This window comes from Marmota monax, unplaced genomic scaffold, assembly GCF_021218885.2.
Source record: "Marmota monax isolate L192 unplaced genomic scaffold, Marmota_monax_Labrador192_F-V1.1 WCK01_AAM20220418_F8-fsc00012, whole genome shotgun sequence".
Taxonomy (NCBI): Eukaryota; Metazoa; Chordata; class Mammalia; order Rodentia; family Sciuridae; genus Marmota; species Marmota monax.
This window is the reverse complement of record NW_026695227.1, coordinates 30,904,360-31,434,247: the sequence shown is the minus strand read 5'-3', so window position 1 is coordinate 31,434,247 and position 529,888 is coordinate 30,904,360. Positions and strand designations below refer to the sequence as shown.

The following is a 529,888-nucleotide window of genomic DNA, read 5'->3' as shown; positions in this document are numbered from 1 at the left end:
GGTAAGCAGAAGCTTAAAATGCAGGACAGCCACAGAATTCTGACTGTGGTGGCAAAAGCAGTAGTCTAGATGATTAGTGATCTGCATCTTAGTGATACCCAAAGGTGTCTTAGTTGTGTGAAGAACAGGGAAAGAATTTTGGGGGGGAGACAGGGGGCAGGGATACCAGGGAATGAACCCAGGGGCATTAGGCCACTGAGGCCCATCCCCAGCCCTACTTTGTATTTTATTTAGAGATAGAGTCTCACTGAGTTGCTTAGTGCCTCACCATTGCTAAGGCTGGCTTTGAATTAGCAAGCCTCCTGTCTCAGCCTCCCAAGCCGCTGGGATTACAGGTGTTCACCACCTTGCCTGGCTATGGAAAGAATCTTGTCAGGGATTCTCACACTTGGAGGCAGCAGAAACAATGTTGTGCATTCATGTTAACAGTCACTCGTATCCCTAAATGGAATTCCAAGGAAATTTAAGTTACATAAAACCCTTCCTGGGCTGGGGTTGTGGCTCAGTGGCACCGCATATAAATAAATGAATAAAATAAAATAAAGGTTCATCAACATCTAAAAAATATTTTAAAAAACCCTTCCTGAGGCTTGGGTTGTGGCTCAGTGGTTGACCACTTGCCTAGCACATGTGAGGCCCTGGGTTCAATTCTCAGCACCACATATAAATAAATAAAATAAAGGTCTACTGACAACTAAAAAATAAAAATTAAAAAAAAAAAAACCCTTCCTACAATATACAAAATCTTTGTGTAAACTGAAAGCCATTTCACAAAACAAAGGTTTTTGTGAACCAACACAAAAATTGTGTTGTGATGATGAACGAACATCTCATGATTAATGGGAAGATTTTTGTTTTTAAGTCCATCTGAAACCACAGGATTTCAGAGTACAGGACAATAGGCTCTCTACAACTTAGGAAGCCTTGGGAAATTATTAGGAAGATGGTTTTCCCAATAAATATGTTGTAATTTCCCAGGCCTCGGGAAGCTGAGGCAGGAGGACGTGAGTTCAAAGCCATCCTTAGCAGCTCAGCAAGGCCCTAAGATCAGGAAGACTCTGTCTCTAAATAAAATACAAAAAAGGACTGGGGGGGCTGGGGATGTGGCTCAAGCGGTAGCGCGCTCGCCTGGCATGCGTGCGGCCCAGGTTCGATCCTCAGCACGACATACAAACAAAGATGTTGTGTCCGCCAAAAACTAAAAAATAAATATTAAAAATTCTCTCTCTCTCCCTCCCTCCCTCTCTCACTCTATCTTTAAAAAAAAAAAAAGGACCAGGGATGTGGCTTAGTGGTTAAGTGCACCTAGGTTCAATCCTAGGTGCAAAAAAAAAAAAAAGAGTTGTGGTGTTACTGGGGGTGCTGAGTCGTGCCACTGGGTCCAATCCTCAGCACCACATAAAAAATAAAGATATTGTGACCATCTACAACTAAAAAATTTTTTAAATTAAAAAAAAAAAGAAAGGCAGACTGGCAGTGTAGTTCAGTGGTAGAATATGCTTCATATTCCTGCTGGGTTCAATCTTCAGCATCAAAACAAACAAACAAATCTTTTTTTTCATTGTGATATTAAGTGAAATGCTGGCAGACAGTAGAAAATAGAATGAAATAGATAATTAGATAAGCTATTTAAATTCTAACATTCAGTTAAGTTGTAAGACCCAATCTCTATTATGACTTTAACTGAATATGCTGAAAAAGGGACTACAGTTAGGTCATAGATGAGAAGAGTTGATTAATTTTTCTATTTCAACCTTAATCCAACATGCAATGAGTAACAAGTGGTAAGAATAAACAAATAAAGCTTCCTTTGGAGGAATACAACTTGTAGGAAATAATACAAAGGCAAATACAAAATTATCCAGAAAACAATAGTGGAAAATAGATGAAGCATAGGCAGGAAGGTTCTGTACTGTCTTTACAATTTTTAGGTAAATTTAAAACCACTCTAAAATAAAAAGTTTATTTAAAATTAAAGAAGTACCAGGGGAAAATAAAAAATATTTCCAAAATACAGTTAAGCATAGAGAGTAAAAAGACAGGGCTACCTATTATACTGCTTTAGGACACAGTAACATATCCTATGTCTTTTTTTTTTTTTTTTAAGTTTGACCATTTTTTTTAGAGAGAGAGAGAGAGAGAGAATTTCAATATTTATTTTTCAGTTTTTGGCGGACACAACATCTTTGTTTGTATGTGGTGCTGAGGATCGAACCCAGGCCGCACGCATGCCAGGCAAGCACGCTACAGCTTGAGCCAAATCCCCAGCCCCCTATGTCATTTTTTACAAGAAAAATATGGAGCTCAAGTTCCTATGAATTCTTTCATGCCCTATAAGATTGTATACTTTTATTGCATAGATAGAATCCATAACCATGTAACTATAATATATATATATATATATATATATATATATATATATATACATACATATGTGTGTGTGTGTGTATCCTTCTACAGCTATGTGTAGTTCTAAATGATTTATTTTGTCTGTTGATTGGTATTCCATTGTAAGAATATATTTTAATTTATCCCTATGGGACAATAAGGATTTTTAAAAGCCTTTTGTTGTTGCTTTTATCTTGTTTTTTTGGTATTTTAGAGTTGCAAGAATATTCTTGTATACATCATCCTGAGTAGATTTGTGAAAATTTCTTGTGTATACCTAGACCTTTCAGTTTGACCAACTTCACCTGTACTACATATTACCTACCACAAGCTTTTTTTCATGGTTGTGGGGGCAGGGTACCAGAGATTGAACTCAGGGGCACTCAACCACTGAGCCACATCCCCAGCCTTATTTTGTATTTTATTTAGAGACAGAATCTCACTGAGCTGCTTAGCATCTCACTTTTGCTGAGGTTGGTTGAATTCACGATCCTCCTGCCAGGCATATGTTGCCGCATCTGACTACCACAAGGCCTTTTTTTTTTTTAATATTTATTTTTTGGTTTTAGGTGGACACAATATCTTTATTTTACATTTATGTGGTTCTGAGGATCAAACCCAGTGCCTCGTGCATGCTAGGTGAGCACTCTATCACTGAGCCACAACCCCAGCCCAGCTTTTTTTAAAAATATATATATTTAATATTTAGTTTTTTAGTTATAGGTGGACATAATATCTTTATGTGGTGCTGAGGATTGAACCCAGTGCCTCACAAATGTGAGGCGAACGCTGTCCCTCTGAGCCACAATCCCAGCCCTTAAATATACTTTTTAGTTGTAGATGGACATAATTCCTTTATTTTATTTGTTTATTTTTATGTGGTGCTGGGGATCAAACCTAGTACCTCACGCATGCTAGGCAAGTGCTCTACCACTAATCCACAAACCCGGCCCCTACCACAAGGCTTTTTTTTTTTTTTAAGAGAGATAGAGAAAATCTTTTAATATTTATTTTTCAGTGGACACGACATCTTTATTTTATGTGGTGCTGAGGATCGAACACAGCGCCCCGCACATGCCAGGTGAGTGCGTTACTGCTTGAGCCACATCCCCAATCCTGCCACAAGGCTTTTTAAAGCTGTAACTGTTAATACTCCCACCAGAAATGTACAACAATTCACAATTCTATAATTGGTATTATCACCCTGTTAAAATGTTGTCAGTATAATGGCTATGAAGTGATATTTTGTGATATAATTTTTGAGTCAGGTGTAGTCGTGTACACCTATAATCCCAGACAGGAGGACTGCAAATTCAAGGCCAACCTGAACAACATAGTGAGAACTTGTCTCAAATAAGAGGGCTAGAGATACAGCTTAATGATAGAGCACTTGCCTAGCATGTGGAAGTCTCCAGGTTTAATCCCCACTCTGAAGAAGAAGGGAAAAAAAAGGTACAATTTACATTTTTCTTATCACTAAAGAGACTGAGTTTATTAGCTCTGGGGTCCCATATCTGTGAATTGTCCTTTACAATTCTGCCCTTATTTCCATTGGTTATCTTTTTCTTATTGTTCTGTAGAAAAAATATATATATGAATCTTCAATATGTATAACATGTTGCAATTATCTTTAGTGTGTGGCTTTTTATGGTTTCTATACTTCAGTTATAGTTTCTTGTACAGAATTTTTAGTTTCTAATGTAGTTTTTTTTTACTAATCTTTTCCTTCACAATTTTCACTTTTACAGCTTGTTTAAGATACACACTAACTTTTGAGAATATACTGGGCTAGGCAAATAGATCAAGATACAACAGAGAGCATCAGAAACTGACTAGTGCACAAATGGAACTTGATTTTTGCAGAATGATATTTAAAATCATCAAAGAAGAAATTCAGTACTCAAAAATTAGTATTGGGGCAATATATTAACAAATTGAATTTAAAAAATTGTACAAACATATAGATTAAATAAATAAATCTGAAAAACAAAATTTTAAGACTGTTAGTGTGAATCAGAACCACCTGAAGGATATTTTTAAATTTTTATTTATTTATTTATGTGCTGGAGATTGAACCTAGGTGCACTTTGCCACCTGACCTACATCCCCCAGCCCTTTTTGCTTTGCCCTTTCCCCAGGATTTCCAATTTAATAGGCCTCAGGATAGTGGTTAAGAATTGGCATGTCTGGGGCTGGGGATGTGGCTCAAGCTGTAGTGCGCTCGCCTGGCATTGCGTGTGGCCCTGGTTTGATCCTCAGCACCACATACAAATAAAGATGTTGTGTCCGCACCACATACAAACAAAGATGTTGTGTCCGCGAAAACTAAAAAAAAAAAAAAAAAAAAAAAAAAAAATTGGCAAGTCTGACAAGCTCCTAGGTGATATTCACAGTTATCTCAGAGATCACACTTTTGGGAATCACTGGAGGGTGGGGTGTGGCGGTTCCAGAGAGGTTGAGACCAGAGGATCACAAGTTCCAGGCCAGCCTCAACAATTAGGTGAGACCCTAAGCAATTTAGCCCTGTCTCAAAAAATAAAAAGGACTGGGGATGTAATGTAGTTTCGTGTTAAAGTGTGCCTGGGTTCAATCCCCAGTACCAAAACAAAACAAAAAACAAAGAAACAAAAATCTACTAATTTATACCAATAGACTGGAAAATTTCTGCTATTCTCCCAAGTGGATAACAAAAGATCTTAGCAATTGTCTTAGCAATTATTACCATAAGAAATTTAGTAACAGTCTGTTAAGTTCCATAAAAAGCAAAACCATCAAAATTATAATTGGAACACTTTGTAGATTAATTAGGAGGAAAACTGACATCTTTCAATGAAAATTTCCCATCTGAGAAATGTTATCTTCATATACTCATTATTTCTATGTTCTTCAATAAAGTTTTAAATTTTTTCTATAAATACCTTACATAGTATTTGCTAATTATTCCTAAGTACATTAGAGAGATCACTTCTTTTTTTTTTTATTGGTTGTTCAAAACATTACAAAGCTCATGATATATCATCTTTCATACATTTGACTCAATTGGGTTATGAACTCCCATTTTTATCCCAAATACAAATTGCAGAATCACATCGGTTACACACTCACATTTTTACATAATGGCATATTAGTGACTGTTGTATTCTGCTACCTTTCCTTTCCCCTACTATCCCCCCTCCCCTCCTGTAGGGGGATTTACTTCTGAGCTACATCTCCAAGCCTTTTTATTTTTGCTTCTGAGACAGGGTCTTGCTAAATGCCTAGATTGACCTCAAGTTTGTGATCCTCCTGTCTCAGCCTCACAGTCACTGGGATTACAGGGGTGCATATCTGCAAGAATAATTTTTTTTAAATTATGTTTTTGAATTGGATATTAACTGGTAGTATAACAGTGGTCCACTTTATGCTTTTGAATACAGCCCTTGCTGCTCTGCTCCTGCAACTTATTTTTTTATATATATATTTTTTTATTTTGGGGAGAACCACGGACTGAACTCAGGGGCACCTGACCACTGAGCCACATCCCCAGCCCTATTTTGTATTATATTTAGAGACAGGGTCTCATTGAGTTGTTTAGTGCCTCGCCCTTGGTGAGGCTTGGCTTTGAACTCTCAATGCTCCTTTCTCAGCTCCTGAGCTGCTGGGATTACAGGCATGTGCCACATCACCCAGCTGCAATTTATTTTCTATTTTTTTTTTTAAAGAAAGAGTGAGAGAATTTAGATAATTTTTTAATATTTTCTTTTTTTTTTTTTTTTTTAGTTTTCGGTGGACACAACATCTTTGTTTGTATGTGGTGCTGAGGATCGAACCTGGGCCCTACGCATGCCAGGCAAGCGCGCTACTGCTTGAGCCACATTCTCAGCCCGCAATTTATTTTCTAAATGGACTGTTTCTTTCTCTTCCTCTCTCTCTGTTCCTCCCTAATCTCTCCCTCTCCCCAGTCTCAGGGGAAACAGGATTATCTTTCTTCCCCAGCCTAGACAGTTTTTCTGACCTTGAGCACTCATCTACCATAGGAATGAAGTAATACAGACTTTGAAAATGCTATCAGAAGATCTCAGAAAAGACTCTCCCCCAAATTAACAAGTGAATTACAACTCCACAGAGGACACATGGAATGTAGCCTACAAATCACCTCTTTAAAAGCCCCCTGTTTCTGTTGATGGGCAGAATCACAGCCTCCAGGACAGGAGTCCCCTGTGTTTCTCCTTTGCTAGCAAAGCAATAAACCTTCCTTTTCCTTTTTCTCAAAACTGTGTCCTATTTATTGGGTTGGTATCCGGGAAGGACCAAGGTTTTGGCAACAGTAGAAAAACTGATTTTCCCATTCTTTTAAAAAAATCTAACAATTTTATTTTCCCATTCTTTTTGTCACTACATTATTGAATTAGTTTTGAAATCCTGCATTATGTATCTAAATAATTACAAATTGGAAAACTATTTTGCACATTGCTCTCATATGCATCAACCTTGCTGATTGCTTACTCATTTTAATAATAGCTTTCTGTGGTTTTCACTGGATTTTCTACATGGGTAATCATTGTCTGCAAATAATGACAAATTAATCTCTTCTTTCCAATTTGTTTTACTTTATTTCTATTTTTTGACTTAGTACATTGGATAAGACCAGATCAATGAATGGATAGGACGAGATCAATGAATGAAGGAGGCATCCATTTCTACTTCCTGACTTCAATGGAAATGTGTCTAAGGTTTCACAATTAGGTATTATAGATGTTCTAAGTTTGTTAGAGATACCTTTCATGCTGAAGACACTTTTTTTTTTTGTACCAGGGATTAAACTTGGGGGCATTCGACCACTGAGCCACATCCGCAGCCCTATTTTGTATTTTATTTAGAGACAGGGTCTCACTGAGTTGCTTAGCACCTTGCCATTGCTGAGGCTGGCTTTGAACTCGAAATCTTCCTGCCTCAGCCTTCCAAACCATTGGGATTACAGGCATGCACCACTGCGCCGGCTGAAGACCCTTCTTATTCACAGCTTGAGAATTTTTATTGAATACCAAAGTTTGTTATATGGCATATTTGTACCAATAATTTCATTATTTTCTTAGTTCTATTAATCTGTCTTCCTAATGTTGGGTCATTCTTAAATTCTTTTTTTTTTTTTTTTTCAGTACTGTGGGTCAAATCTAGAGCCTCAAACATACTACCAGGCAAGAACTCCTATCACTGGGCAACATGCCCAGCTCTTTTAAAATTTAATTAAATTTTTTTGTACTGGGGATTGAACCCAGGGACATTCAACCACTATGGTATAATCCCACCCTTTAATTTTTTTTTTTTTTTTAATTTTGCTAAGGGTCTCACTGGCCTCAAATTTGTGATCCTCCTGCCTCAAGCTCCAGAGTAGCTGGGATTACAGTTTTGTGCCACCAAGCCCAGCTCAGCCTTACATTCTTCAGATAAATCCTGATTACTGAGGACTTTAAAAATTTTTATTTGCTAATGTTTTATTCAGGATTTAAAAGAAACCTGTCTTCATAAATGACATCAGACTATCATTTTCTTGTTTGTCCTCTTCCTGTTTTGGCATGGAAATTATATTACCTCTTAAGAAGACCAGAGTAGGTTTTCCCACTCCTCTGTTCTCTGAAATATTTTAAAGAAATTTTAGGAAAATTTACCTGCAAAACCAATTTCTTTTCTTTTTCTTTTTTTTTTTTTAAGAGAGAGAGAGAGAGAGAGAGAGAGAGAGAATTTTTTTTTTAAATATTTATTTTTTAGTTCTCTGTGGACACAACATCTTTGTTTGTATGTGGTGCTGAGGATCGAACCCGGGCCAAACCCATGCCAGGACCGCTTGAGCCACATCCCCAGCTCCAAAACCAATTTCTGATATGTTAAAGTCCCATTTGAATGTGTATGTGTCAATTTCTCCTATGTTAGTTGGTTTTGAATTTTTTTTAATATTTATTTATGTATCTTTAGTTTTAGATGGATACATTAGTTTGTTTTTATGTGGTGCGGAGGATCAAACCCAGTGCCTCATGCATGCTAGGCGAGTGCTCTACCACTGAGCCACCACCCCAGCCCAGTTTGGAATTTTATATTAAGGTTATCAGGTGCTTAAAAAATTCATGATGAGTCTTTTTTTGGTGGATTATTCTGTCAAATTACTCTCCCAGGGTGGGGGTATATCTCAGTTGGTAGAGTGCTTGCCTTGCATGCATAAGGCCCTGGGTTCAATATCCAGCACACACACAAAAATATATTCTATCCCTTTTGGGTAGAATATTTCTTGTTCTATCAAGTGGCATTGTTGTTTATTATAATTTTTTTACCCTGAATCCTTTCATCTTTTTTTTAAAATATTTTTTAGTTTTAGGTGTACACAACATCTTTATTTCAAACCCAGTGAGTGCCTCACGCATGGTAGGCGAGCGCGCTACCACTTGAGCCACATCCCCAGCCCTGAATCCTTTCATCTTGATATTATTAGTAACACCTTTTTTTTTTTTTTTTTTTTTTTGGTACTGGCAATTGAGAACCCAGGGGCACAAACCTTTATTGTATTTTAGAGATAGGGCCTCATTGACTTGTTTAGGGCCTCACCAAATTGCAGAGACTGGCTTTGAACTAAGGATTTTCCTACCTCAGCTTCTTGAGCAGCTGGGATTACAAGAGTGAGCCACCATATTCAGTTTTTTTTTTTTTTAACCTTTATTTTATTTATTTTTATGTAGTGGTGAGGATCGAACCCAGGGCATCGCATGTGCTAGGCAAGCGCTCTACCGCTAAGCCACAACCCCAGCCCTAGTTCTTTTCTTTCTTTTTTTGTACTGGGGATTGAACCCAGAGACATTTTACTACTGAGCTACATACCCAATCCTTTTACTTTTTGTTTCGAGACAAGGTCTTGCTAAATTGCTTAAGGCCTTGCTAAACCGCTGAGGCTGGCCTAAATTTGGGATCCCCTGCCTCAGCCTCCAGAATAGCTGGGATTACAGGTATGTGCCTTCGGCCCAGTTCACACACCTGTCATTTATAAATCAGTATTTCCTGGAATATATTTTTTACTCTTTTATCTTGAACTTTGCTCAGTGTGTGTGTATGTATGTGTATATTTAACAAATTAATTAAAACAACTTACATTCATTTAATGGATTGATATATTAGGACTTGTTTCTTCTTATTTTATGTTTTGACAGGAGTAAACATCAAGGATGAACAAACAACATGAATCAGCAAAAGGACTTGTTTTGGACTTGTTTTGGACTTTGCAGTGACTAAGTGACTTTTTAGTTGTAAACATGTTTTTGGTTATAGGATGACTAGATAGTATGCCCATGTTAGATAAGTTGATGATGTAACTAGGTAGTGTGCTTATGTTAGATAAGTTAGACACAAACAAGTTTGTTGTAAACATATAGAGTATATAAGCGCGAGGGAAACTCCATGTATTTGCTCACAATCAACTCTCATCGCCTGAGAGTAAGATCGTGCAGTGTGAGCCAGCCACCTCGTGTATTGCTTTGTGTGGTGTGCGAATAAACCAGCATTTCAAAAGGCAATCGAGTTCGTGCTTGGTGTTCGCGTACGTCGCGGTCCGGGGTCCAGTGCAGATATCCGGAAGGGAACTCCTGGTAACCAGACAAGGCTGAGAAGCTGCTCGTGACAGTTGGCGTAGTCGGCAGGATACGGAAGAAGAGCTCCGGAGCAGGTAAATATAACCCACATGGCAATGCACAATTTCTTCTACTGAAAACCTAGAATGACCGTGATCGTCCGGCGTCTAGGCTGAAGGTGGAATGAAAGGGGAGTGCCCCCACCAAAATCCTTAGGAGGACGGTGGTCCCTGTGCATGGGGTGGCTTAAGGAAAGGATAGAAAATTGGGCACTATATAGCTGGCATCAGGGAATAAGTCAGATACCTTATAAGATAGAAACAAACGGGTTTATTGCTTGGAAAATTCATATAGCTAAACTGAGGATCCTCTTAAAAATAGCAACATGGGCTTCAAGGAAGTAATAAAAAGATTTAGGCAGAAATGTAAAATAGGAGAACTAAAGCTCGAGCAAAAGGAATTAAAATCTCAATCGCCATGGCGAGGTATTGAAAGAATTGTTCAGGCAAAGATGCCTGAGTTCCAGAAAGGAACCACAGTTGAGGTAACATTAAGTAATCCTCAGACTGTCAAGCCCATAATGGAACGGGCTGACAAGAAAGAAATCCCGGGAATATTATGTAAAATTATAGATGATATAGATGATGACAGGCTAAGAGGCAAAAGGTTAGTAAAAGAAGCCCTTAAAAATGGAAGTAATAACCCATTTTTGAAAGATATATTGAACCAACTGGAAGCTCCTGATAAGGCCAGCATGCCAGTTTCAGTAATTAAAACATCCACACCCGGACGGGGACGCCCAGATGGGTTGGAACAAGTTATTGAAACTAGGGACTTAACTAGACCTGAAATGGTTCAGTTAAGGCAAGATTTTTCACAGAAAGGTCAGACCGACGGAGACTTTTTGTTTACAATTCATAGTAAGGGAGGCGAGTCTATAAGACTCGCAGGCAAGGAGATGCAGGTGGTTAATATCCAGATAGACAATCCGAGTGTTGCGGACACTTTAGCAAAGATTATACAAGAGGAACCTGACAGGGTACGCACACTTTGGGATTGGATTGCAATAGCCTGGGCAGAGGCCATCCCACATATAGATTGGGGTGTCTTTGAAGGCCAGGTACAGTGGAAGAATCCCAGTGAAGGGATTAAGATAGTAAAGAAGTTAGCTATTTTTAGCAAAATTTATAATCAGTTTCAAGGATCCCCTTTAAGTGCTCACTTAACAGCCGCGCTTAGGAGAATGACTTTACATGTATAGAAGCAGCAGAAAAGGATGTTGCATCACTGCCTTTTCAGGTTTGGGTGTCCAACAAACAGAATGATTATAATTTATTCGATTATGAATATGAAGAATATGACTATTCTTCATATGATGATGGAGAAGAAGAAGGTTCTGGTGAATTTACAACTACAACCCCACGAACAACTACGTTGGGGATAAATTTGTTGCCATATAATGATTCTAAGAAAATGTTGGATGAGTGGAAAGGATTGCCTAGACATTTACAAGGAGCTAGGCCATTGCCTAGATGGCCGCAAGTTTTAGTTGAACCCTACGGGACATGGTGTCCAAAAGAGTTACAGCAGTATCTAGATTCCATGAGCACTAAACAAAGGAATATGTCTATATATATTGAAGATGTGCAAAGCAGAACTCATTTGAATTATACCCATTATGTATCTTGTGTAGCGGATTTTCCTAATTTACCTATATATGGAAAGTTCGAGATTCTACAGAATCCTGATAGATCCTTAGAAATACGGAACCAATCTTATCTTACTATAGATAATTGGTGGAAAGTCAATACCTTAGGTACCGCCACTTGGCGATCACCTGTTGTGTTGACCGACCCTTTACCACAGCCATTTACCCATAACTTGGTTAAACCCGTGGCCACGCCTCCTAAAATAAAGGATAAAATCGGGTATGTTTGTATCCGTAGCATTTTTGGAGATATGCTTAACCGAACACAGGGACAAGCATTTATTGGTAGAGTTTGCTTCCCTGTTGATTCAACCTTCCTTAAGTGGTGCCAATATAGATATTATTATAAAATTGGTAATTATTCATCTGTAACTTATAAGATTCACACACAGGCCTGTAGGCTGGGTCCAGTTTACAGGACGACTGGGGTATTACATCCTGAATTTGGAATGTTTAATCACTCTGGATGGCTATTATTTGAAAACAAAACAAGGAGGTATGTCTTTAAAAATGCCAACAATGAATGGGACCTCTCAGAGATTGTGGATGGCCCGAAATTGGGACAGAGAGTGCATAGTCCAGGGTTACATGATTATAAATTCACCGTGGACGAATACATTGTTAACCAGACAGTGTGGAAAAACTACACACAATATTATAATATATTTAATTGGACATGGTGTTATAATTTTAGCAGACAAAATTGTGTACAGAATCCTCTTCATGCTGTATATTTGAATGCCTCTCATATGCATCTTGAGGTGAATAATACGTGGCATAGGTTTGATAATCAGTCCTGGCAACCTGTATTGGTTGTCACACCTAAGGATATTTTGGAAAAACACTTTTATAATGTTACATTTCTGCAGGTAGATTATACTTATAATGGATCCAAAGGAGAATCTTCAAAGTGGCCTTATTATAAATGCGAAGACTGTACCTTTAAGTTTTATGATAATTTCTTTGGGACTTTGATTCCCGTGTTTAATTTGAGTGATGACAAAATCAGAGTGAATGTCCATAATATGTCAATCCCGATGGGAGTTGATTCTAATTATGTGGACACTAAAAATGTTAGTTTAGCTATGGAAAGATCTATTTGCAGATGGTTTCCACATTCATGGCAATATGTGATTGGTATTCATAGGTCTATTATGCATAATGATTCCACGTACTATGATATTCCTCTTGATGTAAATATAACTGGAAATGTTTCCAAACATTATGAAGGTGGTAATGTTGTATTAGGCAATGAGGAAAAACAAACGAGGGATTATACTTTACATCCAACAGTATATTCTCTTGCATTTGTACCACCAGATTTGGATGAAGTTACTTTAGTGAATTACAAAACAGAAACTTACCTGGTAAATGCTGATGACTACTGGTCATTGAAGACTGGGTGCCCTAGAGCACAGCTCTGGGATACTATAATTAGATACCATGTGGATGTAGCAGATAGAAGAACTCTGAAATGGTGGTTGACACAAGGAATGGATTTCTCTACTTGGCCTAGTAAAATATATCCAGGAAAATTACCTTATTACTGGTATATGTTATTACCAGGAAGTGAAAATGAATGGAATCTTTATGATATTGTAACACATGATGTTTTACATAATAATACTGATGTGTTTGATGCACATGCAGGTAATCATATTATATATAGTACAAAGATGGATATGCAGAAATGCTACATGGAACCGACCTCTTTGAATCCTTGCTTAATTGATAGAGGAGGATTTAATGAAACCAAGGGATGGGTTACTGCCCATTTCCCAAGAGCGGTCCTCTTCCCACGCAAGGAAAAGGACGGTAATTTTATGAAGACTTTAGAGGCTCCAGGATTTTTACCTTTACTACATCAGCCAGTTAGATTTTTGATACAACCACAAGTACAGCCAATTGTGTTACGATTGTCTGTTAGTGATTTGTTGAAAGGTGAAACTGTATGTCCTTCTTTTGAGTCTACTGTGTTGCCAGATTTGTTTTATTCAGTTCAAAGAAATGCAGCAGGACGGAGACCTTTGCAGTTCGCAGCGATTGGCGCTTTCCTGGCCGGAGCAGCTTTGGGGGCAGCAATCGCTGGAGCAATGACGGAGGAACTTCGAGTGGAAATTTCAGCTCTGCGTGGACTTCAGAATAAACAGAACTTTGTTATCTCACAATTATCTAAAAATCTGCACTCCGCGTCCTTGCTTATGGAAAGACTTTCTGCAGAACAGGAACTTTTGAAACATCATGTTGATTCATTAAGTAAGGTGATCGAGACTATGGATGCATCGTGGAATGTACGCATGAAACAATTGGAGGCAACTCAGGAGTGTGAACATCTGCAGGCAATGATCACCGCGGGATTAGAAGAAATAAGACTGTTATTTAGAACTGGCATAGGCATGGAAACTGCATCAGCTATAACCATATTAGATCCTACAAAGGACTCTTGGTGTGAAACTGGTGTTTGCATGATTAATTTATGGCAAATGTCGACATCTAAGGTTGTAATAGGATATCCAACTAAGGCTATACCAAAGAAAATTGGTAAAGATTGGATAATACCATTTGATAAGTTTTATTGGTTGAAATGGAACAATATGTCATATTATGTGCCTAGTGAAGCCACTTATGCGATAGGTAAAACAACTGTTATAGCCTATGATCTTTTCTCAGATGAACCTAGGACTTCTGATATAACTATATCTATGCCTCAGGCTACTTTGTTAGATCTTGGGAATTTTAATATGTTGTCTTGTTATCCTGAACCGTACATGGTTCAACGATGGCAAAACATTTCTTATAGTGATTCTTTGAGTCTGAATGCTGGTTGCCATATACATACTAATGTCATGATGATGGAACATATGAATTTGACCGTTCAGAAACATCTGTTTAGGAGTTTGAATTTTACTAACACGAGAAATGTACGAGTCCTGACTCAGGTGGTTTATTTGTCTAATCATACTTTTGGGTTACATACTTTTGTGCCCCAGCCACCTCTGTCGGAAGAATATAAACATATGATGAAGGCGACGGAGGCAGCTAAGTCCATTTATGCTTCATTGGGAAAGGAAATTGAGACAGTACATAATCAAACTACTGAACTTCTCCAAAGATTCTCAGGAGAAACTCATAAAGTTAAAATGTTGGTTGATTCCGGATACTTGATTCCGCGTGACTTTCAGTATACTTATGATTGTAGTTTTGTAGGTTTCTTTAGAAAATTGGTTCATGCAGATGTTAGTTGCATTATGAGATGGAACCCTTTCCATTGGCTTAAGGAAGGATTGCTATATGTATGTTGTTTTGTATTATTTGTATTATGTATTAAGGTTTGTTTAAAGATCAATAAGACTGCAGGAAAGAAAACTTACATTAAAATGGATAAACTTCAACATTACAGGGACCATGAAACGAAAGGCACTAAGAACATCAAATCCAAGAAGGAGAAGGACGGAAAGATCGAGGAATTATTCTGAACAGTTGCACTATGCAAATTGTCATCTTTGCATCGAATTTCATGTAAATACATGGTTTTTATATAGTGCATATACACTGTTTGGGCAGGAACGTTTTTCTCTTTTATGTAGACTAGTAACCTTACGCAGTGGACCATGGTGTCCACTGGATAGGACCTTGGAAGGCCAAGTGCCCTCTTTGTGTGTGTTTTTGAATCATGTTTGGAATTGTATTTCTGATAATAATTTGCATTGTGATGTTTATTGTAGATATAATATACATTTGTGTGTTAAGACTTTATTTGGATTGTTCACTGAAGTGATGAAGTCTGATCATGATTTATTAACCTTACATTCTAATGCAGGTGCTTTTTATGTTAATGGACTTATTTCACTTAACTATAATAGATCATTATTATTTGGTGATGCTGTATTGTGTAGAATCAATTCGCAATGCAGACAAAGGAATACATATGTTCCTAGATCTTTATTTGACATATGTTTAAGAAACATTTGTAAGCCTTACTTTATTAAATTATGGACTTATGTGGATTGTCATCAACACTTACCTAAGATTGGTTAATATTGTAGAATTTCTTGAGGAACTATGTCTGTGGACCAGATAATCATCAAACGGATATTAGGACGCAAGCTGAGGAACGACCTATTATTCAGGAAGGACCGGATGACTCCAATTCCGATGTTCTCTGAAAAAGATGTTAATTATCCATTTATGATAGTTCACAATTTGGTGATAGATTTGGATCTAGTAAAGGATTTGGATTTGGACATTTATTTACGATTGAAACAACTTTTCGTTCCAAGAGTGAAAGCTCCCTTCTGCTGTGAGTTTCGTGCTATGCTTCAGCCTTTTCTGCACTCCTGTGTGGTCGGTGGCTGCATGGATGCCGTGGATTGCATCTTCCAATCTGAAGATTGGTTTGCAGGGCCGCGACAGCCCATACGTTTCCCCGAGGACGGGCAACTTCCGAATGGACGACCTAAGACAGGGGACCGTACATGTCGCTTTGATACATCGGCACCATCAGTACCATCGGCGCCTCCGTATCAAGGGGGTGGAATGACAGGAGTAAACATCAAGGATGAACAAACAACATGAATCAGCAAAAGGACTTGTTTTGGACTTGTTTTGGACTTTGCAGTGACTAAGTGACTTTTTAGTTGTAAACATGTTTTTGGTTATAGGATGACTAGATAGTATGCCCATGTTAGATAAGTTGATGATGTAACTAGGTAGTGTGCTTATGTTAGATAAGTTAGACACAAACAAGTTTGTTGTAAACATATAGAGTATATAAGCGCGAGGGAAACTCCATGTATTTGCTCACAATCAACTCTCATCGCCTGAGAGTAAGATCGTGCAGTGTGAGCCAGCCATCTCGTGTATTGCTTTGTGTGGTGTGCGAATAAACCAGCATTTCAAAAGGCAATCGAGTTCGTGCTTGGTGTTCGCGTACGTCGCGGTCCGGGGTCCAGTGCAGATATCCGGAAGGGAACTCCTGGTAACCAGACAAGGCTGAGAAGCTGCTCGTGACATGTTTTTTGTTTATCAATAATTTGCTTTTTTTTTCTTTTTCTTCTTATTACTGAATTAATGAAGTATTAGATAGTACTTATGTATTTCATTCTTCTATTTTGGAAGGTACACATTGTATTGCTATTGTTTTCTTTGTTCTTATTTCCCTTTTTTTTCTTTTTTTGTACTGGGGATAGAAGCCAGCATCTCACACATTACCTTTATTTTATTTATTTATTTTTAATATTTTTTAGTTGTATTTGGACACAGTACCCTTATTTTATTCATTTATCTTTATGTGGTGCCCAGGATCGAACCCAGGGTCTCAAAGTGCGAGGCAAGCGCTGTACCGCAGAGCCACAACTCAAGCCCCTTATTTATTTTTATGTGTTGCTGAGGATCAAACCCAGGACCTCCCTCACACATGAGGCCAGCGTTCTACCGCTGAGCCACAACCCCTAGGGTCTCACACATGCTAGGCAATTGCTCTACTACTGAAAGACATCCCTGTATTCTTTTGCAGTTATTTAAAAGCTATAATAATGAAAATTTCTCCTGAACATAAGTATTTAAATATGCCTTAACTACTTGATTAATTTCCAACCTTATTTTTTTAATTGTTTACAGTTTGGTTATTTATTTATTTTCAATATTGGGAATTGAACCCAGCACATCACACATACTAGGCAACTGCTCTACCACTAAACCATATTCCCAACCAAGGATTAAATCCATAATCACTGAGCCACATCCCCAGCCCTTTTTATTTTTAGACAGATTCTCACTAGGTTGCTTACAGCTTCACTAAATTGTTGAGGCTGGCTTTTTTTTTTTTTTTATTGTGGGTTGTTCAAAACATTACAAATTTCTTGACATATCATATTCCACACTTTGATTCAAGTGGGTTATGAACTCCCACCTTCACCCCATACACAGATTGCAGATTCACATCAGTTACACATCCATTGATTTACAAATTGCCATACTAGTGTCTGTTGTGCTCCGCTGCCTTTCCCATCATCCACCCTCCCCCCCCTGAGGCTGGCTTTGAATTTGCAGTCCTCTTGCCTTAGCCTCCTGAGCCATTGGGATTATAGGGATGGGTTCTCCCTACATTGCTCAGACCGTCCTTGAATTTTCCATCCTCTAGCCTCAGCTTCCTGAGTTGTTGGGATTATAGGCCTGAGGCACTGCACGCGCCCAGCTACAGTTTTAATATTAGCTTTATTTATTTATTTATTTATTTATTTTTTTTAAAGAGAGAGGGAGAGAGAGAGAGAGAGAATTTTAATATTTATTTTTTAGTTCTCGGCGGACACAACATCTTTGTTTGTATGTGGTGCTGAGGATCGAACCCGGGCCGCCCGCATGCCAGGCGAGCGCGCTACGCTTGAGCCACATCCCCAGCCCATATTAGCTTTATTTAGCTTTATTTAGCTAGGTGTGGTGGTATATGCTAATAATCCCAGCAACTCAGGAGGCTGAAGCAGGAGCACCGGAAGTTTGAGGCCACATTCAGCAAATTATCAAGCAACTTAGTGAGACCCTGTCTCAAAAGAAAAAATTAAAGGGCTGGGCATGTAGCTTAGTGGTAAGAAGACTCTGGGTTCAATCCCCAGTGCCATATGAACAAAAATATCTTTATTGAAATACAAAAACATTTAAAAATATACATCAAGTTAAATTTTGCTTATATTTTGTCAATCCATGTTTAATATTATTTATGTCTTCTCTGTTTTTTTTTTTTTTCCTGGCTGATATATATCCTCAATAAAGCTTTTAGGGAAAATATGTAGAAAATAAATACTTCATCTTTGGTATCTGGAAATGTATTTTTATTTCTAATTAATTGTATTTTCCCTCACTTGTAAAGATAGCTATGGATATATAAAATTCTACATAGTCATTTTCAGAATTATTCCATTGTTTCCTGGCAAGTATCATTGTTGATTAAAAAAAATAAGTCTGCTACAGTCTGGTATTCCTATTTTTATCTAATCTGTTTTCTTTCTGGTAGCTTTTAAGATTTTCTTTTTATCCCTAATGTTTTCAAGTTTTACTACAAAATGTCTATGTGTCTATTTATTTGTTTATCTTTATATATCTATTCAAAGTATACTAAGATTAATTTTCCTCTAATGCTCGGTGAAAACTGTTTTTTTCTTCTCAAAAAATTGTTTCTCTGCCAGTCCTTCCCTTCTATTACTCTGGAACTCTCTTAGATATGTTTAAACCTCTCAATTAATATAAAGTTCTTTCAGAATTTTTATTTTATCCATGAGTTATGTTACTGAGTATAGTATTCTTGAAAAGCATTCTTTTAAAATCTCTTCCAGGATCCAACCTACATAGATTCAGGAACAGGTTTAGAATGAAAATATAAAAATTACTGGAGAAAACAGACCTTCAAGCAACTCCTCTGTCTCTTTGCCCTTTGCCTGAGACCTTGACTCACCTGGATTCAAAATGGACCCCAATTGCTCCTGTGTCACTTGTGGCTCCTGCACATACAAAGAGTGCAGATGCACCTCCTGCAAAAAACAACTGCTGTCTTACTGCTCCACTGGTTGTGCCAAGTGTGCAAGGGTAGTGTCTGCAAAGAGGCACCAGACAAGTACAGGTTCTGTGCGTAATGTGTGGAGAGCACTGCTACCCTGTGCACACAGAGTGATGTGTGCAAATCTGCATTTCTTTCCCTAGTTCCCTGACCCATTTGAAACATTCCTTTTTCTCTGAAGTATGTAATGATAATAAAAGCTGTTGATTTTTAAAAAATACATTGGAGAGGCTATGTCTGCTGATGAAGAAGTTGCTGCCACATTTCTGGCAGAGTTGAAGGAGCTGATTAAATAAGGCTTTTGATGAAATAAGGCTCTTCTGTAAGAAAATGCTCAAAAGAACCTACATTGATAGTGCAAAGGAAACACCAGGGCATGGATCATGGAAAGAAAAATTAACTCTGGTACTATGTGACACTGCTACAGACCTTATGATAAAGCCTGGCTAGTGCATAAGGTGAAGAACTCATACATTGTCAAAAACAAAACCAAATATTACCTGCCCATGTTTTCAAAACATAATCAGTAAGTCTTGTTTTTGGGGTAGTTCTAAGAATGATTTATACCAGAAGTAACAAAATGCTTGGAAGAGGACAGGTTTGAATTTAAAGTCCTATTAATAATAGATAATACACCTCACCATCTGAACCTATTTGCTATGAAAATGAAAATGTCAAGGTTTTCTTTTTTTACCTCCATTACAACCTCATTGTTTGTATTCCCTCTTTATCATGGGTTGTATTTTCTTCAGTTTCAGTTACCCATGGTCAACTTCTGTCTGAAAATATTAAGTGGAAAATTCTAGAAACAAACAATTCATAAGTTTCAAATTGTATGCCTTTCTGAAGAGCATGATGAAATTTCAGGCTGTCCTACTTCATCCCATCCTGTATGTAAATCATACTCCTTTTGTTCATTGTATCTTTGATGTATATGCTACCTGTTCATTAGCCACTTAGTGACCATCTTGGCTATCAACAAATTGTTATAGTATCACAGTGCTTGTATATAGAGTTTGGTACTGTGCATGGTTTTAGGCATCCATTGAGGGGAAGGTACTTAGAATGTATCCCCCAAGGACAAGGGGGACTAATGTATTCAGTTTGTCAAGGCCCTACATACCTGCCTGATATTTGATAACATTTGACTAGCAATCAATGCAGCCCCTAATCTGGACATAATGCAGAGTTGGATGGAAATCTTTCACTATTGCTGATGTAATAACATTCATCAAAGCTGCAATGAATGAATTAAAACTTGTCAATGCCTGCTGGAAGAACATATGGAGTGAAGTCACGAATGATTTTCAAGGCTTTCCAGGGATTCATGGAGAAGTCAGGAAAATCATTCATGCAGCACGACAAGTAGATGGAAAAGGGTTTGTCAACATGCTTGATGAAGAAGTGGAAGAACACATGGAAGGCTATGGAAGACAATGAGGAACTGGAAGAATTTGTTGAGTCATCTAAAGAAGAAGATGAAGAAAAAGAAACTAACACAGAATCAGCAATGCAGTCATTACCAAAATTTACTGAAGTGTTTTGAATTGTACAGACATTACGTGACAAAATTATGGAATATAATCCTCAGATGGAAAGCAGCATGAAAATCACCCATGTGATCACTGAATACTTAATACAAATCTCTGCAACAACAGTTTGATAAATTAAAAACAAAGAGACAGGGGCTGGGGTTGTGGCTCTGTGATAGAGCACTTGCCTAGCACGTGTGAAGCACTGGGTTTGAGCCTCAGCACCACATGAAAAAATAAATAAATAAAATATTGTGTCCATCTACAACTAAAAATATTGAGAGAGAGAGAGAGAAAAAAACAAATAGACAACAGCTGGGCATGGTAGGGCATACCTGTAATCCTAGCAACTCAGGAGACTGAGGCAGGATGAAGCTCAACAGTATATCACCTGTGGGTTTCAACCCCAGTACCAAAAAAAATAACTTTTTTTTTGAGGGGGGGTGGGGGAGGGTTCCCAGGATGGAACCCAGAGGTGAGTAACCACTGAGCCACATCCCCAGCCCTTTTTATTTTGAGACAGGGTCTCGCTAAGTTGCTGAGGCTGGCCTCAAATTTGTGATCCTCCTGCCCCAGCCTCTTGAGTTGCTGGTATTACAGGCATGCACTACCACACCCAGCAAGATAATTACAATATTTTTTCAAAAAGGTTTGTAAAAACAAATTAAAATTAAATTAACTATTGAGAATCCTCAACCTTCAGTATCATCTGCTTTTGATATCCAACTTCTGACATTGTCAGGGATCCAAGATCCAGGATCACCCAAAGCAGATGGTCCTCCTGACATATCATGAAAAAGTCAATAACAGCCCAGGGGCTGGGGATATAGCTCAGTTGATACAGTGTTTGCCTCACATGCACAAGGCCCTGAGTTCCATCCCCAGTACCACAAAAAAAAAAAAAAAAAAAAAGCCCAATACTACATCATAATGACTACAATCATTTACCTTGCTTAATCTTATCACATAGGCACTATATCATCACATATGATCACAAGAGGTAAGTACAGTATAGTAAGATATTTTGAGAAACTATATGCACATAACTTATAGTGTATTGCTATAATTGTTCTATTTTATTACTAGTTATTGTAATTTTTTTTTTCAGCACTGGGGATTGAACCCAGGGTTTTGTACATGCTAGCAAGTGCTCTAACACCAAGCTACCTCCCCAGTCCTTTGTACTTTTTGAGATAAAGTCTAAGTTGTCCAGGTTGGTCTTGAACTTTCAATCCTCCTGCCTTGGCCTCCTTAGTACTACTGCATCTGGAGATTACTATTAATTTCTAACAGCTTAATTTATAAATTAAATGTTATCCTAGGTATGTATATATAGAAAAAACCAACCCCACAGTTTTTGTAGGGTTGGAATGTATCCCCCCATGGATAAAGGGATACAACTGTATTCAACAAATGCTTTCATAACAAATTTATTTAGGAAAAAAATGTTAAAACTTTCATAATATACCAAAATAAATTCTGAATGCATCTAAAAGCTAAAATTAAAAAGTAAAATCATTATAGTACTAGAAGAAAATAGAGAAAAATACTTAATAACTTCATGATAGGAAAGACTTCCTGAGCAAATCATACTAGAAAAGGATGACCTCAAAAAAATTTTTAGGGCTGGGGATGTGGCTCAAGCGGTAGCGCACTCGCCTGGCATGCGTGCGGCCCGGGTTCAATCCTCAGCACCACATACAAAGATGTTGTATCCGCCGAAAAAAACTAAAAAATAAATATTAAAATTCTCTCTCTTTAAAAAAAAAATTTTTTTAAACTACAAGTCATATACAAATTAGGGGCTGGGTATCTAGCTCAGTCATTATATTGCAGGAGTCTTTAGGCCATAGGAGGCCTCAAAAATCAAATGGAAAAAATAATACTAAAATGCAAGAAAGAAATTTATTCAGCATATCCATACTAGAAAGACAAGAGGATTAGCATCTTTAGACCTATCTTCAGGAATACTGACATGAGCTTCAGATTTAAGTAGGGTACTGAACAAAATGTGGGCAAGAAGCATGCATATTTAAACTGTGTTCTGGTTGATCATTATCAGCCAGATCATTATCAGTTACTATTGCCTGGGGTAGTTTCAACTCTTGTCATAGGATATTTATTGATGAGATATCTTCCTGGAATCTAAAGTAACTGCAAGAGAGAATGACTCAGAGAAAAAGACAAGTCAGAAAGGCAGTTAGGCCTTCAGGTTTAATGCAGTGACTAGAGAATTCTAGATGCCTCACCAGGAGTCTTGAATAGGATGGCAGCTAGCAATTGACAATCTGTTGATTATGATGTCCTTGAAAATACCTTACTTACTCCTCCTTCAAGAAAGAGGATTACAAGATTTAGACCAACATTCCTTAAATGATTAACATGTCTACATGCAGAGTTGAACAAGAATCTGACCCAAAGTTTAAGTAGAAAGGAGACAGATGCAAATACAAAGTGGAGGCAGAGTCAATGTGGTGGCACTTGCCTATAAACCCTACAATTGGGGAGGCTTAGACAAGAGGATTGCAAATTTGAGGCCAGCCTGGGCAATGTAGCAAGACTCTATCTCAAAATTAAAAAATAAATAAATAAATAAATAAATAAATAAATAAATAAATAAATAGGACTGGAGATGTGGTTCAGTGGTAAAGCACCCCTGGGTTCAATTCTCAGTACCACCAAAAAAATTAAAAAAAAAAAAAAAAAAAAAAAAGAAAGAAAAAGAAAGGCAGAGATTCTGCTTTATTTGCCCATCAAACATCTCTGTAGGCCCAAGTGAAGAGTCCACGCTTTTAACAAAGCAGTTTCTAAGTTCCTATTACAGTAGACCACTTACCTAGAATGTACAAGGGCCTGAGTTGACCCCCAGCTTCATAAAACAATAAAAACGAATGGAAAAGAAACCATTACTGATTAATAAACACTTGAAAAAATCTAAATATTTATTAGAAATCAAGTAAATAAAATCTTAGCAATAACAGGTAAATAATCCCTAAATTTTTATGTATCGATGCTCAGAGTTGTATGTACATTAATCTCTGGGGATCATAAGATATGGTGTATACTATAATCCTAGTAGCTTGGGAGGCTGAGGCAGGAGGATTGCAAGTTCAAAGCCTGCCTCAGTCTCCTCAGCAACTTAGTGAGGCCCTGTCTCAAAATAATAATAATAATAATAATAATAATAATAATAATAATAATAGCGGCTGGGTTTGGGGCTCAGTGGTAGAGCACTTGCCTAGCATGTGTGAGGCACTGGGTTTGATCCTCAGCACCACATAAAAAAAAATAGAAGTTATAAAAAAATTAAAAAATAAAAATAAAAAAGAGCTGGGGGTCGGGGATGTGGTTCTGGTTAAGTGCTCTCAGGTCTAATCCCAATACAAAAAAAAAAGAAGCCAATATGCACCTAGTAAGTCTGGGCATGGGAATGAAAAATTGGGGAGATAGAAATAGATGGAAAGACAGGACCTAGGGTAAGAAGACTGATTAAATATTTTAAGTAGACCACTAGCATCTCTCTCCTTGTTTTTCAATCTATTTTCAATCCTATGAGCTTCCATTCATACTCTGTTGAATGTAGTTGGTAATAGTTAGCACTAACTACCTCACTGTGAATGAAGTTCAAATGGACCTTTTAGACATTTTATCAATGTGGCATTTATCTTGAACACTCCTTTTAAAGTTTTTTCTCCTTTTTCTTCTGCTTCTCTTTTCAGAATATTTAATGCCAGTGTATTTTGCAAACTTCTTTCTCTGACTACTCTTCATGTTCTATTTTTCTGTGTTTTACTTTGAAAAGTTTTTGATTATGGCCAGTTGTGGTAGAGCATGACTGCAATCCTAGTATCCTGGGAAGCAGAGGCAGGAGAGCAGGGGGATCACAAGTTTGAGTTCAGTTACTACAACTTAGTGAAACCCTGTCTCAAAATATAAAATAAAAGGAATAGGGATATGACTCAGTAGTTAAGACCCTCTGGGTTCAATACCTAGTACCAAAAAAAAAAAAAAAAAAAGAAAGAAAAGAAATTTTTAATTGTGCCAAAATATATAACATAAAATTTATCGTCCTTAACAGTTTTAGGCACTAATCACTTTTTTTAAGATTAGGGTCTCACTGAGTTGCTTGCAGCCTTGCTAAGTTGCTGAGGCTGGCTTTGAACTTGAGATCCTCCTGCTTCAGTCTCCTGAGCCATCTAGTCATTTAAAAAGAAATAATTTGCAGTGTTGGGTATTGAACCCAGAGCTAGCATATGTTAATAAGCATGTACTTTACTACTGAGCTACAGCCTAGCCCTACCTTAACCACTTTAAGTGTATAATTAGTGTTAAATAAATTCATATTTTTCTTTAAAATCATCACCACCTTCTCTCTCCAGAACTTTTGTCATGTTGCAAACTAAATTCTATACCCATTAAAAAAATAACTCTATTCCTCCCACCAGGCCCCTGGCAAACACCTTTCTATTTTTTTGTCTCTATGACTAGTGGAATCATAGTATTTTGTCCTTTTGTGACTTATTTCACTTAGCATAATGCCCTCAAAGGTCAATTGTGTTGCAGCATATGTCAGAATTTCTTTTCTTTTTTAAATTTTCTTAAGTATTTCTTTCTTAGAGCAGTTTTAGGTTCACAAAACCAAGATGAAAGTAGAGATTTCCCAAGTACCCCCCTCACTCTATACATACATATCCTTTCTCATTCAACCAGAGTGGAACATTTATTACAACTGATGCATCTGTATTGACATACCATTATTACCTGAAGTTTATAGTTTACATTAGGGTTCATTCTTGGTGCTGTATATTCTATGGGTTTGGACAAATGTATAATGACACATATATACATACACTATAGTATTATATATTCACATTATACTTACCCAGTGCCTCACACATACTAGGCGAGCACGCTGAGCTACAACCCCAGCCCCTGTTTTTTTATTCTTTCCCTTAATAAACATTTCCTTACTTTTTAAAAAGTGGTTCTGGGGATTGAACCCAGAGTCTGGCACATCTTATGCAAGCACTCTACCACTGAGTTTTATCCTCCATGCCCTTTTCCATGAGCTTGATAGCTCATTTATTATGAATAGAGTTCTATTATCTGGACATAGCAAGATAATTCACCTATTCATTGGCTGAAGAAATGTCATTTACTTCCAAGTTTTGGTAATTATGAATAAAGCTGCTACAAATATCTCTGTGCAGGTTTTTGTATGGATATAAGCTTTCAATCCCTTCAGGTAGAAACCAAGGAGCATGATGGTGGGAGTACATTTAGTTTTGTAGGAAACTGCCAAACCACTTTCCAAAATGGTTGTAACCATTTTGTATTGCCACCAGCAATGAATGAATTTGTTATTTCACAACACTTGGTATTGTCAAGTGTTCTATGTTTGGGCTAATATGGACAGATGTATTTCACTTGAATTTGTATTTCTCTGATGACATTTGATGTTGAGCATAATTGTTTGGTGAGCTCGAGTAGGGTATTACCTGTTTTCATACAGAAAATTACAGCTTGTTGGAGTTGCATTCCCCACCCTACCCCCACCCCAGGTCAGTTAAACTCTGATAAAACCCCAAAAAGTTAGGCTGTAGTTAACAGTTTTTCTGAGGACAGTCCTTGGTAAAAACAGGATGCTCTGGAATATTTTGAAATGGCTTCTTTTGCCTTCCTTGGAAGGGAATTTCCTCCCTGATATTATGAGAATTAGATCAGGAAGCAAAACAAGTGGGTTACCCTGGAGTTCTTTTACATTTGTCCACACTGAGCCTCTAGCAATTATCAGTAGCAGTTTAGGACCTTGCCCCCAGCACTGCTACTGCTCATGGGTTTCTGCTGCAGTGGATTGTGAATCTGTTTTGGAATTTGTATCTCTTTTCAATTTTGGAAGCAATATTTTTCCCTGTGACTTCAATTCTCTTAGGGTCCTAAGAATTACTAATTCTTCAGTTGGTTCAGTTTTTCATTTGTTTGTTAGGATGATCTGATAGGCAACTTCCAAAGTTCCTACATGCCAGTTCTATAAACTTCCAAGTCATGCCAGATTGGATACCAGAAGTCCCCTTTCTTTTCACAAATTGTGTTTATTTGAAAACATTTCCAAATGTCAAGAACTACACCTGTGTACTCATCCTCAGCCCTTTTTTGAGACAGGATCTCACTAAGTGACTTAGGACCTCACTAATTTACTGAGGCTGGCCTTGAACCTGTGATCCTCCTGTTTCAGCCTCCCAAGTCGCTGGAATTTCAGGTGTATGCCACCATGCTTCAGTGTGTCCATTTTACCACCTGCATTTAACAAAACAGTTTTCACCATTTCTCCTTCAAAACTTTCACATTACATATAGTAGGCCCTAGGCATGCATTTCTGTCACTCATCTCCCTTCCTAAGAAGGGTTAAAAGGTATCCATCATCTTCAAGTTGGTATTATTCCCATCAATTAGTACATTTACTGCAGATGTGTCTATAAATGACCTATAGTAATTTTGAAATTCAAAGTGTCAGTTTCTGCATTTCAATCTAACTTGTTCTTTCAATCTTTTCTCCCAAAACTAGCTATGTATTTTAGGTGACAGTTACACTGTTAGACAGTATCATTATTTATTTTTATGTGGTACTGAAGATCAAATCCAGTGCCTCACGCATGTTAGGCAAGCGTTCTGCCACTGAGTTACAGCCCCAGGCCATAAACATTACCACTGTTCTGGACAGAATCTCATCATTCAAGTACATATTCATCTTCTGCTTAGACTTCTATGGCTCTGCATTCCCTACAGAATCAAGTGAAAACTAATTTTCTTAGCATGCAACTTTTCTTGCACCATGCTGTATTAAAACCTATGCTGGGGCTGGGGTTGTGGCTCCAGTGGTAGAGCGCTCACCTCGCATGTTAAGACACCCTGGCTTCGATCCTCAGAACCACATATAAACAGGTAGATAAATAAAGGTATTGTGTGTCAACTACAACTAAAAAAAAATATTTTAAAAAACAATTAAAAAAAAACACACCTATGCTCCACTCAAATTACTATGCTTAATTTTCCATTTGTCATCTCTCTTTGTCTTTACTCACTTGGGCTAGCATGTCCCTTCCTTTTCTACCTAACCATACTGATCAACATTCAACTTGGGGCCAGGCACATCAGTACACACCTGCAATCATATGCCCAGGAGGCTGAGGCAGGAGGATTGTAAATTTGCAATGAGCCTAGCAACCTAGCAAGGTCATCTCAAAAGTAAGGGTTGGAGATCTAGCTCAATAGAATGCCCCTGGGTTCAATCCCTAGTAACATAAAACATAAAACAAAGAGGGAAAAAGTTTGATAGACATGCAAGTTCTATAATCTTCCAAGTCATATTTATTGGTGTTACATGACTTCTAGCTCATACTTGGTTTGCTTACATAGACATAAAATCAGTCTATTTTAGAGATCCAGAAAAATGGCAAGTCAAAACATTCCCTCTATAGTATGTGGCTAACCTTACTGGTGAGGTCTGGCAACATTATAAATCTTAAATGAAATTGTTAAATCTTTGCATATGGTTGGTGAAGACAGTCCAAGTGGGAAATAGGATTATTACTGAGACAAAGGATGCAAAAATTGGCTCAGTGGTAGAATTCTTGCCTAGCATATGTCAGACCCTGTGTTTACCCCTAGTTCCACAAAAACCAAGATGCTATAGAGAAAGGGGAACAGATTTTTAAAAAAATTTTAGCACTGTCCCTAACAGTCACTTCTTAAATTACCTGAAAATAAAAACTGTTTTCTAATTAAATTCTATCACTAGAGATGGAACTATTGCACTTGAAGGTTTTGAACATTATTGTCGTGTCTGTCTCAATCTTGCCAGAGTCACGATCACAAAATAATCCTGCAGAAAAAAGCATAATCATTTCAAAACTACTCATAATTTTTTCCTCCTAAGGGTTCTTTGCAATGTAATACAATCAAGGTAAATGGCACCAACATCCATCTAGTTCCACACATGACAAATTTGTCAGTTTTGACACCTTCCTTTTCCTGTTTTGAAATGGGATGTCACTAGGTCACTGAGGATAGCCTCAAACTCTGCAGGTACATGCCACACAACTAGTTTATCTTCCCCCATCTAATCCATAGGCATCCTTGTTGACTGCATGCTTTTTGCAATTCAACTCTCCCACTCTGCTACATCTGTTATCAGGCCTAACCTACCTGGTCTCCCACATGTTCTCAATAATATACATTTCAAATTCCAGGAGCCTGGTTTTTGCCTCCTTCTCTAGCTTCATCATAGAAAACGTGTTATCCATCAAGTATCATTTGGTTTCAGCCTCCCCCAATCTAATTAACTCCTTCAGGGATCTGTTCTCAGTATCTCAAAGGACTCTATACCTGTACCATCCCCAACTTCAATCCAGTTTAAACTCCAATTTTCAAATTATTTCTTATTAATCTGTTCTTATTTTGAAAATACAATATGGGCAGGGATCCAATTTTTGCTACCCAGTATACTACTTGGAAAATCAGCATGTGATACTGATTAAATGAATACTCCATCATGATTAGCTTCAGTACTAAGTCATATCCTTGATTTTGATAAATCAAACTGATATTTACTTATCTATGCAAATTTGAAATGCAAATCAAAATTGATTTAAAGGCATCATTCAAAATACAAATGCATGTTGGGATGGGGATATAGTTCAGTCAGTGGTAGAGTGCTTGCCTGGCATGCCCAAGGCCCTGGATTCATCTACAGCACGCAAGAATTAAATAGTATGTGTAAAGACAAAAACAATCACTGGAGGCAGTGGCAGGAGGATCACAAGTTTGAGGCCAGCCTCAGCAACTTAACATTCAGTTAAAAAAAATAAATAAAAAAAGAAAGGGGAAGGATATATTGCCCCTGGGTTCCATCCCAGTACTGCATCCCCCACACACACCCCAAAAAAGGGAGAAAAACAAAGATAACCAATGTAATATTGGGAGGGGCTGGAATCTTACTTACTACGTAGCTCATTAAATTTGATACAGTAGGTATACAACAGAAATCAGAGAAGTACAGAAAATTAGAAGACTTGTGAAGGCGGGCACGGTGTATCCAAGCAGCTTGGGATGCTGAGAAAGGAGGATTGCATTCAAAGCCAGCTTCATCAGTTGATTGCCCAAGTTCAATCCCTGGTACCTGCCCCCCCCCCCCCCCCACAAAAAAACCCTAACAGCTACTAAAACTGAATTCAAAAAAACATAAAAGTTTGTGGGGGCTGGAGTCTTGGCTCAGTGGTAGAGTGCTCATCTAGCATGCATGAGGCACCAGGTTCGATCCTCATACCACATAAAAATAGTGTCCACTTAAAAAAACTAAAAAATAAATATTAAAAAATAAAAATAAAAGTGTGTAGCCTTCTCTAGCAAGATCAGGCAACATTAGGAAGTCCTTATTGGGGATTAGTCTAGAACTTGATTGCGAGCGTGCTACTGCTTGAGCCACATCCCCAGCCTCTCCCCACCATTTTTAAAAAAGCATTTTATTTTTAGTATACATGGACACAATCTTTATTTTTTTAAATATTTACTTTTTAGGTTCAGATGGACACAACGCCTTTACTTACCTTATTTTTATGTGGTGCTGAGGATCAAACCCAGGGCCTCACCCGTGCTAGGTGAGCACTCTTCCACTGAGCCACAACCCCAGCCCCACAATCTTTTATTTTTATGTGGTGCTGAAAAACGAACTCAGTGCCTCACACACGTGCAAGGCAAGCGCTCTGCCACTGAGAAACAACCCCCCCCCCCTTTTCCCTTTTTGAGGTAGATCTAACTTGCTGAGCTGGCATAGAATTTGTGATCCGAATGCCTTGGCCTCGCAAGGTTCTGGGGTTACAGGTGTGCCCAACTGCACCCAGCAAATACTATTCTATGTGATTGTTTTAAAAATTATATTATCTTTACATTACAGGCACATGCCTGAAGTCCCAATGACTCAGGAGGCTGAGGCAGGAGGATTGCAAGTTCAAGGCCAACCCAAGAAACTTAGCAAGACCCTGATTCTAAAATAAATAAATGAGAATGGGACGCAGCTCAGTGGTAAAGTGCCCCTGGGTTCATTTCCCACAACACCTCCCAAACAAAATAGTAAATATTTGTTTTATTAGCAATACAGTATATTCAATAAAAGTCAAACTATCACCTTAATTTACAGATGACATCTCTTCAAATGCCTGAGATCTACTTAGCTTTTTTTGTTTTTGCCTAAGGGGAAAAAAAGAAGCTAAAAAGCTAAATTTTCTTTATATTCCCCACATACTCAAGAAAACCCCAGAGGTGGGCTGGGGATATAGCTCAGTTGGTAGAGTGCTTGCCTCACATGCACAAGGCCCTGGGTTCAATTCCCAGCACCACAAAAAAACAAAACAAAAAACACCCAGAATCCTAAACAGACTTTACAGTTCTCCACCCTTGTTTTGAAGATAAAATTCCACACTCCCTGCTCCAGAAACAAATAAACAATCAAAAACATGAAATTACAACCAGAGAACTAGAGAGTGGGCAAAACATAAAATGATTAAAAAGTAAACTCAAGTAGTCATGACATACGCCACCTGGAGAAAACGAAACCAGTCCTGCTTTTTAGTAATTTTATTATTTTTTCTAATATTGTTACTTTAATTTCCCATAGCACCTTGGCAACGTTGAAAATACAAATACAAGGATGTACGTATTTTAACATTTTATGCAAGAGCATGTGTCACCATTTTTTGGAGGGACAATTCTGACAACAGTAACAAACCTAAGCAATGGACAAACTAGAAAGCCAGATAAATGGTTCTGATCCCCCAACCCCCAACATTTAAGATATGCCATTCAAGGGACATCTGAAACAGTTTTTATTTTTTTTTAAAGGGAAAAAAAAATAGGGTGATATGGATAATTCTTTACATATACTAATCAGTATGCTGTGCTACAAAACTGAAAATAAAAATATTTAATACACAACCTGTAGATATCTGAGCTGCACTTTTAGGAGATGTCTACCATAGACTAATAAAAACTTCTTATTTTTAAAAATAAAATCATTTAATAATCAGGTGATTTTCAAAAGAATTTATTCAAGTTTAAAACAAAATTTCTTTTAATTTAAAATGTCTTCATTCAGCTAATGAAATGAAATGTCCACGTCTTCTTCAAAGATCAGACTAGCTACAAAAACATGCAGAAAAAATTCTAAATTTGAACTAGTAGCCATCATATTTAAAGAAATATATATATATAAAAGAGGAAAAAATCCATCATATATTATATCTAAGAATAAATCCCTCAAAAGGAGTTCACTGTCCCTCTTTTTGAGTTTCACCTTTTCCATAAAAAAAGACCAACTTAGTTCTTTTAAAATATAGTTAATATATATTGCCAATACAAATAAGAATGTTAACCCCAGTGTTTTTCAACTGTGTTAAGGTAAATCAGTAGACATTTAAGCCAAAAGACTAATTAATTATTAAGGCCATAACTAATAAAAACTAGAGAAAATGTTCAGTAACTTTTAAATACTACTTCCTGTTCCAGCAATATTCTTGTTCTCATTTACATTAGTGAAGAGACTATATTCCATCATTAAACCTTTTATAAAGCAAGTGTGGTTATTTAAAAAGGAAAGGAATGTGAAACAATATTCAAACTAAGTTAAGAAACTTTAGGAACCAAAAATAAATTAGTTTTTGTTTGTTGTTGTTGTTTTTTGTTAGTTTTAATTCGAAGAGCTGGGGATCAAACCCAGGGCCTTGCTAAGAGCTCTACCACCTAGATGCATTCCCCAATCTCTGCAGGAAACAAAAATAAATTAGAATTCTTTTTGTCATTTGATCACCTGCAAATTAATCACAAGAGACAAGAACTACTTCTTATCAATCAAAGATGAATGTTCCTTCAAAATGAGGGTGAAAAATATTTAGATTGGATCATTATTTTAAATGCTAGTGTCTATATCTGGCAAAACTAGGATGATCAACATTGGAGACAGTTCCTAGATATTATGAAAGTCCTAATTATCAGGTAGAAAACGGAGGCAGGTTTTGCAATGTCTCTATGTACCTTCTACATGAAGTACAAAGTGATCAACTTGTATGACTTTTGTTCTTTATGCAGTTAAGAACTGTGGCTGATCACTGTATCATACATTCAATATAATTCTATCTACTTACAGCCTCCAGCAGTTCAAGGAAAGTTAGGCCAAAAGGATGAAGAGAAGGAAAAAAACTGAGATTTCAATCATTCTATCTTCAGAAGAAATAAATAGTTGAAGTATAATAAACACCCACCTTCATCAGTTAAGAGTAATGCTGGGAAAAAAGCCAACAGTTTCACACAACTCACTGGCATCACTTAATATAAACATTAAGCCTGTTGCAATAAAATAAATGCTAAACACATTCTGTGAATATATATATTACATATATATATATACATATGCAAACACACACACTCTCCCCCCTATACATCCCATCAAATGGCAATGATTAGATGTAATAAGGCAAATTAAATTAAAAAACAATATATTTAAAGAAATTAAAAAATGGTCATGTCGCCTTAAAAAAAAAAGTCACGTCTTTAACATTTTTTACTTTCGATTACATTTGGAAAAAAAGCAAGAATATGATTGCTTCTTTTAAAAATAACTCCTTTCTTGTGTTTCAATTATAACCTTTAGGGGGTAGGGAATATACCTCAGTGATAAGAGTGCTTGCCTAGTTTGTGCAAGGCTTGGGTTCAATCCCGAGTACCAGAAAACAAATAACCCTTTAGATTTTTTGGAGTTGGTGAACTAAAAAGTCACATAAGCATACGAGTAAAAGAAGCCTACAACTGTGACAGATATTAAAAAAAAAAAAAAAGTAGTAGGAGTAATGCTTAAGTGCAATAATTAAGCTTATAATCCTTACCAAGTGATTTTTACAAAATATTTATTCTTTTAATTCCAATGCACTCACAGGGGGTTAACACTTTGTTTCATTTCCACCAACTGCAGCATTATGTAAGTAAAGCAAAATAAGCACTTTTATCATAGATGTACGCCAATGATTAATAAAACTTTCTTTTTTTAAAGGACCTAAACTTCCCCCAAATTTCAGCGAATTTTATTGTATGTCTCTTTTAGAAGTTGATTTTAAAAATAGTGTGTAGAAAAGTTTCAAACTGTGTAAATATATTATACCATGTTATCAATCCACCAAATCAAAAGCAACTGCCAAGCTAAATAATAAATTACAAAGAAATAATAATTCTGGCTTGTACAGAAATGTGCAGTGTTTTCAAAGCTCTTAACAGTTATCCACTAATACAAATCTCCAAAGCTTAACTTAGAATTGAAAGCAGTTTCACAGTAACATTTTTAACCTCCATTTACATTCACTTTACTATATTAAAGATGTTTATTCTATGCCACAATGGTGCTTTCCAGTGTTCACAATTTACAGTTTCAATTTGTACATATGTAACTCATTAACATAAGGGAAAGTTCTTCCTGTTACAAACTATCCCTAAGAAGAAAACTAAAACCCCACCCTACATAGAACTCTGAACATGGTATGACTTAAAAAACAGATTAATGCAACATGGTTTTTAATATTTTAGCCATTTTCTAAATACCAGCATGTAAACTTGCCTATTTAATATATGACAGCTACAATTTTATTCACTGAGAAATTCTGCATCAATTTTATTTAACCATCTTTATCACCTTATCATAAAAATCTCTTGACTTGCTGTTTCTGTTTCAGTGAATTCCAAACTGTATATATATATATATATATATATATATAGGTTGGTTTTTTTTTTTTAATTTTAAGACGAAGGAAGCAAGGTGATATACACTGCAAACAGAAAAAAGTCCCCCCCCCCCCAATTAAGCCTTTATAAAAATTTTCTCTTCTATACTATTTAACACTTTTAAAAAGTCAGTTAAATTGTTTCATCTTTAACAATAAACAAAATATTACTGGAGAGTCAGTCTGCCCCACCTTTCTGGGACCTAAAATTCTGAGTATGTGAACAGAATAAAATATTTCAGTGTTAAATCCCCAAATTTATAACTGTTATACGATTTGACAGGATTAATTAAAATATACAGAAACATACAATTCAAATTCAATAGGTGGTTGGTTATTTTACTTTTGGGGGTAGGTAGTCAAAAAACAAAGAGTAACAAATGAAATAGCAAAAAAGTTTTGTTTCCCATCTTAAAGGTGAAGGGAGGGGTGACAACAGATCACAGGGCAGTTTAAACCTTTAAAATCCATTGACCTATCATTTCAGGTCCAAGATGAATTTCTGAATTTTGTTGAATAGCCCCCCATTCTTTCCTTGAGTATCAAACTGATTGGTAGTCACATCTCCAAGTATAATTAGAGCTTAACAGTCTGTTGAATGAAATATTAATAAAGTTGAAAAGACAGACTAAATTCAAACTAGAATAAAAATCTACTCAAGTATTACATTCAGTTTTCAAATCATTTACTAATATGACAACAGATTTGGCTTAAATCACTCTTGCACACACTCACAACCACAGACACCCCAATTACTGATCTGCTCTGCAACACAAGGCCATATAATCAGAGATGACATTCTCCAAGCCAAACATTAAATAGATTTAAAAAAGTAATTTCTAATTTTTACAGAAATGCTTCTTCAAAAAAATATTTTCTTACTCCCTCATCTCCTATACTGAAGGATGTATACTGCTTTTTTTGGTTGTTGTTTTGTTTTAATTTCTCAAGCTAAATCTGAACACTCAAAATTGATTCCAGGCAGAAAATCTTTGTAAATTAAAATCAAAAACAAAAATAGAAAAATTATATTTTATATATGTGTATATATATATTTATATATATATATATATATGTATTTATACTGATTGGAAGCCTCCAGCATTTTAAAATCACTTTAGAGATGAATTTTGGGATTCTACTCCTCACAATTTCAAAATCCATAATGATTTAAGGATATATTTTGTTTCCTTCCTGGCTACCCATTCCCCTCCAAAACAGTTCAATATAGCCACGGCTCAAGTTTAATGGGAAGAGAGAAAGTTTTTGAATAGTTTTGTTTTTTTGATTTTACTTTGGTGATCTGGGTGGCACATATTGCTCTTTGCCATTACGTCGAGTCACTCCCTGAGGTATAGCCCTATGGCTAAACTGGCGTCTCTGTTCCCTGATTTTTCCAGATGCTCCCCTGGGAATGGTATTGCCTCGGAAGCCAGAATAATCCTTACTAGCCCTTGCTTCTGGCTTCTCATGTGATTTCTCAATGGACTTCTCAGGAGCTCCAGTCTCTTCATTTTTGGTGGGAGACACAACATTGGAGCGAAGTTCCCGTAGTGGCTGCACAAGAACTGGAACTGGCTCTTTAGGGGGCTTCTGGCACACTTCGGCATAACTTAACTTTCGAGGTTCCTTTTGAAGGGATAAGGGGAAAAAAAAAACTTACAATACACATTCTTTAATAAAGTACAAAAAAGGATATTTTAACCACAGAAAAACATAAGTTATTTTCTAGGTAAGGGCAACAGATAGTCTTATATACACTAATGCTGTTAAAGTGATTAGTATAAACTTAAAAAAAAAAAAAAGTGTTGAAAAAAAGAAGTCAGGGCTGGGGATATATCTCAGTTGGTAGAGTGCTTGCCTCACATGCACAAGGCCTTGGGTTCAATTCCCAGCACCACAAAAAGAAAAAAAAAAAGAAGTCTTAGAAATTGATCCATGATATAATTATTTTACTTAAGAAATATATATGCAATGAAATAAAATGGATCCAACCCCTCCTCTTGGTATAAAGAACCCTGAGAAGGAACATTCAAGAATCTTGGCAGAAATCATACTTTTCTAACATTATTACTATCATCATCAAGATAATATTCTAATCTATAAAATATAAAGAGCTGTGCTAAAATGCTACTAGTTGTATCAGTGAAAATATTACAGGTAAATTTTGTGTCCCCCACCCCATATTTTCCCAATCATAAAATTATGAAATTGAGGGGGCTTGGGCTGTGGCTCAGCAGTAGCCCATTTGCCTGGCATGTATGAGGCACTGGGTTCAATTCTCAGCACTGCATATAAATAAATAAAGATGTATCAACAACTGAAGAAATAATACAAAAAATTATGAAATTGATTCTGGTACTGAAATACAAGTAGGAATAGTCCCTAATGGCTTTCAAAGACTTATTAGTGCCACATAAACAACAAGATGAATTTTAACAGGGTCAAATCTCTTTATGATAGCCCCAAACTGGCAAATTCACCAAAACCTGGATGAGATGCTTTTCTGCTATGAGCAGAAGGAAAAGAACGAACAAACCCAAAGAAACTGAATAGTAAATTCTTCACTCTTCAACATGACTAAAACTTTCCATTTCTTCATAGTGACATTTAACTCCTTTAATTTCTTTCAGATGTAGCCAGTCTTACTTCGAGCTACTTCCAAATGACTCTTGCTCTAATAAAGTACCATGTGAAAAAAAGTTGTTTTTAAAATTATATAATCTATTAAATTTTTTTCTAACATAAACTAAACTCTTCCAAGTTACCTGTATGGTCACAGCTCCGGATGCATTTGTGTTACTATTACTTGGTGAAGCAGTATTTGCCTGTGGTGTCTTTGCAGTGCTTGGGGAAGAAACTGGTATAGTCATCTGATTGAGAACATCCTTCTGAACAGTGGATTCCTCTATTGGATCCTTTTCTTTCTGAGTTGTGCTAAGGAAAAAAGAGTTTGGATTTAGAGAACAAGAATTACTGAACTACCAATGAGAAGAAAAAGTCATGCTAAAGATTTTTTATACTAAAACTTGTACCTTAATGCAGGAAGCTCAGCTGTACATGGAGGATTTGTACTCATATTGAGTTGCAGGGCAGAAGTACAGTCTGTTTGCTCATCTTCTACAGGTACTGGGCAACTAACTCTCAAGTCTTCATTATCCTTAAATAAACAGATATTCAAAATTACATTTAGACATTTTTCTAAATAAGATGTACAAATGGACAATAAGCACATGAAAAAGATGATCAACATCATTAGCAATTAGGGAAATGAAAATCAAAACCTGAGAAACCCCTATATACCTACTAGTATGGCTATAATAAAAAAGACAGAAATCAACAAATATTGGAGATGATTATGGAGGTACTGGATCTCTCATACATTGAAAGTAGCAATGTAAAAAAGATGAAGCAGCTTTAGAAACCAATGGCAATTCCTCAAAAAATTAAATAATTATATGACCCAGCAATTCCACTTCTATATACATACCTAAGAGAAATAAAATCAGGTCTTATCTCATATAGACAGGGGGAAAAAAAGGTCTACACAATTTTTTAAAATATATATTATATATTTTGGTTGTAGTTGGACACAATAACTTTATTTTACTTATTTTTATGTGGTGCTGAGGATAGAATCCAGTGTCTCACACATGCTAGGCAAGAGCTGTACCACTTAGCCACAACGCCAGCCAATACAAAAAATTTTATATTCACCGTAGCATCATTTATAATAACCCCAAAGTGAAAATGAACCAAATGTCCATCAACTGATGAAGGGGGGGAAATGTGGTATATTAAAAAACAGAATATTGTTTGGCAATAATAAGAATGAAGTGCTTGACACGGAAGCACATACCTTTCATCTCAAGACTCAGGAGGTTGAGTCAGGAGGATTTTAAGTTTGAGACCAGCTCAACTCTGAGACCCGGTCTCAAAATTAAGAAAGGGCTAGTGATTTAGCAGAGTGAAAAGGCATCCCTAAGTTCAATCCCCATTACCAAACAAACAAAAACAAAAAGGAATGATGTACTTATATCGCTTCAAAGTGAAGATTTTCTGCTAAGTAAAATAAACCAGGTCACAAAAAGACAAATAATGTATGATTTCATTTATTTGAGGTACCTAGAGGAGTCAATAGAAACACAAAGTGGAAATATAGTTGCCAGGGGTTAAGGGTTGAAGGAAACAGGAAGAAGCTCAACGGATATACAGTTTTAGTTTTATTTGATGAATTCTACAGACTGGCAATGCAACAATGTGCATGTACTTAACCACTACATATACACTGGAAATGGGTAAGATAGTAATTTTATATTGCAGGTATTTTACCACAAAATAAATATGTGTGTGTATATTTTATATATATATATCTCTCTCTGATAAATAATGGGGATGGAACCCAGAACACTTTACCACTGAACTATATCCCCAGATCTTTTAAACTGTATTTTGAGACAGGGTCTTGCTAAGTTGCTGAGATGGGCCTGGAAATTGCCATCCTCCTGCCTGCTTCCTGAATTATTGGCGTTACAGGTGTGTAACACCATGCCTGACTACCAATTAAAACAAACAAACAAAAAACAAAACAAAACAAAACAAAAAAAACCCAACAGGAACAAAAACAAGGCCCAGAATTTAAAACTGATGAATGAAATAAAAGATATAATAGATTTAGAGGGGAATATTTAGGAACACTTTGTAGAAAACATAGTTGAGAACAAAAATAAAAATCATAATAACAACCAAAACAAGATACAAAGTTCAACCTATAAGATCTAATAACATATTAAGAGTTCAAAAAAGGACAAAGAATGATTTATGAAAGAAATAATTAAATGAATTCCCCAGCATGATATGACAAGAGTTTCCAGATAGTCTACCAATGAATGAAAAAGAGCCATACACCAAAGACCCATTATCATGAAGTACCAGAGAAAAATAAAATACGCTCTAATTACCTTCAAAGAAAGATAAAATTTACAGAAATCAGAGCCCCTAGACTTAAATAAAGGTATTATGTCCATCTACAACTAAAAATGTTTAAAGAAAAAAAAAAAAAAACCATGGAAGCTGGATGATTTTCTCAGCAAGATGATTATATCTGAATTTAAGAACCTGCTTTTACCTAGACACTGAAGAATAAAAAGAAATCATTAAAGTGAAAGAATTTACATGAATTTTTAAGACAAAACTCTGAGAATATGCCAAACACTTTTGATTCTCAACTTTAAAACAAAAACACACCCTAAGACCCAGCAACTTCATTTCTCTTTCTCTCTCTCTCTATATATATATACATCCTAGACGTTCTTGTTCATATAAAGATTTGAATATTTTTAAGAGCATTATTTATATTGGCAAACAGAAAGCTACAATTTCCATCAACAGCAGAATGAAGACATAATTTCATTTAGATATTTACAAATGGGCACAATGCACATTATATTGTTTAGGGCAAACTAAGAGCTGCAACCTTTTGGTAGGCCCCTCTTTTAAGTTATAAAGGGCTGCAGAAATATATATAATACATACATAAAACCAAGAAGTAGTACACAAAGCCTAAAATATTTACAATTTACCCCTTTTCAGAAAAAGTTTGCCAATCCAGAATGGTAAACTAGAAAAGAAAATTATTATCACAAAGTTATATCTAAACAGAAGAGGGGGGAAGGAGAACCGCAAACAGGAAGAGGATACACATGTTGCTTCTAAGATACTGAGGGCATTTACAGTCCACAATTGTAGGTTGGGAGTACATGGGTAAGTACACTTCATTATTATTCTTTTAAAATGTATGTGTCTGTCTGTCTCACCAAATCTGAGAAGTTATCAGTTATAAAACAAATCATTATTTTATAAGGTGCCCAGAAAAACACTGCCACTTAAACCATGATACATTTTACATTTTAATTATTAGCCTGATTTATTTAATTACTTTTTTGGTAATAGGGATTGAACCCAGGGCACTTTACCACTGAGCCATATCTCCAGTCCTGTTTTACATTTTGTTTAGAGACAGGGTCTTGCTGAGATACCCCAGGCCTCTCTTAAGTTGCTGAGGCTGGCTTTCTTTGAACCTGCAATCCTCCTGCCTCAGCCTCCTGAGCTGCTGAGAAATGGGCATGTACCACCATGCCTGGCTGACAGTCTAATTTTTAAAGATGGTAAAATGTGAAAAAAATGTATATCTTAGAATTAATAAAATAACTACCATATTTCAAAATATTTTAAAATGAGGGCTGACAGTAGAAAAAGGAAAATATTTTTTTGGGGGGGGTGTGTGTGTGGGGGGAGTGGTACCATGGATTGAACGACTGAGCCACATCCTAACCTTTATTTTCTATTTTATTAGAGACAAGGTCTCACTGAGTTGTTTAGTGCCTCGCTAAATTGCTGAGGCTGGCTTTGAACTCTCTATCCTCCTGCCTTGGCCTCCCAAGCTGCTGGGATCACAGGTGTGCACCACCGTGCCCAGCTGGAAAACGATTTCTTACAGAGAACACTATCAAAAGATGAACTATAGACCAAGTATCAAAGCAGAAAAACATTTACAGAATCTAAGACTTAGAAATTTATACCTCATGACCACTTGTTCAGGAAGTTCTAGAAGATGTGACCAGTCATAATATAGGAAAATAAAAAGAGGAAGAAGGGGATCCAATAAAGGAGACTAAGGAAAATTTAACAAAATGGTGAAGGAATACAGAGATATGAAAAATTGTGTCCTATATGTGTAATAAGAATTGTAATGCTTTCCACTGCTGTCCTGTAGTTAAATAAAACAATTAAAAAAATAATAATGGTGAAGGAAGTCCAAGAAACAGTCATATAGCAGGCCACTGAGAATGTATAAGAAAAAGAAATAATTACAGTGTACTCTGTCATTTATGTTTTTTAAAAAAATATTTATTTGGGGTTGGGGCTGTGGCTCAGCAATTGTGCACTTGCCTGGGAAGTGTGAGGCACTGGTTTTGATTCTCAGCACTACATATAAATAAATAAAAATAAAGGTCTATCAACAACTAAAAAAAAAATATTTAAAAAGAAATATTTATTATTTTTTACTGGTAGTTGGACACAATACCTATTTATTTACTTTTATGTGGTGCTGAAGATCAAACCCAGGGCCTTGCACATGCTAGGTGAGTCTACCACTGAATTGCAACTCAAGCCCTAATCTATCATTTATTAAAAAAAAAAAGCGGGGCTGGGGTTGTGGCTCAAGTGGCAGAGCGCTTGCCTAGCAAGCATGAGGCACTGGGTTCAGTCCTCAGCACGACATAAAAAGAAAAGATATTGTGTCCACCTTAAAACAAAAACCCTAAAATATATTTTTAAAAAATGTAATACTGAGACATGGCTTACAAATAACAGCATGTTTTAGTCTACTGGTGATGCTTTTTACTTAGAGATACTGAAATAATGGGCACCTTATAACTGATGATATCTCATAAATGATGAAGCCCAATATACTGGGAAGATGGGAAAAATTTTTATGTTTATTTAAGAGAGCTATATATATTTCCTTAGCTCTAGAATGTAAATCTAACAATGTCTAAAATCTTACTTTTTAAAGAAATATGAAGAGGTCTACACTCAAAAATATTGTAGGATGTAGTAGTATAACTTGCTGATATCTACTCTCCACTATTTCAAAGGCTAAGTTTATCAAGTTAATTATAGGGTAGTAAGTGGAAATACAGCTTTTGACTTATTAAGCTGATTGACTTTAAAGACATGTAAGAGTCAAAGAACATTTTATTGACCTTGTATAATACAACTTTATTATAAGTCCTTTAAAATAAGGTATGCTGAAAACTCCACAAGTTAAAACTATGATAGAAATACTAAGTATAAATAAAATTTAAAATAATAGCCCTGAAAACAATGCCCATAAACACAGTTCCAGAAAGTGAGAGAATCACATTGATTCTTCAGTGATTACCTTTTCTTTGTAGACACCTTTAACAACATCAGACATTCTATTCTCCAAAACAAGTTCACCTGGCATTCTTGATGAACTTCCAGGTAATGGAGGAAAATTTGAAGCTAGTAAGTCAAACTTTGGTGTAGGAGCCTTTGTTTCAGCTGTTGAAGGATGGGGTCTCTAAAAGACACAAATCATCAAACAGGTCATATGCCTATTGAATTCTCTAATACTTGTGCTGTACCACTGAGCCACAATCCCAGCCTGCCTATTTATCTTTAGATAGCTCTCTCTTCTGTTCCTTTTGCAAACTGCCACACTCCTTAAAATTCTGAACCAATATCTACTGTTCTTCAGTTTCTGTTTGCAATTCCCCATTCTATTAAATAAAAATAAAAACAAAAACCCTAATCCTACCATGCCATCAGTTTTACTCTATCCTAATGGAGAACAGCCAGGAACGATGGTGCATGCTGGTAATCCCAGAAACTTCTAAGGCTAAGACAGGAAGATAGCATAGACTCTTCCTCTTTCTATCTCATCCCCTCTTCCCTTGACCCTGAACTCAACATTCCACTAAAACTGCACAAGATGTCAATGCCTTTCACCACAAAAATCTGGAAGTCAGACTATTTTTACTGACTTCATTATATAGCATGTGGCATGATTGCCCTTCTTTCTTTTGGGAGTGTACTTTCTTCTTTTTTGCAATGCTGATGATCAAATGAAGGCCTTCAAACATGTTTAGCAAGTGTTCTACCACTGAGCTAAAACCCTCGCTCTGGGAGTTTGTTATTTTTATTTTATTTTATTTAGCTGTAGTGGTCTTCTCTTTGTTTCTTCTCAGATCTGAAAACCATGTGCGCTTTTCTCATTTCTGATTTGTTAAATTTTGGTTTCTATTCTTTTTACTTCCACATTTTCCATGGGTTATCCATCATTCATGGGTTCAGATACACCGATATGTGAACAGCTATATCACTCCTTTTTTTCTTTGACTTAGGATTGGCACTTAACCACTTAGCCATACCCACAGCCCTTTTGGAGACAGCCTAGCGATAAGTTGTTTATGGGCTCGCTAAGTTGGTGAGGCTGGCTCTGGCAGCCTGGCAAGCAGAAAAGACTTAAAACAATCCTTTTCCCTTTTGGTGGCCATGGCAGCACAACTGAATTGTACATTTTAAATAGTTTCAGCCCAGGCTCTTTTTACATTCAGATTTCACTTGGGATAATTCAAACAACATACTAAAAACTCTTGCTTTTAGTCCAAAAGTCACTACCACATTCCCCAAAGTTTCATATTTGGACTTCTTTTATTACTGTTCACAGGGTAACTTGTGAGAATTTTATCTCTTATTATTTCAATTACTATGTGAAAGTTTACAAATATTAAAATTTTAGGACCTCTAGCTAAGACCTCCCCTCTTATACTACAAGGTGTGTTTATCATCTTTTCCTTCACCCCAACAATTAGTCCTTAATCCAGACATTTTCAACATGTTAAAGAGATCTAATCTCTCTCTTCCTCAAATGTTGAAGGCCACTTAAAAGACTATTCTTGGTGTTTTAATGCAATAATTTTCTTCTTTGAATATTATTCCTTTTCACTGTAAAACATACATGTAAAATAAGCATTGTATTACACATTTATGATACATCTATAAATCTGGGGTGGGGGATCCTTGAGGCCTCCATGCTTTTTTTAATTCTTATTTTTGGCAGTGTTGGCATGCCAAAAAGACACTACCACTGAGCCACATCCCCAACCCAATCTCCATGCACCGTTATTCCTCAACTCTTTTTGCCTCTAGATTAGAGACAATGCAAAATTCACTAAGAACAAATAATGGAAATAAAAATAAGTAACTGAAACTGGACAAAATTCAAACATGATATATAAAAGAATCAGCAACAGACAGATAATTACCCAATTAAAAAATTAAATAAAATAAAGGCATTGTATCTAACTACAACTAAAAAATAAATATTAAAAAAAAAAAAAAGAATGAAGGAGGGCTAGGGATGTGGCTCAGTGGATGTGTCTTCAGTGGTAGCTCAGTTGATATAGTGTTGCCTAGCATTCACAAAGCCCTGGGGCATTTAAAAAAAAATACTATCCCCTCTCTGATAAAAAACAATTAATCAAACATATACTGCATTAGGCTATAGATAAAAGAAACTTTGTTGTTCATGGAAGCAAAAAAAGAAAAAAAAAAAAAAAAAAAGACAGCTCCTACAGAAGGTTATCTGGCAGCAATTATTGAATTGTGATCCAGAAAAGCCACTCCAAGGGATTCTCCTTCAGATATAATCATACCTATGAGAAATGATGATATTATAAATAATGCAATGATAATTCCATATTATCAAAAGACTGGAGCTACTTAAATATCCATAAATAATGCAATAAATCTTTCATATTTTTAAAAAATATATTAGGTATTCAAATAATTTTTTTGAAAAGAGAATATCAAAAAATTGTAACCGGGCTGGGGATGTGGCTCAAGTGGTAGCGCATTCGCCTGGCATGCACAGGGCGCTGGGTTCCATCCTCAGCACCACATAAAAATAAAGATGTTGTGTCCACTGAAAACTGAAAAATAAATACTTAAAAAAAAATTTGTAATTCTCTTGCCACAGCCTCCCTAGCTGCTGGGATTACAGGTGTGTGCCATTATATCCGGCCCTTTTTATTTTTTTGAGACGAGCTGTAAGTTGCTGAGGCTGGTCTTGAACTTGCAACCCTGGCCGGTGCAGTGGCACATACCTGTAATCCTAGCAGCTCGGGAGGCTGAAGCAAAAAGATCACAAGTTCAAAGCAAGCTTTAGCAATTCAGCAAGCCCTGTCTCAAATTAAAATATAAAAAGGGCAGGGGATATGGTTCAGTGGTTAAGTGCCCCTGGTTCCATTCCCAATACCCACCCCCCGGCCTCGCCCCGCCAAACCAAAACCCAAAAACAGGCCTGGGGTTGTGGTTCAGGGTAGAGTGCTTGTCTCGAATACATGAGGCACTGGGTTTGATCCCCAGCATCACATTAAAAAAAAAAAAAAAAAAACTAAATAAACAAAATAAAGGTATCGTGTCCATCTACAACTAAAAAATATTTAAAACAAAAGCCAACAGAAAAAACCCAAACACCTCCCCAAATTTGCAACCCTGTCTTAGCCTCTCATGGGGTTGGTTCACCCAGCTTCTATTTTCCTTTACTAAATACTAAAACCAATGAAAAGGCAGACCACAAGTCAATGCCATAGTAAATCACAATAGAGAAAACAAAACAAACAAACAAAAAGAAAGATGTAATTAAAGGTTAAAAACACTCACTGGGATTCTGTCATCTTCTCGTCGTCTTCGACCTCTGAAAATAGTTCTCCTTTTAAAAACAAAAGACTTGTAAGATTCTTCAAATACACACAATATAACAAAAATGGAGAAATTTCTAGTTTAACTTATATTCTAAATCTAAATCCACCAAAATTAAAAGATATAGTCTTCTGAAAGCAATCTGAGCTTATATAACCAAAAGCTCCACCACCAGTTAGCTGGTTCATTTTTACTATTTTTTTTTGCTCTCTCCATACCAGAAGCATATCAGAGTTTAATTTAGGCAAGGTAGGCACTATAAAACCCATTCCTACAGGTTATACTTAGAATAACTAAAACCCTAAGGCACAAAGATGGATAGCCTATTTTTCTAAGCTGCCTTCTCCTTGGCCAACTATAAAGAACTTCAAAATATAAATTTCTGATCATAGTGGCTGGGCATGGTGGCATACGCTTGTAATACCAGTGGCTTAGGAGGCTGAGTCAGGAAAATTTCAAGTTCAAAGCCAGCCTGAGCAATGGTGAAGAGCCAAGCAACTCAGTGAGATCCTGTCTCTAAATAAAATACAAAATAGGACTGGGGATGTGGTTCAGTGGTTGAGTGCCCCCCACCCAGTTCAATTCCCAGTACCCCACCCCCAAATTCTGATCATAGCTATTCTATATGGATACTCTATATTTCTTAATTATTTAAAAAAAACTACTGGGAAGTTGAGGTTGTGGCTCAGTGGTAGAGTGCATCTGAGCACATGTGAGGCACTAGGCTTGATCTTCAGCACCACATAAAAAATAAGCAAATCAAGGTATCATGTCCACCTACATCTAAATACATTAACAACAAAAACAAAACCAGTAAACACCCACTGAGGTTAGCCATTACAGTGGCTGATGCTTGCCAAGCATGAAGCCCTGTGTTAGATTCCCAGTACTATAACAACAGAAACAACAACAACAAAAATCTAAAAAATTATTAACCGATGATAAACTGTTTATTTCCATAACCACATGCAAATAATTGTTAAACCAACAACATCAATCATTAGTCATGGTCTTTGAATACACAGAATGAGTGTATTGTGATCAAAGAATTTTCATACACCCATATTTTCTTACCTGCCCCTACCATAGTCCCCATTCTGTTCCATCTGTAAAACAGGAGTCTCCTTGGGAAGGTGAGTTTGCTCCTGATGCCCTATTACTGTAGGGTTATGCCGTTCGGGTGGAAAGTTCCTTGAACTATATCTGTTCAATGGTCCATCCCCCAATGACACAGAGCCCTCTGTTGAATGTTCTGAACCACTGGATGACCTAAAATGAGGCTTCACACTATAAGAAATAAGATCATATACATCAAAAGATGTATCAAGACAGAAAAAACCTTTCTTTGTACTCTGGTTGTCATATAGTGAAAATGTTACCTGTTTTATTTCTTACATACAATATTTTCAAAAGGCAAAAGGATTTCTGTTAAAGAAATTTGTTCAAGGAGAGATTTGGGAGAAAATCCAAAGTTCTTTGGAAAAAAGAAGAAGAAGAAAAAAAAAACTATTGTCTTGATATACCTATATCAGCCAGGTTAAAAATTTAACATCTGTGCCATGAACTCTCAATAAGGGGAAAACCACCAATGAAAGTAAAAATTGGTGGTGGTTGTGGGGGGGAACAAAAAAATTCGCACTCATTTTATGTGTAAGGCATAGACACACATTACACAGATATACTATAATCTGTAATATTAAATTTTCATAGGAGAAAATTAGTAAAGAAGCTTGAAAAGTCTCTTTATGGGAATGACAATGAATAGGATGAGAAACAGTAGACATACTAAAATCTCAGCCTTCACCAAATGCAATCAGTTGCTCAAAGATCCAAATGTGGAACAGAAAACTACAGAGAAATAAAGCCAGCAGTCTGGCATGTGTCATGAATTAAGGTATACAATATGTTAAAAAGCACTGCCTCCCCCAACCCTGCTTCTGCAAAAATAGCTTTTATCTTGGATGAAAACTAGAAGCATCCAACTTCCTAAAAAATCTGTAAATAGATTAAGCTAAGGTAGCATAACAGAGAAAAGATGCAGTTTAATCAACAAGGCAAACACCTAACGTACGCCTAAGCAACTGAGGATCTTGGCTCTACAACAGAATAACAAGGAAGCGTGAGATTTGTATTAGCCCATGACTTACAATCTTTTATAAATGTTTTCATAAATACAAACTGATAATATTAATAACATTTTGCCAATTTCCTAAGCTCTTGGAACAGGGACTGAAAATCATTTATAAGCCCCAAAATTAAACATTAATTTAAATGGCACATAGAGCTATTTTATTCTCCAGAGACCATGACAAATTAGGCTATTACTATTAAACTTTAAGATAAAAATCAAGCTACAATGACACTTCAGAGAATTTATTTTGATGAGCATCTTGCTAAGTTGTAGAGCTTAACCTTGAACTTGAAATAAAACCAACAGTCTGGCATGTGTCATGACAACCTCCTGAAGTTGCTAGGATTATAGTTGTGCTTCAACATATCCAGTGAAAATAGACTGGGTAGGGAGGTAGGGGTGTAATTGGGGCTTAAACCTGGGTATTTAACCACGGAGCCAGACCCTTAGCCCTTTTAATTTTTTTATTTTGAGACAAGGTCTTGCTAAGTTGTTGAGGCTGGCCTTCAACTTGTGATCCTCCTGCCTCAGGTTCCTGAGCTGCTGGAATGACAGGTGTGCGCCACTGCACCTGGCAAAAATAGGTTCTTCAATAGCAATAAAAATTACAGTATGTCACCTATCAGTTTTTTCCAAAATATTTATTATCTAGCATATCTGAAAATGACCTCAAGAGTTTGATAGATTATTTACATATCTGTTCAGAAACTATCATTCACCAATTTTCACCTTGTATACCAATAAGCCTAATGGACAAATTATTTTATTATTATAGTTTAAACAGCCCTCAGATCTCATAATCTTACCCTTCATTGAGAGGGACTTACGATCTCAATCCAGGCAACAGAAAAAAGAATGAAGAAAGAAGTGATAAAGCCAGAAGAAAAGGGGAAGTGACAGAAAGATAGAAAAATGCCTGGATTTTTGAAAGTTAGTCCTATTCTCTCTAAGTAGGACTAGTGATCATCATTGGGCTATTCTCAAAGTTATATCCAAAATTGTAAAATGGCTCTAATAGTTACTTCCTCTTTGATTGCTAACATTAATTTAAAGGAAAATGGTATAAAAGCCTGACAGCTGTCACGTCATATAATAAACAAAAGAAGTATTATACTGTTGGTCAAAAAGTTAGTTTCATTTGTAATGTTTGCAGAAATATGGAAAAAAGTACTCACGTATTATTTTTATAATTAAAAACAAACCAAAACCACTGTTGCTCAAATACATGGAAAAAAACTATACTGTGGTTTTGAAAAACATGCAAAATAATAATAAACTTGCCTATATGCTCAAAACCATAGGTGAATCTCTTTTTTTTAATAAAGGTGACTACCTTTCCTGGCTTTCTTATTGTAAATGTCATCCCTTTCACCAACAAGGCACAGTAGACAAAATGGGGACAATAAAGGAAGAACAATGAACCCACCACATTTTTAAAAAAATTAACAAAGGACCTAAAAACAGCATATTACAGGGACACAGCCACATCAATGGTTACAGCAGCACAATTCACAATTCACATCTAGGTTGGCAGAGCCAACCTAGATGTCCCTCAGTGGATGAATAGATTAAAAAAAAAAAAAAAGTGGCATTTATACACAATGGAATATTACTCAGCAATAAAAAAGAATAAGATCATGGCATTTGCAGGGAAATGGATGGCATTAGAGAAGATTATGCTGAAGTGAAGTTAGCCAATCCCCCGAAAAACAAATGCCAAATGTCTTCTCTGATTTAAGGGAGGTGACTCAAAATGGGGTTGGGAGGGACAGCAAGGGAGGAAGATTACCTGTAGATAGGAAATAGGGGTGGGAGGGAAAGGGAGGGAGAAGGGGAATAGCATGGATGGTGAAAGGAGACCCTCATCATTATACAAAATACATGTATGAAGATGTGAATTTGGTATCAACATACCTTATATACAGATATGATAAATTGTAGTATAAAGGTGTATTAAGAATTGTAATGCATAAATAAATAAATAAATAAATAAATATTAAAAGAATTAACTAACTACATTGGCAGTGCCAGAGATCAAATCCAGGGCCTCACACATGCCAGGCCAAGTTCTTTTTTTTTTTTTTTTTTTTTGAGAGAGAGAGAGAGAGAGAATGAATTTAGTTTTCGGCGGACACAACATCTTTATTTGTATGTGGTGCCGAGGATCGAACCAAGGCCGCACGCAGAGCCACATCCCTAGCCCTGGGGCTCCCTGGGGCTAAGTTCTTTATCACCAACCTCAATACCCAGTCCCGTATTTATTTTTAAGGAACCAGGGATTGAATGCCCAAGACGCTTCAACACTGAGCCACATCCCTAAACTTTTTAATTCTTTATTTTGAGACAAGGTTGCTTAGGGCATCACGGAGGCTGGCCTTGAATGTACAATCCTCCTTTTGCAACCTCCTGAGCTGTTGGGATTACAGGTGTAAGACAGGACACCCACCTTTATTTATTTGTAACATGAGCATCTGAAAAGATCAGCACCAGCCCGATCAGTTAAAAATAGCTTTTAGTCTAATAACAAATATCTGTTCTACTTAAAGTGTTTAAAGCAGAAATGACACCTTCAAAGAACTATATGGGGAAATCAACACATACTTTTTTTTTTTTTTAAACAGATCTACTACCTCTAATCATGACCAATTTGTTATCTTCTCAAGAGAGAATTTAGAAATTGTATTGATTTCTTTTTCTTCTTTTTGCAGTACTAAGGATGGAACCCAGGGGCACTCTATCAATGAGCCACATCCCCTGCCCTTTTTTGTTTATTTTGAGACCGGTTCTTGCTTAGTTGCTTACGACCTCACTAAGAGGCTAAGGCTTGCCCTTGAACTTGTGATCCTTCTGCCTCAGCTTCAGGAGTATTAGGATTACAGGTATGTGCTACCACACCCAGCAATTGTGATTTATTCTATTGGAAATATTTTTCAAAAAATAGTTTTAGTTGTAGATGGACACAATAGCTTTATTTATTTGTATGTGGTACTAAGAATCAAACCCTGTGCCCTCAAACATGATAGGCAAGTGCTCCACCACTTAGTCTCAACCCCAGCCTCCAATGGAAATATTACTTTTTGGTACCAGAAATTGAACTTAGGGGCGCTTAACCACTGGACCACATGCCCAGCTATTTTTAATATTTTATTTAGAAACAGGGTATCACTGAGTTGCTTAGGGCCTCACTAAGTTGCTGAGGCTGACTTTGAACACACAATCCTCCTGCCTCAGAACTATATGGGGAATCAACACGTACTTCTTCTTTTTTAAACAGATCTACTACCTCTAATCATGACCAATTTGTTATCTCCTGAGCTGCTGTGATTACAGGCGTGCCCCATGGCGCCTGGCTTGAAACTTTTAAGAAAAAACTTTTTGTCAGTTTATGGCAGAGGAGAAAGATGTTTGGAAAGTCTTAGTCCTGGAGAGCCACATAAGACTGGCAAGATATTTATCTTCTTCAGCCTTATTTTCTTCATCTATAAGTGAGTTAAAATTACATCATAACAAAGATCTGTGTGTTCTTGGAAATCAATCTTTTCCAAACAACAGGATGGTGACTACAGGGCAGTATGTATACTTCTATTCCTATATCATAACAACACTGAATTTTGTAGGTAATTGCTATAATTACTAAACAAAGTGTGATCTACAAACAATGTACTGCTTGTAAATTACCCTACATTATTCTTTTTCCTGAGCTAGAATCTTGCTATGTTGTCTATGCTGGCCTTGAACTCCTGGGGTCAAGTGATACTCCTGCCTCAGCCTCTTGGGTAGTTAGGACCATAGTTGTGCATGACTCTACCTGCAAGTATCCTTCATTATTAATATACAAAAAGATGCCATTTGAAACTTGAATAAAAACGTGTTTATGTAATACACATTTTCTAGCATTTAAAAATTACCTTTAGGACTGGGATGTAGCTTAGTGGGAGACCATTTGCCTAGCATATACAAGGCCATGGATAGAATGGTGGTCCCCATCTGTAATCCCAGTGGCTCAGCATTGGTCTGCCTCAATAACTTAGTGAGACACTCTTTTAAAATAAAAATTTAAAGGGCTGGGGATATTGCTCAGTGGTAGGAGTCCTCTGGGTTTAAACCCTGGTACCAAAATCCTCATAATCATCATCAAAAACACTGAATGCAGAAACAAAATAATACACTACTTTCATATCACCAAAAAAGCTTTCACAGAATATTTTTTTTAAAAAAAATTATGTTACTTTAAAGCAGCACGAAAACTGTCATTTCTATTTTGTGTTAAGCAGGAAACCCATTCAAATGCTTTAACAGCATCAAAGGGCATCCAAAAATTGTGACCATTAAAGGGGAGCCAGAATGAATGCTTCCAGAATGCACTGAGACAGACATATTTTATACTATAACACTACTTTCTCTAATAAAGCACACTTCAGAAAAATCACACAAAAAAGGACTGAATTATTAGACGACATTTTGGAAATATACTATGTGGTCACCTTGCCAAAGAAGAATCAAGTGGGGGAATCGGATCCGGCAAGAGACTGAAAAATCAATGAAAAGAAATCATTAGTGGGCTGGGGTTGTGGCTCAGTGGTTAAGTACTACTGAGTTCAATCCCCAGTAGCCCCAACTACAAACACACACCAAAAGGGCAAAACTAGTAATTAATTCTAAACCATCTTTTATTCTCTGCTCATTATTCACTATCAAAAGCCATAGTAACATACAAAATATTATCACTTGACATCTATATAAAGAAAAATACTTAATATACTTACCAATCTTCTGTAAAATAGTAAACAGGAGCCCTAATAATTTATTATCTACAAAACAGCTGTACCTATCGTCAGTGCTATAAAAATTAAGATAAAAATGTAAGGCTTGCTGGGTGTGGAGGCACATGCCTATAATCCCAGTGATTTAGGAGGCTGAGGTAGGAGTTTCACAAATTCAAAGGCAGCCTCAGCAACAACAAGGCACTAAGCAATTTAGTGAGAACCCACCTCTAAACAAAATACAAAATAGGATTGTGGTGCTGGGCCTGTAGCTCAGTAGCAGAGCACTTGCCTAGCATGTGTGAGGCCCTGGGTTCAATGCTTAGCACTGCATATAAACAAATGAATAAAATAAAGGTCTGTTAATATCTTAAGGAAAAGAGAAAAATAAAGGCATGCTGTCCATCTACAACAACAACAAAAATATAGGGCTGTGGCTCAGTGGTTGAGTGTCCCTGAGTTCAATCCCCAGTATACTTTGCACCCTCTCCTCACCAAAAAAAAAGTGAGGCTTTAGGAACATAGTCTGAGATTTAAAAGCTATTTGTGTGTGTGTGTGTGTGTGTGTGTTTGGGGGATACTGAACCCAGGGGTGCTCTACCCCTGAGACCTACGTCCCCAGTCCTTTTTATTTTTGAGATAGGGTCTCCTAGGTAGCTGAGGCTGGCGTCCAACTCGAGATCCCCTACCCGCATCTCTAATCTCCAGTCTCTCAAGTAGCTGGGATTACAAATATGTGCCACAAGTCCTAGTGCAAAGTTAATTCTTCAGAATCTGAAATAATACGTATCACAACATTCCACATTTCCAACCCCAAAGATTTTCCAAAATGTTACCCATTTATTATACTGAGTGGCATTTAGGCACAATTCTAGATTGAATCATTCATATGTATTAATAAATATACAAACATTTTTATTGTGTCTGCCAATGAGTATTGCTATTAACAGCAGTAATTTATTAAGAACAATTAGGAATTGTTTAAAATAAATTTCAGCTATGATTGTTATCTTACCGATTTTTTTGGAATGGTCGACCAACATTCATAGCAGCAGCATTTGTTTTATAAGATCCTGGTGAATTAAAGCCATTCACAAAACTACCATTGGGAAAGGGAGCCTAGAAGAAAATTTTAATGTTTAAACAATATCAATGGTAAAGACAAAAAATGGGATTAGGGTCACAGAAATCTATTGAGCTTAGCCTCCTTTTAAGCCAAATATTTTATTTATTTACTTTTGCAATATTCACATCATATACCACTTGACTTATGAATAATTGTTAGTTCATTACTTAATAAGGAATATTATTCTCTGACAAAGTTTCATAACACTAAAACTATTTAAAACCTTGTAAGGACTTATAAGCTACAAAGTAATAAATAGCAACACAAATTAACTACTCCAGCCTATTTCTTCAATTTTCAGGATGGATTAAAAATCCTGTAATTTTTGTTTTATTATCCTATAAGTATCTCACTTACCAGTGGCGTTTCAAAGTAAGGTGCAGGACTTGGAGACCAAGACTGAGGCACAATACTATAGACTGAGTATTGTTGATGAGGATTATATACAGGCTGCATAAAGACTGGTGAGGCATACTGTGCTTGAGTTTGAATTGGTTGACTATACATACTAGAATCCATTAATCGATAACCATTCTTAGCAAAAAAAGTATTGATGGCTTTTATCCTTGCCTAGAAGCAAAAGGAGCACATTATAATAAAACTCAAGTGTATATTTTAACAAATATATTAAATTTACATTTAACACATATTATTTGACTACACTATTTCTGTTTACTGTAGAGTCAGTAGAACAAAAGAAAACTGACAGCTTTATTAACAAGAAATATGTACACAGGAAAAAAATAGAATAAACAAGGTTAAATAGAAAAGTCTGAATGGTGAAACTAATTACAACACAAAGAGTGCTAATATCTCTAATAATACATAAATTGTAAAAATAGGCATGAAAAAGCTCAAAAACTCTACTAGGGTTAGAAATGAGCAGTAACAAAAATGAAAGGCAAACATATGAAACAGATGCTAAACCTAGCTCATAAGATGAAATTAAATAACACATATGGTTAGGTACAGTGGTGTACACCTGTAATCCGAGCAACTACAGAGGTTAACGCAGGAGGATTCCAAGTTTAAGGTCAGTCTAGTCAACTGTCTAGAACATTTCAAGACTTTATAAAGGCTGAGGATATATCTCAGTGGTGGAGCACTTGACTATCATGCAAGAGAAACCATGTTCAATCCTACCATGACAATACACAAATAATTAACATCTAGGAAAAAAATGCTCAAAATCACTAATGATCAGAGAAATGAAAATTAAAATCACAATATAACCCCATATACCTGTTAAAATGGCTGTTCTCAATAAGACCAGTATTGAAGTGGATGTAGAGAAAGAACTCTTGAACACTATTGGTGGAAACCTAAATTAGTAGAGCCATTATGGAAAACAGTTTGAAAAAGGCCCTTACAAGTTAAAAATAAGCCTGGGGGTGTAGCTTTGTGATAAAGAACTTGCCTAGCATGTGTGAGACCCTGGGTTTGATCCCCAGCATAAAAACCAAACAAAAACTCAAAATAAAAACAACAAAGGAAACCCCCATACATTAAAAAAAAATAAAATTATTTTTATAAAATCATAAATTAAATTTAATGGTCTCACCACAAAAAATAAGTACACAAGGCAGATGTTATTAGACTGATTTATTCATTTCATAATGCATATGCTTATTATGATATAAAATTGTACCTGAAAAATGGATACAATGTCAATTATACCTTTAAAAAACTGGAAGAAAAAATGCACATAGCTATTTAAGAACAGTAATCATAAACAGAATGGGAAATGAAGATAAATTCTCCTTGGGCTAGGGCTCAGTGGTAGAGTACTCGCCTAGCATGTGCAAGGCACTGGGTTCAATCCTCAGCAAATTACTTATAAAAATAAATAAATAAAATAAAGGTATCATGTCCAACTACAACTAAAAAAAAAAAAATCAAATAAATAAGTCAATAAAAATAAAGGCATTGTGCCCATCTATAACCAAAAAACTTTAAATATTAAAAAAAAGAAGAAAAGAAAAAAAAAAAGAGAAAATAATCCTCCTCTAAAACACAACACAAATACAGGAACAATTCAACAGTCCATCAATCATGGTGTATGCACATGATATTCATCAACTATGAAACTTAGGTACTTCTCTAAATACTATTTTGGAGTGATTTCCAAAAATATACTATTAAGGGAGAAAAAGAAAAGGTAAGGAGGAGAAAAGTTTATGTAGTAAGGCTATTGTAAGATGGGCATATGACACTTGGATATACAAATATTAGTATTTAACATACTGTGTTTATGTGCTCAGATTTTTTTTAAATAAAATCTATTTTTTTTAAAGACAGAGAGAGAGAGAGAGAGGGAGGGAGGGAGAGGGAGGGAGAGAGAGAGAGGGAGGGAGAGGGAGAGAAAGAGTTTTTTAATATTTATTTTTTAGATTTCGGCGGACACAACATCTGTTTGTATGTGGAGCTGAGGATCGAACCCGAGACGCACGCATGCCAGGCGAGCGCGCTACCGCTTGAGCCACATCCCCAGCCCCTGTGCTCAGATTTTTAAAAAATATTTATGTATGTGTTTTTTTAGTTTTAGGTAGACACATTATTTTGTTTTTATGTGGTGCTGAGGATCGAACCCAGGGTCTCATGGCATGCTAGGTGAGCGCTCTACCACTGAGCCACAACCTCACCCAGCCCACATGTGCTTAGATTTAAAACAAAAATTAATCTGTATAAGTTACAAGAAAAAGGAAACTAAAGGTTATATCTAATTTGTTATGTAACAAAGAATTGCTAAGTGAATTTAGCCCATAATAAAATAAACAGCTGATTGTATGTATGTTCCTTAGAAATCATAGGCACAAAATATGGCAAGATAATTAACACTCTTCAATTGTTTTCAGCATTATATTGCTATTGATACTGTTATTCTGATGTTTTTGTGTGCAATTATGGAATAGATTTAATCAGTGATTATATTAGTGTCACAGACATCCAAGATTTCACACTAAAGAAATGAGACACTGATGAGACTGAAGAAATATAAACTACATTGCCTGAAATTAAATGGAAAGCTTCAGCACAAACTCAATGTACTTTTTCTCAAAAAGGGCTAGAGAGCACATGTACCTTAGATTTACCCAATACAAAAGTTGAAACCAGCAAGCCACTAAGCTTCTTGTGCCTAGCCAGTGGTACACAAAATATCATTTCCTCATAAAGGAATCCAGGGAACTGGAAAACATGCTGATTCCAGGTCTTTGCAGTGGTATTACAGAAAAGCCTGGAACACCTTGTCATATTACTAAGCAGGGACACTACTGAAAAGTACCAGAGCTGAAACAAAAGAACTTGGGAGATAACTCAGAGAGGCCAAACTCAATGTGAAAAATAATTACACATTTTTAAATACTCAGAATAAAAAAAAGAAAGGTCACTTTTTTTCCTTTCTTTTGGAGTACAGGATATAGAACCCAGGTCCTTTGTGTATGCTAGGCAAGTGTTCTACCACTGAACTACATTTCCATCCCCAACATATCATTAAAAACAAAAACTGGTAATAAAGGCTAGCAACAACCATTTAGCATGCATTTCACACATGAGCCGTACCTCAGGACAATGGAGATGAGGGTAAGCCTCTAATAAACAGAAAAGAAGGCAATACGTAAAAGGCACAATCTAAGTCAATGACACCAGCAGCTAGTTTTAGTTCCCTCTCTGTGATATTCTGATAGCAAACTCAAATCTGATCAAGATTCTTGATCAAGGTACCAATTTGCATGAAATACAGGAGGATAACAATCACATTAAACTACACTCAAGAAATCATTTAGCAAGGCATTCAAAATGGGTGGAGAATGTCCGATGAAGGGGTTGCTGAGGAAGAGGAATGTTCCAGCAGTCTATTAAAATTTATAAATGCAGATTATAAATAGAAAGAGGGCTGGGGATATAGTTCAGGTAGAGTGTTTGCCTCATGCACAAGGCCCTGGGTTCAATCCTCAGCATGGGGAGGCCAGGGGAGGGGGAGAGAGGGAGAAGAAGAAAGAGGGGGTAAGGGAGGGAGAAGGGGAGAGGAAGAGAAGGGGGGAGAGGGGTAGAGAGATGGGGTAGGAGAGGGAGTGTAACTAGCAAAATATAAGGATATGAACATATACCAGCAGAGCATTTGCCTGGCATGCATGAAGCCCCGGGTTCAGTCCCTACTGCTAGAAAATAAAGGGAAAAAAGTATACCCTAGAGAAATTCTATAAGACATTCTTTATTTTTAAAGAATAGTTTAAAAAATTTTTTTTGTTTTATTTTTATGTGTGTTGAGGGTCAAACCCAATGCCTCACCCGTACTAGGCAAGCGCTCTCCCACTGAGCTACAAGCCCAGCCTCCAACATTCTTATAAAAGAAAAAAAAAAAAGGATGGTAGAGCATTTGCTTACATGTACAAGGTTCTGGGTTCAATCCCCAGTGTGCGAAAAAGACAAGGGAAATCAAGAAAATACAAACACTGAGGATTACCTGATAATAGTCAAAAAATCAGTGATGATGATACTGTGGCTATTTTGGGGGTTATACTTTATTGTTTTATTGATATAGCCTAAGCATCTAAAATATGGCTGTTTTTTTTAAAAAAAGAATCCCTATCCTTTAGAACTACTAACGTTAAATTTTTTTTAAGGTTCTAATTTGAGCCATTTTATTAGCATACAAGAAGGTGTATTATTCACATTTAAGCTTCAGTTCTTCAGAAGTGAAGCATTGGTAGCATTGTGCATGAAGCACTTTGAGATCTCAGAGTAGGAAATTAAGTACAGAGTGGAGGTCTTTTTTCTTTAGTTTTAGGTGGGCACAGTATCTTTATTTTATTTTTATGTGGTGCTGAGGATCGAACCCAGGGCCTCACGCATGCCAGATGAGTGCGCTACCACCTGAGCCACATCCCCAGCCCATTAATTTCTTTATAGATGAAATTAAGTGTGGAATTTATTTCCAAATAATTTTGTTATGTGCACTTTACCACAACAGAAAAAAAAATGGGTCATAGGTACATAGTGGTTTATTGTACTATGTTGTCCACATTTATGTTTGAAATTCCTGCATTAAGTTTACTTAAAAAGCCAAGCATGATGATGCATGTGTGTACAGCTACTTGGAAGGCTAAAGCAGAAGGATCACAAATTTGAGCCTAGCCTTAGCAACTTAGTGAGACCCTATCTCAAACATTTTTTAAACAAGGAGGCAGGACTTGGGATTTAGTTTAGTGTTCCTAGGTTCAATCTCCAGTACCTAAATAATTAGGTAAACCAACAAAAATTGCTCTAACACATGGCAAATTTTAAATTCAGACTATGTAGTGATAAACTGCTTTTGGGCGCTCTTAATAAAAAAAGTATGTGGCTAATAAAACCTGTGATATTCATTATTAGGCTGCTGAAATAAAGTTTGGCAATTTCTGCAACAGAATTAATAGATGTTAGAGGGTGGACTGGGGTTGTAGCTCAGTGATAATGTGCTTGCCTCTCGTGGAAGACATTGGGTTCGATTCTCAGCACCACATTAAAAATAAGATATTGTGTCCATCTACAACTTTAAAAATATATATATTAAATATATATTATATATTAATTTAATAAAATTTAATTTTATTAAATTAAATTAAAAATATATATACCCCCAATATATATATAAAAAATAAAAAGATGTGAGAGGGTTAGATTAGGAACAAAAAGCCACACCAAGGTGTTGGAACTTGCCAAAAGAAATGAGAATATCATTAATTTATTGGTTAAGTTGAGGACAGTTGGCAGTTTCACCTTATATTTATTCATTATTGTGAATAGTAGTACAGTATTCATTCTGGTCTGTTGTGTGTGTGTGTGTGTGTTTAGGGTGTTTTTTTTTTTTTTTGGCGTGTGTGTGTGTGTTGCTAGGGATTGAACCAAGGGCATCATTGAAAACAGCAAAGATTTTAATCCAGCTATTATAAATGTATTTATAAATAACATACAAATTGGAGGCTGGGGATATAGCACAGTTGGTAGAGTGCCAAGGCCCTGGATTCAATCCCCAGCAGTGGGGTGAGGTGGGGGGAACCATAAAAAAATTATGTTAATTGGCTGAAGTTAGAATGCAATCTAAACACATGAAAATTTTTTAAAATAGAAATTCTAGAATATAGCCTCTACATGTTCAGACTGAGGGTCTAGCTCAGTTGTAGAGAACAAGCGTAGCATGTACCAAGGCCTTATGATTCAATTTCCAGTAACACAAATGGTTTGACTTATTTAAGCTGAGAGCACCATATAGGATTTCTGGCTCTGGCATTTTTCTTTCCAGGTATTAGGCCATTTGGTTTGGATGGATGGCATAAATGTTAATGTGCAGGCAGGGGATGTGGCTCAGTGGTACAGCGCTTGCTTCATGTTCAAGGATTTGGCCTCAATCTATACCATGGGAAAAAAAAAAATCAAATCAAATCAAAAAGAGGTGATGGAAACTAAAGTGAATTTCTTGGCAAGAACACTGCTATGTGAAGCTAAAAAAAAAAAAAAAAACATGAAAAAAAATCAAAATGGTAGAGAGGAAAAACAAAACACTACAGTGAAAAAATTTTTATTACTATACCTGAAATTTCAGCAAAAGAAAAAAGAAACGGGAAGTGAAGGAATAATCAAACTACAGGTTATTTGCAGATTTCATCATTTCTCATGTTCATAATCCAAAAGACCCACCAACCATTAGATACAATAAAGGTGCTCACCAAGGTTGCCGTAGACTATAACATTAAACAAAATAAAAAGAAAACCCTAAGATACCAAAAATAACCCCCCCATCTCCACCCACCGGTGGGACAAGGACAAACAAAAACATAATTTTAAAAAATTATTTTTTGGTGTTGATAGACCTTTATTTTATTATTTATATGAAGTGTTAAGAATCGAACAGTGCCTCACATATGCAAGTGCACTATGACTGAGCCATAACCCCAACCCCAAAAGCATAATTTTTAAGAAGGGCTGGAGCTGTAGCTCAGTGGTAAAGTGTTTGCCTGGATGAATGATGCCCTTGGTTCAATCCTTAGCAACACACACACATACACACACAAACACAGCAGACCAGAATGAATACTGTACTACTATTCACAATAATGAATAAATACAAGGTGAAACTGCCAACTGTCCTCAACTTAACCAATAAATTAATGATATTCTCATTAATTCAAATAACTTTTGAAAATTGGCACTGGACAAATGTTTCAAAATTCATATGGAAAATTAATGGTTTCAGAATAGCCAACATAACCCTGAAAAATAAGAAAAAGGAAAAAGAACTTATATATGGAAATAAGGATATTGCACAACTATGGCAATTAAAAAATATTAGTATTGGTTCAGGAAAGTAGAGATGCAGAAAACAGGAAAAAGAACCTGAAACAGATCTCAGAGATTTAGCACTAACCACATTGTAAAAGAATAAATCAGTCAACACTTTCATGTTGAGACAATAGTATTTTCATTTATGTTAAGAAATGAAATTAGATTTCCATTTCATACTACTAAGATTTAGATCTTGGTAAATACTAAGTCCTAAGACCTAAATCTGAAATACAAAACCTTGAAGCTATTAAAAGACTCAGAACATTTTCATAGTCTCAAAGTAAAGAAGGTGATAATAATAGGAGAGCATCAGAGGCAATGAAAATAATTACAACTACCAAATAGCTTATTCGTAACATGAAAACTAATAACATGACCTACTATACAATAAGGATGATATTAAATATGTCAAATTCTTAGAACGCGGGCTGGGGTTATGGCTCAGAGGTAAAGCGCTTGCCTAGCATGCGTGAGGCACTAGGTTTGATCCTCAGCACCACATAAAATAAAAAAATAAAGATATTGTGTCCACCTGTAACTAAAAAAAATAAATACTTAAAATAAATTCTTAGAACATGCCTGACATATACTTCTTAATAATATAACATACTAATTATATGAAAGCAGGTAGGTTATTCTCACTTTTTGCACTAGTAAAATGAATACGGGTAGCACAGGTAGCAATGCAGAGAACAGTAAAGTGTAGCAGTTACGAAGCTACTCCAATTGTTCAAACAATAGCAATAGTGATGGAAAGAAGTTTGAGGGTAGATTTCATAGGACCCAAGAATAGATAAGACACGATCAAGTGTCATCAATGACAATTCCTAGGTTCCCAAATTGTTGAATGTTAATGTGGGAATGCAGTCAATTGAGATGAGGGTGAAAGTACTAAGAATGTTTTTTATTCCTGTTGTTAAAGTTCTATCAACTAAGAATCAAATAATACAAGCCAAAAATATCTTTTAAATTACTATTGGTTTTGTAAAATATTATTTCCATGTTTTTTAAAATTCTTAAAGGACAACAACAACAACAAAAACTGTTTCACACCATTCCTCTACTGTATTTACAAATGTTTCTTACCATGATTGGCTTGCCCTGAAACGTTTTAACTTCTTCTCTTAAGTATTTAAAAGCCTGTTAATGAAGCAGAAAGGAACTTTCATAAATATTTAGACATTTCATTAAAGCTATTTTTATTCTATCAACATTTTGGGATTAGCAATTGTTTCCAAATAAAACAACAGTCTGAAGGTGACAGAATGAAAAAACAAAGAAAAAAAATCTAAGCCTTTCTCAGCTACAGTTCCAAGTATGGATTGCCAGGCATGGTGGTGCTTGCCTGTAATCCCAGCAGCTTGGGAGGCTGAGGCAGGAGGATCTTGAGTACAAAGTCAGCCTTGGCAACTTAGTGAGGCCCTAAGCAACTCAGAGAAACCCTATCTCTAAAGTTCAAAAAAAAGCTGGGGATGTGGCTCAACTTGAGGTTCAATTCCCATTACCAAAAAAAAAGAAAGAAAGAAAGAAAAGAAGATCTAGTATAGATTACCACAGACAAAACACATCAGATTCAAAACAGAAATATCACTAGATAGCAATTTAAAAACTATTCAGATAATCTTCTAAGACAATTAAAAATCTTGTTAACTTTACAATGCAAACACAGCTATATTTTTGTTTCAAAGGAATATTATTTCTCTTAGCTTTAAGAGGGAAATGTTAACAACTAAGAGTAAAACATTAAAGTCAAATTTCAACATTTTAGAAATTACAGGTCTACCTACTATCTACTAGAAATACCAACAATTGAGAACAGAGCTCCCAATCTCCACAGTAACTTTGATAAACGTAATATACTATTTATTTTTTTAATCCAGGGCCTTGTGCATGTGAGGCAATCACTCTACCAACTACTTTTTTTTTTTTTTAATTTGACAGGAAACAAACAGTTCTTAAATGGAAACTAAGGAAGCTTTATGAAGATGACCAAAAAGGATACCAGTTAAGCAAGAGTAAAAAGGTGACCAAGGCACTCATAAGTTTTTAAAAACACCCGTGTAAAGCCACTGAGGTGGTGCATGCCTGTAATTCTAGTGGCTCAGGAGGCTGGAGAACAGGAATTCAGAGTCGGCCTCAGCAAAAAAGCAAGGGGCTAAGCAACTAAAACCCCATCTTTAAATAAAATACAAAATAGGGCTGGGGATATAGCTCAGTGGTTGAGTGACCCTGAGTTCAATCCCTGGCACACTCATAAATAAATACAAATAAAAGCACCAGTGTATGCACATATTTTTTCTTTTAAAAAAAAATATTTTTCAATTGTAGCTGGACACAACACCTTTATCTATCTATCTATTTATTTATTTTATCGAACCCAGGGCCTCGCATGTGCTAGGAAGGTGCTCTACTGCTGAGCCACAACCCCAGCTCCTTCTTTTCTTTTTTTTTTTTTAAACATATTTTTAGGGGCTGGGGTTGTGGCTCAGCAGTACAGTGCTCATCTATTATGTGTGAGGTACTGGGTTTGATCCTCAGTATCACATAAAAATAAATAAATAAAATAAAGGCACTGTGTCCATCTACAACTAAAAAAATATTTTTAAAAAAAGTTTTAGTTGTAGATGGACACAATGACTTTATGTATTTTGATGTGGTGTTGAAGATCAAACCCAGGGCGTCACACATACTAGGCAAACACTCTGTCACTGAGTGTACATTTTCTTAGTTAACATATACTGTGACTTCTTTTACAACCAGGACTACAACAAGAAAAGTTTTCTCCTTACCTGTTGTGCATCTGTGTCTGACTGAAAAGTGATATACCAGTTGCTATTATGTGCAAACTCACAGCTTATCACTTTGGGGCAGTTTTCACTTTTAAACAAAGCTTTCACTTCCTAAAAAAGAAAAATCACAGTCAACTTTTCTTTTTGATTTTCTGGTAAGGTTGAGCACTTCTTCACATCTTTTGGTCCTCAATCCCAAGTACAAATAGAAAACAAAAGATATTTACACTAAAACTCAAGAGTGGTCAGTTAACATTTAAAGATACTTAATATAAAGAAACAACTGAAAGTAAAAAAGTATGCATACTTTTAAAGTATACATACATACATACATACATAAAGTTAAAGGAAAAGAAAGAATATGCATTAAAATACCATCAAAAGTCACTGACTTAAGCCCCAAACCAACCCATGTTCAAGTTATTTTTACCAACTCCATTTTTACCAATGAAGTCCACTGAACCTACTTATTACAAGTATGAAGAGAAATGTAATAACCACCAAAAATTTCCAAGTAAGAGAATATGATCAGGTTAAACTGCACCCACAAAATATCAAAGCATCATAATAGGCATCAATTTTTTTATATTTATTTTTTAGTTGTAGTTAGACATAATACCTTTATTTATTTTTATGTGGTGCTGACGACCCAGGGCCCTGCATGTGCGAGGTGAGCGCTCTACCACTGAGCCACAAACCCAGCCTCTAGGCAATTTTTTAAGATAAAAGCTGACGGGAATATTGATGACAACAGTGAAGCCTAACCAATGTACTTCAAATTTTTAAGACACTGAATTTATTTATTTATTTATTTTTAATATTTATTTTTTAGTTTTCAGCGGACACGACATCTTTCTTTGTATGTGGTGCTGAGGATCGAACTTGGGCCGCACGCATGCCAGGAGAGCGCGCTACCACTTGAGCCACATCCCCAGCCCAAAGACACTGAATTTAAAAAAGAATGTTCTCATTGTGATAAATGACATTGCAGGGCTGGGGATGTGGCTCAAGCGGTAGCGCGCTCACCTGGCATGCGTGCGGCCCGGGTTCGATCCTCAGCACCACATACAAAGAAAGATGTTGTGTCCGCCGAGAACTAAAATAAATAAATAAATAAATATTTAAAAAAAAAAAAAAAAAAAATAAATAAATGACATTGCATCAAATGTCTGAAATTTTAAAAAGTGGAAAACCATCAAGTTCTATAACTTTTGTGAAAGTGGTAAATTATCATCAACTTCAGTTTAGAAAATCACCATGTAATCCCAAAATTATATCACTGAAGATCTGTATGAAACTATTAGGTTGCCACTTACTACTGATCTTTACTTTTAAAATACCATCAATACTATATATATTTCTTATTCCCTTAAAATGTCTAATGAATTCATTTTAAAAGATTTTAATAAAATGCCCATTTTCCACTTTCATCATTCCACAGTAAATTATGTTCACAGATTTACTTTTGCAAGCATTAAGAGGGGAAGTCTGGACTTAGAGTAAGCAAAAATTTATTTTGCCAGGAACGTTAAAGGGTCACTACCTCGACTACTCATTTTAATAAAAATTTCAGTGATCATTGCCTACATTTATTTTATCTGGCTATTTTAATCATCTATACTTCCTTTACTTTTTTGGTAATATTGTTCACTATCACCTTGTTTTATTATGTACGTAAACTCTTTATGTATTCAGAATAAAAATTAAAATAAATACAAAATTAACAAAGAGTATTTTATGTACCAGGTCATTACTCTAAGTTTCAAAGATCTTGTGACAGTTTCTTTTCTAATTTCTCTCTGCTTCTTTCTCTGTTTAGGAAATCTTCATTCTAGATACTGAATACTGAATGACTTTGGGTAAAAAGATTAGCTACTAAGGCATCATTATTTACTATGTGGCAAGGGACTAAAAATTCTAAACATAGCTAATAAATTACAATAAACAAGTTAATGATCAATTCTCAACTTTTTAGATTTAGTCTTAAAATAAACACAGTGGTTAAGAAACACAGGCTTCTGAATCAGATGATCAAGTTTAAATGTAGACTCTCTCATGTAACTGCCCATTTATCCTTGGACAAGTTACTCAACCACTTAAAGATCAGTTTTTTTTTGGGGGGGGGGCCTGGGGTTGAGGCTCAGCAGTAGAGTGCTTGCCTAGCACGGGGAGGTGCTGGGTTCGATCCTCAGCACCACATAAAAATAAACAAACAAAAAAAATAATAAAAGTATTGTGTCCAACTACCCCCCCCCAAATCAGTTCTTTATCTTAAAACAAGTTATAAAACCCCTGGCTTCTCATTTTCCCCTGCACTGGGGATTGAACCCAAGGGTATTTTACCACTGAGTTACATCCCAGTCCTTTCTATTTATTATTATCTTTTTTGAGTAGTGGGGATGGAACATTTTTATTTTTTGAGTCTTGCTATAAATTGTCTAGCATGGCCATGAACTCGTGATCCTCCTGCCTCAGCCTCTGGAGTTGCTGGGATTATACAGCATACACCACTACGTCTAGCTCAAACATTATATTCTTATACCTGTATCATACCACCTTTATGACTACAGCTTTGCTTTATATTTTGCTAACCAACAGAGTTGATCTCACATCATTAGTACTTATTCAAGATTCTTTTTATCCATTCTTCCAGATGAATCCATAAGTTCTCAAAATAGCCCATTTATAATTTATTAATTTATTTTTTGGTACCAGGGATTAAACTAGGGACACTTAGACACTGAGCCATATCCCCAGTCCATTTTGTTGTTTTTAAAGACAAGGGTCTCATCTTACTACATTGCTTAGGACTCACTAAGTTGCTGAGGCTGGCTTTGATCTTGCAGTTGTCCTGCCTCAGTATCCAGAGTTGCTGGGATCACAGATGAGTACCAGTGCACCCAAATCCCCATTTATATTTTAACTGTAATTGAGCCACACCAAAAAACTCAGAATTTGATTCACTGCTTAGCCTACCCTTCCAGAACATAGAATTATATGTTTTTCTCCCTCTGTTTTTCTAATGTCAGAATTATCAAAACAAATTAATATTTATCCTATAGACAGTAACTAACACAGGGCACTGTCTTATGTTTTGCTTATGTACCTCCTCCAATTTAAACAGTTAAAGAACATTTAACTTACAAATGATTAATGAATGATTTACCTCTACTGGTGTTGTTTCAGGAATCTCTCTGAGAATGACAATACAACGTTTATGACTTGGTCTCACCTTCTCACCCTTCTCATCAACTTGTACCATAGGAGAAGCTGAAATTTTAAAAAGTGATCTCATTTGTGACAGGTGGTGATGTTAATAACACCATTAAAAAACCATGCATTTTAATTTCCATAGAATACATTAGCAGAGGCTAGGTTAATATAGCAAACATAAGTTACAAATTTTTTTTTTAAAAAAAACAGAGGTTTATATGCAAAAAACATTAAATATTCAGAGTATGTACTTTGGGGGTTGGGGATGTGGGTCTGGCATGTGTAAGGCCCCAAGAAAAAACAAACAAAAGAAACAGAGTACATACTTCAACTTAGCACTGTGTTGACGCTAAAAAGAAACCTTTGGAGAGCATGAAGCACCTATAATTATGATTTTAATTAATTAATTAGTTAAGGGCCTCATCTAAATATATTTACTTTTATATTCTACTATAAAGATCTAAAACCCATTTAGATGTTGGTTTTGAGGAATCCCATTGTCAAAAGTTTTATTTCTACCTCTTTCAGAAGATGTCACACATTTCTCTGAACAGGTATACAAAATTAAAAACAAAAACAAAACTGCAACCCAGTTAAGAGTTCAAATGCTTGAGTTTTAAACTAAACAGGAATAGGTCTATTTGCCAATCTTCTATGTAGATAAGACTGAGTCTTTTTCAGAAATGATGTCTAGACAAACCAATTAGAAATTTCATAAATGGTGGTAGCCTACTACGAATGGAAATCCTCTATTTCTATAAGACTCTTACTACATTTTTTATACTAAATTTTTGCATATTTTGAACACATTTCACATAAAAGTAAAGATCTGCCTTTATTCAGTCAAGTAGTTTGTTAACAAAATCTACCTGTTACAGCAAATATTAATATAAGACATAAACACCACTAAAAATTCTTAGAGCCTCAACCAAGAAATATAAATTCTTTACCAAATTTCAGAAGTATTTGTCAAACTGTAGGTCACAACTCATGTGTAAGTCACAAAATCACTTTAGGACAAAAGAAATGAGTTTGTTGCAAATATACAGTATTAACTTGTAAAACTGACATTTCAATTGTGTGTAGTAGATATGTGTCGAGTTTATCTGACTATAATGTAAACATTCACCTTACGTAGGTTCAAAAGTTTCAAACAGATCGCTTTACAAGGTGTTAGGAATAAGCTTTCTAGTAGCCCATGAAATGAGATTTGATTGTTTACACTTGCTAAATACAACTGACATAGAAGCTGTATACATACACATATATACCATCCCGGCCAGTAAAATATTTTATTAGAAAAAAATAGAAATAAACAGTAAGATGAGTTAAAACAATTCCCTGTATCATAAAAAAAAATCCAAAAAAAATATTTAACTTCTTAAGTTTTAAAAATAAGCTAAAAGGTTATTATTTACATACATCTCAATACTTCAAGAATTAGATCAGGATCTGTGGTCAATTTTTTTATCTCTTCCATGTTGGCAATTGTCCAAATTGGGACGAACTGATCACTATCCATCTGAGATATCAAATAAAGATCCTTTGACAAGTTTTCTCTGAAACGAATAAACAAAAGCAATATAACAAGCAATTTTTAAAAAGCATCTATGGAAAAAAATGTACCTTATTCACTTTTGTCACTATGTCTAGGGAAACAAAATTATGCTATTAGAATTAACATAGTAAACGTTGAAAAATCCATTTAAAAGTTCATGTTCAAAGATACCAACATAATATACATTGGTAATCTTTCATAAAGTTTCTGGATCCCTAAATATACTTGGCCCCATAGTTCTGGACAAGTGATTTTATTGAATTATATAAAAAATGCTTAATATTAAAAGGCATATTACAAAGTATTAGATAGAGCATAGTTCCATTTTATACACAATTTACCATCAATATTAGAATATGCATATGAGAATTTTTCTAGGTACAGAGTCAGTACTGGGGATTGAATGAACCTACAGCCTTCGGCATGCTAGGCAGGCACTCCTTTTTAATTATATTTCAAGACAGGGTATCACCAAAGTAGCCAGGATAGCCTTCACCTTGAAACCCTCCTGCCTCAGCCTCCTGAGTAGCTGGATTACAGATGTGCCCCCATTGAGCCTACCTGGAGGTTTCTAAATGTATAATCTGCATTTATTAGCATGTTTAACCTTTGTAACTTAAAATATATATTTAAATGAAGAAAATAGTTTTCTAAGATACATTTTTAAAAAAGATACAAATACTTCTATCTTACACATACAATCTTTTTTAACAAATTGAAATAAATTAAATTCCTGTCTTTTTATTCATATCAAATATTCTTTGAAGCAGACTAGCAAAATTTGCTAGAAGTTTGTGCTTAAAAGCTCCCTTCTCAGATGCCTGACCTAACTGCCATATTTAAAACCACATAGAGGGGCTGGGGATGTGGCTCAAGCGGTAGCGCGCTCGCCTGGCATGCATGCGGCCCGGATTCGATCCTCAGCACCCCATACAAAGATGTTGTGTACGCTGAAAACTAAAAAATAAATATTAAAAAATTCTCTCTCTCTTAAAAAAAAAAAAAACAAACACATAGGCACTTTGGAATTTCTTTCCTTTGCTTAAACCGTACTTTTAAACTTTTTCCCACAGCAATGTTCAAACATATTACTATAAACTACTTAATTATATTGCTTATTGTTTCCTGTCCCCACACCAGAATATGGGTTCCATGAATGATATTCCTTTGTTCAGTGTTTAAAAACCTTGTGTCCAGCTGGCTATAGTGGCCCATGCTTGTAATCCTAGCAAATCATGAGGCTGAAGCAAGAGGATTACAAGTTCAAGACCAGCCTCAGCAATTTAGTAAGACCCTCAGCAAATTAGGGAGGCCCTACTATATCAAAGCAAAAAATAAAAGGATGTAGCTGGGCTGGGGCTCAGTGGTAGTGCACTTGCCTGGCATGTGTGAGGCACTGGGTTTGATTCTCAGTACCACATATAAATGAAACATATTAATAACATCCTAATCAACAAGAATAATGAATATACTTGAAAATTAGATAACCATAAACAATTTTTGCACAACTAAAAGGCTGCAGCCTAAACCTACCCTGTCTTTTGGCAGATCTATTATAATATAAATCATGTGTCAAAATTTGCTATTAAACTTTAATAATAATACCTTTGGGGCTGGGGATATAGCTCAGTTGGCAGAGTGCTTGCATCGCATGCACAAGGCCCTGGGTTTAATCCCTAGCACCACCAAAAACAAAATCACACCAAATAACCAACCAACCAAACAAACAAAAAACTACTATACCTTTTCAGAAGTAAATAAAAATAATTGATATAGCATCTCAGACTTACCTATTCATGAATAATATTTGACATATATTAATGGCAAGTTGTTTTTTGTTTTTTTTTTTGGAGGGGTAGGGGGTGGGGCCGGAGGAGTGCTGGGGATTAAACCTAGGGGTGCTTAATCACTAAGCCACATCCCCAGGCTGGCCCCAGTTGGCCTTCTGCCTCAGCCTTGAGTTGCTGGAATTACAGGTGTGTGCCACAATGCCTGGCTTTAATGGCAATCTTGCTGAGCTACAAATGATAACCACCTGGCTGGTCTGAACAGCATCACAGTCTTAGACATGATGTACTATATCATGTGCAAGAGCTCCTACTACCAACACTAAAAAAGCTTGGATTAATTACAAGAATTATGTTTTGAAAGATAATAGGAGAGGTGTGGAAGCTTCAAAGACAAAAACAACTAATATTAGAAAGACCTTATGGAGTGCATTTGCATAGAGGAACTATACTGAGCAAAAAAGAAGCCAGCAGAGCTTTAGGCAGTTATGTATAGTTATGAAGTGTATATAATTGACACATGATTAACACTATGAATTAAAAATTACATTAGTTCCCAAAACAGAGTTTCCTGAGTTCTAAGGAATATGAGAGATTGTGAGCCAGGCTGAAAAGGAAAAGTAAAATCTGTGTGGTCCCAATGGAAACAGAACCTGCATGAAACAAGTCTCCCCAGCAAAGCATTTGCCAGATGTAGGTTGTATGGGTTAAGAAGATAAAGAGGTAACTTCAAATCTCTGAAACATTAGTGATGTTCCTAATGAAGAGAAACTGGAGGAACTATGTCTAATTAAAATGGCTGCTCAGATTTGATCCAGTTCAATTCCTGACTAGATTAAAGCAATCAATATTTCATTCTATCTGCCTAATAGAAGCTTAATTCTTGTCTAGATTGGAAAATTGTTACTTACAGCTTACATACTTCTTATATATGTAATGCCCAGCATACAATCAACATTTGTAAGACATGCAAAAAGGCAAAAAACTATGGTGGAGGATAAAAAGAAAAACTCAGACAACAGATGCAGACCCACAAGTGGTCTATAGAAAAAATATATATATACATATATATTTTTTGAGATAGGGTCTTGATATTTGTGCAGGTTGGTCTCAAACTCTTGATCTTCCTGCCTCAGCCTCCCTAGTAGCTAGGATTACAGCCATGAAATTGTACCCAGCAACAATAGGTAAAATAAAGTAACTATTACAAGTATGTTCTAGAAAATGAATTATATCATAGGCAGAACTATTAGAGAAAAAAGTCAGGAGACTCTTGCTTTCATCCTGCAAGCTATACAAGAATGTAAAGAGGATAATAAGAGGTCTGGGGCTGTGGCTCAGAGGTAGAGCGCTCGACACCACATAAAGTTGTTGTGTCCACCTACAACTAAAAAATAAAAATAAACAAATATTTTGTTTTTAAAAAAGAGGATAATAAGATAAAGGAGTTATTTAGGATAAAGAATTAATTAAACATGGCTCAAGAGTTCATTATGTATAAAGAAGTTATGATGGGAATCTCAGTAGTAGAGCACTTGCCTGGCATGTGTGAGGCACTGAGTTCAATTCTCAGCACCATACATACATACCTAAAAACATACATGCATACATATACGTACATACATAAAAACGGGCACTTTACCTGAGCCACAACCCCCAGCCTCATTTATTTTTCATTTTGAGACAGCCTTGCTAAGCTGCCCAAGTTGGCAACTTGTGATCCTCCTGCCTCAGCTTCCTGAGTCACTGGGATTACAGGTGTGTGCCAAGGCATCTAGATACATAAGACATTGCCTAAATGGACTCTGTATTTAACAGAAGACACTGATAGTATATAATCCCTCTGGCTATCTCCTTGCTAAAAATAACTATGTTCAAAAGTTACAAGAGTCAATTCCTAAAATCAAAGAAGTATTTTCCCCTACCTCTCCATTAATTTGTCGATTCTTTTTTAAGTTGTAGATGGATACAATATCTTTTAAATTTATTTTTCATGCGGTGCCTCACACTTGCTAGGCAAGTGCTCTACCACTGAGCTATACCCCAGCCCTAATTTGATTTTTAATTTTTGTTTGATAACTACTTTTGAGAACCCTGAGACTGAATATGTTCATAGAAAAAGTATCTAATAGAAACTTCATTATCTTTCTACTGATAACAGATTCTTTGCATATCTAACTGGAGATTACATCTTTAAATTTAGATTAAAAATATACCACAAATGATACCAAAATACAGTACTACAAATAAATGAGAACCAACATTCTTCTACTCTATTTCATAGGTATTATACTAACCAAATAACTCAAAAAAAGGAAAAATATCAATAAAATTGATTCTGTACCGTGAAAAACAGAATTCTAATTGTTTCTTTAGACATTCTTTTAGGTCTTCTGTAGAAATTGTTGAACTGCTTTCTCCTGATAATAGAAAACAAGAGGGGGAAAAGTTAATACCAAATTATTGTAGGTGATGAAATTTATGTATTGTACTCAAAGTCAAAAAGTATGCACAAATTAAATTTTACCTCAAAAGTGTATTTTTAAATAATATTTATAACAGATTAAGGTCCAATTTCTTCGAATCTTTTTACAGATAAATTTCATATTAGTTTTAAAATTATTTTGCCAAACAAATAAAAAAAAGAACCATTAATACCAAAAGCGCTTGACTACTACGTTTTAAAACACTGCATTAAACATTAAAAAAAACTAACAACTATTTATTTCTTTAAGGGGAACTCAAAGTTGAACAAAAGTAACAGTAATCTAAATTGGAAAACAAATTGGCTAAACCAACTGGGACATATTTATATAATTGTATTTCTCTTACTGGTAGTAAATCTGATTTTAGCCTCACTCTTCAAACTCTAAAAAACTTTTCTTCTTCATTCTATGATTTTAGAGTACTATACCTTCCTACTTATATTTACAGCATTCAAACATTCACAGGATCAGATCAACTCTCTTAATGGCCTTCTGTGCTTTCTACTGTTTAAACACAGTATCTGAGCCCTTTTCTCAGGAAGCAACCATGGAAAAACTGCCACTCTAAATTAGAATCTTACACCATCTTCCAGACTAAAAGCATATAATATGTCCTTTTCTTAAAAAAAAAAAAAAAAAAAAAAGCATTAATGATAATAGAAACTAACTTTTCTCTAAATAGAGACAATAGGATGAATAGGAAGCTGAATTATCTTTGTCTATGATTTTACCACTAAATTGTCTTGTTACTAAAGAATCAAAGTTACATATTTAGTTAACTTCATTAATAATGACTATAAGAAGCATTTTGCCAGGTGCTGTAATCGTAGCAATTTTAGGAGGCTGAGGCCCTAAGCAACTTAGCAAGACCCTATCTCAAAATAAAAATAAAATGGGGTGGGGATGTGGCTCAGTTGACTAAGTGCCCCTAGATTTCATCCCCAGCACACCTCCTGCCAACATTCTATTTCTATGTATATATAATTCACCCGTATGCCAGTTTAATAAGCTATCAATTTGGTTAGCCTTCCGATGACCATTATAGCAAACTCTAAAACACCAAGGGGTTGTCACATCACTTAAACTAACTCCATGTCATGTTCAAAATGGATAGTGGTTAACTTTATTAGAACTACAGGCTAGAAGAACTCCCAATCTTAAGTTATCATGTGAGAATACCTCATTTCAGAAATTATCTTTTAAACCAATGGATTTAAAAAATGTAGTCTGAATGCCTATAATAAGGTAATGAGGACAAAAACTTATAGACCTTGCCTGAAGAGCTACATGAATGTGGAAAACAAATACCTTCTCCATATTACAATTATTGTTCAATAAGACCCTTTAAGCTGGCATGTTGGCACATGCCTTTAACTCTAGCTACTCCTGAGGCTAAGGCAGGTGAACAATGAATTTGAGGCCTCCTGGGCAACACAGTAAGACCCCATGTCAAAAACTAACACAAAATCTTACATCTTAGAAAAATAAAGGTAGCAAATCCAGCTTTTTGATTCATTTTTAGTTTCTTTTGAAAATTTCATCCACCATAAATTCAAGTGAAAACTACTCCATTTCAATTAAAAGAATGTACAAATATATATATATATATATAGCCTACAGGTTAAACTGCAGTGGAACTTGTGTGTTTAGTATGATTTTTTTTCTTAAAATTAATCTCAGCTGGGCATGGTGGCACACGCCTATATTTCCAGCGACTGAGAAAGCTGAGGCAGGAGGACTGCAAGGTTGAGACCAGCCTCAGCAACTTAGGCCCTAAGCAACTTAGCAGGACTCTGTCTCAAATAAACAAACAAACAAACAAATAAATAAATGGATGGGAAAGTGGCTCAGGGGTTGAGTACCCAGGGCTCTGTCTCAAATAAACAAACAAACAAACAAATAAATAAATAAATGAATGAATAGTGGGCTGGGGATATGGCTCAGAGGTTGAGTACCCTTGGGTTAAACTCCCAGTACCCACCCACCAAAAAAAAAAAAAAAAAAAATTCAGCAATTGAATATCTATCTATCTGACAAAAATGACATGAAAATTGACAGAACTTGTAATGACTCTAACTAAGTCCGAAAAACTTAAACTTATGAAAGGTTGCAATTTAGGTCTCTTAACTTCCTTCAGTAGGACCCTCATAAAGTAAATATTATTTTTAAATTATGTATTTCATGTTTGGGTATTTTTAACATTCACCTAACATGTAAGAAAGTTTTTCAAAGAAAAGAACTGAATAATACCATATGTTTATCATAACAATAACTATGAAAGGCTAGAATATTAAATTATCTTTTTTTTAATATTCTTTTTTTTAGTTTTCGGTGGACACAACATCTTTGTTTTTTGTATGTGGTGCTGAGGATCGAACCCGGGCCGCACGCATGCCAGGCGACGCACTACCGCTTGAGCCACATTCCCAGCCCTTAAATTATCATTTAAAAAAACAATAAAACAACAAAGTTTACCAGAAACATCATATATTTGGTAACTCAGCTCTTCAGGTCCTAATATCATTCCATCAGTTGATTCTTCAATGCCTGTAGTGTTTCTTGTGGTTTCACAAGATGGAGAATACATTACTTCATATTCCTTACACATATCTTCTGAAAGCTCAGCATTTCCTGTATTCAAGAAAAAATAGTGAAAGTAAATAGGAATTCTTTAAATCCTACCTTCAAGAATTTTGGTCAGTACGTCTTCTACAACACAATTTCAATGAATTCTACCAGTCAGAAAAAGTTTCCCGTGGTTTTAAGTTAACAGTATTTCCTCAAGGGAGTAAGGTTTCACCATTATAGATATGGTAAAATGATTAACAATAACTAAACTCATATAGCACTAGCTATGTATCTGACTACTCAAATGAATTCTATCCACTTAATTTTCAGAAAATCTTATGCTATAGGCAATTATTATTTGATTTACAGATAAAAGAATATGTAAGCACAGAAGTCTTTTGTCCAAATTTTAACAATGAGTAAAAAGCAGAGCCGATGATGGCAATTCAAAATTAACTTATAAACCAATTATAAATGATAAGTATATTATAAATGGGTTAGATACTGGACCCAGTCACAGATACTACTTCAAATAGTGACGATATATACAAACAACACATAAAATATTTACAAATCTATCTTGTAAACAATCAAAGGATGTATTCCAAGTTCTACAGACTGGTTTGGCATTACCATTTAACTTAAATGTAATTTTTCCAATGAAACATTTAGGACTTACCTTCAGGATGAGACCCTGATGTGGCTGCTGTTTCATGCCAAGAGCTTTCAGTTCCATGAGCTACAGTAGTGGCATCAGGAGTTCCAGGAGGAATTTCTTGCCATACTTTGGCATTAGGATTTAAACCAGTTCCTTTAGATGTTACCTGCTAAATAATCAAAAGATCTATTTATGAATTTTAGAAATGGGAGTGAAATTGTAAATTTATACAAAAGGTTTTTGCATTACTTAAATGTGAAAAAAAACCCAAACAGTATTAAATAATTTAATATTAAATAAATATTATAGTTTCTGATCAACTTTGAAAATTAATATTGAACTCTATTTATTTTTGTGATACTAGGGATGAAACCTAGGGGTGCTTTTCCATTGAGCTAAATCCACAGCCCTATTTTTTTATTTATTTAGCCATGCCTCATGCATGCCAGGCAAGTGCTTTACCACTGAGCCACATCCCTGGTCCTTTTTTATTTTCAGTCATGTTCTCACTAAATTGCCCAGGTGGGCCTCGAACTCACTGGGATAATAGGCCTCTGCCACCAGATCCAGCCCAGAAAATGTAATAAAAAATATGTATCTTTGTAGAATACTACTAAAATACCCTCTTACACGATATACTTGACAGTTACATAAAAATTTATTCAAAGTACTACTATATCTTCAAGATATTAGTGTTTATCTAAAGCAAACTTTTTGAGTTATCTACAGCAATTTTCCAGAATATAATTTTTATTGTCATCTAAGTTGTGACAGAGGCCTCTGAGTCTGAATGATTATCACTGAAAATGTTATCAAGTCAAGAACTGTGGTCTGCTCTCTTCCATCTATCCTTAAAGTGTATATTCTCAGTGCCCACAACGTAATTATTTAAAGCATTACCATTTAAAGAAATCTTTTTTTTTTTTTAGAAAGAGAATTTTTTTTAAAATATTTATTTTTTTTTAGTTTTTGGCAGACACAACATCTTTGTTCGTATGTGGTGCTGAGGATCGAACCCGGGCCACACGCATACCAGGCGAACGCGCTACCGCTTGAGCCACATCCCCAGCCCTAAAGAAATCTTTTGCGTGCATTATTTAATCACAAACACAGAAGAGACTGAGCATGGGGGAAGAAGAAGAAGGGAGAAGTCTATGAAAAGATGGAGATGCTGAGAAATGAAGAGGGGGTGGGATGCACAAATAACACTTCTCACTTTATTCAACCAAATGACAGGGCTTGATCCTTCTCAAGTATATAAGGACACAGAAAATTTCATTCCCTTTCTAGAATTTACTTTTGTCTTTTCTGCCAAGGTCCCACCCCTGGATCGTAGGCACCAGAAGATGGATCCACATGGCAGAAAATTAATGAGCCCAAGGTTATGATCTACAGGTAATAGGGATTCAGCTTTCATGAAAACTGGCAAATGCTGAACTATTTATTAGGTTGTCATGAATTCCCTATTGGTCCTGGCTCACAGGGCTTAAAAAAATAAAAACCCGCTTTTTTAAAAAATATTTTTTTTTAGTTGTAGTTGGACACAATACCTCTATTTTATTTATTTATGTTTATGTGGTGCTGAGGATCAAACTCAGGGCCTCATGTGTGCGAGGCAAGAACTCTACTGCTGAGCCACAACCCCAGCCCCAAAACCAGCTTTTTAAGGTATCACCAACACTCAAATATGCTCAACAAAGATAAAATTTAGTGGATGGAACTGCAGAACCCCAAGGCAAAATTGCTGATTTAAGACACAGCTTCTGGGCTGGTTTGTGGCTCAGTGGTAGAATGCTTAGCCTGACACATGTGAGGCACTGGGTTGGATCTTCAGTACCACATAAAAATAAGTATCCATTTATATAACTTTTAAAAAAAGCTTCCGGGAGGCCTAATTACATTTTCTGTATTTATTTCTGCAATTATGTCCCATGAAATTCCTCTGCACTCTAATAATAAACCCATTTGTACTCACGTTTCTTTTTGAGTTTCCATATGGTACAACTAACATGACTTATATGTAGGGAACCAATGAAACAATAGTTTAATTACACTCTACTGCTTGCCTAATGTTTTCTAACCACCATATTTCAAACACTCTACCTCAGAGCTACATGCTTACTTAACCCTTCATGTTTTTTAAAAATTGGGTTCTTTTGGTTCATCAACCAAAAAATGTTTTTAAACTTAACACAGGAAAAAAAGAGACAGACACAAATACCCTTTTCCATGCACAGGTCCACTCAATATCTTAGGAGCCAGGGCTGAAGCTTTGAAATTGCAATGGTAGTAGTGAGTAGTTTATCACTGACATAGTTCAGAATTTCCTGTAGTAGGACAACAACAAGCATATACCTTTCAGTCAAGTTTTATTACTGTATTAAATTTCTCTACAGCTGGGCTGAGGATATAGCTCAGTTGGTAAATGCTTCCCCTGAATGCACACAGGCCTGGGTTCAATCCCTAGCACCACACACACAACACACACAGGCACACACAAAAATCTCTACAGCCAATAGCTGCCTCTCCAGCTTCCTGCCTGCACCAAGGCAGTACTCCTGCACTCTGCTTTTGATAGGCACTGATTGATTGGTGATTATGATTTGGAAATTTAGGTACAACATAACTTCAAATTCTCCCTCTTTCCTCAATTCTGATAATACTAGATAGGTCTACACCCAAGAAAACAGCAGGTATAATAGCACACTTTTCAGAAAGAGGTATCAAACTTCTCAATCTTTTTTTTTTTTTGGTTGTACTAGGGATTGAACCTGGGGCACTCTACCACTGACATGCATCCCTAGTACTTTTTATTTTAAGGCTGGGTCTTATTAAGTTGCCCAAGCTGGCTTTGGGGATGACAGACGTGTGTCACCATGTACAGCTACAATAGTCATTTAATGAATAAGACCTGGATGTGAAAAATATGCAGTGGAAGGGTCATTTACTTACAAGAAGCACCCCTGATTCACAGGATTGCTATGCAAAGTTGTATAGGGCTTTAAGTAAAGCAAAAGAGTTATTTCAGTTACTATTTAAACATATAATGATTGAGGCCCTAGAATCACATATGAATTCCAAACAGCTCTTACATGAACTTGGAATAATGTAACCCTGAGAAAAATCTCTCACCTAAGCCTAAATTACAAATTGAGGTAAGAATTCTTTATTTTAAACATTAAAGTACATTAACACTTGAAAAGCAGTTAACATTCGTATAAATATTTTATAAACTTTTTAATAAAGCATGTGGTTTTGAATGGAAAGCAATTCTGCTCTTACCCTCAAAAGTATACATGAAAACTAATATGTTTCATCAAAATAACTACGAGATGAAGTTCAAGTTAAACTTATGTCACAGAGGCTGGGGTTGTGGCTCAGTAGTAGAGCGGTTGCCTAACACATACAAGGTTCTGGGTTCGATCCTCAGTATCACATTAAAAATAAATAAATAACATTATTGTGTCCAGCTACAATTAAAAAATATTTAAAAAAACCCTATGTCACAGAAAATTAGCTTTAAAAATAAGACACATTGCAAAAGACGATTACTATAGAATAATATAAAACTGCAACAAGAAAATAAAAAAATATGACAAAGAAAGCAAAAATCACAAAGGAAAAACAACTTTATTTTTAACTATGGAACACCAAGTTATTATGAGTAGCATCCCAATTTTCAGAGAGGTAAAAATGAACAAAAATATGCATTTTAGAATCCATTGAAACTATATACTTTGAAAAAGGCTTTCAAGTAACGGAGGGGAAAAATGTAAGCACCATAACAACAGCAGCAAATGTAATAAGCAATTCTGTAAGCTAGGCAAGTGTACTAAATGGACTTTTTTTTTGGGGGGGAGGGGGGTACTAGGGGCACTCTATGACGTCCCCTGACTTTTTTGAGTCAGGATTCTACTACATTGTCCAGGAACTTGTGATCCTCCTGCCTTAGCCTGAGTTAGCTGGACTACAAGTATGCACAACCATGCTTGACCCATCTCACCAAACTCTTGCAACAACACATTATAAGCACTCCTATTTCCTCTTACAGATTAACCCATTTTGAGAGACACACAGGGAAAAAAAAAAAAAGACAGACATGGACGTGGTCCTGAATTTGATCCCTAACAAGTGGGTGGGTGGGTTCGCTCTTAAGCATAGGACAGAAAGACTGTTTGAAGTCAGGATCAAACCCAGGAAGCCTGACTCCAGAAAATCTTTATATTATCTTCTATTCTTGCTATGTGCAGGACTGAAAGACAACATACTCCCTTTTCAAGTATACCATTAATTCCAATTCTTTCTAGTTTGCACTATTGATAACAAGCAATGGCTTTCAGTCTAGTTGCCATTCTTCATCTTTTTTACTGTTTGCTTAATCATTTTTATTATACATTTTTAGTTGTAGTTGAAAACAATACCTTTATTGTATTATTATTTTCATGTGGTGCTGAGGATTGAACACAGCACCTCACATGTGCTAGGAGAGCACTCTACCGCTCAGCCACAACCCTAGCCCTCTTTTTTTAATTGTTTTTAGCTGTAAATGAACACAACACCTATCTATCTATCTATCCTAAGGATTGAACCCAGTGCCTCACACATGCCACAACCCTACCCCTTGCTTAATCTTTTTAGTGATATTCTGCCATTTTTTTATTGGCTGCTCAAAATATTACAATGATCTTGACATATTTCATACATTTGATTCAAGTGGGTTATGAATTCTTATTTTTACCACGTGTACAGATTGCATACATACTTCCATACTAGTATCTGTTGTATTCTGCTGCCTTTCCTATCCCCTTCCTATCCCCCCTCCCCTCCCCTCCCATCTTCTCTCTATACCCCATCTACTGTAATTCATTTCTCTCTTTTTTTCCCCTTTCCCCTCACATCCTCTTACACATAATTTTGTATAACAATGAGGGTCTCCTTCCATTTCCATGCAATCCCCATTCTCTCTCCCATTCCCTCCCACCTCTTGTCCCTGCTTAATGGTAATCTTCTTCTCATGCTCTTCCTCTCTGCTGTTCTAGCATAATCTGCTCTAATGCCATCCATTTCCCTGCAAATGCCATGATTTTGTTATTTTTTAGTGCCGAGTAATATTCCATTGTGTACAAATGCCACATTTTTTTTTATCCATTCATCTATTGACGGGCATCTAGGTTGGTTCCAGGTATTCTGCCATTTTTTAAGTGTGGAATACTTAAACAACAACAAAAAACAGGGCTGGGATTGTGGCTCAGCGATAGAGCACTTGCCTAGCATGTGCAAGGCCCTGGGTTTGATCCTCAGCACCACATAAAAATAAATAAACAAAAGTATTGTGTCCAACTACAACTAAAAAGTAAATGTTAAAAACAAATAAAAAACACTGTTGAGACCCACAGTTTAGTGAATGACGCCTGGCATTTTGCTAGAGGGAATGGTTGAAAGGTGACCCAGCTCCGGGGATTAGGGCAGATCCTGCTGCCTCGGGCTCCTGCTACTTTGTAGTTCCCTTCCGTTGGGGGGGGGGGGATTCCCGGGAAGTGTGTGTAGAGTGCAGGTGAGAGTTCCGGAATAAAGAGTTGCTGTTTGAACCTACAAGGTTTTGTGGAGGATTGATTATTTTGTGCCCAGCCAGACTGCGGCAAAACACCACAAAACTGGGACCAGGCTGGAAGCAATTCGAAAGGCTGAGGCAGAAGAATTCCAAGTTCAAAGCTAGCCTCAGCAACATAGCAAGGTGCCCTAAGCAATTTAGCAAGACTCGGTCTCAAAATTTAAAAAAAAAAAAAAAAAGGGGGCTGGGGATGTAGTTTAGTAGTAGAGTACCCCTGGGTTCAAACCACAGTCGTCGTCCCCTACCCCCCCACCCCCCCCCACCCCCGTGCAAAACAAAACAAAACCACAACTCACTTGCCCCAGGAAGTTTCAAAGCTCCATTCTTATACTTTTTATTTAACATCTTTGGTTTGTTTCTTACCTATTTTTTTTTTTTTGGGGGGGGGGGGTGAGGTCTTTTCTCAAGCTTATCTTACTGATTTGTGGTTTTTTTTCTTTCAAAACTAAATTTTTTATTGGTATTCTGAGGATTACAACAGACACTTCACTTTGTATGATTCTTAATGCACATTAATGAAAATCTAATAAAGCCTTATACTGTGATTCTTTTCCACTTATTCCAGCGACTTTCCAGCTTCATATCTGAAGGCAAATTTTCTTTAAAAAGGTATTAAATACTAGTTGAAACTGTGCTAAGCCATACTTATGTCACCCCCTCCCAATTCACAACTTTGCCATATATTCTTACTCAAAATTTTAATCTTTCACAGCACATTAAATTATTAGGTCAGTTGCGGTGGCACACACCTGTAATCCCAGTGACTGGTGATGCTGAGGAGTACAAGTTCAAAGCCATCATCAGCAAATCAGTGAGGTCCTAAACAACCTTTTTTTTTTGGGGGGGGGGGGAGTTGCTAGGGATTGAACCCAGAGGTACTTTTACCCCTGGGGTTCCTAAGCAACTTAATAAGATCCTGTCTCATAAAAAAAATTAAAAAGGGCTGGGTATGAGCACTAGTGGCAAGCTCCAATTCAGCAGTAGGTAAACTACCCCTGCATTTAATCCCTAGTACAAACAAAAACTTTCAATTTAGCTTTTTTGAATTCACACAGGTAGTATGAATTTCAGCTCTATATTGTGGCTTTAAAGAGGATTTGTGGGAACAGCCCGGAAAACATAAAATAAAACTAAATGTTCTATTTAATGTGTTCAATTCCCAGTACTAAAACAAAAACAAACAAACAAAAAAAGAGCTAAGGCATTAGAGAAGGGCTGGCCTAAATAATATGACTCAGATTATGGGGAGAAACAGCAAATATTTCAACAGTTGAACCCAGAGTCTGGCCCAGTGGTTAATTCCAGCTATTGGAGGTTGAGTAAGAAGGATCACTTGAGCCCAGGACCATAAAACCAGCCTGGGCAACACTGAGAGCTCTGGCTCAAGAGCAAATAAAATGGGCCCAGAATGGTGGCACATGCCTGTTATCATGGGAGGATGAAGCAGGAGGACTGCAAGTTCAAAGCCAGCCTCAGCAACTTAACGAGAAGGTCCGGTCTAAAAATAAAAAAGGGCTGGGGATGTGGCTCAGTAGTTAAATGCCCCAGGGTTCAATATGTAATACCAAAAATGTTAATCATAAATAAAAATAAATTAAAAAGCTGAACTCAAAAACAGAAAGGACCTCTCCCATACCAATGTAGAGTCAAAGTTAAAATGGGTAAGTTCCAGCCAGGCATGGTAGTACACACCTGTAATCCCAGAGACTTGGGAGGCTAAGGAAGGAGGATTACAAATTCAAGGCTATCCTCAGAAACTTAAGTAAGGCTCTAAAAAACTCAATGACTCCCTGAACCAACATTAAAAATAAAACGGTGTGGGGATGTAAAGTGCCTTTAGGTTCAATCCCCAGAACCCAACCAAAACAACAAGTTCCCCTTTCTCTGGGAAAGCTTTCTTCCCCATCATCCTCATTCTACTTTGTGTACCCTGTCTAAACTACAGACCATTAAAAACTACAGTTCTGGGTCACCAAGGATCAACAGACAAGAAGTGCTACCTTATTATCTCTATGGGTAAGTACTTTCTGATTGATTTTTTTAAGACTTCAGTTGTTTTCTTTTTTTTTTTTTAAAGTGGCCTGAGTTTACTTTTTTTTTTTTTTTGGGGGGGGGGTACTATGGATTGAACCCAGGGGTACTTAACTACTGAGCCACATCCACAGCCCTTTTTTTTAATTTTCAATTTTCAGACAGAGTCTTGCTAAATTGTTTAGGGCATCACAGTTGCTGAGGCTGATCTTAAACTTGCAATCTTCCTGCATTAGCCTCTGATCTGCTTGATCAGCTGGGATTACAGGTGTGTGCCACCACATCCAGCTTAAACTAAACTTTTTTTTTTTAAACTATGGAGTGCTTCTTGGCTTTTGGTTTCAAGGCTGCAAGAAACTTTTACAATATAATCAAAACCATTAACTAAGCTTGGCACAGTGGTGCACGCCTGTAATCCTAGCAGACTCAGGAGACTGAGGCAGAAGATCGTGAGTTCAAAGCTAGCGTCAGTAAAAGTGAGGTGTTAAGCAACTCAGTGATACCCTGTCTCTAAATAAAAATAAAAAAGAGCTGGGGATGTGGCTCAATGATCAAGTGCCCCTGAGTTGTATCCCTCCCCAAAACAAACAAAAAAATGCCCCCATTAACTAAATGTGAAAAATTTCAGAGAAGCAGAAGCATCTCTAGAAGCACCATAAACAATTACATCATCATCTTGGTTTAGAGATGTTAATTCACAATTCCCTCATATCAATTACAAAGGAAGGAAACAGACTAACTTTTATATAGTCCCACTAGGACAGACATGTCCCACATTATTATTATTATTATTATTATTTTAATTTTTGTTTTTGGGTACCAGGTATCCAATTCAGGGGTATTCGGCCACTGAGCCACATCCCTAACACTATTTTGTATTTTATTAGAGACAAGGTCTCACTGAGTGCTTAGTGCCTCGCTAAATTGCTGAGGCCAGCTTTAAACTCGTGATCCTCCTGTCTCAGCTTCCAGAGCCTCTGGAATTACAGGAGTGCACCACCTTACCTTGCTAACCCAGCTCCCCTTTTATATTTTATTTTGAGACAGGGTTTAGCTAAGCTGCTTAGGTCCTTACTACGATGTTGTGGCTCAACACCTGCGATCCTCCTGCTTCTGCCTCCTGAGCAGCTGGGATTACAAGTGTGTGCCACCACACCCAGCCAAGATATTATTTTTAACTTTTTGGGTATGTGTGTGGAGTGGGGGGCGGGGCACTGAGGAATAAACCCAGGGATGCTTTAACCACTGAGCCACATTTCCAGCCCTTTTTGTTTTTTTAAGTATTTTTATTTTTAGTTGTTGATGGACCTTTATTTTATTTACTTATATGCAGTGCTGAGAATTGAACCCAGTACCTCACATGTACTAGGCAAGCACCCTACCACTCAGCCACAACCCCAGCCCCTAGCCCTTTTTAATATTTGGGTCAAGGTCTCACAAAGTTGCTTAGGGCCTTGCTAAGTTGCTGAGGCTGGCTTTGAACTTGCAATCCTCCTGCCTCAGCCTCCCAAGTTGCTGGGTGCTAAGTAGCACTTTTAGAAAGCAAGTCCTCTTTGTAAGTGTTACTATACAGGCAAGTAAATAGTGCTTGCTGTACCAAAGGGTGTTTTGTTTTGTACCTGGGATTGAACTCAGGGACATTCCACCACTGAACCACATCCCCAGTCCTATTTTTGACAGGGTCTCACTGAGTCACTTAGCGCCTCACTTTTGCTGAGGCTGGCTTTGAACTTGTTATCCTCCTGCCTCAGCCTCCCCAGCTACTGGGATTATAGGCGCATGCTGTTGTGCCTGGCCCAAAGGTATTTTTAATCAAAGAGGTATCAGAATCTTCTCTGGCTAAATTAAACAGGCAATTTACTAAAAGTTAGCATCATTACCACTATGTCACTGGAAAGGCAAAGATAAACATGCAAAGATAAAGAAAATCACTCTCTCTGCCACCACTAAACACTAAATACCATGATTTAAATCTGTTAAAACCTTTACTACTGACAGTGTCAAATTATCAGGAATTCAATCTGGCAACTATTACCTCTACTTTAAGCTGACCATCCCCTACTGCACCCCTGACCACAAGTGGAAGTTATAAATAGAATCCTCACTTCCTTAGACAAAAAAAGAGAGAGAGAAAGATGAGAGATGAGAGAGAGAATTTTAATATTTATTTATTTTTTTAGTTCTTGGCGGACACAACATCTTTGTTTGTATGTGCTGCTGAGGATCGAACCCGGGCAGCACACATGCCAGGCGAGCTTGCTACCGCTTGAGCCACATCCCCAGCCCCTCCTTAGACACTTTCAAAGAGAAGTCATCTATAGCTATGTCCAACTTTGGTTCAGAGGTCACATGCCCGCATCCATCTAGGTAGAAAAGAACCCAAGAATTTGAGTTTGACTTTTTGCTGGAGAGGCTAACTAATATTTTGGGCATTTCAGCAAATGTAGAAAACTAATAAAACATTTGGAGGCCCCAAGTATGGCAAATATTTATTATAAGAGGTTAAGACTAACCAAGCATGGATGCAGTCTTGAAATCCTTGGGACCTGGGAGGCTACAGCAGAAGAACTCTAAGTTCAAGGTCAGCCTCAGGAACTTATGGAGACTCTCAGAAACTTAAGATTCTGTCTTAAAAGGATTGTGGATGCAGCTCAGTGGTAAAGTGACCAATGCAATCTCTAGTACCAAAAATAAAAAAACAAAAACATTGACAAACTAAGGCTAATATTTAACATACAAAATATGTCATTTGTAATTATCCAAATATCCAAAAAGTAGCTAAAAAAAAAAATCCCATGTCTTTTGCTGATGGGACAGACTAACATTACAATATTTAATAATAAATCAAAATAACGAATAGAAACATGCCTTTCCAGGATCATGCTACTCATAAATCTGAAGTGTGAAACATGTTTCTTGCTAAGGGCATTGATGGGGGAGGTATGGGGAAAGCAAAAGAGGAAGTACTGGGGACTGAAATGGAGCATATTATGTTTTATGCTTTTAAAAATGTCAAAATGAACCCCACTATGTATAACTATAATGCACTTTAAAAAATAAATAAAATGTAAGATCTATGGCATTTTGTAAGATATACTCTAAAAGCCACTACTGTATATAAGAAGACATATGTAAAGTTGTATTCAGCAAGCACTGACTCCATGAGTAAAAAACTGAAAACAACCAAAATGCCCATTTAAGAATGAATAGTTGGGTTGGGATCGTGGCTCAGTGGTAGAGTGCTCGCCAAACATGCATGTGGCACTGGGTTCCATCTTCAGCACCACATAAAAATAAAGATTGTGTCCACCTAAAACTAAACAAATTAAAAAATAAATAAATAAAAAAGAATGAATAGTTAACTCATCAATGTTTACAGCAACTTAATTTACAATAGCTAAACTATGGAACCAACCCAAGTGCCCTTCAACAGATGAATGGATAAAGAAACTGTGGTATATATACACAATGGAATATTACTCAATCTTAGAGAAGAATGAAATTATGGCATTTGCCCATAAATGAATGGAACTGGAGGATATTGTGCTAAGTGAAATAAGACAACCCCAAAGAACCAAAGGCCAAATGTTTTCTCTGATATGTGGATACTAATTCATAATGGGGGGTGGAGTACGCCATAAGGGCAAATAGAAGTACTTTGGATTAGACAAAGTGGAGTGAAGGAAGGGGAGAGGATATGAGGGTAGGAAGGAAAATAGAATGAATCAGACATTATCACCCTATGTGCATATATGATTACACAACCAGTGTAACTCTACATCATGTACAACCAGAACAAAGAGAAGTTACACTCCATTTATATATATGTCAAAATGCATACTGTTGGCTGGGGATATAGCTCAGTTGGTAGAGTGCTTGCCTCACATGCACAAGGCCCTGGGTTCAATCCCCAGCAACACACACACACACACACACACACACACCAAAAAAAAAAACCTACTAAAAAATGCATTCTGTCATGTATACTAATTAAGACAAAAAATGAATAGTTAAAAATGTGGTTTAACATGAGAGACTCTAAGAGTTTGTTTTCTAAGAGGGCCTTTATCTTGGCTTTGCTTTCCATTATTTCAATTACCCTTGGACAACAGCATTCCAAAAACATGAAATGGAAAAGTGCAGAAATAAACAATGTCTTGAAATTATGAAGTTGAGTTTCATGATGAAATCCTGCACCTTCTGCCTGGTATGTGAATCATCCCTTTGTCCAGCATACCTACTCCAGATATGCTATCCTTTAGTCACTTAATTATTGACTGTTATCAGATTAATGTTATCAGATCAACTGTACAAGTTCATGTTCATTGTGTTCAAAAGCAACCCTTATTTAATATTGGCTCCAAATCACAAGACTGGTAATGCTGGCAATTCATACATGTCAAAGTTAAAAGGTGAAGGTTCTTTTTAAGGGGGGAAAAAACCCACAATCATATGCTTAGGTTGTTAAGATGTACAGTGTAAGATGATATTTTGAGAGAGATCATATTCACAATTTTTTTCTTTTTTTTTGGTCTGTGCATGTTGTACTGGGAATTTAACCTAGGGTTTCACACATGCTATGCAAGTGCTGTAACACTATACTACATCTCCTTCCCTTTTTATTTTTTGAGACAAGGTCTCACTGAGTTGCTGAGGCTGACCTTGACCTGGCAATCCTCTGGCCTCAGCTTCACTAGGACCTGGGATTACAGGTATGCACTAAGTAACTTTATTTTAATTTTATAATCATTCTATTTTATTATTGTTGTTAATCTATTAACGTGTTCCAATTATAAATTAAACTTTATCTTAGGTATATGTGCATAGGAAAAAATATATTAAAAATAGTATTTGGTACTGTCTGTAGTTTCAGGCTATTCACTAGGGGTTTTGGAATGGTCTTTTATGGATAAAAGAGGACTATTGAAATATGAAAAGTATGGTAAGTCATATTGTTCAAAGAAAAAAAAATCAAGTTGCAAAACAATGAGCACTCTTCTGTTGTTGGCTGCTTTTTTTTTTTTTTTTGGTACTGGGGGTTCAGCCCTGGAGTGCTTTCCCACTGAGCTACATTCCTAGCCTATTTTTTTATATTTAATTTTATTTTTTAATATTTATTAGCTTTAGGTGGACACAATATCTTTATTTTGTTTTTATGTGGTGCTGAGGATCGAACCCATGCCTCACGAGTGCGCTACTACTTGATCCATATCTCCAGCCCCCTTTTTTATTTTTTTTTAATTTGAGAGAAGGTCTTGCTAAGTTGCTTAGATCCTCACTAAGTTACTGAAGCTGATCTTGAACTGGAAATCCTCCTGCCTCCGACCCCTAGAATTGTTGAGATACAATAAGCATTTATTTATTTATTTTGCAGGGTGGCGTTTGGTAGCAGGGATTAAACCTAGGGCGCTTAACCACTGAACCACATCCCCAGTCCTTTTTTTATTATTATTAATTTTTTAAAAATAAATGACAGCAGGGCTGGGGATGTGGCTCAAGCGGTAGTGCGCTTGCCTGGCATGTGTGCGGCCCGGGTTCGATCCTCAGCACCACATAAAACAAAGATGTTGTGTCCGCTGAAAACTAAAAATAAATAAATAAATATTTTTTTAAAAAAATAAATGGCAGCAGAATGCATTACAATTCTTATTACATATATACAGCACAATTTTTCACATCTCTGGTTGTATATAAAGTATGTTGATATCAATTCACATCTTCATACATGTACTTTGGATAATGATATCCATTACATTCCACCATCCTTGCTAACCCTGGCTCCCTCCCTTTCCTTCCCAACCCTCTGCCCTATCTAGAGTTCTCCTATTCTCCCATGCTCCCCCTCCCTACCCCACTATGAATCAGCCTCCTTATATCAGAGAAAACATTCGGCATTTGTTTTTTGGGGGGATTGGCTAACTTCACTTAGCATTATCTTCTCCAATGCATCCATTTACCTGCAAATCCCCAGTTCTTTTTTTTTTTTTTTTTTGAGAGAGAATTTTTTAATATTTATTTTTTAGTTTTCGGTGGACATAACATCTTTGTTTGTATGTGGTGCTGAGGATAGAACCCAGGCTGCACGCATGCCAGGCAAGCGCGCTACCACTTGAGCCACATCCCCAGCTCCCCAGTTCTTTTTTAAATTTTGAGACAGGTTCTCTCTTAAGTTGCTTACAGCCTTGCTAAATTGCTGAGGCGGCTTTGAACTTGTGATCCTCCTGCCTTAGCCTCCTGAGATGCTGAGATTACAGGCATACGTCACTTCACCCAGCTACAATAAGCATTTATTTTTAAATTTAATTTTCTGTAAATAATGCACCAGCATAGAATGAAGACCAAAAAAAATCACTAGTTACCTACTAATATTTTTTATTTTTGTTTGTGCTTTTCTGCTTTTCCCCCACACTTAACATTTTACGCTTTTAAAATTAAAATTGTATGCATTTTTAATAATTTGTATTTATGGTATAAACATGTTTTGAAACATGTATATGGTGAGGAATGGCTAAATCAAGCTTATACACACACACTTCTCTACACTCTCTATTTTTATCTGTGTGATGAGATTACTTTAAAAAAAATAATTACACACGTATAACAACACATAGCCAGGTATGATGATGAATGCCTATAATCCCAGCTGCTCTGAAGGCTGAGGCTAGAGAACTTTGATTTCCAGGCCAGCCTCTGCAATTTAGCAGAGGGGTGGGGGTATGGCTCAGCAACAGAACACCCAGCTTCATTCCCCAGAGCCTCCTCCGCCAAGAAAGAAAAGTTTAACACAAAAAAACCTCAAATTAAAAGATATCCAACTGGAAAAACTATTCTTCATTAGTGACATGACTATTGTTTTTAAAGATGAAAGTTTATAGAAAGTTTACCAATTGGTAAGGAAAGCACAAACAAATAAAAGGACAATTCACAAAAGGAGTACGCAAAAAGCTAATATACATGGAAAACTGTTCAATCTCACTATGCACTGAGGAAATGTAAAAATCAATTTTCTCATTTTAACCTTACAAATTAGAATGCCTTAATGCTAACAAAGATGCAGTAAATTGGGCATTCATAAAAACTGTTTAAACAATTCTGGAAAGCAATTCATCAACAATGATACTAACAACTTCAACATGTTCATACCTAAACCTTCTATGTGAATTTCAGTCAAAATGTTTATATACAAGAGTGTTTCTTGTAGAATCATTCTAAACTGGAAACTGAAAATATTCAACAAATACCAAGCAAGTGCTCTACCACTGAGTAATAAAGACTTCTATCAAAATTCTTTATAGGCCAGGCATGTTGGCACACACCTGTAATTTCAGCAGTTCAAGGGTGAGACAGGTGGATCACATAAAGACCCTCCACAACTTAACAAGACCCTGTCTCAAAATAAAAAAAGACTGGGAATGTAGCTCAGTGGTGAAAGTATCCCTGTTTTAAATCCCTAGTAAAAATGAAACAAAACAAAAATACCTAGGAGAATCAGAAGCCCTTGAAGTACAAAGCGGTAGAAAAACACATAACCATTAAAGGATGTAAAAACTGCTCTGGGCTGGGGCTCAGCAGTAGCACACTTGCCTGACATGTGTGAGGCACTGGGTTCTATTCTCAGCACCACATATAAATAAATAAAGGTCCGTCAACAACTTAAAAAAATATATTTAAAAAAACCCCTGCTTTAAGTATACACTGAAACTATCTGTCAGCATACACATGGTATGCAAGCATACAAACTCAGACACTCAACAAAAAATATCCACACTATCCCTAAAGGGAGACAGATCAACTACCATTCCTTCCCCCAACCTCCCTTCTAAGTGATATATGTCACTCCCAAATAAGAAGAGCAGTCTAAATTACTGGACCATTTAATGCAAAATCCTATCTGGAGAGCAAAGGAAAAAAGGGAAACAGTAAATTCTTATCAAAATGATTATCTCCTTGTTCCAAGATCAGTTTTAAGGTAATAAGTAGAACAAAGTGATAGGGAAGAGTCACTATAAATATGGTAAACCCATCTCTTTGGCTATACATAACCTTTTACTTACCTATTTACTATCAGAAATCCCATGCCACTTAACCCCATAAATGCTGTAAAACAGAAATAAAATATATAAATTGGTTAAACTGACTTGCCCCAAGGCAGATCAGTCTATCCAGGTTCAGTTTTTTGGTTTTGTTTGTTTTGTTTTTAAATACTTTTTTAGTCATTGATGGACCTTTATGTATTTATTTGTATGTGGTGCTGAGAATTGAACCCAGGGCCTCACATGTACCAGGGAAGTGCTCTGCCACTGAGCCACAACCCAAGCCCCGCCAAGTTCAGTTTTTATCTCTAAGATTAACAGGGCCATGACATTTAAGGTACTTATTAAGACCCCCACATACACCAATGAAAAACAAAATTTGTCATTTCATCTAGTATAACTTCAGTCCTAAATGTGAACAACCAGAAAATGGAGATGAAAATTTACCTCTCATATTTTACTTTATGAAAGTAAAAATTTAAAAAGTAGGAATTCTTCACTCAGAGAATAACACTTCAGAAACAATTCATCTTCATTAATAATCTGTTAAATACTATCACCATCCATATTTTACAGATAAGGAAAAGGTTACCTCACCTCACCTCACCTTAAGGTAAAGTATCACACCCACAGTGACACAACTAATAAGACTGAGCCAGGATCTGATCCTAGGTATTCTGGAGCGTCCATGCTCTTAATCATTATACTCATTACCTGAGAGGACCCTTTAAGCCAGTTATACTACATAGGAATATTATAAATCTCCTCTCCTTGCCAAATGGTCTCTGGCCTCAGTTGTGCCTAGAGTGACTAATGATCCAGAAGAAACAGACACAGAAAACAGCCACCAGATAAGAACTAGAATTCCCAGGGCAGAAGTCACTTGGGATCTGCAATAATTTCTACTCTAGGGCAAAGGTACTGTTAAATTTCATTTGAAGAAAAAAATAACATTCATGGTAGCCTACGTAACAGAATTTACCCAATCACAAAATATTTATCCTAATCTCAAATTGTTTTGTCTGTTAACTCCATGATGGCAGTGACCTTATCTATGGTTTATTGCTCTCTGGCACTTTCAACAGTGACCAGAACATAGGAGACCCACAAGAAATTTTGTTGAATGAATAAATACAAGTACATACTAGTCAGTGTTTCTCAAACTTTAATGTGCTTAAGATTCACCAAAGGAATGATACAGAGAAGATTAGCATGGCCCCTGCACAAGGATGACACAAATTCGAGAAGCATTCCAAAAATAAATAAATAAATAAACCAAAAAAAACGAAAAAAGAAAAAACCAGATTCACCAAAGGGAGACAGAGCAGAGGTGTACGCCTGAAATACTAGTGGCTTCGGAGGCTAAGGCAGGAGGTTCAAAAGTTCAAAGCCAGCCTCAGCAACTCAGTTAAGACCTTGTCTCAAAATAAAAACCAAAAAGGGCTGAGAATTTAGCTCAGTGGGAGAGGGGCCCTAGGTTAAATCCCCAGTGTTTCTCTCTCTCCCTCCTTCTCTCTCTGAAACAAACACACACACACACACACACACACACACACTGAATCAAGGCTCACTCATCATTCACTGTCAAAGAACACCTGAGTTTATTTGCTAATAAAGCTATTGCCACTGAACCTTAGAGGAAAATATGCAAATTATATCCCCAAATCTTCAGATGGAATCTGTCAACTGTTCAAAAAACAGGGTATGGTAGCACACCCCAATAATACCAGCTACTTCAGGAGACTGAAGCAGGATGATCACAATTTCAAGGTCAGCTTGGGCAATTTAGTAAGACCCTGTCTCAAAATAAAAAATATAAAGGGCTGGAGTCAAGCGCAGTGGGACACACTCAGTAATCCCAGTATTTGGGAGGTTGAAGCATGAAGATCACAAGTTCTGGGCCGGGCTCAGTAATTCAGCAGAAGATCCTAAATAACTTATCAAGATACTGTCTCAAAATAAAAATAAAAGGACTGGGGATGTAGCTCAGTGGTAAAGCACTTGGCTACCTGTATGAAGTCTTGGGTTCAGGTCCCAGTACCACCAAACAAACAAAAAACACTAAAAACAAAAATGTAAGCCCCTCTATATTAGTAGCACTTTTGGTGGGTCTTGAATTGCTAGGAAAACATTATAAAGTTACACATTTCTCTCAAAAAAGTTCTACAGAAAACTCATGAATCCTCTTAATAAAGAATAATAAAGTTCTTAGTAAAGAACTTTAGCTGCTAGTATTCTAGCTACTTGGGAGGCTGAGAGGAGAATCAAAAGTTCTAGGCTAGCCTCAATGATTTAGCAATACCCTGTCTCAAAATGAATGAATACACCTATTTAAGATAGAGGATAAAATAGATAGGACCAGGGATGTAGCTCAGTGGAAACGAACCCTGGGTTCAATCCCCAGTACAATTAAATATTGGGGGGGGGGTTGTGGATATAATCCTGTTACACCCCCCCCACCAAATCTAGCATTAGCAATTAAATAGATTAGGATAGTCTTCAAATTCTGAGCCTTTACTTCAATTGGTAAGCTGAGAGACCAATCACTGATAAAGCTGATAAATTCTGTTACAAATGAACTTAACTAACCTCCAACCTCAAATGATCAAATAATCATTTTCAGGAAATGTGTTCTTTTTTTTTTTTTTTTAAATCTGAAACATTTTTTTAAAATATTTATTTTTTTTCAGTTTTAGGTGGACACAACATCTTTGTTTGTATGTGGTGCTGAGGATCGAACCCTGGTAGCACGCATGCCAGGCGAGCTTGCTACCACTTGAGCCACATCCCCAGCCCAGGAAATGTGTTCTTTAAATTCCTGTAGTGACTATTAAGCCAGCAAACCCTTAGTTACTTTAAATGTGAACAACCAGAAACCGGAGATGAAAATTTACCTTTCATATGTATATACTGAACCAGCAATCACAAAGAGAATGCTTATGATTCTAAAAGCTTTAATGTAACTATCAATCCTCTTAACAACCCCCCCCCAGACATATATTAATATTATCCTAATGTAACAGTACATTATCTTCAATTTACAGGTAGGAAACAGGAAAAACTTGCCCACAGGCATACATCTACAAAGTGATCCAGTCTAAGCAGGGTAAAGTTAGCCTGGCTCCAGATTCACTTTTTGTTTCAAGATGGGTCTCACTATGTCATCCAGGCTGGTTTCAAATTCCTTGGCTCAGGTGATCTTCCTGCTTTAGCTTCCCTAGTAGTTAAAACTACAGGTATGGGCCGCCTTGCCCAGTGTACATATTTTTAACCATTCTTTTATACAACCTTGCATATGAATGTCTTATATTACTCAGTAACTGCCTTCCTATTTTTTCCCTCCATCCAACTCAAAAGCCTAGAATAAACTCTAACCCCAGCAACCCAAGAGGCTGAGGTAGGATTATAAGTTCAAAGACAGCCTTAGCAACTCAATGAGACCTTATTTCTAAATAAAATACAAAAAAAGGACTGAGGATGTGGCTCAGTAGTTAAGTTCCCTGGGTTCAATCCCCAGTACAAAAAAAAAAAAAAAAAAAGAAAAGAAAAAAAATCCAGTGGCTTCTGGAAGGCAACTGCTTAGGTATCAGTAATTTATATACCAATACAGTGCCAAGGATTAAATGATAATATATATTAAGCCCTTACCCAGATTATTATAAAACTTAATATATAAATACTGTAAGCACCACAAACACAACTGTCAGAATACAGATAAAAACAAATTACAGGGCTCTGGTTGTGGCTCAGTGGTAGAACACTTGCCTAGCATGTGTGAGGCACGGGGTTCGATTCTCAGCACAGCATATAAATAAAAAGTCCACTGACAACTTAAAAATTACATACACTTATTTATATATAAAGAACAAATGACAGGATTATACCTGCCTCAGGTCACAGAATTAACATTTAACCCAGGATCCCCAAAGTCTTACAGAAAACAATGCATCATACAAAATATTCACAATGTTTTCAAGAAAACTAAAAACCTGCCTCCAGTATTAAACTTTAAAGAAAACAAAACAAAGCACAGATTGCAGTTATGATACATCAAAACACTAAGAACTCTATCAAAGCCAAAGGGTCACTTTCCATTTTCACTGAAGGATATTCAAAGGTTTCAAAAAAAAAAAAAAAAAAAACCCAAACAACAACTTTTTTTTTTTTTTTAATAATTTGACAATGATACCTGGATTAATAATTTTGGGGAGGATACTGGGGATTGAACTCAGGGGCACTCAACCACTGAGCTACAATCCCCAGCCCTATTTTGTATTTTATTTAGAAACAGGGTTTCACAGAGTTGCTTAGCACCTTGCTTTTGCTGAGGCTGGCTTTGAACTCGCAATCCTTGTGAGTCAGTCTCTTGAACCACTAAAAAATTCTTAACTTTCTCTATTTTGTACTCCTGTGCAACAAAGACTCAGACTCCATTTCTAATTACAGGGTCAAAATCTTGTTTTAAGCTCCAAGGTAGAAAACCAAAATTACAGATTTGAAATGTTCCTGTTTAATATCAAGGATTACTTCCATTAGCTAAGAAATATGAGTCTGGCAGTCAGCACAAATTCAAATTAACCAAAATATAAAATAGTTGAGTATCAATATTTCTTTTCCTCAGTACTGGGGATTGAAGCTAGGGTACCATACTACTGAGCTACATCCCTAATCTTTTTTGAGATTAGGGTCTCACTAAATTGCTGAGGCAGATCTCAAACTTGTGATTCTCCTGTGTCAGCCTCCGGAGTGGAGTGGATAACATTACAGGTGTACCCCATCACACCCAGTTGAAGATCAAGGTTACTAACTATTAGGTTGTTTTTTTTTTTAAAAAAAACAAACAAACAAACAAAAAACATACTACCAGCTCCAGTATATAGTCCAGAATTGAACTGTTCAAAACTCACTTATAACTTTCCTTGGCAAAAATTTCACAATTTGTTCATTTTTTTTTGGTCAGTCAGTGATATCCAATAACTCTACTAATAAAGAAGCTGATGGGAAACAACTGAGTACTTTATTTGGGGCAAAAGGCACAACACTACTAATAATTAACAAAATTAATAAAAATTATCCAGGCAAATATCTTACAACTTATTTCAGAATCTAAAACTAGTAATGTTATTGCCTAAAAAAGCAAGAAAACTTTTTTAACACTGGGTCTCACTATGCTGCCCAGGCTGGTCTCCAACTCTGGAGCTCAAATGATTCTCAAACCTCAGCATCCCTAGTACTGGGGTTATAGGTGCATGGAATCCGCACAGCTAAAATTTATTTTTTTATTACATTAAATCCTAGGAAACACAGAAATGAGGAATTACTGTTTAATGAGCAGACAGCTTCATTATCCCAAGATGAAACAAGTTCTGGAGTTGTATGGTTGTAATGGTTGCACAACAATGTGCACATCTTTAAAAATAACAATGAATTGTAAACTTAATAGTTAAAAATGATAAACTTTATATGTATTTTACCATAGTTAAAAATTATCTTGGCCAGGCGTGATGGAACACATCTGAAAATTCCTGCAAGTTGGGACGCTGAGGCAAGAGAATTTCAAGTTAGAGGCCAGCCTCAACAACTTAATGAGGGAATATGGTCTGAAAAATGATCAACATGTTAACAAAATTACAACCTGTCTCCAGGTGCTCAAAAGTTTTAAACAACCTGACAGCACATGGAAGAAGGGCACATATCACTGTTTAAAATACAAAATATCCTGTAAAGGAATTTAAGTCAGGTCACATTTGACAACTTTGTACATTATCCATACTTTTCCCCCCTCTTCCCAGACAGAAACTGTCTCAGAACATAGGTGTCTTCAAAAAACAAAACAAAACACACAAACTACCTTAAATCAAAATAGTCCCTCGATGAAACAGAAGGTTAAACCAGGTCTGCTGGCATTAAACCCAGTGACCAGGGAGAGTGAGGCAGGAGGATCACAAATTCCAGGCCGGTCTCAGGAACTTAGTGAGACCCTATCTCAAAATAAAAAATAAAAAGGGCTGGGGATATAGCTCAGTGACAAAGTACCCTTGGGTTCAATCCCCAGTACAAAAAAAAAAAAAAAAAAAAAAGGAAAGAAAAAGAAAAGAAAAGGAAAAAAAGTCCAAGTTTAAAAAAAATTGCATGTATTACTTTAAATTCCTTATCTGCCTTTAGATGTCTATTACAAAATAACTATGATTTATGAGATCTAATTCCAGCTTCAACTTTAATTAGCTATATAATCTTGACAAGTTCTCTGTGCCTTAGTTTCTTTTATCTTTAAGATGGGGTTAAGAATACCTCAAAGAGATGTGAAGCTTGAGCGGATATATATATATATATATAAATGCAAAACATCTAATGTGCCAGAAACGTAGGAGGCATGGGGATGAAACATTTTCAGACCAGGCCTGGAGCTTTAGCTCAGTGGCAGAGCACTTGCCTAGCATGTGTGAGGCACTGGGTTTGATCCTTAGTATCATATAAAAATAAAATCAAGGCATTCTGTCCTCTATAGCTATCCCACCGATTCCAGTTATAAACTATTTAAGCTGGGCGTCTCTTTGGGGAAAAAAAAAATACATGCAAGTAATATTTCAATCACAACCACAGAGGAGTCATGGATCCCAGATTAACTCTGCCAAAGATAATATCCACAAGCAACTTCATTTAATAAAGTGGTTCTTAACCTTTCGTGCCAGACTTCTTTAGTCTGATTGATCTATGGATCTCTTCTCTGAATTTTGTGTATGTGTACATACTAGGGATTGAACCCAGGGGCACTTAACCACATCCCCAGCCCTTTTTATTTTTTATTTCGTGATAGGGCATCTCTAAATTGCTTAGCACCTTGCTAAATTGCAAAGCTGGCTTTGAACTTATGATCTTCCTGTCTCAGACTCCCCAGCCCTTGGGGAGGTGCACCACCACAAACAGGTCTCAGACTCTTTTAAAACACCACCTGAAGTATACAGGATTACAAAGCAAACCAGTAATATTGAAATACAGTTATCAAAATATTTTAAAATGTCTAATATGGTAGTGAATGTCCTTTAAGTAAATTTCTAAACATATAAAAAGGAGTAATGAGCATAAACAATATTTCAAGATATCTATAAAACTTCTAATATGAAAAACCTGGTTTTTCTCTTGGTGACAAAGTCACAAACTCTGCTGTCTTCTTTGAATTAAAAAAAATTTTTGATTCTTTTCCATCTAGATTCCTGTCAAAAGCTAAGGAAAATAAACAGGCAAGTTTTTTTCCTCAAACTCAACCTCAACTAAGGTACTTCTCCAGTTTTATCCAGGAACCTAAATGAAGAATCCTGGTGAGCCAAAGACTTGTATTCTGAAAGCCAGACTTCAGACTTTAGTCCCACCTTATTTACACCTGAATTACTTTAGACATCTAACTTCTGAGCTTTGTTTCCCCTCATTGAGAATAATTCTGGTATCATGAGGTTTTAAGAATCAAATATTAGGAAAATGCCAAATGACCAAAGCGTTATTTTTGACAGATTTTAACACTATATGTTCAGTATCAAATATTTAATCACACTGTTAATCTTCAATAAAACTCATGATATGGGGCTGGGGATGTGGCTCAAGCGGTAGCGCACTCGCCTGGCATGCGTGCTGCTCAGGTTCGGTCCTCAGCACCACATACAAACAAAGATGTTGTGTCTGCCGAGAACTAAAAAAGAAATAAATATTTTTTAAAATTCTCTCTTTAAAAAAAAAAAAACTCATGATATGAAGAACTGATTAATAGGAATATTAACTTTACATAATAGTTTAGTAAGATAAGGTAGAGCTGTCTAAACTGGGAAGTGAGGACTGATTTGACATTAGAATCCCCTGAATCTAAATCCCAGGGTTTTTTTGGTTTTTGTTACTGAAGACTGAACCCAGGGGCACCTACCACTGGCCTTTTTGTTTTCTATTTTGAGACAGGGTCTCACTAAATTGCTTAGGACCTCACCAAGTAGCTGAGGCTGGCTTTGAACTTGTGATCCTTCTGCCTCAACTTCCCACACTGCTTGGATTACAGGCTTTTACCCTAAATTCCAGTTCTACTGTTTGCCTCAGTTTCTTTCTTTGTAAAATGCTGCAATATCACTTTAGAGGTACTTACTCAATAAATGTACCTATTACTGAAATTCACAATTAATAACGCCAAAGGAATCAATCTAAAAAAAAGTTTACTTTGGAATTCACGTTGATATAAAGCAACTGCACAATCTTCTGCCTGACAAAACATACGCAAACTTAAAACTATGTAGTATTTGCTTGGCATAACATTCCTAAAACAAACTAGCACTGGCTTAAAATCAAATCGGATTTCTTATTCTGAAGAAAACTATGGATTTTAAAAGGATGAACAGGCAGAATGAGTTCAGCAATTTTAAACTTTTTAATGATGTGCTTGGAATATTCCAATGAATGTTTATTATTAATATTGATATACTCTAAAGTAGATTTAAACTTAATTGAAAGATCTCTGCGCTGGTGATGTAGCTCAGTGGTTGAGCACTTAACTTTGCCTAGCACGCGAGAAGCCCTGGATTCAATTCCCAGCACCACAGAACAATAAAAATCATTTGACTTATTAGAAATACAGTATTAGGTTAAAAGAAAAATACTTTTTTAAACATTTACTTTCTGTAGGAATACTACGGAGTAAAATTCTCCCAGCCCACCACCCCACAAAACACTTTCCACCGGCTGCTCCTAGATCTCAGTCCATTATATCCATTATACAACCTGTAATTTCCTTCCCTCATTGAAAAGCTTCTTTTTACCGGCTTGATTAACAAAACCCAAGTTGCGAAGTTGCAGCTTTGCTGGTTTGATGTTTTCACAATGTAAGAACAATATGATCTGGAATCTACTCAAAGTATTAGCCAGGCAGTCAGCTGACGCTCACTGCACACAACAGAAGGACAGAAACGACAGAAATTAAAGTTCGCGTTTGTATAAGGCAGGTACCGCTACTTTGAAACCTAAAATAAGTCAAGAGCACACGTTCCAGTTAAAGTAATAAAAGTATTTCTATTGCTCAAATGACAATACAAAAAAAAAAAAAAAAAAGGCTTTTCCCAGACTACGTTTCTTTCACTCTTGGAATTTTCCTTGTAAAGAGGTTTTATCGGTTCATAGAACCAACCCGCATCACGCAGTCGCCGCCTGAGTAACTTTTACAAAAGGTCAAAGCGGTGCCTTTCAAGACTTCCAGACCTACAGGCTTCCCCTCCGTTCACAGTAACTCGTTTTCGCCCATAGAACGTTCCAGAGATTTAGGGACATGGACCGAACAAAATTTGGTGGAAACTGCAAAAAAGCTTTTTTTTCCCCAAACACTTAACACTCCCCGCCCCCCGATAAAACTCCAAAACAAACCAAGAAAACACATTTCACCTTCTCCCTCCGGGGTCCCACATGTTGCTCGCCTTCCTCCCAGAGGCCCCGCGAGGCCTCGCCTCACTCCCGAGAACGCGCCCACCTGATTACCCTTTTCTCCGACAGACTCCGCCCCCCCCACCCCCGCCCGTTCGCCTCCTTTAGATCCATATGGGACACTTTTAGCTTCCTCTGATCCTCAAGCCAAACCAGACAAGCCCCCGATACCCCACCTCCCGTCCTCCCGCGGTATGGGCCTCACCCTCACAGCTTCCCAAAGTGTTGGGAGCGCGCAGAGCGGAGCTGCAGGCCTGCACGGCCCAGGTGCTGTGTCAGCCTATCTGCCGGTTCCGCGGCGTGTACGGCCTGGAAAGTCACATGGCGGTGGGACCGGCCGGCGCCTCTACACTCCAGTTCTCCTCAGAGAAGAAGATTACCAAGTCCACTCACCTCCACGAAGAGCAACATGTCTTCCTCCGCTCGGCCCAAACGTTCCCGCCGCCGCGACTCCAACTGGCACGCAGGCCCGAGCCCCACTCGCTAGGATAAGGACACTCGCCTTGCCCCTCCACCCGGCAGTGGACCCGACTCCTCCCCCGCCGTCAGCCGCAGCGGCCCGACCCGCCCAGTCCCGCCTCCCTTGAAACAACAACTCTTTCCGGTTCTAGAGAAAAATTGCTTCCGGGAGAAGAGGAAGCCCTTGGCGCGCTCAACTTAGGCACTACACCTATTCCGCCAGCAGTGTGGAATGTACTATTGTCTGGGATCGGGGGAGACCATCAGAAGGAGGCGTCATTCTGTGCCAAGAGATTGAGTAAAAATGTTATTGATGCATTTTATCCCTTGCCAGATAGGTACCACAGCCCTAATAATTCCACAGTTTTCATATTTCAAAATCTAGATCTGATTAGAAGCCGATCTTATGTGAAGTGTAGTGGAATAATCGCCCAGCCCTGTTGAAAACGTAGTGGCTCGCAGAAAAAGGCAGAGGGGGGAAAAAAAGCTGTAGAGTAGTAAAGATGTTAGTACTGCTATTGTACAGTAAATTCTTACTGTGTGCTTGGCAATATACCAAGCATTTTGCGTGAATTAATTTTAAAACAATCCTATGCAATAAATAGTTTTATTTTAATACACCACTTTACAGTTGAAGGAGCTCTCGGTGGAGGGCGGGTTTCCCTTAGGCACACCTTTAAAGAACTTGCTCCAGGCTCGCTCAAAGGAGGTCTCCTGATTAACATAATGCATATAATTACACCTAGTCTAGATAGCAACTCCATCGGTTTTTCTGCCATACTTAAATGAAACAAAATAAAAATTAGGTTTTAAAAATTACCTTTATAATTTTTTGCTAGATTTATCCTTCCCTTACCAGTCCCATGCATACCCTAGTTCAGACACTTGTCTTTTGAAATAATCATGCCTTGATCTTTTCCAATGAATTTTTTTCCATTCCAATTTTTTATTCTTCTCCTTTTGGTACTGGGGATTGAACTCAGGGGCACTTTATAACTGAGCTACATCCCCAGCCCTTTTTATTTTTTATTTCGAGACAGGATTTTGCTAAGTTGCTTAGGGCCTCCCTAAATTACTAAGTCTGAGTCTGACTTGGAACTTGCAATCTTCCTGCCTCAACCTCCCAAGTCACTGGGACTATAGGCATGCTCCACTGCGCCCCAGACTCTCCTTCCTTATTTTTAAAAAATCTTCTAAAGTGAAGGTTTCATAATCTCCAAACTGCTGTTACTTGCTTTCAACACCTTGCCAATCTGATCCTTTGGAATCTCCCTTGTTTAACCTCAAAGGAAACCTCTCACTTTCTCACATACCAAATTGATTCCATCATCAGATTGTTAGTAACACAGACCCTCCCTAGTCTGATTCCCCAGTAAACTCTCATTGCTTCATCTCATTGGTTAGACCAATCTCTTCAATTGCCCCCCAAGATACAAACTCATTAGTACTCACCTCCAAAGCCATGACTCAAGGTATCTTCCCTATCTGCAGTGCCTTCATTTGTCAACCAACCATCTCTCTCCATAAAGTTTTCCCAAAGACTCTGTTCTCCACAGATCTCTTCTTCATGTCCCTTTTTGCACTTGATTGTTATATTTTATCTCAAATTGTTTATTTTTTTGTTTTTTAGTTTCTTCACAGGAACCTTATATATTCTTCTCAGTTTAGGATAATGATAGCTGCATAATAGTGTCTCAACAAATGCTTGTCGAATGGTTAGAAGAATTTTGAAAGTTTGCTTTAAAAAGACTTCATTTCCAATTGCTGATGAATTCCATGCTGCATGAAACATACAAGCAAGAGAGCAGGAGAGAGAGTAATAATGCTAAGTTAGTTTAGTTAACATTTTGGCTGCTTTATGAATGCCTACTGGAATAAGCAATGAGAGAAAAGTTAAGTAAGGCTCTCACACATGAATATTATGATGAACAAAGTACTTAAAGAGGTGAATTCATAATGTCAAGAAATGCTGGATAATGCTGGGAGCAGTGATGCATGTCTGTAATCCCCGTAACTCAGGAAGCTGAGGCAGAATGATCACAAGTTCAAGACCAGCCTCATTAACTCAATGAGACCCTGTCTGAAAATTAAAAATTAAAAGAACTGGGGGGAAAAATTAAAAGAACTGGGGTTATAGCTCAATGGTAAAACACCCCTGGGCTCAATCCCCAATATCATCCCCCCAAAATTAAATAAATAAATAAATGCTGGATAATGATAGGTATTTTAATCAGACCTCATATTTATAAAAATAGCTCCTTAATTGTAGTCCTTTCAGAAAACATTATGGAAAAAAAAAAGAAAACATGAATTTGATTAAATGAATGAAGTTGGTCTGACAATCAAAGTATTCTGGGGTTTAAAAAAGTTTCTACAAAGGCTGGGGAGGTAGCTTAGTTGGTAGAGTGATTGCCTGACTTGCGTAAGGCTCTGGGTTCAATCCCCAGCACCACTAAAAAAAAAAAAAAAAAAAAAAGGTTCCACAAAGAAAGATACTGAAAATAATAATGCATCTCTACATTTTACTCAGTTTCTCTGGGAGAACTGATGAAAAATATGCCAAATATGAGAAAAACAAAAGTAGAGCATCTGGTTTTGGGAAGCTCACCAAGGAGTGGATAAATAATAGTTATATTTTAATGAGATAAATACTATAATAAAAAATTTACAAGTGATTTGAGAACATAGAGGAGGGAATCACTCAGAAAATGACATCTTAAGGAGAAGGGAAAATATGTAATTTGCTCCCTAATATACTGATTATCTTTAAAACATCAAAATTGTGTTTTTACAAATTATGAAACATAAATTTTATAAGTTTACAAGATATCATCATAGGACTAATTTTACAATATATTTACCAAAAGGTCTTAAATAAGAAGTTCTGATAGAGAAATTGTTATACGTCCATAATTTGTATAAAATTTAAAACCTGTAAAATGATACTATATAGTTTATGAACACATGCAAAACTATGTAGACTAGATACAGATACATTAAATTCATGATTGTTATTGCATTTGGAATGGAAGAGGGGAAGGAAGGAATCTGGGGAGGACAACAAAGGGGATGTCAGTTCTCTAATACTTTCCTTTATTTAAAAATATCTGAAGCAAAACTAAAGAGAAAACTAACAAAATATCAGAATTGACTAAGACAAAATATTTGTTCACTCTAGGTGATAAGTACATAGCGATTTGTTATATTATTTTCTGTACTTTTATACATTTTAAATTAAAAAATAAAGCTACACAGTGAACAAAACACCCTATCCTTTAATTGCTCCAGCCTCCTAAATCCTTTCACTTCCTCTGTAATCAAAGGAGCTGCCCAAAGCACTCCTCTTCTCAGGTGGAAAGCAGCCTTTAGCATTCCTTTTGATTTTTTGAGCCAACTATGGAACTTGAATCAGTCAATTTCCTTAAAAAAGAAGAAGAAAAAGAGGAGGAGGAGGAGGAAGAGTGTGATATGCATCTAAATAATATCTTCCAATTACTACATGTCTAGGAAAAGTTAAGGGACAGCTGTGAAAATTGTAAAGTACTATCCTATAACAGGTTTAAAAATATTTAAGCGAAACTAAGAGAAAAGAAGAACCAAGAATTACATTTGATATACTGGATTGCATCTTGAATTCTAACACCTAGATTTCAAGTTCATTTAAGCAGGGCTACGTCTTCTATATCTTTTAGTGTTCCTGTTGTCTATTCTTTCCTCCCCTCCCTCCCCCCTTCACCCGTCTACCAACACAGCATATAGAATGCCTAGTTCTCTGCATATAGTAAGCACTTTTTAAATGTATGAGTCAATATTAATGTCACAGTAGATCTATTATGACATCACTGGGTCTGGAATACCATGGTTAGGAATCAGTTGGTAGTAAGCTAAGTCACAATCTCTAGGAGCAGGCTTCTGGCTTCCTAGTGGAAACACTTTTATTAGCATTTGCCTATATTCTGTGGAAAAGAATAAAAGAAAAACACCCAAAATTTCAAACATTTACCAAAATGAGAAATGAGGTAGATAGTGATTCTGAATCAGAAAAAGAGAATGATGCCTCGACCACGAGAAGAAAGCCTGGAAGTACCCTTGATGTTCCAGTGGTCTCTTACCTTGAAATCCCATTCTCAGTACAGACAGTCATCTCTAGGATTGAAAAAGCACAGCTCATACGAGCCAAAGAGGTAGGTAGTGAATCAGAAGATTTATAGATTACAAGTTTTTTTTTTAACTTTTCATCACCAGGTACATTTTTTTTAGAACTCATTTTTTGTTGATGATATTTAACTGTATTTGAGAAAATATTGACTTCAAATGATGATTTCACCTGACTAATGGATAACAAGATCCAAATTGATGTTAATCTCTTCAGATTAGGAATTAATGAATCCATTTAAGAAGTAAATCAAGGCTTGCTTAGCATGCTCAAGGTCCTGGGTTCAATCTCCAGCACTAGAAACAAAAAAAAAAGAGAGATAGAGGAAAAAGATATAAATATTGGTACTTTCTCACTCTTCAGGCAGAATTTCCCTGTTCCAACTAGCAACAATAACAATGTCTATTTTCTTTTGCAATTCTGGGGATTGAACCCAGGGACTTCTACATGCTAGGCAAGTGCTCTACCACTAAGCTGCATCCCTAGCACATTTTATATTATATTAAATTAATGAATTTACCCATGACCTCCAAAAGTTTTTCATGCCTCTTTATAAGACTTCTACATGCCTTCCCTGCCACGGACCCTAATCCCCAGATAACTACCAATCAGTTTCCTTTCTTTTTCTTTTCTTTTTTTATGGAACTGGGGATAGAACCCAAGGGCACTCTACAACTGAGTGACATCCCCAGTGCTTTTTATTTTTAATTTTGAGACAGGGTTTCACTAAATTGCTAAAGCTGGCCTAGAATTTGAGATCCTCTAACTTCAGCTTCCTTGATGCTGGGATTATCCTGCTGAATATAACTTCTTTGGGGTGGAGGGTACTGGGGATTGAACTCAAGGGCACTCAACCATTGAGCCACATCCCCAGCCCTATGTTATTTAGAGACAGGGATTCACTGAGTTGCTTAGCACCTCACCATTGCTAAGGCTAGCTTTGAACGCATGATCCTCCTGTCTCAGCCTCGGAGCTGCTGGGGATTACAGGTGTGCGCCACCATGCCCATCTCTGAGCTGCCTTTGAACTAGAGATCCTCCTGTTTTAGCCTCTGTAGTCACTGGGATTACAGGCATGTGCCTTCATCCCTAGCTGAATACAACTTCTTTATCAGATGGGTGATTTGCAAGTATTTTCTCCCATTCTGTGACTTGTCCTTTTCTTCTTCTAATAGTGTTTTTCAAATAATATAGGTTTCAAGTCCAATTTATTGTTTCCTTTAGTGGTTCCTGCTTTTGGTGTGGTAAGTAAGCAAATTTTGCCTAACCCAAGGGCACATTTCTCCTATGTATTTTTCTAGATCTTTTAGACTTCTGGATTTTACACTTGGGTCTATGATCCACTTTGTCTTAATCTTTGTATATGATGTCATATATAGATTAGGGTTCTTTTTTTTATATTTATTTTTTAGTTTTCGGTGGACACAACATCTTTATTTTATGTGGTGCCGAGGATCAAACCCAGCACCCCACGCATGCCAGGTGAACGAGTTACCGCATGAGCCACATCCCCAGCCCCCAGGGTTCTTTTTTTTTTTTTAAATAATTATTGCAGCTCCATTTGTTAAAAAGACTATCCTCTCACCATTAAATTGAATTGGCTCTTCAGTTGAAAATCAGTTGACCATATCTTTGAGTTTATAGTTTCTCTAGTCTGTTATATTAATCTATTTGTATTTCTTTATGCCAATGCCACAGTATCTTGATTACTGAAGTCTTTATAATTATTTTTGAAACCAGGTAGTTTTAGTTCTACCATTTTGAAATTCAATTATTCCAATCTCTCCCCACACCCCTTTTCTTTTTCTTGGGCTTCTTTCTCTGGAGTGACACACTAAAACACATAAAACTTAAAAACTGTCTTTATCTACACAGCTTTCCTCTCTTTGCATTTCCAAATGAATTTTAAAATCAGCCTGTGAAATGCTATCAAATACACATTTTTAAAAGCCTGCTGAGCCAGATGTGGTGGTACACACTTGTAATCCTAGTGACTCTGGAGGCTGAGACAGAAGATTCAAGGTCAGTCTCAGCAATTGATGGAGACCCCTGTCTCAAAATAAAGCATAAAAAAAGGCTGGGGTCATGGCTCAGTGGTTAAGTGCCCCTGGGTTCAATCTCTGGTACCAAAACAAAACAAAAATGTCTACTAATATCTTTGATTGGGATTGTATTGACTTTATTAATCAATTTGGAAAGAATTAATTTTTTTTTTTTTTTTTGGTGCTGGGGATTGAACCCAGGGCCTTGTGCATGTGAGGCAAGCACTCTACCAACTAAGCTATATCCCCAGCCCCAAGAATTAAAATCTCAACAGTATTTTGTCTTTTGACCCCTGGACATAGCATATTTCTCCATTTATTTAGGGCTATACACTGAAAAAAACTACAAAGCATTTCTGAGAAAAATTAGCCTACTTTCCAACATATAGGACTTTATACTTCTTTTGTCAGATTCATCACCAAGCATATGTTAAAGTTTAGATCTGGAAAAACCCCGAAGTCTTGGTCCCCAATGCAGCAATATCCAGAGGAGGGGCTTTTAGGAAATGACTCAGTCATGAGGGCTGTAACCTCATCTTTGGGTTAATCAACTGATGGATTAATAATTTGGAAGGACTCTGGCGGGTGGTGAAAACTGTAGAGGTTAGAACTGAGTTGAAGGGAGTGGTTCCTCAGGAGCATGCCTTTGGGGACTTTATCCTGTTCCTAGACCTTTTCTTACTCCCTCTGCTTCCTGGCTATCATGAGGTAAGAGCTTTCCTCCACTATATCCTTCCACCTTGATGTTCTGCCTCAAACCAGGCCCAAAGCAATGGAGCCGCCAACGGTCAACTGGAACCTTTGAAACTGTGTGCCAAAACAAATCTTTCTTCCTTTAAATTTTGTTTATTCAGAATAAACAAAAATAAATAAGAAAGGGGTGGGGATATAGTTCAGTGATAAAGTGCCTCTGGGCTCAATCCCCAGCACCAAATAAATAAATAAATAAATAAATAAGTTTCTCTCAGGTATTTTGTCACAGAGATGAAAAGCTGACTAAACACAGCATATCATATTTTTTAAAAAAATATTTTTTAGTTGTTGATAGACCTTTATTTTATTTATTTATATGCAGTGCTGAGAATAGAACCCAGTACCTTACACATGCCAGGCAAGTATGCTACTGCTTGAGTCCCAGTCCCAGCATATCTTATTTATTTATTTACTTTAATTTTTTTATTCTAATTTGTTATATATGACAGGGGAATGTATTACAATTCATATTACACACACAGAGCACATTTTCATATCTCTGGTTGTATACAAAGTGTCTTCATACAATTCATGTCATCATACATGTACTTTGGATAATGATGTCCATCTCATTCCACCATCATTTCTAACCCCATGCCCCCTCCCTTCTAGAGTTTTGTCTATTCCTCCCATGGTACCCCTCCCTACCCCACTATGACTCAGCCTCCTCATTTCAGAGAGAATATTCATCATTTGTTTTTTGGGGGATTGGCTAACTTTACTTAGCATTATCTTCTCCAACTCCATCCAAGTACCTGCAAACCAGCATAACATTTTTAAAAAACATTTTTAGTCATAAATGGACATAATGCCTTTATTTTGTTTATTTTTATGTGGTGCCTATGATCAAACCCAGTGCCTCACATGTGCTAGGCAAGTTCTCTGCCACTTAGCCACAGCCCTAGCTAGCCCTCATATTTTTTTTTGTATAACTGGTATTGCTTTTTAATTTCAATCTTCAATCATTCACAACTAATATATAGAAATACAATTGATTTTCACATGTCCATCTTGTACACTAAACTCAGTTCTTAGACGTTGTAGATTTTTTTGGTACATTCTTTGGGGTTTCCTACATATGCATTCCTGTCATATACTAATAGGGGCAGTTTTATTTCCACTGTTCATATACATGTGTATTCTAACTTCTTTTCTGACTTGTTAAGGGGGTATAGGACCATCAATATAAAGTTGCCTAGAGGTGATAAGAACAGCACCATTGCTTTGTCTTTAATATTAGGGTAAAACATTTAGTCTTCTAACATTGAGTAATGATAGTAGCTACACTTTTTTTTTAAGGTGCTCTTTATCAGGTTATGGAAATTTTCTGCTTTTCCTAGTATGTCAAGATATTTTAAATTAGGAATAGACACTGAGTATTATTAAAAGCTTTTACTGCACCTATAGGGATAATTGTTTGTTTTTCCTCTTTAGGTCTGTTAATACACTGAATTATATTAATTTATGAATGTGAAGCAAACTTTGCATTTCGGGGATAAATTCCACTTACCTATGATGTATTATTCTTTTTATATCTTGTATTTGGTTTACTAAAATTTTATTAACTTTTGCATCTATATTTATGAGGTATATTTTCTGTAGTTTTCTTGTAATGACTTTAGTTATGACATCAGTATATCACTAGCTTTAGAGAGTCAGAAGAATCCCCTTCTGTTCAATTTTCTGTAAGAGTTTGTTGAGAATTTGTGCTGCTTCTTTTTATAAGTTTGGTAGAAACTACCAGTGTTTGGGTAGGAAGAGGGAGAAATAACCAAGGGGACCATATGTGCTCAGAGTCTAATTTATAGGAAGGCTTTAGACCACAAATTCAATTGAAAATACACATAGGGCTATTTAGATTATCCATTTCTTTCCTTTTTTGGCATTAGGAATTGAACCCAGGGGCATTTAACCACTGAGCAATATCCCCAGCCTTTTTTAGTTTTTTAAATTTTGAGACAGTCTCACTAAATTGCTCAGGGCCTCACTAAATTGCTGAGGCTGGCTTTGAACTTGTGATCCTCCTGCCACAGCTTCCCAAATCACTGGGATTACAGGCATGGAACACTGAACCCAACTTTTTGTTTTTGTTAGTGGGGATTGAACCCAGGGGAACTCTACCACTGACAAACATTCCCAGCCCTTTATATTTTTTATTTTGAGACAGGATATTACTAAATAGATAGCTGAAGCTGGCCTCAAAACTTGTAACCCTTCTGTCAGCTTCCTGAGTAATGGGATTAAAGGCATGTGCTACCATACTTGGCTTAAAGTTGTTGACAATAATACATTATTATAATACATTATTTTACTTTTATTGTCTGTATAATTTATGGTGACATCACTTCTAATTTCTTTTTTTTTCTGAGCTAATTAATTTTAATCACAGATAATTCATTTTACTCATAGTTAGTGAGCTATCCCCTCTCTGGGAGGGAAAGATATGTATTGGGAATATTTAGCAGCGGAATATATTTATATAATACTAGCTTTTCCTTAAGATGCTCTTTTATTTTTCTTAAAATATATTTTTATAACTTTATTTTATTTATTTACTTTTTATGTGGTGCTGAGGATCGAACCTAGTGCCTCACCCATGCTAGGCAGGTGCTCTACCACTGAGCTCTACCACAGCCCCAGCTCCTTAAGATGTTCTTTTCTGTGAAACTATTTTTTATTTGTTCTAATTAATTATACATGATAGTAGAATGTACTTTGATACATCATACATACATGGAGTATAATTTCTCACTCTTCTGTTTTTATATGATTTAGAATCCCACCAGTCATATGGTCATATATGTATATAGGGTAATAATGTCCAATTAATACTATCCTTCCTATCCCTATACCCCTCCCCTCCCTTCACTCTTCTTTACCTAATCTAAAGTAAATCTTTTTCCCTAGCCCCCTTTATTGTGAATTAACATCTGCATATCAGAGAAAACATATGGCCTTTGGTTTTTGGTGATTGGCTTATTTCACATGATATTCTCTAGCTCCATCCATTTACTGGCAAATGCCACAATTTCATTATCTTTTAAGGCTGAGTAATATTCTATTACACACACACACACACACATACACACATATGCCGTATTTTCTTTATCCATTCTTCTGTTGAAGGGCACCTAGGTTGGCTCCATAGTTTAGCTATTGTGAGTTGAGGTGTTATAAACATTAATGTGGCTGTGTCATTGTAATATGCTGATTTTAAGTCCCTTGGGTATGAAACAAGGAGTGGATAGCTGGGTCAAATGGTGGTTCCATTCCAAGTTTTCTGAGGAATCTCCATACTGCTTTCCATAATGGTTGCATTTCCACCAGCAATGTTGAATGTACCTTTTCCTCCATATCCTCGCTAACACTGTTGCTTATATTCTTGATAATTGCTATTCTGACTGAGGTAAGATGAAATCTCAAAAGTAGTTTTGATTTACATTTCTCTAATTGCTAAAGATGTTGAACAATTTTTCATAATATTTATTGATCAATTTTATTTCTTCTGTGAAGTGTCTGTTCAGTTCCTTAGAACATTTATTGATTGTGTTATTTGTTTTTTTAGTGTTCAGTTTTTTTAGTTCTTTATATATCCTGGAGATTAATGCTCTATCTGAGGTGTATGTGGTAAGATTTTTCTCCCATTCTGTAGGCTATCTCTTCACGTTATTAAGTATTTTCTTTGCTGAGAAGAAGCTTTTTAGTTTGAATCCACCCCATTTATTGATTCCTGATTTTACTTCTTGCACTTTAGGAGTCTTGTTAAGGAATTCACATCCTAGGCCAACATGGTGAACATTGTCCTTGAAACTCTAGCCAGAGCAATGAGACAGAGAAAGAAATTAAAGGAATATGAATAGGAAAAGAAGAACGCAAACTATCACTATTTGCCTATGACATGATTCTATATTCAGAAGAGCCAAAGAATTCCACCAGAAAACTTCCAAAACTCATAAATGAAATCAGCAAAGTAGCAGGTTATAAAATCAACACCCATAAATCAAACATCTTTCTATCAGTGACAAATCTATTGAAAGAGAAATAGGAAAACTACCTCATTCACAAAAGCTTCAAAAAAATAAAATACTTGGGAATCAATCTAACAAAAGAAATAAAAGTCCTCTACAATGAAAATTACCAAACACTAAAGAAAGAAATTGAAGAAGACCTTAGAGGATGGAAAGACCTCCCATGCTCCTGGATAAGCAGAATTCATATTGTCAAAATGGCCATATTACCAAAAGCATTATGCAGATTTAATGCAATTCCAGTTAAAATCTCAATGACATTCTTCATAGAATTAGAAAAAGCAATCATGAAATTCATTTGGAAAAATACAAAACTCAGATTAGTCAAAGCAATCCTTAGCAAGAAGAGTGAAGCAGAAGGCATCACAATACCAGACCTTAAACTACACTACAGAGACATAGTAACAAAAAACAGCATATATTAGCACCAAAATAGATGGATAGACAAATGGCACACAATAGAAGACACAGAGACAAACCCACATAAATACAGTTATCCCATACTAGACAAAGATGCCAAAAAACATTCAATTGAGAAAAGACAGCCTCTTCAACAAACGGTGCTAGGAAAAATGGAAAGCAACATGTAACGAAATGAAATTAAATCCCTATCACCCTGCAGAAAACTCAGCTCAAAGTTTGGATCAAAAACTTAGGCACAAGAATAAAGACCCTGCGGGCTGGGGATGTGGCTCAAGCGGTAGCGTGTTCGCCTCACGTGCGTGCGGCCCAGGTTCGATCCTCAGCACCACATACAAACAGAGATGTTGTGTCCGCCGAAAACTAAAAAATAAATATTAAAAGAAAATTCTTTAAAAAAAAAAAAAGAATAAAGACCCTGCGCCTAATAGAAAAAAAAGTAGGCCCAAATCTTCACCATGTTGGCCTAAGATCTGATTTCCTTAAAAAGACTCTAGGTTCCTTCCTTCCTTCCTCCCTTCCTTCCTTTTTTCCCCCAGGGTCTTCTTGCCTTGGCAGCCAGAATCCTCTAGAAGAAACCACTTCCCTGTGTGGATAGGCACTGGCTCCTGGCAGGGGTTGTCTGAACCTCAATAACAGGGACTGTGGTACTGGTCCTGTTCAGGTTCCCACACAAGTCGGATGTTAAATACCTTATGTATTTTTCACTCAAGGCATAAAGAAAGCAGGAGAAAGAAATCCCCTTGCTTTTCAACTTTAATTAGCAAGTACCAAGAATATTTGACTGAGCATTTTAGGAGAATATTAGGCAGTCTCATAGAAAAATATTCACAAGGGAACTTCTACTATGTGTAAAGCCATTTCCCCTTCACTGAGAAAGGGGGTAGGGGGAAGCCAGAGAGACACGTGGATGAATAAAATAGAGCTCCAGCTCTCTGGCATGACATGGCCAGGAGAAAGAGGGCATTGTACCATCACATGGGAGCACCCAGAGGGAGCCATGATTCTGACTGGAGTAAGTTATTCATCCTATTAATGGAACACCTACAGTGTGGCTCCTATCTGGAGGCTTACAATGGGAAAATGTGACAGAGATGTCCAACTGTCATCTTGCACTCCTTTCCCCCTTCCTTCCTTAGTAATTCAGCCCCAAGTTTCAGTTAAGCACAAGGCTTCCAGGCCTCTAATTTCTGATATTGGTAATTTGTCCTCTCTTTCTGTATAGAAGTTTATAAACTTATTAATCTCAAAAAATTAATTTCTAGATTCACTGATATTCTAATTGCTTTTCTCTTTTCTTTTTTTCCCCTGTGTGTGTGTGTGTTTATGTGTGTGTGGTGTGTACTAGCAATTGAACCCAAGGCACTCCACCACTGAGCTACATTTTAACCCTTTTAAAATTTGTTTTTCTGCTAAATTGCTGAAACTCTCCTCGTACTTGGGATCCTCCTCCCTCAATCTCCTGGGTTGCTGAGATTATAGGTGTGCACCACTACGCCCAGCTTTTCTGTTTTATATTTTTATGGATTTCATGCTGATCTTTATTATTTCACTTACATACTTTTTATTTTGCATTTAATTTGTTCAAGGGTAGAAGCTGAGGTCATTGCTTTGAGATATTTTTTCTTTTCAGTGTTTTATTCCACAAATCCCCCCCTCCAAATGAAAATGCTTAATTTCCATTTTCATTCAATTCAAAATATGTTCTAATTTCCTGGTGTGTGGGGTTTTTCTTTTCTTTCTTTTTTTATTTTTAAATTTTATTTTAAGACAATGTCTTGCTAAATTGCTGAGGCTGTTGTCAAATTTGGAATCCTCCCACCTCACCCTCCCCATCACTGAAATTACAAGAGGGACTTCTGTGCCCAGCCTAATTTCCCTTCTTTGGCCAATAGTTTATTTAAAAGAATGTTATTTAGTCTCCAAGTGTTTGGAAATTTTGTGTGTGTGTGTGTATGTATATCGACCCATGGCCTCATACATACTAGGCAAGTGTTCTACCATTAAGCTATACATCTCCAGCCATTTTTTTAGGTTGCTTTGAGATATATATATATATATATATATATATATATATATATATATATATATATTAGCTGTAGCTGGACACAATACCTTTATTTATTTATTTTTATGTGGTGCTAAGGATAAAACCCAGGGCCTCACATGTGCTAGGCCAGTGCTCTACTGCTGAGCCACAATCCCAGCCCTCCCTTATACCATTTTCATCCTATTAGTTGTTTTCTTGTTTTCAATACCCTTATTATGACTATTATTATTGTTATTTTTATTTATTTGTTGTGGTGCTAAAGATTGAACCCAGGGCCTTATACATGCTTAGCAAGAACTCTACTACTGAGTGACACACAAGTCTCCCTCCTTGATTAAATTTATATTTGAATTATATAAATTGAAGCTTCCCAAGGGAGAATTCTTTTTTAATTAATAAATTGTCTATTTATTTTGTAGTACTGGGGGTTGAACGTAGGGCCTCCACATGCCAGGCAAGAACTCTAGCTCTGAACTCTCTCCAGCCCCTTTTTTTTGGGAGTTGGGTACTGAGGATTGAATTCAGACACACTCAACCACTGAGCCACATCCCCACTCCTGTTTTGTATTTTTTTTAGAGACAGGGTCTCACTGAGTTGCTTCGTGCCTTGCTTTGAACTCTCGATTCTCTTGCCTCAGACTCCAGAGCTGCTGGAATTATAGGGGCACGCCACTGTGCCTGGTATCTCCAGCCCTTTTTATTTTTAAAATTTTTTTAGTTGTAGATGGACACAATACCTTTATTTTATTTATTTTTATGTGGTACTGAGGATCAAAGCCAGTGCCTCAAACATGCTAGGCAAGTGGTCTACCACTGAGCCACAAACCCAGCCCCTTTTTAATTTATTTTTTAATATTTTATTTTTTTAGTTTAGTTGGACACAACACTTTTATTTCACTTATTTATTTTTATGTGGTGCTGAGGATTGAACCCAGGGTCTCAAACGTGCTAGGTGAGTGCTCTACTACTGAGCCACAACCCTAGCCCCTTATTTTGTTTTTGATATAGGGTCTTTTGCTAAGTTACTCAGGCTGACCTGGACTTTGTGATCTTCCTACCTCAGCCTCCTGAGTACTGAGATTGTAGGTATGTGCCAAAGTGTCAGGCTTCCTTATGGCTTTTTTTCTTCTCTAGAAAACTACCCCTCTTAAGAAATCTGTTTCTGTGACCTTTTATATGATACATGTCTCTTTAAATTCCATATCTGGAAAAAGCATCTGTCCCTTTGCAACTCAGGTTTGGTTCTATAGCAGCTGCTCTTGCAAGACTTGGCAACTTTGAAATCTCTTCTGTGAAGTTTGTAACATAATCTGGCCATTTACTTTTTTTTTTTTTTAAGTATTTTTAGACTTAGAATGAATTTTGTTTTTCTTTAGTTACTCCAATTCACTCTCAGGATTCTTCACTAGCATCCTTCCTCTATCTTTTTTTTTTTCCTCCTCTTTTTCACTTATAGTTATCTTGCATTTTCACCATTCTCTGTCTTTAAATGATGTTTAATATGTGAATTTGCTTAAAAGTTTTTTTTTCTTCTTGTATGGAATTTTCATATATGTGATATTATTCCATATCTTTGGAATTGTGTTCTAGTTAAGAAATATTTCCTGGGGCTGGTGATGTGGCAGAGTGCTCATCTAGCATGTGTGAGCCACTGGGTTTGATCCTCAGCACCACATAAAAATAAATAAAATAAAGGTATTGTGTCCATCTACAACTAAAAAATTTTAAAAATTTCTCTACCATAAGGCCATGAAATATCTTTCCATATTGTGTTTGCCTTTCACATTTAGATCCACAATCCACTTGGATTGAATTTTGCTTGTTTTTTAAGATAGTAGAGTTAGAGCTTGATTTTTTTCTTTTGACAAAAAAATCCCAAGTAGAGGGCGTTACAGGTGTGCCACCATGTCTGGCAGAATTTGAATTCTGACCAGACACAAGCATGGGGGGAATAAGTGATAAGCCTGGGATTTAAGTGAAGTAAGATGTCAAAAGAAAGAACTCTGCATACAGTTGGGACCTCTGACAGACAATAGTCTCAGTAAATACTAAGACTAATACTGACAAAGATAAAGATAAAGGGAATTTACTGAGTTGAGTATGGGGTACACTATAGTCCCAATCTACTTTGGAGGTTGAGGTAGAAGGATGGCTTTAGCCCAGGAGTTCCAGAATGCTGGTCAACATAGCCAGATCCTTTCTTTAAATCAAAAAAGAAAGAAAAGGAACTTACTGTTTTTTGTCTTAGATCTGGAAGATGGAGAAGAAAAAAAAAAAAATCTTCTCTTAGAATGCCTACCAACAGACTGGCAGTCACAAAAGTTTGAAACTAGAATTCATACTTCCTCTCTATCCTCCCCCAAATCAACCTAGGATTGATCAATTGTATTTGTTTGTTTATTACTGAGGATTTAACCCAGGAGTGCTTTACAATGGAGCTACTTCCCCAGTCCTTTTATTTATTTTTTATTAGTTGTAGATGTACATAATACCTTTATTTTTTAAAATTTATTTTGTAGTTGTAGATGGACAGATGCCTTTATTTTATTTGTTTTTTATTTTTATGTGGTGCTGAGGATCGAACCCAGTGCCTTAAGCATGCTAGGCAAGGGCTCTGCCACTAAGTTACAGTTCCAGCCCTATTTTGTTTATTTTTATGTGGTGCTAAGGATCAAACCCAGTGCCTCACACATTCGAGGCAAGTGCTCTACCACTGAGCCACAACCCCAGTCCCTTTATTTTTTATTTTGAGACAAGGTCTTGCTAAGTTGCTGAGGCTGGCCTCAAACTTTTGATCCTCCTGGCTCAGTGGCCCAAGTCTCAACCTGGAATTTTAAAGAGATCACAGCTTACTATTGCCCAAGGCATCTTGCCAGAAACAAAATTCCGTTTGGAGATTTTTTTTTTCATTTTTATTTATTTATTTTTAGTTGTAGTTGGACACAATATCTTTATTTTAAATATTTATTTTTATGTGAAGCTGAGGATCGAACCCAGGGCCTCGCAAATGCTAGGCCAGTGCGCCACCGCTGAGCCACAACCCCAGCCCCTGGAGGAGAATATTTTAAACAGAAGACTACATGTATTTTCAGTAATAAAGTTTTAAGGAAAAAGAAAATTAGGTTAAAATGATCAAGATTTAGCAGAAACAAGGATCTATGAAATTACACCCACAATTACTACATGTTTTAAAAGATCAGATAAAGAATTTAGGCTCAGCTGGGTGTAATGGCATGCACCTGTATGTAATTCCAGCTACTTTAGAGGTTCAGACAGAAGGATTGCAGGTTCAAGTCCAGTTTGGGCAATTTAGAGGGATCCTGTTTTAAAATACATTAGCTTGAAGCCCTGGGTTTAATCTCCAGTACTGAAAGGGAAAAAAAAAAGAATTTAAGCTCATTTACCATGTTTATATAAAAATGATCAAAATATGACAAGGAAGGCGGGGGTTGGGATTGTAGCTCAGTATTAGAGCACTTGCCTAGCACAAGTTTGGGTTTGATCCTCAGCATCACATAAAAATAAATAAATAAAATGTCCATCTACAACTAAGAAAATCATTAAAAATATTACTAGGGCATAAAACATCTATGAAATTGAGCAGGAAGATTTGAGCAAAGTGCAGTGGTACATAGGTCTAATTCCCGTGACTTGGGAGGCTGAGGCAAGAGGATTGAAAGTTTGAGGCCAGCTTCAAAATAAAATAAAAAGTTTAGGGATTCAGCTCAGTGGCAGAACATTCCTGGATATACAGGTGAGCTCACAATGTGTCCAGGCAAGTTCTGCAAGCAGTTCAGTGATGGCTATTGTAGAAGCTGTAGATTGGTTTTATCTTTGACTTCACCAGCACTGGGATGAAGATAGGAATTCTGGCAATAATGGCTAAAGAAAAAATTATGTAACATTACAGAAGGCACTAAAAGAAAACAATTTTCTTAACAATTTACATTGTCTTTAAGAGAATTATTAAATATAATGAAAAGGAAAGGTGAAAGTAAACAAACAGATCTGTTAACCTTCTTTTTTGTTTACATATTAAAACAATCCTCAACAGTTGTTTACCCAATTTAAATTAAACCATATAAATCACGTGAAAAAAAAATATTTGGATCCATTTTATCATGAGCGCTCATCATATATGATATATGGACATACGTACATTCAAACATATAACACAAAACACAAGTGTGCACACATAATATAATACATACAACACATAACATTATAGTAAAGGCCTTATAACTTTTTACAGGTGAAATCTCCATTGCAATGTTTAAAAACTCTATAGTCAAAAAATAGAACTGATCAGCAAAACATTAACCTAGGTCTGTATGAGCTCAAAAAACAAAATAGAACTTCATGATATGGCAAAGGGCAATAATAAAATAGATATTGAAAAAAGCATCCTGGTTCTGTTGCAGATGTAAGAATAGCCAAACTGGAGTTTTGGATATCAGTTGTTATGGATTTGAGCCAAATCATCTTCTTTTTGGTCTGTAGAAATCGCTTTAGTTAATCTTTCTGGAATCCAAATCGGCTGCTGTTCTCCCTGTGGAAACACATAAACAGACCCCCGACTCCAGACAATCACTGGGTCAGGACCTTGGTTAATCTCTCTGGAATCCAAATCGGCTGCTGTTCTCCCTGTGGAAACACACAAACAGACCCCCGACTCCAGACAATTACTGGGTCAGGACCTTTCCATTGTCCTGTTAGAATATCCTTCCAAAGTACCTTGGGCTTATGTACATTTTTTGGACACATATGCCTTTCCACAGCACTAAGTCCTGATGAATCCAAATTTAAAAAGTTTAGAGTAAAAAGGGTTATTTTAAGTTTATCTTTGGGGAATATATACCCCTTCCCAATTCCTTCTTTTTGCTTTAATAAGTACATTTTAATAGTTTGATGAGCTCTTTCAACTATGCCTTGTCCCTGTGGATTGTATGGGATTCCTGTTATATGAGTAATGCCAAATGTTGAGCAAAATTGTTTAAAAGAGGTAGAAGTATAACCAGGGGCATTATCTGTTTTTAACTGTTTTGGAACACCCACAGTGGCAAAATTTTGTAAGCAATGAGCTATAACATCTTTAGTTTTTTCTCCGGCATGAAGGGAGCCCATCAAAAATCCAGAAGAAGTATCAACTGTAACATGCAAATATTTTAATTTTCCAAATTCTGGCAAGTGTGTGACGTCCATCTGCCAAATATGGTTAGGTATCAGTCCTCTAGGATTGACTCCAAGATTAACATGTGGTAAAAAGGTCACACAATTTTGACATTGTTTTATTATTTGTCTAGCTTGTTCCTTAGTTATTTTAAAACGCTTTTGTAAAGTATTAGCATTGACATGGAACTTTTTATGAAAATTTATAGCTTCTTCTAGTGTAGAGAAAATATGTATGTCATGTGTAGTTTTATCTGCTAAATCATTGCCCAAACTAAGGGCTCCAGGCAATCCTGTATGTGCCCTGATATGTCCTATAAAGAATGGATCTTTTCTGTCCCAGATTAGACTTTGTATAGTGGAAAGCAAAGAGAAAACAGTAGAAGAAGGGGAAATCCTACCAGCATCTTCAAGAGATACTATAGCATTAACTACATACTGACTATCAGAAAATAAATTAAATACAGAATCTTTAAACATCACAAAAGCTTGTAAAACTGCATTAAGCTCTACCTTTTGAGCTGATTGTTTGGGTACTAAAAATGTAAAAGTTTGATCAGGGGTAACTACTGCTGCTGTACCATTATTTGACCCATCAGTGAATATATTTGGAGCATTCATGATAGGTGTTTTTCTTGTCATTTTTGGAAAAATTACAGGATGCAATGACCAAAAAGACAATAAAGGATTAGATGGTAAGTGGTTATCAAATGAAACATTAGATTTACACATGATTATTGCCCAAGTATTTAACTCATTAGCTAACTCATCAATTTGATTCATAGTATATGGAGTAATAATTTTATTGGGAGAAATTCCAAACACTCCCTTTGCTGCTTTTATTCCTTTGAGTATTAATTGTCCTACAGCCTCAGGATACCTAGTAAGAATAGTGTTAGGAGAATAAGATAAATGTATCCATAATAATGGACCTTCTTGCCAAAATACTCCTGTAGGAATATTTTTTGTTGGTAGTACAATAAATAATAAAGGCAAACTTATATCAATTCTATCCAAATGCATATTTTCCATATATGTTTCAATGATTTTTAATGCCTTTCTTGCTTCAGGCGTTAACATTCGGGGTGAATTTGGATCTGATGGACCTTTTAGGAGATCAAATAAAGGTCCCAACTCTCCTGTTGGTATACCTAAATAAGGCCTTATCCAATTTATGTCTCCTAATAACTTTTGAAAGTCATTAAGTGATTTGAGTTGATCTACTCGTATTTGAATTTTTGGTGGACGGACCATGGTTGAGGATAATAGAACTCCTAAATAATTAATTGGAAAATTTAATTGTACTTTATCTATTGCTATCTCTAGATTATAATTTTTTAATAAGTTTGTAAGTGTGGCATAACATTCTAGCAATGTGTTTTTATCTTTGTGTGCTAATAATACATCATCCATATAGTGAAATATTTGTAGTTCAGGATTTTGATTTCTAAGTGGCTGGATTACTTTGTTAACATAAATTTGACACATAGTTGGGCTGTTAGCCATCCCTTGAGGGAGTACTTTCCATTCATATCTCTGATCAGGACCTTCATGATTCAGTGCAGGGATAGTAAATGCAAAACGTGGACTATCCTCAGGATGAATTGGAATTGAAAAAAAACAATCTTTAATATCTATAACTAAAACATACCAGGTTTTTGGCAAAGCAGACAACTGAGGAATCCCTGATTGAGCAGGTCCCATAATAACCATCTCATTATTAATGGCTCTTAAATCTTGCAATAATCTCCATTTACCAGATTTCTTTTTGATGACAAAAATGGGAGTATTATGGGGAGATACAGAAGGTTGTATATGTCCTTCTGCTAATTGTTGTTTGACCAGGTCATGGGCTGCTTGTATCTTTTCTTTAGTCAGGGGCCACTGAGGAACCCATACTGGTCTTTCTGATTTCCAAGTAATTTTTATTGTCTCAGTGGCCCTTTCTGAAAATCCAACCCATGTCTGTCTGTTCCTTGATCTATTTGTATTGGTGCTGCTATACCTTGTTCTTGTTTTTCTAATCTTTTTCCTTTCCTAAAACCTTGTCTAGTCATAATAGTGGGTGCATTTTGGTTGATGTTATTTGTTAATGTCAAACCTAATTGATCTAGGACATCTCGTCCCCATAAATTTACGGGAAGATGATCCAATACATATGGCTGTATAGTTCCTTCACATCCTTCAGGATCCTTCCAATCTAATACCATTGCACTTCTATGGGGATTAGTCGCCACTCCTAGGCCTCGAAGCGTTTCAGTGGCTTGTTGTAATGGCCAATGTTTTGGCCATTCTTGACGAGAGATGATGCTAAGGTCTGCACCTGTATCCAGTAGCCCATTAAATTCATGTCCTTGAATATTTAGTTTTAGCATGGGGCGAGAATCTAAATTTAAAGAAAGCATAGCCCAATCTACACCTGTGGAGCCTAATCCCTTGGAACCTCTTTCTACAGTACGACTGGAAAATTTATCATGTAGGCTGGGTATTATTAGTAACTGTGCTATTCTATCTCCTGGTGAAATTACTGATATACCCTTTGGAGAACTGGCTATAATTTTTATTTCACCTTCATAATCGGGATCAATTACCCCAGGACTTATCATAAGTCCTTTTAGAGTAGAAGAGCTGCGTCCCAATAATAAGCCTACTGTTCCTTTGGGAAGAGGTCCTTTCACCCCTGTGGGAATGATTTGAACTCCCATCTCTGGAGTTAGTACTGCTCTGGCGGAGGCGCAGATGTCCAACCCTGCGCTCCCTCTGGTTTGTCTGATGAGGGATCTGATGGACAATGTGTCCTGGGCACTACCCTGATGGGGTTGCTGGGTTCCTCCAGTGCTCCGTATATTTGTGGTTTTGGGCCCCGGAGCATTGGGCCCCCCTGTCCGTTTTTTGGCAATGGAGCCCGATGCCTTTCTCCACGATATCGTGGATAAACACCTGGTCCTTGTTCGTTTTTTGATAATGGAGTACCCTCTATGGTGGTTTGAGAACGGCATTCATTAGCCCAATGTCTCCCTCTACGGCACCGTGGGCAAATACCTGGTATTCTACTCCTTTGATACCTAGTTTTGTTAAACCCTCCTCCAATGGGGCAATTCCTTTTAAAATGTCCTGTTTGTTCACAATTGTAGCATGTTCTTGGCCTGGCATCTAAAGCCTGTTTTACTGCAGCTGCCACAATTTGCCCTTGTTCATTAATGTCTCTGGCATCTAAAGCCTGTTTTACTGCAGCTGCCACGACTTGCTCTTGTTCATTAATGTCTCTACATAATTTAATATATGTGTTTAAATCTTCATGTTTCCATGGTCTAATGATATCTCTGCACCAACGATTTGCTTGCTCATAAGCCAGGTGTTTTAGTAATGGCATTGCTTGTTCTGTATTCCCAAAAACTCTGGTAGCTGTTTGAATAAGCCTATCTACAAATTCAGCATAAGGTTCATTAGCTCCTTGTATTACCTTAGATAATTGACCTTGTAAACCTCCATGTCCTTGTAAAGTCTTCCATGCCTTAATTGCATCTGCAGCAATTTGTGCGTATACGCCAGGATCATATGCAATTTGTTGCTGCTGATCCTCATAAGGTCCCTTTCCTAACAACATATCTAGATTTCTCTGAGGATAACCAGCTGCTGCATTTCGCCTAGCCGTCTCCTTGCAAAATTCCTCATTGGCAACCTTCCATAACAGGTATTGTCCTCCATTTAGCACAGCTTTACACATATTAGCCCAATCTGCTGGCGTCATGTTCAAGTTGTTAATGGATTCGACCAAGCTTACAGTGAAGGGTGCTTGAGGACCATAGGTTGTTACAGCCTCTTTTAGCTGCTTCACTGTTTTGAAATTTAAAACTTGGTAAAATCGCTGCCCTCCTGCCTCAAATACAGGGCATGTTAATATTTGAGACCTTGTCTCAGGATCCCAACTATCAACTGCGGGGGTTGGGGGCCTCCCAGCATATGGAGGTGGCGCTGTTGGTTGGACACTTACGCCCTCTGGTGATAGAAAGGTGTTAGTAGCAGTCTCCTGTAGAGGTGGTGCTGTTGGTTGGACACTTACACCCTCTGGTGATAGAAAGGTGTTAGTAGCAGTCTCCTGTTGTAACTTTCCCCCTGATGGCTTTTTCTGTTTTACACTTTCTTTCTCTGTCTGACTAGCTTGAGAGGCCTTCTCTTTTACTTGAATCTTTTCCTCTGTCTGACTAACTTGAGAGACCTTCTCTTTTACTTGAATCATTATGTCTTCTTCTTCCTCTACCATTGTCTGAACTGAAGGCTTTGGACTAAGCAAACAAGATATGAACGTCCACAATGGCAATGTGCCAACTGGCAGAGTCCCTGGGCTTTTCTTTTCTATTCTTTTTAAATCTTCACCATGATGGTTCCATTGTGATATATTTAACAACTCCTCCTTAAAAAGCCATGGGCTACATTTTTGTATTGTATCAACGTATGCCCTGATTGTTCTTGATTTTACTGAGATGCCTCCTTCCTCTAACAATTTACTTAACACTCTTTCAGTTTGTTTTTTACTAATTTCTGATCCCATATTTCTACTATAATACAACCCAACAAGATGACGCCAAACAAAACCGAGACAGAATGAAATAAAAAGGGAACAACAAAAAGTCATTATAGCCTTTCTATCCTCCTGACATGGGCATCCGTCCTTTCTCCCTATCTGTTCCTCAGATGTAAATAGTTTTTCCTCAGATGTGAGCGGTTTTTCTTCCGTCTCACTCATCTCCAGGGACAGGCAACTTAAAACAAAAGTGAAACAAAATAACAAAAGAAGAATCTTAAAATGGCTACCCATCCTCTCGCCCTGCCCTCAGGGGCGAGCAGTTCACTTACCCTCAGTCGCTCCCCGTGCGAGCCACCAAATGCCGCAGTCTGGCTGGGCACAATCAGGAGCCACTTGTCAAAAGAAACTAACTTTATTTTTAGAACCACACACGACAAACAAAATAGTCTCTCAGGAAAAACCCTCAGAGCCTCAACTGCCACCACCGGCTTTCCCCCAGCCTCTCTCTCCCCCACAAGCTTCTCTCCACCTCCCACAATCCTCCTGCTCTTGAGGCCGATTGGCTGGGTCACGTGGGCGGAGCCAAAAAAGTCCCCCAATGAGCAGCTCCGTGGTCTGAAAGGGCAGGGAAACAGTCCAATGAGCATCACCGCAGAGGAGCCAATCAGCTAGATGTTGCTGGGGCCGAGGAGCCAATCAGCTAGATGTTGCTGGGGCCGCTGTGAGCCAATCATCAGCCAGCAGCTGGAAGTTTGCTGGCAGCTGGAAGTTTGCTGGGGCCCCTTTGGCTGTGGCTCTCAACAGCTCAGTGGCAGAACATTCCTGGATTTAACCCCTAGTACTGGGGGAAAAAACAGAGAAAGAAAAAAAAAAATAAGCAGGAAGATTTACAAAAGTACCAAATAGACATAAAAGGAATGGGGGAATGTATCTCATTCAGTAGTATAGCACTTGCCTAACTTGTGTGAGGTCCTGGGTTTAATCCCCAGTACTGAAAGAAAAATTAAATCTATACTCAAATATACAGTAGTAAAATTATAGAAAACCAGGTATAAATGTTGTATTTTTTTTTGGGGGGGGCGTGTCATTAGGGATTGAACCCAGGACACTCTACCACTAAGCTATATCCTATGACAGCCTATGAGAGGAAGGACCTCATAGTGGATTAACTTTTGTTAATCTTTGATTCATCACTTTCATTCCCTGATTTCCCTCTCAGCTCTTCTATGACCTATGTGAACAACCTCTGATTTAAATTTTTTAATGTCTCACATACCAAATATTCCTTTTGATGTTCTGGATTCATCTTGATTGATATAGTCAATATCCATGTAAAAATAGTAGAAATTAAATACAAAGATTATTAGAATGAATTGGAAAAAAAAAAGTTTTCCAGTAACCTAAACAGAAAAGTTAGAGATACTTTTAAAAAATAAAAAAGTAAAATGATGGCAAAAAAGTTTACCAAGATAAATACTAACCAAACAAAGATTGATTTAGTTGTGTTAGTATGAGACAAAATAGCTGTTATGGTTTGGGTTTGGAAAATCCCCCAAATGCACATGCATTGAAGGCCTGGTTCCTAATGCAGCAATGTTCAGAGAGGAACTTTTAGGAAATGTTTGAACCATAACGGCTCTAACCTCATCATTGGATTAATCCATTGATGGCTTCAAAATTTGAATGGGGTGGCTCAGGATGCTAAGGCAGGAAGATGGTGTGTTGAATTGAATAAAAATTAATAGTGACATAGAAATCAAATTTTGGGGAACTTGTTGAGTGCAGGGATAGCTTAAGTAAGAAATATCAGCTTTGGGAGTTGAAGGTGGAATAAGTTATTTCTTCCCTGAGCAACTTAGCAAGGCCCTAAGCAACTCATTGAGACACTGTATGACTCAGTGGTTAAAAGCTCCTGGGTTTAATCCCAGGTACCAAAAAAAATTTTTTTTTTGAATGGAGAGTTGGGGTTTGACTCAGTGGTAGAGCGTTTGCCTAGCACATGTGGGGCACTGGGTTTAATCCTCAGCACCACATAAAAATAAAAAAGTAAAGGTATTGTGTCCATCTAGAACAAAAAAAAAATAAATTTTGAATGGACTATTGGGATGTGTAGAAAGTAGGAGCTAACTGAAGGGATTTGTTCCTTAAGAGAGAGAGTCTGTCTGTCTGTCTCTCTCTCTTTCTCTCTCTATTTCTCTCTATCTCTGATCTCTGGCTATCAGGAGATGATGCTCCATTGTTCACTTCTGTTATGATGTTCTGCCTCACCTCAGGCTCAAAGAAATGGACTGAAATCTGAAATCTTGAGTCAAAATAAATCTTTCCTCCATTAAATTGTTTTTCTCAGTTGTTTTGCCACAGCAATAAAAACTGAGTAACACAACAGACTTTAAGGTTAAGTGTATTATTAGAGGCAAAAAGGATCATCATGTGTTAACAAAAAAATATTGTTACATATTAATTCTGAACTTGTATGTACTACTAAGCTCCTAATAAAGCTTGAAAATACATGAAGAAAAAAAATATCAGAAGTACAAGGAGAAATTGAAAGAAACATAATTAAAAGATAAGTCAACAAAACTGCACTAAAGGTGTAAAAAGTTTGTTTAAACAACATGAAAACAAGTTTCATCTAATGAATTTTTGTTTGTTTGTTTGTTTGTTCTGGGGATTGAACCCAGAGTTGTTCACTACTGAGCCACATCCCCATCCCTTTTTATTGTTTATTTTGAGATAGGGTCTTGCTAAGTTGACTAGGGCCTTGATAATTTTCTGAGGCTGCCCTCAAACTTGCAACCCTCCTGCTTCAGCCTCCCAAATTGCTGAGATTACAGGTATGCCCCTAGCCTCATCTAATGTATATTTATAAGAAACTGGAAAATATATATTCTCCAAATGTACAGATAGAACACTTTCCAAAACTGATGACACTGTAAGTTATAAAAGAAGACTTAAAATAATTGATATCATGTAACCCCAGGGGATTGGGAAGTTGAGGCAGGAGGATTTTGAGTTCAAAGCCAGCCTCAGCAAAAATGAGGCACTAAGCAACTCAGTGAGATCCTGTTTCTAAATAAAATAAAAAATAGGGGTGGGGATGTGGCTCAGTGGTTGAGTGGCCCTGAGTTCAATCCCTGGGACTTACGCCCCCCCCCCAAAAAAAAATTGATATCACATATCCCACAAATAAGTAAGAAAAAGTTGGCTTTAAAAGAAAAACCCAGGGCTGGGGTTATGGCTCAGCGGTAGAGTGCTTGCCTAGCACGTGCAAGGCCCTGGGTTCAATCCTCAGCACCGCGTAAAAATAAATAAAATAAAGGTTAAAAAAAAAAGAAAAAGAAAAATCCAAATATAAGGGGGAAACTGAAAAATAACTCATAGGTCAAAGAAGAAGTCATAGTAGTAGAAATTAGAAAATACTTAGAACAAATGCACTATGTACAAAAGCATGTGGGATATAACTAAAGCAGTACTTACATTTATAACCTATGTTAGAAAAGAAAGTTTAAAATGACTAAGTTAAGCAGACAACTTAGAAGTTAAGGTAAAACAAGAAATTAATCCCAGAGAAAATAGAATAAAGAAAATTTTAAAAATTCAGAGCATCTTTGATGAATAAAAAATACAATGAAGTTTCTAAATAGGAAATCCAAAAGGTGATTCTTTGAGAAGTCTAGAAAAAAAATTCAACAATCTCTGGTGCCAGCCCCAGTGGCACATGCTGGTAGTCCCAGCAGAGGCAGGAGGATCAAAATTCAAGGCCAGCCTGGGAAACTTAGTGAGACCCTGTATCAAAATTAAAAATAAAAAGGGTTGGGGATATAGTTCAATGGTAGAGTACTTGACTAGCACGCAGGAAGTCCTGGATTCAAGCTTTATCACCATCCACATAAAAAGATGGGGCTGGGAGGCTGGGAACGTATCTCAGGGGTAAATCACTCTGGTTTCAATTGTTAGTACCAAACAACAACAAAACACAAAGACTGTTAGAAATGAAAGGAGTGACATAACAAAAGATACATTAGAGACATAAAAGTTATAAGAAAATGCAGAATATTAAGTACAACTTGCTAGAGAGTAAATTAGAAAACTTAGGTGAAATAGGAAATTTCCTATTTGTGAATTAAATTGTATGGAAAAAGAGGCTTATTTTGGCTTTCTCTCTCTCTCTCTCTCTCTCTCTCTATATATATATATATATATATATATATATATATATATATATATATACTAAACAAACTTTTCTCTCTCTCTCTCTCTCTCTCTCTCTCTCTCTATATATATATATATATATATATATATATATATCCTAAACAAACTTTTCTAGAACATTTTAGTAAAATGAGAAAATATTTCTAACACACTTTATAAAGCCAGCATAACCCTGATATAAAAACCAGTTAAAGACAATATGAAAAGTAAAGTTAAATCAGGTGTGGTGGTGCATGTCTGTAATTCCAGCTACTTGTGAAGCTGAGACAGGAGGAGTGCCAGTTCAATTCCAGCCTGGGCAATTTAGCAACTGTCTCAAAATAAAAAATAAAATGAATTGGAGATGTATCTCAGTGGTACAGCACTTGCTTAGCATGTGGTAGGCCCTGATTTTAATCCCCAAAACTTAAAAATGAAAAAAAAATTAAGTGAAATTATAATGTTACTCATGACATATATGCAAAAAAAAAAATCCAAATAAAATATTAGCAAACAATGTATGGTAGGCAGAATACCCTCACCCACCCAAATGATTTCAAAGCCTAATAGTTGGGGATATGCAAATGTCACTTTACATGGGAAAAAAATCTTTGATGATATGATTAAATTAAGGATCAGATGCTGGGCTGGGGATGTGGCTCAAGTGGTAGCTCGCTCGCCTGGCATGTGTGCGGCCTGGGTTTGATCCTCAACGCCACATACAACCAAAGATGTTGTGTCTGCCGAAAACTAAAAAATAAATATGAAAAAATTATCTCTCTCTTGCCGCAGTCTGGCTGGGCACAAATCACGAGCCACTGAAGCAGGAACAAACTTTATTTTTAAACTGCAGGAAAACACTTCACACAGCTCCCGGGGAATCCTCCCGAACGCCAGGAGGCTTGTCCAGGAACCCCCAGCCGGAAATATCTCTCCCGGAAATCCCTCCTCCTGCACTTCCCCAACCAATGGGAACTCTCGGGGAATCCCCGGAAATCCCCATGAGAACTCCAAAATAGTGCGAGAACTCAAAAGTTGCGGCAGAGGCGGATAGTAATGCCTCACCTGTCAATCAATACTGTTGGCAAAATGCCAGGGGCCATACAGACTCGGCAGTGGCTCTCAGCACTCTCTTTAAAAAAAAAAAAAAAAAAAAGGATCAGATGCTGCCTGAAAATCCCAGCATCTTGGGAGACTGAGTCAAGAGGATCATGAGTTGGAGGCCAACCTGCAAAATTTAGCAATACTCTGTCTTAAAATAAAATAAAAAGGGCTGGGGATGTAGCTTAGTGATAGAGCACCCTAAATTCAATCCCCAGTATTGAAAAAGAAAAAGAAAGAGACATCCCAACAAGATAACTTCAAAAATAGCCAAGACAATGCTAAAGAACAAGTTAAAATAGATAGTGAGAATTACTATAAGGCTATTCCAGTTGAAACATTATTGTATTGGCACAAGGATGGATATATTAGCTTATAAAACAGGGAGCAACATGATAAATGAAAGAGCTAGCATTGACTATCAGGGGAAAAAGAAGTTAATACTTAACAATAGTGGTGGGATAATTGGTTAAGATTAATAAAAAAAATTATTTCCCTCTCTGATACTTAAATGTAAAGAAAACTATCTTTAATATTCTAGGGTGGAAAAAGATAGGAAACTTACTCTACTTTAAAAAGGAGAACATTATTGGTCAAAACAATACATAGAGAGGAGGAAACAAGGTACAAAAGGGAAAAGATATCTACCACCATATAGAAAGTAAAAATATTATACAGATTTTTGATTGTTTGTTTGTTTGTGTGATATTGGGGATTAAAACAAAGGACCTCTTGCCTACTAGGGAAGAAATCTATAGCTGAGCCACATACCCAGCCCTCAGGGTGATATAATTTGGATATGGTTCAAGTGTTTCCCCCAAAGTTTTATATGGTGGAAGCTTGGCCATCAGTGTAGGAATGTTGAAAGGTTAAAGAATTTTCAGGTGGGGTGCTGAGCATTGAACCCAGGGGCGCTTTACCACTGAGCTACATCCCCAGTCCTTTTAACTTTTTTCTTCAGATACAAGGTCTCACTAAGGTGTTTAGGCCCTGGCTAAGTTGCCGAGGCTGGCCTTGAACTTGCAATCCTTCTGCTTCAGCCTCTTGAGTTGCCAGAATTACAGGCTTGTGATACCATGCCGCATGATAGAATGATAGAATTTTTAGGAAGTAGAGCCTAGTGGAAAATAATTAGGTCTTTGGGGCACACCCTTAAAAGGGAGTCATATATTTTTCTAGAGACCCCAGTTAGTACTTCCTGATTGTTAAGTCTTAGTCTGGCCTCTATATTCTTCTGACTTCCTGGCCTTTTTTTTTTTTTTTTTTTTTTTGGTACTGGGGATTTAATGCAGGGTCACCATTACCCCCTGAGACACATTCCTAGCCCCCACCCCCACTTTATTTTTTTTCTTTTTGGTACTGGGGATTGAACGCAGGGGGCTTAACCACTGAGTCAAAGACCCAGCACTATTTGTTTATTTTTAGTTTTGAGACAGGGTCTCACTAAATTGCTTAGGACCTCGCTAAGTTGCTGAGGCTGGTGTCAAACTTGCAATCCTCATGCCTCAGCCTCCCGAGTCGCTGGGATTACAAATGTATGCCACTGTCCTGGATGGCTTCCTGTGAGCCCTTTTGCACAGCTCCCACCATGAAGCTATCTACCATGTTGTGATGTGGCCACAAAGCCCTCACTCACTGTCACCATGCTCTTGAATCTCCAAAGCTTTGAGCTAAATAAACCTATTTTCTTTTTAAAACATCCAGTCTTGGGGCTGGGGATGTGGCTCAAGCGGTAGCGTGCTCGCCTGGCATGCATGCGGCCCGGGTTCGATCTTAGCACCACATACAAACAAAGATGTTGTGTCTGCCGATAACCAAAAAATAAATATTAAAAAAATTCTCTCTCTCTCTCTCTTAAAAAAAAAAAATCCAGTCTTAGATATTTGGTTATAGCAACAGAGAATATACCAAAACACAGGATATATAAAGCATTCCTGTGAATCAAAGAAAAAAATAACCCAACAGAAAAATAAAAGGAGAAGACTGTCAGAATAGTGCACAGATTGCATGCCCCAACCTCAAAATATGAGGAACTGCCTCAAATCCCCATCTGGGATAATAATTCCCTGCTTCACGAGTCTCAATTTGAGCACTCTAGCTTTGGTGTTGGGAGGGAGTCAGATCAGAAGCTGATGCTTCCACGTCAGGAACAAGTTCTGGTTCTAATTTATCATCTAACACCTAGCCAGACTCACCTAGCAACTCAGCTGATTGAAGAACAAATTAGGATATCTTAAAGAATAGCCTTACTGTTGGCAAGGAGGTGGGGGAAAAGATACACTCATATATTGTTGGTGGGATTGTAAATTGGCACCACCACTATGAAAAGCAGTATGAAGATGACTCAGAAAACTTGGAATGGATCCAACATTTGATGCAGCTATCCCACTCTTTGATTCATACCCAAAGGACTTAAAGTCAGCATACTACAGTGATGTAGCCACATTAATGTTTATAGCAGTTCAATTCACAATAGCTAAACTATGGAACCAACTTAGATGCCCTTCAAAATAGATGAATGGATAAAGAAAATGTGGTACATGTACACAATGGACTGCTACTTAGCCTTAAAGAAGAATGAAATGATGGCATTTGCAGGTAAATGGATGGAACTAGAGAAATAAGCCAATCTCCCCAAACCAAAAGCTGAATGTTTTCTTTGATAAGTGGATGCTGATCCATAGTGGGTGGGGAGATAGGGAAGACTGAAGGAACTTTGGTTTGTGTAGAAGGGAGTGAAGGAAGGGGTAGGGTTGTGGAGATGGGAAGGACAGTAGAACGAGACAGACATTATTACCCTATATATGTGTATGATTACACTACTGGAGTGACTCTGCACCATGGACAGCCAGAGGAATGAGATGTTGTGCTCCATTTGGGTACAATATGTCAAAATGCATTCTACTGTAAAATAAATAAATAAGATTGAGTCCCCCCCCCCCAACACACACACAAGAGTAGGCCTTACACAGCATCTGCCTAATGGAGTAGATGACCCAGGAAGAGATATATCAGAAAAAAGATCCAGGAGTGTGTGATCTGTACCACAAACTTTGTTTATGAGAATCCAATTTGATTTCTGTCATACATGCACATCTATCACCTGGACTGTACAGATGACTGCTTGATGAGATTCTTCAGGTGCTCCTTCTGCATGGAGCCAGTTGATGCAGCACTGCTTTCTTCCTAAGACTAACTGAAACAATCTCTCATGTTTAACTTCAAGTGAACCATCACTTTTGGTGGTTTTGAACTTTTATCACTGAGCCCCAAAGAGCCAGGGATTACAAATTAAGATCATGAACAAAAGTTTCCTAAAAATTACTGGATGGCTGAAGATGTTGAGGAAAGTATGTGATATTTTAGAAACAAGGGAGAAAAGTAGGATGGTATTTTTATGTAAAGTCTTACCTGGGTGTTTAAAATATAATTGTATTTAGATATTTTTTAATTTTTTTTTTAGTTTTAAGTGGACACAATATCTTTATTTTATTTCTATGTGGTGTTGAGGATTGAACCCAGCACCCAGTGCATGCCAGGCGAGCGCGCTACAGCTTGAGCCACATCCCCAGCCCTAGTTCTTTTTTTTAATATTATTGTATTTTTCATATCTTTATTTTGCTTATTTGTATGTGGTGCTGAGGATTGAACCCAATATCTCACATGTGCTAGGCAAAGAACTCTGCCACTGAGCCACAACCCCAGCCCTAGATCTTGTTATTGCGCCGGTACACAGAAATTGTGTAGTGGTTATTTTTCCTAAATGAAATAACTTTCTTCTCTCCACCCAAATTCTTTTCTGAAGTTACTGGCACTTGGGTCAAGGTTTTATTAAAAGCTACATTTTATAACATTGACACAAAAACATTAAACTTGTTTGCACAGTTCTTTTTTTTCCATTGGAAATGGAATTCATTGCCTTAGGTCTTTTTAAATAGTGTACTATTATCATTAGGGCTGGCTCCATGCTTGAAAACCAGTTTATTTATATCCTGCTACAGTTAGAAAACAGAATTCAAAGTGATCTCCTAGCTTTTAAGCAAGCTGAGATGCACTATCATTTATCTATAAAAAGAAATGAATTAATGTGTCAATAAATCAATTATAGGAAAGTGGGTTTAATATAAAAAATCTTATTTTCACAAAATAAGTAACATTTCTTAATATTTCATGAGTTATCATAGAAATTAAAATCAAATCTACAATTAGATACCATAACACATCCAACAGCTTGGCAAAAAAACTTTTTTTTTGTACACGGGATTGAACTCAGGGGCCCTTGTTCACTGAACCACACCCCCCAGCCCTTTTTTATATTTTATTTAGAGACAGGGTCTCACCGAGTTGCTTAGTGACTCACTTTTTGCTAAGGCTGGCTTTGAATTTTTGATACTCCTGCCTCAGCTTCCTGAGGCGCTGGGATTATAGTAGTGCATCATTGCGTCCGGCTCAAAAAACCTTTTTAAATCTAATAATATCATGTGTTGGAAGAAATGTGAAACAACAGGGATACTTACACTTTGACATGCAAGTATGAACTGATATGACTACTTTTTCTAATGTTAATCATATACACTAATAACACTATTGAGAAGAAATTTAATGTTAACTGTATATAACATTAAATTTCCTATAAACTATAATATAAATAGTAAAAAGAGATATGTGGAGTAAATTTTAATAATTTTTTAAAATTTTGTTTTCGTTGTACATGGACACAATACCTTTATTTTAATATGCTGAGGTTCAAACCCAGTGCCCTCCATATGCGAGGTGAGCACTCTACCACTGAGCAACAACCCCAGCCCCCAATTTCAAAAAAATTTTTTTTAGTTATACATGGGCACAATACCTTTATTTTGTTTATTTTTATGTGGTGCTGAGGCTCGAACCCAGGGTCTCACACGTGAGAGGCGAATGTTCTACTGCTGAGCCGCAACCCCAGCCCTGCCCAGCCCCAAATTTTAATAAGGGTATTGAAGTCAGAGAAAAAACCCTTACCCACATTCTGGCCTGGTTGGAAGAATGGAGTAAGTTTTTATAAGTGACCGTTAATGAAAAAGGGAAGAGAAACGTAAAATTTAAACAATTAATTAGACTGAAGATGAAAAGATTAGGATGTTACTCAACATTTAATCAATACAAAAATTATTGATGGGGCTGAGGCTGTGGCTCAGATGTAGTGCACTTGCCTGGCATGTGTGAGGCACTGGGTTTCTCAGCACTGCATATAAATAAATAAATAAATAAATAAATAGATAAATAAATGTTTATCGATAACTAAAAAATTATTGAGATATACAAGTGATTTCATTCTAGACATTTGAAACCCATTGCGTATTTTGTACTTAGAGTATATCTCACATTGAATAATAGTTTTTCATCAGAAATATCTGACCTGTATTTATTTTTATTTTTATTTATTTATTTATTTTTAGAGCGGGGGGGGGGAGAATTTTAATATTTATTTGTTAGTTTTCGGCAGACACAACATCTTTGTTTGTATGTGGTGCTGAGGATCGAACCCGGGCCACACACATGCCAGGCGAGCGCTCTACCTCCCCAGCCCTGACCTGTATTTATATATTTTATAAAATTTACAGTTGAAAAAGATTCAGATGCCCAAATTCTCCAAATATACTTAAAAGTTTTCTGATAAAATAATCAAATATGGCCAGATGCAGTGGCACATACCTGTAATCCCAGCAGCTCAGGAGGCTGCAAGTTCCAGGGCATTCTCAGCAACTTAACAAGACCCTGTCTCAAAATAAAAAAATAAAAGGCACTGGGAATTGTGGTTCAGTGGGTTCATTCCCAGGTACTAAAAAAAATATATATATATATATTGCTTGTAAGGAATTAAAGTTAGGATATAATAGGGCTTCAAATCCAATGCTCTTTCCATTATATCATAACATTGCTAGGATGATGAAGAAATAAAAATTTTTTGAAAAGGGAAAATCTGAGACCAACAGTAAAGATAAAACTAGCAAGACTTTAATTGGACAGCTTTATTATTTACTGTTACTGGCATGCTAGGAAAAAAAGTGATCAAAGCTTATCTTAAAAACTAAGAATTTATTAATGTATTACTCATTTTTATTCTTACAGGAAATTAATATGCAGCTGACTGACATACTGAACAATGTGCAACGGATAATAACCCGCTATACTCCTGATGATCTTACCTCACTAACTGAAAGGAGGAAGTCTCTCATAGAATATAAGAGAAAAAGAAGAACCAAAGTTTTGGAGAAAGTGGCTTCTTATTCGAAGGGTATTGAAGTTAGAGAAAAAACCCTTACCCACATTCTGGCCTGGATGGAAGAATGGAGTAAGTTTCTATAAGTGACAGTTAATGAAAAAGAGAAAAGAAATGTAAAATTTGAGCAATTAATTAGACTGAAGAAGAAAAGATTAGGATGTTACTCAGAGAATGGTAGTCCTCTGTTCCAGTAAGAACAACACAAGAAAAATATAGGCTTATTCACTTATTACTAACTATTCCAAATTCTTTAGGTTTTTTTTTTAAAGGCAGTACTGGGGGTTAAACCCCAGGGCCTTGGGATCACGCAAGGCAAGCGCTCCACCACCGAGCACTTTTTAGTTAATTTTGAGGCAGGATCTCATTAAATTATCCAAGCTAGTCTGTGAATTCGCAAGAGGCTAAGAGCTGGGATTAAAGGTATGTCCCACTAAAACCAGCTTTCTTACTTTTATTAAAAAAGACCAGCATCCTCCTGCCCAGTGTCCTCATGTTTAATTATTCCCTCACCTTGAACATTTTCCACCAAATAGCCATGACTCATTCCCTGCTTAACTATCATTTTCAAATGAGGTATTCTCTGACCATCCCCATTTCCTACCAACTGGCATTCTACATTACCCTTTTTCTTTTTTAATTTTTGTTTATAAGATTAGTATCTGCCATTCTATATAACTGATTTTCATTTTTATTTTTCATCTGTTCCTTTCCCTAGAATGTAAGTAGTTTGAAGTCTTGAATAATACATGACAGAGCAGACATTGATGGAATTAAAGAATGAATAAGCTAAGAATACAAAAAAAAAAAAGAGGCTTTCATTTGGCTGTTAAGAACTAATGCATTCATGTTTTAGATACTTACTTCCCTGAATCAGGAAAATAAGCTAAGACAGACACTTTTCTTTTTCCATAGGTACTGGGGATTGAACCCAGGGATGCTCTACCTCTGAGCTACATCCCCAGACCTTTTTAAAATTTTTATTTTGAGTCAAGTTCTTGCTAAATTGCCCAGCTGTGCACTTGTGATCAGGAGGCTACTCAGCCTCATGAATAACTGGTATTCCAGATGTGCACCACCACACCCAGCTCCAAATGGACACTTAATAACCTGATTCAGATTTTTATATCCAATATTTCCTATTTATCCTCTGTTCCAAGTTTTGTTTTTTATAATTTCTTCAGAGAAAAGGCTAAGAATAACAAGTTCAAAATAACTATATCTCAAAGTACTACTATAGAGTAGCCACCTAATATTACAAGAGCATGTAATTATAATTATTTATCTTTTTTTCACAAAAAAACCTTTTTTACTCTCTTCAAGGTGGCATTTTGTCTGAGATAACTGCAATGGATATTGACGAACATCACCACTGGATAGCACAAATGCAGATGTTACCAGAAATGCTAAAAGCAATTGAGAACAATGTCAAGACACTGTATAGAATCAGTATAATTTTTCTTGAAGAAAGGAGGAAACAAAAGAATAGAACACGTAAGGGTACTTTAGTGACTTTGGAAATAGAATTTGACTTTTTTTGAAAACACAGCTTTATTGAGGTGTAATTTCATACTGTAAAATTCATAATTGCATAATTATTTTCAGTAAATATACATAGTTGTGCAGTGATTACCATGATCCAATTTTAGAACATTTCTATTATCCCAAAAAGATCCTTTGTGTTCATTTGTAGTCTAATCTCATTTCCAACCACAGCACCAGACAACCACTAATCTACTTTCCCTCTCAATAAATTTGCTTTTCCTGGATATTTCATATGAACAGAATTATATAGTATGTGGTATTTTATGCTTTCAATTAGCATAATGCTGAAAAGCCATGTTTCAGGGCTTATTGATAGTCTCTTCTATTGCTGATTGTATATGGTTTTTTGGATATAGCACATTTTCTTTCTTTCTTTTTTTGGTACTGGGGATTGAACCCAGGGGTGCTTAACCACTGAGCCACATCCCCAGCTCTTTTTTATATTTTATTTAGGGATAGGGTCTCACTGAGTTGCTAAGGGCCTCGCTAAATTGCTAAGGCTGGCCTTGAACTTGGGATCCTCCTGCCTTAGCCTTACTGGGATTATAGGCATTTGCCAATGTGCCCTAGCACATTTTGTTGCCCCATTCACCAGTTGATAGACATTTGGTTTGTTAATGGCTTTTTTGAATAACGCTGCCCAAAACACGCAAACAAGTTTTTGTGTAGGCATTTATTTTGTGTATATACCCTAAGACTAAAATGGCTGAGTCATGAGGTAAATTCAATTGTTTTCCAAACATTCCCACCAGCAATGTATGAGAGTTTCTCTATATCCCCAACACTTGCTATTGTCTATCTTTTTAAAAAATTATTTTTAGTTGCAGATAGACACAATACCTTTATTTATTCATTTATTTATTTTTATGTGGTGCTGAGGATCAAACCCAGTGCCTCACATGTGCTAGGCAAATGCTTTACTACTGAGCTACAACCCCAGCCCTTGTCTGTCTTTTTTTATTATAGCATTCTAGAAGTAGATATGAAGTGGTATCTCATAGTTTGTATTTCCTTTAACAACTAATTATGTTGAACATCTTTTTATATGCTTATTAGCCATTCTTATACCTTTTTTTTTGGTGACATGCCTATTTAAACGCCTGCCCTTTTTCACAGTTTATTTTTAACTGATAAATATTAAATGGTTAAAGAGTACCATGTGATGTTTCCACACACATAAACAATGTGTAATGTTCAAATCATAGACTTGCCCACATTCATTATTGAATTTTATAATTTCTTTCCCTCCCTCCCTTCCTCTCTCTCTCTCTTTGGTTGTATAATTTCAATTATATATATATATATATATATATATATATATATATATATACACACACACACACATATACACACATACACACACACATAATTTTTTAACAAACCAATTACATTATATATATATATATATATATTTTTTTTTTTTTTCCTTTTTTTTTTTTTTTAAATCTGTCAACAGCCTTTATTTTATTTATTTATGTGCAGTGCTGGGAATTGAACCCAGTGCCTCATGCATGCTAGGCAAGCACTCTGCCACTAAGCCACAACCCCAGCCCTCCCTTTTAAATATTGAGACTTGTTTTCTAGTCTAACACATTGTCTCTCCTGGAGAATGTTCCATGTGTACTTGAAAAGAAAATATACTCTGTTGTGGGGCAGGGTTTTCCAAAGTTGGTTTATATTATTGTTCAAATCTTCTCTGACTGATTTTCTAATTGTTCTATCCATTATCATTTTTTTATTTTTTTAGGTGTAGATGGACACAGTACCTTTATTTTATTTTTTAATTTTTATGTGGGGCTGAGGATCAAACCCAGTGCCTTATACATGCTAGTGAGCACTCCACTGCTGAGCCACAACCCCAGCCCCTATTCTATCCATTATTAAGAATCGGATATTGGGCTGGGGATGTGGCTCAAGCGGTAGCGCGCTCGCCTGGCATGTGTGCTGCCAGGGTTCGATCCTCAGTACCACATACAAATAAAGATGTTGTGTCCGCCGTAAAACTAAAAAATAAATATTAAAAAAGAATAAGAATGGGATATTGAACTCTCCTACTCAATAGTCGCCTGTTTTTCCTGTTAATTTTGTCAGTTTTTGTTTCATGTATTTGGGGGCTCAGTTGTTATGTTCATATATGTTTATAATTTGGGCAGCTTCCTGAGGAATTGGCCCTTTATTGTTATAAAATGTGTTCCTTGTCTTTACAATCATTTTTCTTTTGTCTTAAAGTCTTTTTTATTTCATATAAAAATAGTCTCTTCAGCTTCTAGGTGATTACTATGCCCAAAGCACATTTAACTATCTTCTTGTTGTTTTAAATCCTGTTTCTTTCTTCCTTTTTTAAAAAATATTTTAGTTGTAGATGGACACAACAGCTTTATTTTATTTTTTGATATTGTGCTGAGGATCCAGCCCTGTGCCTCCCCTGCGCAAGGCAAGCACTCTACCACACAGCCACAACCCTAGCCCCACATTTAACTTTCTATCATTTAACTTTCAACCTTTTTGTGTCCTTAGACCCAAAGTGTGTCATTTGTAGTTAGATTTTGTGGGACTTTTTTCTTTTAATACATCTGATAATCTCTGATTTTTGGAATATCTAAAACATTCATATTTAATGTAATTGTTGATGTGGTTGAATTTGTGCCATTTTGCTGTTTTTCTGACTATTCTTTTTTTATTTTTATTTTTTGCAGTACTGGGGATTGAATCCAGGGATGTTTTACTACTGAGCTACATCCCCAGACCTTTTTAGTTTTTATTTTGAGAGAGGACCTTCTTAAATTGCCCAGGCTGGGCTGGGGATGTGGCTCAAGCGGTAGCGTGCTCACCTGGCATGCGTGTGGCCCAGGTTCGATCCTCAGCACCACATACAAAAGATGTTGTATCTGCCGATAACTAAAAAATAAATATTAAAAAATTCTCTCTCTCTCTAAAAAAAAAAAATTGCCCAGGCTGGCTTTGAGTTTTGATCTTCCTACCTCATTCTCCTAGGACGCTGGGATTATAGATATATACCACCATGCCAAACATTGTTCCTCTATTCATTTATCACCTTCTGTGTTCAACAGATAATTTTTACACAACAATTTATTTCCACTCTTTTACTCTTCCTTTGGAGTAATTTCCTTAGTGTTTGCTCTAGGTATTGCCGTATACAGTAATCCCACTTCTCTGTAGCTTTGCTGTTTCAGTTACTTTTGTAACTCATCCCTTTATCTCTGCTATATATCCACCCATAAGTCACTTGGTCGCCTAGTTGGTAATCATACTGAAGTCACAGTATCATAGTGCTTAGGTTAAAGTAACCCTCATTTTACTTAATACTGAGCCTATTTAGGTCATGTTTGCTTAATCATCATCATCATCATCATCATCATCATCCTCCTCCTCCTCCTCAAAGTACAATGGAATTGATGTTGGTAATTTGGATATGCCAAAGAGAAGCTATAAAGTATTTTTCCTTTAAGTGAAAAGGTCAAGGTTCTTGAATTAGTCAGGAAAGAATAATAATTACATGCTGAGGTTGCTAAGATCTATATAATAATGAATCTTCTATCTATGAATCATGATAAAAGAAAAAAAATTCACGCTAGTTTTGCTCTCATACATCAAACTGCAAAAGTTACAGTGAATGATATGCTTAGTCATCACCTTCCTTTATCTTATCACATAAACATTATATCATCTCACATTATAGCAAGAAGCAATTCCCAATTTTCTTTGTAATTTGCAATTCAACATGATGTTGAACATCTTTCCATATGTTTATTATATTGTCTGTATATCTTGTTTCTATTATTATTATTATGTGTGTACGTATATCTATGTGTTACTAGGGATTGAACCCAGAGATGCTCTATCACTGAATTATAGTCCCAGCCCTTTTTATTTTGAGATAGAGTCTGGCTAAGTTACTGTGACTGGCCTCAAACTTGTAATCCTCCTTCCTCAGCCTTCTGAGTTGCTGGGGTGCAGGGTTCCAGACATGTACCATCACACCTGGCTCTTATTTTCATTATTTGAAGAATAGTTTTACTAGCTGTAGAATTCTTGGCTAAGTCTTTTTCTTTCATCATTTTGAACATGTCACTCTACTGCCTTTTGGCCTCCACTATGTCTGATAAAAAGTGAGTTGCTAAATTTACTGTGGTTCTTTTGTAGTTCATATGTCTCCCTTGATGGGAATAAGTAATTTTTTCTCTTTCTGGTTTAAATATTTTCTCTTTGACTTTCAACAGTTTGAGTATGAGGTATGTAGATATGTTACCCTATTTAGGAGTTCACTGAGCTTCTTGAATTAGGAGATTAAATATTTTTCGTCAACTGTGAGATGATTTTGTCTTTTTAATTTTTAAAATTCTTTTCTGTGACTTTCCTCTCCTCTTCTTCTGGAACTTCTGTTACTTGTACATTGGTATGCTTGATGGTTATCCCTATAGTCTGAATATTTGTGTCCCTCCAAAATTCTTACACTGGAATTTAACCCCCAAGACGATAGTAGTAGAAGGTTGGGGCCTTTGGTAGTGACTGAGTCAGAGGGTTGTGAATGGGATAAGTAACCTACAAAAGAGGCTCAGGAGAGATCCTTTACCTCTTTCACCATGTGAAGTTGTTGTGAAAATGCAGTTGTCTATAAGGAAGTAGGCTGTTAACAGACACCGACTCTTACTTGAGCATGGACTTCCGGGCCTCCAGAACTTTGAGAAATACATTTCTGTTGTTATAAGCTACCCAGTTTGTAATTTTTTTAAAAGAGAGAGAGAGAGAGAGAGAGAGAGAGAGAGAGAGAGAGAGAGAATGTTTTTTTTTTTTTTATATTTATTTTTTAGTTTTCGGTGGACACAACATCTTTGTTTGTATGTGGTACTGAGGATAGAACCCGGGCCGCACGCATGCCAGGCGAGCGCGCGCTCTACCGCTTGAGCCACATCCCCAGCCCCCCAGTTTGTAATTTTTAATAGCAACCTGAATAGATAGTGTCCCACAAGTCCCTGTGGCTTTGGTCACTTCATTCTTTTTCTTCTCTGCCTTTCATATTGGATTATCTCAATTAGTCAAGCATTATATTTGCTGAATATGAATATGAATATGCTTTTGAGGTGTTTTGGTGATTTTTAATTTTAGTTATGTACTTTTTTTTGGGGTGGGGGATTGAACCCCAGGGGCATTTTATCACTGAGCTATATCCCCAGCCCTTTTTATTTTTGAGACTTTGCAAGAGGGTCTTGCTAAGTTGCTAAGGTTGAACTTGTGGTCCTCCCATCTCAGCCTCATGAGTCACTGGAATTACAGGTATGTACCACCATGCCCAGCTAATTGTGTAGATTTTATTTTTTAAACAATACCTTTATTTTATTTACTTATATGTGGTGCTAAGAATCGAACCCAGTGCCTCACACATGCCAGGCAAGTGTGCTACTGCTGAGCCCCAGCCCCAGCCCCAATAGTGTACTTTTTAACTCCAAATTTTTCACTTGGTTTTCAAATTTTCATTTATTTATTTTTGCGGTACTGGGGATTGAACCTGGGGTGCTTTACTACTGAGCTACAAAAGAGGCCTTTTTATTTTTTATTTTGTGATAGAGTCTCAATAGCCTCAAAATTGAAATCCTCCTGCCTCAGCCTCCTGAGTTGCTGGGATTATAGATGTGTGCCACTGAGAAATCCATATCTTTATTGATATGCTTTATTTGATGAGAATTATTACCATATTTTCCTTTTATTTTAAATATGGTTTCCTAAACTCTTTGCATAAATTTATAATTGCTTTTTCTTTTCTTTTTTTTATTTTTTAGTTTTTTTCGGCGGGCACAACATCTTTATTTGCATGTGGTGCTGAGGATCAAACACCCGGGCCACACACATGCCAGGCGAGCGCGCTACCGCTTGAGCCACATCCCCAGCCCAGCCATATCCCCAGCCCTATAATTGCTTTTTCTGAAGTCTTTTTTTTTTTTTTTTTTTTGTGGTAAGTCCAGCATCTGGGCCCTCTCAGAGACAATTTTAATTGACCCTTTTTTTCCCCTTTGTACATGTCACAGTTTTCTTTTTCTTTGCATTTTCTTTTCCTTTTTTTTTTTTAATGTTGACAACTAGGTGTTTTAGATATTACATTGTAGCAATTCTAGGTTCTAATTCTCCTACCATTCCAGGGTTTGTTATTGCTGCTTTGTTTTATGTTTTAGTGACTTTTGCTTGGACTACTTCTATGGAGTCTCTCTCTCTCTCACAATGTGAAGTCACTAACATCTCTAGTTAGTTCTTTTTATTTATTTATCTATTTATTTTTAAATATGTATTTTTATAACTTTGTTTTATTTATTTTTTTAATGTGGTGTTGAGGATTGAACCTAGCTGCCACTGAGCTACAGCCCCAGTCCCTCAGTTCTTCTTTGTTGCTCCTTTCTTTTGTCTTTTTAAGCCCAAATTCCTATGGTTATCCTTGGGTCAGTATAGCTTATTGGTTAATAAATTATCTGCTAATCACTGACCCAATAAGCCCTCTTCTCTGCAAATAAATTTGTGTATAGTTTAAGGATTGCTTGACAATCACCCGCCATTGTTCCCACCTGATCCTTAGCTTCAAATCAAGTCATCCCCTTAGACAGTAGAGCTGTTGGTCCTCACAGTAGGCCTGACTCTGGTAGAACTTGAGGCCATGGATCTGGGGTTGGGGTGGTTGGGGATGGAAGCAGCTCCAGGTTACCAAACCACCACTTTTTTTTTTTCTTGAATAAATGCATCTCAATTTGTTGTATATCTTTGGTCAATTTATAAAGTCCAAAAATGATTGTTTTTACACCTTTGTCCAGTTTTATCATGGCTTTTAGGGGAAAATTTTTGTTGAGTTTATCACTGAGTCATTCTGGAAATTCCTTCAATGTTTGTCAGTTGATTTATGGCCCTTTGAAAGAATTAAAGTTAGGGGCCTGGGGATGTGACTCAGTGGTAGAGCACTTGCCTATCATGTGGGAAGCACTGGGTTCAATCCCCAGCACCACATAAAAATAAATAAATAAAGACATTGTGTTCATCTACAACTAAAAAAAAAAAAAAGAAACAAATTTAGCTTTGATTCAGAAAAGGTAAAATAAAGACAGAACCCAAGAAAGAAAATGGAGTCCCTCTCCTCTCTGAGAATACCCATACTCTTCCTTGAGAGTGTCCCCTTTTCTCCTTTCCCATCCCTTTTACTCTGAGTGACATGTATGAAATCTTCCTGACTTGAGTGCAAAAATTAGTATGAATGGGGAGTTTGCCTCACTTTCCCAGAAGACTCCAGCCCTGTAATAACAGAACTTGCTACTAGTTCTGCCTGGTGAGGTGGCACACTCCTGAATACTGACAACTTGGGAGGCTGAATGCAGGAAGATTACAAATTCAATCACAAGGGATCACTCTTACTTCTGGACTAGGGGTGTATATCAGTAATAGAGCACCCCTGGCTTCAATCTCCTAGGACCACCAAAAAAATAAAAAATAAAAGAGAGAAAGAAAAAAGAACTAAGCATAACCAAAGCCAGAAAAAAGTTTCAGTTTATATTTTATCTAATTCCAAAGTTGTAACTGAAAGTAAGTTGAGGTCACAACAGAATTAATATTTCACACCCTGGAAGTAGAATTTCTAGGTGATTGTGGAAAAAAAAATCTTTCTGAAACAATATTGCTGTATTTTGGAGCTAACGCTTTCTGAGGAATATTTATCCTGTCATTGTCCATTAATTTAGGCTAAATTATTTTTTTAATTACCACTGAGCCACAACCCTGAACCAATTTAGGCTAAATTCTTTAAGCTTAAACATTAATAGAGCACAATTAAAGGAGAAATGCAATTTCATTGTTTTGTGTTGTATTTATTCTTCCAGAATCTAGAAGTACTCTGTGGAAATCTTGGAAAGATAGAGTTGTAAAACGACCTGCGACAGCCCATGCCTTAAAACCAGATCAGATGATTAGCGATCAATTTGCAACAAATACGAAGGTTTCAGAAATTCAAGATATGCTACAGGAACTCATAGGCACAACAATGTTCAATAAATTGGAAAACAGTGCTATTAAATATATATCATCAACAATAGTCAACCTTTCTAAAGCCTTGTGTATACTAAGTGACAATTTAAAGGCTGCCATTGACTTCCCAGTTGGCAGTATGTACGAAAATGAAACAAGAGAAGCAGAAAAAGAGCGCTCTCAGAAAATAATATACAGTCTCAGTGAACAAAATGAAATGCTTCAGCAGAGACTTAAAGATATAGAAGAAAAATTTGAACAACTTATTAAATCCAAAGCTATTATTGGACAACAACTGTACACATCATTGTCCACATCTTCAACCTTAAAAGTATTATCTGAACAGTCATCCACGACCAAAGCTGATGACATAGAGGACACTGTGGACAGTATTTTAAGCAAAGAATTTGAAAATATTTTAGATGAATCCCAAAGAAAAGGAACCAAAGGCACTGGGAAAAAGTGGGAGGCAGCTCTTTCATATACAGCCCAAGCTGAAGCAACCCCAGAGCTAAGTGAACAGCCTGATGAAGATACTACTGGAGATGATATATCACTGAAAAAAGGTGATGACCATCAAAAAGATGAAACTGACTATCATGAATCACAGAAAAGAAGGTACTCACATGAGGCCTCTGAATTAAATCTGATTGATGGTAAAGGTGAACAGAAAGTCTCAGAGGACAAACCTCGTCAACGATTTGAGCTAGAAGCACTGGAAAAAAAGAAAAAAGAAAGAAAACCCTTTTCTCAAGGCAAATCAAAGCCATCTGTTGAAACAAAAAGCAAACATTTCTCTTCTACTGAAACAAATAGCCAAGGTGACAGAAGTGGAACAAGGAGTACAGGGGAACAATTCAGAAAGGTCAGACCTGAACAAGAACTTGAAAAAGGCCCAATTTCCTCAGAGATAAAATCATACTCCTCTAGTGAGTCAGTGGGCAAAGAGATCAAAAGCAAAATGAGTAGATCAACAGAGGCAATCCAGTTTAAGAGTGATTTCACCTCTGAGCCCCAGAAAGTTGAAAAAAAGGGAAAGAAACACCAAATCCTTCCAGGACAGACCACAAGCAAAGAAGGAATAATAGAAGAGAAAGAACTGCTATCCTTTATCAAACAAACCCAGGTTCAACTACTTGTTAAATCACACTCAAAGGTCAAGATGGCTAAAGAGGATTTAGGAAGTCCAGATGGCAAAAGTGAACAGGATAACCTAGAATTATTTCAAAAAGCCATACTGGCTTTCCTAAAAGAGAAAATTGATAACATAGGAAAGTCTTTTCGTACAGAGAGTGTGCTAAAGGAGGAGAAATTATTAAAAAAAGAAGAAGTTGAAAAGTTAGGAGTTATAAAGGCAAAAACAGAGGAATATTTCCAAAAAGTGGCTGAAACTGTGACTAAAATCTTGAGGAAATACAAAAATATAAAAACTGAAGGACAAGTTGAAGAGAAATCTTTGAAACAAAAAAAGATTGTCTCATTTATGCCAGATTTTCAGAAGTCAAAACCTGAGATTAGCTCAATTCTTGAAAATGAGAGCACAGACCCAATAATTAACAATTTAATACGAATTATATTGACTGAATTAGAAAGAGATGTTCCAACAATCTTGGAAGGAGAAGACTACAAGGAGAAAGATAAAAAGAAGCAGAAGGAATATTTGCCAGAAGATCAAGAAAAAATATCCAGCATGCGTGAGCTGCAGAAGCCGAAACAGGAAGAAGAGGTAGGGAAAGAACGAAAAAAACAGAGGACTCAAAAGAGGATTGAGCAAGATGGGAAAGAAAATCAAAGGAAAAGGGACAAAGAAGTGCAGCAGCAATCCAAACAGCAGCAGTCGGAAGTATGGAAGAAAACGACGAAAGAGCGAATGGTGCCCTTGGAGAAGAAGAGTGAAGAGATGATGGGGCAGATTCAAGATCTGGTAATTACAGGGGAGAAAGACAAGAAACAGAGCAGAGGGACAGAAGACTTCAAAAGGCAGAGGCAGTTCAAAGAAAAGGATAAGACTGAGAAGAAAAAATCTGTAGAACCAACAGAAATGGCCATCCAAAGACCAGTGACATATTCCAGAAGGAGGAGAACATTGAAACATGAATCTCAGCTATATGAAGAACAAAAGATCCAAAAGAATCTTGAGACAGTAGAGAGTCTTCCTGCAGGACAGAGTCCCATACCAGTCACTCCTCCCACCTCAACACGTTCCTCCCTAAACAGCACCCTTCCTGCTTCTGAAGAGTCTCTCACAGAGTACATCACTCTCAGTCCTGAGCAAGCCCAAGCCCAAGGGATCACTCTCACCTCTGAGCAGGCACAGGCACTGGGCATCACTCTGACTCAAGAGCAGGCCCAGATCCAGGGGATCATTCTCACCCCTAAACAGGCCCAAGCACAAGGGACCACTCTCACCCCTCAGCAGGCCCACACACAGGGGATCACCCTCATCCCTGAGCAGGCACAGGCCACGGGGATCACCCTCACCCCTCAGCAGGCCAGGGCTGAGGGTATCACCCTCACCCCTGAGCAGGCCCAGGCACTGGGGATCACTCTCACCCCTCAGCAGGCCCAGGCACTGGGGATCACTCTCACCCCTCAGCAGGCCCAGGCCCAGGGGATCACTCTCACCCCTCAGCAGGCCCAGGCCCAGGGGATCACTCTCACCCCTCAGCAGGCCCAGGCACTGGGGATCACTCTCATCCCTGAGCAGGCCAAGGCCAAGGTGATCACACTCACCCCTGAGCAGGTCCAGGCACTGGAGATCACCCTCACCCCTGATCAGGCCCAGGCCCAGGCCCAGGGGATCACTCTCACCCCTGAGCAGGCCCAGGAAGTGGGGATCCCTCACACTCTGGAGCAGGCCCAGACACTGGGGATCACTCTAGCCCCTGAGAAGGCCCAGGCCCAGGGGATCACTCTCACCCCTCAGCAGGCCCAGGAACCAGGGATCACTCTCACCCCTGAGCAGGCCCAGGCACGGGGGATCACCCTCACCACTGAGCAGGAACAGGCACTGGGGATCACTATCACTCCTGAGCATGCCCAGGCCAAAGGGATCACTCTCACCCCTCAGCAGGTCCAGGCACAGGGAATCACTCTCACCCCTCAGCAGGCCCAGGCATTGGGGATCACTATTGCCCCTGAGCAGGCCCAGGCCCAGGGGATCACTCTCGCCCCTGAGCTGACCCAGGCCAAGGGGATCACTCTCACCCCTGAGCAGGCCCAGGCACTGGGGATCACTCTCACCACTGAGCAGGCCCAGGCCAAGGGGATCATCCTCACCCCAGAGCAGGCCCAGACACTGGGGATTACTCTAGCCCCTGAACAGACCCAGGCCAAGGGGATCACTCTTGACCCTGAGCAGGCCCAGGCCAAGGGGATCACACTCACCTCTAAGCAGGCCCAGGCACTGGAGATCACTCTCAACCCTGAGCAGGCACAGGCCCAAGCCCAGGGGATCACTCTCACCCCTCAGCAGGCCCAGGAAATGGGTATCACTCACACCCTTGAGCAGGCCCAGGAAATGGGGATCACTACAGCCCCTGAGCAGGCCCAGGAACTGGGGATCACTCTAAGCCCTCAGCAGGCCCAGGCACTGGGAACCACTCTCACCGCTGAGCAGGCCCAGGCACTAGGGATCACTCTCACCCCTGAGCAGGCCCAGGCACGGGGGATCACCCTCACCCCTGAGCAGGCCCAAGCACTGGGGATCACTATCACACCTGAGCATGCTCAGGCCAAGGGGATCACTCTCACCCCTCAGCAGGTCCAGGCATTGGGGATCACTATTGCCCCTGAGCAGGCCCAGGCCCAGGGGATCACTCTCACCCCTCAGCAGGCCCAGACACTGGGGATCACTCTCTCTCCTGAGCTGACCCAGGCCAAGGGGATCACTCTCACCCCTGAGCAGGCCCAGGCACTGGGGATCACTCTCACCACTGAGCAGGCCCAGGCCAAGGGGATCAACCTCACCCCTGAGCAGGCCCAGGCACTGGGGTTCACTCTCACTCCTGAGCATGCCCAGGCCAAGGGGATCACCCTCACCCCTGAGCTGACCCAGGCACTGGGGTTCACTCTCACCCCTGAGCAGGCCCAGGCCAAGGGGATAACTCTCACCCCTCAGCAGGTCCAGGCACAGGGAATCACTCTCACCCCTCAGCAGGCCCAGGCATTGGGGATCACTATTGCCCCTGAGCAGGCCCAGGCCCAGGGGATCACTCTCACCCCTCAGCAGGCCCAGACACTGGGGATCACTCTCACCACTGAGCAGGCCCAGGCCAAGGGGATCACTCTCACCCCTGAGCAGGCCCAGAAACTGGGGATTACTCTAGCCCCTGAACAGACCCAGGCCAAGGGGATCACTCTCACCCCTGAGCAGGCACAGGTACTGGGGATCACTCTCACCTCTCAGCAGGCCCAGGTTCAGGGGATCAATCTCACCCCTCAGCAGGCCCAAGACTTGGGGTTCACTCTCACCCTGCAGCAAGCCCTGGCACAGGGGATCACTCTCAGCCCTCAGCAGGCCCAAGACTTGGGGTTCACTCTTACCTCTGAGGAGGCTCAGGCACAGGGGATCACTCTCACCCCTCAGCAGGCCCAAGACTTGGGGTTCACTCCCACCCCTCAGCAACCGCTGGCACAGGGGATCACTCTCACCCCTCAGCAGGCCCAGGCACAGAGGGTCCCTTTCACTCCACAGCAGGCACAGGACCTGGGGATTAGTTTTAACTTTCAGCAGGCCCATGCTCAAACTGTCACTCTTTCCCCTCAATCAGCTCAGGTATTTGGTGCCACTCTCACTCCTGAGCAGGTTCAGGCATTGCTGCCCCCTCTCCCTTCTGGTCAGGCAGTAGGCATCACCCACACCCCCAAGCTAGCACAGGCATTAGAAGTCCCTCTTACTGAAGAACAGGCCAGAAAATTGAGGGTTTCTATCACTCCAGAAAAGTTTCAAGGGGCATCAAACATTATTAGCCTGGAGCAGTTCCATGCATTGAGGGTCACTCCCTCCCTCCAGCCGGCCCAGGCACTTGGCACTCCTCTCACCCTGGAAAAGCTCTCCACATTGGCTCCTTCCACTCTTAGACCATTTCATGAATTGAAGACTTTTTTCCCCACTAAACAATCCATTCCATCAAGACTATCTCCAAGCCCTGGCAGTCCTAGGAAAGGCCAAGGAATGCATATTCCTTCTGGCCCAGGAAAGCTCTTGGCACCACAAATCTTTCCTACCTCTAAACAGATTCTGGTAGGTAAAGGTCAATTCATTCCTGCACAGTCTGCAGCACCAGAGATCTCTCCCAATCTTGGGAAACTCCCAATATCTTGGGTCCCTCCCATTCCAGGACAGCCCCTTGAACAGGAGGCCCTTAGTTCTAGGCAGTTCTTCATATCTAGGGGCCTTCTGACTCCCCGGCCACCTCTGATATTGCAGACCCCTGTCACTCCCAGGCAACCTCTTATATCAAGACTCCCATCCACCTTTGGACAGATCCCCAAACTCCGGGATCCTCTGTCTCCTGGAAAGCCCTTGGTTCCTGAAGCCTCTTCCATCCCCAGGGAGCTTCAGGAATCTGGACCCAGCTTTTTGGAGCAGCCCCAGGCACTCTGGCCTTCTGCCACCCCTGAGCCCTCTCCCTATCTGCAGACCTCTTCTCTCTTTGGGCAGCAACTGGCACCATGGATTATTCCCGGGCAAGTTTCACCACTATGGGTCCCTTCCACTCCCAGACATCCTTCCACATTCTGGCCTCCAACAGCCCCTGAAAAGCCCCAGGGAGTTTTGTCCTCTTCTGTTGCTCAGAAAAGATCAGCAATTATTTCTTCTTTGAAATCTAAACCAGCTTTGGTTCATCCAAGTGCTCCAGATTCTAAGGTATCTCAAGCTCCTTTCACCACTAAGAAGGCCCAAATATCAGAGGTCTCTGACACTTCTGAAGAAACCAAGATGCTCCAAGATACTTCTGCCATGGGACCATTTGAAACATTTCAGTCCCATCTCACCAATTATAGGATACCAATATTGCAAACCCCTCACATTGATGGGCAGGCCTTTCCACCTCTCATGAAACCTCAAATGTCACTACCTTCTCTAATAACTCAACTACCCAAAATATCACAGATCTTACCTGCTCAGTGGGACCAGAAATCTCGATTCCCTCCTATAGACAAGCCCTGGATTCTGCCTTCAGTTTTAGGCATCAAGAAACCAAAGGTGACAGTGCCCCCTTCCTCTCCCCAAGAGCTTGAAGAAAAGAGATATTTTGTTGATGTAGAGGCTCAGAGGAAGAATCTGATACTATTAAATCAGGCCACAAAAACTTCTGGACTCCCTTCGCAGCAACATACAATGGCTAGGAATCTCATAATTGAGACACTTCATAGGAACAATATTCGGCTGGGATACCTGTTCCGCAAGTACATTGCCTATAGCCTGATCCAGCATGCCAGGTAGATGTAATTATCATATCCAGTTTTCTGGTACAGTTCTGATTTCAAACACTCCCCCTCATTGCCTAGAAGTATATTCATATTTATCAGATCATATGCTTTAAAGCATTCTTATAGAAGTTCTGTGGGATGGAAACTTGTTTAAGATAGCAAAAACAGGGGCTGGGGTTGTGGCTCAGTGTGGCTCAGTGCATGTGTGAGGCACTGGGTTCAATCCTCAGCACCACATAAAAAATGAAATAAAGTAAAGGTATTGTATCCTTCTACAACTTAAAAATTTTAAGATAGCAAAAACAGATTATTTTTAAATGTGTATTTTTTAGTTGTCAATAGACCTTTATATTTTTTTATATGCAATGCTGAGGATTGAACCCAGTGCCTCTCATATGCTAGGCAAATCCTCACAACTGAGCCACAACCCCAGAACCAGTAGATATATTTTTTAGGAAATAAGAAATTTATATATATATATATATATATATATATATATACACACACACACACACACACACCCCTGTAATCCCAGATGCTCAGGAAGCTGAGGCAGTGAGGCAGGAGGATCACAAGTTCCAGGCCAGCCTCAACAACTTACCAAGACTATCTAAAAATAAAAAGGGTAGGGAAAGGAGGAGGAGGAGGAGGAGGAGGAAGAGGGGGAGGAGGAAGGGAAGAAGAAGAGGAGGAGGAAGAGGAGGAAGAGAAGTAGAAGAGGAGGAGGAGAGGGGAAGGAGAAAGGAAAATATATATATAACTTGATCCATTTCATCTATTTATATCTCTAGTAGAGATTCTAAGATATATTTTGTGGATATTATAGATGATCTCCAAAATATCAACTTGAAAAGCTTAGAGATGCTTGACAGTTATTCTGAATCTCTGTCATCTTCAGTTCACCAGAGATGTATGATTTTAAAATGGGAAATGACAGGTTATATACAAGATGTTATAGCAATTTTGCTGCTGGTCTTGATTTTTTAAAATTTCAAATATCAGAAATGGGTCAAAGTAAATAACAATTGTCTTGCTATTCTAAAATTTGTGTTTGAGGTTACTAACCTATTATTTAGGAAGAAATTTTTAATCTCAAATTATAGGATGCCAAATTTAGGGGCTGGGGTTGTGGCTCAGTGTTAGAGTATTCCCCTAGCACACGTGAGGTTCAAACCTCAGTACTACATAGAAGTGAAATAAAGATATTGTGTCCACCTATAACTAAAAATACCCATAATATCAGAAAAGGCTATCATTAATTTTATGAACAGCTTACATAATTTATCCAATACATCTTTATTATGTGCCAAGCATTGCTCTAGGTGCTAGGGATACCCCAGGAAAGAAAACAAAGTCCCCTGTTCTCTTAAAATTTATATTTTAGGAGGTCAAATTCATTTGGAAACTGAAGGATTGGAACAAAGTACAAAAGGAAAACTTCTTCAACCTATAATCAGAACTTCTAATTTCAAAGCTTAAGTTAGTTTTGTTGAAAAATGTTTCACTGTATACTTGTGTTTAATTTTCTCTTTCCACATTGAGGAACCCCAGGCTTTTAAATATGATTTTACATCTAAACACTTTCATCCACTGGCTTTGAACTTGCAATCCTCCTGCCTCAGCCTCCCAAGCCACTGGGATTATAGGTGTGCACCACTGTACCTAGCCCAAGTTTAACTTTTAAAGAAAAATTTATAATCCTTAGTATAGGGTAACTGTAACCACAGGTCTGCATAGGTTAGTGGCAGTGACAGAAATCAAAGTATAACTTTAAATCTCTTGTATGTTTAGGAAACTGTGTTGATGATCAAAAATAGACTTATTATCTGATGTATAAATGCATCTCATTTTTGTAATAATACAATCTTTTACATAGTACTTAGACAAAACTTGGACAAATATATTAGTTCCATACTTAGAAGTTTCTTGTATTTCTTTTCTAGTTGCTGACCTTTTCTTAAATTTACATTCTGAAACAATCCTTATGAAATTTCTGAATTTTTCCAATTACTCCTAATAAGATGAAATATATTATGCTATTTATAATACTTTAATTGAAACACAGCTGAAACATTTTGTATTCTTTGCATATAAAATTACACCTGCTAGAATTTTAGTAACCTTGTTTTCACTAAAGACCCAGAAACAAAGTAATCCTAAAGAGTACTTGAATTTATATTTAGCAGTTGATGTTTTAGTAGTAATTTTAACTTTGCAATTTAATCGGAGGTCTCCTCTAACAAAAACACATTTATATCCCATCTGATTCAAATGTATGATATGTCAAGATCATTGTACTGTCATGTGTAACTAATTAAAACAAAAAAAAGAAGTCTCCTCTAACAAAAACACATTTATATCCCATCTGATTCAAATGTATGATATGTCAAGATCATTGTACTGTCATGTGTAACTAATTAAAACAAAAAAAAGAAGGAAATCATCCCTCATTTATGAAAGCAAACCCCCCCCACATTCATGAAGATTAATCCCATTTATTTAATATATGTATTTTTTAGTTGTAGATGGACACAATATCTTTATTTTTATTTATTTATTTTTTATGTGGTGCTGAGGATTGAACCCAGGGTCTCATGTATGCGAGGCAAGTGCTCTACCACTGAGCTGCAATCCCAGCCCTAATCCCATTTATATTAATCTAATTTATTCATTTTTTTTTAACTATTAGCTTTAGGTTACCCATGAAAACCAGAATATCAGACTCGTGTAGTTAACAGTATAAGTCATCTTTTCCCTGCTCAAGAAAAAGACTAGAAGCAATGGACATTATACTTCAAACATTTTATAGGAATTGGCACTTTACTGAATTCCTGACCACTTAGAAAAACATCTTTAATCTTATCTGGTTAGCCAATTTAAATTGAACTTTTTCTTAAAGGCTTAAGTCATGTGACCTAAAAGACACTTGGATCCATTTCTTTCTTTTTTAAAATTTAACTTATGAGCACTCATTTATCTATATGCTAATTTTGGGACCAAAACATATGCTATACAGTTGCACATAAATATACATTAAAAACTGACAAAAAACAAAAATTTTTGAGCTTTCCCTTGAATAATTGGCCTCTGAAAAGACAGAAGAAAAAACAGATAGAGCTAAAAATAAAAACTCTACATTAGACAAAACAAGACTAAGCAGAACAAAATGGCGGGGGCGGGGGGGGCTGGGTTGTGGCTCAGTGGTAGAGCGCTCGCCTAGCATGCATGAGGAACTGGGTTCAATCCTCAGAACCACATAAATATAAAATAAAGACATTGTGCCAACCTAAAACTAAAAAATAAATTTTAAAAAATGTGACTTTACCACAAAAAGTATGAGCTTAAAAAAAAAAAAAGAGCACAAGTTCATGGCCATAATTACTCTAGTAAAGAAGCATGCAGAACATCTCCATCAGACCAGAGATCACTTTTGGATCAGAATAGAGTCAGTCCAGGTATTTAAAGGACATGGGAGCTCATGAATTCCTAAAGAAAAAGGTTCTCAAGGTAAAGAAAATTTGTACATATGGGATCTTTCAATTTTCCTTCCCTATGCCCAACTTTTGAGGAGAGAAGAGGAAACCCCTCCAGTAGCAGGGTGTCCCCTGATATTTCCAGGTTTATCCTATCGGCTTCCTGAAGCTGAATCTCAGTGATTTGGGGTAATACCTGCTGTGTTATTCCAAAATAGAATGCAGACCGCTTAAGGATCCTCAAAAGGTTGAGGACCTAGCACAGCTAGCCTTTCCAGATCTCTTCTATCTCTCTCTCCTGTTCTTTTTGTTGTTGTTGTTGTTGTTTTTACCAATATTTGAGAATCTGTCATTTCATTAGAAGGTTTTATGTTAGATGCTATAGACAAACGTGTTATATTTTATGTTTCCCTCTGGAGACAATTTTCCTATTCCCCCAGTTGGTAATCAGGCCAGGTTCGGATACAGAAAACAAATTTTAAAAAACACATTTAAGGGGCTGGGGTTGTGGCTCATCAGTAGAGCACTTGCCTAGCATGTGAGAGGCCCTGGGTTCAATCCTCAGCACCACATAAAAATAAATAAAATAAAGGTATTGTGTCTAACTCCAACTAAAAAATAATTTAAAAAAGAAACACATTTTAAAAAAATGATTTCTATTGCCACTGCCTGTAGACAATAAGGTACCCACTTTTATATCCAAACTTACACCCTGGTCAGCTGCCTTTAATTATCTCAAGCTTTCCTCAGTTCCACACATTCATTTTAATATATTTAAATTTTTATATTTTCTTCAGAGTTATAAAATATTGAAGTCATGATTTTGTTAATTTTAACAACCATAAGGACCAAACTGAACATAGTTAATATAATGTGTAAATGGGGTGTCTACTTTTTTATAATTTAAAAACACTACGTATAAAGATGTGAAAATGATGGGCTGGAAGATTTGGCTCAGTTGGTAGAGTGCTTGCCTCATAAGCACAAGGCCCTGGGTTCAATCCTCAGCACCACACACATACACACACACACACACAAAAAAAAAAAACTATAATAAAATATTAAACATCATTTTAAAAAAGATGTGAAAATGAGAATAAACTTTAATTGATAGAGTTTTCTATAGAATATATTCATTATATCTAATTCAGAAATATATTTTACAAACAAGTTCTCATAGTGTCCTTAAAACATGTTGTATCTCACTGGCATCTTAAGATATACTCTACCAACCATTTCCACAAGCAATGCGGAAGAGGGTGACTCTCAAGGACTGGTGGGAGAATGAGATTAACTTTACATCTCTCTATTCATCCAATGACATCTGCTTGAAGGAGGGATAGCCTCTTCCCTTCTCTTTATTTCTTTCTGTCTTCCAAATCTCTCCTGTTCTTTAGCATTAGGGAGGAACTTACTGAAAGAGCAGAATCTCAGAGCACAATAAAAGAGAAAAAAGTCTTTTATGTCCCATAGTAGCTTGGATTTAAAAGTTACACTTTCCTTCTCTGGTCTTAAACTGATTTGGGCACTTGCTCATGTGGCTTACATTTTAGATGTGTATCAGATAGGCAGTTAAAGAGTAGAGAAAGCTGCTGTTTTGAACATGGAAGGCAACAACTCATACATAGGGCATTTTTGATCATGTTTATCTGTCTCCTTTTTGTAAAACCAGTCTCTTATGGTGTGGTGTTATAGTTTATGTTTCCCTCTGGAGGCTATTCCTCTATTTTCCTACTTGGTAATCAGGCTAGGTTTGGATGCAGAAAATTATCAGGCATTTCCTTTTTCTCAACTATGATTAGGTTGTTCCCTGGTATTATTTTTGAGGCCAAGGCTCCCTTCTGAACAACAACCAAAAAAGAACAAAAGGGAACAGAACATGGACACCTGTGCCATGGAGACTGTCTCTTTGGCTAGGGAACATCTCCCAGATTCTGGAGCCTCTGTCTTTGGCTAAGTGATGTCTCCCAGATTCTGGAGCCTATAGTGGTCAGCAGTTTCCATCCCTCCTTCCATGATCTCTGGACTTAACTGCTGCCTTACCAGCACGGTAATAACTTCTCTCCTCCTTCATAAGTGGCCATGAAAAAGGTGCAAGCCTTTAGACTAACTACCCTTTCTGTGTGACTTGTTAACCTGGAAGCCCATGAAATTCTTAGATGCCTTTCTTATAATGAATCTTAGTCTGTCTATGCTGAGCCTATCATTAGTTAATAAATTTTGGTGGGGGTACTGGAGGGGGCAATTGGGCCTCACTCAGAATGAAGGATACTAACTTCTTGATAACTATTTAGTTTAAGGGAGGATATTTGCCATCGAGCTGTGCCTTTAAAAACTTTCTTACATGTTCCCTTTGTCCTTTTGGGTCTTCATACTCATAGAAACATGATTTCATATTATGCTCCTCAATTAAAGTGGGAAGAAAGCCCATTAGTGTTCTGGGTGATATCCCCAATAGAGAAAGTAAATAATTTGGCTCTGTGAACTAGGAGAGATAAAGGATAGTTTACTCTAATAAAATGAAACAGAACTTCTGTTCTTTTTCCTACCAGATAAAGGGAATACAGAAGAAAAAAAACAATCTCTTGAGGGTCTAGGGAAGGCAGTCTAATTATGAAGTTATATTACAGTAATCTTGCCTAATGGATCCCTGTTTAAGAGGCAGACACCAGGTAGAAGTATTTTTGAAGAGGGAGAGACTGCTTAGCTCATGCTCTGGGGACTAATGAATGGGTCACCTCTTTCCCAAAGACCTCAGATCAGACTAAGACTTAATCTCAGATCCAAGATTCATCAAATGAGGGTGCCCTCCACCATGGGGCCAAGTCAATCAGTAACAGAAAGAACAGACAGTGGTTGATATTTGGCACCCTTTAGGGCTGTTGGGGTCAGACTCTGGACCTGAGATCTTCATGCGGCACTGGGGAGTGGCCCTGGTCAGCTGCCTTTAATTGTCTGAAGCCTTCCTCAGTCCCACACACCAACTTTCACCCAGAAGCAAGTCAGGACTGACATTCCCAATTGGGTGAAGGAGGAGATCTGTACAGTTGGCAATAGCTGGGGCAAGGTCTATCAATCATGTCGGACACTGAATCAATGGTTCAGGTGGCCACTTGTCCATCCATGAGATAGATCCATGTCAGCCATCATTACTGTTTATTTTACTTAAAAAAAAATCTTTTAAAGGAAAAGATCTCTTTCTTTTTCCTTTAGACCCAAGAGAGTTTGAGAGTTAGCCATTGAAAAGCTGCTTAAGACAACATCTTTGAATAATTAGCGTTTTTTGGGGTACCGGGGATTAGACTCAGGGGCACTCAACCACTGAGCCATATCCCCAGCACCCACGCCTCTTTTTTTGTATTTTATTTAGAGACAGGGTCTCACTGAGTTGCTTAGCACCTCCTATTTCTAGGGCTGGCTTTGAACTCACGATCCTCCTGGCTCAGCCTCCCGAGGTGACAGGATTACAGGCGTGTGCCACCTCCTGTGGCTTAATTAGCCCCACCTTTTTTTACAGGCAGTTTGAGGGAAGGGGGAAACCAGATAGTCAGATCTCTATCTATTTTTCCCATTTACAGAACAAACCTCCATTCTCTAATTTATATTGGGACCAAGTCGTTACAGGACAAAAAAATTGATTTAAGTCCTCTGTCTTAAACTAATTTCAATTACTTAATATGCACCCAAGGGGTGAGTTCTCAGGGATATACCCTAAATTACCCATAACCTTCAATGTGGTTTTCTGGAAAGAAAACAGGACTTGAGGTAGTCTTTGAGTTCCCAACCAGGATCAAACTTTTAAAAAAGTCTGTCCCATACTTTATCTTTGGGGTATACTTTGTGTCTATCAGGACCAGACCTTCAAGTCTGTCCCAAATTGTCTGCAAATTATCAGCAGTATGAATGTCCTTGTTCCTGTTATGCAGTTTTCAGGGTACTTTATAACCCCTACCTACACCTCAAGAAAAAAAAGAAAAAAATCCAAAAAAGAACATCCCTAAAATCCAAATAATCTAGGTGCACTTAAGAATTCAGAATATCTGGGCTGGGGATGTGGCTCAAGCGGTAGCGCGCTCGCCTGGCATGCGTGCGGCCCGGGTTCGATCCTCAGCACCACATACAAAGAAAGATATTGTGTCTGCCGAAAACTAAAAAATAAATATTAAAAAATTAAAAAAAAGAATTTAGAATATCTTATTATTTAAATAGCAAGGACACAAAAACCTTGTAGAGAGCTTAGAGGTACTTTGAGATAAGACAAAGTCAGGTAAGTTTTAATTAAAAATTTGTTCATGTAACAGGGGCCTGCTTTATGTTTGGAACATAACCCTCACTGTTCTGAAAATTGCAGCTCATTTTAAAACTGACATTTTTCTTTTTTCTTCCTCCCTAATTAAGGGGGAAGTGAGATTAACTATTTCCCTCCCCCAACTGAGTTATCTGACCACGGTAGGAATGAAGGAATTTAAACTTTAGAGCTGGTGCCTGCAGGCCTAAGAAACTGTTATCTCTCAAGGCTACAGGTAAATCATGACTCCTGACAGGGCACAGACTTTGCATGACCTCTTTACAAGTCCCTTGTTTACCTGATAGAATTACAGCCCCTAGATAGAATAATTTAGCTGGTGCATGTAAGTGAGACCTGTACAAAGATATTTTAAAAAAGGGAGTGAGGTCAAGAGGTCTCCCTCAGAATTTGAGTTTTAGCTGAAACTTAAGACTGAGAGATTTATAGCAGAATCTTAGAGTCAGATTGGCCACTAAGTGTATTGGGTCTGACTGTGGTGATTAATGGAGGTAGCTTCTTTTTCACATCAAGGTTAAGTCCTTCCAACAATGTGTCTCAGGTAAATCAAAATGAAGGGGTACTCAAGACACTGGGAGACCAATCCCTCTTATGCATTTTCCAGATAAGCAATTTGTGTTCCCTCTGACCCACCAGGAACAAGGTATGTTGGCCTCAGGGACTCTCCTATCATAGATGCTTTTTTTGTTGTTCTTTTTATTTAATTTTTTTAAACTTTTTTTTTTAAGAGAGAGAGAGAATTTTAATATTTATTTTTTAGTTTTCGGTGGACACAACATCTTTGTTTGTATGTGGTGCTGAGGATCGAACCCAGGCCGCACGCATGCCAGGCAAGCACGCTACCACTTGAGCCACATCCCCAGCCCTTGTTGTTCTTTTTAGATACACGTGACAGTAGAGTATATTTTGACATATCACACATACATGGAGTATAACTTCCCATTCTTGGTCATGTATTCATATATGAACATAGGAAAGTTACGTCCAATTCATTCTACTGTCTTTCTTAGGTGCTTTTATAAATAAGCATTCATCTTCTTAAGGGAGAAAAGGGCTTTAGTCCAAGGAAAGGAGGAAGAAAAAAAGTAAGAACATACTTGTTTAAGTCCCACAGAGGCTGAGAAATCTATATTCCCACTATGCAGCATGAGGGAGAGAAAGGGCTTTAAAAATGACCACTGATCTCCTTCACAGTTTTAGAGTTCGGACTCTCACCAGATCCCTAGGATGGCCTCAGCCGTCATCTTAGTGCCACCTGAATTTACATGGCCTTTTTTTCCAGTCACCCAAGAAAGGGGATGGCAAATGAGGTAGATGGAGATTATGTTCTTTGATCTTTGAAAGTGGAGGGGAGGGTGTTATAGCTACAGTAACTAACAGAATAAGTCATAGTCAAGACAGAAAATATTTGTTAATACAAAATCAGTGCCTCACATTGAGTGCCAAGAGATGTCACAGGAGAAGAGATGTTTTTGGAGAAGTGTCCAAGGAGTTCCCAGAAGAGAGGGGGACGACTCAGGACCAGAGAGTGTCTTGGCATACGTGACAGAAAAAAATTTCATCATGAGTCAGGCAAAGGCATAGAGAGAGGTTTATTTAGGAAGATAGATACACATTCAAGGGTGAATGTGGGCTATCTCAAGAGAAAGCATGAGCTGGGGTTGTAGCTCAGTGGTAGAGCACTTGCCTAGCATGTGTGAGGCACTGGGTTTGATTCTTAGCACTGCATATAAATAAACAAATTTTAAAAATAAAGGTCCATTAACTACTAAAAATTTTTGTTTCAAATTTTTAGCTGTTGATAGACTTTTATTTATTTATACGTGGTGCTGAGAGTCAAACCCAGTGCCTCATACATGCCAGGCAAGTGCGCTACTGCTGAGCCCCAGCCCTAGCTCCTAAATTTTTTTTTTAAATATTAGAAAAATAACTGAGAAGCAGCTCTGATGTGGGCTGAAGGTTTAATATTTATGGAAGGGATATATCAGGGGCCAGACTGAAGGGGGATCCAGAGTGGAACTACACAATTTCATGCCAGTTTTCTCTGCACTTGCAAATTTTCCTCATTTTGCAAGGGCATGTTGCTCAAGATTTACAACTATGTTTTCTAACATCTCAATGTCTTGTGGGTGTTTCCTTTAAGATTCAATATTTCTCTCTCTTTATCCTAAATCCCTATCTCAATTTCATTTGCAAATAATAATTTTAAACATCTAAATCTCTTGCCTATGGATTGGTTGGTACCTTATTGGTTAGTACTTTAAAATAGTGGTGACATCCAACTGGAGGTATAGCTCAGTCGTAGGACACTTGTACAGCATATATGAGTCACTGGATTTCACCCCCAGCACCACGAAAACAACAACATAATAAACCATAAAAATAAATTTATATTGGTGATACAGCTACAAGGCCATCTTTTTTTATTTCACTTGCCCTGAGTAAGAACTAAGAGTATATTTCCATGGCTTTATGTTGTTTTGTTTTCCAGGAAAATTTTATCTTAAAGAGTATTTAAAAGTGCATGCCTGTAATCCCAGCAGCTCATGAGGCTAGGGCAGGAGGATAGCAAGTTCAAAGCCAGTTTGAGCAACTTAGTGAGACCATGTCTCTAAATAAAATATAAAAAAGGATTGGGGATGTGACTCAGTGGTAGAGCACCCCTGGGTTTAATCCCTAGTACTGCCAAAAATAATGATAATGATGATGATGATGATGATGATAGATGTTGAGTTTTGTCAAATCTGTCAAATAACTTTTTGTGAAGTGTGATTTTTTTTTATTATTTTTATTTTGGGGGGTACCAGGCATTGAACTCAGGGGCACTTGGCCACAGAGTCACATCCCAACACTTTTTTGTATTTTATTTAGAGACAGGGTCCCACTGAGTTGCTTAGTGCCTCACTTTTGCTGCGGTTGGCTTTGAACTTATGATTCTCCTGCCTCAGCCTCCCAAGCCACTGGGATTACAGTTGTGAGCCACCATGCTCATCATGAAGTGTGATTTTAATACTTTATTTTCACAGGATTTATTTCTTAGATCTATTAACATACTCAATTACATTAAGCCATCATTACATTCTTAGCATAAATCTATTTGTTCCTGGTGTATCATTCTTTAAAAGTACCGTAGACTCTATAATATTTTATTAAGGATTTTTTCCATTGATACTAGGAGTAAGTTTGGCAGGTAGCTTACTTCTTATGGTCTAGTCATATCTTTGTCGTGTTTTGGCTTGATTTTTAGATTTGCATCATTAAAAATGTGAAAGATTATCTTTTGTGCTCTGGAACAGTTTAAATAATGGTAAATTTAGCTGTTCTTTTGAGGTTTGCAGATTTCACTTTTAATATTATATAGGCTTGGTAATGTTTTGGGAGAATACTTTGACACTATATGACAACTGGTTTGTTCAAGATTTACCGAAGATTTTGAAGAACTAAGTGACATGAACTTATCTGAGTAAAATCACGAAAAACTGAAATATATGGATCAATGTAGGGAGCCACATTGAATGACCACGCCTTCCAGTCCTGATGCCTCGGGCCCTGGCCAACCATTGCTTTTGTTGTGGCCTTGTCTGAGGCCTGCTGGAATAGCAACGAGGTCTTCTTTGTGGGGTGTGCCCTTAGGGTTGAGTTAACTCACCAGTTCCCTGGTACTACTGCCCATTCTGCCGTTTTTTGGATAGAACTTTCTAAGAACAAGAGTCCCCCCCAATAAAAACCCATTTCCGAACGTGTTCCCTCTTTCTCATCAGCCTCTTGGATTTTCTCTTGCTCTCCCTTTTGGGGAGTCTGAGGCTAAGAGCTGGGGAAGCTGCCCTGAAGCTTATATAAAGGTAAATTGTGTCTATGTTTTGTTTTGTGTCTCTGCAAATTCACACGAGCGATCTTAATTCAGCTCTTTTGCTGAGTTACCCGCACTGGTTGGGGGTGGCAGATCAATATTTCATAATAATATTTAGCTTTATACAATTATAATGTTAATCCCATTTAGGGTCATTTTTTTTTCCAGAAAACTCTTCTTTAATATTTAATGCTACCGGGGCTGGGATTGTGGTTCAGTGGTAGAGCTCTCGTCTAGCATGTGCAAGGCCCTGGGTTCAATCCTCAGCATCACATAAAAATAAATAATAAATAAATAAACAAAATAAAGGTATTGTGTCCAGCTACTTCTAAAAAATAAATATTAAAAAAATATTTAATGCTACCATAATAAAATCATCAATAGAAGGCCAGGCATGGTGGTGTCTGCCTATACTCCCAGCTATTTGGCAGGCTGAGGTAGAAGGAGTGTAAGTTCAACTCCAGTCTGGACAACTTAGACTCTGTCTCAAAAACAAACAAATGACAAACAAATGGCAACAAAAGTCACCAACAGATGTAAAAGGAATAAAATATTGACCGATTATAGGTTCTCTAACAAGGATGGCTGGGTGAAGATAATTCTAATACTATGTGTAAGAGAAGTATTATAGTAATATAAGCTATTTTTGAATAAAACAAGTTTTGTAGAATCATTTGTGAAGGAAGATTTTTGTATTTAAATGCTAAAATATAGTTCTAGGATTGTGTTACCATATGATCAGTGAAATATACAAAAGAAGGGATGATGGTGAGGATGTAAAACTAGGCCAGATGATACTGAGACATCTCATTTCTTTAGATATTGAGGAAAATCCTCAAAGATACTAAATGTGATTTATTACTAGATAGGCTCATTTGATTCATCAACATTTTAAATGTTTAGTGCAGTGTAGATACACATAATGTTGTACTATACCTTAGCATTATATACTATAATATATACCTAGTATATCCTACAGTACTATAACGACTAAAATGAATCTCATTTTGACATAATTATATATGCCTCTTTTTTTATACCTTTTTTAAAATTTATTTTTATGTGGTGCTGAGGATCGAACCCAGGGCCACGCGACCTAGGCAAGCGCGCTACCACTGAGCCACAACCCCAGCCCTTGACATAATTACATATGTATGGAATAAAATTTGCTCCACTTTAGTCCCCATTTCCTTCTGCTCCTCCCTCTCCCAGTCTCATTCCTCTAGTCATTTTCCTTCTATTTACTTACAGTTCTTTAAAATTAGCACTTCAAAGATATACCAAAAAGTGAAGTTTACTGTGGTCTATTCATATATGTACATAGCATAATTTGGTCAATTTCATCCCACCATTCCTGAACCCTTTTCCTGTCTCTTCTTCATCTACATTAAAAAAAAAAATTGTAGTTGTAGACTAACACAATGCCTTTATTTTATTTGTTTATTTTTACGCGGTGCTAAGGATCAAACCCAGTGCCTCACATATGCTAAGCAAGTGTTCTGCCACTGAGCTACAGCCCCAGCCCCACCCTTATCTACATTTTCTGAATATTAGCTATTTATCGTTGGGCCCAAGGTGTGAGAGATGGAAGGATACAAAGATGGAGAAGCCGTAATTCCTATCTCGAAGTCTATTCAGAGATAGTCACACCACATGAAAAGATGATTATGTAGTATGATGTAGAAATAACAATTATGGCATTTGTACAAAGTGTACAGAAGAGGAGTCAGGATAGGGTATAGTTAGGTACAGATTCTGAGAATCTGGACCCTTGAATTCTCTCTCAAAGAACCAGTAAGACAGGGAAGTCAGAGAGTATAGCAGAACAAAGAAAGGCAGTTGAACACAGAATAAAGGAGATGTTGCTAAAGATGAGACTGGAGGGTCTGGGGCTGTAGCTCTGTGGTAGAGTATTTGCCTACCATGTGTAAAGCCCTGGATTTGATCCTCAACACACATAAAAATAAATAAATAAAATAAAGGAGAAAGCAGGAGGATTGCAAGTTCAAAGCCAGCCTCAGCAAAAGCAAGGCACTAAGCAACTCAGTGAGACCCTGTCTCTAAATAAAATACAAAATAGGGCTGGGAAGGTGGCTCAATGGTTTAGTGTCCTTAGTTCAATCCCTGGTACCAAAAAAAAAAAAAAAAAAAAAAGAGCGGGGGAGAGAGACTGAAAGATAAGCCAGATAAAAGAGAATCCTAAATGGCATGTATTTCATGCTGTACATTGTAGAGGATAAACCAAATAATTCTTAGCAAGGGAATTAAAATGCCAATAATATGGAAGATGGATTTAAAGAGAATAAAGCTTTACTCAGAAGCATAAGCAGGACCAGATGGCATCCACCTAAAAGTTTTGAAGGAATATAAAGATGAGAGTGGAATTACCAGTCAAATATTTCCTACTCACTTGCAGAATTTCTATTTAGGGAAATATTTCAACAGCATAATTCCATGCCATCCATGTCAGACCAGTTGGTAGAATTAGTAAAGAAAAACTGCACTCTTGAAATAGTAAAAACTGACAGACTAAAGGAAACAATTTTTGTCTAATCTAGGATTGTTTAAGGAAATATTTCAGGGCTGGGGATGTGGCTCAAGCGGTATCACACTCACCTGGCATGCGTGTGGCCTGGGTTCGATTCTCAGCACCACATACAAACAAAGATGTTGTGTCCGCCAATAACTAAAAAAAAATAAATATTAAAATTCTCTCTCTCTCTCTCTCCCCCACTTTTAAAAAAAAGAGAACTATTTCATAGTTGAGGAGAAATTTATGATAAATAATTTAGACTTGTTATGTACCTACAGGGCTTATAAAGCATCTACAATAAATAGAAACTTTATATTATTCATTTAAGGTGCAGATGAGGAATTGGGTTCATCCTATCTGCCCAAGTTACACAACTAGTAAGTGGCAGAACTGGATTTTAAAAATCCCTTTTCTGGGCTGGGGTTGTGGCTCAGTAGCAGAGCACTTGCCTAGCACATGGGAGGCCCTGGGTTTCATCCTCAGCACCACATAAAAATAAGTAAATAAAATAAAGGTATTGTAAAAAAAAAAAAAAGACAAAGAAAAAGACTCTGATGTGAAAAAGAGGCTTATTAGAAAATTAAAATATAATTAATTATTAAATGATCCATATATAGTAGGTTCCAAAGTATTAACCCACAAAGAGACCTAAGAGCTAAAAGTTACTTTATAGAGATTAAAAAAAAAACCTCAGATAAATCTTACTGATATATATATATATATATATATATATATATATATTCAGAAAAATCTTTGATAGGTCTATATCACCAAAAAAATAACAACTCCTTGATATACCTTTGAAGATCTTTAATAATCCAACCATTCTAGTCTCATTTTTTGTTATAATCCTTTCATCACATATCTATGGTCTAAAAAATCTCAGAGTATTTACCACTGAAAAAATGTAGCTTTCATTTTTGAGCCTTTATAACATTCCTTCAACCTGGATTCCCCTTATTCCGTTCTTCACTGTTCTGTTTTCCAAACTTCCAAGATTTCCCTCAGCTTCTGTTTAAATATAGATTCCTAAAACATACTAACAAATTTTTTATTCAAAAGGTTTGGGGTAGTCCCTCAAATAATTTAGTCCAGGTGTCAGGATCCACACTTCAAGAAATATTATTTTTGCAGTCAGGTGTGATGGCCTATAATCCCAGTAATTCGGGAGGTTAAGGAAGGAGGATAGCAAGTTCAAGGCCAACTTCAGCAATTTAGTAAAACCCTCAGCATCTTAGCAAAACCCTTTCTCAAAAATTTTAAAAATAAAAAGGGCTGGTGAATTAGCTCAGTGGTAGAGGGCTCCTGAATTCAGTCCCCAGTAACACAACACACACACACACAAACACAAACACACACACAAAACACACACACACGTTATTGTAGAAATAGAAGATCTGGGTTTGCTTCCCAAATCTGTTATTTATTAATTTTGCAACTTTAGAAAAATTGCTTAACTTTAAAGAGATTCTTTTTCTCTCCTGTAGAATGGGAATGGCAAGACTCATCTGCTTAGGAAACCAAATGTGGTGGTGTACATTATAGAGAGAGGGGGAAAGACAGAGACAGAAGGAAGAATATTTTTTATGACTAATCTTCAAGATCCTATTTAAGCTGGGTGGGGTGGCAACATGCCTGTAATCCTGTTACTAAAAGTTGAGGCAGGAGGATCATTGAGGCAATGTATCGAGACCCTGTCTCAAAATAAAAATAAAAAGGCTCGGGGATGTAGCTCAGTGGTAGAACACCTCTGGGTTCATCCCCAGCATCACCAAAAAAAAAAAAAAAAGAAGATCCTTTTTGACACCTTCCAATAAAGCCTTCTTTATTTCTCTTGTCAAAATTGTTTACTTTTTGCTTTTATTTCTCAGTTAATTTATATTCTCCTATTCTGGGTTGTAAATGCTTTGAAGACATGGACATTGCCTTTTTCATAATTGTGTTATATATACCTCCTATGTGTAAGATACATATGAACACTAAAAAAATAAGTATTTTGTTTCCTAGGGTAATTTTTATTACAAATAGGCATATTAAATTTTTACATATTGAAATAATATTAAGCAACACTATTATAACACTAGAAAACTCTGTGATGAGTTCATGCAAATTTTATAGCCATATGGATTTCTGAAAGTTTATTCATATAGGGAACTAGATTAAGGTCTTATTAAATAAGCCCCCCATCTCATTCCGTACCTCTCTACTTACTAGACATGATGAGAGTTCAAGGAAACTGAGCACAGGTTTGCTGAATTAGGCTCAGTAACTATATCAATCTAATTCTTGTTAATTTTTTCAAGATACAACATAATTAAGCAATTAAAAACTATCCAAAACACTGGGAAAGATTATGAGATGCAAAACCTCTACATCATGCTGAGCAGAATTGATGACTACCAGAAAAAGGTGATGCAGGTCTGGACTGAGAAGCAGAAGTCTCTAGAGCAGAAACGAAGTCGGTGCCTGAAGAACATGATGTCCTTATTTAGCCAGGTAACCTGTTTTCCATTCTCTCTCTCTCCAGTGTGTTGTAAACAAGAATAAAACTGGTAATCTTTGAAAACAACATTTACCTGAAAGCACCATGTATATCAGTTTCCTCAGGCTGCTGTAACAAATTACTTCAAACTTGATAATTTAAAACAGGAATGTATTTACTCATAGCTCTAGAGGCTAGAAATTCTTGAGGTCAAAGTGTCATATGGTTGGTTCTTTCTGCAGGCTCTGAGGGAGAAACCTGCTCCATGCCTCTCCCCTAGATTGTGGTGGCTGTGAGCAATCATTGATATTCCTTATCTTATAGACACATAATTCCAATCTCTGCCTTCAGATGGCCTTCTTCCCAGTGTGTCTTCTGACTCTTATAAAATCATGTCAGGGCTGGGGATATAGCTCAGTTGGTAGAGTGCTTGCCTCATATGCATAAGGCCCTGGGTTCAATCCCCAGCAACACACACACACACACACACACATACACACACATCATTAGATTTAGGACACACCCAATTAATCCAGGATGATCTAATTTTGAGATTCTTAATTACATCTGCAAAAGATACTTATTCCAAATAAAGACACATTTGTAGATTCTGGGTGGACATATATCTTGAGACCATCTAACCCACTATCCCAATTTAGAAGTTCAGTGAATACTTGACAATAGGAATACTTGCTGGATCTCTAGATGACAAAAAGATGAGAATAGGAGAGATTTCCTGAAATGCTCAATTGTTTCCTAGTCAATACACATTCATCAGCCTATAGATTGCCTCTTGAAGTCATTGCTTTCTATATGATTCCGAGTGGTTACTTTTCTACTCAAAACTATCAGGAAACCAATTTTAATAAATTTACAAAGAAGATAAAGGTTTAACTTACTTACATAGCACCAGATGCAGAAGATTCTATACTCTTGCATCTTACTCATTATGTGCCAAAAATCCTTTTGATAACAATCAATATGCTTTGGGGCATGACTATGACCTTCCAAAAGGTTCTTTGTCCTGAGATTATGTGCTTGGAAATTCTTAGCATTCTTAGCACAATGTTCCTGGAGTTCTAGGAATATTTTTATATGTATATATCCTTTTCTTTCATTAACTTTAGCGGGGTGATTACTTTAGCCAGGCATGGTGGCACACACCTGTAATCCCAGTGACTCAGGGGCCTGAGGCAGGAGGATGGCAACATTCAAAGCCAGCCTTAGTAAGACTGTCTCTCAAAAAGTAAAAAGAGCTGGGGATATAGTTCAATGGTTAAGCGCTCCTGGGTTCAATCCCAAATACCAAAATGAAAACAAAAACAAAATATTGACCCTGGGCATGGTGCTGCAGGCTTATAATCCCAGTGGCTCAGGATTAAAAAAAATTGCTTTACAAAATGTAAATTATTTGGAAAATGGAAGGTATAGTGAGACTTCCCATCATAGCTGATCCAAATCAAATATTCTAAATTTTCCAGAAGGACTAATTTTAAATATTATAGTTCTTTGTTTAAAAAATGAATATAGCCCAAGTTTTGATTTGGCAAATATGGTTAGCCTACATGGAGTAAAGCAAGATAGGTTGGCAGTAACATGAATTTTCTAACAAGAATCACACAATGTCTAAGGCATTTCAGAGGATGAATAAGGATCTGGGGTAATTAACATCAGAATCCACATGATATGAGGTATGAGTATCAAGGCATAAAGAAGAGACAGGAACTAAAGCAAAAGTATTAAGAGGGTAGATTATAAATAAATACCTTGACTGAATCAGGATGGTGATTAAGAGGGTTAGCTCTAGTCAGGCACAGTGGTCCAGCCTGTAATCCCATCAGCTCAGGAGGCTAAGACAGGATAATTGCCAAGTTCAAAGCCAACCTCAGCAAAAGCGAGGTGCTAAGCAACTCAGTGAGACCCTGTCTCTGAATAAAATACAAAATAGAATTGGGGATGTGGCTCAGTGGTCGAGTGCCCCTGAGTTCAATCCCTGATTAAACCCCTCCCCCCAAAAAGAGGGTTAACTCTGCTATTAGACTGGGTTCAACTCTGTTTTGCTACTACTAGCTAAGTGACTTTGGACAACTTGAGTTTTCTGAGCCTCAGATTCTCCATATGTAAGACTTGGATAATGATAGTACTTACCTCATAAATTTTTTATAAATACCAAATGAGCTGATATATGGAATGTACTTATCTCAGTGTCTGGCATTCAGTAAGTATTCACTAAATGTTAGTTAGCTATCATTACATTTGAATATGCATCACAATTTATAAAGTGCTTCCATGTATGTTATACAATTCTCATAGCAATCCTATGTTATCACCCCTGTTTTAGAAAAAGAGGGGCTGGGGTTGTGGCTCAGAGGTAGAGTGCTCACCTAGCATGTGTAAGGCACTGGTTTCGATCCTCAGCACCACATAAATATAAAATAAAGATATTGTGTCCACCTATAACTAAAAATAAATATTAAAAAAAGAAATAAGAAAAAGAGGTACAGATAAATTAAGCAAGTAATCCAAAGTCTCACAGCCTGGAAATGAGAGGACTAGGATTAGCACTTAAGTAGCATCAAGGTTTTTATATAACATAGCTGCCCTCTCTGAAATTGTGTATGTTGAAGATAGGGTGGAGGAGGAAGAGGCTTTGCAAATCCAAAGGAAAGAAGTACTCATAGTTTAGTCTAAGGTAAGTTTAGAAGACCTTCTTAAAATTCTGGCCTTTTCATCCCATGATTCCTTTTTTTTTTTTTTTAAACGCTGGATCTAAGCCAAAAGGCTTAGAAGCGATAAGTTGATTCCTTTTTTCTTATGTATTTATTTTCAGCTCCAAGAGAAGTATAAATTGAATCTTAGTCTACCTATCCACTTGATCATTGACAAAAATCAAATACCTACATCTACTGAATTTAGTCAACAGCCATTCCTAGAGTTACTATTTGAAGAGGAAAAAAAGTCTGATGCTTTCAAGAAATTTAGGTATGTGGTAGAAAGACTGATGTTAAATTTTGTTTGGTTGCTCTGTGAAACATAATGCTTTTTTAAAGTTATGCCCAACAGCTTCTGTTTCACTATAATTATGATATGGAACAGGAGTATTAATTTCCTTAGCTAATTTAACAAGAGATTTATTTATGTCTATTTTTACTTAAAAATATTTAACACCTAATTTTGAGTACCTTATAAAATAGCTAAGAAACTAATTATTTTAACCATATCTAATAAGGAAACTTAGAAGCCTTAACCCTTGTTTTTTTTTTTTTTTTTTTGTCCTTTGCAATAGTAGAAATTGAGGGCTGGGGTTGTGGCTCAGCGGTAGAGCGCTTGCCTAGCATGTGTGAGGCCCTGGGTTCGATCCTCAGCACCACATAAAAATAAATAAATAAAATAAAGGTATTGTGTCCACTTTTTTTTTTTTGAGACAGGGCCTTGCTAGGTTGCTGAGGTTTACCTCAAACTTTTCCTGCGTTAGCCTCCCAAGTAGTAGGATCACATGGCTGTGCCATGCCAGGCAGGAGCTTTGGAAAAAGGAAATGATATATGTGCTCCATACTTCATGACACTAAGAAGGAAGCTTAAAAATGGATTGGTAGGTACAGTCATGGAAATGCAGCTTTGTTAACTACATCAGCATATTCTGTTTTTCTATCCATTTATCTGTCATAGTGGGCATAACTAATGGTCCTCAGTGTAAGGGGAGGACATAACTGAACGAGGTAGTGGTGAAGAGAAGAGGGGAGAGTAAGTTCATTTTGATTACTATGGAACTCAAAGCATTTGACACTTTCACTTAACGATCTTTGATTTTGCAGACAAGAAGATTGGATGAAAGCCATGTGGCATGCTGATCTGTCTACATCAAGCTACCCAATAACAGAGAAGATGTCAATACATTCACTGTGGGCCCAACTGGGTGGGTACCCAGATATTCCTAGATTGCTACAGTTAGATATTCAGTCTACCTTCAGAAAATCTCTCGCATCCATTCAATCACAGTAAGTAAAGAGTAAATATAGGACTGGGAATACTCTGGAAATTGGACTTGTGTGTGTGTGTGTGTGTGTGTGTATTTGTTTTATACCAAGGATTGAACCCAGGGCATCTTACCACAGAGCTACATCCTCAGCTCTTTTTATTTTTATTTTGAAACAAGGTCTCACAAAGTTGCTTAGGGCCTCACTAAACTGCTGGGGTTGGCTTTAGCAATCCTCCTGTCTTAATCCTCCTGTCACAGCCTCCCAAATTGCTGGGATCACAGGCATGCGACACCACACCCAGCTGGTTATATATCTTTTGTTTCCTTAATTTGACTTTCTCCTGTAGTACCAAAAGTTAAGTTCTTGGTGTGAGTTTAGACTCACACCAGTTAAATGTACATTTACAGGTAAACTCAGCATTAGCTAGTGTTTCTGTTAATAGGCCTGGAGATGTCACCAATAATATCAAACAAATAAACAAACCATTAGTTATAATAACATAAGCCTAATCTAATACTAGATAGGTCCACTTTGAATTCTACCCTTAGGGATTTGTTAATGGAAGTACCAGAAAGACCACTGTAGAATACTTTTATACACATTATGATTCAATGAGAAAATTTTAAATGCAGTTATCATACCTAGATCCAATTTGAGGTAAATTAGTAGAGTTGGTGGTGCACACGTGCAGTCCCAGCAGCTCAGGAAGCTGATGCAGATCAGTTTAGCCTATGAGTTTGGGACCAGCCTAGGCAACAGTGAAATCATGTCTCAAAACAAATACAAAAATAATCTGAGGTAAATTAGGTGCTTATATCCCAGAATACACTAAAGAGTTATAAAGAGTATGTGTAAGGTGATCATGTGGTTCTACATTTCTAAATTCTGTTTAATCAGTTTTTCATAAACCACTGGAAGTCATTCCAGTGGAAGCAAGGAGTTTTGGAGTCTGAATTGCCTTTTTTTAGGACAAAGAATTATTTAATGTGCTAAACAAAGAATTTTGAAAATTAAGCCAGGCATAGTGGTGTATGCCTGTAATCCCAGTGGCTCTGGAGGCTGAGGCAGAAGGATCACAAATTCAAAGCCAGCCTCAACAATTTATCGAGTCCCTAAGCAACCTAGCAATACTCTATCTCAGATTAAAAAATAAAAAAGGACTGGGGGTATAGTTCAGTAGTAAAACAGCCCTGGGTTCAATCCCTAGTGCCAAATAAATAAATATCCAGAAAGTTGAGGCTTCTCCCTTCTTTCAACTTAGACCATTCAGTTTATAGTCAAAGGAGGACGTGGACAGCTTCTTTTCTCTTTTCTGGTCTAATGCTTCTGTTCCTTCTTTTCCAGTTTGCTCTTGTGGTTAGTGACCCCTTAGGGATTAGAGTTCTGGGAAGGGAGGGTAGAGAAGGGCAAAGGAAAATTTATTGGGCAATGTTACCGTTACATTTTCTAACATTGCTTTCTGAATGTAGCAGGGTTTTTGTTGTTGTTTTTTGTGGGGTTTTTTTTTTTTTTTGGTATAAGGGATTGAACCCAAGGGCACTTAACCACTGAGACACATCCCCAGCACTTTTTATTTGAGACAGGGTCTCACTAAGTTGCTTAGGGCCTCACTAAGTCACTAAGGCTGAATGTGAACTTGCGATCCTCTTGCTTCAGCTTCCTGAGTCACTGGGATTACAGGCATGCGCCACCATACCTGGCTTGAACATGGAAGATTTAAAAAAAATTTTTTTTTAGTTGTTGATGGATATTTATTTAATTTATTTATTTGTTTATATATAGTGCTGAGAATTAAACCCAGTGCCTCACACATGCCAGGCAAATGCTCTACCACTGAGCTACAATTCCAGCCCTAAATGTGTTAGATTTTTTAAACTGACTCTTTCCACACTATTTTTGGTTCTTTGGAGTTCTTTGGAGATCATCATCACTAGGGGGCTCTCATCTGCAGTTTTATTTGATCTAGGCAAATACACTTCTTTTTCAACTGATTGCTTTTATTTATTCCTTCCTCAGTCCCTGAGAATCCTGAAATACTTTTAGCTTCTCTTTGCTGAGATGTGTTTACAATATTTAGGCAGTCCTCTTGAACAGAAATTAAGACAATTTCACACTATCTCTTGAATATATGTAAATGTGTGGCCCATATCTAATCTATGGAAACCCTCAAGATTTCTTTGTCCAGTAGGTTGAAATCAGTATAGCAGAAGCCTCTTCGCTTCTGTTGTCAGAGCAGCTAGGCAGTCAAGTGTATTGGTCCTTCTGCAGAGGCCCATGTTAAACTCATGGAGTGGTGGAGGGGTAGAAGTTCTTAATATCCTATTCTCCTTTACTGCTTCATACCTTCAAAGTCCAAGAGTCAATTACCCTGTAAATCCTGATCTAGTGCCTCTCTCTGGAATTTGGTACCTATTGTCCTTATTTAATCTACAATCTCTCTATTGAGATTCTCTAAAACTTCAATATTGCCGTGCTATTTACATACAAAATATGTATAAGGATTTTCTTTCTTTTTTCAGTATTGGAAATTGAATCCAGGAGTGCTTTACCCCTGAGGTACATCCTTAGCACTTTTTACTTTTTGTTTTGAGATGTCTTGCTAAATTGCCCAGGCAGGCCTCAAACTTGCAATCCTTCTGCCTCAGCCTCCCTAGCTGCTTGATTGCAGCCATGAACCACTGTACCCTGTTAAGGATGCTGATTCATAATATGCTTGGGGGAGTGGGGATGGGAGGATTAAATGAACTCTAGATAGGGCAAAGGGGAAAAGGGGAGGGAGGGAAAGAAAGGGAGGGAACATAGGGGTATGAAAGACATTGGAATGTGATGGTCATCATTACCCAAAATGCATGTATGAAGACATGAAGGATGTGACTCTACTTTGTGTACAACCAGAGATATAAAAAATTGTGCTCTCTATATGTAATATGGATTTTAATGCATCCTGGTGTCATATACAACAAATTAAAATTTTTTAAAAAATGAAAAAAAAAAGAGTTTCTAACTGGAGTTTAGGTGCCTGGAAACTTCCAAAGTAGGAGATACTGAAAGCAATGAAAAATTATAATACCATGGAAAGGAGAGAGGGAAATTAAAATCTCTTAATTTTTTGCCAGCCCTAAGAAATATTTTATATTTTACTGAAAATAGGACAAATACAGGATATATAAAGTTTAAGATAGCATTTTTTTAGTAATAATGGGCACTATATGATCAATTACTATTTACCATTCTCCCCATTTTTTTTCCTCACTAGAATCTCTTCAAAGTCTTCCCTTTAAAGAGGACAATATTTATTTCATTTTGTGGCAGTTCAAGTACAAATCAAGAGACTTCTTTAGTTATTCTTACCATCCTTCAGGTCTCAGCTTATGCAATTCTCTTTCTGATCTGCCTTTTCCAGTCTCTTCTGTGTGCATCCATTGCCTCTTGTAATAAAAACTATCCTAGCACTTACCATTCTGTGTGGTAAATTCTCTCATTACTTACCTGCTTGATTTTAGATCATATGTTTTGAGACTACATGCCTGACAGGCATAGTAACCAGGCACTGATTTTTTTTTTTGGTGTGTGTGTGTGTGTGTGTGTGTACACATATATGCTAGGGATTGAACCCGGGGGCATTCTACCACTGAGCTACACCTCAAGTTCTTTTTAGTTATTTATTTAATTTTAAGACAGAGTCTCATTAAATTGCTGAGGCTGGCCTCAAACTAATGATTCTCCTGCCTCCACCTCCAGAGATGGTGGAATTACAAGTGTGCACCAGCACACTCAGCTATAACTAGTCACTGAGATAAAACAGTTGGTAAGAATCTAAGAGAATATGAATGCAGAACCAGGCCAGGTGCCATGGCACACACCTGTAATCCCAGAGGCTCAGGAGGCTGAGGCAGGATCATGAGTTCAAAGCCAGTCTCAGCAAATTTAGCAAGACACTAAGCAACTCAGTGAGACCCTGTCTCTAAATAAAAATACAAAAAATTGTTGGGGCTATAACTTAGTGGTTAAGTGCCCCTGGGTTCAATCCCCAGTACAAAAAGAAAGAAAGAAAAATTTTAAAATCCAGAACCAAAATTTTAAAATTCAGAATGTTGCTTTTTTTGCTTTATCTTCTAAAAACCAACAATAGAAAACTCCCCCCAAATTAAAAATGCCTGTTCTTCAAATAACACTGCTAAAAGAATGAAAAAACAACCAATAGAATGGGACAAAATATTCGCAAATCTTATATATACTAAAGGAGTTAGCACTTAGAACTCTCAAGACTCAATAAGAAAACAAACCAACCAATAAGAGAGATCCACCCACACTGGCCTCTGCGGGGCCCAGGCACACAGCAGGCCTGGTCCACCGCTTTCCCAGTGGGGCAGACACTCACCAGAGCCTAACCTCTGGTGCAGGACTGCCCCTTCTGACCAGCAGACTATAGTGGGAGGTCAAGCCCAGGAGCCCAGATCTACCCACACACACCTGTGCTGGACCTAGGAGCACAGCAAGCCCAGTCCACCCCTTCCCAGGGGGGCAGACACCTGATAGAGCCTAGCCTCTGGCGCAGGACAGTCTCTTCCGACCAGCAGACTACCACGGAAGGTCAAACCCAGTGGCCCAGATCTACCCACTCCAACTTATTCAGGTCCCAGATCCAGGATGCAGTAGCATCCATTGTGGGACATCAGCAGGGTCTGGAAGCCCAACATTAAGGTGAGGTACAGACAATCTGCATGAGTACACTACAAGAATATGGGGAAGAAACTGTAATATCTCAGATCCACACTGCAAGAAAGGAAGACGCATAAACAACATGAAAAAACAAGGGAGGAAAGTGCCCCAAACAAACCAGGACAATATAATAACAGAATCTATGTACAGCTAAGTTGATGAAATGTCAGGGAAGGAGTTCAGAAGGTTCATAATTAAAATGATCTGTGAATTAAAGAATGACCTAAATGAGCAAATACAAGCAAAAAAATGATCACTCCAACAATGAGATAAGAGAGCAAATACAGGTAGCAAAAGATTACTTCAAGAGAGAGACAGAGACCCTGAAAAAAAAAATCAGAAATCCTTGAAATGAAGGATACAATAAATCAAATAAAAAACTCAATAGAAAGCATAACCAACAGACTAGATCACTTGGAAGAAAGAACATCAGATAATGAAGACAAAGTATACAATCTGGAAAAAAAAGTTGACCACACAGTGAAGAAAGTTAGAAACCATGAACAGAACATCCAAAATTATGGGACAGCATCAAAAGACCAAATCTAAGAGTTATTGGGATAGAGGAAGGCACAGAGTTTCAAACCAAAGGAATGCACAATCTCTTCAATGAGATAATATCAAAAAATTTCCCAAGCATGAAGAACAAATTGGAAAACCAAATACAAGAGGCTTACAGGACACCAAATGGACAAAATTACAACAGATCTACAAGGCATATTATATGAAAATGCCTAATATACAGAATAAGGATAGAATCTTAAAAGCCACAAGATCACTTATGGGGGAGACCAATTCATATCTCAGCAGATTTTTTAACCCAGATCTCCAAAACCAGGAGATTGTGAAACAACATATACCAAACTCTGAAAGAAAATGGATGCCAACCAAGAGTCTTACATCCAGCATAACTAAGTTTTAGATTTGATGATGAAATAAAAACCTTCCATGATAAACAAAAGTTAAAAGAATTTACAACTAGAAAGCCTGCACTACAGAACATCCTCAGCAAAATATTCCAAGAAGAGGAAATGAAAAACAATGATGAAAATCAACAGAGGGAGGGATTACACTAAAGGAAAATCTAATCAAAGGAGAAACCAAGTCACATTAAATACCAAAAGTAAACAAAAATGGCTGGGAATACAAATCATGTCTCAAATAATAACCCTGAATGTTAATGGCCTAAACTCCCCAATCAAGAGACATAGATTAGCAGATTAGATTAAAAAAAAAAAAAAAAGACCCAACAATATGCTACCTCCAAGAGACTCATTTCATAGAAAAAGACATCCACAGACTGAAGGTGAAGGGTTGGGAAAAATCATACCACTCACATGGACTGCGGAAGCAAGCAGGAGTTTCTATCCTCATATCAAATAAAGTAGACTTCAAACTAAAGTTAATCAAAAAGGATAAAGAAGGACACTACATACTGCTCGAGGGAACCATACACCAATAAGACTTAACAATTATAAATATATATGCCCCAAACAACAGAGCAGCTATGTTCATCAAACTCTTCTCAAGTTCAAGAGTCAAATAGACCACAACACAGTAATTTTCAATGACTTTAACACACACCTTTCATCACTAGATAGATCTTCCAAACAAAAGCTGAACAAAGAAACTATAGAACCCAATAATACAATCAATAACTTAGGCTTAAATGACATACATAGAATATCCCAACCTTCAATGAGAGAATATACTTTCTTCTCAGCAGCACATGGATCCTTCTCTAAAATAGACCATATACTATGCCACAAAGCAACTCTTAGCAAATATAAAAAAGTAGGGATATTACCCTGCATTCTATCAGATCGTAATGGAATAAAATTAGAAATCAATGATAAAATAAGAAATAAAATCCACTCCAACACCTGGAGACTAAATATTATGCTACTGAATGAATAATGGGTTACAGAAGACATTGAGAAGGAGATTTAAAAGTTTTTAAAGGTGAATGAGAACACAGATACAACATATCAAAATCTCTGGAACGCTATGAAAGCAGTTCTAAGAGGAAAGTTCATTGCATGGAGTTCATTCCTTAAAAGAAGAAGTCAACAAATAAATTACTTAACACTACATCTCAAAGCCCTAGAAAAAGAAGAAAAAAATCAACTCCAAAAGCAGCAGAAGACAGGAAATAATTAAAATCAGACCTGAAATCAATGAATTGAAAAAAAAGAAACAATTGAAAAAAGTGACAGGACAAAAAGTTGGTTCTTTGAAAAAATAAAAAAAATTGACAGACCCTTAACCATGTTAACAAAGAGAAGGAGAGAGAAAACTCAAATCCCTAACATAGGTTATGAAAAAGGAAATATCACAACAGACACTACAGAAATACAGAAGATAATTAGAAATTATTTTGAAAACTTGTACTCCAATAAAATAGAAAGTATCAAAGACATTGACAAATTTCTAGAGTCATATAATTTGCCCAAATTGAATCAGGATTATATACACAATTTAAACAGATCAATTTCAAGTGACGAAATAGCAGACACCATCAAAAGTCTACCAACCAAGAAAAGCCCAGGACTGGACGGATACACAGCCCAGTTCTACAAGACCTCTAAAGAAGAACTAATACCAATATTCTCCAATTTATTTCAGGAAATAGAAAAAGAGACAGCACTTCCAAACTCATTCTATGAGGCCATTATTACTCTGATTCCAAAACCAGGCAAAGACACACCAAAAAAAAAAAAAAAAAAAAAAAAAAAAAAATTCAGACAAATATCTCTAATGATCATAGATGCAAAAATTCTCAATAAAATTCTGGCAAATCAAATACAAAAACATATCAAAAATATCGTGCCCCATGATCAAGTGGGATTCATCCCAGGGATGCAAGGTTGGTTCAACATACAGAAATCAATAAATGTAATTCATCACATCAATAGACTTAAAGATAAGAATCATATGATCATCTCAATAGATGCAAAAAAAGCATTTGACAAAATACAGCATCCCTTTATGTTCAAAACACTACAAAAACTAGGGATAATAGGAAATATCTCAACATCGTAAAGGCTATCTATGCTAAGCCCCAGGTCAACATTATTCTAAATGAGAAAAATTGAAGGCATTCCCTCTAAAAACTAGAATAAGATAGGGATGCCCTCTTTCACCTCTTCTATTTAACATAGTTCTTGAAACACTGGCCAGAGTAATTAGATGAAAGAAATTAAAGAGATACACTTAGGAAAAAAAAAAAAGAACTCAAATTGACACTATTTGCTGATGCTATAATTCTGTTACCTGGAATACCCTAAAAGTTCCATCAGAAAACTCCTAGAACTAGTAAATGAATTCAGCAAAGTAGCAAGATATAAAATCAACACCCATAAATCAAAGGCCTTTCTGTATATCAGTGACAAATCCTCAGAAAGGGAAATAAGGAAAACTACCCCATTCTCAATAGCCTGGAAAAAAAATAAAATACTTGGGAATCAACTTAACAAAAGAGGTGAAAGAAAAAGCAATCATGAAATTCATCTGGAAAAATAAGAGACCCAGAATAGCTAAAGCAATCCTTAGCAGGAAGACTGAAGCAGGTGGCATCACTATACAAGACCTTAAAGTATACTACAGAGCAATAGTAACAAAACAGCATGGTATTGGCACCAAAACAGACTGGTAGACCAATGGTACAGAGCAGAGGACACAGAGACTAACCACAAAACTACAATTATCTTGTATTAGACAAAGGTGCCTAGAACATGCATTGGAGAAAAGATAGCCTCTTCAACAAATGGTGCTGGGAAAACTGGAAATCCATATGCAACAAAATGAAATTAAACCCCTATCTCTCACCATGCACAAAACTCAACTCAAAATGGATCAAGAACTCAGGAATACAACCAGAGACACTGTGTCTAATAGAAGAAAAAGTAGGCCCTAAACTCCATCATGTGGGATTAGGCCCCAACTTCCTTAATAAGACTCCTGTGACACAAGAATTAAAATTAAGAATCAATAAATGGGATGGACTCAAACTAAAAAGTTTCTTCTCAGCAAAAGAAACAATCTGTGAGGTGAATATAGAGCTTTTATCTTGGGAGCAAATCTTTACTCCTCACATATCAGATAGAGCACTAATCACTAGGGTACATAAAGAACTCGAAAAGCTAAACACCAAAAACACAAATAACCCAATCAATAAATAGGCCAAAGACCTGAAGAGACACTTCTCAGAAGATGATGTAAAATTTTAGGAGATGAAAACTAGTGACAGAAAGAGGATCTGTTGTGGCCTGTGGACAGGAAGGGATGTGAGAGAGATGGCATGAGGGAATTTTTGAGGTTGATGGCATGTGTTCATCATCCTGGTCCCAGTTCTGCTAGTGATTATATAGATGCATGCATACATGTATAAAAACTCATTCAACTGTATACTTTAAATATATGTAGTTTAAGTTAATTATGCTTTAATAAAGCCACTAAAAATTCTAAAAGAAAATCCATCAATCTATCCATATACTTCTGGTAATCACTTCCCAGATTAAAAAAAAAAAAAAATTTAAACCCCTAAAAGTCTCTCCTGATACATCTTGCAAGTTAATGCTCCCATTCCAAGATAAATACTATTTAGAATTCTATCATCATAAATAGTTTATCTATTTTGAACTTCATAAAAATTAAGTCAATCTTTAATCTTTTCTGTCTTCTTTTTTACATCATTATGTCTTTGAGATACATCAGTATATTTGTTTATAGTAATGTTGTTGTTTTTTTGTTGGAGAATATAGATGAATTCTCTACATTCTCCTATAGATGAATATAGTTGTCATTATTATTTTTTCATGAATCAATGTTGAATAGTAGCCAATTTTTCTACATCTATTGGATTAATCATATGATTTTTCTTCATCTTAGTAATGTGATAAATTAATACTAATTTTTAATTAAATATGTTATAATACATTTTACTCAAAAGAAAATAAATACAATTGAAAACCACTTCAAAATCTTCTGGTCCCTTTGTTCTTTCCAATAGTAGCTGGGTAATATGGCGGTTGCATGCCTAGTCTTTTGAGGAACCTCCATATTGATTTATATAGAAGTTGGACTAATTTACAGTCCCACCAACAGTGTAAAAGTGTTCCTTTTTTCTCCAAATCCTCTCAAGCATTTATTATTATTTGTACTCTTTTTAAAAAGTATTTATTCTTAAGTTTTAGGTGGACACAATATCTTTATTTTACATTTATGTGGTGATGAGGATCGAACCCAGTGCCTCGTGCATGCTAGGAAAGCACTCTACTATTGAACCACAACCCCAGCACAATGAAGCCACAACCCCAGCCCTTGTTTGTACTCTTGATGTTGATGACTGCCATTCTTACAGGTCAGATGAATTCTCAGAGTAGTTTTGATTTGCATTTCCCTAATTGTTAATGATGTTGAATATTTTTTCATATACTTGTTAGCCATTTATATTTCTTCTTTTGATAAGTGCCTGTTTAGTTTATTTGCTTATTTATTAATTGGGTTATTTGTTTTATTGGTTGTAAAGTTTTTTGAGTTCTTTATATATTCTGGATATTAATCCTGTCAGAAGTGTGGCTAGCAAATATTTTCTCCCATCCTGTAGGTTCTCTCTTCACATTCCTAATTGTTTCCTTTGCTGTACAGAAGATGCCATCCCATTTATTAACTCTTGGCATTATTTCCTGACTTTAGAGGTCTGATTGAGGAAGTCATTGCCTGTGCCTATAACTGACCCTACATTTTCTTCTAGGTGTTGCATAGTTTCTGGTCTAAGTCCTAGGTTTTCATAATCCATTTTGAGTTAATTTTTGTGCAGGGTGAAAGATAAAATCTAGTTTTATTCTTCTAAATATGGGTAATCAATTTTCCCTTAACTCATGTATTTTCATGCTTTGTTGTTAAGTGCAAGTACATTAAGGACTGTTGATTGTCTTCTTGGAGAATCAGCACCTTTATAATTATGTAATGGTCTTCTTTCTCCCTGTCAACCTCCCTTACTTTAAAGTCTACTTTGTTCGACATATAATTACTCCTGATTTGATAGTGTTGTTATGCTACACTATCAAATGTATGTCTTTCTCCATCTTTTAGTCTATGTGTCTTTATATTTACAATGATTTCTCACAGACACATTTTTATAGGGAGTTTCTCAAGGGTCATGTTTTTTTATCCACTCTGAAAATCTTTTTATTGATGGATTTAGACCACTGAGATTCAAAGTCATTGCTGATATAGTTGAATTAGTGTCTACCATATTTATTTTTATTTATTTATTTATTTTTGATACCAGGAATTGAACTCAGGGACCCTCAACGACTGAGCCACATCTCCAGCCCTATTATGTATTTTATTTAGAGACAGGGTCTTACTGAGCAAAAGTGCCTCACTTTTGCTGAGGCTGCTTTGAACTCAAGGTCTTTCTGTCTCAGCCTCCCGAGCTGCTGGGATTACAGGCAGATGCCACCATATCTGGCAACCATATTTATTACTTAAAAAAAAACAAACAAACAACCAAAACTGGGAAATGAATACAGAAGTGTTTTACTACTGAGCTACAACCTCATCACTTTTTATTTTTTATTTTGAGATAGGGTCTTGCTAAATTGCCAAGACTGGCCTTAAACCTGTGATCTTCCTCCCTCAGCCTTCTGAGTAGCTGAGATTACAGGCATTTGTATGCCTCTTATTGACAAGTGTTTATTAGGGTCTTCTACCCCCTCCCCCTTTATAGAGCTCTTTTCTTGTTATTGAGGAGTTATTATATATTTTGAATATCCAACATAAGATTTGCAAATATTTTTCCTAATCTTTGAGTTGTTTCTTCACTCTGTTCATTGTTTCCTTTGCTGTATAGAAGATTTCTAGTTTGATATAATCCCACTTGTGCATTTTTGCTTTTGTTGCCTGTGCTTTTTAGAGTCATATCCAATAAATCATTGACCAGACTAATGTCATGGAATTTTCCCATTTTCTTTTAGTGGGTCTGCAGTTGCAGGTATTATATGTAAGTCTTCAATCCATTTTAAATGGATTCTTATGTAAGTAATTAGATAAGAGTCTACTTCATTCTTCTGAACATATAGTCAGTTTCCCCAACACCATTTCTTGAATAGTCTATTTTTTCCTCATTGTGTGTTCTTGGTCCATTGTAAAAAATTAACTGACCAGCTGAGCACAGTGGCACATGCCTATAATCCCAGCAACTCAGGAGACTAAGATAAGAACATCAAAGTTGGAGGCCAGGCTCAGCAATTTAGTGAGATCCTCAGCAACTTAGTGAGACCCCTGTCTTAAAATTTAAAAATAAATATAAATAACAGGGATTGGGGACCATAGATGTATGGGTTTATTTCTGGGCTCTCTATCCTATACCATTGGTCAGTGTGTTTGTTTTTATGCCAGTACCATGCTGTTTTGGTTACTATAGCTCTGTATTAGATTTTGAAATTTTGGGGGGGCCTTCAGCTTTGTTATTTCTTTTTTCTTTTTTAGTGCTGGGGATTGAACCCAGGGATGCTTTTACCACTGAGTCATATACCTAGTTCTCTTTTTACTCTTTATTTTGAGACAGATTCTTGCTAAGTTGCTGAGGCTGGCATCAAAATTTCAGTCCTCTTGCCTTAAGCCTCCTGAGTCGTGGGGATCAACAGGCATATGCCACTGAACCTGGCAGTTTTGTTGTTTTTGATCAAGATTGCTTTGGGCAGGTACTGTGGTGTACTGTAATCACAGCAGTTTGGGAGGCTGAGGCAGGAGGAGCACAAGTTCAAGGCCAATTAGCAAGGCTCTAAGCAACTTAGCAAGACCCTGTCTCAAAAAACAAAAAGAGGGGCTGGGGGATGTGGCTCAGTGGTAAACTGTGCCTGTGTTAAATCCCCAGTATCCGCCACCAAAGAAGATTACTTTGGATGTTTAAAGTCTTTTTGTTATTCTATATGAATTTTAGGGTTTTGTTTCCTATTTCTTTTTTTTAAATATATTTTTAGTTGTTATTTTATTTATTTATTTATTTATATGTGGTGCTGAGAATGGAACCCAGTGCCTCACACATGTCAGGCAAGTATGCCCCAGCCCCAGCCCTTGTTTCCTATTTCTTTCTTTTTCTTTTTTTTAAAGAGAGAGGAGAGAGAGAGAATTTTAATATTTATTTTTTAGTTTTCAGCGGACACAACATCTTTGTTTGTATGTGGTGCTGAGGATCGAACCAGGCCGCACGCATGCCAGGCAAGCGCGCTACCGCTTGAGCCACATCCCCAGCCCTGCCCCTCTAGCATTCTTTATAGATATTTTTCTTAGAATTTCCATCTCTCTGCTCATATTATCCATCTGACTTTGCATATTGTTGACTTTTTTCTACTAGTGCCCTTAGAACATCATAGTTGTTTTAAATCCCTGCCATGTCTGACTCTAGTTCTGATGCAGGTTCAGTCTCTCTAGTGTTTTTTTTCCCCATGTTTTTATTGGTCATTGTGATTATACATATGATGGGATTCATTTTTATATATTTGTGCATACACATTCTTTAGTGGGTTTTTTTTTTTGCCTTTTTGTATATCTTGTAATTTTTTGTTGAAATCTAGACATGATGTGCTAGGTAAAGGAAATACCAGTAAATAGGCCTTTAGTATTGTGGTGGTAAGAGAAGAGTTCTATAGTCCCATGATTAGGTCCTTAGTCTTTTGGTGAGTCTGTACCTCTGAACTTCGAACTTTGTCAGTGCTCCTTAAGTCTTTTTTCTCCCTTTAGGTGGGACAGGGTAATTAGAGGTAAATGTAATTTGGTATTTCTCCCAGGTAGGTTAGTCTCTGGTAAAAACCTAGCAGGTTAGGCTCTATTAAAATAATTGTCTTGGGCTGGAATTGTAGCTCAGTGATAGAGTGCTTCCCTACACATGGGAGGCACTGGGTTGGATCCTCAGCACCATATAAAAATAAATAAACAAAATAAAGGTATTATTTCCATCTACCCCTAAAAATATTTTTAAAAAATAGCCTTGAGGGTATAACTTGTTAAGAACAGAGTGATCTGGCATATTTAAGAATGGTTATTTTTTCCCTCCCCTTACCAGATCACAAGGAATTCTCTCCCATTTTCTTTATGAGGACTTGTTACAGCCTCTGGACTAAAACTCATGAAAGTGTAGGGGACTCCTTACTACTGGCACCCCCCTAGAGTTTTTAATCTCTTAGAGTTGTCTCCAGCAATCATCAAAGGTTTCTTCCCCATTAAGTTTTAATTCTCTGTATCCACCTGTCCATCTCTCCTTCACTTTTCTATCGAATCTAAAAAGAGTTGTTGATTTTTTTCAGTTACTTATTTGTTGTTAGGATGGAGTGGTAACTTCATGCATACACATGCACCCCCCACACACACACACACACTCTCTGACTTTTCTTCCTATAAATATTTATATACTGTCTTATTTTTCTGTTGCAAACAAGTTCATATTGGGGATACATTTTAAAACCTGCTTTTGTTTAATTTAACAGCACATCTTTGAATTTTTTCTGTTAATAAATGCAGACCTACATCATAATTTTATTGGTTGTATGAGTATGTCAAAATTCATTAAATTGTTCTCCTTTTGAGAAAAATGAGGATATTTTCAACATGACAAGCAATGTTTCACCAAAAATTATTTTTTTCTGATAATGGGGATTGAACCCAGGGATGCTTAACCACTGAGTCACATCCCCAGCCATTTTTATTTTTTATTTTGAGCAAGGTCTTGCTTAGGGATCATGTTGCTAAGGCTGACTTTGAATTTTCCATCCTCCTGCCTCAGCCTCCTAGTCTGTGTACCACTATGCCTGGCTCACCAAATAGCCTTACACAAGTCTGTATATTTATATGATTGTTTCCCTAAGATAATTCTGTTAAAGTAATACTTTTTTTTCCAATTACAAAATGAATGCATGTTCACCAAAGAAAATTTGGAAGTACATCTTTAGAAATAACAACCATGGTCAATATTTAAGGTATTGATAATTTTAGGTATAAGAATACTGTGCAATAAGTAATAAGTTATTGACAAGCCCTGTTTTTCCCAACTTGGGTCCTGGGAGAAATTTTGCCTTCTGAATGTGACTTGAACAACTATGTATTCCATGTTAATTTTACAAGTTTATCTTTCGAGTTCAGGAAGCACTTATTTTCCCTACAACTCACTTCTATTCCCACAAATGTGTTTAAGAGCAGTTTGTAATATAATTAATTTTCTTTTCTTATTTCTAGGTCTAAGAAGATTCCCAAACACGTGTAAAATGAAATACAAGCCTATAGAAAGTACATTTCAATATGTGTCAGTAAAATGCCTATTTTATTCTCCTTTCATGAATATATATGCTGCATTTTGTGGTATGTTTGTTTGTTTGTACGTAATAGGGGTTGAACCTGGGTTGCTTTATCATTGTGCTACATCCCCAGCTTTTTCTATCTTTTATTTTGAGGCAGGGATTCACTTAGTTGCTGAGACTGACCTGGAACTCTCAATCCTCCTACCTTAGCCTCTCAAGTAGCTATGTTTACAGGAGTAAACAGCTATTCTTTGTGTTTTTTTAATTTTTATTCTAATTTGTTATATATGACAGCAAAACGTTTTACAATTCATATTACACATATAGAGCACAATTTTTAGTATCTCTGGTTGTATAGAAAGTATATTCGTGTCTTCATACATGTACTTTTTTTATAATGATGTCCATGTCATTCCACCATCTTTTTTACCCCCTTACCTCCTCCCTTCCCCTTCCTCCCCTTTGCCCTATATAGTTGTCTAATCCTCCCATGTTCCCCCTTCCAACCTCACTATGAATCAGCCTCCTTATATCAGAGAAAACATTCAGCATTTGGTTTTTTGGGATTGTCTAACTTCACTTAGCATTATATTCTCCAACTCCACCCGTTTACCTGAAAATGCCACAATTTTATTCTCTTTTATTGCTAAGTAATATTCCATTGTGTATATATATCACATTTTCTTTATCCATTCATCTACTGAGGGGAATCTAGGTTGGTTCCACAGTTTAGCTATTGTGAATTGTGCTGCTATAAACATTGATGTGGCTGTGTCCCTGAAGTATGCTGTTTTTAAGTCCTTTGGGTATAGACTGAGGAGTAGGATAGCTGGGTCAAAAGGTGGTTTCATTCCCAATCTTACATGCTGCTTGTAGTTCTTCATTTACACACTATTGTTATGACCACTCAAGGAAGGACATCTTCTTTTCTAAAGTACTGAAAACAAAGCTTCATCAAACCATGGGGAAGGCTGAGTCATAAAAGAGACATCATTGTGGGCCCCGACCTGATGAAATGGCACAGTTAACCTCCTCCAATCCAAATCCAAAGATATCTCAGAAGTGAGAAATGGGAATAAAGAAGGAAAATAAAACCCAGTATAAATCCCCAAAGAATCTGGGGATCTGGCAAGGGAAATAGTTACACCGTACAAAGAGAGGCCAGGTTTCCAACTGGGTGTAGATTTGAGGAGAAATTTTCAGTTGGGTTTTTTTTTTTTTCTATCCACTATACTACCCAGAATTGATCACTGCATTCCCCATCAGCCCTATTAAAATCCAAAGTGCAGGGGTGCCAAGTGGTTCATAGGGAACATTACTGGGATGCAGGATTGAAAAAACAAAACCAATAAATGCTGGCTCTACTGAGACACATATAAGTTGGAGAAGATACATTTACCTTCCCGTTCTTAGCCTTCTTTTCACCCAGAGAGCTATGAAAAATATATTCTCAGAAAGGAACAAAATCCAGAGTATGGTATAGAGAGGTTCCTTAAGGGCAAAGCCCTCTATAAGAACAATACAAATGAAGCTATTCAAAACTGGATCCCCAACTCACCAGGAGTGACATAAGCTAAGGCCAAAGCTTTAATTACCCCCACCTCTTTCTGAATCCATTATCCTCCAAGATAGCTGATACCCACGAGAGAAAATGACCTTAGAGGTAAGAATAACTATATGACTAGAAAGGCAATAAACTGAATAACCTATTCTAGATGACAAAAGTTATTAGAATACAAGCCAAAAAGATGTTCCCAAAGAAATAAAGGAGGCTATTGGTAATGATTCAGAAATAAACAATTATAAAAAGAAAGAAAGAACCAGGTGAGGACTGCAAGTTCAAAGCCAACCTCAGCAACATAGTGAGGCCCTTGCAAGACCCTGTCTATAAAAAATAAAAGGTGCTGGGGGGCTGGGATTATAGCTCAGTAGTGCAGTACTTGCTTATCAACAGTAAGGCACTGGGAGAGTGAGGCACTGGGTTCGATCCTTAGTACCACATAGGATCATATGAAAACAAATCATAAATAAAAACAAATCATATATAAAAATAAAATAAAGGTTAAGTTTTTTAAAAAGGGAAGGGGGGCTGGGGTTGTGGCTCAGTGGTAGAGTGCTTGCCTAGCATGTGCGAGGCACTGGGTTCAATTCTTAGGACAGCATATAAATAAATTAAAGATCCATCAACAAATAAAAAAAATTTTAAAAAAGGGGAGGGGGGCTGTGGCTCAATGTATAAGCACCCCTGGGTTTAATTCCTACTACCAAAAAAAAAAAAAAGACTAGGTAGGGAACCACCATATGACCCAGCTATCCATTCCTTGGTATTTATCCTAAATAATTGTGTATTACCATAGCAATACATAATACATGAATACCCATATTTATAGCAGCAGAATTCACAATAGTCAAACTATGAAACCAACCTAGGTATCCATCAATGGATGAATGGATAAAGAAAATCTGGTATATATACATAATGGAGTTTTATTCAACCATAAAGAAGAATGGATTTATGTCATTTACAGGATGGAACTTGAGAATTTCACGTTAAGCAAAATAAGCCAGACTCAGAAAGTCAAAAGTCATGTTTTCTCTCATATGTGGAAGGTAGAAAGGAAAAAGGAAAAGAAAGATGTAGGGGTGTGAAGTCTCATGAAAATCAAAGGGAGATCAGTAGAATACAGAAAAAGGACCAGGGAGAAGGAGGAGGGAAAGAAAAGGGGGAATACTGGGGAATGATATTGACCAAATTATATTGTTATATTGTGTACATGTACAAATATGTAATAATAAATGCTACCATTTTGTACAACTGTAATGCACCAATTAAAAATATTGGAAAATGGGGACTGGGGTTTGGCTCAGTGGTACAGCGCTTGCCTGGCATGTGTGAGGCCCTAGGTTCGATCCTTAGCACCATACATAAATAAATAAATAAAGTAAAAAATCCACTGGCAACTAAAAAATATTTTTTTAAAAAATATGGGAAAATGGCGTGGGATTGTGGCTCAGTGGTACAGCACTTGCCTAGTATGTGTGAGGCCCTGGGATTGGTCCTAAATAAAGGTATTATGTAAAAAACAACAAACAAACAAGAAAACCTCTTTAAAAAATATGGGGGGCTGGGCAAATTTCTTAATAAGACACCTATAGCACAAGAGTTAAAACCAAGAATCAACAAATGGGACAAATTCAAACTAAAAAGTTTTTTCTCAGCAAGAGAAATAATATGTGAGGTGAATAGGGAGCCTACATCCTGGGAACAAATTTTTACCCCCCAAACATCAGATAGAGCTCTAATCTCTAGAGTATACAAAGAACTCAAAACAACAAAAAAGCAAATAACCCAATCAACAAATGGGCCAAGGACTTGAACAGAAACTTCTCAGAAGAGGACATACAATCAATCAACAAGTACATGAAAAAATGCTCATCATCTCTAGCAATCAGAGAAATGCAAATTAAAACTACTCTAAGATACCATCTCACTCCAATAAGAATGGCAGCCATTATGAAGTCAAACAACAATAAGTGCTGGTGAGGATGGGGGGGGGAGGTACACTCATACATTGCTGGTGGGACTGCAAATTGGTGCAGCCAATTTGGAAAGCAGTATGGAGATTCCTTGGAAAGCTGGGAATGGAACCACCATTTGACCCAGCTATTCTCCTTCTTGGACTATACCCAAAAGACCTAAAAAGAGCATACTACAGGGACACAGCCACATCAATGTTTATAGCAGCACAATTCACAATAGCTAGAATGTGGAACTAACCTAGATGCCTTCAATAGATGAATGGATTAAAAAATGTGGCATTTATACACAATGGAATATTACTCAGTACTAAAAAATAACAAGATCATGGCATTTACAGGCAAATGGATGGCATTGGAGCAGATTATGCTAAGTGAAGTGAGCCAATCCCTAAAAAACAAATGCCGAATGTCTTCTCTGATATAAGGGGGGTGACTCAAAATGGGATAGGGAAGAAGAGCATGAGAAGAAGACTACCACTAAATAGGGAAGAGAGGTGGGAGGGAAAAAGAGGGAGAAAGGGAGTTGCACGGAAGATGGAAGGAGAACCTCATTATCATACAGAATACATATATGATGTTGTAATGAGAAAAAGAAAAAAAAAGTGTGTCACATTAGATTGGATAGAGAGAAAGGATGGGAGAGGAGGGGAGGAGTAAGGAGGATAGGAAGGGCAGCAGAATAGAATAGACAATATGATTGATGTATGTACATTCCATGTACGTATTATATGTCAAAAATCTGTTGTCATGTATGACAACATATGTAAAAATAAATAAATAAATAAATAATTTTTTAAAATATGGGAGGCTGGGGATGTGGCTCAAGCAGTAATGCGCTCGCCTGGCATGCGCAGGGCACTGGGTTCGATCCTCAGCACCACATAAAAATAAAATAAAGATGTTGTGTCCACCGAAAACTAAAAATAAATATTTACAAAAATTCTCTCTCTCTCTTTAAAAAAAATAAAAATAAAATAAATATTGTAATTGGACATCGAAATGACAACATTCATATAATAGGAGTAATAATAAGAAGAAAGTGGAAGAAACTGATATAGTAAAAAACAACTGGGGACCTCCAAAATCAGGTTGATGTTGAAATGGCTTATGGAGTGAAAAAAAAAAAAGGGCTGATATGGAAAAAAAGGAATACTTTGTGATATTTTAATGAAACTTAAGATGAGTATTTAATCATCTTAACAAAGGTAAAGAGACAGATAATTCCAAAAACTTTCTGAGAAGAGGAGCAACTCACTCACCAGGAAAATGTATTAATATAAACTTCTCAAGAGTGACATTCAAAGCAGGTTAAAAAATAAACTAATATTTTCAAAATGTTGAAAAAATAAACTGACTCTAAAGTTTTAAAAATATTTTTTAGTTGTACATAGACACAATACCTTCATTTTATTTATTTATTTTTATGTGATACTGAGGATCAAACCCAATGCCTGACGTGTGCTAGGCAAGCACTATCCCACTGAGCCACAAGCAGCTCTCTAAATTTTTATATTTAAACTATCATTTAAATTTGAAGATACAATAAACATATTCCTATACCTTCAAGCTGTCAGCAAATTACCATCTTTGAAAATACTCTTGGAGAAATAATCAATCAAGCATATATTTAGTGAATGCTATATAATGTATATAATATAAAAAAGTAAAAATGGGAAAATAACTTGGTGGAGTTATCTAAAAAAGCATATATGGGACTGAGGTTGTGGCTCAGTGGTACAAAAATCCAGATGTAACAAGGTAGAGAACAAGGCAAAACATTCAGAGGGCCCAGAAGAATAACCACTAGAAGAACAAATGTAAAATTCATACCTTTAAAACCCATAGGGGAAAAAAATGATTTATCCAAGGAAATGAGCAAGGAGCAAAAATAAATAAAAGTTCAAATTAAGATGGAATACAAAGCACTAACGAAAGTAATTTAAGCAGGGAATAGTGGCCCACACCTCTAATCCCAGTATGGGATTAGCTGAGGCAAGAGGACTGAAGTTCAAAGCTAGCTTCAGCAATTAAAAGAGCCCTTAAGCAACTTAGTGAAATCCTGTCTCAAAATAAAAGAATAAAAGGGCTGCAGATGTGGCTCAGTGGGTGAGTGCCCCTGAGTTCAATCCCTGGTACCAAAACAAACAAGAAAAAATAATTTAATATATTGGTTAAATTCGCCAAAGAAAAAATGGAATTCTCAAAATGAACTTAATAAGATCTAGTAATATATTGTGTACAAGAGATACACTTAAAAGGACAAAACAGGTTAAAACAAAGAAAGGGGTAAAGGCAAATATGAACCAAAGCAAATTCACACCAAATAACAGACAAAAATAGATTTCAAAACAAAAGAAATCATTAGGGGTAAAGGGAAAGAAAAGATAAAAAAAATGTGTACTGATCATTAATATAGATACTTATGAAATATAACCTCACAATATGTAAAGCAATAACTGACCTCTGGCTCTTCTGTGATAACACTGCTTCACCTGCCGCTCTCCCAAGTGATGCCTATAATTCCCACATCCTGCTTTATCATTTGGCCTGGAGATGACCTGGGAATTCTCTTCACTCCTCAAGACTACTTACAGATCATTTTCCCCATTACCTAATCACACAAACTCTCCTGTTATTGGACTGTATGCCATCCATTACCCTTCCTGTTGTAGTTATCTACCTGCTTGCTCATTGATACTCTATCCATCCCTTCTGTCATAATTTCTAACAATTTCAGTATTGACCTATAGACCTTTCCAACGCATGGCTTCTGTTTTCTTATTTCTCTTCCAGTAACTCAGTCCTCTAGCAATGTTATAACTTGACCTCATTATTACAAAAACAATAACAAAAAATTGCAACTCTTCCAAATACTTTATTTATAGTTCATTTTCTCTAGTACCTCAAATCTGATAATTCTTTGATCTCCAAAGGAAACTTTATATCACTGATCCTACCACCTTCTTTTTTAATTTTTTTTTTTTTTAGTTGTAGATGGACACAATACCTTCATTTTATTTATTTATTTTTAGGTGGTGTTGAGGATTGAACCCAGTACATGTTCGAACCCACAGATGTTAGGCAAGTGCTCCACGACTGAGCTACAACCCCAGTCCCTCTACCACCTTCTTAATGTCCCTCCTTGTCTCATATCCTTATTTCCTTTGTTATTCAGCTTAAATTCCATGGTCAATAATTATATCAGTCTTTGGCATCTACTCTCAGCTCCTACTCATTTTCTCCTCTCTTGATTTAAAGTATTCCTTGGCTGACCACAGCTCATTTTAACTATAGTTTTCTCTGACTATTCATACTTGTACCCTGACAGCTGACGTGGCTTCAGCTCTCAGGAAAACATTTGAACTTGTTGACCAGTCTCAGTTTAATTATTAATCTCCAGTGGCCCCAGAATGTGACCTGATAAACATTTTATTTCTCTAATCCATTCCCCCTGCTTTCCCATTCAAAAATTTTGTATTTTCTCCTGGCTCCTTAACTCTCTAAGACCCTTTTTTCCATCTTCATTGTTGGCTCCTTATTGACTTTGCTCCTTATTGCATTAGGAGCAATCATTATTAACTACATGTGCTTCTGCAACATCTCCCTAACCTATGTGTACCCATATATTCTACTTCTCTTGAGAATAAATCGTCTAATTTCCACCTAATATCAACCTCTGTGCTTATAAGTAGATCCCATCTCCTCTTCTATTCAAGGACATTGCCTCAATAATAATTCATTCTCTCTCCCCTGCCCTTACTGCCCCCAACATTCTTTCCCTTGCTAACATGATTTCTCCCCTCAACTTTAAAAAATAAGCAAAATTCTTATCCCCACTTGCTTTGCCAGCTACTTCCCATTGCTTTCCCTCTGTTTTGGACAAAACTCCTTTTAAAAAATTGTATAAAATTGGGCTGGGGGTATAGCTCATTGGAAGACAGCTTGCCTAGCACACGTGAGGCACTGGGTTTGATCCTCAGCACCACATAAAAATAAAGATATTGTGTCCACCTATAACTAAATATATATATATATATATATATATATATATATATATATATATATACACACACACACACACATATTTGTTTATTTATTTATAAATTCACTGTCTCCAATTTTCCTCCTCTCCTGAACTCACTTCTAATCTGGGTTTTGCTCCTGCTTCACTATCAAACCAGCTCCCACTAAGACACAAACAATTTCCACATTGTTTGAACCAATGATCAATTTTCAGTCCTAATCTTTCTTGAGTTATCAGCAACATTTGAAACTGCTGGTCACTCTGAAATAATATGTTCACATGACTTTCAAAATATCATACTCTCCTGGTTTCCTTTCTACTTTTCTGGCCACTTCTACATCTTTTTCATGGTTCCTCCTGATCTCAAAATATTGTAATTGATCAAAATTTACTTCCTGGACTTATTTTCCTGTCTACATTCCCTTGGTGGTCTCACTGAATCTTATGACCTTAAATACCACTATGCTAATGAATCCAAATTTATATCTCAGCTTCGACTTTGACTCTGAACTTTGCTTCTTAACTTCTATATATCCAACTATCTACTTGTTATCTCCTTTTGGCACAGTGCCTGATAGCACCAAGCCTATTTCTTATCTTTCTTTTTTTGTGGGGGCCAGGCAGTGTTTGGGACCACTCAGAGTCTCACATGTGCAGCAAGCCTATTTCTTTTCTTTCTTTCTTTTTGTTTTGGTACGGGGCTTAAACTCAGGGGCACTTTACCACTGAGCTATACCTCCAGTCCTATTTATTTTTTATTTTGTGACAGGGTCTCACTAAGTTGCTGAGAATCTTGTTACATTGCTGAGGCTGGCTATCTTATTTATCCTCCTGCCTCAGCCACCCTAATCACTGGGATTAATAGGCATGCCCTGCTGTGCCAGGCACACCAAACCGATTTCTTTTGTTTTGCTTTGGTGATACTTTTTGCTTTGAATTCTAGCTTGAAGTTAACTGATGTGAAAGAGCTACCTGGTTTGTTCTCTCACTCTCTTTGTGATTATTAGATGGGAATATCTATTTATATCCCTTCATCTTAAACTTGGCCACAATCTTTCATTTTAAGTATGTCTTTTATAGATAATATACTCTTAGATCTCAATTTTTAATTATTTATATCTTTTTTTGTGGTACTAGAGATAGAATTCAGGGGTACCCTACCACTAAGCTATGTCCCAGCCCTTCTGTTTTCATTTTGGCCAGAGTCTCATTAAGTTGCCAAGGCTGGCCTCAAACTTATGATACTCCTGCCACAGCCTCTTGAGTAGCTGGGATTACAGGTGTGTAATAAGGCACCTGGCTATAATTTTTAAATCTTGTCTAAGACCCAGCCCGAATTTCTGCTTTCTCTTGATTGAGTTAACTGATTAATATTAGTTGTAATTTTAGTTATATTAAGACTTATTGTTACCATCCAAGATGAGTAAGATGGAAACATTTCTAATGAGCTAGTTAAGAAAGAAAAGATGTAAATAATCAAATTACATAATGAAATCTACAGATACAACAGAGAGAACCAATGTTATGGGGGAAAGGGTTGTAGCTCAGTGGTAGAGTGTTTGCTTAGCACGTGTGAGGCCCTGGATTCTATCCCCAGTGCCACATACACAAATAATTTATGACCAATTATAGGCTAATACATTTAATAACATTTGATGAAGAGGATAACTTTTGGAAAAGTATACAACACAAAAATTGGTAGAAAAAATTATGTATGATTAGGCCAAGTACGTATAAATAAATTGGTAATCAAAGGCTTTATGCACAGAAAAAAGGTATTAGGCTTATAAGATTTTATAGTGACTTTTGCCAAACCGTCCCGGAACAGGTAACCCCTTTATTAATTAAACTATTACAGAAAATAGGAAAAGAAGAAAAGCCGCCTAACTATTCCAAGATCAGAAGAAGACAGCATAAGAAAAGAGAATCATTGTGTACTACATGTCAAAATGCATTCTACTGTAAAGTAAATAAAAAATAAAGAAGTGGGAAAAAAAGAGAATCAAAAATCCAAGTTACTGAGAAAATAGATTTTAAAAACAGGTATAAAAAGTATTAGCTGGGTATGGTGGTGCATACCTATAATCCTAGCTACCAAGAAGGCTGTGGCAGAAGGGTTGCAAGTTCAAGGCCAACCCAGGAAACTTACCAAGACCTATCTCAAAATTTTTTTGATACCAGGTATTAAACTCAGGGAAACTTAACCACTAAGCCACATCCCCAGTCCTTTTTATTTTTCATTTTGAGACAGGATCTCATCAAGTTGTTTAGGGTCTCACCAAATTGCTGAGGCTGACTTTGAACTTTCAATCCTCCTGTCTCAGCCTCCGGAGCCTTTGGGATTACAGTGTGCACCAGTTCAAAGTTTTTTAAAAATATTAAAAGGGCTGGGGGTGTAGCTTAGTGGCAGAGCCCTTTCTTAGCATGTGTGAGGTGCTGGAGTCGATCAGCAACACACATACACACATAAACACAAAAGGTCAAGATTTTCTTTGAGGAATATAAGAATGAGGAAACGATATGTAATTAATAGCACTATGGATTAAAGGAAGACATTATATAATCATCCCAAGAGTTGTGAATAAAACACCTGGTTTATGCTTGAAAATTCTTCGGAGAAACAGTAATATTGTTTCTGTATGTTAACTCTAATGAAATGAAAATAGCAAGCTACCAAATAGCATCAAAACCTATAAAACAGGGCTGGGGATGTGGCTCAAGCGGTAGCGCGCTCGCCTGGCATGCGTGCGGCCCAGGTTCGATCCTCAGCACCACATACAAACAAAGATGTTGTGTCTGCCAAAAACTAAAAAATAAATTAAAAAAAAATTTTTAAAAAAAACCTATAAAACATGACAATAAATTCATAAACATGGCATAATACCTTTAATCCTAAAATTTAAAATTTTTTATTAAAGGAAATAAAATAAGATCTTTAAAAAACAGATCAATGCTGTTCTTAGAAGGTTTTAAGTGAAAATCAATAAACTCTGTTCTTAGGAAATACAACTCAGTAAAGATGTCAATTCTTATCAATTCAATCTATAACTTAAAATCAATTAAACTTCTAGAAAACATTTTAAAACATTAAGTTAAAAAATGTTAGCTGGGGAGAGGGGGTGGAGTAGAGTTCAGTGGTAGAGTACATGTGTGCAAGGTCCTGAGTTCAACACCCAATAGCAAAAAAGAAAAGATGTTAGTTCAAACTTCTTTTTCAAAACTTGACAAACTCATTCCAAAATGTCAATGAAAAAAAGGAATCAACTTTGAAAAAGAAAGCCATAAAGGGGATAACAATACCAACTGTTAAGATCCTACACACTACAGACATTTAAAAAAACAAAACAAAAACCCTAGATCTGGGGATGTATCTAAATGGTAGAGAACTTGCCAAACATGAACAAGGCCCTGGGTTTGATCCTCAGGGCTGTAAAACAAAACAAAACTAGATAGACACAAGGACAAATGAACAAACCAATGGAAAATGAACAAACCAATGATAAAAAGCTCAGTCATAGTTCCATGACACATAGAACCTGACATGAAAAAGTGACACCATAAAAATAGCTAAGCCACTTTCATGAGGAAAGGACAGGTTGTTTATAAATTATGTTGATCAAAATTATAAACAGGTTGTTTATAAATTATGTTGAAGAAAAATTAAGTTGAATTCCTCCCATATTCTAATTATAAGGTGAAGTTCAGGTATATTAAAGATATAATTGGAAAAATAAAACCATGAAGCTCATGGAAGAATTTGAAGAAGAATACCTATTTGACTTAAGTTGGGAAAAATATTCTTAAACAACAAAGACAAAAAGGCCAGAAATTGATGGATTATTTATCAGTGTGGCAAAATTTAGGAGGCATTAACAAATCTTGATATGAATGTGTGCAGAGACTGACCTCTTGTGCACATCAGGTGGAACTGTAAATGTCTTAACTATTCTGGGAAGTCCTCTGGAAATGCTTGGTGGAGTTAACTCTGTGTGTGTCCTGTGACCCCCAAGATTCTAAATATGTGTCTCCTAGATACGTCTCCTAGAAAAATGTTGCGTATGTTACTGCAGGAATGTATGTAAGTGTTCATCAGCTCTGTCCATGATAACAACGAAGTAGAAGCAACCCAGGTGCTTTTTTGTTTGTTTGTTTGTTCTGGGGATTGAACCCATGGCACTCTGCCACTTTGCTACATCTCCAGTACTTTTTTAAAAAAAATTATTTTGAGACAGGGTCTCACTAAGTTACTTAGGGCCTTGCTAAATTGCTGAGGCTGGCCTCAAACTTGCAATCCTCCTTCCTCAGCCTCCTGAGTTGCTGAAATTATGGGTATGCTCTACTGAGCCTGGCACCACCCAAGTTTTTTTGTTTGTTTTTTGTTTTTTGGTACCAGGAATTGAACTCAGGGACGCTCAACCACTGAGACACATCCCCAGTCCTACTTTGTATTTTATTTAAAGACAGGGTCTTGGGGCTGGGGTTATGGCTCAGAAGTAGAGCACTTGCCTTGCACGTGTGAGGCACTGGGTTTGATCCTCAGTACACATAAAAATAAACAAATAAAACAGGTAAAAAAAATTAAAGACAGGGTCTTACTGAGTTTCTTAGAGCCACGCTTTTGCTGTGGCTGGCTTTAAACTCTCAATCCTCCTTGTCCGGCCCAAGTGTTTTGACCAAGAGAAAAGGTACATAAATTAAGGGGATGCAGATTGAAAGAAATGCAGCAAAGAAAGGCAATACACTAGCTGTACATAGTGTGTTTATATAAACACAAATGTTAAATGAAAAACGAAGGGGCTGGGGTTGTGGCTCAGCTGCAGAGTGCTCGCCTAGCACATGCAAGGCCCTGGGTTCGATCCTCAGAATAAAAATAAAGGTATCGTGTCTAACTACAACTAAAAAATAAATATTTTTTAAAAAGAAAAGAAAAAATAAGGATATTTAAATCACAATTGTTATGGTTTAGATACATGGTGTCCCGCAAAAGCTCATGTATGAGACAATGCAAGAAGACTTAAAGGTGAAATGATTGGGTTATGAGAACCTTAATCCAATCAGTGATAATCTCCTGATAGAAATTAACTGAGCGGTAATTGAAAGCAGATAGGATGTGGTTGGAGGAGGTGGGTCATTGGGGGTATGCCTTTGGGGTTTATATTTTATGGTGGTGGGAACAGCCCTCTCTTTCTCTGCTTCTTGGTGGTCATGCCCTGACCTGCCTTCCTCTACCACACTGTTCCACCATGATGAGCTGCCTCACCTGGAGCCCTGAGGAATGGAACCGGCTATATGTACTGAGATCTCTGAAATGGTGAGCCCCCAAACTTTTCCTCCTCTAATTGTTCTTGTCATGTTCTTTGGTCCTTTGGTCACAGCAGCAGAAATGCTATCAAAAACCAATAATATTATTTATGCATATTAAAAACAAATACACCAGCCAGGTGCAATAGCACACACCTGTAATTCCAGAGACTTCTGGGAGGCTAAGGCAGGAGGATTAAAAGTCTGGGGGTCAACCTTGGAAACTTAGTAAGACCCTCAGCAACTTAGTGAGTCCCTGTTTCAAAAACAAAACAGAACAAAAAGGACTGGGTTTGTGGCTCAGTAGTTAAGTCACCCTGGACAGAATAAAAAGAAATGCAAATAAAAATTCCTACTAAATACAGAAAGAAAAAAAAAAACTTACAGCTGGGTACGGTGGCGCATGCCTGTAATCCCAGTGGCTTGGGAGGCTGAGATAGGTGGATGACAAGTTCAAAGCCAGCTTGAGCAAAAGTAAGGTACTAAGCAATTCAGTGAGACCCTGTCTGTAAACAAAACATAAAATAGGGAAGAGGATGTGGCTCAGTGGTTGAGTGCCTCTGAGTTCAATCCCTGGTATCCCACTCCCAAAACAAAAACAAAAACAAAAACAATTTACAATCTCCGATTTACACGTGAGTTAGACAAACTATACTGGAGACTAGCCAGAACGCCCATATGATGGAGGTCACTGAAGCTATTTAAAGAAATAGGGGAAAATGGAGGGTCTTAGCATTGACAGAAACAGATAATATCAAGGGTTCACTCCCAGAAGGAAGGTACCCAACGCATCGTGGGAACAGCTGAGAACTAATCTGAAACCTGGCAAATTAGCACAGGCAACAGGGCTCTGGAAATGTCTTGGTAAAATGTCTCTTTGGGGCTTTTATTTTTAACTGGGATTGAACCCAGGGGCGTTTTACTACTAAGCTATGTACCAGTCCTTTTGATTTTTTATTTTGAAACAGGGTCTCACTAAATTGCTGAGGCTGTCCTCAAACTTACACTCCTCGCCTCTCATCCTTCCAAGATGCTGGGATTACAGGTGGGAACCACTGTGCCCAACAAGATATCTCTTTTGGGAAGTAAAACACTTATTCCTGGTAATAAGTATCCCACTGGAAAAATAATAGGAGAACTAGAAGAAGTTTGATTACAAAACACACTGTAATTAAGAAAACTGTTCTTCACCTTAACAACAGAAGAGGGTGCTCTTGCATTGCAAAAACAGGAAAGACCCTCAGAATTGTCCCCATTTTCTCTAAAAAGATTTATGATTTAAAAACTGGGCCAGAAAAATCCAATATATTCAAACATGAATAACAAAAACAACAAATATTCAGTATGCAAAGTTACTATGTGGAAAAAACCCTACATAAACAACAACCACAAATTATAATAGTTAGATAAAAGCATGAAAAAATGCTCTCCCAAAGAAAACAAGCCAGGCGCAGTGGTACGTGCCTGTGATGCCATCAGCTGGAAGGCTGAGGCAGGAGGATCACAAGTTCAAGGCCAGCCTCAGCAATTTAGCAAGACCCTAAGCAACTCAGCAAGACTCTGTCTTGAAATAAAATTTCAAAAAGAACTGGGGATGTGGCTCAGTAATTAAGTGCTCCTGGATTCAATCCCTGATTCCAAAAGAAAAAAAAAAAAAAAAAAAGAAAACAAGACAAGACTACCAGGTATGTAAGTGCAGCAGATGTTCTGGTATGCTCCTCATATTCCCACTTCAGGACTGAAGCATTCATACTCCTAGTTGCTGATAATGTTGGCAACTGAATCCTTCTCTGGAATTTCTGTTAGCTAGAGAACCCCCTTATCCAAAGTCATATCCTTTCCTCAAAGGTCCACCTACAACAGTGACTGGACCATGACAGGATACAGAAGCTTTTGCCTAAAGACCCTACACCTCTGAAGGGCCATCCCAACTCCAAAAGCTCCCCATCATATTGTCATGTGCTGGAACTGGCTCCTACTGGCCTATGAAAGCTGTTATATTTTTAGGAATTTTATAAATAATTTGTTAAAAACACCCAATATCGGGGCTGGGGATGTGGCTCAAGCGGCAGCGCGCTCGCCTGGCATGCGTGCGGCCCGGGTTCGATCCTCAGCACCACATACAGACAAAGATGTTGTGTCCGCCAAATACTAAAAAATAAATATTAAAAAAAAAAAAACACCCAATATTAAAACTTAAATCACAGAAACTTAAATTATATTGAAAATCAAGGTAATAAACATTCAATACTTCTTACTTCCTAGATATTTTACTACATTTGCTGTTATCTATGTTAGAGGTTATGTCCGTTTTATCTGATGGGTGCTACTGTACGTTTCTTCCCAGCTCCATGTGCAGCGATGTCATGTTGCTAGCTTAAAATTAGCCATGATAGAAGTATTTTGCACTGGAAATTGTCAAATGTTACAGATCAAAGCTTTCCCCCAGCCCCCAACCTGATTGTTAAACATTTACCAGCATGTCATAATTGTAGTTCAGCTTCTCCTCTGTTCAATCTTCCTTCCTTTACTTTGTCACAAGTGTTGATCTTGAAGGTGCTCTCCAACAATTTTTGAGCATACACATCTATATATCAGAGTCTGTCTCATGGTATGTGACCTAAATCAAGAAAAAAGGAAGAGTTAGGACCAAATTCATAGTATATGAAAGTAAGAAACATCAAGTAAAATTAAACAAATTAAAAAGATCAAAAATAAAGTGATTTGGAAACCAGGCAAATAAGATCCAACATACACTGGATGTCTTGAAGAAGAAAACCAAAATAATAGAATAAAATGAATATTTAGGACTAGAATTCAAATTCAAACATGCACCAGGTATGGTGGTGCACACCTGTAATCCCAGTGGTTTGGAAGGCTGAGGCAAAAGGATGGCGAATTCAAAGTCATTCTCAGCAAATTAGTGAGGTCCTAAGCAACTAAGTGAGACCTTGTCTTAAAATAAAAAATAAAGAGGACTGGGGATGTGGTTCAGTGGTTAAGTGCTCATGGGTTCAATCCCTAGTACCAAAAAATAAAAATAAGGGCTAGGGTTGTAGCTCAGTGGTTGAGGGTTGAGCACTTGCCTCACGTGTGTGAGGCACTGGGTTCGATCCTCAGCACCATATAAATAAATAAATGAAGAAAAATAAAAATAAAATAAATTTAATCATGCTTTTCTTGGGGGAAAGAAAAGAAGAATTGAATCTATATATTGAAAAGGAACATGTAACCAGTAAATTCAGACTTGTCAACTCTTAGGTACATCCTAGAAAATTATTATATTTTAATAAAAAAATTACCTATGCTTCCTGGCAGAAAGACCAAGTCACTTCTTAAGGATAACAAACCAGTATGGAATTAGAGTTCTCAACAACGTTTAAAGCCAGAAAATAATAAAGCAGCATCTATGGAACATAATCAAAGGGGGAAATATGCACCAAAGATCTTAAATGCCAATAAACTATCTTATAAGTAGCAAGTCTATAGAAAAAAGTTCTAAGTATGCTAAGCATCAAAGACTATTATTCTCATGAGTCCTTCACAAGGATAAACTATACCTAAGAGAGGATTAATAAAACTTGAGCAGAGACTGGTGGTGAGCACTGAATATATTTTACTGTATATCTAAAACTAAAACAAAAGTGGAGACAAGAATAGTGATAGGGCTCAGGACATGCTACTCCCAAATATGGCATCTTGGCATTTGAGAAAACAGCAGAGAAGAGGAGGAAGAGGAGGAGGAGGAGGAGGAGGAGGAGGAGGGGGAGGAGGGGGAGGAGGAGGGGGGGGAGAGGAGGAGGAAGAAGAAAGAAGATGAAGAAGGAGGAGGAAGAAGAGAAAGAGAAGGAAAAGAGAAGAAGAAAAGAGCAGAGCAGGATGGTCACCCTTATCTTCCCCTAATCCTTTATCCAGGAAGCAGGTCCAAAAGCCTTCATTTAAAAAATAGAATCCCTAGAGAAAATAGAAATAGAATGTAGAGAAAATACAAATAGAAATAGAGAAGTAGAATTCCTAGACTCCAAGGAAAGGAACATCCTTATCTTTGAAGATATAGGGACATAGAGAAGAATCTCAACAAACAGGTCTTGCTAAATTCCCCTCAGTTAATTCCCATTAGATCATACCCTTTGTCCTCTAATTATACTTCCCTATGACTCTCCACATTTCATTAAACTAAGCATAAAAATATACAGGTTTCCCTTGAGTCTTCATTTATGAAGGTTACCATGTCACATAAAACTTATATGAAACAAATTTGCATGTCTTTTTCCTATTTATTTTTTATTTCAGGGCCCTCAGATGAAAAAATAAAATTTTACTCTCTTAAAATAGCATATAATAGTTTTTTATGCTGTTAATTTAGGAACAACTAAACAAAAAATGGGGAAGATAAGTAGAATTAGCTTACTGATTGTTTCATAGGTAAAAAATGGGGATAAAGAATGCCATTTAACATTTGCAGGCAAATGGATGGCATTAGAGCAGATTATGCTAAGTGAAGTTAGCCAATTCCTAAAAAACAAATGCCGAATGTCTTCTCTGATATAAGGGGGGTGACTCAAAATGGGATAGGGAGGAAGAGCATGAGAAGAAGACTACCACTAAATAGGGAAGAGAGGTGGGAGGGAAAAAGAGGGAGAAGGGGAGTTGCACGGAAGATGGAAGGAGAACCTCATTGTTATACAGAATTCATATATGATGTTGTGATGAGAAAAAGAAAAAAAAGTGTGTCACATTAGATTGGATAGAGAGAAAGGATGGGAGATGAGGGGAGGAGTAGGGAGGACAGGAAGGGCAGCAGAATAGAACAGACAATATGATTGATGTATGTACATTCCATGTATGTATTATATGTCAAAATACATTCTGCTGTCATGTATGACTAAAAAATAAAAATAAATCGTATGGTAAAAAAAATTAAAAAATAAAATAAAATTATTTTGGATACAAAAAAAAAAGAATGCTATTTAAGGGCCAGGGTTGTGGCTCAGTGGTATGGCGCTTGCCTAGCATGCATGAGGCCCTGGAACCACAAAAAATTAAAAATAAAGGTATTATGTCCATCTATAACTAAAAAATATTTTTTGAAAAGAATACCATTTAAAGCCAACAATCTGAATATCTTAAACCAAACCATATTAAGAGGACAAGAATAAATATTAAGATAATAAATACTAACTAAAATTGGATGCTGGAGGGAACAGCAGGGAGAAGGAGGTTTCAAGTTGTTATTTCAAGTAAGAAACTAATAATCAATGTAAGAAAAAGAGGACCAAGATTTATATGACTGATGGTAAAAAGGTAATCATTACAATGAAAATATAAATTTCCCTAAATATTGAAACAAACACAGGTACAAATAAACAAAGAGAAAGCAAACAAATCTGAACAGTTTTCTGAAAGACTATATATGTTGTTTTGTATGTATAAACATGACGTAATTGAGACAAAACATAACAGTTGTACTAATCCATATTAATGGGCTTAAATCATCTATTAAAAGAAAAAGATTTTTAAGTGATTCACGTAGTAAAACCCAACTTCGTTATATGAGCACCAAAATAAAGAGCAAAGATATAATGGGCAAATGCAAATTTTAAAAAGCAGAGATTATAATATGAATATCAAAGTAGAATTCAAGCAAAAAAAGCATTAAATAAGTCAAAGACGGATACAATATATTGTAGTGCTAAAGCTTACAACCCACTAGAAGATTTAACAGGATCATCTACCCAAAAAAAAACAACACGGCAACTTTCATAACACAGAAACTATGTAAGAGTGGAAAAATAGAACCTTGCTAATAAGGACATTCTTATATATATCTCAGTTAATTCCAAGGAAATAAAAACAAAAATTTGGGCTGGGGTTGTGGCTCAGCAGTAGAGACGTGGCCTAAAGTATGTGACGCCCTGGGTTCAATCCTTAGTACACATAAAAATAAATAAATAAATAAAGGTATTGTGTCCAACTACAACTAAAAAAAAATATTAAAAAATGCTAAAAATCTAGGCAAACTAAACAATATTAATTAGTTTATTTATAAGAAGGATAAAAGATTAATTTATGAATTCTTTTCTACAAAACATTACATGATGGTATATTTGTTATCTATTTTCACAGAACAAATCACTTCCAAAATTTAGTGGCTTAAAATAGTCCACTAATTTATCTCACAATTTCTTGTGAGTCAGGAGTTCAGTAGCAGCTTAGGTGGCTGGTTCTGGCTCAGGTTCTCTCTTGAGGTTGCAACCACCATGTTGGCCGGGGTTTACTGTCATCTGAAAGTCTGATGGGGGAGTGGGTAGGGGGGCTGAAGGATCTTTCCCAAATCAGCTCATGCACATGGCTGTTGGCTAGAAGCCATGTGGACCTCTCCATAGAGCTTTTTGAGTATCTTTATGGCTACCCCTTCAAAAGATAAGAATGAAACCACAATGCATATTTATGACCTAGTCTTAGAGGTGACTACTGTCATTTCTGTCACATTTTATTCATTAGACGCAAGTCTGTAAGTTCCACCCATGTTAAGGGCAGGGGCCCCACCTTTTGAAGGAAAGAATATCGAAGAATTTGTGAATTTTATTGATTGATTGATTGATTGCACTGGGGATTGGACCCAGGGCTTAGTGCATGCTAGGCAAATATTCTGTATTCTATATCACCAGTCTGTGATTATGCTTTAAAACCACCATAGAGGGCCCAGTGGTTGAGCACTTGCCTAGCATATGCAAGGCTCTGGGTTTGATCCCCAATACTGCAATAAAATAAAACCACAGATAATATGCCAAAAGTTAAAAATTTGAATTTTTCTACTGATAAAAATTAATATTTGAGTATATAGTCGCTGCTAATGACCAGAAAACAGGTTTTTCTTTTTTTATTTTTTATTTTGAGACAATGTCTTGCTACATTTCTGAGGCTAAACCTCAAATTTGCGATTTTCCTGACTCAGCCTCTCAAATAGCCAAGATTAACCTGCAACCAGTCAGAAAATAGGTTTCTTAAATCATGAAAATACTTTCACACAAGAGCCTGATAACTGCATTTGGTAAGCCTGAAACACTAATGGTAATGCTCCAAAATTATCTGACTTGTTTGGAAGGCAAAGACCTTTAGAGGATAGTAAAATTCAGGGATTTGGATTTGGTCCTTCTTGGGTTTAAAGGGGCTTTGCCTTGATCCAAAGCCTCAAAGCACAGGACAGAATAAGAAGATAAGTAAAAAGTATTAAGTCTTTCTTGCATGTGTGTGATTATCACCAAGTAGCATAAAAGCTATGTGTAGAAAACTTATTATCTGTTCTCCTTTCTTTTCTATCTAGGTTAGCTGCTCTATAAAGGAACTAACAGAAATCAAAGTTTAAAAATATGGTAGCCTTCATTTTAAGTACCAATTTATAATAACACAAGTGCTGAAACTAAATCCCTGTCTTCCAATTCTGCTATGTAAATAAGCTAACAGAATTTTATACTTTTAATTATATTCACCTGCTATACAAAAAGCAAGGTTTTACAGATGCTGGCACTGTCTAATAATTTTTAAAAAATTCAAACAACCCTAAAACACAATGCTATACTTCCCTTTAATTAATCAAATAAAAAATTTCCAATAAAAGGAGATAAATTGAGAACATCTGAGACCTTTTACAGAGTAAAGGATCTGTAAATGACTACTATAGAACTATCAGAGCTCAATTACCATGAACTTCCATCACATTTAAGTGATTAGAATAAACAGTTTGCCTTCCAGATGAGGTTGGTTCCCATACACATATGGTCTAAATGAGACTGCTGGGGCTGGGGATGTGGCTCAAGTGGTAGCGCGTTCGCCTGGCATGCGTGCGGCCCAGGTTCGATCCTCAGCACCACATACAAACAAAGATGTTGTGTCCACTAAAAAATAAATATTAAAAATGTCTCTCACTCTTTCTTTAAAAAAAAATAAATAAATGAGACTGCTTTTTCTCAACTCCTTAGGAAGACACTATACATATTAACTCCAAAATGCTTTATCAGGATCCAATGTTCCACACAATCCTCTCACTCACTGGACCTCATTCTGAGGTATTCTTTTAATATTAGGATCTTCAAAGCCATAATATGAGCAGTGAAGGGAAAAAGAAAAAGACAACATTTAGAGATTAAATAAATCTCAATACACATTTGAAGCTGGGCATGGTGGCGCATGCCTGTAATCCCAGTGGTTTGGGAAGTTGAGGCAGGAGGATTGCAAGTTAAAAGCCAGCCTCAGCAACTTAGTAAGGCCCTAAGCAACTTGGTGAGACCCTATCTCAAAATAAAAAATAAAAAGGGCTAGGGTGTGGTTAAGCACCCCTGGGTTCAATCCCTTGTAACAATAAATAAATAAATAAATAAATAAATAAATAAACAAACAAACAAACATTTGAATACATGTAAAATAATGTGCTAAGGATGGTTGATATCACAGTGAATAATCAGCTTTAAATCCTTCTATATACTGCATTGTAGTATTGTTTGTATTAAGAATTAGCTGGGATTTATTTTGATGTGATATAGGGATAGTATTTCCTATTTTTCCAAATGAATAACCTATTTTCCCAACACCCATTATTTAATAACCCATTATATTTATCATGTCATATTTAATCATATATCAAATTAATCCTTATATGTGGGCATCTGTTTCTAGGCTCTACATTCTGTTTCTTATTTGCCTATCCTGATGCCAATATTATATTGCATAGTAATTATCATGACTTTTAAAATCAGCTTGTCGGTTTCTTAGAAAAATACAGTTGGGTGTTTGATTGTATTGCATTGAACTCACAGATCAATTAGGGAAATAAATTTTTTTATACTGAGTCCTCCTACACATAAATATATTTCTCCATCCATTTACATCTTTTCCAAGGTTTTTCAAGAAAACTTAACATTTTTCCTTACAAATATACATATTTGTTAGGTTTATTACTACTTATTTTTGTTATTGTAAATAACATTTAAAACTAAGTTTTCTCACCATTTGTGGCTGAACTATAGAAATAAATTTGATTTTGTATATTGACCTTTTCTTCTCTAGTGCTGGGATTGAACCCAAGCCCTTACCCATGCTAGGAAAGCACTCTACCACTCAGTTTCATCCCCAGCCTTCTTCATTTTATTTTGAGACAGGGTCTCACTAAGTAGCCAAGGCTGGCCTCAAACTTGCAATTCTCCTGCCTCAGCTCCCAAAGTAACTGGGATTACAGGTGTGTCACTGCATCAATGCTCAATTTATGGTTATATACTTATACACAGTTATATACTTTGGAGTTTCCTATATTAACTGTCAATGTTTCTTTTTCAGTTTTTATATCTTTTGTCTTGATTTACTAGACTGTATAGACCTTTTTGTAAAATGCTGAATAGAAATAGTAATAATAGATATCCCTATCTTCTTCCTGGTTTTAGAGAGAACTGTATAAAGTTTTAATGTTGGGAAGTTTCTTTTTTGGTTTGTGGTCAAGAGTTGTTTTTTTTTTTAACAGAATGCCTTTAATTTTGTTTATTTTCTTATGTGGTGCTGAGGATCGAACCCAGTGCCTCACACATGCTAGGCAAGCGCTCTGCCACTGAGGTACAGTGTGGTGAGCCGCTTCTGCCGTTTCTGCAGACTATGGTCGCCATTACAAGATGGCGCTGGCTCCGCTGTGGTCTGTGACAAACAACTCCTTATTTGGGAGAGTTGGCGCATGGTTTTTCACCACCCTATGAGAAAGCTCCACGTGGCAGCTTCGCATTGGGGCTTGAGATGCTTTATTAAGGCTGGGAGGGGCATCCGAGAAGGAGAAGAAGAAATATCAAGGGCCTGAATAAACTGCTGAAAGAAGATTCCTGAGTTGCGTCTTCCTTGCGGGCAAGGGGTCGCGAGAGTACAGCCCTGTTAAGGACTCTTATCATGAATGACTGACTACTGAATATAAGCCTATCAAGATAATGGTAGTTTTCCTCTAATCTATTAATAATGAAGCAACCTACATTGATTTTTAAAAATTTTTATAATGTTATACTACCCTTGCATTCCTGGAATAAATTCAACTAGATCATGCAAATTATACTGGATTCAGTTTACTAACAATTTACTTAGACTTCTATTTATTTAATCTATGATAATGAATGAGATTGGCTTTTGATTTCCCTCTGCTTGTCTGGTTTTGGGATCAAAATTATCACTTTGGAGATATTTTCACTTTCTGGAAAAGTTTACTAAAATTTAAATCTGATTTTTAAAAAATTGAAAGAACACCTAACTAAAGCCACATAGGTCAGGTGCTTTAACTATAGACTTTCTTTAATGGCCCTTTCAGAAACAAATAGAATATCTATCTAACAATGGTTTCATCAATAAAAACATTTATTTCTCCTAATAAAAATTCTCCCAGAAAGAGTGTTAATGCCCGAGTATTCTTACTCTTTTTTTTTTTTTGGTCATTTTGTTAATCTGTTCTTTTTAGATATACAAGACAGTAGAGTGTATTTTGACATATTACACATACATGGAGTATACTTATTCTAATTAGGATCCCAGTGTTTTTACTCTTGATGGTGTTGCATCTGCATGATACTGTAACAGAAAGTAGAAAGTCTGTACTATATATCTAAGCAGGCTCAAATTTATGCAGGAACAAAAAGGCAGATAAAGAATGAACTTTTTGGCCTGGGGAAGTGGCACAGGCCTGTAATCCCAGTGGCTTGGGAGGCTGAGGCAGAAGAATCTCAAATTCAAAGCCAGTCTCAGCAAAAGTCAGGCCCTAAACATCAATGAAACCCTATCTCTAAATAAAATACAAAATAAGGCTGGGCATATGGCTCAGTGGAGTGCCCCTGAGTTCAACCCCCAGTACCCCTTCTCCCAAAAAGGAGTGAACTTTTGGCCAGATGCATGCCCCTAATCCCAGAGGCTCAGCAGGAAGGATTGGAGTTCAAAGCTAGCCTCAGCAATTTATGGAGGCCCTAAGCAACTTAGTGAGGCTCTGTCTCAAAATAAAACATAAAAATGAGTTGAGGATGTGGCTCAGTGGTTAAGTGTCCCTGGGTTCAATTCCTACTACTGGAAAAAAAAAAAACCATAACTTTTGGAAATTAATCGGTGAATGAAATATTAATAGGCATTGTATAGTATAAATTGGACATACACATCTATGAACATATTTATATAGAGAATCAGAGAAAGAATTATTGGTAATTTTATGCTTGAGATAGGTCCAAAGCACTGTACAACAGTTTCTGAACAGATAAAAAACAGAATTAGAGTGCTTGGGTTGTGACTCTGGTGGAGCATTTGCCTAGCACAGGTGAGGCCCTGGGTTCAATCCTCAGCATCACATAAAAAACAATAATAATAAATAAAGTTTAATTTCTTAAAAAAAAAAAGCAGAATTAGAAACCATTCTAATCCTAGCTTGTCTTCCTTGTAATGTAAGTACAAGGTCCAAATCTTGTACCTTTTATATTTTTACATTCTAAGGTAATAAATAGTATATAGTATATAAGCAGTATATATAGAATAAAAGGTTTCATCTTCAGCTGGGTACAGTGGCACACAGCTGTAATCTCAGCAGCTTGGGAAGAAGATGAGACAGAAGGATCATGAGTTCAAAGCCAGCTTCTGCAAAAAAAAAAAAAAAAAAGCAAAGCACTAAGCAACTTAGTGAGGCCCTGACTCTAAATAAAATACAAAATAGGGCTGGGGATGTGGCTCAGTGGTCAAGTCCCCTGAGTTCAAGCCCTGGTACTATAATAAATAAATAAAAATTTTAAAATTAAAACATTTAATCTTCATTTTGTTCTTCAGTAGAATGGAAATAGTGATACAAATATAAGGTAAAACACCTAGTCTGAGACTATTTTATTTTGGCCCATATTTTGAAAATAAAAATTGACAGGGCTGGGGCTGTATTTCAGTGCAGAGTGCTTGCCTAGCATATATGAGGCACTGGGTTAGATCCTTAGCACCACAAAAAAATAAAATAAAAATGAATAAACAAATATTTTAAAAAGGCATTCTGTCCATATACAACTACAAAAAGATTTAAGAAAAAATTGACAAATTTTCTGCATGATCCTAAAAGTACATTTAGCCAGGCACAGTTCTATTCCTGTAATCTCAGAGGCTAGGGAGGCTGAGGCAGGTGGACTGCAAGTTCAAAGCCAGCCTCAGCAACTTAGTGAGAGCATGTCTCAAAATAAAATATAAAAAAGGGCTGGGGCTGGGGCTTAGTAGTTAAGCACTCCTGGGTTCAATCCAAAAAAAAAAATGTACATTCAGATATTGACACATGTAAGTAGGTATCTGTTGTTTGCTAACAGGAATGTCAAAGATCTTCCCAATAAATAGCTGGGGCATTTTGAAATTTTTTCCTTCCTTTTGGAATAAGATTGTGAAAGGGCACAAGTTTATTGGGAAGATGAGAGGAGAAACCAGAAGCAACTTAAACTAGGCAGTACCATTGTCTCTTTCACAGAATACAAGTGGGAGGAGGTGAAGAGGGCCAGAATCTGGTAATTTAAGGTGACAGACACTAATAATAAGTGTCTTTGAATTTAAAAGCTGAAGCAAGAGAGGACATAATTAAATTACACGAAGACAAAGAGGGATAGAGAAAGACTAAAAGGTGCTCTCAGGTCAGCCTTCCACTACAGGTGGGTACTGTTCTCAGAGAGTTCCCTAGAGAGTCTTCTACCATCAAGTGACATTTGAGGTATTAAACATGTGAGATACGATTGGACATCTTGAGCATATGATCCTTAAGGGGCTGACAGTGCACCCTTCCTGCTGAACTAGTTTCTTATCCTAGAGTCTGATCCCTGAGCTCAGGTGTGCTCCTGTTCTCCAGCACTTTTCAAAGTTCTATCATTCTGTTACTAAAAAGAATGAGGAAGAACTATCAGCTTCTGCTTCGGGGCATGCAATTTATCTCCAGAAAATTTCTTAGTCTGGGAGAAATGAGAAAGAAATATGTATTTATGAAGTGTGTACTATATGTTAATCAGAGTACTAGGTGTCATTGAATTTAATCTTCATGATAACACTGTCACCCAAGTATTTTTATTGCAAAGAAAGAAACTGAGGCTTAGAGAAGCCAAGAAACTTGCCCTCTTATTCATGGTTAAGAAGTCAAAGATGGGCTGGGGTTGTGGTTCAGACATAGAGCGCTCGCTTAGTACCCATGAGGCACTGGATTCAATCCTCAGAACCATTTTATAAAAATAAAATAAAGATACTGTGTCTACCTATAACTAAAAAATGTTACAAAAAAAAAAAAGTCAAAGAGATTGAAATGCAAGTGAATTCTGACTTGAAAGCCTCAGCTTATTCTACCAGAGTAAGGGTTCCCTCCACCAATAAGTGTTCAAGCCTGGATGTTTGCTTCCTTCTTAGTAATACACTTGTCTCCCTTGCTCGGTATCATTTCCACAACAGAGTTTTTACTGAAAAAATTAAACATTATTCATATTCCAAATCTGACAAAATCACAAAGGTTTATGACCTGCAGAAATATTAGTCAACATGTTTAAAATTTTAACAGACTAAAAGGAAGTATGCTAAACTTGCCAACAATAAGTTTTTTAAAAAGAAAATTCACTTCCTCCTTCATTTATTGGAATTGCTTGGAAGCAGTAGTCCGGAAATCCCCTTCCTTGATTTGTGGTAGTTATGTGGCTAACTTGTTCCCAAAGAAGAGAATTTATTGTGCTTCATCAATTGAAACTTTCAATATTTTTTCATTCTTACTAAATAGAACATAGTTTATATTATTTTAAAAGTTTCCACAGGACAAGAATGTATTTTAGTCCCTTTTCTATATCCTGAGAAAAATGAAGCTACAAGCAAAGAATACCTAATTACTATTGTGTGTGTGTGTGTGTGTATGTGTACTGGGGATTGAACCTGGGGACCTTTACCACTGAACTAAGTCCCTAGCCTATTATTATTATTATTATTATTATTATTATTATTATTATTATTATTTTGAGACAAGGTGTTGCTAAATTGCTGAGGGTGTCCTCAATTTGTGATTCTCCTGCTTCAGCCTCCTAAATTACTGGGATTATAGGCATGTACTACAAAGCTCAGCCCTAATTACTTCTTACACCTACTATATTTACTACAATGATAACTTATCCTAGAAATTATAGAAAGATACTTTTACTACACACATATTTCTAATTAGTGCAATAAATGTTAAGAATGCAAATTATTCATTCAATTTCAGTCATACAAATTCAGCCCTTTTTCATAATATTCAATAATAACCTATGTTTTCCAACCAAAGTAAAATAAATTACTTTCATTACTAAAAGGCTGACATATACATATAGTTAAATTGAATAGAATAGGATGTCCAAAAATAGACCCACACAAATGTATTTAATTTTCAACAAAGGACCCAATGTAATTCAATGGAGGAATTTTTATAGCCTTTTTAACAAATGGTGTTGAAACAACTGTATATCCACATTAAAAAATCCTTGATTCTTACCTCATACCATCTGTCAAAAAATTAACTTGCATCAGGCAAGGGAGCACATGCTTGTAAGCCCAATTACTTGAGAGGCTGAGGCAGAAGGAGCTCAAGTTCAAGGCCAGCCTTCAGCAATTTAGCAAGACTCTCTCAAAATTAAAAAATAAAAAGGGTTGGGGATATAGTAAAGTGGCAAAGTGCCTCTGGATTGAAACCCCAGTACTAAAAAAATATATAAATAAAATAACTTGAAGTGGAAACAGACCTATATTGAAGAGATAAAACTTTATAAAACTTCTAAAACTATAAAACATTACAAAATCTTTGAGACCTTTGTTTAGACAAAGATTTCTTAGATAGGATGCAAAAGGCACCAGCCATAAAAGAAAAAATTAATAAATTGTGCTTCAATTTATAAACAATTTTTACAACTCTATAATAAGGCAAATAACCCAATTAATAATGGGCAAAAATGTGAACAGATACTTCACTAGAGAAGATATATGAAAGGAAAAGAAACACCTAGAAAGATGTACATTATTAGTTACTAGAGAAATGCAAATTAACCACAAAGACATATCACAGCACCTTCTAGAATAGCTAGAATTTCAAAATCCAGCAATACCAAGTACAGTGCAAGATGAGGGTCAACTAGAACTCTCATACAATACTGGTGGGAATGCAAAAATTGTACTTCCACTTTGGAAAAGTTTAGCAGATTTTTTTTAATTAAAAAATTTGTTTAGTTGTAGATGGACACAATAATTTTTTTAAAAATTATTTGTATGTGGTGTTGAGGCAAGTGCTGTACTGAGATACAAACCTAGCCCTGGCAGATTTTCTAAAAGTTAAATGTAAATACCTGAGGAATTCTATTCATAAGTATTTATTTATTCATTCATTTATTTATTTTTTAAAGATATTTTTTAATGTTGATGGACCTTTACTTTTTAATATTTGTATAGGGTGCTGAGAATCGAACCCAGTGCCTCATGCATGCTAGGCAAATGCTTTACCACTGAGCCACAACCCCAGCCCCTCTACTTGTAAGTATTTAGCCCAGAGAAATGAAAACTTTTGTTCTTAGGTAAGACTGTTAGGCAAATGGTCATACCAGTCTAATTCAGAAGTTCCCAAACTAGAAACAACCTAAATACCTACCAACTGGTGGGTTGATAAATTGTGCTATGTCCATACAATGGAATATACTACTTAGTATGAAAAAGGAATGAACTACTGATACATGCAATAACATGGATATTCTCCCAAAACATTATGCTAAGTGAAAAAAGTCAGAGCCAGGCACAATAGATTACATATATTTTCTACATCATATACAACCAAAAAATGGAAAGTTATGATCCATGTATATATGATATGTCAAAATAGATTCTACTGTCATGTATAACTAAAAAGAACAAATAAAAGATAAAAATAATTTTAAAAGACTACATATATTTATATGAAGGTTGGGTGTGTTGGATATAGGCCTGTAGTCCCAGTGCTAGGGAGACTGAGGCAGGAAGATGGCTTGAGCTCAGAATTCGGAGACCACCCTGGGCAACACTGCAAAACTCAATTTCAAAATAAAACAAAACAAGACATAAACCAAGAAACAAAAATATTTATACGATATTCAGGTAAAATCAAAATGATAATGACAGAAACCAGATGAGTATTACAGGGTTGCGGGAAGAGAGTTATGGCAAAGGAGCACAAAGAATAGTCTGAGAATGACAGAACTGTATCTAAATTGTGCTGGTGTTTCAATGTTGCGTACATTGTCAAAGGTATAAAAAACACATAAAAATTTATTACTGAAAACTGATGAATCTTTTTTAAATTTATTTTTTAGTTGTAGTTAGACACAATACCTTTATTTTATTTATTTTTATGTGGTACTGAGGATAGAACCCAGGGCCTCATACATGCTAGGTAAGCATTCTACCTCTGAGCCACAACTCCAGCCCCGAAAATTGATCAGTAATGTACATAGAACACATTCAAGGGAGTTGATTTTTATTTTTTATAGTACAGGGGATTTAATTGAGGGGTGCTCTACTATTGAACCACACCCATCTTAGTTCTAATTTTATTTTGAGACAGGGTCTCACTAAGTTGCCCAGGCTGGCCTTGAACTTGAGATCTTCCTGCCTCAGTCTCTCCAGTCATTGGGGTTATAGATGTGCAGTACCAAACCAACTAAGAAAATTGATTTTTTAAAATTGCTCTTCTTATTTCATAACAGAAATTTAGGTTAGATATGAGAAAGAAATTTCTGATCATGTGGCATTTTTACATATTTCCTTTCATGGATTTTTCTTTTTTTCTTTGTGGTACAGGGGATGGAACTCAGGATCTCAAGAACATGGGGTGAGGGCCGGGCAGGGTGGTGCATGCCTATAATCCCAGTGACTCAGGAGGCTGAGACAGGAGGATCGCAAGTTCAAAGCCAGCCTCAGCAAAAGTGAGGCACTAAGCAACTCAGTGAGACTTTGTCTCTAAATAAAATACAAAAAATAGGTCTGGGATGTGGTTCAGTGGTCAAGTGGCCCTGAGTTTAATTCCAAGTACCATTAAAAAAAAAAAAAAAAGATAGGGTCTCACTAAATTACCAAGATTGACCTTGAATTTGCAATCCTCCTGCTTCAGCCTCCCAAATTGCTGGGATTACAGGTGTGTGCCACAGGTGTGTGCCACCCAGCAGAGATTCATGCTTTCTAATACTAATTTTAAGTCTTCTATAGCTTTTGTGGAACTTTGGTTAATTTATATACTTTCTGAATATTAGTTGATCTTGACTGCAATGCAATTGAAAGTAATGAAAATTCTTGAAGAAAATCCATCATTAGACCAAGTCTTGGATGTTAGACGGTCTCTTTACCAATCAGGAATAAAAAGAATGAGAAAAATGCATGTGTGATGCGAGATACAAATGCTACTCAACAGTGGCAGTTCATAAACTACATGCTACTGAGCTTAACCCCAATGTCTCGCCAATTTTAGTCATTTCAAGTTTTTAACTACAGTTTGTAATTCAGTTCCATTTTTATTGGATTAAAAATAGAAATAATTTTATCCAGAATTTTAAAAATTATTGACTTGTTTCATTTTAGAGACTGAATTGAAATTGATAGTGCCAAATAATGACATTAGAAACACTTCTAACAAATTTGTAGCCATTCCCATCTTCTTTCCCACTTATCATACAAGCACCATTAGAACAAAATGAAATTAAGTTCACTTTCAAATATTCATTGTTAAAGCCACAATCATTTAAACTAGATAATAACATATTTGAAATACACTCTTCTTGTGGCTGACACCAGATCTTTTATTTATTTTTTTTAAATATTTATTTTTTAGTTTCAGGAGGACACAATATCTTTATTTTATTTTTATATGGTGCTGAGGATCAAACCCAGTGCCTCATGCATGCTAGGTGAGCACTCTGCCACTGAGCCACAAATCTCAGCCCCACACCAGATCTTTTAAAGCAATCTGATTTAACAGTATACTAAAGGTAAATCACCAGGTGTTTTTCTTCCAAAATGTAGATGCCTCATCAATTATGGTGAATATTTGGCATTTTCTTCTAATATTCTTAAGTATCTTCACATAATTTCTTTTGTAATATGTTCTGCTATTCTTGTTGTACTGAATTGTATATGTGAACAACTGTCTATTTACTCCATTTTTCCTCTTTTAATTCTATTGCTCCCTTATCAAATAAAGGTCTATTTATTATGTTTTACCAAATTATAGAGTATTAAAATTTTCCATGCTGGGCCTGGTGGCACACGCATGTAATCCCAGCAACTTGGGAGGCTGGGGCAGGAGGATCACGAGTTCAAAACCAGCCCCAGCAGATTACTGAGGCACTTAGCAGCTCAATGAGACCCTGTCTCTAAATAAAATATTTAAAAGGGCTGGGGGCGGAGGCGGGGGGCGTTGGGATTGTAGCTCAGTGGTAGAGTGCTTGCCTAGCACATTCGAGGTCCTGGGTTCGATCCTCAGCACCACATAAAAATAAATTGTACCTAGATTCAATCTCTGGAACAAAAAAAAAAAGAAAGAAAATTTTCCATAGTATTTTATTCTTTTGTTTATATACTAATAGAAAATCAAGACATTAGTTGGTTCTTTTAATGAATATTGAATTTTAATACAGTCTTTAGAAACATTATGGTATTTTAAAAAATTATTATTTATTTATTTCTTGGTGGTACTGGGAATTGAACCCAGTGATGCTCTACCACTAAGCTACATCCCGAGACTTTTTTTTATTTTATATTTTGAGAAAGGGTTTTGCTAAGTTGCTGAGGCTAGTCTTGAATTTGAGATCCTTCAGCATTGCTGGGATTACAGGTGTGTGCCAGCATTGCTGGGATTACAGTTGTGTGCCACCATTCCCAGTTAATAAACACTTTTTCATTGCAACAATCTGGAAATACAAGGCTATTTTTTCCCCGTCCTGGGTATTGACCCCAAAACCTCCTGCATGCTAGGCAAGTGCTCCACCACTGAGCAACCTCCCTAGGCCCTTTTATAAAAAATTTTCAAACAAGCTCTTACTAGGTTGTCCAAACTGGACTTGAACTTATGTTGGTACTTTCACTGTACAGTGGTCCAAAGAGGTTTCCAGAAGAAAAGGAACCTCTACTTGAACCTTCCAGTTTCTGTCACAGGAAAGAATTTAAGGAAGCCTCAGATATGAGAAACAGAGCAAGAGATTTATTTTAAAGGGGAAAGTACACACTCGAAAATAGGAGTGCAGGCACTCAGAAAATTTAGCTGTCTTGTTCTGAGTCTTTTATTATTATTATTTTATTTCTTTTTAGTTGTTGATGAACCTTTAATTAATTTATTTTATTTTATTTTATATGGAGTACTAAGATTCAAATCCAGTGCCTCACACATGCTAGGCAAGTGCTCTACCACTGAGTCACAACCTCAGCCCCTTGTTCCGAGATTTTAACATTTATAGAGGGATAGGAGCTAAAGAGTTAAACTACAGGTAGAGTCAGGACAGTGTTACACAATTTTGTGCCAGTTTTTCTCGCACTCATGCATTGCCCTGGCATGTTCTAATCATGCTACTTCCTAAATAACATGTCTTATTAGCATCTTAAATCTCCACCCAGGGGCATTACTATTATAGTGTATTGCCATTATAATGAGGCTACAGGTCATTTCCTGGCCACCAAAGTCTTTCAGGTACATCCTCCCTAAAGATGCCTCCAGATGCTTTCTTGGTTATCTTGTGGATTGGTTGCTTTCTCATCAGCCATTCAGCAAGTGGCCAGCAAGGACACAGGCTAGGTTGCTCATGATCTATTTGTTGTGCATTCCAGCAGTTTATGGGCATTTCTCTTTTGAGACTCTGTATTCTCTCTGCGTCCCTAAATTCCTATCTCGGGATTATAGGAATGTCCTATTTTTGTTTGTTTCTTTTTGTGATAATGGAGATTGAACCCAGGGGTGCTCTATCACTGAGCTACATCCACAGGCAACTTTTTAAAAATTTTTGAAAGAGGGTCTTACTAAGTTGCCCAGGCTGGCCTTAAACTTGAGATCTTCCTGCCTCAGTCTCAGAGTTGCTGGAATAATACCTGTGCACCACATCACTTGGCCTTGTGCCTGTTTTTACTTTGAACATGATTTCTTCAACGAGTGGTCATTCAACAATTTTGAAATTTGTTCCCATTATCTTAGACACCCTATAATTTCCATCTGTTTTTTCTTCTCAGGTTTAAAAATCATTCTGTTACTTCTAAACCCGATTTCATTTCTATTCTTGTTTTATGTGCTAAACCCTGAAGTTCATTGGGCTTAATTCTCTTAACACTGTAGACCCATTTGAAGATTGTTCTGATTGTCACAAATCATGGTGCCTGAAAACATTTTTAAGCTGATTGTCTTAAAAAATGAAAGTTCTGGGCTGGGGATGTGGCTCAGGTGGTAGAGCATTTGCCTAGCATGCGTGAGGCACTGGGTTTGATTCTTAGCACCACATAAAAATAAAATAAAGATATTATGTCCTCCTAAAACTAAAAAATAAATACTTTTTAAAAATGAAAGTTCTCTAAAAACAAAACAGGAACAATTTTATGACTAATTCTGATCAAAATAACTGTAGTTCCTTGGAAATGCTGTGCTCTTTGTATTTTCCATCATTAGTGCAGTTTGAATGAATGTGTATAGTTCAGAGGTCTTTGTGTTCACATTTTGCAATTAGGTAAATGATCATATTATTTGAACTTGAATTCATTTTTATTGATTGATTGGTGCTGGAGATTGAACCCAGAGGAGTTTAACCACTGGACCACATCCCCAGCCCTTTTTAATATTTTGTTTAGTTTTTATTTAGAGACAAGTTCTCACTGAGTTGCTCAACGCCTCTCTAAGTTGCTGAGGCTGGTTTTGAACTTGCCATCCTCCTGCCTCAGCTTCCCAAGTTGCTGAGATTACAGGCATGTGGCACTGCGCCTGGCTTGAATTCATTTTTAATTTTAATTTATTTTATACAATGTGTAGACAGTTCTCTGTTCTCTGCATTTAGAAGTATACGCACTATGAATCTATTAATTCTGTAATTTTTGCAACTTTATGTAATTTTATGATGTAATTTTTATAATTTTATAATATAACTCTATCCTATAACTAAAAGATTTAAAATAAACCCTTTATGTGCAAAAAAAAATCAGTCTGTTCTGGAATGGATCAGAATTTGAAAAGCAGTTTTGTGCTACATTAGGAAAATTTATAATACCACTTGGGGACTAATGTCAAATTTTTGTTACTGATTTTAATATGATTTTCAAAAGAACATGAATTTTCATTTGCTTTTGAGTCTATACCTATATCTTCATTATGACTTATTATTTCTATTCTTTTGAAAAATTTTTTAAAGTTATCAATGGATCTTTATTTTATTTATTTATATGTAGTGCAGAGAATGGAACCCAGTGTTTCACACATGCTGGCAAGAGTTCTACCACTGAGCCACAACCCCAACTCATGACTTATTATTTCTTGAAAACCAGCTTCAATAATTCCTTTTCCAACAATATTTCACAAGATCAGACTATGAATAAATGCTTGATTTATTCCTGAGAGTTCTGAACAGAGTTGGAAAGAGATATGCACAACATCATATAGTATTTTCACCACAGAGATACAATGGACAAATAACCTCAAGAGCAGAATTAGCAAAATGAAGTAAAACACCCCAGATAGCAAGTGATGAGGTTAGACTATTTATAACCCTGAACATAATATAATTATGAGCTTATATAATTTGATTTTTAGTAGTGGTTGTGGTTAATAACTGACTCACAAAAATACCTGAAAATTTAGTAATCAGCCTTGCAAATGTAAAAGCTCACTGAAGTGTATTACTAGCTCGATTTTCAAAAAGAGGCTTTGGAAAGACAAGCAATTTGTCTGGTTGATAAGTGGCTGAGTCAAGGTAAAAATACTGGTCCAAAACCCTGACCCAAGTTAGGTTTCTTAGTCTTCTTAGTGGAGAATATGAGCCCTATTGGCTTGATTTAAAAAAAAAAAAAAAAAGTTTTTTGGAGATACATACTGAAGGAATTTCATATTTTCATATGCTAGAAAATGCATGGCGGGGGGAATGAACCCAGAGGTACCTTACCAAAGGGCCACAACTCCAGTCCTTTATATTTTTTGAGATAGAGTCTTACTAAGTTGTCGAGGTTCTGACTTGCAATCCTGTTGCCTCAGTCTCCTCAGTAGCAAGGATTACAGGCATGTGCCATCATGCCAGGTGAGAATGCGTTTTTCTGGAGTACCATCCTATATTGATATCACATGCTCTTTAACATTCCCATGATAGGGCCAGGTGCAATGTCACATGCCTGTAATCCCAGCAACTGGGGAGGCTGAGGCAGAAGAATCAAAAGTTTGTTGCCAGCCTGGGAGATTCAGGGAGACTGAGGATGTAGTCCAGTGGTAAAGTGCACCTGGGTTCAATCCCCAGTACCACCAAAAAACATTCCTGTTTGGACTGGGTATATAGCTAAGCAATAAAGCAGTTGCCTAGCATGCTAGCAAAAGGCCCTGGGGTTTTGAGTTTCAATTACAAAAATATGTGTGTGTGTGTTATAAGTGTGTGTGAAAGAACACCATCAAATGGCATCATGCAGCTGTGCGAAAAGGGTACAAAAATTTGGAGGAAGGATGGCCATACACACATTCCCGAGTTACCTGCCAGTTTTGCTAGAGAGTCTTCATGCTTGATAACATTAAAGCAAAATAAGTAGTAGGTCATTAGCCTGGGGTTATTTGTACCCAGAAAACCCTCCTGATAAACTGATGAACTTTGAATACAGCATCAGCCATTCATAGGTAGTCAACCAGTCAACTGGTTATACAACTAGGGATCTCCCATGTGACTATATCCAAATAAAGCAAAGCCAAGCTGTATCCATTAATTAATTTCTTTACTTCCCTGTTCAGCCTATACTGCTTGCTACCCAAACTGCTGGAAAAGATTGCTGAATATTCCCCTTCTGGTATTGGGTGCTGCCCTATTCAAGAAACTTTTAATGCTCAAATGAACTGTTAAAAAGTTTGTCTAAATTTTTTCTTTTAAACATACCTATCCAGAAATCAGTCTAGGCTAGAAATATGAAGAAAGAGGGGAATAGCTGCTTGTCTTCTTCATCATCTGCTATTGAAAATTGCTCTTCTCCTTAAACATTTTCATTAACTACTTTAGGGAAGTATAAATATGCATGTTTACCACCACTAGCACCCACCCACGCGCACACACTTTTTTTTTCCTTTGCTCTATCAGGGACTCTAGGATGGAACTATATGCTCAGCCCTCACCCCTTTTTATTTTGAGATAGGGTCTTGCAAAGTTGCCCACGCTGGCCTCAAACTTGTGATCCTCCTGCCTCAGTCCCCCCAGTAATTGGGATTACATGCCGTGGGCCATTCTGCCTGGCTACCACTAGTCCCTTCTAATATTTATCAAACTGCATGCATTTCAAAAAGTTTCATAAAACTTATGGTCTGAAACCATATTTGAATAGGAAAGAATACTATCAAATGGCATCATGCAGCTGTGCAAAACTAGTACAAAAATTTGGAGGAAGGATGGCCAAAATGCTAGGCCTTGTGGGGAGCTCGAAATCCTTTCCATAGTTCCTATTCTGTACAGGAAAAAAACAAACAGAGCTGTAGGAGAACTTGGACATTATCTACTCTTGTCCCACCCTTTCATTCAAGGAGAAAGAATGGCTCCACTAAAGTGAAGCGAATTAATTCAAGTCAAGTGGTTTAGCCAGGATAAATTTATAGCTCTTTCCACTACGCACTGCAGCCTCCTCTAAAACACCCTCCCTGTACAGAACTTACCCTGATAGTACCAGGAACCTAGTTGGCCTACAGCTAAATTTAGGCCAGATCTCTGAGTGGCTCCTGACTCAAAATGCGGTAACCTTGTGTGAGAGGGGTTAAGGCCAAAGTGGAGAAATAGAGTTCAAGCTCGGCCGCATTCCAGGATGAGGAGCTTGAAGAGACAACTAAGGCAGGAGCGGGGGAGCCACGCCCCCCGGTACGCTAGCAAAGCGAGCAGCCTAGAGCAGCCGCGAGCTCGGGGCACGCAGCCGGAGGCGCGCACGCTCGCCCCGAGGCCGTACGGGAGGCGGGCCGGCGTGCGCGTCCCCGCGGGGTGGGCAGGGCCCGAGGCGTGGCTCTGTGCAGGACCGGGGCGGGGCCGCAAGAGCTCTAGGTGCAGCAGCTTGGTTGCGACAGGTGCGCGAGGCAGAGCGCCAGGGACCGGTGGCAGGACAGCGCAGCGCTGAGAAAAGACGGCTTTTAGCCAGGTAAGGGCCTTCTCTTTCCACAATCAACTCGAGAGTGCACGGAGACCCTGACTTCGCTCCACACCCTCTTTCTCCCGCGACTTTTGAGGCAGTCGGGGGAGTACTGGGAACGTGAGCTCCTCCCCTTCGAGGTAGGGTTCGAGGAGTCACAGATCCTCTGCTGTTATCTCACTTCTGGGCACCGCGCTAGGGGTGGGAGTGATTGTGTAGGGCTGAGCCTTTGCTGCCGGAGAGCGGGAGCTCGTAGGACACCCCTCGTCTTGCACTGGGAACACTCCTTTCCAAGTCGATACTTTTTTGGTGAAGTGGAGGAAAGTGTCAGTTCATCACAAGTCAAAATACCCTCCCTGGGAAATATTCTAACATTCAACTGCTTCTTTTTCTTCATTTTCAGCCATTCCCGCTCTCTTCGGTTTTTCTTCCTTACTTATTCCTCGTTTTTAAAAAGTGCATATATAGAGTAAGAAAGAGGTGTTTTTTTTTTAAATACTTATAGAACAACACATAACGTGTACTAGAAATAATTAGGAACTTAATTCCAACTGAACGCTGTTTAAGACACTTATATTCCTTTGAGGTATGTTGAGAATATAGCAGTCCTTGCAGCTGATTTATCGTCCTCAAATCGCTACGTGTACATATGCTGGCATCCGTCACCTATATATGTAGGTGTTAATATAAGGTAACTGTACATTCTGGCTGTGTGTTCTAAAGTTTGACGTTGTAGGTTCCAGGAGCGAACCATCTGGCACCCTTCCTAGCTTCCTTATTGCTGCTCACAACACCACTGATCCCAGCGAGAGATATTTGAACTACTATTGTTGTGCATTTAATTCTAGCTTTCAAAAATCTTCTTAATTCAGGTGGTTCAATTGACTTGACTTTTCAAGTTAGCCAAAGGCCTTTTGGGAGTTACCAGTTGTTAAGACCATGCCCCATTTGGGGAGAGATCTTACTTTTGCTGTTTAAGTGGTTGAAAGGGATGCTTTTTATCCACTAATCCTATTCACAAATGATAAATATTTCAGGAACCACGAAATTACAGTTTCTTCTGAGGTCTTTATAGTTACAAAAGAAGATGACAAAAATTTTCTAAGTTTCTGTGGACTGATAGTCTAGATGAAGGATGCTCATGGTTCAAGTAGACCTTCCAAAAGTTATGAAGTTGGCAGAAGAGAAAAAAAAATTTAAAGTGTGTATATATAGAAAGAGAATTTTTTTACACTTACAGGACAACGTGTAATGCGTACGAGGTAATTAGGAATTTACTTCTTTTTTGGACAAAGAATTTATTGTGTCAATTCTGTGGAATCAAAGTTCCAATCATCTCTACCCTAAAAAAGCTTAAAATCAAATGGGTCAGACAGAATCACAGATACAACTTATAGTATTAATAAGGTCAATTGTATTCTAGAGGTCAGGTCAGGATGTTATAGGAACACAGAAAATATAAGTTAAAAATTCTTCTGTTTTCCCTTAAGAACAGAAACACATAAACAACAACAATAACAGAAAAACTTTGAGTAGTAAAAAATGATTCTCTTCAGTTCCTGTATTTGTATCTCTCATATTTCTTACCTTGTCTTCCACCAACTCTATGGCCTTTTGAAGATGGTATTAGATCCTGTCTTCAATTCTGTGAGAGTTCAGTGAATAGTTGGTGGAGCTCTTTTCACTGTAAGGTATTAGTCCCGGAAGTGTTATCAGGTAGTCCCTGAACTTTAGAGCATCTGAGAATAGTATATTGGCAACACTAGCAAAATTACCTCATTGTATAACATTGTTTAACTTGGTACTTTCAAGCTTTGTTCCAGACTAGGGGGTTAAAGGTGGAGCCAAATTTCAACTTAATAATTCTAGGAAGAGAAAGCTTCAGAATTGAAAACAGTTCTATTAACAGCATGTTTTGGTGACAGACTGTTCTTCCCTAAGGTGCCCTCAAATGTCTTTTTTTTTTTTTTTTTGTCTAGGGGTGTAGTTCAATGGTAGAATGTGTACCTAGCAGGTGTGAGGCCCTACATTTAATACCTAGCACCAGAAAGAAAAGAAAAAAAGAATATATACACTACACATTTTACATATGTAATACACACACATTTTTTTTTTCTTTATTTGGTAGGAGAGACAGGGTAGGTATGTGGGTGAGGAGAAAAGGGTGATAGTGTTTGGAGATTCTTTGCAGGGTTTTGATGATCTGAAGTTTATAGTACCCTTGAATACTTCTATTAATTACCTACTGTGTTCCAACGTTCTAATATACAGAGGATGGACATGACATGATTCTTTCTACATAATTATGTTTTTTCGTTTTTTAAATAGAAGTTTGGTATAATAGTGCATACTGTGGTTGTTTCGTTTGGGAAAGGAGCCATGGCATTTGATGGAAACATTTTTACATTGCTTATTCCCTTTCTTTCTGTTTATACTTCAGAGAAGTTGTCTTCACCAAATTTTTGGAAAGGCAGCAGGTATATTTGTATGTGTTTTTGGATCTCTACAATGATGTTTTCTTAGAATGTTTTCAAGTATAATTTTAGTTACTGATTCTATTAGAAATTCAAATTCTTGGCTTTCCTTTGTTGTTTTTCACCAATCAACTGTATTAACTTAGAACCCTTGTAACAGAGAAATTCATCAAAGACACAAAAAAGGGTGTGGGAGATCATTAGACATTTTTGCTATAAATGACCACTTACCTACAAATTAAATGAATTTGACATTTTTTAATCTTTATTTATTTATTTTTTATGTGATACTGAGGATCGAACCCAGTGCCTCACACATGCAAGGCAAGTACTCTACCACTGAGCCACAGCTCCAGCCCAAATTTGTCATTATTTAAGTTGACAATGAAACTGGTTTTCAGGTTTTCTTAACTCCATACCCTACAAAATGATTTTCATTTAAATTGGGATTATACCCATTTTACAGATGGGAAACTAATACTTGGTTCCTAAGTCAATGATTGTCATAAGAAAAGACTAGTGTTTTTTATGGTTGCTATGGTTTTTCACTGGATTTTTTTTTAATAGAAAGTTAAAGTACTTCATTATACACAGTGCAAATCTCAAGGTGAGGTTAATTACTTAACACAGACTCTCAAGGTTCTTTAGTAACAAACCAGTGGCTTCAAATTAAGTGGTTTCTACTTAATGATTCTGGAGTTGAGATTCTGAGTAAATGGTACTCATGGTAGGACCAAAATGTTTATGCTGTGGCTAGGTACAAAGGTCTGGAGACTCAAATTATTGTGCTAATGCAGAATTCTTTTCATAAAAAGGAGAAAGTCTGACCATAGAATAATCCATTATTTAGCAAGTCAAATGATTTCTTTACACTTAAAAACATTTTAGTGACTTCAAGTGTCTAATCATAAGAAGTTAGCATGATACCATGAAATTTTACATTCTTTTGATTTTCCTTTAAAGAATTTCTTCCTTCCTTTTTTTTTCCAGTACTGAGGATTGAACCCAGGGTGCTTTGCCACAGAGTTACAGCAACAAATCTTTTTATTTTTTTAAATGTCTTTAATTTTTTTTTTTAATATCTATTTTTTAGTTATCGGCGGACACAACATCTCTGTTTTGTATGTGGTGCTGAGGATCGAACCTGGGCCGCACACATGCCAGGCGAGCGCGCTACCGCTTGAGCCACATCCCCAGCCCAAATCTTTTTATTTTTGATTTTAAGATAGGGTCTCGCTAAGTTGCTCAGAACCTCACTAAATTGCTGAGGCTGGCAATGAACTTGTGATACTACTGCCTCAGCCTCCTGAGTGACTTGGATTAAGGCATGTGCCACCATGATCAGCTTGATATAGGAAAACTTTATAATCCCTCAAACAATTTTTATTTTGCACACCAAAATATTGCCAATTTTTGTTTTGTTACCTATAAATTAGCAATGTTGATATGCTTTTATATGGGTTTATATTTACACAATCTTTTTTTTTTTTTTTTTTTTTTTTTTTTTTTTAGTGCCTAGAATAAAACCCTGGGCTTCACACATGGTAGACAAGTCTCTATCACTGAGCTAGATCCCTGGCCCCGTATTTTTTTCATAAATTGAAATTCAAGCTAATGTCCCAGGACATCTTTCTGTATCTTCAATTTTACTGAACAGGTAACGCGTGCTCAGATTCAGGTATCACTTTCAGCACTCTAGCTGGAAACCTGTTGGTCCACACAGAGAATCCTGTGATTTCCCTCTTATGACCCCATCAGTTTTCCTTGTTACCACTAGGCAACATTTGACTAAGTGAACAACTTTTTCGGGTCTTCCTTTCATTTGGTTTTCTTGACATGTCTACCTGGTTCTCCATCTTTTAACTACTTCTTCCCATACTCTTTTATTATAGACTGATTCTTAAATGCAGATATTTGCCATAGCTTGTCCTGCATCCTGTTCTCCCTATAGTCTTTCCTTATGCAATCTGATCTATTCCCATGACTTCAGCCATCACTTCCAAATGAGTGATTTGCAAATCTTTTTTTTTTTTTTTTTTGTACTGGAGATTAAACCCAGATGTGCTTAACCACTGAGCCTCATCCATAGCCCTTTCAAATATTTCATTTAGAGACAGGGTTTTACTAAGTTGCTTAGGACCTCACCAAGTTGCTGAAGCTAGGCTCCCAAGCTGTTGGGATTACAGGTGGGTGCTACTATACCTGACTCAAATTTATCTTTTTTTTTTTTTAATTTTTTTTTAGTTGTACATGGACACAATATCTTTATTTTTTTATTTTTATGTGGTACTGAGGATTGAACCCAGTACCTCATGCATGAGAGGCAAATGCTCTACCACTGAGCTACAACTTCAGCCCTTCAAATTTCTTTTTTAAAAAGCTTTTTTTGTATTGTACATATAATTCTTGTTTTATTATCACATATACAACAAGCACATACATATTTTTAAAATTGTATATGTTCATTATACAAATCCTGAAATAAACAGGCTATAGAGACAAAATAAATAGCCCATATTTCATAATTTGTTCCATTTATTGTATTTCCTTTCACTCTTTTTTTCCTTTGATACATACACACACACATACACAGGCACAGGTAATTGAGCTTATTCCTACAATTTTGTATCTGCTTTTAAAAAAATTTTTTTTTCATTAGTTGTTGATGAATCTTTATTTATTTATTTATTTATTTATTTACATGTGGTGCTGAGACTCAAACCCAGTGCGTCACACATGCTAGGCAAGCACTCTACCACTGAGCCACAACCCAGCCCTCTACCTGCTTTTTCACATTATATTATGTCATTATGTTTCATGGCATCAAAATTATTTGAAAGCAATTTTTAAAAAAAAATTTTTTTCAATTTTTTTTAGAGACAAAGTCTTCCCATGCTGCCCAGTTTGGCCTCAAGCTGGGACTAGTGCCAGCACATAGAGCTTTGAAAACATTTTAAGAAATGTTTAATACTCCATATACTATTAATACATAATTAAACTGTGTATTTGGGTATTTTGGTTGTTACAATGTTATTAATAAGTGAACATTTTCAGAATAAATTTATGCGTAAATCTTTATGTAAATTGCTTATTATATTTGTAGGTTAGATTCCCAGAATTACTGTGTGAAAGGGTGAAAGACTAGACTAACTTTTTTTTCCTTGGGAGTATGGGAGATTGAACTCAGGGGCATTCAAGCACTGAGCCACAACCCCAGCCCCATTTTGTATTTTATTTAGAGATAGGGTCTCACTGAGTTGCTTAGCACCTCGCTTTTGCTGAGGCTGGCTTTGAACTCATGATCCAACTTGTCTCAGCCTCCTGAGCTGCTGGGATTACATGTGTGTGCCATCGTGCCCGGCCTAATTAACATTCTTACCAGCAATGATTGTGAATGCCCTTCTTAGTGTGTCTTTTGTAGCATTGGATATTATCTGTTAAATTTTAACAACTTTGATAAGCAAAAGTAGAAATTTGTATTCTTTTAATTTCTAGTCAGAAGATTTTTTTACGTATTCATTTCTATTGTTTTTTAAAATTGTTTTCTTCTTTTGTACTGACAATATAACCCAGGGAAGCTTTATCTCTGAACCACATCCCAGTCCTTTTTATTTATTTATTTTTTAAATTTGAGACGGGGTCTCAGTAAGTTTGAGACTTTGAACTTGTGATCCTCCTGCCTCAGTCTCCCAAATCGCTAGGATTACAGACTAGGCCACTGTGCCTGGCTCTCTTACTATTTCTTTTTCTGTGAACCATCTTTTGGTTAATCCCATTCCCATTTTTAAGTGAGTCTTATGGGTTTTATTATGTTGGTGGTTTTGTTTGTGGCTCTTTCTTTATTTGGAGTGCTTTGAGGGGAAACATGGGGTTTTATTAGACCAAGTTGAATGAGTGGAGTCAGGAAGTGGAAAGTGTTCAGAGGTTGAGTTATAGTGTCACAAATGCCCTGAAGGGCCAGAGCTTGTAATCAATGCACAGTGGAAAGGGTGCTGCTCTGGAGGAAGCCCAACTTGGTTTTGTCATCAGCTAGGTAAGTGATCTTTGGCAGGTCATCATTGACTTAGAGCCTCCTCTGTAAAATGAGAGGGTTGGATCCATCCGAAGGTCCATATAAAATCTGTGGTGACTTTATGCATTTATTTAGGTCCCAGGGATTGAACCCAAGGTGTGCTTTATGACTGAGCCACATCTCAGCCCTTTTTTGAGACAGAGTCTTGCTAAATTGCTTAGGGCCTTACTAAGTTACTGAGGCTGGCTTTTGAACTTGCCATCCTCTTGTGTCAATCTCCCAGGTCTCTGGATTACAGGCATGTGCCACCATGCCTGACTTGTACAGACTTTAAAACTACTGTTTGCAAGAAATTTTGGAATTCTTGTTGTCTAGTCCTTAACTTTTCTCTTGTTTTAGATATCTAGAGCCTGAGGAAAGACTGCATGCAGCAGGAGCAGTTTCTATTAGAGTAGCAAGACTTGATGGAGTCTGCAGGCAATTTAATTTGTCCTTAAACTTTCAGGACAATAGAAATCAAAAAGATTGGTTTAGTGTTTTGTTTTTTTTGTTGTTGTTGTTGTTTTTATTGTTTTGGTACTGGGAACCTATAAAGCATAATGATTAAAAATTTGAAAAGCTGTAAAACACCCTGAACCCAGGGGTGCTTTACCGTCTCCAGTTCTTTTTATAAATTTATTTTGAGACATGGCCCCCCTAAATTGCTGAGGCTCACTTCAAACTTGCAGTCCTCCTGCCTCAGCCTCAAATTGCTGTGATTATAGGTGTGCACCACCACACCTGGCTAGTCTAGTATTTTTTAGGCACTCTCAGTGACTAGCCCTTGGAAACCTGGTAAAATCTGTGACAGGGTATATGTTGCCGCTCCATTTAAACAACTTCTGTTTCATACAGAAACTGTGCTGAATATTTTTGTTTGTGATTTGTAGAAGTCCTTCATTTTTAAGAGTATTAATTCTTTGTCCTGTGTTCAGATATTTAACCAGTTGCTTGCCTGTTAATTTTTTCTTACCTTTATTTATTTATTCATTTTTATGTGTTGCTGAGAATTGAACCCAGGGCCTTGCATGTGCTAGGCGAGTGCTCTACCGTTGAGCCACAACTTCCCACTCCTTGCCTGTTTATTTTATATATGATATATTATTACTTATCTGTAGATTTTTAAAATTTGGGATTTTGTTCATTGCTTTTATGTTTAGAAGGCCTTCATTCAGAGATGGGTTAAATATTCACTTTCTTTTAATTTTTTATGGTTTTACTTCCTATATTTAACTCTTTTTATGAATGGACTTTGGAGTATCCAACCATGTGGTTTAGTGCCTTTGCATATCTGTAGCTAAGAAGCTACAGATCCATATTTTGAACTACTTTTTAGACCACGTGGAAAGTCAATATGTACCATGTATCTGCATTCACCTAGATCCTGTAAGGAAAGTCTGAAGTTGTCTTTAATACTTCAGTCCTCCTCTGTTCTCAGGTTTAATTGATCACCAACATTGATTGTTCTACCTCCACAGTGATAATGGCTCTATTGTCAGTCTTCTGATTCAGATCCTCCTTTGAGTAATCCTTAGAGTTGGCTTCAGATTTCCCGTTTTAGTCCAGCATTGTCATTAAAACAACCCAGAGCACTGTGGCTAGGGATGTAGCTCAGTGGTAGAATGCTTGCTGAGACTGTGCGAGGCCCTGGGTTTTGTCAGCACCAAACCAAAAGGAGGCGGGGAGAGAAACCCAGAGCACTGATTTTCACAGTATTGTTTCCTCAATTACCTGTATCAAAATCACCTGGGTGTTGGTTAAACTGCCAGGCGCAGTGTGCATGCCTGTAATCCCAGTGGCTCTGGAGGCTGAGACAGGAGAATTGTGAGTTCAAAGCCAGCCTCATCAAAAGCGAGGTGCTAAGCAACTCAGCAAGACCCTGTCTCTAAATAAAAGACAAAAAATACAAAGTAGAGCTGGAGATGTGGCTCAGTGGTTGAGTGCTCCTGAGTTCAATCCCTGGTACCAAAACAAAACAAACAAACCGGATAGATTCTCAGGTCCTACCTATCTAAAGGGGTGGGTCTGGGAACAAGAAGTGTTTTTTTTGTTTGTTTGTTTTAATTTTTTTTTTAGTTGTTGATGGACCTTTATTTTGTTCATTTATTTATATGTGGTGCTGAGAACCCAGTGCCTCACGCATGTGAGGCAAGTACTCTACCACTGAGCTACAACTCCAGACCAGATCTGAAGTTTTAACAGCTATGTTAAAGGACTCATATACACACTTAAGGAGAACAAATGCCCAGATAAATTAAGTCAATTTCTGTGTATGCCCTTCCAGATCTACCACCTCTCTCCCTACCCCAGCCTATTTTTCCAGGCTTATCTCCCAGATACTACCCACTCTGCTGGCACTATAGCCATACAATGATTCACTATTTCCTGGACCCACCCTGACCTTTCCTGCCTCTGTGCCTTTGCTCATGCAGTTCCCATAGCTTCAGGCAATTCCTTCTCCCTCCATCCCCCATTAAACTCAGTTTCTTTTTTTTTTTTTTAATTTTTAATATTTATTTTGTAGTTTTCAGTGGATACAACATCTTTGTTTGTATGTGGTGCTGAGGATCGAACCCGGGCCGCACGCATGCCAGGCGAGCGCGCTACCGCTTGAGCCACATCCCCAGCCCTAAACTCAGTTTCTTAAGAGTCCACATAAATGTGACATTTTAAAAATTAAAAAATGCATTTTCTAATTTCTTCAGTTTGAATCAGTGGCTTTTTTTTTAAGTTATAGGTAGACACAATAACCTTTATTTTATTTTTATGAGGTGTTGAGGATTGAACCCAGTGCCTCACGCATGCTAGGCAGGTGCTGTACCTCTGAGCCACAACCCCAGCTCCTAGATCTTTATTTTATATGTGGTGCCTCATACATGCTAGGTAAGTGCTCTACCACTGAGCCATGACCGCAGCTCCTAGTACTTTATTTTTACTTCATTTCTTACCTTAACACTGTCAGTCTTATGAATTATAGCTTCTTTTTAAGATTATAAATTTCTTATTTTTTTTTTTTTTTTAGTACCAGGGATTAAATTCAGGGGAGCTTTATCACTGAACTGCATCCTCAGCCCTTTTTCTTTCTTTTAATATTTACTTTTTTAGTTATAGATGGACACAATATCTTTATTTTATATTTTTGTGGTGCTAAGGATCGAACCCAGTGCCTCATGCATGTTAGGCGTGAGCTCTACCTCTGAGCCACAACCCCAGCCCTCTTTTTTTTTTTAATATTTATTTTTTAGTTGTAGTTGGACACAGTATCTTTATTTTATTTTTATGTGGTGCTGAGGATGGAACCCAGGGCCATGCACGTGCTAGGTGAGCACTCTACTGCTGAACCACAATTCCAGCCCCTCAGCCCTTTTTATTTTTATTTGGAGACAGGTTCTTACTAAGTTGTTTAAGACCTTGCCCAGTTACTAAGGCTGGATTCAAACTTATGATCCTCCTGCCTCAGCCTCCTGCGGTGCTGGTATTACAGGCACATACCACCGTGTCCAGCAAAATTATAAGTTTTATAAGTATGAGAACATTTCCTTTTCAAATTTTTAACCATTATACATTTAGTAAGTAATTAATTCTTTATAATGTGTGATGTATATATCTTATCTTGTATGCAATTATGTAACAACTTTGGTTTTGTATCACAGAATAAAATTAAAATATTTTATCATCACATAAAAGATCTTATTTAATCTGGCTGCCACTCATCTCTATGTCTTCTCATACTCCTCTCTTCACTTTCTCCTTAGTCACATATATATGCCTAAGAGCCTTTGCCTTTCTTATTCTCTCTGCCTAGAAAACTCCTCTATTTCTTCTCTTCATCTGGCTTGCTGCCACTATCCTCCCACTCATTCAGGTTTCAGCTAAAATATCATTCACTCAGAGAGACCTTCCCTAAGCACTAAGTAGCTGTCCCCTTTCTACCTCACTCCAGTTACTCTTTTTGTATTTCCTCCACAGCACTTATCAGTTTTTAATTGTCCTGCTTCCCTCCCAGAATAGAAATTGCATGAGTAGAGACCTTATCTGTCCTTAACATCACAGCCTTACCATCTAGAGCACTGCCCAGTACATGGTAAGAGCTCAATAAATATTTGTTGAATGATTGAATACCCCTTGAAGATAGACTTCTTATTTTAACAAGTCTTGTTTTGGTTTGCACTGCAAAGTGGTGGTGTTGGTGTGTGTCGGTGTGGGTGTATACCCCCCTCCCTTTTTTTTTTTTTTTTAATGGACCATAGCTGAGGTAGTTCCATCTGGGTTCAAATCAGGTGGCAGTCTCTGAAGATTTCTGAAGGTAGCAGAACAAAGGCCTTGGGTATGGTAGCAGCAGGATTCAGTTCCGTGAGTGCAGGTTTTCCAAGGCGTTTCCTGGATCCAGGCCACTGCTTTACTACCTCTTCAGACTTCTACTTCTAGAACTGGTCCTGCTGTACAATGTTATTCTGTTAGCTCTCACTACATTTTTTAAAATAACTTTATTTTATTAATTTATTTTTATGCTGGTGCTGAGGATCAAACCCAGTCCCTCATGTATGTGCTAGGCAAGCGCTCTACCACTGAGCTATAACTCCAGCCCTCTCATTACATTTTTAAAAATATTTTTTAGTTGTAAATGTACACAATATCTTTATTTATTTATTTTTATGTGGTGCTGAGGATTGAACCCAATTCCTCACATATGCGAGGCAGGTGCTCTACTACTGAGCTACAGCCCTAGTCCTCTTTCATTACATTTTTAAGAGCAAATTTGGCAAACTGATTATTCAAGCAGCCAACAATTTTCTTCTGCTTTCCTTCTCTGTGAAAATAATAATAATAATAATAATAATAATAATAATAATAATAGTAATAATAATAATAATAAGATAGTATCTGGAATCCCCAAGGAAAGATGAAATTATTTTCCTTATACTTACTACATTCCCTGAAATGCTACAGTGTGTGTACTGATTAGAAAGATTTTCATCAACACCTCAGACAAGGGGTTTCTTATTAATATCTGGGAGAGCTCACCACAGTGGCGCATGTCTGTAATCCCATCTACTTAAGAGATTGATGCAAAAAAATGACAGGTTCAAGAAGAGCCTGTGCAATTTAGGAGACCCTGTCTCAAGATTTAATTTAAAATTCAATTTAAAAGGGGGCTAGGGATGTAGCTTGGTAGTAAAGCACTTGCCATGCATGCTCCAAAGCACTGGTTCAGTCTTCAGTACTACTCGAAAAAACAAACAAACAAAAAACAACCTAGTTAAACTGGACATTATCATTATAGTGGTTTATTTCTAATTTCTTACTATTTCTTATCATTGAATGACTTCTTGAGTCATATCCCCAGTCCTTTTTATTTTTTATTTTGAGACAGGGTCTCACTAAGTTGCTTAGGGCCTCACTGAGTTTCTAAAGCTGGCCTCAAACTTGTGATCCTCCTGTTTCAGCCTCTCAAGTTACTGGAATTATAGGTATGTGCCACTGCACCAGACTGTCCTTATTTTTTAAGTCTTTCTCTTTTTTACCCCCCAGTATTGGGGATTAAACCCAGAGCCTCATGCATGCTAGGCAATATTTTTTTTAACATGGATTTGAAATTTTATTTAAAAAAAACACTTATTATTACAGTTTATGAATTTTGCTCTTATCCTCAGTCTTTATAACTATTTTGTGTAAGTTAATGTGTTTTTGAGATGAAGAAATTGAAATAAAGAAGTTGATTTCCGGGCTGGAGTTGTGGATCAGCAGTAGAGCGCTCGCCTCGCACGTGCAAGACCCTGGGTTCGACCCTCAGCACCACATACAAAAATAAAAGTGAAATAAAGGTGTTGTGTTCAACTACAACTTAAAAAAAAAATAAATATTTTTTAAAAAGTTGATTTCCACGCCAGCTGAAAGATCATGATCCAATAAAAGATCATGGCTCCGTAGTTTTTAGGAGACAAATATTAAAATTCAACTAAAACATTAATATGTTTGTAACCAATCCTTGAGAAATGAGATGAATAGCATTGGCACAGATAAGTAGCAAAACTTCATTACTTCTGTGGCTGTGTGATTGGGTAATTATTTACATGACCAGTCTTGGCTCTCCTTGTTCTTAATGAAAGCATTGTTATGTATTAGCTTCTCAGATTTTTTGCAGAAAGGAAAAATTAGAGAACTTGCCTCAAGAAGAGTCACTTTTCAGTAAACCTGTTTTAATTCTGCTTGAAAGGATTGGTTAAATTGATCTGAGCTGGCTCTTCAGATTGAGCAAGCCCTTAAAAAAAAAAAAAAACATCTAAAATTTCAGATAAGAATGGAAGCCAGGCCCTTTCTGGAAATGGCCAAGAGTGAAACTAAGAAGCCTTCTACTGGAGAAAACTTGATTAATTATTAAGGACAAAGAACTGGTATAAGAATATTATATCTTCAACAGAAGCAAACACATACATACACATATATACATACATATGTATATGTGTGTGTGTATGTATGTATATATATATATATATATATATATATATATATTCTGCTTTGGTATTATAAAGAAGATTCTTTAATTAGCTACTTCGTCTTAATTAAACATGGAATTAGCAAGACCTGTGAGCATGAGTTTCTTGGCAGATATTCAGTTAAATTGATAAGCCCTTATTGAGATATGTACCAACCATAGCGCTGTTTTCATTCATGTAACAAATATTTGTTGAGCCCCTACACAGTACTAAGCATTAATATTTGATGTATCTGCTGTTAAAGTGTGGAATATTATAAGAGTTGAAGGAGAAATAGGCTTTTGAGAGAGAATCTGTGCTTTGTGTAGTGAGTCAAGCTGTAAATTTCTACATTCTTTTTCTAATTTTGCTTTTTCTCTGTTTTCACCTTAAATTCAAAGTTACATAATGATCAGTTTTTTCTACCTACTAAAAGAGTTTTTCCTTACTATTTGTCAAAATACTACTGAAAAAAATTTCCATTGGATTATGTTTGGTCTTAAAAAACAAATTAATTTTCAATGGGAGGAGAGAGATGGAGGGGAACCAAATGGATAAAAGACAGATCAAGTTACTTGGGAGAGAGTTGAATTTAAACTTAGATTAGAGCTGGTAATTCCTTGATTAAAAAAAAAAAATGGGTTGGGTACAGTGGTGCCTGTGATCCCAGCAGCTCAGGAGGCCAAGGCAGGAGGATCACAAGTTCAAGACCATCCTCAACAAGTGAGGCCCTAAGCAACTTAGGGAGACCCTGTCTCAAAATAAAAAATTTAAAAAGGGCTAGGGATGTGGTTCAGTGGTTAAGTGTCCCTGGGTTCAATCTCCCATACCAAAAAAAAAAAAAAAAAGAGAGAGAAAGAGAAAAAGAAAGAAAGAAAGGTTCTTGGGTGGTTCTTAGTGACCTACCAATTTTAGACACGCTTAATTTTTTTTTTTGGTGGGGGAAGGTACCAGGGATTGAAGTCACGGGCACTAGACCACTGAGCCACATCCCCAGCCCTATTTTGTGTTTTATTGCTTAGCACCTCGCTTTTGCTGAGTCTGGATTTGAACTCACAGTCATCCTGCTTCAGCCTCCCAAGCTGCTGAGATTACAGGCATGCACTACTACACTGGCTCACAGTCAATTTTTAAAGGCTATAATTATAATTTATAATTTTATCTTTTTCAGTAAGATATGTGAAGATTACACAGTTATATAAAAGGGAATCTGACTTTCGAAAGTACAAGAAGATATTCAAATGAATGAATAAGGTAATAGAATCCATGGAGAAAGATGATAGTTACAGTGTGATTAATTGTAGCTGAGAGTTCTTGTATAAGTGTAATAACACCTAAAATGTGGCCCTTACAAGGTACAATTTGACAGATTTAGAATTTTTGGTAAAGAGAAACACTGTCAGGTCTGGTGTGCCTGCTTGTAACTACCAGTTCCTCAAGATGACATTAGGGGTACTTGCTCACACATTCTCTGTCTTTTTGGTTCTGGAGATGGAACCAAGTTCTCATGCATGCCAAGCTCATGCTCTACCACTACCCCGCACCCCCAACCCCCTCCTTGCTGTCTGTGATTAAATGAGGGGCACTTAACCACTTAGCCATATCCCCAGCCCGTTTTTATTTTTAGACAGGCCTCACTAAGTTGCTGAGGCTGGTCTCAAACTTGTGATCCTCCTACCTCAGCCTCTTGAGTTGCTAGGATTATAGGTATGATGCTCTCTTCTTATTGATGCTTTAACAGAAATAAGTTGACCCTGAAATGCCATATACACAAAACTACTTTTCTGTTTTATTCTCTGTACTGAAGGTTATTTTGTTTCCAGCCTAGCCTCCTAAAAAATAACAAAGACTAACATTTAATTAACCTCTCTGAGTCTTCATTTTTTCATCTGAATATCATTCAGCAAAATACTTTAATAAAATGGGACAGGGCTGGGGGTCTAGTTTAGGGGTAGAGCACTTGCCTAGCATGCTTGAGGCCCTAGGTTTGATCCTCAGCACCAAAAATAAATAAATAATAAAGCCAGATAATAATATTACTTCTGAGTGGGTTACTATGAGGATTACACATTTATATATGGAAAGCAATTGAAATAGTATCTGACACATGATCAGTGTTGGATAAATGTTAAATATTTTTATTATAATCACTATTACCATCATTTATGAAGCCCTTATTTTTAGCAGTGAGCTAACAGGACATTTTAGAGATGATGAGACTAACATTTAGGGAATTTTCCTAATGTTACCCAGTAAGTGGTAGACTCATGTCAGCTTGAGCTGAAAGGAACCTTGGGCAGAGTGGGCTTAGATGTGAACCAGGCTGGGGCTTCTGGTCATTTCTAGTTTTGAGACTCTTAAGTAGAAAACTGGCTCAGATCACCCCTAAATATTGGTAACTGTTTTTTTGTAGTATGTTGTTAGAGCATGAATATTTAGAGTTTGTCAGGCTGTTTCAAATGCTGGTTCTACCACTTTCTACATGTGTGACCTTGAGCAAATTACTTCTTTGAACCTCAGTTTCTTCCTCTGTGAGATGAGAATAATAATATTTGTTTTGTGGTATCGTGATGATTAGGTTAACAAGATCAAATGGTATGAGATAATATACATAAAGCACCTCATGCCAAGCGCAGTGGCACATGCCTATAATCCCAGTTGCTTGGGAGTCTGAGATAGGAGGATCACAAGTTCAAGGCCAGTCTCAGCAATTTAGCAAGATCTCAAATCAAAATTAAAAATAAAAAGGCCTGGGGATGTGGCTCAGTGGTTAGGCAAATCAGGGTTCAATCCTGGTACCAAAAATAAATAAATAAATATAATAAACTACCTGGCATATGTCCAGTACTTAATAACCAATCCCCAGGCTTATGCTGTGGCCCAAACTTTTATTTTTTTTAAAACTTGACATAGTCTGTCCAGATGGTGGGCAATTAGGTTTATGTCTGCTTCTCTACTATGTCCCAGTAACCCTGAGAGCAAACTAGAACTGAATTCCCAAGGTTTTTTTTTCCCACTGGAATCACAGGAGTTCATTTTCAGAAAAATTAGATATGTTTAGGCTTCACCTGTGTGTTCAGCTTCTGTATACCTACAGATATTAAAAGTGACCCACACCCAACTTGGAAGCACTAGACTGACTAGAAGTGGGTAACAGCTAAAGCACAACCCCTTCAGTGACCTTCTCCTAGTATGGGATTGTCATCTAGTGTCAGTCAGGCTTCTCTCAGGGCTATGCTCTAGAAAGAATATTAATGAGCAGTAAGGGGTAGGTGCCCCGCAAAAGGGACATCTACAGAAACAAGGCTCTCATCCTTACAGTCAAGCACCATTTCTGTTTGGGAAGAATATTAATGAGATCTGGATAAGAATCAGATACCAGGAAAGGACAGCTGCTGTCAGAGGCAATTTTAATTGTATAAGTAGATACACATGATATTCAGAAAGTCCTTGTGCAATTAAAAAAAAGTAATTAAGTTGTAGTGATAATAAACAATTTATGAACAACATTTAAAAAATAAATGTAGTTTCTAAAAGGATATATATTGAGTGGCCAATACACATTTGAAAATATGCTTAAACCCTCCTCACTCATGATTATAGGAATGGAAACTAATGAAATAAGGTACTATTTTTTTCACATCTCTTTTCAAACTAGAAAAAATAAAAATACTATAGGCTTTCTCATGGCTGGTTATATACATAGATGTGTGTGTGTGTGTGTGTGTATACACACATACACATACACACATATATATATGCACACATTTTATATATATGCACACATATTATATATATGCACACACACACACACATATATATATGTGCACACATTTTTAGAGGGAAGTTTGGGTATGCATATTACAATGTTGAATGTATAAGCTTTTTGAATTAGAAATGCTACTTCTATGAATTTATACCAGAAATGAACACCTCCAACTAAGCAAGAATACAAGCATATTCACTGCAATCTTGTCCATAATGATGAAGAACCCAAAGCAACCTAAATGTTCATTGACAGAGGCCTGGCTAAATTAGTTATAAGATATTATGTTCTATAGAGACCATTAATTTCTATAAGATATTATAGAGTGTAATATTATGTGGTCCTGAAAGGCTGAGATAGATCTTTATGTCCTGACATAAAGAGGTCCAGGAGAAAATAAAAAATTGATGAACAGCATATTAACATAAAACCATTGTATGTTTTTTAAAAAAATGTTTGTTTTTATGTGTGATGTGCATTAGCTTCTCTGTGCTTCAATTTTCTCATCTGTAAAACAGGGTGTAGTAATGGTATCTATCTCATAAGTTGTTTGCAAAAATAAAATGAGATAACATTCATAAGTGCTTAGGAAAGTGACGGAAGCATAGTGGTATGCATTTGCTGTTGTTATTATATATAGGACATATAAGAAAGTTTATACTCCAAACTGTGACAGAGGTTATCTTTGAGAAATGAATTGGCTCGGGGGAAGGGGTGAACAAGAGCAGACAGAGACTTCTATTTATTTTATATTTCCACATAACTGTTTACGGTAAGGAGGCCCATCCTTTGATAAATCACTCTGACCAAGGAGCCTAGACAGTAAAGAAAATGACAGCTCAGGCTTGGCACTCCTGTTGAGACCTGTGGAAGAGAGATTTCCCCAAATGGAAAGAGGAGGGTGAAAAAAGGTGGAGGTGTGGGAGATGGGAAAGATGCTGGTGGATTCCACACAGCAGTGTTAATGTGCACAAAACCCTTATGAAGGCCAGCATTTTTTTGGACTTAGCACTGTAACTTGATTACAGTTATACTAAAAAAAGTGATTTGTGGCCAGGTACGGTGGTACATGCCTATAGTCTCCGTGGCTCGGGAGGCCAAGACAGGAGGACCTCGAGTTCAAAGCCAGCCTCAGCAAAAATGAGGCACTAAGCAACTCAGTGAGACCCTGTCTCTAAATAAAATACAAAATAGGTCTGGGGATGTGGCTCAGTGTTCGAATAACCCTGAGTTCAATCCCCAGTACAAAAAAAAAAAAAAAGTGATGAGTTTAATTTGTCTTCTGAGTAAAAGCTATACAAATTGCTCTAAGTGTCCCAAATAGACATTTAAAAAGAAATGAGGACCTGGGGGTGTAGCTAAATGGCAGAATGCTTGCTTAGCATGCTTGAGACCCTGGGTTCAGTCCCTACCACTGCAAAGAAAAAAGAAAAAGAATAGAAAAACACAGGTAGTTTTTCCAAATAACTATGAAATTAAAATGTTGACGTTCTATAGGGACCATTAATTTCTTTTCAACTGGTGTTACTACCTCTATTATACTATGAAGAGAACAATCTGCACTAAAAAGTCAAACAGCTAAAGCAAATGTTACGTTTATGAATCATTTTTAATGAGAGCCTATGACAGACACAGGCTTTGTTAAGACAATATGATATATAAACCAAGCCCAAATATGTGCTCTGTTAACTAGCCCTTTCAAATGATGAGTGTTGCACATGTCTTAGATTGTGCACACAAAGACTGACAGATTTTGACTCTGACTCAAGTATTGTGCCAGGCCCTGTTTTGCCTTTTATGTTTAAAACCATCCTGTAGGGCAGGTTTATCATCCTCATTTTACATAGAAGGAAGGTGAAATACAAAGAGGTTGCCATGCATCTGATAAGCTCTGGAACCTGAATTGGGACCTCTGGTGTTTCCATTATGCTGCCCTACCTCCAGATAACCATGGCCAGAGGGAGGGTATTGTGGACCCTGTGGGGAGGGTACTGAAAATTCTTAGGGACCTTAGTGACTGTCCATCATCTAGTCTAGTGATTCTTAAACTACGCTTTTTTTGTCTTGATGCTGAGCATGGAACCCAGGGCCTAAAAAATACTAAGTATGTGCTCTACCACTGAGCTATATCCAGAGCCCTGAAACTGTAATTTTTAAAAAAGAATTGACTTTTATATAATAATTTTATTGATATATAATTGACATACTATACTTGGTTTACCTATTTTAAGTTGGCAGTTCAGTGGGTTTTAATGTATTCACACAATTATGCAATCGACTTTATATCTTTATCACCTCCCAGAGAAACGATATACCCACTAGCAGTCATTCCCCTTTCCTTCCTTCTCCAGTACCAGACAATCACTAATCCACTTTCTATCTCTTTAGATTTAACTATTATATACATTTCATACAAATAGAGTCATAAAATATGTTGTCTTTTGTTGCTGGTTTCTTGCACTTAATGTGGTATTTTCTAAATATACCTGTGTTATAGCATGTATTAGCACTTCATTCTTTCTTATGGCAGAAAAATATTCCATTGTATGCATATTCCACATTTTGTTTTTCCACTCATTATTTCATGGACTTTTGGGTTGTTCCACTTTTGGGTTATTATGAATAATGCTGCTATGAACATTCATGGGTAAGTTTTTTGTTTGGACCTGGGTTTCCATTTCTCTTTCTTAATTTTTATTTTTGTGGTACTGGGGATTGAATCCAGGGCTTCACATGTGTGAGGCAAGCACTCTACCACTGAGCTCTATCTCCAGACTTATTTTTATTTTTAATTGACACATAATAATTGTACACATTATGGGCTACAGTGTGATCATTTGACACATGTATACAACATTTCTCTTAAGTGTTTACACACACACACTTGAGTAGTACTGCTGGATCATATGGAAACTGTTTAACCTTTTATCAAACTGCCAGAATATTTTCTTTCTTTCTTTTTTTTTTTTGTGTGTGTGTATGTGTGTGTGTGTACTGTGGATTGAACTCAGAGGCACTCAACTACTGAGGCACATCCCAAGCCCTACTTTTTGTATTTTATTTAGAGACAGGGACTCACTGAGTTGTTTAGCACCTTGCTTTTGCTGAGGCTGGCTTTGAACTCATGCTTTTCCTGCCTCAGCCTCCCAACCCCTGGGATTACAGGTGTATGCCACCATGTGCCCAACCTGTCAGACTATTTTAGAGAGGCTGCGCCTTTTTACATTTCCACCAGTAGTGTATGAGGGTTCTGGATTCTCTATATCCTTGCTAACACTTGTCAAACTATAATTCTATAAAACATACCCCACAGTAAGAAATATTTTGCATTCCTATCCAGTTTACATGCACACAAATAACTGAAACAAAAGCTTTATAAAAGAATATTTAACTACAGTATGTGTGATGCACTCTGACATTTTCTGTTGCATTTCATTCTTTTTCATTAAAACAAACAGGCTGAGAATGTAGCTGAGTGGTAGAGTGCTTGCCTAGCAGGTGTGAGGCTCTGAGTGTAATCCCCAGTACTACAAACAAACATGCTGGTTCTAACCATTAAAACTGATTTCATAACTTACTAATTGTGACTTGCAATTAGAAAAACAGTAGGCTATTGTAACTTCTTCATTTTGCACAAGAAGAAGGCAAGGCCCTGACAGGTGTCTTATTCAAGGAAACATTCCTAATTAGGGGCAGATTCAAGATTAGAGCCTAAACCTGTTGGTTCCCTGTTTTAACGTTAATATCTCAATAAATTATAGTTGCCTTCACATTCAGTCGATAAAAATAAAATATAATTTACATTCAAACACCATTTTTTATTCTTTGTATATTTATTTTAAACATACTTTGTTTTATTTTATTTATTTATTTTGCCAAACTGGAAATTGAACCTAGGGCTTCATGCATGATAGGTAATCATTCTACCACTAAGTTACATCCTCAGCCCTTAATCAACTTATTTATTTATTTACTTACTTATTTTGTGGTATTTGGAGATTGAACCCAGGGGTGCTCTACCACTGAACTACATCCCTAGCCCTTTTTTTGGAGGGAGAGTGTTGGGGGAGGTACAGGATCTTGCTAAATTGCCCAGGCTGGCCTCACATTTATAGTCCTTGCCAGGTACAGTGGTGCATACTCTAATCCCAGCAATTTGGGAGACTGAGACAGAAGAATCTCAAGTTCAAAGCAAGTCTTAGCAACTTAATGAGGCTCTAAGCAACTCTGTGAGACCCTGTCTCTAAATAAAATATTAAAAGGGCTGGGGATATAGGTCAGTGTTTAAGTACCCCAGGGTTTAATTCCCAGTATTTCCCAAATAAATAAATAAATAAATAAATAAATAAATAAATAAATAATCAGAATTAAAAAAAAAATTTTTTTTCGATCCTCTTACCTCACCCTTCAGAGTAGCTGGGATGACAGGCGTGCACCACTGCACTCAGCTCTTTAGCAGCATTTTAAATTCAGGGACAAACTGGATTAGAGGGGAAATAATGAAAATAACCTGATTACGTGTGTGTATGTGTGTGTGTGTGTGTATATGTATGGGGTGCTGAGATTGACCCATTGCTTTGTGCATGCTAGGCAAGTACTCTACCATTGAACCATACACCCAGCCTCTGAAAAGAATTTGATTTTATTATCATGAATCATTGAGTGTACACAATGATTTTGTGCTGTGTAGTTAGGGGAGTTCTAGCTGAATCTAGATGATGGACATCAAATTAGGCACATCTAATTTATCAGTTCAGTCTTCCATATTCAATTTGTCCAAATTTCAGTCTACTTTTAAAGATCATATATTTCCTGCACTGCCAAATTCGAATGGCAATATAAAATTCAAAGTGGGCAATATAAAATGTTTTTTTTTTCTGTTCTTTTTAAATTTTTCTTGGAGTACATATAGCTCTTAAACCTTAAATTCAGAGTTGTCAGCATTTAATGGGGAAAACATTGTACACTAGAAGCACTTCAAAGTTCTTGTTAAAATGTGGTCTTCCGAGCTGAGGTTGTGGCTCAATGGTGGAGTGCTCACCTTGCATGTGTGAAGCCCTGGGTTTGATCCTTAGCACCACATAAAAATAAATAAATAAAGGTATTGTATCCATCTATAATTTAAAAAATATTTTTTTAAAATTGTGGTCTTCCTGGACCCTATTCCAGACCTGGCGAATCAGAATCATGGGATGGGACCTGGAAATCAGTATTTTAAACAGTTTCCTAGATGATTCCTATGTATCTTCAAGTTTGTAACCTACCAATTCAGTTTTTCCCCTCTTTTATGTCTCATCTTAACTTCCTTTGGTTTCTAAATTACTGTTTGGCTTGTTACCTGTGGAGCCAAATGGTTATTCATTAGCATTTGTAAGAAAACACTTGAATTATGTCAACAAAGGAAGTTGACTTAAACAGCCTGTATTGATGAAGTTTAGTTTTGTTCTACCTGAGTTTAGTACTAAAGACATTTTTCTTTTTTTATGCTGTATTACATTGGTTTCCCATAATTGGAATGATTTATTTAGGAATAAAAACAACCTACCATCTTGTTTCATTTTCTTTTCCCTCAAAGCACTAGCACTAGAATCTAACCAACGATTTCAGCTATCTGAACTCCTTTCCTTAAATATTTGAATGTTTATTGTGTGTCAGGCATTGTTACACAGTGTGACTGTTGGGTGTTGTGGTGCACATCTGTAATCTCAGTGTTTTGGGAGGCTGAGGCAGGAGGATCATGAGTTCAAAGCCAGCCTCAGTAATTTAGCAAGGCCCTAAGCAACTTGGCAAGACCCTGTCTCTAAATAAAATACAAAAAGGGATGGAGAATGTGGTTCAGTGGTTAAGTGGCCCCTGGGTTCAATCTCCAGTAGGAAAAAAAAAAATTACAATATCATCAAGTTAGGGGTAGCTCTAGTACTGGAAAAAATTAAGAAGAACCTCTTTAGCTGGGAGTGTGATTCAGTGATAGAGCACTTGCCTAGCATGTATGAGACCCTGAATTGGATCCCTGGCACAACAAATAACCTCCTAACCTAGGCTTGGAGGACCAAGGAAGCTGGGTCTTATAGCATAAGGCCAGGAAAGGATTGAAACATTGCCAGACAGTGTGTAGTAGTGTGCTGGTAGGGGCAGCATACTCAGAGGAAAGCCCAGGATCGAAAGATAAGTGGGCCCACCTAAAGATTCAAGGGCAAACTGGGTGCAGTGATGCATGCCTGTAATCCCAGCAACTTGGGAGGCTGAGGCAGGAGGATCACGAGTTCAAAGCCAGTCTCGGTAATTTAGCAATGCACTCTAGCAACTCAGTGAGACCCTGTCTCTAAATAAAATATTAAAAAGGGCTGGGGATGTGTCTCAATGGTTGAGCACACCTGGGTTCAATCCTCAGTACCAAAAAAGGATTCTAGGGCAAGTTTGTGCAAAGTCCTTATGTGAAATAACATGGCACGGGGGATGTAAAATAAAGTTTATTAATATTAATGATGATAAAGATGTACTAAATATTTATTAGGTGCTAGGCAGTGTTATAATAAACAGTTATCATATTATCATATATGATGCTTAAGAACTTAATTTGCACAACAATGAGGTGGATTCTTTTATCCCCAATTTATAGAGGAGGAAACCCAGCTGGAGTTTAATAATTTGCCCAAGGTCATACAGCTACTAAGAGGTGTGAGACTCAAACAATTAGATTCAAATTCGTGGCCTAGCTCTTAGCCCCTTACCATTCATTCTCCCCAGGTGTCATTTTATATGGAATTTTTTACTTAACTAGCTAAGGTAGGTGATAGTGTGTGCTTCAGAAAGGTAAATAAATTGCACATGACAAATTTAGACGAGGCAGAGTAAGAACCAGTAAATTCTCTTTTTTACTTCAAACCTGTGTACATTGTTATATCCTACTGTCTTCCATTTTCTATTATTTTGTTCAATACAAATAAAAATTCATATGCCAGCACCTTTGGAGAAAAATCATTTGTGGCTAAATAAATTCAATTTTAAGGGTAGAAATTAAGATAGAATAATACATATGATTTGGATTGTATGTCGTGTATTCATGGGACATATGAAGCTATCCAGCATGTAGTGGAGATTTTAAGACTGAAGTCAAGAAGGTTAGAGCTTCTTAACCTCAAGAAGGTTATGGCACAAAGAGTTTGAAGAAGCAACTGAAATTACTGAATCATTCACAGTTCTGAAATACAGTATATGCTTTCTCAACACCTAGTTTTGAAACTGCAATGAGGAGCATTTATCTTTCCTTACTAATTGTGTTTCAGATAAAATTCAAAGCTTCATGCGGTTTCATTTAAGACATATCAATAAAGTTCCTTTTATTTAAGAAAGCAATACCAGAAGGGCAAGAGGCAAAGTAGGTAGGTACTCTGACCTCAAGAATCTTTCTGTTGAGTAGAATTCATAAAATTATAATAAAGTGGTGGGAGTGACCTCTGCTGATGGGAGATAGGGCTGGGGCCCTTGAGGAAAAGGTTCTGTGGGGAGGTAGTCTCTCAGTTGAATTTTTAAAGGTGGGTAGATTGAGTAGGAGATAACATTCCAAATGCAATGAAAAAGTATATGGTGTATCAAGGGAGGAGAAACTCGTAATGACATAATTTTAAAAATTCTAGATCTCTTTTCAGAAGTCAAAGTTCTGTGGAGCTTAACTTTTTACTATCAGAGAAAGAAGTTACAAATAAGCAGAGGGAATATTAGAATTAATCTTATGATGCTAGATTAGAGTCAGAATTTTAGTTTATAAAATAAGTACATATAGGTAAATAGATAGATTTGGAGGTGAATATAGAAATGTGTATATACATGTGTTAGTATACGTGCATATATTTCCTGGTTTTGGCCACTGAGCGAACCTAGAAGCAGTGACTTATCTGTAGTAATGAACGTTCCTAGTGCCCAGATCTTGATTTTTTCCCTGAAGGGAAACAAACAGGCTGGGTGCCATGGCTCATGCCTGTTATCCCAGGGGTTGGAGAGGCCGAGGCAGGAGGATTACAAGTTAAAAGCCAGCCTCAGCTATTTAGGGAACCCTCTCTCTATTTAAAATATGAAAAAGGTGCTGGGGATGTGGCTCAAGCGGTAGCGTGCTCGCCTGGCATGCATGCGGCCCGGGTTCGATCCTCAGCACCACATACAAACAAAGATGTTGTGTCCACCGAAAACTAAAAAATAAATATTAAAAATTCTCTCTCTCTTTAAAAAAAAAAATAAATAAAAATTAAAATATGAGAAAGGGCTGGAGATGTGAGGATGTGGCTCAGTGTGAGAGTGCCCCTGAGTTCAATCCCTTGTATCAAAACCATAAAACAAACAGGGCTCCTTGGAGAAATAGTTGAGTGACTCCAGGGGAGGGTGTGTGTGTGTGTGTGTGTGTGTGTGTGTGAGTGAGAGAGAGAGAGAGAGAGAGAGAGAGAGAGAGAGAGAGAGAATGAATATTGAAGGAACGTAGAAACAAAACTACAAAAGTTCCAAATGACCAAAGCTGGAAAAATTTAAGCAACAAAACAATGATAATAAGGGTTGAATATCCCTTGTCCAAAATGCTTGGAACTGGAAATTTTCCAATATTTTAGAATATTTGCATATATGTAGTTAGATACCTTGGAGGTGGGATGCAAGTCTAAACATGAAATTCATTTATATTTCATATACACCTTATAGGTATAGCCTTAAAGATAAATTTACACAATATTTTTAGTTTTGTGCCTGTGTTTTTTAAAATATTTTTTTAGTTGTCAATGGACCTTTATTTTATTTATTTATATGCAGTGCTGAGAATAGAACCCAGTGCCTCACCCATGCTAGGCAAGCACTCTACCACTGAGCCACAAATCCAGCCCTCTGCTTGTGTTTTGACTACATCTTGTCATGTGAGGTCAGGTATGGGATTTTCCATTTGTGGCATCATGTCAGTACCCAAAAAGTTTTGGACTTTGGAGCATTTCTGATTTCAGATTTTTGGATTGGGAATGCTCGGTTTATATTTGTATCCAGGGGATAAAATAAATATCAGTGAGTTCATACTAATATAAATAAATCGTTAAATAGGAAAGAAAAGACAAATCTTCCTCAGAAGAATTACAGTTAATAAATGCAGAAAGGATGGGGGCAATAGAAAATTACCATTAAAACATTAATAATTGCTGTAGACAACATCTCCCCCCATGAATGCTAAAATTAGTGGGAAAAAGCTTAAGAAACAGTATCAAAGTGTCTCTCCTCAAATATGTATGAGTTACAAAGAGAAAAAAAATAAACTTTATGTAAAGGATGCTGGAAAAGCTTCGTAAACTCAACAAGACAAAACAACGGTTCACCTGTCCGAGATTTTATTAGCAGGACCCTAGCTGTCAGTCACATAAGAGAAGGGGGTCGAGAGAGAGAGAGTGGGGGGAGAGAGAGAGAGAGAGAAGAGAGAGGGGGAGAGAGGGAGAGAGAGGAGAGGGGGAAGAAAGAAAGGGGAGGGGGGAGAGAGAGGAGGGGGGAGAGAGAGGGGAGGGAGAGAGAGAGAGAGGAGAGAGAGAGGAGGGGGGAGAGAGAGGGGAGAGTAAGAGAGAGAGCACGGACAGAGTGTTGATATTTATGGGCTTAACACTGGAGGAGGAGGAGCAAGGCAAGTGGGCTGTTACTTCTTCATTGACTGAGAGTTCGTGCCACTTCAGGGATTGGAGGTGCGCCATTCAAAGTTCATGCCATTCACAGGGATTGGAGGTGACAGTTTGCGAGCCATTCAGTGCGTCATGGACCTGAGCTCCCGGAAGAGAAGCAGTCTGGGCGCCATCTTTACCAACACTTTACAGTAGAAAAACCTACCTGATACCACCTCAACCTGGTGGTCAATGTTAACATCACCAGCAATACAACATCATCACCATGTACCCTCTGATATGGAGAAATGAAAAAGGCACATCAGTTTTATATTGTCTTCTAAACAATTCATAACTTCGCTGGTACAGTGGTGTGTGTCTATAATCCCAGCAACTGGGGAAGGTGAGGCAGGAGGATTGCCAAGTTTGAGGCCTTGGCAACTTAGTGAGACTATCTCTCAAAAATTAAAAAAATGAAAAAAAGAAGAGAAAAAAGAAAAGAAATATAACTTGCATTCTGAAAAGTCATTATGTGGAAATGTGTTTCATATTGCTTTTTTTTTTTTAAATTCCCTTTTGCACCTTGATATTTTTAGGTTGTTTTTGTTTTTCCTTTTAATTAGTTTCTTCTTTTTACGTTTTGACATTCAAACTGAGAAGAGTTGTAGAAAAAGTGTAAAACTCAACCTTCATTTCTAAAAAAATGACATTTTCTCTCAATATGTGTTTTTAGAATTTGTTCTCTAGGTTTTTTTAATGTATATGTGGGGGGGCTGGGAATGGAACCAGGGGTGTACTACCAATGAACTATAAACTCTAATCCTTTTTATTTTTTATTTTGAGACAGGATCTTGTTAAATTTCCCAGGTTGGTTTGCTGTGCTGGGGTCAGAACCTAAGACCTTGCATATGCTAGACAATTATTATACCACTGGGCTATATCCCCAGCCCTGTTCTCTAGTTTTTTGAGGCTGCTTTCAGTAACTTATACTGCTTGCTCATGCATTCTTTCAGGAGGCTAGAGAAAAAGAGAAGGGCAATTGAGATTGTATTTATAAGGCTAGGATTTTGTTAGTAGCTTTGGAAAGAGCTGGTTGTGGTAGAAGTTCATCTGCTTTTATCCCAACCTGGTTTCTGATAGACAATTCCCTTGGTCAGATGAACCTATAAATGAGTTTATTAGAATGGGTTCCCTGGAGCAGCTGCAGCCCTCACCTTAAGCAGTAGCTTGAGAAAGCTGATACCTGGGGCCAAATTTCCCAGTGGGTCACTGCCCAACCCTTGCTTTTCAAGGACCTTTGCAAGAGATCTTGTCTCTAAGCCCCAGATCACCCTTAGGACAGATTAGCTGTCCCACCTCAAGCTATCTAGTCTGATTAAAGAACATTGAACTGGGAGTTAGAGCTAAGGAGTTCTAATACTAACTAGATTCTGATTTGGGAGAAATTTTTAGACCTTTATGTGGCTCAGTTCCTTCATTGTATAAAAGAGAGTTATTGCTTTCTAAGCCTCTCTTCTGATGTCAAGATCTCCAGTATATATCTAAATCTGAAGGTATTTTCCTTGTTTAGCAATCAGTTGCTTTCTTATATCCAATTATTATTTGTTTTATTCTAGTTTCTGAGGCTAAAATCTTATTTTTGTTATTATCTATTTCCTTTAACTCTTGCATTCATCCATCTGCCAATCCAGCAGTTTTTTTTATTATTTTGTTTTCAGTTGTAGATTAACTCAGTACCTTTATTTTATTTTTTATGTGGTGCTGAGGATCAAACCCAGTGCCTCACACATGCTAGGCAAGCGCTCTGCCACTGAGCTACAACCCCAGCCCCTGATCTAGCAGTTTTGCCTTCACAGTTGAAGTGCCAGTAGAATGAATATGACCTATGAGGATGAGTTTTAAAGTTTGAAGTCTGAAAATGGGACTCTGATCTAAGAGAGACTGGGTGGGTGAGGAGCAATACCACACTTTTAACACGGCCCATAAAAACCAAGATATTTATTTACAGTGGAGAGTATTTCAAGCTGGCCTTGGACAACTTTAAGTTTCCTGGAAGTAGGAATGATTACCTCTGGTGCTCACCATTCTGGGAAGATATAGTTGTCCTTCCCTTGGTATCCATGGGGTATTGGGGTTGGTTCCAGGACCGCTGCAGTTGCCCAAATCTGTATAGGGCTGGGATGTGGCTCAGTGGTGGAGTGTCTGCCTGGCATGTACAAGGCTCTGGGTTCAATCCCCAGCACCACCCAAAAAAAAAAAAAAATCTGTATATGTTCAAGTCCCTTTTATAAAATGGTGCATGCAGTCTTAACCTATAACTTACACACATCCTCCCATATACTTTAAATTACCTCTAGATTACTTAAAATGACTAAAACAATGTAAATGCTACATAAATACTTATTATACTATATTTGTTATACTATATTTTTAAGGAAATAATAACCAATAAAAAAGTCTGTGTGTGTTCAGGACAACCTCCCAAAGTGCTGGGATTACAGGCATGTGGTACCATATCCAGCACAATATTTTTTCAGATATTTTCAAGCCAGGCTTGGTGGTGGACATCTATAATCCCAGTAGCTCAGGAGGCTGAGGTTGAGACGGGAGGATTGCTAGTTCAAAGCCAGCCTCAGCAAAAGTGAGGCACTAAGCAACTCAGTGAGACCCTGTCTCTAAATAAAATACAAAATAGGGCTGGGGATGTGGCTCAGTGGTCGAGTGCCCCTGAATTCAATCCCTGGTACACCCCGAACAAATTTTTTTTCAATCCATGGTTGGTTTATTCCATGGATGTGAAAAGGATATGGAGGTCCCAATTGTACTTGCTGCTACTAGAAGATAATTTATATGGTTTTGCAGCTAGATGGTTCAGAAATTTTTCTTCCCAGTTTTGGTTAAAATTTGATGTTTTTGATCATTGTTCACTACTTGTAGTAGAAAGAAAATGGACTTTGGAATTAAACAGAATATAAATTTGGCCAGGTATGGTAGGTCACATTTAATCCAGTGACTTAGGAGGCAGGAGGATTGCGTTTTCAAAGTCAGACTCAGCAATTTAGTGAGACTCTAAGCAGCTTAGCAAGACCCTGTCTCAAAATAAAAAAATAAAAAGGAATAGGGATGTGGCTTGGTAGTAAAGTATCCCTGGGTTCAATCCCTGGTTAAAACACACACAAAACAACAACAACAACAACAACAAAAACCAATATAGATAAGAATCTCAACTCTGCTACTTTATATCGAAGTAATTTTTGTAAAGTTATTTAACTTATCTTCATCATAAATATAAGATAAAAGCTGGGGTTGTGGCTCAGTGGTAGAGTGCTTGCCTGGCACATGAGAGGCACTGGGTTCAATCCTCAGCACCACATAAAAAAAATAAGTGAATATATAAAATAAAGGCATTGTGTCCATCTACAACTAAAAAAATAAAAAAATAAATTTAAGTTAATAAAACCAAACTTGTAGCAGGGTTGTGAGGAGATTTGTGCTTTGAATAAAGTAGGTGTTTCAAAAATTTTTTTCTTCTAAGAGTCTGGTTTCTAATGGTAGTTTTGAATTTGAAGTTTCTTGTGTATCACTTGGATTTTTCTTGATTATGTGTATATTTCAACATGAAATAGCAAAACTCTCTCTTGTCATTCTATATTTACCCTTAAACTTTTAATCGTTTGTGTTTGGTGATGCCAGCTTTGATTCCTTCTCTTACCTTAAGTCCCTTTTATTCTGAAAACTATCAATTTTCTCTACATATGTTTCATTCCTACTTGAAACTTTGATGGGGCTGGGTGTGATCGTTCACATTTATAATCCCAGCCATTCTGGAGGCTGAGGCAGAAGGATGGCAAGTTGGAGGCCAGCTTCAGCAACTGTGTGAGACCCTGTCTCAAAAAATTTAATAGGAGTGGGATGTACCTAAAGTAGTAAAGCACCCTAGGTTCAATCCCCAGTACCAAACAAAATGAAAACCTTGATTATCTCTCATTTAGACAGTTTTAGGATCTTTTAGTAACTGTTAGACTCCAGTTTCTTCTCTTAGCAAGTTATACACTGTTGCAGAATAATCTTTTTTAAGACATGGCATTCATTGTGGTTTTTCAGAAACTTTATTTGTTTCACTGTAGAGACTGTGGGTAATCCAATGTAGAGCTTTTATCTTACAGATGTGACTATTGAGGCTCAGGGAAATTTTTTTTTATATTTAGTTTTTAGTTATAGGTGGACACAATAGCTTTATTTTATTTTTATGTGGTGCTGAGGATCAAACCCAATGCCTCACACATGATAGGCAAGCACTTTACCTCTGAGCCACAACCCCAGCCCTCAGGGGAAATTCTTAAAAAAATTGCCTTAAATGTCATGCTGGTGCTGAGGAATAGCACATTAAGACTAGACTTTAAGCCTGGCCTGTTGGTGCACACCTGTAATCCCAGCAGCTCCGCCGGAGGTGGGGGCAGGAAGATCATGAGTTCAAAGTCAGCCTCAGCAAACTAGTGAGGTCCTAAGCAACTTAGGGAGACCTTGTCTCAAAATAAAAAAATAAAATAAAAAGGGCCAGAGATGTGGCTCAGTGTCTAAGCATCCTGGGTTTAATCCCTAGTACCAAAAGAAAAAGAAAAAGGACTACATTTCTGCTAACTCACAGGCTAGATATTTGCACTTTTGGAATGTGTCCTAACTTCCTTAACAAGGTTTTCAAGGCTCTTCCTAGTATGGCCTCATCCTGCCTTTTCCTACCTTATTTTCAACTTCTTTTGCAACCAAAATCTAACTCATCCCCTAAAGGTATTCTCCTGTACTTTATTCCTCCTACTCTCATTGTGAAATTCTGCCCATTCCAAGTTAATCCAGTATCTTTTTCCATCTCTTCCCTCCAGCCAAAAATCCCACCCTCCTAGACCATACATTGCCTCTAACCACATTCTGCCTTGTGCTGTAACTATTTGTTATATGCTAGTAAGTTCAATAGATTATGAATACCATTTAGATAGGGGTCTCTCCATATTTTGGGGTGAACAATTTATTCCTTGTATATAAGGTGCACTTATACCAAGATAGATGTTCTAACTTTCCATAGCATTCTAGCCAGGAGTACTCAAAACCAGATGTGGAATCAACTCCTTTTTCTTTATCATGCTCAGTCCCTCATATAACCAATACTTTCCTCCCACTTTTTTTTTTTGTTGTTGTTGTTGTTGTTGTTTTAAGATAGTGTCTCCCTACATTCCCCAGGCTGATCTTGAACTCTCCTGCTTCATTACTCCAAGTAGCTGGGATTATAGGCACATGCCACATACCCAGGTCCGCTGTTCCTTTTTTTATGAACAGATTTGAGAACAAACCTTATAACCTTGTGTTTGTGTGTGTGTGTGTTTTCTCTTTCATCCAAAATTCATCACATTAGAAGAACTGACAACATTTATACCCACACCTACGTTAGAAGCATAATTTTGCCAAATAATGTCTTAAAGTGTTGGTCAGTGTTTCCTAAATTTGTTTTAAAGGATGAATATTGTGGTTTTACATAATTAAGTTTGGCCAAATTGTTTGTTACTTGCACACCTTGTTCTCGTTAGAAAAAAAGGCTGACAGTGGTGAGTCTGTCAGTTACAAATTGGGAAGTAGATACACAAATAGGTGTCATGTTTTATTTGGTACATTCAGGTTTATTTAGAAAGCATGAGTAATATTGAGATTATTTTATTCAGAAAGAAGATATAACGTTTAAAAAACTCTAACATTTATTGTTTACTGATTCTGGATTATTCTTTTTTATCTTATTTATTCCTCAAAAGAATACTATTTTGGGGGGCTAGGGTTGTGGTTCAGTGGTAGAGCACTTGTCTAGCACATGTGAGGCATTGGGTTCGATTCTCAACACCGCATATAAATGAATGAATAAAATAAAAGTCAATCAACATCTAAAAAAATTTTTTAAGAAAAGGAATACTGTTATTGTGCTGAGTGTGTTAGCACACTCCTGTAACTCCAGTGACTTGGGAGACAGAAGAATTGCAAGTTTAAGGCTAGCCTGGGCAGCTTAGTGAGCCACTGTCTCAAAATAAAACTAAAAAGTGCTGGGGGTATAGCACAGTGCACCACTGTGTTCAATTCCAGACCAAAACAAACACACCTGTTATTATTGGTGAGAAATCTAAGTTTTAGGAACAGTACACAGCATTGAGTGGTGAGGCCAACACTCATACTTGGGCCTATCTGATGCTAATGCCAGAGATCTTACCATTGCTGTGAACTCTGCTGCCTTCCAGTATAGGGATTAAGACAAATCAACAAAAACAACAAACTAGTATTATTTTCAGACAAGGCTTTAGTCAGAAAAAACAAAGTGCTATGTGTGGAAAAGTAGCATGGTCTATTAGAGTTGCCCATCACCTACTTTTCATCTTGGTACTTTTAGTGTGAAAGGGCAGCCCAGTGCCTCTTGTATTCCACTGTTGTCAGGGCTGTGGGTTGCAATACTCCAAGAACCATTTCTTGTATCAGATTACTTATGCTCTGCAGTTGTCAAGAGAGCTGCAAGCAGTACTTTAATTTTTACTTTCGCTCTTCAAATAAAGAAACTATTGACTAATCTAATCTTTTTTAAAAAAATATTTATTTTTTAGTTTTAGATGGACACAATATCTTTATTTTTATGTGGAGCTGAGGATTGAACCCAGTGCCTCATGCATGCCAGGCAAGCGTGCTACCACATGAGCCACATCCCGAGCCTCGACTAATCTAATCTTACTTCTTTTGGACAAAAGTTGGAACTCCTTTGATAAGTACTGGTGGAAAAAAAAATCTAGGTTAATGGGTAGAGATTAACTGATGTCAAGAGAATGGCTTTGGGTATTTTTTGGCTTGAAGGGACCATAGAAAATAATTTTTGATTGAACCCAGGGGCCCTGAACCACACCCCTATCCCTATTTATTTGAGACAGGGCTGCACTAAATTGCTGAGGCTAGTCTTTTTTTTTTTTTTAGTTGTAGATGGACACAATATATTTATTTATTTATATGTGGTGCTGAGGATCGAATCCAGTGCCTCACACCTGCGAGGCAGGCACTCTACCACTGAGCTACAGCCCCAGCCCCTGAGGCTGGTCTTGAACTAGCAGTCCTCCTGCCTCAGCCTGCCAAGTCACTGGAGTTACAGGTGTGCACCAGTGTACCATCAGAAAAGAATTTAAGTATGGAGATTGTGGCCTTTGAATTTAAGTATATTTTACTGATTGGCTAATCATAGTAAGAATATACAAGTGCCAAAGCTAATATGTCATGCTTAAAATGCTCTTTATACTACTCTAACATGCCTAGTATTTTAAATATATTGTTGCCATAAATCTACATTAAAACCCTAGAAAGTTTAGGTATAATCCTCGTTTTCCTCATTTTTTTAGCTGAAGAAACTAAAACTGGGGCTGGGGTTGTGGCTCAGAGGTAGAGTGCTTACCTAGCATGCATGAAGTGCTGGATTCAATCCTCAGCACCACATAAAATAAAATAAGGATATTGTGCCCACATAAAACTGAAAAATAAATTAAAAAAAGAAAAGAAAAGAAAAAAAAAACTAAAACTAGAAAGATTACTCCTCCCAGGCTGGGATTGTAGCTCAGGGGCAGAGCGCTTGCCTCGCATGTGTGAGGCACTGGGTTCAATCCTCAGCACCACATAAAAATAAATAAATGGAATAAAGGTATTGTGTCCATCTACAACTAAAAAAAAATTTTTTTAAATGTTACTCCACCCTCTCACCCCATGGGGATTGAACCCAGAGCCTCACCCATGTTAGGCAAATCTCTATTGCTGAGCTTCACCCCCCCAGCCCCAAAGTTACGTAATTTGTTCAAGATAACGAAGTTATGGTTTTACTGAAGTCTGCCTAGCCTGAAAGCCCTTGCTCTTTCTAGTAGACCATGCAGAGTCCCCAGCTGTCCTTCCAAGGCTGAATGGCTAGTGCTGCAGAGTGTGGGGAGTGAGGCCAGCCAAAAGAAGCCTGGATGTAGGTAGAATCTAACTTGAATCTGACTCTGCTGAGATGCTGATTGTACCTCCCCTGGGATGTAATTCAGAAGAGGGGAACATTTCACTCTAAATGTGACTTTGGAACAGGCTTAAATTCAAGGAAAGGCCAGTTGACTTTTGCCCCATAGGATCAGTCATAAAATGTTGGACCTGGAAGAGACCTTATAAATGATCTGATCTAACCCCCTTCTACAGAAAACTGCAACCCAAAGATATTGAATCATTTGACCAAGGTTACACAGTTTTTGGGAGAAGTGGTAGAAGAGTAGAGTGTGTTGGTTTGGGCTCTCTGCTCTCTTACTGTTCATATCCCACTGTCAATCCTTGGATGCTGGCGATCCCTCTCCTACATCTAATGTTCTGACTTTCTTTATTGTGTAGGTGTTTCAGTATCTGTAGACAAGATGGAATCAACTGCATTTAACAGACGGCAATGGACTTCACTGTCTTTGAGGGTAACAGCCAAAGAACTTTCTCTTGTCAACAAGAACAAGTCATCAACTATCGTGGAAATATTCTCCAAGTAAGTGCTGATCCTGGTTCCAAAAAGACCATTTGTCTTAAGCACACAATACCACCTGTCAGGGAGATTATGAAATGACTTACTGAGTACCATACACAGTACCGTGGAGAAGAAAGATGATAATAATCAGGAGACATGTATGTATGTATGTATGTATGTATTCAGCAGTACAGGGGAATTAAACCAGGAGCTTTTTTGGGCAGAGGGCAGGTACTGGGGATTTAACCCAGGGTGATTTACCATTGAAATATATCCCCAGTTCTTCTTATTTTTTAATTTTTTTTAAATATTTTTTTTAATTGTAGATGGACACAATACCTTTATTTGTTTTTACTTTTATGTGGTGCTGGGGATTGAACCCAGTGCCTCAAGCATGCTAGGCAAGCGCTCTACCACTGAGCCACAACCCTGACCCTATTTTTTAAAATATTTTTTAAATTGTAGATGGACACCATACCTTTATTTTGTTTGTTTGTTTATTTATTTATTTATTATTATGTGGTGCTGAGGATTGAATGCAGTGCCTCACACATGCTAGGCAAGTGCTCTACCACTGTAGCTACAATTCCAGCCCTGCATTTTTTATTTTTTGAGACAGGGTCTCACTAAGTTGCTGAGGGCCTTGCTAAGTTGCTCAGGCTGGCCTTGAACTTGTGATGTTCCTGTCTCAGACTCCCAAGTCACTGGGATTAAAGGCATGCACCACAGTGCCCAGCCCAACCTTCATGATCTTAAGATTTATCTGGAGTACTTGCTAATGATATGGTGTTCCAGTTATCTATTGTTGTGTTTTATTTATTTTTTTCAGAGCTGAGGACCAAACTCAGGGCCTTACACATACAAGGCAAGTGCTCTGTCACTGAGCTAAATCCCCAACCTCTATTTCTGTTTTAGAAGATGCTAAGCACTGGGGATTTAGCTTAGTGGTAGAGCCTTTGCCCAGAATATACAAGGTCCATGGTTCAATCTATAGTACCCTGAAGAAAATCTTAGACTGGCATTGAAAGATGAATAAAGAAATTATGGTATATATACATGATGAAGTATTATTCAGCTGTAAAAAAAAAAAGAATTAAATCACATCATTTGCAGAAAATAGATGGAACTGGGGGTCATGATGTTACATGAACTAAACCAGATACAGAAAGACAAGTATCATGTGTTTCTCTATTGTGGTAATTAAAGAAAAAATGATTGGGCTGGGGATGTGGCTCAAAAGCGGTAGCACGCTCGCCTGGCATGCGTGCGGCCCGGGTTCGATCCTCAGCACCACATACAAAGATGTTGTGTCCGCCGAGAACTAAAATAAAGACATTAAAAAAAAAATTCCCTCTCTCTCTCTCTCTTTAAAAAATATATATTTAAAAAAAAAAAGAGGGCTGGGGATGTGGCTCAAGTGGTAGCGTGCTCGCCTGGCATGCGTGCGGCCCGGGTTCGATCCTCAGCACCACATACAAAGATGTTGTGTCCGCCGAAAACTAAAAAAAAAAAAAAATAAATATTAAAAATTCTCTCTCTCTCTCTCTCTCTCTCCCTCCCTCTCTCACTCTATCTTTAAAAAATATATATTTAAAAAAAAAAGAAAGAAAAAATGATGACCTGAAACTAAAAACATTGAGAAGAGAAGAGAGATAAGAGTGAGGGCAAAAGAAGGGAGAGAAATAGAGGGCATTAGTAATAGAGGGCATTTGGATTCAAGCAAAGCATGATATATGCATACAAGTAAATGTCACATTAATCTATACAATTAGCCAGGCACTGTGGCACATGTTTTATTATCCTAGAAATTTGGGAGGCTGAGGCAGGAGGAGGGATCAGAAGTTGAGGCAAGCCTCAACAATTTAGTAAGACCCGCAGCAAATTAGTGAGACCTTGTCCAAAAATTAAAAGAACGCTGGGGATGTAGCTCCGTGTTAAAGCACTTCTGAGTTCAATCTCCAGGACAAAACAATAATCTATATAATTAGTATGAATTAATAATTTTGATTAAAATAATCTTCGGAGCTTGGCATGGTGGCACATGTCTATAATCCCAGTGGTTTGAGAGGCTGAGGCAGAAGGATTGCAAGTTCAAAGTGAGTCTCAGCAACTTAGGGAGTCCCTAAGTAACTTAGCGAGAATGTGTCTCAAAAAATAAAAAGGAATGGGAATGTGACTCAGTGGTTAAGAGCCCCTGGGTTCAGTCCCTGATACAAAAACAAAAAATTTTTAAAGAAAATAAAAAAATCTTGGGCTAGGGGATGTACCTCAGTGGCAGAGTGCCTGCTTAGCATGCTTAAAGCCTTGTGTTAGATGCTCAGCATCACAAAAACAGAGACCTCTAAAATTTAGAGGCATAAAAATTAAAAAAAAAATTTTTGAACAGCCAACAATAAAAAATTTAAAAAAATAAATAAAATAAAATTTAGAGGCATAAAATAATGGCAATGTTTATTTTGCTTGTGAATCTCCAATTTGGACAGGGTTGTCTCTGCTCTACTTAGCATAAGCCAGGGTGGCTCAAAAACTGGGAGCCTTAGTTATCTAAAGGCTCGCTCACTCCCAAGTCAGGCAGTTGATGCTGGCTGTCATCTGGGAACTCAGCTGGGGTCATGATTGGAACACTTACACATGGCCAGTCCATGTGACTCTTTGGCTTCGTGGCTGGGTTCTAAGGCAAGCAGCCAGAAACAGAGGGAGAGAGGGAACAAAAGAAGAAAGAAGCTAGAAGTTGGTTCCCTTTCATGACCTTAGCCTTGGAAGTCATATGCTATCACTTTTACCACATTCTCTTCATAGAAGTGAGTCACTAAGCCTGAAGATGTAACTCAAGGGTAGAGTGCTTGCCTAGTATGTGCAAGGCCATGAATTCAATCCCCAGTACCTTAAAAAAAAAAGAAAAGGAAGTAAATAACCAAGGCTGACTTATATTTAGGGAGAGGGGAATTTGACTCTACCTCCTGATGGGTAGAATATCAAAGTTTTTTTGAACATGTTTTAAAACCTTCCTACATGGATGGCTTACCAGGTCCTCCAAAGATTCTGATTCTGTATCTGCATTGGGGCTCAGGAATTTGTGCTCTTAACAAGTATCCTGGGTGATTTTTGCCTTTAGGGAAATTTAGGAATTATTGGTAATTGGAAGAGATAGTCTGGTGAGTTTCAAGAAGTGAACCTGAACATAAAGCAAAGTGAATAAGGAAAGGATTGTGGGAGCCTAATACAAGCAAAGGGAATAGAAAGCAAGCAGTCAAGCAGGGCAAAAACAAAAGTGAGAAGGGACTGATATGGTTCAATTAGAGCTAGATGGTGGGAGGCCTCCAATGCTATGCTAAGTTTCAGATTTAGTTAGTTCAGCGGTGAATGCAACTGAGAGAGTGACATGATCAGACTTGTGTTTTGGAAAGATGCTTCTGGCAACATTGTAAAAGTCATATTGGAAAAGGTGAGAGATTAATAGCATGGAGACAATTTATGAGGCTCTTTCAGGAAACCAAGTGAAAGCTGCTGTGAGGGTGGGGAGCAACAGGAATGGAAAGAAAGTGAAGGGATCTGAGACCATGTTGAGATGTGATTAATGGGAGTTGGAAACCCCCTGTTCTGCAGAGAAACTTCTGTACATTCTTAGCCTTTTCACCTTCCTTAGCCCCACCTGCCTTAACTAAACTTGGCTTTCCCTTGCCATGCATTCCCATGTCTGAGTAGTACTCTTTCTGCACATGGGATCCTGAAATATTCTAGGGTCAGGAGTCAGACTTGCTGCTTTCCTGCAACTGCAATACCGTTCCCATTCATTGTTTTTAGTGCCTGGTTCTAATGTCCTAAACCTGAGTTCTGAGGCTCACATCTGACTACACTTCATACTTCTCTCCTGTGTCACAGTGGTGTGCCAGCTTCTGGCCAAGCTCCTTTCTTTCACTGGAAACACCAGTTTCCTGTATTATTTGCTTCTCTGTTTCTCATTGGGGTGTTATTGGCATTCTGGGTGTACCTCTTCCTTGTGTAGGATAGCTCCTCCAAATGCTGGTAGTAAGTAACCTATGACACTGTGACAACTACAAAAGGAATAAAGGGATGGGAGAGAAAACCCAACAAGATCTCCATATGTTTCCAATTGCCCGATGGGGCCAATGAAGCTCCCAGTGAAGAGTCACTGATCCATATCAATGACCTGTCTAATACTTTGAAATTTCTTCATAATTTCTTAATCTTTCCAGGTATGGTGGTGCATGCCTGTAATCCCAATAACTCCGGAGGCTGAGGCGGGAGGATTACAAGTTCAAGGCCAGCTTCAGCAATTTATTTTTTTATTTTTTTAAGAGAGAGAGAGAGAATTTTTTAATATTTATTTTTTAGTTTTTCGGTGGATACAACATCTTTGTTTGTATGTGGTGCTGAGGATCGAACCCGGGCCGCACGTATGCCAGGCAAGTGCGCTACCGCTTGAGCCACATCCCCAGCCCCAGCTTCAGCAATTTAGTGAGGTGCTAAGCAACTTAGTGAGACCCTTCTGAAAATAAAACATTAAAAAAGGGCTGGGGGATGTGGCTCAGTTGTTAAGCACCTCTGGGTTCAATCCCTGGAACCAAAAAAAAAAAAAAAATTGTTGATCTTCTCTACTTCTCAGCCTGCACTTTATCTTGTCAACCCCTGCCTCCAGCCACATCCTTATTGTCATCCAGAAAGAGAATATTTGGAAAACCTGCTCTCTGGTTAGAGCCTCTGTCCTTCTGTATGTGCCACTCTCTTATTCCTGCTCACCCTGTGCTTTGACATCACTAGGAAACTCAGGCCCTGGATGTCAGTCTCCTTCCTGGTTTCACTTTCTACTCTACCCAACATTGGTCAGTCACTCCAATGAAGCTCTCATCTTCTCCTGGGCGACTTTCTCATCTCCTCCCTCTGTCATTGTCCAGCCCCAGTCAAATCTCATAAGGATTTGGGTCTTTTTTTTTTTAATACCTTTGTTTTATTTATTTATTTTTATGTGGTGCTGAGGATTGAACCCAGGGCCTCGCACATGCTAGGTGAGCCCTCTACCACTGGGCCACAATCCTAGCCCCTTGGGTCTTTTAATAACTCATGAGAGTTAGGAAATTGGAAATTGGAAAAGGCAATTCGTCTTAGGGGTCTTTTTACTTTTGAAGAAAGTACAAAGGACTTTAGAGGTCCCCTTCTTTTTTTTATCTTCAATATTTATTTTTTACTTATAGGTGGACACATAACTTTATTTTATTTTTTTATGTGGTGCTGAGGATCAAACCCAGGGCCTCACCCATGCTAGGCAAGCACTCTACCTCTGAGCCACAATCCCAGCCCCTAGAGGTACCCTTCTTATAGCATGATGGGTTAACTGCCTTTTTTTTTTTTTTTTGGTACCTGGGGGGTTGAACCACTGAGTGCCACATGGGCGCTCAACCACTGAGTCATATCAGCAGCCCTATTTTGTGTTTTAGAGTCAATGTCTCACTGAGTTTCTTAGCACCTTGCTAAATTGCTAATGCTGGCTTTGAACCTGCTATCTTCACACTCAGCCTCCCGAGCCACTGGGATTACAGGTGCGCCACTATGCCTGGCTGCCTTCTTTTTTTCATGAAAGTCATAAGGGTAAATGGCAGTGATAGAAAATGATTAATTTTAAACCCATAAGAATATAAGCCTTGGAGTCAGCGGATTATCATGCAAATTTTGATTCTATCATTCAGTAATTATATAACCTTGATTAAAGTCATTTTATTTCATCTGGATGTAGTGGCACACACCTGTAATCCCAGAGGCTGAGGCAGGAGGAAGATTGTGGATTCGAGGCCAGCCTCAGCAATTTAGCCAGGCCTGAGCAATTTAGCAAGACTCTGTCTCAAAATAAAAATGGCTGGGAATATAGCTCAGTGTTAAAACATTCCAGGTTCAATCACCAGTACCAAAAAAATAAAAGTGGTATTTGACCTGGATGTGGGTCAGTGGTAAAGCACATGCTTAAGGAGGCCTGGGTTTAATCCCCAACTAAAAAAAAAAAAAAAAAAAAAGGTGGTATTTGGAGGAAGCTTAGTCTGGCCAATGTTTGTAGGTTAGTTGGGCTTTATTTTCTAATTGTTAATACAATTTACATTTATACGTACAAAAGATTAGTTTTCTGGCAACTATGGGTCCTTCATAGCTTATTTCTTTGACTAAACCTCTGTACTTTGTAAATTAATAAATTTGAGGTAAAGAAGGTTCTATCAATGGGTCAGTTTGAACAACTAGCTTTGGTTTCACTCCCTTGTGACTTCAGCATAACATGATCCTTTACTTGATAAAAGTTGACTGGGGAGCATTTGGTTTCTTTGCAAGAAGGTCTTATTTGATACATATATTTTTTGAATTAAAGGGAGTCTATCCTGGTAGTTTTCAGAGGAACCTCAGGGGCCAGTTCTGGAAAGATGGAAAGATCTTAGGATAGAGCCAGGGACCTTCCACCCCAGCTGTCCTGTTTTGGTCTCTTTTATTATTTATTTATTTATTTTTTTGGTACCAAGGATTGAACCCAGGGGCACTCTACCACTGAGCCATATCACCAACCCTTTTTTATATTTTATTTTGAGACAGAGTCTCACTGAGTTACTTATGGCCTCACTAAGTTGCACAGGTTGGATTTGAATTTGCAATCCTCCTGCCTCAGCCTCCCAAGCCGTCGGGATTACAGGCGTAAGCTACTGTATCCAGCTTGATCCCTTTTATATTTTAGGTTCTAAATAAAATGAGAGGGTTCTACACCTAAAAATGCTAGAAATCACTGGTTTGGCTAACCTTTGTCCCACTCCTTTGAAGATAAGGAACTTGAGGTTCAGCAATTGGGACTGAAGGTCATTCCTGGAGATGGGAGATTTGATGAACCCAGCACACTGATCCCTCACCCAGTGCCAGGGTGTCTCCACCTTATCACAGTTCCTCCTACGCTGGTATAACTTTAATTATTCTGAGTCCCAGGAGATAAAAAAGTTTGTATTTAGTTGTTTTTTTTTATGACTATTCTTCCCTCATAAGAAAAAAATTGAACTGAATGTAGTGGTACACATCTGTAATCCCAGCTACTTGAGAGACTAAGGCAGGAGAATTGCAAGTTTGAGGTCAGCAACCTGTGCTACCTAATGAGACCCTTTCTCCCACTACCCCCACTACACCCCAAAAAAAGTGCTGGGACATAATTTAGTAGTAGAGTGCTTATGTAACATGCCTATGCCCCTGGGTTTTGTCCCCAGTACTGGGGAGAAAAATATCGTCAGATCTCCCTGGTTAACTTCCTCTATTTTTACTTCTCTGTAACATTTTAGTGGTGAATTTGTTCTGAAGAAAATACATTGCCTAAACCTTGGGAGTTTCCATTTTCCCTTTTTTGGCTCTGTGTTCCCTTTGCTCTATTTGAGGACATACAAGCAAGTCATGGCTCAGGAACTCTGTTTTCTGACCTAAGAAAAATTTGAGACACTATTATTATTCCCCAGATGATTTTAGTATCCTCCGTCAGCTGCCTGCCTCACAGCTGTGCATTAATGAGCAGTTGCAAGATTAAATTCCATATGTGAGAAAAAAGAGACTGAACCAGAAGAAAATCTAGGAAGGAAATAGGGATGAGATTTTAATTATAGAGATTTCATTGAAAAAAATTTTCCCTCAAATTGGATCTTCAAAATGACACCCCCCCCAAAAAAAATAGATGCCCTTCACAGTTTATGTCAGAATAATGCCAGTTGTTCTAAGCGCCTTTGAGGAAAATCTGAGGGCTGAATCCTGGTGGAACGCCGAATTCAGAAGTACTAAGCCTCGGTAGTTGGGCATGCATGGTGACATGCACTTGTAGTCCCAGCTTCAGGCTGGACAGGAGGATCACTTGAGCCCAGGAGTTGGAGACCAGGCTAAGTAATACAGTGGGATCCCATCTAAAACAAAACAAACAAAAATTGCTGAGATTCAGAGTATCTTAACACTCAGAGTACAAAAGGTAAATACCAAGGACCAAACTAGGAAGGAGTAGTGGTGTAGAGCTTTTCTCCCTGTGTGCCCACTATTTATCAAGTGTCTCATTAAAAGTAAGGGGCTACAGCTGGTACATGCCTGTACCCCAGCTGTTTGGGAAGTTGAGGCAGGAGAATCTCGAGTTCAAAGCCAGCCCCAGCAACGGCGAGGTGCCAAGCAACTCAGTGAGACCCTGTCTCTAAATAAAATATTAAAAAAGGGCTGGGGTGGGCTGGGATTATACCTTAGTGGTGGAGTGCTTGCCTCGAATGCATGAGGCACTGGGTTTGATCCTCAGCACCACATAAAAATAAAGATATTGTGTCCATCTACAGCTAAAAAAAAATAATAAATAAAAAAGGACTGGGGATGTGGCTCAGTGGTCAAGTGCCCCTGAATTCAATTCCTGGTACCAAAAAAATAAAATAAAATAAGGGGCTGTAATAGTTGCCTCTGAATTTCAAAACAGGGTTCATTACAGCCATTGGTGCATACACCTGATCTTCATATGCCTCAGTGCTAAAAAAATAGAGCTGAAGATAAAAACTATTTTAATCTTTTAAAAATCCATGTTTCTGTTAGGACTTTAAAGGGAGGGGAACCTCAGCCTGTTTACTTATCTAACCACAGTGTAAATACCTTTCTTTGGAGAACAATTGACTAACTATAATTCTGTCTGCTGATTGGCTCTGGCTTTCATATATTGTGTTATTGCTATAATATACTGTAGATGATTGTCCAAGGGGTGTGGAAACCCATGATCAAGGACCATTCTAAGTTTCTGTTTTGCTGTAATCCACTGTTTCTGAATTCCCACTTTGAGGCAATCTCTCAGACAGGTATAGCTATAAGTGGGAAAAAATGATGGAAATTCACCAAAACACTAATATTAGATATCTTTTACAGTCATAGCTTTAATACCACGTATGGGCAAACTTTTCCTACATGTATGTGTCTAGTTTCAACCTCTTTTCTGAACTCTTGATGTTTGTTTCTACTGTACTACCAAATGAATGTTTTATTTAACATGGCTTACACTGAACTCTTGATCTTCCCACTGGATTTGTTTCTCCTTCAGAATTCCGCATCCCAGGGATGGAGTTATAGCTCAGTGGTAGAGTGCTTGCCTAGCATGAGCAAGGCACAAGGCCCTGGGTTCGATCCCTAGCACTGAAAAAAAAAAAAAGAAAGAAAGAAAGAAAAATAAATTCCCCATCTCAGTAAACATTATTTCTGTTGATTCAGTTGCCAGAGACCTGGAAATCATTCTTTTTTTTTTTTTTTTGTACTGGGGATTGAACCAAGGGGCGCTCTTAACCACTGTGCAACATCCCCAGATTGTTTTCTATATTTTATTTAGAGACAGGGTCTCACTGAGTTGCTTAGGGCCTCGCTAAGTTGCTGAGGCTGGCTTTGAACTTGAAATCCTCCTGCCTCAGCCTCCAGAGGTGCTGGGATTATAGATGTGAGCCACCATACCCAACCTAGAAATTATTCTTGACCTTTTTCCTCGTCTCCCTCTCCTCATTAGCACACTGTTGATTCTACCTCTGAAATACATCTCAAATCTATTCACTTTTCTTTATCTCCAGTGCTGCCATCCTGGGCCAAGCAAGCCAGCAGTATCTCAACACTAATGCCACCTCCATTATTAGCACCTACCAGTTCATTTTCTGCGCTCCTTTAAAACATTAATTGGATCAATGGCCATCCATTGTACCTAGGATTAAATTCAAAATCCTTAGCATGACCTACAAAGCTCTACCCAGTCTGCCCCAACATCCCAGCCTCATCTCCTGCCTTTGCCCTTTCTCGATGTGCTTCAGCAACACTGGAGTTCTTTGTGTACCTAATACACATCAGACACTTTCTCTCCTTGAGGCTGGTATGTGTGCTATTTTCCTGTGCCTAGAATGCTTTCCCACTTCTTTTTGCCTGGCTAACTCCTTGTGGTCCAACTTCAGGGCTCAGCCTAAAGGTCATTTCTTCATCGGGATTTTTTTTTTAAGGTGACAGATAATTTTTGTATATTTAATTGTATAATTATGGGGTACAATATGATATTTAAATATTGTAAAACCGATCAGGATGATTACCATATTGAAGCTTTCCTTTACCACCTCCCCCTTTCTTAGTTTCGTTCTTTTATTAAATGGTTTAATAATGCTCAAATTTTGAAGGACTAATCAGTCTCTGTACCTGTGATTGCACACATGTGTATGTGTGTATATGCACATGTGCTTATGTGTTTTAATGTCTAAACTATAAGCTCTCTGAGGGCAGATATTATGTTTGATTTAGTCATTTCTTTCACTTCTTTTTCTTTCGTGCTTGGAATATAGTAGGAACCAGTAAATATTTCGTAAAAACCTAAGTGTGGTGCACTCCTGTAACCCCAATGACTTGGGAGGCTGAAGTAGGGCTGGGGTGTGGCTCAGTGTTAGAGTGCTCGCCTAGCAGGTGTGAGGCACTGGATTCGATCCTCAGCACCACATACAAATAAATAAAATATGGGCTGGGGGATGTGGCTCAAGCGGTAATGCGATCGCCTGGTATGCGTGCGGCCCGGGTTCGATCCTCAGCACCACATACAAAGATGTTGTATCCGCCGAAGACTAAAAAATAAATATTAAAAAAAAAATCTCTCTCTCTCTAAAATAAATAAATAAATAAATAAAATTATTAAAGGAAAACAAAACTTAAGTTGTTTTGAATTTCTCTGAAGTGGAGAAAGGGAGATGCAGAATACTATGAATATCGTCATATTTGTGTTATTTTTTAAGAATTTGTACAATCTGGATATTAATCTTTTATTAGGTATATGAGTTCCAAATATTTTCTTTCATTCCAGGGAACTTTCCACTCTGTTGGTAGTGTCTTTTTTTTAATTTTTGGCAGTGCTGGGGATTGAACCCAGGTGTTACGCATGCGAGGCAACCACTCAAACAACTGAGCTATGTCCCCAGCTCTGGTAGTGTCCTTTGATGCACATAAATTTTTAATTTTGTTGATGTTCACTTTATCTATTTTTTTTCTTTTCTTCTTCTTCTTTTCTTTTTTTTTTTTTTGGACACTACTGGGGATTGAACCCAGGGCCTCGTACATTCAATAGGCAAGCATTTTACTACTAAGCTATAACCACAGCTCTTTTTAAAATTTATTTTATTTTGAGATAGGGTGTTGCTAAATTGGAACTTGTGAGCCTCCTGACTCAGTCTCCCAAATCACTGGGATTACGGAGTGTGTCACCAAACCAGGCTTATTTTTTTCCTTTTGTTCGCTGTGCTTTTGGTTTTATATCCTGAAAGTCATTCCCAAATCCAAAGTTGTGAAGCTTTTCTTTCTCTTTTTCTACTAGAATTTTAAAGTTTTAGTTCTTACATTTAGGTCTCTGATCAATTTTTTACTTAATATTTGTACATTGTATAAGGTAAGGATTCAACTTCATTCTTCTGCATGTAGTTCTCTATTTTTTCCTGCACCATTTATTAAAAAAGGCTGTCCTTCTCCTTTGAAATGGTTGTGAAAGTGTTGTTGAAGATCACTTGACTGTATATGTGAGGGTTTATTTATGGGTTTTTCTATTCTGTTTGTCTATGTATCTGTCTTCATGTCAGTACCTCACTGTTTTGTTTAATTGTGGTAAAATATTGTGTGTGTGTGTGTGTGTGTGTGTAACATACATTTTAACTTTCTCTGTTTCTCCTGTTCTTTTCTCAGTGGGATACTTATTACCAGGAACAATTTTACTTCCCAAGGCCTTCTTTATCCCAAAAGAGACATCCTCGCCCAGAACTGTGGTGCATTCCTATGACTTGGGAGGCTGAAGCAGGAGGATGGCAAGTTCAAAGCCAGCCTCAGAAACTTAGTGAGGCCCTGTCTCACAAAATAAAAAGAGCTGGGGATGCAGTTCGGTGGTAAAGCACCCCTTGGTACAATCCACAATACTTAAAAAAAAAAAAAGTGACAAAACAGCAACTTAAACCTCAGACATTGTATTCTATCCAGTTTTCCAATTTGATCTCACCCACATGAATTTTTCTGTTGTATGAGAGCAGCTGAATGTACCAGCCCCAGGAAGTGAGGGCTCCTTTCAATAGAGAAGTAGAAGTATTTTTCCTAAAGGTTGAAACAGTAAAAATATAAATTGAGGACGTTTTCTTTTTTCTCCCTTCTCTGAAGGTACCAGAAAGCAGCTGAAGAGGCCAACATGGAAAAGAAGAAAAGTGTAAGTATTCTGAAGCCCTGGGGTACGTGGAACTTCACATGTAAAGCCCATGTGGCCAAGCCACCTGCAGCTCTGTGGGGCTTGTGTGCCGTGTCAGCTGAGCTGGACATTTGTGCCAACTGGTCTGATTCATGAGCCATTTGCCCAGGAGAACTTGGCTCAGGTGCAGGAAATCTTATTTTTTTCACTGAGGTTCTCCTTTATAAGAAAAAAGCTACCATTATTTCAACTTCAGTTGCTTGTTTCTTCTGTTTTCTTTCTGGACCACTTTTCTTTCCTATGCTGAATGAAGGATATAAGGCCAAGTACTTTGCCTGAGGTTCTCACTTCAGCAAAATTGAAAACATAGGGTTTCCTAGGCTGCCATACTTTTTTCCAAATCAAACAACCAGAATTTCTATATCTATGCATTTAAATGGTAGAAGCTACACAACTGTTATTTTCCTCTGATTCTTTGTTTAAAGTGAACTTCTTGACCCAATCTAGTAAGAAAGTTTCCTAGCTGCTGGATCCATCAAAGACAAACATTTCCAGAATAAGCTCCCAGATAGTATCCATTGTCTGCTCTCCCTGCTTGCAAACTTCCAGCTGGGTTGGATAATATATTTCTTTGAAATCTTACTTAATCTCTTTATTTTTTTTTAATTTTGCCTTGTGTTTTTTGAGATGGGATCTTGGTATGTTGCCCAGGTTGATTTCAAGTTCATGAGCTCTAGTGATCCTCCTGCCTCAGCCTCCCAAGTAGCTGGCTACTGATTTAATCTCCTGAGGAATAAACCTCACATATTTGGGCAAGAATTCTTTAATTTGGCTGGCATTACAAAAACATCTTCATGGGGTTGGGGTTGTAGCTCAGTAGTAGAACACTTGCCTAGCATGTGGGGCACTGGGTTTGATCCCCAGCAACACATTAAAAAAATAAAATAGGGATGGGGCTGTGGCTCAGTGGTAGAGAATTTGCCTCACACACATGAGGCACTGGGTTCAATCCTCAGCACCACATAAAAATAAATAAATCAAATAAAGTTATTGTGTCTATCTACAACTAAAAGAAAATTTAAAAATAAAATAAAATAAAGGTATTGTGTTCACCTACAACTAAAAATATTCAAAACAAAACAAAAAAGCATCCTCATGGCAGTTTTTAGTACCTTGTCTATTAAAATTAGTGTACAACATGCCCCAATTTGTTCTCTCTAAGGAGGTTATACTGACCAGGTCTTTGGCTTAATTTCCCTGTAATTTGAAAAGGAATCTTCTTTGGTACATTATAAGAAAAAAGCTACCATTATTTCAACTTCAGTTGCTTGTTTCTTCTGTCATTCTCCTGCCTTATTCCCCTTCCTCCCTCCTTCTTTTACTTATTCATTTAGCAAGTTTTCATAACGCTCCTGCTATATTTCAAGCACTGTTTTAGGTGCTAAGAATATGGACTTCATCTTCTCCCTCATGGAGTTTACATTCTACTGGGAGACACAGATGACAGAGGAGTTGCGTCAGGTAGTGACACAACAGTGACAGTGCTATATAGCAGTAGTGATGATTAGAGTTTAGGTGTAGGCCTCTGATGAGTTGGCATTTGGGTGAAGATCTGAGAACATGAGCCAGGGAGAAGAAAGATTTAAACTAAAGGAACAGCATGTGCAAATGCCCAGAGGCAAAAGCAGCCGTTGTCTATTTGAGGACTGGGAAGAGAAAAGTTTACATGGGGTCATTGGGAAGAACTAGACCTTAACTCTGAAGGAAAGGAGGCCTTTAGAGGGTTTGTGTGCACAAAACCAATGTGGTCTGACTTAAAGTCTACAAAGAGATAAAAACTGTAGAGGAGCAATATGTGATGATTAAGGAAAGAAATGATAATTGGTTGGACTGGATTAATAGTGGAGTAGGTGATGAGAAGTAGTCAGGATTTATATTGAAGGTAGAAAGAGAAAAATAAAAAATGGCAACAATGGTTTTTGGCCCAAACACCATTAAATTCAAATTTAAATGGCATTAATTGAAATGGAGACTGCAATAAAAGCAGGTTTGGAGGAGAGAATTAGTTGAAGCACAGTTTTGGACATGTTAAATGTGAAATACTTTATTAAGGCATCCAAGTGGAAATGCCAAGTAGGAACTTGAATATACAAATCTGGCATTGGAAGAGATCCTGCCTGAAGATAAACTGGATGTATCTAGTTGGGCATGGTGTTGCATGCCTGCAATTTCAGCTCCTTGGGGGCATTGAGGCAGGAGGATCACCAGTTTGAGGCCAGCCTGGACAACTTAGCAAGATCTTATCTCAAAATAAAATTTTAAAAGGGCTGGAGATGTAGCTCAGTGGTAGAGCACTTGAACTAGGCATGGGTTCAATCCCCATAGGCAGGCCGAGGATGTAGCTCAGTAGGAAAGCACTCCTAGGGTCAATCCCCAGTATCACCAAAAAAAAAAAAAAAAAAAAAAAAAAAAAAAAAAATTACAGAGGTATTTTGGTAGCAGAACTAAAGAGGAAATGGAAATAGAAATAACAACTACAGCCTATGCTTTCAAAACCTTTTAGTGTGAAATACAAGGGACAGCACAAGTCAGGTTTACTTTTTTTTTTTTTTTGGTAGCTTTTTATTTTGTAATTTAGATTTAGGATAATTGAGGTAGAGCTTTTATATTCCTTTATCTTGCTTCCCCTAATGTTAACATCTTACATACCTATAGTACCTTTCTCAAAACCAAATAATAATAATGATAATATTGGTAAAATGCTATTATCTAAACTACAGACGTTATTCAACTTTTATCAGTTTTTTACTCATGACAGAGGATTTTTTTTTCCTTCTGAAGAGCAAAGGGAAATGTTCACATAAATTTATGAAGTGATTGGCCAGGTTAAAGAGTACCTACATTTGGGGCTGGGGTTGTGGCTCAGTGGTGGAATTCTTGCCTCACACATGTGAAGCACTGGGTTTCGATTTTCGGCACCACATTAAATAAATAAAGGTGTGCACTGTATGTGTAATATGAAATGAATTGCATTCTGTCATCATGTATAACAAATAAGAGTAAGTAACTTTTTTTAAAAAGGGGGTCCTGGGGATATAGCTCAGTGGCAAAGTGCCCCTTGGTTCAATATTCAGTACCAAGAGGAAAAAAAAATAGTAAAAATGCTTATTTTGGAGAATGTCCTTATTCTCAACAGGTACATGCAACAGGTACATAAAGCTTCAGCTTTATGGATTAAGTGTCATGGTGTCAAATAGTTTATAAATACAAATATATTATAGTTATAAGTATGTATATTTAAATTATTAATAAATAAATAAAGGTATTGCATTTATCTACTAAAAAAAGTATATTTTTTAAAAAAAGAGTACCTACATTTTACCATGAAACGTAAGTCAAAGAAACATTCAAGAGCAAATGGATAAATTTTCTCCATTAGCAAATGGTGGAATTGGGTTATGTGATATCCTGGATTCCCATAAATGTACTCCTTTTTCCTCCCCTCTCTATTTAAACCCAAGACATTGGAACATATACCAGTAATACCACAATCAGTTATACTTTCAGGTCCATTTCAAGCATGGAATGTGCCACATTTTGAAAATATGTGTCACATGAACACTGAACTCTATAATACTATCTACTACTTTTCTGAGAAGCTCTCAGCAGAGATGTTTATTCCCTTCCTTGGAGGTTGTATGTCCAGGTAGTCCATGTTTCCCACCCAACTGCTATATCTACCAAATATTCTCCTGCTTTTAAAATGAAGGTATCCTTGCCAAGATTTCAATGTTGTCTCTCCTTTAACCCAGCTTCTTCATTTTATAGGGGAATAATTGAAACCCAAAGAAGGGAAGGGGCTTATCCAAGGTCATATATCTCAGAGTGACAGAGCTTTGTTCATCCCAATTACAAGCCAGATGTTCCTGCAGGAAGGGCATTGTATCACATCTGCTGGGTGTGATATGGGTTCAGACCGCCAATTAGATCCGGAGGCAGCATCAAGATTCTCAGGCTTGCTGGGTAGAATGAATAGGGTGCTGGAGAAAAGAGGCTATGCTAGTGTTGGGACCAATGTGGTATTTGAAAACTTTTAGCTTTCTTGACTTCCCAGCATCCTGTTCTAGGAAAATACTTAGGAAAATGATACAAATGACATCAGTTAGAATTTCACCTTCTCGTTGTTGTTTTTGCATGGTGTTGGTGATAAAACCCAAGGCCTTGTACATGCTAAGCAAGCATTCTACTACTGAGTTACACCTAGCCCAGAATTTCACCTAATTTTATACCCCTTGCCCCCACCCTGTGGAGCAAATAGAAAGATCAATAAGAGGCTATAACCCAAGTTCAAGACTTGGAAGATGACTGGGCAATATAGTTGATCATGGTTGATCACCATTTGAGGGGAGGCTAGAGGAGTAGGTAGGGCCATTCATTAAATAATAATTGTCACCACTTACTGAATACCCACTTGTATCAAATACTATATGACCTATGTTAATAGACTCCTGTATTCTCCATAGTAGCCCTGTATTGTAATTTTCCAGAAACTAAGAAACTTGTCCAAGGTCACTTGACTGGATGGAGGTACATTACACAAGTAATACATGTTCCCTGTAGGTAATACAAAGAAAAAGAAGAAAATATAAATAATCTGTAGTCTATTAGTCAATGATAACTCAGGCCTCTCTAATATTCTTTTTTAAAAAATATTTTTTAGTATTGATGGACCTTTATTTTACTCATTCATCCATATGTGGTGCTGAGAATTGAACCCAGTGCCTCACACATGTGAGGCAAGCACTCTACCACTGAGCCATAATCCCAGCCCCACTATATTCTTTTGTGTTGCTTTTAGCTATTGCTTTTGTTATATAACTTTTTTTCTTCTCTATCTTTGCTTGCCTCGGGTCCTGAGAACTTGGACAACTGCCATGACCTAGGCAGCAGTCCCAGGAGAATTTAAGGGTGTGGGGTTTTAATGCTGTCAGACCACACTACCCGGCCCTTCCCCTTTGTGTCCATGCCACATACCCTCACCCCCGCCTCAACACTCTTGAGCTTGTATCCATAGGAGCTCTTTTTAATAAAAGAGCATATTTATTCCTTCTGAAATGCTCCCTAAGGGGATGTCCTCCACCCAGTCCTTGTTTGGGACACTGCTGATACTCCTCCACCCAAATCCCTCTCTTCCTGCTTAATAGAAGTAAAATAGAAATGATAATTTTTGTGTTGCTTAAAGTAACATCAAAATTTTTAATATTCTGTGAAAGCTATTTTTGGTGATATGGAGATGATGTATAATTTTGTTTTTACAGTCACTGTTATTATTATTATTATTATTTATTATTATTATAATACCAGGGATTAAACCCATGGGTACTTAGCCACTGAGCCACATCCCCAGCCCTTTTTATTTTTTATTTTGAGATAGGGTCTGGATAAGTTGGCATTCACTGTTTATTATATCATGAATATGTGTTTATTATAAAATGAAAATACAAGTGCCATAATCCATTATCCAAAGATAAACTGTTAATACCCTGATGCCGTTTCTTCCAGACTACTTTTCTATGCTCATATTTATAAATATATGTACGTATTATAAAAAAATATCTTATGGGGGCCTAGGGAAGAATAGAGTTACCTTAGATTAGATAGAGGGGACGTAAAGGGAGGGGTAGAAGTATGGGGGTAAGAATAATAGTAGAATGAAACAGACATTATTAGCTTATGTACATATATGACTACATGACCAATGTGATTCTACAACATATACAATGAGAAAAATGAGAATTATACTTCATTTATGTGTGATATATCAAAGTGCATACATATATTCTACTGTCATGTATAACTAATTGGAATAAATTTTTAAAAAGTATCTTATGACTCAGGCACAATGGCTCTTGCCTAAATCCTGGTGACTGGGGAGGCTGAAGCAGGAGGGTTGCAAGTTTTTTTTTTTTTTTAATATTTATTTTTAAGTTTTAGGGTGGATACAATATCTTTATTTTACATTTATGTGGTGCTGAGGATCGAACCCAGTGCCTTGTGCATGCTAGGTGAGCACTCTACCCCTGAGCCACAACTGTAGCACAAGTGTTTTTTTTTTTTTAATATATATAGTTTTTTTTTTTTAATTTTTTATTGTTGGCTGTTCAAAACATTACATAGTTCTTGATATATCATATTTCACACTTTGATTCAAGTGGGTTATGAGCTCCCATTTTTACCCCATGTACAGATTGCAGAATCACATCAGTTACACATCCATTGATTTACATATTGCCATACTAGTGTCTGTTGTGTTCTGCTGCCTTTCCTATCCTCTACTATCCCCCCTCCCCTCCCCTCCCCTCCCCTCTTCTCTCTCTGCCCGCTCTACTGACATTCATTTGTCCCCCTTGTATTATTTTTCCCTTTCCCCTCACTTCCTCTTGTATGTACTTTTGTATAACTCTGAGGGTCTCCTTGCATTTCCATGCAATTTCCCTTCTCTCTCCCTTTCCCTCCCACCTCTCATCCCTGTTTAATGTTAATCTTCTTCTCATGCTCTTCGACCCTACTCTGTTCTTAGTTACTCTCCTTATATCAAAGAAGACATTTGGCATTTGTTTTTTAGGGATTGGCTAGCTTCACTTAGCATAATCTGCTCTAATGCCATCCATTTCCCTGTAAATTCTATGATTTTGTCATTTTTTAATGCAGAGTAATACTCCATTATAGTTGTTGATGGACCTTTATTTTATTTATTTATTTATATGCTGTGCTGAGAATCTAACCCAGTGTCTCACACATGTGAGGCAAGTGCTCTACCACTGAGCCACAACCCCAGCTCAAGAGGACTGCAAGTTTAAGGCCAGCCTTGACAACTTAGTGAGAATCTGTCTCAAAATAGAAAATAGAAAAAGACTGGGGATGTAGCTCAGTGGTAAAGCACCCCTGGGTTCAATCCCCAGTACCCCCCAAAATATCTTATGAGTATCAATAAATATATTTTGATCCCATGATATTTATCCAAGAAGGTAGTATGTACTTACCATGCAAAATGCTGCTTTTTTCTTTTTTTATTTTAACCAGGGATGTTAAACCACTGAGCCATATTCTCAGCCCTTTTATGTTATATTTTGAGATAGGATGTCGCTAAGTTGCTTAGGGCCTCACTAAGTTCCTGAACTTGGCTTTGAGTTTGAGTTACTCCTGTCTCAGCCTCCCAAACTACTGGGACTACAGGTTTACACTACTACTTCCAGCTGCTGCTCTGCTTCCCTACCTATATGAGCATGGTAGGGAAGGTGAAGGTGGAGGCATAGGTGACTCATCTGTAGCAGGAGGTCATAGAATCAAAAAATGCTTCTGACAGTGAAGCACCTGTTTCTGGAGCTGGGTCACCCCCCCCCCCGCCCCATTATTCATTTATTAGATGGGGTCTCACTATGTTGTCCAGGTTGGTATCTAACTCCTGGGCTCAAACCATCCTCCTGCCTCAGCCTCCTGAGTGGTGGGATTACAGGCTTACATTAATATTCCACACCCAGAAGGAGCCATTTTAAAATTCTCCACAAAAATCTTTCAAGCTTCTTCTGTCTCTGATCCATCTATACATCTTCCAGCAAATCGTTCCATAAGCTACAATTTAAACACTAGAATCAAGCAGTTGTTCTATAACTTTATTTATTCAAGCCTGATGCTACTTGATAGAATAGCTCTTAGTATTCAGAAGAGTAATAGGGTGAGAGACTTAATTCCCAATATAGCTGCTAATCCCATTTAATTCCCTGAAGTCTTTCAGTCCTAGGTTGTTTGTCCTTTCTTTCTTCATTGAAAGCCTGAGGAGTCACAGACTACAGGAATGGAGAGTAAGAAGGTACTGGAGGTCACAATTTGTTGGGAAGGTGGTGTTTAGTTTATTTAGGAGAACTTTCAAAGTATGGGACATTTAATTTTACTCTAACAAGCACGTTTCCTTTATTATCCTATAACAGCAGACTATTTCCAGGTTGTTTTCAGTCTGCCTTATATGTATAAATTCCATTTTTGGCCTAGGTAAAAGTAAATACTCTTCGATCTGTAAATGTGTGTTCTTTGATCATGAAACTGGGTGGTGGTTATGTTTTCTTATGAAGTCTACGTTTCATTATCCCAAGAATCTGTAAGTGAATTTTCTGATAACTAAGAATTTAAAAATAGATAAACATGTAGAGAGCAGGGAAAGTGGATTAGATTCATATGTAAAAATAAAATTTGAGGGCTGGCATAACTCAGTGACAGAGTGTTTTCCTAGTATGTGTAAGGCCCTGGGTTCTCTCCCTGGGACCACACACACACACACACACACACACACACACAGATCATTTCTATGCATGTAAATTATGTCAGGTATAACTAAATAAATACCATTTATGCAAATACTTATAAAAGTCTGGTGACTTCTTTAGGTTTCTATAAATAGTTTCAGTTCTTGATGCTATCATCCAAGTATAGTTTTAGCTATACTATGTCTTTCCTATTTAAAAAAAAAAAAGCAGAATTTATTACATCAATCACATCATGTAGTGACATAATTTCTTGAACTTTTATTAATGCTTAGTTATAATATTTAAGTACCTGGTATTTTGCTTTTTCTTTCTTGCTTTCCCCATGAATCTTTTGATTAAAAACCTCTCATCTCCTATGGAACTATCATTAGATCCAGGCTGTCTTTTCTTCTCATTTTGTCCTTATAAGGCTATCCTGTTTTATCACTTCCTGCTTCAGCGCCCGACTTTTTCTCTTTCCTTCTCCCTGCCCTGGGGTGGATGCTTGCTCCATGTGGCAGGGCTGTAACTGTTCACAGCTGTCTGAAAGGGCTGTGGACTAGGAGCAGCTTAGAGTTTTAACTTTCATTTTACAAAGAACAGAGTTTGACGTTTCAGCAGGCAAGTTATAACTGGCACTTCTTGCTCTTCTAGAACACCGAAAATCTCCCCCAGCACTTTAGAAGGGGGACACTGACTGTGTTAAAGAAGAAGTGGGAGAATCCAGTACCGGGAGCAGAGTCGCACACAGACCCTCTGCGAAACAGCAGCACTGAGGTTAGACACAGAGTCACCCACCCTCCTGTTGAAGTGACAAGCAGCTCTGCTTCTGGAGTTGACCACGAGGAACAATCCCAGTCCAGACGCAGATTTGGATCACGTCCTGAAACCCTTACTCAGCGCCGATATCCCGGCACTGAAGACAGTGAGGATCTTAAAGACCGCACAACAGAAAGCAAAAAAATGGAAAATTGTCTGGGAGAGTCCAGGCATGAAATAGAAAGATCTGAAGTCAGTGAAAACTTAGAAACTTCAGGCAAAATAGAGAAATACAATGTTCCACTGAACAGGCTTAAGATGATGTTTGAGAAAGGTGAACCAACTCAAACCAAGGTAAGAACTGGGCGGATTTAAAACTTGAGAAAGCCAATTCTGGTAGTAACAAAGTTGTTTTACTAATCTGAACAGTTGGAGTAGAGTTGAATATGTGATCAATATGTTTCTTAATTGAAGTTAAATGAGTTCATAAAAAGTCTCAAATGAGTTATTTACATTGATGTTAAGATTTGTGAGTCTCTGACCCCATTTCATATTAAATCAAGCTCACACTGGGGTTTAAATTGATATCTAGAAATGAAGAGAGTTGGATACTGATTGAATTATGTATTTTTGTACACTTGCCCTTTTAATTTGTCTTCCTGTGTGCCTTTTGTCATTTGTAGCCTTGGGGGTGGAATTATTGCTGAATAGCTCTCTGCTTGGACACAGCTGCAGACAGAGTGTTAAGACCAGAGTTTAAAATTAAGACTGAGGCTTAGTTGTCTCTTTGCTAGCTGAATCCCTTCTCTTCTTCTCAACTTCCTCATCTGTGCCTTCCAACAAGTGTTTTCTATCAGCTAAAATCCTCTCCCAGGAAAAATCAATGAAGATAGCCAGACTAGCTGTAGCTTTCAGGGGTTTTGACTTGCAAATGCACAGGGTTGCATTTTCCTACAACTGCTAATGAAATTTGATCCTTCATGTGGATTGCAGACTGAGTCCCCAGAGGGAATTACTTAACTAGAAAATGAGTTGCATATGCTGGTAACTAATAACACAATCCAGGGGCTGCAGAGCTGGTAAATTTTTCCAGTTTTCTCATACTTTCCTACATGTCTGGCTTTGTGCACAGGGATGGTTTGTTACAACAATCATTATAATGGGATAAACAGAGCTGACGGGGAGCAAAACCATCATTTACTCTAGATTCCATTTAGATGGGAAAACTGGTTTGTTTGTTTTTTAAGCAAAATATTTGGTCCAAATCCCTATGTTTGTGAAGTAATAGTATGAATCATTCTTTCAGAGATATAATAAAGTTAGAAAACTCATTTTGTAGTCCTTATTTAGTTTGATGTAACATTGTCAATTTCTTTCTGTCACTTGCTGTCCCTGTTGCCTTCCTGCCCTGGAAGGTTCTTAATTGTTTGAGGATCATGTTTGAAGTCCAAACCTACCAGTTTGTACACTTTTCTGTGCATGAGCGTTAGCTCTGCTTTAACATTGAAACAATTTGGCAAGAGATGTAACCACAAAGTAGTTTTATGACTTTTCTTAAACTCTCTTCCCTTTCAGTTTTTAGTCCCCAAGGCTGCCAACTCCCTCTTTTCCCCTTTATGGTCTTAATAATTTTTTTTTTAATTTAAATGGGAAGGAGAATTTAAAATAGAAGGAAAAAATGTCAGAAATCTTAGAGAGGAAGGGTCTTTGTTGTGACTCAAAGCACCATTGTAAGTCTCCTCCTCACAGACCTTGCTAGGGGTAGGACAGCTGATGTCATGCCATTACACACAATGTAGATTCAGTGCAAAAGCGTCTGTGCATGTCAAAACTGGCCCAAGGTAGGAAATGACTGGGACTGCTGCAAACAAAAATGCTGATTATGTGTAAGGATCTGATGAGAGACTTCTCATAAATGTCTTGTAAGAGATGGGTTAGGACAAGCTTATTTCTTTATGTCTATTCAGAATGGAGAAGCCCCCTCCCACTCCATATAAGGAAAGATTCTACTAGATCACTGATGGCACTGGGCAACCTGATAGCTAAACTTATAGGAAGATGGAACAGTTCTGATATTTAACTGGCTTTTTTAGTTTGAGGTATTTGTATGCATTATTTCTTCTTTTCTTTTTTCTCTTCCTTCTTCCCCCCCCTCCTCCTCTTCCTCATCCTTTTCCTTCTACTCCTTTTTTAATTTTTTTTTTCAATTTCCTGATTAAACAGTCCTTTGTCTCTTAATGGACTGCTTAGAGAGTAGAAAGCTTTGGTATCCTTGGTTTTATAGCTCTTTTTGAACAAGCATCATTATCCATATTGGAGATAGTCTAGACTACTTTAAAACATTTTGTCCAGTATAGTAGCCAAACTATTTGGAAGTTTTGTCTACTTTAGGTTGAGGAATTACTCATCACTGGTAGAGGGCTTGCCTAGCATATGTGAAGTCCAGTACTGTAAAAAAAAAAAAAAAAAAAAAGGAATAATTAATCAGTTTGAAACTAGATTATGGTTATTATTAATATAATTTCAGCTTTAACATATATATGGCTTTAATCAGGAAGCTACATATTTGAATCTTTGGAAGGAAATCCTGAGGAAATATGGTAGGAATACTAGAAATCATTTTAGGAACAAGATTATACAAGTAAGAACATATATTTCGGAGCTCAAAAATTAGTACTTCAGTATGTCAAATGAATATTGGATACAAATTGTGTGAATCTTTGATTCCATAATTAAATTTTAGAGAATGAAACTGAATCTCAACATGTTGAGCAGGGTCAGGAAGTACATAGGACATGGAAATAATATGTTTTAATATCCTCCTTAATCTTTTTGTCATATTTATTTATAGGAGATGAAGTTAACTGGCTCGATTTCCATTCTGTTTTTTGTTTTGTTTTGGTACTAGGGGTTGAATCCAGACCCACTGACCCACATCTCCAGCCCTTTTTATTTTCTTTTTGAGGCAAGGTCTCACTAAGTTACTTAGGGCCCTACTAAGTTGCTGAGGCTGGCTTCAAACTTTCAATACTCCTGCCTCAGCTTCCTGAGTCACTGGGATTATAGGCAGGCACCACTGCACCCAACTTCGATTTCCACTTTTCACCTCTTTTGCTTCCTTTTATCTGAGATGACTTCTGTTCTTATCCACTTCTCTTCCCTTCTCTTGCTGGTTTCTTCTTGGCCCTCCTTTCTTTTTCTATTCCTTGTGTAGTCTCATTTGTTTCCACAACTTCAAGAGGTGAATCTCAAATCTAGATTCTGATCCTGAACTCTTAACCCAGGCTTCAGTCCTGCCAGATTATCTGTCAGATCAGACATCTCTTTGTGAATATCCCTTAAGCCCTCAGATTCAAGAAGGCTAAAAAAGAATTCATTGTCTTTCTAGCAAAAACCTGCTCTACCCCTGGTCTCCCTTAAAGCATCACCATTCACCCAGTCTCTTGATTTATAAAATTATAAATCCGGTTATTCCTTGTGCTCTCTAGCGCCCGGTCAGTTACTTCCTAAATCCTGTAAATCTAACCCTCTAAGCAACACCTCATGTATAGGACATTCTACTGATCCCACATCTAGATCCATGGTTAGATTTATAACATCTTGCCTAAATATATTTTTTAAAATATTTTAGATGGACACATATCTTTATTTATTTTTATGTGATGCTGAGACTCCAACCCAGTGCCTCATACATGCTAGGCAAGCACTCTACCAAATTCCTAGCCCCTTGCCTAAATAGTTTTTCAGTCTCCTAAATTGATATCTCATTTCTTCTTATCCATCCTTCTCACTGTTGCTATTTATTTCTCTAAACATAGTTTAAAATATCTTATTGCCTTGAAATCATTGATGCCTCAAAATTAATTTGTATCTAATATTCACGTCTTCCACAGTCTGAGCTCAATCTACCTTTCTAGTCTTATAGACAATCTTGTACTTGAACCATGGATTATTCCTCATTCTCTAAATCTTGTGCCCATCACCCAGTTGCTAACCTTTGAATCTTACTCTTAAAAATCTATAAACACTGTGAGGCCTACCTCAGATCCTCCCAGATGAAATTAACTTCACTCTTGTATAGGATTTACTTTGAACCTCATGTTATATTTTCCTTTTTAAAAGTATTTTTAGTTTTAGATGGACATAATAACTTTATTTTATTATGTAGTGCTGAAGATCAAACCTAATGCCTCACATGTGCTAGGCAAGTGCTCTACCTCTGGGCCACAACCACAGCCTATGCCATATTTTCTTTAATAGTCATGTATGAATTTGTATACTTCCCAGTCTTTAATTTCTTTCAAAGTGAGGGTATTTTTATTTCCCAGTGGTTAGTACAGTGACTTATTTAATAAAAGAAAGAAAAGAAACTTAAAACTCAAATAACTTATAAATAATGAGATTTGATTTAAGGCTATTCATCACATGTTCTCTACCTTTGGTGAGGAGATAGGTTATTCATCATGTGGCTTTATTGAATGCAGTGAATTCCTATGAGTGAATGAAATGGATTAATATAACCTATAATTATTATTAGGAAAAAGAAATGCCACGAGAACATATACTAAATATGGTTTAGCATTCCTGATTTCCTGTATGTGTTGATTTGGGTTTTAAGTAGATGTAAGTATTCTTGGCATCCTTTTATGAAAAAGTTCACTCATTAGCTCGTTATAATTAATGTTCATTTATTGTCAAAATTAACCCTTGAATCCATAATTTGGAGACCAGGATGTGGTTAGTCAAAAGTTAAGTACTTCAGCCAGGTGCTGTGGCACCATGGCTGAAATCTCAGTTACATGCCTATAATCCCAGTGACTCAATTGGCTGAGGCAAGAGGTTTGCAAGTTCAAGGCCATCCTCAGCAACTTAGCAAGACCCTGTCTCAAAGTAAAAAGTAAAAATGACTGAGGATGGTGATGTAGCTCAGTGGTAAAACACTCCTGAGTTCAGTCCCTCTTGGCCCAACCCCCACCCCCATCCCTCCTTCATCCCCCGCTTCATCCCCCCACCCCCGCCCCCCCCCATAAATTCTTCTATTCATTCCAGGAAGACAGTGAAGAGAACATATTAAAGGATCCTTAAGCTTTTATTTTTTTCTGTTTGGTTCCTAACATTTGGTCCACACAAATCCTGCATAGGAGACTAAAAACCAAATATTTGAATGGTGTGTTTCTACCTTTATAAACCTATTTAAATTATTATATTTTTCCCTGGGCCAAGGTTAAAGCAATTAAGTGTAATGTAAGATGGTAAAGCTGGAATATGAATAGCCATGATTCTTTTGTGTTGGGGCAAGGGAGAGGGGTGCTGGGGATCGAACCCAAGGCCTTGCACATTCGAGGACAGTACTGTAGTACTAATCTACACCCCCAGCCCTTCCCCTTGATTCTTCCCCACAGATATTGACCACTGCTTCTTTCATGCAGTGTTTTCATCTTCTGGGAGAGAATTTAGGTAAAGAGAGGAAGACAGGAGAGAAGAGAGAATGCCTTTTCACCCAAAATCCTAAAACACACATTCGTAGTCTTCAGAGTCTCACAAGAATAGGAGTTAGTAATGAGATGCTTATTCATAACTGAGTAATAGAATTAAAACATTTTTTATTTCTCCCTTTTTTCTTTTTTCCAATATTCATGGCCTTTTTTTTTTTTTTTTTTTTTTTTGTACTGGGAATTGAACTCAGGGCACTCAACCACTTAGCCACATCCCCAGACCTATTTTGTATTTTATTTAGAGACAGGGTCTTGCTGAGTTGCTTAGTGCCTCCCTATTGCTTGAGGCTGGCTTTGAACTTGAGAGTCTCCTGTCTCAGGCTCCTGAGCTGCTGGGATTATAGGCGTGTGCCACCGTGCCCCACAACCCTTTATATTTTTAATTTTGAGACAGGGTCTCACTAGTTGCTCAGGCTTACCTCGAACTTGCGATCCTCCTGCCTCAGTCTCCCACTATTTACTCTTTATTAATAGTAATATCACAATGGATATTATGATAACTGAGTAATTCTTCAGACTTTTTGGTAAGATAATAATGGATCCAGGTACAAAGATACCAGCCAATGAATTATGATATTTCTCACTCTTTCTTGCGCTGAATGACACAGTCCTTGATGTGTCCACTAGAGACCAGTCACCTCTGCTTACTTTCATATCAACTACTTACTGATTTCTAACTAGTTTCATTATAATAAAACATGTTGAAAAGCAATATCAAGAAGTAGAACAGTCCCTATGCAATGTTGGCTATGTTAGATTTGTGGTGGCCAAAAAGACTTTATCTGCCTCCCACCCCCACATGTCATCATGTTTGTTTCCTGCTGTTGGACTCAGTCCTAGATTAGACAACATAGGTGTATTTCCAGTTGACTACATGGAAGAGTCATTTCCTCTAGCCTTCAGACTCATTGATGAGTTACAACAGAGAGAAATATATACCAAGATTGTTGCCAGGTAAATCCTAGAACAGGAAGGGACTTTAAGAGATTATTTAATCCAGCTCACTGCTCTCAGAACTTTAAAACACAATTTTATAGATGGAAGCAGCTGAGGTTAGAGAAGTTAACTAATATGTCCATTGTCATATGGCTCATTAATGTCAGAACAAGGATCAAAATTGTGTAGTACCCTCTCTATCCTCTAACACTATCTTCATGGTTATTATGATAACTGTTTATTATTTATAAGCAACTGGTCATGATCCTACATAACTTTGAAACTAAGAAAACTGGGAAATATTAAAATCATATCAATAGCTCTATCCTCAAAAGTATTAGCTCTACCTTCCCACATGTTTAAGGGAATGAAAAACATCTGGACAATGAAGTGAAGAAATACATTGGAATGCAAGAAATTTGCACTAGCACTCTAGAGCTTGTGGATTTGGGAGCTTTGTTTTTCTTATTATGTAGATGAGTCATCTGAACCAACATACACAGTGAATAAACCAGAAAGAAGGAGAAAGAGTCAAGTGAACCAGGAGAAAAGCATAACCCTTACTACTCATGGACAAGATTTTTGATCCTTTTTGGTCATTATCATTGCAATACTGTTTTTTATGTTGTTTGTTTGTTTGTGGTGCTGGGAATTGAACCCAGGGCCTTGTGCATGCAAGATAAGCACTCTACCAACTAAGCTATATCCCCAGCCCTTATATGGTTTTAATCACTGTATGCTTGGTGTTTTGCAGTCCTTATTTTTGGCTTGCTCTTTTTTTTTTTTTCCATAGGCCTGCATATGTATCCTCCATTTTATTCTTTCATGGGAATATGATATTTCAAGATACTGTTTATTCACTCCCCAATCATTAATTCTTTTCTAGCTGTAATAGAAAACTTTAAGCATCTTGGCAGAAATGTTTTGTTTTTAGTTATTTTCTTTGGGCTGTATTTCTGAAGTGATATTGCCACAGTCAGAAGATGTAACTTATTAAATTAAATATTCTTCTTACATATTTTCAACTTCTCAAAGATTATACTATTTTATTACACCACCAGCACAATCTAAGCACATATTCCCAAAAGCTTCACCAGCATTTGGTTTTATCAATTTCATTTATTTATATTAAAAGATATGAAGTGCTACTTCTTCTTCCTATTGATTGATTGATTGCAGTGCTAGGGATCAAACCCAGGGCCTTTCCACTGAGCTACCCCCCAGTCCCCTTCTTTTTTTTTTTTATTTGTATGACTGATGCATAATTTTAGAAGAATAGTTGGAAATACAAAAATGATAGAAAAATTCTACCACCTAGAGATAAGTGCAACTTCTATGTGTATTGTTTTGTATAGATAAGGTCTGTGGGTTTTTTGGTTTTGGTTTTGGTACCAGGGATTGAACCTAGGGGCACTTAACCACTGAGCCTCACCCCCAGCTCTTTTTGTATTTTATATAGATACAGGGTTTTTCTAAGTTGCTTCGGGCCTCACTAAGTTGCTGAGGCTGGCTTTGAACCTGCAATCCTCCTGTGTCAGCCTTCCAAGCTGCTGGTATTACAGGTGTGTGCCAGCATGCCTGGCTAGCTCTGCTTTATCTAAGAGTCCCTAAAGAAGGAAATTTTTATCTCTTAATATTTTGAGAAATGAAGACTAAATTTCATCTGTACTCCTTGATTCCTATGCTTAGTTCAGTAAAATCCCACTTTTCCCTAATAGCCACCCTTCCTTCCACTCTTGACTTTGGAAGGATAAGAGTCTGAAGGAAGATTAAAGTTAAAAGGCTGAAGGAAGTGGCAGAGAAATGAAAGAGACTATATGAAATAAATGTTGAGAATCAGTTTTAAAGAGAATTTTCTTGAAAATAGTGGCACAGGGGCTGTGGTTGTGGTTCACCAGTAGAGCGCTTGCCTAGCACCTGCGAGGAGGCCCTGGGTTCGATCCTCAGCACCTCATAAAAGTAAATAAAATAAAGGTATTGTGTCCAAGTACAACTAAAAAATAAATATTTTAAAGAAAAGAAAAAAAATAGGGGTACAAAGAGTAGAAATTCCTGCTTTGTTACTTATTTAGGATCTAATATACTTTACACATTTTTTTTCCAGAAGAAAAAATTCCATAGACAACTGGTTAAAAGCTCCAGACTCTTATCCTCTTATTGGTACATGTCTGGTGCTTTTGATTTATGGATTCACAGAATATTTAAGGGGCATTCACACTAATGAAAATTACAGTCAGCTGACAGGAAAGAGGACTTGTGGGTTAGGGCAAGGCCAAGCCTTTAGGAAATTCCAGAAAGTCTTAAAATATCTGGCCTTTTCTCTCTCTCTCTCTTTTTTTTTTTTTGGACAGATTATGGTAACTAAGGCTCCCTCAAATGTCTGAGTAAAAAGTGAACTATAAGTCTGTTACAGAAGTATATTTTGGTATTAAAATTCCTAGTGTGCATGGGTGTGCACACAAGTTTTGTTAGTTTGGTTTAGGTTTTTGTTTTGTTTTGTTTTTTTACTTCCTTGAGAAATATTGGAGGAAACCCCTCCTTCTTCCTGCACCCAGATTACCACTTGTAAAATGAGGATTGCAAATTTAATCTTAAACACATTTGAGATCTTATTATTCTTCCTGTTTGAGTGGTCTGGAGGTGAAAAGGTAGTGAAAGTAATGCTCAGTGCTTCACCTAGGTTCTCATTAAAACTGTCTCATGGACTGGGGGTTGTGGCTCAATGGAGGAGCACTTGCCTAGCACATGTGAGGCACTGGGTTTGATCCTCAGTACCACATAAAAGGAAATAAATAAGATTAAAGTATTAAACAAGGGCTGAGGATATAGCTCAGTTGGTAGAGTGCTTGCCTCACATGCACAAAGCCCTGGGTTCAATCCCTGGCACCACACACACACACACAAAAAAGTATTCAACAACAACAAAAAACCCTGCTCATTCTTTTCTTTAATACTTAAAATAATTCATAGCATTACCACCCTTATGGATCAGGCTTTTTTTTTTATTTTTATTTTTTTTTTAGTTGTAGATGGACCCAATGCCTTTATTTAATTTAATTTATTTTTTATGTGATGCTGAGTATTGAACCCAGTGCCTCACATATGCTGGACAAGCACTCCACCACTGAGCCACAACCCCAGCCCTGGATCAGGCATTTAAATTTTTTTTAGTAGTTAGCTCTGTGGTTAAGCACCCCTGGGTTCAATCCCTGCTACCAAAATAAATAAATAAATAAACAGATAGATAAATAAAATAATAATAATAGATTCAAGGCCCTTATTTAACCCAGACGTTTAAATAAAAAGTTAGCAAAGATGGGAAATTTTGTGCATCTAAAACCAAAGAAAGTTTCTGCCTAGACAGGTATTTGTTCTGATTCTAATTGGGCTTGTTCTCAGTAACACCAGTGCAGGGACTTCATACAAGACAAGAGATGTGTAATGAGAACTGAACCAAACTGAACTCTCTGCAGGTTGCAACATGTAACACATATTCTTGGAATTGTATTTGAATTTTACCTTTGATAGAATGTAAATATTTGTGTTAAGAATGCAGAACCCATTCTCTTTTCATGTTTTTCTTTAAGGATTATTTCCAGGGTTTCTCCCTTTTTTTAGTCCTGAAAATTCTAATTTTTGCAACTTTTCTAAGTGGTTATCTTAAAGTGCAGCAACATTTGGAATAATCAGTGGAATTTATTTGAATGATTTGTTAGTCAGCTTTCTAATATTATATCAAATACCTAAGATAATCAACTTACAAAGAAAAAATATTTAGTTTGGCTCACAGTTTTGAAGTTTCAATTCTGATCAGGCAGATCTATTTCTTTTAGGCCTCTGCTGAGGGGGAGCATGTCATAGAGGAAGTATGTAGTGGAACAAAACCACTCCTTTATAGCTGCGCAGCAAGAGAAAGAAAAGAGAGGCTAGGGTCCCACAATCTCCTCATGGCTGGGAATTAAGGGTGGCAGTGGGGAGAAACCAGGATCCCACAATCTCTTTTGATGGCATCTCCCATGACCTAAAACCTCCCATTAGGCTTCACCTCCCAATTATACTAAGCTGGGGAACTCAAGCCTTCAACACATGGGCCTTTGGAAGACAGTCTAGATCCAAACTATAGCAATGAGCAAATGAGAACCGTTTTGAGAATAAAAACAAAAAATGTGCATGGAGGGTGTTCTACTAGCTCTTCTCGTCACCTTGTTGATAACCTTCCTTTCAAATGGGGGTCTGCATACTAAATCAGAGTGTACTGAGCCCTGTAAGTCACATGGATGTTGTTAATGTTGGTGAAGCTGAACTATGTATGGTGTGGCAAGATCAGGGTTGGTAGAGCTTATTTTGGGTTTTGTTAAAAATAAATCCAAGCTGGGCATGGTGACATAATCCCAACATGCCTATAATCCCAGCAGTTTGGAAGGCTGAGGCAAGAGGATTGCAAGTTCAAAACCAGCTTCAGCAATTAAGCAAGGCTCTAAGCAACTTAACAAGACCCTATCTCAAAATAAAAAATAGAAAGGGCTGGGGTGTGGCTCAGTGGTTAAGCAATCCCTGCTACCAAAAAACAATAAGAGTAGATTCATTCTGGGCATGGTGGCACACCTGTAATAACCAGATACTTGGGAAACTGAAGCAGGAGGGTCACAAGTTTGAGGCCAGCCTAGGCAACTTAGCAAGACCCTGTCTAAAAAAATAAGACTGAGGATATAACTCAGTGGTAGAGTGCCCCTGGATTCAATTCCCAGTACCACCAAAAAGAAAAAGAATTACTAGTATAATTAGCAAAGTTGATTGAAGATAAATGTATACTGAATTTGTAAGAAACTATTCCTAATTGGTGTTGTACAAATTAATCCCTGGCTCCGATTTATTTATTTATTTATTTATTTATTTATTTAGCTAGTTAGTTAGTTGTAGATGGACACAATGCCTTTATTTTATTTATTTATTTATTTATTGTTATGTTGTGCTGAGGATTGAACCCAGTGCCTCACTTGTGCTAGGCAAGTGCTCTGCCACTGAGCCACAACTCCAGCTCCCTAGCTCTGGTTTCTGAAATACATGCTTTCTATCTTTGAGGAGAAGGAGAATGGTTAAAAAAAAAAATTATAGAAGTGATAGTAAATCTTCTTGATCTTTACCATTAAATTAATTAGTCCGTTGAATTTAAAGATTTAATGACTTCTGTTAATGTTGAATTCAAAAGGTGCTCAATATTTTATCTCCTGTCATACTGACTTTCAACTGTCTTTCCTATTTCAGGTTATCTAGAAATAAACTGAGATTTGAATGATAGGATCAGGTTGAAGGCTGTCATTCAAACTAAATAAACATACTCCCTATGACACTAAGTGACTTTCTCTTGAGTTATATTTCCAGTCCTGAAAATTATAATTTTAGTTAGAGATCTACTCAAGATATGAGAGTTATAATATAGGGATTTTCAGGAGTCACAAAATACTTCATTCAACAATATGTACCATCCTCTTCTATAAATTCTGGAAATATATGGATGAAAAAGCATAGACTCGGGCTGGGGTTGTGGCTCAGTGGTAGAGCGCTCGCCTAGCATGCACGAGGCCCTGGGTTCGATCCTCAACACCACATAAAAATAAATAAATAAACAAAATAAAGGTATTGTGTCTAACCAAAAAATAAAATAATAAAATAAAAAAAGCACAGACTCTATCCTTAGTGAGTTTACAGGCCCATAGGACAGTCACACAACATCATGTACAGAAGTGTGACCAGACACCTTGAGAATACAGAAAGGACTACCACATTTATGTGGAAGAGATAGGTCAGACTTCATTTGCTTACACTGAATCTTAAAGGAACAGGCATTTGCTAGATAACAGGATAAATTTGTAATCTGGGTGGAGGGAACCTCTTCTACAATGTCTTGGTCCTCAGAGAAGTTTGCTTTTCTTGGAGGAAAAAAGATGAGAAAGATAACACCCAGAGAAAAGGCTGAGTAGGTAGGGACCAGATCTAGAACAGGTATTCTATAGCACAGTAAGCACTTGGAGTTGAATTCAAGGAGTAATTGGGAATTCTGAAAGAATTTTGAACAGAGGAGTACAATAGATTATATTTGGGGTGGATTATTTTGTATTATGTGGTTGGGATAATGGCAATTAATAGAGACTGGATTGGAAGGTGAAAAAGAACCAATAAAGAAGGTAATGCGCCAGGTGTGGTGGTGCATGCTGGTCATCCCAGTGGCTTGGGAGGATGAGGCAGGAGGAATGTGAGTTCAAAAAGCCAGTAATTTAGCAAGGCCCTAAGCAACTCAGTGAGACCCTGTCTCTAAAAGGGCTGGGGATGTGACTCAGTGGTTAAGCCCCCCTGAGATCAATCCCTGGTACAAACTAATAATAATAATAATAAGGTAATCCAGTAGTCCAGGGGAAAGTTGATGAAGACATGACCAAGACCGAAGCAGCAGGGGTAAAGTGAGCAGGAGACAGGAAATAGTAGATGCTGCCATGAGGCCTTGGCAGTCTGGAGGGATATGTCACTGTTATCTGGGACATGAGGATTTCCCTTCAATGACTATTTAAATTACATTGCTTGCTGGTATAACTGATTAGGCAGTAATCCTTAGCAGAAAGCATTACCTATTTAGAATTACTCTTTTTTTTTTTTTTAACTCTAAGCACTTATGAAATGTAGAGCTTGATATTTATAATATTTTTTAAAAATCTGTGGAATGGGGCTGGGAATGTAGCTCTGTGGTAGAGCACTTGCCTGACATGCATGAGGCCCCCTGGATTCCATTCCCAGCACTGAAGAAGAAAAAATCTATAGAATGTGAAAAAATATATAAAATCTAATCTCTTACAGATTATATTAATAAAAAAAGACTTAAATATTTCATGAAGATATCCCATCTTCTATTCAAAGTGTATTTGTTTTCTATACAGATTCTTTGGGCCCAAAGCCGAAATACAGGTGGAAGGAGGATCTCTGAAAACAGCTATTCTTTGGATGACTTGGAAATAGGTCCAGGTAAGCAGAGTTACTTATGTGTGATATCTTTTAGAGAGCATTTATTAAAAGTAATGACTTTTGGACTCAAGGCCAATGCTTCTAGAAGAAGAATAACACACAAATTAAAAGGAATTCTGTCAGGTACATTCTCGAATCTCATTGCTCTCTAAAGCTTTTCCTGTGCGAGTGTTTTTTGTTGTTGTTGTTGTTTTGTTTAGTGGTACTGGGGATTGAACCCAGGGGTGCTTTACACTGAGCCACATCCCCAGCCCTTTTTATTTTTATTTTGAGACAGGATCTCACTAAATTGCTTAAGACTTACCTAAATTGCTTCAGGACTCACTAAGTTGCTGAGGTTGGTCTTGAACTCTTGGTCCTCCTGCCTCAGCCTCCCAAGTCACTGGGATTATAGGAGTGTGCTACTGCACCTGGCAGCTTTTTGTGTTTTTTTTTTTTTTGTGGTGATACTAGGGATTGAACTCAGGGACACTTGACCACTGAGCCACATCCCCAGCCCTTTTCTGTATTTTATTTAGAGACAGGGTCTCACTGAGTTGCTTAGCCGCTGGCTTTGAAATCTTGCCATTCTCCTGTCTCAGCCTCCTGAGCTGCTAGGTTTATAGGTGTGTGCCACCACGTCCACACTTATCTTATGTTTTTAATCTATCCTTGTCACAATGTGAGAACCAAAGGATGCCTTTGAGAAATTACAAGTAAAATGCTATTGACACTTTGGCTCCACAGTTGTCTGGGGCTTGAGGGCTTCAATAGATAGGCTGTATCACTTATAATCAAGATTGGTGATCCTGGGGCTGGAGATGTAGCTTAGTGGTAGAATATATGCTTAGCATAAGCAAGGCCCTAAATTTGATCCCTAGTACCTTTCTACCCACCAAAAAAGAGGATTGGTTTTCCTATGTTACTGGTGATAATATAATACGTTGGAATTATTATGGTGCAGTTATCATGTTGGGGGAAGGGTATAAGCATCTCACAAAAGAAATTAATAAGCACAAGAAAATCATCAAACTTCTGGTAATCAAAGATATACAAATTAAAAGAGCATTGAGAGCTGGATGTTGTGGCTCAGTGGTAGATTGCTCGACTGGCATGCCTGAGGCACTGGGTTCAATCCTCAGCACCACATAAAAATAAATAAAGTAAATGCACTGTGTCCATCTACAACTAAAGAAGAAAAAAAAATTTAAAAAAAGAGAGCATTGAGATCTTCTATTTTTCCATATGTCAAATTAGCTAGAATTTTAAAATATACCATGCTTAATTATGGTAAAGCTTCTCCTCTTAGTGTTAAGAAAGTGAATGAATATTATAAATAACAGATATGTTTCTGATTTTCTTCTTTGTCTTTTTAAGTTGTACATTTATACTTTATTTACTTTTATGTGGTCCTGAGGAGTGAACCCAGTCGCTCACATGTGCCAGGCAAGCGCTCTACCACTGAGCTACAACCTCAGCCCTTGTCGTTTTTAATAGAAGAAATTGACCATTAGATTTCAGTAGCCCAAATGTAAAATTAGTAAACCACTGGAATCACATGTTATCACCTAACAAAGCCTGTTGTTTGCGTGCTTCCAGGTCAGTTGTCATCCTCTGCATTCAACTCAGAGAAAAATGAAAGTAAGCGTAACCTGGAACTCCCACGCCTCTCAGAAACCTCCATAAAGGATCGAATGGCCAAGTACCAGGCGGCTGTGTCCAAACAAAGTAGTTCAACCAACTATACAGTATGTGTTCTGAATCCCTCCTTCACTCTCTCCCCCAGCCTGTCGTCACTGAACACTGGAACTAGGAAGTGTCTCCAACCCTTAGGCCCTGTCTCTTTCTCTGCCGCTAGTCAGTCTCTCTTCACATAAATCCTACCCTCACTTCATTTGTAGTCTTTACTGTGTTCTAATCCTGACTTCATTCTTCTAGCTCTTTCACATTCATATTTTTTTGTATGATGTTACCAGTCAGTAATGTCACAGAGTTTTCCTCATTCTCTTAATGAATGTTTTCATTGTCATTGCCAAGAGGTATAGTTTTATTCGTTTTAACAATAATATTTAGAGTTGTTTTTTTCTTAGTTGTTGATAAACCTTTATTTTATTTATTTATACGTGAGAATCGAACCCAGTGCCTCACATGCCAGGCAAGTGCACTACTGCTGAGCCACAACGCCAGCCCTAGAGTTGGTTTGTTTTTGATAGGAGGTTTCATTGTATTCCTCAGGCTGGACTTGCACTCTGGACTCAAGTGACCCTCCTGCCTCAGGCCTTCTGAGTAGCTGAGACAATAAGCATATACTACTATGCCTGGCTAACAGAAAAGATTTTACTTAATTTAATTAATTAATTTATTTGCATTGCCTGGGCCTGGCACATGTTAGGCAAGTGGTCAGACATTGAGCTACATCTCTAACCTTTATTTATTTTTTTTAATATTTAGCTGTAGTTGGACACAATACTTTTATTTATTTATTTTTATGTGGTGCTGAGGATCAAATCCAGGCCCTCGCACATATGAGGAGAGTGCTCTACCACTGAGCCACAACCCCAGCCCCCTTATTTTGGTTTTTGAGGAAAGAAGAGATAATATTAAAGAGAAATAGCAGTGGCCGGGCACGATGGCACATGCCTATAATCCGAGCAGCTTGGGAGGCTGAGGCAGGAGGATCATGAGTTCAAAACCAGCCTCAACAAAAGCAAGGCACTAAGCAACTCAATGAGACCCTGTCTCTAAATAAAATAGGGCTGGGGATGTGGCTTAGTGGTTGAGTGCTCCTGAGCTCCATTCCCAGTACTAAAAAAAAAGAAAAGAAATATCAGTATTCAACATGAATGTAGATGTTTTATAATTTTTTTTATTTATGTAAGTCACACAACAAAATCATCATTTTATTATTATTATATTATTATTAACTAGGGATTGATCCCAGTTCTGCTTAACTACTGAGCAACATCCCCAATCCTTTTTTTCATTTTTTATTTTTTTGAGATAGTGTCTCACTAAGTTGCTTAGGGCCTTTCTAAGTTGCTAAGGCTAGCTTTGAACCCTCCTGCCTCAGCTTCCAAGCCTCTGGGATTACAGGCATGGGCCACCTCACCCAGCTAAAATCACCATTTTAAAGTATATATTTTAGCTGGGGGTGGGTGGCGCATGCCTGTAATCCCTGCAGTTTGGGAGGCTGAGGCAGGAGGATCACAGGTTCAAAGCCAGCCTCAGCAACTTAGAGAGGCTATAAGCAACCTAGTAAGACCCTGTCTCAAGATAAAAAATAAGAAAGGGCTGGGGATGTGGCTCAGTAGTTGAGTGCCCTTGGGTCCAATCCCTGGTACAAAACAAAACAACATAAAAGAATAAAGTATACATTTAAGTAATTTTTTTATTTATAAGGTTGTAAAATTATCACTACTGTCTAATTTCAGAATATTTTTGTCATTCCCTAAAGAAACCTTGTACTTTGTAGTTAATCCAAACCCCACCCCCAGTGCCCTAGCAACCACTAATCTACTTTTTGTCTTTATGAAGCAGCCTGTTCTAAACATTCCATAAAAATGAATCATACAGGGCTGGGATTGTGGCTCAGTGGTAGAGTGCTTGCCTAGCAAGTATGAGGCCTTGGGTTCAATTCTCAGCACTGAATATAAATAAATTAAATAAAGGTCTATTGACAACTAAAAGAAATATTTAAAAAGAAAAAAATTAAAAGAATTATAGAATATATGGTTCACTTAATCTTTTTTTTTAGTTTTAGATGGACACTATACCTTTATTGTGTTTATTTATTTATTTTTATGTGGTGCTGAGGATCAAACCCAGTGCCTCACACAAATGAGGCAAGCACTGTACCGCTGAGCCACAAGTCCAGCCCCAGTCCACTTAGTCTTTAATCCTTATGATGTAATGATTTCCTACAGAAGTAGAGTAGTGTATTTTAAAAAGGGGAGAAATGACAGGAAAGATGACATCCTTAAAAAGCACAAAAATTTGATATTCCAGAGAGAATGAATGATCTTTTATTTTACATTTTCCTATGCTTAACTGGCAAATTGACACCACATAAGGGCTTAACTGAAATTGTTATTTTATTTTATTTTTTGTAAAGTAGTACTAGGGATTGATCCTTGGAGAACTTTATTCCTGAACCTTTTTATTTTTTATTTTGAGACAGGGTCTCTCTGTGTCGCTGAAGTTGACCTTAACTTGCAATTCTCCTGCCTTAGCCTGCTCCTGAGTAGCTGGGGTTATAGTCACCCACCACCATGCCTGACTAACGTTACTTTTTATATCCCATATGTTCATATGTACCCACACCTACACATAGGTATAAACACATCCGTATTATTCTTTTTTCTTCTTTAATTTTTTAAACATAAATGTTTTTCTTTCAGATTTTTCTCCTTCTAAAATTTGAAATTACAAACCATTCATCTATTGATGTCCAAATTTCTTAACAAACTCTGAGTAAATCAGTCATACTCACTTTCCCTTCATATTTTACATAATATCTATTCCAGGAGTTCAGTTTTCTTTTCCCCCTAATAATTAACTGTGTATTTCCAGTAGTATTGGTGGACTAATTCTCTGAGCAATGAATAATTTCATCTCAACTTCTTGCAGAAATTTTAATAAGAAGTAATGTGGAATTCCAGGCTCATTATTCATAGACAGTGTGAATAATAAAGCAAAGTTAGATGTCACTTAGAAGATAGATCAGGAGGTAGAGCAAATAGGTGATCTGGGAAGCTTACTTTGCTCCTTTAGAGGAGGTTGCTTCTTCTCTGTGTCCTCTTGCTGCAAACATTCCATCTAATCGATTCCATAAGTGAGAAAACCTGTTCAGTGACTTTTTCCCCCCCTCTTAATAGCGTTTTTACATTACAGTTTTCCTTCTCTAGAGATTTTAAGAGTTGGGAAGTCTTTAGATTTTTTTTTTATGTATATAATGAGATTGAACCAGGGGTGCTTTACCACTGAGCTACAAAACCAGCCCTTTTTTATTTTGAGATAGGGTCTTGATAAATTGTGGAGGCTGGCCTCAAACTTATAATCCTCCTACCTCAGCCTCCCAAGTAACTGGGATTACAGGTGTGAGCCACCATGGCTGGCTCTAGGAGTTCTTGTGAGAAGTACATTTTATCTTGTCCCAAAAGAATTTCTCAGGCCCCTCACAGAATATGGTTGTTACAAGGCCCATCTTCTCTGGCAGTAGCTGTGGAGGTATGGTTTTGAGATGGGGTCAGAAGTAAATAGGGTTGTCATGTTTTGTCTTCACCTCAAGAGCAGTGTGTCTTAATCTGGAATTCCAGTCCTGAGTAAATCAGTCATACTCACTTTCCCTTCATTAGCTCTGGGTCCAAAAATTGCTGTTTCTTCCCATGCTTAAAGAATCACAGAGGGCAGAAAGGTACTAGATTACTAAATTACTAGCAGACTAACAGTAGGAGATGTCTACATTCATCTGTCTCTGTGTTGATTTTAGATACAGCAGGTAATATTCTCAGAATATTAAAATGAACTTACCTGCTGGATCTAGTAGAAAGGAAAAAACATGATTGTGTTTATTTCTTATGATTGTGTTAATGCATGCTTTTTTATTTTGAGGCTTTGATATGAGAAATAGAATAAGGTATGTCTTATATGAATTTTTTATGATAAATATGTTTTTGAAAGTCCCACAGAAAAAGGTTGTTTTATGTTATCATTAAATATAATTTCAGTTTTTATATGTATACATCATCCCTGTCTCTTTCCAGGCCGGGCATTTATATATATGGTCAGTATATTTTCTTAATTATTGGCACTTGGCATCTCCTTTCCCCTGCTCCAGAATGGTCCTTTCTGATAAAACTCACAAGCTTTGCATTTCCACAAGCTCTGCTGCTAGACGAGTGAATCACAAGAACATTATGTGCTGGGGTGGTTTGTGTGTGTCCATGTCCGTGTGTCTGTATTCTAATGAGTGTGCAGTTTGAGACTAGCATACAAATATTTAACTCTGAGGTATGTGTCCACACAGCTGCTTTTGTCATTTCACTAGTCAATGGGTTTTGCTTGTGAGAATTACGGGGTTGATTTGACCTGAAGCCTCTAAGAAGAATTTTTTAACATTCCAAGTTTATTTGAAAGATGTGCGATGAAGAGAGTGGAATGGCAAGAATTTTTCTTTAAAAATTCACAAGTTATTTTTATTTTATAGAATGAGTTGAAAACCAGTGGTGGTGAAATCAAAACTCATAAATTGGAACAAAAGGAGAATGTGCCCCCAGGTCCTGAGGTCTGCGTCTCCCATCAGGAGGGAGAAAAGGTGGGTTGAACAGTCTGATGTCCAGTTGCCAGGGGAGCATGTGTTCTGAATTAGATGCTTAAAATTAGAAACAACTCTAACTGTAGGCTGTAGAGTGTCTGGGAATTTGGTAGCAGCTGCCAGGACAGATTGTCATTTTTGCAGGCCACACAATTTCAGCAACTTATAGCTGACCAAATAATGAGCCTTCACTGGAAAATTCTTTTGCTCAGCAAATGCTCAGAGGGCATAGAACTAAAGTGATTTTTAAAACTCTGTTGGATTTAAAATGCTTGTATATTCTTAATTTAACTTCATACTTAACACATTTTTGGTAAGATTTCTTTTTTCTTTTAAAAATTTATTGGTTTATAATTTTTTTGTTGGTGTTTTGGGGGTATTTTTTGAAATATGCTATGTTGCCTATGTTGATCTCTAGCTCCTTCCTCCAAGCAAGTCTCTCTCAGCCTCCTAAATAACTGGAACTGCAGCTGCATACCACCCCACTAACTTGTTTAACACACTTTATTCAAGAAAATACTATATTTTCTCCCAGGGTATTTTTGGTTTTTGCAGTGCTTGGTATCAAGATCTTGCACACAGTAGGCAAGAACCCTACCATTGAGCTACATCCCAGCCCTAACTCAAAGTACTTTGAAAGCTAGTCACTATTCTAAGTATAGGAAAATACTGAGTTTAAAAACTAAAGACAAACTATGTGGCCTTTATATGCAGGGAAACTAACAGAATGAGTGGGGGAGGTTACAGGTTGGCTACTGTAAAACAAATGTGATTGGTGCTATGAGAGAGTATATAGGGCCATGCAAGCTCAGATGAAGGATACTTAACCTGAGTTCCTCAAGAAGGTTATATGTGAGCCAAATCTTGAAGAATATGCTGACATAGGCCAAGTGCATAAGGGAAAAGTAGAGTAAGAAAGGGAAGGGAAGGCAGACAACAGATTTGAAAAACAGAGATCCTAGCTTGCTTAGGAGTTGTAGTTTAGTTGTCTTGACTTGAGCAATGTACATATAGGCAGGGGTAAGAGACAGATGGAGGACCAGGGAATGGTCTGGAAAAGCTTTATATGTCACCATTAAAGGTTTGGATTTGGCCAGGCACAGTAGTGCATGCCTGTAATCCCAGCAGTTTAGGAGGGTGAGTCAGGAGGACCATGAGTTCAAAGCCAGCCTTAGCAACTTAGCAAGGCCCTAAGCAACTCAGTGAGACCCTGTCTCAATAAAATACAAAAAAGGGTTGGGGATATGGCTCAGTAGTTAAGTGCCCCAGGTTCAATCCCCAGTACCAAAAAAAAAAAAAAGTCTTGATTTGGATGCAAACTGGGAGTGGTAGAACATGCCTGAATTCTCAGTTACTCAGGAGGTTGAGGCAGGAAGATGGCAAATTTGAGGCCAGTCTGGGCAATTTAGCAAGACTATCTCAAAATAAAGCAAAAAAAAAAGGGGGGGCTGGGGAAATGACTCAGTGGTAGGGCACTTGCCTAGCATACATGAGGCCCTGGGTTCAACTCCAAGAATCTCACAAACACACACACACACACACACACACACACACACACGACATGAAGTTTGAATATAATTAGGTAGCAACAGAAAGCCACTAAAAGACTTTAAGCAAACCATATTTGTATTTTATGTCCTAATTATTAGATGAATGGCTTAGTTGCAGTAGGTAACAATATTTATGCCAGATGAGTTTATCATATTTTTTTCCAAATCATTATCCAGTCTGGCGCCATGTGCATGCCTATAATCCCAGGGGCTCAGGAGGCTGAGACAGGAAGAGCTCGAGTTCAAAGCCAGCCTCAGCAAATTAGCGAGGCTAAGCAACTCAGCGAGATCCTGACTCTAAATAAAATATTTTAAAAAGGGCTAGGGATGTGGCTCAGTGATTAAGCACCTCTGGGTTCAATCCCTGGTACCAAGAAAAAAAAAAAAGGTATGGTTTATTGACAGAACACTCATAAGAACTTGTAAGGTACATTACACACTTAGATCAAAGTAGGCACCCAGAAAAATGATCTTAGATTAATGACTACAAAATTCAATTCACAGCATAGAACAGAAAAGAAAATATAAATTTTTAATTATTTTCTTATTAAAAAATACACAAGTGTATGTTGAAGTAATAAGACAAAATACTTGATATTCACGTGTTACATGGTTATAAATTATAAAGTTGTCAAATAAATTGTGTACATCCTTACAACAGTGTGCTAAGGTATTAGTGTAGAGGTCACATGTCTGTGTCTTGTATCAAATGAGTTCTCTCCTTAAACTGCCTGGTTTTCCCATATTTTAAATAGGTGATTATTTCTCAAGAACCTCAAGTAAGTATACTTGGAATTTTCCTTACACTCTATAAAAAAGAACATTTAAGAGAAAAATATTCCAGCATTGAGATTCCTTCATTTTTACCCCAGGAGCATAGTTTGGAAAATAATGCTTGGATTGTCCTTGTATGTGATCTTGTGCTTCCTTCTTGATTGTCTTCATGCTGATTTGAAACTGGAACTCTGGGTTGAACTGGAGGATCAGAACATTTTAATTATAGCCTGAGAGGGCATTAGTGCAGCTGAATCACAAATCGGGGAGTAGGTGGGAAAGAAAGAGGATAAAGACAGCAGATATTCTTCAAGTATTTACTGCAGGTTTATAAGCTATTGGCTGCTGTTAAGTCAGCAAAAAAATTTCAGAGCCACAGCTATCCTTTTGGCTGCATGCCTAGTTTTTGTTAACTAGTACCTAAAGCCTATTTGAACTTTGGCTTGCTCCAAAAGAACATTAATGCTAGGGTGAACTTTCTTGAAATGGAATATTTTGTCAAGATATTTTTCTTCCCTTTCTCCTTTTGCAAATGAATTTGTGCTTTCCTATAATTAAATGTTTGAACAAAATCTCATGTGCTTCTGCCTGGAAGTTCCTGCAGTGAAGTCATCTGGTTGGCCATGTGCAATGATGTCATTCTTGGCACTAGGTATACCCCACAGGTTCAAGGTGACCAAATTAGAGGTGAAAGAAAAACATCCTAGAATGGATGAACCTACTAAGCAAGAGTTGAGGAGTGTTTTTTAGCCATTGCACAGCTTTCAAAAAATTATTTCATATCATTAAATGAAATAATGTATGTAAAGTGATCAGTCCAATACCTGGTACAGAGTAAACACTCAGTAAATGTCAGCTGTTATGCTGGTTTGTTTTATGCCTTGTCAAAATTCTTGTAATGAAATGAGAGTAGAAAAAACAACCCTGCTGGGGTTGGGGTTGTGGCTCAGCAGTAGAGCGCTTGCCTAGCATGTGCGGGGCCCTGGGTTCGATCCTCAGTACCACATAAAAATAAATAAATAAAATAAAGGTATTATGTCCAACTATAACTAAAAAATAAACATTAAAAAACAATACCAATGGGCTGGGGTTGTGGCTCAGTGATAGAGTGCTCACCAATCACACGTGAGGCACTGGGTTCAAAACTCACCACCACATAAAAATGAAATAAAGCTATTGTGTCCACCTACAACTAAAAAAATAAATATTTTTTTAAAAAAACCCTGCTGATGTTCAAGTATAGGTCCGCCAATAACTTAATCGCCATTGTAAATTTATTCAGTACTTTAGAAATCCTGATATAAACACTTAGTATTACCCATAAAATCCAACATCTGAATGAATCAATATTACCTAAAGAGTGTACATTGGCTCACCTGTTGACCCTTCATGATTTGGGATGTGGAAGGGATCCTGGAAAGGCCTAGGGGCCAGTAAAAATCAGGGAGAGACTAGTAGAGAGTACTTTTATTTAAATTTGATCTGAGGAAAAGATATACACCTGATACATAAGAATCTGCCATTTTGTTAAACACTGCCATTTTGAGACTGGGCTTTTTAAATGCCTTTTTAAGGAAACTAACTGAAAATAATAGTAGACTTTAATTTTGGGTAAATTTGTTTTTTAGTTATCAAAAGTTCTTCAGTTATGGGCAAGTTTTTTTCAGTGGAATGCATTTGGTTGAGAATTGGCAATTAGGAAAATAAAAGAACAAGAATGGTTCCTAGCAGGGCATGGTGGTCCACACCTGTAATTCCAGTGACTCAGGAGGCTGAGGCAGGATTTCAAGTTCCAGGCCTCACTAAGTTACTGAACTTAATGAGACCCTGTCTCAAAATAAATAAATAAAAAAGGATGGAGATGTAGCTCAGTGGTTAAGCCCCTCAGATTTCAATAACTAAGTACAAAAAAAAAAGTTCTCATATTTAAATACTTTATCTTGCCTAGATTGTATTAGGTTATATAGAGAAGAGCTTTGCTTTCCTTGACATAGGAGTTTTTGTTTTGCTTGTTTTTTGAGAGTGGAATGATGTGGTTTAGAAGTTCTTTTATAAAGGGAGATGAGGCACACTTTTGGCAGTTGAGTGCAGTCTGTTTCTCGAGTTACTCTGTAATTGAGAGGCATGTTAATATCCTCATAAAAGACATTTTGCTGCCTCTTGTTTAAATGCTCAGCTGTTCTGGTGCCCGTTATTTCCCCAGGCAGCCAGTGACTGACTGGAGTCAGCAGGTTTTTATGGCATTAACAGCAGTTTGCTCTTTTATTTTTAATGTGATTCTTAATCCCTCTTCCCACTTTTTTTGTAGGCTTCTACAACTGAGAATAGCCTGACAGTCCATTCCACCCCTGCCGAAGATGACTCTTGTAAACATTTGCCTTTAGCTCTCGAAGGTAAGTTCTTACTTCTCCACACATATTTGGTTCAGAGGTGTCCCCATTACTGTTAATGTTGAGAAAGTAATGTACTAAATCCAACAATTTAGCCGATGAAATCTTCCACTTGGTTTTAAGGACTGGTGCTGGGCTGGAGATGTAGCTCAGTGGCAGAACACTTTCTTAGCATGCATGAAGCCCTGGGTTCAATCCCCAGCTTGGGGAATGGTGCTTGGATACACTTAACACATTTCATGGCTTAGAGAGCAGTTGAATTCAATTAAATATGGTTATCTTGAAACAAATACCTTTGATACTTCGCTCACTAAACTTATCCTATCTTTTATACTAAACCCTTTCAGGCTTAAAGCTGTGTAAACTAATTTTTAAGTTTTATTTTAATAGAGGTGTGTCCAAGAAGGATTTTATTTACTTATAGGGATAAAAACTGGTAGTTGAGTAACCTCTTTAGTCTATAGGGTTTTTTGTTTGTTTGTTTTGTTTTGTTAGTTTTAGGTGGACACAATATCTTTATTTTACATTTATGTGGTGCTGAGGATTGAACCCAGTGCCTCATGCATGGTAGGCGAGCCCCCTACCACTGAGCCACAATCCCAGCCCCATAGGCCGTAGGGGTTTTAATGCTGGTGCTAAAGTTTGTCATCATAACATCTTGTTTTGGACTTGTTTTAAGCCTAGCTTATCCCAAAGACAAAAATGTTTGGACTTTTAACTTTATTATGCCCACTTTTGATTCTGATTTTTAACATGTCATTTAAAAATACATGTGGATCTTAAGACAGAGTCTTGCAAGGTTGCTTAGGGCCTCACTGAATTGCCAAGGCTGTCCTTGAACTTACAATCCTCTTACCTCAGTCTCTCAAGTTGCTTGGATTCCAGGTATGTGCTACTGCACCTGGCAAAAAAGGACTTCAGTGAAAAAATAAAGTAGAAATATGAGCTAAACAGATCTTTAGTAAACCCTACCTTAATATTTCAGAGAAAAACTTAACTGATTGAATCCAGGAACATTCCTTTTGCAATTATTTTGCTTGGACTAGAAATATTTCTGACTAGGTTGGCAAAACTTTTTTTGAAAAATAAGCTGTAATCTTTTAGTACTTTGTTGACTCAACACTAGATTTTTAAGGAATTTTAAAATTTATTATTATTCCTTAGTAATGGTATCAATGGCTTTTCTATGCCTCTTCTGAGTTCATGGGATGTACTGGCAGGAAATCCGCTTACGTAGTTGACACTTCAGTGATTATGAAAAAACTTTATGGAGCCCTCTTCTCAATTTTTATTCATAGATACATGCTATAAGACCAACCAAGGAGAAAATGTGAGATTATGTGCACAACACACATGAGCACACATGTGGTATGATATTTTTGCCCTTGTGTTCCCTCAGTTTCCCAGCTCTAGTTGGAGCACTCAAGAAGTTATTGGGAATACCAACAACCAAAAAGTCAGCAAAGTCTATAAGTGTCCTTAAGAAACATGAATACTGCTGGGCAGCAATTTTTTTTATACAGGGTTGTTTTGATTCCCACTTTTTGTGGAACAGGGTGAGAAAGTTTGCTGATGACTCGATTTGTTAAGAGGACCTGAGGACCTAAGGAGCATAAGTTTTAGTTTATTCTTCAACAGAAGAACAATGTTTTTCTTGGTGTTGAAACTACCATTCTTTGATAGAAAATGTTCAAACTTTGCTTTTTTGGAAAAGCCCTTTCTAAGATTTCCCATGAAATACTATAAAATGTCCTTCTTTTGTAACTCAAGCAGGTAATGCCCAGGTTAAGAGTGAGGCCCAGCAGCCGGTGTCCACCAAACCACTGAGTCCTGATGCCAAAGCCTCCAACCTTTCTGAAAATTCTCCTCCAAAAGCAGTGAAGGTATGATGGCAGTTTATCTCTAAGCCTTGAGATGCTGGTAGAGCAAATTGCACTTTGTATCATCTTCATTATAATCTGCTTTTACTTTCCTGGGGATTATAATGCCAAATAAGGGTGTATTGTCCCTACAAATCTTTCTTCTGCCCAGGTGTTTGGGCCAGGAGGGAGAAGGCTCAATAATATGTCTCAGTTTGAAATCTGAATAATATGTGAGATTTTTAAGAAAACCTTAAGTTAAATAAGATAATATGACTTAAAAAATCTAAGTACATAAATATTTGGAGTTGGTAAAACTCACAAAATGGGAAATCTGTTGAACTAAAATTAGCATGTTGTATGGAAATGTACAAAGCCACCTTAAAGATAGTGCTCAGTGGTCTGATGAGTCTGGCTATAACCTGATTGGTTGTTAGCACTTTTAAAGAAAGAATATGTCTGCTGGAGTAGAAGTTGAACAACCCATATAGTATAAAAATTGGCATTTAAGCTATACTTATGCTAGATGATAATGGTAAATGCTAAGGAATACACAACATTTTTGTATGCTAAGAAAAATTGATTAGGCTATTCAACCTCTGATCTCTTTGATCCCTCAGTTTTTAAAAACAGTCTTTCCATTTCTGGGAGCAAACATTTATTCCCATAAAAATAAACCAAAAAAGGTAAAAAATAGATTTTCCAATTTTAATCTTATTAACTGACCTGTTTTAATTGAATGTTTTGCTAATGCAATGCTACTTCACCTATTTGTATTAATAACCAGTCATACCCACACTTCTTTAGTGTCTTTCTCCTTGGGTGTGCTCTTACATAGCTAGCCTTTGTTTCAAAGGTTTTTTTTTTTTTGTTGTTGTTGTTGTTGTTGTTTTAAAGAGAGAATTTTTAGTATTTATTTATTTTTTAGTTTTTGGCGGACACAACATCTTTATTTGTATGTGGTGCTGAGGATCCAACCCGGGCCGCACACATGCCAGGCAAGCGCCCTACTGCTTGAGCCACATCCCCAGACCTGTTTCAAAGGTTTTAGCTTGAAAAAAAACTCAAAAGGCAGAATTAGTTTAAAGTGGTTTGAGCTGCCCCAACTTCACGCACATATGTTCTATGCCTATATCTCTTCACTGTGTGTGATTGGTCCTTGGATGAAAACTGTAGTGAACCAAAACAATGAGAAGAGGATGAAAGTGAGGGTTTGGGGGTGGGGGAAGGAGGATACAGATGATCCAGAAATTAAAGGGTGGATCACAAGTGTGTGTGGGGGGGTGAAGGGCAGGGTAAAGAAGATAACCATAAAAAATTTAAAGGTAGCAGAAATTTACAGGGAAAATAAGATTTTTGAAAAGTAACAGAGTTGAAGAAAGTAGTGGGGGGTCGGGGGGGGTGGAGAAAGGAAAAGAAAAAAGAGACAAGAGAAAGCAAGTACAAGAAAGTCTTCAGAGTCTGTGTGTGTGCCTACATGTGCAAGGCCCTGGGTTCAATCCTGGGCAGAAAGAAAGAAAAAGGGTGGAGGAGAAAGAGAAAGAAGAAAGAACTGGGTAATGGTGATTGAATCTGCACATGTGTTCCACCTAACTCTGTTCTGGCCTTGAAGATCTGTCCATGTAGTCATCAGCACTTTGTTTTTCAAGTATTTGGAATCCAACAAAGTAGTAAATGCCAGAGGGTTACTTAACTCTTATCCAGAATCAATCCTGCCCAGATGTGAGTCCTTGGGTTGTGGTTCTTGATCAAGTATGGCAAAAAGGGCTGGGGGTTTAGGTCATGGCTGGAGTGCTTATCTAGCCTACATGAAGCCCTGGGTTCCATCCCCAGTACTACAACTAACAACAAAAGAATGGCTAGCAAATCTAACTTGGTCATAGATCATATGACTGAGGGGTCTGGGGAAATTCCCTGGCTAATCTAAGAACTAAAATCTGTTCTTGAGAATATTTGAATTCTCAATAGGTCTTTTGGGCACCAGTGAGAAGAAACAAAGGTGAAGCTTTCTGCACTAATTTCAGACTTATGCCTCCTCCTTTGTCCCTAGTTACTCCATATCCACAATAGAATGTAAATATCCCTGCATTCACAGACACTCACCTAAGGTTTTGAACATTGTATGAAGACATGAGTCAACTGGCCTGCAGTCCAAAGCTCAAAAGATTATGGTGTCCAGAGCCTGGAGTGGGACCCAATTATATCTCCACTTTTATTTAAGGGAAATTTATATTCTCTTCCCCATAGTTCCCTTTACAGTCTGCAGGCAAGCAAGGCATTTTAGTAAATATGTACAGGAAAACGTGCTGGCATAACTGGTCTTATGACTACAGACTCTGCAACAGAAAACTTGTTTCTCCACTTTGAGAAATTACATGCAGCTAAGAATACACATGTTCACTCAAAATAGATTTTTGGGTCCCACACATCATGGAACAAAATGGTTCCTTAGTGCCTGTCTGTAGTTGAAAATAGGACATCTAAGGTAGAGATTCATTTCATTTAAAATTGTAGCTCGAAGCTTAAACAAAAAAGATACAATAAGGACTTCATACATTCTGAACACTGGCCACATAGCTTAGTAGATGAGACTTGGTACTAATGAAGTTGAAGGTTCATTCTCAAAAAGGATGTGTTTCAGAGCTGGGGATGTGACTCAGTGGTAGAGCATTTGTCTGGCATATGTGAGGCTCTGAGTTCCATTCCCAGCACTGCAAAATAAATAAATATATATATATTTTAAAGATGTGTTTCTGGGCTGGGGCTGAAGCTCAGTGGTAAAGCATTTGCCTCACATGTGTGAGGCACTGGGTTCCATCCTCAGCACCACATAAAAAAAGGATGTGTTTCTGATAATAGAGCTCAGCGGATCCTGTGAGGAGATCAAACCCATTCTACTTCAAGAGACTCAGATTTTAATTTTCAGCTATGCCTCAACAGATTAAAAGAGGGAAAAAAGAAACTCAGATCTCTATAAGCTTTCTGTCCTGCCATTTGAGAGAAGTCATTACCTAAATGTTCTAAGAGGGGACCATAGGGAAAGAAAAAGCAAGGGAATGTGGTACCCTAAAGGATACCTTCTTGCTCCCACTGTGCCCTAGACAGCCCAGTCACCAGCTTCCTCAGCTAGTCCTGCTGGTAGGTGTGAAAAGAAAACAGCAGGCTGCATCAAAGGACATATAGCATCCATACATTGCAGAGTCCTTATAAGTGACCTGCCATCTGTTCCCCTGTGGACATGATAAGAGGTTTTAGACTTCTTTTTTTTTCCCCCCATTGCTGAGGATCCGACCCAGAGTCTTGAACATGGCTAGGTACGCACTCTAGCACTGAACTACATCCCCAGCCCCTGTGTCATGCTGCTTTACAAAGCTATTAGAATTATAAGTCTATAAGGGCACCTACAATCCTTTCTCACTGTATATATATTCTCCCCAAAGACTGCACAGACAGAAGGATGAAAGCTGCGCAGAACTGGCCCAACCATTTACTGTGTGGTGAAGAATTTCAGTTTTATTATCTAGATATTGTGCACAAATTGCAAGGAAAGAATGAAAGGCATTTTGTGGTGTTCTGTCTATGAAATGAAGGTCTGACATCAGTACAGAATTTTCTTCTGATTTCATTATATGCAAAGGCTAGTTAGCTTCAGTGCCTATTGCCAACTACTGCTTCTTGCCCCTATCACGCACATGTACACCCCAAATGGATCTTTGATCCCTCACTAGACCAAAAAATATATGTAAAAGAAGAGAGTGAAAGCCAGGCATGGTGGCACACACTTGTAATCCCAGCAGTATGGGAGGCTGAGGCAGGAGAATCAGGAAGTCAAAGCCAGCCTCAGCAATTTAGTGAGACTCTAAGCAAGTTAGCGAGACCCTGTCTCTAAATAAAATGTAAAAAGGGCTGTGGCTCAGTGGTTGAGTACTCCTGGGTTCAATCCTCAGTATACACACACACAAAAAAAAAAAAAAAAAAGGAAGAAGAAGGAGAAGAGAATGAAAGAGTGTAGATGAAGCTATGCAAATATTTTGGAAAAACAGCTGTAAGTAGCTGTTCTTCAACAGTATCTGTAATATCAGATGGGAAAGACAGTGTTTGTGTACATCAATCATTTATATATTACCTCATTCATTCCAGAATATCCTGAAGACATTATCTACACATTTTAATTTGAAACCAAGTGAAGCTTGTTCAAAGTGCTGTAGTGAGATTATTTTCATTCGGGTTAGCATCTGCTCTCTCCTCCAATAAGTTTCCTTTACTAAGGGAAATTTAACATTCCAGGATGATTTAGAAAATGCTCTGTTGGTTTGTGAGTAGGAGTTCCGGGCTTTAATTCTAATTCTGTGCCCAGTTGTGTTTGTAACTGTGATAAGGCACCTGACATCCTGGCACTTCAGCTCCCACATGAGAAAGATGGTCTGGGTAGAAAAACCTTTCATTTTTGAAAAAAATACATTGTAAAGATAAAAAATATCTACCATTCTCATATTGGCAGTATTTTCAATGTGGTGATGCCAAGTGTGAGCATGCCATGAAGGCATGGGCAGGATGTTTGCCAGGTCTATGATAATGGAGAGAGTTTTGGGCACTGACTATGCTTCCTGCTGTCTGAATAGACATGGGGGCAATTACAGAAAAGTGGCTGGGAGCCCAGGACAGAGAAAACAAAGGGAAGGCCCAGCCGTAGCCACTATGACTTGGCATGTTACCATGTTGGGATTCTCTTGTCTTTATGACACTTGGGCAGCTGCTGCATAAACCTTAAATAATATCAAAAGTGATTATGTGAGAAATGAATAGGAGTAATCTGAATAGGGAATCTGGTAGGTCTGGCCAGCTAGAGCTTGTGGTTAGTCAGTCATTTGAGCCAGCAGTTTATTAATTTGATGTTAAGCGGGAGGATGACTTTCTACTTGTGTGGGTGAGGCTTCATTAAAGAGAGAGCCTTTGTGGGTCAGGTGTGGGAGGTAGTAAGACACTAAAGAATTGTTAATGAGACACTCCTTTTGTGCATAAAGGCTCATAAAAGCTCACTCTCTGGGGCTGGGATATGTTCCAACCTCAGGTAGATGTGAGTGAGACTGATTTTTGCCTCTATGAGCAGTTACCTGAAAAAGAAAGGAAAAAAAAAAAAAAGTGGTCTTGGAACCTAGCCTCTGAGTTTCAGCTCAGCTGCAGTCAAGCACTCCAGGGTACGCCAAATGCTGTGTATTCATTGAAGGTTCCTATTTGTCTCTTCCAGCTTCTGCTTCCTGCTCCTGGTACCTAATTTCTGCTCCTGCCTTCCACTTTCCTCCTAATGTGAGCTCAACCTACACTTTCTCTCAGGTCCTCCTCTCTGTTCACTAAGCTGCACCCTTCTGCAGAGTTCCTTACCTCTGTGTGTGTAAGAAAGTGTGTTCTCTATCCCTCTGTTCTCCTCTCGCAAAGTAGTATCAATTTTCTCTTATACCATGTGAAGTTTCTGTCTCCTGCTCTCTCTTTACTGACCAGAGTAAGTACTTATTCTTCTAAACCTATTTTAAGTGTTAAAAATACAGAATCCCTTCTCTACAACTGAAAAACATTTTTAATCTGATAAACACATTTGTCCTATTACTTTTACATTGCATGGATTGTGATTTGGGTAGATTCTCCAATGACTTCAATTACACTATTATTTATTCTGCATTTTTAATTTATTCTGCATTTTAATCTATTTCCTGTTTACCATGCAGGGACCACATACTTCTTTCAGAACTTTTAAAACAATGCAGATGTCTCCATTTAGGTCCAGTCTTGTTAGAATGTCCATAAAAGAAAAGGGGGGGGCGCGGGGGAGGGGCACGGGGTGGGGGTGGGGGAGGGTGGCTCAGTGGTAGAGCACTTGCTAGCAAGTGTGAGGCCCTGGGTTTAATCCCCAAATAATGTCTTAATTACCTTCATCAGCATTCAATATAATAACACTAGGTCACATTTAAATATCTTCCTTATGCTTGGTAAACTAGGTTGTAGCCTGTGGCCTTTTGATTGTTTAAATCTTTCTTTTTAGGATTCTGCCCCTAGAATGAAGGGGTTTCTTGCTACCTAGTCATTTCCACTCAGTTTTACTCCTTCTTTTTTTAAATCCCTTGAGTACTCCTTGGAAGTTTACTACTGATTTTATTAAACTCCCTTTTATAGATCCATCCCTTTACTTCCATTTTATGTTCATTTTCTACTCTCATTTCCTGTCCAAATCTACTTCCTACTTTCTTTTTGTTTTCCCTCCTAGTGAATCATGTAACAAGTGAATTCAGAGTCTGAACTTTTTTTATGGGCCTATTTCCAAGTTTTTTAATCAAAAGTCTATCTTGCCTATATCCTGGTCCTTTTAGGCTTTTGAGGCCCTGGGCCTTGGGAATCATTTGCATTATTTACCATCGTATGTTTTCTGGTGAGAGCCCAAGCTGCTCTTGGGTACAAAGGCACCTAGGTGCCTTCAAGAGCTTCCTGGCTGCCTAAGCCTGCGTCTACTGGTTGAGGTGTTTATGTTAGGACAAGTCAAGGACAACCCACACTTACCTAGGGACTTCTTACCCCCACACTTTGTAGCCATGTAACCTTTTCTTATCATGTAAAGGCTTATGATATTTTTAGAATCCTCGCTTTTATCAGTGCTTGAATACCAACTATTTAATAGTTTTTTTAGGATTGAGTTTTATCAAGTTAAATCAATGTACCTACCTTTATTCCACATGCTGCAAATAGTGCATGAATTCCTGGTCATTAACTAATACATTACCCATTGCATTAGTTTTATTCTCCATTGGTATTTTAGAAATATTATAGAACCTGCCAGGCATGGTGGCACACACCTGTAATCCCAGCAGCTCAGGAGGCTGAGGCAGGAGGATTGTGAGTTCAAAGCCAAACTCAGCAACTTAGTGAGGTGCTAAGCAACTCAGTGAGACCCTTTCTCTAAATAAAATATAAAAAAGGGCTGGGGTGGGCTGGGGTTGTAGCTAAGTGGTAACAGCGCTTGCCTACCATGTGTAAGGCACTGGGTTCAATTCTCACCCCTGCATATAAATAAATAAATTAAATTAAAGTCCACAGACAACAACAACAACAAAAAGTTGTTTTGTTTTTTTTTTTGTTTTGTTTTTTTTAAGGGCTGGGGATGTGGCTCAATGTTTAAGTGCCCCCGAATTCAATCCCCAAAACCAAAAAAAAAAAAAAAAAAGAAGAAGAAGAAGACGACAAAAGAACAAAAGAAATAGAATCTATAACCTGATTGGGAAATACTTCCTTGTTGAAGCCTAATAAAATAATAAAATGGTTTGTGTATCTTTATATTTCAAGTGTTTTGTTTGTTTGTATTGGGGATTGAACCCAGAGGTGTTTTACCACTAAGTTCCTAGCCCTTTTTAATTTTTTATTTTGAGACAGGGTCTCACTAAGTTGCTTAGGCTCTTACTGAATTGCAGAGGCTGGTCTCGAACTTGCAACCCTCTTGACTCAGTTTCCCAAATTACTGGGATTATAGGTGTATGTCACTGCATCCAGCACAAATTAAGATTATAAGCAAAGGGGAATAAAAGGTGCTTTACTGAAATTGAAATGTTTTTACCTAATTCTCAAAGCTAAATGTTCTTCCTCTCCATGAAAGTTATCCCCTTCAGAATTTGTTCTTATTATAGTCTGTCCTGCTTTTACTTGGCACTCGAATAAACTTCTTTCTTCTGGGCTGTGATGACATTTTCTTCTAATCCCTGCCCCACCTCCCCCTACTCCCCTGCCCTTAACATTTGGTGATTTGGTGTGCATTTTTTGTGTGCGGTGGCTTTTGTGTGCCCTTCTCTGAAGTCCAGCCCAAGCCCATCTATCTGTCCTCAAAGGCTGCTACACTTAGGACAGATAATTTGGGAAAGGAATTCAGGAAAGATTCTTGGCTTTGAAGAGTCAGCTGATATAATTAGAATAAGTTTAGTATTCCTATGAGAATTGACTGACTAGCCAATTACTAGATAAAGAAAATCCCAGGCCCATCTCAGCAGAGTACTAACTCATCACTGCCTATGCTAGTTAAAGTTGTCCTTTTCCTTTTCCTAGAAGTTTCAGGCACCTGCAAGAGAGACCTGCGTGGAATGTCAGAAAACAGTCTACCCAATGGAGCGTCTCTTGGCTAATCAGCAGGTGTTTCACATCAGCTGCTTCCGTTGTTCTTACTGCAACAACAAACTTAGGTAAGCCAGACCAAAACAGTCTTTCTCTATGTATAGTTGGAGCTTCAGAGGCAATCTTTGGCTTTTGGATCATTGGTATTAAAATCTACTGTGATGATGGTATTGTATTGAAGGCTCCTGAATAAAGTAAAGATACCTGCTTATCGACAAGTATTTCATATAAAATTATAATGATATTTGGGGCATTTAACCACTAAGCCACATAATCCCAAGTTCTTTTTATTTTTTATTATTTTCATCATTTTATAAGTTGCTTAGGGCCTTACTAAATTGCTGAGGCTGGCTTTGAACTTGTGATCCTCCTGCCTTAGTCTCCTGAGCCACTGGGATTACAGCCATGCACCACCATTCCTGGCTATTATACATTGATATGTTCCTTTACATATTAAGACCTAATTTAGTGGATTTTTTCCCTTGGTGTCATAGAATCATAAAGTTAACAAATCCCAAGATGTTACCTACCTGAGCTCTTACTTCAAAGTGTACTAAGCACTGTGTAAATAAATAGCAATAAAAATAGCCCCTGATGAGCATGTATATTTTTCCATGTTGCTTCATTTTATTTATTTTCTGAGAAAATAATTATTATGTATAATTCTTCTAAGTAACTCAAAGACATAAATGTGACAGATTGGGGTATAGTCCATATTAAATCATTTTCATAATCCAGACCTAGAGAAGGAAGTTATAAGATGCTACTTTCTCCAGTTTTCCTTCCAGAGCAAGCATCCCTTCTAAAATACTCTTGAAAGATCTCCTGCCTTCTGCATAACATTTATAGGGGGTAGATGCCTAACCGCAGCTAGTTCCAGTGTTAGCTCTAGCTAGACAACTTTCCCTTATATTGAGCCAAAATCTGACAGATTTTCATGCATTAGTTCTTTTTTTGCACACATAATTAATTTTTCTCAAAACACATTACTTGGGGATGGGGGAAAGTTGTCACTTTTATAACCCTTTAATATATACTAAGATAAGGGCTGGGGGATGTAGCTCAGTGGTAGAACATGTACTTAGCAAGCATGAGGCATCAAAATAAATAAAGGTATTGTGTCAATCTATAATTAAAAAAATAACATATACTAAAATATACCCTAAAAAATACTGATCCAGGTATGGCAACATACCTTAGCAAACTCTAAGCAACTTAGTGAGACTCTGTCTCAAAATAAAAAATAAAAAGGGCTAAGGATGTAGCTCAGGGTAAAAATGCCTTTGGGTTCCATCACCAGTAGTGGGGGGGGCGGAGGAATGTTACTCTGAGCCAGGTATAGTGGAGCACATCTATAGTCCTTGGGAGGCTGAAGCAGTAGGATCACAAGTTGGAGGCCAGTTTGGACAATTTAGAAAAAGGTTATCTCAAAAAATAAATAAATTCGTAAGTAGTCCAGACGCCATGGCGCACACCTGTAATTCCAGCAGTTCGGGAGGTTGAAACACGAGAATCAAGAGTTCAAAGCCAGCCTCAGCAATGGGGAGGTGCTAGGCAACTAAGTGAGACCCTGTCTCTAAATAAAATACAAAATAGGACTGGGGATGTGGCTCAGTGGTTGAGTGCCCCTGAGTTCAGGACTGGGGATATAGCTCAGTAGTAGAGCACTTGCCTAGCATGTTTGAGAGCCTGGGTTCAATTCCCAGTGCCATAACAAAATAAAAATAAAATATATTATCCTGCAAGAGATCATATCTAAAGACTTGTCCAGCACTAACATTGGGTAAGACCTTCCTCCTGGCTACTGCTCACTGTTCTCTTATTAACCATATCTTACATTTATTCAGTCAGGAGTAGCTATTGAGTGCCAGCTGTTTTCAGAGCATTGTAACCATTCTTGTAGAATTAAGTTTTTAAATTACAACACAAAAAAGATTCAGCTTTTTACAAAGAAATATCATTGTAAATAGTTAATAGATTATAAATATCTAAGCAATATGAGTTATCAGAGCTAGGTATGATTACCTAGGGAATACTTCCTGGAAGAAGTAATTTTTAAAAATTTTCACAGAGGAGAGTGAAATCATTTGAAAATGGGGAACTCATGCCAAGTGGAAGAATGACTTGTGAAGGTTTAATCTTGAAAGTAAGGATTTGTATAAGGATTTTAAAAAGAAGGAGAAGAATTGCTAATATGTTTTAAATGGAGTAGGGAATCCTAAGTCATTGATGAACTTTCAAATAAATTTCTCAGTATCTTCTGAAAATACTGGAAATGCCTGTTATTAGCCTGCAGGTATAAATGAGAATATGAAGATTTTCTAACTTTATGTTCTTTTTCTTTTGATGACAGTCTAGGAACATATGCATCTCTACATGGGAGAATCTATTGTAAACCTCACTTCAACCAACTCTTTAAATCTAAAGGTAACTATGATGAAGGCTTTGGGCACAGACCACACAAGGATCTATGGGCAAGCAAAAATGAAAATGAAGAGACTTTGGAGAGATCATCCCAGCTTCCAAATGCAGGGGAGACCCCTCAGAGCCCAGGAGTAGAAGATGCCCCCATTGCAAAGGTGGGTGTGCTGGCTGCAAGTATGGAAGCCAAGGCCTCCTCTCAGCGAGAAAAGGAAGACAAGCCAGCTGAAACCAAGAAGTTGAGAATTGCCTGGCCACCCCCATCTGAACTTGGCAGTTCAGGAAGTGCCTTGGAGGAAGGGATCAAAGTGTCTAAGCCCAAATGGCCTCCAGAGGATGAAATCAGCAAGCTCGAAACTCCTGAGGATGTAGATCTGGATCTGAAGAAGCTGAGGAGATCTTCTTCATTGAAGGAAAGAAGCCGCCCATTCACTGTTGCAGCTTCATTTCGAACATCTTCTGTCAAGAGCCCAAAAGCTTTGTCCCCACCTATCAGGAAAGGTTGGAGCATGTCTGAGCAGAGCGAGGAGTTTGCAGGAGAGATAGTACCAGAAAGGAAACAAGTGGAAAATGCCTGGGTCTCCGAGAAGAATGGGAATGTGGGAAAAATGGCCTGGCAAAACAAGGAATCTAAAGGAGGAGAGGCAGAGAGAAGAAAGGAAATTAATAGTTTTGAGATGGGGAGTGAGAATCTCATAGAAAATGGTGCAAACATAGATGAAGATGACAACAACCTCCTCAAACACCAGTCTCCACCAGAATCCAAGTCTCCAAATAGGTCCAGCTTTGTAGATGACACCTCCACTAAAGAATTTGCTACTCAGAATCAGAAATCCCAGGATGTGGAATTCTGGGAGGGAGAAGTAGTGCAAGAGCTGTCTGTGGAAGAACAGATAAAGAGAAATCGGTACTACGATGAGGATGAAGATGAGGTTGAGGATGAAGAATGACAAATTGCAATGGTGTTGGGCCTTAAATTCATGTTAGTGTTAGTGAGCCACTGCCCTTTATCAAAGTGATGCACAGAAACAGGTATTGGATTATGAACTGACATTTATGCTAAAGCAACTTTGGAAATGAATTTCTGCTACCAAAAAAAAAAAAAAAAAATCCCATACTGCTGCTTAAGTGAACCAGTTATAAACACTAGAAATAACATTACTTAAATCTTTCACTTTAATAGTGACAAAATGCATAAATGCTTATAAGCAGGGAAATATTCCAAGTGATCTAGTCCAAATTCCATTGTATTACCAAATGGCAATATTAAAGTAAATGGATGATTAGTATACATTTTTACACTACAAATCCTATTGTGGAATTAGAGAATATACAGAAGGAATTTAGGGACTGACATGTTATGATTAAATGCACTTTAGCATAAAGGGCGTAGTTGTATATTTTTAACAATTATCAATTTTTTAGTATCTACTGTTAAGAGATCAAATATTTAGTCTTTTTTTAAAATTAGGTTAATTTTCTTACTCTCATATATATGTGGGGAATTTTTTGCTTTACATCCTGCTCTAAATCTGGAATTGAATTATTGAGGTACATTACAGCCATCTTTTCAGAGCACCTTTTGAGACTAATAAAGAACCAACCTACATGCTTTGGTGCCTGGAGAGATCCACTGTCTCCAAATAAGTTATGTATTTGCCAATGAGTTTGATTACACCCCAAGTGATTGCTTTTTTTTTTTTCCTGGTGGTATCTGTGTTTCTCACAATTCATTGAAAGCTGCATCTTTTTTGTGAGAACTATTGATCACTGTTCACCATGCAAAAGGAAGAAGAATAACAGAAAGAACCGCCTTAAATGACATGAGCTCAGACCTCCAAATCCTGTATTTCACTTCTGATATCCCCTTTCTGAGGCAATAATTTTTTAATACTTATCAGCTCTGAAGTGCATTGATTTTTATTGCAGACAACATTCCCAGGTTGAATTAAACCAACCCTAGGCCTTTTTCTTGGGATGGTTTTCTTTAGTATTAAGGCTTTAGAACATTATAAACTTTACAAGATTTGTTGTACATAATTGATATTCCAAATTGTATGTATGAGAGTGAAAGGTGTTTTAAAGATATAGCCTTTTCTTTTTACTGCATTTATAGAGATTTAGCTCTAATATTTTTTAGATATGTAAAATAATCTGCTTTCTTACCATCTTTCATAGTCTGAAACATTTTTATTCAATAAAGATTTTAATTTACATTTGAACTTTTCATGTTTCTTTTCCATTATTTATTTACATTGTTAACAGTTTTTCACACTAGTAATTTGGGAAGAACCCATTTTAGTTGAAGAGACGAGCTATGAATATATCACCACTAGGTGGTAATGTTGGGCCAAGTTTGGACTTTGATCCTCTGAAGGAAGACAAATTTTTCTAGAAAACTGCAAGCAACTTGGCAAGAGATATTAATGTGTGCCTTCCAAATGAGATGTTTGCTTTACAAATGCAAAAATCCAGTGGTGGTTTTTATGGTTTATTGTATTCAACATTTATTAATTCTGCTGGGCGCAGTGGTGAATGCCTGTAATTCCAGCAACTCAGCAGACTGAGGCAGGAAGATCACAAGTTCGAGGCCAGCCTGGGCAACTCAGCAAGGCCCTCAGCAACTTAGACCCTGTCTCAAAATTTAAAAAAATAAAAAGGTCTAGGGGTGTAGTTCAGTGATAAGGTACCCCAGGCCCCAGTACCAAACCAAATAATTCACCTTACAATTATGCCTGACCTTCTAAATGGAATTTCCAAATGCCTCTGCTGAAAATATCTGTTTTCCACTCCAGGCAGAGACATTTTTGGTTGTTTGATATAGAGATAACTGCTCCAGTTGTTAAAGTTTTTGCATGTTTGTTTTTTTTTTGTTGTTTTAATAGGTTGGAAATGTAGACTTCATTGCAGATGAAGAGGGTTTTTTAAATTTGGGGGGGGGGGGTATTTGTTTGTTGCAGTACTGGAAAGATTAAGTCCAGGGGCACTCTACCTCTACCACTGAGGTACATCCCCAACCCTTTCTTATTATATTTTGAGACAGGGTCTAAGTTGCCCAGGCTGTCCTCAAATTTCTAATTGTCCAAAGTGGCATGTGCTACTAGGCTTGGCTTTTACATTTCCAGGGTCAATGTATGTTCTAAGGGTCTTTTCTAGCCTTCTAACTATATGGCAGGGTACCTCTGCTCTTGCTTCCACTCCAAACTGAAATCATTTAGAAACCTCTAGTCACTGTACAAATAATCCAGGAGTACCTGACATAAAATATCCAAACCTGGTTTGAGCTTACCACTGGTATGTGTTTGTTTGCAATTCTAACTGTCTACATGATATTCGTTTACTGACCTTATTAAAAAAAAAATCTGTTTGCCTTTGATATCAGTTGAGTATGTCACCATATGTCAGGCATTTGGGAACTAAAATTACCCTTACAATCCTTTTCTATAACTTTCAAGGTCTGTTAGACATATCATTACTATACAGGCACAGAGAGAAGAAACAAAGAGTAGCTCCACGTTCAATATAATAATAGGATGTCCTTGTCCAGAGAATGATCAGATAACACAAGCATTTCAAGGGAAAAAATTTAAAAAAATCTACAGCCAAATAAAAAGTTAATCATTTGTTCTTTCAGCTGTCTAAATGAAGGCAACTTTGTTTGGTTTTGGTATGTTAATGGTGACAATTGGATGAGGTAAGTTTTTCTGTTGGGAAAGCAGGAAAACGGACCAAGCTTAGGACTTGAGATGTTCAAGGAGATTCTGGTTATGACTGCTAGAAAACAGGCTTGATTCAGTGATTTGCTGGTTGGATTATACCTAGCCAAAGTGAAAGCCCAACTTAGTTGGCTTCATCACATATTTCATTATCAATATGTTTTCTAATGGCCAAGAGGTTGAGAACTGGTACAAATGCATTTTGAGGGAAACCATTTTGAATAGTCTTAGACCAAGATTATTGTGCACTGGTTCCTGCATGCCTAGTTAGCATGTTCTCTGTTCCTTGAAGCTCTGATTTAAATTCCCATAGGACCAGAAAGGGATTTTACTTCCTTTTAATATGTATTTTATTTTTTTATTTTATTTATTTTTTTAAAGTACTTAAGGATAGTGCAAAGCCTTTTCGGTTTATTTGTAAAATTTTCTGGAGGGGTACATTATCTCAAATGCAGATGCTTCTTGACTTTCAATAGGGTTATAGCCTGGTAAGCCAATTGTAAATTTAAAGTATTCTTTTTTTTTTTTTTTTTTAAGTTTTCAGTGGACACAACATCTTTGTTTGTATGTGGTGCTGAGGATCGAACCCTGGCCGCACGCATGCCAGACGAGCGCGCTACCGCTTGAGCCACATCCCCAGCCCTTAATATGTATTTTAAATATAAGGTAGTTACCATTAAATTATTGCTAGGTTTGGGTGAAAATGGCTTTAGGTGGAGGTACGCAGAGCAGCAGCAATGGCATCACCTATTAATTTGTTAGGAGAAATCAGGGATGGGGATGTAGCTCAGCCATACATCATGCTTGAGGCCTTGGGTTCAATCCTAGACACTCCCCCACCCCAAAAGGAAAGAAATGCAAATTCATGAGCTCTACTCCCAACCTTCTGAACTCAGAATCTCTGGCTGGGGCTCAGGGAAAAAAACTCCCTCCGTGTGGGATATGGGAAAGCTAATATTTGAGTTGATACATGTTAGAGTTTGAGAAACTGAATAAAAGCGAATCTTCTAGTCTACTCCTTGGAATGGCTTTTCCCCGCCCCGCGCCCCGCTTCCTCTCCTTTGGGAACCCGGATCAGAGGCAGGGCCAGAGTTATTCTGATGTAAGCATGCCTTACTAGTTATAAAGTTACTTTATCTGTTCCCAGATAAGAGAGATTTGATTCTTCGTTTAATCCCCCCCACCCCATCATTCTATTTAACCTCTGGCAATTTAACCATGAAGCCAGGTTTTTAATAGACCGAATTAGGGTTCTAAGGTACTTGAGGGACAATTGAGTCTTTTGGAGAGGACTAGTCTATTTCTCCCCTCTTTTGTGTAGATTTATGCAGAGTTCAATGTTCAGTGTGAAAACCTAAAATTAAGGCAGTTTATAGGATAAAGGTTCAAGGTTCTGGAGTCTAAAAACTTTCTCATTACCACTTCTTATCTATATAACCTTGGACAAGCTGTTGGCCTTCAGTTTCCTCCTCCATAAAATACTGGGGATAACAATATCTACTCCAGTGTGTGAAAGAGTGAAATTACCTGTGTAAAACGTACCGTGCAGTACCTGGCACATAGTAAACCTCATTAAATATTGCCTTTTTTGGGGGGCGCTGGTGATTGAACCTGGAGCCTGCCACATGCTAAGCGCGGGCTGGATCTCTAGTTTATGTATTCCCTCCGTCCATATTTCTCTTTGCTTTTATATTTTTCCTCTGGACGTCTCGATTTCCACACGGCTTTTCTTCTATTCCCTTTCCCCAATGAGAAGAATAAAATAACTATTTAAAGTCCATTTTTTCCGAGGAAAAGAGACGATAACTTTCAAGTAGTGAAAAGGGATGGAGATCATGGAGGGGCTCGAAGGGAAGAAGAGATTGGGAGTAAAAACAATGCTTGTGGTGGAGAATTAAGAGTAGGTGGGACCAGATGAGATGGCAAAATAAGCCCTGGCCGGAGGGACCCTGGGAGTGGAGACACAGGTATATCCTGGCTGCGAGCGGGAATGGACTTGTATCGGCTGGACTCGGAAAGAGAAATGTCCCCATAAGGGAACTAAGCCGGTAATAAGGGGTGTGGCCGTGCTCGCCTCGGTGAGGGAAGCTGGACTCAGCGATAAGAGGCGGGGCCAGAGTTAAGGGGCCTGTGGTGGGTGGAGCCGGGGCTGCATGGGCGCGAATGGGCGTGGCCATTGTGGGAGTGGCCAGGGCCGGCGGGCAAGGACCCTTGGAGAGTGCCCCAGCCCGCAGTGGAGAGGTAGGTGGGCGGGGAGGCGAGATGGGCGGAGAAAAGGCCCTGCTCTGCGGAGGAGTTCGGCTGGGCGGGGCAGGGGACAAGAAGGGGCCGGAAGGGGGTGGCCGCCGGCTGGGCCCCGCCCCAGGACCGCCTCTCCGCGGGTTCCGTTGGCAGTGGCGGTAGCTAAGGCTGTGGCGGCGGTGGCCGCGGGGCGGGCGTAAGATGGCGTCTGCAGCGGCGGGAGCCCTGGGCCTGCTGTGGGGCTGGCTGTGGAGTGAGCGCTTTTGGTTGCCTCAGAACGTGAGCTGGGCCGATCTGGAGGGTCCGGGAGACGGCTACGGCTACCCGCGCGCCCGACACATCCTCTCGGTGTTCCCGCTAGCGGCGGGCCTCTTCTCCGTGAGGCTGCTCTTCGAGCGGTGAGAGCCCGAGGCGTGGAGGGCCGGGGGCGGCCCGAGGGTGGTCCGGGGGCGCGCAGGCCCGGGAAGCCGCGGGGCCAAAGACCAAGGGCCGGAAGCAGAACTGAAGAGAAAGCCCGGAAGCTGGAGGAGCCGGGGCCGCGGCGGAGATGCTCGGAGCTTGGCTGAGGTGGTCCTGGAGCCTGAGTTGAGACCGGGAATTTGAGGCGTGGGCAAGTGAAAGAGTGAGGGGCGAGGGAAACGCTGGGCCCCTGCAAGTTTAGGTCCCAGTGTTTTCTTGGGAGATCTTGTGGGCCTTCTGCTGACCTCCACCGCTCCTACAGGAAACAGGTTGAGTGTGAGTCCGGCAGAGACCCTGACACGGATAACTGGAAATGGCTAGGAGAGCCCGAGCTAGTTGGGGAAGTGGAAGCCGAGGGTCACCGCAAGCACCAGACGTTCCAAGTAAAAGGAGTGGGTTCATGAGACTCAAAATTTGTGAGGACACTTTAGCTTCTGAGTTGAGGAAAACGAGATTAGTTAGGCCCCTGATTTGTCAGCTCAGGGACGTTTTGTTTGTTGGTATGATAGAAGAAATCTAGTTGGGATAGGGTGTGGTGAAGCCCGAGGCTTCCGAAGTACGGGAAGGTGTCAAGCGAGCTGCAGTACGGGCCTTGGAGGCCTCAGATGGAAGGAGGAGTGGTCAGTCGTCTTGAAGGGATGGGAGCCATAGGGTTTATTAGAAGACTTCTGTGTTGAGCCAACTTCTAAGTGAGGTTAGAAAAATCACAACATAGTTCTTCCAATCATGTGCTCTTGGTAAAAGTGATTTCACCTTTCTTTGAGTGGTAGATTGTATCTGTTGGGTAAAATGAAGATATTCACTGAGGATTTGATGTGGTGATTTTATAATGTGGATTTATAGCTGTGTGTAATTTTGATCAAACCTGTTCAGACTCCAGGAAAGGAGACGACTTTCTACATAGGTATCAAGTAATGAAAGTGACACTTTGACGTCTTCTGTCCGTTTTACCTTTATCCACAGCCGAAATGACTGTAATGCAGGAGTGCCCTTTCTAGAATGGGAATATGTTTCAGACCCAACAATCCCGTTATTCTTTGAAAGATTAATATCTGCTTTTTATTAGTACTTTAATTTGCCTCTTTCTTTTTTTAAAGTTTTTTTTTAGTTGCAGATGAACATAATAGCTTTATTTTATTATTTTTTATGTGGTGCTGAGGCTCAAACTCAGTGCCTCACACTTGCAAGGCGAGCGTTCTACCACTGAGCCCCAGCCCCAGCCCTTAATTTGCCTATTTCTGACACAAAAAATCTTTTTTGAAAATTTACTTATATGAAGCTAGTCATTCATCTATTTATTCATATTGTTTATCTTTTATTATCAAAATGCTCTACCAGACGTTCAATTGCAAAATATAGATGCTTTTTAGCTGAAGCAAATGAAACCCAAAGATCTAAGTGCTTTTTGTAGGTCCCTCAGAAACTTATGTTGCAGTTTTTTAAGAATATAGACATTGTATTAGTATTCATGGCGTGGAGGCACATTTGTCTCTGTTAGGAGTAAACTAGATCCAGGTATTCTTTTCCTCAATATCTGTATAGAGGTGCTAAAAAAACAAACAAGCAAACAAACAAACAAACAAAAAAACTAGAAAGGAAATGCAGTGACTATAAAGGAAAATAAAGAATTCAAGACAGGAAAGTAAAGTTCATTGTCATCAGAAAAGATTATTTGCTTTTCACATAAATGTGGTAATTCCCCTTTGTTATTAGTAATATAGTTTGTTGCTTATAAACACCTCATTTTATATAAATTTGTGTATCTCTTCAGATTCCAAAGGGTTCCCGCAGATGGCTAAGGACATATATCCCCTGACAGAGCTGCTGGAAAGCATCTTTTTTCTGTGGAAATTCTATCTGAATGTTTCTATGGTGCTCCAGTGTCAAGGGAGTAATGGTAGATAGGAATACAGAGCTAAAAGCATTCTAGTATATTTCTTGGCTAATAAGGACAGACACTTTGTTTGTTTCATCTTTGTGCTTAGGAAGATTTAACCCTAGAAACAGTCTAGCTATTTTAGTACCTTTTAAAATCCGCTACCTTAGTTAATAATTATAATTGACTGATGAGTTACTAATTCCTCTTTTTTGTACTGGTGTTCTATATAGGTAATAGAAACCACTCTTTTGAATGTAATTTTAAAAACTTACCCAAAATATTAGAAAAATTAGTTTTTTTCTACATTTTCTTATTTCTCAAATCCCTACCTAGTTTCTAGAAGTAAATAATTTCATATAATAGTTGTAAACTGTTACAGTGTACAGACTGTAAACTAAATCTTAGAAATATCTTACAGCTATCAGGTGACACATGCCTATAATCACAAAAAATTGCAAGGCCTATGCAGAGTGATTGTAAATTTAAGGCCAAACTGGCAATTTATTTAGGGACATCTGTCTCAAAACTTTAAAAGGGCTGAGGTATTAGCTCAGTGGTAGAGCATTTGCCTAGCATGTGTGAGGCCCTAGGTTCAATCCCCAATGTTGCAAAAATAAAGTGAAGGAAAGATAGCATTCAAGTTTTCAGAGATTGCAAACTCACCTGGAGGAGGAGCTAGAACCAGGATTCAGGTCATTTTCCCCAGGTCAGTGTTCTTTACACTTTATAATTTGCTATCTTTTCTGATTCCTTTAGCCCTCTTGCAGGTGCTAAGATTTAACCTACTGTTCCTATTGAGTCTTAAACTATTCTCCTTGAAATTTGTATCGTTTTAGGACTTTCTCAAAGAATATAGAATTTATGATTAGTTTTACTTTCTCATCTCATAAACCACACTGAGCATTTATTTTTTGTTTCCATATTTCCTAGAGAACTGCAGCCTTCTGACCACAAACAAACTCTGTCTAGCTATTTGTCTTGGTGGGACTAGGGTATAGCTCAGTGGTAGAGTGCTTGTCTAACTTATGTGAGGCCGTATGTCCCATCCTCAGCACTGGAACCAAAACAAAAATAAAGAAGTATAGCAGCAATTATTACTTACCAAAAAAGATTTTCTTTTGTGGACCTCTGTTGACTGGTTGTACTTTGGTAGTCTGTATCATACACAATGTCTCAGATGTATGTACTTACTAAATTATTGAAAGGTTCCTCTCATCAGAGAAGTAATCTATAATTTAGATGGTTGGTTTCATTGAGAGAGGTGAGATTAGAATTTGTCTCTGTTGTTAAATTTCACCATATGTATTTGCATATTGTGCACTTTTCTACATCTCTTATCTTTCCTTTTCCTCCTCATACACATACTTATGTTACCCTTGTTTCCTACCACAAAAGAAACAAACTCTTCCACTTTTTGCTTCCTTTAATATTATGTTGCTAATTGAAATCTTAGAGAAAGAGTGATCCAAGGTAGATCTGTTGAGTTTGACTTAATTTTTTTTTTTTTTTTTAAGTACTGGGGATCAAACTCTTAGGGTCTTGTTCATACTAGACATGCATTGTATCACTGAGCTACATCTTCATCCCTTTTTACTTTATTTCAAAAGAGGATCTCCCTAAATTGACTAGGCTGACCCTGAATCTGAGATCCTTCTGCCTCAGCCTCCTGAGTATCTGGGATTACAGGTCTTCATCACCATGCCTGCCTTAAACTAAATCATAAACTGTTTGAAACTTAATATCCACTTACTTGAGCACTTGGTCCTTGGGATCAAGTAGGAGATTAATAATATTGATACCATCAGATCTATATAGGCTCATGTATTTTTGAATACATTATTGAAATAGGAACTTTATGTTGCTGGAAGAAAGTTATTTTGTAAATTATTTAGTAGATATATAATCTTACTGCTGCTTATTTTTGTTTGTTCATTTGGCTTTGAATTTGTGATCCTCCTGCCTCAGCCTCCCAAGCTGCGGGAATTACAGGCATGCCCACTACACCTGGGACACTGCTGCTTATTCCAATTCTCTCTTCTTTCCTCACTTCAAGGCATCTCACTGAGGTGTCTAAATAATCTTCTCAATACCATTTTCTGTCACTAGGGGACTGTACAGGCTTACTTTTTGGCTGTCATATAACTGACAACAAGAGTAGTGACTCATTTTCTTATGCATGTTTTTTTTGTGTGTGAGGGGGAGCATGTACTAGCCCAGGGGTGCTCAACTCCTGAGCCACATCCCCAGCCCTTTTTATTTTTTTATTTTGAAACAGGGTTTCCCTAAGTTGTTTAGGACCTCACTACTTTGCAGAATTTCGTATCGAACTTGAAATCCTCCTGCCTGAGCCTCTTGAGTTTCAAGGATTGTAGGTTTATGCCACATCACCCAGCTTATGCATCTTTCTTTCTTTTTAATATTTTTTTTAGTTGTCAATGGACTTCATTTTATTTATTTATATATGGTATTGAGGATCGAACCCCTTGCCTCACACATGCTAGGCGGTGCTCTATCACTAAGCCACAATCCCAACCCTTATGCATGTTTCTTAACCGCTCATTTCATCTTCCTCTTAAGCCTTGCTTCCTCTGCTGCATACTGCCTCTCCACCTCTCTCTTTTCTCCCCATTTCTGCTAAGTGAAGGAAGAACTTATTTCCTCTTCCTGATAGGACTGCTGCCTTCCTCCCAGATTTGTATCTTGCCAAACATTGTGACCCAGTATTAGTAGGTCCTTCAGACAGAAAAAAGGATTTAGGAAGAATGGTCATAGCTGCTGACTAGATTGTAAGTGGCACAGACACAGCCCATTCCACTGCATTCCTAAAGGTATTCTGTTGGGCTTTGATGAATTGTAAATCACAGAATTAAATGAGATTTGCAAATCCAGCAGAGCAAAATTGGAAAAGATGGCCACATGGCCTGCCTTTATCTAAGAGCGCACCTCTTAATAAGTTCCAGAAGGTCAGAGGCCTTCTGTGTCTCTCCTGTCTGGGAAAAAAATTTTCCCCAGCCTTTTCTGCACAGTGGGTGTTGATGCTCTGTAGACAACTCAGTACTATCAAGCCTGAGATCAGGTTCCTGAGTTATCCCTAGAGACAATATATTTGTTACTGAAAAGAAATATGTCAGATATTTTTGCCGTAGCCACTTCCTGATTCAGAAAATTGGGGTCTTCTAGATAAGTAAAGATTAATAAAGGAAAGACAGTAGTGAAATTTATACTTTCCTTAAAGAGTAAAAAGGGGGAGATATACTATTTTGACTTCCTCTCCAGACATATTTTCAAAGCCAACTTCTAAAGAATCTACCAGGTTGTAACCTCTTTGTACTGTAATCTGTTTCTATTTTATTTTTAGGAAATATAATTATTACTGTAAAAGGATTTAACGCTAACCATTTCTAACTTTAAAAATAAAACAACAAAAAAACTGAAGCAGATTTTCCTAGATAGAAAGAATAATTCTCTCTGAAGTACCTTGAATTATACTGTCTAGCACAGTAACCACTAGCTATGTGTGGCTCCTGGAGAATCCAAATGTGACAAGTCAGAATTGAAATTTTTAATTTTTATATATTTTTAAAATTTTTACAGTGTTTACATATTGACATGATATTTTGGATATATCAGGTTAAATGAAATATAATCAAAATTAATTTTACTTGTTTCTTTTTTACTTTTATAAAATGTGACTACTAGAAAATTTTCCATTGCTGGGCATGGTGGCATATGCCTATAATCCTACCTAAAGAGCTGGGGGTAGCTCAGTAGTAGAGTGCATGCCTAGTGTGTGAGAGGTCCTAGGTTCAATCCCTAGTACTGCAAATTTTTAAAAAAATTATTTAGGTGCTTCACATATTTCTGTTGGACAGTACGGATTATAATGATTCCACAAAAATTTGATGAGAAGAAACTTTTAATGAAAATACATATTTGATTCAGTTTTTAGGACCAAAAGGTGTTGGATATTGCTTTAAACAATATGACTTCTGAGATTGTAGTAAAAATGAGATTTTAAAATGTAAATTATTTATTGATTCTTGTAAATAACCAGCTATTCTGTTTTGAATAATATTTGATTGACCGGGGTGGGGGGGCATTGAACCCAGGGCCTTGTACATTCTAGGCAAACACTCTACCAGCTGAGCTATATCCCCAGCCCTTGACAGTGACTTCTAACCAACCTTTGCTGTGTATTTTGCTTTTCCCTGTATATCTTCTCAGTATTTAATGGATTTATTTATTTATCTATCTATTTATTTATTTATTGGCAGTGCTGGGGATTGAACTAGGGACCTTGCACATACTAGGCAAGTGCTGTATAATTGAGCCACATCCCCAGCTCTCTTCTCAGTAATTAATGCTCTATAAACATACAAGTTTTTCAAGTACTTAAATATACATAGGAAACTGCATAGCCCTGAGAAGTCAATGAGAATAATCACTATTGTATCTTTTATAAATAAAATACAGGATTTCTTTTTTTTTTTTTAATATTTATTTTTTTAGGTGTAGAGGGACACAACACAATGCCTTTATTTTTTTATGTGGTGCTGAGGATTAAACCCGGGTCCCGCCCATGCTAGGCGAACGCTCTACTGCTGAGCCACAATCCCAGCCCCAAATACAGGATTTCTTTTTTTTTTTTTTTTTAAGTTTTTTAATATTTATTTTTTAGTTTTCGGCGGACACAACATCTTTGTATGTGGTGCTGAGGGTTGAACCTGGGCCACACGCATGCCAGGCGAGCGCGCTACCACTTGAGCCACATCCCCAGCCCAGGATTTCTTAAAGAAGATATTCCTTGTAGACTTTAACTTTTGGATAGTGTCTGTATTAGAAGTGTCAATCATAGGCCCAGGGGGGGTCTCAAACAATGTCAGATTGTTGCAGTTATGTTTAATTCTTTTTAGGGAAATCTCTGATCATAGACTGAAATTAGTTAACTTGAATTTCTACTGATTCTCCAAAATCAGTGACCTTCTCCTTCAAACTGTGGCTTCAGTATAAAAAGGTGAATAGTCATGGTTTATACCCTCTAGAAGAGAGCCAGAAAATCCATGGTTAAAATATAGTGTAATAAGTTAGGTACAAGATGATATGGGAGTTTGGAGAAAGTGGATTCAATTCTTTTAAACGGTTGTTAAGTATAGGTTTAGTGTCTCACTGAAAAACAGTTATTTCTTGGACTATAAAGGATAATAAAATGTCTTCAGAAATAGCTTTTGTTACCTGTTTAATCTATTTATTTGGCTCGTGTATGTGCAAGTGTGTGTGTGAATGTAGTTTCAATTTTAAGTAAATGCATTAAGTTGTATAATCAGCTACTTAAGAAATGGTAAATATGTTTAATGAAAGGAAAGAATGTATTTTTCCTATTATTTTGGCACTTATCTTTGTGTGTGTATGGTACTGGGGATTGAATCTAGGGTTTTGTGTGTGCTAAGTGAGCACTGTACTGCTGAGCTACATCCACAACCCATTTTTTTCTTTTATTTTGAGACAGGGTCTCATAAAAGTTGCCCGGGCTGGCCTCAAACTTGATATCCTTCTGCCTCAGCCTCCGGAGTAGCTGGGATTACAGGTGTGTGCCACTGCACCAGACTAATGTTCTTTTCAATAGAAGTCTTCTTGTATATTTGAATGATTGGATTTAATATATAAACATTCCTTGAGAAAAACACATCTATTACTATAGATCCTTTTGCTTCTATCTAGATAATCTCAATTGTTTCAGGTTTGATTTTTTATTATTTTTTTAATAACTTTATTTTGTTTATTTAGTTTTATGTGGTGCTGGGGATTGAACCCAGGGCCTCATACATGCTAGACAAGTACTCTACCACTGAGCTACACCCCCAGCCCAGATTTTTTTTTTTATTTTTTAATTTTTTTACAGTGTTAGGGATTAAACACAGGGCCTCATGCACATGTGAGGCAAGTGCTATACCACTGAGCTACACTCCCAGTCCCTGTTAATTTTTGTAATTTATTAAGATTCCCTTAAGCTGGATATAGTGGCACATGCATATAATCCCAGCTACTGGGAGACCAAGGCAGGATCACAAGTTTGAGGCCAGCCTCAAAATAAAAAATTAAAAGGGCTAGAGATGGGAATGTGGCTTAGTGGTAGAGTACACACCTGGGCTCAATTCCTAGTACCATAAAAAGATAGAAAGAAAGATAGTTTTTTTTTTTGGTTTTTTTGTTTTTTTTTTTTTTTTTTTTTTAAGTTGTAGTTAGACACAACACCTTTATTTTGTTTATTTATTTTTATGTGGTGCTGAGAATTGAACCCAGGGCCCCACACATGCTAGGTGAGCATGCTACTGCTGAGCCACAACCCCAGCTCCAGGAAGATAGTTTTCAAAAGGAAAAATATTTACTGAGAACAACACTGTAAATCTTTTTAATGTCTGATTTAATAGAAGACAGTGGATTCTCTTCACTGGCTTCTGTATTCTATCCTTTTTAGAATGTTTTTTTTTATTGAAGTAGATGAATAAAAGCTGAGTTTACCCAGATATATTGTTGATATATTGTTGAAAGGGGAAAAGAATTTTAATTGCCATTTCAGATAATTTGATGTTTTACTTTGATACTACACCAAAGCTTAAATAGTAGGGTTTTGTTGTTGCTGTTGTTGTTCTGGGAATATTTGTTTTTTTGTGGTACAGAGGATTAAACCCAGAACTTCATGCGTGCTAGGCATGTTGCTTTACCGCTGAGCTACATCCCCAGTCCTTTTATTTTGAGACAGGAATTCTAAGTTGCCCAAGTTGGACCCCAAATGCAATCTTCCTGCCTCAGCTTCCAAGTAGTGGGAATTACAAATGAGTGATAAGAAGCTTGGCAGTAGTTTTTCTTAAAGGTTGGTTGCAGTGTGGGATCTGAAATCATACCAATGAGCTATTTGTGCTCTTATGTTAAAATCTTTTGGTCTATATTATGAGTGTTTTTCTTTTTTTAATATTTAGTTGTCAGTGGACCTTTATTTTATTTATTAATACACAGTGCTGAGATCAAACCCAGTGCCTCACACATGCTAGGCAAGTGTTCTACCACTGAGCCACAATCTCAGCCCAGTGGTTTTTTGTTTTTTTTTTAATCCTCCAAAAATTTATTCAGTAAAAGGACAAGGCACAAAATAGGATATAGTTATATTAATTGCCAAAAGAATGTTATATTAAATAAAGTCTGTTCAAAATTTATTTTTTAAAGACTAAACAAGAATTCCAAATGTCTGTGTGAGAATGTTTAACCTGTAAAACATTAGAAAAATTAATATTAGAACCCAATCTGGGGCAAAGCCTACAAAGGAGCAAATGTTACATAAACCCAATGATACTGATTATAGCAAAGACACAGATTAGCAAGGGTGCAGCACACAGGCCCTACAGAGCTCATGGGCAGAACCTGGGAACTGCAGTTCCATTCCTAGACTGGAAACCCACAGACATGCTCCCATGTAACCCAAATGTCAAGGTGGGGACATTTGTCGCAGGTTCTGCTCAGTGAGAACAGCAAGTGCCCACCTCTGTTCTGCAGGGTGGGGAGACCATGTGTTCAGCAGGTCAAAGGTAGCCAACACAAGGACCCGCTGGCCTCCTCAAAGGCTCCACAGGATCTGCAGGACCGGCAGCCATAGAACCCATGCATATTCATTAATGTCCTGAACCTCATTTGTCCTTGTCTTCAGTGCCACCACCCTCTGGGTTTGTATATGTCATGGCAGAGACCAAGGGCTTCTCTAAGGACTCTGAGGATGAGAGGAGCTTCTGAAATATGGGAATAATGCAGTGTTGGGCAAAAGGTCCAAAATGTAAAGGCCCTGAGACCAGTCTGCCGCTGTGGTTGCTGGGGGGTCCTCCTGGATGCTGCATTCAGGGCCCACCAATGTCTGACATGGCTGGAGAAGGTGGGGTTTGCTGCTGAGAAGATACCCAAGGGCTTGGGTATAGGGAGGCTGCAGAAACATGGGGCCACCAGGAACATCAGGTCAGGGATAGCAGAGGCAAGAATCTGGCCAGGGGTTCTGTGGTAGCTGCTCCGGCCCCTTTGCTGAAGTTGCTGTCAAGATGATTTGGCCTAGAGGTTCTTGAACCAGACCTGAACTTGGCACTTCTTCCATTTGAGCCTTTCAGATAGGGCCATCCCATCCTAGTAGGTCAAATACTTGGTCCTTTGGAACTTTTTGCAGTTGGCATCACTATTCCTTATATAGGCATCTTGCTTCTGCCTTGGAGGACCTGGGAGTACTAGGGGCAGTGTAAGCACTGGGAGGTCTGGAAGAACTGGATGCACTTGGAGGCTATGGGGCACTGATGAGCCTGAGGCCCCTGGGGGACACAGGAAGGGGGAAATGTGGGGCAAGGGGAAGTGGGGAGCCCAGTAAGTCACTAGGTTCTTGCATCCTAGATCCTGTTTGGTTCCTGCACATGGGATCCTATATTATGTTTGAACGGAGATGATGGGTCATTTTGAAAATACTGGTTCAGTTGGGTGCGGTGGCACATGCCTGTAATCCCAGCAGCTCTGGAGCTGAGGCAGGAGGATCAAGATCTTGTTCAAAGCCAGCCCAGCAAAAGTGAGGTGCTAAGCAACTCAGTGAGACCCTGTCTGTAAATAAAATTCAAAATAGGGCTGGGAATGTGGTTCAGTGGTTGAGTACCCCCAAGTTCAATCTCCGGTACCCAAAAAAGAGAAAGAAAATAATGATTACTGATTCACGGAGCTATACAAATCTCCTACATGTTAAAACATTTCATTATACAATATTGAAAGATCAAATTAATTTTATAACCAATCTCATCAGTAAAGTTTTGAAGTTTTAGGAAGTTGTCACTTCAGAGGCAGATAGTAAGTTTTCTAAAATTCTAATTTTCACTTGAGAGCTTGAATTTTATCATTGGTAACAATGTTTTTCTTGAAGTGACAGACTCATATTCCTTTTCCAGAAAACATACGCTAATGACATTAGTTTTTCTGTCAGTCATTTTTTCAGGTAAAAATAGTGGTATATAAAAAGGATTTCGTTCAGCTCACAACTCAGTCATAGCTCACAACTCAGTAAATCAGTCATACAAATGCCTTTCTTTTTATATTTTCTGGGAACTGACCCCCAGGGGCACTTTACCACTGAAATACATCCCTAGCCCTTTCAATATTTTATTCTGAGACAGGGTCTTGCTAAATTGTTTAGAGCCTTGCTAAGCTCCTGAGGGTGGCCTCAAACTTGCTGTCTTGCCTCAGCCTCCTGAGCTGCTGGGAACAAATACATTTCCTTGAGACAACCACAAATTTTGGTATACAGAAGTACTTTGAGTATCATTCCATTTTATCACAGAATATTTTTAAAAAATATACTCAAGGGTCAAGATATCATATAGTTAAAATTTTGTATTGCTTCATCAAGGACATTTTATGCAAAAAGGCTTTGTGTGTGTGTGTGCTGTGTGTGTGTGTGTAGGTACTAAACCCAGAGCCTCATGCATGCTAAGCGTATGCTTTACCACTGAGTTACACATCCAGCCCCAGGCATTTTTTAAATTGAAAGGACATAGCAGTACAGTAACTACTAGTGCAGTTTGGTGCCACTGCCTTGATGTGAGCTAAGGTGCTGTAAGTTTTATCTATCCTTACTTTGCATCATCATTGCAAATGTCATCACAGTTAAAAAGACAAATAATGTCTTCATATTATTATAAAGTTTTGTATGTTCAGGGAACCTCTGAGATCTGCAAACTATGCTTTGAGGCCCTCTGATTTAATTGAATGAGATTGCCAAGGGTGAGTGTGTAGAGTACCTGAAAAGAATGCTAAGGAATCATCATACTTTAGGAAAAGGCAGAGGAAAAATAAACCCAAATGGAGATAGAAGTAAGACAACCATATAGTATATGATAATACTAGTACTTAGCATTTAATAAGTGTTTGCTTTGTCCTAGGTACTGTACTGTTCTTTAAGTTCTAAACGTTGAATTATAATAATTAAATGAGGTAGGTTTTTACTATCGTTATTCTCATTTTACAGAAAAGTGAAGTTCAGAGAAAGTAACATGTCTTAGGTGATTTAATTAACAGTGTATATGTACCAGACAGTGTAGTTCTGCCTAAGAGGTAGAGAAAACTAGGGAAAGAACAGCAGTAAGGAAACCAAAAGAAAAAAGCCTTTCAAGAGGGAGGGCATGGTCAGTAATGTAAAATGTTGCTAAGAAGTCAAGATATAAGACATTCATTTGGTTTCACAGTAAGTAGATCATTGATGAATTTGGCAAGAGCCGCTTCAGTTAAGTGTAGGGACATAAGTAGGGAGGTCAGAGAGTTGAGGAATGAGTGGGAGTTGGAAGAGAAATCATGAGGAAAGAACAACTTTTTCAGGAACTTTAGTTATGCAGTGAGAAAGCCAGAGGGTGCTAGGCTCTGGGAAAAACTTGAATGTGTTTAAAATCTGATGAGAAGATAATAGAAAAAAAAAAAGAAAGAAAGAAAATGAAATTTCTGATCAAGAAGAGGAGGAGCTGGGTGCAGTGGTGCATTCCTATAATCCTAGCTACTTAGAAGGCTGAGGAAGGAGGAACTCAAGTTCAAGGACAGCTTCAGCAACTTAGTGAGATCTTGTCTCAAAAAGGGCTGGGGATGTAACTCCGTGGTTAAGCATACCTGGGTTCAATCCTCAGTGCAAAAAAGAAGAAGAAGAATACAGTATTTCTCTCCTGTGAAAGCTGAAGAGGAAAAATGAAAAGTATGGTGGGGAATCTCATGAAAATTAAAAATAGATCAATAGAGTAGAGAGGGATGGAGGAAGGAAGCAAAAGGGAAAATTATATTGGCCAAACTATATTGTTATACCATGTGTATGTACTAATATATAACAATGAATCTCACTGTTGAATATAATTATAAAGCATCAATTAAAAAATATGGGGCGAGGCTGGGACTGTAGATCAGTGGCAGAGCTCTTGCCTAGCATGTGTGAGGCACTGGATTCAATCCTTAGCACCACATAAAAAAACTAAAAGGCATGCTGTCCATCTACAACTAATATATATATATATATATATATATATATATATATTTTTTTTTTTTTTTTAAATGGGATGGAAGAGGGCTGGTGATATAGCTCAGTTAGTAAAGTGCTTGCCTCACATGCACAAGGTCCTGGGTTCAACCCCCAGCACCACCAAAAAAAAGGGGGTAGGTGGGAGAGAATAGCTTCAAGGCCCAGAGAGATTTCATTTTTGATGTGATTAGCTTTAGATCTAGTGGTTCTGTTGCAGGAAGTTGAAGGCAGTCTCTTCCCTTCTTATCCCAAATTTTGGCTTTTTCTACGTATCTCCAAATTACCAAATCTACTGGATACTGAAATCTTTGCCTTAAATGATCTCTGCCCTTTTTGATACAACTTCAACCTCTGGCCTTCTCTTCCCTAAATTCACTTTTTAAAAAAATTTATTTATTTATTCTAATTTGTTATACATGACAGCAGAATGCATTTCAGTTCATAGTACACATATAGAGCACAATTTTTCATTTCTTTGGTTGTACCCTAAATTCACTTTTTTAAAAAAGATCTATTTTTTTTTTTAGAGAGAGAGAGTGTTTTTTTTAATGTGGTGCTGAGGATCAAACCCAGCCCCTCACACATGCGAGGCAAGTGCTCAACCACTGAGCTACAACCCCAGCCCAAATTCACTTTTTATACTGGTGTTTACCAGGGTTATCACCTCAGTTCTTAAGTTTATATTTCTTTTTTTGCAATCATATCCACACTCACAAATGTAACTACCACTATATCCTCATTCATTTCTATTTAAATATATTCTCCCTCTCCCTGCTCCATGAAAATATATATGTATGATATATATTTTCATGGAGCGGGGCGAGGGAGAACATTGGTGTGAGTATATACACATATATGTACATATATGTATATGTATGTATGAATAGATATACATATATGTGAATATACACACACCAATGTTTTTCAAATTTATTTGCCTCTTAGTTCCACTTCAATCTCCCATAGATACTTCAGGTTCAGCATACAGAGAACTTATCTATTACTCCCAAATGTTTTTTCTTAGTCTCCTTTGTTGAGGCAGTATAGTTAATTTAGTTTCCCAAGCTACCCCAGGCCCCATGCACCCCGCTGAGAGCCAAGATCAATATTTCAGCATAAATATAATCCATTGGTGTTATTTGTCATGATACACTAATTAAGAAATTTGATGATATACCAATTAAGAAATTTGAAAAATTTTTGTATAAGGGATTGAATTCAGGTACTTCACCATTGAGCTACACCCTTAGCCTTGTTTATTTGTTTATTTTGAAACAGGATCTTACTAAATTGCTTTGGACCTCACTAAGTTGCTGAGACCGGCCTCAAACCTGCAATCCTCCTGCATCGGACTCCTAAATTACTGGGATTATAGAAATGCAGCACAGCTCTTGGTTGATCTGAACTTTCAAATTTGTATATAATTCACGTCCATCGGTGATTTCACAACAAGTCACAAATATAGAATTGATAGTTAGATATAATGGTGCACGTCTATAATCCCAGCAGGCTGAGGCAGGAGGATTGCAAATTCAAAGCCAGCGCAGGAATTTAGGGAGGCCCTAAGCAATTTAGAGGAATGCTGTCTCAAAAATAAAAATAAAAAGGGCTGGGGAGGGCTGGGGATGTGGCTCAAGTGGTAGCGCTCTCGCCTGGCATGGGTGCAGCCCCGGGTTCTATCCTCAGCACCACATACAAAGAAAGATGTTGTGTCCACCGAAAACTAAAAAAATAAATAAATATTGAAATTCTCTCTCTCTCTCTCTAAAAACAGGACGGGGGGGGGGGGGGCTGGGGATATAGCTCAGTAGTTAGCACCCCTGGATTCAATCTCTGGTACCAAAAACAAGGGTAGAATTGATAAAATCGCTCTTATATTTGATATGGGAAAAAAAAAGCATTAGGTGATTTCGTCTTAACTAATTTCGTTTTAACTAACCCAGTAGGTCAGCTACTGCCCTGTATTAAGGGAGCAGGGAAACATTAGAATGAAACAATCTCTACAAAGCAGGACAAGTATATTACCTTCATGTTGAACCATTAAACTCATGTTCTGAAATAGCATGTGGAAAGCAATAAGTTTCAGAGGCCACTAAATGCCTACTTACTCATACCTACCAGCAAAGGGAAGATTTCTCTGACAAATTATTTTAAAACTTGGGCAGTAGATTGACTTGAAGAAGACAAAAAAAAAAAAAAATCACAAGATATTTTGGATTTCTCAAATTTCATCTGGTGTATAGTTTTCTTTTTTTTAATATTTGTTTTAGTTATGATGGATACAATACCTTTATTTTATTTGTTTATTTTGTACATGGTGCCAGGGAACAAACCGAGTGCCTCACGCATGGCAGATGTGGCGTATAGTTTTTAAACTATGATCTTACAACCTTAAAAAATTAGAGTTTTTGTTTATGTGGATAATATCTAATTGTATAATGCTTTATAAATTAAAATTGAAAAATTTAATATATATTTATTTCACTTAAACATAATAATGAACTAATTACATGGTAATATAACATTTTATGAAAGACTAGCTTTTCCAAAATAATAAGAGTAACATTATTTTACATTTTTGTAAATTTTTAATATCTGGCAGCTATAGTCTCATGTCAGCTTTTGCATTCAGTCTGTTAAGAGATGTCATGTAATCTATGGGAAATTCCACAGCACTCATTTGAGAGTAAGAAAAAAATAAAATTTTAGAATTATTATGAAAATAGTTTTAATAGTTTTGACCTTGCAGTAAAGGTCAAGATCCCTCAGGGATCTTCAGATCATACTTTGAGAAATGCTGGTTTAGTAAGAACAATTAATGCCAGTCTCTTTGTCAGGAATTTGGCATTAGGTGAAATTCCAGAAGTAGCCTAGATACCTATTTATAGGTTATACCAAATGCCAGCCTTTTTTTTTTTAATTAATTTATTTGTTTGGTGCTGAAGATCAAACCCAGTGCCTCACATGTGCTAGGCAAGTGCTCTACCACCGAGCCACAACCCCAGCGCCCCCAAATGCCAGCCTTTTATATGATATAGAATGACTTTTTTGTAGAAGTTCTGATTTCAGGGAAAAAGAGAAGGAAGAAGTGATTTCAAATTTTACTTTCTTCATTAAGGTAATTCATTAAATGAGTAACGAAATCTATGCATTTTTTAATCAGAAATTTAAAAAATTGTTTTCTAGTCATGTGCCTTTTGAAAAGATCATAAAACTTCATGTGTGGCACAAAGTAGGTGCTCAATAAGTATTTGTCAAATAAATGTTTTAAGGGTCTATTCAGCTGAAACCATATGCCAGCAGCTTTATATTTTTCACTGAACTCTGTGAACTAATGAGGGCAGGATGTGAGCTAATGACACAACTCTAGAACATTAAAGTTTACTCCAAGGTCCAGATAGAAATAATGATTAAAAAAAAATTGAGGCTTCATTCATGTAAGGAGGACACACACCTGTACCTATTATATCTAAGACGGTTTCTTGTCACCTTCTGCTGAAAGTATCAGTGAGTACCCAGACTGAGATCCATTTTCACTGAAAATAATAGTAAAAGTTACTTTTTCCCCTCGGTGCTGAGGATTGAACCCAAGTCCTTGAGCATGCTAGGCATGTACCCCAGAGGTACAACCTCAGGAATAGGTAGCTAAGAATCTAAGTACTGGACTAGACATGCATTATTGTCATTTCATTTTTTTAATGAAGCTGTGAGGGCATGGTGCAATGGTGCATGCCTGTAAACCCAATTACTTGGAAGGTTGAAGTAGGAGGATCACAAATTCAAGTTACCCAATCTGGGTAACCAGCAAGGCCCTATCTCAAAAAATAAAAAATAAAAGGGCTGGGGACGTAGCTCAGTGGTAGTATGTCCCAAGGTTCCATTGCGGGTGCTACAAAAATAAATAACACTGTTGAGATGTTATCCTCATTGCATAGGAATAATTTTTCACAAGATCTTTCAGCTGTTATATCTGTCTAACTCTAGGTCCTAAACTTTAATCACCTGATTGCCTCTGGATTGAGGAAGAGGCCTGGGTTGGGGATAAGGAATTGGAAAGGCTGTTTTCTGTGTTTGGATCTTCCTACAGTTTTGTCAATGAGAAGAGACAGATGATACAGTTCTTTTTATCTCTAATATATCAACCAACTCAACAACAACAAAAAGACTGCCTTAGTTATTCTTCTGAATCCTGGTTAATTCTGGATCCAAATTGAGCTCCAGTTGATTAAGAATGGATGGGTTTCTCTAGACCTGTCACTTCATAGTTACTGAGCAACTGCTGAGCACAGAACCTTGGTAATACAGAAGCAGTCTATTCTCTGTTTGTACAAGGAGTTTTGCTTTTTTTTTTAGAGAGAGAGAGAATTTTTTAATATTTATTTTTTAGTTTTCGGCGGACACAACATCTTTGTTTGTGGTGCTGAGGATCGAACCCGGGCTGCACGCATGCCAGGCGAATGCGCTACCGCTTGAGCCACATTCCCAGCCATGTACAAGGAGTTTAAACATAAGTGGGGGATTAAAAAATATAACTGGTGCACAAAATAGTATACATCAGCAAATATAAAATAAGGGACTACGAGCTTTGGCCTCTGAAATTTTTTTGCCACCTGTGAAAAAGAGAATTGGTTACAGATGTGACTAATTTTGTACTCTAAATAAATGTTTCCCTAAGGCTTAGGAACTTTGGTGATAAAAGGCAGATAATAAAGTTCCTTATCCTCAATCCCTCCCTTTAAGATAATAAATTCTGGTTTCAAATGCAGTTCAAAAAATAAAATAGGTCAAGGACACCCCATTCATATTTCTTTTTAAATTTCTTTTTGGATATTAATGGACCTTTATTTTATTCATTTATTTATATGTGATGCTGAGAATCTAACCCAGTGCCTCACATATATTAGGCAAGTGCTTTACCACTGAGCCACAATCCCAGCCCTCCCAGTCATATTTTCATCATGGAATTCCCTAAAATGCTAAGAGGGCTAAAACTTTTGTTTTATCTATAGCATCCACATTTACTCATTTATTCAATTGGGGTTATCAGTATCTCTGCTTTTATAGTCTCCATGTAAAACTGGTTTTGATATATACTCAAAGTGACTATATAGAGCTTTTCTTTTCTTTCTCTCTCTCCCTCTTTTTTAAATAGAACTTATCTGAGAGTTTATACACCTTTCCTGAAGAACCAAGAAATAGTTCCTCAATTTTCAAAGATCTCAAATTTAGAAATTAATTGTAACCAAGTGATAACATCATAGAATCTTAGATGCAGAGAAAAAAATCTTAGAAATCATCTGTTAACCCTTCTTTCTGATGATGAAACAGACCCAAGAAGTATTTTGTTTTGTTTTGAGTTTTATGTTACTGGGGATTGAACCCAGGGGCTTTCTATTTCTGAGGTGCATCCCCAGCCTTTTTGTAAAATTTTGAGAAACGGGGTCCTGCTAAGTTACCCAGGATGACTTAGAACTTTTGACCTATCTACAGCCTCCCAAGTAGTTGGGATTACAGCACCTGGTTTAGATCATAGATTAAATTGCATAACCCCATTTATATGACTGATTAGTGGTAGATCTGGGACTAGAATCAAATATTAAGGGGTAATTTTTTTCTCACCCTTCTTAGCTTCCTGATTTCTTTTTTCAGACTCCTGAACATTATAAGTATTTCTGTAATCTTTTGATTAGGCTGGAAGATGATCAAGACCCAGGATATCTATATTTAGGAACAACTCGGTCTCACTTCATTTTTCCAACAGAACTAGGATCTTTGCTGGGGCATAACATACTTAGTATATGTGAGACTCTGGATTCAGTCCCCAGCACCAAAAAATAAAATGATAACAGCAACAATAAAACAACACCAAGAAAACTTCCACCAGCCCATGTTAGGCCTCAATGTATGAAGCACAAGCTTAACCACTGAGCTTCACCCCAGCACTACTTGATCTAAGGAAAATTACAATTTATTAAGCACTTCCCTTGGGCCAGGTTGCTCATATACATTATCTCATTGAATACTTTTAAGATTCTTGTGAAATAGACCAGTGCTTCTCACATTTTAACAGGCATATGAATCTTTTGGGAGTCTTGTTAAAATGCCAAGTCTGGGATAGCAGTATGCATTTTTAAAAAGCTTCCAGGAAAATGCCGATAATGGTTGTTGATCTGTGGACCATGTATCGAGTAGCAAGGATGTTGATATTATAGGGAAAAAAATTGAGGCTTGCAGAGATTAAATAACTTTCCCACATTTATATATGCAATAAGTGGTAGTGATTTGGCCCAGATATGTCTGACTCTAAAGCTTGAGATGTGATAAGAGAAGCCAGAGAAAAAATGAAAAAGAGAGCTCTATGTTCCAGCATTTCTTAAATAGGTCTCTTTTCAAGTGAGTCAATGGCAGAATCTAGGACTAAATAAAAATATTCTGGCTCCCAGCCTTATGTGTTTCCCCTTTTTCCTCCCACTTATCTACTAATCAGCATTTTCCCTTCGTGCTTAGCAAACCATATTTAAAATCGGTCTTTGGATTTTTTTCCATTACAGGTTTATTGCCAAACCCTGTGCACTCCATGTTGGCATTGAGGACAGTGATCCTCATCTGGCTCAACCCAATGCCATCCTTGAAAAAGTGTTCATATCTATTACCAAGGTGAGTGCGCCAAGAAACAGGAAAATTCACATGAAGCGTTGATCTAGAAAACACGGAAGAGAGCTGGGGTTGTGGCTCAGTGGTAGAGCTCTTGCCTAGCATGTGTGAGGCCCTGGGTTTAATCCTCAGCACCACATAAATAAATAAAATAAAGGTATTGTGTCCATCTATAACTAAAAAAAAAACAAAAAGAAAACATGTAAGAGGGGATAAGAATAGGATGGGATGATTTTTCACTTTTGGATAGTTTATATGCCTATAAGGAGAACTTTCAGTCCTTTGGGTAAATACCTTTCAGTCACGGTCCTTAAAAAGTCAGGTTACACATCTTTGCATTTTAGGCCTAGCAGTCACCTCCACCCCTCTTACCCTAGATACACCTTTTTTTTTTTTTTTTTTTTTTTGTAGTTATAGATGAACACACAGTCTCTTAAAATTTTATGTGGTGCTGAGGATTGAACCCAGTGCCTCACACCTGTGAGGCAAGTGTTTTACCACTGAACTACAGCCCCAGCACAGATACACCATTTGTATTTTTTTTTTCCTTGCTCCAGCAAGGAATAGTTCTAAATCAACTTTTTAGTTTGGGTTTTTTTTTTTTTTTTTTTTTTTTTTTGGAACTGGTGGTCGAACCCAGGGCTTTGCGAATGCAAGGCAGACGCTTTGCCACTGAGCTACATCCCAGCCCTAGTTTGGGTTTTTAATGCCCTCTTTTACTCAGCCTGAATTAGAAGACAAAACAAGGACATGTATGGGTGAGCAGTAAAGGTCCTTGATGTGTAAGATAGAATGTTTTACTAAATATTATTTTGGGTTGAAACCTAGAAAGACAACCATCACTTGAGCCACTGTGGTTATCATCCCTGTGCCACTCAGCTAGTCAAAGGGATTTAATGAGGGGTTTGAGGAGAAAGGAGTATTCTGATTCTGATAATACATCTACAGTATCCTGATGAGAAAAGGCTGGAGGGCCTGTCAAAGCAACTGGACTGTGATGTCCGAAAAATCCAACGCTGGTTTCGCCATCGGAGGAATCAGGACAAACCCCCAACGCTCACTAAATTCTGTGAAAGCATGTAGGTATGCAGAGGGAGGTAGGGAATGAGGAGGAGGGTGGGGATACAAATGACTGAGGTTTTCGTTTTTGGAAAATTATATTATCAGAACAGTTGATGGATGTGGAAGGCTAACCTATTATTATAAATAGGAAAGAAGAGAATTGGAAAACTGGTCACCCTAGTTTCTTGGACTTTTTGTCATTAAGTTAGGTGTGATTCTTTTTTGTTCCCCTTTTCCAAATAGAGTGGGAGTTAATTCCTATAAGTGCACTTATGTAGGTAGGTATATGCACACCCCTGTATACCTTGATAGAAATGGTGCCAAAGTTTGCTCTAGATTGACACTTTCATGAGAAGTATTCCTTTTCTGCAAAATACTATACTTCAGTTTACTAGTGTTTTACGAATTATTCTCTAAAGAAAACAGTGTATTAGCCCCTGACATGCAATGAAAAAAAGCAGGCACTATTACGAAGGAAAAAGATAAGGAAGAAAAGTTGACTACAGTCGTGAAAAATCTATTTTTTATAATACTTTTGTTTTATTTATTTATATGTGGTGCTGAGGATTGAACCCAAGGCCTTGCACGTGCTAGGCAAGCGCTCTACTGTTGAGCCACAACCCCAGCCCCGAAAAATCTATTTTAAACAAAAGACTAGAAGATGACTCTCTTTGGCTTTCTAGGTAAAAAGTACATGTTCCTATTTTGGGAACATATCCTATTTCTTACCAGTAATTGTCTTATCCCCAGATACGTTATTTTGATTTCCGTAGCCTCAAAGACTTTGTTTTGAGTGGACATTTGTCTAACCTCTACTCTTTGCCCACCCAGGTGGAGATTCACTTTTTATTTGTGTGTATTCTGCTATGGAATTAGATTTCTCTGGTCGGTGAGTCTGAACTTTCTCTGGTCTTTGGGTTCTAATCATGCTTAGATCTCTAGAGATAAAAACTAAATATCTTTAGATCTTTATTTTTCCTTTAGTTTTTCTCCGTGATGCCCAAAGCCCCAGTTTATATGCTAATAAATTGTCTTCTGCCTGGGGTTTCTTTTCCCTAACCTGATTTATATTTCTCCCCAGAATAATGCTAATAATGATAGTAATAATTAAATAATTAAATAAGAATAATATTTAATGATTCACAAGGCTGCTGACAAAAATCCTCTTCTTCCAAGGAGGGCAATAAATAACTCTTTAAAGCTGATGAGAAGCTGGGTGTGGTGGCGCACGCCAGTAATCCCAGCAGCTTGGGAGGCTGAGGCAGGAGGATTGTGAGCTCAAAGCCAGCCTCAGCAATGGCAAGGTACTAAGCAACTCTGTGAGACCCTGTCTCTAAATAAAATACAAAATAGGCCTAGAGATGTGACTCAGTGGTTGAGTGCCCCTGAGTTCAATCCCCAATACCAAAAAAAAAGCAGATGAGATAGACATTATTCCTGCTTTCTAATTAATTATCAAGGAGGAATTTCAGGCTTTTTTTTTTTTTTTTAAAGAGAGAGGTGAGAGAGAGAGAGACAGAGAGAGAATTTTTACTATTTATTTTTTTAGTTTTCGGTGGACACAACATCTTTGTTTGTATGTGGTGCTGAGGATCGAACCCGGGCCGCACGCACGCCAGGCGAGCGCGCTACCGCTTGAGCCACATCCCCAGCCCGAATTTCAGGCTTTTTGACTCCTGGTTACATGTTTTTTTTTTTTCTTGTACTGCAATATTCAAATAATCTGAGTCTTCAAAATAGATGAAGCAAAAATGGCAGAACTAAAGGGAGGTAATAGAAAAATATATAGTCACCTTATTGATAGTTATGGAATACTACATCAGCAACTGAAGAATACACGTAATTTCCAAGTACACATGAAACAACTAAATAACCTATCGAGCCAGTGAGAAATCACAAGGGAAATTAGACAATATTTTGAGCCAGGAAGGAGGATTACATGCTCAAGGCCAGCCTAAGCAACTTAGCAAAACCCTGTCTTAAAATAAGAAAGACTGGGAATGTAACTCAGCGGTAGAGCCCTTGCTTAACATGTATAAAATACTGAATTTAGTCACCAGTTAAAAGACAGAAAGAAGTGAGGGAGGCAGGAAGGAAAAAAAGAAGGAAGAAAATATTCATAATTGAATTACACTGAGCGTACTAAAATACCAGAATTTGTGGGATGCATCTCATGCATTCTTTGATATTTATGGCTTTAAATGTATATATTTGAAAAGAGGTTTAAAGTCAATGAACTTATTTTCTACTTAGGATCTATAGGAAAAAAAAAAAAGTCAGTTGAAGGAGATAATAAAAAGTAGAGACTGGAGATTTATTTTAGAGGTAGGGCCTAGCATATACAAAGCCCTGGGTTTGATCCCTGGCACAACAAGAAAAGAAAAACAAAAGAAGTGAATGAAATAGTTATTAAACAAACAATGGATAAAATTGATAAGCTCCTAAGGGAAAAAAGAGAATAGAAATTATCAGTATGGAGTGGGGTTATTACTACAAGGCCTATAGACCTTTTTAAAGCAGTTTTTTTAGTTGTAGATGGACACAATACCTTTATTTTATTTATTTATTTTTATGTGGTGCTGAGGATGGAACCCAGTGCTTCACATATGCTAGGCAAGCGCTCTACCACTGAGCCACAACCCCAGACCCGCATAGACATTATTGAAAGGATAATGAGGCAGTATTATAAATAATTTTATGGTAATAATTTCAACTGCAGAAATGAAATGGACAAACTCTTTACATTAAAGGATGTAAAGGATGTAATTGTAACTTCATTAGAGATGATTACTTTTGACTTTTGAACCTAATATCTAATATGTAGATATCTCTCTCTCTCTCTCTCTCTCTCTCTCTCTCTCTCTCTCTCTCTCTCTCAGTTATCAAATGGGATCATTATCTTTCTGACTCCTTGTTTCTTATATTCCATGTGGTGATATTTCTTAAAGCTATCCAGGAGCTCTTCCTGCTCGTATTAACACCACAAAGCCTAAGTTTTTCTATTTATAATGCTTCTTGTAGAAGAAAAATCTAGCCACTTATTGATCCTTTAAGGATTCCTAAAATCTGTCAAGAGGGATTCTTTTTTTCCTGTCTTTTGCCCCTAGCCCAGAAAAAAAAGAGATTATTATAGGGTAGATCTTGAAACAAGATGGGTGAGAATCCTGAATACTAAACTGGGTTATCTCTTTTTTCTTAGTCACCTTGGTTCTGGGACACCCGACAGTGCTGGCATAGTTATCCATATCAGGTAGGATCTGAGTATTTTCAAATGGGCCTTGTATGTGTGTAAGGCAGGGTGGGTAAGAGTGCATTATCATTCCTAGGACCAGTGGCACGTTTCTTTGATTTCTTCAGTAATTAGGTACTGAGTCCCTTTGAGTCATATATTTGGGTTGTCTATTGGGGGGACCCCTGTAGCACTGAAGTCCAGTGAGCTCTTTATTCTAGGTTCTACATTATATTTACCCAAATTGGATCAGAAGGAAAAGCAGTTCACTGGCACTTAATGGTACGCTTTCTGGTTCAGGCAATTTGGAATCTCCTTAAAAGCATCTTGTTTTTCATATTCCATGTGGTGATATTTCTTAAAGCTATTCAGGAGTTCTTCCTGCTCTTATTAACACCACAAAGCCTAGTTTTTCTATTTATAATGCTTCTTGTAGAAGAAAAATCTAGCCACTTAATGTACATTTTCTGTACTAGAAAAATGTCAGGGGTGGAAGAAGGGAAGATGTGAGTATATTTAATTCTGTGATAAACAGTAATTGCCCAGAATTCTAGACAGTCACTTGATTGTGTTATACAGTATGCATTAACCTTGTCTCATCTCTAAAAGATGACAGTTAAAGATGTATATGTGGAGGAGCAGAGGGAAGATAATCAGATCTTCACAGAATCAGAGTCTTTGAATTATTGCAGATCTTTCTTCAATAAGAAGAAAAAATGTCAAGTAATTTGGGTTATTGATCCTCTAAGATAGAGAAAGTCGAAGAGATGGAATGTACCTTTGACTAGCTGATTTCTAACTACTACTGTCTCTATTCCAGCCTCTCACAAGAGAGCTTTACTACTATTACATCATGGAATTGGCTTTCTATTGGTCTCTTATGTTTTCTCAGTTTATAGACATCAAAAGAAAGGTGAGAACTTGATTCCCTCAATTCCTTTTTAGCAGCTACCATTACTGCTATTGTGATAGATTCTCTTCCCTGACTGGTACCACAAAAAAAGGTGAAAGTAGGCGTAATGGGACTATTAGCTCTTTGTAATATTCCCAGAAATGAGACTTAATGATTAGATGTATTATGCACAATGATGATGAGATATATTGAAGACATTCAGGGCAGCCCAGGATGAGAACAGTTAACCAACTTAGGAGCATACTCTTATTCTTCTCCCACATTCTTACATGTTTGAAGTTCAAGAAATTACTTAGAACTTGAAGATATGAAGGCCTGATTCATAAAAAGGCTCAATTCCCAAAATGTAGGATATGGTTTTGTTGTTTTCAATATTTTTAAATTGTAGATGAACACAATATATTTGTTTTATTTATTTATTTATGTATTATTTGGTGCTGAGGATTGAACCCAGTGCCTCACACATGCAAAGCAAGTGCTCAACCACTGAGCTATACCCCCAGCCCAATTTTTTTTTTATTATTAGTTTATGTATTTTAATTAGGTTTATATGACAGCAGAATGCATTTTGATTCATCTTACACAATTGCAGCACAACTTTACATTTCTATGGTTGTACCTGATGTAGCGTCACACCCAATGTGCAGTCATACATGTACCTAGGGTAATGATGTCCATCTCATTCCATCATCTTTCCTGCCTCCATGCTTCCTTTGGATCTGTTTTTTGTTTGTTTGTTTGTTTGTTTTTGTGGCATTAGTGACACTTGCTGCACACTCTTTCTCTCTGTTCTCTTTTTTTGGTTACTGCACTTAATCAAAGAATAACACTGAAAGGGGTTTTACATGATTTTGTGTACTCTTTTACCTGCTATTGTTTAGGAAACAAAGATTCAGAAAAGTAAATTGAAAGCTGTGTATGGTGGCACATACCTGTAATCCCAGCTACTTGGGAAGTTTAATAAAGAGCCATGCTGGGTGTGGTGTGCATGCCTATAATCCCAGTGGCTTAGTAGGCTGAGGAAGGAAGATCACAAGTTCAAGACCATCCTCAGCAACTTAGTGAGGTCCTAAGCAACATAACAAGATCCCTTCTCAAAAAAAGAGTCGGGGGGAGCATGGAGGGGCTAGGAATGTGGCTCAGTAGTTAAGCACACCTGGGTTCAATCCCTGTGGTTAACCCCCCCAAAAAAAAAATGATTCACAAGTTCAAAGTTGACCTCAGAAACTTAGCAAGACCCTGTCTCAACAAAATTTTTTAAAGGGATGAGGATATATTCATTGTAAAGCACTTCTGGGTTCAGGATGGGGTTAGGAAACACTTGTTTCAAATTTAGATGAAGAGTCTGTGTTCCTCTCACAGATACAATGGTATTAATGATGTATTAATGGTATAATGATTAATGGTATTAATGATGTTTCTAGTTCTTGAGCTGAGAATGGGTTCACAAGTATAGTCTGTTTTGTTTTAAAACATATGTATTTTGGGCTGGGGCTGTAGCTCAGTGGCAGAGCACTTGCCTAGCATGTGTGAGACACTGGGTTTAATCCTTAGCATCACATAAAAATATACAAATAGAATAAAGGCATTCTATCCATCTATAACTATCAAAAAAAAATTTTTTTAAACTTGTATGTATTTCAATTTTTTTTTTTTTTTTTGGTATTGGGGATTGAACTCAGGGATACCCAACCACTGAGCCACATCCCCCACCCTATTTTGTATTTTATTTAGAGACAGGAGCTCACTGAGCTGCTTAGCACCTTGATTTTGCTGAGGCTGGCTTTGAACTTGAAATCCTGCTGTCTCAACCTCCCAAGCGGCTGGGATTACAAACATGTGCCACTGTGCCCAGCTTCACATTGTTTATGTGTCATATATTAAAATAAAATTTTAGTAAGTGGACCTAAGAAAATGAAAGGCATTGGAATTGAGTATCAAGTTTCTCTCTATTTATGGGAATGGATTGAAACTAACCTGGATTATTAATGTTGTCTTAGATGTCTGTCTATCTGTTATCTATATGGTACCAGAGATTGAACCCATGGGTTGCTTTATCATTGAGCCACATCCCCAGCCTTTTTTATTTTTCATTTTGAGACAGGGTCTTGCTAAGTTGCTTAGGTCCTTACTAAGTTGCTGAGGCTAGCCTTGAACTTGTGATCCTCCTGCCTCAGCCTCCCAAGCCACTGGGATTATAGGCATGTGTAATCATGCCCAGCAAAATACATGTTTTAAAATAAAATAAATTATACTTGTGAACACATTACTCAGCTGGAGAACTAGAACATCATTCTTTGTAGAGAACACAGAATTTTCATCCTTCTTGTTTCTCTGACCCAAATTCACCTGCCTTCTTCCACCCACTCCCCACCTCACTGGGCTAAGAAGTGTTTGTTAGATATGTCTGATAACTTAAGTATTTAAAGATTTCTCAGCCGAGTGTGGTGGCATACGCCTATAATCACAGCAACTTGGGAGGCTGAGGCAGGAAGATCACAAGTTCAAAGCCAGCCTCAGCAAAAGTGAGGAACTAAGCAGCTCAGTGAGACCCTGTCTCTAAATAAAATACAAAATAGGGCTGGGGATGTGGCTCAGTAGTCGAGTGCCCCTGAGTCCAGTTCCTGGTCCCCACCCCACCCCCCAAAAAAAAGATTTCTCCAGGTATAACCTTGATGTTTAAATCCAAGAGGAAATTAAAGCCTTAAATCTGAAAGCAGGAAATACTTGTAGTAAAATGGCTTGTTCAGTAATAAGTATTTCTCTGAAACTTTTTGGAAATGTTTAGCTTTGCCTCTCCACAGATCTCTCCTTTCTGAAGTCCCTTTGTTTGAAATGTCTTTCATTATAGCAGAAAAATTTTAGGAATATCTAAGGCTTTGTATGTCCCACTGCCTCATGGGAAATTACTCCTAAGTGTCATCACCCATGCTTTTTTCTGTGCTTCAAGCAATATTAATGTAGACTGATCAGTCACTGATATAGGGAATATTGATATAAAATGTTAGGCAACTCCCTAAGGTAAAGTCTATCCAGAATGGACCATTTAAGCAGTGAGCTAAGATCCTCAGAGAATAATGCAAGGCACAGAGTTGATAGTATTTCTACAGCCTTGCCTTTACCTGCATCTTCTATTTCCATTCCTTGCTAGGACTTCCTGATCATGTTTGTACATCACTTGGCCACCATCGGGCTTATCACCTTCTCTTATATCAACAATATGGTTCGGGTAGGAACTCTGGTCCTGTGTCTGCATGATGCCTCAGACTTCTTGCTGGAAGTAAGAATTCAACCCCTCTTTCTTCATCTTTTTTTCTCTGTCTTTCCTTCTCTTTTTATGTGAGAACTGACTTTCTCCCCAACTCAATTATTATCTTCCTTTATCCAGGCTGCCAAGCTGGCCAATTATGCCAAGTATCAGCGACTCTGTGACACCCTTTTTGTGATCTTCAGTGCTGTTTTTATGGTAACTCGTCTAGGAATCTATCCATTTTGGTAAGTACAATGAAGTGTGGTAGGTATGTAGCTAATGATATCTTTTTACTAATTCAGTTTTTATATTCTATTCTTATCAGTAGAACATTATGAACCATATCACCCTGCCTTTTCCTTGACCTCTAAGCTTATAATCATTTATGGACTCTCATAGAACCTCAGCTGCCTTACACAATATTTCTTGTGAGGTTATCTGGACTCAAAGTGTACCAGGTCATTTGACTTTGGCTTTCCTTACTTATTTCCATGTAATAATGTTCATCTTTTGCTTAAGTAATCCTTTTGCCTTCTTTTGCACTTATTACTGAAATTTCAGGCTCTTCTTGTTTATGTTCTCTATACCCTTTTCCACATCCTAACCAACATGTGCACATGTACACACATGCACCCATTTCACTTCTTTATTTTGGGGATGGGGGATATACTGAGGATTGAACCCAAGGGTCCCTAACCACTGAGCCATATCCCCAATCCTATTTTGTTTGTTTTTTATTTTGAGATAAGTTCTTGCTAAGTTGGTAAGTCTGACTTTGAACTCCTGCCTTAGTCTTCTGAGTTGCTAGGATTACAGGCATGCACCACTACACCCAGCCCCATTTCACTTCTACACTCACAACCCTATGGTGCATAGTGCTTGAGTTTGAAGAGTTTGCTTGGTCTGTTCTCTTTGTACCTAAGGATCTAAATGATTCCTAAGATTATAGTCTGACTGCTGTCTCAATTTTGTGACACTATGCATATTTAAAATAATTAATAGCGTAATTTATTTCACCAGTTCCTGAGATTTATGTCTCATGGCCCCTGTTTCTTTATTCTTTTCTTACAATGGATGAGTATCTTTGGAATTTCAGCTCACACAAGGCCTGAGAAAGAACACATGGGGCTCTACATCCCAGGGAACTCAGCTTCATCCTTGTCTGCCTGGCTTTGACTCTAGAATCTAACAATTGGACTCCCTTTTCTAGGATTCTGAACACAACCCTCTTTGAGAGTTGGGAAATGATTGGGCCCTATCCTTCCTGGTGGCTCTTCAATGGCCTTCTCCTGATCCTACAGGTTTTGCATGTCATCTGGTCCTACCTTATTGCACGAATTGCCTTCAAAGCCTTGATCAGGGGAAAGGTAAGGAAGGATGACCTCTTTCTTTGGGTAGATGGGTATTACTCAATAGATCTTCTTTTTCCATTATGAGCCCCCATTTACAAACTAGCTAAGCAAAAAACTTAGGTTTCCAAAGTTTTTGCCTTGACTATGAGTGTCTTTAGCCTTTTAAGATGTGACTTAGATGCAGGAGGATCTAGTATCTTCTTCCTGTCCCTTAAGAATGGCTGTTAAATGACAAATAGGGTTAAGAGTTTTGAGGTAGCCTCAACCATTCCCTATCCCTCACCTACCTATTGACTTCCTATTTTGAGTTTTATTATGGGAGCCTTTTTTTTTCTTTTTTTTTAAGGAAATCATATGCAGCACCACAAGTAAAAACAGATTGTTGGGCTACGTAGGTATGGTGTGGGAGTTCAAAAGCATCCCTAAATAACAATGCTGTGATGATACTCAAGATGTGATTTATATGAAGAATTAAGTCTCACCTCATCATTCTATGGGGCAAGGGTCTTAAATGAATAGGTGTTTAGTGTTTCTAGTACCCATCTATCTTATGCCAAGTGCCAGAAAGGTTTTGTTTTGTTTAGTTTGGTTGGTTGGTTTGGTTTTGGTGCTGTGGATCAAATACAGGGCCTTGTACATACTAGGTAAACACTCTACCACTAAGTTACAAGCTACACCCCTAGTCCTGAAAGGTACCATTTAATGATAAAACTCACAATTGAATTTTGGTAAGTTCTAAAGCAGTCAGACTGTGAAGAGCCTTCAGTAATATAATAGAATTCAGGTGGGAAGGGCTCTGCTAGAGGAGGTGTTGATTCTGGGACAGACAAATGGGATATAACCTAGGTATTTATGCTCTTGGGTCTTTGTGCTTTAAGGCTGTGATTAATTTTAGATCTAGCTCAGTGTGCCTATGCATCTTGCTATAGCTAGCAAGACATCTCTTTTCTCCCCTGCTTTTCTTTCCTGACCAGGTGACCTGCCAAGGAAGGATTAGACCCAGACTCTGTACTCTTCACTCTTTTCTCACCTCCTTCTTTTTTTCTATGCCTGGTGGGAATTGGACAGTTTCATCTCTTGCATGTAAGTGTACCTGTGCTTCTAGTATTCAGGGAAGCATGTCTGTCTCAGTTTCTTTTCCTTCTTGCTGTCCTTTCTGTTCTCCTGTGCTTGTCTTAGAGCGTATTCTCTCTCCTGGCGAAGAGCTGAAGTTACCAGATTATTTTCCTAAATTGAGACAAGAGTTGAGTCTACTCAAAAAGAGCAGAGTTTTTTGTTGTTGTTTTGTTTTTTTAAATTTTGACTTTTGAGCCTCCCTTTACCTCAAATCTAGAAACAGTCTGCCTCCTGGTGGAAATTTTCTAAATATCAGGTAATCAATTAGTCATCTGGGTTCTGATCCCTGCCCTAGTTCTTGAGATTGAACCCAGATATTCTACCACTGAGATATTTTATTTTATTTTTTTTAAACAGTCTTGCTAAATTGCCAAAGCTGGCCTTGGACTTAGGATCCTTTTGCCTCAGCTTCCTGAATAGCTGGATTACTGGTGTGTGTCACCACACCCAGCCTCCTTTGTTCTTGAAGAGGAATAAGTGACTAGAGTTTCCCTCAAGCTTAAACCAGGACTCAGTGGATGGTGTCAGTTCTTTTAAACCAATCTTAAAGCATATACCTTTCTACCAAAAAACTTCTATTCTGTAAAGAATACAATCAGAGATAACAAGAGAAGATCAGAAAGCAGGCAAAGTATATTCATAATAGTAACCAGGGTGCAGATAATACTTTGAGTCAGATGTCACTAGAAAGTAGATAAGATTGGGAATAGTGTGCCAAAATGGGCTCTGAGTTTATTCTTATGATTCTCTCAAGAAATATTCTGGCCTCACTTTCCTGACTTTGGTCCCATTCCACCAGGTTTCCAAAGATGATCGCAGTGATGTGGAGAGTAGCTCAGAGGAGGAAGATGAGACCACCTGCAAAAAAACCCTCTCTGGCAGCAGCTCCAGCAATGGTGCCAACTGGGTGAATGGTCACATGGGAAGAAGTTACTGGGCTGGAGAATAAGATGGTTGGCATGGGAACTTCAGTACACATGGACTTATAGGACCACTGGCAATCTACTCCTCTTGGGCCTCCCTACATCTATACTCCTGTGACTAAAGAGACTGTCAGCCATTGAGGAGAATCAAAGAAACAAATATTCACTTAAAAAAAACAAAAAACCAACTCTTCCATTTTGTATTTAATAGCCTCCAAGTCCTTTCTAGTAATGTTATTTGCTGTTTGTGTTTGTGTGTTTGTGCATGTGCATTGTGCATATGCATGAGTTTTCTTTCCTGGGGCACAGTCCTGGACTGGGTCCCCTTGGCCTTGCTTGGTCCCTTTTGAACTCACCTCAATCCCAGATTTGGCTACATCTCTGGACTGTCTCCTCCATTTTGGATCATGGTTTTTGAGATTCCGAATTCCTGGACCATCTGAACCAGGTTCAGCTCCAGGTTTCTGCACTGTTCCTCTTTTGGAGCAGAAATATTTCATATGATGAAGTTGTATAGAAATAGAAAACATTGGATGGATGCCAAGATTGCTCTGGCCCCTAGCTAGGTCCCCTTTCTACCACCTGATGACAGGAACAAACAACTGCTGAATCCCTGCTCTTTACTCAATGGTACACAGGGAGGTGGGTGGGAGAGGGTGAGCTGAGGGGCTGGAGGAGGACAACAGCCACTGGGTGTGCTGTTAACGGTTTTATACTATTGTTTACTTGTCTGTGATTAAAGTGCTTCAAGCCTCCTCCTACTGTCTCAACCTTTTTAGTAACTCCTGTCACTAATTTCAAATCATAAGCTAATTAAGAATATCTTTAGGTCTGATTCAAGAGAAGCTGAATACCAAAATTTTCCTTTCTGTTTATGCTGGGGAAAGTCAAATGTACCTACATTTTAGGGCTTTATGTTTTTTTAAAAAAGTAAACATATTTGATGGGTCACAAGAACAATGCTGTGTCGGGCTGGGGATGTGGCTCAAGCAGTAGTGCGCTCACCTGGCATGCGTGCGGCCCGTGTTCGATCCTCAGCACCACATACAAAGATGTTGTGCCCGCTGATAACTAAAAAATAAATATTAAAAATTCTCTCTCTACCTCTAGAAAAGAAAAAAAAAAGAACAATGCTGTGAAGATAAAAGCACATACACACTAGCTGGGCACGTGCCTGTGAGGCAGGAGGATTGAACTTTAAGGCTAGATTTATCTCAAAATAAATAAAACGGAATGGGCATGTAGCTCAGTGGTTAAAGCGCCCCTGAATTCAATTTCCAATACTGAAGGGGAGGCATGTATAGTGAAACCAAAGGCTTTGGTTGAGAGCTATCAGCCCACCTACCCCTTCCTGTGTTTGTTTTTCAGTGCTGAAGATTAAACTCTGGTCCTAGCACATGGTGGGAAAGTTCTTTGAGCCATATCTTCAGCCCAAAAGCTAAGACACCTTTAGTTAGATATCTGTGTTTCTCATTTTATTAACCACAGAAACTTCAAGTTACATTTTAAGATTGTTATGAGTCTGAGTAGATGTTAAGAATGGGATACAGGGCTGGGGTTGTGGCTCTGCGGTAGAGCGCATGCCTCGCACTTGTGAGATCCTGGGTTCGATCCTCGGCATCACATAAAAAATAAGTGAAATAAAGGTATTGTATCCAACTACAACTAAAAAAAATATTTTTTTAAAAAAGGAATGAGATAGATACCCAACTTAATGTTCATAAACATTATTAAGGATATTGACACTGTTAACCTTACTGAGCAACTAGATTTTAAAGACTTAAATATGCATCATTAAGGGGAACTTGAAGTTCTAATCATTTGGTTACAGCTAATTGGAAAAACTAAATGACAGGTCTTATGTTTAGCTCCTCAACTTGCCATATTGTTGAATAGATTAGTGTGAAATATGAATGAAAATGCTTTAAAAAGTCTTATATATTTTGTCTTTCTGGAATATGAACAATTGCTTTGTTAACACAGTCTGAATTGGTTGGCCCAGTTTATCTGACAAAAGGTGCAACCAAGTGACCAAATTTTTTAAAAGCGGAAGCCAACACAGCTCTTATATGCCAGGCATATAAGAGTTAAATACATGTAACAAGGATGAGGCAAAAAGAGGTTAACCTACTGGAGGTCAAATAACTAGTAAGGAGTCCAACCCATTGTCTTTCTTTTCTTTTTTGTGGTACTGGGGATTGAACCCTGAGGTGTTTTACCGCTGAGCTACATCTCCAACCTTTTTTTTGGTACCAGGAATTAAACCCCTAGGGGTGCTTAACCACTGAGCCACATCCCCAGCCCTTTTCATTTTTTATTTTGAGGCAGGGTCGGTCTTCAAGTTGCCCAGGCTGCCCTAGAATTTGTGATCCTCCTGCCTCAGCTGGCATATTATCTGTTTTTTAAAATATTTGTTAGTTATAGGTACACACAATATCTTTATTTTTATGTGGTGCTGAGGATCGAACCCAGTGCCTCACGTATCGTAGGTGATCGCTCTACCTGAGTCACAACCCCAGCCTTATTATCTGTATTTTTAACCACTGTAATATCTATTATGCTCTGTATTAATTGCTATACTACCCAAGACTTCATAATGAGAAATAGGAGATAGTGAAGAAATATTTAGCCCAAAGGCATAGACTATAGTTTGCCTTAGATGATAATGAATTGAGAATCAATCACAGGAATTAGGATCTTGTTTTGAGACGGAATTATGTGCATACTATTGGATTAGGATTGAAATCTAGAGTGCTACAAGGGTTTCAATAGAGAGCAAGAATAACATTATTGGTACAAGACTATCATAAAGTCAGGTGTGGTGGCACACACATATAACCACAATGACTCAGGAAGGGCTGAGGCAGGAGGATCTCAAGTTCAAGGCCAACCTCAACAATTTAGCAAGGCCCTAAGCAAATTCATGAGACCCGGCTGCTAAATAAAAAATACAAAGGGCTGGGGATGTGCCTCAGTGGTTAAGCACCCCTGGGTTCAATCCCTGGTATTAAAAAAAAAAAAAAAAAAAGCTGGGTGTGGTGGTGAGGGCTTGTAATCCCAGTGGCTCAGGAGGCTGAGGCAGAATCTTGAGTTAAAAGCCAGCCTTAGCAAAAGTAAGATGCTAACCAACTGAGTAAAACTTTGTCTCTAAATAAAATACAAAATAGAGCAGGGGATATGGCTCAATGGCTGAGTTCAATCTCCAGTACCCCCCACCAAAAAAAAAAAGGGCTCATTTTAGGGCTAGGGATGTAGCACAGTGATAGATCGCTTGCCTAGCACGTGCAAAGCCCTGGTTCAATCCTCAGTACGATTTTAAAAGGACTAATTTTTCTACTTGGATAAGGAAGTCCTAGTCACTACTTCAAAGTGGCACTGGGAAACTGGGAGAATGGTGATCCTACTTAACATATAGCAAATGAGAAAACAGGAGGCAGCAGAGTCCCCAGTTAACACACCAAAGAAGAGAGTAAAGTAGCTAAGGATACAGAAGGCTTTGGAGTAGGGGTGGAGGTTTATTGTGCTGGGATTGAACTCAGGGCCTCACTTACTGGGCAACTGCTCTACCACTGAGCTACATCCTTAGCCACCAAAGCTGTTTTTTGTTTTAGTCAAGAAGGAGGTTTATAGCTGGGCATGGTGGCACACACCATGGTAATCCCAGGGACTTGGGAGACTGAAGTCAGAAGATTACAAATTAGAGGTCAGTTTTAGCAACTTGGTGAGAAGCTATTTCAAAATAAAAAATAAAACTCTAAATGGAATAATGGCAAGAATTTCTCTCTTCATAGTGAGGTTTTACTTAAATGCAGTGAATTTTCTTTCAAATCTTTACATTTCTGGAAGACTTAGAAGTTGATTTCCTGTGCAGTAGCATAGTTCAAAACTTATACTAATTCTGCACCCAATGGGATATTTACTATATATGCTTCCCGAAAGCCTTTTATTTTGGGAACTATCCCTCTTTCACTTCATACAGTTTTATTGGGGCTGTCAAACAAGGGCCTCTGTCTTCCTAACACAGAGGTAGGTACAAGTATAGTCATGCTGACCAGAGTATCCCATTCGCTAGACAAGTTATTGGTTCACGAATAGTCACAGTCCAAAGAGCTTAGTTTTTTTTCAGGGGATTTATATAAATTCTGGGACAGGGGCTGAAGGCATACCTCAGTGGTAGAGTGCAAACTTAGCATGCACAAGGCCTGGATTCAATCTTAAGCACCAAAAATAAATAAATAAAAACTATAAATAAATACTGGGACAGTCTTTCTGAGATCATGAGGGCTAATGCTACTGTTGCTAAAAACTCTCATTATTCATGAAATGAATATTGAGCTCTCTAGTCTATGAAAACCAGTAGTCAACGCTCTACTTCTGTGGTCCATACATTTATTTGGGTAAACAAAAACGCCAAGACACAGATATGGCAACATATTTAATTCTGTGGATATACTTCACTTTCACATTCCTATTATGATTCAATAGCCTCCACCACAACTGTCAAACTGTCAGTACTAGAGAAATCATGGGTATTTTCTTCAGCAGAGACTGAAAACCATCAGGGCTCTAGTCCTCTCAACCTGAAAATGATTATAGGAAAGGTCTTTCCAAAGCAAGCCTCAGGCCTCTGTGTTCAAGAGTAAAAGTGCCTCCAGCTCTATAGGACTCCTGAGGTCTTCTGTTCTTCCGCAGCCTGGCGCCGGGCACTGCGCAGCTGGAAGTAGCGGTAGGCTCGGACACTGCAGAGGTAGCCCCCATACACAGTGAGAAGCATCATGGAGGTAGAAAAGGTCTTGTAGCCAATGTCAGCTAGCTGCTTGGCAGTTGGCATGTTGTCCCCTACAAAGACAAATTGGATTTAAACCCCAGGATAAGGTCTTATCTACCCAGTCCATCTCCCTGTGTAGGGCATTCCATAACTTATGGGCCTTGCTTAGTCTGTCTGTACTCTATATGGAAAGGCCACCAAGTGTAAGCAGTCTAATAAGGATACTAGACATCACTTGGGAACTCTGATTCAAAAGGACAGATATTTTCATATAAACAGACATTGCTAGGGAATGTTGCTTAGTGGCAGAGCGTTTGCCTAGTACACACAAGGCCACAGGTTCAATCCCCAGTACTGCAAAAAGAGAGATACAGACACCAGGCTAGAACTGGGTGCATATGAATACTATCACAGCTAATGGCCCTCCATATCTGTGGAGAGAAGTGACTGATCCACCCAGAACTGTTCTTAACTGGTACATTACTTAAAGCATGCACCAGTTTTTTTTTGTTTTGTTTTGTTTTTTCTGGCTTGTAGAAAACTAATGGAAATAGCCAGGGTTTAAACATTTGCAGTAAATTATTCTCTTAGGAGGATCAAATGGGAATCTTTCAGGCAATATCCAATTTTTTTTTCCCCTATAAAAACAATCTTAGGGGCTGGGGCTGTAGCTCAGTGGCAGAGTGCTTGCCTTGCATGTGTGAGGCACTGGGTTTGATCCACAGTGCCACATAAAAACAGACAATTAAAATAAAGGCATTCTATTCATCTACAGCTACAAAAAAATTAAAAAAAAAAAAAAATCTTAGGCTGGGCATAGTGACACATACCTGTAATCCAAGCTAATCGGAAAGCTAAGGCATGAGGATTGCATGTTCAAGGTCAGACTCAAGAACTTAGAAAGACCCAGTCTCAAAAAATTTAAAAAGGGCTGAGGATGATGCTCACTGGAAAAGGGCCCCTGAGTTCAATCTCCAGTACTTAAAAAAAAAAAAAAAAGTATACACACACACACACACATCTCCACACAGTGGTCAGGTTTCCAAGTTAGGTCTTAAATCAGGGTTTTTATTTTTTTTTTTGGCACTAGAGGTTGGATCCAGGGACACTTTACTGATAAGCTAAATCCCAAGTCCCTGCCACCTTTTTAAAATTATTTTTTGAGACAGGGTCCCACTAAATTGCACAGGGGCTTGCTAAATTGCTGAGGCTGGCCCTGAACTTGGAATCTTCCTACCTCAGCCTCCAGAATCATTGGGATTATGGGCATGCGCCACCATGCTCAGCTAGGATAAGTTTCTTTCAACAAAAAATTGGGGGCCAGGTGTGGCAGAATGTGCCTGTAATCCTAACTACTCGGGAAGCTGAGGCAGGAGGGTTACTTGAGCCCAGGGATTTAGGGCCTACCTGGGAAACAGTGAGACTCCATATCAAACAAACAAAAAGTCAAAAATCTGAAATAAAATAAACTCAAGATTAGCTGGTTTAGGGAGCCTAAGGTAAGGTAAGAGACAAGTGCATGCTTCTCAGGGTGAGTCCTAAGGAATGAACATTGACTTGAGGACAGATCCCAAGATGAGCTGAGGCACAGCTTCTTAGAATTACAATTCCACTATGGCAAGAGACATTAAAGAAGATCAGAGGAAGAAAACCAAATGACAGGGCTAAGGATGTGGCTCAAGCGGTAACGCGCTTGCCTGGCATGCGCGGGGCGCTAGGTTCGATCCTCAGCACCACATAAAAATAAAATAAAGATGTTGTGTCCGCCGAAAACTTAAAAAAAAAAAAAAAAAAAAAAAAAGTCAAAAAAAAAAAGAAAACCAAATGACAAAAGTTCAAAATGACAAAGGGATGTGTTCAGATTATGACCTCAAACTGTGCATGAAACAGTGAAGAAACATAAGCGCATAGGCCACTACCCTAAGGTAGTAAACAAGGACCTGACAGAGACTGCAGCCAGCAGGTTTCACTCAACCTCTACTTCAATTATTTATTTACTTATCTAACTGTTTGTTTATTTATTGCAGTAATGGGGATTGAATCCAGGGGCACTTAACCACTGAGCTATTCCTCCAGCCCTTTTTCTTTCTCTCTTTTTTTAAGAAATATTTTTAGTTATAGATGGACACATACCTTTATTTTATTTATTTATTTTTATGTGGTGCTGAGGATCAAACCCAGTGCCTCACAAGTGCTAGGCAAGTGCTCTACCACTAAGCTACAACCCCAGCCACTGTTTTTAGTTTTTGAGACATGGTCTCGCTAAATTGCCCTGGTTGGTCTCAAACTTTTTTTTTTTTGTACTGGGATTGAACTCAGGGGAGCTTTACCACTAAGCTACATCCCATTTATTTATTTATTTGAGGCAGGGTCTCACTAAATTACTGAGATTGGTCTCAAATTTATAATCCTCCTTCCTCAGTCTTCCAAGTAGCTAAGATTACAGGTGTATGCCACTGAACCAGGGTGCACTTAGTCTTTCTCCTGCTATCTCCCCTAACCTGGCCAGAAGCTCAGTCTCTTTGAGGGGCTGGAGGGAAAGAGCTGGAAGCATTCATCAGCCAACAAAGGAATAGGATGGTGTGGCTCCTCTAGAGAGTAATACAAGACCAACTAACAAACACAAACCTGTATCTAGAATCTCACTTAATTCTCTGGTCTAATCCATCCTGAGGCTGCTCCCATTTTCAAATTAGCAAAAACTCTTCACCAAACTAATGCAGAAGAAATGGATAGGACAGATGCAAAAGCTACTTTATAAATACAGGATTTAGCAACTGAATGGAATAGGACAAAACTGAAAATATCTCCAAGTTAAGAAACTCTGTTCACAGAAATAAGCACAAGAGGGGCTGAGGATACAGCTCAGCTGGTATATCTAAGGATATAGCTCAGCTGCTTGCCTTGCATGCACAAGACCCTGGGTTCAATCCCCAGCACCAAAAAAAAAAAAAAAAAAAAGAGGAGAAAGGGGTATGCATATTGTGTATTAACAATGAGAGGTGGTGGTGTCAGTCAAGATTAAAGGGGCTGGAGGCTTGTGTCTTAATGATGATTGCCTACCATATGCAAAGCCCTGGATTCCAATGCCCAGCACCACAAAAAAATAAAATAAATAAATCCTGAGCTGGTTTGAACATAATAAAATTAAAATGTAATTTTCATGTGATGATGTTTATGTTCTTTTTTTCTTTGTGTATCAGGCAAATGTAAATAAGAATCTGGATAGCTCTTGGGAGAGAAGGCTATATATGAGATGCAGATGAAGGTAACAAGTGATACCAAAGCAGGGGATAAGACAAGAAAGAAATAGGCCAAGGAAGCAAGTTTGATGAAAGAAACAATTAAGAAGATAAAGTATATAGGAAATTCTAGAAATATCTGGAGGGGTTCATTTAGCTACATCTCCCTTCAAGGTTGAAAATTACTGATATATCAAAATTATTGCCACTGGCAGAAGTATGCTATATCTTTCCAATGTATTTGACCAGAATAATAGTTGGAAACCACTACTGCAAAACACCAGGAGGAGCCATGAGTGAGCCTGCGTGGTGGCACATGCCTGTGATCCCAGTGGCTCGGGAGGCTGAGACAGGAGGATGTGAATTCAAAGCCAGCCTCAGCAAAAGCCAGGCACTAAGCAAATCAGTGATACCCTGTCTCTGAATAAAATATAAAAAATAGGGCTGGGGATGTGGCTCAGTGGTCCAGTGCCCCTAAGTTCAATCCCCGGTACCAAAAAAAAAAAAGACTGGGGCATGGTGGCACATGCCTATAATCCTAGCAGCTAGGGAGGCTGCAACTGGAGGCTTATGAGTTCAAAACCAGCTTCAGCAATTCAGCTTGACTCTCAGCAACTTAGTGTCTAAAATAAAAAATAATAAAAAGGGCTGGGGATGTGGCTCAGTGGTTAAGTGCTTCTAGGTTCAATCCCCAGTACCAAACAACAAAAACCATGAAGACTGATCAGGAGGGACCACTGCTTGGGAATAGGCAACTAGGTCACTGGTATGGCAGAAGTCACTTTAGTCACTGAACTGGAACAGGCAGTATAGGCATCGAGAGCACAAATTCTCAGTCATGGCCCCAATAGGCCTATGAACCCCTCAACATTCAAATGTCTAGCATTTTTCCAGAACAGAGAAAAACAGATAATTAGAAGGATTTGCCCCAAAGATAAGAACTGATGTTCTTGTGGTTTGCTCCTTAAGGGAATGGGAATTACAGAGCAGTACTCACAAAGGCAATAAGATTAAGAAAATTCTAGTTTTGTTTTTATTGGTAAGTAAGGTTTGAATATGTTTTAAAGAGTGAAAAGGTGGTGGCTTAACTAAGGATAAAAAAAGTGAAGTGATAGAAAGAGAACTAGATTGAGAATGGTGGAGGAAAATGAAATCAGAAGCCTATATGCAGTAGGATTAACCTTGGAAATGAAGGAAATTTTTGAAACTAGCAGGATAATGTTCTCATGTAAGGGGAATCCATTTTTTCAATAAATCACAAAGCTAGGTCTGTTCTGAAATGGTGGAGATGGACGGCAGATTTCAGAAAACTAGGAAAAAACTATCGGAAGAATCATTAAGGAAAATGCCATAGGGATGCAATTTGCAAAGGCTATAACGGCTCTTCTCTTTCTGCCATCTAAACGTAGGAGGATTTCAAGGTTCAGATTTCTCCTCCGGTAAACTCATTCCCTCGAATGGGTCTATCACCTAGACCTAAATGCACTTGTTTATCTCCTACTAGAAACATGGAGCACACATGCTATGGAAGGCCGCAAATAAAACACAGCTTTTGTCTAAAGGAGCTCATGAAGATTTGCTATGAATCCTATATATTCTGTCACTCAAGGTAGAAGACGGTGCGTGAGCAGATGCGAAGAGGCACTATGCGAAGAGGCAGAAAGGTGTAAGGGTGGAGCTATCTTCTTAAGTGGGGAAGATTTACACCAGCGAAGAAGAGGGACTGTGACTCAGGTAGCATTTGTAGTCGCAGCCTGAGGGCCCATGCGCCAGGCAATAACTGAGGTTTGACAGGGCCAGCCCTACGAGTAGCAAGGCTGACCTATGGCTTCAAGGGGATTGGGCAAGCAGCCGCGCAGCAAACGCGCGTAGGATCTCAAGGGCACAGAAGCCCACAAACAGGCGGGTGGGGCGGTGGAGTTAGCAAGCGCCGGCCCAGGTGGCCGCGTCTTCCGTGGGATCGGCGGCCCCTGCTCAACCCTGGCCAAAGGCGTACCTGGATGCTGCAGCTCCCTCGAGTCCAACCCAGACCTCCGCAGGCTACGTCTCGCTGCCACGGCCTGCACAACTCCTAAGCAACGCCGAAAGCGACGCCCGGAACCAGACTCCTGCGGGTGAAGGCCCAGGAACCACTTCGAACGCTTCAGCTATTGGTGAGGAAAGCGGCCCTTCTCCCCGCCCACTCGCCCGGCTTGGCCTCTAGGGTTAGTTACCGAAGCCGGCGAGCGGACCCGCGCCGGACCCGCACAACCCCTCCCACTGAGGCGGGAACCCTCTTCTGCCACGCCTCACGCTGGTGGCCGGTTTTGAAATTCGGCTTCCGGGTCAAGTCGCTCTTGCTACGCATCCTCAGACGAGCTTTCCTCTCGTTATGAATTATGGGAGTGTGGATAATGCTCCATTGAGAGACTGTCTTTGGTGGCTTAAACTCGGGAACCGGAATTTAGAATGCCCAGACACAACCAATCCCAGCCTTTGGTGCGGTGACGTCTCTGGTAGCTAGGTGGATTCGCTCAGAGCCAGCCCCGCCCGGCAGGTGGACCGCGCGCCCCCTAGAGCCTGGAGCGTCCCTCTCCCGGGCGGTCGGGCAGCGGACCAAGCTCAGGTAGGGACGTGACCCGCGCCGCAAGGCCATGACCACGAAGTGAACACGAGGGGTGACTCTATAATATTTCTGCCCTTTGCGTGATCCCATTTGTAGGTGGCATGCTAAAGCCCCTAAGAAGCTCTGGGAAGACTGGATGACTGCTTAGGGAGAGATGGGTGTGAGGGGTTTTGCCGGTGAGGACAGAGGAGAGGACTGAGTAGGCCCCATTGCTGGGGCCCTGGATTAACTGATTATCGAGGAGGGATTTCCTTTTTCATTTGTCCCGTGGTAAGAGTGAAAACACATACGTGGTGATACAGGACAGGGAACGCATTACTACATGTACTGAAGCCCCTTCCCCAACTCGTACTGTTTCTGGAAAAAAAAAACAATGCTTTATTGGGTGGTCAAGTGGCCTGATAGAAAACCTCAGATTCACAATTGACAATGGACTGAAGAGAAGTAGGCAAAGGTATTGGAAGCTGTCTTTGCTCCACCTTAACCTTCTCAAGGGCAGCTCTGGATTCACACAGTACCCAGACGTGGGCCCAGCCAGACCTGGGATGACTGCCTGCACTTTCCTGGCCTGATACAGGCAGCTGTGCCCTACACTTGATAAGACTGAATTCTCAAATTTTAGGAGCCAAGAGGAGCCTGACTCCCTAGTTTGTTGGGAAGTAAGGGAGGATTAACATGAAGCTGGCCAGAGTCACAGTGTGCCAGGTGCTGCCACACAGGAAGCGGAGACCACTGTTGGACACAGGAGCCTCTCAGCCCTCAGGGACTATTTATAGCTATGGGAACTGCTGCTGACCTGTGACATTCCCCTGCAGCCACCCAGTCCTGGAACAAGGCCAGTGCAAAGCATACTCCTCTCCCTCCCCCTCCTGTTCTTCCCTCACCCCAGGCCACAGGGTGGTTTTTATTTTCTTCTTCCTCCTTGAATTTCCCAACTGAAGTGCTGATATGGTCAGTGCCTCATGAGGAGGCTTTCACTGGAGGAAGGAGAGCTGGCCTTGGAATATCAAGGACCCACTAGCATGGGAACCTTGTTTAGCCTTTGGGCCACTCTGACCCCAGGCTTCTAGATGCCAGGTGCTGGCTAGCTGTCCTGGCTGCTCTGGGGCAGCTGAGAAAGAACTACAGGATTGAGGAGGAGGAGGAGGAGGAGGGGAGGGTAGAGGCAGGGATGCTCTCTGGAGAGATAAACAGCAGGAGGGACCCAGAGGACACCTCCCCCAGCTAGAGCTCTTGACAGGGAGGCTGGGCAAATACAAAGGTCACAAAAAGCCAGAGCCCAGTGATCTGAGCTGGCTATGAAAAGGTGTAGCTCTGTCAGCAGATTTAAGTTCCTGCTCCCCAAAGAGGGTTCTGGCAGTTAGGGCCAGTGAGGGAAAGCTTGGAAAGGTCACACAGGGTGGGGAGGAGCTGGCAAAGATCTAGGACCCAGGAAGTCCCTGGGGATAGTAGCAAGTCCCAGGGCCAGAGATGCCAGCATGAAGCAACTCTTGTGCCAGGGCAGCCTAAGGGAGGGGGAAGAGGGATGACCAGAGGTTTCTGAGGATGCAGTTGTTACTAGGAGAAGCTAGAAAGGGTTGCTTGAGATCTTTGTATTTTGTTAACAAACACTGAGATCCGTTGATGCTGTGTGGTGCCTGGCAGAGGTCAGCCAAAGGATCTATGGCACCTATATCAGTTCAAACACCCAGACCCCTCCCTGGCAGCCCTTGCCTCATCCCTCCTATGCTAAGGTACTTCTTTAGCCACTTAATTCGGCTTGGGGACAGGTTCCTGGTCTGTGTGAGGCAACAACTGGCAGCCCTTGCCCTGGCGCACTCTCCTCCCACCCTCCCCCGTACACATTCCTAGAGCAGGCAGCACCGAGGCTTGATTCTGTGCCTCCCAGAAGACAAGGAGAAAGCTCCACATCTGCAGAAGGACAGGGCAGCTCCATTTCTGGCAAGAGGCTCCAGGCTTCAGGCAGTTAGGATCTTCAGGTGTGTAGCTGACCCACTGCCTTTTGTCTTCCAATGAAAAGCTGAGAAAACTGCTTGGTGAGGAGTCCTGGAGATCCTGGTGACCAGGTGCCCCAACTTCTACTTGTGTCAAATGGGAAAAAGGAGCTGCCTGTCCTGGGTCTTCACCCCACTCACATGTGTTCTGGATGATTCTGCAGGCAGCGGATAAATTCACCCACTGGCTGGCCCTCATAGCATACCTTGTAGACAGCCATGAACAGGGGGAACCTAGAGTTGCAGGGAAAGGCAAGGCTTAGTCTCCCACTCTTCACCCTTCCTCCCCCACTCAACATTCACTGCCTAACCTCCACTCCTCTACCCTCCCGCCTCAGAGCTCAGGCTGATTCTGGCTCTCAATTTCTACCTGCTGAGTATCTGAACTCCCCAGCCCTGGGTTATAGGGTCAGGTTACTACCTGCCCTGCTGTGTTTCATATTGAACTTGTCTACATGCTTCCTTGGCTTTAAGTGATTTCCCCCCATCCCCCGCCTCTCTGAGCTTCAGTGTCCTCAACTGTAAAATGGGGATAATATGACAAAGTAGTAAAAATATGAGAGTTTTTCCCCTCTTTGACACTGGGGCTTGAACTCAGGGCTGTTTTTACCACTGAACTACATCTCCAGTCCTTTTTATTTTTTATTTTGAGACAGGATCTTGCTAAATTGCTGAGGGTCTCAATAAGTTGTTGAAGCTAGCCTTGAACTTACAGTCCTCCTGCCTCAGTCTCCCTGGCTGCTGGGATTAAAGGCATGCACCATAGTGCCCAGCCAAAGTAGTTAAAGATATGATTATATACATGAAGATTTGATTATGCATTATGTGAAGGTGTCAATAAATGCCATTTTCCTTCTTGCCCTCCCCTCCCATCACCTTTACCCAAAGCCATGAACCTGTTCTGATCCTATTTCATTTTCTCTTTTTCTATGATTATTTCCCAGGCCAACTGAACTCTGTTCTGTTCAGCCCACTGTCTGTGCTCCCTGGAAAGGAGAATCTTGAAGCAGAACCCATTCTCAATCAATACCAAGGATGGGATGCAGAGGACAGAGGGCTGATGGGGAGTTGGACAAAGAGGTGAGACAATCAAATGAGCTTATTCCTGCCCCAGAGCTTTAACCCTTAGAGCAGAGGACAAGGAAGAAAGGATAAAAAAGGGAGGCTATTCAGAGAGGTCCAAGTAATGAAGTATAAAAGAGCACTAGACCAGAATGAACTCCAAGGCCGTGAACTGGCTGGGGAGAATAGGTAGTCCAGATTTTAACCTTGAAACAGAAGGTTACAGTTCCTTCACTACCCACTTCACAGACAGTGCAAAGTTCAAGAAGGTGGTTCAAGAACAGGGACAGCTCTTGGCTTGTGGCTCCCTCAGCCAGGAAGGCTATATAATACACTTACTTGTCAACCAGGCCCTTATGCTGGAGGATGCTGTGTAGCTCTCGGGCTGTCTGGGGCCCCTGCAGCTTCTGCCCATTCAGCATCTCTTTCTCAAGCTGTTCAATGGACTGTAAAGAAAACAGGCCACATGTATGGAGGTGGGAGAGCAGGTCATCTATATGGAAAGTTGGGCTCAAATGGGCTGTGGGGTTATACGGGGGAAAAACGGGTAGGAATGTCTACAACAATATTAATGTTTGTGCTCAGGAGCTGCCAGCTAAGTGCTTCTACCTTGATGCCAGCAGGGACCGCCCTCTATTCCCCCTGTTCCCAGGGCCCACCTTTCCAGTGCGAGCAAAGGCCTCAGCCACCTTGCGGTTCCGCCCTCCGTAGCAGGTAGTGATGAGGTCAGCAACGCCACAGCTCTCCAAGAAGGTGGCAGAGGACACTGGGCCTTGGCAGAAGAGCTTAGCAAAGGCAATCATCTCCATGAGCCCCAGCCGGATCACTGCTGCCTTGGTGTTGTCTCCAAAGCCTAGCCCATCACAGAAGCCAGCCCCAACAGCCACTATATTCTTTGGGGAGTAGAAGGCATGAGTGAGGAAGGACACCTTCCAGTGGCCCATCTGGAGCCCTCAGCACCTGCCTCATGCTCCCCACATTAGCTATAACACACCCACCAAGTAAATGAAGGAAGCATAAGGGTTCCTGAACCATGTCCAAGTTCTGGTTTTCCTACTTGCCGCACCTTTTTTTCCAGTACCAGTGATTGAACTCAGAGGTGCTGAACTAGTGAGCTGCATTTCAGACAGGGTCTCACTGAGTTACTTAGTGCCTGGCCGTTGCTGGCTTTGAACTTTGATCTTCCTGTCTCAGCCTCCTGAGCTGCTAGGATTACAGGTGTGCGCCACTGCGCCTGGCCTACTAATTTTTTTTTTTTGAGACAGGTTCTGGCTAAGTTGCTGAGACTGACCTCAAATTTATAATCCTCCTGCCTCAGCCTCCAGAGTTGCTGGAATTACAGGCATGAGCCACCCCACCTGGTCCACTTGCTGTACCTCTTGGCCCCACCCCATGTTACATCCCTGAAGACATTTTCTGAAAGCCATTTTTTCTCCAGGGGACCCTTTCATCCATGACCATTCTTTTCTGTTCCATAGTCATATACATAGTTGTGGATCCATAGTTATTGCTTTTTTTTTTTGGTACTAGGGATTGAACTCAGGGTCTCACATGTGCTAGACAAGTATTCTACCACTGAGCTACATCCCCATCCCCTTTTTTTTTTTTAATTTTTAATATTATTTTGAGGTAGGATCTTACTATATTGCTGAGGCTGCTCTTGGATTTGTGATCCTCCTGCCTCAGTCTCCCAAGTCGCTGGTATTATAGGCGTGCAGCTCCTTGTTTAGTTAGGATCTCTTGTCTCCCATTGGCTTGGGCATCTCTTCTTCCCCTTGGACCACCCCCTGCAGCCTGTCCCACAAGGGGCTCTCCGGGGAAAGGAAGAAGGCTCCATAGCCTGATGGTGAAAATCAGCAGGCCTGAGTGCCCCTGGTTTTACTTCTGCAGTTCCTCCTATGTATGTGAGATTTGGTGGGGAAAGGGAACAGCTGCCTATGAGTGAGATCTAGAATACTGGCAGTCTTTTAGAGCTAAGCTGGGCCTTCCTTTGGAACCTTCTCCCCATCTCAGTAGCTACTTCTGTGTCCCTCTCACCTTTAAGGCCCCACAGATCTCTACTGTGTCAACCTCTTGTACCACTGTGATACGGAAATTGGGTGTCTGCATGAGCTCTTTCAGAAGCTGTCCCTGGACTGGGTCCTTGCAGCCTAAAATGAGAAGAGAGCAAGACTTTCAGAGGGGGCTCATTTTTGGTTTTGTTTTTTGAAACAAGGTGTCACTATGTTGCTCAGGCTGCCCTCAGACTCTTGGGCTCAAGTGATCCTCTTGCCACAGCCTCCCAAGTAGCTGGGACTGTTGGCATGTGCCACCACACCCAGAGAGTGGGGACTCTTGACTGTTCTTCCCACACCTGTCCAAGGCAGGATCTGCAACCCCTTCCCTGGGGGTGTCCCAACCCTCCCTCACCTCTTATGTATCTTCTTTTTCCTGCCTGGTAGAAAGAGATGGCTAAGGGGCTGGTGGGGAATTTGGGGAGAGGAAGCACTAGAGCTTTGTGATGCATGGGTTGGGGAAGGCTCTCACCAATGGTGGTCTCACAGAACTTCTCATCAGCCACCTCGCTGGCAATGTTGGCCCCCATCAGCACGCTCATGGGGATGCCAAGGCGTTCCCCAATCACTTCAGAGATGAGCTTCAGCCCATTGGGGCCCTCGTCTACCCCCTGGGCACAGGATGAAGCTCAGGCTAGCTGCCCTTGATAACCATTTGAGGGCTTCCCACCCAGAAATCCTACCCCTTACAAATACACTGTTTATCAGTGTACCTCCCCACCAGTCCTGCCCCATTCCAATCCCAATACAGTTTGCTGTGAGGAGGGTAGACAGTGGTGAAAAACCAATCCATCAGAAAAGCCCTTCCATGCACCTTCAGTAACCTACCTCTCCAAGTCAATGTTTCTCCTCTAAATCCCTAAATACCTCCCTCCTTTACTGTCCCGAACCAACTGCTAGCCCAGTCACTGCTCCAAACCAGCTCCCTTGCTTACTCCTCAATCCTCCCCACTTCTCATATCCTTGAAGCATCCCTTTATCCCTAAGGCTTCTGCCTCCAAATGAGTCCTTATCTACTTCCCAGCTTTCCTTCAGCTGTAACTCACTACTTTCTAAATCCTCTCCAAAGCCAACTCCTCTCTTCTCTCTGGGAACTTTTGGCTTACTTCTACCATTTTCTTTTCTACTTGCTTCACCCACCCTGAACCCCACAATAGTTAGCTGCACGCCCCCATCCACATGAAGGTGTCCCTGGCACCTTAATAAGAGACATGCCAATGGCGTTGGCCTTCAGGTGGCCCTCGAGCTGGTCGCAGATCTTGCCGATGAACTGGTGGGGCACCACAAAGATGAGGATGTCAGCATCTGCTGCAGCCTGGACCACATCTGGTACAGCCACCTGTGGGGTGACCAGGTGCTTGTGGGTTTGGCAGACCACTGCTAGCCCCCAGAGAACTCTATTCAGCAGTCTAGAAGCCAGAGTAAGACTGAGAAGAGGGAAAAGAAAGAGTAGTTTGGGACTGAATCTGGGAGGATTGAACTTATGAGAATCCAACCTTCACTGCCCCTCTGCTTCAGCTGACCTGGATTTCTGGAACTCTCCCCCCAGCACGCTCCTGGCCCTTGGCTATGGGACTGTGAGGGAGGCCAAAGGCAGCCTGGGCTTGGCAGGAGGAGAAGCCAAGTAAGATTTCATCATCCTGGAGCCCCAACTGGGAAGAGAGAGCCCTTTTCCTCTCTTGCTCCCCCATTTCCAGGTGGGGAAGAGAGCTATATCAATTTGACCAAAGACCAAAAGTCCAAGGAGCAGCTTCCAAATCTGCTAATAATCCAGTGAATGAGTAACAGGATTAGAGCCTGAGGCAGGCACTGCTGGGACCCTAAATCTAGGAGTCTGAGAACCAGTCTTTGGTTGTCATGGAAACCAACTTAGGCACCTCTTCCCTGACTCTTCCCCCTGGAATCCTGTAAGAAAGAGGAACTGTGCAAATTCTCCTCAATCCCAGAAAGTGCCCAGGGAGCAGTTTGGAGTCTACATGGGAGTGCCCTGTGCCCACAGAAGCCCTTCTGAGACACTTTTCAAGTCCAACTTGTACCTGAAGTGTTCCCTTTCAGCAGGAGGCTCCTGTAGATAAAATCTGGGCACTGACCATCTGGACTTCCTCCCTTCCTTGCAGGAGGTTGAGGCTTACCACGTTTGGGGGCAGCTTGTGCCCTGGCAGGTATTTGACATTCTCGTGCTGAGTGTTGATGATCTCTGTCAGCTTTCTGCCCCCAACATCTTCCTCAAACACCCACATGGTCACCCGGGCGTCAAAGTGTGCTAGCTGGGCAGCATTTGCACCCACAATCTTGGCAATGGCTGAGCCCCTGGGAGTTTAGGGAAAGTACAGGAAAGTGAGGAGTGGGGTGTGAGGGAGGAAACAGCGGCAGGGGATGGGGTAGCACCCACCCACTACAGGGCCTTATAGCAGCCCTCCAGATTATTTTTTTCATCACCCCCCACCCCACTCTTATGACAAGTGAGTCTCTTGTGACCTGGCAATAGAGGAGACTCAAGTCTGTCTCACACTTTGCTGCTGGAGAAGAGGAGCAGCCTTCCTGTTCCACTCCCCAAACCCAAGCAGCTCTTCAGGCAGAGAAGGGAGCATTCTGTTCACTTCCATTGATGAACAGGTGCAACTGCCCAGGCAGGCACAGCCTGGGAGGTGGGTCATCTGTCCTGTGCCTGTAGGCAATGAGGACAGCAGCAGGGGACAAACAGGAACCAGATATATTTTCCAACCACTTTGCCTCCTGCCCACCCAGCTTCCTTCCTTAACCCCTCTCTTCTTGGGGGAAGCCACCCTTCCCCCATGGTCCTTGACAGCCACTTACCAGTTGCCAGAGCCTACAATGCAGACTTTCTTGCTGGCCATGGTGTCACTTCTCTGCCCAAGCAGTGCCGGCTCAGAGCATTTAACTCCGCTACCACGCATGGGTGCAGCCAAGCCCCGCCTCCAGGGGTGGCTGAGAAGCTGGCGCCCAGGGAGATAGAGAGTCTGGCAGAACCAGGGAAAGGGTAGAGACAGGTGGGGGGAATGGGAATGGGGCAGAGGCCAGGCTGGTTTTTCCTCTTGGCTTTGCAGATGACATTGCTAGCGAATTTCTTTGGCCCCAGCCCACTTTTCCACCCCCTTTGCAATGGTCTCATTTTGAGGTCTGTCAAGAAATTGCCCAGATAAGGACAAAGTGATTGTCCCCCCTCACTCCCTTCTTTTCCCAGCACTGAAATAAATTGTATTTAGCCCTAGTAGCAGATTTGAGAATGCTTTCTTTTCAAAGGTAGGAATTCTCTAACCCCCACTCCTGGCACATACCCTCCTAGGACCAGAGTTGCTCTAGTTTTATCCTCAAGCAACCCCACAGTAGCTCCATTGCAGGGATATGAGTGAGGGGTTGGTGAATGTGGGTCTACTTCTAAGGATGAGACCACATATAAGTAAGGGCCTGCTTTCTTTGAGGGCAACCCAGCCCAAGAGTGATAAGAGCCTCCAAGGGCACGGTCATCTTGGTAATTTCAGGGACTTATAGATGGGCCTATCAGACAATCTCCACCTGAGTGTCTCCTAGGCAGGGAAGGCAGGAAGGGCCAAAGTCAGAGAACTCTAATGCCATGTGGCCCAGAATTCTTGAAGACATATGTAAAGACAAGGAGAGACAAGGCAGCCAAAGTGTACACTGCTCTTGAGATCAAGGCTTTGAGATTGCTACAATTTCTTCTCTTGGGTTTTCAAGTACCACATTAGGGGCTTCTGCAGGTTAACACATAGTTTGCAGAGACCAGAAATGGAGAGGGAGGTGTGACCTGGAGCAGCAGTTTCCAAAACTCAGGAATAGCTGGAGTTTTTTGGTCTCAGATGCCGTGAAAGAAAGCAGGCAGGTATCACTGGGGGACAGAGAATGGCAGGAATACCTTCAGCAGTTCAGGTTCTACATTACCCACAGCCATCTGTTTGACCAAGAGAAGGAGGAGCTCCAGTTTCCAGGCTTGTCTGGAGAGTGGAGCAAGAGGCTCCTAACCCTCCAATCTCTGCACCTTGGCCTAGAGGGCAGACGACACTGTGTGCTCACGTGCTGACCTCCTGGCTTGGCAGAATGCTCAGTGGGAGTTGCCAACCCTCTAGGCTGCCACTGGCTAGTGACAGTAATAAGCTGTGGGCTAGAGGGGAGTCTGGGTGAAACTAGTGGGTAAGGGTAAGTGGGCAGGAGGTCAAAACTGTGGGTTGCCCAGGGATAGCCCAGTAAGAGCCTGCTATATTCACTTATGAACAGGGAGTCCCTATAAGGGGAACATACAAGAAATCAGTAGGGGCTATCTTCCTTAGAACAAAGTTAGGCCTAATACAGGGCTAGCCTCCCACAGACCACTCGTTCATTGCATTGGCACTGAGAAGAAGGTACCAGTGCCAGGCTGCCAGCTGGGAGCACTGATTATGGGTGATGAAAAAGATGTTTCTGTCCCTGGCACACATTAGGAACTCCAAAAGAATGGACATTTATGCATAAAAATAATCCCCTTGTTTTTGCCTAAATGCTTCATTTCTCATTTTGCCCCTATTGTCATTTTAGGTAGTGTGGAGACAAAGAATTTGTTCATTTACATAGGAATAAAGAGGGTGCCAAGATTCAGAAATGGCTTGTCACAGGAAGCTATCTGTATCACTAGAGCTCTTTTCCTGAGCACCAACTGTGGATTATTTGCTTGAAATTAATGATTCATCAGCCATTCATTACACATGTAATTAGCCTGGGTAAAAACAGATGCCATTTCAATGTCCTTGACATCAATTTTCTCCACTCTGTTATCACCCCCACAACTCCTCTACTTTCCCTATCAAGTTCTAGATTAGGAACAGTCGTTATCTTTGGTGGGTCTCACTGAACACAAGCGATGCTGGAGTATTCCTATCCATAGAGGCAAAGGATTTTTTTTTTTAAACTGCAACTTTAGATGCAGTTACACTCATCCAATGTTCTACTCCCTCTTCTTTAACAGTGGCAGAGGAAAGCAGCGAGCCACCAAGTGGGGAGCAAGAAGAACTGCAAAATTTCATGGTCTTGCTAATGGGGACTCCTACAGTTTGCAAGCTGCCTATCTATACTGTGTATGGTACTGGGGATTGGACTGGGGGAGCAGGGAGAGGCTTTACTGCTGAGCTACATCCTAAGCCCTTTTTGAGACAGGGTATCACTAAATTGCCCAGGCTGTCCTTAAACTTACAATCCCCTGCCTCAGCAGCTAAAGTAGCTGGGATCACAGGTGTACCCTGGCTTGTTACACTTGTAGTTAATGCACTTCCATGCCAATCTTAAGAACTGATAGCTCACTCTGGGGCTCCAGTGGAAAGAGAACAGCTCAGGAAATAAAAATGTCTGCTGCTGCCCAGGCCTTGGTGCTGCAGAAAGAAATGGAACCTCTAAAGGAATTTCTGTCAAGCCTAACACACTACAGTCATCTAAGGACTCCAGCCAGGAAGTGGCCTGAGGAGCCAGAGGGTCAAGAGAAAAGATGGCAGTGCCACTCACCTATAAGTACCTAATAAACAGGGGAGCTGAAGCAGGACTCTAAAGATCCAGTGGTAAAGCCCAACAACCCCAAGCATTTAACTTGCCTTCTTGGCCTCTAGGTCACCAGCCTCTCAGGTGAGACCAAGCCCACCAGGGAAAAACCTCATTTTCCTTAGAATCCCAGTGCCTGGCATCATAGCTGGCACACAGCAGGTGCTCAATAAATATCTGTCAAATACAATGACATTGTGAGCAGGGCTGATGGTGGTGAAGAACAAAGAGCTTAGGAGAAGCTCTCCCACAGGAGGCAGGGGACTCACCCTTCAGAAGATTCTTTTATTAAAACTGGGTGACATCCATAAGGGGACAGTACAAAAAAAATTTTGGTCCATGAAAAAAACATAATAATTCAGTTAATAAAAACAGTTATCTTCAATAGGGACACTGTGTAGGAGTGCTGAACTTCCTCCTCATGGTTCCAGCCAGGAGCCAGGCCAGGGCTCAGCTGCCCCAGGGTTGTCCAGTGTCACTGTGGGGAGAACCTTTTGAAGGAGGGATGGGAATATGGCAGGAAGGGGAAGATGGGGAGAAAACTCTGCTGTCCTCAGTGTAGAACAGGCAGGGACAAGGGGCAAGGGGATATGCTCGCAGGAGCCTGAGGAGGGGTGGGGAAGCAGGGGCTTTGTCAGTTTTGTGGGTTCAGAGCCCATTCTGGCAGAATTCCCCTCTGTGCCCAGCTGTCTCCCACCCTGCTGTGTTGAGTCTGCGAGCCTGGGATATGCTAACTCGGGGGGTGATACAACCTGGAAGAAGAATCTGAGGCTCTCCTGGAAAGATGCAAAACCATCTCAGTTCCAAGGGGCCAAGATCACAAGGTCCTGCTGCTACCTGAGGGGTCTGAAGCTTTGAGGGCAAGGGCTGGGGAGTCACAATCCTGTGAGGCAGGGAGAGGGAAGAGTCACAAACCCAACTCAGAGCTGTTCTCCAGCCCTAGGTGCTTTCACTTCTTGGTACCCTAGAAGTCACCAATGAGTGTCAACTGGGCAGATGAGGGACAGGAAGACAGGGATAGCCCAGGGCTTTACCCGTTTGATTTTAGGCCTGTTTCTCCATTAAGGGAGTGGGCAGGGGAGAGTGAATGAATAAATCACTCTTCCAAGCAACAGCAGGAAGGAACAGCCTCTGCTGGCAATGACAGTACCCTAGGTTAGATCTCTGGGGCTCTGACAGGAAAAGGCAAGATTCCCCCACCCAAATGCCATGGGTTAGGGCAGATATGAAGGAATCCTACAAAGGGCAGCTATAAGGAGTGTGCAGGAGGGAGCAATAGTTCAAGAACAAATTCCAATACTGATGTAAGAAGACCCCTACTAAGGAGTCAAAGAAGCACTGAGACAGCAGAGGACTGGGGACTGACCTGGGGCTCAGTGGAGCCCAAGAGCCAGGGTTCCTTTAGTGCTAGAGGGCAACAAGTGAAGGGAGAGTTTGCTCCAAACCTGTGGAGGGAAGGAAGGAAATTGGATTCTGTTATTAGGAGGGCCAAAATAAACTAGCTTATAGAGCGCCCCAAGGCCTGAGTCTTGGAGGAGGGGCTACAACTCCCAACTCCTGGGTCTCTGAAGGGCAGGATCAGTGTAGCTGGTCCCATTAAAGACCATCTGGCCTTAGTCCAGTCCATTCAGAGCACTGATTACCACTACAGGTTCTCTCTCTACCACTATCTAGAGGTCCTATGTAGACCAGGGGAGGATAGAGGCACATAGGAACTGTGGGGCAAAGGGAAGCTGAGGGGTGGGAAGGGATGGGGTGGGAAAAGAGGATAAGAGGTGTCTTGTGAGACAGAAATGTGAGACCCTCTTCATTCTGGTGTTGTCCTTGAACCAACAGCATCCCCTGAAAGGCCCCAAGCAAGACCAAGGCAGGTGCTATGAGGCAGGCAGCACAGCACAAATAACTGGAGCAGCCAAATTAGAGCTGTCAGAGAAGCCCTATGTATTCCGGATTCCCAGGGCTTGCTCTAATTCTTGTCGTCTCTGCTGCACCTAAGGAGAAAAGAGTGGAAAATGAGACAGTTGATCAGAAATTGGTACCTAAAATCACTGACCCCATCGGAGGTACATACCCCTTGTTTTTTTGTCAATTTCCCAGTGCATCTCAAGCACCTACCTTGGAGTAAAAGTATCGGCACACAGCCTCCTGAGCCCAAGGCTGGAAATAGAACTCAGCTCGGCGCTCCTCCTCTGGGTTACCCACCACATCAGTCATAGTCTGAGAGAAAGGCAGGGGAAAGGAGAGAAGAGACTTGCTTTCTGCCTTTACACCTCCTACTGGTCCAACTGTATCCCCCGAAAAGATGCTGAAATCCTAATCCCCCAGTACCTGTGAATGTGACCTCATTTGGAAATAGGGTCTCTGCAGATGATCAAGTTAAGATGAGGTCATTAGGTTGGCCCTAATCCAATATGACTGGTATCCTTACAAAGGGGAAATTTGGACATAGAGACAAAACAGGTACAGAAGGAAGACGATGTGAAGACACACAGAGAAAACCAGCTATAACCCCAGGGATGCCTGAGGCCACCAGAAACTAGGAGAGAGGTCTGAAACACATTCTCCTTACGGCCCTCAGAAGGAACCAATCTTCTTAATCTTGATCTCAGACTTTCAGCCTCCACAACTGTGAGTTTTCTGTTGTTTAAGCACCCAGTTTGTGTTAGTTTGCTGTTGTAGTCCCAGTGAACTAATATAACACCTAGTAGCCTCCTGTTATCCACAAGTCATTGCCTTGTCTAGAAACCTGCCTGGTGCTCTTTCCCCTTGCTCCTCTTGCATCCTTCCTAACTGCAGTCACAGCAGTGGCAGGCTGGGTGAAAACTTAGGTGGATTTCACACATTCTATGTCCGTGCCTATCTTCTTGCCTTAGTGTTCTCCTCTCTGAGAAATATCTTCAAGTCCAAAATTTTCCATGAAGCCTTACCCAGTGACTCTAGCCTTATTTTGAATTATTTTACTGGTGAGTTCTGATAATGTACTATATGGCATACTATTTTTAATCACATTAGCTTTGTTTTTCCAAATAAAATGGATGTTGCAGAAATCAGGTCTTCCATTTTGCATCCCTGACAATATGAAGCACCATGACAGCACTGAATAAATACTAAATTGACACTCAATGGTTTCCCTACTCAACTGAAAATGGGATATACTGAAGAAAAATTGGCTCCTCAATTCTCCCTGATCCTTTACTAAGTTCTTTACCTTGAGGTCCCGGCACTGGGACTGAAGCCAATCATTGATGAAACCCTGAGGGTCTCTGGCAAAGCTCAGCATGAACTCCCGCTGGGTCTTCAGCTGGTTGATAGTTTCTATTGTTTCGTGGATCTGAAATGAAGGACGCACATGCCATTTTCACACTACAGAAACACAAAGTTAGATGGCAGACAGTGCATGAAGTCTCTGTATGTCACTTTCAATCTAGGCACAGGGTGCTGCTGCCCAGAGCTAGGATGCTGTGCGAAGCTCCCACTGCTTCTGGCCCCAGCATTCTTTGCACTTGTTTGTCTCTGTGTATTCCAAGTAAGGGGAAGTTTTCCTTTTAGTCTCCTCAGGTACCCAGCACTACATGGTGAATACTTCATCCACATCACTGACAGGGTCATGAGTTCCTGCTTTGCAGTGCAGGGTCCGTTTTCTAAACTACAAACAATTCAAATGTTTTCTTGACATCTCAAGGCACTTCAAACTCAACATTCCCAAAACTAAATCCAGTACCCTTTCCCTAATGCCTGTTCCTCTTCTTCCCAATCGTAGTAAATACTATTGTCCACCTATGCCAGAAACTTAGAATAGAATCATCATTGTTCCTCCTTCTCTCTCACCTCCATCCAAACAGTGGTCAAATCCCTTAATTCTTGTGACACCTCTCAAAATCAATTTACTTATTTCCATCTTCACTGTCTGTAACTTCAGTTTAGGGCTTTGACATTATCTTCCATGGATTATTATAACAGGTGTCTAGCTGGGCTTCTTGCTTCCACATCTTCCCCCTTGCAATCTCCACCTTCCAGCCAGTGATCATTCTAAATGCAAATAGCAACAGTGCATCCACTGTTGTAAAAACTTCTTACTAGGCTAATCCCTTACTTCACCTACAGGATGGAATATAAACTAGTGTTATCTGCCTCAAAGCCTTGTGACAAAGGGCCTAGGAATGGGGATCAGCGGTAGAGCGCTCACCTAGCATGTCCAAGGTGCTGGGTTTGATCCGCAGCACCACAAAAAAATAAATAAATAAAATAAAGTATTTAAAAAACAAACAAACAACAACAAAAAAACCTTGTGATAAGGCTCCAACTTCCCCATCTAGCTTCCTTTTCCCAAATATCCCATCCCCTGGCACCTGTGATGTATCTAACACACCAGAGAAGGAGGAACAATGATGATTCTATTCTAAGTTTCTGGCATAGGTGGACAATAGTATTTACCAGTGTGTACCACTTCTTTTTGTGTTTGTGTGTGGTTCTGGGATTGAACTCAGCCCTCACACATGGTAGGCAAGTGCTCTATACCATTGAGGTATACTCCTAACCCAGCTTGTAAATTTTTTTTTTTTTTTTTGTGGTACTAATGACTGATGCTACCAGTCCTTTTTATTTTGAGACAGGGTCTTGCTAAGTTGCAGAGGCTGGCTTTGAACTTGCAATTCTTCCACCTCAGCCTCTGAGTTGCTGGATTTACAGTTGTACACCACTATGCCTGGCCAATGTTAAACACTGTCTCATTTCATTCTCAGAGTACCTTTATAAAAATGGGTATTATGGTCTCTTATTTCACAGATCAGAAACTGAGGCTCAACACTTTAAAAGTATAGCCTGAGGCAGAACTCATGTGAGTCTGGCTCTAAGCAGCACCAAGCACAGTACCTGACAAATACTGGGTATCCATTTATTTTGATTTAAAAACAAGAAATAAAAGGCAGTCAAAAAAGAAAAAGAAAAAAAAGCAGTCTAGAAGCTGTGATAGGGAAGTGGAAACACCCAAATTAACTAGGGTAGAAACCCTACCTTGTTGTCTAGAGTAGCAATCTCCTGTTGACTAGCAGTGGACAGCAGGAAAGAATTCATCTGAGTCTTCAAGGTATCATCCACTTCCACATCAATGTCATAACAAGCTGTCTTTTTCTGATCATTTGGATCAACACTGGGAAGGAAACCAAAGGGATCTGGTAAAGGGCTTATCTCCCGATAACTAAATACAGTGTCAAAATGATGGCCCAGGGAATGTCTTCAAACTGTTTTTTTTTTTTTTAGTTGTTGATGGACCTTTATTTATATGTGGTGCTGAGAATCAACCCAGTGCCTCACACATGCCAAGCAAACTCTCTGCCACTGAGCCACAACCCCAGCTCCCTTCAAACTGCACTTTAAGTGTGTATAGTTTATTATATACGAATTCTATCTCAATGAGGTTAATTTTTTTTAAGAGTCAATGATAAAAATTTAAATAGTACAAAATGTATCCAGTGAAAAGTAAGTTCCTTCCTCTCTAGAGGAAACCACTGCTATAGAATTTTATTTATCTTTTCCCCTTTTAAACTAAAATTAAGCTAGGGTGTGGTGGTACACGCCTGTGATCCCAGCAATTAGGGAGGCTGAGGCAGGAGGATCACAACTTTAAAGCCAACTTAACGAGACCCAATCTCAAAATAAAAGTGTGTTGGGGGGGTTGCTGAGGATACAGCTCAGATGTTAAACACACCTGGATTCAATCTCCTGTACCCCAGTATCAAGAAAAACAAAAATAAACACTGGGTAAGGTACATGTCTTTAATCCCAGCAGAAGACTAAGGCAGGAAGATCCCAAGTTCAAGGCCAACCTTAGCAACTCATCAAGGCCCTAAGCAACCTAGTAAGACCCTGTCTCAAGTCTTAACTTGTTTTTCCCAGTACTGCTACCTCCCTCTCCCTCCCTCCCTCCCTCCCTCCCTCTCTCTCTCTCTCTCACACACACACACACACACACACACACACACACACACACACGACCTAGGGCTAGGAATGTGGTTCAGTTTGTATAGTGTTTGCCTACAATGTGTGAAGTCCTGGGTTTGATCCCCAGCACCAAGGGGTGGGGGAGGAAAAGAAAAGAAAAATTGGCCTAAACATAAGCTCAGGAATCCAGACAATACCTTTTATGGAACCAATGTATAGACTGTAGGAGTTACTACTCAATGAATGATAGATCGGAGCATAAGGAATGGCAGGCTTTTACCAGACTTAATATAAAGCAAAGAAAGGAGTGCAAAGGGACAATATCTAACTACAGGGACATGCTGCTTTGAGGAGAAAGTACCTTTCTTCACTCTCTATCTGCCTAGAGATGCCTTGCTCTCTATCTTCTGAACTAAAAAGCAAATAGAAGCAATGGAGTTAGTCTCAGATTGGAATGTCCCACCATGTAGACATGGCTGCTGATCCTTCACATCAGTGATCAGCTCATAAAAGTCTAACAACTAATCCTCCAAGGGGGCAGCAATACTACACTGATGGGTAGTTTTTGCTCATTTCCAGCCTCCGATATTCTGGAATGGGGAAGAGTTGTGCAACCAAAAATCATTATACAGTAGCATTTCCACCATATAGACACAAGTAATCTTTTTTTTTTTTTTTTTTTTTTTTGTACCAGGGATTGAACCCAGGGGTGCTTAACCACTGAGCCACATCCAAAGCCCCTTTTATTTTTTATTTTGAGACGGGGTCTCCCCAAGTTGCATAGGATCTCATTAAGTTGCTGAGGCTGAATGTGAACTAGCAATCCTCCTGTCTCAGCTACCCAAGCCACTGGAATTACAGGCATGTGCCAGCATACCCAGCAAGACACAAGTAATCTCAAGAAAACAAATACTAGAAAAATGTAATAAAATAACCAGGAAACAGTAAATTTTGAGAATATATCACTCTCACTTTTAGTATGATAATTTAATTTTTATCTTATGTAATTTAAGTAGCAGCTATGTCTAACAACCTGCTTGTAAAATCCTTGAAAAATCTGACAACTGGCTGTGCCAGCAGCACATACCACAGCCTCCCATGCATAGGCTTACCTGATGACGTGATTAATGATAATGGGTTCTGGTGGCATAAGCAAGGCATGCAGCCTTTGAGGGATCTCTGAAAACTTCATACGCTGAGACTCAAAGATCTGTGGGAAAAAGAAGCAGCTACAAATTTGCATTTTGAGTATAATTAGTGCTTGAGTAGATTCTAACAAAAGAATGGGTTCTTTAGGGGCTGGGGTTGTGGCTCAGTGGTAGACCACTCGCCTAGCACATTTGAGGCCCTGGGTTTGATCCTCAGCACCACATAAAAATAAATAAACATTTGTGTCCAACTACAACTAATAAATAAATAAATTTTTTTCTTAAAAAAAGAATGAGTTCTTTACCTACCTGCTGGAGGTACTTGTCACAGATGACAAACTCCCGCTCATGAGGATCTTGGAGCTTATGTGTCTTAATATATTGCCATAGTGCTTGAATGATCACTGGACGAGTCTGGGTGTGAATGCCAAGGAGCCGAGCCAAACGAGGGTCTAATTTAAACTGAGGAGGCTGCACAGAATCAGATAAAGGCAATAAAACTAATGATTTGGGTCTAAATACTTCAGGATTCTTAATACAGAAGAACATTCAATCTAGTCAGAAAATACTGACAAAGTGTTTTCTTGAGGATAGGAAAATACTAGGAAGAACTCATGGGCTGTAGCTGTAGCTCAGTGGCAGAGCGCTTGCCTTGCACGCGTGAGGCACTGGGTTCGGTCCTCAGCACCACATAAAAATAAATAAAATACAGACATTGTTGTGTCCATCTACAATTAAAAAAATATTAAAAAAAAAAAAGAACTCATGACTAAGAACTGTCTTCATACTTAAGTGACAAATTATTCACAAACAGACTTAAACCCTTAAAGTCAGACCACTAATGGAACATGACTATGAAAGTTGGACTCCCTCACACCTCCACAGAATACCTGATAATCCAGCATCAGTAGGACAGTACACCGTACATTCACATCTCCTGGTCGCTTCACCTGGAAGCCATCGGTCTCCTGGGTAGTGGCGGTCCTGTGCCACTACAGAGAGGAAGATGTCAGGGGGTGCTCTCCCAGAGGAAGAGCTAGGGTGGGAGGGAAGAGCTTCTGTAATGTCTGAACATTCATTCAACTCTGATTACTGAGGCTACTGAAGAAGAGCAATAACATGATGCATCTCTTAAAAACTGCATATGACTTTGTGATTATTGTCTGTATGTAAGGAGATCAACCTTTTAATCCTAAGTGTTTGGGATCACATTTAAATTAGCATGAATTTCTAGTGATAATTTTATCCACAAAAAGAACAGAAATATGTAGTTACTATTTACTGAATATTTATTATATGCAAAGTGTTCTAAGACATTTACCTGGATTGTCACTTAATTCCCAAACATCCATATGAGATAGGCACTAATACCTATTTTATAGATGAGAAAACTAATGCTTAGGAGAATGAAATAACTTGCTTAGGTCAAAGAGCCAGAAAGTGGTGGAGCTGCAATTTGAGATCTAGTGTATCTGATTCTATAGTCCACATTTTTACCCACTATACTCTACTTCTATAAAATTAGATTAAACAGATTTACAAATTTCTATTGATTCTATGACTTACTTCCCTTATTAGATGGTAAAGACCTTTCCATGTCTCTTAGTGGTTGAGGTTAAGGGGCTGCAGCTACACTGGCAAAGAAAGGAGCAAGTTAAGTTCACATGGAGTGCTGGACTGTCATTCTGGTTCTGATTGTATCCCAAAGAATATTATTACTAACAGAGTCTTCAAAATACTGAGCTAATGAGCATTAAAATAAAGGATTTCTGGTGATTTGGATGTGAATCTAAGGGAACAGGAACCAAAAGGAAGTCCCATAACTATAAAGGTAACCAAGGCAAGTACTAATATCCTATTAGTCAACCCATTTAACTATAGTAACTGCTATCATGAAAACATATGAATGGTGTGTGGTAACTAATGACTCTCCAGTATTAATAAGCAAGATGCAGAGCAGAGATAGCCTGGCATGTAAACGAGGCCTCCATTAGAATTTCCCTTGAAGTGGGGACAGTGGCCAGGATAACATTAAAAAGGTGGGACAAGTTAGACTGCAAACTAAACACAGCTAGTGCCACCTGGAGGTCAGTTTACAAACTGCAATGATAGAACCATATACCTGGGGTAACCCTTTATTTTATACCTCCCCTTTACACTAGAGGTTAAAGTTTGGCTCCCAAGTCCATCATACTCCAGTCATAAAGAGTCAAAATCTAGAAAGCAGAACTACTCACTTCTACCAGATGGTTGTCTGGCCCATACAAGTCTTTGTCCAATTCGATCACTAAGGACTTAAAAAAGGAAGAAAATTTCCTCTTTTGTTTTGTGGCATCATATTTGGACAAGGCTGACTAGAAGAAAAAGAAACGGTCATGTTAGAAAAGGCTAGAATAAATTTCCCACAACAATATTTTTTAAAAAGAGTCCACAACAGCAATGGGGAAAAAAAAACAACAACAACTAAAAAATGCCTTCTGAATATCTCTTAAGAGATGGCAAAGAATCTGTGGGTATTAAACAAGTCCTGGTAGCAACAGAACCCTGAAGAAGCAGCCTATTACACGGACAGGATCATTGACTTACCCACCTCATTTCCCTTTGGGAAATGAGGCAAGTTAAGCCAAACTTCTGCACATAACAAAGCAAGTTTGAATAGAAAATAGTCTGACTGTAGAGAGGAAATGAATCACAGGGAATAAGCAGCCAGAACAAAAACAGCTTTATTTGGACAGAACAACACAATCAGCAGATGGACTGGACCTATATAGAAGAGAAGACTCTACAACACTGAACCCTGGTTCTCCTGCAAAAATGCATTCAAATTAGCTTGCCTGCAAGCAGCTAAAAATAGAGAGCCAGAGAGTGTAAGGAATGAGAAAAAGGTGAGTTTCCCCAAAGAGCTGCTGGTGTGGGAAGTTTGGAGGCTATCACCTGTCAGCTGATGTTCCCTGTGAAGCCACAAAGAGCCTGCTGGAGGAATCTATTACGCTTAAACCAGGGGTATCTCCAATGAAGATGGAGATACCACAATGGGAATCAAGGACCATAAGGACTCCAAGAGGAAACATGGCCTCAAATGCTAAGCACAAACTCACTTGATTTAAAAAAACAAAAACAAACTAATCTTAAGATATTGTTAAATTCAAAGACCAGCAGCACCAGGAGAAAGGTACACAACAAATCAGATCCCAGGACAATATGATACCAGTGAGGGTCAATGCTGTGGAAGCAGATACAAAGGACTACTGTCTTTCTGTACAGGGAAAAGTCTCCCTCTCTCTGATGCTCCCAGTTAGGCTTCCTGCTGATTGGACAACACTGCTCATTCCCAGCAGCTCCCACCCTGGATGCCGACCACAGTGGACCTTTAACTCACATCCTCCAGGAGCCGTCCTTCTACCCGAAGCTCCCAGGAAGCCACCGTCCCTTCCCCATCCTCGGCATCTGACTTAGCCGGATTGAAAGTGTTAGAAATGAAAATTCGCAGCTTCCGTTTTTGCTGAGGAAGGCAGAAACAGGATTGATGGTGGGGCTTCAGTGGTTTGATGTTGAAGACAAGGGTCTCCCCAAACCCCAAAATTAATCCTAACAGACTGGCTTACTGTCTACCCAGTCCCTCCAGTCGGTAGATGAAGATTCCATTTAGAAGAGGAGCACAGGCCACTGATCTAAGTGCAAGTGCATACACCATAATGCCAGGTGGAGAGTCATGCAAGTTGCCAGGTTCCCAAGGTAGCAGAGCCATTACAGCAAAAACACGGACAGGGTATATTTCGAATGCAAGAGACATCAAAAGCCCCTCCCCCTTGGCTGTTCTTATGTTCCTAAATGCTCCTAATGAAATTCTTGGTTTGTAGGCGGAAGGGAAAGATGCAATTTAAATGCCAAGGAGAGCTGTGCTGTGCCTTTGATTTCTCATCTTAAGCCTGGTGAAGGTTCCCAAGTCCTCTCCTTTGGCTCTCTGCCTAATGCTGTCCTGTGTTACCTTGATGGGACGTTTCAAGGCCTCCTGGATATCTAGCCGTTTCCTCATGATAGTCTGGTCCAGTTTCCTTTCAAAAGCCAAAAGATCCATATAGGCCTGGGATTCTGGTACCAGTTCACGAATCTTAGAAACAGAAAAGATATAATTGGGATCTAGAGCTGACCATCTCTATTCTCAGACTCACCACATCTTCAGGAAAATCTACAGCTTGGACTCACCCTTTGAGGTAGAATTTTGTCAGCCATCTTCTTTTTCTTTGCACTGTTTGGAATAAATACTGTTATCAGGTTGGAATAGAACTAGTCAGAACATGAAGATAAGCTGTCAGCACTTCCATTTATAATAAAGTAAGGGCCTGCAAAGTCTCAAATCAAAGAAAACCCTCTCCCCCGACACCATCAACTCCATCACCACCACAACCATGAGGCATTCTCAAGGATGAGCCCCCATAACAACATCTGCTGACTCGGCACCACCACTTCTTGATTTACCACTTCTACTCTCATAGATTCCCTTCCCCCCTCCCCAAGTCATCTTACTTGTGGTTTCGATTTTGGACCGCCTGCTGTTGGACCTGCTGGATCTGCTGAGGTGCAGGTCTCTTGCGGGACTGGTCCATCCCTGACTGGGCCAGGCCAGGTCGGACAGAAGGGTTTCCCCCATAGCCAGGAGGTCCCATGGAAGGTCCCTGAGGTGTCATTCGGCTGCCTGGCAGCATACCTGGTCTCTATAAAAATAGAGAGAGAACCCAAAGATGTAATGGCTTCCCTAGCTAACCCCATTAAAAAAAAGTGGGGGACATCTGAGTTCTTTGAATGAAACAAGATAGGGAGGTTCCAGGTCAATGAGAGAAGAGTTCTCTGCCTCTTTGAAATATAGATATCTGGAGCTTCTTCTGTTCTAGTAGTGATTTCATAGAAAAACAGGACCCAAAGGCTAACATATCATATGATTATATTCAAATTATCCCCAGGTTATATTGGATCTGACTCTTCCCACATCTCCTCTAATTCCATATTTTCTCTGCTATCTCCTTAGGTGCTGACCTCAATTTGCAGCTAAACCTTGGGTTTTCCTGTGAGCACTGGAACTGCTCAAGCCCCTTTGCACTCCATAACCATGCCAAGAGCCACTTAACCCACCCTGGTTCTACACCGACTCCTCAAGGAAACAATGCCTCTGGGAGCAGGTGGGGATGCTAAATGCCTCTCTCTAACCCCCACCCGGGGCACAGAACCCCTCCCAAGGGAGTCCCTCCTACTTCTCCCCCACCCTTGTCACTCCCAGGGCCCCGCCCCCGGCCCGTGCGCCCCTCCTCCTGCCTCACTCACCGGATAGGCCGCTCCGGGCATCGGGGAGCGGTACAGCCCTTGACCCGGCGCCGGGCCCATTCGCACCGGAGGTCCCGGAGTTCCGCCCGGGCCCAGAGCAGCCGCCGCACCCGCCCCTCCGGAGGCTCCGGCGCCGCCGCTCGGAGCCACAGACTGGAAACCCGCCCGGGCCGCCATCTTCCCGGAGCCGCCGCTGCAGCTGCACAAAGAACCGGAACCGGAACTCCCCCTGCCCCCCGCGCGCCCCCCAAGTGCCTGCCTGTTTGTGCGCCCGGCTGACCGGCGGGCACGGGAAGCTTGGGACAGCGAGACTGTAGGCTAGAGGGGGCGACTAGCGGAAAAGGCGTGCTGACCACTCCCTCCCGCCTTCAGGGTCCGGGAGGGAAAACCATAGAGAAGAACTGTAGGACAGAGAGGCCGCGCGAGCGGGCGCCACCAGGCAGACGGGAGGAAGCCTAGGCTCTGGGAAGGGACCACAGTCCCCGCCCCAGCCCCAACCCTGATTCCAGCCCTCTGAGTTTGGAGTAATCGCATCATGTTGGCGCAGTACATTAAACTTTTCAAGGCGCGTTAATTATTTTTCGTTTCATTCTCGAACTTCTATAACCCTGGGTGTTTGAGGAGCGGGGCACACTGTTTATTCCGTTTTACAATCGGGAAAGCTAAACTCAAAGGAGATAAGTGGCTTGGCAAAGACGTACCAGATAAATTGGCACTGACGGCAAATCCTAAATTACAAGTCTTCTGGTTCATAGCGCGGGACTTATTCCTCAGTAACTACCTCAAGTGGAAACTTCAACCTAAACCTTTAACCTAACCTGCTTCCAGATTTTAAGTTCCAGCTTATCTTGAATTTTGGCCCTGCCCTCGCACCAAAGAATCCTTTGTATTGGGACTTCTGTTTGGGAAATTAATTGCTTTTGGTTCCCTCCCTTTTTCCCTGCTTAGTGATTTAAACCATTCCTGGTGTGATGATTAGCCTGTCTCCCTGTTCAAAACTCCTTACTCCTCCCCTGATTGTGTGACCACATGCCAAGTTCAGGTCTAGACACTTAACGGGAATACCTAAATTCTTTCAACAAAAAGAACAACACTGAAGAGGACATGGTTGAAACCCAGTTTATTAGACCAGAGGCATGCGTCACCCAGCCCTGCCTGCTGTTCCCCTATCCAGTGTACACTTCTTGGCCTTGCTACTGCTTCCCTCGGGGCAGGTCAAATCTCTAAGAAACACTCCAGCTCCAGGCCAATGCACAGGTGACCTGCACACAGATCTTGTTCTGGGATTGGAGACCAAGAGACAGCTGGGCAGAGAAGGCCTGGAAATGGGTTGGTGCTCTGGCCTAGAAGGAGTGCCTGGTTGAGGGGGTAGGGGCAGGCCCTTTACCTCACTTGTCTCTCATTAAGGTAGGGAGGGACAGAAGAGCAGAGCTTTCAAATTCTCTTCTAGGCCTGCCTCTTTCCTCCCACTACTAAACCCTGCCTCATCAGAAAATGTAGGTGGTTGGCTTGGGCATAAGGTGAGGGAACAGGACTGGGTCACTGACCAAGGACCTCAGCTTTTCTACCTGTGGACATCCACTGCCCCAGCTGTGGGAGTCACCAATCCCCACCTCCCTCTGTGTCTGACACTGTTGGCTTAATATCCAGCCCAGCTCTCCATTCCCTGGGTGGAGGCTACCTCTGTAGCAACCTCTTGCCTGGGGAGGCCACAGTCAGTCAAGCAAAGGGCATTGGGATAGGTGGAGCAGGGGAAGGGAATGTTAAGGCTACAGGGAGGGCAGAGGTGCCCAGGTTGGGGGGAAAGGGTGAGGCCAGAACGAGGCAGAGCTTGTGATTCACAGCTTCCTTTATGTCGCCACCGAGACAGAGCGAAGGTTACAATGCGCGTGTCGTCTCCTTGTGCTTCTCAGAGGGATGTGTGTACACAGTACAGACACCAGGGGAGAGAGTCCAACTCTTTATACAGGCGAAGGCATTCAAAGACTGGGAAGGGGGGGATAAACACAGAAGGGGGAACTTTGGGTAGGAGGATGGATCTCAAGAGACAAGAGGGAATGGGTGAAGACAGACAGGGTTAGAGGAAAGTATATACAGAGATATAGCAATATAGAGTCTGTATCATATAGAAATAGAAAATGCAGATGAGGTTGTTGAAAGAAGCAAATGAAGCTGGGGCAGAGGACTTGGGAGAGTTCCATAAGAAAATTTATGGATGTGGCCCTCTGCAAGGGCCTCTGGGAGAGGGACCAGTGAGGTCAGGCACCAGTGCCCCTCTCCCTGAGCTGGAAGCTAACCAGCCAGGTCTTCCATGGGATGTAGAGGAAGGCTACCTCTTGGGATTTCTCTCCAGCAGCTTTGGGGTGGGGTTGAACTTGTAAGTATCAGGATGTGGCCTACAGCACCAGGGCCACATCTTGTCCCCATCTCCACTTCTTTAGGGGATCCCCCACCTGCTAGAGATTCCATATTATGTGAGGGAGTGAGGCTGGGGTTCTAGTTCCTGCCTGGAAACTCGGGGAATAACTGGGCTGAGAGGGTCTCTTAAGGCTGGGGAAGCCCTCCCACTAGCCCTTCCCCTTAAGTACATTCTCTGATTTGGGGCCAAATTCCAGACCCCAAGGATCCCCTCCACCCCTCAATAGGAGGGGGCTTTGGTGACTGGAGGCAGCAGAATGTAGGCAGACACTCAGGATGACAGACAGCCAGACAGACAAGAATTTAGGCTGGGAGCTAGGGGAGGCAGCATGGAGCAGAGAGGGGGCAGCCCAAGGTCCTTTGCCCCTTTCTCTCAGGTTTTTAGATTAGTTTAATTTTGTTAAAATAAAAAGAATGGGATAAGAGGCAGGGAGAGGACGCTATAGTCAACACCCTTCCTCATCAGAGACAAGAGGAAAGGACTGCCCCAGAAGTGTGGGTGAGTCTCCAGGACAGATGCGGAGGCAGCTAGGGGGCCCCTTGCTCTCCTAGCCCTCCCCGCCTAGGCGTTTGGTAGAGTGGCCTGCGCTCAGCAGGTAAAGTCCTCAAACGTGCCTCGGGCCGGATGGTGAGGTAGGATGTTGGCAGCGTAAGTCATCCCGGCAGGGTGGCCCCGGAGGCTCTCGCACGGGTTCTAGGGAAAGGGGCAAAACAGGAAGTGGTTACGGGAAGGGCCATAAGTTGCTACAGGTGCTGTGGAGGCAAAGGAGGGGTGATGGCTCTGGGCGGTGGGGGAAGGGAAGGCCTGGAGGGCGCCTCCTTGCTCGCTCCTCACGTGTCTTTTGACGTCATCCAGGCTGAGGGCCACGCCCTTGTCTGCACTGCTCCTCTTGGCCTCCTTCTGGCACTTCCCTCTTCGGCACAATTTGTGCTTTATAACCTACGAGGGGTGGGGTGGGGTGGGCGGGCTGGAACCCCGCCTCTCGCCTGGCTCCCACCCTACCCCGCCCCCTTACCTCATAGGCGTAGTCAAAGAGCTCCAGCACCGTGAGGATGCTGGCCCCGATGAAAAGCCCCATCTGACCCCCGATGTCACCTGCGGGGTGGGGTGGTGGAGTAGGAAGGGAGTAGGAGCGGGGTCAGAGAGTCAGGACTTGGTGAGGGCAGTAGGGCTTGGAGTGGGGCAGGCCAGCCATATTCTCAAAGGGAGTGGCAGCCTTCATGCAGAAGGATCACAAAGCCATATTCTGGCAGGATTTTTATTTTCTTCTCCATGCTTTTCTGTCTTTTCCTACTTTTCTAATATAAACAGGTATTATTCAGGAAAAAGAATTGTTTACAAAAACACACCAACACTCTTAGTGTCTGGATCAATTTCAGAGGCATATGAAATAGTTTGCACCTCCACCCCTACCCCTCCCTTATACCCACGGGCTTGTCTTTTCCACTTTGCCCTAAGAGAAGGCTCAACTACCTTCCCCCACTACATATCAAGACAACAGGGTTTGGGGAAAAGCACCTGAAGATGGGATGAGTTAGCACCCTGCTTTGAGTAGTAGGGAGCCACGCCATGCCTGTGGTATGGGAAGGGGACAGGTATCATGAGCAGCTCACCCAGGAGCCCTGCAATCTCATAGGCCTTCTTCTGCTCAATGGTCTCATAGTTGAGGACTTCAAAGAAAATGTCCAACACGAGGATGTTCTCCCTGCATAAAGATTGGGGGAGAAGACCTAAGTCATATCTCTACCCTTTACTAGCTAGGAAACCTTACAAGTTACCCTCTCCAAACCTGTTTCCATGTCCATAAGATGAGATGCTGATGGAGATACCTGCCTTTTGTAATTATTATGAGGATTAAATTAAATGGCATATAAGAAAAGATGCTCTATGTACTGGCAAGTGTGATATGATCTTAGTTACAGAAATGAGGATGAATACAGAGGATAAAACAAGGAGGGAGGAAAAAGGGGTGTTTCCATTGCTTATTCTGGCTTGATCTTCCCTCCATCTCCACTCCACACTCTCACTCTCATACTCTGATAACTCTTGGACCATCCTCAGATTATCTTAGCTCCTTCTTGCCTGCTGGTCCCCCATCAAAGCCCATTCTTACCTTCCACAGTCCCTGCCCAAGAGCCTTTCCCTGTACAGTAGATCCCTTACCCTATGTACTGTTCAGACTTGTTGAACTTCTTGGCCAGGTACTTGGCTGAGGCTTTGCTGGGGATCTTAACCATGGACAGCTCCTTGCCATATCGGGTCAGGTTGCAGGGCATTTCACATACGCAGTACTCCTGGTCCTTCTCCACCAGGAAGTCTGTACCCAGCCAGGTGAGAGGCATTGATTGAGTTTCCCAGCATGAACATCCTGGTCCTGCCCAAAGGAACCCTGCCACCCACCCCCCTTTTCCTGATCTGCTCTTCACCTTGGTCTTGTGACTGCTCTGTGCTGATGATCCTCACCCAGCCTTTGCGTGAGTATTTCTAAATCCTATATGTCATTCCATGAGGACCCTTTAGGGTCAACCAGCTGAAGTGCTGATGAAAGAATGTAAAGGCCCCTCCCAGGTGATCTCCATTTATTTTTCATAGGGGTTTCTGAAGATACTATTCTTAGCTTTAAAATCAGATACATGTAAGGGTGCAACGTGGTGCAGTAGTTACTGGAAGCTTCTGGAGTTTGGTCTGAAAACCCTGTGCATATGGCTGGTAGCACCTCCTTCCCTTTCTGTGACTACCCCAGGGTAGGGGCACTCACCCAGGGCAGGATCTGCACACTCCTTATACTGCTCTGGAGTGCAGTATGGTGCATCCCCTACAGAGAAGAGAAGACAGTGGGCAGGATGGAGATTAGGGGGCATGAGATGGTAGTGGCATATAAGGTGGAAGATGGATAGGATGGGACAGTAGGATTAGCCAGTCCCCAGTGTGACCTGGAAATGACCCTCCATGATAGTCCATCCTTCCTAGACCCTTTCACCCACTTTTTTTGGAAAAGGCTGGAACTGAGATTGGAGAGATAAGAGCTAGAGGGCAAAGAATGCAGTAGGCTAGAGAGATTGATATAGATGGGGAGCAGGTGAGGGGCAAGCCCCCAGGATTGTGCTTGAAGACTTGGTGCCTGACCTGGCATGTGTACCATGCGGCAGTTGCAGTTTTCCACCAGATAACGTGTCTCACAGTCAATGCGGCAGGCAGTGATGCTGTAGGAGTCGAAGAAATCCGAGTCCATGGTAACAGCTTTGCAGGTGCCCCAGGGTGGGGGCAGGTAGATGAGCTGCTGGGAGAGCCGGGGAGCTGGGGGAATGTGATGACTTCTCCCTGAGTCACCTTGTACTTCTTTGACAAGATGCAGAACTCAGGAGTTCTGCCCCTCTCCCTCCGCAGCCCATGAAGTTTTGCAGTTTGTAGAATATACCCATTCATTAGATCATTCATGTTTCTAACTATCCCAATTACCACAAAGGTCCTGCCTCACCTGTTCCTCCCATTATTGACCACCACCACTCCATCTTGACCCCTCAACACCCCACCCTAGGACCAGCCTTCAATGGCTCTCTCACCCGCTGCTCCTGGCAGGCCACAAAGGTCTGGAAGCCTGGGGCCACACCAAAGCCCAGCTGGTCGATGAAAGGAGGTTCATCCTGACTGTGTATCTGTACTTTGATTCCCGCTTCAAAGGATGTCTCGTCTATGGGAATGAGGGGTATGTGAGTTGAGAGGGCTTCTGAGTTCCTATCCCCTTCAGAGCTGAGGACATCCTGCCTCTCCTGGGAATAAGCACAGTGTCTATTTGGTAGGTAAGCTCTCTATGGGGTCCTAGGCTACCCCTAGCTGCTTTCTGGGTTTACCAGCTCCATGCTGTTGCAATGACCCCCGCCTCCTACATGCTTCTTTTCTTACCTGGTGTTTGCTATACATCTTGGTGTTTCACATTCTTTTTCCTAAAATGTCACTGTTTCAGATACTCTTCATTTCTCCTCCTCCCTTTTTTCCCTTCTCCCCATCTCTCTCTGCCCCACGGCCCCCTGAGACCAGACAAGCAGGCAGCCCAAGAAGAGAGGGAGTTATTTATAGAGTGAGTGGCGGCCGCTGATGGAAGAGGATGGCTGGTTACCTTGGAGAGTAACTGAGCCAGGAAGGGGGAGCGAGGGAAATGTGAGTGTGGGATGTCAGGTAAAGTCAGAGATACAGATGGTGAGATCCTTGGAGGAAGGGGAAGGACCCTGTGCCCTGCGCCCTAGTGGAGGCTGGGGCCAGGAAGTATGGGGAGTATGAGGGGTGCAACATACCAGTCTCTCCCCATACAGGTAAGTACTCGTCCTGCTGGATGTCCAGCATGATCTCCAGCCCATTGCCTGTCCCACCCTTCATGGTCTTCAGCCGGGGCCGCCCATCTCTACCCGAGTTGAATGTGTAGCACTTTCCATACCGTGTGAAGACCTGGTGGGGGGAGAATAGAGAGTCTGAGAGTCCTGCCAGTACCTACTACCAACTGAGGAGTGTCCCCAAACAACCCCCATCCCAGCTGGAATCCCAACACCCTCCAGGAACAGTTCCTCCTATGTAGCCCATTCTCCATTTGTCCCCTTCTGCCATCTATTCTCCACCCTTCTTTTCCCTGCTCTGTGCAGTGGGAAGCTAACCTTTGTGGGGTACATGGCCTGAGCTCCTTTTCCACCTGAATGGGCTTCAGTTAGGCTTGGTCAATGAGAACCACAAGTAAGGGATAAGAAGAAGGCAGGAGGAGAGAGGACTGGGGTACTGATCTTTCCCCATCCCTCACCCCTCTGTAATGCTTCCAGTGGCTTAGACCTTCCGTGACTATAAATCCTGCAAGGAAGGATGGAACTGTTTCCTTTTATGGCCCTTTAGCCTAGAAGTGATAACAACTTCCCACTATTGGTAGCTGCCTCAGCCCTCTTATTGGTTTTCTTTCTTTCTTTTCCTCTGTGTATGTTTGTGCATGTGCGTGTGTGTGTGTGGTGCTGGGGATTGAACCCAGGGCTTTGTGCATGAGAGGCAAGCACTCTACCAACTGAGCTATATCCCCAACCTTATTGGTTTTCTTAATCCTTCCCACAGCTCCATAAACAGTCTCTTTATTAAAGTCTTTTCAATGTGTAGCACTTGAACCATCAAGTGGCAATTTTTTTTCTGTTTAGGATTCTGCCATGTACACCTCCATCACCAGGATCTTCTCATTGCCAGATCCTTAGGGCCTTCTGAGATAGATCTTCTTTTCTTCTGGATTTCACCCCAGACATTAGAAATCCTGTTCTCCCCAAGACATGCCCCCAAACCCAAGACCGCCAAACCAAAGCTTTTCTGTTTCCTCTAGCCATCAGCCCCCTATGTCCATCACTGTCCTATTTATTATCATTAGAACCTGAAAGCCCCAGTTACCATGCTAAGGACCATGGTCACCCAGCACTCAGGACTAAGCCCCAAGGCATGGCATATTGGCAATGCTCTTATAGAGCTATGAGGGCCTTAGAAGAAATCTCAGCCCTGGGAGCTCCTGACTCCTCATCCCCTTACAACCTTTTTCATACCTCTGATTACACAGATGTGGAAAGTAGAGTGGCCTCCCTGAATGTTACCATAAATTGGATGGGTGTTCTTTTACTACTGCTGGATGGTGACAAAGTCCACAAAGTGAGTCACAAAGATTCAGAGAAGGCCCAAGAAGGGGTAGACAAGAGTGTCAGGCCAGATTCCAGCAGCAGGTCTAGTGGGGGTCACTAGAAAATAGTCTTTGCCCCTTCCTCATATAGCCTCTGTCACCTCTTCCAGAAGAGAGAACATGTTGCTCTCCCCCATTTTGTGGGTGAGATCTAATGATAAAGCACAGAGAGAATTATGAGGGCTCCTCATTCCCCAACTCTGCCACCAGCTCTTGTGACACGAAGCTACAAGCTCTTAGCTGGACACACATGCACATACCTTGATTGAGGTGACTTGGGAGCCCCAACCTTGCCTGGCTGAGAGGGCAGGGTTACAGAGCAATGGATCCCTGCTGCCACCTGGTGGTTTTGGATAAGAAGTGTCTGCTCTACCCCTGGGCTCCCAGGAGAGAGGTTGACTCTTTTCTTGTCCCAGTCCTGTATCTCCTGGACTTCCTGAGGTCAAGTGGCCAAAACATCAAGGTCCCCTATGTGTGTTCAGTCATTACATAGTCTGAGATGGCACCCACCTGCTCTTACACTAGGGAGGAGGTGGGGAATCAGGGATAAGAGTGTGGGGGAGGAAAAGCCAGGTATCTTATCTGTAACCTGGAGAAGCCAGAGAAGAGTTAAGTCAGAAAGAACTGGAAGATGGCTGGAGAGTCAGAGGGCAGAAATGGCAGTGTGGCAGGTGGTCCCTCATCAGGGAAGGCCCCAGACTTCTGGGTGGGAGGTCCAAGGGGGAAGCTAACTCTCAGTGAGAGCTTCTTCTGGGAAGAACGTCCCTGCCACTTAGAACAGAGAGGAAGGGGTTTAATTTAGAGGTGACCTGTTATTCTCTCTCTCTCTCTCTCTCTCTCTGAAACACACACACACACACACACACACACACAGTGGGTGGAGGATGGGCTTCCATAGAAGCACAGAAGACCAAGTAAGGATGCAATTAAGGAGGAAGATGCTGACAAGTGGTTCAGCGGGTGGAGATGGGGGCTGCCTCCACCCCTCTACCAACTCCTCACCACCCACTTCTGCACCTCCAGAGGTCAGATGGCTCCTTCCCCAGCATAAGTCCAGGGGTGATAATCAAAATAGCTAGATATAGCCACCCACCAACAGATCAAATGTTGTCCTCACAGAGCAAGGTGTGGGCACTGCTAGACCATGAAGGGGTCTGGGGAAGGGCAAGTGAGGCTGGAGGATATTCAGGAAAATATCAGGGGCCTCAGGGCACCAGCTAATTACTGACTAGGACAAGTATATTTCAAGATTCTAACAGGAAGAGCAGTACTGGTGTGGACCTGGGAATATTTCCAGTTCCAGACCCTGGACTCCCAAGTGAGCTCTGGCCCAGATGGGAGCACTGCACAGATACCAGCCTCAGCCCCAGGAGGTGACAGTCAAGGAGAGCCATAGCAGACAATCTCAGGGTGTTATGCTAGGCATGGACCCCCACTCACCACAGAGAAGTTGTGAGGGCCACAGGGCCCCCCGCGGTAGGAGCAATAGAGCAGCATGTCCTCCAGCCGGTGGCAGGAGCGATTGTAGAAACGGTGAAGATTAAAGGGCTCCTCAGAAAAAGCCTCTGGCCCAGGTGGAGCAAGGGGCACCCCAGGATCATCACTTTCATCCAGCCCCAGCATGGGGGCCAGGTAGAGCAAGTCAGGATAGCTGAGCTGGGACAGCCGCACAGCATTGGTGTTGCAGAGGGTGACGGCTGGGAAGGCCAGCTCTGTGGTGGCCACTTCGTCTAGCAGGGTCACATGAGGGTAGCTGAGGTAATAAGCAACACGGTCCCCTACCTGGCACAGGAAGGCACCCAATGCCAGGACAAAGGCCACAGCCCACAAAGCCTGCCTTGGCCCTGGACCCCCTTCCACAAAGACATGGCTGGCACCATGGAGGGTGCAGCTATTGGCAAAGGCCACCAAATCCACGGGTGAATCCCCCTTGATGGCCTCGTTCCTTGATGCATCCTTTTCCTTCTCTTTCTCCTCTTCGGATTCTGAGCTGTTCCGCTGTTGCTGGTGGTGATGATGGGGACCCCAGACATCTCCCAAGGACCCTGGGACTTCCTCTCCAGAGGAGAATGACACAGAGCAGAAGATCTGGATTGGCATCTTCTCCAGGGACTTTCTGACACCAGAGGATTGGCAGAAGGAAAGAGGGAGGTGCCAGAGGAAAGGAGATATGACCCCAGGCAGGGTCCGGAGGGGCCAGCCACTTAGTCCTTCAGCTAGTTCTGCACTGCCTGGCTGGCTGTCCTTTCTCACTGGGGCCTCTGTGGCAGTGTAGCTAAGCTGGGCGGAGCATGGAGAGGAGGACCAGCTTGCCCAACCAGGGAAGGCTAATGAATAATTGATGGCAGTGAGAAAGGAAGGCTGATAGACAGGAGGGGAGCACGAGCCCCTTTCCTGTCACTGGCTCCAGCAGGACCTAGAGGGTTAAGACAGAGTGGAAACCCTGGAAAAGCCTAGGGCTGGAGCTCTTGATATCCCCTCCCCAGGTGAGGTGGGACCCAGCACAGTCCTTTGTTCCCACTGCAGGATGATCTCAGCTGGTAACAGTCCCCACCCTCCCTCAGGACACACATGCATGCTCTCTCACCCTCCAGTCTATTCCCCAGCATGTCTCTCACTTTCCCCATTCCAATTCTGGCTCTCTCCCTTATTGTCCCAAGTCCAGTTATTCCTCTGGAATATCCAAGCTTCTCATGCTCTGTAGATATTCTCTCAGACTTCTACTTCCTCTCTAATTCCCTTTGACCCATAATTTCCCCCCATTTCATTGATCCCCTATTCTCTCAATCTACCCTTAAACCCAGTTCCTCTCTAATCAATCCTTTGATCCTCAGTTACCTTCCAGTCACTGTCCTGATCCCAGTTTACTTATTCCCAAGCCCCCAATTTCCCTGTCATCACCCCCTTAACCCCAAATTCCCTCCAGCTAGTACTGGACCCCCTTTATCCCTTGACCTCCAGCTCTACTTTAGGCCAGCACCCCTCCCCCATGCTGAATTGCACTTAGGTCCCTTTCCTTCTCCTACCCCATTTTGTGGATTGTGGGGCTAACTCAGGTTCCATTAGCAGAAGTCTCTCCCTGACCACAGACTCATTTGTGGCCACTTCCCGGCACTGGAGGAAGGTATCCTCTCTCTTGCAGCTGAAAAGCTTGCTGGCAGATCATCACTATATTCCCAGCTTGCCCACCCCAAAACAGTACAGAAGAGGGGTTCCAGGAGTTCTCTAGTGCATGGAAAAAATTGAGATCAATGCAGAGATAGAGGGTCTTGGGTCAGGTAGGGAGTTTTGGGAAACAACCTACAAACCCTCAGCCTTGCAGATTCCTAATCCCTCTATCTCTGAGGTGCCCTCTTCCCCCAATCCGCTGGCCCCTCTATGCTCTGATTACCCAGGGCCACTGGTTGAGGAACTTGAGCCTCGGGCCTAGTCTCCAGGGCCAAGAAGGTGACCTGAGGGAAGGGTAGGGAGGGAGAGAGAGAGAGACAGCAGATTAACCCTTCCTCTTCGGGGCCAGAGGAGGAGCAGTGGGAGCTAGACAGGTCTACCTGGGAGTTCCCATTCCTTAACTATCTAATAGCCTCTTCCCCATTTGCCAGATGGCCCCTGGAGTGAGTTGGGGATGGGAGGCAGGTTTCCAAGCTATAGCAGAATTGACTATTGTGCAACCTTTGGCCTTAGCTTTGTTGCCAGGGACACAGAGGCCCCAGAAGAGGAGGCTTGAGGTCTGGCCCCTCTCCAGTTTTATGACACTGTCCTCTGACTGACCTCAAACTCTTTTTCCTAAACAATAGCCTCCTAAGTGACCTCCCTGCCTCTCAACAGTTTCTCCCTGTTTTTAGTCCATGCTATGGACTAGACTAATAGACTCTGACTATTCTCTTGCTTAAAGACCTTCTTTCACTCCCCAGTGCCTCTTGGTAAAATTCACTCCCCCAGGTGGACCTACAAAGCTGACAGTAAAGCTTCAGCCTTACTTTCTACCACTGTCCCTCCACCTCAGCCCACATCCACCCATCATGACCTTTCCCAGACCACACTAAGCTTATCTGCAGTCCCGTGTCTTCCCTGGACTCCATCTGGAGAGTTTCTACTTATTTTCCTTTCTTTTCCTATCCAGAAAGGATCTCAGTATATTGCCATGTGGGCCCTGAACTGGACTCAAGCCATTCTCCTGCCTCAGCTTCCCAAGAATTTGGGATTACAGGCACAAAGCACTGTACCTGGCTTCCTACTCCTTTTTCAAGACCTGCTTATATGTTACCTCCTCCAAGAAGCCTTCTCTGACTCTACAGGGATTAGTTAGTACCTGCCAAGGGAATAAACAGAAGGGTCAAGTTCTGCTCAGGGCCCATCTGGCATGCATAGTGATCAGGAGCTCCTTGAGAGCAGAGCCTATGAAGAGTAAAAGATCAAGACTCAGAGACCATGCAGAGGAACAGGAAGTGAGAAAAGACCAAGGACACCAGAGTAATCAAAGATAAGTCACTGCAGAGAGGAAGAGAGAGACACCCCCCCCCCCCCACACACACACACCTTCAGCTGTTGTCCTCAGGTTTCTCCTATATGGATTCATGGGCTGCTTTTCTGTTTCCTGCTCTGTGGGCATTTTCTTCCTGCCTGCCAGACCTTCGCTCTCAGAGGGCAAACTCTTCCTGCCTTGCATCTTCTCAGGAAGTGTTTCAGGGGTAAGTGGATTTTGGGGGGAGGCTGAGGCTTGGGCTGGGAAAGTTGCAGCTGCCCATATGTTCCTTGACCACTAGAGGGCATTGTCCCCTTCCTTGAGATGTCCTGGAAGAGGATATAGATTGGACTTCCAGAGGGAGGAAACTAAGGCAGGAGAGCTTCCAGCTTGGGGCTTCACCAGAATGGAGGCCAGAAAGACACAGTTCAGCCTCCAAGGACTGTGAGTTTGGTCTAACTGTATACATTTTCCCAACACCAACAAGAAGATTCACCACACACTCCTGCACATTGCTACACAAATGCACACCCAGCTGCTTCCTCCTCCATACTCGGTATTCTTGTTCTTCTAAGGTTCTCTCTCACCCTAACCTTAACCAAGGAGACAAAGCCAAAGTTTTACAGGAAAGGAGAGGTGAGGAAATTGTCAGGGGGCATACCCAAACCCCAGGCAACACAAAGGGCCCCAGGAGAGGTGCTCAATTGTGCACGAGCACACCCACCCACCCACATACACACACAGAGAGCTACACTCAATTCTGAACTCTCTGTCCAAGGTTGTGTCCTTTCCCTATATCACTCCTTATCAGTACTCTTCAGCTGTGTGTGACAACGAAGTGGTTTCTGACTTACTATGTCTTTTTCTGAATTTCTTTCCCTCCCTGTCTCCCCCTCCCCTCCCTCCCTCCCTCTCTCTCTCTCTCCCTCTCTCTCCCCCCCCCCCCCTCTCTCTCTCTCTCTCTCTCTCTCTCTATATATATATATATATATATATATATATATATATATATATATATATGGTAGATCTTGGTGTTGGTGTTGGGAAAAGGTATACAGTCATACCAAACTCACAGCCCTTGGAGGCTGAACTGTGTCTGTCTGGTCTTCCTTCTGGTGAGGCCCCAACATATATATATATTGGAGATTAAACCCAGGGACACTTAACCACTAAGCCACATCCCCAGCCCTTATTACATTTTTTTCTATATTTATGTAGTTGTTGATGGACTTTTATTTTATTTATTTATAAGCAGTGCTGAGAATTGAACCCAGTGCTTCATACATTCTAGGGAAGCACCCACCACTAAGTCATGACCCCAGCCCCCACTAGCCCTTTTTATTTTTATGTTTTTAGTATTTTTGTAGTTGTAGATGGACAGAATGCCTTTATTTTATTTATTTTTATGTGTTGCTGAGGCTTGAACCCAGTGCCTCACACGTGCTAGGCAAGTGCTCTGCCACTGAACTACAGCCCCAGACCAGCCCTTTTTATTTTGAGACAGAGTCTCACTAAATTGCTGAGGCTGGCTTTAAACTTGTGATCCTCCTGCCTCAGCCTCCTGAACTACTGAAATTATAGGTATATGCCAACATACCCAGCTTCTTTCTGATCTGTGCAGTGTTTCAGAGTATTCAACTGACATTTCTTGGGGCTTCACCAGAATGGAAGATTGGTAGATTGTATAGATCCTTATACAATCTACCAAAGAAGTTGGTTGAGTAACTTCATAACTTTTGGACAAGTGAGGAAGCTGAGCCACAGAAACCAGTTCAAGTCTCATGACAACAAGTAATGGGCTTAATATTAGAATTAGGTCACCTCTCTCTAAATTCCTTCCTTCTTCATTTACTCATTGATATAATGGGCCCACATCCTGCCTGCATGGAGCTCACTGTCTAATGAGAGAGATATCAGTTTAAAAAGTCACAAATATAAATATTTAATTGAAAACTATGATAAATACAATAAATATAATTATGTAGTTCAATGAGGCAAAGAATAGAGGGACCTGACCCAGACTGCGGAAATCAAGGAAAGCTTCTCTAAGAGTGATATTTGAATTGCAAGCTAAAGAATAAAGAAGGGGCCGGGGGTTCCAAAAGGAAAATGGAATGTGTACAAAGGCCTCAGGAAAAGATAGCTGAGAGGAGGCAAGTGTATCTGGAGAACTGGGTTGAAGCAGGCAGCACTCAGATCATGCAGGTCTTTAAGGTAAGGATTCTGGTCCAATAACAATGGAGGACCTCCCTATGGAGATATCAAACAATCAAAGCTGTGTTTTAAAAAGACAGTTCTGGAAGCTGAGTAGAAGAGCCAGAGGGGCTGCTGAAGACTCATTAGGAAACTATTGCAGGGGTCCAGTGAGATGGATTTGAGGGGTGGTGTGGAACAGAGTGGCAGAGGGGAGATATTTAGGAGGCAAAACTGTCGGATCTTGTCAAGACTTGGCAGGTCCTACCAAGGCAGGTAAGGGAGACAGAGAGTAGGAGTTTATGTACCTGAAACAGTGAGGTGGCTTACTAGACTGATCAGGGACAAGATAAAGGACCTGTTTGAGAGATAAGAAGACAAGTTTAGTTTTGCACATGCTGGTTTTGAGAAACCTTGAGGACATCCAAATAGAGAGATTAAGTGGAAAATTGGCCATTGGGGCTGATGCTAGGAAGGGAGAATTGGACTGAGACATATATTTGGCAGTTGTCAGTATGTAAAAGATAATTGGAGTCATGAGTGAAGATGAGACTGCCCAAGAATAGAATAAAAAGTTTTTAAAAAATAGAAAAAAGGACTTATTTGGCAACATTCACTAAAGCTAAATAGAATCATAGCTTATAACTTAACCAGTTCTACAGCCAAAAGAAGTGAGTGTAGGGCTGGGGATGTGGCTCAAGCGATAGCGCGCTCGCCTGGCATGCGTGCGGCCCGGGTTCGATCCTCAGCACCACATACAAACAAAGATGTTGTGTCCGCCGAAAACTAGAAAATAAATATTAAAAAGAAAAATAAAAAAAAAAAAAAGAAAAAAAAAAAAAAAAAGAAGTGAGTGTATATGTCAACCAAAAAACATAAACAAGTGTGTTCACAATAGCTTCATTAATAAGAGCCCCAAACTGCTAACAACCCAAACTATAGAAAGCATAAATAAATTGTGGTGTATACATATAATGAGATATTACACAGTGTTTAAAAAGAGCCAATTTTTGCTACACACAACATGACTAAATCTCAGGCATAATGATGAGCAAAAACAGACACACAAAAGAGTAGATACTGGAAGTCTGGGGTTGTGGCTGAGCAGGAGAGCACTCGTCTAGCACGTGCAAGGCACTGGGTTCAATCCTCAGCACCACAAAATAAATAAATAAATATATTGTGTCCAACTACAACTAAAAAAAATTTAAAAGAGTAGATATTGGATGGAGATACATATACTCCAAGAAGCTCAAGAATAAATGAAACATCTATCCTGATAGAATAGTGGCTAACTCTTGTGGGTTGGTATTGACTAGAAAAGGGCCTGAAGGAACTTTCTGGCATGAATGTAAATACACACCAACATAATTTGTAGATGTTACATTGTAAGATATACTAGTGTAAAAATTCTTCAGGCTGTACTTTTACATTGATTTATCATCATCATCAAATTCATCATTATCCTCCTCATCATCATTTTGGTACTGGAAATCTAACCCAGGACTTTACTACTGAGATACATCCCCAGTCCTTTTAATTTTCTTTTTTCTTTTCTTTTTAGACAGGGTTTCTTTTTATTATTATTATTAGTTGCTCAAAACATTACAATGATCTTGACATATCATACATTTGATTCAAGTGGGGTATGAATTCTTTTTTTTCCACGTGTACAGATTGCAGTATCACATTGGTTTTACAGCCACGTAGACAGGGTTTCACTAAGTTTCTGAGGGCCTTGCTAAGTTGCTGAGGATGGCGTCAAATTTGTGATCTTCCTGCCTCAGCCTCCTTAGTTGCTGAGATTATAGGCATGAGCCACTACACCTGGAACCTCTATGATTTGAAAGAAGAAGAAAACTTGAGGCTGAGCCTTGAATAGAGACAACACTTAATTGGCAAAGAGACAGAGGAATGATTCTACGTAATAGGAAAATCAAAGTTGGTTGTCAAAAGAGTAGTTCAAAAAGAGGGTGGGGTCAACTATTTCAAATGCTATTAAATCAAGGATAAAACACTAATGGCCTTAGATAGAACCATTTAGGAGGAATGGTGGGTGAAAAGGCAGCCTGGAATAGATCAGAAAGTGAGTTGGAGATTAGGAAATGGGACCATGACCATACACATCACTTTTTAGAACTTTGTGAGGGGAAGAAGAGAGAGAGTGCAGTTGAAAGCCCTATGAGTTTGGGTTTTTATCTTAGCCCAAAGCCTAATACATAGTAAGTGCTCAATAAGTGGTAGCTGTTGTTGAAGCTTTTGTTTGTTTGAGATGGAGTCTTGCTGTATTCCCAAGCTGGTCTCAACCTCCTAGGTTCAGGTGATTCTCCTGCCTCAGTCTCCCAAATGGCTGAGACTCCAGGTGTGCCATTACACTTGACTTAGGCATCTATTTTTAAGTTGGAGTATCTTAATCATGTTTCGTTGTTGATGGGATGGTTTCACTTGAGAAGGAGGGTCTGTCTGTAGAGGATGGAGAGGCAGAATCAGTTGGATAAAGTTTCTAAAAAGGCAGAGGAGATCAGAAAAGAGTAGGATGATTTTATCTTAGATAAGATGGATGTTCCCTTGTAGGCACTGGTACCCAGAGGAAGAAGGAGATCGTGTCTGAGGCTTCTGTTTGCTCAGCAAAGTAGAAAGCAAGGTTGTCTGCTGAGTGTGAGAGAGAAGCTAGGAAGACTGACTGTTTGAGAAGAGTGGAGAAATTTACAGTAATCACTGGGGAGAGCAAGTTGACCAGAACAACACACTGAGGTTGCCAGGCAGCATTGCAAGCCCTTTTAGGGATGTTGATCATGATCATGATCGAAATGTGATATCTGCTACCCTGGTGTACAACTTCCTCCAGTAGATCCTGGCTGCCCTGGTGTCACCCTGGAAAAAGCCAGTGGTTGGGACTTGGCCAGATGGTGCAATGAAAAGTCAAAGGACTCCAAAGACTTGGCATACTCAACCCAGGGACTGGGATTCCTAGGGTCTTTTTCTCTGCATTTTTCTTTCCCTTCCTGTCTCACCACACAGCTTGAGCAGCTGGAGAGCCCAGAGCAACCTCATCCACCACATGCATTCCTGTTCCTGAATCCACATACAGGGAACTCGGATTTGGAAGATCAGAAGTCGAGGCCTCACTTTGTTATATACTGGCTGCATGGTCTTAGACAAGTCACATAACATGCCTCTGAGCCTCAGTTTTTTTTTTATCTTTCCAATGAAGATATTAAATATCTTCCTACCTTCCAGAATGATGAGTAGCAAAAGTAAAGGGAATCTGTGAAATTTGAAAGCATGGCTGAAAGAGATGATTAATTTTGCTGGTATGTGCTCTGCATACAAGAGGTTTGTCTGCACAAAAGCTTTCTCCCACAGCTCCATGCACCAAGCTGCATATGTTCTATGTACAGCCACATACATCCACTTCACATGCTAGTCTACATCTATGTTCTCCCCCAGTCATGCACATGGAGGTGCACATGTGTGTTTGTTCCCTTGGGGCACACATGCAATGAGTATGATTTGAGAAGGCTGAATTGGCTGCTGTACATGGTCAAGGCCACTGCAGCAGTCTTCCCCTGGGAAGACTTCCTAGCCTGGCACACTGATATAACACACCAACTAAAATATAAAACACTAAGCAACAAAACCCTACCTTCAGGTCCTAGGACTGTCAGCCACAAAGAAGATGTGCAGATGAGAGGGGTGGGCATGGGTGTGCTTTCCGAAAACTCATAGAATCTCCAAGAGATCACAGCTTGCCCTTCCTTTCCCCCTAGAGTGGGTATGGAGAGCCTGGAGCAGCAGAGTCTCTGTTCTCACAGTTTCTTTTCTTTCCATGGTACTGGGAATTGAACCTATGGTACTCTATCACCAAGTTACATTACCAACCCTTATTTATTTATTTTGAGACAGGGTCTCACTAAGCTGCTAAAGATTTTGCTAAGTTGCCGAAGCTGGCCTCAAACTTGAGATTTTCCTGAGTCGCTGGGATTATAGGCATATGCCACTGCACCTGGCTTGTTCTTATAGTTTTCTAAGGGAACACAGAAGTTTCATGCTCACTTTTTAAATATCCTGTGGGGAAGATGTCTGATACATGTGTTCAGGTCACTTGGCACAGCTCATCCATAATACATATTGGTTAGGGTGGGCTTGGCCAGAGTGCCCTAGAGGTTCCCTCTCCTAGAGGTTGAAAGAGAGGGTGCCCCTGGACAAAGGACACTTTAACAACTCCCTTAGGCCTCTCCTCCTCATAGGAATTTGGGTATAGAAGCTGAGAAATGAAGTCACCTGGAACTCTACCCAAAGTGGAACCCAGGATTCCTAATGTCTACTCCCATTCTTCAGCTAAGTAGGCTTCATTTCTTGTTCTTGCTGTCTCCCAGTCTCCTGGAATGCTTACCCAAAGGTCCTGACTGGGAAAGTCCTCTATCAGAGGATAGAAACTTCTGGAGCAGCCACACTCAGACAAATGAGGGAAGATTTATGCCTGAAGGGTCTGTTCAAAGGCAGGAAAATGATCCTGCCTTGCTGGAGAGAATTGGCTGGTTCATTGTTTGGGAAGGGTAGAGTGGGGCAGGCATGGGCAGTTTTATTTATTTTTTCATGGTACCAGGGATTGAACCCAGGGGCACTTTATCATTGAGCTATACTCCCAGCCCTTTTTATTTTTCATTTTCATCATTATTTTAATGAACACAGTACTTTTATTTTGTTTATTTATTTATTGTTATGTGGTGCTGGGGATGGAACCCACTGCCTCACTTGTGCTAGGCTACCACTGAGCCACAACCCCAGACCCCTATTTTACTTAAAATTTTTTTGGGGGTTGTAGATGGACAAAATACCTTTATTTTATGTATTTTTATGAGTTGCTGAGGATTGAACACAGTGCCTCATACATGCTAGGCAAGCACTTTACCACTGAGCCACAACTGCAACCCCTTACTTTTTATTTTGAGACAGGGTCTCACTAAGTGGCCCAGGCTGTCGTTGCACCTGCAAATCCTTCTGCCTCAGCCTCCCAAGTCACTGACACTACAGGCATGCGCCCTCACAATTCAGCTTCCAGCATATTCTTTAACGCTGGAATTGTCTGAGTAGCTGAGAATGGCTGGGGAAATTGGGTGGATTCCACCTGAATATTTCTAAGTCCCTGAGAGTAGAGGTTGGGTCTGCCTGTCACCACCACACCACCCCACCATAGAACCTGGCACTTAGAAGTGGCCCTGTCCATCACAGGAATGAATCCTGTGCAGCTTGACACTCCCACAATCCCAGCTCCTCACAGGAATCTTCACTCTCCCTCACATTCCCCCCGGAATTGAAATTGCTTTCCAAAAAGTTGAAGCACACTCAGAAGCAAACTCCACCCACAGCAGAATGTTCCTGACTTCTCTGCAGCCTCCCCTCTGCCTCTTGGACACACTGGGGTATAGTAGTCACACCTAAAAAGTGAGTTGTCCTCTGGCTAGGCAGCCAGAATCACTTCCCTCTGGAGCCCTCCACTTCCGTCTCTGCCTCCAGAGACACTTACTTATTTACATCAATTCTCTATTACTTTAGCCAACAGCCAGGAGATCAATTAGCTTAGAGTAGCCTCTTAGCTGATAGCAGTCTAAAAGAACTGGCTGGGGTGGGGAAGCAGGAGGAGGGGAGAAAGAAGAGGAAACTAAGTTACCCAAAGGATGTTTGTGGAAATCTGTGTGGGAAAAAGAAAGAGACACCAGCCCAGGGTCCCTGGATTCCTGCAACTGGCTCTGCTCAGCTCTTCTCCAACCCCTTCTATTCACTTCAGGCCTTCCCAGGGAGAAGAGAGAGATGGGAAGGATAGGGCAGGAGGGAATTAGTATCCACAAACTCCTAGGGCAGAGCACCTCTCCTCCACTTGAGCCTCTGCACATCTTCCCCTCCCAAATCACCCCCTTGAAAACCACGACACCCATGGGTAGGGTAGTCAGGTCCTCCTCTCTGCACTGCAGTCCAAACAGTAGCCTTTCCCCTCCACAGCTCCTACGCCCTCTGCTTAGCAAGAGAGAACAGGACCAGGTAATAAGGTTGGGCCTTTTTGAATCTTGGTCTGAGCTACTATGGGGTAGGGATGGGGGTGAGGAGTGTCAATGAAGGGCACAGCCCTGGGCCCTGACATCCCTGGCTCTGATTACTTTATTGATGACCTTTCTCTTTCCCTACGGGACCCTAGGATCACCCAACCACATAGCCTCTTGTGTCAGTATCTCGCCTCTTTAGGTGCTCCAGGAGATTCCTGCCCCCGCCCCCTGCATCCACCCCCTTTATTCCACATTTTCTCTGGAAGATTCTGCCCCTCACTCCAGGGTCCTGGGGTACTCCTCTGTCCCCTCTGGATTCTTGTCCCCCAGTTCCATGCCCTTTTAAAAAGACTGCAGTTCTTACAATACCCCCCATCCTGACAATTTGCACTGATTACCCTCGTAGTCCTCTTTCAAGGTCCAGACATGCAGTCCTGCTTCTCTCATCATCCCCACAACCCAGGCAAAATCTCTGGGTCTCAGCTGGAAGGAGGGGGGTGGCATAGGGCAGACTGGGCAACCATCTGCCAGCCCCCTCCCCTCCATGCTGCTCAGCATTCCAGCCACATCGCTGCTCCCACTGCCAGGGACAGATAAGGTGCAGCTGGAGGCTGGCACCAGCTGCGACTGTGCTCACTCCCCAGCCCCCGCCCATACACCAGCAGACATCTGCGCCCCTGGCCCCCCTCCATAGGACCCCTGCCTTGCATTGGCCTGGCTAGCCTCAAGGTGGGAAAGGAGCCTCAGACCCTGTTGCCCTGGCAACCAGACACCCCACTGGGAAGATGGCCCAGAAAGAGGGGTCCTTGTGGTTGGGCTTTCTGGCTCTTTTGGTAGCTCAGGAGGGAGCTACTGAGGCCCACCCAAAGGGATTGCTTGGGGATACTTCCCTTACTTCCCTCTACCCCCCCATTCGCAAAGGATTTCCAACTCATTTCTCCCAGATTTAGCTCAGGTTCCCCACAATTAACCACACCTGGGGGATGGACACTGGTCCAACAGTCTGTGACCCCTATTCCCTGAGATTGAGCTGGATTTCAAAGCAAATCTGGGAAAATGTTACTACAGATTCTCATCAAGGAAGCTGGGGTCTTTGGGGACCAGAGAAGATATCCTCTATTATCTCTCAAAACATTCTCCTGGAGCGAGTTCTTACTGTTTGGGTGAGTGTTGCCCTTGGAAACATCACAGAAGAGTCTGCATGTGCCCATGCATACTGTATTTTGAAAACATTTTGAGCAAGGGACCCCCAGTTAAGGCCCTCTGCTATTAAGGCTGCAGAAGATGCCAAGACAGTCTCCCCTAAACTCTGACCCTATAATCAGATGATTTCTGCCAGTGCCACACTTATTCAGAGGCTAGATTCACATCCCGATATCTGAGCCTGGCAGAGAATGGCATGAATGAGGAAACATGCTAATTATGAGACCAAGGAGAGGAGAGAGGGTGGAACACAAAGCAAAGAATGTGTGAATCCCTTAGGATTGGGGATCCAGAGAAGAAGGCCTGTCAGTCCCTTCTCACCTCGGAGATGTTAGACAGGTACTCAAAACCAGACTCCTGTTTGTGTAGAAATATCCATACAAGCAGAAGTGGTAGAGCTCTTGACATAGAAAAGGGCTGGCATTGAGGGCAACCAGAAAGGGTAGAAGGATAGGCTGAGGATTTTGGGTCCAGCCAGACCAGGGTTAGGTCTTTGATACATGGACTGAGAAACAAAAAAACTTGATCTTCCCTTACAACCCAGAATCAACAAGTGCCACAGTTGGACCTGCAGAGCGCTACCCTGTAGGTTTTTTCCTCAGGAGAAGGAAGAATTCAGATTGCTACAGGACTCTGTGAACCAATCATATCTCCATCTGACTGCTTGGAATTTTCCCCCTCAGACAACATGGACCAATTACAGTTTAGTATCTCCATTACTATGAACCAAACATCTTAGCATTGCCACTTGAAATTTTTCTGGACATGACAGACAAATGGATATTCAACTGAATACTTTCTCTGGATTAACAGTATTCCAACTTTATACCTTAACACCTTCCCAAGTCTAGTCAAGCACTTCCCTCCTATATCCAACATTATAAACCATCCAGTTGATAGGTTTTCTCTTTCCTGGTAGTCCCTTCTGTTGTATCTTGGGTATGTTGGAGAAGGGTAGGATTCTGAATTTTGCTTCCACCTTCACCTATAGTTCTAGGTTTCTTTCTTTCTTTCTTTTATAACTTTTTATTTTATTTGTTTATTTTATTGGTGCTGAGGGTCAAACCCAGGGCCTTGCACGTGCGAGGCAAGTGCTCTACTGCTGAGCCATAACCCCAGTCCAGTTCTAGGTTTCTTGTAACAAAGTTTGTGAGCTTAGGAACCCTCTGGTCTGAAGCTCTGGGAAATCTAGGACTCTCCTGTTATGAAGAAGGAAAAGAGAAGGAAGTGCTCTTGTACCTGGGCTAAGTTCCCTTTCAGCTTGGCTTAGCAAAGAATAGAGTGTGGTCATATAACCCCTGTCCAACAGGACTGACAAAGGCCCATGAAACTGGTCTGCAGAACAGGACTTAAAGAGATTGGGAAGTGCCAGGTGCAGCGCACACACATAATCCTAGCCACTCTGGGGCTGAGGCAGGAGGATTGCAAGTTCAAAGCCAGCCTCAGCAATTTAACCTGGCCTTGAGCAATTTAGAGAGACACTGTCTCAAAAGAAAAAATAAAAAAGGCTGGGGATGTGGCTCAGTGACTGAGTGCCCCTGGGTTAAATTCCCAGTACCAAACAAACAAACAAGAGAGTGGGAAGCCTGTGTAACCTCAGGAGGAAACACTACATATGATCATGGCTCTAACCTTTTTACGTAAACATATGCAGCCTATGTTTCCTTAATGCTAGAAGGAAGCAAGGAAGTCGGGGAGGAAATGGGTTGGGAGAAAGGGGAAGATCTGAGAATGGAGAATTAGGAGGAGGCATGAGAGCAGGGGATCCTGGGGAGACTGTTTTTTTGTTTTGTTTTGTTTTTTTAATTTTTTTTTTAGTTGAACATGGACACAGTACCTTTGTTTTAGTTATTTATTTATTTTATGTGGTGCTAAAGATCGAACCCAGTGCTTCACATATGCAAGGCAAGTGCTCTACCACTGAGCCACAACCTCAGCCCCCGAGCCTGGGTTTTGAAAGAGCAATGCCAGAATTGGAGGTGGACAGGAGAAATTCAGGTTCAGCAACACTAATGAGAAAAGCACACTGCACTAGTACTTAATGAGACATGAGTTCCAATCCTGAATCTGTCATTAATCAGCTAGTGAGGTTGGGCAAATTATCCTACTTCTTTGTATCTCAGACTGTGAATTTGTAAAACACAGATAATACGGTTATTTATCAAAGGGATTGGGAGAGCATAGCAAGCATTCTGAAGAGTTACAAACATTGTCCTTCCATTTGGGATTATAGTTATTTATAGATGCCTCCAGGTCCTTTGGCCTCTTTCCAGCTTCTGTGTGTATCTTTTTTTTCATTTGTTTGTTTGTTTGTTTTGGTACTTAGGATTGAACCCATGGGTGCTTTACCCTTGAACTACATCCTCAGTAGTTTGAGATAGGGTCTCACTAAATTGCCCAGGCTAACCTTAAACCTGCGATCTTCCTTCCTCAAGCTCCTCAAGCTCCTTCTAGGACTACAGATGAGTACCACTGTGCCCAGCTAGCTGTTTGGTTTTGATCTGGGAGTTTCATTATACTTCTCAGGATGGCCTCCAACTCCTAGGCTCAAGCAATCCTTTTACTTTAGCCGCTCAAGTAGCTGGGATTTCAAAAATGCAACCCCCACATCTGGCTTCTCTGTGAGGATCTTTACCCTAAAGAATATATGTGACTTGCCTAGGATAACCTAGCACATCAGATGCCAAAGTCAATTTTCTAGCACCTGAGGTACTGACCTGAGGCCATCACATCTGTGCAAGCATTTGTGGGGCATTTCCATTTTCATCCTGATTACCTCTGACTCTGGCTCTGTGGCTCTTGCTGGCAAGGGGGATACCTAACTGGACAGCTTGTGTGTGTGTGTGTGTGTGTGCACATGTGTATATGAGGTTGGGGTGAGGGTGAGAATGACACAGAGAAAATTACTTATTTCTTTTCTTCCTTTTTTGGTACTAAGGATACTAAGGAATTGAACTCAGTGGTACTTTATCACTAAGCTACCTCCCCAATCCCTTGCTAAGTTGCTGAAGGCCTGACTCACTAAGTTTCTGAGGCTGCCCTTAAACTTGCAATCCTCCTGCCTCAGCCTCCCTAGTCATTGGGATATAGGCATGAGCCACCACACCTGGACCTGTCTGGCTATTTAAAGGGAAGCTTCCCTTAATCCCCATACTTCACAATGCTCAAACTTACTGTACACTCACATCACTTTGGGACCTTTTTAGAATGCAGATTTTGATTCAGTAGGTCTGGGAAGTGGGGTGGCAAGGTACTATATTTCTTTCAAGCTCTCAGGTGACAGTTATCAGACCTCACTTTGAGTAACAAGGTTGTAACTTACCCATCACTACTCCTAACGTTGACACCCGTGGTCCAGAAGGTAAATAGTGGGCTCAGGGCCATGCCTGGCCATGTGTGCATGCGTGGTGTGTGTGAGTATATGATATTCACTGTGGGTTCTCTTTCCTGCCTTAATGGGTGCAAGGTTGTGGCTCAGGCCCTCACATGGTATAAATGTACTCCAGAAGCAAATCCCAAAACACACACTTTCTCTCCCAGAGCAGCAAGCATTGAGAGCCCTGGCCCGCTCCCTGTCTCCTCCTCCACTGAAGGCCAGGCTGACACACACCCCACAGCAGAGGACTCACCACCTTGAAGTCTTCAGCGCTGCAGACCTCCCCCCGGAAGTGGCAGGAGAGCAGCATGTCTCTAATGTCGTGTCCTGCTCGGTCATAGAACTCACGCATGTTGAAGGGCTTGGGCTTGAAGCTGCGGAAGTTGGCCTTGTCCTGCAATATCTCCAGCTGCTTTTCATCGGCCATCTGTGTGTCTGGTATCTCATACCTGGAGCCCGGGGGTGAGTGGCACATGGATCAGCACAACCACCAGTGCCCATCCCTTACTTGTGGGGGATAGCATCCAGCCCCGGGATCAGCCCTGGGCATAGATAGGCAAAGAAGGAGAGCTGGTCATGTCTAGAGGGCCTGCCACATGTAGTCTGAGAAGACAGAAGTATCTGGGCATCTCAGTACATGGGTTAGAGGAAGCATGGATAAAGTGGCAGCCATGGCTTTTATAATATAGTCTCTACCCTTTAAAGGTGGTCTGTCCTAAATGAGGAGATCAGAACACAGTGGCAGGAAGGAGGGAAAATCTCACTCCAGAGAGTACCAATGTTAACTCAGGCTGGGTAATGGTAGCACTGTTTTGGACTATCCTGGAATCAGAGATTAGGTGCCTTAATTAGGTGCTCAGCAGTGCCCCAACTTATCTGCTATGAGTGGCAGGCTTGAGGGGTGGCTAGAGGGCTGGGTTGGCTGGTTCTGTGGTAGGGTAGAGAGGCAAGCACCCTGACTAAGAGATGAATCTGCCACTGTCCTGAGATAAGAATACATATGGGGCTGGGTGTGGTGGCACACATCTGCAATCCAAGAGACTCAGGAGGCTAAAACAGGAGAATCTCAAGTTTGAGGCCAGCCTTAGCAATTTAGCAAGACCCTGTCTCAAATAAAAAATAAAAAGGATTGGGGATATAGCTCAGTGGTAAAGCATCCTTTGGTCCAATCCCCAATATAAAAAAAGAGAGAGAGAGAGCACATATGGGGCCCTTCCAGCTGTCCATTCAGAATCCCCATGTTCATAAGCAGGGCGCAAGGGTGGGTGGGAGCCACCCACCTGTTGTTGAGCAGGGCCAGCAGCTCCCCAGCATGGTACAGGTCATTTTTGGAGACTTGGCTAAAGCGGAACTCATTGAGGTTGCACAGCGTGACGGCAGGGAAGGTGAGCTGGGAGGCAGCCACCTCGTCGAGCTTGGTGACGTGGTGGTAGTGGAAGTAGTACTGCACACGCTCGGTGCACACACACAGCAGCACAGCCAGTGAGCCCAGGAAGCACAGGGCCCACAGTGCCCGCTTCAGGGACAGCCGCTCGTAGGAGAAGATGTGGGCCAGACCGTGCAGCGTTGAGCTGCTGGCGAAGGCCTGGATGCTCACCGGCTGGACGCCACCCACCTCCTCCTCCTCGGCTTTCAGTTCCATCCTTGTCTAGGGGATCCTGGTGGGGAGGACAGGGAAAAGACAGAGTCTGCTATTGTCCTGAGATAAGAGTGCACATGGTGCCCTTCCAACTGTGTCCATCCAGAATCCCCATCTCCAGAGGTCAGTGCTCCTGGGGCAGAAGACTTCCCTAGTGTTCAAGGCGAGAAGTGTCTGGCTAAGGGACCTGTCCCAGGACAAGGCTCCTCCAAATAGAGGCTTGGGGGGTCAGCTGAGGCCAAGAGAATGCTCTCCCAGGGAATCTTTCTAGGCTAGAGGAGACCCCAGATAGTCACTGAAGGGTGAGAGGGAAGTCTTGATGCTCCCAAGGAAGGCACAGGAGTTCCCTCGAGATGTGGGGTCACTCTGGGACAGGAATGTCTACCTATCCTGGAGATAAAACTCCCCCAGATAGGCTAAACCTAGGATCAGGAGCTCCTCTCCTGATCAAGGGTATCCTGGGCTCTCCCTCCCAGGAGCTAAACCTGGGCCAGAAAATCCCCAGGGTGGTGGGTATACAAGGGGAGGGGCCCAGCCTGAGTACTCACCTGGGGTGTCTCCAGTTCTTATGTAGGCGCAGGCGTGTGTGTGTGTGTGTGTGTGTGTGTGTGTCTGTCTGTCTTTGGGGTGAGGGGTGGGGGTGGCGGGTTGCCCGAGGTGGATGTATGGAGGGGGGGCGCGGTTCCCTATGACAGTCAGTTGTCCCCGCCCCGAACGCACCCCCCTCCAGTCGGGCTTCCCATTGCAGTCAGATCCCCTGCTCGGCCCCCGCCCCCTCCCTACCCTTCGACCCTCCCCAGCCGCTGGGGAAAGGTAGAGGGGAGGAGAGTCCCCGCTTCTGGGCGCTGGGGAACCCCGCGGCCAACGGCGGGGGAATAGGAAACCCACCTGAGGGGGATTCTGGAAGCCAGGAGCCGGCGGCAGGTCCTGGGGCGCGGGGCCGTATGTGGGCTCAGCGCCGAGTCGCGGAGGGGCTCATGGCCCGGAGCCGGAGCGGGCGGCCGCCGCGGCACGCCGCGCAGAACCCTGCAGGGAGCGGCCCGCCCGACCCGGCTCGGCTCTGATCTGTCCGCTCGCCCGCCCACCCGCCTGCGCGCGCTCGCTGGCTAGCTCGCCTCGGCTCGGTCCGCACGGGCTCGGCGCGGTGCGTGGTGCCGGGTGCTCTCAGCCCCGGGATCTGCAGGGATCCATCGTCCGGCCCGGAGGCGGCGGGAGGGGTGGAGGAGGGGTGAGGGTGCGCGTGCGCGCCTACGAGTGTCTGCGAGGGTGTCTCTGGGCCGGTGTGAGCGCGGGGCCCCTGGCCCGCGGAGCGGAACGCAAAGCTCCAGGCGCTGGCTTGTCCCCTCCTCCCCGCCGCTCTTGGCAACGCTGCCTCCCTCTGGTCCCGGAGCCGTCTCCTTGCCTGTGAGGTCCTATGGCCTGTTATGTGACTATGTGATGTGTGTGTGTGTGTGTGTGCGCGCGCGCGCGCGTGTGCGCGCAGGAAGGAGGGTATCTGCCCCCAGCGTCCCCCTCCCCTTGTTGTCTCCTTCGGATCGATGCTTCTGCCTCTTGCTGCTGCTTCCTCTGGTGGCACACGCACACGTGTACACACACACAAGCTCCGAGTCACACTTGACTGATTCAAGCACTTGCCCGTGTGGAGACATAGACACATTCAGACCGGAGTCATACCATGCCACTTACAGCTATACAGATACACATCACAGACGTCCACACAACCCAGAGGCCTGACCACAGGACAAGCACTCAGCGGCTTACAAGTATCCACTCACCTCTTCTTATCCCGGCTCCCCACCTACATGTGACACATAGATACATACATGCACATATGTGAACAAGCACACAGCCTTGGCCACCCAGAATCCATCCTTATAGAGCTGGCTTGTCTGGGGGCAGGGGGTATGTTTGCAGCTCCTCACTACCAAATCTCTAAAGGAGGAGCAGATGGAAGGAAGAAGAAATAGCCAGAGCTCAAGGGAATTGGAACAGAAGTAAGGAAAGGGGGAAAGGGAATGAGAGGGGTACAGGGTTGAAAAACGTGGCAAAGGGGATCTGGGCTTAGGAGTGGAGCCGAAGTCTGGGTATTGAACCCAGGCCTGGGGTCTGTTCCTGAAGCTCTTACCGCTCTCTTTCCCTCCCTCCCTCCTCCTTTCTGACAGGCCTTTGGGGGAGGGGCCTCTGTATCCAATTAACAGAGAAGGAGCAATCAAGGGGAAGTTGTTAATTTGCTGATGCTCATTAGGGGCTCTTAGCACTGAGGCTGTTGAGGTCTGATGGTGTCAGATGATGAGGGGGGTGCAGGGAACCAGAATGGTATCTTCAATGGCTCCTTTGCTACTCTTACAGGCTGGTGCAGCTCTGCAAGAAGGAAGATGAGAGGCGGGTCCCCAGGACGTGATGCTGGGTTTTAAGTTGGAAGAAGGAACCTGAAATGAGGAGGGGATGACACAGTGGGAAAAAGTTGGATGAGAAGTTGTGAGTTGTTAGGAGAAGGGAACACATGAGGAATCAGTAAATAAGTCGGAGCTCTTTAGATGGGGTGTGGATTTAAGACTATGGAGGTTGGGGATCCACTTACTAGGGTCCTGGGCACAGAGGTGCTGTAAGAAAGGGAGGAAGGATTTCCTATTAAGGTCTTGGGTTGAGGAGCTGTCCAGCAGCACCAGGAGGTGCAGGAGGGCTGTAGTGTCCTTGGGCAGCCACTGGGTGGCAGTACGCCCCCAGATACTTAGACTCCACTTGAGGGTATTTGGGAGTGGGAATTCCTATGGGAGGGTCCCATATAGGGACCTGAGGAAGCAGTGGACCTAACTGATTCCTGAATCCCAAAATGTCTTCAGGGGGAGGGGAGGATCATCTTAGAGCATCTGTAATTCTTCCACATTTCCACCCTCACAGGCTGAGTGACACATTGGAGCTTCTTCTAATGGCTGCAAATTGCTTCAATCATTTGGGATGTTACTGAGGGAGCAGCGGGGGTGGAGGGAAGGTGATGAGGTGAGGTGGAGGCAGGCAAAGACTGATTGAGGCCAACAGTAGCTTCAGGAGGAGTTTGGGGGAAGATCAAAGGCATGAATCAAGGGATCTCAGCTCCTAGACATGGTCCTGCCATTTATTAGCATGGGCAGGTCCCTTGACCTCTTTGAGCCTGTTTCCTCATCTATAAGATTAAGAGAATGTTGATTTCACAGGGTTTTTTGAGAATTACACCAGATAATGCATGGAAAATGTTTAGAACATTGGCTTATACTTAGTAAATCCTCAAGAGTAAATAACAATTATTATAAGCATTAGTATTTAGATCTGGTGGTAAAACTGCCAAGGCAGCCACATCAGGACAGAGTCTAAGTCAGTGTTTCTCAACACATTCGAATTACGCAGGGAAGCTTTTCAAAATGCTGATACAGTGGACCCATCTTAAATCAAATCTCTAGTGGTGGGGCCCAGAACTCCCAACTTTATTTTCACCCAGGGGTGCTTTCCCTACTGAGCTATATCCCAAATACTCTCCACCTTTTCTCTTTTCTCTGAGATAGGTTCTTACTAAATTGCTTAGGCTGGCCTTAAATTTGTGATCCTTTTGCCTCAACCTCCCAAGTTGGTGAGATTATAGGCATGTGCCACCATGCCCAGCTTTTTTCAACTTTTAAAGACCTCTATAATGCAGTCAATCTTGGGGGAACTTAGCTCTTCAGAATTTGTGGGTCTGGGTTAATCCTTCATAGTATCTCAGCCCCCAGCCTTAAGAAGTTCTTTCTTATACTCAGCCTAAATCCCTCATGCTGTAATTTTCTCTTTCTTTGAAATGAAGTGGGTTCCTGCATACCCCCTCCCTGTGCTATATATTGCAGCAAGTCTCCATTGAGGCTTTTCCTGTATCAAACTCCAGAATGGAGTCTGGGGAGAAGGTGAGGAGTGGCATAGTCCCTGCCCTCAAAGTTTCCCAGTAGCAAATGAAAGATGAATATGTTGCCAGATAACTCTAATGCAAAGGTCAAGGGTGAAATACAGGGACGGACCAGCTCTGCCAGCATAGAGTAGCAGAGGGGCAGTCATTCTGGCAGGGCTTTGTGGGGCCTGGATGAAGAAAAAAAAGAAATTGGCACTGCCGGGGTCTTACTAAGATGACACTTGAGGGATTCAAGGACTATGATTAGTGTCCCACTGCTCCTTTCTGCTTCTCTGGGCCCACCTGCCTCTTGTCTAAGCCCTGACAGACCCTGGCTCATTCATCCTCTTCTCAGTTTATTGTCCATACTTCCTTATCTCTGGCCCCTGCAGTTTCCAGACCTCAGAACTTTTCTCCTCTGGTGGCTAAAAGAGAAACTGGCTTAAAGATGTTTCTCTCTCCACTGGAGAGAGGCATCTGGCCAGGATCCTCCCAGGACTCTGGCACCCTGCTGACCAGGTTTCAAATCCGTTCTGTCACACAAGTGCTGTGTGGCCTTAAGCAAATAACTTAGCCTATCTGAGTCTCACCTTTCTCCACAAACCATAAAATCCAGCTAATGCCCACGCTGATAAAAACAATGTGTGCCTAGCAAACAGTATGTGTTCCATCAATAGTGGCAAGCATGACAATCATCCCTGAAAGGCTGATGGGGGCAAATTCCCTGTGAATGCTTCTCTTGCAGATGGCCCCATCTGCTCTAGGTGCAAAAGCACTCTCCAGCCTCTCAGAGATGGGTGGGGATGAGGGGAGGGCATAGGAGGGACAAGGCCCCCTGGGACTCCCAGGCAGCTCTTCTCGCTCCCCGTGCGTGAAATCACACGCGCCCCAATCTGTCTGCATCTATTTCTTCTGCCAGCTCAGCAAATGCAGAGATAATTAAGGAGTTAATTATCAGGCAGTTGGGAAGGGGCTGGGGACCCATCGGAACACCCCTTCTCCACCCTTCCACACTCATGTTGCCCCACCATGACCCTCACCTTCTTCCCTTGCTTTCTCTCTTTTCTGGTCCAAATGCTCCTTTTACCTACCTCCCATACTTCTCTGCTGCCTTTAAACTTCCTCCCCCTACCCTGTGTAGTCTCATTCTTCGTCCTTCATTCCTCTCTCTAATCTCTTTCCTCCTCCCCTCAGATTTTGCCCCTTTCTCACTCAAGTCATTGCTTCTACAAGCCTTCAATTGCTCATCCCTCCTCCCCACTTCTTCCTCCGGTCTAGCTTCCCTTCACTCTCTACTCCTTCTCTTCTCCCCATCATCACCCTCCTTTCTCCAACTTGAATTTGGGTATCAGTAAATGTGCCTAGTTTTCTGGTTCATAATGTGGGAGTCCACATCTGCTACAAGTCAGCAGGTTCAATTGCCTGCAGGTGTCTGCCTCTGTAATCCTGAAGGAGCCTCCTGTGGTCCTTGCCCTCTCCCAGCAACATGCACTCCTGGCTTCCTGGGCATCTCAGGATCTCTTTCTTGTGCCAGTGCATCTCTGGGGCACTCTCTACCCATGCTGATAACCCTGTCTGTGTTCCCAGGCTCATGATGGACACTTCTTTTCCTTCTCCACTCCCAGGCAGGCTGGCAGATGGCCACCTTTCTTCTGTCATGCATCACAATTCATGTCAACATGTCACTTTTTGAATTCACAGCTTCGAAAAGGAGGGATCATTAAAGAGATAATACGTGCGTGTGTAAATACATTTATATGTATAAATATATCAGGGAGAGAGGAGAGAAAAGCAGAGAGCAAGAGAGTGGAGAAATCAGGGCAAGATAGAGATTAAAAAGGCAGATGAATGCACAATACAGCATGGGAGGAAGGAATGGAGAGACAGATACTGAAATGGAGGGAAAGAGTGGGTAAGGACAGATGTAGAAAGGGACATTGATCTAGAAAAAAGACTGATAAGGTTGCTTCAAAAGTCTGGATCTTCCTTTTTCTTTTCTTTCTTTCTTTTTTTTTTTTTTTTTTAAGTACTGGGCATCGAACTCGGCCTTGCTAGGCAAGGGCTCTACCACTGAGCTACATTCCCAGTACTTTTTTTTTTTTTTGTATCAGGAATTGAACCCAGAGGCATTTAACAACTGAGCCATATCCCCAGCCCTTTTTATATTTTATTTAGAGACAGGGTCTCACTAAGTTGCCTAGGGCCTTGCTAAATTGCTGAGGCTGACTTTAAACTTGTGATCCTCCTTCCTCAGTCTCCAGAGCGGCTGGGATTACAGACCCAGTCTGTTTTATTTTGAGACAGTGTCTTGCTAAATTGCCCAGGTTGGCCTCAAACTTGTGATTCTCCTGCCTCAGGCCCCTGAGTATCTTGGGATTACAGGCATATGCCACTCAGCCAGCTACGCCTGGGTCTTTGAGAAGGAGAGGGAACAGGAGGGAAATAGAAGGCCCACAGAGTGTGGGGGCTTTTCCTCCTCCAGAGAACTTCCCATATTAAACCCTTACCCTAGCACTGACCCCCAGGTCTCTTCTGGACCACCTGCCATGGTTTCTCTGGGAGGAGGGGGCTCTGGCATTTTGGATGGTCTGTCTTCTGCCTTTCCCTTGCACTCACTTCAGGTGAGGTATCCCAGATAGGCATAAACTATTTTGACTCCCAAAGGAGGGGTGGGCAGCAGAGAAGGATTGTGGACAGGTAGGTGAGGTCCTGGCATTCAGTAAGTGCATTGTATCCAGGGCGTTTTCAGACAGGGATTGAATCTCCTGCTCTAGGACCTAGCCTGAGCCTGGCAAATGCAGCTGCTCAGTAGTGTTAAATGAGCCGCATAAATGAGAGCATACCTGGGGGTTCTGGCTGTGTCTGGGGGTCCCCCAGGCCTGGGGGCCCTTTCCTTTCCTTGCATCAGTTGGCCCTACAGGGCGCATGTGTCTCTGAGCTGTGCCCCAGCTAAGCAGTCTTCCCCCACCCCAGGAGGACTCTTCTACAGCCCGCTGCCCTTCCCCATGGGCCTCCCTCGCACCTAACCCGGCTCCGTGGAAGGCGCAATCTCAGCGCCCAGGGCGGCCACGGAGCCAGAGGAGGCAGTGCCGGTGAATAATTCATGGGGCTGGGAGGCCCTTATCTCCCCGGCCGGCCCCACCCGGGGCCCCTGCGCTGGGCCGCCGTCCCTCGGCTCTCCGCTTTATCTCGACGCCCAGCTTGTAATGCAGCCCGCCATATCACAGGCAGAAGGGGAGATTAATTTTCTGGTTTTGCATGGGCGGGGAGGGGGGGGGCGTGGGGAGGTGCCGGGGCGCAGAAGCTGGGATCTTTCCGATTTCAGACTCCAGCGACTTAATCCTCTCCCAGGCCTGCAGGAAGGGGAGGAACAGGGTGTTGCAAGCCAAATTTCATCATCAGCGGCAGCCCCAACAGAGGGAGGAGGAGGCGAGGGGCTAACAGACGGGAGAGGCAGCGGCGCTGGCGCGGAAAGGGGAGTTGTTTGGAAACAGGGTAAAAGGCGGTCCTCAGCCTGGTTCACAGACGGCTGGGCTTGTCAGGAGCTGGGACTCAGGGCCGTGTGGGGTGCACGTGGGCACATGTATGCTCACACACAGGAGCTCTGGGCACATGGGCATACCTCTTTGGGAGCTGACACCAGTCTGGTGTCTGCCTTGCCTCACACGTCACCTGGCACAGAATAGCCTAAAAAAGTGTTGACTGACGAAGGGGCTGAATGTCTGGGGGAATATTGATGAGCTGAGCAGATCCAGCTCCACATGCTCCTGGAATCTGGCTCTACGATCTTCATGCCATCTGCCCCGTGGGCCCTGGCAAGTGCTGACTGCTGGCTTCCTATTGTGTCCTCATGGTCTACTAGGTCAGTGAGGGTGGCCTAGGGAACCTGCAGGTTTCTGCTACTTCTGCTTGGATAACCTGACTACCCAGAGCTAGAGGAATCCACAACTTGTTGGCAGAGCACCTACTGCACAACAGGCTGTGGGCAGAGCAGTCCTGGGTTTCCCAAGATCAATCAGAAATGGGACTTGTTGGCGGGTTGGGGCTGTAGCTCAGTGGCAAAACGCTTGCCTAGCACGTGAGTCATTGAGTTTGGTCCTTAGCACAATAAGTAAACAAACAAACAAAAATAAAGGCACGCTGTCCACCTACAACTATAGGTCAGTGAGGGTGACCTAGGTAACTATTTTTTAAAAATGGGTCTTGTCTTTAAGAGGGTAGGGGACTAGGATGAAGCAAAGAGATAGTGATTTTATCTATCTGGTGGGTGATGGGGAATAGTGAGGGTCAAGGCTGGTCAGGTGGCAGAGAGGTAAGGACAGGAAGATTCCTGGTGTCAGGCTGGGGTTGTGGCTCAGAGGTAGACCGCTCCCCTAGCATGGGCAAGGCCCTGGGTTTGATCCTCAGCACGACATAAAAATTAATTAATTAAATATATTGTGTCCACTACAACTAAAAAATAAAATATTTAAAAAAATGATTTCTGGTGTCATATGGAGAGGCTTGGATTTGTCCTCGGAGTGGTGGGCAGCAATGGGAGGATTTTGAGCTCCAGGTGAAATGGTGTTAGTTGTGGGGGTGGTAGGTAACTATACCAAATCTATTAAGTACTTAGGAGTTAAGTACATGGCATTGTACCAAGTGCCATGTAAGGAATTATCTCATTAAATCCTTAGTAATGTTATCCCATTTTATAGATGAGGAAATTGAGTCACAGAGGTGTTGGTAATGAATGGAATCAACTGAAGACACAAAAATCAGAGATAGAAAGTTTAGGATGATAAATTATTTACTGACTGCAAGTTCTTTGAGGAATGGAAAAAAAGACTCATTATATTTATTACTTGATTTTCAATTTATTAATCTTTATTCAATTATTCACATTCCCCTAAATATTCTCACATTACATATGCAACCGATAAATAAAAATTTTAAATTTAACAAATTATATTTCTCCAAATATGTAAACGTTGATTACAAATGAAATCAAGCTCTTCATAAATCTAACCGTTTTTGTTTTGTTTTTGTTCTTTGTGGTACTGGGGATTGAACCCAGACTCACCCTACCACTGAGCTACATCCCAATTCCTTTTTTAAAATTTTATTTTGAGACAGGGTCTTGTTAAATTGCCCATGCTGGGGGCTGGGGTTGTGGCTCAGTGGTAGAGCACTTGCCTAGCATGTGTGAAGCACTGGGTTTGATTCTCAGCATCCTATATAAATAAATAAATAAAATAAAAGTTCATCAACTATATATATATATATATATAAAATTGCCCATGCTAACCTCACACTTGCAATCCTTCTGCCTCAGTCTCTTGAGTAGCTGGGATTACAGATGTCTATTATTGTTCCTAGCTATCAGTCTTTCTTAAAAACTTCAAATATCATTAAAAGTAGACAAAAAGGAAGCTGGGAATATAGCTCAATGGTAGAGCACTTGGCTAGCATGTGGGAGGCTCTGGGTTCAATCTCCAGTACCACAACAAATAAAATTAAAACAGACAAAACATACAATATTATGAAACACACATAATTACAAAAATCCCCACCCATTACAAAACCAATATCATGAGTTTAAATTTCTTTGTTCAAAATTTATAATATTGCATTTTTTCTTATTCTTTTTTTTTCCCTTCTTCTCAGGAATAGGGTTTTCCTGACTTAAACGAAGAGTGGAGATTTACCTTCTCCCATAGGCGGAAGCTGCAGATTGGGAGGATTGGAGATTGAGAAGGGCACACAAGTCCTGGGGGTGTGGGGCTTATAAGGAGATTCTCCTGGAACTTTTTATGCAGCCCTTCACCTATTCCATCAGAAATTGTCCTCTTTCCATTTGGACCAATCACAGGTTCTCATTTGTGTTTGTATGACCCTAATCTTTTTCCCAAAATGATTCTAGTTCTGAGTGCCTTATCTTTACAGCACAGCCCCCGTGTAACCACTGTTCTGAGTGGGGCCTGGTCTGGTTCAGTTAAGCCGAAAGTCTTTGGTCAATTGGTTAACTGGAACTACATCCTTTCCTTCTCATCAACCGCTAAGACCTACAATATTGTCAGCTCGGGTGCTGAAGCGAGGTTCTGAGATGAGGTATTAAGGGCTTAAATTAAGGCAGTGGCAATGAAAATAAAAAGGAAAGGACAGTTTTTAGAAACTCCATGAAGGCAAAATTGACTTCTATTAAATGGAGGATAATAGTTACCTCATACAATCAAATGAGAGTACATGTGAAGCCCTTTGTAGCTTATAATCACCATTAAATCCTAGTTGTTTTTTGCTTTTGTTATTATGCTACCATTATGAGATGGCCAAGGACAAAACCTTAAGGGGTTCACTCAAATTTAAGGGGTGAACAGAAGGAGGGGAGGTAGGTAGGGAGTCTGAAAGAAAAGGAAACTGAGAGAGATGGGTCATAAAAATGGGAGACAGATGAGGAAAGAAGTGTTACACAGGGCAATAGGATGCAGGAAAGAAACACTGAAGTATGTCACAGGTGCCCATGAGAAAAGTGGAAGGGGAATTAACTAGAAGGGGACAGTGTGGGAGTGTTAGGAGTCAGAAGGGAAATAAAAGAGGTGAGTGATATCTTAGAATTGGCGGATGGTAACTGATTGGATGTGCTGATGGGGGCCACAGGGAAAGCTGGCAATTCTAAGGTTATACTGTTGGGTCCTGGGCAGATGCAAGAAAGGAAGATGGAGGTAGTCCTGGGTTCCTACAAAGCACAGAACAGAGCCTCCCCACTGTGAACAGGTTTGACTTTCCTTTGCATACAGAAACTGGGTCATATGGTCCTTAATCTCTTAGAGTAGCTATAACCTTCCACTCATCCTTTACCCTTTTCACAAGAAGTGGCATCGTATATATTTAGGACTGGCAGAGTCTTTAGAGATCATCTAATCCATGCTCTTTCTTCACTATTTTACTGATGAAGATACTGAGGCCTGAAAGCAGAAGCAGCAATATTAGTGAGTGACAAAGCTGGAATTAACATCTTGGTCTCCTGATTCCTAATCTAATATCTTTCTCCCCTGTCACTCAACCTGGTTGATCCAACTGTAGGAAGATTTGGTCTCCATGATACCCAGTATATCCTGGCTGCCTAAAGTGCCTTTTCTGTGGCTGGGGTTGTGGCTCAGCAGTAGAGAGCTCGCCTGGCATGCACGAGGCACTGGGTTAGAGCCTCAGTACCACATAAATGTGAAATAAGGATACTGTGTCCATCTAAAACTTAAGAACAAATATTTAAAAAAAAATAAAGTGCCTTTTCCACACATTAGGTTTTCTTTTGGCTTACCAAACTTAAAAAAACTCTGGCATTGGTGTAGTAATTGGGGCTGTGATGGTAGTCTTGTAGGGATAAGACTTAAGAAAAGATGAGCCCTTTCTTTACTTATCAAATAACAGGGGTGATGTTGGAGGAAACTAAAAAAAATAGGGGGTCATCAGAAGTGGTGAGAGATTGGAGGTAGAAGATAGAGAACATAGACTCCCATGGGTTTAGTGTAGCTCTGGCCTAAAGCTTATGGGAAGAATTGAGCAAGGAAACATGAAGTCATGGTGGGTAGGCTGTGTCTACAGAGGTGCACCAACTGGAGATGACATGAGTTCAGTGTCAGTTGGGGCAGGTGGCTTTATCTAACTTGAGAGAACTACAGCCCAGCCCAGAACTGGAAGCACCTCTCTGTCTGCCCTGGGCCTCTGACCACTCTCTCACCCTCCTCCCTTTGACTGCTGACAGTAATTGCTCTCCCTTTGGTGATTACTTAGCTCATTAATTGCCTAAAGGAGAACAGCAGCCTATGGTGAAGGTGATTGGCAGAGAAAATAATGGGTAGGAAGAACTCTAGGGGAATGGACCTGGAATGGGGCTGGAGTACAGAAGAGAGTGTGTCTTTTATATCTGACCCCAGCCTGTTGGGTTCCCTCAGTGAAATTCAATTTGAGGAAGCACTTTTCAATTCTAATATGGACAACAATACTTTCATTCTCAAACATCTTACCATTCCTGTTTAATTACCACCATCAGAACCGTAACCCTCCAGCTTTCCTCCCCTATTGTCATTGTCACTACCATCACCATTTTGGTAGGTGATCTCTATGATAGCTTCCAATGACCCCTGCCTCCTGGTATTTTTCCACTGTGTAATCCTATCCTTTTGAATATGGGTTGTGTTTAATGACTTGTTTCGCATTAATAGAATTGAGCAGAGGTGATGGGATATTGCTTCAAAGATTACCATCACCGGAAGCAATGGTGGATGAGTTAAACCCAGTGACTCAGGAGGCTGAGGCAGGAGGAGGATCACAAATTGGGAGTGCAGCCTCAAGTGATTTAGTGAGGCCCTAAGAAACTTAGAGAGATCCTGTCTCAAACAACAAAAAGGGCTGGGGATGTAGCTCAGTGGTAAAGTGCCTCTGGGTTCAATCCCTAGTATAAAAAAAAAAAAAAAAAAAACCTATCAAAAGACTTTGGCTTTCATTTTAGGTATTCTATAAGTTGCACTGAGGAAAGCCAGCTGCCATGCTGTCAGCTACCCATGGAGAAACCCACACTGCAAGTAATGAAGGGAGGCCTTAGGTCAACATTCAGCAAGGTTCAAGAGCATAAGAGGAACTGGATCCTGCCAATAATCATGCACATTTACTTGGGAGCAGATAGTCCTTCAGTCAAGACAACAGATGAGAACTGTACCCCTGCTGTCACCTTGGTAAACAGGCTTGTGAGAGACTGTGAGACAGAGGTATCCAGCTAAGACATGCTAATTTCTGACCCACAGAAACTACAAGATAATGAATGTATGTTGTTTTGAGTCACTAAGTTTTGGTTACCAAAAATAGGGGTAATTTGTTATGCAGCAATAGGTAACTAATGTAGTCACCATCACCATCACCATCTTCAAACTCACATCATCAATATCACCATCTCCACAACAACATGTTCTCAAACTTACTACTATAACTGCCATCACTGCCATTGCTGCTGTTATCATAGTCACCACCATTACTTTAAACTCAAATATGGATTCCCATGGGCACCATTACCACATTATCAGCTGCAGAAGTCTTTCTAGCACCCAATATGTGCCAGACCCCACTCAAGCCCTAGGATTACAAAGACATAGGGGACATAATCTATGCCCTCAGAAAATCTATTGGATACTAGTTGAGGAATTATGACACAGTTATAAAAAGTGAATATTAAATCAAGGAAGTCTATGCTTATTGACACTGTGGATCAGGGTGGTAGGAGAAGACTTTGTGCAGCAGAGGGCACCTAATCTAGGTCTTCAAAGACCAATGAGATTGGGAGAAGCAGTGGAGGAAGAGGAAGATGTGAATTAGCTTGATACTTCTGGATAAAAATGAAATGAGGAGATCTCAGGGGGGAATCCATTATGGGGAGCAATGGGAAGTGAGTTTGGAGCCAGAAAAGAAGCACATGGAAGTATATTGCATTATAAATTTGTGCATGACTTTATACTTTCCAAAGCATTTTCTGGGCTGCTATTTCATGAAGGCCACCTACTTCTTCTTTTAAATGGATATAATATCTTTATTTATTTATTTTTATATGGTGCTGAGGATTGAACTCAGTGCCTCACACATGCAAGGCAAGACCTCTACCACTGACTGAACTTCAGCCCCAGCCCAAGATCATCTTCTTTAATAGAAGGGAAAACTATGGTTTACAGGAATTTAAATGGGCTAGGGATGTGGCTCAGTGGTAGAGCATTGTGAGGCCCTTGGTTGAATTCCTGGGGTGGTGGGGACATCTCTCCTTTTCCAGTACAGCCATAGGAGACAAGCCTGGGACAGGGGCCTCAGCTCTCTGTCCCAGTGGAGGCAGTGTGGAGTGATGGGATCTAGATACCTTGTTTTAGTGGTAACAATGGGCAAGTTAATCAACTCCATACTTATCTCTCGGCTGGTGTTGTATCTGTAGACTAGATATCATATGAAAAACATTGCCTGGTGTCTGGCATATGGCAGCCTGGTAATAAATTCCATTCCTTAGTCCCTTCCACCCTCCCTCCTCCCCAGTACCTTGTCTGGCACTGGAGGCTGGACAGACATGGCATTCAGGTAGGCCTGCCACTAGTAACTCCAGGGGGCACCATTCACACATGGACAAGAGGGTCAGGAGCATTAAGAAGGAGATGCTAGGTCTAGGGTTGTGGCTCAGTGGTAGAGCACTCACCTAGCATGAAGAAGAAGGACATGCTAGTGACTAGCCACTGCTAAAACCTTCCCTTCCAGAAAGTCTTTCAAAATCAATCCCAGATGAATTGAAGGCTACTCCTCTCAGTTCTGGATTTTTGGGGCAGATAATTTGCCTTATACCCTTTCCCGGAAGGCTATAACCTCTCCTTGCTGCTGAAGATGGGCATCCTAGGACTGGCAGGACCCTCTGGAGCCTTATGAAATCCAGGCCCAACCTTCAGCAGGAAATGTACCATGAATCCTCACAATTGTTAACAACCTTCATATTCATAGCTTTGTTAATGCTCAGTACCACCCTAGGACACAAATCTTACTATTTATTATTTGCTTCACCCCCATTTTACAGATTAATAAATGGAAGCTGACAGGTTAAATGATGAAAGTGGTGAGTGGCAAGTGGCTTAGCTGACCCCAGTTTCAGGATGCTAAATTCTATGTTCTCTTCTCCACCCATGCTGTCCCATGGCTTAGAGAGGAGTGATTTGCTTGGGCTTAAAGCAGAAGGTGGGTTAGAACCAAGGCCTCCTATACACCTCCTAGGGCAGTATTTTTTTCTGCTCCATCACCCTGTACCCAGTAGAAAAACTGCTGTGGGAAAACAGTGGAGAGAAAGAAATGATGGGTGGAGAGAAGGAGGAAGCTAAAAACTGCAGAGGATAAGGTTGATATGGAGATGAGACAGCTAGGACACCAGGGTCCCTAGTTGGATGGGGCTGGGACTCCCTACTCAATCAGGCCCCAGGCTGCAGGCTGCCAATGCTCCTCCATCAAGACCCCTGGAGAGCCTGAAATCAAATATTCCTCCTCCCCTGCTCAGGCAGCCTTATTGCCATTGACAGCAAATATATTGCTCTAATCTTTTCTCATTTTGCAGGGATGGGCTCCATTCTGACCTCCCTCCCAGCCTTGAAGGCTTCACAGAGGTGGGAGGGAGACATGAAGGAGGAAAAGGAATGAAGGGGGAGGGGAAGGGCAGGTTGGGCTGTCAGTGGGGCAGCTGCAGTGATCCCAGACTTGATATGGCCTTGTCTCTAGAAGGCTGAAAGCTTCTGGGAATGTGGAGGTCCCTAGAGAAAGCCAGTCCCTCCATACCTTCATGACTAGGCTCTCCCTGTGGAAGCATATGGGAAAGACTTTGTGGGCAGTGAGGATGTAGGCCTGGGGCCCCAGGGAAACAGACATCTGCAGAGCAGACAGTCCTGGGGTGTGTGTGAGTGGGGAGGCTTCCTGCCTGTCCTACTGTCCTCTGCTACCCAAAGAAGCCTTGCCAATATGCGTGTTACTGTTCCTTTGGCTGCCTCTCTTTCTGGTCTTCTCCACTTAAGAACAATCACTTGGCAAACCTCAGAGCAGCCTTGTGGAAGGGTCATATGTGTGGGAAGTTGGGAGAAATAGGCTTAGGAGCACCCACTCTAGGGGACAGGCATGGGACAGGGATAGTACCCAGATCTCAGGCAAGGAGAAAAGGACAGGGTGGGACAGAGTGCTTGTGGGAAGAAATCTGGAGATCAGAATCAGCTAGGGGTACTTGAAAGGGGAAGAGCATATGAGTGGGGCTTGGCCAGGAAGGGGACCAGGTGGCATACCTAGAGTAGAAGGGAGGTAGGCTGAATCTAGTGCTCTGACTGGAGAAACTGGAGGACCAGAAACCTGGGCCTCATCTGTGCTGCTAAAAATCAACCCCCAATGCCATTGACAGCAAATGAATTGCTCTAATCTTTTTTGTTTTGTCAAGATGGGTTCCATTCTGACCTCCCTCCCAGCCTTGACTCTCCTAGGTCTCCCCTAGGGTAGGGTAGTGCCTCTGTATCACATCATATGAGCATCTTGTCTTTAGGATACACCTTCAGGTTGGGCTAGAAAGTTTTCTGGATCCTGACAGTTTACCAGTGGGAGAGCACCTCAGTCTGTGTGTGCGATTGAGTGCGCATGCATATGCGTGTGACCAATTTCTTTATTTGAGGCCTCTGGCCTTTCCTAGGAGATATTTCTGACTAGAATGGTCTGGATGAGCCATTCAGACCTCTGCCTAGGGTTCAGCTGGGAGTGGGCAGAGAGTGGAAGGAGGGTGCTGGCCTCTCCTGTTCTCCCCTCTGGCCATGAGTGCTGCCTCCTATTGCAAGACAGGCATGCCCTGCCTATTATCAAAGGTCTTTTCCTAATTATCTCCTTTTTAGACAGACCACCCTGCTGGGTGTGATGACCCTTTAATTCTCTCTGATGGCCTCCAGGTCCACCTTCAGAAAGGTTTCCCTGACTCCATGAATCCCCATCCATTCCCTGGGCTCCCAAGCTTCTAATGAAGTCCATTCAGTTGGGGTGGCCATCCTTATCTTGTTAGGGACCTTTTCATCTTACAGCCCCTTCTTGTCTGAGGATGGCTGAGGTGAAACTGGAGTATCTATGTTCCTGTGTTTCTGAGGTCTAATCAGACAAAGGAAGATGGAGGAGATACAAAATAACAGTAACAAATACACTGTAACACTTATTGTGTGCCAGGCACTGTGCTATTTTGCAAACAGTTTCTTTCATATAATCCTTCCAAGAGCCCTTTACCATTTCCTATTACTCTCACCCTAATTTAATAGGGAAGTGGAGGCAAAGAAGCTAAGGGAAGTTCCACATCACACAGGTAATAGTGGTGGACTGTAAACCTTGAACTAGGGCGATGTAATTCCGGAGTCCATGGATGTATTTAACCACTAGCTTTATTGTTTCTCTTAGAGAAATAGGAAGAAAGCCTCCGGAGTCACATTAACTTATTTGACTTGGTATTAAGGTCTCTCACCTGGCCCTCTCAAAATCCCTCCCAGCATTCTCCCCCAAACTCCAAACAAGGTCCTTGCATTCCAGTCACCCTGCATTGGCTTTCCCCGTTTATCTTAACACTTCTGCCTACTTCATTTCCCGATCGCATCCGGGTTGGGGTTCTGTCCATTCTTTAGAGCTCAGCCCAAAGGGCTCGGCTTTCAGGTACTCTCTCCCGATTCCCGGTCAGAAGTGGGCTCGCCTTCTCCCAGGCCCCAGAGCACAGCCCTCATTCAGCTCTTGGAGCTGTCGGGTGCTGGCTTCAGGCTTCCTCTTCATCCTGCCGCTGCCCAGCGGGGCAAGGTTAGCGAACCGTCGGGAAGGCAGAAGTGCTCAACATATCTTGGTTTACTAGAAAGAGAGCAGATAATCGTAAAATGAGACAAGGAGTGAGACCTCCAGAGACCGAGAGCAATCAAAAAGGAACTGGAAGGCAGAAACCGAACGGGGTGGGGTGGGCAGAATGAAGACAAACGCACGGCGTTGGCCACACGGACCGCAGCCAGGGACCACTTCTCCTCGCACCCCTCTAGGCCCAGAGACTGACGGCGACAGTTCCTCTATAGAGACTTCTGGGCAAGCAGCCGACTCCTGGAGGGGTGCGGGCGAGCAAGACCAAGCGCAAGCAAGGCCTCTGGCGCTCGGGAGAGCTCGGGCGGTCACCCGCATCCTCGTCATTAGCATAAATTTCTTCAGCACTCCCAGCGGGCGGCGGCTGGGCTGCGCGGGCGGGGACCGGCGGACAGTGGCGCCCCCGCCCACCCTGCAGCCTGCGGCCCGCGCCTTCCAGCAAGTAAGGGTAATAACGCATCCTCCGACGGCGCGTTCCAGCACACAGAAGTCATTTTACAGCCATTACCTCCCTGGCACCTCGCAATCCCCCGGTGATAGCGTCTCTCCAGACACCAGAGATTAAATAACCATGGCAAAAGATCTCGCTTCTAATAAATGCCAAAGTCGGGAATCGAACCCGAGGCTTTCCGGTATCAGCTCTTTTGCTTTCCTGGTACACAATGGAGTCCCAGGATGCCTCTCTATCCAGAGAACTATAGTTTGGGAAGAAAGAGAGTTAAGAACTCCCCCCCCTTTATTTGTTCTTTTTAGATAGACAAGGCAGTACAGTGTATTTTGACATATTATACATACACGGTGTGTGTGTGTGTGTGTGTGTGTGTCGCGATTTGTGTGATTTGCGAGGAGAGAAATGTAGGTGGGACAGGATCTTGAGCCCCCAACCCATCATTTGGGGCACACGGATTGGGAGATGGGTACAATACTATCACTGTCCCTTTGAACTCAACTCAGCCACAGAAAATATAGCATCAGCCTCCCGAGCACCTGGGATTACAGGCGGGCGCCACCGCGACCGGCTCAGGAACTGATTTTTAGTGTGTGTGTGTGTGTGTCAGTGCTAAGTATTTTGCAACAACCATGTGAAAGCCAGGATCCAATGGCACAAGCCTGGCATCCCAGCAATTTGAGAGGCTGAGGCAGAAGGATTCCAAGTTCCAGATTCCAAGTTCTTAGCAACTGAGATCCTGTCTCAAATAAAAATAAAAAGAACTGAGATTGTAGCAACTCAGTGGTAGAGCGGCCTCTGGGTTCAAGTCCCACTACAAAAACAAAACAAAAACACCCAGCACATGAAAACAAGTACAATTGATTTATGGAAGGCCATATAACAATAAATGGAAGAACCAGAAAGAAAAACAAACAAGGCAACATGGATGAAAAGGGAAGACTGGGGGCTGGGATTGTGGCTCAGCGGTGGAGAGCTCCTCTAGCATGTGTGAGGCCCTGGGGTTTAATCCTCAGCACCACTTAAAAATAAATAAACAAAAATAAAGGTATTGTGTCCATCTACTTCTAAAAAATAAAATATAAAAAAGAAAGAAAAGGGAAGACTGGAGTCAGGTATCAGAAATCCCCCTGAGGAAAGTAGTAAAAGTTTAAGCTGTCCAGAGGATGACTAGAATTTAGCCAGATAAAGAGGCGGTGGAGGTCAGGAAGAATGTTTGGGTAGTTGAAACAGCAAGGGTGAAATTCTAGAGAAATAGTAGCATGGTGCACTTGAGCACCTGTAAAAGCCAGAGGAAGTGCAGCTGAAGGGGATACCTAGGGCAGGATAGGAGAGTCTTGTTAAGGATTTTGTTTTTAATTAAGGCAGCAAGCTTAAGTCATTAGTGGTTTTAAGCAACAGAAAGGTATGATTACAATTGCATTTTTAAAAGATCATTTAAGGTGTAAAGAATGCAAGGGAGGGTGCAGGCACTGTGGCTTCTCCTGTAATCCCAGCAACTGGGGAGGCTGAGGCAGGAGGATGGCAACTTCAAGGCCAGTTTCAGCAATTTAGCAAAACCCTTAGGAATTCAGACCTTGAAATAAAAAAAAAAATAAAAAGGGCTGGGGATGGTTCAGTGGTAAAGCACCCCTGGGTTCAATCCCCAATACCAAGGGGTATAGGAGAATGCAATACAAGGGTTCACAGTTTCATTGGTGATTGTACTACTAAACTCTTCCAGGGTGTAACAGTAGTTAGAAGATTAAAAAGCACACATAAGAGAATCCAGGAGTGGTACTCAGTAATTGGGGTGTGAAGGAGAGAGAGGGAAAGACAAGACATTCTGTATCCTCTGCTCTTCCTCAAAACTGAGCTCCAATCATTTAATATATTAATTTCATTTAATTCAAAATTGCTTTCATGAATATTTTCCACTTGTCCCCTCCTCCTCACCACCACTGCCACTGGTCTAAATCAATATGTTTTTCTCTTCAGATATTCTCCAAGCCATCTTAGCATATATATAAACATATACTTTTTTTAATGTTTTATTTGTATTTTTTAATATTTATTTTTTAGTTATAGGTGGACACAATGTCTTTATTTTATATTTATGTGGTGCTGAGGATCGAACCCAGTGCCTCTCGGATGTTAGGCGAGCGCTCTACCACTGAGCTACAACCCCAGCCCCTAAACATATACTTTTTAATTGAACCTGGGGTCTTGTGCATGGTAGGCAAGTGCTCTACCATGGAGCCACACCCCTAGCCCTATCTTAGTGTATGTTCTGAATCAGTTAAATCAATCTGCATCTCACCTGTCATTGAAACTATTACAGGACAAAATCCAATCTCTTCCTGGTCTCCTCTCAATTTACTTTGTCAGTTTTTCCTTCCCCCTTTTGGGCCAATATTGCTCCAGAGGTATTACACCTACTGAAACCACAGAGTCACCTGAAAGTTTAAGTAAACGTTCCCTCATAGCCCTAAACCTTTGTAAACTGTGTGCTTGTGTATTTATTAAACATACACTTGCCTCATTCCTCAGAGGTCACATGATCTTTCCACTGCCAGGAATTTGCCAATCCCTTCTCTCTGGGAAATTTCTATTCGCACTTCAAGTCCCAGCTCAGATATCAGTATCTAGGCTTTTTCTAACACTCCCACTCCCTAGATAGGATTAATTGCTTCCTCATTTGTGCTTCTAAGTTACTTTACACATATCTCTGTCCTAGTAGAAGTTGGACAATTTAGGCCTTGAGTATCTAAGGAACACAGACTAATGCAATCAACAAATGCTCCTGACTCTGAAAAGTTGGGAGGATTACATGGGGCAATATATTTACAGTTGCATTTTCTTTTTCATCCCTTTCCTAATAATGCTAATAATCTGTATTACAATTTACAAAGGACAAAGTTTGATAGCATTCCATCTGGAAATAAACCTGTGAGATAGTAATGGTATTTATTATTTCTATTTTATATTTGGAGGAAGTGATATACCTAAGAGTTAAAAAAAGGCCAGGCATGGTGATGTTCAATGCCTGTAATCCTAGCCACCTGGGGGTCTGAATAAGGAGGATTGCAAATTCAAGGCCAGCCTCAGCAATTGTAGTGAGATCCCTGAATACTTAATGAAACCCTGTCTCAAAATAAAATACAGGGGCTGGGTTGTAGCTCAGTGGTACTGTGCTTGCCTAGCATGTGTGAGGCACCACATAAAAATAAATAAATAAAATAAAGGTATTGTGTTTATCCACAATCAAAGATATTTTAAAAAATAAAAAAATATAAAAGGCTGGAGATATAGTTCAGTGGATAGAATACTCCAGAGTTCAATCCCCAGGGGCTGGGGATTTGGCTCAAGTGGTAGCGCGCTCGCCTGGCATGTGTGCGGCAGCACCACATACAAACAAAGATGTTGTGTTGGCCGAAAACTAAAAAATAAATATTAAAAAAAAAAAATGGACAAGTCCTTCACTAAAAAAAAAAAAAAAAAAATCCCCAGTACTGGGGGAAAAAAGTAATAATGTGGAGGTTGGGGGTATGTAGCTCAGTGGTAGAGCTTGTGGGAAGCCCTGAGTTTAATCCCAGCACTAAATAAATAAATAAATAAAGCCAGCAAGCAAGCTGGTTAAGCCGCATGCCTAAATAACAGTGCTCCATTGCTATTGTCAAAAATGGAGTCAAGTTTTCTGATTTTAAAATCTGTGATGGGGATTGAACTCAGGGCACTCTAGCATTGAGCTACCTCCTCAGCACTTTTTAATTTTTATTTTGAGACAGGGATTCCCTAGGTTGTGGGGGTGGCTTCCAACTTGTGATCCTCCTGTCTAAGCTACCCCAGTAACTGGGATTATAGGCAAAGGCCATTGTGCCCAGCACTGTGATTTTTTTTTTTTTTATGAACAAATTTAAAAAATGTATATATTTGTATTGTACAACATGATGTTTTGCTAAAGTGTTTAGGATGCATGAATCAAGCTAATTAACATATACAATTACTTCACATATTTATGTTTTTTTTCCCGTGGTATGAACTTATGGTCTACTCTTTTAGCAGTTTTCAAGTATACAATTCATTGTTATTGACTATAGTCATCATGTTATAATAACCTCCTGAATTTAATTCTCTGAAATTTACATCCTTTTTTTTTTTTTTTTTTTGTATTGGGGATTGAACCCAGGAGTGCTTAACCACCAACTATAACTTCAGCCTCCTCCCACCGCCATTTTTTTTTGAGAGAGTCTCACTAAGTTGCTGAGGATGACTCGAACTTTCCATCCACTTGTCTCAACCTCTGGAGTGACCGGGATTATAGATATGTTGCCATCGCACCCAGGGAAATTTTATATCCTTGACTAACATCGCTCCAAATGTGATCTTTCTATTAAATCACACTGCTTCTTGTATACTCTAACCAGTATTTTTTTTTTAAGTGCAGGGAGTCACTCACTGAATAATAAATTCATGAGGTAGGGACACCAATAAGGAATGAGGGATTAAAATAAAGTTCAGATTAATTCACATATAGTAAGGATGAACAGAGTCCGCTGATTCTTCCTTGTAATGTAAAATCTATTTCTCACTGCGGATCCAGATTTTTTAAAAGTATGAAAGCCCCTGCACCAGCACAATGCCAGGTTCTAAATGACACTTAGTAAATTGAATTATAACACTTTCATTTTGTATTCATTTTTGTTTCCTTAAACTGCTCCTCCATTCGTCGCCACTGGAAAGCAGAGATCACATTATTTTTCTGATTCCTAACAGAGATCAAGTTATGAAGTTGGAGTATTCATGTGTTTGTCAAATGTCAAATGAAAGCCTGAATGACAGTAAAGGGATAATATAGCTCAGGAAATATGGTTGAAAATGATTACTGTTTTATCTCTTTCTAGAGTTATGCATAGTCTACAGCGACACCCGAAAATGTTCAGTAAACAGTTTCCAAAAACCCGGTCTCCCTGCCAGGGGGAGACGACAAGAAAAAGGGGAAGCAAACATAAATATGCACTCAAGGAACACCGCTTGCCCTTAGTCAACATGGCCTCTCAATGGTTTCAGAAAAGGCCTCCGGGCGGAGGGGCTGGGGGTGGGGACGGGGATTGTTTACCTTAGTCAAAATGGCCACCTTGATTTCGTTCTATCAGAATGCGCATGCGTAGTCCCGGTCCCGCCCTTCACCAGCCTTGATCTTTACGCGTGCGTCCTAACGCAGAGGGACGGCGTGGGAGGAATAAATTTCTCTGTGATTGGTTGGTTCAGGATTTCAAACCCGAACTGGCGGCGCGGTGTCCCTTCGCCGTTGGGTGAGGCGCAGAGGGAAGTGGAAGGCCGCCCAGGTGGGGCCGGGCGGACCTAGAGGGGTGCGTTTTGGGGACTGAAACTAGGTGCGTCTGGCTTTGGATTGTTGTAGGAAGGAGAGCGTCCGACCCGGTAAGCCTTGGTAACCTGAGGGGCCCGGGGGGAAGGTTGGCATCTGTAATCCTTCCACTGGCGCTTCCCTGTGGCGGGGGCTGGCAGGGTAGTGGGCTTTCTTGTCGCCGGGTTATGTGGGAAATCGGGGACTTCTTTTTGAGGTGTGGCTTGAACAGGTCAGGGTTGACCCTAAAAAAGTGGCTCCGGAGTAACGGTGTGGGAGTGGGTGGAGGTATACCCTATTTACGAAGGAATAGGGTATTTCTAAGGGAAAAGTCTTGATACCTTGAAGCCTGAGCTGGAGTCTGAAGTGGAGCCCCGCTCCCTTGTGGGTCGCATCTTTCTAGGTAGGCTGGCCGAGGCTGTGACATCTTGACCTTCCTGTACTAATTCTTAGCTTCGCTAACAGCGAGGCCTTATTTTAACACTTAGACGTACTTTTTTTTTTTAACAGTATCTCATTCGTAGTTGGAGAGTGTGGGTAGAAAAGTGGGGTGAGTGGAAAGATAAGCCTTGAAAAATGTCATTATCTTTCTCTTTCATAAGTCGGGTAAATAAGCCTTTTGAGTTATTGAAGGTGTTTAGAGAAGGCCCTTTTTCTGTAGCTTAATCGTTCAACAGGTGTTTAAGCGCAAGGTGTAGCTAGAAGACAATCCTGTTTGGGTTTAAAGCAGTGTGCAGTTTATTTGAGGCGATAGAACTTAAAAAGAAAACTGGTGAATCTGGAAGGGTTAGATGCTATGTGGGAGTATAGCCCATTAGTACAGCCCATTTAGAAAATATTTTGGCAGTATTTATCAAGCGCTATAAAAGGTTTTTACACTCAAATATAGTAATTGGAAATCACCTAACGAACAGTCACCTAAAGAAAAATACCATCCATAGGGATGTTCAATTAATTCATTCAACAAATATTTATTAATAATTTGCCAAGTGTTGGATACTGTTCTAGGCACCAGTGGCTCAGCAATGGACAAAACAGACAAAAATCTTTGCCTTTTTGAAGTTTTAACTATTGGGGAGACCACAGACAATAAAATAAGTAGATAAGTATATTAGATGGAGATAAGTGCCTTGGAGCAAAATAAAGCAAGAAAATGTTGGGGGGAAGTCTGAAATTTTAAATAGGGTGGTTAAGAAAGACTTCATTGGGGAAAAAGAGAGAGAGGGGGAGGTAGGTGAGTAAAGACTTAATGGAGGTGAGAGTGTGACCGAAAGAGTTTCCAGGCAGAGAGGTAACTGAAAATCTGGAAATTGTTTCAATATCTAAAGAAGTGAATGGTTAAATAGTTGTTCATCAACTCTTTTGAACTTAATGGAAACATTATAGTAAAAAGGAAAGTATAAAATTATATGTAATCTGTGATTGCAATTCTTTGACATGTGAGTGTATAATGAGTAAAGGATACATATGGCTGTACATATAGTGTTTAGGATGATGAGTTTTTTTATTATTTTAAAAATAATATTTTCAGACATAGAACAGTTATACCATTAGGCAGTGTTTTGTTTTTCATGGTGCTGGGGGGTTGAATCCAGGGCCTTGTACATGGTAGGCAAACACTCTATCTCTGAGCTATAACTTCAGGCAGTATTTTTATATATGCCAAATGAGTTTATAAATAATAAAGGAAATAATTTTGTCATTTTGGGCTGAAATAGTTAGGGAAGGCTTCAGTGAATGTGTGAGACTTAAGTCTAAACCTTGAAGAATGGAAGGAGAAGGAAAAGAAGAAAGTAGTCTAAACTGTGGTATGTTGAACTGGTAATTTTACGAAAAATCATAATTCAGTTCTACCCTTTCCTTATTTTAGTCTTCATTCATTGAAGTTGGTTGAGGACATTCTGTTTACTCTTTCTGCAGTCGATTTGTTCATAAGAACATTTGGTCTCAAGATAATATTCCTTCTGCCTGCCAGTTGGATTGAAGCTTTTGATACAGTGAAGCAGAAGCTGGACATTTGGGGGAAAATAATTATCCTGAAATGCTTTTGTATGAAAAAATCTTAGTATTGAGATTCTTTGGGAATGGTTTTCCTTGGCAGCCCCAAATCTATGTTGTTGATTTCTTAGGAATTTTCCAGATCAGCAGTGTTTGTGATGTTTTTCATTGAAACATTTTGATGGAAAACTCAAGTGATTTTTCCATTGGTTTGTCTTAAAATATCTAACACCCTTGTTGGAGCTAAAAAACCTGATATAGGTCTTTTACTAATGTTTGTAACAGAAGGAAGACAATTATAGAGACTTTTCCCAGGATACCCTGCAGTAAGATCTGTGATAGTCTGTTATTCTGAAGGACTGTCTGTCTCTTGCCTGGGTGATTGAAATTAAATTGGGGTCTCAGAGCAATCATGGCAAGCTGAGACTCTTTCATAGTGTTGCCAAATTGCTCCCTTAGGGATGCTCACAGATTGGGAATCTGTAACATAGTGACTTCTCCACCTCTGGGGATTGCTATCAATAACAGCTGAGATTCTCCAGCACCTTTTTGTTTAAAGTGCTCCACAAACTGATTTCCTTGCTACACGCAGGGATCATTTGAGCTTTGCGAAAAGGCAGCAGTCTCTGTTGTGGAAAGTGACAGCTGTTTTACAGCTTCAAAGCAATGCAACTAGATATGACTTTGTTTTTGTTTCCTTTCACATTAGTGTATCTCCTAGCTATGGAATTAAATAATAAAGGGGGAGGAAATAAACAAAAGGATGAAAATGTGACCCAGCAGGAAAATTAAGACCGTTCTCATTTGACATTGGATAGGTTGAGTAAATTTTAGCTTTTTGCATTACAATTTGGCTGAGATATCAAGAGTTAGTGGTGATGCAGAAAGATATTTTTGTCACCTATAAATAATTCCTGAGAGTCACTTCTGTAGAATAGTAATAAAAATATATGGTCCCCAGCATATAAAGAGAAGAGGATTGTGTTTGCTAGTAATCCATATTTGGATTACCTTAAGTAAACCTATCTTAGAGGAAGAATTAACTCTTCAGTAGCAACAAGCCTCACTAGAACAGCTTGTTTAGAAGCCTTGGCCTAGTCAGATTTTGCTATCTCCTTGATTCTTTTTGGTCTGGGTTCTAGTTATGATCTGTGTTTTTATATGTGTCATTCTTTGTCTGACATATTATACTTTGGAGGAGGCATCTGGCAAAGTCTGCAACATATATAGTGTGATATTTTTGTAACATCTCTTTGATGTGTTGGGGTAGAAAACATTTTTTTAAATTTATTTTGTTTTTTTTTTAGATAAAAATAACAGTAGACTATATTTTGGCATAATATACATACATGTAGTATAACTTATTCTAAAATTAGGATCCTATTCTTGTGGTTGTACATGATGTGGAGTAACCCGGGTCCTGTATTCAAATACAAGGCTAGAAAAGTTAAGTCTAATTAATTCTACTGTTCTTCGTATTCCCCTGCCAGAACATAGATTTTGGACTTAGACTGGGGTTTCATTGTGAGCTCATCATTTATTAGTGATTTAAGGTCTCTAAGCCTAAGTTGTGTTTGTAAATGGAAGTTAATTAATCAGATTACTTAAAATATATACATGAAATATCAGTTTTAGTGCCCAAATCACTTCAAATGTACCTTGTACATTTTATAAATACTGATTTTCTTTTCTTTTTTCTTTCTTTTTTTTTTAAATATTTATTTATTTATTTATTTTTAGTTTTCGGCGGACACAACATCTTTGTCTGTATGTGGTGCTGAGGATCGAACCCGCGCCACACGCACGCCAGGCGAGCGTGCTACCGCTTGAGCCACATCCCCAGCCCCCTAAATACTGATTTTCTTTCTAACTATATAACACTATTTTAAAAAAGTGTAAAATTCTGACTTTTTGTGGTATCCTTATGTGGAGATTGCCTAGAAAAAATTAGTAGACTTGGGAATCACTGTTCTAGGATATAATTAATATCCATCAGACTCAAAAAAACCTACTTCATACTTTCATATAAATATATATTTTATATTTTGATAATATATACATTATAATATTTTTATCTACATCAATTTATAATTTTCTGAGAGATAAATAGGACAAATACTGTTGTTTTCACTTTAGATAAGTCTCAGAATTTAAGTAATTTACCAAAGTTTATGCTTTGGGTAGATTGAGGAGCTAAAGCTTTATTCCAAGAATTCTACCCCCACCTCTCACCAACTATTCTTTTTGTTTTAACCTGTGTTATACAATAATGTTGAAGTAGAATGGGAATTCTTTGACAGAGGTATCATAGGTGTGTGTGTGTGTATATTCTGTGACTTCCATTTATCCATTATTTATGTCTTTGTAAGCATCATATTAAACTGGATGTGTGTAATACAGTAATGTCAAATATAAGGTTTCATCCTCAAATTTAGAATCTACCTGGAATACAAGACAGAAACAAATGGTAAAATTAAATTGAAGTGCAAGGTATGTGTATCTGAGTGGCAATTGACCAAAGCAGTAGAGGAAAGACTGGTGGCACGGATGTCATTTGAGGCAGTCAGATCAATTGAAGTGAATGATTAAAACTTCCAAGTGGTGATGGGGTGGGTCCAATATATAAATAAGGGAAGAGACTACAGGGGTTGGTTATGTGCTTATAGGAAAGGGAGGAACCAAAGGTGTTTCTGAAGTTTGGAAGCAAGTGACTGGGAGACTAATAAAAATGGGGAGGTCAAGCTTGGAAATCTATAGGATAGGACAGCAATGTAATGGTTAAGGTGGAATATTTGATAAGTTCTTTGAGCATTTGGAGGATTGAACTTTATGGGTATTGAGGGAAGAACAAAAATTGATAATCAACTATTTGTAAAACTCTAAATATGGAGACCATGAAGATCTGACAGTTAAGGATTGCCTCTTTGTTGTTTATAATACAGCATTACAAATTTAGTTAAATAACCACCTCCTAAGTACTGTTCCTAGGCATCATTTAGTAAAATAATGTAGATTGCCCTTGTTGTATGTATACCAGTTACGGTGGTGAGATTTTTCCCCATGTAGATTTTCTATATGTCTTAGTTTTTTTCAGGATCAGGTTTGTATTTCTTTCCTTCCTTCCTGAATTGAACCCAGTGGTACTGTACCACTAAGCTACCCTCAGACACCCACTTTTTTCTTTTTTCAGTTTGAGACAATGTCTTGCTAAATTCTTGAGGCTGGACTCCAACTTGCAGCTCTCCTGCCTTGGCCTCTGAAGTCATTGGGATTGCAGGTATGCACCACTATGCCCAACCAGACTTGTTTTTTCAAGAGACTACCTCCCTCCAGGAAATATGCGTGAGGAATATAGAGAATAATGGACTAAAGGAACTTGAGAAAATGGAGGCTTTTTTTTTTTTTTTAAAAGGGGGCTTGCCTCAGTCTGTTCCTACTGCTATAACAAAAGATCTTAGAGTGGATAATATATAAATAATAGAAATTTATTTCTCACAGTCTGGCAAGTCCAAAAGCAAGGCACTAGTATGTTCTTTTTCTGATAAAGATTTGCTTTCTGCTTCCAAGATGGTGCCTTCTTGCTGTGTCCTCACGTAGTGGAAGGGCAAACCCGGCCAAACTAGTTCCTTTAAACTTTTTTATAAGGGCACTAATCCCATTCACATCCTAATCACCTCTTAATATTATCACATGAATTTTGGGGGGACACAAACATTCAAATAATAGAGAGGACAAAAGGTCAGGTATTATTATCATTTAAAACATTAAAAACTCAATTTTTAAGCCAGTTTTTAATATCTTAGTTGGCCATGGAAATTTCCTTTTCTGTGTTCTTAGAAAGAAGTTTACTGTTTTAAAGTTTTAGGATATATGAACAAGTGTTGAGATGAAAGGAATTAATACCCTATATTAAAATTATTGATTAGTGTCTTCCGTTTTTACTGGGAGCCAAAGGAAATCATAATTTGAATTGACTATTGAATGCCTTTACCTGCTTTTGTCCTATAGTACTTGATCTTATTTGTTTATTTTTGTTCAATCTATGGGCATCTTCATGACTTTCCAGATGTCTTTCTGAGAGCTTTAATGCTATTTTTTTAGTTTTATTCTTAGTTTAGAGAAAGATCTATGTAATAATGTAATAAATTTGTTGGTCTGGTTGATTAGCAACTTGCTGTGATTATGTTGTTTAGAAAGATAACATTGCCATTTGAAGATCTTGGTTTCCAGCCCTGATTCAGGTATATATTGCATCCAAGTTTGGAATTCAAAGGTGTTTTTTTTTTTTGCTATTACAGCAATTGTCACATGAGTATGAATATTTTGTAATGTTTAATAGAAAATAGCTTTGTATTTCTATATTCCTTTGTGGCTTGTTTTTTCTTTTTTTTCCCCCTCTTTCTTGCCCTCATAATCTTATAAATATTACAAAATCTCTAAAGATTCATAAAAAAATTTTAAAAAATTTTATTTAGATACATGAAATAACAACCTGAACTAGAATGTTAAATGATGGTTAGAGCAACATAAGAAGAGTCTTTTAGTAGTATTTTTGAGGATATTAGATTTTCAAATAAAATTTGACATTTTATTTCTTGATAATTTTCATAATATCCAGTAAATGTCTTTCTTTCTTGACTGCTAAATGGAGATCTTATTTCCTCAAAATGTTCCCAGTTGAAGTTTATTTGGAACAGAACTGCCTTCAAGGACTATGTTTTTAATGTAATATCAGCAGGTCTTTGGGGGGGAAGTAAGAAGCTGAAATTCACTATATAGAATACAGAAACAAATGATTTTTCCTTTGCCCTTCTGTGAAGGTGGTGTATTGTCTCTCTGATGCCAGAATGTGGTACAACATAATCCTTTGCCTATACTTAGTATAAATTTATTAGACGTAGTCCCTGCACACAGTCCAGCAGAGAATCCTGCATTACAGAAATAATTCTTGTGCTGCTGAGCTGGCAATTTCCCCACTTAATCAAACGTCATTTATGCCATTGGTAGGAAATGTGCTGACCATGTCCTGCATTTTGAAAGGCAGTTGCAATAGGAAATTAGCTAAAAATGTAATAAAAATAAACCTTTAAAGTTACATTCTGGGACTTCAAAGTTCAGAAGAAAAAGTGGTAAAAATGTTTTATTAATAAATAGGTTTGACTAAAAAACTACATTTTGTAGTTGGTCATCTTGTAATCAACTTACCTAATTGTTCCTAATTTCCTCCTCAGCACCAGAATGATTTCAGCGTTAGGGGGTTAAGGCATGAGAGGGAGTGTTATCTTTAGAGGTCTGAAAAGATTTTCTAGTTTTCAAATAATCTTTAACATTTCAACTTTGTTTTTATAATAAGGATCACACAAAACATCAGTTGTTGGTTTGAGGTTCTTATAATTAGCTGCAAATGTAAGAGTCCAGATGTTGGTTACTGATAGCTATACTGGATTGCTATTGAATCTTTTGTCAAGGTGGGAAGGCAGGACCCCTAATGTATATTTGATTTCTTGGCAGAAAGATGGATACCACAATGCTGAATTTGCGGAATCTATTTGAGCAGCTTGTGCGCCGGGTGGAGATTCTCAGTGAAGGAAATGAACTCCGTAAGTCATTCTGAGCTGATCTGTGCAAAAATGGGAAAAAAACCCACACACTTGAAATTTGTGTTTTCTACAAAGTTGAAGTATTTTCCAGTCTTTTTTTACCCCCCTTAGGTGTAGTTGGACACAATATCTTTATTTTATTTATTTTTATGTGGTGCTGAGGATCAAACCCAGTGCCTTGGATGTGCTAGGTGAGCACTCTACCATTGAGCCACAACCCTAGCCCCTATTTTCCAGTCTTAAAGTTGCTTTTTTTTGGATTATCTAAAAAGAAAGTGATAGTCACTTATCCATGGTCAAAGCTTTAAAGGGCACTCACATTCCAAATGGGCACTAAAATTTTTTCTGTAGTTATTCTTTTTTTGGGGGGAGGGTACTTGGGACTGAACCCAAAGGTGCTTTACTATTGAGCTACATCCCCAGCCTTTTTAAAATTTATTTTGAGACAGGTCTCATTAAGTTACTGAGGCTGGCCTTGAACGTGTGATCCTCTTGTTGTAGCTGCCCTAGATGCTGTAATTACAGGAGTGCATTACCAAACGTTGTTCTATATATGGATTTTATCCAGACTTTTTTCATTATCAAGGTTCTGTTTCCACTGAATAGTTGGCATTAGTTGCCAATTTCATTTTTGTATGAACTGAGAAAAATTTAGATTTTCAAGGATGTTGGTTTTTCCTTTAGAGTAGTTATATTTTTTTATTCTGGCTTTTCTCTGTTCCATGAAACATTTTCAGTTGAGGAAAAAAGTCATAATTTCTTTTTGAAGGAGAAACTAGGCACCCACTTTTATGTACTTCGTATGTTTAAGGTGTAATAAAGGATTGAGATAGGGTGGACAGCTGGAAAGAAAAAGGAGATGTTAGCCAGGTATGAGGTACACATCTATAATCCTAGTGATCTGGGAGGCAGGAGGATAACAAGTTCAAGAACAGCCTCATCAACTTAGTGAGATCTTTCTCAAAATAAAAAGGGCTGGGGATACAGCTCAATGGTAGAGTGCCACTAGGGTTCAATCCCCAGTATTGCTAAAAAGAAAAAGGGGGTGTTGATAGAGGTATTTGAATAGTCTGGGAAGTTAATTAGCATGAAAGGAAAATGGAGCTAATAGCACTGATATATGTGACATAAGGAAATTATTCTCTGCCAGCTTTTCATTGTATTTCCATCCTGTCCTCTTTCAGATTTTCAGTAATTGCCAATTTAGTAAGTATTGCTCTCAAGTCAGCCTTACTAGTATGAAAGTAATGCAAGAACTATGTCTTGAACTTTCCTTTATCTCCATAGTTTTCTTAGTATGGCATCTTGCTTATTCCATGTGATCTATTTTTTTTTTAATTGATTGATGCTTTTAATAGCTCTTTTCCACTTACAGGCCTCTCAGAACAATATTCTATTTTCTCTCTCTAATAGCTGCTGCATGACCCTGTCATCTGGTATCAGCTCAGTAACCACAATGGCATATTAATCAGTCTTCTCTTTGAGGTCACATCATTTCAGAAGATGGATTACTTTGAAGTCTAGTGGGGCAGATATGAAATAAGGGATCTTAAAACCCAAGTTCATTCAGCAATATTTCATTAGAACCTATCACATCTTCTAGTGTATGTTGAGTTGAGGGAAAAGGACAATTAAATGGCTTCATGGAGGAAAGTAGGGTTTGGGTTGAACCTTAGATATATGGTAGGATCCCAAAAGACAGAAATGAATGAGGACATTTCAGGTCTGAGTGGTGACAAGAGGGTTTGAGGAGAATCAGAGTAAAGAGTTGTAACATAATCAGAATTGTGCTTCAGTAAGATTTACCCTGTCATAGCTATAGACTGCATCAGAGGTGGAGGCTGGGAGACTGATTAGAAAGGAGACAGTTGCCATAGCTCAGGAAAGAAGCAATAAGAGGAATTCCATTCCTTACTGGAGTGGTGCTTTGAAGATGGAAACAAGGGGAAATGTGTAGAAGAGATTGTTATGATAAGACTTGTAGGAAGACATAGCTGATAGCATGTGGGGGTAGAGGGAAGAACTTGAGATTTAGTGTCTCAGAAACTAGTGCTGGCTTTTAACTGTTATTTCTCTGTCTGTTTCTCCAGCTGTAAAATAGGAATTTAAATGTCTTTATCTTTGTTGTGGGAGTTCTGTGTGAGGATTTGGGGATAAACTGAGATACTAGTTGTGAAATACTTTTGGAAGTGATCATGCAAAAAAAAAAAAACAAGAAAGATACTTATTTTTACAGATATCTTTATGTTTTTAAAAATTTTTTAGTTATAGATGGACATAATACCTTTATTTTATTTATTAATTTTTATGTTATGCTGAGGATTGAATCCAGTGCTTCACATGTGCCAGGTGAGCACTCTACCACTGAGCTGTAGCCCCAATCCCTATAGATATCTCTATTTTATAAACAAATTTCCATCTTCCCATTTATTTCTATTTTATAACAGAAGAACATTTTGCTCCCTGCACCAGATTTATAATTTGCAATGTTGGCTTTTGAGAAACTAAAGTAACTCAATGGTTTCTAGGTTCTAAAATCTTTGTGCAAACCCGAGTATCTCTCCCTTTCTCAGATCCTAGGGATTCCCCCCATGGCCACATATGCCCTGACTCCTTATTCTTGCCTTTCTTCACAATTTCTTTACTTTCTCTTTCTTTTTTTTTTTTTGTCCAGTTTTTCTAAAGCTAAGTTCAAGGTTACCCAAAGCTAAGAATGAAAGTTAACATTCCAATAAATAATTTTATACATATTTTATTACATATTTTATTATCTTTGTTTTCCCCAGTCTTCATGGTTTTTACCTTCTATTTTTATTTTGTTGTAAGCTTCCTGAACTTTTTTGATATCATTGGTGTATATATGAAGAATAGGTATATCTTAATATTTAGCAGGTACGTACTATGTGCCAGTGACAGAGTAGATTTTTGCTATACTATGTATAATAAATACATTATGAGGTAAATGTGATATGGTGCTTGTCATCAAGAAAATTATAGTATTTTAGTTTCAGAGACAGGAGTTGTTTTTTTTTTTTTTTTTTTTTTTAATCTTTTTTTCTTCCAGGTTGGTATTTTGTTTTTTATTTTAATTTTTCAATCTGTTACATTTACCAAGGCATCCCAAGTCAGAAAGAAAATCCACCAGGCAGTAATAAATCCAAATCTGGGTGGAAGAAAAATGTAAGATAGATCTGGTTGTCTTTTTGTTTTTTGGTACTGGGGATAGACCTAATGGGTGTTTAACCACTGAGCCATATCCCCATCCTTTTTTTTTTTTTTTTTTAAGTACATTTAAAAATTTTTTTTTTGAGAGAGAGAGAGAATTTTTTAATATTTATTTTTTAGCTTTCAGTGGACACAACATCTTTATTTTATTTTTATGTGGTGCTGAGGATCAAACCCAGCACCCCGCGCATGCCAGGCGAGTGTGCTACCGCTTGAGCCACATCCCCAGCCCAAAAGTACATTTTTAAAAAATTTGTTTTAAGGGGCTGGGGATGTGGCTCAAGCGGTAGCGCGCTCGCCTGGCATGCGTGCGGCCCGGGTTCGATCCTCAGCACCGCATACAAACAAAGATGTTGTGTCCACCAAAAACTAAAAAATAAATATTAAAAAAAAATTGTTTTAATTAGTTACACATGACAGTACAATGATCTTGACATACATTTGAATCAGATGGGGTATAATTTCTCATTTTTCTGAGTGTACAGATTGCAGAATCACATTGGTCATGCAGTCATGTATATACATACAGCAATAATAAAGTTTATTTTATTCTGCTGTCCTTCCTTTCCCCCCTCTTCCCTCACCATCCTTTTTAAAAATTTTTTGAGACAGTGTCTTGCTAGGTTGCTTACAGGCTTACTAAGTTGTTGAGGCTGGCTTTAAACCTGCAGTTCTCCTGTCTCAGCCTCCTGAGCTCCTGGGATTTCAGGTGTATGCCACCAGGCCTGACCTAGATCTGGTTGTTAAGAATTAACACTTTATGGGCTGGGAATATGGCTCAAGTGGTAGTGTGCTCGCCTGGCATGCTTGAGGCACTGGGTTCGATCCTCAGCACCATATAAAAATAAAAAATAAAATAAAGATATAGTGTCCACCTAAAACTAAAAAATAAATGTTAAAAAAAAAAAAAAGAATTAGCACTTTACAAGTAGATCGGATCACCCATACATGATGGAAAGAGGAAGAAGGAAGGAATAGATAAAGGGCAGATATAACCAAAGTGTGTTATATACACGTAGGAGCTTGTGAATAGCCAGATGCGGTGGCCCAAGCCTGTAATCTCAGCAACTCTGGAACCTAAGGCAGAAGGATCTCAATTTCGAGGCAATTTAGTGAAATCCTGTCACAAAATAAAAAATAACAAGTAGCTCCCACAGGAGAGCCAGTGTGAGAGGTACCAGGTTCAACTCCCTGTACTGCCCAAATAAACAAAATTAATAATGAGAGGGCAAGCCAGGATAGTGTGCTGAACACAGGAAACTCAGGTTTTTTTCCTAATAAAATAGTAGGTAATACAAATATCAATAAATGCTTTGGGGGAAGTCTAGAACAACTTAATATGGAGCAAAATGATTAGGAAAGGGTTCACAGAGCAGATGGGACTTGAAAAATGGGTATGTAAAGAAGAGTAGGTAGAGTACACAGCTTGCTCATGAAATGAGAAGACAGAAATAAATATGTGTTTGTTTTGGGAGCAGGGACAGACTGGGTTAGCTAGAGAAAGTATTGTGTAGTATAGGAAGTAAGTTTAATTTGATTGGTAAAGTGAACTTGGATGCCTGGAGTTTAAATTTGATCTGAATAGCAATTCTTTATTCACTAATTCAGCAAACATTTAAGAGCCTATTATGTGTTAGGTAGGGTGCAAGGCACTGAAGATAAAGGATCAGAGAAGACACAACATCCCTGCCCTTAAGAATGTCAAAAGGAAACTGGTCCATTGGCACATGACTGTAATCCCAGTGACTTGGGAGGCTGAGGCAGAAAGATTGCAAATTTTCCAGGCTACTGTTAGCAACTTAGTGAATCCCAGCAATTTAGTGAGGCCCTGTCTCAAAAAAAAAAAAAAAAAAAAAAAAAAATTTGGACTTGTAGCTCAGTGGTAGAGCACCTATAATATGTTCAATTCCCAGTACCACTTTTAAAAAAAAGTGTGTATATATATATATTTATATCTCCTAAAGAACAAACTAGCAAAATGAGATTGCATGGAAATTTTTCCATTATCAAATTGTTTTTCAGTTCAGTAAATATTTGATTGTATATGTAACACCATCTTTAGAAATACTGTGTAATGGACCACAGTGAGGAACTAGAAAAAATTTGACTTTGAGGTTTAAAAGTTCATTTCTTTTTTTGGTGGGGGGCTGTGTGTGCTACTAGTGATCGAACTCAGGGGCACTTGACCACTGAGCCACATTCCCTATTTTGTATTTTATTTAGAGACAGGGTCTCACTTGGTTGCTTTGTATCTCGCTTTTGCTGAGGCTGGCTTTGAACTCGCAATCCAACTTCTGGGATTATAGGTGTGTGCCATCCCACCCGCCTAAAAGTGTGTTTCTTGAAATTGAAGTATTGTATACATCACAAAAATGCACTAATGTGAGAGTAATGATTGATGAGTTGTCAGAGTCAACATGTCCAAATAAGAAATTCTTGCTTAAAATTTTTTTCTTGTGAATCTGTAATGTGGAAATAGTTAAATTTGCAAAGAGATATATTGTGTTTTTTAAAATAATTTTTAAAAACCAGTAATATGTTTCTGATTGTTAGCTAAACCAACATGTTATTTAAAACTATTTGCATGGTAAAACTTAGTTTTTGGTCCTTGATATTTGCATTGTGATAACTAGGTCATAAGTCCTATTTTGCTAAAATTTGTTGTTCGCTATAACCTAAGGTTTCCTTATGACTTGGTTTCTTTAGAATGACTTGGTATCAATTTGTAAGTCTGAAATTTAGTCAAGTTATAAAAGGACACTATACTGTTTTTATACTCATGGGTTAAATTTAAATAGGAAAAGTGCCTTTACTGCCTAAGAATGTGTTGGCTTTGCTTTAATGTGACCTAGTTTTAACTGTAAACTATGTTAGTTTGACCAGCAGTAGATATATATGTTGGAACCTTCCTCCAAGATGTTGGTGGAGAGAGATGCTTAGAGATAGATTGAGGTTAACTGGAAAATTGTAAGGCAAGTACATTGTAGGACAGTCTTTACCAGTAGCAGGTGATAAGAATGAATGCCACAAGTGTTATGTTGCTTTGAGGTGCTGACTTAAGTGATGCTGTCTTTGCAGACATTTAAGAAGAGTTTATATTTTGCTATCAGTGACTTTTTAAGAACTTTTATGATCTTCTCTCCTATTTTTCCAACTGGAATGTTTACATACCCTTCAGGCAGTGTTAAACAGCAAAAGCAAATTGGCTCTTTACTTTCAAATCAATATTTGTATAATTATATAGCTGAATAGAATTGCAGGCCTAGACATCTGTAATATTAATCTACATCTACTGGAGCATATTACAGCAGTTTCATTTGAATTTGCTGTTTAATGTCTCTGGCGCAGCAATGCGTGACTATAAAAGAGACTGTTTTTGTTTTATAGCTGTAACTGTCCTGGTACGTGACAGCTGCCCCACAGGTATACCCCTTTGATTGCCTTCTGTTCAGGAGGTTTCAGTGTTGGTGTTGCATCTTTAGCCAGGTGACTAATGAGTTACATATTCTGTAGCAGATGCCACTGGCTAAGCCAAAAGTAAGTGGCCTATTGACTCAAGAATTGTTCCCTACAAAGCTCTCATCTATAACTGATAAACATTCAGGAACTGCTCCTGGTTATTTTCAGCTGGATTTGCCCATAGTTCAGTTGGTTTCTTAAGTATGTATTTATAGTAAAGCTAACTTAGGATCTGTTTATTTGAGCAGTATTTTATTCTGCTTCATACTTGAATTATTGAAGTTTTCACCTTTCCTCAGAATTCATCCAGTTGGCAAAGGACTTTGAGGATTTCCGGAAGAAATGGCAGAGAACAGACCATGAGCTGGGGAAATACAAGGATCTTTTGATGAAAGCAGAAACTGAGCGTAGTGCTCTGGATGTTAAGCTAAAGCATGCACGAAATCAAGTGGATGTAGAGATTAAACGGAGACAGCGAGCTGAGGCTGACTGTGAAAAACTGGTGTGTATTGTTTTCTATGCTAGAAGAGTGGTGGTTCAAGGGAAGCATCATCTGAGAATCTTTCCACTTGCCAAAGATACCAAGTTTCCTCCACATTAAAGAACTGAAAGTGACCAGTCCTTTGACATCTTCCAGTGATTGGAACTGAAATTGTAGCCTATGACTCATAAAATTAAAATTTTTATATCTTTTAGACTTGAAACTGTTACTCAATAGACAGATTATAAATGAGAATTTAGAGTTAAAATGGTGGGGAAGGCAGGAAAATTCTAGTGTTCTTGATCTGTCACAAGTTATTGGCCATCCCACACTGTTTATTATAAGTGGTTCCCAGAATGTCTTCATCCTTAAGTGAATAGTGGGAATATATATATCGTCATATATACAGGCAAGGAAACTTGAACTTTTCCTTTCATCACTGCTCTCTAATTTAGGGTAGAGAGCTAGATGTAGTTAACCAGTTGAGCAATGTAACTGACATAGAACACTATCATTTTGATGTGCCAGGGTGCAGCAAAGGAAAGCCCTTTTCTTGAAGGGACTAATCCATCTTGGTTCAGTGTTAGATGCCTCAGTAAGCTCAAATTGTCTGGTTCCAGTGCATTACAGCTTTGTATTTATTTTAATGCATTTTGCTCCACCATTTAGAAAGGCGAGTGACTCCTTTGATCCTTAGGAGAAGTCAATAGTTGTCCTCATAAAATGACACTAAAGTGTTTTTGCTATGTGAAATCTATTTTGGGACTCTCATTTTGCATTACTTTCCTCTTGGATTAGCAGTTTGATCCAAAAGTCTTGTAGCAGAAACCCCACTATTCTAGATGGAGTTCATTTTAACAATCAGAAATCAGAGCCACAATCTAGGCTTGATGTGAATTAATATGCTATTGGTGTAGCCGCCTTCCTGAAGGCCTATTTGCATAATGCTGTATTTTAATGTCTTCTGGTCTGCTTGTTCCATAAATTTGAGGTGATGCTTTCTTCCCTGGCTAGTTATGATATTTTACGCTGCTTCGGTTTATAGGAACGACAGATTCAGCTGATTCGAGAGATGCTCATGTGTGACACATCTGGAAGCATTCAACTAAGCGAGGAGCAAAAATCAGCTTTGGCTTTTCTCAACAGAGGCCAACCATCCAGTGGCAATGCTGGGAACAAAAGGTGGGAAAACTGCATCTGTTGTTATCTGATCACAAGCAACCCAACTGTCAGAAGTTCCTGTTATCTGAACTCTTAAATATACTGCTTCTGAAATGTGTGCTGAAGAAAGCAGAAAAAGATTGGGGGAAGGGTGGTAGGTAATAAAGGCACAGGGATCTCTCGCTCTCTTTCTTTTCTTTTTTTTAAATCATCTCTCCTTAGGATGTTGTCTCACCAGGGGTAAAATTATGATGTCAGGGCTAAATTGCACATCAATAACTAATCCTACCCTTTGCTAAGAAAGCTAAAGGTGAAAGTGGCATTTCAGCAATACTTTCAGTGTTTACTCTCCAGAGATCTCTTATAGCTTTTCTGGTTTAGAAAGGCTGCTGTGAGCCTAAGACTAGACAGTAATTTTGTTTCACAGTATCACTATTTAAAATAGTCTCAGCCAAATTTCAAATTGAATAGCCCAATACAATAAGTAGGGAAAGGTCAGCATTCTTAGAACTGTTTGTTTTGTTGCTTGGTTGTTTTATGGGGAATCTTTATAACTAAGAAGATAAATGGACTTCATTTCTTAAAAGCCAATGCTTGATAATACTGTCTTGTAGAAAGCAGCCATGATTGGGATCAAATGAAACTTCAACTCTTTGCCTTGTGAATTTTTAGTAACCTGTAGTATAGAGTCAGCAGGGAATAGCACCAGTAGCCCTGGCTATAACTTTCACCTGCTGCTATAAGCCCTCTCCTGAAAAAGCAACTATGCTGCACCTGTATTTTGCACACATTCCCATAAAAACATAAAACAACCATTGCAGCCAGGGTTTGAACTCATAGTTGTTTCCTTAGAGAAAATATGTAACGAACTTGCTCCTGTTACCTGACCAAAGGGACTTGTTCTGAATATTGGTGGGTTTTACTTTCCACAGTCTTGTGTGTCTAACAGTTTATTGTTTTGTTCATCTAGGCTGTCAACCATTGATGAATCTGGTTCAATTTTATCAGATATCAGCTTTGATAAGACTGATGAATCACTGGTAATAAACATTTGATCTCAGATAATTATTTACTTTTCTTAATCCTGCTCCCTGAGGAGCATCTCTCCTATTCTCTCCTGGACACCCTTTATTACTGCTTTATTAATTGATATGTATGGATTCAGAGACAGCAACTTATAAGTTGTGAGAGACTATCTTAAAAATATATATTTATTTAGTTTCTAGAAGTGAAAATGTAGAATTCAAGATTTGGCCTGAGTTAAGTTTATTTAAAGCATCTCTGAGCTGCATATATTAATTGATATCTGTACTTATTAAAGTCCCAGGTAACAATAAGAACTTTTCAAGACTGTATCTAGGCAGAGTTTATTTGCTGCTCTTGGAGTTAATATATTTGTGCCTTCTTTCTTTTTAAAAATTTTTTAGTTATAGATGGACACAATACCTTTATTTTATTTATTTATTTTTATAAAATACTGACGATCAAACCCCAGTGCTTGCTAGGCAAGTACTCTACTACTGAGCCCCAGCCTCAGCCCCTTTCTCTTTTTTTGTGATATGGATTGAATCCAGGGGTGCTCTACTACTGAGCTATGTCCCTAGCATTTTTTATTTTTTTATTTTCAGACAGCGTCTCCCTAAGTTGTCTGTGCTGGCCACTTAGAATCTTTCTCCTTCAGCCTCTTCTAGTCACTGAAATTGTAGGCATGTGCCACCACACCTGGCTGACTTGTACCTTATTTCTGAATTAGTTTTCTAGAGGAAAGGTAACTATACTTTGCAATTAAAAGGAAACCAAGGGTAGTGACACACATCTGCAGTCCCAACTACTTGGGAGGCTGCATCAGGAGGATCATAAGTTTGAGGCCAACCTCACCAATTTAGCGAGAACTTGCCTTAAAATAAAATAAAAAGGATTGGGTTGTCACCTAGTGGTAGGAGGCCTCTAGGTTGAATCCCTAGTACTGCCCCTGCTCCCCCCTCCACCAAAAAAAAGAAGAAAGCCAAAGTGCTAGGACTTCAGTCAGAAAAATGTGATGAGAATTTCTAGACAGTGTATAGTGCTTTGCTAAATGAATAACATGTTTAAACTCTTTGTAACCTGCTTTTATGAGGCAGCATCCTTCTTTTACTTTTTGATGATGTTTTTGTGTAAAAGGTCATCTCCTGATAGATATGCTGGTCTTTTTTATTTAGGAGACTGGTGTTTCATTGATTTTATCTTTTTTTTAGATTTCTTTTTTAGTTGTAGATGGGCACAATATCTTTATTTTGTTTATTTATTTATTTTATCAGTGCTGAGGATCAAACCCAGTGCCTCACACATGCTAGGCAATCGCTCTACCACTGAACCACAACCCCAGCTCTGATTAGTGTATCTTTTTTGTTACTGGCAGAAACTTAGCAAACAAAAGAATAAATCAGAGGAACTTATTGGTGGTTGATTTTTCTGCCATAGCAAAACAAGTGACAACTACTTGTAACATGCCTAGGAGTTTTCTGGCCAAACTCAGAGTTTGACAAGGTGTGAAATATGACCATTTTGTGGCTATAAACACTAGGCAACCCCTTTTTGAAGCAAAGAATAATATAGAGTAGGTCTTGGCTATATAATAAAAACAACAGCTTATTATCAGCTGATTTTTGAGCTAGATCTGTTATGATATTTCTTATAACTGAAACTGAATCAAATAACCAGAAGCTAAATTACTTGAGTATAAATTGAGGAATTTGAATTTATTTAGCCTAGGTGCTATTTGCTATATGTGACAGGGACAATCAGAAATAAGGAAATCACAGGTAAAAAACTTCAGCGAATGCATATGGTTGGAATAAGTGACTTGAAACTAGACTATAGTAAAACAATTCTTCAGGGTAAAGAATAATTTTTTTTTTTTTTTTCCCAGAGTGGGGATCTTAGAAAGAGGAATAATTGAGAGACATAAAACTAAACTCGAATTTAAAAAATATATATTTATTTTTTAGTTGTAGTTGGACACAATACCTTTATTTTATTTATTTATTTTTATGTGGTGCTGAGGATCAAACTCAGGGCCCTGCACGTGCTAGGCGAGCAGTCTACTGCTAAGCCACAACCCCAGCCCCCCAAACTCAAATTTTTTAAGTAGCAATATTATTTAGAACATCTGATTAGACACTAGCAGTCCCTTAAGGGAAAGAATCATATCTAACATGATCAATATAGTGCCTAGCATTCTGTAAGTTCTAAAACTAATTACAAAAATAATCAGAAATAAAGGACAAGGCACTGGAAATAATCACTATAGCAGTTGATTCTTTAACCTTTTCATGCCTCTGTGATATTGATTCCTGATTGATTTCTATTATAACAGCTTCAGTTTTTGAAAGAAAGCATGTTAATGTACTAAGTAGCTCTAAAGCTACAACACTGGAGATCTTCCCTTCCCTCTCCAATTATAGGTTAGGCATTCTGACTCAAGAAGCCTTGAAAGTTTCCTGTAAATTTATTTGCATGGCTTTAGGAGAGTCCTAACCAAAGAAATAAATTAATGCAGTATAATTGTCAACAGGATTGGGATTCTTCTTTGGTGAAGAATTTCAAATTGAAGAAGAGAGAAAAGAGGGTAGGTATTTCTTTTCTTTCTTTCTTTCTTTTTTTTTGGTAACAAAAGTAACAACTCAAGTGTGTTTCTCTAGAAATTTTGCTATGGTACCCCATTCCTGATACTTGTTCTAGTCATTGTTAGACACATATTACTGAAGGATTTATGCTGTAGGGCTGGTATTAATAGTCTTTGAGGAAGTGACTCAGGACAGGATTCTGTCCTATTTCACTTGTCTGGACTGCTGCATCTCATACAGTAAAAATGGAAATACTTAAGTTTGTTTTGAGTTGTCATTTGAATTTTTATGCGAGACTTTGTGCTCTAATATAAGCTTCAGATGAAATGTGTGTATAATAGGATATAGAGATCTATCTGTGTCTGCTTGTTTAGGGTACCTAATGTGTTTCTATAGACTTCATGTACTTAGATAGGATTACAGCTCTACTTTTTCTGGCACTGTCATCTAAATTTCTCCAAAGCTTGTTTCTTTTTCTAGGGCACTGAGGGCATTTTTGTGTTTGTACGACTTATTCTTCATTTATAAATGGGCAATGAGAGAGAGCACATTGTCATTTACTGTAGCCCTGGGCCTTAGGACTTACATCCATTTGTCTGATGGAATTTTATCTTCTGTGCTTCAGATATACTTGGCCCTAAGGTTTTTGGTCTTTGTCCCCTCTCTAGCGCTCCAATAGCCGACAGTTTGTTGATGGACCCCCTGGTCCTATAAAGAAAACTCGTTCCATTGGCTCCACAGTAGACCAGGTAAGAAGAGTAAGGCCAAGAGAACTGTAGTCTTGATCATACCACAGATTAGTACTCCTGAGCATTAAAAAACACTGTATTCAACATTGCAGTGTTATTTTGAGATTATTTGATAAGAGCTTTCCTATGTGATAAGATCCTTATCCTCCAGATTATTCTTATTAAGTAAACAGTTGTCAGCTGTAGGTTTGCTCCTTTGTTGCAGATGTGTATGTGTACACACACATACATATATTCCTGTGATTGCACACACATATATATTCCTGTGACTGAAATTTATATTTTGAAGTATGAAATTTCAACTTCGGTATAGTGGAAGAGAAAGTTAGAATCTTTATGTTCCTCCTTCTCTTATTATTACTTTTGTTGCAGGGAAATGAATCCATAGTTGCAAAGACTACAGTAACTGTTCCCAATGATGGTGGGCCCATTGAAGCTGTGTCCACTATTGAAACTGTGCCATATTTGACAAGGAGCCGAAGGAAAACAGGTCTGTTAGTTTGTGAATAAATTGCCTGTTAAAACCACTGGTAACTGCCAGACATGGTGGTGCACACCTATAATCCCAGCAACTTAAAAAAAATTTAAAGAAATGGCTGGTGATGTGGTTAAGTGGTAGAGCACTGCTGGGTTCAAATCGTCGTAACTCATCCCTACCCCAAATCTCTAAAACAGCTGGTAAAGATTTGAGATAATTGGTTTCATTTTTCTTTTCTTTTTTTTTTTTTTATTAGTTCATTTTAGTTATGCATAATATTAGGATTCTTTTTTGGGGGGTGGGGGGTGGGTACCAGGGATTGAACTCGGGATACTGAACCACTGAGCCACATCCCCAGCCCTATTTTATATTTTATTTAGAGACAGGGTCTCATTGAGTTGCTTAGTGCCTTGCATTTGCTGAGGCTGGCTTTGAACTCACGATCCTCCTCTCTCAGCCTCCCGAGCTGCTGGGATTTACAGATGTGTGTCACTGCACCGGGCCTAGGAGTCTTTATTTATTTATTTAATTTTTAGTTGTAGATGGACACAATACCTTTATTTATTTTTATTTTTCGATGGTGCTGGGGATCGAACCCAGTGCCTCACGCATGCTAGGCAAGTGATCTACCACTAAGCCACAACCCCGGACCCTTAGGATTTGTTTTGACATAATTATATAAGCATAGAATATAATTTGCTCTAATTCAGTCCCAGCACGTCCCCTATCCCTTCCTTTCTCCTTCCCTCTGTTCCCTTACCTCTACTCTTCTGATCATGAGAGAGTTGTTTGCTTAGAACCCTGGAGATAGGGGTTGGTTGTAGTGGGTAGTTTCTTTTTGATGTCTACTGAGAACCAGAGATGTGTTTGTGTCATGCTTTACCTTCAGGTTGCTATCCTCATCTGTGCCATTGTATGTAACTTAGTTTTTCTTGAAACTTTTTCTTTGGCAGAGCTGTTGGAATTCACTTTTGGTTATGCTTACAGATTACTGTTTATCAGTTAAATTAAAAGTGGGGCTAAAATTCAAATTTTTAAGCTGAAGTTTAAATTTGCTTGTTTTCTAGGTACTTTACAACCTTGGAACAGTGACTCCACCCTGAGCAGTAGACCTCTGGAGCCAAGAACCGAGAATGAGAGTTCAGGCACACCACAGAGTAACGGAGGGATGCGCCTGCATGACTTTGTCTCTAAGACGGTAGATCTGTGATTGCTTCATTTTCTTTCAGGACTCTTAATATTTTAATTGAAAAAGTAATATGTACTGGAATAAATATAAACACTTTAGTGTTATAAAGTTAAATTTCAAATTCCTTTCCTCTTTCCAATCTCAATCTCCAGGGGTAACTCCTGATTATGGAGGCTTGTATTAAAACAACTTTTTAGAAATAATTGTACTTTTAGTAATACATGCTTAAATTTTGTACTTGAATGTGGCATCTTTTTCTGTTCGAGGGATTGAACCCAGGAATGCTTTACTACTGAGCTGTATCCCCAGTTCTTTTTATTTTTTTGAGACAGATTCTCACTAAATTGCTTAGAGCTTAAAGTGCTGAGGCTGGCCTTGCGATCTCCTGTCTTAGCCTCCTGAGTCTGAGGTTATAGTCATATGCCATATTGAAAACATAGCAGGTTTTCAAAATGTTTTAACTTTATACCATTTGGTTTCCTCATAAAAATCCAAGCAAACCAACCAAGCCTTACAGGAGTTAATTGACTTGTTTGAGCCATATGATAGTGGCAGATTTAGCATCCAGGTTTTCTGACAGGTTGTCAAGAGACAAGTTCTTTCCATTACTATACACTGCTGTCTTCCAGGTGGATAGCTTCAGGCAAGTTACTTAACCTCCTTTTGTTTCTGTTTCCTTATCTTAAAATGAAGAAAACAAACCTGCTTTATTGGAAAATTGCATAAAAAGCGTGTATAAGGACCTTAGAAGGATGTTTGGCACATAATAAGTGTTCAATAGATATTGGTGACAATGAAGATAATTTTGTAATTCATACCACCCTGTTTTTTTTTTTTTGTTGTTGTTGTTCTGTTTTATCCTTAGGTTATTAAACCTGAATCCTGTGTTCCATGTGGGAAACGGATAAAATTTGGCAAGCTGTCTCTGAAGTGTCGAGATTGTCGTGTGGTTTCTCATCCAGAATGTCGAGACCGTTGTCCCCTTCCCTGCATTCCTACTCTGATAGGAACACCTGTCAAGATTGGAGAGGTATGACTTAAGTGGCTTTGTTAGCCTTTCAAAGGCTTAATTTCGGTTTTTGTTCTAAAATTATGGATGCCGAATACATTTTCCTCCATGAACAATGAATAGAAATTGTAAAATGTTAACTTGTAGCAAAGTTCTATTGGGTTTGCCTGTTCAATAACCTTTTTAAAACAAACTCCTTTTCCCTCCCCTCTTTACTCCTCTTTCCTTACTCCCTCTCCTTTTTTCTTCCTCCTCTTCCTTACTTTATACTCTATTTCCATCCTATCCTATTTTGGAAAATTTCAGACATAAACGAAAGTATACAGGTCAATGCTTGGTTCAGTGGCACATGCCTGTTATCCCAGTGACTCAGGTTGCTGAGGCAGGAGGATCACAAGTTCAAGGCCAGCTTCAGCAACTTAGGCCCTAAGCAACTTAGCAAGAACCTGTTTCAAAATTTAAAAAAATAAATAAAAAGGATTGGGGATATAGCTCAGTGGTAAGTTTCCCCTGGATTCAGTCCCTGGTACCCCCCCCCCAAAAAAAAAAGTATGCAGATTAATGTGACTACTGACTCTATCAGTTTTCTTTTATGATTACTAACTCAAGTCCATTTAATTTTTTTAAAGTTTTTGGGTGCTGGGGATTGAACTCAGAGGTGCTTAACCATTGAGCTACATCCCCAGACTTTTTTTAGAGACAGGATCTTGCTGAGTTGCTTAGAATCTCTGCTAAGTTGCTGAGGCTTTGAACTTGCAGTCTTCCTGCCTCAGCCTCCTGAGCCACTGAATTATAGGCGTGTGCCACTGTACCGGCTACACAAATCCATTCTTGATTTACTAATTCTCTTATCACCTCCTCCCCACCTTTACCAGTAAATTGTTTAGAAATTGATTATATAACAATATTAGTAAGAATTAAAGCAAAATAACAACACTGACACCCACCTCCCAGAAAATCAAATGTTATTGTTCTCTTAATCTTAATAGTTCTTATGAGTGCTTATGGGTTTTTTATGGTATTTCTGTAATCATGGAGTTCTCCCCTATACAGTGAGTTTATATCATGATCAGCTATGAATTGTGCTAAATAATTTTTTTGCTAAGAATGATTAAAATGTAAAAAGATTTTCTTTTTCAAAATAATAAAGACCATACCTATAATCTCATTATTGCTTGCTTTCTGCTGCCCTTGAGAAGAGATGGAGACAGTCATAGCTGGTGGTCTTATTATTTGTTGATGCAAGAGTATGGTATATATGATCATAAATCAGTCTTAGTTTGGAGGTAGAAAAAATAATTGAGAATCTGTTTTAATATGTTTTTTTGAGAAAAGGAATTTAAAAAGCTGACATGTATCCCAGATTTAGCATTATTTCTAGTTAGTTATGCATTCTATATGACAGTAGAATAGAAATGGTTCTTAGATGCATAGTTCTCCTCTGTTGGTCTAAATGGTGTAAATAATAATTGGAAGCTCTTTTTTTTAGGGAATGCTGGCTGATTTTGTATCCCAAACTTCTCCAATGATTCCCTCTATTGTTGTCCACTGTGTAAATGAAATTGAGCAGAGAGGGCTAACTGAGGTAAGAGTGAACCCTAGAACAGGATGAATTTATTGTTTGTGTTAATAATTAGGAGATTCTTACATAAAATTTTCATCTTGAGAATAGACTGGCTTGTATAGGATCTCAGGCTGTGATCGGACAGTAAAAGAGCTGAAAGAGAAATTCCTCAGAGTGAAAACCGTACCCCTTCTCAGCAAAGTGGATGATATCCATGCCATCTGTAGCCTTCTAAAAGACTTCCTTCGAAACCTCAAAGAACCCCTTCTAACCTTTAGGCTAAACAAAGCCTTTATGGAAGCAGCAGGTATGTGCATACATATATTAACACCTGAATGTGAGTTCCACCAGAACTGGGCTTTTTTACTGTTTTATCCTTGACCTAGTACAGGGCCTGAAACATAGTAGATACTCATGATAGTTTGAATAACCATGTACGTATTCCCTACGATTGTCCCCTCTTCCTTTCTGTATAGGGTATTAATAGGTTTTGTTGTTGTTGTTTGTTTGTTTTGCCTTTGTCATTGCTCTTATTTTTTGTTCAAGTGTCAGGTTGTCCTTTAGAAATTGGAACCATCTTGATTCATTTTCCTGATATCAAGAGTGGTATTAGAAGTGCTACTATCCCTTTTGTCATACTCTTCCCCTGGAATATGATAAGAACCTGCTATTTGATTGTCCTGTTTCTACTCTTGCCTGGTACTGTCTGATCTTTACACATGAGCTAGAGTATAGAGTAGTCCTTTTAAAATTTAAGTTAGATGATATCCCTCTGTTCTCATTTTCCTCCACTGGCTTCCCATTACTTCAGAATGAAGTCGATAGTCTTTAACATAGCCCAAAAGGCCCTCCTTAACTAGAAGCATTTGGCTTCTAGTTATGTCTCCAACACCATTTTGGATGGTTGAATTTTTGCACATCTTAGAATGTACTAAGCTTGCTCCCCACCTCAAGTCCATCACATTTGTTGTTTCAGCCTTGACTACTTTCTAGATAAGTATGTGGTTTGCCCCTTTATTTCATCTGAAGTCTCTCTTCAGATGTATTATGCTTAGAAACACCTTTCCTGACCACTAGTCTCAAGTAACAGCTCCCATTACTTTCTAACTTCTTGCCTGCCATCTTTGCTACAGGTATCACAACCTGAAATGTATTTGTTATTTGACTAACTCTTCCATTAGAATGGGTCTTCCATGAGTAAGGACTTTCTTTGCTTTATCCTTAACACTTAGAAGATAACCTGGTACATACGTAGTAGGCCCTTAAATATGTCTTATGAAGTCATGAGTACCTTCTTGGTAATTGTCACTGTGGTTTTAGGTCTGTCTTCCTAGCATGGCTTGCCAACTACTTTCCCTAACTGCAAGGGTGATTTTTAAAATGCTCTGACTTCTAATATTGAGCTGTTGGCCAGTGTCCTGCTTTTTAATGAAAGAAGAGTCTGATGCAGTCATGAACCTAATCAGAAGTTTCAGAAGCTTACTGTATAGATGAGACTTTGTGGTCGATAACCTGGAGGCCCGCTGTCAAGGGAAAGAAGTCCAGGCCTCTAGGTGCTTTCTTTTCATTTATAGAAATCACAGATGAAGATAACAGCATAGCTGCCATGTACCAGGCTGTTGGTGAACTACCCCAGGCCAACAGGGACACATTAGCCTTCCTCATGATTCACTTGCAGAGGTTAGTACAGCAGAAACTTGTTCTGGGAATTAGGGAATTTTTCAAGGAGAATATAATGTGGGTTGGGTGTTAGGGAGTGTGAGAGGTGAATTGTTTTCTTGTAGAATTTATATTTTGGTCTGCATTTAAGTGGATGAGCAAGTTACCTAACCTAATACTCATTTTGATTAGAGTGGCTCAGAGTCCAAACACTAAAATGGATGTTACCAATCTGGCTAAAGTCTTTGGTCCTACAATTGTTGCCCATGCTGTGCCCAATCCAGACCCAGTGACAATGTTACAGGACATCAAGCGTCAACCCAAGGTAGGCACAGGTGTATGTATAGATTTGTGTTTATGTGTGTATGTTCATATAAAATGTATGAACTTATGCAATACGATACATGAGAGGATAATGACAAGTAAGCTCTTTAAGCTTTTGGAAGTTTGAAAACATATTTGGTAACTTCTAGGTGGTAGAACGCCTGCTTTCACTGCCCCTGGAATACTGGAGTCAGTTCATGATGGTGGAGCAAGAGAACATTGATCCCCTGCATGTTATTGAAAACTCAAATGCCTTTTCAACACCACAGACACCAGATATTAAAGGTCAGGCCTAAATTGTGTTTCTTCAACAACTTGCTTCTCTTTAGTTTTGGTCATGTTCTCTCTTCTCTGTCTTTACTATAACTGAAATTCCTATTCAATAAAAATTAAATTTATATTGAAAATTCTAACATTAAAGGAAAACCGGTACCATCTTTTTTACTTTTCCATGTACTCCCCCCATATATATGTATGTGTGTGTATATATATATATATGTGTGTGTGTGTGTATGTTCGTTTGCTGTAACCGAGGATTGAACCCAGGGGTGCTTAACCCCTGAGTTACATCTCCAACCCTTTTTTAATATTTTATCTAGAGACAGAGTACCCTGAGTTAATACCTTGCTACATTGCCGAGGCTGGCTTTGAACTTGCGATCCTCCTGCCTCAGCCTTCCAAGCCAGTGGGATTACAGGCGTGCACCACTGTGCCTGGCTTGAAAATATATATATATATAATTTTTTTAAAAAATTTTTTAGTTGTAGTTGGACACAACATCTTTATTTCACTTGTTTATTTTTGTATGTGGTGCTGAGGATCGAACCCAGGGTCTTGCACGTGCAAGGCGAGCACTCTACAGCTGAGCCACAACCCCAGCTCTTGAATATATATATATATATTTTTTTAATTAATTAATTAATTTTATATTTTTTTCAGTTTTCGGTGGACACAACATCTTTTTTTTTTTTTTTAAAGGGGGTAACATAGATTTCTCTCAGGAGGGGGAAGGGGGCCATAGCTGGTATCCTAGTATTCCAAGAATCGAGGTATTCTGCTTTTTTTTTTTGTCCTAAGCTTTTTTTTTTTTTTTTTAAAGAGAGAGAGAAAGAGAGAGAGAATTTTAATATTTATTTATTTTTTAGTTTTCGGCGCACCAAACATCTTTGTTTGTATGTGGTGCTGAGGATCGAACCCGGGCTGCACGCATGCCAGGCGAGCGCACTACCGCTTGAGCCACATCCCCAGCCCCACAACATCTTTATTTTATTTTTATGTGGTGCTGAGGATCGAACCCAGCGTCCCGTGCATCCCAGGCGAGCGCGTTACCTCTTGAGCCACATCCCCAGCCCTTGAATATATATATATATTTTTTTTTTTTTTTTTTTTTTTTTAATTTATTTATTTTTAGTTCTCGGCGGACACAACATCTTTGTTGGCATGTGGTGCTGAGTATCGAACCCGGGCCGCACGCATGCCAGGCGAGCGCGCTACCGCTTGAGCCACATCCCCAGCCCTTGAATATATATTTTTAATGTAGATATAATAATAGCTTAGAGACAATTTGTTCCTATATCACATAGCATATTGTGATAATTTTGTGAGCATATTGTGAGTTGTGTACTTTTATTTATTTATCGTTTTTTTGGTACTAAAGATTTAACTCAGCAGTGGTTTACCACTCAGCCATATTCCCAGCCCTTTTTAATTTTTAAAAAAGAGTCTCACAAGGGGCTGGGGTTGTGGCTCAGAGGTAGAGCGCTTGCCTAGCATGTGTGAGGCACTGGGTTTGATCCTCAGTAACACATTAAAAAAAATACACACACACACACACACACACAGTGTCTACCTATAACTAAAAAATATTTTTTAAAAAAAATCTCACTAAGCTGCTGAGGCCAGCAACTCACACATTGTGGTAGATAGTGACATTATTTTTCATGGTTACAAATAATACTGCAGCCAACATATACATATACCCTAATGATAAATTCCCATAAGTGGGGGTTACTGAATTAAAAGGTTTGATAACATTTTTTATGTTTTTTGATGTTTTACCAACTTGATTTCTTTCTTTTTTGGTAACGGGGATTGAACCCAGGGGTGCTTAACCACCAAGTCACATCCTCAGCCCTTTTTTGTTTTATTAGAGACAGGGTCTCACTGAGTTGCTCAGGGCCTCGATAAATGACTGAGGCTGGCTTTGAACTTGTGATCCTCCTGCCTTAGTCTCCTGAGTTGCTGGGTTAATAGGCATGTGCCATCATGCCTATCTCCCAACTTGATTTCTTTCTTTCTTTTTTAGTTTTAGATGGACACAATACCTTTTTATTTATTTTTATGTGGTGCAGAGGGTCGAACCCAATGCCTCACACATGCCAGGCAAGTCAAGTGCTCTACATGGAGCCACAACCCCAGCCCCTAAAACTTGATTTTTTTTAAGGCTTTTATCAGTTTATATTGCTGTCAACAGTTTTATATGAATAGGGTGATTTCATTCCAACCCCACTGGCATTAGATATCTGTTTTTTTTTTTTCATTATTGCAAGTTTCTTTTTAAGAAAGCATATTATTTCTTCTAGTATAAGTAAAAACCAAATATCCAGGTGTTTGTGTGAAGTTTGGAGTTTGAGAATGATCTAACTCAGGCAGTGAATGCCAGCTATTTATTGAATAGTTGCCTTCATAGTTCAAAAGATATACCTATGTGTTACAAAAAATTATGACAAAAATGATGTGGTACTTTGCTTGGTGCCTAACCTTAGCTCTTAAGTGCTTCAGAAGGCAGTCAGCTTAAAACTGGCCATCTTTAAGGGTGCTTTCTTTTTTCTCTTTTAAAAATATGTCTGAATTCTTCTTTTGAAGTGAGCTTACTGGGGCCCGTGACTACTCCTGAGCACCAGCTTCTCAAGACTCCTTCATCCAGCTCCCTATCCCAAAGAGTCCGCTCTACCCTCACCAAGAACACTCCCAGGTATGCAGAATTGGCCTTCTTAATAAATTAGAGATGACTCCTTCTTTAGACTTCTCTTCTGGTATATCAAATATATTGAAAGAAAAATCAAATCAGATCTTAAGCTAGCAACTATATTTTAAAAGTAAAATTAGAGCTATAGGACTACCTTCTTAAGAGAAGGGTCTAAAGATTATTAATTAATTCCCCTCTCATTTCAGGTGACTAAGAGTAGCTAACAAAATAGTTGTCTAGGGTTTCCTATTTTTAGTTGATTATATAACATTATGGTTGGTTGTTCATTGTTTTATATAGAATACTTTTTTCTTTCTTTCACTCTCTCTCTTTTTTTTTAATATGTGTGTCTATGTGTAGATTTGGGAGCAAAAGCAAGTCTGCCACCAACCTAGGACGACAAGGCAACTTTTTTGCTTCTCCAATGCTCAAGTGAAGTCACGTCTGCCTGTTACTTCCCAGCATTTACCAACTGCAGGAAAGGGCACACCTGTACTCTCTGCTCTGCAGCTTCCTGTACTACTTTTAGCATTCTCCAGGCTTTTAATCAAGTTTAATTGTGCATGAGGGTTTTATTAAAACTATATATATATATATATATATCTCCTTCTTCTCCTCCAGTAACATTTTATCAGCCCCTTGTGCTGGTTGTTGTTGGGAGCTTTCAGATGGGAGATCCCTATAGGGGTTGAAGGAGAAATATGGAATTGTGGTTCTTTTGGGGTCAGGAGGCATCCCTTTGGCTTGAAGCCAAATGCTGCTCCTGGAATGACTTTTCTCTAGTGTTATTTAACTCATCTCCATGAGACAATGACAGAAACCCTGCCTCTTTGGTATGGGTAGGAAGTGACGGGACAGGGTAAAGAAAAGATTAGTCAGAGAATTTAGGATGGTTCCTTCTCAGAACCTGCAATTTCCCTTTTCCCATTATGAATTAAACTATAGCATGGAACCTTCATAAATAGGATAGGTTGAGGACAGAACTAGTCATGGGAGTATGCATAGCTTTAATTTGGATTGATTAGTTCTTAAGGTCTTGAGAAGTGACACAACCTTGTGAATGTGATACTTCTTTTTATCTCTGATGGGCGACTTGCTGGACTTTGGGTTTTATTGGGGTCATAGCCAGTTTGTTGTTTTAAAGTTGAATTCATTCTGATGCCTCACCCTCCCACCTTTTGTCCAGTAGATTCCTATTTCTAAAGGTTAGTATGCTGTTTGTCATCGCAGCTAACAAATAAGATGAGGCTGTAGGGAAGACTGTCAATATTTCATGTGGCAAGAAAAAACAGTCATTTTTGTCTTTGCACTTTGGATGCTAAAATTTTTCCCATGGAATATAGCCACATCTAAATAAATGTGAGCTTTTACTTCTATTATAATTATTCCCAACATCTATAAAAAATTTTCATCTATAGAATGTTTTTGACTCATTACCCCTTGTCTGTAAGACATATTTGGAAAAAAGTAAATAGCTTTTTCAAAAGAAACTTGAGGTTGGTTTTCTTGTCCCAGATGTTAACCTTCAATGCCTTTTCAATATTATCTTTCCTCAAGGTATGTTGAACCTGTTGTTCTGTCTATTTGTCACTCTCTGGACCCACCCCACCTGACCACCTCCAGAAGTTTGTTTATTTCTCATTCAGTCTTTCTTTGTCCAATTCAAAGTTCTATATTTGTCCTATGACTTTTATCCTTATATTTGAAGAAAGTACTTTAAACAAAAAACAAACTTTTAAAACCTGTCTCTAGGGACCAGAATGGTGCAAATTAAAAAAAAAAAAATTGCCTCTGGCTGGCTGCCTGGCTGCCTGGAACATCCTTCACTGCTGGAAATGACTCTGGAGTGAGCTGGGATGATTAACTGAGGGCACCTGCACTTGGAACTCTGAAGCTGGTGAACAGAATGTATCTGAGATTGAACGTAAACAGTTGCAGGCTTAATATGTAACCGTGGAGAGAGGAGGCAACCTACTGGCTTTTTTCCCAGGAGGGGGCAGCTCTCACAGCAGGGCCCGTCTGCCTCAGCAAATTGACAGAGGATGGGTCCCATCTCCCCATACTCCCCTCCACACACATGCCTGCTAGGCTTTTTTTTTTTTTTTTTTTTTAACTTTTTCTAGATGCTACCTCTTTTCTTATGTCTTTGCAAGCATCAAGTTGGCCTGGCTCCATATTTGCTATTCTGCAGTATCTCCCCAAGGTGCATTTGAAGTCACTAATGTAGAGGAAGTAAATGGATTCTGTAACATTAGTGAAGGCAAGACTACCCTATGCAGGAGTTGATGGCCCATTAACGAAAAAGGAAATGGTCCTATGTGTCAAACATTGGCAGCTAGTTGCTCAGTTTTTGGCCTAGGCCAAGAGACCTTAACCATGAATACAATTCTGGTATTAGCAAAGGGAAATATATATATAATCTCCACTTTGAACTTTAATAGGACTTCATGTGGAACAACTTGACTTTTGAGGGTTTTCATAATTATGTTTTCTCGAGGTGAGATCTGTGGAAAGGAGTCCAAGTGTTTGGGGTGGCTGTTGCCCCATCTCTTGGTCTTAGTGCTTTCTGATGCTGCTTCTTACTCTTATTTCACTTTCTAAGAATGGGAATCTTTTTAAATAACAGCATTTACCTCCATCCTTTTCAATTTGTAAGACTCCCAAGTTTGATGTTTATTTAACCGGGCAAGCATTACATACATGGTTTGATTCAGCAGCAACAATTTGCATTTATTACTGGGTATTTAATGATTTTTCTTTCCTTAAGAAAGTGAATTTGTTACTTGTAGAGACAGAAGGCAAGAAGGCTTTTTGAGTTTGAATCAGAGAAATCAGTCATTTTTGGCTATGAAGTGAACCTGTGGCAGTGAAAGGGGTCTTGCATTTTTAAATTCATGCCTGAATTAGTGAGTGACACAAAATGACATGGATTGCTGAGTGAGTGCAGGGAGCAAGGAATGGCTTGCTGTTTTTGTTTTCTTATGGTGGGTCTCCCTGACTACCTCTGACAGATAGATGACACATGTACAGGTGTCCCCATTATTCTCAGGGGATGAGACCCCCCAGTGGTACCTGAAACCGTGGATCATACCACAGCCCCAACACCACACACACATGCTTTTTCCTATATGTATATGCCTATGATAAATTTTAATTTATAAATTAGGCACATTGAAAGATTAAAACTAAGACAAATTAATAAAACAATATTTCAAACCTATGTGAATGTAGTCTCTCTCAAAATAGAATTTTTGAGACTGAGAATATAGATCAGTGGTAGAGCACTTGCCTGCTTATGCTGGTTGTTGCTGGAAGCTTTTAGATATGAAATCTCACAGGGGTAGAAGGGATAATACTGGCATAAGGCCCTGGGATTCCCCCGACACACACACACACATACACAAATAGAATTTTTGTTTTCATGTTTGTCAGCATGTGGATTCTGTACACTACTGGCTTTGTCATATGGTCTGTTGCATTGTCACATAATATTGTGTCCTATATTTTATTACCCTGATTCTGCTTTTGCACTTTTATCAATACAGACTATTAGGCATTTTTTTCCTAGAAGATCCCAGTTTCATCAAAATTGAAGACTTGCTGTGGTGGCCTTACTCCTTAAATCAATTTGAGTTCTTCTAGAAATGTGGCAGCAGCAGCTTCTTTGGCAGACACAGCCTCTGCAGTAACTTTTTTTTTTTTTTTCTGGTGGTACTGGGGATTGAACCCAGGGCCTCGTGCCTGCTAGCCAAGCGTTCTACCACTGAACTATATCCTCAGCCTTCCAGAAATTTTTTAAAATATTTTTTCAGTCCAAATCTATTCCTGAGTCTATGTGACCATCATTTAGTTGCATCACTTAGTAAATGGCTGGATGTCATTAGTTTGGGTGTATCTCGTGCTGCAGTATTCAATAGGCCTAATGCTCTCTGGTGCAGCAGTCTTCGTTTGGATCATTTTCTGTTCATGTCTTCTACCCATAAATTGAATGCATTCTCCGTATTTTTTGTTTGTTTCAGTACTGGGCATCAAAGCCAGGTTCTTACATTTGAGCCAGCATTCTCCTTTACTAAGTACTTACTACACACTTTCGTGGTTTGGGAATATAATAACAACAAAACTAATACAAATTTATTTTTTCCTTCACAATTTCACAGATTTATTCTTAGCAACCTAGCATGATTTTTTTTTTTTTAAAGTAAAGAACTTTCACTTTTTCATGTAAAGGGAACATTTTATGGCTCCTCTTTAGCATGTCCAGATTGCCAGCTTCACAACTCTTGTATTTTGTGGCCATTATTAAGTCTAATGGGTTACTTAATAGAGGCATTGTGATACCATGAGTTGATCTGATAAATAAGTAACATTAACAGGCAAGTGCTGTATATGATGTGAATATACTAGACAAAGCAATGATTCATATCCAGGTAGGACAGAGCAGAATGGCACAATATTTTATCATGTTTACTCAGAATGGTTCACAATTTAAAATTTAGGAATTGTTTATTTCTAGAATTTTCACTTGATATTTTGGACAGCATTTGATTTCAGAAAACTGAAAAATTTGTGAAACGCAGATGGGGTGGGGAAATACCATATCTATACATATATACATATCCACACACATTATTATATATGTGTATATATACATATGTATACACACACACATACACACACACACACAGTGTATGACTTCCTATTGGAAAAACATTTGGGAGCCACATTACTATACCTGGTATGGAGGACCTGGACTTGGTTTTCCTAATTATGCATTACTTTTAACTAAGTCTTGGAACATGAGCAGGGAAAGCTATTGTGGAAGTCCAGGTTTGAGGAGTGAGGGTAGCATAGTGTTCATTGTTCAAGTTGGCACAGGTCACCATAGGTTTTAGATCAATATGTTTTAATACGGTCTTGGTGACGACTCAAATTTCAGGCAGTGCTACAAAAACTTTTAAGCCTGCAGAGTTTGGGCATGTTAGCATTGTGCTTTTAGGGTAAACAGGGCTTGGAGAATGGCCACTTAAGAAATTAGTAATTTTTTAAAACTATGCTTCCTTTAACTGGTATATTTTGTAAATAAGTGAAGGCACTAGGCCAGGAGGTTCCTAACTTGTGTAATTTATTAGACATTCGTTCTCACAACTGTATTTGTTGATGGTTTCTATTCATGAAGTCAGGTGGAAGACAGCTTGACGTCACCAGGAATAACCTTGTAGTGTGAGAGCTTTGTCCTCTAACAAGTCATGTGGGATGGTGAAGGAGGCCACTTTTCAGGGACTCAGTTGGAGGCAGGAATTTTTCTTTTTATCTGCCTCTCCCTCTGTAACTCTTGCCAGGCTTCATTTAGCTTCATTGTTTTTTATACAGCAGTATCCTCATATCTCACACAGTTGGGTACCATCTGTGTGCTAGGCTCAGACACATATAAATGGATATTTAGACTTCTAATAAAGCACTTGCCAGTTACGATCTCTGGTCATCACTGAAGATGGAATTAAGAACTGATTTCTCCATAAAATCTCTAGGAAATTTAATATGGTGATTTATCATATTCAGAGGCTATCATCTATCACCTACTTGATGTCACCACACCTATGTGAGGAAGGCAGGACAGGTAGTATTTTCCCAATTGGGAAATTCAGAGGTGATTTGGCCCAGATTCCCACAAACTAATGTATAATTTACCTGGGGTTAGAACCTCGGTGTTCCAGCTCTTATTCTAGAGGTCAGCACTGGTGTGGAGCCTGTTAATATGATATTGGGTATTAAATGCTATTAATGACCTTTGCTTAGGCCCAGTGTTATCTGTATCCCATTCAAGGAAGGGTGTGTGTTTGCAAAGTGATCAAATATAAAATGAGCAAAACTAGCAGATGATCATTTAGGGAGTTCTCCCCATTATTATAAGAACTTTTGTATGTCACACACAAACTAGGGCTAAGATTCCACTGAGAGGGCTATATGTAGATATGGTTATGTACTCTCAACAGATGGCCCAGGAAGAGCAGGGAGGCCCAGGCTGCTGGGGAGAGAATTTGGGACGGAATTTTCAAGTGGGGTTACTGCTTGGCAGAATGGAGGACCTGGACTTGGTGTTCTGCACTATTTGCTGTGTGAAAGATATGAGTACTTGAGGTTGTTCCTAGTGGCTGTCTATTCTCAGGCCACCCATGAGTGGCCTGTGGGCTCTGAAGCTCAAAGCCAGGGACAGACAAGTCTCTGAGCCAAGTCATCAGCTTGCTTCAAGGAACATGTCAGCAGATTAGCTTATTGGCTTCCCCCTGAGTGGCATTAGCTCTCACCCTGTCTCATGTTCACCATCTGGCTTTGAGTAAGAAGTCTTCTAGTGATCTCTCTTCAGCAACCTACTCTGTGCCAGGTCTTTCTGAGGGCTGTTTAGCTTTCTCCCTCATCAACCCTAGGGCCCAGTGCTCTCCAAGAAGAGGTATCAGTCTGTTTTGTCCACACATGTGCATACCTGGGATCAGAAGAATACGTCAGATCTCAGAGGGGGGGAAATCAGCTTAAAAAAGAGAATGAGTCTGTGTGGTTAATGGCCTAAAGTCTTTTTGTTGTCAAAACTAACAAGTGACTTCTGTCCTGAGGTGAGCTTTTAAAATGGGGTTGCTCCTACCACAGAGAAAGCTCTGCCTATGAGATGATACAGTCTTTCCAGATTTTAGTAGCAAGAGAGACAACAACAGGGCTAGGATTTTTCTTCCTTATTGGAAAGCAAAGCTTAGGGGCCGAGGTGCCCCTCCTCCCAGGGAGCTAGCTGGCTGCTCTCTCCTCCTGGGTTAATGTACATTGACTGGGGCTAAACGCCTGATGCTTCTGGACAGCGTCCAGCCCCTGGGCAGAGCAGTCACACTGTGGAAATACAGCTGCTGGCATTAAAGGGCTAAGCCCTTTCCAGCTGCTTTGCTTTAACGGGAACCGCCTGCAGTCGGCAGCTTAACGGAGCTGTCTTAGCCCGACTAATCTCTGCATCTTCTCATGACATAGCTCTGAGGAAGATAACCTAGTGAGGTGGGAAGTGGTTGGATAATGGTGTTAGAGTGCTAGGTTATTATCTCTCAAATTGTGGTCCCAGATTAGTGTGGTTTGTGTTTTGTGTTGCCTCTGTGAAAAAAGTGGAGTTCCCTTCAGTAGACTCCCTGGCACTGAGGGATAGGAGTTATTTACTCTGAGGCATAGTCTGGGTACCTAAAAGCTGGTATAGCAACAGATGTGCAGAGTAAGAGGCCCTCCAATATAGTCTCCACTTTGGTCTTCCATTCCTCTTTTTACTAAATCCAAGAGCCAAGATTTGAAGGAGAAATGATCACTCATTGATTACAAGATGTGCTTTAAAAATGTATTGATAATATCTCGGAGACTTGGGATATCTTAAAATCCGTGGTTTCTTATAAACATAGTACAGTGTTCTTTCTTAGTCATTCAAAAGATAGTGGTATGTCCTCTTATAATCATTGTTATTTGGGTTGAAAGTGTTAGCTGTTCATGTGAGATTGGCTGTTGGTTGGACCAAATGTGCACGACAGGTAACCTGCTAATTTGCTGTGCTCAAAGAGACATTAAAACAGGGAGTTCTAGTGGTAGAGCTCATGCTTAGCATGGTGCAAGGCCCTGGATTCAGTCCCCAGTAACACAAAACAAATAAAAAAACAAGGTGTTTCCTTAGGCCCGAGGGAAGCTGTTATAGGAAAAGCAGAGAAACTAAGGCTCAGTTCAAAGATAAGTAATGTGTAGAAAAGGATCAATCTGTACCAGTCATGACTCTCATAGCCATTACAGGGGAGGGAAAATGCCATTGTGGGTCACTGTTGGAGTACATCCTGGTGGAGGTCAGAGTACTTTAGCAGAAGAGGCTAGAATTGTTAAGTATTATGTTTGGCAGGGGGCAGGTGTTCATTGTTTACCAAATCCAGAATATCAGGAAGGCCTTTCCTCCCTTGAACATGTAAGGCCACCATTTGGAGACCTACAAAAAAAGGAAGCCTATTTTACAAGATAGATATTAAATTGAGGAAACCTGTTGTCTTAAAATTGGAATTAGATTAAAAATATGTTTAAGAAGGTCTTCCTGTTCAGGTAATGGAAGGTCTTCAAATAATTATGAAGAAAGGTGTTCAGTGCCAGGGTAGATGTTGGCAGGAAGTGTATCGGAGCTCAGAGGAAGGAGGGAGCTGCAGGACGAGAGCCTCAAAGGTCGTGACATAAAGCTGGAATTCAGTATGAAATCCCCAGCCAGAGGGTGCACATCCCTCCTGTTGCTCCATAATCAGACACTGCTGACTGCTATCCTGGCCTTTTTTCTCACTGAAGACTGGGCCCTGGCTGGTTGGGCCTTGTTTCATCTGTCCATGGGGGTAGGTGTGAGTTTACTGGTCCCTGCCCCCTGCCTCTGGCCTCCTTCCCCTCCAGCTTTGGCAATCACTGCCCCTTTGTCCACCTAAATCGGAGCTCTAAAACATTGTTTTTAATTTTCCCTTGTTCTACCCATTAACTGTATCCTATTAATTAGTGCCACAGGACTCCTGTAAACCCCCTTCACTATCCATGCCTTGCCTCCCCAGTTTTTGCTAAATATGTGACTGTGCCTTAGTGTCTCTCTCCCTGAGAAATGATTACATGTCTTGGCTGTGCTGACCCCCTGCCACAGCTGCCCAGAGTGGCCACAGCTTGGCCAGATGCTTCATCTTGATTAGCTCTTAACCTCTTCCTCTCTATCTTCCTCTGACATTGCCGGGGGCTGACAATAAGCTGCAGGTTAGAAATCTCTGTTAATATTAAGCTCTTTTCTCTTTGGGCCTGTTGCCTGTACTTCCTAGTGCTGCTCCAGGTCACAGGGAACAGTATTGTGGGATCAGAGAGACTGGGGAGATCCCCCTCTCCTGACCCAGTGGAGCCTCCCATCAAAATCCCAATCAACTTGTTCCACATCACTTGACCTCATTATAGATCATGATGATTTTGGTCTGTGCTACACCTCAAGCCTCAGCTATGATGTGGCTGGCTTCCTTTTTGTTTACTTAGCTTTTCAAATGAAATTCCAAATCTTCAAAGCCTTGCTTTTTTTCATCTATTTACTACCCTACCTAGCTTCCCTCACCCTCATTTCTTGAAACCACTCCAAACCAACTTTCACAGTATGATCACTCCAGTGCTCCACTTCTCTGTTCTGAGAAGACCTTTATTGTGTTTGACTCTTGACTCCTCTTTCCCCTGGGATTCCACCTCACCTGAGCCTCATGAGAGAAACAGCCTTACTCATGGTAACTGAAATGGAATCTACTATGAGGATGATGGTAAAATTAGCTAGCCCTGACTGAGATCTGCCTATGTTAGACATGGTGCTAAACATCTCATATAGCTCTTCCAACAGGCTCTTTTTTTTTTTTTTTTTTTTGGTACCTGGGATTGAACTCAGGGGTGCTTAACCACTGAGCTACATCCCCAGCCCTATTTTGTATTTTATTTAGAGACAGGGTCTCACTGAGTTGCTAAGCATATCACTGTTGCTGAGGCCGTCTTTGAACTCTCTATCCTCCTGCCTCAGCCTCCAAAGCCACTGGGATTACAGACATGCATCTATCACTGCACCTGGCCCAACAGCCTTTTAAGTACACCCATTTTCCAGATGAGGAAAGTGAGGCTCAGAATTCTTATGTAAATTACTCAAGTCACAGCTAGCAAGTGCCTGAGCCTGCATTAAAACTCCTCCAGCCTCCTCTCTACACTATGATGCCTTTTCTTTTAACCTTGGTAAACAGAATCCTTTAGGTCAAAGTGATTTTATTTGGAAACTGAAAATCTGTGGATCATTGTGTTGATCCTTCTTTTTCCTCAGGCCTAGGGGACTAAATGGATCTCAGATCCTGGCCCTTTCCTGGGCTTTTCCCCCTTGCAGTTTGGTCCCACATTAGGCCTGTCACCTTTATACCTGGAGGTAGCAGGTTAAAGACCAACAGTGGGGGCTGCAGCAGCCAGGGGCTTCCTGCCAGCCAACGGAAGCGACCACCTAAGCTGTGAGTTAACATCATCTGCTCCTGCTAAGGCAATCATCAACATAAAAGGCTAATTGTATTAATCACCAAGGCACCCATCCCGAGTCCCCCTCCCTTTCGGGAGAATTATGAATTGCAATTGCAGATGGCTCCACTGATTGAAGGCAGCGCTCAGCAGGGAGAAGGGCCAGATCAGATTACACACCATTAATTAAAAGCTTCCCCCACAAGCAGAAGGAAGGCAAAGCACACCAAGGGCCTCCAGGTTGGGTCTCAGTTCTCCCCAGGACCCCACCTCCGACCCAGGCCTGCGGCTGTGGTGGTGAAGCCTGCTTCCCCAGCTGGAATCTTAGAGGCCAGCCCTTCCCTCATCCAAACAGATGGCCTGCTGCCCTATTAAAGAACTCCTGAGAAGGAGAAGCTAACCTTTGGTTACTTCTGCATCTAACCTTCAATGCTCTTCAGTTTCTAACCTAATTCCTCACTTCTCAGGAAGCTTACTTATCTTCTGCTCTAGACTATCCTGACAGAAAACAGTGCTCAGGAACTATCAGTGAAAGCAGCCCCCAATTTTCCCTTCAGGCAACCATTCTTACCTTTTGGGCCTGTAAGTTCTGGGACAGGGAGGGAAGACTGGAATGGTGGGTCTCCACCATTGAGACCATGGTGGGTCTCAAACCCTTGGCTATGTGCCTTTTCCCAACTCCTGCCTAGAAGTAGAGGCTTCTCTGATGCTGTCATTTTGGCTCATTTGGAGCTGTAACTCCTCTGAATTTTCCTCCTCTTGATCAATTACTGCCTCCTCTCCTTCCCCAGCTGCCCAGCCTCAGTCATTCATTCATCAAACTTTTATTGAGCACCCAGTGTGTTCTTGGCTCTCAGGACACAGAAGTAATTTGTCAAGGAGCTTAAGAGCCTACTGCAAGAACACCCTCCCTGTCTCCCTTCAACCCTCTTGTTCCCCTCCTTCTTTCCTGTGCTGCAGTTTGTATAAGCCCCCCAGAGCTCTATTTTGGAAAATTCTAAGCTGGGAGCTAGGGAGACCTTAGGGGTCTATGCAACTGAGCCAGGTGACCTTTAGCAGGTCAATAACATCCTCTGTACACACACACACACACACACACACATATGCATACACACATAGATACACGGCTGTCCCTGCTCATAAAAGGGCACAGGAAGCCCTGGGCTGTGAGAGACCATGAGGATAGATGAGTGGAACCAGCTGGGAGTGATGAAAACAGTACTGTGCACTGAAAATCGTACAGAACACTGAGCAAGGCTTCTGGGGCTACAGGCCTCAGGGACTCTGTTATTGCACAGGTCATAGACAGGTTCAGAAGAATTTAGCCCATCCCCAGCCCCTCGAGAAACATCATGGAAAAAGACATTTTTTATGGATTTGGTTGCTACATCTCGGGGTACCATGGTGATGGGCGCCATAGAGATGAGAAGAACTGACATTTATTGGCTTGTGTCTTCATTCAGAGTTCCTCCCCTAGTCCCCTACACCCACAAAGTTTCCAGGTCAGCAGGCCCAAGAGAGGAGGCAGGGCCCTGATAAGTAGAGCCAATGAAAGAGAAGCAAAATCTGCTCTTTCCTCCCTCTTAATCATCTCCCTCTCCCTTCTTCCCTCCTCCCTCTGATTACCAACAGCAATTGTGTTCAAACCCAGTAATTACAGTAAAGCAATAATAATCATCATTTATTGGGATTGTTTTTCTAGCATTTTAACTTCCAAAAGCATTTTCTAACCTCTTATTTTCATAGCAGACCATGGGGAGGACTTGTGCCCATTTTATAGCTGGAGAATCTGAAAGCCAGATTGTACCCCAAGTTATGGGCTTAGTAAATTTTTAACAACCTTTAAACTTTGGCAAACCAGTTCAGCCTCCAATAGTCTTTCAGAGGTACTGAACCTTGAGTTTTTGGTTCTGAGTGATTCCTGTTTCCACAGTCCCTAGGACTTATTCAACAGCTTTTTTAGGGATCCTGGATACTGAGAATGAGGCTTCTTTTGGCCCAGGTCATGAACTGAGGGCAGGAATGAGGGCTTCTCCTGTCAGGATGGGTCCTGTGATGGGCTGAGGAGTGGAAGGTTAGGCAAACTCCTAGGGAGATCATGGTCTGAGTCAGGTTGGTCTGGCCTAGAGCTCCCTTCTTATATCCTGTCCCTTTGCCAGCCAGAGGAAAGATTCCTCAATATGACAACTCTTCCCAAGGCTGGGGACCTTCCAGGGTAATCTCTGTCTTCAGCAAGCCCCCAGTCAGACATAGGGGAATCATAGCCTCCAAACCACACATAGTGACAGAGAAATTCCTTTGAGGAGCTCAGAGGCTTTCTCAAGGGCCCAGTTCTTCCTAGAAGCCTATCCCCTCCTCCCCAAAGGCTCCCTGAGGTCCCCTGGTGAGAGTCTGGACAGAAGGGCTGTCTGATCTCCAGTTCTTCTTCCTTAAGATAGGAATATGGAGACTCAGGAGTGCCACTGAGGTCCAGCTGGGTAAGAGAAGGGGAGGCTTTCATAAAGTCCTCTCCCTCCCACTGCTCTGTCCCATTAAGAGATGGAGAAGGCCTAGGGGAGGGAATTGGAAAGATCTGCTCCCAGATTCTGTCTATAAATGTGGTGGCCAGGCATGGTGATGCACACCAGTAATCCCAGCTACTCGGGAGGCTGAGATGGGAGGATTGCGAGTTCAAGGCCAGCCTGGGCAGCATAGTTAGATCCCATCTTGAAAAGAAAGAAAGAAAGAAATGTAATGCCAGAGGTAGTGATTGGCACCCCCCCCCCCATCCCTGGTTTACCCTGTTAGGAAGAGACCAAACCTCCTGACCCCCCCTTACAATCTACCCACCAGGAAAGCCTCATGTCAAGGTATAGGAGACAAGCTGCCCTACTGCAGGGCTCCTTTCTGAAGCCTGAGGGGCCAAGGCCTGTCTCATACTCACTTCAGCATCTCCTGAACTGGCCCGGGATTCTTTCTTCTGGGGTTCCACCCCTACTTTCTCCACTTCTGTGGTGCCCATGAGGATGGCCAGTCGCTCAGCCAGGGTCTTGGTGTCAGGGAACAGGATAAAGTTGTAGATCAGTGAAGCCAGAACAGCCCCTGTCAGGGGTCCCACCCAGAAGATCTGAGGAGACAAAAGTGCGTACCCATCTGTGAGCTATCAGGATCATAGGGTAGCTTTCAGACCTCGCCTACTTTTCTAGTGCTGATTTGGCCTACCAGAACTCTGCCTACGAGAGTAAATTGAGAACCACAAATCCTGCCTCCTGAGCCCATGAGTTGAAGGAATCTTGCTTTCAAGGAGACAGGCCCAGGCTATGCAGCCATGGTTAGGGGTGGTGACCAATCTCCTCATCCACTCCTGCCTCTTTCCTCTCACTCCCCCGTTTTAGCCAAGTTCTGGCTATTGCTGTTTCTGTCTCTGCTGGTGTGTCTATTTCTGTTTGTCTTTTTCTTTATTCAAGTTTGAAAATTGGTCCAGCTGGAGAAAGTAAAGAAGGAAACAGTCAGAACATAAAGCATGGGCCAAGACTGCAGCTCCTGCTCTGGTCCATTTCTCGCTAGTTCACTAGGTGCTTCAGGCTGTTGGATCTGGAAAGAGACGAAGTACAAACCAAATACTCACCCTGGCCTTCCAAGTTTAGGGAAACCTTCACACCTACTCTAAATGACCTGATGGGGGGCCCTTATCTCACTCTGGGGTCCTATCATCTCTATGGCCTCTGCTCAGGCCTTCTCTCCCTTCCCCATGGGTCCCAGCAGAAGGTCTCACCCAGTGGACTGTGAACTTCCCAATGATGACAGCAGGACCAAATGAACGGGCTGGGTTCATGGAGCAGCCAGTGAAGTAGACCTGGGGAGCAGCAAGTGCTCAGTCAGGGTGTGAGGGGGCTTGAGGCAGCTTGGGAAAGGACAGTTCCCTCTGCCCTGGCTCAGAGACCCCACCCCCAGCCTAATTTTTCTGGGCTATATCATCAACTTGTAATACCAGACATTGCCTTGGTTCCAAGACATGAAGGCTCCAGGGGAGAGACTTCCTGGCCTTCAGGGCCCTGTAACTTCCCCAAAGAAGGACTCAATGTGTGCATGCATATGATATCCTCTTTGTCCCTTACCCCAATGAGGTGGCCCAATGCCACAGAGGTCCCAATCATGGCAGCCGGGGAGCCCAACGCCTGACGGTTGTCCATGGAAGCAAAGATACAGAGCACCAGCTGCAGGGTCAGAATCACCTCCACTGTCACCGCTTGGCCAGTTGAGGAGCTGTTATGGACCTTGGCAGAGGGGATTACACTGAGTGCACCTGGGCTCTGCCCACAGGACAGTGAACCCCTCTGGGCTTGTCTCCTCCTCAGTTGTAGGGGGTGACACCTCACGCACCCAGCTCTAGGAGCTAAGGAGATCTGTGCAGTGGGATCATAGAATCCCTGGATACTTGCTTCATGCAGAGGTGAGTGGCATCTCTCGCACCCCACCAGTTGGTTGGGGCCAATGGTTTAGGAGGGAGCACAGGCATTCAGGACTGGGAGGAAAGGGAAGGCTTGAGATGCTGGGGATGCATGTTGTAGAGCAGAATGGGAGTAGACCAGTGGGTAGGAGTAGAAGGAGAATTTGAGGAAGCAGGTGGAACAAAAGTGATTGGGAGAATGGGGTGTGGGAAGTGAGGCAGGCTTCAGGGTGTTGGACAGGGAGGAACTTGGGGAAAATGGAAGAGCAAAAGACACAGGGTGGAGCTTAAGGAGGAAAAAGAACGTGTACAGGGGCTGCTTGTTCTACCCACAGCCTCAGTTCTCCCTTGGCTACATCTACCCTTAGACGTCTGGTCCCCCTTTGTGTGGCTTCTCCCTTCTCCTTCTGTTCCTCATACCACAATCCCATTTTGCCTAGATGAAGACCAAAGTCTGATTTCTCTGGGTCCCAGGGCCCAGCTCAGAGCAGGTGTGAGCACATGGCCTAATTGTTTCCTTCTCCCTTCCTTCTGTTTGGGTCTAGCCCTTCACTTTTACCAACTGTTTCAACTCTCTCCTTCTGGCTCTGTGGGTACCCTCTGCCCAAGCCCCTCCTTGCACCTACCATGTTGATTCCAAGGGTCCCTCGGATGTCCCCTGGAGTGACCCCATACAGCAGAGCAGCCCCCACAGTAGCCCCTGCCAGCTGGGCAGCTACATAGGCCACAGCCCGGGGCAGAGAAATGTGGGAGCCCACAAGGAAGGCCAGTGTCACAGCAGGGTTAGCATGGGCTCCACTGGCCTTCCAGGTGACCTGCACAGCTGTGGCTGTGGCCAGGTTGAAGGTGATGGCAATTTGCAGCACCGAGGGAAGTGCAGAGGGCCATTGCAGGACCGAGCCCACGCCAAAGAATACATACAGCCCGGTGGCCAGGAACTCAGCAAACAGTGCTCGACTAACAGCCTTCCAAAGCCTACACACCAGCATGTTAGCCCTGTTGCACACCCCTGGTTCCATGCTCTGATGTCTTGTGCCTTGGTGTCACCTCTTTTTCTCGAGGGGCTTCTCTTCTATTCCTCTTGTCTCTGTTCTCTTCTGTCTCCCCTGGTCTCTTGTCTCTGTGTGACTCTAGCTGTCTCACTCTCTGAGACTTCAGCACCCCACTGCACTCCTCCACCACGCTGCTGTCCCAAGGACTGAGCTGGTCAGACTGGCAGGGAGCCTGCAGGTGGAGGTGCAGGCTGGGTGTGTGGAAAGTGCCAGGGTGGAATGAGGGGTGGTGCTCACGTGCCTGCTCCACTCTGAGCTCACCTGAGAGGAGGGGGCAGGCAGATAAGGAGGAGTCCCAGGGTGCTGAGCTGGAACTTCCTAGGAGGTTTTTCACCCCAGGACCCACCTGACTTGTGCTGCCACAGAGGTCTCGCCTAAGGGCTATGGGCACAGGGGCAACTGTGGTTAGGTTCCCAGTGCCCGTTTAGACAGAGCAAGATCACTCAGATCCCAAGTCCAAGGCCTGCTTCAGAGATTCTTATACATTTATAGTAGCTTTTGCTCTCCTGTCCTCTCTGCCTCCAAATGGGTTGAGCCTGTTCTGCACCCCACCACAAACCCAGTTGTGAAATTGAGCTCTTTCCTCCATTCCCACTTAAAACTTCATTCACAGAATGCAGATGTCAGTAGAGTCAACTTTCCTAAGGGTGTGGGCCAGGAGGCACAGAAGGGGATGATGAAGGAGGGGTTTATCCATAGCTACTCAAGCTGCACCAATCACCACATGCAGCAGTGGGCACCTCTGCTGTCCACCAGTGGGAATTTCCACTGGCCCTTCACACACTTCTGCTGCTCTCTGCCTTCCCCCTGCTTGCCTCCCTCTCAAGACTCAAAACATTCCTCTCTTCTCTCATACGGAGCAGGATAACCTTTTGTGGCTATAGTGGCCCTAAGGTCACACATACCTAGCCTCTCCCCTTTCACCCACAGCAGCATATCAAAATAAACAAAGGTATTCCGCTCTAAGAAGAATCTGAAGAACTGTTGAAAGAATACCCATACCTGCTTTGACCTTGACCCTGACCATATCCACCTGCCCACAGAGGTCACCTGGTTGTCCTCTGATTTTTGTCTCAAAATCAGTTCCTCACCATCCCCCCTCCATGCACTCCCCTTTTTCTCCAGCTCAGTTGGTGACAACTGGGAAGCATCCTTGGCCCTCCCTCCTTTCCCTGTCCACTGAAAGAATAAAGTCCTGATTTTGAATCCTACAATGGCTGTGCCCTCTTCTTGCCTTGCTTCAGCCTTTAGTCAGTCTTCTGCTCCTTTGCTCTGCTCCAATCAATTATCCACACTGCAGCCCTAGTGATCTTTCCAAAATGCAAATTTGATCCTGCTGCTCCCCTGCTGAAATCCCTGCAAAGCCTCCCATCCCTCTAGAAGCTCTGTGCCTAGCTGACGAGGTCCTCTGGGATCCTGCTCCTCCTGCCTCCCCTTGACCCTCTCCTCTGGTCCCACCAGAAGAACACCTGCTGTCGCTGCTGGCAAGATGCTCTTGCTTCATCTTAGCTCTTGCCACTCTCTTTGCTTGGGTGACTCCTAACTATCCCTAAGGCTCAGCTTCCATGTCACTTGCTCCTCTTCTGGGTGAGGACCCTCTGTGTGTTCCCACCATGCCTAGACATTTTCATATACACAGGGTGTTGTGGTGTTAACATTGTCCCCCCCACCACACACACACACTTCCAACCATGTGGTGAGATTTAGGGGGCAGGAGCCAAGTTTTTTCATCCCTATGTATAAGTGTCTTGCAGAAATTGGCAATAGTAGGTCCTCGATAAATATTTGTTGAATTAGTGAGTGAATGAAAATTTCTTGGCCTCCTGGAGGCAGATGACTTTGATGTCTGTTTCATTTCAGCATGTTGTTCCTACAGCTTTAGACCTGTCCTTTCAGGAACTGAGGTCTTCTGATAACAAGGAAAACATCCCAACTCTGGTCCACAAGCTCCACCTTCCTCCTCTCTTCCTTCAGTCCCAGTAAAATTCCTCACCCATCCTCTTCTGTTCTTCCAGCTATCCTTGCTGGACGACTCCTTGGCATCTCACCCTGAGCAGGTTCTTGCCAGGGCCCTACTTGCAGCTCCCTGTTCTCTCCACCCCACCCCACCCCAGCTGCATGGCTCCATCCTCACTTCACTCCACACTTCTCTGCCCCCATGTTTGTTTCTGGGCACTGCTGGAGAGACTGGCCAGCCATGCCAATTGCTCCCACCATCTGTCTGACCTCAGCAGGGGCTGCAGCTATGCTCAGCAATCCTTCCACCATCCCTAGGTGACTCTCCTTTCCATTCTTCAAACCTCCCTGACTCTTCAAATACTAGCTCACTCTGGCTGTCTTGCAGCAGAGTGCCAACCTGTTCCTCCCATCCTACCTAGAAAGCCAGGCTATCAAGCCAACTTCTTCCATTCTCTCCCAGTCATGGGCTCACCAACAGCTGCCCTGGGTCCCCATGAGTGCCCTTCTTTTTTATCCACGTCAGAGGCTCCTTGTGTCTTGGCTCCCTTTAAGTGACTGGGGCCTGCTCTTGGTCATTCTCAACTATGGCTTTCACTCCTTTGTCTCCCCTAGCTTCTTACCTGTAATGTCCCTGGGTCACTTGCACACTACACTAACCCCCATCCTGTACTGAAATTGCCATGGTCAGGCCACTGTGCAACCTCTTCTGCCTTCCTCCCCTTTGACCCAATGTGGCACATGCACTGCTGATCACCTCTCACTCTTGAAGCCTCTGGTATCCTGGTTTAGGAGGCAAAGCCATCTATAGGTTCTTCCTACCTCTGCCTCTTGACTGGCTCCTCTTTTGCTCACTTTAATGCCCAGATCTTTGCTCCTGAATCACTGATTTTCTCACTCTTAATGAGATGGTGCCTGGGGAGCCTCATGTGGATAAGTGGCCTTCATACTCTCCATAGACTGTGGAGTCAGCATGGCCTCCAGCCCCAGCCTCTCTCCTGAACTCCAAGTCCATGCGCCACCCCATTTCACCTCCAACTGTCTCTGTTTGCTACATCTCCCCCTAGTGGCTCTGCATTCACTCAGATGACCAGGCCAGAACCAGGAATGATCCAGACACCCTCTCTTCCTTCAACTCTAACTGAGTGGCCAGGCTCCTGGTGGTTCTTTCTCTCATCTGCTACCTCTTCCTATTCCTATTTGCCACTGGCTCAGTTTGGCTCTTTTTATCTCAGGATTACTTCATTTAACCTTCCTGGGCTCTTAGACTATAATATAACCATGCCCCTCCATAATACTCACCTCTATGGCCAGAGATTATTTCAAAATGCCACTCTGGTCACATCATTTCTCAGCTCAAAAACCTTCAGTGGCTCCCTAGTGCCTCAGGTTCAAGTCTGAATCCATCTGTCACATGCAAAGAAGGACCTCTCTCAACATGCATCCTACCCCCTTTACTCCAATTAGGCCAAACATTTATAAAGTTTCCCAAAATGAGCTTTTAAGCCCTCCACACACTGTTTGGAATTCCTTTCCTCCTTGTCTCTTCTTTAAGACTTTGCTTAAGTACAATTCCTCTTTGAAGCCTGTCCTGGTTTCCCCCCTGAGCACGATCAGGGTAAGCTTCATAGAGAAGTCAGGCTTGAGCAGAGCCTGGGGTCAGCGGTGGCCTCTGCTTCCTAAGTGTCTCTCCTATTCCAGTGTAGAATTCCGCCCCTTTCTGGCACAGAGGAGCCATCCAACAAACACCCAAGATAGGAAGGAGTATGGATGAGGGGCACCATGGTGTCTCAGGGTACCTCAAGGGCCCATCTCCCATTCACTTCCCTCAAAAAGGGCCAGTGGAGGGCTTGTTGGACACTTACCAGGTCCCCACATTTGTCCTAGCCTCCATTTCTATACCTGTAAAACAGGCACCAAACAGAAGTGATACCTATCTGTTGAGAGCTTGTGATAAGAAAAGTAAAAGCACTGTGCAGCCTAGCACAGTGGTACTTGACTAGTTCCAGCTACCTGGGAGGCTGAGACGGGAAGATCGCTTAAGCTCATGTATTCAAGACCATTCTGGGAAACAGCATGACCTGATCTCAAACAGATAAAACAAAAATAAAATAAAACAAAAAAGCATTTTGCAATTGCCACCTGTACTACTGACTAATCATTTAGCTTCTGTGACCTCAGTATCCCCACCTATAAAATAGGGATGATAATCCCCCTGTCCCCATGTGTTGGTAGGAGTAAGTGAGCTGATATCTGGGAAAGTGGTTTCCAATCACAAAATGTCTCTTCAGTGAGACAGCTGTGGGGACTGGGCTAGGGTAAAGAAAGGTCCTGGTTGCTGTGGCAGGTCCAAGACACTCTGGAGCCCACGCTCTGGGCCCTAGAGGCTAAGAACATGAAGTGCAGTGGTAGCCCTTTCCCCCAGCTGACCTGCAGTTATAGCCTCTTTGGGTCATGGCTGACCTGGGTCAAGGAGGTCCTATACCTGCTGAGGGCAGGTGGGCATCCACCTTGGGCCTGCTCCAACTCTGACTTTGCCTGCCTCTGCCAGCTACCCCCAGACCTTGTCAAGACCCTACACTAGGCTGCCTGTAGTTGTGAGCTCTGATTGAGACCCTCTCAGGGTTTGGAGAAGATAGGGAGAGCAGGAGAGAGGGGAGGAGAGAGAATAAAGACATGATAGGAAGATCAAGGTGGCTTCTTGTGCAGCATCTCACTAATACCTACAAAACATTTAAAGTTAGGGAGGGGGAGGTCTGATATCCTCACCCATACTTGATAGAGGAGGTTGCCAAGACTGAGAGGAGTTAAGAGAAGTGATTCTGCCAGCAATCCCTCCTCCTGTCCATTTGTCTAAACAGCCAGACTCTGTCCATTGCCCACCTTTATGCCTCTTCCATCTCTCCATCATATCACCATGTCCACCTTTCACTGGTTCGAGTTTTCACTCGCAGCCCCTGGGGAAATGAGTGGGGGAGATGAAGGTGAGGAGAAGCCTTTTAGTGAAAATATAGGTTCTTCTTGGGTCCCATCTTCAGGTAGGAGGGGACTGAGTATGTGTGTGCTTGGATATGACTACACATGTGTGTGCCTCTCCAAGGATACATGAAGCCAGGCTCATAGGTCTGGTCTCCAAGTGATCCTATGAGAGTGAACGTTGGGGGAGGGTTGCTACAGCTCTGTACATCAGGAATGACCTTGTTTGTGCTGAGGGAAGGGGCACACACACACACAGAAGATGCAACCCCTTAAGTAATACTGAAGGTCTGTGTTTGGCTCAGGGCACCAGAGATGTGAGGTTTAGCATGTGTGTGCTCATGGGTGCACAGGTCTTTGTCAGCCCATAGACCCAGTGGCTTATGGAAGATCAGACACAGGAGCACAGCATCCCCTGCTGGTCAAATAGGTCTAATCACTAACAGCCCAGAGCTCTAATATGGATCCTGCCCCACCAACAGGGTCAAACTTCACCTGCTGGAAGCTCAAGACCCTCTGACTGGGTGCCCCATCCATCTCTGAGGATATATCCCCGTAGATTAACTGTTCACTATCACACTGGCCCTTGGGGCTGTCAGAGAAAGGATCATAAATTGCTGGGCTGGAGAAAGGGGCCAGCCTTCCAGTTAGCGAAGGGCTCCTCTCTCCTTCTGGGTAATGGGGTTGTGGCAACTGGGAATACGCTGCTTCCTGGTGGTCCCTGGAGCCCTCTACCTGGCATCCCTTCTTCATCTGCCTAGAGCCCAGCTCCAAGACTTGGGAAAGAGAAAATGCAGGCTGTGGATTCGGTGGATGAGGTCTCCCCCTGCTGGCAAGATCTTGCACTTGCGGACTGGCTCCCTGGGCCTGGGGCAGGTGGCCCAAGGTTGAGAACTGAGGGTGGGGTGATGGGTAGGAAGACCCTAAGGTTCTCACACACACTCTCTGCCACTTGATGTTGACCAGAAGCCAGTAAGCCGTTAGGAGTGACTGGCTCCTGTTCACAGCTGCTAGAACCCAGTTTGGAGGAAAGCTGGGTGGTCTGTGCCTCACCAGCCAGGTCTGTAGCTTTTCCCATCCCTACTAGTACATCTCCTGGCCCTGCTGGCTCCTCCTCTTCTGAAGCAAAACTGAAGACCAAGAGGAGCGGTTCCCATACCAGAGAAGCAGGAGCACAGATTCAGACACTGTCAGGAGGGCAGAGGCATGTGTGTTGCTGGTTTCTTTTCACACTACTGCATGAGCACCTGCCGAGGTGCCTGGCTTTGTTTGCAGCAGCGTCTCACCTCCACCCACTGTCTCATTTTCTCTTCACAACAACCCATGAGGTAGGTAAAAGTATTTCTATTTTACAAATAAGTTAGAGCTCCGAGAGCTTATGTTTCCCAAAGTTGTGCAGCAAGATTTGAACTCGGGTTATCAGCCTTCTTAACTGTGATGCTGAGCTGTGTCTTGAGCTGCTCATTTAAATGTGGCTTCTGCTCTCCTCCTCACAGCCAGTCCCAGGCATCTTACTCCCTTTACCTGATTGGATCCCCACAACTACTTATGAGGGAAGCCTTTTTATTCCCATTGCACAGGTTAAGAGATGGAGGTTCAGAGAAGTTAAGGAGAATTCCTGAGCAATATCAGTGGCCTCAGGACAAGAGCAGGTAAGGGCAGAGGGGAAGACCGTGGGAACACTGACAGATGGAGGCCGGAGAGACCTGGGAAAGGACTGGGCTAGGAGCAGCTTCTGGTATGTCATGGGGAATGGGATAGCTCCTCTGAGACAGGTACCCAAATGTCACCTTTTTGAAACAGCAAGGGGCAGAGAAGGGATACCAGGGTTGTTTCTCCTTTGCATGACAGAACCTGGTTGGTCACCTCCTTGGCATCTTGAGGGTCTGTGGTTGGTTTACTTCTTCACCTTGCCTGGCACACCCTAACACTTGTGCCAGACTCTTCTCAAATGGCAGGGACTTGACATAGCTGAGGGAGGAGGGGTGAGTGGGAGAGGGACAAAGGGGGTCCCTTCCTTTACTCCTTGTTCCTGGCCTATTTCTTTTTTCTTTTTGATACTAGGGATTGAACCCAGAGGTACTTAATCACTAAGCCACATCCCCAGCCATTTTTTCTATTTTATTTAGAGACAGGGTCTCACTGAGTTGCTTAGGGCCTCACTAAAGTTGCGGAGGCTTGTGATCCTCCTGCCTCAGCCTCCTGAGCTGCTGGATTACATGTGTGCCCCACCACGCCGGCCTCTAATTCTATTTCTATTTCTATATTTGGTCTCCTCTTTTCACTCTCTCCCCACCATTTCCCCATCTCTCTGATCCTCTAGTAGTCCTCTGGCCTCAGCATTCCCTTCTTTGTACAGAGGACTTGTCTTAGGTTCTCTTTGTATCCCGTGGAGATCATAGAGAGGGTATGGGATGACAAAGAGGAGAGGTGTGGGACCAATGTATCCTGAGAGGCCTCTGGGGAGAGATGGAGGCAAAACATGAGATCATTGGTTTATTAGGAAGCCCCCAACCCAAACACCAGCAGCTCACCCGTGCATCCTTGATCAGAAATAAATAAGATGGCATTCAATGAACCAGTCTACTAAGGAGCTTTGGGGGAGGGTCCACTCTCCACACCTAAGGCCTGGTTCTAGCTCTTGAGGGTCTGCAGGTGTGGGGGACCAGATAGCAGCCTCTGCTTTCTGGCCTGACCCTGAAGCAGTCAGCGAGCTTGGCATTATGCTCACAATCTCCAAGGTCTGACCCCACAGCAGCACAATCTGCCCTGTCCCAAAGAGACCCTGTTCCCACCAGACCCCAGCCACTGACCCCACCGGAGCATTTGATCATGGGGTCCTGCTCCCATCTCTAACTGTGCAGCCCAGAAGCCGGCACCTCCTCCCCAGTCAAGAGAAGGAAGCTTCGTTGTCATAGTTTTCTTCTTTTTTCTTCTGTGGTTCAGGGGCTGTCCCTGCCTGATGCTGGTCAGTGGGCGGTCAGCTCTATACTCTTCCGATGTTCTCTGGCTCATAGGTGCCTTTGATGACTGCAATACGATCACTGCGGCTCAGGGAGGTAGGGAAGAGCAGGTAGAAGTAGAGGATGGCAGCCATGGTGGCCCCCACGATGGGCCCCACCCAGAAGACCTAGTGGAGACAGACAGAGGTCAGAAGCTGAGCCCCAGGCCTCAGGGACCATGACCTTCCACACCAGAGGACAAATCCATGGGTGCTGAGAAGAGACTGACATACAGACTTCCAGACCTCTGGAGGGAACCATCTCCTTGTGCTTTAAGGACAGATACACTAACATCTTATTCCTCAATGACAGAGACCTGGATCACAGACATACAGACTCTCCAAGGAGGTAGACAGATGCCCAGAGGAACAGATCTCTTCCAACCCCACCCCAAAGAGACACAAGTGAACCATCAGAGGGAACAGAAATAGATCCTCAGACAGGGATGGGCAGAACTATCCCCTCCTCATAAAGTGACCATGAGCTCACAAAAGAGGTGACAAACAGACTGTCTAGATGGACAGATCCACAGGAACACTCTCCCAACCCCTCAACAGGCCCAGATAAATAAAACATTAGAGAGAACAGACATATAGATTCTCAGAGGGACAAACAAAATCCTCTGAGGAAATCAACACAGATCTCTTCTGTACCTCTAGAGAAAGTACAGATCTCCTTCTCTAGAAGGACAGACATTCATACACCCACATACACACTGGCCCCTTGTCTCTAGGGGCTCAGGCCACATACACCAACCCTGCCCTTCTTCTAGCCACATCCCATTCCCTTCTCCATCCCCTTCTCTCCAGCCACAGATCCCAGGCCAACCCCCAAGCTCTAGGCCCACAGCATCCAGAAAGTCTGCTCAGTTCTCCACTGCCACTGCCAGGTTTCCAGGCCCTCGTTGCCAAGGAGTCAGAAGAAGGCCCAGACTCACCCAGTGTGAGGGGCTGAACCGATTCATGACCACTGCGGGGCCAAAAGAGCGGGCTGGGTTCATGGAGCAGCCGGTGAAGTAGATCTGGATGGATGGGGACATCAGTGAGGAGACGGGGTCCTCATTCACTCCCATAAAACCCAGACTTCCCAGGGTCACACAGCAGTCCAGGGATTTAGCCAGGTCTCAAACTCCAGTCTTCTAGGACTGGTGACTGTTCCCTGCAGGGATCTTGGCTGTTGGCTTAACCGTGGACTCTATCCATGCCCTCTTTTCTTTTCTGTCCTCTGCTTAGGCTTGATTTCCTGTCCCCACCATCCCACCACACTTCCCCTTGCTCCCATCTTTTCTCAGCCAGGAGAAGGTTTGGGGGATCAAGTCTGGGGCTCAGTAGGGCCAGTCCACCAGCACCAAGACTAGGCCCTAAGCTCTACTTAGGGGCTCACTAGTCTGGAGGGGATGCCATTCTGAGGTACCAGTACTTCTGGGTGCCTCCCCCAAGTGGCACCCCAGTCAAATGTCAGCTCCACTCACCCCCACAAGGTGGCCCAGCGTGACAGACAGGCCAATGGACAGAGCTGGAGAGCCCACAGGGCTGGTGCGGCGGGAGTCAGTGGAGGAGAAGATGCAGAGTGCCAGCTGGAAGGTGAGAATGAGCTCCACTGCCACAGCCTGGCCTGGCGTTGTGTTGTTGTTGATCTGTGGGGTGGGGGGGGGGGGTGCTGGGTTAGGTAGGACCCCTGCTGCCTTCAGGTTCTGGGGCTGGGGCAGGAGGAACAGGACCTCCGAAGACACCTGGAGCCTGAGCACCTGGAAGCCAAGCCCAGTTGCCGCCTCAGAGGGGCCATTTATTGAAGAGGCTGTGTACTTCACAGTATGTAGAAGCTTGAAGCTCAGGCCTGTGGCCAAAGGGCAGCGTGTCAGGGGAGCTTTTCTTGGACTCAGTCCTGTCAACGGCTTTGCCCAATCCCCAGCCCCCACAAGCTAGCTTTTACCCTCCCTCCTGTGGGCAGCTGCCCAGTCTGCCTACTGCAAACTGCCCCTGGCCTCCTACCCGTGCCTGACCCGCTGTTGGTGCCAACCTCAAACCCGTCTCTCCAGTGTGGCTGACTCACAGCTTGACAATGGCCGTGAAAATCCTCCTCTGTGTTTGATTAATGAACCCAGTTTACATGGGACAGTGGGGTTGAAACTGGGACTGTAGAAGTAGGGAGGCAGCAGCCGGCAGGAGCAGGGGTGAGGAAAAGGGGAACAAATATTTAACAGAGACATTACGCATTGGAGGTGGGGGGGTCACATCCATGGTTCCTAAATGTAATCCCCATGACATCTGTTATGGTGTGACCATCCTGGTATAATGACTGAGGAAAAGGAAACAGAGAAGCCAACATCACCAAAACCCAGGATTTCAACCCATTTCTCTCCGGAGATTACATTAAAACTCTTCTGCTGAAGGATAGACAAGAGAGGCAAGAAGCCGTGAGGAAGGAGAGAACTCAGAGGCGGAAGGAATAAATGTAGAGGGGAGAGGCAGTAGGCCCCTAGAAGAGGGCCAGGTAGGAGCAACAGGAGCGGAGGGGGCGGAGAAGTGAGTGTGAATCAGGATGCTGCGGTCCCTCCAGAGATTCTCTTCCAGGCCTTTCTGGCAAGAGTATGCACTATCTTCCTCTGGTTGTACCCATTTTCAAGAAAGGGCACGGACCTGGTCCTGAACACACACCAGGTTCCCTGTCCATCCTTCCCCAGTCCTCTGTCCACTCACCGCGTTGACTGCCAGGTTGCCCCGGGCATTGGTCGGCACCAGCGCATAGAGGATGCCTGCCCCGGCGATGGCACCCACCAGCTGGGCTGCCACGTAGAAGACTGCCCGGAGCAGTGAGATCTGGTTGCCTATTAAGAGGGCCAGGGTGATGGCAGGGTTGATGTGGCCCCCGCTCACGGGCCCCAGGGCCTGGGCCATAGTGCCTATGGCCAGACCAAAGGCCATGGAGATCTGCAGAATGGAGGGCAGCGCAGATGGCCACTTGAGGGCTGAGCCGAGGCCGAAGAAAACGAAGATGAGGGTGGCCAGGAACTCTGCAAACACGGCCTTGAGGAAGGCCACGGAGCACACCTCTGTCTTCATGGTGGCCTTGGGGGCCCGGCGGCAAAGGCCGCGACAGGGGGCGGCCGTTCGGGCAGTGGAGGAGGCGGGGGCAGGGGTCTGGCTGCGAGGCGCCGCGCGCTCTCCAGCGCCCACTCCGTGGCTGGCTGCCTGGCGCGGGCCGGCCAGGGGCGCGTTATATAGAGGGCGGGCGTCCCGCAGCGGGACTAGCACGGGGGGGCAGTGGGCGGCTCCCGCGCTCGGGGCCCAGGGCAGCGCGCAGGGCACAGACCTGGCGGCAGCCGCCCGTTCGCCGCCGCCCCGGACCCCGCGCGCCCCCGACCCGGCGCCTGCCCCCCCGCCAGGGCAGCGGCGGACCCGCCCGGGCCACGTGACCCAGGCCGCAGTGTAGACGGGCCCGGCGGCGGAGTACCCGCGCATGGTGCTCTCAGAAAAGCTCCCGCGCTCTAGTCCGCGATGTGTGTCCCGAGCTCCTTGGGAGATGTGGCGAGGTCTGGACTCTCCAGGCCGACAGCGCCCTGGAAGTCTATCTCCGCTGGGCCTTCACCTCTGGCCGTGGTCTTCGCCTTTCCTTCTCTTCAGTTCTTTGGTCCAGCTTCTCCTTTTCCTCCTGCGATCCGAGCATCCTGACCCGGCCTCACCCACGGCTGGGCTGGAGTGATGCGGTTCCCTGAGGACAGCGCCTCTTAGCTCCCTGCCAGCGGGTGGTGGAGGCGGTGCGGCCGTCGTGGGCCTCTCCCCGGCCCGGCCCCGGCTGGAGCGGGGGCGTTAGGACCAGAGGCACTGTGCCAGCCCGCCCTGGCGATTAGCAACCTCCACGCCGCGTGTCCTGGCAGTACGGGGCTGCACAGCTGACTTCCAGAGGTGCCCTCCACCGCTGCTTTCCCAGGGCACAGCCCTCTTGGGGATCCCGCGAGTCTGCTGGAGTTGGGTGCTGCGAGTTACCCTTGTCAATAGGACAGGAGGGGGGACAATTCGGGTTTATTTTGGAGTCAGGGAAAAAGTCCTGGGACTCTGGCGAATCAGAGAGTACAGAGGCACCGCTGACCTTCCATGCGGGTCTTGGCCTCCCCCACCTCCCTTCCATAAGTCTTGCACTATGGTTTCAGCTTTTCCTTCTCTTCCGCCTCCTCCTCTCTCCCCCTTTAGTCACTACCTTTGAACACTCCCTAGGTCTTGATTTCGCTCTGCTGCATTCTCTCTGCTTCTTATCCCTCCCCTGTCAGTCTTTCCCTGGGCTCCATTAACTGATGTTCTCGTCTTTTTTTTTTTATGTTTATTTATTTTTTTAGTTGTAGTTGGACACACTACCTTTATTTCATGTATTTAAATGTGGTGCTGAGGATTGAACCCAGGGCCTCGCACGTGCTAAACGAGTGCTCTATCATTGAGCCAAAACCCCAGCCCCAATCTTGTCTTTTTACCTCTCTTAATCTCTGTCCCTTTCCAGTCCTCTGTCTCTTCCCTGCTTTCTTTTTCTCAGTCTGTCACTCCTCAGTCCTTCTCCCCTTTCCTTTTCAATCTTTCAGTCTGTCTTTAAATTATCTCCCTCCCTCTCTCTCTCACACTGTCATATTCTTTGTTTTATCCTTCCTTCCTTCCTTTGACAGTCTAGGTTTGTCTCTATTCATCTTTCTCCTATTTCACCTTTCTTCTGCCTCTTAATTTATGTGTCTTCTTGTTTCTGTCTTCACCTCATTCTTGGACTGGGCAACACTTTCTTCCAGTTTTCCCCAACCCCCAGCTCCTAGTCCCTCTCGTGGCTCCTCTCACCCCTCCTCTCAGCCCTCTGTCTTCCTATGGCCAGGTTTGGCATGTGGGGAATGAGCTTGGAGGGCTCTTCAGAGCAAGGATCCACCCTCAGGATCCTGGTAAAGGAACTACACCCCCAACCCCACCATGTATGTTTGAGAAGCACTTAGCACAGTACCTGGCATAGAGGAAGTCTCAGTAAAGAATTCTGCTGTGGGTATTAATTTTAAAAGCCACCTGAGGATTTGAGCCCTAGGGTACAGCAGAGGGAGAGAACAGGTGTCTTCTGTCAGTTTGTCCAACTGGGGCTTTGGGGAGGAGCACACAGGAAAGCCAAGGACCTGGTATGGGGCTCCATAGCAGCAAAGAGGCCAAAGAAAACAGGGGCCAAAGAAATCCCGCTATTGTTCCGACTCTGCTCTGGCATTTCCTGCTGGAGCTGCTCCTCCCCCACATCTTTCTTAAGACAGGAGGGCTGTATGTCCTTTCTCATTTGTGTCCAACGAAGGGCCCTAACCCCAGCAGGACATGGCAGCTATATGTAAGATTTTCTTCAGGGCTTGGGGCTCAGATTGGACAATGACCCTGATGATCCCAGAGGCCCTGGGGTCAGACTCCACTGCTAACTCCTCTTCAGTCTAACTTTCCACCTTTTTTCTCATCCTTTCTTCTCAGCACTGTCTTTATGAATTCACAAGTCTCCAGCTCCGTCATTTTGGAGTGGGCAGAACTCAGAAGTGCTCACAGGAGGCTGAACCAATCTGGGAAACTTCTACCTGGGGATTTGAACTTAGTCCTTTTCAGCTTATGAAAGATAAGAAGTTGTTCTTGCCATTTTATTGATTCAGAAATAATCTATAAAATTATATTTAAATTGACCTCTACTGTTTGATTTAATTCCAAGCTACTTTGTGAAGAAAACTAAACCCAGAGGTTACTTGCTCAGGATCACACAGTGACCTGAGATGGGAACCACAGGTTGCTACACAGACTTTGTCATCAGGAGTGAACCTGGTGAAGCTAAGGGAGGTCAAGATTACTCACAAGAGGCAGCTGATTCTGTTTCTTAGGCCTGTGCCTGAGGTCCTTCCATCTCTCTAATATCAGGGTTACTGTGTCCCCAGGTTGTTATAAGAAACTACTGGAATTATTATGTCCTGAAATTGTGTTTGCACTGAGCATTCCAGGTCCTGTCCTGTTACCTCTAGAGGAATGTGTCTCCCTGAGAGAGAGATAGATCTCATCACTGTGACAGTGGGAACTGGAATCTCTCAGAGAAACCCTCTCCTTTGGATTCCTTGAGCTGCAGTAGAAATGGTAGGGAGCCTAGCCTGTCTTCTGGCACCTGGACTGTATTGACCATTTCCAAGTTGTGGAAGAAACAGCACTTACTGACAAATGAGCATTTATTGAGAGCTTACTATATGCAGAGCACTGTGTTAGATAAGACCCATAAGGGAAGATAGGAGAGTACCATCCAAGAACTGGAAGGAGCCCTGTCCACAAAGGGTTTACAATCTAGCTGGGAAGCATTGTATTATATAAACAGAATCACAGCTTAAAGATATTAAAAAAAAAAAAGCAAATTTGCAGGTACAAAGTCATTTGACACAAAATGGGAATGTGGGTGACCTGTGTAAATCTACATCATGTACAACCAGAAAAATGAGAAGTTATACTGCATTTATGTATGATGTGTCAAAATGCATTCTACTGTCATGTATAACTAATAAAAAAAGAATGAAATAATGACATTTGCTGGTAAATAGACAGAAATGGAAAAAAAAAAAAAAAGGAATGTGTGGATGGATGCCGCTGGGACCAAGTGGTCAGCCACCTCCTCCTCTCAACTCAGGGCCTTCTCTGTCCCTAGCTGGAGGTCTGTCCACCTGCCTCCATGCTGCCCTGCCTCTGTCTGGTTTGGGTGTACCTGATCTCCACCTTCCTCCTGACCAGGAGCTTAAGGGCAGAAACTAGCCTCATGTTCTTTGTCATTTCCTCCCTACCCCGCTACCACCCTTTCCAAGGGTCTGTGTCTACCACAAGACTGTGGGCTGGGTTGGGCTGGGCTGGACAAGCCCAGCTGAATGTTCTAGTTTCTGCCAGGGCCTCCCAGGAGGAGCCTAGGGTTTGCCTCAGTGAAAAGATCATGGGATTTTGTATAATAATACCTGACTTCAATCTTGACTCAGTCACTGTATTCTAACTGACTTTAGGCAGGTCTCTTAGCCTCAGATTCTGAATCTACAAGATGGGGGGAACCGTATTTACTCTTCCTATCTCACAGGGTTGGGAGGTTATCACAGGGATTCCAAGGAAGTGCTTTGGAAATAGTTTTAAAGCTTATATGGGACTGGGGACCTTGTCCTTCCAGAATCTGTCTGAAGTTTTAGGATTAGATGAACTAATGCATGTGAGTCGGCCAGCATAGTGGCTGCCAAACAGAGATTCTTAGTAACTTGTCAATTTCTCATCCACTCCCATCACATGGAATCCTGCTTTGACCTTTGGTCTTAATATGGGCAATGGGGGCTACAAGTGTAGGGGAATCTCACATTTAGTTTTGGGGGAGATGCAATGCAGGAAGCAGTACAGAGAGAAATTCTTGGCACCTTCTAGAGGGGTTTGGTGGAGGGAAGCAGGGTGGACATAAGGTAACTTTCTGCCTTTGAACTTCCAGAGCAAGGGCACAAGCTGCCAGGAGGACAGCTCCAGAGGTCACTGGAGTCTCTGACTCTACCCCTCCCCAGCAGTGAGGCCAAGTTTCTTTTACCAGCTGTGGGGGTTTGGGAGGGTCCTCTCCATAGCACCTGTGACACAGGGCAGCCTTTTACTGACTCTAAAGAAAGTCCTGGTCCAGAAAGACAAGAAAGAACCTAGCTGAGAAGGGGAATAGTTACAGAGATTCCTCATGCCACAGACCATCTGTGAAGGGATTGGAGGGGGCTCAGGTGAGGGACACAGAGGGAGCTTGGTACAGTGCGGGACAGACACAGACAAAAGGCTTGAAAGCCTGGGGGCGACAGAGAACATGGAAAAGTGGGCTCTAGGTGTGATTCCCTGGGTTAGTTATTATGCAGCAGGCTGGAGAGGGAGGAGGGAGGGGATGGATGGGCTGCGTAGCCGGAGGAAGGAAGAGGAAGAACCGCCAGTTTGTGCTCAGGGTAAGGGGAGGTTCAGAGGCTAGACCAGGATGGAGCCAGCCCCAAACCCATTTTCTTCTGCCTGGACCTGGGGCTCCCACGCAATGAAGGAAATAGAGGAGGCTGAGGGTCAAGGCCCTTTGCATACTCCTCCCATCCGAGGAAGCAGAAATAATGAAAATGAACCTAATAATGCGTGATAATGGTATTAAGAATTACAGTTCACACAGCATCTTTACATGCATCATCTCACTTAATCCCAGTTAATCATATCTGAGAAACATTGCTCTGGCTTGGAAAATTTAGAAGCCTGTGTTCTAGACTCAGACCTGCTTCTGCCTGGGCAAGTAATTTCCCTTTTCTGGTCCTGAGAGTCCACAATGATAACTGTCCTGTGGTGGGTGCCAGAAATGAGTGGAGCACAGCAAGGAGAGGAAGGGACAGAGGGAACAGAGAGTTCTGAGGGAAGGAGTGCTGCCTGGCGAGGAGGGCAGGTGACAGAGGGGTGCTGCCTGGTGCCAGGGATTGTATGCCTGAGTGCCTTGCCCAGCCAGCTATAGGTGTGTGCTGGGCGAGAGGGCTCACTTGCGAAACTGAGTGTCTCCTTTCAAGAAGTGTCCAGTTGCAAATCTCCCCGCTCTGAGACAAAGGCCAGAGGCCCACAAAGGGTTTTTGTTTCCTCTACCCAAGTGCAAGGCTAATCTCTGGGTCTGGGGCCCCCATAAGGGTTGTGTACAGACTCACACACAGGTGTGCATACACATATAATTGCTTTCCCCTTTGAAGATTCCTCCCTCAGGACAGGAAGGAAATCCTTGGCTACTCAATTCTCCTTTTTCCAGAGGCCATTTCTAAAGGAGCAGTTCTCTGGTGATATTTCTCTGCCTCCAGCAATAAGTCCTGCCAAATCTTGAGGCCCAGCCCAGCAACTTGGGAGAATTTTCCAGAACAGGCAGGGTAAGGGGTGGAAATTAGAGCCCACTCTTCCCTTTCTTCTGGAGATGACTGGTAGGGAGGACTCATTCGCTGCAGAGGAAGTGGATTTATTGCAGGTGTGGGAGGAGGGGGGATCAAGGTTAGAAGCAAGAAGTCCCCAGTCCTGCATATACTTGCACCACTGTAGTCATACTGTTCACACTCAGGAGTGTGCAAACCCTGCATCTGAGGACAAAGAAACTCGGGGATGAACACACATTGCATATTAGCAAAACTGGATGCACCCATCCCAGAACCCCAAGGTTGGGTTTGTGCACTCCTCACCCAGAACTTGGGTATAGGCTCTCCAGAGCTTTCAGCCCTGGCCCACCTGCCCCTCCTTTCTCCCAGGCTAGGTCCTCAAGTCCCCAGATCCCGGTCTTTTGAACTCCCTGGCTCACAACCTCAGAGGAGGAGATCTACCAGGCTCCCGACTCCCTGACCCCACAGCTGCCCCCTCCCTGCGGGCTCACGCTGCTGGCCAGCCCTTGGCCTGGAAGTAGCTATTCTGCATTTGGGACCAACGTCGGGTCGAGGGGGTGGTAAGAAGGACAGGGTGGGCCCTTCCAAGGTGGACTGGAGGCCCGCGGGGTGGCGGCGCGGTAGAGCTCAGTGCTCAGGCCTTGCTGCCACGCGGCAAGCTCTGCGGCGAGTGCAGCTCCACAGACTGGCGCCGTCGCACCTCGCGCTCCTCCCAGTCGCTGTCCGGCTCCAGGCCCTTCAGCACGGCCAGGCGCTCCGACAGGCTCTTGGCGGAGGGGAAGAGCAAGTAGTTATAGAGGAGGGAGCCCACGATGGCGCCCACCAGGGGTCCAATCCAGAAGACCTGCAGGCAAGCAGAGCGCACTGGCACAGTCTGGGGCTTAGGACATGCTCTCCTTTCTTTTCCCTGTGGGAAAGCAGGCCTCTCACACCGCTAATACAGTAAAATGCTTATTTATATAATTAGCAATGACAACATGAACTGATGAGGGCAACTTACTAGTGCAAGGGGTAATGGGGCAATTTTTGAAGCAGACTGTCTGAATGTGAAACCTGATTCCATCTTGCTGTGTGATTTTAGCCAAGTCACTTACACTCTCTGTGCCTCAGTTTCCTTTCCCTATAAGGATGCTTACCTCCTGGGATTGTGAAAACTAAATGAATTAATATTTGCAAAGCACTTAGAACCTAGCATTAAATAGGTGATAAATAATAAAAATATGTGTTAGCTGGTATAAATATTTCCATTTACTGAGTTCTAAGTGCCAGGCACTGTGGTATCTGGTTTACACTGGTAAACTTCCTTATTTTTCCCAAGAAGCCACTAAGGTAAGAACTATTGTTATCCTCATTTACAGGTGGGGACAGGGAGGGGGAACTGAGTCTCTAGCCCATTGTACCGAAGGATGGAACGCAAGTCTTCCCAGGACACCAGAAGGTGTGTGTAGGTTTGGGGTACAGCTGCTGAGCTCCCTCCCCCATTTGTCATCCCTCTGGAAAGATTTCTGGGAAAGTGGAAGGCAGGGGTTTCAGCCATTACCCAGTGGTCGTCAAACTTGCCGGTGATGATGGCTGGAGCCAGGGAACGGGCAGGATTCATGGAGCAGCCAGTGTAGTAGATCTATGATGGGAAGGAGGGTCAAGGAGGGAAGGAGGGTGAAGACAGAGCCAGGTGCCCTTGTCCCCCTCTCCAATGCTTGATCTCAACCTAAGGAATCTATATGATGGACAATTAATTTCATAATTTAATTACTGGGCTCTGTATTCATTTGAGGCTAGAGTGATATCTGTCCCTCTGGGGTGTCTGAGAATCAAAGCTTCTGGGTTGTGTGTCACTCTTGGGTGTTCTAGTATCTGTCCTTCTGGGGGTCTTTGCATCTGTCACTTTAGAGAGTTCTATGTGTGTACATCTGTTTCTTTGGGGAAGGTCTTTGGGTCTATTCCTCTAAGGAGGCTGGAACCCACAGCCATTACTTACTCCAAGGAGGTGGCCCAGTGCCACCGAGAAACCGATGGAGAGAGCAGGGCTGCCCGGATTGTCTCCATGACGCTCATCAGTGGAGGCAAAGATGCAGAGCACCAGCTGCAGGGTCAAGAAGAGCTCCACAGTCACCGCCTGGCCAGCTGTCGTGTTGTGGTTGAGCTGGGGACAGGATGGGAATTAGCAGGGAGGCACTGACCAACCATGCATCCCTCTCTGCTCCATCTTGCTGCCCACCTGCTGTTGGCTCCAGGGAGGCTTCTGGGCTGGGAGGCCAAACTCCTTAGCTGGAACTATTACTACTTTCCTCCGGGTCCCTGCCCTGAGGGAAGAGGTGGACCCCAGGAGTGCTCACAACACCCAACCAGAGGTGGAAAACAGACTCCATAGCCCCATTAGATTTACGGGCTGAGGTTATGTCTCTACAGCATGAGAGGAAATGAACACTGTGACCCAGAGTTCCTGTTCCAGAAGCACCTATGGGAAGAGGCTTCGACTGCAGCAGGAAGTTTTGAGCCAGGTAACAGGGAGGCCTTCTTCTCTAGGCCACATGATTCTGATGCAACAGGAAGCTGGGGGTCTTTCTTCCTGGGGTCAAATGGCTTCCCAGGATAAGGTCTAGGGACTCAGGTCTAGGGACTCTAGCCCTCAGGTCCTGATGTGCCTCTCCTCCACAAGTCCTGCGCAGGAGCCTTTCCCCTTGACTCTGCCAGCTCCCCATTTCAGGCCTTAGTTCTGCTGATGGGCTGCTGCCTGCACATCCTGTGCAGGCCAGGGTGAAGCCTTCAGACTCACATGGGGTGCCCTTGGTCCCACCAGACCCTGTCCTGGGTAAGTAGTGAACCTGGGGCTGAGCAAAGAGGCAGTTTCATAACCAGGCCACACCCAGCATGGGTTTTGTCATCCTGTATGTGCCCTGCACCCTGCCCTCTGGGCACTGCACTGGGTGAAGCTACGACAGCTCTCAACTCTCACGCTGCTTCTCCAGACTCTGAACCCCGACCCCTGGTTCTTAGACCTCAGGCAATACGCTGGGTCTTTCTAGGGTCTATCCTCACTCTGACCTTGTTTAATGTCAGAGCCTCCAGGGGATAGAGAAAAGAGCTTTGGAGGCAAACACTTTTTGGAGGCCTCTGGTTTGCTGGAGGATCCTATTCACTTTGGCCTCAGTTTCTCCTGCTGTAAATGGGAATAACAAAACACATTCTGGAGGACTGTGTGAGGACTGGAAATGACAAGGGCAGAGCCACAGCCCCATTCCTGCTGGTAAATGGCTGTGATGGTATGAATGACGGAATGGGCTGGTGTCAGATAGCTCTGGGGCTGTTTCCAGGTGCTGCCACTTACTGGTTCTGTGGTTTGTGTCAATTGGATGCTGAGCTTCAATTTGCCGCTCAGTGTGGGGGGACTACAGAATTTACCCCACAGTGTTGAACCAAGGACAAGATGGTATCTGTCCTGGCACAGGGCAGATGTACAACCATGGCAGCTTCCTGGTGGCCTGGCCGGCTCTCGGTGTCCTCAGAGGATACCTGGGACAGACTTGGAGGTCATCCGGCTCTCCCTAGCTTCAGGACAAGTCCAGCCCACTACTGCCCCATTCCGCCAGGCAGGGTTCTCTCCAGTTCCTCAAGATGGTAAATGCTGGGAAGTATGTTGGAAGACCCTTCCCAGGCCCTTCCCTTCTGAGGCTGTAAAATGGTGGAGCAGCAGGAGTGAGTATTCCCCAGCACCTCTTAGTGCTCCCAGTGCCCTACCATTAGGGAAGGACTTTTCTGCCATGGTCTCAGGAAGTTCCTCTTTCAGTCTAACTGGACCTCTCCCCCTTGCAAAATGAACTCATTTTCTTCTCAATGGAAATAGGCACACTCTGTTCACCACTTTACCCATTCTAGCTTTTTTTTTTTTTTGTCCCTGGGATCCCAGCCTCATCGTGTCTTCTATTCTGAAGAAGAGATAAATCCCCCAACTCTGCCCTTCCTGTGAGGAAGGCCCCCTGTACAGATGGTAGCAGAGACTGCAGGACACTTCAGAGATATCAGAGCCCAGGGAGGGAGTAGGCCAAGAAATGTGGGACCCTGGGGCGTGAAAGAGGCCCTTACTGTCCTGCCTTGGGATGGGGGTGCAGAGTGGGAATTGTGCTGAGGGGACCAAGCCCACCATGCCACTCAGGGTCCCAGACCTGAGCAAATGCAGGTGAGAGGAAGGCTCCTGATGTCCCCTCAGCTCCCAAAGTGCCCAAGGTGCTTCCTCTGGTATTGACAGACTATAGAACTCTTGGCCCCTCACTCCCCTTCCTGAGCCTCAGCTTCTGTGTTTGTAGCCCAAGGCTTGGATGGTGGCTCGGGAACATTGGTCAGGAGGAAAGAGCATGGGTCTCAGAGTCAAGCCCAGGTTTGAAGGGTGGGTGGTGCTTTCCCTTGCTGAATCTCAGGTCTTACAACTTTAAGAAATGAGCATGCCCATCTCTACCTGGCAGGACTGTTGGGAGGTGTTAGAGGGTGGCATGTGAGGAATGACCATCGTGAGGCCCAAACACAGTAGATACTGCAGAAGGTCCTGTCCCTCTTCTCTCCAAAAGACCCTAGTGGCTGCACCCTAAGGTTCCTTCCAGTGCAGAAAGCCCGCCTGCTCTGAATGCTGTCCCCTGCTGAGTTCTGGCCCAGTCCTCACTGTACTGTAGACATCGGGTCCAACAGAAACCTCGATGCCCTCTTCCTCTAGATTTGTGGCGGAAGATCCAGCCGACCATCCATGCCCGGCCTCCATTCTGACACCTCCTCCCTGTTCTCCCAGGGTGCGGTGCTCCTGGCTCCAGCCCATCTCTAGCTCTCTTTCTCCCCACCCAGACCCCCAGCCAGAGCCCGTCCCTCCCATCTCATCCCTTACAGGACCTGCCCCTGGTGGAAGGGGCCAAGTTTTGGCTACTCACAGCATTGACAGCTAGGTCCCCGCGGATTTCTGCTGGCGTGATCTCATGGAGCAGAGCGGCCCCCGCCACAGCCCCCAGCAGCTGGGCAGCCAGGTAGAAGGCAGCCCGGAGGAAGGACACGTGGCAGCCCACCAGGAAGGCTACAGTCACAGCAGGGTTGATGTGGGCCCCGCTGACCTGGCCCAGAGCTTGTACCAGGGTGCCGATGCCTAGGCCGAAGGCCATGGCGATCTGCAGCACAGAGGGTTGGGCCTGCGGCCAGTTGAGGGCTGAGCCCAGGCCAAAGAAGACAAAGAGGAGTGTGGCCAGGAACTCGGCGAACACGGCCCTGGAGAAGGCTATGGACCGGAGCTCCCACATGCTGCGGGGCCTTACGCGGGCCGCCCGGCGGCTGGGGCCAGGAGGTTTGTGGTGCTCTCTGTCTCTCTCTCTGGGGCCCTGGGCGGCTGGGCTGTGCGCACTTATAGGGTGCCTCCATCCTGGATCTGGGCACGTGGGATGGAGGTGGAGTTTAGGCCAATACCTCTTCTCCCTCATGGCTGCCCCCGCTCCCAACCTTGGCCCCTGCCCACCTGCATGTCTATCACCCCATCTTTGCTTTCACAGCTGACTAATGTTCCCCATTAATGAGCTCCAGATAAGGACTGACGTCCCCTGTTTTCCGTGTTTGTTCCCTTGGTTACCCCAGGGTTACTGCCCCAGGGCCTCCCCAACCCCCACAGCAATCTGCAAATGCCCGTCCTCTATAGCACAGTGCAGCCAATGTCCCTCTCTCACCCAGAACTGACCATGAGATGTCAAAGCTACCTAGCTTCTAGTGACTGGGAATTTCTTCCTGCTGTCTGACCTCCATTTATTCCTTCTTGAAGGGGATGGAAAACAACTGGTCAACTTGTGACAAAGTTCCAAGGCATAAAGGAACTTTGTGTTTTGTGCTTTCTTGTGGTTAATCTCCCCTAAGTCATTAAGCATCAGCTCTTCCCTGGAGTCCCAACCAGAGAGCAGCTCCCATAGCCTGGAGGCAGGGGTAGTTTCAGTGGTACTAGGACCCAGGGTCAACTGAGGAAGCTGACTTCCATTCCAGCATCACCCTGCTCCTGCTCTGACACACAATTGTTTTGTTCTTTCTCTGTAAAATGGAGGCATGAAACTACCTTACAGGATTGGGATTTGAATTAAAAGAAACAATGGGTATAAAGCCCTCAAAGCAGCACCTGGCTCACAGTAGTCATTACCAATGGTTTTATTTGTGCTCTGAGAGGAACAGGTCCCTAAACTCAGGGGCCCAGAAGCTGTGACAGGCTCTAGGCACCCCCTGGAGTTCAGAGCCATCTGGGCCACAGAGTGAGACATTTCTGTGGGGTGGTGAGCTGTGCAGGCTCTGGGAGACCATGATACCTGATAAGCGACTCTCTGGCCTTGGTGCCACTAAGTCCAACCAGTGTCCCCATAAGGCCATCCCCTGCTATCACTGCTATAGTCACTGGGGTGCTGGAGAGGCTCTTCCCTGAGCCCTCTAGCCCTGCCCCTTCGTTGAGGGGATCACAGTGAGGTCAGGAGGATGGGCTTCTGGACCTCTAGGCCAGTAGGTCCTTGGGCAAGTCACAGTCCCAGAAATGGAAATATGGGAGGGGTTGGAAACTACAGTGTAGAACTCCTTGTGTTATATCCTAGGAGAGACAGTAAGGCCCAGAGAGGGCAAGTAGCTTACCCAAGGTGGTCCAGCAAGTTGGTGGCTGATCTGGGACTGGGACCTAGTCTGGAGAGCTTTCCACAGAGCCCTCCACTGCCAAGCCACACTCCAAGTATTAGCTTCCTTCCACACAAAACTGTGTTGAGAATGCGGTAAGGGAATGAATGGGAAAGTGTTTGCAGCCAAGACTGCAACACACACACACACACACACACACACACACACACACGGGCCTGCAACTCCCACTATTCAAGAGGAGGAGGGGGAGGAAGAAACAACTACAAATAACTCAAATGGATGGAAGCTCCAAAAAGAGAGGAATTCTTATGGGGTTTGTGCCTAGGACAGGGAATGAGACACAGGCTCCTGTACCCTGGTACTGTACCCTTCTGGAGCATTCCAGAAGGAGAAGGCAGCCTGGACCTGCCTTATGACCCTGGGACCCACCTCCAGATTTGGTCTATAGAAAGAGACAAGAATCCAGAGGGGTCTGGCTGGGTAGCCTGCTCCCATCCAGGTTCTGTGCCTCCTCTACTCCCTCCATTTGTGATTTCATGTACACTGACCATACCAACACACCAAGTTCCCACCTGGGCCTCAGGGGTTCCTGGGGAACTCTCCCCTTATGACCTGAAGTTGTGATAATGTTGCCCAAACCTACCCTCAACCACTTGAGTTGCCGTGTGTGCTTGGATGGGCCACACACCTTTTCTGCTTTCCCCTTTTTCATCTAGATTTTGTGATCATGTGACTCGCTGACCTGTGGTTCTGCCCCTATCACAGTCAGGTGTCATGATAAACCCAGAATAGACATCGTGGCTTCTCAGTAGCCCACGAAGCCTCAACCCAAGTTTCTGTTTCTGGAGTGGTATGGTATGGGGTGTGGGGGGTGTGTATGTGTGTGTGTGCACGCTTGTGCGTGTGTTATTCAATTGCACAATCCTACATTTAGAGCCACGGGACTGGGGGTGCAGCTCAGTGGTAGAGCACGTTCACGGCTTGTGTGAGGCCTGGGGTTCCATCCCAAGTACCCAAGGGAGAGAAAAAAAGAAAGAAAAAGAAACTGATGGAATTTTAGAGATTATCTAGCCTGTGGGTCTCATTTTACAGATTAGAACATGAAGTCTGGAGGGATCGTGACTCACTGGATCACGCAGTTTACGACAGCAGTCAGGACACTCTTGTCTGGCCCTGAGCCTGGAATGAGGAGGAGGGGCCAACCATGACTGCGTCCCCACCTGGCCCAAGCTTTGCATGGGGCTTTGCTTTCTGCAAGGAAGGAAGGTGTTCTAGTCAGGGTCAGTAGGGCTCCTGCTGTGCTTCTGAGTGGGCCTTATCTACAGCCATCACCACAGGAGTGAGCCCTCAGCCTTCAGGAGTCTAAGGAGCCAATGACACACCTGAGATGCACTACTGATTAGACTATGACCAAAAATGCAGACCAAAAAAGCTTTCTTGGAGATGGTTGCACACCTCTGTGAATGCATCTGAGACCGCTGAACTATGCCTTTAACAATTGCTAAGATGGGAAGTTTTATGTTATATGTATTTCACCACCATTAAAAATGATAATTTTTTTTAAATGAGAGAAAGAAGCTGACCAAAAAAATTCTTACCAGCTAACAATTTTGTTTTTTATTACTTATTAAAAGAAGTCTTTTAGATTTACTTGGATATCAGTTTTTCAAGTCAAACTCACCTCTATTTATTTATTTATTTTTAACTGGGAATTGAACCCAGGGTCTTGATCCACATCCCTGCCCTTTTAATTTTATTCTGAGGCAGGATCCCGCCAAATTACCCTGAAACATGATCCTCCTGCGTCAGTCTACTTACTGAGTAGCTGGGATTACAGTCACGTGCCCCGACTCTTGTACATAAAAAAGAAATCAGGGCTGGTGCTGTGGTTCAGTGGCAGAGCACTTGCCTGGCACATGTAAAGCACTGGGTTCGATCGTTAGCACTGCATACAAAAATAAGCAAATAAGATAAAGGCATGCTGTCCATCTACAACTACAAAAACAACAACAAAAATTAAAAAAAAAAGGAAATCATAGGCAAAACAGATTGATCAAAACAGTCTCCAAATTTCTTCACAGAGTTCGACTTTCCTAATCCCTTTTTATCTCAGAGGTTTTTGCTGTAGCCTCTGTTCCATCAGAATGGCCCATCTCTTAAAATATTGTCTACTTCTTCCCAGAACTTCTTTTCAAGCCCCAGATACTCATTCTGTAAGGATTATTGCTTCATGTGTGACCAGTGATCACTCTGCCCTTTTCTTACTAATAAAACAACAACACACATTCATCTTACTTTCTTAGGTCCGGTAAACACTTGGCTGCTGGTTTGCAAGAAAATTTGAAATTATAGTCATTCTTTAATGACAACTATTTGCTTCACTAATATCAAATTCTTGCTGCTCCTCTGTTTCCACGCCTTTCTGGGTACACAATAAGTACTTAAATGTTAAACCACAGTGTAACCTTTTCGAAAACATCTTAAATGGCAATTAAGCTGATCCTACCCAGGAAATAGAAGACACTGGAAACTTTCCTGAGCAAGTTTAGGTTTGCACAGGCAATGACAACCACTCCCAGCTGCTGCAGGATGCTACCATTGAAAGACATTACAATGGGAAAACAAAATATGCCTTAGGATTAATGAAATATTTCAATTAATTATTAATTATTAATATAATATTATATTAAACATGTGTTTAGTGCCCACTCTGCCATGCGCTGTTCTAGACATTCTGCAAATCCTCACAGCCATCTTATGAACCAGAAATTATTACCCCAGTTTTTAAAGATAAGGAAAATGAGGTAGAGAGAGTTTAAATTTCCTGAGGTCACACAGCTAGCAAGCAGGAAGGTAGAATAGGAACCCCAGTCTGGCTTCAAGAGGACATTTAAAATTCTTTTTTAGTTATAAATGGACACAATGCATTTCCTTTATTTATTTATTTAATGTGGTGCTGAAGATCAAACCAGAGCCTCTCCATCTTGGCAAGCACTCTATAGACTAAGCTACAACCTCAGCCCTCAGGGCGGCGACATTCTTACATTTTATAAAATGTGAAAGGGAATCCCTACCTCACCCCTTGAAGTAATCAAAATAAGAAAGAAGTGTAAGAGAGAGCTAAAGTCCTCTGAATAACAAAATGGATTAGAGTGTCTCTTGCTGGAGGACTGAAGGAGGAGGCTGGCACTCTGGAAAAGGGGAGTTGGGAAGGTGTTTGTAGGGTGCTGGGCCTGTGTGAGGGAATTTGGGAAACCTGTCCTCTCTGATGATTGACACCAGGTGTGTTTCCTGCTCTGTATTGAGATGCAAATACACTCCACTTTTCCCAAGGTTGGTAGGAGCCACAGCCTTTGAAGCTGGGGATTTAGGGAGAAGGAACTGGGCTAATCCACAGTCTGGGAGATCAGGTCTTAGGCAGCAAACTGGCAGAAGTGAGAAGCTGGTGCTCAGGCTCCTCAAGATGTCAGGGATATCCTGCTGGTGTTGGAGCTGTGCAGTTCCCGAGCAGAGTATGAGCCATTTGGTTTCTGTGTAGGGTTTCCAGATAAAATACAGGACATCCGAGCTGGGTGTGTTGGGGCACGCCTGTAATCCAGGTGGATCTGGAGACTGAGACAAGAAGATCACAAAGTTCAAGACCAGTCTCAACAATTTAGCAAAACCCTGTCTCAAAATAAAAAATGAAAAGGATTGGGGATGTAGCTCAGTTCAATCCCCAGTCAAACAAAACACAATAAAAGAAAATAATCTCAGATGAACAACAAATGATTTTTGAACAACATTTCAAGCAAAAAATATATATATATAAATAAATATATATATATATTTTTTTGCTGCCATATATACATGGTATGGGTGATTGAACCCAGGGATGCTTAACCACTGAGCCACATCCCTAGCCCTTGTTTATATTTTATTTAGAGATAGAGTCTCACTGAGTTGTTTGGAGCCTTGCTAAGTTGCTGAAGCTGGCTTTGAACTGGCAATCCTCTTGTCTCATTCTCCCAAGGTGCTGGGATTATAGGCATATTTGGGATATACTTAGACTAAAAAAATAATTCTTTGTTTTACTGAAGACTTAGGGCATCTGAGTTACAAACCAAATCCTGACAAGGACTTTGGGGGATGAATCTTATTAGCTCCATTTTACCCAAAAGATATTCTAGTAGTTGTCCAAGATCACAAGGCTTGTAAGTGGCAGAGATGAGCTAGGAATATAGAAAGTTGGGAATTTTCCCAACCACAGGTGACTGCTTCCTCCAAATCCCACCTGGAAGTTGGGGTGCTCCTCAGGCCCAGGTGAAGGTAGGGGGGTGTCACAGATACAGAATGCAGAAGAAGGACAGCTTTCTGCAGTCTTCCTCCTGCCCATTGAGGTGGGGGAAGGGATGAAGACATATTCTTGTTTTAGGTTATGGTCAGATCTTGGACTTGGTGTGACCCTCTCTATCCCCTGCATCTCTGAGCCCTGATCCATGTGCCTGGAATTTGTGTCCGTACTGTCTTCTCATGGCTAAATCTACTTCAAACTCTAGGCCAGTGGTTTTCAAACCTTTTTGATTGAGACCTGCAGTTTAATATCCTAACCCGTAAACATTATCTCAAGTAGATCCATCGATCGACATAGCCAACATTTCACAAAACAGCATTTCCTAAGTATAATGTTTTATATCCTATTCTATTTCACTAAAAAGTAATTCAGGTCATGACTAAATTGATTTCATTATCCATAACAGGTTGTCACTCACAATTTGAAAAAATGCTGCTCAACGTCCCAGCTGAAACAGCTCTTTCTCACTGGAGGAGACATCCTGTATCCCCACTAATACCCTCTACCCCAGGGATAACCCAGTGGTTCATCCTGCCTTTCTGTGTACTTGGAGGCTTGTGATGACCTGTTCAGCATCTGGCTTCTCCTCTGGACTGAGGCTTCCTGGAAGGCAGGGGCCATAGCTAAGTTTGTTCACCGGTGTACCCCCAGCACAGGGCCAGGCACACCACAGATGCTCAATAAGTGTCTATCATGTGAATGAATGAGCGAACTGCCAACCCTTGCCCCCTTAGGCCCACCCTGACCCTAACCCTGACCCTGTTAAAGCCTACATGGTCCTCAGGGACCTCATTCAGAGGGAGAAGTTGATTCTCGGAACTTGGGTGGAGAGAGTGAGTATGTGCATTCTGTGCTTTGGTGGGGTGGGGAGGGGCCAGGAGCAAGTTTGCTCACATGTGACAAAAATTAGGTATGAGTGAAAGAGCTGGGAGCAGAGATTTCTAGTAACTTGCCTTGTGAAATAGTAAGTTCCTATTGCTCAGAGAGGTCCAAACAGGGGAGCAAACTCAGGACAAGTGGTGGGAGGAGTTTATGCACCAAGGGAGACTGGACAAGCAGCATGGAGAAGCAAAGGCTGAAGGCTAATGAAGCATTCACACAGGAGAGCAGCTGGGAGTCATTGTGGGCACTAGCAGGAGGGGTTAACCAGCTGGAAGAAGTTGGAGGAGGACATATTTCCTATACTGTTCCTTTCTTGGCTGCTCTGCTTCTAGTCACCTGCTTCTTCCCACATCACATCTGGGGGAGGTTGGCCAGGTTGGAGGCCTGGATGAGCTGAGGGTGCCTTGGTATCTACTGTCACCACCCTCCAAATCCCTGCTCCTGGGCTTCTGTAAATCCTGGGGTTCCTTCCCTCCAGGATGAGGGCAAAGGGGATGGAATTTGACAAATGGCCTAGAAGAGTTGATGTATTTGTCCTATAGAGAGAAAGGGGAGCTGTGAATGCCAGAACCAGGCTATACCAGGGTCATTACCAGAAAAGGGGCTGGTAACAAGCAACACCCCATGACCTTACATGCAAAGGTCACCAAGCCTGTTCGATTCCCCACTCAGAAACAGCTGCAGCCACGCCATCCTGGCCTCCCATTATCTGCCTCCAGCATTTGTGGGCTCAAGTGACTGGGTGACAAGCAGGATCCTGGGAGAGGGACTCCCCAGGGTCCCTCTCCCCCCCATCAGGCTTTCTTCTTCCTGCAACCCCTAGCCCATCCCCTCCTGTGCCTCCCTGGCCTGAGCCTACCCAACCTACCATCCCTCCTCCAGGTCTGCCCTGTCCTGCATTGGTATGAGGCTCACACTGTCCTCCCAATTATATGGCAAAGTGGGTACAAACCCTATTTATGGATTCAGGAAAAGGAGGCTGTAGAACACCAGCATGGACTCCACCTCCCCTGCCCTGCCCACAGCACCATCTCCCACCTCCATCAGAGCATGGATCATGCTGTCTGGGATGATTTGCTTAAGCTCTGAGGACAGGAGCTGTATCTAATCCACTTTTGTTGCCCTAATACTTCACACATGATTGGTATGGAGTAGACGCTCAAAAAAAAATGTTTGTAGAATGAACTAAATGTTTGCCCAAGGTCAAACAGCTAGGAAGTAGTCAATCCATCATTCATACTTAGATCTTCCTGGATCCCAACCCAACTCCACACCCTTCACCCTCCTCCAGGAAGCCTCTCTTGTCTTAGTCAAGGTGCACCCCCTTCCCCCTCCCAAGAACCCTGGGCTTTTGTTCCTACCTGGACAGGCTCTCAGCCTGGCTCTGATACCCCTTATTCTTCACACAAAATCTGGGAGGCTTTCTGCAAGTGCAGGATACCCAGGCTGAGGGTGCAGAGCTCAGGAAAGGTCCCAGTGGTATCCTTCTGCTTGCTGACCCCTGCTTGTCCAGCCACAATTTGGCCCAGTACTGGGCCTGCTAGTTCTCACTAGGGCCAGCTCAGCCTTGGTACTCTCCCAGGGTGGATCCAGGTGGGGCACATAATCCTCTGCTCATTTTGCTGCAATTCAATATCAGCTTCCAATTTGCACGCTCTGCTGGGTCCTGCCTTCTACTAGGAGGAGGGGCGCTGCGTATTCCCCACAGCAATAATGAGGGCCCCTTGGGTATCCCTCTGGCTGACCTCACTCCCAGGCTTGCTCAGGGCTGACCACTGGCCTTGGGGTGGAGAGACCACTATCTTCCCCAACAGAGCAAGGCCTGAATGTCCAGCAGCCTGGTGAATTCAGTTCCACCTCATAGGCTACACAGCTGTGGAATCCAAAGCCAGGCAAACTTTCCCACCTTCTGTGTTAATATATATAAAAGTACCTGTATCTGGGCAGGTGTTCAAAAATACAAGTTGAGCCTTATCCAAGGGTCAAGGATCCTGTAGCTCTGGGAGGTCCTTTACTAACTACCCACATATTAGCTGCAATGTTGGCTCATTCTCTCTTTTTCTAGTTGGTGGATGCCAGTTTTCTTGGGATTTTTTAGGACACTTGAAATAGTTCATTGTATTTATTTATTCATGCAACAAATAGTTATTGCACACCAACCATGTGCCAAGTACTATTCTGGGCTTTTGAGATATATCAGGGAACAAACTGGCAAACATCCCTGACCTGATAGCACTTTATAGTTACGGAGTAGGGTATTCAGTTTAAGGGGCAGATTCTTAGCCCCTCTCAGCCTGTTCCCCACTTTTTTTTTTTTTTGGTACTGGGGATTGAACTCAGGGTAATTTGTACATACCTGGCTAAAGTAGCACTATTCCAAATAGCCAAAAGATAGAAACAACCCAAATGCCCATCAATAAATGAATGGATAAACATGAACATGCTACATCTACACAATGGAATATTATTCAACTATAAAAAGAATAGAGTACTGTTAACACGCTACTACATGGGTGAATCTTGAAAGCATTATGTTGAGTGACAGAAGTCAGACATAAAAAGGTCACATATTAAATGATCCCATTTAGAGGAAATGTCTAAAACAGGCAAACCCAAAGAGTCATTGAATAAATAGATGAGTGGCTGCCAAAAACTGCCCACCACACCCGGCCTGAGCTGTAAATGTTGAGATGGTTAAACTGGAAATTTTTGTGTTGCTTTATAGTTAAAAAAAAAAAAAGTGTACTGCAGCAGTGGCCTTGCCCACACTAGCTTTCTTTTCTTTCTAGGGGATAGGCACTAGGGATTGAAGCCAGCAGTGCTTTACCACTGAACCACATCCCCAGATTGTTTTTTAAAAAAACTTTTTATTTTGAGACAGGGCCTCACTAAATTGCTGAAGCCAGCTTGAACTTCAGCTCCTCTGCCTCAGCCTCCCTGTCCCCAGTCACTGGGATGTGCCACCACACCTGGCCCTTGTATTTTCTCCACTTCCCCTCGAGCCTTTGCACATGCTGGTCCTTCTCCCTGGGGTGTTCATCCCTTACCTCTTCTCTTAGTTGACACATCTTTGTCCTTTGGCTCTCAGCTTGACCCTTGCTCCCTCAGAGAGGACCAAGTTCCTATGTCACCTGCTCAGAGAACCATGTACCACTCCAGCCGAGCACACACCTTGGTCATGATTATAGTATTTCTATGAGGGCTATCTCATTCCTAAATTGTAAGCTCCATGAGAAACCTGTGCATTTTTTTGCTCTCTGATGTATTCCCCAGGGCCTGGCTCAGTCTTGGCACATTGTAGTTTCTCCATAAATACTTACTACGTGCATAAATCACTGTCTCTACGGGAATTCTAATAGAATACTTCCCCACCAACCTCATCCCAGCCCATTTCCCTGCCACTGCCACTGCCACTGCCACCATTGATCCCTGATAAGCACCTCAACTCATTGTCATAAGTGCCACCACCAGACCCCACTGACAGGTCAGGACAAGGCCAACAGAAGGAAGAAATGGCAATGAAGAGGAGCCGCTAAACTTGCAGGCAGCTTAGGCGTGGAGATGGAGTGAAGGATGAAGTACAGGTTGAAGGTGGGTATTAGGGTGAGAGAAGTCAAGTGCCAGGTGGAGCGATTGTCAGAGTGGGAAAAGGGAACATGAGTTAAGTAAAGGCTGCAGGGGGTGGGCTCGATGATAAATGCCTGTTGAATAGGAATAAAGGACACGCCAGGACCTGCAGGTAAATACCTGTCCCATAGCAGAGCACAAGGATGGATTCTGGGGACATTAAAAAGGAGCCTCGAGGGCTGGGGTTGTGGCTCAGTGGTAGAGTGCTTGCCTAGCATGCACAAGGCACTGGGTTCGATCCTCAGCACCACATAAATGTAAAATAAAGATATTTGGGGAAAAAAAGAGCCTCCAGCTGGGCATGGAGGAGCACACCTGTAATCCTAGTGGCTCGGGGTGCTAAGGCAGGAGGATCACAGGTTCAAAGACCTAAGCAACTTAGCAAGAACCTGTCTCAAAATAAAAAAATTTTTTAAAAAGAGCTGGGCAATCCCAAAAAACCAAAGGCCAAATGTTCTCTTGGATGTGCAGATGCTGACACACAAGCGGGGGTGGGGGGTGATGGGAAGTTCACTGGATTAGACAAAGGGAATGAAGGGAAGGGAGAGGGACAGGAATAGGAAAGACAGTAGAACGAATCAGACATAACTCACCTATGTTCACATATGAATACACGACCAGTGAGATTCCACATCATGTTCAACCACAAGAATGGGAAGTTATACTCCATGTATGTATAATATGTCAAAATACACAGTACTGTTGTGTTATCTAAAAAGAACAAATAAAAGAAAGAAAGAAAAAGAAAGGGCTGGGGATGTGGCTCAGTGGTTAAGTGCCTCTGAGTCCAATCCCTGGTATAAAAAAAAAAAAAAAGGCGCCTCGAGGTGACTTGGAGGGTGGTTGGACTAGGTTTGAGGGAGAAAGAGGAGTGCAGAATGACTGGACCCTCCTGTCCTGTGGGAGCTGGGGAGCTAGGGATGGGGGAGGATTCCAGGAGAGGTGGTGACGGGCGTTCTGGGTGTTCTGGTGTTGATGTGCTTTTGGGACGGGCAAGAGAAGGCTCTGGGGAGTTTCAGGGGCCAGAAGGCAGTGGGTGGGAGCAGGGGAGGAGGCAGGGGCTTCGGTGATGATGGGGGAACTGGGGGATGCTGGTTGGAGAGAGGCAAGAGGGGATAAGAGATGGACTCCATTCCCAAGGAAGATGGAGGGGCCAGACTCCAGAACGCAGCTGTTCCCAGCCTGGGAGAGGGAGGGCCATGTTTCAGGAAGGAGGAAAAGCCAGCATGTGTGATGGTGATATGTGAAGGTGAGGTGGCAGGAAGTTGAGAGACTTCCCATGTTTGGGTTTCTGCTTTCTTTGTGAATGAGGATGAAGGTCAGCTGCTCAGAGTGAGGCTGGCAGAGGTGGTACCAGGAGGCCTGGAGAGGCTTGGAATAGTTGCATCAGAGAACGGAGATGCTGGGGGCGGGGGCCTGTGGAGAAGGGACAACAGAGAGGGCCTATTGGAGGCCAGAGGCCAGACCTGCAGGTGGCTTACTGTTCTCCAACAGGGCTCAGACATCCAGGGTGGAAGCCCAGAAGGCAGCCAGCTCCTTAGGCCCAGAGGGTGCAGGGGGTGCAATGGATGCTAGGTAAGGGGTGGCTGACAGGGAGGACAGGAAGGCCAGAGGGGCTTGGAGGTTGGGAGAAGGCCATGGTGGGGTTCTGAAAGTCCAGGGGAATGAGAATGTAGGACAGACAGACAGGCAGGAATGAGGACACCAGAGCACAGAGGGATGTGGCCAGAGAAGGGTGTTTGAGTTGAGAGCATAGAAAACTTTTTAGGAAAGACAAGCTCTCGGTGTGACCCTGGGAGGTGCTGACTTAGGTGGAGAAGGGATGGCCTTTGGAACCAAGAAGAGGCTGGGTGCTCACCATGAAGAGCAGAGCTTCCAGGATATCCAGGAGGTACTGAGAAGGTTCTAGAATAACACGAGGGGGAGTCTCGTCCAGGACTCTGTCAAGAGTGGGAAGCGAGAGAAGGAGTAGGAAGCAGAGCAGGAAAAGCTGATGGCTCCATATGCCCCAGTGTTGGGTGGTGATGATTAAACGTAGGTTTCTAGAACAATGTCCTGTGACAGATTCCAGTGCAAGGGGAATCCAGGCCTCTCTGCAGCACTCAACTATGGCTGGGGTTGCATTTCCTAGGAATCCAGGACTCTCTGGCCCTACACACATTCTTTTCATCTGGCCCTCAGCATCCTTGCGACAGTTGCACAAGACTGTGTATTTACGGAATGCCCCTGAGTTGGACACTTGGACATGATTGAAACGGTGAATTTTGAGCCAACTAATCCATCCTCTGACCACAGGGACCATCTAGTCCCTAGACTGCAGCCAGAGTAATGGCAGCACTCCCAGCCTCCCCTGGACAGGACTTGTTCCCACTCCCTGTTGCCTGCAGGTTGGGCCCCAGCGCCATCTTGCAGTCTCCCCTCTCCCACACAGACCACACTTGCATTATCCGGCTCCCTACTCTCTGGGCCTATTCTCTCCTGCCTCCAGGCTGTGCGCCTTCTCCACCCTCTGGTTGGATTCTGGCCCCCACCCACTCTTCCTCCAGGAAGCCTTCCTTGATGAACCAAGACTGCCCCTCCTGGGTGTTCCTAGAGTACTCTGGACTTCCTTATCACAGAGCTGTCACAGCACTGTGATCATCTCTGCTCTGGCCTGCTTTTCCACCATGGGTACAGAGCTGGGTCTTGAGTCTCCAACACCCAGCCCAAGTGTGGATGCTCAATAAAAATGTGTGGAATGCATTGTCTGGTTTGTGGAATTGGCCTGGGCTGAGTGGCAGGAGGCCTATTTAGTTCAAAGGAACCATGTCTGATTCCCTTTGCTCAGTGACCTTCCTAGACAGTTGCTCTGAGGGACAAGGACAGTATCAGGGATGGATCCGAATTACCTAGAGGGTTTTTTGGCAATATAATTGCTTCCCTCCCACCCACCATGGAGGCCTGCTGTTGAAATAGGGTGGGCATGAGGTGGTACATACATATTTGAGGAAGCTCCCCCGGTGATGCTGACCCTGTAACTCCCTCAGAGCCACTTTTCAAGGCTTGTGTCAGGACTCTACCAAGAATGGGGAGGGAGAGAAGGAGCAGAAAGTAGAGCAGGAAAAGCTGATGGCCACATGGGCCCATGTGTTGGGTGGTGATGACTGGACACAGGTTTCTAGAACAATTCCCTTGGCAGACCCTAGTGCAAGAGGAATGCAGACCTCTCTGCAGCAGTCAGCTTTGGCTGGGGTCCTGCTGTCTTTGAGGTGGTAACAATTGCCCCTGGGATTCAAATCAAAGTCTGCTGGACTCTGAAGGCCCTGCACTGTGATGTCGCTTCCACAACCACAGCACCGTCCCTCCCTTCATGACCTACACCCCAACAAATTACCATCACAGAGACCAGCCACCGTGCCTCCTCACAGGGCCCCTTACCCCACAACCATCACACCATCAGCACAGCCTGGTCTCAGGGAACCCACTCCTGCTGCAACCCACATCCCTCTCTCACCAGTGGTCTGGCCATGATACTGAGTCACACTGTTGAATCCACAACCCATGCTTCTTCCCAAGGAAAGACTTTCCCTAGCTGTGGTCCTTATCCTCAGGATTTATCTCTGCCCCAGACATCAACTTTCATAATCTATGATGGCCTCAGGGCCTTTTGGAGGTAGGGTCCTACTCTAAGGTCCATGTGTATGTGTATGTGTCTAGGAGACCGTAGCTTTCATTAAGGTCTCACAGGAAATTCAAGCCTCTGAACAAGTGCCCACTTCATCCCTCAGAGAACTCCTCTTTACCCATCAAAACTCTATTCAGACAAAACTGACTTTAGACTTGTTCCCACAACCTACTTGTCTCTACAACCTTTCTAGAGCTCCATATCTTTATTGTGCTGAATTTACCAAAATTTACCATTTTGCCTTTTCCCCTAATGTCTGCTCCCTGAAGGCAGGGCTCATAACTATTCACCTTTACTTTCTAGAGTTGCACCAGCCTATAGCACATGCTCCAAACTGTGTCCTCTAACCAAACTGTGTCCTCTAACCAGTCCCCTCTAACTGTGTCCTCTAACCAGACCATCGGTCTCATCTATCACAAAGTTCCAGAAATTTCTCCTCTTTCAAGAAGCCTACCCAGAAGGCTAGCAGGCAAGCACTTCTTCATTCCAAGGTGATTCCCTCAATGGTCTTCCCACCTCACTGTGCAAAAGCCCAGGACCATGCCTGGAAGACAGAAGAAATAGATCCAAGGCTGGACTGGTGGCTTGTCTTCATTGGTCATCATTTATCTGTTTCTGAGTAAGTCCAAATATCCAACCAAGGCCTCTAGGTGTCTTGATATCAAGTTCCAAATCTTCAGCACTCAGGGCACACCACCGAACCCCCTGCCCACTGCCTCTCTCTCCCCTCCTCACTCCATCAATTTCCGGAAACTTCATTCCTCCAGAGGTGACACTTGGGTTCCCTGCACAACCTCATATTGCCTAGAATATTGCATGGAGAATGCCCAGGCCATAACACCTTCTCCTGGGACACTCATTTCATAGTGTCCCCTCTTCTTCCACATCCATTCATGAATCTCCTTTTCCAAGATCTCTCTGACCTTCTCCTCTCTTCCAAACTCCCTCCCTTCCTGCCCCCAGCTCAAGGTCCATCCTGATTTACTCTGGGTGTGGCTCTGGCTTCCCATCAGGGGGTACGATTCTTGTCCTCAAGCAGACTTCACCGTACCCTAGAGTCATGGACAGACTTGGGGAGCAGGGCTAGAAATCAAGAGCTCTCAGAGGTGCAGGAGGAGGCAGTCCCTGGGGGCCAGGCCAGACTGCACTCCTGAAGTGAAGCCCCTGATGTTTTCTCCCTGAAGCTGTATGGAGCAATTATCAAGTGTTCTAGAAACTACAGTCCCATCAACAGTTTCCAGATAGTCCCCTGGAGAAATGTGAGACAGTCCTCACCCCAGAGGACTTGTCCAGTAGGCATGAGCAGGCAGCCTGCTGGGGTAAAGGGGCACAGGGTGGAATTGGGGGCTGAGGTCAGGGAGGGGTTCACACCCCACAATTCTGCTGCCAATTCCAGGGAGAGTTGGAACCCTAAGATCTGTGGTTTATCAAGAAAGTTAGGCTGTCTGTCTTAACAGCGGTTCCTGGGACCAGGCTACTCCTGACTGTATTTCACCAGGGACACCAGGCTCTGAACATTTTCTTGACATGAGACTGCAATTAAGTAACTCAGCCATAAAAAGCCTCTGTTTGACTGGAATTCTATCAACCCAGGGTGGCTCTGCATGCTATCTGCCGCAGATCTGAGTCTGCTCCATACATCTTCCAGTTAACAAGAAATGGGGAAACAAATTAATCATTGCTTACACTTGATCCGTTCAGTAGGCAGCATTTTTCAAAGCCTGAGATCCCTGGTGGCAGTGGGGTGGGGATAAATAATAGAAGCATTCTTTGGTGATGAAAAGGTAAAAAACTATTATTCACCCCAACACTACAAAGGATGAAACTGAAGTCCAGAGAGGGAAAGAGATTTTCCCAAGGTCACATAGTAAACTGTGGATGGATGTCAAATTTGAGGACAAGTCTTTAATTCCTGAACCACAGCACTTTCCACTAGTCTACCTGCCTTCTCTCCCCTCCAGGGACTGCAGACATCCCCCCGTTCTTACATGAGTTACTCCATTTTACATTTGTAGGTCCCCATTCCTCATGAGAGCCTCTGGTTACACAGTTGTGTTCAGTTGGTAAAAATGCATCACTAAATACATGCATTATAATGTATGTTTGTATACTTCAATTAAAAATTTAAATTCTAAATTTTTTTTTGTGTGTATATGGTGCTGGAGATTGAACCCAGGGCCTTATGCATGTGAGGCAAGCACTCTACCAACTGAGCTATATCCCCAGCCCCTTAAATTCTAAATTTAAGGGATTAATAAACACTTGTCTTGATGAATGGAAAAAAACACACTGGGGCTACTTCTAAGTAAAGCGTTAGATATTGGTGAGCAATCTGCAGTGCTGGAGAGACTCTCCCTCTCCATAGTTTGGCCTAAAGGCCAGCAGGGCAAATGGAAAATCCTTCATGTGGCAACCCCCAAGCTTCATCAGGACCAGTACCCTCTGGCCTGGTTCATGAGGGGCCTCCTGGGATTTGAGCTGCAGTGAATTTGCAGTGGGTCAGGACCTTGAGGGGAACACAGGGGCTGGCGACAGGGAGGTAGCAGGCAGACAGGAGACAGCTGACGGTGAAGGCCCTCCTGAGGAAAGGACAGCTGGAACCCAGGCCTGGTGGGCCTGTGAGTTGTGGGCTGGCTCAGGTGAACACCATGACATCTTTCAGTTTCTGCCTTGCCCAGATCTTGGGAGGAGAATGTGTCCATTGGTACAAGCATGTTCCTGTGAACTCACCCTTCCTCCAGGTGTTCCCTCTGCCAGGAACACCTTGTCTACTGTCCGAAAGCCTCATCTTTGTCTCTTCCTGTCAAAAATCTAGGCAAGCTTGAAACTCAGTTTAAAAATGTGGTGTGGGTTGACACCTCCCTGCCTCCCAGGCCAAAAGAATCCCTCCCCTTGGCCCATCGTGTGACCTAGCTCTCACCCTACTGATTCCAAAAGTGGTCACCACTTCTGGACTGGTTGCTCCTGGTTGCAGGGGCTCTGTAACCCTAGCTCTTTACTCAGGATTGCTTAAGGGACAAATACGTGCCTAGAGCTCTGGGAGCACATATTAGAATGGACTAGGACCTATCCCTCTGAACAAAGAAAATCATTAGCAGATTAATTGAGAGTCCTGTTTGGAGTGCTAATTCGAAGGCTAATAATCTTTAAGCTTAAGCAAGATCCAATGCTTTGATAAGAACTGTCATTGGGTTAAAGTATTGATTGAACCTGGGCCCTGGCTGTTGAATGCCTGAGTGTGCAATTCATACATAATTCCTCAAGTAATTTGGGCACATTTTTCTCTTATTGACAAGCATTATAATGACTATAATAAACTAAGGAAACCTCAGGTGAAACAGCACATGATTACACTAGTCAATAGAGGTGTAACCATGAATTTAATGATTGCATTTCCTAAGTCCTTCTTTGTTATGAATGTTTGCCCAGGTTCTGATCAGAATAGGTACCGTGTGAATGACTCAGTAGCATTCATTTATTTATCCACTCACTCATTCATTTGGCATATCCTCAGCCCGACCAGGGTCCTGGGCTCCATGCCAGGGGCCATGGGAAATACTTTCAAGTAAATGAGCCATGATTCTGCCCTCAGAGGGCTCATCTTCCAGTAAGACAGGTGATCCCCGCAGCCTCAATTGAAGAATAGACCCTGTCAGAGAGGCACTAATAAGATGCCTAGAGGAAGGCAGAGCCCCAAAGCAGAGTCTGGGGAAAGTTGCCTAGAAGGAATAGCACCTGGGTTGGAATGAGTTGAATATGTCAGATTTTGTTAATAGTAACATATTTTTTTCCTTCTTTGAAAGTAAGTCATGCCAGTAGAAAGAGACTTACATAATTACCTGTATACAGGTATGATTACACTACTGGAGTGACTCTGAACCATGTATAGCCAGAGGAATGAGAGGCTATGCTCCATTTGTATACTGTATGTCAAAATGCATCCAACTACAAAATTAATCAATTAATTTAAAAAAAAAAAAAGAAAGTCATGCTTCAGAATGACCAGAACAATCATGAAAAAGAACTTAGTTGTAGGAATCACATTTTCTTATTTTAAAACTCACTATAAAGCTTTGGTGAGACTCTGTATCAAGCACCAAGATTATAGTACTGCATAAGGCTATAATATAATAGGTATATTGATGGAATAGAATTGACAGAGATAAACCCAGATATTTATGAGTAATTTTAAACAAAGATTTTCAACAAAGGTGCCAGGACAATGAAGAAATTAGGAAAGAATAGACCTTTTCAAAAAATGATGCTCCGACAACTGGATATCTACATGCAAAATAATTAATATGGACTTCTAAACAAAAATTAGCTAAACATGATCAAAGACCTAAATAGAAGACTCTCAGAAGAAAATATGGCGGATTCTCTTTGACCTTGAATTATGCAAATTGGCAATTTAGATATCTACAGCATAAGTTTTTTTAAAAAAGATAAATTTCACCAAAATTAAAACCTTTTTGAGGACTGGGGATGTAGCTCAGTGGTAGAGCACTTGCCTAGTGTGTTCAAAACCCTAGATTTAATCTCAGCACCACACAAAACAAAAAATAAAAAACTTTCGTGCTTTAAAGGACACCATACAGAAAAAAATTTAAAAAGGAACCCATGGAATTGGAGATAATATTTGCAAATCATATATCTGGTATCCAAAGATATATATAAAAACTTACAACTCAATAAGAAAGACAAAACAACTTAATTTTTAAATGGGCAAATAATTTTTTGTTTTTGTACTAAGGATTGAACTCAAGTTTGCTACATCCCAGCCCTATTTGTTTTTTTTTTTTTTTAACTTTTATTTTGAGAAAGGTCTCACTAAGCTACTCACACTGGCCTCGAACCTGCAATCCTCCCATCTCAGCCTCCTAAATAACTGCAATTATAGGCTTGTGCCACCATGACTGACTCAAGCAAATGATTCAAATAGACATTTCTCTAAAATACACATGCATATGGCCAATGACCATATGAAAACATGCTCGATATTATTAGTCATTGGAACATGTAAATCAAAACTACAGCGGAATATTACTTTACACCCATTACGATGGCTATAATAAAAAATACAAAAAAAATAACAAGTGTTAGCAAGAACACAGAAAAATTGTACTCCTCATTCGTTGCTGGTGAGAATGTAAAATGGTGCAGCCACTGTGAAAAACAGTGTGGTGGTTTCTCAACAAATGAAACAGAATTACCATATAATTCAGCATTTCCACTTCTAGGCATATACCCCAAAGAACTGCAAACAGGGATTCAAACAGCTACTTGTATCCCAGTGTTCATAGCACCATTATTCTCAACAGCCAAAAGGTGGAAGCAACCCTAGGTCCATCAACAAATGAACGGATAGATGCAGTGGTATATCCATGCAAGTTAGCCTTAGAAAGGAAGGAAATTTTGAGACATGTTACAATATAAATGAATCTCAATGACAGATGACCAAGTGAAATGAGCTAATCATAAAAGGCCACATGTTTTGTGATTTCACTTATAATATAAAATATCCTAAGTAGCAAATCCACAAAAATAGTAAGTAGGTTAGTTGTACCCAGGGGTCAGGGAAAGGGAGACTAGGGAGGGACTTCCAATGGATATGGAGTTTCTTTCTTTCTTTTTTTTTTAATAACCAGTAAGCACTGTGCCACTTCCCCAGCTATCTATCTCTCTCTCTCTCTCTCTCTCTCTTTTAATATTTTATTTAGAGACAGAGTCTCACTGAATTGCTTAGGACCTTGCTAAGTTGCTAAGGCTGGCTTTGAACTCTTTCTTTCTTTTTTTTTTAATTATGGTAACTTTCTTTCTTTTTTTTTAAGAGAGAGTGAGAGAGAGAGAGAGAGAGAGAATTTTTTTTAATATTTTTTTTTTTTAGTTTTCGGCAGACACAACATCTTTTTTTTTTTTTTTTTTTTTTTTGTATGTGGTGCTGAGGATCGAACCCGGGGCAGCTGCATGCCAGGCGAGCGCGTTACCGCTTGAGCCACATCCCCAGCCCACCTTACTTTCTTTTACCTTTGAGAACAAGTCTACAATGTTAAGCTTCTTCTTCTTTTTTTTTTTTTTAGAGAGAGAGAGAGAGAAAAAATTTTTTTAATATTTATTTTTTAGTTTTCGGCGGACACAACATCTTTGTTTGTATGTGGTGCTGAGGATGGAATCCGGGCCGCACGCATGCCAGGCGAGCGTGCTACTGCCTGAGCCACATCCCCAGCCCTCTTTCTTTCTTTTTTTCTTTTTCTTTTTTTTTAAACATTTATTTCTTAGAAGTAGTTGGACACAAACCTTTATTTTATTTATTTATTTTTATGTGGTGCTGAGTATCGAACCCAGGGCCTCACACGTGCTAGACAAGCGATCGATCTACCTCTGAGCCACAATCCCAGACCTGGGCTTTGAACTCTTGATCCTCCTGTCCCAGCCTCCCAAGCTGTTGGGATTACAGTGCCACTATGCACCACTGTGCCCAGCTTGGAGTCTCTTTCAAGGGTAATGTAAATGTTTTGGAATTAGATAGTGGGGATGGTTGCACAAAAACCACTGAATTGTACACTTTTAGAAAATGGTGAATTTTACATTATATTGATTACATTACATTACAAAGGATAATTTGTGGGTTGGGGTTGTAGTTCAGTGGTAGAGCATTTGTCTAGCATATATGAGGCACTGGGTCCCATTCTCAGTACTCTGTATAAATAAATAAAATAAAGGACCATCAATAATTTAAAAAATATTTTTAAAGAAAAGGTAATTCATGTTAAATAAATCATGCTAAATTTGGAAACAATTATTTCATAAAAGAAGAGAAAGCTTTCCTCACATTCTCACCTGAAGGATATTATGGTGGGAGGAAGGATGGGGTGAGTGTAGCTGGTGTGGGGTGAAGTGTATCGCCGTGGAAGGCCTGAGGCCAGCTCAGCAGTCGGGCTGACACTGTTAGGAGGCCATTACCATGAGAATGTGAGCAAGATCCTGGCCAAGCCAGGACTTGATTTATAATAAATCTGTCTGTCCAAAAGCAAAGTTACCTGCCTAGTACAGTTGGTAATAGCGAACATTTATCAAATGTTCCTACATGCCAGGTGTCAGATGCCTATGGAGTCCTCTGAACAACCCTCTGAGGTAGTTACCAGCATAATTACTCCCTCATGTAGGTTAGCAACTTACCCAGGCTTCTGATTTGGGATTGATGGTACCTCCATCAATAAGCTGGCCTCCCAAGCTCAGGTCATGACCACCTTTATCAGCACAGACATGAGGTATGTGCTTACCTCCTTGACACTTGGTGAGTTGTGGGCCAGGCACTGGGCCAAGCACTAGGGATGCAGTGGTGACTAATGTAGGGTCCGCCCTCAAGTAATGCACAGAACTGAAGTGGGACGTACAGATGGCTGTTGTTCTCATTGCACAAGAGCGAAAACTGAAGCTTTGAGTGTTTGAGAAGCATTTCTGAATTTTACACATGATAAAGCATGTCCAAGTCTTAGAAGAGTGCCTGACACATAGTAAAATTCAATAACATCAGCTGCTGTTATTATTTCTAAGGTTGCACTAGTCTCAGACCCAGCTCTTCTGCTAGGTGCAGTCGTGCACACCTGTAATCCCAGTGACTCAGGAAGCCAAGGATGCAAGATTTCAAGTTCAAGGCTAGCCTCAGTGACTTAACAAGACCTTAAGCAACTTAGAGAGACCCTGTCTCAAAATAAAAAATTAAAAGGGCTGGGGGTGTGGCTCTATTCCCAGTAGAAATAAAAAGAATCCAGCTCTCCTGGCTCAAAATCCTACTTTCTTTCAGAGAAGAGCCTGAGCAGGGGGAAGCCCCATTCTGTAGAGGTGAGCCGAGGTTGTGTGGGTCTTGAAGCTTGTACAATCTGAGAGGAGGTCTTTAAGAAATAGAATACGAGTTACAAAATTTACAAAAATATATGACCTCACAAACACATTGCTAGGGTCTCTTGCAAGGTCCCAGAAGGGCCTAACCAAGTCAGAGGCACTGGAGCATCAGCTTCATGAGCTCCATGATCAGCTGCCCCTGCTAGGGTATGTGGAAGATCCGCTGCTGAGTGGTGCACCACCCAGGGGCCACTGAGGTCCTTCTGAGATGGAATTTGTGATTCTGTATCCTATTGTCCATGCAGAAGCACTGCACTTAAACTCAGACAAGCCAGAATCCCACTTTTAGGGTCCTGCCACATCACAAATCAATTAAGGAGCCAGGACACTCAGGATGCAGCATGGCCCTGAACCTAGGCATCTACACTCATGACCAACTGCAGTCAGGCCCCAGGGAAATATTTCTCCACGTCTCTCACTCTGAGTCCCAAAGCAAAAAGAGGCAGAATCCTAATGATAGGAAGGTCTGTGGGTCATGCTCCTGCCAAGTGGGAGACATAGACACTTCTCTCAGGGTGGAGCACAGGAAGAATTTGAGCACAGAACTTATTACTAAAGGAACATTTCTGGCTGAGGCTGTGGCTCAGTGGTTGAGGGCCTGCCTAGCATGTATGAGACACTGAGTTCGATTCTCAGCACTACATATAAATAAATGAATAAAATAAAGGTCCATACATCTAAAAAAATATTTAAAAAAAGAGAAAGTTCTGTGGGTAACAGTGGTGCATGCCCATTGTCATCCACCTACTTCGTTAAGCAGGAGAATCACTTAAGCCCAGGAGTTCAGGAGCTGCCTGGGCAATGTAGTAAGACTGTCTCAATTAAAAATAATAATTTAATTAAATAAAAATACAATTCACCATGCAAGCCTTTTTCCCAGAGCACATGAATGTCATAGACTTCTACCAAACAAAGTATTATTCTCAGAAATGCCAAATGTTCACATTCTTCTCTTTAT

At 40.1% G+C, this 529,888-nt stretch overlaps 13 protein-coding genes, 2 long non-coding RNA genes and 2 pseudogenes across 45 annotated transcripts; 8 read left to right on the top strand and 9 right to left on the bottom strand.

Moving 5' to 3' along the window:
• Positions 1–10,362: 10,362 nt before the first annotated feature.
• LOC124087190 (uncharacterized) lies at positions 10,363–16,154 on the top strand. Its single transcript, XM_046435910.2, has 3 exons — positions 10,363–11,097; positions 11,217–15,204; positions 15,732–16,154. Exons 1-2 carry the CDS (start codon positions 10,363–10,365, stop codon positions 15,159–15,161), a joined length of 4,680 nt encoding a protein of 1,559 aa, XP_046291866.1. The 3' UTR covers positions 15,162–15,204; positions 15,732–16,154.
• Positions 16,155–33,702: 17,548 nt separating this feature from the next.
• Positions 33,703–101,937, bottom strand: Larp4 (La ribonucleoprotein 4). Of its 13 annotated transcripts, none has more exons than XM_046435602.1 (17): positions 101,796–101,937; positions 76,302–76,449; positions 75,530–75,685; positions 72,913–72,988; positions 68,646–68,782; positions 67,177–67,280; positions 64,011–64,121; positions 62,308–62,361; positions 54,256–54,468; positions 53,788–53,891; positions 52,494–52,538; positions 46,953–47,165; positions 45,840–45,888; positions 42,532–42,693; positions 37,619–37,743; positions 37,352–37,520; positions 33,703–36,212 (listed from the first exon to the last, which is right to left on the bottom strand). In XM_046435602.1, exons 1-17 carry the CDS (start codon positions 101,811–101,813, stop codon positions 35,874–35,876), a joined length of 2,223 nt encoding a protein of 740 aa, XP_046291558.1. In that variant the 5' UTR covers positions 101,814–101,937; the 3' UTR covers positions 33,703–35,873. The 13 variants fall into 13 exon arrangements, with proteins under 13 accessions (XP_046291558.1, XP_046291559.1, XP_058432424.1 ...); XM_046435603.2 differs by having other exon boundaries at positions 76,302–76,446; positions 101,796–101,932; XM_058576441.1 differs by lacking the exon at positions 101,796–101,937 and adding an exon at positions 101,608–101,742.
• Positions 93,120–93,217, top strand: LOC124087487 (U6 spliceosomal RNA; annotated as a pseudogene).
• Positions 101,938–105,868: 3,931 nt separating the features above from the next.
• On the top strand, positions 105,869–173,203 carry Fam186a (family with sequence similarity 186 member A). The gene is made up of 10 exons (XM_046435909.1): positions 105,869–106,045; positions 136,411–136,633; positions 137,885–138,055; positions 145,975–148,394; positions 148,575–148,838; positions 148,917–149,264; positions 149,631–152,566; positions 169,023–169,215; positions 172,032–172,183; positions 173,017–173,203. The coding sequence occupies exons 1-10, from the start codon at positions 105,869–105,871 to the stop codon at positions 173,201–173,203; spliced, it is 7,071 nt and encodes a 2,356-aa protein (XP_046291865.1).
• On the top strand, positions 132,316–133,489 carry LOC124086914 (RING finger protein 11-like; annotated as a pseudogene).
• Positions 173,204–225,276: 52,073 nt separating the features above from the next.
• On the top strand, positions 225,277–320,681 carry Lima1 (LIM domain and actin binding 1). 3 transcript variants are annotated; one of them, XM_046435980.2, is made up of 12 exons: positions 225,354–225,420; positions 239,584–239,666; positions 260,202–260,343; positions 272,500–272,545; positions 281,479–281,937; positions 294,944–295,028; positions 296,607–296,755; positions 301,213–301,320; positions 305,953–306,037; positions 307,805–307,917; positions 315,973–316,106; positions 318,392–320,681. In XM_046435980.2, the coding sequence occupies exons 3-12, from the start codon at positions 260,225–260,227 to the stop codon at positions 319,407–319,409; spliced, it is 2,316 nt and encodes a 771-aa protein (XP_046291936.1). In that variant the 5' UTR covers positions 225,354–225,420; positions 239,584–239,666; positions 260,202–260,224; the 3' UTR covers positions 319,410–320,681. The 3 variants fall into 3 exon arrangements, with proteins under 3 accessions (XP_046291937.1, XP_046291935.1, XP_046291936.1); XM_046435981.2 differs by lacking the exon at positions 239,584–239,666 and having other exon boundaries at positions 225,277–225,420; positions 307,808–307,917; XM_046435979.2 differs by lacking the exon at positions 239,584–239,666 and having other exon boundaries at positions 225,277–225,420.
• Positions 320,682–324,538: 3,857 nt separating this feature from the next.
• Cers5 (ceramide synthase 5) lies at positions 324,539–357,070 on the top strand. 7 transcript variants are annotated; one of them, XM_046435851.2, is made up of 11 exons: positions 324,539–324,814; positions 344,368–344,473; positions 345,419–345,549; positions 346,364–346,421; positions 348,732–348,782; positions 349,582–349,674; positions 352,826–352,954; positions 353,063–353,169; positions 354,135–354,291; positions 355,251–355,359; positions 356,192–356,341. In XM_046435851.2, the coding sequence occupies exons 1-11, from the start codon at positions 324,618–324,620 to the stop codon at positions 356,203–356,205; spliced, it is 1,152 nt and encodes a 383-aa protein (XP_046291807.1). In that variant the 5' UTR covers positions 324,539–324,617; the 3' UTR covers positions 356,206–356,341. The 7 variants fall into 7 exon arrangements, with proteins under 7 accessions (XP_046291807.1, XP_046291806.1, XP_046291811.1 ...); XM_058576222.1 differs by lacking the exon at positions 355,251–355,359 and adding an exon at positions 332,261–332,338 and having other exon boundaries at positions 324,688–324,814; positions 345,419–345,553; positions 356,192–357,070; XM_046435850.2 differs by lacking the exon at positions 355,251–355,359 and having other exon boundaries at positions 324,542–324,814; positions 356,192–357,070.
• A 3,667-nt stretch (positions 357,071–360,737) lies between these two features.
• LOC124087125 (cytochrome c oxidase assembly protein COX14) lies at positions 360,738–366,474 on the bottom strand. Of its 2 annotated transcripts, XM_046435848.2 has the most exons (3): positions 366,322–366,462; positions 362,491–362,537; positions 360,738–361,154 (listed from the first exon to the last, which is right to left on the bottom strand). In XM_046435848.2, exons 2-3 carry the CDS (start codon positions 362,510–362,512, stop codon positions 360,973–360,975), a joined length of 204 nt encoding a protein of 67 aa, XP_046291804.1. In that variant the 5' UTR covers positions 362,513–362,537; positions 366,322–366,462; the 3' UTR covers positions 360,738–360,972. The 2 variants fall into 2 exon arrangements, with proteins under 2 accessions (XP_046291804.1, XP_046291805.1); XM_046435849.2 differs by lacking the exon at positions 362,491–362,537 and having other exon boundaries at positions 366,322–366,474.
• A 233-nt stretch (positions 366,475–366,707) lies between these two features.
• LOC124087127 (uncharacterized) lies at positions 366,708–380,628 on the top strand. The gene is made up of 3 exons (XR_006850002.2): positions 366,708–366,930; positions 369,869–370,004; positions 377,019–380,628. It is a non-coding gene; the product is annotated as an uncharacterized LOC124087127 (long non-coding RNA).
• Gpd1 (glycerol-3-phosphate dehydrogenase 1) lies at positions 367,285–375,047 on the bottom strand. The gene is made up of 8 exons (XM_046435847.2): positions 374,858–375,047; positions 374,173–374,350; positions 373,239–373,379; positions 372,513–372,651; positions 372,024–372,136; positions 370,646–370,879; positions 370,326–370,432; positions 367,285–369,158 (listed from the first exon to the last, which is right to left on the bottom strand). Exons 1-8 carry the CDS (start codon positions 374,956–374,958, stop codon positions 369,062–369,064), a joined length of 1,110 nt encoding a protein of 369 aa, XP_046291803.1. The 5' UTR covers positions 374,959–375,047; the 3' UTR covers positions 367,285–369,061.
• On the bottom strand, positions 377,853–390,351 carry Smarcd1 (SWI/SNF related, matrix associated, actin dependent regulator of chromatin, subfamily d, member 1). 5 transcript variants are annotated; one of them, XR_006850001.2, is made up of 15 exons: positions 389,989–390,346; positions 389,197–389,384; positions 388,876–388,918; positions 388,658–388,780; positions 388,049–388,171; positions 386,907–387,023; positions 385,560–385,661; positions 384,979–385,140; positions 384,634–384,731; positions 382,595–382,730; positions 380,790–380,912; positions 379,697–379,798; positions 379,384–379,572; positions 378,948–379,026; positions 377,853–378,464 (listed from the first exon to the last, which is right to left on the bottom strand). XR_006850001.2 is itself a non-coding variant. In XM_046435845.2 (13 exons), the coding sequence occupies exons 1-13, from the start codon at positions 390,163–390,165 to the stop codon at positions 379,519–379,521; spliced, it is 1,548 nt and encodes a 515-aa protein (XP_046291801.1). In that variant the 5' UTR covers positions 390,166–390,346; the 3' UTR covers positions 377,853–379,518. The 5 variants fall into 5 exon arrangements, 2 of the variants coding, with proteins under 2 accessions (XP_046291801.1, XP_046291802.1); XR_006849999.2 differs by having other exon boundaries at positions 378,948–379,572; XR_006850000.2 differs by having other exon boundaries at positions 377,853–379,026.
• Positions 390,352–391,101: 750 nt separating this feature from the next.
• Positions 391,102–418,021, bottom strand: Asic1 (acid sensing ion channel subunit 1). 2 transcript variants are annotated; one of them, XM_046436029.2, is made up of 12 exons: positions 417,899–418,021; positions 416,652–417,029; positions 415,625–415,820; positions 396,700–396,850; positions 395,971–396,098; positions 395,534–395,684; positions 395,166–395,222; positions 394,571–394,724; positions 394,021–394,112; positions 393,423–393,502; positions 393,242–393,346; positions 391,102–393,100 (listed from the first exon to the last, which is right to left on the bottom strand). In XM_046436029.2, the coding sequence occupies exons 2-12, from the start codon at positions 417,011–417,013 to the stop codon at positions 392,996–392,998; spliced, it is 1,581 nt and encodes a 526-aa protein (XP_046291985.1). In that variant the 5' UTR covers positions 417,014–417,029; positions 417,899–418,021; the 3' UTR covers positions 391,102–392,995. The 2 variants fall into 2 exon arrangements, with proteins under 2 accessions (XP_046291985.1, XP_046291983.1); XM_046436027.2 differs by lacking the exons at positions 415,625–415,820; positions 416,652–417,029; positions 417,899–418,021 and adding an exon at positions 399,534–400,514.
• A 15,795-nt stretch (positions 418,022–433,816) lies between these two features.
• Positions 433,817–434,606, bottom strand: LOC124087458 (uncharacterized). Its single transcript, XR_006850060.1, has 2 exons — positions 434,414–434,606; positions 433,817–434,285 (listed from the first exon to the last, which is right to left on the bottom strand). It is a non-coding gene; the product is annotated as an uncharacterized LOC124087458 (long non-coding RNA).
• Positions 434,607–439,996: 5,390 nt separating this feature from the next.
• Racgap1 (Rac GTPase activating protein 1) lies at positions 439,997–471,039 on the top strand. Of its 3 annotated transcripts, none has more exons than XM_046436323.2 (18): positions 439,997–440,154; positions 445,269–445,355; positions 447,594–447,678; positions 454,662–454,864; positions 455,889–456,025; positions 456,975–457,044; positions 459,558–459,611; positions 460,278–460,358; positions 460,731–460,848; positions 461,904–462,034; positions 462,891–463,055; positions 464,524–464,619; positions 464,707–464,905; positions 466,173–466,278; positions 466,450–466,582; positions 466,731–466,866; positions 469,447–469,555; positions 469,910–471,039. In XM_046436323.2, the coding sequence occupies exons 3-18, from the start codon at positions 447,594–447,596 to the stop codon at positions 469,983–469,985; spliced, it is 1,899 nt and encodes a 632-aa protein (XP_046292279.1). In that variant the 5' UTR covers positions 439,997–440,154; positions 445,269–445,355; the 3' UTR covers positions 469,986–471,039. The 3 variants fall into 3 exon arrangements, with proteins under 3 accessions (XP_046292279.1, XP_046292278.1, XP_046292280.1); XM_046436322.2 differs by having other exon boundaries at positions 447,590–447,678; XM_046436324.2 differs by lacking the exon at positions 445,269–445,355 and having other exon boundaries at positions 447,590–447,678.
• A 5,856-nt stretch (positions 471,040–476,895) lies between these two features.
• Aqp6 (aquaporin 6) lies at positions 476,896–485,203 on the bottom strand. Of its 3 annotated transcripts, none has more exons than XM_046436352.2 (5): positions 484,643–485,203; positions 483,685–483,843; positions 483,342–483,422; positions 482,511–482,693; positions 476,896–477,536 (listed from the first exon to the last, which is right to left on the bottom strand). In XM_046436352.2, exons 1-5 carry the CDS (start codon positions 485,033–485,035, stop codon positions 477,471–477,473), a joined length of 882 nt encoding a protein of 293 aa, XP_046292308.1. In that variant the 5' UTR covers positions 485,036–485,203; the 3' UTR covers positions 476,896–477,470. The 3 variants fall into 3 exon arrangements, with proteins under 3 accessions (XP_046292308.1, XP_046292307.1, XP_046292309.1); XM_046436351.2 differs by lacking the exon at positions 476,896–477,536 and adding an exon at positions 481,242–482,292; XM_046436353.2 differs by lacking the exons at positions 476,896–477,536; positions 483,342–483,422 and adding an exon at positions 481,242–482,292.
• A 7,280-nt stretch (positions 485,204–492,483) lies between these two features.
• Positions 492,484–496,204, bottom strand: Aqp5 (aquaporin 5). The gene is made up of 4 exons (XM_046436159.1): positions 495,702–496,204; positions 494,474–494,638; positions 493,940–494,023; positions 492,484–493,130 (listed from the first exon to the last, which is right to left on the bottom strand). The coding sequence occupies exons 1-4, from the start codon at positions 496,062–496,064 to the stop codon at positions 492,987–492,989; spliced, it is 756 nt and encodes a 251-aa protein (XP_046292115.1). The 5' UTR covers positions 496,065–496,204; the 3' UTR covers positions 492,484–492,986.
• Positions 496,205–499,183: 2,979 nt separating this feature from the next.
• On the bottom strand, positions 499,184–507,257 carry Aqp2 (aquaporin 2). The gene is made up of 4 exons (XM_046436160.2): positions 506,809–507,257; positions 503,874–504,038; positions 503,436–503,516; positions 499,184–502,739 (listed from the first exon to the last, which is right to left on the bottom strand). The coding sequence occupies exons 1-4, from the start codon at positions 507,166–507,168 to the stop codon at positions 502,530–502,532; spliced, it is 816 nt and encodes a 271-aa protein (XP_046292116.1). The 5' UTR covers positions 507,169–507,257; the 3' UTR covers positions 499,184–502,529.
• Between the last annotated feature and the right edge of the window lie 22,631 nt (positions 507,258–529,888).

Coding starts and splice junctions, on each gene's coding strand:
- LOC124087190 (XM_046435910.2), top strand. CDS start 10,363: ATGGGCTTCAAGGAAGTAATAAAAAGATTTAGGCAGAAATGTAAAATA. Junction 11,098..11,216: donor GGGGTGTCTTTGAAGGCCAG/GTACAGTGGAAG, acceptor AGCCGCGCTTAG/GAGAATGACTTTACATGTAT.
- Larp4 (XM_046435602.1), bottom strand. Junction 54,469..62,307: donor TTCAGGGCAAGCCAATCATG/GTAAGAAACATT, acceptor TTTTGCTTCTAG/GCAAGGATAAAAGCCATCAA. Junction 45,889..46,952: donor GGGGACTATGGTAGGGGCAG/GTAAGAAAATAT, acceptor TGTTTTTAAAAG/GAGAACTATTTTCAGAGGTC.
- Fam186a (XM_046435909.1), top strand. CDS start 105,869: ATGAGAAATGAGGTAGATAGTGATTCTGAATCAGAAAAAGAGAATGAT. Junction 138,056..145,974: donor GAAACAAAAGAATAGAACAC/GTAAGGGTACTT, acceptor TTATTCTTCCAG/AATCTAGAAGTACTCTGTGG. Junction 172,184..173,016: donor GATGCTTTCAAGAAATTTAG/GTATGTGGTAGA, acceptor TTGATTTTGCAG/ACAAGAAGATTGGATGAAAG.
- Lima1 (XM_046435979.2), top strand. CDS start 260,225: ATGGAATCAACTGCATTTAACAGACGGCAATGGACTTCACTGTCTTTG. Junction 260,344..272,499: donor ATCGTGGAAATATTCTCCAA/GTAAGTGCTGAT, acceptor CCTTCTCTGAAG/GTACCAGAAAGCAGCTGAAG. Junction 306,038..307,804: donor TTTGCCTTTAGCTCTCGAAG/GTAAGTTCTTAC, acceptor TTGTAACTCAAG/CAGGTAATGCCCAGGTTAAG.
- Cers5 (XM_046435850.2), top strand. CDS start 324,618: ATGGCGTCTGCAGCGGCGGGAGCCCTGGGCCTGCTGTGGGGCTGGCTG. Junction 345,550..346,363: donor ACTAAATTCTGTGAAAGCAT/GTAGGTATGCAG, acceptor TTGCCCACCCAG/GTGGAGATTCACTTTTTATT. Junction 354,292..356,191: donor AAGCCTTGATCAGGGGAAAG/GTAAGGAAGGAT, acceptor CCATTCCACCAG/GTTTCCAAAGATGATCGCAG.
- LOC124087125 (XM_046435848.2), bottom strand. CDS start 362,512: ATGGAGTCTCACTGTTTCCCAG. Junction 361,155..362,490: donor GGAGTCTCACTGTTTCCCAG/GTAGGCCCTAAA, acceptor TTGTCTTTGTAG/GGGACAACATGCCAACTGCC.
- Gpd1 (XM_046435847.2), bottom strand. CDS start 374,958: ATGCGTGGTAGCGGAGTTAAATGCTCTGAGCCGGCACTGCTTGGGCAG. Junction 373,380..374,172: donor ACAAGCTGCCCCCAAACGTG/GTAAGCCTCAAC, acceptor GTCACCCCACAG/GTGGCTGTACCAGATGTGGT. Junction 372,652..373,238: donor TTGGCATGTCTCTTATTAAG/GTGCCAGGGACA, acceptor TCCTGTGCCCAG/GGGGTAGACGAGGGCCCCAA.
- Smarcd1 (XM_046435845.2), bottom strand. CDS start 390,165: ATGGCGGCCCGGGCGGGTTTCCAGTCTGTGGCTCCGAGCGGCGGCGCC. Junction 388,172..388,657: donor CCTTGAAACGTCCCATCAAG/GTAACACAGGAC, acceptor TGCCTTCCTCAG/CAAAAACGGAAGCTGCGAAT. Junction 385,662..386,906: donor CAGACAACCATCTGGTAGAA/GTGAGTAGTTCT, acceptor TCCTCTCTGTAG/TGGCACAGGACCGCCACTAC.
- Asic1 (XM_046436027.2), bottom strand. CDS start 400,193: ATGCCAATCCAGATCTTCTGCTCTGTGTCATTCTCCTCTGGAGAGGAA. Junction 393,503..394,020: donor TGAGATTGCAGGGCTCCTGG/GTGAGCTGCTCA, acceptor CCCACCCCGCAG/GTGACATCGGGGGTCAGATG. Junction 393,347..393,422: donor TCTTTGACTACGCCTATGAG/GTAAGGGGGCGG, acceptor CACCCCTCGTAG/GTTATAAAGCACAAATTGTG.
- Racgap1 (XM_046436324.2), top strand. CDS start 447,594: ATGGATACCACAATGCTGAATTTGCGGAATCTATTTGAGCAGCTTGTG. Junction 459,612..460,277: donor TGAAGAAGAGAGAAAAGAGG/GTAGGTATTTCT, acceptor TCCCCTCTCTAG/CGCTCCAATAGCCGACAGTT. Junction 464,906..466,172: donor AGCCTTTATGGAAGCAGCAG/GTATGTGCATAC, acceptor TTTCATTTATAG/AAATCACAGATGAAGATAAC.
- Aqp6 (XM_046436351.2), bottom strand. CDS start 485,035: ATGGAACCAGGGGTGTGCAACAGGGCTAACATGCTGGTGTGTAGGCTT. Junction 483,844..484,642: donor GGACCCTTGGAATCAACATG/GTAGGTGCAAGG, acceptor CCCTCTGCCAAG/GTCCATAACAGCTCCTCAAC. Junction 483,423..483,684: donor CATTGGGCCACCTCATTGGG/GTAAGGGACAAA, acceptor GCTGCTCCCCAG/GTCTACTTCACTGGCTGCTC.
- Aqp5 (XM_046436159.1), bottom strand. CDS start 496,064: ATGAAGACAGAGGTGTGCTCCGTGGCCTTCCTCAAGGCCGTGTTTGCA. Junction 494,639..495,701: donor GCAACCTGGCAGTCAACGCG/GTGAGTGGACAG, acceptor CCCACCCCACAG/ATCAACAACAACACAACGCC. Junction 494,024..494,473: donor CGCTGGGCCACCTTGTGGGG/GTGAGTGGAGCT, acceptor CCATCCATCCAG/ATCTACTTCACCGGCTGCTC.
- Aqp2 (XM_046436160.2), bottom strand. CDS start 507,168: ATGTGGGAGCTCCGGTCCATAGCCTTCTCCAGGGCCGTGTTCGCCGAG. Junction 504,039..506,808: donor GGGACCTAGCTGTCAATGCT/GTGAGTAGCCAA, acceptor TCCTGTCCCCAG/CTCAACCACAACACGACAGC. Junction 503,517..503,873: donor CACTGGGCCACCTCCTTGGA/GTAAGTAATGGC, acceptor TTCCCATCATAG/ATCTACTACACTGGCTGCTC.